The 576,716-nt window shown below is 38.4% G+C and overlaps 5 protein-coding genes and 2 long non-coding RNA genes across 23 annotated transcripts; 4 read left to right on the forward strand and 3 right to left on the reverse strand.

The window, feature by feature from the left end:
* Positions 1-42,215: 42,215 nt before the first annotated feature.
* FTO (FTO alpha-ketoglutarate dependent dioxygenase) lies at positions 42,216-278,539 on the reverse strand. Of its 4 annotated transcripts, XM_086758072.1 has the most exons (10): positions 278,473-278,539; positions 235,593-235,670; positions 229,705-230,365; positions 221,002-221,145; positions 212,237-212,316; positions 210,753-210,896; positions 203,606-203,725; positions 172,258-172,382; positions 64,719-64,847; positions 42,216-45,941 (listed from the first exon to the last, which is right to left on the reverse strand). In XM_086758072.1, exons 1-10 carry the CDS (start codon positions 278,509-278,511, stop codon positions 45,791-45,793), a joined length of 1,671 nt encoding a protein of 556 aa, XP_086614198.1. In that variant the 5' UTR covers positions 278,512-278,539; the 3' UTR covers positions 42,216-45,790. The 4 variants fall into 4 exon arrangements, with proteins under 4 accessions (XP_086614198.1, XP_086614199.1, XP_086614200.1 ...); XM_086758073.1 differs by lacking the exon at positions 64,719-64,847; XM_086758074.1 differs by lacking the exons at positions 42,216-45,941; positions 64,719-64,847 and adding an exon at positions 67,961-68,098.
* A 201-nt stretch (positions 278,540-278,740) lies between these two features.
* RPGRIP1L (RPGRIP1 like) lies at positions 278,741-353,497 on the forward strand. 5 transcript variants are annotated; one of them, XM_086757887.1, is made up of 26 exons: positions 278,741-278,791; positions 282,944-283,035; positions 283,831-283,975; positions 286,294-286,592; positions 289,068-289,167; positions 291,057-291,200; positions 296,897-297,002; positions 300,108-300,254; positions 301,411-301,484; positions 305,478-305,617; positions 310,094-310,200; positions 310,432-310,482; positions 311,664-311,840; positions 312,464-312,581; positions 313,657-314,109; positions 315,662-315,813; positions 318,128-318,494; positions 321,603-321,817; positions 322,955-323,038; positions 324,692-324,763; positions 326,349-326,526; positions 327,641-327,738; positions 337,049-337,232; positions 342,964-343,048; positions 350,686-350,819; positions 352,913-353,497. In XM_086757887.1, the coding sequence occupies exons 2-26, from the start codon at positions 282,951-282,953 to the stop codon at positions 353,023-353,025; spliced, it is 3,828 nt and encodes a 1,275-aa protein (XP_086614013.1). In that variant the 5' UTR covers positions 278,741-278,791; positions 282,944-282,950; the 3' UTR covers positions 353,026-353,497. The 5 variants fall into 5 exon arrangements, with proteins under 5 accessions (XP_086614013.1, XP_086614015.1, XP_086614016.1 ...); XM_086757889.1 differs by having other exon boundaries at positions 318,131-318,494; XM_086757888.1 differs by lacking the exon at positions 278,741-278,791 and adding an exon at positions 280,042-280,413.
* A 40,833-nt stretch (positions 353,498-394,330) lies between these two features.
* Positions 394,331-407,456, forward strand: AKTIP (AKT interacting protein). 2 transcript variants are annotated; one of them, XM_086758348.1, is made up of 10 exons: positions 394,331-394,382; positions 398,386-398,499; positions 399,571-399,776; positions 401,691-401,755; positions 401,841-401,941; positions 403,263-403,351; positions 403,425-403,523; positions 403,749-403,856; positions 404,565-404,625; positions 406,536-407,456. In XM_086758348.1, the coding sequence occupies exons 2-10, from the start codon at positions 398,458-398,460 to the stop codon at positions 406,644-406,646; spliced, it is 882 nt and encodes a 293-aa protein (XP_086614474.1). In that variant the 5' UTR covers positions 394,331-394,382; positions 398,386-398,457; the 3' UTR covers positions 406,647-407,456. The 2 variants fall into 2 exon arrangements, with proteins under 2 accessions (XP_086614474.1, XP_086614475.1); XM_086758349.1 differs by having other exon boundaries at positions 406,539-407,456.
* A 2,659-nt stretch (positions 407,457-410,115) lies between these two features.
* LOC147599150 (uncharacterized) lies at positions 410,116-419,408 on the forward strand. Its single transcript, XR_015259968.1, has 3 exons — positions 410,116-410,433; positions 415,692-415,790; positions 419,141-419,408. It is a non-coding gene; the product is annotated as an uncharacterized LOC147599150 (long non-coding RNA).
* RBL2 (RB transcriptional corepressor like 2) lies at positions 413,825-439,378 on the reverse strand. Of its 6 annotated transcripts, none has more exons than XM_086757768.1 (22): positions 439,160-439,378; positions 437,553-437,683; positions 436,036-436,236; positions 433,950-434,014; positions 429,366-429,494; positions 428,320-428,480; positions 428,145-428,209; positions 427,211-427,397; positions 424,780-424,946; positions 424,036-424,145; positions 423,049-423,152; positions 422,558-422,695; positions 421,921-422,085; positions 421,264-421,375; positions 420,301-420,573; positions 419,547-419,821; positions 418,799-418,975; positions 418,520-418,591; positions 418,016-418,133; positions 416,737-416,939; positions 416,159-416,326; positions 413,825-415,400 (listed from the first exon to the last, which is right to left on the reverse strand). In XM_086757768.1, exons 1-22 carry the CDS (start codon positions 439,352-439,354, stop codon positions 415,230-415,232), a joined length of 3,387 nt encoding a protein of 1,128 aa, XP_086613894.1. In that variant the 5' UTR covers positions 439,355-439,378; the 3' UTR covers positions 413,825-415,229. The 6 variants fall into 6 exon arrangements, with proteins under 6 accessions (XP_086613894.1, XP_086613895.1, XP_086613898.1 ...); XM_086757769.1 differs by having other exon boundaries at positions 416,159-416,323; positions 439,160-439,377; XM_086757772.1 differs by lacking the exon at positions 439,160-439,378 and adding an exon at positions 437,969-438,049.
* A 369-nt stretch (positions 439,379-439,747) lies between these two features.
* LOC147599151 (uncharacterized) lies at positions 439,748-451,452 on the forward strand. The gene is made up of 3 exons (XR_015260053.1): positions 439,748-439,945; positions 441,123-441,296; positions 451,254-451,452. It is a non-coding gene; the product is annotated as an uncharacterized LOC147599151 (long non-coding RNA).
* Positions 445,692-540,772, reverse strand: CHD9 (chromodomain helicase DNA binding protein 9). Of its 4 annotated transcripts, XM_086758337.1 has the most exons (42): positions 540,550-540,772; positions 533,060-533,137; positions 531,233-531,318; positions 521,984-523,568; positions 502,329-502,412; positions 500,718-501,055; positions 489,935-490,046; positions 486,093-486,242; positions 484,784-484,852; positions 484,640-484,695; positions 483,130-483,247; positions 482,509-482,595; positions 481,166-481,303; positions 478,839-478,960; positions 477,342-477,585; positions 476,030-476,206; positions 475,011-475,154; positions 474,260-474,515; positions 473,224-473,434; positions 470,876-471,071; positions 470,001-470,168; positions 469,259-469,438; positions 467,744-467,854; positions 467,336-467,532; positions 466,320-466,519; positions 465,672-465,831; positions 464,650-464,739; positions 463,467-463,570; positions 463,217-463,334; positions 462,487-462,544; positions 462,117-462,159; positions 461,725-461,944; positions 461,391-461,593; positions 460,218-461,126; positions 457,929-458,092; positions 455,574-455,846; positions 454,582-454,750; positions 453,403-453,542; positions 452,687-452,908; positions 451,737-451,865; positions 451,225-451,329; positions 445,692-449,149 (listed from the first exon to the last, which is right to left on the reverse strand). In XM_086758337.1, the coding sequence occupies exons 4-42, from the start codon at positions 523,400-523,402 to the stop codon at positions 448,286-448,288; spliced, it is 8,748 nt and encodes a 2,915-aa protein (XP_086614463.1). In that variant the 5' UTR covers positions 523,403-523,568; positions 531,233-531,318; positions 533,060-533,137; positions 540,550-540,772; the 3' UTR covers positions 445,692-448,285. The 4 variants fall into 4 exon arrangements, with proteins under 4 accessions (XP_086614463.1, XP_086614461.1, XP_086614460.1 ...); XM_086758335.1 differs by lacking the exons at positions 521,984-523,568; positions 531,233-531,318; positions 533,060-533,137; positions 540,550-540,772 and having other exon boundaries at positions 457,929-458,089; positions 502,329-502,382; XM_086758334.1 differs by lacking the exons at positions 521,984-523,568; positions 531,233-531,318; positions 533,060-533,137; positions 540,550-540,772 and having other exon boundaries at positions 502,329-502,382.
* Positions 540,773-576,716: the final 35,944 nt, after the last annotated feature.

Here is a 576,716-nt window from a genome sequence, read left to right on the forward strand (position 1 = left end):
ATCGGTGGCTTTGAAAGCCCATATGCTGCTGATAAATTGGGCAATTTTGTGTGGATGGAAGTTTGATTTAAAAATTACATTTTAAATGTGGTTTTTGTGGGGCTGAAGTATTAATAATAATTGCTGTGCAAAAGATTTTCCTAGATGGAGTCTGTAGCAAATCACAAGGGCTTGTGCTGGAGATATTTGTTACGGCAAGTGCCCCAGCTCCACTCCCAAAGGGCTGGAGGGTCCGTTCCAGCTGGCTGTCGGGTCGCCTCTGCGCCAGCCGGCCGCAGCGTTTCAAAGGGTGGGTGGTTCGGATTGAACCAGCATGGTCAGAGATCATGGTCGCCAATAATTTGTGTCAAGTATCAAGGAGGAAGAGCAGGGGAAAAAAAGGAAATATGACATACAAAAACTGTAACTTATTCAGAAAAAAATAATGGTATTTTTCTCAGTCCCATAGTGTCATGTAAATATTTGTAAGAGGTGACTACTATATTTTCAGTTTAGTTCTCAATAGCAATGTTTGTGAGAATATTTTTTTTGTGAAATAACTAGAAGTCTAAAAGTTTTACACATTCAAATTTAGGTTAATCTGAAAATCTACAAACCCAATTTTTCTGACTATATCCAGATAATCCTTATAGAAAAGTTGTTTCTTAAAATTATTCCAGATTTATCAGTTTATAGATTTGTTTCTCTTCTTCTGACGGTACAAATCAGAAGAAACTCACTGAAATCAGTGGTGTCACAGTGGTATAAGAACAGTACGGGTGAGTGGAAAATTCTTCACGAGTGGAGTAAGGAACTAAGCCTGGTCTTCCCTCAACCACAGCAGAGTTACGCGGCTCCAGCCCAGTTACAGCATTTAAGAAGGACAATGAGACTCACTGTATAACGAAGGAGTCTCATGGGAGCTTGTATGTCTTACTGAAATACTATTTCCCCAGTGACAGTTAGTGGGGATGCTGCAAGAGGGCTCTGCCTTACCCAGCAACTCTGCCCTTTGCAACACCGACCCCAAGCTGCTTCACTGCGTCTTACAAAGAAGTTGCTTCATTAAGGAAAAGCAGTTCCACATCACTAATGTACTATGCTTGGTGTCTGTACACAAGAACTGGGAACGGAAAGCTTTTCAACCATCTCAAGTGCTATCACAACTTTGTGAATCTTGTTTTTGGAGCGACTCACAGCTTTCCAAGATGTCTAGCCTCCAAGAAGGCTGTGACCCTGTGCTATCTCCTTCTCTCTGCATTACAAATCCCAGTGTTCTACAGGACCAGGTCCTGAGCCTGGCAGGGAGGTTGGAGGCACTGTCCTCCCTGCCCTAGGTTTGCCAGCTGCCCTGCTGCAGCGTGCCCTCCCTTTCCTGTCCCTGCAGATGCAGCCCCTTTGTCATCAGATCCTGGTGCACAACTGTCCCTGCCCCAAACGCACCTCATCCATCATGCAATGCTATGCACTTGCAAAAAAAAAAAAAAAGTTCCTCACCACACAGCACCCAGCTTGCCTTCAGAAGAGTGAGGCAGCAGAGGTCTCCACCAAATTCCTTCCCAAAGCTGTTCTTTGCCGTCACACTCGTGTGGAACGTGACCGCTCCTCGGTGGCTGAGCCACGCTGACCTCTGCCTGCGTTCTGACCCTCAGCACTATCTGTGTCTCTGTTTTTGTGGCTCATGGGACTAACTTGCTTTATCGCCATGTGTCTGTACAGCGCCAAGCACAACCATGTTTTTGAGTCCAATGAAGCATTTTAGTGCATAACTACAGCTCCTCAACACTAGAATACCGTAAATAAGACATGACAACTTGCCTTAATCCCTTTTGCCAGAGAGCCCCTAAATACTCTTCCTTTATTTTAGGAGAAGAAAAGTGATCTTCACGTGAGGATATTCTTTTCCTGCTTACGAGCATCCCAATTTAGAATATTTCTCAAAACATGAAGTATGACAGCAAAGATTCTCACACAAATGCAAATACATTTTGACTTAACACAGTCATCCTTTTTTGCTGGCAATAAATTGTTTGAAATATTTGTCAGGGCTGGCAGCAATACCTCCTGCACGCAGCAAGAGGAACTACCCCCAGATGGACTCGCTGGCTGTCCCCAGCGAGTGGGTCTCTGACTTCTCTCTCCAACGGGAATCTGTAGCGCAAGACCCCTAACATGGCGCCCGCTGTCTTTCGCTTGTTCATACACTACTGAGACTACTGCACCAAGGTTTGTGCACTTTTGGGCGGGAGCGATGGGTGGGATGAACTTCAGAACATTTTATCTGAATACATCAAGGTTGCTGTTTGTGTTTCAGACCTGAAAAATGGGCTTGTGTGCCCAGTAGTTATCCCTTTCTCCATAATTACGTCTAATACAACGTCTATAACGCCTATAGACGATAGACGCCTATAGCCTATGAGCGATACTGAATCTTCTGAAAAATCTTGCCTCACTTTTATTCTACGACTATCACAACTACACCACCACTACTAATATGAGGACTTTACGATCATTAATGGATTAATCTCCACAGCACTGTTGTAGAGATAGAAGACGAAAGCGCAGAGATAAACCAAATCGCTATTTAAGCCAGAGACACAGCAAAAAAGGGAAAAAACCACCCCGGAATTTCCAGTTCCTCTATGTTCTTGTGTCTGCATTGCGGCTCCTGTTTTTTTGTTTTGATATACCTTCTACGCTTTTCTGTAGCTTTTTTTAATATATCAGAACTGAAAATTTTCAGTGTTATGAAAACCTTTTTAATTTCAATTGCACAGAAAATCCTATTGCAATCCAAAAGAAACTGTTGGGGTCAGCATTTTCCATATAACAATTTTGGCCAGTGCTGCTTTTGACAACGCAGCTGCCAAATACGATTTTGCTGAAGACTTTATTGTAAAAAATATTGGCTTCTTCAGTAAAGTCAGCCCAGCCTTATAAGTGTAATTACTTATCCGCAATAAATTACTTGTTATTTTACTGGCATAAAGATACTAAATGACTTGCGAGATTAGAATCGGATAGGAATCTAGGGCATGGTCACTGAATTACACCCAAACCCCCAACTTGCCACAGGTGTGAGCTGTTGTGTGGTTGCTTTCATTTGTAACTGGGAAGGGAGCATGGATTTTCAGAATAACTGGTTTTTACTGGTTAATGGGTTAAACTAACCAACACATATATGCTTGAATACCAGCAAGAAATGTGTCCAAACATATACACTTGTGGGAACACAACAACGTTAATGCTGTGTGTTTTTTTTTTTTGTTCCCAGTCAAGCATATGAAAAAAATGGAATTTATTTATCTTAAAGCTATTGAAAAAAACTTCCTCTGCTGGATCTGCTCTAAATTTCCAATTCTTTCACTTTTCTGTATCAGCTATCCTGTGCAGATGCTTCATTCTTCAATGAGAAAGCCAGAAAATTAAAATCAATAACTTCATTATGTTTACAGTGTTTTCCTTTTCACCTGAGTTTTCCTAGTCTTAACGTCTTACTATAACTTCAAAATCCCTGGTTGGTTTTACTGAAATATTCCATCTTTATTCCTTTCATTTAAAGGTTAGGAATATAGTAATGTATATCTTAATTTTTTATAATGTATATTCTGAAAGGACTAAGCTATAAATCTCAGTCTGCTTTCACAAAATGTCCAACTGAGTGTAGTATAAACAAATATTTTTATAGTATCTTCTACTGTATTGTAAAAATAATAATAATAATTTTAAAATGGAACAATTACCAGGGATCTTTACAATTCCTATTCTCATTTCCTGACAATGAGAATTCTTCCTGCACAGTTGGTCTCGGTTTTTTGCATATACAAAAAATAAATAATTGACATTTTGTACTATATGAACTTCATGTATTATTAATTTGATGGAAATGAACACATGATGGAGCACCTTCTTTATCTTTGCGATTGTTTTCACAGATATGTCAGTAACAGTGATATTGAATTGTATGATGTGTCCTAGGGACTGTAACATTTCAACAAAATATCTCCAGAAATATATATGCGCCCACAATGTCATCTAGCAAACTCACCTTTCATTACAGCCATCTACAGTAAATCTGAGGTTGCATTTGCAAGGCAAATCTAAAAAGCTATGAAACAAACTCTGAAGGTAAAAAAAATTATTAATATCGCAATAGAGCCGTAGAGATTACTTTCCCTATAATTCTAATGAGACAATAAAAATAAAAATCCAGAGCTTCAGACTTGACGGCAACACAGAACTTCCTTCACAATAATATTTGGGGTCTTCATTAAATGATACAGCATGTGCCATTTCTAGCTCATCTAAAATTCTGGCACCTCCTGACAATGCATTCTCCCAGTGATATGCACATGTGTAATCACCCACTTACACTAATGGGATTATGGGTGTTTTGTATCTAGGAGAGAATACTTTTTTTTTTCCCACCCCCCTCCTAAGAGTGGATGCTCACTATGCACTTGGCAACTGAGATGTATTACGGTTTTCCCTAAACAGGAATTAAGTCTCTACTGTACAGCATGTCATACCTGCCTGAAAGCAAAAATGCTGCCTACGAAGCAACAGACTCCCTAATTAAAGTTGCCCAGCATAGTATCAGCCCATTAGTATAAACTACAGACCAAAGAGACTAATGGAGGTGATATTAAGATACCACAAAACATAACCTAAGGTCAAACACAGATTACTTGGCTTTGGGTAATTTTTTTTTTTAATTTATACATTTTCAACCAATTTGCAGAAGCTTTCCGAAGCCAAATATAGATAGGAAAATGCATGTCAGTTTTTAAGCCCTTGCCAAAGCAAAAAATGATAACAGATAAACAGCAATAAAATAATTGTCAATCAGATGCTTACGCATGAACATTTTGCAATAATGAGATATAATAAATATTCATCAACACGTAATTCATAAAGGTGCACAGAAGCATATTTTATGCTGGTGTGTGACATTATGCTGGACAGTTACAGCTGATCGTGGAATAGCAGCAGTCTTATAAAGCTTTCTTGCACGTTTACAATTTCTTTATCCCTTACCCATAACCTAGAAAATCTGAACCCTTATAAATTGTGGGGAAAGTGGAAGTAAATATTGCGCAGTTTTCAACCCAGCCCTTTTCGCAAGGCGTTCTTTAAAGAGGACGAAAGCTCCACGGAACAAGCAACCTTGGAACGCCCGTTTTCAAACTTCACGTTTCATCCATAATCACATCTTTCATGGTGTAACTTCAAATATTCCTGGATTAACTGTTTTAGGTCAAATAACTTTAAAATATCTCACAGAAAAATAATTCATTCTGTAATACAGCTGAATAATAATAATTCATTAATACTACTGAATGATCACCTGCTAAAATAAGTCTTTATTTTTTTTTAAGAAATATTATTCTGATCCTGACAATTAACCAAATAAAACAGTAAATTATCCAAGTTCGTTAAAAATGCTTGTATGGCACTTCAACAAACAGGAATGTGTTTCAAAACACAGGAAAATCCTCCGAGAAGAGCTGATAAAGAAAACAGCTGGCAGAGAATCTGGTTGTGTTTCACGATACTATAAGCAGCACTTAAACTGTTTCTGCTGCATACATACAGTTCTTTGAGATATTTACCACTGGGTTCAGGAAAATAAGCATTAGGCAGAGTCACATGCACTACTCAAATTAAGACAAAAGGCCAAATCCTGCCCGCGCAGCCCGCAGCCCTTCCCGGCATCCCACCCTGGAGCCGAGCTTTCCCAACAGACACCTCTCCGCGCTCACTCCTAGCCCTGTTTTCTAAGATCCCACAAACCTAGCTCAACATAAAGGTCAAAGCCTTCCTCTTCCCTCCGTCCTTGCCTGGGAGGACAGAGGTTGCAGAGAGTGCAGCCAAGCCTGATGGCGTGCGAGGGGCACCTACGGCTTCAGGCCTCTCCCTCTTCCTTCCCCCCGGAGTCCTGTAGTGCCTTGCAATATGAACCTTGTGACGGGGCCTACACTGCCAGCGAGGTGGAGGAAGGAAAAGGTGACTTAGGGAGCCGGGATACCCCGTGCCTGCTTCGAGGGCGAGGCAAGGCCATCAGGTCACGGCGCGTGTCCACCCCTCGATCAGTTCCCCTCACTTCTAGGAATAAATAACCCGAGTGCTTCGGTTTGTCATTTAGAGTTGATTGCAGGAATTCATTAAAAAGCACACGTTGTGCCAAGTATTCCATCTCCGGTGTACCAAATTAATATGTATATTAATATTTCAGCTGTTTTCTCTGTAAACAACTACCAGAAACGCTTCTATGTCTGGCACTTTCACCAGCTTCTATTTTTCCAAAGTTAGAGTGTGTCATTGCATATGTTCATAATACAGGCTGACGGTCTAGATTTATTCTGAATTTCTTCTATGAGAATCGTGCCAGAGACCAAACGTAAAAGGAACACATCAGTAAGGACCCAGTCAAAACCCGACTGCCTGCACCTGGAGAGCAGAGCTCTGACACAGCGCCAGCTTTGTAGGAGCACCTGGAATTTAGACATGACATGAATTTAGTCTGTCTATTAGCCAGTGATCTGCAAGAATTTGATAGTTACAAAACTGTCACCCGTAGGTTGTTTGGCTACAAAAATAACAATAGCTGCAAGAAACGTGTGAAATCTTTTGTCCGAGCGCCTGCTTTCGCGAGGGTGGGAGCTGCTCTCATTAAAAGTCAGCAGAGAGGATCCTACTGCTTTCAGTGCTACAAGCTCCAATCCTGCAAGCATCATTGTGCAGCTGAAAGCAGGTCTGTACCGGAACAATTACACAGCACAGATCCCAGATACTCGAGCTCTCTTCAGCTGTGCAAGACTCCTGTTATCACATTTGGCAGCGGTGCTCAAAATAAGGCTTTCAGAAGTTTAAAATGGAGATGACAGAATATCTGGTAATGGGACCCTTTGGGTGAATGAACGCCTCTGCTCCTTGAGCAGCGTGATTAGATGGGCCTGGTGGGAAGGCACGGAAAGAATAACCTATCTGTACTGCAAGCGGGAACAGATTTTTGGAAAAGATTGGTTAGAGCTTTTGTTATGGATGGTGATCCTCCTAATCTTATCTAATTATGCAACAAGACGGGCAGGAGCTGCTAAAATAACTACGCATCAGGCAATAACTGTAATGCTTATGGTGTTCTCTAAGGAGAAATTAGAAAATTCTGGTATGACTAAAACCCCCAGAGGTAGCAAGTAAGTAGGAAGAGAAGGTTCCTGGACCCATCCTTGCTATCATTTCTACCCAGGACTCTTCTGGCGGTACCGCAGGGTTGCAAACCCCAGCCGCTGCCTGATGCTCCGGTGAGCATCTGTGGGACACTTCTCTCCAAGAACAGCCGTACAACGGCCAAGGTGACACTGGCACACCTGAGCCTCAGCCATCTCCCAAGCCCTCCTCAGTCCCACGGGGTTTCAGTGGGCTGGGTTTTTCAGCTGGGCCAGAGCCATATTCCGTTGGGTTTGATCATCTCTATGTTTCACCAAGGTAGCCTCGGGCCACGGTCCAGTAATTGCCAGGGTTTTCCAAACGCCAGGATGAAAACAAGCTCCCGTCAAAACCGAGTGGCTCTGCCAAGTTCAAAAGGTGAAATAAATGAATCTTTACACATTATAAGAACAAAATCAACATTCTTCTGTGGCATAAAGTGCCTGAAAAACTAGCAAGTAAAAGCAGGTGTGATGTGCTCCCTGTCAGCTAACGACACTGATAAGCTTGCCATGCCTGGTTCTGCTTCATTTCAAACAGACTGCTGGAAAAAAGGGGGAAAAGCCAGAGCAGAAATAATTGCTGGAGCTTCGAGTTAGCTGAGAGAGCCTGCAGGCTAAGATCAACGCGACTGATTTCATCCTCTTCCTTTTATTTCTATAACCTTAAACGTTCTGCTATTATAAAAGTCATCATGTCAGCTTTCCCCCAAGCCTTAGCAGCGGCCTATTTTAAAATTGTATCAACCGGTAAAGCTCTTGGCTGGAGTATTTTCATCTTGATTTATGGTTTTTGAGCTTTAAAGATGAAGAAAGCTCCGCTGACCTGATCCGAGCGTGTATGCGCATTGTCCCACGCATATGTTTATAATCAGACCCTACAGAAACAACGCGCGCTTAGGGGAGCCTTATAATTACAGGGAAAGAGGCAAATTGCAAGTGAACACTGTTTATCCCGTATTTGTCTCCAACAAAAAAACCCCATGTATTTTGATTCTACATGTTTTCTCTCTCTGCTTAATATCAGGGATTTAGGACTTCCTGAGGCCATTGATAAGGTGAGGGGTTTTTAGAATTAAGAAACTTGTAAATCAGTGTAACGAATGTGGACAGATAATGCTGTGGCCTTGTCCTTGCTTCTAGATCAATGTAACTGATAAAAGAACTCTAAGATGGTGAGCAAGGGGGCAAAGGGACTTTTTTTTTTTTTTTTTTTTTTTTAAAGCAGGGACTGATCAAAAGAAAGCCCATAACTTGGACTATTTCAGCAAAGCAGCAGCCGTTCGGTGCTCGCGCATATCGCTTCCTTTTAAACGCTTGCCACACGGACCCCAGAGAATGAGTTATTAAAATGTTCAAGAGGATCATATTAGGGCTTCAGAATAAATACTAACGTCCCACAATAATCTTCACACATTCGTCCACAGGGAACGGCGGAATAATGACCCTTTGAATTTGTAATACAAAGGAGAGGCTTTTCTTCTTCCCTTCTCCTTGCCAGCAGTGTGGTGGCATTGCAGACGAAAGAGCCTGCCGCTAGTGGAGAGGTTAAACTGCGAGAGGAGGGAGCGGGAGAACAGAAACTTGATCTAAAAAGATGGCGACTCCGGCAGGCACAGGGCAGTAAGGCTTCCTCACCTAACGGGGAAACGCGTTCTACAGCTAAGACACACACTCCTAATGTCCTGGGGTCACGGAGGGAGGCCGAGTGGCCCGTGGTTTCCGTCTGCAGCGAGATGCCCAGGAATCACCCGTAGTGTTGTTCTCATCAGCCCATCCACACCGTCACGCCTGGAAAACACTTTGCCCTACACAAAAAAGGTTTGAGTATAAGAAGCATTTGGGAGGCCCTCCATCCAGATGATTTCATTTTTTGGTATGAGAACCAACCCAAAAAATCGCTCAGATAAGCTATCCACCAAAAGCGCTACTTCTTGTGACGTGGGCAGAAGAGAAGCTGAATCCAAATCTGAGAAAATTCTCCTTGGATTAAGCAGAATTTCAATGGTCCCCTAAAAATGATCTGCATCTGCTCTTCAGACAGACAGCAGGTCAGGAAAAAGCTGTTGTTCTGTTGAGGCGAGCCGGTAGCCGCATTTCTGAAACAATTTTTTTCCCCTATCTTTTCTCTCCTCTTTTGAGAAATGGCTCGACAGAGCTCACCTTACCGAGGGAGATGCTTGAGAGATTGCAAGCGAAGAAAATCTGATCTACCCCTTTTCCCAGGACAGAACTGTGCCCTACAATGTACTTCGTATCCGTTATCAAATGAATTAAAACATGCAAATGGGAGAAAGGTCTGCTAAGTTATCCTGTTGCTCTGAAAGAACCGAAAGCCACAATTTATGGCAAGCAGGAGTCTTTAAAAAAAAACCCAGCAACTGCTTTAGCTGAGCTGGGGAAGAGAGGTTGTGCGTGCAGTCAAAGCCGTAAACGCAAGCCTTGCTCTGAAGAAAGGTAATTGTGCTGCGAACGCTGACAGGCTTGACAGAAAGTGTCTTCATTGAGAAATTGCAGTTTGAAGTTCCTCCCGTTCCTTCAGAAATAAATGGACTAAAGCAACAGGGCTGGCTCTGACAGGAAGCGGGGATTCGGGACTTCAAATACAAACATTATGAAAAACAAGCAACATCTGCAAACAGTAAGTACTTATTTATATTTTATGGAGTGTGTGCTTGGGATTTTGACAGGTTTTTAAACAGAACCTGTATTAGGCCCATACAAAGGCGAGAATGTCCCTTTTTAAAAATACATTACGCTGCTGAAAAGGAGTCTAAATCTGCAGTCCAAGCCTCAGGTGAGCCCTGACCCCTCCTAACCTGGTCTAACAAAACACACATGTGGTGTTTGCAAGAGAACAGTTTACTGCTACTTTCTCAAGGTCAGGACAAGACAGACACTGGAGGGTTAGTATTCAGCAAGCTTTTCCCTCAGCTGCCAGAGCGGCTTTGAACTTTTCCCTTTTGAACAAATAGGAAACGAAACTGTGAGGAAACAAGTGCTTGGAATCATAGAGAGGAACACATACCAAAAAGAGAGGGGAAAAAAATAAAACAAACAAAAAACCAAACCCCAAACTATAAACAGACCTTTTTCAAGCAAATGAAAAAAAAATCCCAAACCCAAAACCAGCCTGACATATAATTTAAGGGTTTAAAGTTATTCTGTGTGTAGTTTTGAAATTTTAACACGCACTCCTTTTCACATGCTACCCCTTTATTTTTTTATATAACAAATAATAACCAGTTGGCAGGTATGGTGCACTGTGGACTATAAAATATTTAGTAAGGCAATAACGACTCCCTGGGCAGCATAAGAAAACCGCGATTATATTCAGAGAGAAAGCCATGAACAAACAGAGGGGGAAAAAAAATACAAAGATAGATAAAGGAAGGCCTTTCATCAGGTCTTCCTGTCCAATAACACACTCAGGCTTGATCCATATGTTTTGAGAAAAATCAAAGTGTCACGACTACCAAAAATGTCAATAGCTCCAGTAAGGAATATTGTCTAACATTTTCTATTACACTGTTGAAGAATTTGCCTCCCAGCGCAATTTGGAAGAAAAGTCTTTTATTTCTAAAACACTAAAAAAAAAAAAATGAACAAGGCACGCTTCTGTGCAATGTGTAATACAATAATGCTGTGGGCTTCCAAACTATCCTGGAAACTGATACTTTGATGAAAGTGAGTCCTTCTCCACACCTCTCATATTTTCTGTCCTCAGCGCGCAGACAGGGCTGCGAGGCACATCCTGGTCAGTTGGATCTCACAGCGTCATACACCAGTCGGTTGGAAACTGGAGAAGGCAAACTTTCATCAGCCTTAATATTTTTATAATCCTGTGTAATGACCTCCAGGATTCGCTAAACCTCCTCCCAAAAAAAGGTGGAGGGGGGGCCTGTCCAGGAAGGGGGCATTAATTGTACCTTGCCCAAAGACGTGCATCTGCCTGCGCACCGTTTGCATCCCTGTGCATAGCTTGCTTTTAAAAACATCCCATTTCTTCCTGTCATCTGTAAACAAGCAATTTATTGCTGTCTTGGCAAAATGTAAACAAAACTTAGCACCTTGCCCTGGGGAGAGCTGCAGCGAACATATGGTTTGTCTGTACCTTGGTGCACAATTTCTTTTGTATTTGTCTTTTCCAGCACCCTTCAAGTTCTAGAGGGAAAAACACATCAGTGCTGCTGTGTCTTTACCCTGTGAAATCTAAACTAGAATTGAGCGTGTTGCAGGCAATCAATATTACTGTGCAAATTAGCCTTTATGACTGAACTACTGTTTGCTCACAGGAAAAAAAAACCCAACCAAAAATAGCTGGTGTGAGTACAGCACACCTAACAAGTTGCTGCTGTGAGCACACAGCAACTAAACTCATGTCCTGGGGTTCTTCTCCTGAGGGTTTAGCACCTGCCCAAGGGAGCAGTGCCATCAGAGCTGGACAGCTACTTGACACTATGAAGGACCCAGAATTAATTTTTTAGATGGTTTTTTTTTGGACTGGAGCCTGCTCCGGTTCTCTCAGCTAGAGGAGCCTGCTCACATACAAGACAACGGGTGGGCAGGAGTGCTGGTGCCACCACGGTGAGGGCTCAGCAGATGCATTCAGTGCTCGGCACATCCCCAAAGACACAGGTGCAGCAGGTCCCTGCTTCCGCCCCGTTGGACTGCCTGAGCCCTGGCAGACAGACCAGGAGGTCCAGCAAGATCATAGTATCTTTAAGGTTGAAAAATACCTCTAAGACCAAGTCCAAGATGGTTGGGCGTGGAGAGCTTGCCCTGCAAGAACAGGCTTAGGGAGCTGCGCTTGTCCAGCCTGGAGGAGAGGAGGCTTTGGGGGACCCGACAGCAGCCCCCAGAACCTGTGACAGGATTCGCGAGGAGGTGGAGGTAGGCTCTTCACAGCGGTACATGCCGTTAGGATCAGCTGCAGTGGGCAAAAGCTGACATGAGGGAGGTGTGGACTGGAGATGAGGAAAATCCTCCCTGAGGCCAGCCAAGCCGGGGCACAGGCTGCCCAGAGAGGCTGGGCAGTCTCCAACCTCCAACCTCTCCTGGAGGTTTTCAAGACCCAACAAGAAAAAGCCCTGAACAACCTCTTCAAAGCCCACGGCTGACTCTGCCTTCAGCAGGAGGTTGGACAAGATACCTCCAGAGACCCCTTCCAACCCAAATTAGGAACTCTTGCCGAGTTAGTCCCAGGAAAGACTGCAACCTCAGTATGTCATTTTTTGAATAAGACACATGATAAAGCATTTCAGAATCTGCCCTTTGGCACACCATTTGTTGTAAACTTTTGTAACTTAGCACCTTTCCAGTACAGTATTTACACACTTTTACATGAACACACCTACTCACATATTGCTGTATGCAGAAACCCAGCAGGGCTGCCCTGCCAATATTTGGTTTTATCGCTCAGCGCAAAGCAGTTTGGTTTCCACCTGTATGTTGTGAAAGGGGAGAGCTAACACTCTAATGGACATTAGTAGTCAATAAACTAAGCGCTGATACTCATCATGTTAATAACAAGGTGTTCAAAAGTGAAAATAAATATTGCCTGCCTCAACAAATCATGCCGTAAGTGGAAACAAAATGTTATAATAATTTTTTTTAGAGGATAAACAATAGAAAATAACTATTACTGAGATATGTGCAATGACCAAGTTATTTAACAAATGTAACTCCTTTTTCTTGTTTGCAAATTATCTGCAAATAGAGAGCGAGCTGGTGTATCTGTTTGCTACTCAGAATTAGTCAGCAAACGAGTCATGTCAGCAAACTGCTGCCAGTACTTTACTGGCAGGTTTCTTACCGCAGCTATGACTTTGAATATAAGTTCTTTGTGCAATCAACGCTTTGTGCTCAGCACTTCCTCCCCGAAGCCACGTGGCGTTTTCCCCCTCTCCCTGCCATGTCGGGTTAGCCGATTCCCATGCCAGCAACAAACGCACAAGACCACTGGCTACTTTTGGCACCAGCAATTGATAATCACACAAGTTCTTTCTGCAAATGTTTTCGTGCACAGAAAAGAGCTCACGATGTTCCCAAGAAGTGAACAAAAGTGGAGCAAACACTGTCAAAGTCACTTGTGGCTTTCTTTTGAAATAACACTCACAAATAATTTTGTCAAGTGTGCACACATTGCTAAAAATAACCCCTCTTACCTTCCTGCTGTAATAGTGGGCTATATTCTCAATAATGGATTTTTAAAGGATCATAGAATCCGTGAAAGCTTCCTTCCTTTATGCGTAGGATTTAGGGGTTTTTTTTATCCATCACACAACCCAGATATTGCTTACGAGACTAGCATACATCAGGAAAAACAGCCAGAAAGGAAGAGATTGGATTGACAGTCCTAGCTTCACATTCCTCCATCCCCCTTCCAAACAGACATCAGGGTGTGATCCCGTTCCTCCTAAGGCCAGCGGCATTTCTGAGGGCACGCCAAGGCATGACTGCTTTGTCAACCGCATTTTTATCTGGGGTTACCCACCGCACTCACTGACTTTCCTGCAGGTCCGCTAGCTGTGTTCTCAAAGTGTATTGCTCCAGCCAGAGCGCACAGAGTGACACGATAAGCATTTCAGGCATTTTTCACTTCTTAAGTTGTTTTTTGAAAAGAAGTCCAGCAAGAGATATGGGTATGGGTAAGATCTCAAGCATAATATTACCAGAGAGATGACACCATCTTACTCCTTCAGAGGAAAAATGGCCCCCAGGTGACTGGAACTTCCCTCTAGTCAGTGTCAGTAAACAGCAACAGAAATCAAAAGTCACAAGGGTACAATTGTCATTAGTATGTAAATTTTAAAAGCTCAGTCAAAAATATCAATACTTTCCACTTAATTTATTACTATATAAAGATGGATGATAGTAAAGTGAAACATTGATTTTCAATGCCCTTTAAAAAATGGTGATGAAAAAATACTCAAGGACAACTACTTCAAAATACACAGACTCAAAATTAATTATTGTATTTTTTTACAACTGGCTTGTTCAGTTCAATCCTATTTGATTGCTTTTTTTTTAATGAAGAAAAGGAATAGACCATTTATGTAAAGAGCCATTTCAAAATTGATTAGATGTAAAGACAGGTTAGCATTTTTACAGTATTGACAGAAAACCATTAACCAAGCAGCCTATAGACACGGTCACTGAAAGTTAATCGAAGTGAATAGTAATTTGGTCGGGCTTTGCGTGACAGTCATACAAGCTCACCGCTTCTATTCACAGATTTTGGTCGTAACTGATCTCCGAGATGCATTGAACTCTCTCTTTTGAATGCGGTGCATAATTACTTTTTGATTATAATCATTGAATTTAAGCATTTTTGATAGTGTGTAGCTATTGTCACGTGCTTGTTTCTAAAATTAACTACAGTATATCTACCTCTGCACAGAGACTTGGAGTTAAAAGCGCTGCAAGCAGTCTTGGGTAATAACTTTTCTTTGATTATTTACCTTTCCGATTACTTGAGTCTACATTGTAAGATAAGGCTCTAGCTAAGAAATTATTTTAAAGGAAACAATATATGTGGGCATTTCAGGTCGACGGTTTTGCAACAGATTCTGTACCACCTGACAAATATCACATGCTTGCTGCAACCGTGTTCTTCGTAGGGGTAAGCTGCAACCGACCACTTTTTCAAGTGGTTCTGGCATATGAAACAACCAGTAAACGTGAAAAACACAGGGCAAACTAGATAGAAGACTTGATTAAGGGGATAGGCAATTTAATAATGTAGATAGCAAATGAGCGCATTTCCTTCCACATGTATAATTAACACTGCAGATTATTAAAATCAGGGCAATTTTAAAAAAACAGTTTTTTTTTTTCTACTCTCCACACAATTAAATCAATGTTAGGTTTGTTTCACTTTCATATTTTTAGTGTATTATTTGAAGAGAAAGTGCAGTGCAGGTACTCTTTCATTTTTGTTTTATTAGAAATATAGGCAGCACCTTCCATCCAAGTGTAGCATAGCTCGGTCCCATGGTGCAGGCAGAAAATACTTGGAGCTTTAAGCTTCTTTCCAGATTTGAAATATTTAATCAACTAGCAGCCTTGTTGTCATTTACCTGGAAAAGGTTAATTCTAGACAATTAAGCTTTTGATAAATGTTTTATTTGCTAGTATCTGTAATGTCATGAACTTAATACAGAAAAGATGAAACCAGAGTTGAATTTCCCCTGCATTTTTACACCCTGGCTTGCACACCCATTTGCAAGGTTTCATCAGTGACACCTCTGAGCTGGAGAACAATGTCCTCATAAAACTAATTTGTTTCATCATCTTATTCCAGCATAAGAACCACAAAACCCCAAAGGATGGAGCATTTTGAGATAGCTTCCAAGTGACAATGAGGGAAAGTCCTGCTTTCCACCAAGTCTTGCGGCAGAAAACCCCTGTGCCTGTGCTGGGTTTGGAAGGGAACCGACCACAGCGAGGCCATCCAGAAGGACCAGCGTGAAGAAGTTTGTATTTCGACACAGCTTTCTCTGGAGGTGAATTTTAATACAGCAGGAGGAGGCCAGTGAGCTCCTGTTCCCTACTAACCCCATGTTACTCAAGCGATGAGGATGTGCAAAGCCACCCTACGAAGAGCCCTTGCAGCAGGCTATGAGCAGCAGGACTGACTGAGGAGCTACCGTGCTAATCCTCCAAAGAGAAAGGCAGGAGCCATTTTCCATCACTACTGCAAAGTGCTCCAAAAATATAAAAGGGATTTTTTTTTTTCTGAATGCCAAAACTTGGCCCTTGAGCAGTACAATATTACAGTCTTACCATTCAGCCCTTGGACTGAACAACGTTAATAGCGAATTTATGACAATGTCCTGGGAGAGAGACAAACCAGTAATTAGGACAATCTTTAAACAAACCATTATCCAGCAGCTTGGGGAGACAGAGATGTCTCTGCACACCAAAGCAACAGCAGAATCATTTCACTGGGTTAGCTCCATCACGCAAACATTATGAAGAGCAACTGCTAAAAAGGCATGCAAACTCAGAAACACAAACTACAGGCTGTCTTAACCTGCAACTCTTGCACAAAATACACTCAAAGCCTTCCCCGAGTAAATATCCTCCTTGCCTGCCTCTTTATTAGCAAATGCTATGAACCCTGACCCAACTCAGAAAAAATTAGTATTATTTTCTCCCTAAACACTTAAAAAAACACATTCAAGGGGCCTGGTGGAGTCAGGAAGCCTGGCGGGAGGTAATTTGACATCTGAATTACTTCAAGGCTAATATGGAAAGCTATTCCAAGGCTTATTTGGAGCCACGTCAGTCAAGAGACCACTTCTACCACAGAGATGGTGCTGGAAACATGGACAGCTTTCAGAAAGCTGTGGAGACAGAGGAAGGGAACTACAGTGAATGTCACATCTCAATCTAAGATGTCTACAGTTAAGAAAATTATCTTGGTAATAGGCCTATTTCCACACCTGTAAAAGCATTTACGATTTATTAAAAATGATAAGCGTAAACAATGAACATGGTGTAAAAGCTTCCCTCTGCTAATTTGGTTGCACTGATTAAGATTTTATGTGATGCTTCTAAATCGGAATGTCAGCCCCACTCTTCATGGTGAGGCTTTGTGGCTCGGGATCTGCAGTGTTTTGGTTAAACAAGTGGCCTTGCCGGACTATGCTGCGTCGAGGAGCAGGCAACAGTAAACATCCCTTCTTTCATTTTAGATAAGGTGGGGATCATGTAATTATTCTTTATTGTCCATGCAATGTGGCTTAAAATAAAATGGCCAGCCTTCTACTTTGCCTTCTCTTAAGGTATTTTCCTGCACACACACAAAATTAATCAAACTACGCACCACTGAAATTTGAAAAAGCATCACAGTTGTAATTATGCAATTCTGGAGCCATTTTGCTAAGAAATGCTCAGGTTGTTTCTGAAATGTAGAAAAGGAAATAAGAAAAGGAAATATAAATTAATTAATGTTCATTTCTGTGATGTGCTAGTAGTAGCATGTGGCTAACAGCTACGTAACAGGGAGAAAGGAGGTGCATGGACCCTGGGACTGGCTGCTTCAGGTTTCTTTTTGCAAGTAATAGAGAACAATCATTCAGCCTTTCAATTCACAGCTGGACTGTTTTTATATGGATCCTGTCGCAGGCACTGCCACCACCCACCATGGTGGGTTACTCCATGACCTGCTGCTGGGGAGGAAGTACGGTCAGTTGTCACTGCTCAGGGATCACCTCTGGCATGAGGCTGTGTGAAGCAGTTTGTTGTCAGGGCTCGTTGCCATACACTAGAGACAATTAAAACTATTTTTGCCTTGTGCAGAGACATGTATGACACTGGGCCGTGCAAGCGAAGCAGTACCTCTGACCGAACAAGGCAGGCTACAAGTTTCTGAACGCAGATCGAGTACCTGAAAGCACCCATACACACATACATCTTATCTTTAAATGCCTGAGCATCATGTATCTATTGAAAATTATATTTCTCATCTCTCAATATAGCTGCATTTGTGGCATTCTTCACCTAATATTAATGAAAATATTACACATAATTTAGCCTAAGGCCTATAATTTAGCCTAGGGCCCACAGGGAAGGAGAGTTGCCTGCATTGGGTCTCCAGGTCTTAAACTCAACTCTGTGGCTGCAATTCTTAACTTCACAAAGTGAATTTCATGGAAAGTTATTGCTTCAGGATTTACACATGCACACTTGCTACTTACTGATTTGTCCCTTAAAAAGAAAAAAAAAATCATTCTTCTGCCATTGGCATTTTCTTAACGCGAGCAGTTGTTCTTACCTTCACCAGAATTTTCTATTTTATGGCTCCCAGGCTCAGGTTCCAACACCCAGAAACTTTAAGTAATACCAGCAGTATCACCTTGTCCCAGTACAAAGAGCGCACGCCAAGGATAAGAGCCAGTGACATGCTGGCCTGCAGTGCATCAATGCACTTTGGGCCTAGCTGTCCCCCTGCACCTCTGGCGAGGAACTCACCCAGACAAAACCGAGCCGCGGCAATTCTGCCCGCCTCCTCCCGCGGAGAGAGAGACCTGTATTAACAAGAAATCTGCACTGTCAGTTGGAGAAACAGATGGGCTCCCTGCTGCAGTCCCATTTATCAGAAGGGTGAAAGAGCTCCCGCAGGTTGTGCCCTCTGCTCGGAAGCTGCTTTTCTTTCCCATCACTCGCCATCGGTTACATCGCGGCGTGGCGAGGAGAACAGGCCCTTCCCCGGAGGCCAGCTTCACGCTCACCTCCCATCAGCAGCTTTAGCTCAGCCCCACTGCTACGCTTCACAAAGATTTTATCCACAGCAAATCTCTCGCTAAAGGCTTGCTAATGCAGGGCTGATTGGAGAGATAGCTAATGCCTTGTTGCCATTTCTACTTTAATTGCATTTTAAGTTTCTTTTAATTGGACCTGTAAAAGTATCGCATACTGTAAGTGGAATAAAGTTACACTGTGTGTCTTAATAGTTCTCTTGCAACTTATGTTCTGTAGAGGATTTTGCTGTGGCATTCTGGCCTTTCCGTTCATTACTCTGAAGGAAAAGACTAGTCAGTGATTTGGATATTACTGCTTAAAGGGTGTCTCTGGAATTATAAATCTTTTCCTTCCATTAGAATTTTTCAAAATTCCACATCTGAAATGCAGTGGATGACACCAACCTAAGCCTCACTAATAGTTTCTGACCTTTAGCCGCAGGCATATATTTTCCTGAGTTTTCAGGAATGAACCCCAACATTATGCTTCACAGCAAGCTGTTTCATCTCTCTGCACGCTCCTGCGTTTAAACTTTCTGCTCTGTCTCGTTGGTATTCACAAAGCCCACATATATTAAGGCCACAGTTCCATTGACTTTGCTTTTAATATTAAACAGGCAGTACATGATACCCTCAGTATTGACTCTACTAAGTCCATTAATGACCCTTTTGTGGCTTCACTTTAATTTACACTTTGAGGGAAAACCGCTGTATTATGAGTCAGGGGTGAGAGAGAATATTGCTTATATTAAAGATCTGTATAAAAAGAATATCCTCCCTGACCTACTAAGGCAAAGTTGAACAGTCAAAATAATTCCTACTGTAGGGCACATGAGAAATATTATTATGGAATGCCCAGACTTTCATCTGACAAGGAAGATTTAAGGATTTCATTCTTTATGTACATAAGAGGAAAAAGTCTTTAGTTTTTTGTTGCAGCCAAGCTGCAATAGAGCCAGAGTTGTCCAAAGTCAGAATACATACGTCCATCTCTCCCCGTAATTACTACAGACCTGAAGTACCACCTTTTCAAATATCCCATTGCGCTACCCTACTACTGCACAGAGCGCATTAAAAACATCAACCGTTGAGAGCCATCTTTAGGACTTAAACCTTACAGGTCGCATTGAAGACAGAGTCCCAAGTCTTGCCGATTTAAGCAAAGCCCTTAATAATTCAGTGTAGCTCTGTATGGGTGCATCAGACCCTGTGGTAGAGCTAAGCACGCTGTAACGAGATTGGAGCAGATCTGTATTACAGCAAGGGACGCCATGGGCTAATGGCTTTGGCTACAGCGTAAAGTGTGAGATTTAAACTGATTAAAGTGAAATGCAAGGCTGAGATCTGCTTGAATGCGGTCATCTGAGGCATATCCCTCCAGATTGCCCCAGGGAAGAAACAATGCAGAACGGACGTTCTGGAGCCTGTCAAGGAGACCGTGAGCTCTCCAGTGTGCTCTGCAAGGGCAGCTGCTGGGGACCAACAGGAAAGTCCCGCCTGCCAGGGCCTGGGGCTCACAACGGCTCTACTACCACCAGCTACAGGCAAGTGCCTAATGAAGAAGCTTGAAGACTCCTACTCCACACCAAAATGTGCTTGAGACACCGAGCAGCTGCAATGGAAAAGGTAAAAGACTCACAGGTCAATGATGCATCAAGAAATGCTAAAAGTATTTACAGGCAGGGTACAGATTCAGAATATGGTTCAAACCAATAAACTTCTAAGTGCGCAGGCACAGAAGATGCCCTGCAAAAAGCTGGTGAGCTGTACAGCTACCACATAAGCATTTCTAATGCAGATTTTGCAGTAATAAAGGCTTGTTACTTGGGAAATTGCAGTAAACTATAAGAAAATTGCAAAAGCTAAGGAACACTTAGAACATTATTTTAAAAATCTTCCTCAAATAGCAGTTGGGAAGAAACTAAATACTAACTATCGCTGGTTGAGTGAAACTGAATTGCTACAAATGTGCAATTATCGCCCTTTTCCCGTGAGTCTGAACAATTTTCTGTACCATCTCTGCCAGCTGAACTTCAGTTATTGACTGCATCTTTGAATTAGAAAAAGACAAGGAAACTCATCTGAAAATGAATCTACTGGAAGGACAATATTTTGCTCTAAAGATCGAAGGCAGAGAAATGCACACACATGTGTGTGTATAAACTATCTGGTGCACTGTTTCTTTTCATGGCCAACACTCAGTAATGCAATTATATTCAGATAAAAACGTGAAGCATACCTTAGCATTTTACAGCAGAGAGCCTGTGCTGCACATTCTCAAGCAGCAATCCTCTCCCCCACCCAGCCATGCACCCTCAATCTCAAACCAATTGTTAATTTCCATTAATTGAGTCCTACCTCAGTCAGGAAACCAAAGTAAGGCTTTTTTTTTTTTTTTAAGGTGTGAGCGAAGTCTGGAGTCTCTCAGGCAAACAAGAACCAAGAAGTCTGTTAGAGCGATCCTGACCCGTCTCCAGCCAGCAGCTTCCATGAGCCAAAATAGAGCCTGGCAAGATGCAGCTGGGCAAATGTTCACACAATATGCTGGTTTTTTTTCACATTTGTGAATGCCTTGTAAAAATCTTCAGTTAAAAAACAGATGTTGGGAGAAACGTCCCTGAAGCCTGGAAGGACCAAGGGGACTTGTCATTAAGGGGGCAATGCAAGTTGTTTCGGTCTTCTCTGTAATTGCACTACTGACTTGGACCAGTTTAGAGGAGAAACAGACTGGGAACAACCTGAATAGCAAACAACTTGCCTTCCTAAGCCTGAGCTCAGCGGTCAGTGCTTCTTACAGTGAATAGTGCCAATGAATTGCAGCAGACCGGTGCTTTGCCCGATAAATACTTTAACAGAGGGTCGCATCCTTCTAACGCTTCACAAAGGAAACTGTTAACCAAGTCCCTCCCTGTTTATCTGGATTCTGTGGTCATGTTCCCGTGTGGGAACTCGAAGACTGAGAAAGAGAAAAGCTGCTGAACAGAGCTCATGCCTAAACCAAGCACAGGGCTTTGTGGCTCCCAGGGAAACGTCATTCCTGTTCTCACTCCAACTAGTTCTGCACGTCTCTTCTGTGAGCAATTTTGCAGCAATGTCCCTTCCAAAGGGCTCTGCCAGTCTCCCTTCCATGCAGGACACAGACATCACATCTCCCCATGGAGAGGTGAAGAAGCAGAGCCTGGGATCCTGTTACCTTCACTGCGCTCTCAAGTGGGTGACCCCGTTCCCCCTGCTACTGGAGGGGAGCCACACCACCCGGTGCCAGTGGGAGTCACAGCCACTGCAGGTATCCTTAGTTGATCAGGACGCATCCACCTTGGTGTGTTAGTACAGATGAGGAGCACGCTTTTGAGGTGAACCTCCTGACCACCACCACTCCCCATGCTTTGGTTTACACCGTGGAGTAAAAAGCCACTGTGTCAACTGGGATGCTCTCAGGTGAAACCAAGTCTAATGTTCTCCAGCCACAGGCAAGCACTCAGCGTGTGGGAGCAGACCAAAGCTAACCTGCAATAAGCTTCCATGAAAGACCCACAGCATGGACTTCGGGTCCTTGGCACCACAGGTTTTGCTTTACAGAGCTGCTCTGACTGGGCTGCATGACTCGCTCATGTAGGCTTGGCCTTGTGGGCCCAGAGATGTCAGGAGACCAAATCTACTCAGCGGGAGAGGTGCAGGGGACTGGGGTGACACACTGCTATCATGGGCAGATAACACCAAGTGATGCTTGAACCTCAATGGTCCAGCTTCCCCCTCTTCTCACTGTGTAAGCAGAAATCACAAAAAAAACCCTAGTAACTGGAGTATTTTCTTGAGAGGTATCACAGTTTAGAAGCAAGGGACCAAGTTCTGCAGCTCTTTCATAATAAATACACAATTGCAGTAGGAATTTTTGCTGAATGAGAGACTGCAGACTTCAGCCCATTAATTTTACAAATGTCTTGTCTTCAAATACTACAGTAATTAGCTTAACTCCTTCACACTTTAAGATGCTTTAAAGTGTGCTGCAGGAATGTCTTAGATTTTAGGGCAAAGCTAATTTAAACTTCACTAGCAGTATGTTCTCTTGGGATACTGCAGGCAATATTGATTTTTATCTGCAAACTCTCTTCTCTTAGCTGTTGCCAAGGTTTTAGATTTTATCATAATGTATTCACAAATATTTATGGAAACTATAACTCAAATATGCATTGGTTAAAATTAAACATATTTTACACAAGGTAACATCAGAGCCAGTTTATATAAATAAGAGTTCTTAGCTGGTTCAGCAGGCTTATTTGTCATGTTTAGGAAAAACACCTTTAAATCCTGACAAAGCTGTCTCATAAAAGAAAGCTAAATCTGTGGTTATGGCTTGCTTGCCAACACACCTTTTTCGCATGCGGTAGCTACTGCAGAAATCACTGTAACACCCAGAGCACGGCGCTTCCCCAGCCTGGGCTGTGAAGTTAGGACTGAGGTGCACGGGTCATTCCGTAGGAAAGCCAGCAGTCCAGAGCAGAGCAGCACGGAGCAGGGCTGAAATCTCAGACGCAGGGAAGCCCGTATCTCTGGACCCTGTATGCTTCCAGGGAATGGAAATTTTCCCATGATTGATCCTACTATGGGAATACTTTGGACACCAAAATAATGCAGGTAAAATAATACGCATTGAAACTTTTCAGAGAAAATAAGGAAATGCAATATGAGAACTCATCAACTTCTGGATGTTACAGATATGGAACTTGTTCAGTGTAATAAAAGAATCATGGGAAAAGAAGGGGCAGAGAAAACAAAGCAAAGAAGGTACTCAACATTTCCATGGCATATAAACCTAAATTCAACATTTTAAGTGTGAATATTTACTGCAACCTCAAAAATGCCTACAGCATATGCATGTCATTCATGATTTTCTACAGTTCTAATTCAGCATGCTGCTCAAGTTGTTGGGAGAAAATTTGTGAGGAGAAAGGGCAACACTGAACAATAGTAAAATTAACCTTGCAGTAACCAAGGCTGGAATCCAACTTGGCTTCTGATAAACACAGATAAACAGATTTATGTGCTCTTTGCACCAGAGTTTGTTTGACCCAAATCACACCAGTTAAGGGTTTACCCCTGCAAGGACAGTCGCAATGCAGGAAATCTTTACTCTCACACTGTTTCTGTTTTAGCTTGGCCTAATTAATTGTAACTGGCAAACCTTCTCATTAACCATGAGACCTCTGGAGGTCATCTGGTCCAACTCTCCTTCTCGAGCAGGGCCACCTCAAGCTGGTGGCCCAGGACCATGTCCAGATGCATGTACTAGACCTTTAAAAGTTATTCAGCCAACAGGAGGATGAACTCATCTGAGCCTGTTAGAAACAGGCAGACCAGACACACAGAATACATGGGTTATAAAAAGAGCACACCTGGTATACACTCATAATGAACCTTTCCTCATCCACACGTGACAGTGACTCCAGTTTGTCTACCTTACACTGAAGTCACCTGTATGCATGGACCCAATACAGGCCCTCAGTAATCAACAGAGCACAATGAGGTGCAGGAACAAAGCTTCAGATTTGTAGCTGTAGATGTCCACGGGTGCTGAAAAGAGTTTTTACTGTTTTTCACAACTGCTTTGGACAGGTTATTGCTCAGTAGAGGTCTTGTACTATCACAAATACTAGGTAGGTGTGTCTATCACAATTAAAGACCTCAACTCCATTTAAAAACCACTTGTTTTCTGGTTATTTTCTTGACTGGATTTTTTAAAGTTCCTCTGACTCTAACAGAAATGCACAATTGTATGAGATAAGTCATTAGCTTAGATTGTATGGGGAAAAAAAAAACAAACCCAAAAAACCCCACTGTATGACTAAAGAGACAGTCCTGCCTGTATCTATTATGCAGGTCAAATGGAAATCAGGGAAGGAAAAAACCTTATCAGTATTTGAAACACTTATTCCTTTCATATGTTATTTTGAGTTACAAACCGTGTTGCACGACCCTCTATATTCTAGGCCTTCTTGGATTTTTTTTTCCTCTATTTCCACTCGGGATGTGATATGACTGCTGTTGGAATTATGCTGCAGCCCACCAGGATTGAGAGCTAGGTACTTCTTATAATGGGAGGTCAAACTAAATGAAAGCTGGAGCCCCACCAGTTCTCACAGCTGAATTCCAACACTGGATATGACATGGCCAAGGGGAAAATATTGGATTTATTTTTATGAGTTAGTCATAACCCTAATGCCCTTAAGAGGTACTGTGAGAAGTGAATCCATTCATAAGGCCAACAAGGTCACTTTTAACTTGTAAAAATAAATCCAATATTTTTCACTATGTCTTATTAGGTTTGTACAATGCAGCAACCACCGTGGTTTGCTTTAAAAACGTCACTTCCCACAACTGCTTATATTGCTTTTTAGCATGATTCTCCTTCTCCCCTGTTCCTCAGATTCTGAGGTCTGTGCTGTCTCTTCCAAGGGTCTTTGTGCTTCCAGACGCACTGACAAAACACATCCCGTTACTGAAAGTACTCTTGAGTTTTATGTTCGCCCCTTGCTCTAACAGAACTCTGTTGTCACAACTCTTTCTTTTCTGTCTTACACATTTAATGCATCCTTGGCATTTCTCGATTGTTTCCACACAGCGTTACTCTTCGCTGGCCTGTCCTAGCGTCTACTGCTAATTGAACTGCAATCAACAGGAATTCTAAATCGCATATTGTTTAGCCTAGTCTGATAAACATTCTAATAATTAGCCTAAATCTGAAAACTTCTTGAGCTTTTTCTTCCCTCATCAAGGCTTCAGTAGCTTTCCACTTAGAGAAGAACAAAGAATTGGGAAGTGACCTGGAATACTTGTCCCAGGCCATGAAATCTGCCATTTCAGGCCATGGGAAGTCCTGCAGCCTTCAGGACTGTTTGAATTTGAACAGTATTTTCCCCCCACAGACAGCAAGAGACCATGACACATTTCCTTCTTTGCCCTTGCGGCCCACACAATCATTTATAAATAAGGAGGGAGAGGCAGAGGGTGCAGAAAGGCAGGGCCTGTCGGGCAAGCTGGAACAGGCCTGCCGCAGCCTTACAACCAGAGCAGGGAGGTTTTGAGCAACTGCCAACACTCGCGGGAGTGGGAAGGCTTTGAGATGGCATAGTCACACCTTCTCGTTTGCAAGAGAAGGCAGGGCAGCACTTGGCGCCCAGCAAAGTTTGAACAGCTGAGCCTCCGAACGCTCGGAAAGGATTACAGGGGTAAGACAGGAAGCGTTTCAGAGGTGGTGAAAGGCAGAAGGAAACACTCCTCCCTTCAAAACACAGGTGGAAGAATACTATTTCAGGGATGACACTAACGCTTGCCACCAAGAAACCAAAGGAAAGCTGTGGATCATAGAACATGGATGGAGCAGAACAGTTTGCTCTCAATAGCATTCAAATTTGTTGGCCAGCTCCTGGGCAGAGGCTTTAGGGGCATTCACAAAAATCTAATTAGCAAAGAACATGAATTATTAGCTCACCTCAGATCTGGCTGTAATATGTTACATTAAATTTGCAAAACCAACAAAATATAGTAAATCAATTAAAAAAGGAGATTTTTGTGTCAATCACATTCTACTGCTTCCTTTTAAAACACTTCAGAAGAAATGTTGGTGTATGCCAAGAAGCCGCTCCAGAAAATATTTACTTTTTCCCTACAGGAGCGTCCAAAAGTTTCTGAAAGCAAAGAAACTTTTATTTTCTCTCCCCTTTAAGACTAAGCCAAACAGAAACCAAGCCGTGAACAGTTACAGGAATTAAAAAACTTGTCTCTCTTCTTGTTTTACCCATGTATCCATCTGTGTGTTCCCATTCACTTAAATGTGATGATCCTGCATTTTTACTTGCGAAGACAGAGCAGAATTTGGCTTTGACTGATCCATAAATCAGATCTCTATACAATTATAATTTGTTCGCTCTTTAACTAAATTCTGAACTATATTCCTTTCCAGTAATGATTTTTCACTCACTTTGTACTAATGTAAATGACTGCATAGGGTGCAAAGGAAAAGCAGATCTTCAGCTGTGCATCTCCGTGAGAAAAGGCTCTGCAAGAGCAAAGCAGCTTTAACTGTTCACACACATTCCTCCTAAAAATGGCAGGGCCACATCTTTATAATTTCAAAGCTCCAGCTCCCTGTTGGAGCAGAGGCTCCAGATCATATAGTGCAATTTGAAATCCTGGCACTTGGCTTTCAATAATTCCCTGTTAGATTACTGTCTGTGGAAGAGTATATAACACAACTGCTACAAACGCTGGGAGCAAAATCTTCAATAACAACTTAGCGCATATGATAACTTTCCCAATTTCCTGCATCTACACCACCTATCTCTTTACTCTGGTCTGTAGCAGCTTGTTTCTTTATTGAACATCTGCCTTGGGATCCCCTGTCATAAAAAGTAATAAACACATCAATCCAAAAGAAAGAGTATTGCACAGCCCAAAACTACTTAACCAATCAAATTGGCAGCTGGTAGCAAGAAACTAAAGGGATAAAACTCAGAGGTGCTTTTTATACGGACTATTTCTAATGATATTACACACCTGCTGCCATTTTGCACACCTAGCTGCCTGAGTGCTTCTAATAAGTTAATTACAGTTTCTAGCACCAATTATAGATTTCAACCTTTGTGGCAATAGCAAGCAATGGGATTAATTTGTAAATCTGCTATCTCACTGATATTTGACAGCTATTGCTTTGATTCTCCTTCCTACAAAATACAGATGGATTGTCTTGGGAAAAAAAGCATTCTTTAACTAAATAATAATAAAAAAGCACAATAAAAATGCCTTGTAGCTTATTATCTACAGACCCCACAACTTGTAGCTGTGACTGTAATTATAGTTGTTCTAGTTTCCCCTGCAGGTTTTGCTAAACAAACAAATGAAAAAGATACCCAAAAGGAAAAGCAAAAGCAATTTATGCTCTGCAGTTATCATAATATAAATATCCACAGATTACTTGCATAGAGTGTAGATCAGATCTAATCTTTCACTAGAGTTTCTTGTAAATTAGAAATTACATTTACTCCAGGTGTATGTTGTTTGCCCAGTTCATATCCAGCTGTAAATTAGAGCAGTTTTGCCTTTCGGGAGAAAAAACTCACTTTTGAAATCTGTCTTATTGACTGTGTATAAATTACCAGCAGCTGATCCGTGAAGTAGATTTGAAGGGAGAAGCACCTATAGGCAACTTACTTTATTGATTGTAGATTGATATTCAGTCGATTTTTAAGAAGAGCAAAACAAAATAAAGCTGCAATGTAATTGCCAGCTCTTCGTAGGAATAACAGAAACATTATCTCACACAATACTGTGATTTGACAAGCTATTTGTTCTTCATCCTAGGATTCCAGTTAGTATGTCTGGGCCACCTTGCTTTTCACTGATCCCCCTCTGCAAGTTCAGGAAGGTGAAGAGGGGAGGGAACTCATGATCAGCTGGCAACGAACCTACCCAACATCCGCACAGCCTTGGAGACGGCTTCCCTTACTTCTGGATAACGCAAAGGTCTGCATTAATGTGCAGCCTGCCACACGTGTCCCTTAGCAAGAAAAAGATCCCCACTTCAGGTTAAAAATTCTGAACAATTGTTTTGAATATGGTGTTTGCTTTTAAACATTTAAAAAACACCGGCAGCTCCCTGAGCCATAAGACCCATGAATTCTCACTTGCTATGGAGCTCTGTCTCATAATTTCACATCTGCGTAGGTTAGCTGATTTCTTGTAGGACTGAGTTCTCAAAACAGCCTTTTCCTTACCGGTATCTATAACATCTCTTTTCTAGTTTCATGAAACCCACAGAAAGTTACCCCCTCTTCAATTAAATTTGGTTTAAATAGGTCCTTGGGTGACTAGGGTACAGAACTAACAGACACACTTGTATGAGCATAAGGCACAGCTGAAAACACCATAAACCAGGTTAAATGATTTATTCTTCTGAAATAACCTCTCCTCAAAACGTTAGAAAACTGAGGTGCAAAGGATCAGCCCTGATCCAGCAAAGCACTTACACATTTTCTCAACTGAGAAATTGATGGAACTTAAATCTAAACATATGCCCAAATACTTTAATGGTTTGGGGCTGAAAAGCTCTATACCTAGCCCGATTCTACTTACGAGTGCCACACTGATTCTTACAGGCAAACATGAGTTAAGAATGTGTGTCCATTGTGGATAATTCTTGGAAGCTTGAAACATGTTAGCTTTTATATAGCCAAAGCACTTTAAATAACATCACCCTTGATGCAGAGAGAGTTATGCTTTTCCCAGGGTTGCCAGAAAGAAGTTGTTTTGTGAGCAGCAGAACTAATGAAAGCTAATTTCCCATGGATTGGAATTCTTTGTCACCAAAATCCTGCCCCTATCCTCTCAACACAATAACCCCCTCTCCCCACGTTGTTTAGTATTTCCTCTACCCAGACCTTCCTGTGATTGACTGACCAGCTGGCTGCAAAAAGGGACAGTGATGGTCATGTTCTGCTGGTTCCTCCTTGGAAGAGACACTGCCGTACATCTCCTTCCTTTTGCCACATTCTGTACGTCACTGATGTACAGAATTTCTGAACTTTCATCCAAGACTTGAATTTTTATTTCATATTTGATTAAAGTTTGCCATAAACTCAAAAGTCTTTAGGACAACTCAGAGAGGAACACATTATGAAAAAGCATTCTTAGAGGCTTCTCCTCATTTAGGAGACAGAGTAAAAAGCATCAGAGCAAGCAACAGAACTTGTCTTCCCAAGCCAAGCGTGGACCACAGGGTACCAAAGCCTTGTTCTTACAGATGGAAGAGTCATGCTGAAAAACTTGCATGCCTGAATTTGATTCCTCTGTTAATCACAGAAACTAAGTGTTAACTTATTTATTCTACCAAAAGCACTATTTTCCGCAAAACACCATAGTAAACTCAGAACAGTGGAGGAACACTCCCACCTACCTTTCTGCCTTCAAGCACGTCCACAAGTCTCTTCCAGTCTCTTCGAGTTCCTTCCCATCATGTTTTCTAGCTCGCTCCATCGCTTCAGGCTCGAGGCTCTTTCCTGGGCTGCTGGGAAAGTAAATGGAGCTTGTGCATATCTGCTTCCATTTCCTGCCATCTCAGACTTACTATAGCTGTGGATAACCATGCCCATTGTGTTTCTGGCCCAGAGGGGGGTGGCATCTTGTACATCAATTCCCCTGCCAAAGGAAGTAACCCCTGTGTATTCGAGGCCATTATTTTGAATCCTATGTAAGCCCACACTTATATGATAACCACCTTCTTGGAAACACAAGGCAAATTAGGGACACAAGGAGCCCACTAAAGCAAGAAACTACTATTTCCACTAAAAATACCCCAAATCCGTTTACTACAGATAGCATTAAATGATATCTATGAATTATCTATAGAAAAAACTCCTAAAGCATGCTCACCAGCACATTACGTTTGTCGAGCGCATTATATAATGATCTACTCCTTCCTAGCTGGCATATCTGTTTTCCTGTAACAGAAATATTCAAATGACAGTATTTAAGCGGAGAAACTGCTATCACAGCAAAGGATTTGTCGTAGTTCACCCCTGATCGGGACCAGACTATGCAGTCTCTCTCTCACTCCCTCCACCCTCCAAGGGAAATAGGGAGAGATAATATAAGAAAAACGGCTTGAGGTTTGAGATAAGGACAGGGAGAAATCCTTAAAGTTACCATTACGGGCAAAACAGACTCGACTTGGGGAAAACTATTCATTTATTGCTAAAAACAAAGCAGGATGATGAGACAGAGAACAAGATAACCTCCCCCCACCCCTCCCTCTTCCCAAGCTTAACATTATCTCTACTACCTTCCCCACTCCGAGTGGCACAGGGGGGAAGAGGGAATGTGGGTTACGGTCAGCTAATCACGCGTTGTTTTACGCCGCTGCTTCATCATCGGGGGAAGAACTCCTCATGTTCCTCCCCTGCTCCATTGTGGGGTCCCTCCCATGGGCCACAGTCCTTCATGAAACTGCTCCGGCGTGGGTCATCTCTTCCACGGGGTGCAGTCTCTCCAGAACGGCTGTCCCAGCGGGGCCTCCACGGGCCACAGCCTCCTTCAGGCACCCGCCTGCCCTGGCATGGGGTCCTCCATGGGCTGCAGGGGGATCTCTGCTCCTCCGTGGGCCTCCATGGGCTGCAGGGGCACAGCCGGCCTCACCATGGTCATCACCACAGGCTGCAGGGGAATCTCTGCCCAGAGCAGCATTACTCCTCCCCCTCCTTTTGCACTGACCTCAGCGGCTGCAGCCGTTCCTCTCACCAGAAATTTTTCACAACAGGCTGGCAGACGCCTCTCAGGATCTGTTCACATCATCCATCTCATCTCCTCTCCACTTCTTGCAGCCAGGCCAGGCCCAGTCGGGCCCAGTCGGCCGCCTGGCAGGAGGCCAGAGGGTGAGGCCTGCAAGGCCCAGAAGGCTCGCGCCTCCCTCTCTCTGCCTGCGCTTAGCTCCTTCACATCTTCTCTTTTTTTTTTTTTTTCTGTTTTCCCCTTCTTATATATGTTATAAGGCATTATCAGGGAACATTCTGCTACCAATTGGCTCGGCAGCCAACCCCTGGCGAGTAGCCGGTCCGCCCTAGGCCCAGCTGAGTCCACCAGACAAAGGGGAAATAACTTCCAGCAGCTTCTTACAGAAGCTGCCACTATAGCCCCCCCAATCACTAAACAAAACCAGAACAGGATTATACACTGGTGCCCAGTTTGTGAAAGGGGCTTATGTCTTCTTTCACTGCTGATCAAGTCACTCCTATCCCAGATTTTCAATTTCCACCTTTAAAAAAAAGTCCTTCCTGCTCCTTGACCGACACTAGCACTTTTCATACAGCTCCACAACATTTGAAAGATATATTAAGCATTTTACACCTAATTCCTAATGAAAATCTGCTGGTAGATAACTGATCATTACACATTGCTGCTTCTATTACGGGGACAGTTAATTTTGGTGTATGAGGTTCCCTCATTAGTGTTTGAGGGGTTTTCTCTCTGTTAACCTTCTCTCTGAAAACTGGTGGTGAGACCGCTTGCTTGAGGCGGGTGGAACTGCAACGCAGTGCTTCATTTCAGAGTGCGTTATTCGGTGATGGGCAGGCAAAATTACTTAACTGGGTGTTTATCTGCCCTCCTAATGGATGTAAGGTCTAAAAACCTTTCCCTATATGACTTTGCTATGCTTAAGTACATGAGTTCCCTGAGCTATTGAGTTTGTCTGCTTTTTAGCACTGGGCATGGCACAAAGATTTATGTTGGTCTGTATGACCATACCAATCATCCATCACTATTAATTACAATAAAATCTTTCTCCTTGTTTCTAAAAGCCCTTTGAATTAGATTCCATTATGAAGTGAACACACCACAGATGGTCAAGTGCTGGTGAGCACAGAGAAGGCAAACATTCTTCAAAAACACCTTTGTGGTCTATCTAGGCTTCTACATATAGGAGAAAGTCAAGGGACTTGGACGACTAAAGATGACTTTCCTCAGCCAAATTTAGCTACCCAAAAGTTAGACAAGCAACCTTAGCTCTCCCTAGAGTCAATAGGAAGAGATAGGCTTCATCCTGCCATGAAATAAATACCAAAAACAGGTGGAAGGATTAACCCTCTGGAACCGCTTCTTGCTTTTCATTCATAGTGGAAACCATCTTAGAATATGGGCCTAATTGTCAACAGATCTTCACTTAGATAACATTAATGTACAGTTTTCACAGTGGTTCTAAAATTGTGGCAACCTTGTATGTAAAAAAGAAACATTAAAATATCTGAAGGGAATTAATATATATCTGAACACAATTATGCTATTTTAAAAACAAATGTATCATATTCTTCTGCTGAAGATGGGGAAATTATACTCAGAGTGAACAAGACAAACAGATTTGTCTCTGACAAAGGAAATGGCACAGGCTACCCCTCTTCATCTGCAGAATTTACTTCCAACGAGGGGTCCAATTGCACATATGCTGCACCTTTTAACCACTGATCCCATTCTATCACCCGTCAGCTTGTATGACATTTATTTTTGTTCGAGCTGCTAGGTGAAAGCTACCTGCACGCGCAGTACTGCCACCACTAACTGCTCTTAATGGGGCAGGCTGCAACAGTGGAGACTGCAGGTTTGTAACTAATACACGGTTTTAATTGGGATCTCCGTAATTGCCACCTAGTGTTGGAGTTTGCAGAGTTCACTTCTACTCCATTTGGCTGTAAACAGAAAGTCGAGGTATTTGCTTCTTCTAAAATAACATTCTTGCAGAATCCCTGATTTCCAGGATGTGAGACTTCAAGTAAAATACCAAATATTGTAAGGCTTCCAACTGATAATAGGACACCAATATGTTTTGGTCACAGTGTTACTGCAAATCAAACCCCCATATTTTGATACTTTCCTTGTTCTTGGATTTAGAAAATCTACACAGAATGGCCTTAGTCCAGATGTCCCATGTCACAGACCTCCTGGAGCCTGAGCCCTGCCTGGGCCACAAAGGGCAACTGAGATGCACATCACAGGTTAAATGCATTCTTTCATCTCTAGAGTAGACCTGTATCTTCTCCCCTCGCCTTCAAAGAAGTTTCACATGTCCACAGATAAACCAAGACATTTTTCCAGATGTCCTCAGTTTTACACTCATGTTCTGAAGAAGACCACTTACCACTCCCCAAAAAACACGGCTCTTGCTGTGTGGAAAACCCCTCCTTTGACTCCGGCAGTGGCATACCCACAGCATGTCTCCAGTTTCATTTTGCTAGTTTGGTCTGGTTTATATTGTAAGAACACAATCCCCTATGACCGACTATTTATTTATTTTTAAATAAAACAGATCAGGTGTATTAATGTTCCATCACCTGCTCTTACTGCCCCATCCTGGGAAGCCCCCCCTGCGGTACACGGTGGATATTTCAGGGGAACCTTATTCATCCCAATATCCCTCTGAATGGCTCTTGCTACCTGTCTGATTGCGAAGGAGTTAAAATCCTAATTTTTCCATCACACGGCACTGTAAAGATAAAACCCTTTTATTGCAGCTTGGATCAAACCCTCAGCTCGCACCAGCGTTGCTCGGCAGAGCATTTCGTTTTCTTTTTACACCATATTTTAGCAAATGTTGTGTTTTAGAAGATAAAATGATAAACGGCCTGACTTAAATGACCGGAGGGCATCTACTTTCCTGCTACTCTATTTAAAAGGTTTCTGTGAACATTTTACACACCTTATTGTGTGGCTGCGGCTGTCTAATAGCAAAGGAAACAATAGCCTCTGATGTCCACAAAGGCAGGGCATACCACACAGGTGCCATGTTTTACAACACCACTATATCTTGTCATTCAGAAGTGCTCCCTGAACAAATTGCCTGTCATATTTAAAGATAAAATCTGACAGTGCCAGAGCTGACAAGTAGTCCTCAGCCCTGACACACAACGCGGAGCTGAATTTTGCTGGATTCACTGTAGACGGATTTGTCTTTAGAGATTCACAGCAAAGCCAACCGCTGGCAGAGCAGCAAAAATTATTTCAAAACATTGGTAAGTGTCAGACTTTATTAAATGATTGCTGTAAAAAAAAAAAGTAAAAAAAGCTTCTGTGTTAGCTTTAGAAAGGAACTGTACAGAAATGTTTTTACATATTTTACTTCTCCCTAAAATAATGATGTGCAGTGTTTCTAAATAATAGAAAATACTGCAGCACATTTCAGGAAATCTGTTTTCATTACTCCTTAACACTGGGAAATATTTACACTCCAGGAGCCTGTATTCTTTTATCTTTCACCCCGTGAGGCTCTGAAAGGTGTGTACAGTAAATAAGAATTAAGAAGGAATGACGGGGCCGTTGCAGTAATTACCGTACACTGCTGGGGTGGTTACTGGGGAACGTCGGAGGGTTGCCTTGGGTAAGTAAACACGATTACCTCAGTGCTGTTCACCCCCAGCAATACCAACGGGAATAGAGGATTTACGTTAGAGCACTATTAACCACAGCGGCAGCGGCAGACGGGCAGAGGGGGTCAGGTACTCCAGAGGTTTGCTAAAATCCCAGCCTGTAGCTCCTTTTTGTTTTATTTTAGGGTTTTGAGCAGGTAAAGAGCCACACATACATTCATCTGCTTACACAGCTTTTTGTAACCATTTTATGCCCATTTTTATTGGTGGCAGCAGGATGGTGAGAGTGAGAGAGCTGCAGCCACGTTTCTGAAGGGGCTGTGATGCCACTGTGCAACTTAGTCTTCTGACAAACTGGTGCTAATGTAGGAACCTGGGCCAGGAGTACCAGTGCAAGTGTCCTGGGTATCCAAAATGGATGACTGGTGTCAGTAAAGCTAGGAGCAATGACTGGAGAGCCTACTGTCACATCTTGCATGGAAAATCGGCATGTGCAGAAGGCTGTGGAATTACAAAACTGAGAATTAAGTAGTCAGAGACAGGCAAGGTCTCACCTACCACCCACATCTCCAATTTATATTTCAGCCATGGACTGGCCATGGAAGTAACACCTATGAGAGTGATAAAGTTCAGGTGGAGCTCGAGCCCACCATCTCCACCATAGCCACCTGCGCCCAGCCCGACTGGGACTTCTGTCCTGGGACATGCTGAGCCCTAGGAAAGGACTGCTCAGGTGTGAACTCTCGTTGCAGGCCTAACTTGGATTTTGGCAGCCCCTTCTGAGCATCTCTTTTACTGTACATCTCAGCTGCCTCCCTGAACTTCAGCCCCAGGGGTGCCTCTTGTGCGTTTCACCTGTTGGAGAAAAATATCTGTTGTCATCACCAGCTGCCCTTAGCACAAGAAGAAAACAACCCAGGCTTTACCAAGGTGACCCACACAGGGACACTTGTCACTATCTCCAACAGAGAAAAGCCACTTGTGTGAGCTTCATTCTCTGTCTCACACAACTCTTCCATGGCATGGACCTACCTACTAGTCACTTCACTAAAAAAGCTTCCTAAGTAACTCCATCATCCTGTTTCCTACAAAGCACCACTTTGCCTTAGGAACAGCGTTAGCAAAAGCTGTAATTGTCATTCTCCCAAGCTGCATCAAATCTTATTTAAAGACGGATCTCCCCTCAATTTCTCTTAGAGGCACTTTATCCGAGAGAGAACCAATCCATTATTGGAAGGAGCTGTTCTGACCCCATTAGCTGGGCAGATGTGTGTTTGAACTGCAGACCTCTGAGCATCCTCAATCCGAGATGAGCTCGCTCAGGCCACCGCGTCGCGAAGGGAGCCATGCTCAGAGAGCCCTTTGCATGCCGCTCTGTACCACAGCGGCAAGTGCCAGATGCACGCTGAGAGAGCAGCGTGCCTAAAAGGTGACTGAAATCAGTGAAGATAAGGCTATGCAGACAAATAAAAAAGTCCTGAGAGTGTTATTTTGGACATATACTTTGCTTAAAAATCAGCATTGGAAAGAAATTCCCCATGATTTGGAATTCTCACATTGGCCTGTACTGAAAACTAGTGTGTAATATGGATTTTTTAAAGAAGACTGCTCTGTTCCCAGCCTGCTTCATGCCTGTTTGATTCTGGCCCTCTAAGAATACTGGAACCTGCATAATACGAGTGTTTGTAACCTTTGAAAGTGGAAATGTCATAACTTAGTCTTAGTCAGTTAATTGTGGCCCTGACTCTAATGAAAGGGCTGTTGCCCAACAAGCTTTGCACTACATTGATTTTTCTTCTATCACCTGGGAGTTCTGGTAAGAGAACAATACATCTAATAGTAGCAGCAAAGCAAAGAAAGTAAGGAACAGCCAGCTCTTCAAAATAAGTAGGTCAAGCCACAATCAATTTCCAGATTTGAAATTATGTTTTAAAATTTATGTTCAATACCAGACCTTGTTCTATGTCTATCAAGTCAAAGCTTTTACGGTTTAAAGTTCCTGAACAGCTGCTTTATCAGGTAGCCCAGAGTTAGGCCCCAGAGGTTAAGCAATAAAAGAGAAACAAAAATAACTTAACAGTTTCTGCAGCTAGTTGAACCCAGCAACAGCTCCTTAAACAGCTTTTACATTCCTACGGTTTGAACTGCCATACAGCCGCAAGATACACTGAAAAGCTATGAATTTGCTAAGTAGGATTTAACTTCCTCTTGTTATTAGAGGTCATTAAATTTATTAGATGTTAGTAAATTCCTTTTTAACAGAAAATATGAAGGCTTATAAAAGAGTGCTCTTTATTTTCACCCTAAAAATTAAGATGCAACTAGGAATAGGATAACAACAGGAGCCTAATTTATGAAGTGCTGTTAGTTCCAAGATCTTCGTGACAGTCATGCAACAAGTTTCACACATACCTGTTGAAAAGACATATAATTGTGCAAAGAGGATATTTATAAATTAGATGAAGACTTGAATGTGTGCTGTCTTTAGTAGAAAATGTGATGATTCAGTTACACACTCTAAAATCGTACTCTTCACTCACTGAAAAAAACAAGTATCCAGAGTAATATAAACTCCCTCAACTTCTTTTTACCTGTTTACAAACTCAGGGCAGTTCTTCCATTTTGAGAGGATGGTTCTTTAATTTGAACGATCTTGGAATAAAAAACTGAACACTTTAGAAGATGTGTAGTGAAAAGCTCTTCTAGTTATGACTGTATTACCACAAAATAAAGACACTGGCAGATAAATTGCACACCTGCAACTTCAGCAATATAACTTGAGACCTTTTGAGAAAGGAAGTCTTATTGCCAAAGGGAAAGAAGAATATCTTTCAGCTATAGCAGCGTGTATAACCTTTGTGAAACTCTTATTTGTGGGGTGATAACTGTATGTAACAGGGTGCCAGAGTCTTTACGATGAAAAGACAACTACAAGTCCCTCTCCTCAAAGAGAATTTAGGTTCTTACAACAGATTTTCTATGGAAAGGATGGAATTAGGGGACAATTCAAAATTCAACAAGCAAGGCATCCTGATTAGTCTCTGCTTAATTTTAGACAAGCTGCTCTTGAGTGTGGAGACTGAAAGCGCAGAAGATGCCTGCTCTTGAGTGAAGAGGAGTGAAGTCTCCTTGTGCATGTATCCCTCCAGAAAAGGCCCCCTTATAGTTGCATTTTTTTTTTGAAAGGTCACTACTGCCATGTGTTTTACCCATTTTTATGAAAAAATGAGGAATAGGAAGATCTAGGGAATCTTTGACTCTGAGAAAACATGAAAAAAAAGGAACCGCTTAAGAGACTCTAGATCCCAGGGATGCTCATCTTGGTCTTTCTAGACACATGTAATAGATGTTACAAAAAACTGTAAGACATTTCAGAATAATACTGGTTTTGCAAATGGGTCTCCATCCAGTTGTCTGTATACTGACTTCTGGTTAAATCAATTAAACTTTTTCTAAAGCCAAGGAAAGGATGTTCTGGGCTAAGAAATCACATCTTACCTCTTGGATGCCTTGCTGACTCTAAGCTGGAGCATCTGTGAATAATGCTGTCAAACTCTTTTTGTCTTGGAGACTCCATTCCATCCTGGCAGGGAATAACTGTTATTCACACTTCCATCACCTCTTGGCTGGAATCTAGTAATGCAGAGTAACTCGGGCACACCGCCTTTGGCATTAGGGAACTCCAAGTAACACAGAACACTGCAGTGCATCTCAGCCGCATGGGCATGTGCACATCAAATGGTTCTGCTGTAGTCTCCAATGCCACTCTTCAGAGCATCAAATGAAATTTGCAGTAATGGTCCTTGCCTTGCTCTGCGACCAGAATCTGGGGTTGCCTGGACTTTAGGCTATCCAAGCCCTGAGAAGGAGACAACTGATGACAACTGTTCCTTTGACACAGTAGAGCCCTTCACAAAATCTGCTGTGAGGGGGAGATAAAAATGTGAAATCAAGTTCTCTACAAACAACAGACATCGCAAACCTCACCACCTTTTACTCTATGTGCAAGACACATTTCTTTGATATTGCCTTGTTTAACATCACTACATATGTTTTGAATTGCAAACTGTACTGCAAGAAACTTAGAACAAACCTTTTATACACGCGAACAGGTTGATGCATTGCTGGTAGGCACTGAGTCCCTACTCACATAACATAAGGGTTTGTGTCAAATACGGGAAGTGTGGGGTTGCACAGCCAGAAGAATACCTTCTAAGCCTAGTAGTAGAGCCACGAATTTCTGCTGAAGAAAACACTATTACAGGGAGTAGAAATCAGTCATGTCCATTTACGATCTTACCAAAGTAAAAGAAATTAATCTGCCTTCTTTACTAGAAGACTTGCAATATAGTCAGAATTCATTTCCATTAATTTCAAGAGTAACAACGAATTCCCCATTCTCTCTTTTATCTATTTACCATTATTAAATTGTCAGCATAAGCAGATGAGGATAACTATGCCACCTAACTTGGACCTGCGATACAGTTCAGGTGGAGAGAGATGCCCCACTGAAGCGTAAATCCAGAGCACCTTTGAGTTTGCTCCTTTGAAGAAACTTACCTCAGCATATAGGAAGAACACAGAAATTAATTTTCTTATGTAGGCACCTGAAGTTAGATGATGTGAAAAATACACTTCTTCTTCCATGCACTGCAACAACAAGGTATTGAAGACAAGACCTAATTCGTCTGGAGAACAACTGATAGACAAACAGATTCTTTAAGTAGTTTATTTTATAAATGTCAGTAAATTAGCAAATACATAACACAAATTTCAATATCACCATGTATCTCGCAGTGTTCTATAAAAAGTCCCTAATAAAAACTACATGTAGCCATACCAAATAAGCAAGGAACAAAAATATCCTAGTAAATTGGTTTGAAAATAAATGTACTTGAGAGAATGCTACCTGATACACAGCTTTTAAGTTTTCTCACTTTAAAGTCATGTCAGCCTAACAAGGAACACAACGTGTTAATACCATTACTGCTAATACTGAGACAAAAGGGAAAGAAAGGGCCTCGGTGGATAGAAGAGAAAGAACAGCAATGAAAGAACTGTGGAATGCTTTGATAATGTTTGGGTAATAAATTATTAGGATGTTCAGCAAAATAACTAGGAAAGTAGTGCTGTCAGGAAAGTACTACCAGACTACCAAATAGGTACCAGACAAAAGTGCTAGCAGGTGCACAACCAGCATTCCAGTTTCTTCCAGTAATGCATCTTCACCTTGATAAACAGCACCCATGCCCACAGGGTATTTTCTTAAGAGCTTCTTAGCACGGCAGTTCTATCACCTTGTGGACATACTTAAAACAGAGCTAAAAGAGTGTGGATTGTGTTGTATTGTACTATATTGTATTATATACTGCATATCTGCATATTCTCCATGCAGTAATTTAATGGTTCCAATAAAACATACCTTTCCCGTTGAGAGCTTGGGACTTGGAATGTAACTGAAAGTTTAATCAAATATTAGGAGGCCTGAAAGATCTCTATTACATGAGATGTATTAGTGTATGTCACGCTTATGCAATTAGATAATATTTTAAATATGATATGAGGAGGACAGATTCGATTTCCACTTTCAGATACATCTTTGGAGAAAAGAAGTTCCGTGGAAGCATCTTTCATCTGTAAACTGAGCTGATTAATGGGAAGTAGTCGAGACACACCAGCGATGGAGGGTTATGAACGCTCAGTGCCAGCATCAGCAGTCATAACACAGCTGCACTTTTGACCTCTGCCTCAGTTTCTCTGTGTAAAGCATCCTGAGATCTCAAGATAAAAAGCTACTTAAAAATATTATTACACTTCGATGTTAAATTTTTCCGTGAAGCTTTTGAGCAAAGGATGTTGTAAAATTTATTCGCATTCCATATATGTTATATTTGATGGATACAATGAAACAGGAAAAAAAAGAGGAAAAGCTTCTGAGAATATATAGAGGATTTCACTGCGCTCACTTTTTCCTTTTTTATGTAGACATTAATCTTCCACGAGCTTCTCAGGACATGCTGGAGAGCAAAAAGCCCTAGTCAGACATGCTTAGTTTCAAAGTTTTGTTACTGCTCAGAGAGAGAAATAAATGTATACTATAGTAACAACAATGATCACAGCCCTTTAAATGACTGGATAGTTTGTCTTTGAATGCAGCTTGACCTCAAAGAAGCTTTAATGGCTTTTGACAGGTTGTTCCACTGATCAAGGGACATGTATGAAAATAACTGCCTACCAAGCCCTGATTTGATTTTAAGAAAAGAAAACTGGAGGTTAATGGTAAACAGAAGTTGATTGTTCACATTTTTGCTGAAATAACTCTATCTGACCTGTTCTTAGAAGCAGTGAAATAAAGGATAATGGGAATCCTATACACCTGACTTTTTACTTTAGCCTCTAATCAAGGGGACTAATCAGACCAAGATGTGTTGGCATGGAAGCAAGTATTTGCTGATACGGAGGGGGAGGAGAACAACTTTTGTGATCAAATTCTGATTCATCATGGACAAACACTGTAAAACCAGTGGAGTATGACAGGATGTAAACCACAGGATAGTACATATGGCCTTTTCTATCACGTAAATTACGAATGCGATCTCCAAAGCAACAAGAAGATAAACCATAGTCTTCATGTCATATATGCAGTGCCCACACCCAAACATCAGCATTTGAATGCGGCAATTTTATCGCTTATTTGTTGGCTTTTATTTGACATGTTATTCAGCCAATTCTGCAGCCTGAATAAGTTTTTGCAATTGTATACATTATCTTTTGTTCAATGAATGCCCCCAGGCTAAGGTGAAGAGGACAGGTGAATGTAAATTAAGATGCAAGCCCAGCCACATTGAAGGTGATGAGTCTCAGTTTGGGCTGCAAAGAGAGCAGAACAGTGGTTCTACCTCTGCCCTTACAGGTGCGGTGAGGTGACAGCCAGAATTGGGCAGGTTGGGAGCCCTCAGAAACACTGAATGTCAGTGTTTTTGCCTGAGTCCTTCATCACCCACCTCTAAAGCTAGATTAGTGTAGGGCTGAGCTTTTCGCACCACTGTGGGGAGTGCAGGGGTTGTCTTTTTTTAGGGTGAGGAAACTCACTGCGAACAGCGTTCTGCTTGTTTGTCTGACCCTTCCCGCAGCAGCTCACTATTCCAGTGGGATAGCTCAGAAGATGAGTTGCAGGAACCTGAATCTCAAATGGGAAACAGATGTTGAGTGGAGGTACTCAGCCCACGGAGGAGTAGTAAGACAGAGGTTGAAGCTGGGGATCAGGGTTTCTCACGCTGGTCACTACAATGGAACAACCACTCCTCCCAACTCTGTCACCTTGGTGCAAGAAGACCGTGGTCAGCTCCTAGGAGAAAGCCGAGAACCAGCTGTCGGGGGCACGAGGGGGATTAAGATGCCAACATTAGTTTTGCCCCAGGTGGTAACAATTAAGGGAGAAATCCTGACCCGCACTGTACAAGTCACTGCTCGATGGCTCCCATATGAGCTCAGCTAATAAAGCTGCGGCCTTGAGAAAGCCCATCCCTTGCATCCCACGTGCATCTCATCTCATCTCTCTTCCCCTCCTCTCATCCCGGCTTAGACATCAGCTCCTGGGCCAGTTTAATCTGTTATGTTAGCCAAAATTCCACTGCATGACCCAGGGCTAATGGAACAGCGCTACAGGAACTGAGGAAGGAGCAGCGCCCGCTCTTAACACACTCCAATATTTTATCCATCTCTCTTGATGGATTTTAGTATTCATTTCTTTTTTTTTTCCTGTTATGGCACTGGAATCCCTGAGCCTGTCCCACAGCATTAAGAAGTCTAGTATGATTTTGAAGTGCATCTTGCATCATCACCAGTGAAACAAAAAATGTATCCAGATGAAAATAAGACAACAGATTTGGATATTTATTATGTTGCATGTTACCCATCCTGGACAGTTTCCAGTCGGTGATTACTCAAGACATTCTTATTTACACTTTAGATAATCAGAATCTGCTGTAAAGCTCAGAGCATAAGCACAATGCCTTTAAAATCTACTGTACTGAGATTAATATTTTTTATTTACATAACCTTTTAACAAGAAGAAAGGACCTAGAGGATAAAATACTTTAATATACAGAGATATGAATAAAGCATTATAAAAACATTTCTAATTACATTGCATAACACAGCAGTTTTCTATCAAATACTTTAAAACGGCCTTTACCTTTCATCCCCCACATTACAGAAACAATAGAAGTTTTTCATTTTCTGCCAACATTTTCTTTCTATCAGTATAAAACCAACTCTGTATCAGATTTTTTAAAGAAAGCCCTTGCCTCGAGCATTTAATTTGTATTGGTTCCATGTTTAGTCAGTAGCTTTTGTAAAATTGATGAATATTGTCTAAAGGCAAGTGCAGACAGGCAAACAGATCTGTATCTTCTGTAATCCATTTAGCCTGACGCACACGTGCAAGTGAACTATTTTACCTTAATTCTTTCATGGCCGATGAAAAGTAAATGTAAGCAAAGTCGTGAACTTCACCATTTAAAAAGAATCACTGAATCTCATGTCAGAAGCTAATTTATGCTCTCACCTCTTCCCTGAAAAAAACCTGACCTTGGTCCTCCTGCCAGCATCCAGAGCATCCAGACTTGGCAAACGGTTGCTGTAGACAGAACATCCATTAGAGGCTGTGTCTTTCAGCTCATCCAAAATGGAATTGGGTTATCTAATGCTGGGATATAAATGGATTGCTAAAGTATCATTGCAACATGAGCCAGATTACAACTATTTGAATAAAATAAAGAAAACTTTAAAGTTTTTGTATGCTTCTAGTAAGTAATCCAAACACAGCAATAATTTACACTTGATCTGTCACTTTTTAAATAGATATTTACCTGTAAGCATCTTCTCCTCTTGGGGTACCCTTTGGCATTACTGCATGCTTCAAACAGCTCCATCAAACTCACCCGTGTCTTTGCTATCAACTCCTGTGGGCTTTGGAGAGATGAAGTCTTCTTACACCTCTCTATTTCAACTGAACTCAATCAAGTTACACTGATTTAGACGATGTGAGACTGGAATGCAGCACAGAGCATTAATCCTCTTTAACCACTTGATTATTGGTATTTTGCCAGTGAATCTTAGGTCTTATCCACTCCAAAAGTGTTCATTTGTCTATGTCATTGCCATCCACGGCTCTCTGACTGCACTGAGGCTTGTACTAGTTCAGCTAATTCACTAGCTTCTATCGTCAGCACAGGCAAGACCCAGAAAAATGTATTTTTAAAAATTCTATTATTGCTGCCAGCGGTTTCCTAAAACAGGGAGAAACCCAGTGTTTTCTTTTCACTACTGCTGGAAATAATTATTTGCCAATCATTTTTTAATAGCTGTGCCTCCACTTCAGCTACAAACTACAACATTGATGTGCCTTCTCTACCTTTTGTGGCTGCCAGATTCATTTCAATGCTGCCATCTCCATGGTTTCTAGCAGCGCTTAATTAAACACAAAATAATCATAAAGTAACAGCATAAACAAACAAACAATCCCCTCAAATGCTGTGTTAACAGTGTTACATCATTAGCTTGTTTGAATTCATCGTGCTCATTTCCAAAGTAATCTCTGTTTCTGTGAGGACTGCCTTTTCAGAAGCAGAACTCTCACATCTTCCGCTAGCTTTTCTCTAAGCGATCTCCAAAGTCAACAGTACTTAGCGTGGCATTAATCCAAAGAGATGCTGCTTGCCCACTGGTAAAGCCAGCCTTAGCTAGCGCAGGAATGAAAAAGCTGTGCCCATAACATAGTATTTAAAGACGTTAAGAAATCCGTGGCACGAGACAACACATAAATGTGTGGATCAAGGCTGTAATAATAATCAAACTGACTTTAAATAATTATTTATTCTTCAGGGAGTCTTTACATTCTAAAGGGTGGCTAAACGGTTTTCGAAGAAGTCCAGGATGACAATGAAAATGCTTGACAGAGGTCTTTATACTTTTGCTGGCACAGCTACGCTGAAGGTGTTACGAGGCACAATCTCCACTCGATATAATTGTCCTGGCAAAAGCTGGTAGGTGTGGACTCAGTTTTATACCACTAAAACTGAATTTATGCTGGCACAGCTGCTTTAGCTGCAGGGAGGTCTGGCATACGTTACACAGTCAAAAGCACAATTTTCGGCAGTGCAAGCTTTATCTGCACATGGAGTGCTCTGCCAGCATACGCTGGTATGCTTTGGGTAAGCCTGGCCTCAACGGTGAATTTAAACAGAGATTAATGCAGGAGGCGTATTCCTTTCTTGGTGTCAACGTCAAGCTTTGACTCCTACTGGTTTCTTTTGTAGTGGTCATACAGGCTGAGTGCTGTTTCACCATCGTATGATTTTCTTCTGCTTTTTATGGCAAAGGAAAAGGCGTGCACCAGCTCAAGTTAAAACAGCAACCTAACCAAACGAAAAAGCGCTCTCATTCAGGAGTGCCCTGTATCATCCAACACACAATTGTTCTCTTTATAGCATGTTCTTACGAAACAGATCTCAAAGCTTCTTTTCTCATACTCTTCTGGGTTTGTTCTCATAGATCTCACTAGATCAACATGGATGCTGCAATGCCCAGTATCACACAACCTAAATGTAATCTGTCAGGGGACCTGACACCCCAAATGAAAACTCTTACTCAGGTCCATCAGCTCTTTAGACAATGGCCTCGGAAACCTGGCCTCAGAATAGGATTCACAACATGTAGAAATAAAGCAACAGTTAGGAGCCGAATTCTGAGTTCCAGGGAGCCCCGGAGCTACAGATCCACACCAGAAACTTCTCCCAGCACTACTCAATTGCCATGATGAAAACCAGCAAGGAAGTCTTGGGATCCATGTCAGGATGCTCCACCAGAGTTCCTCATTGGAAAGAAACGCTCTAATGAGGAGCCATCGCATAAAGGACTTTCTCCACTGTCTCTTGCACCTCTATGTTAGTGGATGAAGCAGTCACAGCTCTATTCTGAAGACACCCAGCAGGCTCACCCCAAGCTGGCCTCTCACTGGGGTGCCCAGATCATGGATTCTGCTTTGTCACAGGTGTGAGCTACACCTTGCGTTCCTCAAACCTGCTAAGCCAGAGGTAGTTCTAGGCACTTGTGGAAGCTGCAATTCAGATGCCAGGGGAACCTGTGGAAACACAGCTATCCATGGGCTGTAGGGTTACTGGGAATTGGAGTGGAGGAAGAAAGAACTCAGGGCCAGTGTTCTGGACTGCAGGTCTTAAAAGCCACCTACTTCTGTAGATTTGGGGTCTGGTCTTTATTATGAGACCATAACTAAGGTACTGTGGTACTGTGAAGAGCAGCAAAATCTGCATTGACACATAAAATAACACACGATCAAGGAGTCATAAATCTGAGAAGATTTATGTTAAATTAAAAGGCTTTGCTCCAAATGATGAGCATCAATAATTCCAGGCTGGAAGGTCACTTGTTATTTTACCCGCTGAACAAGATACTGTAGATTAGCAATTACTTCTTCAAGATCATATGGCATGGGCATATTACATTCATCATCTGTCCAGAAGGGATGGCATTCTGGTTTCTGGTCTTCCGGCAAGCTCTCTGCTGCTTCTGACTGGCATCTGAAAAGAAAGGTAGGCAGATGAACTACTTCAGTAAAACCGTATCAAGAAACTGAATACTCAGCGAGGATACATTTGTGCGTTAATTTAAAGAGAAAGATGATAATAAAAAAGAAATACCACATCTTTTGACCAAATGGATTGTTCATTTACAGTGAAGTTGACTTCTGTCGCAGGCTTTGTATTTTCTATAGGGATTTCTCAAAAAGCCAATCACGGAGAAAACTCAGTTAGTGTACCTTTAGACGGTGAATTATTTTTTCATTATCTCAGCTGTTATTTAAAGTATGTGATTAAACCATTATCAGATTTAAATGTTTGCCGGTTTCCAATGTATTACTAGATTATTGAGAAAGATTAAACTGAATTTACTGCATTAAGGTCAGGGGGGATAGATTAAATAATATTAAAGAAGCCGGACTCGCTTTGTAGATTCTGGAGATTTACAAGTGTATCAACCTGCTTAGCTCTGAAAAAGGCAATATAAAAAGAGAAAATTCTATAAAGATAAATGGAAATGGAGGTTAATAACAACTTCCAATGATGAATAGGTGGGCAAAACTTCAATAAAATTAAATTAAGGGGTTAGTGTATGTTAGTCTCCAGAGAAAATGTTTAAATTACAGTGTTTTTTATTAAATGGATTATTCATCAATACTAGTGAAGTCTAATTATAATATTCAACTGAACTGCAGCCTGCAGAGGGAAGTTTTATAAGTGGCAACCGCCACATCTCTTAAGATTAGGCTGTAATATAACATGCTGCATCAAAAAAAATTGTCACAGCTCCAGGAGGATTTCTCCCCCTCTTTTCTCCCCTCCCCTCAAACAATTTGCATGGTGCTGATTAATTAGTTAATATTTGCAATGGGGAAAGACAAAGAAAAATGCTAGGCATTACTAGAACTTTGGTACGTACTGCAGGTGTATGTCGTTCTTCAAGGAGATAACACGCAAATTGCAGAAATATATTTTTACCTCCTGTAAGACAGTTTTTAAAATTCATGTTCTATAAAGCACATGTATGTGCCTTTCATCTCTGTAAAACAAACTCTAAAAATATTGACACATGCAACTTCTCTACACCGCCAGCCTTCTAGAAGAGGCTGTTTCCCCATGAAAGATGTCCTCTTCTCTTGGGAATTATTAATGGCAGCCTAACCCCTGGGAGAAAACATACTTCAGCTTTACACCCATGTTGGTGCGTGGTTAATTGCCGCACCAGCATCCTGGGCACTCAATCCATCGTACATTACGCTGCAAGGACAGTATTAACACGTAACATTCCAATATATCTTCAGCTCTCCACATCAGCCCCTGATAATAGCATCTGTTAACACGCACTAAGTACTATTATGTAGCACATCACTTCATAAATAATAAGATTAGCCGACCTCAGGGCCCTGGGAAGAGTAATGTGTTTAAATGTTCTCATTATTTATTTAAAACAAGAATTAAAGGAACAGAAGCTACTTGTGACAATCCTCTTAGCATAAATATTAAACTGTTTGCATTGATAAGCTGCACTGTACGGAATAACAGAGGATTTGTTTTGCCGGCTGCTTTAGAACAGTTGTTAGAGCAAACGCAGTTCAGTGTATGAGTTCTGAGAGGTACTTAACTGATTGTACCATCATGTTCTGAAGACATTTTCCAAATTATAAAAAGGAACAGGAGAAAATGGATATGCAGGGGAAGCTGAAACTAATTACAGCATAACTCTATAAGGCTATTAAAATCTTGCTTTATTTTCTGTCTTGGCACAAAATAATACGCTCAATTTGCTGGCTAGTATAAGATATTCCAGTTTAAGCATTTCATTCCAAAAGTGGATAAATTAACCGTGTAGAGATTATTGCAGATGACAAATGAAGAAGCTCAGCCGGGAGATACTGCAGGTATGTCACGTGGCCTGCAAAACCCAGCTTCGAATAATAAACATTCCCTCTCACACATCTGCTATTAACACCACAGGTTTCACGGAGAGGAAAAACGTACCGGCTTTTAGCTTTTTCATCATTTCACAGCCCTGTTTTTTAACTTTAATGTCCCTTTTTCCCCCTCACACAAATGGATTGACCAGCTTTTCCCTCACCTGTGGGGTCTGGGCCTTCACGTCACTGTAAGCATGTCACCAGTCACGGTGACGCTGTGACTGGGCAGCCCAGGAGCAACTCTTCCAGTTGCTCCTTTCCCTTCTCTGTTTTCCTTACCAGCAGAGCCACCTCTGAAAGGTCACCCCGCAACCAAGCATGTGCCTTAACTTCTAGGTAACCACGCGCTTGGGAAGTTTTAGCTGTATCGCATTCCCCGCGAGGGATTAGGGGAATGGAAGTGTGTCAGGTCCTTGGACCTCCTCTGCAAGCCTGATGACAGAAAGGCATCGGTGCACTGCAAAAGTATGAAAAAAGGGGAAAGCACTGCCGTAAAATTCCAAGTTCTGCAATCCCACAGCTCCTTTGTCTTTTTGCCCAGGATTTCTATTGTTTTCCTTTATATCACTCACAAGAATAGCAGTGAATGTTACACTTTTATATTTTTGACCAAAATTACAATCCCTGTGCTGGATCTGCTGACATCAAAGTCACCTCAAGTTGCTCATAGACATGGGGCTGGGTTCTAAGCAGTCATTGCTGGGCCTGGTGATGCATTGAGCAATTCACCTGAACGGCATCCACAAGTCACCCAAATACGTACTTTCTGAGACAGAATTAGGGTGCAAGAACAGTCTTTTCCAGATGAGTATATTACTATTGATTTTAATAAATTTCAGTGGAAAAATTGTTCCTACAATGGTCTTTAATTTGTAGCAGAGCAACAAGCCTGAAGATCCTGCAAAAGGACAGCAACATCTTAAACGGAAGCAGAACAATCACTTAAATAATTGCACAGAATAATTTCAAATTCCTTTGTATCTGGTGAAAGATAGCTAACATAAGTTAGCAATGATCACTCAGGATAAGCAGAAATTCTATCCTTTCCCAGATACCAAAGAATTTATGAGGCTCCGTGTGGGAAACACTGCCAACATCGAAGTATGGTGGTAGTGGGAAAGTACTAAGATTTATAATATTATAAGTTAATTAAAATATTATATATATATAAATTAAAAACTGTTATTTGAGTTAATAAAGTCAAATCTCCAAAAGAGAGTAGATTTGTGTATATTGCAGGAACAAAATGTGTTAGGAGTGGAAATAACACAGGCTCTGCGATACAGATGCCCAGTCAAGAGGCATCTTTCATACTGCATTTGTGTCAGAAGAGAAAAACTGCCATAAAATATTTCAGAGCAATTCAGCTCCAACACCTTGCTAATATGTGTTCATCACCATATTACAGAAGGGATGATTCGCCTGAAGATGTGCAGAAAAAAAAACCTCCATGCTCCCTACTTTCTTATTAAAACCACCAAGACCCGTGCCAGTTACAATTAAAAAGCCATTTCTAAGGAACAGTTAGTTACTGGTGCGGTGGACATTCTCACTACCTCTCCCCTGTAAACTTCAGAGATTTTGGATCCCCCTTCTGTCTATTTTTGCCAAATGGACCTTGCTCATTAATATTTACCAACAGCTGAATAGCAATAGAAGCTCAACTAAGTGATGACCAACATCTGCATGCCTGTATGGCAACTGACGCTGCTTTCCCTGGGAAGGGGCTCACTTCACCACGGGCGGGTCGGCATTCACCAAAACAGACAGTTGCCTGGTTGTGGTCCCCTGGGCCGCGGTGACAGTTTGATCATCGGGATGTCAGCTACATCAGAGGACACTGATCACAAAGCTAAAATTAACCATGCTAGCTAAAGTGTGTGTTAATTATGAGTATGCAAGCAGTCAATAAAAGGTTAATGCAAAAGTCAAAGGATAAATTTCTTTCAGTATTGCATCACTCTACTGACTAAATGACTAACATTATGCTTTGTTTTTAATCAATATATTTTACAGTAATGCGTGAGCCATTGATTTGAAAACCAGACTTCTTTGTAAGAGTTAAGTTTTGCAACTATTCACTAATAAGTATCAATACACTCAAACCATTCTTTTTTTCTCAGAGCAGATACTTTTTTGTTCTGTTGTCAGGAACAGGAATGCATATAAACCAGGAGGCAGCCCTGGGTTCTGCTGATGAATGTGATTAATGCAAATAAGAGTTATTACCTAGGAATCTAAATAAGGTACTGTTAATTAGAGTCCCTGGATTCTATTGCACTGTTTGTCTACTGCAGAGAAGTGCAGTCAAATCAGATCAATAGGTGTCACTTTGCGACTCAGGCTCCACGGAGTGAGGAGATGATATGACCAGCCCAGTTCCCGAGAGGGTACTAAATTTAGCTGCCTACGCCTGGCAGTTTGAAGACCAATGGAGATCACGTGGAAATTTGTAAGGTAAGTCGAGGAACATGGGTCTGGCCATCTGGTCAGAACGGGAAAATGGGATATTTGCTCTGCATATACAAAATACACACTCACCCATGCATGCTTACTCCAGCATTCCTCACATTATTATGTTTTGTATGGGAGTTATTTCCTGCCTCCATTCACGCTAGAATAAAGGTGTCACTGAGCTGTTATTCAGTTCGCACAGAGCTCCAGCCAGGATCAGGTATATCAGAGGGAAACCATTCCTATGCTCTCCTGGGAGCATTTTTTTTCCTGGAGACCTAATCTAAGACATGAGATTTACATAGGGAGCTGGAGCCAAACTTGTTTATAGTTAAAAATATTTTGAAATCTTCATTTCTGGTTTGGCTTATTTTAGAGGAAATAACATATACAAAAATCAGTATTTCAGCTGGAACTTCACCAAAACGGAAGGGTGTTTGGAAAACGGGGGTTAGTTAATGCCTCATCATGGCACAGGGTTAGCATGGGATGTTTTCTGATCTCTTTGTTTCAAATCTGTAAAACATAATCAAGCCAATAATTTACAAATCTTTCTCTTGGTATTATGATTAACTTTCATAATTTGTACCCTAAAAACTGTTTACTGGAAAAACAAAGTATGGAGAAAATGGAAACTTATTGAAATACAACACTATGAAAGATGTTTTCTTCATATGGCTGTAAATGCTTTGTCTTTATCACCAACAGAATTCTGGGTTTTTTTTCACACCAAAATGTAATTTTGAAAGTTAGTGAGCTGAATACAAACCGTGAACCAAAGATTTTCTTAGCTTATTTAATTAACCAATCAGAAAATTGTCAGCCTTGGCAGAGAGTATTTCTTTCAGTTGTTCCATGCTTGTCCCTGCTGTGACTCCGCACAACTAAAACCTTCCCAGGTTTACTCTGCCTTTTAAGAACAAATCAAATTACATCAATATTTGACTTTGCAGACTGGATTTCAGAAGTACTGGTCCCAAACAGGCAGTGAAATGAAGTGGCCAGATGGAAAGAGCACAGTGCTTCATTCTTTTGAACATCTAATCCCCAGGGTACTCCCAAGGAGTCTGCCCCATTTACATTAAGTCACCGCTGATGTTCTTTCCTGCGCTGTAACCAGAGCGTGCCCAGCCGTAAGTAACGGCTGGGACCGGGACTGCATTTATAGAAGGGACAAAATGAGTTTGTTTCCAGATAAGAAACTTGAAAAGAGAATGCCAGATTTCGGAAGGGTTGGAGGCAATACTAGTTAAATTTTAATCCAAGAAAAAAACCATAGAATCATAGAAACATAGAATGGTTAGGGTTGGAAGGGACCCTCAAGGGTCATCTAGTCCAACCCCCCTGCAAGGAGCAGGGACACGTATCAGCCGCACAAATATGCAAGTACAAATACACACGATGGCACGTTAGAAGACGCTTCCTGTCTGCTTCTTTCAAAACTTGACAATGGCTTGTGTCACTGATGCATTTGGCCGTTCCTGCAAAACCAAAGTTTACAGTCGCTGACCCAAGAGCCTTACGCCTCCGAAGTCAGCCATTCCACTGGAAATGAGGACGCTGCAAAAATATCCTGAGGCACCACTGGTGACATAGTAGGACAGGCTGAAAACAGCCAGCGCTATCCTTGTGTGTCCTTCTACAAAGTGAATCTCCAGCAGAACCCATTGTTCGGTACTGCCCTGCAGAGTGCATTTTGCTGTTCCACGGAGAGGTAGGGGAGAGATCAGTGAACCTGACACTGAAGAGATTTAAGTGATGGTTCCATGAACTTGAAAATGCCAGAGTTCCTATTATTACTCAAATTGTAAATCAGGTAAATATCAGAAAAACTCAAAATTGTCAGTACCATCCAAATGTTGAAATAACAGCAACCAAAGCACTGGTGGAGTCCAAGTGCAAAGAGTTTTCAAGTGGTGCACCGATGTTCCACGTGTATTTGCAGAAACACAGGAAAAACTCACAAAAGTATTTTTAAAGAATGTTTTGCTTTCCCTTAACTGTAGAGAAATTAAAATAAATTTTCAATGGTTTTTTAGCTACAATATTAATTAAAATATGTAAAAATATATTTCAGTCTTTCTAATCTATTTAGCTGACAATGTGGGAAAGGATAAGATCTGCTGCACGCAGTATCTTCAGCTACAGAGTGGGGATTGTAAAACAACGCTCCAAAACCTCAGAAACCTTCCAGCTCCAGGTGGGAAGAATGGAAGAAGAGACACAAGAAGCTCCTTTCTCCAATATATTAATCCGCACTGTGGGTGAATTAATAAACAGAAATCTACCCAAAAGATCCTTCTGATGAGATTATCAACGACCTTCCTCACCACGTCCACCGCCTCCACCCTGCCAAAGGGGAACACCAAGTTGATGGCACTGCAGCAACCGTAATACCACCAAGAAGAGTGCTGCCGTCAGATGTGCAATGTAAACCCGACTTCCCCGGACAGAACCTTTCCTCTCCTTTGTGGCCTGTGTCCAACAGACCTAGAAGCCCTCCATGAGAAAATCAGCGCGCCTCCCATTCCCACAAGAGAGCGGCTGTGTGGGGCTGCCTCCATTCCGTGTCTGTTTGCTTTTTTAATTAAGAAACATCACTACTCTCTATAAAGTGTAGGAGGTAGGCAAATCCCCTAGAGAAATGTTGAATAAATAACACGGCATTTGCTGAAAGATGAAGTTTAATCCAATTTAACCTATAGGTCTACAAATGGTTCCCTTTCAGCCCTGTTTCTCAGATGCTTTTGTTTCCCGTTTTCAGAATAGTACGTATACGAGCAATGTATCCTGACTGTATGAGAAGCACGTTTATACATATTTATAGACACACTCCTTCATACCCATACTTGCAAAAAATCCCAGCAGTCCGAAAGAGACAGCATTTAGGCAGAAATTTTCAGCACCACAGACGTGGATTTAGTTACATACTTTTCACGATCAGCAATGGGATGCGAGTTATTCCCTCTATGCTGAGAATATTTGCCTTTGACTTCAAACAATGTAGAAATATATCAACCTCAATATAATTTATACTCTCTCAAAAGGAGCCTAAAATGCTGTAAGCCTTTGCCGAGGCATATGATCTTCCAGTCCCCTCTGTTGCTCTGTATGATCAGCTGTTTTATTTCACTTCCGATCCTTCCTTGCCTATGACTTTTTTCAGACAAAGAAACAAAATGTCTGCTATACGCTGAGTATAAACACAGCTGACTTGTTTTCCCCGAAGTATTGATTTTATGCACTTTTAAAATAACTATTTTCATTCCGTTTGCATAATCAGCTGGGGCATTGTTTCTCTACATTTGCAGGAACACAGATGGAATTGCTGATTTGGAGCCTTTGGAGAGATTTTACAGTATTCTCCAGAATCTAAGCTTCTATTAAAATAAGGTTTCAAGCACTTCTGGTTGTGAAGATAGCCTGGACAATGGAAACTGATGCATGGTTATCTTGTTGAGTCCACAACCAGACAGACAGACACAATAGCACCAAGGGAGCTGTGAACTTCCCCCACTTATTTTACCGGGTGTTTACTTGGGGCCAGATGCTCCCCTCTGTTATGCAGAACAGCGTTAAATGGCTGAGAAAAAGAGAGGAAAAGGAAATGGAAATAAAAACCAACAAAGAGGAGAAAAGGAAATCTCCACAGCCTGCGTCCCAGGGGGCTATGGATGCCCTCTTCCCTGCCAGTATTAGACTGCGGAAGATTTGGGGCCGAGCCATGCATATGGCACATTTTTCAAAAGATACTGTATTTTCCAAAAGAATCCCACCCAAAAAGTTAATGCTTCCAGCATCATTTACTGTCCCACTTTACTTTTTGTACTCCTTTGATGTGGATGTCATATAGCTAAGGAAAAACGTAAACGCAGGGTGGTTTCAGATGACGCTGCAGGAGGATGGCCCCCTCATTTCAAGTACGCAATCCCATTTTCCAAAGACCTTCAGGGTTTGTAGGCTCCTACTTTCTGCAGGAAAGCGAAAACATTTTCCTTGTGAGTGTGCATTTTTCCATAGGACAACGTTTCACATTAATGAAAATCAACTGCTGTATTGCAAACCCCTGTTTGTTATATGTGGAAAGTAAAATCAAAAGAAACATGACCGAATGCAACTAACAGTAATCATATTACCTGATCCTTAAATCAGCCTGGACAGAAATGGGCCGTATGTTTTTGGCATCAAAGCTATGCAATCCTTCCAGCCTGAAGTGCTTCCCGCGTCGCTCCTGCAAGCTGCTAATACAGCCCATCCTCAAAATCCCACACCTTCCAGACTCTCCCTAAAACACAGCTCTCCCTAGCTCTGGTCCACTTCCATCAATGCACATGTTTCATCAGCCAAAAGGCAATGATGACAGGCTGATAGAGATATGGCCTTGGAACTCCTACGTGTCTTAGGCAATAACAACAACAAAAAAGGTTTATTGTGCCGCAAAACTACATCGTCTTCCCTGTGCTGTGCACCTCGGCTGTAGCTTGCAACCAGAACATTTATAACATATTTTGGAATTAATACTATAAGAGCAACGCAATCCTATGGACTAAAACACAGTTTCCTTTAGGTCAACATGAGGTCAAACAGAAGCAAGAGGGAACAAACAATAGGGAAATGAGAAAACACACACAAGAAAGGCAGAGAGGCTCAAAAAGAGGAAAAAGAAGTTTAGGCATAAAGAAAGAAAGCCTCATGGAACTAATCACGTTTCAATCACTGCGGAATTTCTCCACGGCTGCTGCTTTATTCAGTGATGTTTTATGGATAAACCACAATAAAACTATACCACCAAAAAAATTCCAGTGCTGGCAGAGAAATGGACTTCATGTCCCAGGAAATGCTGCAGTACATCCAGGCAAAAATGAAAATCATAGGGCAGCAATATGCTCAACATGCTGCTTCTCTGCTTCTGTAAGTGGAGTAAATCTTTCTGATTATCAAACAAGACCTCAGAATTTTTTTTTGTATTTATCCTTTGCATTTCAAATAACTGAAAACATTATATACAGATGTTAAATATCCTTTTCTACTTTAACTTGTAAATAATTACCATCACTCAAATACAATGCGAATAAATGCATTTCTTATTTTCAACTGCATTAAGGGAAGAAATTCAGTGTGAAAGTTCAGCGTTACTATACCACAAATTTTTGCAATGAATGTAATTCTGCAATATTTTTAATGTCAACTAAAATTTCTGGACAGACTCGACGATTTGAAGTGATTAGAAAGGAATACGCTTTCCTTTATGGAGTACAATTGCATTCGATAAATTTAAACTACATGCATCTGATCCTGCCCTACTTTCATAAACGTTATTTCCACGAGTGCTTAAAAAAAGGGCAAGATTCCAATCCACAACATTCTGTCAGAGAACTTGAGTTCTCTCAGCACCATGAAGACTTATTCACCCAACTCAGTACCAAAACGCTACTAGGAGGTAAAATCTAAAATGTCTACTGCAACAAATGCATATAACTTCATATTCTTTTCCGTGGTGCAAAGAATCTTTCTGACTGCAATATCAATTACTTTAAACCACAGACTTAAGACTTTAGACCTTTCGGTGGTGCCAACTCACTTGTTTTATACGCTATGATACATAGTCCTGACTTTGAGCTATCTCTCACTACTGATGCTTTTGATGCTTTGTTCTCTTTTTACTTTAGGATGGAAAATAACAAATAATGCTGAGTTCTCTTCTTACTCTTGAATTCTTCTGATGTCTATCTTCAGAACTCTTCTAACATCCAATTTATGTCATTCTTTTTCTTTCTTATGCTGTGAATTTGAAACGAAAGAAGGTAACATAATATCATAAGATCTACGGACGATTGAAATGGCCTTGAGAGTAAACTTCAGAGTTATTCGTAAAACTATCTTGCCTCAATAGAAAGTAAAAAATTGCTTTTCAGTAGATAATGCAACTACTCTTGAAATTCTTCTTGGATGAAGTCATTGCCATAGGGAACACTAACGATAATAAAGTATATGGTGCCAATGCCTTAAGAGCAGTTCAGATGGGTTATGTTGTTAGTATTTGCAAGGCACAATCCAAATTCATTCTCAAACATCTATGTGCTTTCTCTTGACTAATTATTTATTATGAAATAGCTACAAAACCTGAAGTTTGTTAATTTCAGGTTTACAAACCTGAGAGAAGCTGTTATCTGCTGATTGACCTGCAATGCTACTCTCACGTTATTCTGTCACATAATTCCTCTTAAAATATCACATCAGAATTCCAAAGACCTCTCACATTAGTTAATTAAGGATCTGATTCAATCTTCTATCAGGTTGGAGCAAAATGCATAGTCACATCTTTAGATCTCATTTAGCTCAGTGGAACTTTCAAATATATTTCAAGTTCAGCCCAGGCTTAAAAGCTTCACTGCGTAGGGTCCCTGGAGATGGTCTCTACGTCACTGCTCAATGCACAGCCGTAGACATAGACAGGATTAACGGCAACTCTTCTTAAGAGCTTGAGGTAGCCATCCTATCCCTGCCCCAGTCCCTATCCTCACATTTAGTCTCTAGTCCCTGCTGCACTGGCTCACCCTCTCCAATTAATTTTGCAATGGGCATGACTCTCCCACCTGTTGCCTGAAGTAACGCAAGACTACAACAATGTACTAGCAGAACTTTTCAGGGATTTCTGACAAGTAACCTACGTAGGAGTCACACTGTCCGGTTTGAATTCTGTGGATAATGGTGTAATTTTTTGAGCCTGAGGAAACAGAAACCTTCTCTTGTCGGGTGCCATCCCTCTAAACTTTGTGCAGATTCATGGGAAATCAAAATATACATAACGAAAAGTGTCCATTTCATTACTCTCACAAGAGACCTACTGTTTTGTCTTCCTTTGTTCTGTGTCTGCTAAAGAAGAGCTATTCAAACTTTGTGAAAAGTGGCTGGTCTTGGCCTTCCATATGTTTTGTCTAGGAATGTTCTATTTCAGACTACATTTTTCCTAGTGTATTGCTTGCCAGCTGAGCTACCTTAGTCATTCCTTTCAACGACCTGCTGACGAAATTTCTCTTCCTGTGTTACAAGCAACACTACTTCCCTGAGCATGCAACAGACCTAATATCCCTCCTATTTAGTTGGCTTTTTCAAATAATATTGTGATTATATTAATCTAAAATGCAAAGTACGTTCAACCTTTTCCTTTGCTGAAAGGTTATTATTCCAACCTGTCTTAATGCCAAGGAATTAAGGTAAACTTTAAGGATTTTTGCAACAGCTACATAATCCTCCTCTTTTCGGTGTAAACAGGAGGTGTTCTTTCCTCTTTTTTCCTTTCTTAAGCACTCCCCAGGAGTTATTAATTTGTAGTTTGTATTTCTTAGATATGTGCAGTTCTACAGGGGAATTTCACACGCTCTCCTGTTTACTGAAGTGCCAGTAAGAGCATTTAGGGGAAGTTAATGATGCTCCTCAGCAAGATGAAAGGCCCATTTTCTTAGGCCTTCTCCTACCGAGTTTGTCGTTTCCACTTTCTCTGTAGCTTTTCTCGCATTTCACCGCTGTTGAGCACGTAGAACACTGTTGCCTGCCCACACAGTGACAGGCCTGGGTTAGCTACTTTCTGTTAACATATACCAGTTTGATCTCCCTTTTCCAAGCCTTAATGACTTTACCAGGCTCAGTTTACTTAATGTTGGCCTGTCTGCCTAGCCAGAGCGAAATACTGGTGAAATCACACTGTAACCGCAGGTTCTTTTCAAGTCCTTGAGGACTGCTCCCTGCATTTCTTCTTCCCCCCTTTTTTTTCCTCCTGACAATATATTAGAAAAATACTGTTCATCTACAGTTGTCTCATAACTTGAACCAGGCACCAATCTTCTAGAGATAGTTGTGACCTTTCTAATCAGAAAGTTTAGAATATTTTCAGGAGAGCACCTTTGCATTATGAAAACTTTGGGCCTAAAGTCTTGTTTGCCAGTCTGCCTTTTGTGGTTTTTTTTACTCAGAAACAATGAAGGGTATTATTCTCTGCATCTCTTGATTTCAGGAATCAAATAATCTCCCAGTGTAAAAAACCCAGTGGCAGAAGGCAGTTAGGGCTGTGCCAGGAAGCTTTTAGCAGTGTTCAGACATTTTTTTTCCCAACTTGCTCCAGAACACACACAAAAAAGAACGGTACTCATCCTTGCACACCACCAGCCCTCTTAGAGACATTAAAGTGTGGCACCATGCTGTGTTATTAACTTACAACAGACTGAAGAACTCTGTGGCCCAATAATGTTGATTTGAATTCTGAAAATTACAGACTGTTAGAGTGTTACTATCATGGCAACGGAGTGATTCAGGTTTCTACAGGCCCTGTAGCACATCATTAGGCAACAGAAAAGCTGCACAGGATTCATTTGACAGCTAATACAAATATATAAACCATGTCAATCATTATGTTTTTTTTCTGGAAAACAAATCTTGTCGGACAAACCCTTCAAGATGATAAGTTCAGTTACTAGAATAAACTGTGGACGAATAGGATGAATTGATTTACTCTAGCTAGTGAATGATTTTTTTTCCCAAGTAGCACTGGATGTCAACAGAACATACACCACAAGTAAGTAATGGCTACCAGGTACCATAACGATAAACATCAACGGGGAGTCGCTACTGAATGGTGGCCCTCATCAGGGATTCCTCCAGAGACCTATACGGTGGCCGGTCTTAGTCACATTTTCATCAGTATTCTGAAAGTAAATGACAATTTTTGCAGACAGAACAGAGACTGAAACGGTTAAAACCCATGAGGACAGGACTCAGCCCTGCCAGGTCACTTAATGATCAGGACCAAATGTGCTACAGAATTATAAGCAATGATAGGGAGAAAGATGACTGGAAAATGGATGAGTTTGTGCTCAAAAACACTGTATCTGGAAACAATGCAGATATGATCCCAGACAACTCAAAATGAATTTCCAGTACAGTAGCTAATCCTTCTGTATTTCACTATGTAGACACATATGAGAGTAACATGGAATAACCTTGTTCCTGGCTTTTTAGAAGTACAGTATAGAAAAAAGAGACTGTGAAGACAGGTGAAAAATACACGATAATGATCTACTCAATTTGCTTCACTTAACAGATTTAAAACTGATAGATTGAAAGAAAATACCTTGTATGAAAGAACTCTCTTGTCTAGCAGAAGAAGCTGGAATTTGAAAAAGAACACAGAGAAATTCAAATATGCCTGTTTTTTTTTACAATGAAGTCAATCACACACTGGGACAAACTATTAAAGGAACAGAATATTCTTCATTTCTGACATCTTCAAATCAAGAAAAGATTCCTGCCTGGAAACCACGCAGTTACACAGCTAGCAAAGGGATAAAAAGATAAAATTTAGTAACTTGTGATAGAAATCAAAACAGCTGACATAAAAATCCTAAATACAACGATGCTCCAACTTTTACACAACTATGCTCTAATGAGCGTACTTTGAGTAAGACTTTAAAAATTCCTTGTAATGCATCTTGCTGTAAAATTATACATTCTAATTGGAATGGATGCTCCAGGAGAATGAAAGAAGACGGAAGGCTTCTATTGTCAAAGTCCCAAAAGTATCAGCTCAGCCTTTGAACCCAATACCACTGTGGAGGGAGAAACTCTGATGCAGGGAATAAAAACCTTCAGAAGCATCCATATTCTCCATTCCCCTGCACTTGTTACAGACAGGTATAAGTCTAATTTTTTAATACACATAGGTTTAAGCGAAAAGAGAATTGGCCAAAAGGTATGTACACACACATATATTTAATTAATATTACAATTTGTCGTGTCATTTACGAAAAATATTCAGGATATGAAAACGGAATCACCAAAGTATACAGGGTCATGCTGAATGAAAGGACATCATCTGCTTGTTGAAAACGTCATCACAGAAGAATCAGGAAAAAGCAGCTGTATTGCAAGTCACCCTTCCAGCTCTCACAAGCAAACTATTAATGGAGAAAGTCAGTCAGCGTGTTACAGGACCAAGGTCACCTGGGAACCCACAAGGCCGCACTGGCAACCCACGAGGCCAACTTGATTAGTGCCAGTGACGCCGCCCTTGCCAAGGGACTGATGGGAAGTCATGTTTTTCAGCAGACTGCTAACTTGGTGTGCACGTTTTTTGAATGCACAGTTATACAAGCTAAAGTGTCCGAGATCCATCTGCAATCTCAATTACTGTGTAGTGTTCACTACTGTCTATTGGAATTACCATAAGCATTACAATTATGCTGCTAATCACAAATTCTCTAAACACAAAGACAGTCTAAACTCAAAGTTTATGTCAAGACTCATGTCTTGTGTAACTTTGGCACAGTAACTTTTAATTGTCTCGTTCCTTCTGACTGCTATAAACCAAAATCTTTATTATTTTTGAGTAACCAGCTACATTAGAAAGCTGGAGAACATTTCACTGCATCAACTACAGGATATATTAAACTTCTAGACTGAGGGAACCTCATAACATAATGTGATAGGGAAAAGGGGAAACAAATATCTCTAGGTTGTAATGATTTCTTCCACACATAAATATCTGGCTTCAAATTCCCTTTGTTACACCCCACACACTGGTGGAAGAACAGGACTAGGTTCTTTCTGTACCTGCCATAAGCCCTTTGGAGATAGTATGTCTGTTTGCCATGAATCTGGAAAGTCCTGTGATTTTCCGCCTGTGTTGGTCATAGTAAAAATACAGTATTTTAACCATAGTCTCCTCAGCAGAATTCTACAAATCTGGGCACACTCAATGAAGAAATTAGTGTGTTTTAATGTGCTTCCTTCCCATCAGGCTACTACTACTACCTCCATCTTACCATTCAATTATCTCTCTTAATTTGGCAGCCGTGGGCCATGTGCTTTCAGATCAGAATCCAATCCTACGAAGCATGCCGTAGGCAGAGAAAAAAGCACAATGAAAGGCTAGTAGAAATACAGATTACAGGTGTGCTTAGCATACCTGCAAAAGTTCCAGAAATGTAGTTCTGTGGTTAAAAAAATGTAAACCCCTTCCTTTAAAGTTCAGAAAGTGCTCTGTCACTTAATGCCCCTTCATCCACTTCTTCATAGATGACAACAGGTATGAGGAAGGAAACAAGTGTTTTTGATCAGTAATCCTCATCTGATCATCGCTATACAGGAACCAGGCACAAACAACAGAATCCCCCTTGCTTTTCCACAAAAAGAAAAGTTACGACAAATGCATCTTTAAGACATCTTCTTCATTAATTTTGAGCAATATCTCACTACTTAGGAGCTGCTAGAACCTTCCGTTCTCCAGGGATTTAATACCAGGAGGTGACAAAAATGGGAGCTGACGGCTCTCAGCAGCTCATCACATTAGACCGTGGGGATTGCTCACAAAAAGAATGACAGCCATACCTGAAAAATGTTAAGCAAGGGCCTAACAGCTCAGTTACTGGCTGGCACGCGCCCAGAATTGGACAACAAAGTGATGAAGACAAAGTAAGCATCGCATTTTATGCTTGCTTAAAAAGCATTGCATTTAAAAAAATAAAGCCTATGCGTTTTACGCTTACTTAAAAAGCATTGTATTTTAAAGCTATACTTATTTTAAATCATTTATGCTGCTTCCACTTATCCTCATTCTAGTCTGAGAATGAGCACAGTGATACCAAATTGTCTACTGGAGCTGCTCACAGGCACAGTTTGAGTTCATAGCATAACACAAAGAAGGTTTGCAATAATTACCTAGAATCATGGAATGGTTAGAGTTGGAAGGGACCTTCAAAGTCCATCCAGTCCAACCCCCCTGCAAGGAGCAGGGACATCCCCAACCAGATCAGGTTGCTCAGAGCCTCATCCAGCCTGGCCTTGAATGTTTCCAGGATGGAGCATCCACCACCTCTCTGGGCAACCTGGGCCAGTGCTTCACCACCCTCAGCATAAAAAATTTCTTCCTTATAGCTAGTCTGAATCTACCTACTCATCTTAAATTCAAATATACCAGTCTAAAGTATTTCTGAGAATGTCTCACATTATAGTATTTTAAGTATATGAAGTTCTGTTTAATATTTGCCCTTTCACCTTATGTTTGCATTCAAAAAGCCTTATTTCCTCATAAAAAAAAACCCAGTGAGAAGTGTGCTCATTCTACAGCTAGTATATTATTGTATTTCAGACTTAAACTTCTTCGATGGAAAAAGATGCATAGTCCAAGTCTCATACCAGTCCTACACTGCCTTAATCAGTTTGATGTATTTTCAACCTTGATATCAGTTTTACATTACCATCATTGATTTGCGTTCATTGGTTATTGCTATTCACACCTAAATAAGGCAGCAAGCCCACAGCATCTCTGTTCATGACTCAGATACACTGTCCGCAGATCCAGTAAGGCTTTAATTCCGTCTGTGCTTTATGCAGGTACCTGACACACACACTTTACAGAGTTATGCAAGTGACAAGAACTGATGTCATTTCATCTGGGTTGGTTTTTTTCCCTCGAAAGGCAAGGACATTCGGACTGTTTAATGCAGTCACATCAGAGTACAGCACGATCTCTCCTTGTAAGAAATTTCAATTAGTTATTCTTTGCTTTCAGGTACTGTAGGCACTAAAGCAATTTAACTTTAATTCCATCTGACTTCAATTGTGTTCAAATTATAGTAAAAAGGAAGACGACAACAAGCAGTAAATATGAAAAGAGACAGAAAATCATTGAGAATCATGCCTTTATGAATATTTGATGAAGAAAGGTTAGATCTACTGCTGGTAAATTACAAGAAATTATGTCCATCATGTGACTCTGTCAGCAAAGGTTAATACAAATAGGTTTGGATTTAGTTGAGATGACAACGAGGATTAAAAAAGATTTGTCCTGTCCTCGCTGCAATTAGTTCTTCTCCTATTATTATTGTAACGGAGTTTATCGTTAGGATTATGGTAACAGAACTACTGCTCAATGGAATCATTTTGTTTTTCATAATACTGTGGCACTTTCACAATAAATTTTTCATCTCTACTAATCTAGCTCTTTATTGTGCATTTGCTGATGTAGAGATACAATCATTAACTCACTTTTTTCTGTAACAGGTCATATTTTGACTGATGGGAATTTTGGGCGCTGTCTTGTGGGCTGCAACCAAGCTTACAGGCTGCCCTACCACCCTTCTCCATTACGGCAGTAGGGAGGAGCTGTTGATTAGGCGGGATGTCACACAAGACCCTGTAGACAAAACTAGCGACGACCTCTGATCTCATCGGGAGCAACAGCTCTTTCACGCTTGTGGTGATGGAAAATGGGAAATCTGGAAGCTGTCACTGTACATGTGTGCACACCAATGAAAAGGAAGAGGTCTTGAAAATCCAGGTCTTCCTCTCACATCCTAACTGTTCCAAAGCACAAGCTAAAGCAGACTGAAAACTTGATAATATTTTCTGCACTAGTAATTTGTTGATAAAACAATTACCAATGTGTCGATGCAAAAGAAATTAGAAGCTTACGTGAAGTTAGGTTTTCTTCCAAGACGCATTTAAAATTTTAACTTCTAAGTACAAATGTTACCTTTGCTCCTGCTCTGACAAATTGCTTTAAATAAAAAATTCTTTGCCCACCTTTGAGTTTGAGTGTACACTTTTACGTATACATGTTGTAGGTGCAGCAGAAATTTAATTCACATATTTTTTTAAGTCCGATGAAAAGAAAACTTTTAGTGTAACCTCTTCTGATAAAAACGTAAATTAAAACTCTAGAAGTACCCAGTGTTTTAGTAGGGGTACACAGAATTACTAGAAAGTATTAGAAGTGACTGGCAAGTAACTAACTGGAATTGGCACGCACAGCACAACTGACGGTGAGCGGTCGTACTTTGGTGGCGTCCAGTGAGAGTTACGCCTGCAGTTACATATACTTCTTCCACACTTAATGCCATGTGAAAGAAGGATATTTAACACTTCAGGAAGCTTGCCAGATTATCAGAACATCTAATCAATACCATTGACAATAATTCTGTCTAAAAGCATTGGGGCAACCCTAGGTAAGACATGGAAACAGACATTCGGGGCCTTCGCCAATGTATTACCTTTGACCCAGTGTTTCCACTCCGTGCCCAAGAGGCGACGTGGCTTCCTTTCCTGAGCTCTTCCACCTAACTGCTTTCCAGCTGCCGGCTTTAATAAAATGCACCCTTCACGGTAGCTTTGACCCAGCTCAAACCAAAACAAATAAAAAAACCAAAACCCCCACCAGTGCCACAGGCTCTGAGGCACGAGCAGCAGTGATTCAGGTCACCCCTGCTGCAGCCATCTTCTCAGTTGCATAGATTGGACTTGTGTAAATCTCAGCAACGTGCTCGACGTTACTGGACTCTGTGGGATACAAATGGCTTCTTCATGTACCAGGCTTGCTCACAGAGACTTGAGTTACCTGTGGAGCAGCTTTCCCCCTCTCTGACATACACCTGGTGGTCCTGAAAGACATCGCGACAAATTTCCACTCGCCAGATTTAATGCTCTAAAAAGCACCCGGATTTTATTGCTCAAGTTGAAGTTAACTCTGAAAGACAGAAGACAGGGATGTGTATGTCTCGAAATACCTCAGGTAGCATTAGGGAAATGAAGTGCAAGGGAAAAAAACATTAAACTCATAGTGTATGCAACATATCAGGTTTGACTGTTGTTCCCACGCACTGGTAATGGCCATCCATCTTAAAAAAAAAAAAAAAGAAAAAAGAAAAAAGAAAGAACCGATCAGTCTGCTCTGAAAAGAAAAATCTCAAAGCACAAATGTAAACACGTGGCTGCTATGAAAACATCAGAAAGGAGTACAACAAGGAGAGTCACAGCTACTAGCTAAAATATGCACATAACCCCTAGAAAAAGAATTACATGTCACAGGGCAGGAAAAATTATTTTTGGCATGTTACCACTGACTCGATTGTGTGTTCAGCCCTGAGACCAGGCAGCCTGCAAGAATAATCCTTCTATGGACCACTGCAAGGCAACCCATGGAGCGTGCGTTATTTTAAGGACACGATCCACATTCCACGGCTGCATCAGCCACTGAATTTTGTAATTTTTAAATAAAAATGTGAATATTGCTTTATGATTGCCTCAACTGTCACTTTTTCAAAGACTAGCAAATGAGTCCTCAGAGACACAGTCCTTTAACTTAAGAATATCTTTTTACAGTGATATCAAAGTAAAAAAAAAAAAATACCTGAGGCCTTCAGCTTTAAAGACAACATAATGAGATCACAGATTCTGCCTGCAAAGAAATTAACTTATGGCCGATTAATGAAAGTAACCTAAAACAGCAGGCATACTGCCAAGAACAGGACGCTGTAACAGGTGGGTAGGAAATAACAGGCAGCCTTCAAGGGGCTTGAGCACAGCAGCCTGGCAGAGAAATTTGAGCAAATTTGATCTCAGATTCTTGGAATGACCAAATAAGTCATACCTGCTACAAAGTCCTCTATAAATTGCCCCCTTCCATGTACCCTATAATAATGTAGATAATTAATTTAATTAATTGTTGGTGAAGAAACAGTTACTATATACGACCTATAATAAAAATTTTGCTTGTTGTTACAGGAATTACCAGAAATTAAAAAAAATCTACGAGGCCCTGTGAACCCTAAAGGTCCTCAGCTGCACTCATAACTTGCCCCATTTTATGCCAGCAGTATCTTTTGTCTATTGCTGTAATTCATATTAAGTATCTCAGGACTCATTCAATTGCTATTACTCTCTTCTCTTTCATTGGCACAAGATCAAGCCCCAAAAGAATGAGCTTCCAAATGACACTTAGCTGGCCTCTTTGAACTTTTTGCTGCTTCTTCTGACCTTGAATACGCTTGGTTTCATGTTCATACGCTTGCTTCTTTACCAACCTCCCACAGTTCCTTATTACATTTTAGTACACCAATGTGGACTCCGGTCCACCAAAAAACGTGCTTCAATATTTTACTCCACAGGATTGCTCAATTTCCTTTATCGTAAGTGCTGAGGCCTCAAACAGATGTAAAATGAGTTTTTTTTGTTTTCCTTTTAATTAGCTTCGCACATCTTCAGCTTGTTTTACCTTGGTAATTGAAACTAAAAATTCTCAACAGATAAATGAGAGGCACACAACACACGTTGTTCTTTGGATTGTGCCTTATTTTCTTCTCCTTAAGTTTTATTAGCAATTAATGCTTCGAGGTACATAAACTCTGTAGCATGATTATCATTGTGAACTGCTTGTAAGCTCGCCTGGGTGCTTATGTTGCCTTACATGATAAAACTAGTTTCGTTTTTACTGATCTGGATGATGTTTTCTTGCCTGCCTACATCTCTTTAAAATAACATCATCATAAGCTGTCCAAAAGCTGGTGGAGCTCGTTTGTGTATGCTTTTTCTAAGCCCCACACTGATATGAAATAACAAAAAGACTTCACTCACAGTGGACGTGTTTGTTTTTAATAGGCTTCCCAATATTTTCTTATTATTTCTACCAAATAGTAAGCAAGCTTACAGATTAGTATCAAAGATCGATAGAATCCTACGGGCTGTAATAAGGACTGGGATGCAGTGGTACTCTACACACCCTTCTTTTTTTTAATTACAACCCAATTTTCATATGTTTAAATTTATTTTAGATCTCCAATTTATACTTTTATACCTCCACTTTGTCCTTCATTGTTGTAGTTATTATCTTTCACCTGTTTTCGTCTCTGATTATCTACCACCCACTCTTCTGAATCTTCTCTCAATAATTTTTCAGACCCTCAAACCTGGTTTTAATTGCAAGCCAGTGTTCCTGCCTGTACTTTATATCCATGGAAGTGTTTATTTTGTATCTGTTTCATTGAGCACTTTCACCAAGAAAAAAGGCCTGGAAACACTACGTACTTTGAGCTTGCGCTGATCAGACATCCTCGCTAAACTGAGGGAATGATGGGACAAATGTTACACGCAAACATCACTGTCTCATACCCAGCAATTACGAGGTTTGTAATCACCAGTGAACAAAATTGATATTTAGGAATAAAAGGAAAACATCCGAGCACTGAATTAATCAAAACACACATTCTGACAAAGAATTTACTGAAGAACTTAAATTGATACATGATAATCTTCCAAAGTAGGGTGTTCAAATTAACCTGTACGATGGTGATGCTAAAAGAGAAAAGAAACAATGCAGAACCAACAGAAACAAGCCAGTTAAAAAAAAATATTTTCATCAAATATACAGTATGGTTGTGAAGAATCTTATATATTCACATGAAGAAATAGCAAAAGGTATTATGTATGTGCAGAAGGGGGTTAATGTCAATCAGATTAACCATACACTTATCATTTCAAGACACAACAGGAGTATCAATTACAGTAAAAATCTAGCGGATTAACTGCAGTTCAGATTGCTATCTTCCAGCAAGATGCCAACATGGAGATTTTCCACAACAAACAGCTGAACAGACAAGCTGCCTAGACCATTTCTACCTGTATGTTAAGACACATGCTGTCTTTTAAAAGCTGATATTTCTTTTCCCCTTCAAAAACAGTGAAAGCACAACTACAGAAATATTTTTTTTGGACTGAAAATTCAAGATTAACATAAAATCAAGACATTTTACTGAGACATACTTAAGTATCTTACGGACCCTGCACCTCAGTAAACTGTTAACTCAATCCCACAACATTTTGTGTACTCTGGTTCTGACCCAACAAAGTCACTCAGCATGCACTCATCTTCAGACACGGGTCTCAGCAGAATTACTGACTCTCTTACACAGAGATCCATACAGGCCTGGAATGTTTAGCAATCTGTGGAATGAAACACGTACGCAATATTGACCTGAATAAATACATAGAACAATTCATGGCTTCTATAGCAGGCGGTCAGAAGCTCTCGTTGCTCTCTGAGATCAGTAAAATTATCCATCGCAACAGAAACTGCTAAAAATTGTGTTACTAGAAATGAATTTTCCTGAAATAAAAGGAAATAATTTCAATATGACCAAGTAAGGAGTAATTTCAATTGTCTGAAGGAATGGACAATGTGTTATTCTACACATCAGCTGGCTTTATCAGTGGCTGTCAGAAGAACTCAACAGTTTGATATTATCAGGGGGTTTTATTCATCTCTCAAAATTGCTCATGTGTGGCTTTGCATTTGATAGTTCAAGAAGAAACCAGGCAACCATACCTTGGTTTTCATGCACTTCCTCTAAACCTAATGCTGGACACATGAATCTGATACAGCCTGTAATACTATGACATGCTGACACTGAGCTTTTTCTCATCTTACATCAGCCTCAGCGCTTAAATTCCTGTGTAAATGTATACCGTGCACTTCTTTAAGAGCATATACTACACACCACATCCTATGAAAACCAGGGAAGTTAACACGAATACAGTGATCAAGATGAGCAATGTTACACCATATGTCTTTTGCGTAATTAATGTCTATTTTAAGTTAAAAAAAAAATTCTCTCATATTAAACAAACTTGTTTAGAACTGAACCTAACAAAACTCCTATTCCAGGTCTGTAGAGCACTGAATCTCGACTGATGTAAAATACACACTGGCAGGCTCTTAACAGTGATTCTTGTAAGTGAGCTCATGCTGCAAACTACAGGAATGCAATGCAGAATTGCTATTATTTTCATCTTCCAAATACGAAAACTCTAAAGTGCTAGTTAAAACTTGGTGTGAGTATGGCTATAGATCACTTTTACGCTCTTGTAAGACTAATGATTTAATTGCATTTCGCTTACATAGAACCTAGTTAAGACACTGAACAACCAAATGTTTTATGCATTGTGTGACCAAATGCAGGATTTGTCTGATACAGGCACCTACAAACAAACACTGCAGGAACAAAGATCATCCCAGGTTGAATTGACACCTAGAAATTTTTTTTTTTAAAAAAAAGCTTCGATGACTGGGGGCTCAGAGCATAGTGGTTAATGGTTTGCACTCCACCTGGATGTCAGAGAGTAAGCAAAGTACTACAGAGGTTTATAGTAGGACCTCTCTTTTATTGGCTTCATCAATGATCTGGAACAGCTAAAAGACTGCATGCTCATCAGGTTAGCAAATGACATGAAACTGGCGGGGGGGGGGGCATGACTACTAGTTAATACCCTTCTATACAGATTGGTGAAACGGGTCAACAGGAACCTTATGAAACTGAACACAGAAAAATGCGAAGTCCTGCATGTGGCAAGAAATAACGATCTAGGACTGGCTGGGGTAGAGTTCTGCTGAAAAGGACCTGAAGGTCTTGGTAGACAGCAAGCTGCACATGAGCCAATCATCTCTTTTGACAGCAAGGATGATGTAGAGTATTCAGGGCAGCACGGCCAGTAAATCAAGGGAAGTAACCTTCCCCCTCCAGTCAACAATTTCATTTCACTTCTAGATACTGCGTCCTGTTTGAGATCTTCCAATACAAGACAGACATTGATCAACTGAAGCAAGTTCAGCAGAGGGCTGCTAGATGGTTTGATGCTGGAGCACCTGCCCTGTGAGAAAAGGCTGAGGGCATGGGGCTTTTTCAGCCTGGAGAAGCAGCAGCTTTAAGGGGGACTTGACAGCAGCTTCCTAGTACCTATGGTGAAGTTAAGAAGAAAACGTCAGAGCCAAGCTCTTCAGAGTGCTGTATGGAAGGAGGACAAGAGAGAACAGGTATAAACTGAAAGAAGATAAATTCAGACCAGATGTAACAAAAACTTTCTTCCCATGAGGACAGCCAAGTGGTGGAACAGGTTGCCCACAGAAATTGCACAGTCTCCATCCTTGAAAGTTTTCAAGCTCTGACTGGTTACAGCCCTGAGCAATCTGATCTGACCTCGCTGATTACAATGCTTTGAGCAGGAGGTTGGCCTCGAGAACTGAAGTCCCTTCCAACCTCACTTATTCTATAAACCTGTGAACTAAAGTTTTTGACCTCGTTTCACTAAAGATATTTTAAATGCAGATTGTCTGTTTCTTTTCAGAGATGTAATCTCACATCTGCTTCCATAATAATAGACAACTGAAACCTTCTTATGTCGCAGCTAAAAATGTTGACTTACTTCCAACTTCCCAAAGCAGGATGGGCAAGAAAGAAAGATGAAAAACCAAACCTTTATTGACATAAACCAAGACAGAGTGGCTTAAGGTTTCCCAAGTATTAACATTATAATTAGGAAACAAGAGTTTTTGTTCCAACTCTGGGTTTCTCACAACATCCTGCCTTAACAGGATCCCTTGGAATTTGTGACTACTTAAAGCACAAATTGTTCTTCCAACGAGATGTTGACTTTTGTGGTCTATTAAGCAAGCAAGACAAAATTGTACAGTGACGCAAGTGCTTCATGCTAAGCTGTACATAAATCAGCTCCTTTTCCCTAGGGATTTTGTAGAAGTATAGACAACATTAAAAGTAAACTTTAGTGTTTTGGCAATAAGTGGCCAGGAAACAAAAGCGATTCATATGAGTTTGCTCATTGTTTCATTTCAAGGTGAAAAGACATCTACCTACAGAGAAACGCAGTAATTGCAAGGGGAAAAATACAGATAATCCAGGGGTTTTTTGGGGGTAAATGAAAATCAACAAGCATTTCCGCACCTTTGGGTCCTTCTTTCAGAGTAAGTATCTCCCATTTACAGAAGCATGCCGGGATAGCCCCCAGTCAAAGACTCAGAAAAATCTACACTATCTCTGTAGGATAACAGGGGCAGAACCAACGCATCTGTACCAGCAATCACAGCAGGGATTGTTTTAGCCTGCTATAGCCTCCCAGAAACCCTAACGGGCATGTATCTGGGCTCAGACCGAGGGCAAAAAGAAGTTGAAAAGAAATCTTCACAAGACAACGTTTTATGGAGCAGAAATTCCACAGAAGTTTTTGTTTATTTACTTTTAGATAATGCTACTGTGCACTTTTTCTCCTCATTGGCATGGAATGACCTACCAAACTCTCTGCTGGAAGACCAAGTTCACAAATAGCATAAGCAAATAACAAAAACCTACTTACATCAGTGAAAATTCTGACTATCTTCTTTGCACAAAAGTTTTCTATGTCATTTTTTGGCTAACATGCTAGACACAAAGATAGTCAGAGTTTGCATTTGAACTGTACAGGTTACATAGGAAGTCAAGGAATGGGAGGATATGAAGTATTTATCTTAGAATAGTTCTATTCTGCAGTACTCCCCATGAAAATTAACTTTGAAATTGCTAACAGACTGATAGCAACCAAGGGCTCAGCCTTCCCAACTACTCAGGTTCTCAGACACATTTTTGCCTAATTACATATACTACTAGTAGTCCCCATCTATTGAGAAAGCTGTCTTGTATATATTTCCACTAAATATATTTAATAAGAAAGTTTTGTGAAGCTTTAGTTTACTTTTTCCAAACATAATTCCTTCAGTTCGCAATGCCTCATATTAATGTACACTGTGTTATTCTGCTGCTCTTATTCAGACCAGAGTCCCATTCACTTTGACATAGTATTCAGTATTACATAGGAAGCACCTTCAGAATTAATCTATCTCAGAACGTAAACAGCAAATTTTTTTGAGAAATTATATTAATATTCCAGCAAAATTAACCCTATACATTTCCTCCTAAAAATATTTGATTACCACTGCTTTTTAATGTATTTAAAGTATTCTTTTCCTTCTATTCAGATTCCCAAGTACTCCACACGTGTGCCAGTTTCAGCAATTACCAGTGTTATTGTCTTCTAAAACAACCTATTTTATTTGATGTTACATAATGATACATGAGTTCAGATATCTATTAAGTGAATGCAGTAAGTTCACTGTCCATAAAAGACCAAGATGTCATGCTTTGTGAGATACTTTTGTATACTCCAGTCAGCAAAGCTGTAAAGTGGTAAAGACATCATGCACCAAAATTTCAACTTTAAAAATAAGTCCTTTCCACTCCAGTTTGATAATTAATGAAATTTTATTTGGAGGTTTTAATTATTCAGTTGATCTCTGCCTGTATCTCAGTAATCAAAACAGTAGCATTGAGTTTTTAACAACGGCAATGAAATACTAGTAATGTGTGTTGAAGTTAACTCTTGTCGGACTCAAAAGGGAAAGAAAGAGACTTTCTTTTAAAGGTCTTTGACAATTAAAAGTTTTCCTACAGAACAAAAATAACTGCTTATAATGTAACTTCCATGTTCCAGCTTCTATTTCTCCCAGCTCAAAGCACTTTATAACATTGGTCCAAATAGTTCATGCTTTATGCTTGGAAGCACTTTCATTAACTATTTATGCAGGTACAGAAAGCAAGATTTGGTCCATGATAAATAATAAATCTTCAGTGGATTTAGCTGGGATCTTTTCAATGAAACATGTTTTCCCCAGAAAATCCTAAATTCTTGAAACCATAAAAAGTTTGTGGAAAAGGTCAGTTTCAATTTATTAAACATTTCAAAGATATTTTGGAAAGGCATTTCCAAATTGTAAAAAATATATCATTCTAACATCTTCAAAATGAGTAACTTCCATTAGGAAATTTCAGCTAAATATATCTAAGAGACCTCTCAAAACTCATATATGTTTTGGGAACATAAAATACTTTCACTAACCTCTGCTAAAGTGTCTTTTGAATTGAAAGTTACACCAAATTTTTAAGAATTTGACTTTCTGTCCTTATAGAAAATATCCGAAATGTTGACATTTGCCCCGAGACTCACATCTGCCATTTATATCAATATTCATTACTACTGTCCCATATTCCTGTAGAGATATACGTGAATCACTTAAGATTACAAAGTCACTGGACTATGGAACAGCGAGAAACAAAACCAGTCTGTTTTCCTGAAACATGCGGAAACTGTATTGCTCTTTACCACTGTGAATATAAACTCATAAAGCCTAATTCACAGTCCCAAGGTGTGGTTCTGTTCCTCTGAGCATCCCTGAGCTAGCCAGGATACAGGTAGCAGTTGAGGCAGCAGCCAGCAGTACACAGTATATGTCTTTGATCTTCCACAGTCAACTGGGACCTCAGCAAGGTGACCAACACAATACAGCTATGCTTCACCAGAACCCAACCCAGTTAATTTCAAGCCATCTGGGGTACGACCATCTAAAGTGAATTCACTGCACCGCACTGTCATTTACAAATGGCGGGTCCAATCAGTCCATCGGTAGATGAAATGAGAAGGGACACACAGAGCTTTTCTCCCATCATTTCAATTACTGGTAAAGAACTGGACAAAACCCATCCTGGCTGAGTATTTGCTCTGTTCTCTAATCACAGTAAGTGCTCAGAACCTAAGACAAGGAGCAGACTGAAGCTAAGCAAAAAATCCAAGCCAAACACGGAACAGAAAGAATATCGCACAGATGCCAAGACTGCATAATTCAGAAAGCCCTATCAAACTGAGGAACAAGTCTCATCCTGTCCCACCTCCCCAGTCTGCTTCTAAAACCTACAGCACGTTTGCCAACCCAGTCCCTCAGTCATCCATGGGCCTGTCAGGCAAATGCTTGTGTTCCTACTGTGATGCCCACCAAACACAAAATTCAGTTCAACTTCTCACAGAGGACACATATTACATATCTGTACCATAAATATTACAATTTCTTACAATAGCAAACAGGAGAACCTACTGTTTGCACAGAAATGCATTCTGAAAAAAAAAAAAAACACCCATAAGAAAAAAACCTTGTATGATAGGTTCTCAGAGATGGCTTAAAGAACAAGAACTTAACTTTTCCTTTGTGATTTAATTTTAGCATTTATGCACTTACAAATGACTGGAGACATTCAAAATTGCCATGCTAAGGTATCATAAAGGCTGAGTCAGGACTACTGCTGCCATCAAAGACCCTGAAAAGTAATCACAACACAGTCATCTGTCCTTGGGATGTTGTTCTGGTACTAGATCATTTAACAGGGTGCAGGGAACCCAACAAAATCAGTGTCTCTGCCAAGGTAAAGCTGAGGGTTTGGCTTCAATTAACACAGCATGCCAGCAGATATATAAACTTAACTAAACACAAAAGTCTCAATTGAGCTAGAATTTTAAACCAGCCCAAGTGGAGAAGTTTTCATTTTACATAAAAAGGGGATGAAAAAAGTAGCAATTTTGACATGGGGGGAGTTTCTGAGCCCTCCCTTCACAATGGCAACAAAGAACCCGCTGGCATTCACTGGGAGACCACCCACAGTACGTACAGTATATAGGAAATGTCAAGAAAGAGCTGCATGTGAAAATAAAGAATATATGCCCTATTTCCTATGAAACACTTCAATATGGCATGCATAATGTTTTAAAATTTTCCACAGAAATATTGGCAGTTACTCTGGTCCAATCTGGATTGTCACTCAAATGTCAGGAGAGAAGGAGAAAATGCCGAGCCAGGTTTTTTCCTTTGCTTTAAACGTACCCATAATTTTACTGCCAGTCACCACCTCCTTCTTGCTACTAACAGTAGCCCCTAAAAATCTGAGAGGCAGCACGAGCATTTCTAAAAGCAGCACTCAGCCCACCCCGGGGTGGGCAAGCAGAGGGGCAGGTAACACTGGTGTGACCCTGTAGCAGCCGGTCCCCGCAGGTCTGAGCTGTCAGATTCCCGCTGCCAACACAGAAACTCAATTCTGAAATTGCAAAATGGAGTACTACACACCACATTGCCATTGCAGCGGTGTAAGGGAGGGACTTTTCTCTACAAAAAAGATGACAAAGAGCTGACAAACACGGGCACGTGTGGCTGCACAAAGGTAGCCAGACAGTCCAATTCTTGAGCAGTCAGAATGCTCTTACTGAATTATTTTCCCCAGAAAAGTCTTCAGAGAGGCAGTGGTGGGATGCTTTTATCAGATATACACATATATTAATACTAGGTCACGCAGCAAACTCCACAAGGTGAAGCTGCAAAGTATAAATATGACATCATATATTTAAAAATCCTGGTTTAGATTATTTTCCATTACAGAAAAAAAAACAAAATACAAAAGCGTGGAAATGAAATACGCAAGTCATCTGTGTTAATTTGCTGCTCTGACTCAAACCTCTCCATTTTAACACAGAAATGCAAAGCACAACTTTCTAACATTCCCTGGTAAGCAGCTGCTTTATGAATAACTGGAAGAAAACCTTTATGCTTGGTCACACCACCAGCAGGAGACAACTGGCTTTTCTCATGTAATACAGGGAATTGCAGCCAGTACTTCATTAAAACACAAGACACTTTGGCAGATATGGATGCTGAGCATTGCTTACTGCTCACATCTGCGGGTAAATGACAGCAGGCTGAAACTGTTGCCTTCCACTAAAGAGCAAGTACATGATCCAGTGCAGTTAATCAATAAGATAATGGAATGAATCAATAGCAAAGATTTTCAGGAGGTCTTAATTAAACAAACACTTGCAGATACAAATGATGTCTTCAATCTATTGATGGTACCAGGGTGAGGGGTTAAACACGAACGAAACCATCAACTTTATTTTACCAGCATGTATTTCCCTAAAGTACCATACAGCTTCTCGGCCTCTGCGTTGGCCCATCCCCGCACCCCTATTCATTTTCACCACCACGTTACACAGGCAAATTAGCCCATAACAAAGAAAAATAAAAAGAATTAATGAACAATTCAAGATGTGATGACAAAGTAGATAAAAGTCACTATTATCCATTGCTGTTTCTTCTCTGCAAAAGGTGTGACTACCTAGTCAGGAGGCCTTATAAAAGTCAGTTTCCAGCTGCAAGGTGCACAATTAGCATAATTAAAGAACATCTAAATTGATGGACCCATTAATGCAGGAGATCTCCAGTGGGCCTTCTGCACAAACACGGGAAGTCGATATTTTTTATTCCCCGAACGGTTCTGTGCCAGGCACTGTTTTAAAGAGACATCAATCTATGATGTCAGCATTTATCTAATGAACCTTCAAAAATCAATGTCAAGATGGCCTGCTACATGTATGCACCCAATTTGTCTGTTCTCCAAGGGCTACCAGATAAAACAAAAACATTATAAGAGCACTGAAAACTGACTGTGACCGCTCTACCTGACCTTGAAGATGTTAACAGAGGGGAGTGAAACTTGACCTGGCTGTAGGCAGAAACAATAGATTTCCAAAGACAATAGGTATTCTAGTACCTGCTGTGTCATATATATGTACAGACAACACTTATCTCAAAGAGAAAAAGAAAATGGGGTGGCTTAATTTAAGGCCCTCTAAAAGTGCCTTTGTCAGGCTTACAGTGCAATGACAATCAGGTTGTTGTTTTTTAAACTACCATAATCACGATTCTTAAGGATAACAAGATTACCATAGCTATTAATATAATTCTCGTCCCGGTTGCCAGCAGTACTTTCCTTGGCAGAATTCTTGTCTACACCCGATAGCCAGCGTCTTCCATCCCTTTCCCAGCTATTAGCAAGGACAGCCATTTAGCTTTGCTGAAGCTGTAGATTCTTCTAGCTATTTCCTTGTTAGCGCTTTGATTCAACTCATCCTCACTCTCCTGTCCACAAAATTCCCTGAAACCGGCGTTTTGACACCGTATCAGACAGAAAGCGGAGGGCTAAGTTAGCTGCTTGCTCTCTCCTGTTTGAATAATAAACTGGTCTCTCTAGTCGCTACGAGGTAGGGCTGCCTCCGGCTTGTAACTGGAGGTGACAGGTACTCGCTCGCAGATGGGCTGTCTTGTAATCTTTTTCTTTATTCACAGCGACTCTGTCTCTTCCTTCTGTTCCGAGTATTTACTCTTGTTGGTAGCATGTAAACAGTTAGGCATGCCTTAGACAGTTCAAAGATGTGTTATGTGGGTGAATTAGTCGTCGCAGGATGCCTGTCTGCCTTCATTCATATGCTCCTTTCAAACGTTCCCATCGCCCGATTTCTGCCCAATTAACTGATGCCGGAGCCCAGTCCCGAGCTCCTTGCACAGAGGAAGCATCCCCTCAGTTCAGGAAAAGCCCTCAGGAAGCTGAGAATCCATCTGAAGATGCCATGATTTCTCCATTGTGAAATGCTGCATTCCAAACATTTAGCAGACTTGCAAAATGTTTATAATCTTTTATCAAAATACAAAGCGTGTAATTCAACTCCTTCGATAAACGCTGTGTTTCTCAGTGCTACACACAAGTTGGAACAAATTAAGATTTTTTTTTTTCCATATAAAAACTACACAGAAAAATTTCCTTAAATATGCGTATTCCACACCAACTAGGGCAGCACTGACAAATGGGACAGCTTCTGCAGAATACTGATGTCTCACGACACGTACACTAATATTTCATAACAGCTTTTTCTTCTTTGCCTGTCTGTTGCAGAAATACTGCTGATTTGTCTTTACTCCCAGCTAACACTGTGGGACCAAGTTTTCTATTTGATGCGATCGCATGAGGACTGAATTTGATTGCTGATATTTTGGCAAATGTAGCTGGGTTTTGTATTTTAATACTAACAATGCTCAACTCAGCTCCTTTTGGGAAAACTAATTCCCAGGGGAATTAAGTTGCCCTCCACATAGACACACTCTTGCACGTTTATGAAATATTCCAACTTTTAAAATTTTCTTAATGCAAGTGAAATTTGCAAAACTGCCCAAATGCTTTTGGTGCAAATTCCCATTAATCTTCCTAGGGATTCCATATCTAACTGTATCTGACTTACCACCCTTCTTTTTTTAATCAAAATGCAACTCAGTTTTCAAAAATAAGCATGCAAATTAATTTTAAAAATGACTATTCCGTTCTGAAGATATTTTCCACAGATATAATTCTATAACCAGCAGGGTAACACAGTATTTACAAACCAGTATTTACCGGTCAAACGAGTAATAATTTGGCAGTTGGCACTCAATTTAGTGGCACATGAGAACCCATTTTCCTACACCTTACTGCGCCTACATTATTCTGATTTTTCAGAAGGTTACGTCAGGCTTCCTAATGTTATGCAAACTGAGGATAAAGATGATCATCTGTTGTATAAAAAGAAAATTTAAAAAATTATGACTGATAAAAGTCGATAGATGTTAATGTATCTTATACTGGTTGATTTTACTGGGTCATATCATAGGCTTCTACTTCTTGCTTGGGTATTTCCTAGTGCAGGTATTTTATTTACTTTTACATTCAGAGTTTTCATTCTCTGGGGGATGCCACTAAAGGCAAGTGCCTGCATGGCACTCTGACCAGTTAACTTATTCATAAAAACTTCTGCGGAGAGACTGAATGGGACTCAAGCGTAAACAAAGTGAAATGACTCATTCTTTAAAGAAACACTAGCAGAAGGTATTCTGCACCGTTCACCCATCTCTAGCAACTGTTCACGATCTAATTTGCCCCTCAGTCCTCATTTTACAAACAGAAGGACACACAGGCAACAAAATACCAGGCCCTTAAATGTGTTTGTGAACCTAAGCCTGAGCAGCTACCTGTTTCGTACCAAACCAGGTCACCAGCGACAGCAGAGCATCCCTCGCATTATGCTAGAATATTCATTAACAGCTCAGAATGCACGCAAAAATCACCAGCTACCCTTCAGGAAGCATGAAGGTACTCAAGAACTGACTGGTCTCAATCTTTCTTGAGATTTTTTGCAAAGCAAATCTAGACTTAAAATATTACACTCTTGCAATTTTAATCTGTGTGATTCATATTCTTGTTGAAATGGTTGAACTGAAACTCCAGCCGGACACAGCACGTGTGCTATGGTCTTCGGAAGCACGTTATAAACGCAATCTAAAATCAATAGCAAGAAACAATTACAGCATCTGAATACCATTTGGGTGAAATAACCTGATGGTGGTGAAGCAACCAGCAGATGTACGTCAATACTTGCAACAGAGTATTCTACAGCGTTTGCACAAAGAGGGGCTGAGTAAATATCAATAAAGCAACTCCTACGACAAACAATAAAGATGATAAAATCAATATTATAAAATAAAAAGTTAGCACATGGATGAACTCTGTGATCTAGACAGTGCTGCGTCAGGAGTGCTCCTAAGGTGCTCAGCAAAGGAACAGACAGCAGCTGAATTTGTTCAGTGCTCCGATTAATCAAGGAACCGAAGTACACCACAAATGGCACGCAAACGTGGTACCATAGAAATTCATGCAAAAAACTGTATTTATGTCCTACAGCAGGAGGAATCGCTTGTCTGCTGCACCTGCTAGTCCTGTGCCCTGTCAAGAATCCATCCGACAGCCCTCAGCATGCCACGCGCTGCCAGCGCTGTCTGCTTAATGGGAAGACCCCGACAGACTTCACATTTGTCCGTGAAAAAGGATCAATTAAGAAGAAATAATCTGTTCTTGCCAAAACTGTGTGTGAAAACATCAAATCTCAGTAAATTCTTTAAAACAGCAGCAAGTAGACGAGTAAAACTGTGAGTGACAGCCCATCTGCAAGATGCTCTCTGTAGCTCTGACCTGCATTTTAAACAGGGCTGTTTAGCCTTTTGAGCACCTGAAGTTGGTTCTGTTGTTTGCATTTCATAGAAACTACTTTTGAAAGTAAACAAGAACCTTTAGTGAATTATTTAGCATACAAATAAACCAGCAAAGAAGCCTAAGTAGGCCAATATGAACTAACTGGATTGAAATATTCATCTGTAAATAACTTTTCAATCTGCTGCTTTCACGTACAAATACTACATGGAACATTAGACACAACTAGCTTCTAGGGATATTTAGGCTCACTGGAGAGCAATTTTTATGTCTACTGGCATCTGTGGGTAGTGATATGGACTGACTGTTAATATAACCAACATAAAATTTATGTGAACGCTCACTGCAATAGCAACACACTGTCAGACAGCTGGTGGTTGATGCGTAGCACATGCGGGTTTTATATGCGCTGTGTAAACTAACCTTTGCAATAAAGATTTAGCAGGTTTATTAGTTTAGGAAATCGCTATAATTAAGGATAATTCATAATGGCCGCTTATCCACTCTATAGCGATAGCTGCTTTAATTTAGATTCTGTTTCTTTGAGCCATAAATAAGTGTACTGATATCTTTCGCACAGATGTGGCGTTCAACCTGTTCAAGTTGGTTGAGTTTTGCTTGTGTTTCAATCAAAAGAATTAGTAGATAAGCCCATAAAATGCACTTTGCTTGAAATAAATTAGCAAGAAAGGTGGTTTGGAAGTTCTGAAGCTTCTTTTTGGGAGGAGGGAGTAGAACACAGACATTTTCTACAAAAAAGGAACACACTATATGGTCATAGGCCTGACCTGAGACAGAACACCAGATTTGCATAATTAATCATAGGAAAAAGAGATATGCCTGTGACCTACGTGTATTATTTACAAGCTATTCCGTTTGTAATTGAGGTTTGACCTCTGTGAGCCCCTCCAGTAACACTGTGACTTTCCTCCTTTTGTGCACAATCCAAGGCTTCTCTGCAGCAGAATACGTACCGTGTGTCTCGTTACTTCAACTCCTGTCACCAGTTCCTGCGAAACAATTCCTTGTGCCCACACCGCTTATTCAGCGGAAAGCCCTCTTCCTGGATGTTCATCCAGCCCACGTTCATCCAGCCACACTGCGCGTGTTTCCCACCAGGGCACCCCGGGCCCAGGTTCTGAAGCAGGCCCAGGCACTCCTTGCTAGGCCGCAGCTGCGTCACAGCGGGCAGCCCTGGGGTTTTTGTTGGTACCGCCAACGAGGGTCACAGGTTTTTAAAGCAAACACTCAACCTCCTGTGACTGGTAGTAGGAAGAGCCCGTTTCCTTCCAGCAATTAATTTACTAAACGGTAATACTCAGCCCCAGGGATCCTTGTACTTCCTCTGCATGTATCTGCACTTTCGTGCAATGAAAAAATATTTTAGCTTTCCATTATCCTGATGTGGAAACAGGTGACTTATCGCAGTGTCACACCTAGATATAACACAATTACAAGTACTGCCTCTCCACAGGCTCTTAGTAGAAACTTTCATCGGAGAACTACTTTACTAATCACGAACCACAAAGGCCTACAATAATCAAAGTATCAAATCAGCTGTTTTTACAAAAAAGTGTGCCACATTTGCCACTTGTGACCCCACTAGTACTTTCTGCAGATGATGACTATGGATCTACTCAACTAAGAGATTACGATTTGAGGTGCCTATTAGAAAATATTTAATGAGATGGTTAATGCAGCAGCTCGAACCATCAAATGATCACAAGTTTAGAAGCAAATATAATCCAGATTTTCCTGATTCCAAATTATGTTTCTTCCCTTTCTTTGGGAGAACCCTACCAGAAGGCTCAGTAAAAAATTTGGATACTGAGCTTCACAGCAGATGACTAAGTATAGCAGCTCAAGGTATTATTTCCGTACTTATAGAAACAAAAATCTGGAGTGTTATGGAAAATTGTCTAGCCTTGTAAGACTCCTGCCACCAAATTACTAATACAATGCCTTTTTGGTGTGAGGGGGGGGAAATCTACATATTTTTTTTCCATTTAGATTTTGTAGTAACCTCAAAAGTGACAGTAAAATGACATAAATTCACTCAGTGGCCTGGAAGTCAGTGGAACACATTAACGTCCACTGGTTGGAATCAAGTCAGTTAAAGATTAAGTTCTTTTCCTGGACTGTACTCTCTTCTCATCAGCCCAACTTACACTTTGCCTGAAGTACGTGTAGCAGCCAAAGCACTGCATCTCTGAGTTTAGCATGGGTCTTTTCTAAAAGGGAGAAGATTTTTTTTTTTTAATGAAATACAACAAAACTAGAAGTAATTTGTTTGCAATCACTAAGAAAATGCATTACAATCACAGTTAACAAAGGGCGAGGTAGTTATCACCATACAGACGCTATTTCAGGTTATCTAAACCTATTGTTTTCAATCTCGATTATTTTCATGGGAAAGATATGGACACATAAACTGAAAAGATTAGAAACACAGATATCCCATTGTCAGTTTTCTAAAGCATTATATAATTCTAATATGTTGAATCAATAATTTTTATCATGAGTGTATGAGAGTATGAAAGTATAAAAAAAAAATCTTTCAATTCCCTTTGCAAATCCATGAGGCAGTAAAGCACAACTACTACTTTAGCACCATTCAAAGCAGAAGAATTGCAGTCATTATGTACCTTCTGGGTAAAGACACTACAAAAAGAGATGGAAAATGGGAAATAAACTTAAAAAAAAAAAGCCAACAAAAAAAAGCGCCTCTAAGTGCTGACAGGAAAGAACTCTATTTTCCTTTCCCAACTCAGAGTCAAGATTAGAATGGAAATGGGAGAGACGAGTTCTAGAGCTAGAAGTTTTGCTGTCAATGCAAGACACCTTTTGGCAGTATCCTCTTGCTCTCCGGGTTCTAACTAATATGTTTCCAATGAGATAAAAGCTCCTCCATTAGCATTCAGTTCAACCAACAAGAGCAATTGGGCATAGAAGAGAATTGCTTTGCCAACGGCATACTGCACATAAGCTGAGTGAAAACGCAAATCTCAGTGCCAGAGGAAATTTTGAAATTTCCATTGCTTTTTTTATATATTGCAGGTTTTTTTTTTTAATCAAATGATGTCCAAATAATTCCAAATTGCAGTGTTCACTCTGATTTGTAGAGCTGAGCTGAAACGCTTGCTTTTTAGTCAGTAAAATATTGAACTGTATTCTTCATGGCGACACATAGCTTGATGGGAGCTGTGGCAGGTGAGCCTGACGTTCACATCCACACTGTTGTCAACATCCCTTATGGGAGATTACATCTCCTATAATTTATTCAGCAGTCATTTAACTCCTACAGGCCATTACACAGCTTTATCACACAAAGTCCAAAATACATCAAATATATACTATTTTCGCCAAGAAGCTGAACAAACAGAACAAAATAGGAGTTTAATCTACACTTCTAGAAGACAATTTCAAATCACACAAAATGAAATGTTTTTGAATAATAAGAAACTTGAACTTTTATACTTCAGATCAACCTCAGAGAAAATAAACCAGATTTTGTTTTAATAAAATGGAGATATTTTCCATGGAAAGCCTTAGCTTTCTAAAAATTGGACTTTTTGGCGAAAAAGGATGTGACCTTAATTTTTATTATCTCAAATATTTGTATCCACAAAAATATGGTAAAATGGGAAAAGAGTTAAGACACTGCTTTGCTAATTCTCATCACTTATCAAAATGTCACAGTATTTGCTGCATCTTTATCAAATAACAAATTCTTGGACTTGAATAACACATAAATCTTAACCTCTGCTTCAAAAAAGCTTTACTGTTCAAGATTGCAACAGAAACACAAAACCCACCTGCTCAAAACTACAAGCTGAAAACACATTAGAAATGGTCTTTTGGAATAAAAAATGTCTGTTAGTGATGATTGGGTGGGGAGCATCATCTTTAACACTTGTGAGACAAACTGATGTTTATTTAACTTAAGTTTATAAATATCTATTTACATTTTTCTCCTGAGACTTTTTTAACTGTAAAACTGTTCTCCATAAAGTACTCCATAAAGTGATGTAACAATCAGAAGGAATCAGAAAAAAACCACTTATAGTATGCTAAAATGGCTACAATTGATTCTCAACAAAGGCAAAACTTGTTATAACCTTGGACAAGAAGTAGTAAGTAGATCAAGAAAATGAACCCACTCAAATAAGCTGGTAGATCGCAACCGAAGACCTGTGAGCAATGGAAGGCTTGTCTGGAACAGAACTCTACAGCAAAAGAAAAAAATAGAAGAACAAAACCAGCAGAAAAGGATAAAGTAGCACAGGAATGTAAGGGGAAAGATTGTCGGGGCTACAGATATTTTGACTTAAGCCTAAAAAGCATTCTATGACTGGGAACTTGAGACAGGGAGTGGCACGGTAGAAAATAGTTTCAAAATCTCTTTCTTAGGGTTTGCTTTGTGATTCAAATAAGAGCAATAGAGAAGCAAGGTAGATGTTTACTATATAGTTTGAAAGTGCTGGTAATGATGACCAGCATCACTGGACATTATGTGACTTGTCATTACTGGGACCAGCTCCTGAGGTAACCCAAGGCCATATTCTTCAGGACCTCCAGAGGAGAACATCCTCAAGAAAAGAAAATGTTCATGGCACAGCAGCTCAGGGAGAGGGTGACTGGAGGAAGGCCAGCACAGATCACGTTGGGAGGAGGTCAAATGCACCACCACGTCCCACCTTGCACAACTCATCCAGAAAACCTGTACCCAACACTACGCCAACGAGCCAAAGAATGAAAAAGAAACTAGTAGAGTATGAAAATAATACTTAAATAGGGCTTCTGTGTGATGTGTATAAGTGCTCAGGAAGGAAGGTGGGATTAGCACTTGGGGCTGAGCGTCAGACCGATCGCACCCCGCTGCTTTCCAGCTAGGTCAAGGTGTTTGACGGGAATCAGCACCGTTTCAGCACACTGCAGAAGTTATTCAGAAGCTGGCGGGTGAAAGGGAATTGAGGACACAACAATTAATTTCCAGTTTGGAAGGAAAAAGAAAAAAACATGGAAAAAATAATCCTGAGTGTGAGGGATGTAAGGAAACGTACGGGTGGTGGTGCTTTTTGCTTTCTTTTCCAGGGATCAAAATGACTTCAGAGATTGCCTCCAAAGGATGGTTTCTTAAAAGTGAAAGCCAGTGGCCAAACCAAGAAAAAAAAGGGGGGAAATAGAGATTCTAAACTAAAGAAAATAAAAACTCAATGACATCATCTGCCTTTGGTTGCAACTAATTTATTTCCTGAGAAATAACCTTCAAATTATAAAATATGAATCATGAAAAGAAGGTCATGAAGACTGACTGAATTCAGAAGTGGTCCTCAAAGTTAGATTTCATCCTTTTGTCTTAAACAAACAAAAAAGCACTAAAACAATTGTTAAGTTTCTAAAGAGTATTTTAAAACCTGCAAGTCACTGGTTTGTTTTTTTTTTTAGAAAAAGAAATGCATTTGCAGTAGGAATTAACACATTTTTAAACACAACAAACAGCAAATGGCTTGGTACTGATTTTTAGCACTTAGGGCTGACTGCAACAGCTAAAGTACAATATTTTAAACAGCAGAATGTATTTGTTAACTCACAACTTACTTTATTTGATTTGCAGATAGGGACCTCTATTGGTATAAGATAATTACTAAAAAAATGACACCTAGAAACAGACCCATTGGCTCCCACGAAAATCACATTGGCCAAATTCTTATTTTCATCACATCAATGTTAACCTATACTGATTTCAATTAGAATAGCAGGAATCAGCCCAATCAAATGTAATTAATATAGGAATTTGGCCCAGTTGTGAAAGGCATCAACTCTTCTTCTTAAAAAAAAAAAAAAAAGGTACAAAGAAGAACTAATACACTTTGAAGTTAACCTTCTCATACTTACGCCTGGGGGCTCTTTTGTGTGCGCCTTATGTGTGTTTTTCCTACAAGCGTCGTGTAGGCGCGCAGTACAGCAGCTTTGGACTGACACATCTCCGTGCCGGGCAGGATTTTCAATCCTTCATGACTATCTATTTGTCACTGCAGGTGAGTGGTAGCACTCAGGCTGATCCCCAGCCACTTTCACAGTTACTTATCTGTCTTTATGGATTCTTCCTGTGTGTCAAGTTGGTGCATAACAGCATTACTGTCAGGGTGACAAAATTGTCCCCAGAGTGTCACAAATGATTCCCCAGCCTTATGGCTGCAAGCAGGTAGTAACACATCGACACTGCCTTTCCAAGCTCATCTTTCTCCTCTCCTGCCACCCGCCCTTTATTCCGTACACACACTCCCCTACACGTATGTAATCCTCAGTTCAGAATTAAGACAGTTCTAATTTTGGTCCTTTAAAATTACCACAAAAAAAAAAAGAGCAGAAGTTGTTTTCAGAGTGGATCTTCTTTTTTCTCGGAAAAAGTCTGTTCCTGTGCCTTATTTTTAAATAATAGAATTTTGTGAGGAAGGAAACACTGCAGAATTCCTGTTTTCTAAATACAGAAGCCATGATTACAAATGCAAACAGTGGCTAAGATAGCTGTACACACTGAATTTTGCTGAAATCTATATGTCATCCAAGTTCTTAGTTTCTGGATGTGTTTCTATCATGCAGAGTCTGATTTTTTTTTCTTCCTATAATTTTCTTGGTTTCTTAATTAATTGTATTCTGCATGCAGCAACACCTTTTTTTTAAAACAAACAAACAAACAAACAAACATTTTCTCCAGTTCAATGTTGGGTGTGAATCTGTGATAAATTAAAAATCTTACTCGACAAGGGCTGGTTTAAATATTCCCCCCTACACCCCCAATGTAAAATCATTCCAAGGAGAAAAGAATCCATCGGGTTAAAACAATTTATATGTTATTTGGGGAAGGTTGAGAATCTTGATGAATACAATGCTTCAGCAGCAAGGCTTGCTCAATAATCTAAAAACTATTTCATGGTCACATAGTACAATCTAGGATTTCGATGATTCTTACATGAACCATGTTTTCTGTCAGTAAGTTTTGCTTTGTTTACATCCACTGTGCTTCAATTCTTTGAAATGCCATCAAGGTGACGGTTTCCAGACAATGCCAGCTGACAGGACTCCATGAGGGAGAGTCCCCTGCACTCCCGTGCTTCCATCACCTTGCTGAAACAGCTCACCTCTCTGTGCCTCAGTTTCCCTAACTGTGAACTGAACCATATTATACCTATTTTTTATAAATATGTCAAACAAACTGCAGAGTAGTAAAACCAGTTAACATTAAATGTATACTGAGATAAAATAAAAGCCTTTTGTTTGGAAGATGAACCTTTAAAGAACGACATGGGGATGTGTGTGAAATGGACGGTCAAACTCTGCTACCTCGAGAAACGCGGCTGGACTAAGGGTGCCTGATCCTCGTTAGCACCGCCATGACGGAGGACAGAAGCGTTCCGGCAAACACGTGTCTGGGTGTCCGCACGCATCCTCCCCGCCCTTCAGACCACTTGTCCTTCACCTGATGAGCATTCCTCGTCTGAGTTTCCAGATAGGTTCAATACGATTTCTGATGCTGGAAAAACAAACCTAAAAGCAATTTAGAAATACCTGCCCATGAAGTCAAAAGGCAAAATATCTAAAGCTTCTCCTGGAATCTCTGACCTCAGAGGCTGACATGGCTTGATGGGAAATTTAATGTAATAGTCTGAGAAAGCCAAAAGGCCTATTGTCAGCAATGAAGTCTGAAAGTTAGCAGAATTAATATAACTGTACAATGGAAGTGCCCTCGAGGGACAAAGCTGCAGAACCAGGGCAGAGGGAAAAATGACTTTTGAAGTCATTTCACTATGACATTCTGTCATCACTGCTAAACGGAAATAAAAAAATCATCTGAATCACCACACGCTTCAGTGTGTGTCCCTTCCTTATCTAATAGAAAGTAATAACACTGACGTCCCGTGACCCACCTAAGCGGGGAAGGGGCTCTGCGGGGACTTCGGGAGCTCCATTTTGAATTGCCAGATGCAATAAGAATAAATGCAAGAGGGAGTCTGTTTAGCAGAGAATGATGTCTGGTCTGTAGCCCATCAAAGCCCAATAAATCTCAATGCTTCAACAAGAGATGAAAATGGTTATCTCATCATTTCAGTGCCAGGGTGAAATTTTCTCTGAGCCAGAGTATTTTTACAGATGATTTATGGCCGAGAAGGGTACTTGTTTAACAAAATGGCAGATAATGATAAATAGAAAGTAAATAGAAACAGCGGCGAGGGAGTGGCTCTTAGTTGCAGCAGTAGAATAAGCAATATACTTACATAAAGTATATGTCACATATAAGTGCCATTATTCTAAATCCTATGAGTTATATGTTACTTGCAACATCGCATAAAAGACCTGGTAATATGATTTACAGGAAAGGGAATTTAGCATGTATGCAAGGCAAATAAATATCAAAATTCTTCTTTCTGATACACCTGTGTTAATCCCGCTTCACTGAAATTACTCTGGTTTTACAACTGTATAATGAACAACGAGTGTCTCCGTGTTCACTGAGTTTAATATGTTATTATGTTAAAACGAGAGGGATCAGGAGACAGGCTAATTTTGCTGTTCTTACAAATCTATTTTTAAACAATACTCAGGTTGACTGTGTGCTAAAACACAAATACTTTTACAGAAAAGGGACCAACTGATACATACGCTGTCTGGATACGTTTTTTATAAAGCCATCTGAAAATAAAACTTTGGATGACATGATAAAACAAATATTCACGGAGTTAATGATGAGAAGAAAAAGTCAAAAGCAAACAAAGCTGCCTTTTTGAGCCTTCTCAATTAGAGAGCCTGTAAACAATGTCAAACTGGAGACAGAGATTTGAGGTCAGGGTGCTTGGTTTGGGTTTCTTTTTCTTTTTATGCATTTTTCCTGTGGCTGTACACAAAGGAAAAAAAAATCTAATTACAGTTTTAAATGCCCAAAATGCCATGTCCACCAAAAGCCCGATGCTCATTAGTACTAGTAATTAACTTTACAACTGTCAACACAAACACCACACAGGCTGACAGATAGATAGTAGCTCTGAGGGTGCTAATAAATCCGGAAATAACAACTTGACACGCAGATGCACAAAAGGATGCAGGTGATAAAGAAATGTTGACATCAAATCTAATTATCTTCGAAGCGGCCAACTACCGCACAATCCACAGTAATGCACTGTTATTGCTGGTGATGAGCCCCACCGGAACGGCTCTTCACCGCAGAATACAACGCGGCTTTTACAGCCCCTTGTCATATCTAGTGAGGACAATATCAAAAAGGAAATTATGAGTGTCATGACCCCTCCAAGTCAAAAATCCAGTGATGAATATAGGCTCAGCAAGGCATAGCAGATTACCCCCTCACGAGTTTTAAAGCCAGGATGATATATGACATTTTTATCAGGCACTTTCTCAGGAATGTCACCAAGAGGGAAAATAAAGGCCCTGAAAAGAGACGACTAGGTGAATTATGCAACTGTAATTGCCGATCATAACCTGATATGAGCTGAAATTGCTCTGTTTTCATATTGAGATAGCATAAAATTGTCGGGAAATGCAATGGCTCCTTAATGTGGCCTAGATGAGTCTAATATTCTGATCATTTTTCACTCAGCTGCTAGGTAAATAGTGCTTCTTTAACACAACTACCGTGGCCCAGGGCAATCTGGGGGCCCAATTTTACACTTGAATTGAGAAAATATGTGTAAACTACAATTTTTCATATTTTCTGCATACATAAGAAGATGAAACATCTTTATCATGTGTATTGTCTGGCTGAGCTTATACAAAATATTAGTTTATCTCCCCTATTTTGGTTTATTCCATAAGCAAAACACATAGATCTAAAGGACAGGCAATATTCTATATACAAAACAGGTCCATCTTTTATGCAGCCTCAGATGAAGAATTCTACCATTTTGTTTTTTAAAAGCTGGCAATTAGAAAGTGCAGATTTTGCAAAATAAATTGAAATACTCTAAAATGCCCACCTTTTTCTGCAAATCAGTGTGAAAAAAGTAGAAAACAAAAGGCCATAGAAATACATCTGCACAACCTGTGATATTAGTTTAAACAATAACCTCTAGGAGAAAAAAAAAAAAAGTGAAGAGTGCGACTTTATTACCATGGTATAAGAGAAATTTATTTTATCAGAAATCTGCTGTATTAAATAGTTCATAAAACATATTTGCTTAAAAACCACCTCGAGTTAAAATTAAAAAAAATAAAAAAATAAAAAAATCACTCAAACCCCAATGAGACAAAAAGCATGCTACAGCCCGTTCTCAGATAATAATCAGCAATAATACCTGGGGCAGAAAGGTCATAAACCATACTTCCCAGACAGGAATAATTCATTGTACTACTATGTGTTTAAGAATTAGTTTGATAGAGTCACTATCTAGACTGTGAGATACTGTCTATCAATCTGACCTTCTAAAAATGAACCAGCAGACTCCCACTTCGATCAAAACCTCTTTGCTTTTATGATATGCACCGTCTTATTTAGGATGAATTTTAGGATCAGGCTTATGATGACTACAGCATCATTTGCAAAATACACCAATGTAAAGAGAAGCAATACAAACTCTTAAACAATTATATCATTCTTTCTAAATTTCTAAATATACTTTTCCCCAAAAGGAACCAGACATTTCAGTCTGGTTCCCTCTTTTTGCTCTTTTGCTTAAGAATCAGTTCAGAAACAAACAAGTACAAAGGAGATCAAAAGGTTTACATTTCTTTGTTTGCATTTACGTTATCTGTTCTTAGCTCCTCTATATCTACCTTATCTAGATGCTCCAACACTAATTGCAAAGCAGCACTCACCAGCAGTAATAAGTAGCGCTTGGAAAACCCCGCGTGTTGCCGGCTACTGCCGATAAGAGCCCCGAAACAAAAGTTGGATATATCAACTTCCTTCCGACTCCCTTTTACATTTTATGCCTTCGAACGGCTGAGACTTTGTGCTCTGTAAAAAGTACTCTGCAAAGTGTGATACCTTGCTCTACAGACAGGCTTCAAGCACAGCAGATGTCCAAAGGCTTCGGGGTGCAGGACACACGGTACTGAAAATAACACTGTGGTACTTCAGTTGTCACACAAGTCCTCGAAAAACATTTTACTGGATAAAGCAGAACAGGATTGAAATACAGTTCCTAGCAATGAATACTGTGTGATTCTAAACGCAGCCTTGTTCAGATCTCAAAAGAATTTAAAACTGTAGACCCATCCATAATTATTACATTACCACTAACCCTGTTATGAACAGTCTTTATGTAATCAACACACCGGCAGGGAATTTCAGAGGTACTTGGCGTTAATTTTCAATCCCTATTCTCCATGAATTTGGTACTCAGTTGTAGTGATAAACAAGCACACATGGTAATGGTTATGCATTTTCTGTAACAATCATGCACCACAGCAGAAAATACCTCACAATATAATGCAGTTAGCAAGAAAATACATTTACTGCTATACTTCCATGCTGTTGTAGTACTTAAAAAAGTGACCAGTTCCCATTTTTCTCCTTTTTCACAGGATCTGTTTACAGAAGACTTTTCCCACAGTCACTGGCACTCAGCAGAGAAATAACTTGCAAGCTTTATCATTTTCTTACAAAGTCAGCCACGCTGAAACTGTATTTATTTCATCTTCCTGTCTCTGTATCCCCCTTCCGGAGAGTCAGCGAAGAGGCCGCGGCTACTGTTGCTAAGCGACCGTACCACAGCACTGCATCACCAATTACAGATTTTCCCCATCACTTTCAGCCTCACAAATTTGTGAGCTGGTATAATAATAGGAAGTAGTATAGATAAAAAAGTATCACCCATAGACTGGTAAGTTAGCAGATGGATCATAAGAACTAAAAAAGGGACTACTATACCAATAACACTGAACAATTGTTGCTAGATTTATTTTCAACAAGGTTTTTTTTAATCAGTTCAGCCTCCACAAAGAACTTTACATATTCACAATGTGTGAACGCAAAAGTATTTTTGAATTCTGGTAATTTTTTGGTGGGTCTTTCTGTGCAAGAGAACACCACAATATCCGTGCCGCTGAAAGCTAACAGGAGATCTATTAGTAATCAAATTTCAGCCCAGATTTTATGGTTAGTCTAACCGAGTTAATTTCTCTAATGTTCGCAATTCATGGAAGAGGTCTCTTGTGGCAGCGCAAACCTGGGATCCACAGCAGCTGTCAGAAGAGACTCTGAGGAATTCCTTATTAGCCAGAACGCAACCAGGCAGAAAACTCATTACACAGTGCTAAATATACTTAATCACATCTATTAGAGAAAAATGAACTTGATAATTACAACAAATAACTAAAGAGCAAAAAGTGTTCATGGAAAAACCCACACCAGGATGCGTAAGAGAAGGGGCTGCGTACTGAGTCTGTGTGGAAGCAAGCCGTGCCTCGCTGTAAACTCTTCCCGTTCTAACAGACCAGGACTACACCACAAGGTACAAATGATCTAGGTTCTCCTTGAAAGTGAAGCTTTTACACTGAACAGCTTACATAAATTTAATGTAAGTAAATTAATTACTTAAATTTTGAAGATCAATCTGGAAAGCTCTTCTGAGATTTGAGACAACCATATCTTTCTGGGGAAAGGAAGTCTCCTACAGACACTGGACGCAATGGATAAAGGTAATTTCACAATAGCTGGCATTTTACTGCAATACATAACACAGGGGCTCATATTTTCCTGTTATGCAGCTTTTATTTTCCATCGAATGGGACTGGGCTGTGGAGTGACATGTGGTCCAGAATTTGGCCCATCAAGCTAATCCATATTTTAAAACACAGTTGTTGAAACTAAAGGTATCAGATATTGACCTCATCACGTAATTACAGGCTGAAACCAAACATAAGCATCACATACTCTTCGTGGAATCACGTACCATACACAGGCACTCTGACCAGACCTGAACACCATCTGCCAAAACCTCCCTTGCACTGCTGTCCCACAAATACCTTAAGTCTGCATTATTTTCAGTTGCATGTTGCCTAGTCAGCACATTCTGATCTGGCAGCAGTCGATATCCTGATATACTGACACCTGCAGAACACAACGGAGCAGTGAGTCGGGCTCCTTACCTTTAGAACAGGCCTAACACCCAGACTTTTGTCACTTCCTACCAAACTCCTCTCACATCTGATGAGAAGCAGTTCATCTTCAAGCAGCTCTGTGAACTTGGTTTGCAGACTTTTTGAATGCGAACTTTATTTTAAATTCCTACCAAACTCTACATATTTTAAATTCAACAACATCTAAATAAAGAAAGTAGGCATATTGAAATCATCAAATAAAATCTGAGAAGGGATATTGTGAGGTTTTAATATAATTTTGACTTTGTTGGACGAGGGCAGCTAAGTAATGCATGAAGCAAGCCATCTGGGTTTTCTTATTTATTTAGCCACAAAACATTTTCACCTTTATTTCTATGAAATATCATTAAACTATTGAATAGCATCCAGCTAAATAAGATAAATTCTTCACAGTTACATACACAACGGCCACAGAAAGCCCTTACCTAAAGGCTGACAAAGACATACAAGAAGTCAATGCTTTTGCACATCCAAGTCAGGGACCTAGGTAGGTCCCAAGTGAAAGGTCTACACTGCCATCTTCCTCTCCTCACCTCATTCCTTTCCTCCAGCCGTCACAAAGAGAGGCAAGAAAATGCAGAACTCCATTTCCTAGGTCCATAACTTAGAATGGCAGAAATTAGGAAACAGTATTTGATTCATGGCGTGGCCTAACAACAGTGAAAGATCCAACCCTGGCATGATGATAAATTAAGAGCAGATGGACATGACTTTGAACTGATAGAAGAGTACTCTCTTTACGACTTCCTCGCACTTGCTTTCGTTTGTTTTAGTTGATTCATACCTTCTCCGGGTCACTTCTGCTGTCTCTGTATCATGTCAGAATCAGTATTTTAAAATAAAAAAAAAAGGTAGAAGCCGTATCTCAGAAGTCAAGCACCACATAGATACCATTTTCAAAAATGTTCCTTCCAATGAGTTATACTCATGGACCAACGTTATTGAAAGGAAAAAAAAAATGTAAAAGGTATTCTAAAATAGCCTAAGAATTGAATGCTTTTTCTTTTCCAAGGAAAACCTATCATTCCATACACACGTGCATACAATACTTCGCTTGGCTGGATTTTAGGGCAACAGAGAGTATTTTTGGGGGAGGCAGTAATTCTGAGGATTTTTTTGTTCTTTTACATTCTACTGTTTACAGAACAGACAATGCTCTTACACAAAGAAGCTATTGAGTCTTGAAAAAATTATTGACTTTATGAAGTCCATTTCTTCTCCTAGAAATCTAAAGAGTGAACCTTACTACAGAGAAGACGATATAGCATTTCTCTTGTGCGAACAAATGTATCACAGAACATATATAATTGCTTATTCAGTTCTGTACATCTATTAAATAATTTGTTTTTATTTGTACAAACTGAAATTCTAATTTTCGGCTGTCGGTCAGAACTTAATACATATTATCAGGCCATGCTGAGATCAGAATTAATACATACAATGGGAATTAAATTACAGGCACAGAATTGTATGTGAATTTTTAAGTAATTTTTACAGTGTTCTATTGTATTTCAACAAATTTACCTCCCACTTAGTTATACCAGTTCTTCTTCACATAAATGTACAGCAGAGTTGAGATGCAGAAAACCGGTTTTTGTCTTTCAGCATCATCTCTCTCCACCCTTTCTCTAAGCCTTCAGAACTGGGCATCGCTCAGACTGGATTACTGAATTGGGTGTACCTTTCACCTGAGCGTTCACAGCAGTTTTTATATTCTTACGACTACGATACACTTTATCCTAGAAAGTTAAGCTGGCCACACAAATGTGACATTAAGTGATGCGAACAGAAGGAGAGCTGTGGTAGAAATGATAAGATAGAAAAACGAAACAAGCAAGTTTTAAAGGGCGTAAAAGGCCGTGATCTTTCTTTATATGTAGAGAAAATGCCTACAATTGCATCAGAATTTTGTTCAAAGAGTAGAAGTTACTGACTGCTCCTTTTAGAATATCAGCCTTCATTTCCACGGGTAAGGGTCTGGACAAGAAAGGTGGGTTCTGGAATAGTTCTGAGTTTTACAGAATGAACACTGAGCGTAAAAAACCCATATATGTGTAATTGCGCAGTGTTACCAGTGACACAAAGGAGGTACAGTATCCTTACGTAACAATCACATTCAGGAAGGTTAAACATGAGAATGTTGTCAGAACGTCAGAATTCTGCCATTAGGATTTTGGGGATAAAATGCACATTGAAATCTCTTCTGTCCTGTCATTCAGTAAAAAATCTTCTCTTCTTTTGAAGCAGAAAAATTGTCTATTTTTATATAAAAGTTCATTAGAATTTACTAAGAATTAAATTAACCGTTATGGAAAGGCTGATGTAGAATTAGAGTACTAAGAATATATTAACTGCAAGTATTTTCTTTTTAATCTAGATCATTCTTGCAGGGATATAAATCCCTGCTCTTATTTAATTCTCCACTGGGGAGTGGGACTTAGAGATTTTTAATTTATTTTTTTTTAGGAAAGGTGTGGTTTTTTCCATAAAAGTATAATATTCTAAATAGGAAAAAACCACAAAACTCTGTGGAGACATTTGCAGAGCAAGCTTATGTTTCAGAATGAAGAACGGTTTGGAAGTCATCAGAGTGACACACAGCAGCAAACACAAGAACAGAGGAATCATTCCTTCTGCAGTCCTCACTGATGGCCTAAGGATTCCACAGACACAAACTTTTCATCAGGAAAAAAAATGTTCTATCTGACAGCAGCAAAAGCTGACTAAAAGGGTAAACCAGAGCTTTGTTGTTACAAAGTACAGAAAACCTCATAGCTCTAGATGGTCCAGCTTGTGTAGGCCCTAACCAGAGCCTAGAATGGTCATGAAACTTCTCTTATTTTTTTTTCCTGTTTTCCAACACAGTGGTGCATCAAATACCCTTGAAAAATATGGAGGAGTTAGGAACAGCAGGGAGAAGCAGAGCGCGCAGGAGCAGTGCGGTGTGCCAGCAGCTGAGCACCACAGGCCTGGCAGTAGGACGGAACACATGGCTGGCACTTACCGAACAACAGAGACAACCACTGTATACCAAGAGCGGGGTATATCTCTGCGGGGTTCCACCACGAGAAACGACAAGAAGAACTGTATCTATGACTTTCTCTAACGTTCATAACTCAAAAACTCCGACCTTGATCGCTTTAGCAGATGGTTTTGCTCTGCTGTAGTTGCAATTAAACAGAGTGTGCCAAAGTGAAGAGCAAATTACCCATGCTATCTATCCCGGTTGAAAAAATCTGCAGTCTTCCAGTATCTAGTGGGACAACATCCAAGATTCTCCAGCCCCAGCCCATGCTGGATTGCCATTATATTTTATGTCAGTCGGTACTTCAGAGAGTCCAAGACCCTTGGCATATGTTCTTAGTTAACAAAATGGAAAATTAAACTTTGTAGCAACCCCCTGCCACTCCCAAAATAAAAGAAAAATTCTATCTACATCAATGAGCAGGAAGTCTGATCTTCCTGTGCCAGCCAAAAAGGCTGCAATATAAGGACATTTGGCTGAAGAAAGGCATTTAAAACCAGCAAACTAGCCTAGATTCACACTCCTGCATTTCAGGTACTGAGGAGTATTTATAAGGAATATAACTTGTAAAATCACCTGTGATACTGACAAGCATAAGTTTATGATTTTGACAGAGCTTTTACAATTTTTAAAAATGAATCACTCGTGAACGTCATCCTCGTGGAAGAACTGCTCCTGAGTTTCTCCAATACACTAAAAATACCACGATCATAAAACGAGTACATACGCAAACAAATGAAATAGTATTGCAATTAGTCAGGAAGAGGAACCTAAGCAGAGTGGCATTTTCACTGATTAATGACTGTGTATAAGAGCCCATGGAGTCTGAAGGACAGACCAACTTCTAAGTATGAGATCTCATCTTCGGTTCCCAGCTATCAGGACATACTTGACTCTGAGCTGCACCAAAAAGGAAACACAAGCAGCGTCTGCTCACTGGTTCCCCAGCATTGCTGAACTGGAAATACCCAAGTACAGCAGTTTTTTCAAATTAAATGCATGAAAAATGTGATGAGCAAACGTACAAAAGTAGTATTTGAGAGCAGATCTGAATATGTAGAAGATATGTAGATAAACTACCTCACTGGCAAACTCACGTTAAGTTGTTTACAGTCCAGATGGTACGGGCTAAATGGAAAGGGGGCATTTATGTCAGAGCTTGTACAATAGGAGCAAGAACGCTGATATGGTTTCTTTTTTTATATATAGCTGGGTAAAGAGATCAGAGAACACTGGAATGTTAGCCAAAACAAGTTATCCAGCTGCACTGTGTTTCATCACATATCAATTTTTACTGAAAGAAAACCATACAAATTTAATCAGTTCTTCATATGGTAATATTTAACATTTTTTTCCCCAAGTTGTTTGATATTATTGTTTTAAAAGTTCCTTTCTCCCCCTCCCTCGAACGTGATGTGTGATAGTGGTGAACGCAGGAAAAATAGCTATCCCTGGCAAGGCTGCAAGTCTCATTTACAGTAGACTCGGTAATAAATGCACTGGCGTCTGTGTCAATTGAGTGTCTCAATGAAGAACAGGTCACTACAGGGAACAGTACAAGCAGCGTCTACATTTGAACTCCCACATCCTTATCCCATGCATGTTTGTAGCATCAGTAGAAATTAAATTACCCTAATAAACCTTTCTGCCTCCTCCCTTCCCCAAGAAACAGGACTTTTTTTCCTGACATCTTAAGCCGCATGGGTTTTCCCTCTTTTTCGTAAGGCTATCATATGGTATTTGTATAGCACTTTTAATTATTTGAAAATATATAATAGAGTGGAGACATGGATCCCACTTATATAAATGCCTATTAAAAGGCCATGTATTCTCTCAGTAACCATAAAACATAAAACACCTCTTAAAAGAACGTAATTCCTTTGTTTCTAAGCCAAACACATATAATAAGACAGCTTGCTCCTTTTAAGTAAATAAAAATGATTTGTATTAAATAAAATGAAATATTGTATGCACTGTATAATTTAACAATAAGACACATCAAAGTATGCGTTACTGCGAGCTAACCCATGCCTCAGAGGTGTCGCAAGCCAAATACTTTACACGATCCAAGAAACATGTTGGTACAGCACAGCAAAAACCGCAGCGCGTCATAAACTGTTGGTCAGATGAGATGTAAAACCAAGTTCCTAACCATTTGTGGTCACCAAAATCCCCCGGCCCTTAGAATGTTGATTTTGCCCAAGCGGGAATGTTCTTAATGCCACCTCGCTTTATTCCTCGTTTCCTTCGACGGTGCGGAGCACGGAGCCAGCCCGCTGTCTCCTTGATGCGCTCTGCCCCAGGTGCAGCTGCCCTGCAAACGGTTTCGCGAGCATCTCGCGCGTCCACGTGCTCATCTGGAGCTCTGCGTGCTCTCCCGGTTACAGCCCGTTAAAATGGGTGAAACTAATGGGATTTCTTGGAGGTACTTGATAGTGAAATTTGATCCATAGTTTGTAACAGAGTTTCAAATCCCTCAACTAGAATGCAAGTATAAATAACATGATTATGTTGTATACAACCCCAAATAAAATGATTTCTAAAAATGTATTCACCGAGAATACACTAAACCCCTTGACAGAACACAAAGTATGTTAAGAAACACCACAAAGATAAGCAGCACAGAAAAGCTTATACATTGTTTGCATCAGTTTTATATGGATTTAAACCACCATGTTGCATCCACATTCCCCCTTTATGAACTGCTCTGAGGTTTTGACTGCTCCGGTTTTAAAACGTTTCAGTGGAAACACCGCGTGCTCAATCAGAAGGCTTACAAAGCTGATGAGTCAGTGCTTTTTTTTTTTTTTTTTTTTTTTTTGCTAAAAAGGAGGAGGGTTCTCTTCAAGAGTGCTAACAAGCACAGCGCAGGCTCAGTTCTAGCTGTGCCATCCGTCGAGTAGCAGGAGAAAAAATAAAATTCACCATCTCTAGTGACAGTAGTGAAATTATTTTAGGAAATAGGCCACGCAGCAAGGAAATGTACTGTAAACCCCTTGATTTACATTATTTGTGAGGAGTGAGTGAATGGCGGCATAAAGTGCGACGTGAACCAGCAAGGCAGTGAGTTAGAGAGAGCTGACAAACACTAATGCTACTTCATGACGAGAAATCCCTCCAAAACACATCAGAACCACAGACCTTCCACTGCATCCTAAACCAGCGGTACGACATAGTCAAAGACAGTTAAGTTATGTCTTTATTGTTTTTTCCATGACTAAATCCTTGTTATACCACGCTCCTAACCCCGAAGAGATCAACTGCACTGACAACAACAGGAATTTATTTTATGAATCTTGAAAACCTCTTTTTAAGTAAAAACCAACCTTAACTAATAAATAATGAAGCATAGTGGAGTTTTCCAAATAACTGTAAGCCCAAAACATTTTACTTTCTTGACCTAAATACACTTGCTAGGCGGGCAGGAAAACCACTGACACCAGGATACCATCGGCTTTATTCTGTTTTTACAGACACAGCAGAAAATACATTAACGTCTTCCAAACATTTATATGAATACATACATGTTAAATAATATTGAGGTGACATTTTTTTCATACTGTAATGTCAATGAAAAATCTGTGTGTGCTTATGTATTTTTTTCCTGTTAACTTTAATTAATAATGTCTGAACTGTTGCTGCTATCTGGCAAATGAACCTGCACCTGCAGTTTCCTGTGGCTGTAGAGGCCACCACCAAAAGTCACGTGGTGGTCCGGTAATATTTAATAAACACCTTTTATTAACCTGTCTTCCATCCGACTATTATTGCAGTCAGTAAATGCTACAACAACATTCTTATGTTGCCTAAAAATTGTTATTAATTTACATTTGATCAACTCCACATGTCCTATGAGCCTGTCTGCAGCACGGAGCTGAAGCTCTTTAAGCAGATTCACACCCATTCAACACCCAAAGGATACACCCATCGACCAAACAGCAGCCAAACCCTCCTTACCGGAGCTGCTCTGGGAGCGCTGGTGAACCACTCACGTTGACTGGCACCCTTCAGTTTTTAATAAAGGATTTGCCAAAGTGACAGGTACTTGCGGAAACAAACTGCCGACACATTTGCTAAGTTACGTGAGTAGGCAAAGCTACAGATGTTGAACAATAGCGTCTTCCACCAAGATGTATGCCATAATACAAAAAAAATAACCTGGCATCTGGCTTCTTCATTTAAGTACCTTTCTTAGGGTTTGGATCTTAATTTTTTACAGTTGACAGCAATGTTATTTGAGCCAGTCAGTGGCATCTGGTTGCTGGGAGGGTGGATGGAAAAAAGGAAAAAAGGAAGGGAAAAAAAAAAAAAAGAGGGGGAAAAAAAAAGCTCTGTGCACTTTAATTAATTGTGGAGAGATTACATGGTCTTCCAAGCATGTAGTTTGTCATCAGAGCACATTACAGATTTATATTAGATGTTTCTCCACAGTGTCAAGAATAATTAAAAAGGGATAGAAAATGATGCCAGCTAGCAATGCTTTACATCAGTGGTGAAAGTTTTATATTTATTACAGCCAAACAGTTTTAAAAGAAGATGTCAATTTTGTAGTTATACTGTGCAAGGAATAAATATTAGGTGGGTAAAGCAGCCAATACATTTCAGCTGCTTGAATAATGAGAGGTTCATGTTTAATCTATCAGACCTACCAGAACTGGTGTGACATGTCAGAGTTATTAATGAAGTAGCATCCCCTTCTCTCATAAAAACATCCTCCCAATACAATAACTAACATATGTTTTTCTTTTCTTCCTAAAAGGATCTCTGCCCAACCCTTCCTTCTGATTCATGTAAGAATGGACATGCCAACTGTACACAATTTTTTTTCCCAATTAATTTGCAATACCTTTGGTCTTGGGCTGTGCTGATCGTGCAGTGTTCCTGTCTACCCGAGCTCTCAGCTCACTAAAGGGCCACGTTTCTCTCCTCACAGACTTCTTTGTACACATGGATGAGAGAAGCAGATGGACCTATAAGCAGGTTGCAGCCGAAGGAACAACTTCTACCCAAATACTACAGGTCTCCTTTCTGTCCTGGTATAGACTCATTCAAAGATTGTGTCTCCCAAATCCCTCCAATACATTTGTATTTATTTCAAGCAGTTTTATTAAAGTAGTTTCTGCTGTTTCAAACATTCTGTAGCAAGAAACCAGTGCAAAAAGTAGTTTTCTTTTTCTATGACATAGAGCTCTGAGCTCAAACGGAGATTTTCTTTCATGTGTCAATGTTAAAATGAGTTATTAAAAGCAAGTGTAAATTGTCCCCTCTTCCTATTGTGTCATGTTTTCAGAATCACAATGAGAAAATATTTTCAGACAAATTACTGTGTTTAAATGGTGATCAAATCTCTTGGCCCTCACTGTAGTTTTTACTGAGCCCAAACCAGGAAATTGGCACTCATGAATAAAACGGCGAGTTTTCACATTCAGTTTGTGTCTGTCAGTGAGTGCTATTTTGTAAAAGTAGAAATGTAAGAACTTACACCCCACACCTATGTACCACTCAAATACATTTGGAGCTCACAAAGCAAAGCGCTGGCCGCAGGAAACTAGAGCGTCTCTGCACGCGAAGCAGGCAGTGAGCCCTACCAGACAGAGCTTGGCGCCGGGACTCAGACGAGGGCAACGCTTCCCCTCGGCACTGCCAGGAGCTCACCGGGTGGCCTTGAGTAAGTCGCTGCCTCTCTTCTTTACAGTTTGCGACTACAGAAGGGACCATTCATTTCATTTAATTTCAGACACTTAGGCATCTGCTCATCACTGTACACAATATTACCCCAATTAAAGATGGATTTCTACAATTTATTATAATATGCATAGATTTAAAAAAAAATTAAGACCAGTCTTTCCATCTTTAATTGTTCTGACTTCATTTGAGATGAGCAGCCACGCAACACAACATCACTGGGTTAAGATATCACAGAACTTTTCTGCTTATTGAAGCTGCTCTGGCATGCTTCATAATTGTTTCCTAGCTAGCAACGGACACCACACCACACCACCTCCTTTGGTTTGGTTTTTTTTTCTGCTGAATGATTACTTCATTTACCACAGAAAACACGGCAATGACAGTTCCATAATGTTTCATATCTATAAGAAGTCTATTTGGAAATGGTAGCCAGTGTGCCATGTGTTTGCTAAGTGATGGTTCTCTAAATATCGCAAAGCTTCGCAATGGAAATTTATATCTATTGCTGTCTTCTAAGCACATTTTAAAATGCAGTTTGTCCTGTAAATTTCTAAAACTTGGGGGAAATTACCTGTCTAAATGCCCTTTCTCTCTTTCTCATCTGCCCAAAGTAGCAACTGCTGCAACCGTACACAGAAGAAACACCCAAGAGAGGCAGCACTGGTGAGCGAGCGAGATCTCCTTCTTTGAAGCCAGACTACTGGCGTTTTTTTCTTCTTCCCTGGCATTCCCTTCTCCCTAAGGGTTAAGGAAGCATTCTGGGCAAAGCCGCATAATGGCTGTGGGGAATTCTCAAGAGACTTGCACTGATTATTTTCAGGTTGATAACCTATTTGATTTGATTGGAGGAGAGGAGAAGGAAAGCAACTGTTGGTCTTCTTATCAAATAGGATCAGATTTATTTTAAGATTATTTGAAGCACTGAGAGCAAGATACAGTAAATAAAATATGAACACAAAAAAAAGGAGGAGGAAATTGTTCACAGCTACATACTGCATTATACACCACATTTTACTTAGCTGATATCTTGCAAGTGCCAGTCAAAACAAAAAAAGTTTCAACTCCTCTCAGATTTCTGTGTGGGAGCAGATGTGCCACTGACAATTCAAAGCCTCTCCAGTCTTCAGAGAACTAACAAACATATTCCAATGAATTTGAGAGGTGCTAAAGAGGCAAAGAGAAGACATCTGCCCTTGTGCCCAAACTCAAATGTCCTTTTATTTTGAAATTAAAAATTAGTCCTCTAAACTCAGTTCAGTTTCTTCATCATAAAAGATCACTTGATGAAAAGCCACTGCTAAGAAGAAAAGGTCAGCTGTTGACAATAACTGACAAAGCTTTTGATTCTGAATCAATGTACAGCCAGTATCAAGGCACCAAGCACCATCCCAAGTGGTACCTCCTGGAGAGTAAAACCTCAGCCTATCTCCTGAACCAGAACTTCTAGCTCAGTAACAGCCATACATCTAAAATTACAGCGTAACACTCCAACCTGTGGTGTGAGGTGACCCAGGGACTCAAATATCATGAATGTGGCTGTGAAAATAATCTCCCTGCTATGTCACTCTGTCCTCTGAGCTACTTTTCCCCTCCCTCTCTCCACAGCTCGGTGACAGGCAGACAGCAAGAGCTGTTAGTGGAGATGCGGCTGGTACAGTAGCTAACACACACTTTGATGATCTGCTTTGATCACCTCGCATCATATTCATTAGAGAAACTTCTACCCTTTCCATTCTGTAGAGGGTGGGTATCTCCTTTAAAAATCTCCTTCTCTGATTACCACAGTACTGGGGAATCCATAGCTTGCAATTGCAGCCTTCAAATCTGACACACCCATAGATGACAATGTCCAAATTTAATGCTTCAGTTGCATCAATATACAACTGTTTTATGGTCAAATCAATCCACTGATTAAAAATATTTTATCATCGACTTGAAATTTTGTCCATGCAGAACACAGGTTATTAATATTTGCTCTGATTTATCCTACCCAAATCAACACTCAGCTGCTACCTATTTTAACTATAGAATATTTATTAACTAGTATTTAAAAAAAAAAAAGTATTATCTAAGTTTTGGACATTTCCCAAAGCATATTAATTTCTTATGAGATCCATCCAGCCTTACTAAAAACATACACACAAAAGCCATTAGTTTGCATGAAATCAATGAAATGGATAGAGTATGGATAGTTCTCACATTATTTACCAGAGCAATGGTTGCCTTTCGCCACCTCGCTCTTGCTTTTCTAAGGAGTAGGATATAGAAAAAAAAAAAAAGAATCCCAACTTTTTCTAGTCTGGTTCTTTACATTCTATATAATAACATTAAGTAATTATTCTGCTTCCACCCCACCCTGTTAACACATCCAGAGGCTGCAAAGGCAACTAAAACACATTAAACCACAAAGACTAATCATGATTTAAAACTTCTCCTTGGAGGGGATTTTGAGGAAGGGAAGTTGGGTGTGGAAGCTGAGAAACATTTGCAAGCCAAACACTTTATTTTAAAAGATCGTACTAGAAAGCCAACACGATTTTCCAGACTTAAAGTCCGTAGATAGTTTGTGATTCATGCTACACAGTGACTGTGAATATTAGCAAGATGGTCAATGGGGTATGAAACAAATTAACTCTGCTTTCTCTTACACTTGTACATTCACTTAAAAACAGATGAATTCATTTACAAAAATATTTACTGCTTACTTTAGACTGAAAAAGGGCTACACGTAATCAACGTTGTTGACATTTTTATTAAAATGAAACAAATGAGTCAAAGGATTTTAATTACAAAAGTTAAACTCATTCATGCAACTGCCAAAAATGTGATGCTTCTTAACCAAATGCTTCACATCAGAAATTAAAAAGCTCTTTCACTGAGATGTTTCCCAGAAGCTAAAAATGTGCATGGGCTGGCTACTGTTGCTGTGTGTACCAAGCTTCTCAAAGCTCAGATAAATCCACAGGAATCTGAGAAGAGCATTTTTCAGGTCTCTTCCAACAAACGATTATTATGACAAATACTGAAAGTTAAATGTGTTTTTAAGAACGATAACATACTGTATATCAGAGGTGTTCACCAGGATCGTATGTTCTTGATACAGGATATAAGCACACTTTTTTTTCTAGAAAAGAGTTAACATGGCTTGTATTACCATTGAGTGATATGCCAAGGATGATTTTTTTTGCTTTACCACAACACATTCCAGCACTTATTGTGACTCAGAACGATGAAATATTTCACACACAGCAACCGCGACTGCAAATATTCATATATTAAACAAACCAAAAAACCCCCGGTCCCTGGTGTTGGTACCATTCCCAGTTCAGCAGGGCCTGTCAGACTACACCAGCCACGAAGGTGCCACAGAATGCCTGCATGAAAAGACAAAACCACTTTGGTCTGACTCAGGCTCCTGAGGCACAGCCAGGACTGACGATGTAATACAGGTACACAGGAGAAAAAGAAAAATAAAGTCTACCTAGCACCTGTCCAGGGCCCTTAGCACCCAGGAGTGAAGTAAGGAAACGGCCTAGGTTAATATGGAAAACTGCTTCCACTTTCTTTCCCTCTAAAAGCCTTGGAAGTATTTCTTATGCATATCATCATGAACCACATCTACAGAGAAACACAAGTAGACAGATAAACTTAATGTATTTAACATGTTCAATGTTGGTTTTTTTTTTATTTACTCAAAACCCATTAAAAGTCACCATCATAATTTCTATTCACTGCCAATGCAAGCAAGATCGGGTCTTATTATTACAGTCATATTTTTCATCAAAATAACAGCATCCATTCTACTCCTAGTCAAACTCCAGTTTCCTCACTAAGTAAAATCCTATTGATTTACAACAGAAAATATTCTTGAGTTCAGGACTGTGCAGCTGAAGTTAAACTGGAATGGCTTTAAAAGTCTCTTTAGCGTCTAAAATGATAAGAAGTATACAAGTGATTCTGTAAAATTACAGATTTAAAAAAAAATTGCTTTTCTTTTTCAATCTGCCAAATAAAATGGTATAAATTCCTGATCTTTTTCTTCTGTACCTCCTATCAAAATCAATGGAAAGACTGTGGCAGTTGACCTGGATGCTTACGTATCTATATTTTTAAAAAGAATTTTTCTTCTTTAAAAGGCCGCTGTGTTCTGTACCACAGGTGCCAATGCTCTAGCAGCACACTAGATGATCCAACATATGTTAAGAGTTTTCTAAAGTACTTTGGGATCCTTGGGGATCAAAGGTGCTACGTAAATATAAGATGTATACTTTTAAACAACAGAATTGTGTCTCCGATATAACACACGTACATCTAAATGTCTGCAGACTGCACGAGAAGCTGCATCTTTGTTCTTGTGAATACCTTAGCACTTTGTCTCCTTGTGGGAGACACATTAAAGAAGTAATCTTAGTAAAAAACCAACCAACCAACCAAACAAAAACCACACCACACCATACTTTTGGATTTCAGGCTGAAAACCTGACAGATCTTTTGCTATAATGCCCACATTGAACTCCCAGTAAACCCTGTTCCAGACATTTATGCAAAAATGCATAGATAAAAAAGTAAATGTTAATTATGCACTATAACGTTTAAAGAGGTTTTATGCTGGATTCTAAAAACATGCACAAGCACTTCAGAAATAAACGGTTTTCTATTTTGTTCCTAGATTTCAAATAGTCTAAATATTTTAGCATTTGAGGTGCCTTTACGCTCGCAGCCTTTGCAGTGCACCTTTTGACCTTTCAGCACTCAAAAGTGGGGCTGAGATAACTAAAATCTGGGAAAGGCAGTAAAACATGGAGCACGTAATAAATTAAAGACTTGGAAAACCGTGGTAATAAGCCCTTTGGGGTAAGTCTCCTTTAAAGCAGTAGCACTGTTTAACGCTACTGGAACAATTCCTGTTTTATTTAAGACTTGTGTGATGGAGCTTCACCTACTGGTTACAGGTATGAAATGTGGTTCTGTTAAGATGACATGATTCCGTTTCAATGAGTTTCTGGCTTATTTCATTACATCTTTAGATCTTTGTCTAAATAAAAAGACAACAGTTGGGGAAACGCTTAGTCCCAACGTTTAGACAAGTTATGCCTTGCATCAAATGCTTCCATTCTCAAAAGCATTAGGTTTGGGGAAGAAAACTAGGTAAACTGGTTGACTAAAAATGAAAATTAACTTTAGGGAAGTTTTCTGGGATATCTTGTTTGTGCAAAGCCGTATATGAACAGGAACCACAACTACTGTCTAGATCTTACCTCTGCTCCTTTGTAAAAGAAGGAGACTGCCTGCAGAAAGAACGAGCAACCAGCAGCTGGACCCAGATGATGGAACTATCACATGGGTGAGATGTCCCGAACACGGCTAAACCACGACAGTTATTTTCTCCACGGGCTGCAGGGGGATCTCTGCTCCTCCGTGGGCCTCCACGGGCTGCAGGGGAATTCTGGCCAGGAGCAGCATTACTCCTCTCCCTCCTGAACTGACCTTGGCGTCTGCAGCCGTTCCTCTCACCAGAAATTCCTCACAATGGGCTCAGGCAGGCAGACACCTCTCAGGTTCTCTTCACATCTCATCTCCTCTCCACTTCTTGCAGCCAGGCCAGGCCGAGTCGGGCCCAGTCGGCTGCCTGGCGAGAGGCCAGAGGGTGAGGCCTGCCAGGCCCATGAGGCTCGCGCCTCCCCCTCTCTGCCCCTGCTCAGCTTCTTCACATCTTCTCTTCTCTCCCTTTTTAAATTCTTTTTTTCCCCTTCTTAAATACGTTATTGCAAAGGCGTTATCACGGAACATTCTGCTACCAATTGGCTCGGCCCTGGCCAGCAGCGGGCCCGCCCTAGGCCCAGCCAAGTCCACTGAACAAAGGGGAGCGACTTCCAGCAGCTTCTTACAGAAGCTGCCACCGTAGCCCCTCCTCATTAAATAAAACCAGGACAGTCATGAGAAAGATGCAGAAGTGATAAGGAATGCCGCACACTATAAAGCACATCTGCATGAAGCCCTCAAGGAATCTCAGTCGTGATAAAGGTAAACTGGTCTTTCATGAAACTCTGGTAACACAGAAATGGTGGCTGTGTACATGCACAAACTCTGGGGAATTCTGTTCTAAGCTAAGGAAGCTGGGACTAACTGAGGCACAGGAAACCCGAGCTATTCTTTAGGTCTCTGACATCTATATGAGAGGAGGAAAGACTTGTCCAACTAGGGAAAACATCTAACCACCAAGCTCTGAGACTGAAGTAATAAGCGTACACACTTAATGAAGGAGTTCTAGTTACTGCCTACAAATCTGCAACAAGAAAAATGGATAAACAACCAGCAATTCTGCAACACATGAAAATCAGAAATTAATAACTGTTAAATAATTGTTAAAAAGCAGTCCCAGGTGGCTGCCTAGTCTATCCTCCTGCAACAGGGCAGTACTGATGTAATCATCAGCGTTCATGTTCTCAAAACAACTGATGTGAAAACATGCTAAAGGTGTCAGTTGACAAATGATAGCAAACATACATCAAAATGAAGCAAGCGAATTGGCAGGAAAAATGAGTGAGTGAATTGCCTGAGGTATCACACAGGTGTTATATATGTGACCATGTGAACAGAAATGCATACAAGTACTCACACGGAGCATCTTTTTACCAAGAACATTTTTTATCTCCTCACCATTATAAAACTGTCAACTCAAGTACATTTACTAGCACTCTAAAGAAAAAAACAAAATGACTCATTGCTATTTATTAGTTTGATATGTTAACTAGCAAAAGGGAAAAAATCCAGATGAATTAAGTATGTGGAGGCTGCCTGCTCTTAATCTCTCCAGCAAATCTTTGTTCTGTGTTAATCTCATGTTATTGTAGTAAGCACGCAGGACCATCATTCTTCTCATATATGAGCAAGGCACTCCTGCGTGTCGTGCTAGATTTCATCAGGAAGAAAATGAAGTCTAAGGTGGCTCTCAAGGCACCAGAGTTTTGAGAGAGTGGAGAACCTCAGAATGGGATTTTTAGCTTGAAGAATTTGATGGAGGAAGCAAGGAAATCTAATCAACCACTTTACATGCACGGTGCTTCACTGATCATCAAAAAGCTTTCCTCATCTAGATTTGTACAGAAAAATCTTGCCCAGTTTGCCAGGTAGAGGGAACTTGCAAAGTAATCAAGAGCAGTTCAGCGCACAAATGAAGCCATAGAGTAGTCTGATATTGGAAAGGATGCCCTTTTGTTATTCCTTTTAAATGTTATGGAGAGATGGGATTTGAGCACAGCAGTAAACGCAGGGCATGAGACTGCTGACAGGATATTAGAAGGAATCCTGTGGTGGCAAAGCCAATGTGATTCTCATCCCTCCATAGAAACAGGCCTATGGTGTTTTAAGGGCAGTGAGTACAAATAATATTCACTTTGGCTTTTTAGCAGTGACTGGCAAAAATACAAAAATTCTTTTTAAAACAGAAGGCATAAAAAGGTGGTGTGTGGTTTTTTGTTTTTTTTTTTTTTTTTTGTTTTTAATTTGCCAGGCTACATTAAAAACTCAAAAAGGTAAAATTAGAAGTACATTTTTCTTTGCACTTGAGTATCACTTGTATCACTTTTTTTTTTCACTAGTCAGTATTGCATTACAGGATGGCATGCAAAAGTTCTCTCCAACACGCAGCAGACACTGAAGGCATTTCATTTGTGATGAACCCAACCAGGAAAGTACCTCACCGATCATGGCTGAGAGGAGTTATTGTCCTTGCTGTCGGCAGTAGAGTTAATACAGACTGGATGAGCACCAGGCTCTGCCTTAGTTCTCCTGCTGATACTCTTGAGCATCCTTACTCCATAGCAGTTTTCAATAAGTAATTGCACTAGGGCTTCAGAAAGCGTCTGGGCAGGCATACTGGAAGCTAGTGAGCTTCTGAGCTCGCAGGTAACTGCAGAAATGCAACTAAAGTGTGGCCACAGAGACCTAGCATTGTGATTGCTTATTTAACCTCAAGTGAATACAAATACAAATACCGTGGTGTTCTGAGCTCATCACTGTGTGACAGTCTATGTCCTATCCCATCTTGTTGTTATCAAAATATTAGCACTGCACATTGCCACTACACTGTACTAAACTAAACGGGAACAGTAAAGGCATTTGGGCACTAATTTCTGCTATATAAAATGTTGCGCATGCAGAGCTCTGTTTTCTGGGCTTAGAGGTGAATATCTATATGAGAACCGGTACTTTTTGGCTGCTTCTTTTATCTAACGTATTTCAAATTTTCAAATTATTAAGAGAGACACTGTACAGAGGCAGGAGTGTTTACATCCCGCTGGCAGGGGACCAGTTTTACCTCTGTGTTAAGGGCTTCAACAGAACTTAAATGGTCCGTAATTCTCACGCTAGCCTGCTACAGAAAAACAAGCATCACTTATAAGCACTGTCTGTACAGAGGACAGTCCACAGCAGACTTCTCATCACATTAATGTGTAAATGCTACCTGATCTCAAAAATCACAAGTACCATAAGATTAGCATGACAGAAAGAACATATGTTGAGTTGATGATGAAACTAGAGGTCCACACATACAACGTGTTCATATTACTGACACACACCCTAAAATCAAGTTAAATGGGAATAAAGGTCTATATTTAGCCATTGTGATGGTTTAGCCCGAATCACCACCTTCAATGCTTGAAGGTTTTTCTTCTTCTACTACATGGAGACAAGACTCCACCCATGTTAAAAAAAAAAACAAAAAACAAAAAACAAACATCAATTCTCTCCTTCATTTTCCCACACTAATGCATTATTGACTACAACGTACCAAACTTGCACTTGCAGCCTAACCCACTATTACAGCACTTTGTATCACTACTTTAAACATTGCTTAACAAGAAAAATATGTCAATATACAATGAAAGCTTTCATTTATGCTTTCGAGTCGAGCAAACTGCTGCGAGCTATGTTGTAAATTACCCCCAAGAATGTTTAACTGGGCAAAACAGAGAACAAATTTTAGCGACATCAGACGTGACTGGATTCATAATTAGCAACACTTAAGACTACATTAAGTTTATCTCCTTTCTATTCCAGTGACCCTTTCAGTTCTGAGCAATGTTTGCATATGCTCCCATAAATCACGTCGCAGATTTGTCAACAACCTCCCAGTACTTTTGTTATTTGTGAAAATTATAAAGTGAACTCCTGCCTCAAAAATTTTTTTATAAAGCCTTACAGGGTAGGTGGGAGCTGCCTGATCTCAGCTTCAGTCCAATCTCTTTTGAAACTGGAAAAGAAGTATAACCAGTATCTCTGCAGAAGTCCATTGCGGTAATAACTGATGCTACTGACTGGCGGGGCTGTGCCAAACTGATCAAAACCAGGTACTAACGCCAAGTTAGCGCTCTGCCTAAAGCAACTGTCAGGTCATGATAGATTAGACAAATCTGATTGCTCTATCAAAACATTCATCTCAAATCTTGATTAGCAAACCTATTGAATTATGATTAATTCACAAGAGTGCCGCTGACAGATAAGGCACTTGATCTGACAATGTGTACTAGTTGCTTTGCCTGAAGCAAAGAAGCTCTGAAGTTGCTGGTAAAATAAACAGTATCAACTACAACACAGTGAGAAGGATAATGAGGCTACACGCACCTTTTAATTTAACAAAGGCTGATCTACAGGAACCTAGCTTCAGCCACAAAAACATAGGGAAATCAAGGAGAAAGACCAGGAAATCACAGAATTAAATGTCAGGAAAGGCGGTAAAACTCCCAGACTGAAAGTACAGAGCTGAAAGTTGCACAGGACGGGCCATAGGGACTGTCAAGGTATCTAGTATTGATCAGGAAGTCCAAATATCCCTGGCTTTCAGGAAAAAGCCAATTAAAAAAATAGGCCATATTGTCTCCAGTTATTGCATCACCTTGGTTTTACTGTCTTGTGTAGCAGTAACACATTACTGAACGCAACGCTTGGGTCAGATGTGCTGTCATCTGCTTTGCAATTCCAGAGAATGGAACAAGTGGTTAGAAACTGAAGAATGTCTTGGACACATTACACTAGGAGAAGGGACTTACTTCAGCGTTACTAAAACAATATTAAAAGAATAACTTGCATTACTTACAATTTGTCATAAAATTCAATAATAAATAGAACTAATGACCGTGGGTCTGCAGCTTTTAAAACTCTCACCAACAATGCCGTTTTTATAATTACTGAAGATGCAGTGTTAGGGAATTACCAAACTTCTTTCAATGTCACATCTGCAGACTCGCTATGAATTTGTCCCAGACTCAGTATAGCATAACAGACCTTCCTTCACAGGGCAAAGTGAAAACCTACCAGTTTCAACTCAATTTTGCTATCCTGATACCTGCACGTGCACATAGGCAGATCATCAGAAAGCTCCCCATTATGTGAATTTGCAGCAGTGGGTGAAAAATAGGCGGTGTAATATTCGCCTCTGACTTAATGAAGAATCCACCTTCTCCAAGTCACTTGTTAGCTTATCCTGACCTAATAATTTTACAAAACCCCTAATGCACTATAATTATGTTTCTCCCCAGCCAGTATTAACCTTTCTGTGACTCTTTTCTCTTTCTTCTCTCTCACACATATTTATTTATTTTACCTAGCCTCTGTTAATCAATGTGAACTGCAGATGGGGTCAAGGAAAGCTACTTCCTCCTTTGATAGCCTCCAATGCTTTCACTCCTGGGGATAAAAATGCTTTAAATGGAGTTATATTCTAGGAAAATCAATATATGATTACTGCAAAGATTTGTATCGATTGCCCTGTTGCATTGCAAAAAGGCTAAAGAAAAATTGCATGGCACATTCCCTTCATTTTCTACTTCAGAGAACTTGCTGCAAATATTTTGAGCAAGTAAGAAGTGTTGGAACTTTATTAAATAACCTAAACTTTTCTTCATTTAATCCTGCTACTTGTGTGTTTACTTCGAAAAAAATCCCAGTAGACATCTCTTTTATAATGCCTGAAATCAGAGAGCTACTCACAATCCTGAAAAACAAATGCACCGCAGTAACTATCTAGCTCTCAAGAACTTCATCAGTTTTACATATTTCACCAAAACAAACAAACAAACAAAAAAAAACCAAACCAAAATTCCTATTTTCACTGCTTTACCAGAATTGTTCATGCTTCTCTTCCTAGCACAGATACCACACCAAGTATTCAGGCTGGATCTGGTTTTCACAGACTGCAGCGGTGGAGGAACTGGGTTTCCTGGCCCGGTTTAATTTCTCTTGATGTAACCAGAGCTGGACTTGTTCTCCCCGCCAAATGTCCTAAGCACTGGAAAGACAGCTTCAACAATTATTTCACCAAAGTAAAATAAATTCTCCAACAGAAACAGATTCTTGCTCTCCTCTCCCATGCCCTGAAGAGTTAGGTTCACGTTTGAAGAGGATCTTATTACAATTCTTTACAGGAAACTCAGGGTTTTTTCAATGTATCCTTATTTTGCAAAAATGGCTGAGATGCTTTTGGCAAATTGTTTTCAGACAATGGTTTCTGTAAACTTGTTTTTCGTGTCGCCTATTTTCTATTTATATTACATGGCATGCTATCCAAATACCAGACCATTGATTTTGCTGTTTGAAGGAATAATTTAAAAATGTTAAATAAAGTAACACATCATGATATTTCAAAGTCACTCTGGATAAGTTATTGCATTTCTCTGATCATCAGTTTCCTGAAGGATAATATTATTTACCTCCTTGTAAATTATTCAGAGATCTACTTCATAAAAGTACTATGGAAGGACTAACGTAACGATGTTTGCATTAGTGAACACGAAGTACTAATAGGAAAATATACCTTAGAAGGTCCTGCATTTGTACCAACACGTACAAGTATGTCCCCACAAATTCTTTGAATGCTGCAAAGAAACAATATGAGCTCAGAATTTACAACTATCTAAACTTATTGCTTTTATTTCCAAACTACATTTTTAAATGAGTTCATCTAGTTCCAGTACCCTAAATTTAAAATTTAAAAGGAGCTGTTAGCCAAACCCCTCCTGATTACAAAATGTATGTCACCCAGATCGGATTCTTTTCACACGCTGGAGTGGTTCCAGTGTTGCCTCACAGCTTTTACTGTGGCTCTGGTAACAAGTAAGGAAAGAACGCAAAGAATGAAGTGATTTTTCAAAACGTGATGAGGAATGTGAGGTTCCTTAGATTCTTACTTCTTTTTGTACCCATCAGTGGTTTTACAGTTTCACTATCATTTCTTTTGTACAAAAATCTTTTTAAAGCCTTTCTTTTTCTAGTCCTCTTTCCTAGAAGTAGATCATCCCGCATGTGTGCTTTATGACCTTTGTCCTTTTTCTGTAACTCTTCAATTTAACCTTTCTCATGTCTTTTGCTCTCTGTTGCTCTCCTTATCCCTAAAATATTTCAGTTTTGAAGAAGTCCTAAGGACATCAGTCCTAACTCCCTCCGTTACTTACATTTTTCTGTTTCAAATACTGTAAATTATTTCAATTACATAGATATGTATTTCATGGCATCCTCCACTACAGTAACTGGTAGAATTTTTCAGGCTTTTCTCATATTGCTCACTTTCATTGTTAACAAATTCCTGACACTAAGTTTCTTTTGTTAATTCTTTGCAAGGTTTTCTCAGTAGCAGGCGCTAAACATACTACAAATTAATGCTAAAATACTCATTAACTGATAAAGTGACACAATTTACGTACAGAAGGGTAATACTAAGCCACATCCACTTAATGAGACTAATATTCAGATATTTTTCTTGCACAGATATACTAGTGTAGGAAAAAAATTAATTCTGTTCCAGGTGGAGAGTTACTATTTGGATTTCTGGCCATTTAACTGTTCTGGTGGGACACAATAAAGACTTGGGATAAGGTTCATTGCCAGATTATGGGCAAACGGAGGATCTCAAGTAGTCTATTTGTGTAATTGCACTTTTGACATTTCTCAAAGAGTGCCTGGAGAAAAAAAGATAGGCACACCTTTTTATGGAATGTATGTATAAGCAGAGTAAATATATACATGGTACTTGAACTCCTGTGAAAACCTGTCTCCCTTAATGAGATCATTAAATGGAAGGTGTTAACTGCTGAGCTTTTACAAAATTTGAATCTTTGTCTTTTCCCACCCTTTCTCCTGCAGGACAATCTCACTCCATACCAGGCTGTGACACTGCCGCCCCGCCACTGTATCGCTAGCGTTATTTGGCGGAGAGCGACAGCAGGCCACTGCCCAGCCGCGTCTCCACACTGCCCCAATGGAAGGGTTGCCTGTTCCACGGCCGCTTCAGCACACCCACCTGATAGCCCAGCACAGATACGGCACTGCGTACATCGGGGCGCTTGGCAAACAGAGCAGAACCCGCATTCAGAGCATTCTCGCATTCACACTTTGAGCACCATTTACACCTGCCCTTTCCTTATTCCCTGCGTATCTGCGCATGGCCACTCTTGGAGACAGAACAGGCAGCGTCTGGCGGATCCTCAGTCTGAACCAAGACCTCTACTCGCTGCAACCAACTGCTCGCTACTCTGCTGCGGCTGGGTCAAATGGGTTACAGAGTAGTTGTACGTTTTAGGATTAAATGGTTTGGGTTTTTTGGATAGGTGTTCTGTTACAGAGTAATGCACAGAACATGCACTAACAGTCACAAAGCTAAGGAGAAAACAGTAAAAGAACTCAATTCCTATCAGGACACATACAGCAAACGTACAGGAAGCACCACATGCCCTTCTCTGTAAAATGAATTACACTAGTTAGTATATTCATGTATGCAGAGAGGCTTGCTCCTGATAAAAACAAGTAAAATATAAGATAACTTTATGTATTTTTAACAATTCTGCTTTTATCTATGGAAAAGAAAACAAAATAAATACAATTTGAATTAAATACTGTACATCTAGAATGACTGGCTGTTGAAACATCCCTTAGATTTACAGATGGCTTTTGCTAAAACAAATGGAAAACTGTATGTAGCATTTCTAAACTGAGTGTCTTCAATAACATTTCCTGCCAGCTTACATCAGATATAGTACACTGTTTTACAGAAGAAAATTCATTACCTGCAAAAAGTTTTTTATCTTCTTTTAGACGTTTTTTTTTTATCTTCCAAATCACATTCTAAAAATTGCAGCCAAGCATTTACCACCAAATTTAAAAGCCTGCTACTAAATAGTGCTAGTTTACCTCCACATGATAATGCTAATGATCAAATACTTTAGGACTGTACTTTTTAACAGGATAAATCTTTACTGGAGCCTGGACCAAAACCCTGGCTGAGGCACGTGGATATGTTGTATAAGAGAGACGACATTTAGCACAACTCTGGGTCTCCTTCAGCAGAGACAAGTAAAGATCCATGCTGTACATCTAAGCAAGTTTGTTGGTTCTGAAATGCACATTCTTACCTACCTAGTGAAAATAATGTCATAAAGAACAATAGCCTCAGTCCAGCCTCTCAGCTACTCCCAAAATTCCTGTCAGAATTATCATTAGCCAGTGTTAAATTGCTTTGTTCCACTGAATTCAATAGCAGTCGTTCCTACCAGGTGAGAATCTGTCCAAGACTTGTATAGAAACAACTGACTCTGCCCTCTCGTAAGGACAAGGTATTTATGAAAAAACATGATGGTATTAAAATGAAGAATGATGCTTCCTTTCTGTGTCGGATGAATCATCTCAATGAGGCCTGGATATGTAAGGTGATACAGGAAATAAAACTTCTGCTGCAATCCCCTTCCCCTCCAGTCTTCTCCCCATTCCAAAAAAGGTAGCAATTAGTAAATTAGGCGAATCTAAGTAAGTTTTAATTTGGAGATTTTCATACTTTGACAAATAACTATCCAAAAAGGTAGCACTTTCACCCTGCACTTTCAAGCTGTACTGACGGTCACCCACAAACACGCAGTCAACCCCGCAGCAGAACAGATCACAACTCTGCAGGTCAGGGAATTCTCCATCATCTGACGAGCACCAAGGACTGACCACAACACTGAGAACATGGCTGTACCTGTTAAAGTACCTGTGAAGTGATGCAGCCCACAGAACAGAGGTCAGCGGTACCCAGAATCTCTCCCAGACATTACAGCAGTGAAAGTACCATTGTCCTCTCCGTTAGAAGGGATGTCAGGCTTCACAAAACGAAGTTTCATTTTAATTAAGCCAGATTAAAGATATCACTCAAAATCTAGAGTAATCATAACCAGGCAACCTAGCAAAATACCCTGAGCACTAGCAAACCATTCCAGAATAAAGCCCTAGATTTAAAAATTCCAGTAATACATACGTATAAATATAAACACACACATTCTCATTTCAGTGCAGTCTCATGAAAGGATTAAGTTAGAATTGAATATAGACTGAAATACGTGGGAATCTAGACCTCATTTACCCTACACGTATGTAACTGCTATTCCTGGTAATTTGTGAGTAAAAATCTGGTTTCCTTACATTCAGAAACACAATTTATTCAATGTACAAAACTGTAGTTTATTAAATAAACACAAACTGAGATATAATGGCATGCATTTGTTTTCATTACAAGTAGTAACGCAGAATTCCTCCAAGGCTTACTGCATTAGCATTTCTCTCCATGGTCCAAATGCCTTTGAACTTTCTGAAAAGCTACATCTGTTAGCTCCCTTGTACACAGCCGAAACTTACCAAGTGAATTAACTTTTAATATAAATCGCTTTGTTCACTATTAAGATTGATGTTGGACACACTGTACTGTAAGTTGCAAACTGCAATTACAATTCCCTGCAATTATCTCTGGTTGTTAATAGCACGAGATAGCATGTCACTTTCTACCAAGTGTATAATTTATCACTGGGTTTTTTTTTTTCCCTTCATGAACTCTTGTGGTATTCCAAATGTATAATCTTGTTGTATTTATTTCCCAGCGGTCCAACAAAATGCTCAGCAAGTGCTGACTAGAACAAACTAAAAGGCAGTGCTATTGACAAGCCGTCACTTGAGCGGTAATGAACACTCTGCCTCTACTTTCACCTCGCCCAACTAACAGCTTTAATTTATGATAAAGCAAACGAGAGACAACCTCCAGTTTTATTATACCCTCAGTGCTGTTTCAAATAAAGTAATTAGAAGGTCAAGAGGCAGGTCTAGAAAGCCAAATACAAATGCAAGCCCTCTGCGCTGACATTTTTAAAAAATCCTGACTGTTCAAAGAGCGTTTTATCCATCCCTCTTCTGCAGAGCAGCGCAAGGCGGTTTTGACCAGCGTAACCAATGCGAAACAGCGCGGGTCAATTCTTTGCTGAGTAATTCAGCCCATATGTTAACAGAGACACCTAGCAGACAACGTCCCTTCCCCAGGCCTCTAATTTAAAAGAAAGGTACAGGTGAGTTTTAAAAGCCTGTTTTCCAACAGAAACCGTCGCATAAAAGGGGCTTTTTTATTTTAGGAAGCACAAGAAATTTCATGGGATACCATAAAAAAAAAACCTGAAGAGTGGAATATTTGAAATGAGTAAGTAAGAAAAAAAAAATCTCTTTTAGAAAGGTGACCTTAAATCCTCTAAAAACTCATTTATAACTTAACAATTAAACTATTCCTAGAAGTGCTGAAGAACTAATTTTTCTTGAATGTTCAGACAAACTGGAATAACAGCAGATAACTGTATTTGGTCTTTGCAGTATTGTTACATAAATATTTACAACCAGAGAGATATAATTACGCTAATGCAGCATGTCTCCATTTTCATTATATGATATCATCTCAAATTTAAATTTCAGCCAAAAATATCTCACAACACCTTAGAAGCTACTGAAAATTGTTCCTCAGCTAGATACAATGAAACCTATACAATCAGGCATTCTTACTTGTCTTAAGCTACATCAAAGGATATTGCAATGCATCGCTACAGTTCTGTTACATGCTGACTGGAAAATTACTTCCCATTAAGAAACTGGTTTTTGTTGAGCCTTTGATGAGTTGTCTTAGACTAGCTTCACAACTTAAGATAAATTGCTGAACTCCAGCCAGGTCTGAATAAAAGGCAGCAGCTGTTTAATGCAGATCAACAGTTTAGGAAAGATAAATCAGAGCCCAAATGAACTAGTCCAGGGAACCGGGTCAGAATACGGCTATCTACATGGCTACCTGCTCTTCACCGGAGCGCTTGCAGAATCCATGCTGGGAATTTTCAGAATGCCTCAAAACCAGAATTTTGTCTCATCCAAAACACTGTTGTTCCATCGATGTCCTAGGATTCACGCGAATCCCTCTGCACCGATCACACCACGTGAAGAACAGGAAGAAGAAAGCCACCTCCAGACTTATGTCACACACCGAGCCAGGACCAAGTTCTGCTGCAATGCATTCTCATAAAACTATCAAATCAGCCGGTTTAGATTTCCTTAGCTAAAGACCACGATGGAACTCAAACACCAGGTTTATCTGACTACATCCAGAACTACAGTTCTCAGCTACCAGTGCTCTTTCTGGGTAGCACAGATGTTTGACAAGTTTAACATACACAACAAAAATTGCACCTGAATGGAAAAGAAGGCAACGGTCTCACAAAGGCACACATAAGGAAACACTGAGACTGCGCAAACACTTGTGCATCCGGGAGTTTGTCGCCTTCAGCACATACTGTATTTTGGTAAGCGTGTCTTACCCACTTAATGGTCTTTAATTAAGATTCTGTTGTATCACTTTTCTCAATGTAATTTTTGCTCTATCACGGCACTTAGCAAGTGCAATTAAACTTAATGACATAAGCGGTGTGATTATATAATGAGAACCTGCAGCTATGCTGCGAAGGTCCTGGTGGAACTAAGGAAACCCCAGAAGATACGGAGACACACAGGAGATCATCGACATAACTCAGCAACCTCCACCTCAGATTTTACAGACAATACCAAAGGAATTGTTCCAGAACTCTTCTTAAAAGACCTGTTCAAAGGACAATCCTTCACACAAACCATTATAAGCAGCTTTCACCTTCCCTATTCCATAATGTTTGCAGTGCTAACAGGGATGGAAATGTCTGAATGGCTACAACGAAAGCAGAGATGGAGTTATACGAACATTCTGGTGCACAAGGACCTCCTTCTCTTTCCAGATATTAACTACCCCTCCTTCATAACTGATGTTATTTGCTCTGAATTCAGTTATTCGGTCTAAATGTCCAAATGCAGATAACCTGTTTTCTCTCAGCATGATCCAGCTATATACAAACAAGAACATCACATCGATACATCTACAGCAGTAACAAGAAGCACTTTGAACCGTGAAGTTTTATTCTGGCTTATATGAAAAATCTGAAGCTATTTGAATTCAGACTTAAGCCTTTCACCAAATCCCTCATGAATCCACTGTTTTTCTCTGATAATGGTCTTCAGGGTCTATCTCCTCACACTAGTGTTTACGCTATGAACTTAAATTTCTTTTTCTCTATGCCGTGTACCCCACCTAACACTCTCCCCACATACAGTGAACCTCCTTTTTTTCCTACTTCACAGGTCAACAGCACCTGCAAAGATAACGTTGTCATCTTTTTCCACAAGAAACTCCAACTTTCAAGCTTCCACTTTCCAGGTACCCTCAGACTGAGCAAATTCTTTACCGAGATGCAGCTGACACGGATGGCTGCCCCTTCGCAGTCCCCTCGTCTGCTTCCATCCTATGTTGACTGTCTCTCTTATTCAAATGGGTCTTAGACCAAACGGCCAATACCAGAGGTCCGCAAACCTCAGATGGAAATTTAAAAAACAAAAACACAGTATATGCATCATAAAATTCAGAATGCAGTGAAGAAACATCAGATGCCTCTACTGCTCAGTGCATTTTTAGATTGGCAGAGTTGATGTTTGTTTGTAGCAGGCAAAAAGTAACTGGAATTGGGAGTAAGTGTTCTTGTGTCCAAGAAATTGAACCTTTGAATTAAATATATTAGGAACTCTTCTTTGTAGCATTACCTGCTGAAATACCACCCAAACCAGATAATATTCAGTGTTAAGCATTTCTTCAGCAAACCTTTGATGGGTTCTCAAATTTATGACCTTTTGACAAATAGAGCTCATGAAAATCATTATGAAGTGGGTTTTTCTTTTTTTTTTTTTTTTAAAATCATTCATTCCTTGATTCAGACGCAGACATTGCGAAGCATAACAGTAGTTATCTTCAAACTACTGTTCAAAGATTGTTAAGCAGCAGAGGAAGTATTGAGGATGTGAGGAAATCTGTGAATCAGTGAAAGATGTTGGTATGCAAGAGTGAAGATATACCAGCTGGTCTCCCACTTCAGCTGGTTTCCAGAGGGCCAGGAAGAAATTAGTCTCAGACATCGGTTGAAAGAACACCTGGACATTAACCTGGGGCACCAATTCCCTTAAGAACAAGGTAATCTTTGTTTCCTCACCAATACATCTAGAAACTAAATAATGATTATTAAAAAAAAAAAAAAAACAACCCTTGCTCCCCAGTGTCCTTAAATCACTTAAATTCAATAAAGAAAAAAAAGAAGTATTTATGAAAAGGCTGGGGGAAAACACAACAACAGGGTTTGCTCTAAGTTTGGGATACAAGGGAAATAAACTGCAGTAACATCTCGCGCCTTCCTGACAAAGGCATGCAAACCTAGGGCTGCGTGGACAAACTGATTCGAAAGCCTGCATCTGATTTATTTCTAGTAAAGACAATAATTATTAGTTGATGCTTTCCTCAAGCATTTGGCTCGTGGGATGAAAATGGGGCACAAGGTAATGGGGTTCACCGTTTGGATAGAGAGAACTTCTATAATGAAGACGATACTGGTCTCAAAATAAAAACGATGCCATGTTTTGGCTACTGACTCGTACTTTCTCTTATTCAGAGATCTTGCCTTAGGATACAGAAGGAGGATACAGTTTGTGTTTGCATATTTAGATCATCCTCCAAAAACGGCTATTGCACAATTTCCAAAGACATTTACAAAATCGCACATACGGCTAAGTAGGAACTGTTAGTGGTGTGTGAATCATATTATATTTGGCAGCACTGATATTTAGACTGCCAAATGCTACCCAATTCCAAATACAGGACTAAACCTCTGTTTTAATGCTCCAGCAGACTCTGCCCTTTAGAAATCTTCAAAAGGAAATCCTAAAGAATTAAGTGAAATAATTACTTTTTCCTCTATAAACAAGGGCTTTTTGAAATAAGCTCAATATATTTTTCAGAAGAACAATACTCTTCTTGCAAGACATTTGATTGCTCGGCAATCCAAAATGAATCAAATGTTATTTTATTTAATTTATTAAAATTTTATATTTGTCTTTTGGTTTCTGTTCTCCTGGGGGGGAGAATGATTTCTACTGCCACACCAATATACATAAAGAAAAATCTATCTGCTACTCAAATAAGCTGAAAAAAAATAATTGTTATGATCAAGTTCAACGCTTAAATTATTTTTACTAAACTGACAGTATATTTTAGAAGAAAATCCACATTCCTCTACAAATTTGATGCAAATCTGCTTGCCATTTTATTTTTAGTATTCTTGGTGGGGATGTGTGTCACTTTCTCGGCACTTTTCTTGGCATCCTGCTGTAGCATTTGACGATGGACATTCTGTCTACTCAGCTGGTATCAGCAAATGATTGCAGTAAAAATTTACATCACTGATGACAGGTCCGCTGTTCCTAGAGAAGCAGGACACCCAGATCACGTGCATGTGGCAGGACTGGGGAGGGGAAGGGAGGCGGAAGCAGATGGAAATCCCTGCAAGCTGAAGAAGCTGGAAAAGCTCACTCAGAAAGATGTATTATCAGCTAGAAACCAGCTAAATTATCTTTTGCAAAGTTTCCAAAGGCAGCCAGTGTATTCTGGACATGCACTTTTATGCCAATTTTCTTTAAAGTTTTGCAGTAGTTTTAACCATCATCCTTCAGGTGACACAGAACAACAGAAATACTCTTTCCTCTCACAACAGGTTTTCTTACTCTAGCAATGCAATACGAATTCTACTCCAGCCAGATAGTGGAGTCTTCCATTTTTGGGTCAGCCTTCATTTGCATGTTACACACACGCTAAAGATGTATATTTTATCTCTCAATCACTTCGTATCGGTACATGAAAGACACTTCCCAGAAATTCTTTGCTACAGCTTCTGATTCATGATGTATCTTACAGAAAACATATTTTAGGTTATCTGTCCTTTGATTTCCCACAGAAACTAATAAATAATCAACAAAAATATGATTAAAGACATTGCTTGAACTCTCAGCCAAAATGAATACTAGCTGGTTGAAACTCTTTCTGATCCAAATCTGTTTATCTTAGAAACAGAATTCTAACTTAGGTTTTAAAAAGCCTGATGAAAGGTTGAGCTAAGTTTTGACATGATATTTTCATATTCAAAATAGCTCTTAAAAAAAGAGGGAAAAGGTTATGAAACTTGAAGCTACAGAAGGATGAAACAGAGATTAACAAATTAGAAAATATCTGTAATTGCAATTCTCTGAAAAAAAAAAATCCTTTGAAATCTTATTCAAGCAGTACTTGGTTTGTTCTTGTAAACACTGCATTAAGACTTTGTTTAGGTAACTATAAGATCATGGCAAAAACCAGATGGCAGATTAAAAATATTCTAACTTATGTCTGACTTCCAGAATCAAAAGGTGAGAAAAAACTAAAATTAAAAATACAAACTGCGTTTTTCCTGTAACCCAATTCTCTGTAAGTCCATCTGTTTACCTAAAGCTCTATTCCAAACTTCCCAAACATATTCAACAAATTAGGAAGTGGGCTTACGCGATGTTTATTTTGAGAATATAGATGGGACTTCTTCCTTGTCTAAACTTGCCTTTTCAAGCATAGAAAAACCACAAAAGATCTAGTTAAAGAGTATAATTTATCAAAACACATATGACCTCTAGTCCTTTTAAAGAAGTATTTATTTTCATATAGCCAAACCTGACATACTTTTATAGATCAGTTATTGCCATCTGCAAATGCCCATGATCTGTGAACCTTACATTTTGTCATGGAAGAGTAGTTCTAGCTCAGAGGAACAACATCAACCTACTAAACAGAAGTGGAACCATCAAAAGGAAGAAATTCTTTATAAGAAGCTGAGAAGTACTAATTACAACTTTCAGTTGTTTTCTTACAAAAATACTGCTAATTAGAATCATAGAATGGTTTGGGTTGAAAGGCACCTTAAAGATCATCCAGTTCCACCCCTTTGCCCTGGGCAGGGACACCTTCCACCAGACCAGGTCACTCAAAGCCCCGTCCAACCTGGCCTTGGACACTGCCAGGGATGGGGCATCCACAGCCTCTCAGAGCAGCCTCTTCCTGTGCCTCACCACCCTCACAGTGAAGAATTTCTTCCTTATGTCTAATCTAAACCTACCCTCTTCCAGTTTAAAGCTGCTACTCCTTGTCCTGTCACTACCTGCCCTTGTCAAAAGTCTCTCCCCATTTTTCTTGTAGGCCCCCTTTAGGCACTGGGAGGCCGGTCTAAGGTCTCCCTGGAGCCTCCTCTTCTCCAGGCTGAACAGTCCCAGCTCTCTCAGCCTGGCCTCACAGCAGAGGTGCTCCAGCCCTCTGATCATCTTCGTGGCCTCCTCTGGACCCACTCCAACAGGTCCATGTCCTTCATTGACTAGTAACTATCAAAAAAAAAAATGTTTTACAACTCAGTACAATAACTGCAACACCTGATAGACACAAATTTTTGTCAATTCTATACAATTTATACTTACACATTTAGCCAAATTGATACATTTTGGTACTCTGGAAATAATTACTAGTTATTTAAATATTTAGTAAAAATGACAAGTGTGATTTACATCTACATTTGGAGAAGAATTTAAAATGTACAAGATTATAATTTTTTGAATAGTTGTTTTTTTAATTAATATAAAACCAAAGTTCTCACAGTAAATTTTACAACTGGGGTAAAGACGTCTCCCTAAATTTAAGGGAAGATTAGAAGCAAATTTGACTTCTTAAAAGCATCTGCTGTCATTATACAGCCACGAGCCCAAGCAGACCAACAAAACACCTCCTTCCTCAAAGCCGCAGAGATGCAGCATGGACTAACGGGTCCGTAGGCCTAGAAAAGCCATAAGCAATCACTTAGTGCTCCAGAAAGATGACTTTCTCTGTTCACCGTAACGAGCGTTAGCAGTTTAGAAATCTTGGTGATAAGCAGCAGATGCCCAGAAAAAGCTTAATTTGATTTAGATGAGAGATAAATACCTCTAATACCTGACCTAACATAGGGACTAGGCCTGTTTTAACACCAGCCCACGAAGACTGACGTGCGGTCGGTCTTCGGTGGCAGCAAAGCAGGAAGGCCTCGCCATTAGAGAACGTCTCCTGCAGTACGAGTGTTTCTAGAAAACTTCAGATGGTAATAGCCAAGTGATAAAATTTGCACATAATCAGTTGGAAACAGTCTTTGTTCAACCCTTGTTCATTCTGATAGAAAATTAAAATACTAAAAGTTCAGAAACAGGGATAATGCAGTGCTCCCAAGAACTGCATTTTACCAAGATTATTGCATTCTTAGTACCCTGTGCATTGGACTTGAAGCAACTATAGTCTCAAAAAACAGTTTTCAAAACCAATGTAGGCAGTGTCCAACTAAACCACAAAGATTAAATCAATCCTTGTGCAGAAAAGTGCTGAGAACAGCAGCCAAATGTGTCACACTTCTTATGCTCTAGAATATACACAGCTGATTTATTTATTTATTTATTTTACAAAAAGGACATAAGCATTTTTATTTATATATAATTGAAATGATCTCTTTTTCCCCTTCTGTGCAAACATGGTACCTTTTTTTCCTCAGAGTCTATAGATGATACACAAAATGATTTTGCAGACTTTCAAAGAAATTCTGCAAGGGAAATACGCCCAGTTAGGTAAGCTGGGTAAATACACCTCGGCAGTAAACAGTTTATATCTTTGAAACATTTTCATTCATTGTGTAATTTACAGGAAAAATCAACAGCATTGAAACACTGTCACAACACTGTCTGCTTGGGCAAAAAAACCCCAACCATCTAGTCTTAGTGAAAGATGATCTGGCATTTGTACTTCAATGAAGAACACAAGCAAAGTTAATAGCTCCTGCTGACAGGACTCTCATAAAGGGGTATCTTAACCCAACCTCAACGCATCAACGCATTCACTAAAAATCTGTTGATTACTGGTGGTGTTCCCAGTATCCTTTAAACGTAATGGGCTAGTACAGTGCAAATGTGATTTTAAATATACCTTATGCATGGAGGCTGGAGACATCTCTTCTCCTGCCCGCACAACTGCTCTTTGTAGTTAGCTAACTCATGCTTTCTCACAAAGAGACTCACCCAAACTCACCCAAGGAATTCCTGAAAAAACTACAAAATTCCAGCCAGAGGCCCCAAACCAGAGCATGAACCACATAAAGACTTGGCCTTCTTCAATGCATCAAACAGCTTCCAGTCCACAATTTAAAATAAATTTTAAAAGAAGCAATTAAAAATTACAGAAAGCCCAAGTGTCTGTCTATGCGATCTCAGCAACCGCTCTCTGGATTGATTCATCCCCAAACTCTGCAAACTAGATTTTAAAGAACTATTTATCTCTCCACAGAAACCCTTTTGTGCATATTACATATCACTTGTGGTATATAAGAGCAAAACAGCAACAACAGTAGGTGTCTCGGTACAATCAGCGCAGAGCTGATCCCTTACGAACCATTTTAATGTAAGGATTTTAATAATCCAGCTTTACCCCTAATACCTTATACTTGCAAATATTTAAAACAGCATGCATCCCCCCAACAGCTGTATATGGAGCTAGGACTTGTAATACAGGAGGCTGAAGATAAAGCTGCTGCAGATGTGCAAATTAGCAGAGTGTTAATTGAACATCCACTGTTCATAAAAAGGGAGCTGAAGGCATGAGTTACTGTGCATGAGTGTCAACAATGAGCCCTATAAATCATGGTCAAACTAAGCTTTGCTTACCTATTGTCTGTTTATAAGGTTTAAAAAATGTCTTTTCAGTACAGAAACGTCTACTAACATAACAACAGGATTTAAAATATAATAACTGAAACCAATGAGTATACAAATATATTTACTGATTCCAAATAGCAACACTGTTTCTTCCTACACTGCTCCATTTTCTTTTCTTACCTTAAAAAATAATTCTGGGATACTATAATAAATACTTGCACATCAGAAACAGAATATATACAAAGACTATAAATGCCAACAGAAATACCGAGAATGCAGGGTAGTGATACCAGTTTTTCTTGACAATTTGTCAATGAAACCGAGCGTCTAGAATTCCAGTCCTAAACCAGTACACTACCAACACATATTCCTACAGAATTAATCCCTAGCCTGCATCTAATTTTCCAAAAGATTATTAGTTCACTTCCTCAGAAATGTGATGTATACGCTCTCTACAATCTACATTAGCAAGGATGGGGGAAAAAAAAAAGAAAAAAAAAAATTTCTGTGATGACCAGTAACCATACACTCCCTTCAAACTCAGCCACTCCCGTCTCCAACGTAGGAACTATTTGCCTCAGAATTCTTTTTAGCCTGCATGAGCACAGTTCACTGTTTGACTTATTCTGCAAGCTGCTTTTAATTGCTTTTAAGAAACAGTGATAATTAAATTATCATGCAGATCTCCCAACCGTGCTGACAGTTTCAGTAAGAGAAACGTTACAGTAAAGTACGCTTTTACAGCACAGAGGAAACCAGGAGCAAATCCTTGGGAATCGGCCATGTTGGTACCAGCAGTGAAAATGAGCAAAAATACTAATACAAGGAAAAAGTGCTACAGCTAAGTGACAATAATTATTCATTTTAATGGTTATTTCCAGAACCATACTGAGAGAAGAGAAATACGTAACATACAACTTCTGTAAATCACTAACATGGGAAATTCACACTGCTGTAGTATGATGCCAAAATGAGTATTTTTCTTTAAATTTTCTATCGCAGTGTGAATCTGGCAGGGATCGTTCTGTGTATAGCATCTAGACTAACGCCATTGTATTTAGATTTGCTAGAGTTTCTCACTGCCAAACACCCCAGGTCATGCAGGTCTATAGGAGAACCCCTTTGATCCTACAGAACTATTCCAGAGAGCAGGAAGACACTTCTGGAAGCTTACAGAACACCTTTCAGCCATTCTGATTTTCATTTTTCTCCTCTAGAGGTGGATTTGCGGTATATGGACTTGCACAGGTGGATTTTTTTCCTCGGCCTACTTTACCGTGGCACCTTTCAGAGCTGCACTAGATGAGTTCGGAGCACAAATCCTATCATTTATAAAGTGAATCTACACGCTAGATTCCCCCCCTACACCTCTGAAATTTCTTGACATAGTCTTTAACATCTTTGCCACCTTTCTGAAGTAGGCTAGGCTAAGGAAATCCACGTCCTAGCTTCTCATTCCCTAGACTACAAATCTCCAGATAAATCCACATAACATTTTCTGAAACACCTAGGTAGCGACTCTGACACGCTGCTGACTTTAAACGAAGGCTGAATTCTTATGCCTATAGCAACAATACAAGTTTTCAAAAGGAAGATTTATTTCAGATCTTATCTTGAAGAATGACCAGAACGCTGACGGACTCACGGGCCTACGCCAGCAGCAGCGAGCACGGAGCGCAGAGCCGAGTCCCCGGGGACTGAAAACCAGGCGGGTGGAATTCAAGGTGACTAACTGCCCGCTTTGTAGTGCCAGCCAGCACATTCCAAAAATAGAGTACTGCACTGGCTGGGGACGGGTTTAGTTACAGCAGAGAGAGGATATCACTAGCAGAGTACATGCCAGCTACTATTTGTCTCTACCAAATAATACTTTGGGCCAGGCACTCAAAAACAGTTAAGACCCTTCCTTGGTTTTGGGCCAGAAGGTTTAACCCCAGAATTCACTGCTACTGCAAAATTCGTGGTGTAAACTAGAAGGCTGTCAAAACAAAATTTGCAAATGTTCTTAAAAATCAAATAAGTTGATTCATTTGCAGCTATACTTTACTGTGACTGGAGAAGCACTAGGCTACTGATTTTTATTGTGCATTTCAACACAGCTGGGGAGGCAGTATTTCTTGTGGAAGAAACTTCATCTAAAACTTGCTCTTTCTCAACGGCAGCTAAAACAAAAAGTAAAATGGGGCCAGTTGCAATATACATACTGCCCTTCAGAAGCATACAGAGCCTCTTCTACACTAAAATACCCCTACATATAAAATACACATATACACACACACACGCATATGAGTACATGAACACTATATACAGTTTAAACCAAGCTTAGCTAATGTGATTTTGATTGCTTTTCCAACGGTCGATATAGGACATGAATTTTAGTTTCGTTTTCTCAGAATTTAGGCTTCCAAACTTACCCAGCCTAGAGGGCTGTAAGCTCTGCCATTTCCAAGGCACATGTTCTGTTTACCTTGACCCTGCATGTGCTAAATGCCTAAATGTCACCTAGCATGGAACATTGCTGAGCCCCTTCTCTTCATACGCTAACGGCTTTTCAAGCTACACACAGCTCTGCTGTGGAAAAACAGGTCTGAAGGACACAATAAACTACCTTTATTCAAACATTTTCTCACACTGACTAGCACATACTAATCAAATTCTTATTTGAGATATAAATATACCAGCACAAAGTCTAGAAAACATGCTTCTAAATTTGTGTAACCAGTTGCTGGCTCAAGATGCTGCGAGTTCTGCAAGGTGAGCAAGGTCATTTTAGCCTTTCCTTTCACTTCTCTGTCCTCCTCTCATTCATAACGACACCAAATTTCCACGCTTTGCTTGCAAGGAGCATGTCAAGTACAATTAAATTCCAAACAGGAGAGAGTTGCCATTGAAGGCTTTCTAGATGTTCCAAACTTAAGAACTACATGCTCTCCAAGTTTAACAGTGCAGATTCCATTTCCAGCCACATTGAACACTGATCTTCAAGACTTCAAGTTACTAGAAGCTTACTTCAATAATCACAAAGAAACTATTATTATATTATTAGAGAAATGTCTGTCAACTGTGTTTATAATTTTTGAGAAACTACGCGTTAATGAGATGCTGTGCTTTGTGTTCTGACAATGCCCAGTAGATTATTTTGGTGTCCTACAAATCCTGCCATTATAAAGCACAAAGCACAGCTTTTACATTTGCTCACTGTTATAAAACATTCAACAAGATTTTCTTTCAAAAATAACACTTTTTTTTTTGGATAGGAGTAACAGCAAAAAAAAAAAAAAAAAGACACCTTACCTGACATCATAGTACTACCTAAATAAAACAGATACTGAGGTGCACATTAACATGATAAACATTTGAAACAGAGAATTTGGTTATTTCAGGGGTCTAAAAAGGTTTTTTGAAGAGTGAGACATAAAAAAAAAGAAATAAAAATGTAAAATAACCCACTCTTCTGCAATAAATCACTGAGCTCCTTTTCCCAAATCCATTAATAAAAACAGCGATTGTATTTCATGTTACAGTTATCTACAAAAGACCATTCTTAATTGCTCTTAAAGCATCATGTTTTATTTTAGCCAGGTTCACATTTTATTAGAGAAGACTAATGGGGCATAGACTCCCAGCAGAACTTATTTTAAACCTTGGACCAGTCAGCTATAAAAAGGGTATAAAAATAGTTATAGAGGCAAAATAAAAATTAAAAACTATAGCTAAGCTTTCAGATTTACAGGTGTAATAAAATGTGTCATAAGCTTTTGCTTTCATTCCAAAGCTTTGTCGTAAGAACACGCAGAATTTTCTCCATTTCAGAAATGTACGTTCAAATGTTAAATCTTTCTGTTTTCATTTTTAGTTTATAGTCTTGCTTGGGTGCATGTAATTTCTTAAAATTTATTGCTATTTCATTAAATATCCTTGCTGATCAGAATGCAAGAGTGATAAGAAGGAGACTCATTACAGGATAATAATAATAACGGCATTTCTTGTTAATGAGGTAATAACAAGAGGCCTTCAGGCTTTCTGCTTCAAAGTTCATTTAACAAAACTACTTTTGTTATTAACTTATTAACCAGAACCCTCAAGTTGTCATTGCCCTAATAATAATTTGAAGACCTACTGGAGTCATTTATCGGATCAGTTAAGGAATCAAACAACAAGTTAGAGCTAAGAACTTATAAAACCTCATGGTATTAGGCAGAGACGACCTCGTCTGTGTGTAATACTGAGTAAGCGCTGATCCAAGACAATAGGTGTTGCTATGCTGTTTGCAGCAAGACCTCCCAGAAAACACTGAAATCCTAATCCTTTAACGTATGTAAATATTTTCTAGATCATCAAAGGAATTAGCACTTGTGTCCTTAAAAATTCCAGCTCATTTATGCCATCTTGCCTACTTGCTTTTGCTTACTAGTGGCAGCTGGACACCATTTCATTTTATTTCCAAACTTGATTGTACTGATGTAGCTGAGCTGCAACTCAATTAAGACTTGCTTGATGTTGAGGGTATGATTTCAAAAAAGTCTTCCTAAAAGACAAAAAAATCAAGCTAAACTATATTGTCACCGTGAGAACTATGACAGTGAACCATGAGAACTACCCCAGACTTGTGGGAGCTGGGTTCCTTTACGTACTTCTGAATTTTTAATCTACCTTTGTAGTTTTTGAGGTCTATCATTAATTCCAAAGGTGGTTTATTTTCATGGCAAAGCTATGTATTCAAATGGCTGGCATGATTTACCCGCCAAAGAGCTGCAGAAAGAACACTACCACGGCAACAACAAATAAGGGAGATGAGGAGGGTAAAAAAAGTTTTTCTACAAGATGAAGTGTACACGAACATTTTGGAACTATCTAGTAGCAAAGAGGCAAAAGGACTTGACTGAAAGTCAACTGCTGGCAAGGTGCACAGTCACCCAATGGGTTTTGCTCAAGTTTGACTAGAAATCGTGGTTATAGCCATGGAAGCACCGTCCCTGGTTCACAGAACGGGCCGGTGCTTCAGAACTGTGCTACAACACTGGTTTTGTCTCCTATTTCGGCAGGTTGCATTCTGCTAAGATAACAAATTTTTAGGCTGGAGGAGCTATGAAAAATCTGTGTCACATAAACAGAGTTTCTCTAACTGTTCTGCTCCATTTCTGGTTGTACTAGAATGAACCAAGGCAAATTATTTACGTGGAAATATTCTTATTTCCTAGTCCTCCACAGAGAAAATTGCTTCATTATGCACATACGCAAAATGACGTGTGCAGGAATGCATATGCAACAGATATCTCTATTACCCCCAGATATCAGCAGCTAACAGGTTTATTTCTAGCGCCCCGCCATACTCTCCTGCCACAAACACATTCAAACAGAAGAATCTTGAACTGGCTCAGGTTTGTTCCCAGCAGGCATACTTGTAAAGATAAAAAGAATGAGATTTTTTTTGTTTTTTCCCCCCTGCTTACTCCTTATTTTGGTCGTTACTGACGAAGAGAAAGGCTAAGGAAGGGACGGAATGTTCAGCCCAGCGCCACAGTCAATCTTGCAGAAAAAGAAAACAAGAGCAGTCAAGCAAAGTAACTACGTTCCTATTTCTGGGTCTGAATTTCCATGCCAGGTTGTCTTTTAACGTCTGGTTCTCAAAGTTTTCCTACTCTTAATCCTTCTTGCTAAAAATTTGTTTTGTTTTTTCATCCTACAGCTTCTGGCAGCAAGCGGTATGCAAATGCTCAGTAGCCCATCTGAACCCTGTTTCAGAACAAAACAATTTCAGTTTCTAAGTGTCTGAATTACGTTAACTAAATCTGAGGATTTACCTATTGAAGCTTGAGCAGCTCCCTTTCAACTCTGAATGAAGGAAGAATTATGAGACTGGAGTTATTCAATGAGAGCTATCTGTCCTGGCACTTAATCAAAGGGATTAGGATTTGGAAAGAAAAGCCTACAGGTGATCCTCCAGGAAGCATACCAAGCAGTTATCAAAAACATACAAGTTCAAAGCAGCTCAATTTTCATATGTTAAAAGTATTTGGATGAAGCCTCAGGCTTGTTTCTAGGTAAAGGATTGTGTTAAAGCTGTTTGTACTCGCATACTTAGTAGACAAGGGAATGAAATAGCATGTGGTGAAGCAGCACCAGGTCCATCTAACCCTGATGTAACACAATAAATCAATCTCGTTCTGTTCATGAAACACGATCTGATACTGAGTCCGGGTTTCAGTGCTCTTTCCTCACTCCGGCTGCCATAACAGACGCTCATTTACCTCCTCGGCAAAGAAAGCTGCCATCACATAAAGCAAAAGATGTCGCACACTACATCAAGTGCTCTAATAATTGGTGTTAATCTTGCAGCTATGTTCTCTCCCTCCACACAATATTTTTAATTTAAAATACACTCAGTCTCTTCAGTTTGTAAGGCTATTTTTAAACTATTAAAATACTAACAGTCAGAGACTTCTCTTAGTCAATTAGAGGTGTCAATAATCAAAGTTAATGTTGAATCATAGCTCAACTACAGTGATTTTATCTGCCAGAAGCATTCCATCCCCCTGGCACAGAGGGGCAGGCCAGGGACAACAAACAGCATGATCCTGTGCACCGCCATGAGACGAGAGAACGCCTGAGCAGCAGGGCCAGCCAGCGGCGGATCCACAACAAAGCACCCACGAGGTACAGGCCTCACCACGGCGTCTCTGAGACGGCTTCCATCGCCAACAACAGGCAGGGACATCTTACACGCGACAAATGGAGAGACCATTGTCCAGAAGGAGACAGAAACAGAAAGAATCCACTGTACATAGTAAGTTCCTACCTAAAGTCACCGTCAATCATGCAACCGGCTGCCATTTCAGTTAACAATGCATCATTCTCTGCAAAGTTTACCTGCGTGCTCTGGGGATACCAAGAAGTGCAGAAAGGCAAGTTACACCCCACAGCAGCAGCCGAAGCATACTTGGCACCAGCGGCCTGCAAACCGAGATGGTCCTGAAAATACTGACTGCGCGGCTTCGGGCCACGCTGAAATTTTTAATACTCAAGAGGTTTTAAATATGCATGTATACATTTCTTTCTATATACATGTGTGTATAGACATCTCAGTATATTTATACATCTATATATAGCTCTAGAAATCATTATCTCAACTTGAGGGCAAGTACTCCACAGCCCAGTCCACAGGAAAGGAGAATGGGACTGATCTCCCAAAAGGGAAAAAAAAAAAAAAATATTTCCGTGCAGAATGGAAGAGGATGGGGAACTCCAGCTTTCAGTCTTTTCCTGATAGCATTTAGAAAAAAACCTCTGTGTTTCTTCTTTCCAAGCTATTAATATTACTATGTACATATCATATGTATAACCCTGCATAACAGCCAACCAGTCAACTGCATTCTGTGTGTGGGAAGTAAATGCTTCCGCATTCATCAGTTCCTCCGGCAAAGCAACGTAGAAAATTTGGAGTGCTTTTTACGGCCAAGTTAACTGGACCAGCTCAGTCAAGAAAAAAGCAAGACAGAAATTCTATGAAATGACAGAACTTGGAGCTACACAGTGTATGTGAAAAAAGTACTTTAAAATGAGATGTTTAAAATACTCTATACAAAAATACTAAGATTTGTCAATATTTACAAAACTACTCAGTAATAATTTTTCACCAAGACTTCGATCGTGGACTTCCCATGGATAAGTCCCAGTCTTAGTTAATTTAAACAAATGAGGGAAAACAAATAATTTATGGATTTGGAGAAAATTGTTTTGAGTGGGTCATTACAGATCAGTCAGGATAATCAAGTTACACATCCCTGAAAGACAAAACTTGTAACAAACCTAAGTTGTAGCAGAGCTACCAGGCACGACTGAGAAACAATATCATAATACTGACTCTCTGTGGCTTCCTATCATCCTTGCAATAAATTACCCATTTAAATATTCTTCAGAGACAATCTTGAAATCCTTATTTGGGCCAAATTGACACTTAAGAGCAGTAAGACTTAGCCCTAAAATATTTAATAACAAGGAACTGGAATAAATTTAAATTTATATTCTCATTCTGGACTATACAATGTCTCCATACAGCCCCATATGCTTATGTTCACAGCTGTAGAATCAGGGCCTTAAATGTTCCTAGGAAAAAAGACACAGACATGCAAGAGTTTTCTTACATGTCCTTCGCAATTATTCTCTAAAAAGGCAGAGTTATTGATCAGAATATATATTGAAACAATAAAAGTCTACTAAAGTACACCCTTGCTCCAAGTAAAATATACATGGTTTATTTTGAATTTTTGCTTACATTAGTAAAACTAAACGAGTACTAAATCTTATCTTATTAACATAGGTTTCAAGACATTACATTACCAAAAGGTTGTGCGCTACACTACAGAATAAACATTAATGCTTAATGTTTTTAGCCTGCTGATAGACAAGTTAGCTATTCCAAAGAAATCCCAAGGTCTTAAAAGATACCAGGCATCTTTAGGGAACTGCCAGGTACCCTAATTCATTCAGGGCTTTACTTACACCTCTCTCAACGGACACGATGCTGACATTGTGCTAGACACCACACAAACAAAGTGTAGTCATCAGCCATTAAGAGCTTCCTGTCAAAAAAAAGGCCAGGACAAATAAGGCAGGAGTTACGATAAAGCAGCGTTATGATTACAGGAGCACGGAGACATCGAGTACCTTCCCCAGCTGCCTATACAAAGACTAAGGGAAAGCTGGAATTGGATCCGTACCTCTTATCTCTTTTTCCAGAGCACAGAAAAACCCCTATCAAAGTCAACGACAGCGTAGGGCGTGCAGCGCTTTGTACGATCAGTCCAGCGAGAAGTTCAGCTTTCCTTAGAATAAGGAAAAGCTGAAAGCCAAATATCGCTGTCACTCACAACAGCATAAACCCACAAAGATCCTTCATTTCAGTGGAGATCCTTAGAGTAGGGTTTGGCTCCAGAAAGACTGAGTTACTGATGAGCTTGGTAAGGAATTTTAACTAATTTTAACAGAGTTCCTTTGGATTTACACTAGCGTAACCGTCTGCTTATCCTCGGACAACTGAAATAAAAGGCTGTATCAGTTAGCTCCCCGTACCGTCTCTCATAAAAATAGAAAGGGCTGTTACCATCACAACATAAACACTGGAATACATCTTGTGTACACTATTTAAGAAAAAAAATGTATTGCATGATTGCTACAATTTTATTCTGATGTCTTCTTGCCAAAAAGAAAATATGGCTTTAATATAAGTTTACATCTGCGTGGTATTACATGCATGTAAAACAGATGTAACCTAATTACATTTTCATTTAAATTGCTAAATAGCTACTTAAGTAAAAAGCTAAAATAACATACAAACAACAGTTACTATAATAACAAGTGTACTTAGGATTAAATGAAAGGGATCAAAGCTACAGCATACAAAATCTGAGCTGCTCTTTGAAAAAGATACAGTGACAGAACAGCGCTGTATTGATTTACTCAGTAATTTCATGTCTCTACAACTCAGCCAGAAGACACTTCTCAGTTTAGCGGAGACACATGGAGGAGAACTCAGAGAGTTTATACAAAGACCTTGGGTCTCATAAACATTAGACATCGTCTACTAGAGATTATGTAGCAAAATCCCAAATTGGAAATTAGAATACCAATGCAATACAATCCACTTGATTATAGTTCTAGGCAAACGTGTCTGAACTGGCTGGACTCAGAAAACATGTCCTAACAGTGCAATCAGAGAGTGCTTTTTTTTTTTTATTTTTAGTCGAGCACTGCAGTCTTCAGAAGAGATACTGTATTTATTTCTCTTTCTCTCTATGCAAACATATGTTCATTAGAGCTAAATTTGGGGGACTAATCAAAATATAGTGAGTGCAGTGGAAAGAATCTACTCTCCTGTGTCTTTAAAGAAGGGAAAGTAAATCTAATTTTCATTCACACATATTTACTGGAAAGGGCTAACATTTCAAAGCCTGGACACAAATACAGAAGGATGGCTTGCACTGGTAAGGCATATTTAAGTGTATGTGAGATAGCCAGGAAAAGGAGGTACAGATGCAGGATTCTGTATACCTTCTGTCACTCTCAGGGACTTAAGACAGTAGGAACATTTTGTACGAATAGATTTCATTACATGCAAATAGCTGTGACTTCTGTTAGAGTACCACTTCAAAGAAAAAGCAATCATACCTTTTATCTGCAGTAAATCTTATCTTTTAATTATTGGTTCACACTTTGTATTCTACAGAGCTCGCCTTCTGCGCGGTTGTCTTTCCAGGCCAATTGCACAGACTTTTGGAGGTGGATGTAAGATGGTGAAACTGTCTGCTGTCCTGAAGCAGCTATAAGGCAGTTTTGGTGCGTACATCTACACTTTGCTAGAGTTCTTTGTCTCCTCTTATATTTCTGTTGACTTGTTCGGTTGCGTATGACTGATGAAGGTTCAAAAAGCTGATAAGCAGAACTTTGCAGGAACACGCAAAAGCATGTGCATTTTTCCTAACAAATTATTTTTATATTAAGTAAACAGTTAAGGATATAACACCAATGTAATCATTCAAGTTAAACTCATGTCTTCAGTACCTCTAAGCCACTTATTACTGGTTGACTTGAATTAAACTTTATCCTCTTTAGAAACACATCGGGGAAAGAACGATGTGTGCTTGCTGCTTTGTTAAAAAAAATAAAAAGACAACGACACTCATACACACGCCTCTTCTGCACAATGAAGTGATAGAGGTAGCAGCTCTTCAGCAGCAAGGAACCTACTGAAATGTTCAAATTCACATTACTTTCACTTTTCCTGAGATCTTAATTTTATTTGGTTGCCTCTTAGATAATTAGTTATTTATTGTTTTCTTTTCCCCTAATCTGCCAGACCCTAACAAATCCCCTTACAACATTTTAGTAGGAAATTCAAGCACCACTTTTTGCAACCCACAGTTTGTTTTTCACCTAAAGTTATGATTTGCTTAAAAAGAGTATCTACAAACATCCAAATTTCATCTAGGAATTGCTTTTTCCGATGAGATTGTTTTGTTGACACCACAACCAGCAGCAGCCTGACCAGATTCCAGTTTGACTTCAGTGGCCACTCCCTGATAAACCACACCTCAAAAATCTATATTCCTTCATTTCTATTTTATTAATAGTCTACTTGGTTCTTGCTTTTATGCATCCAGACATCACCACCAGAGGTTTAATATTTACAGACAATTCCTTAATGCATAGTACACACTTTGATTCTGTACAAAATCAGGACCTTGAGATCTAAAGTTGAAACCAAACCATGTTCTACTGTGAAGGCACAAACCAATTTGGGGGAATACGCAAAGCCAGGAAGCAGATGTGAGGACTCCCTGTTGCCATTGTACATCGGAAGGAAATAGGACTACTGGAAAGTACTATTGGTAGTAGTCTATCTTAAAAACGTAGATCAAACAACATCTCTTGTATAAGGTGCAAGAAGGTTTTGAAGCAAAGTTTGGGCTCCTGCATCCTTTATGCTACCCAGAACAAACAGGAATCCTCGCTAGTGACTGCGGGCTGCTGAGATTGCGCAGATTCCTGGCTTCCAAACACATAACATTGCACACCTCTCTTTGTGCACTAGGGCTAAGTACATAGAGGCTGAAGTACATTTTTACACGTTTTGTACTAGATGTGGATGAGCTGTGAACAAGATACATTTGTCTTGCAGAAGAATGGCTTTTTCTTTGCTCATTTCAGAGAAATTACCTCTGTTAAAAGAAACATGAACATGAACCTTGCCAGGCAGATGTTATTCTGGTGGTCTCTTCTGTGCGGTCTGGATAAAAGAAATAATCTTTCTGAAAGCACAATTTTTGCAAAATACTGAGCCCTATATTACTATTTATAGAAATCATATGATAAAAAAGAATTCTGTGTGTTTCTTCCACTGGGAAAAAAGCAACCGTGGTTACTTTACCATGAAAGGTTCGGAGTGCGCAGTTAATGCACATTAGAACAACAACACTCCTAAAGCCAGAACCAGCCCTGGCCCTATTTTGAAGTGTCAATACAACTTTAGTGCTTGCATTTTACAATTCTTACTTCATAGATATTTTATGTGTAGATCTCAGTCCCTCAGGAGTAAATATTCTTATTTTCACGTCAGCAGAAGCCCAAGACTAACATGATGCTCTAATATGAAAGACCTTCATTCTTGGAAATCAGATTGTCTTCTCCTGTCTCAAACTTGGATTCAAAGGCAGAAAATCGTGTGTGCAACTGGTGATGGACAGACGTAGAATCATAAACACGGAAACGCACATTCTTCACTAAAAATGCTGAAGAAAAACTTTTCTGTCTTCTTATCTCTGTGGGGGAAATATCCTTTGTTTCGAATTGTTGTTTTTACGCTTTGAGACAATTTACATCACTTTCCAACTTAGCTCTATTTCCTCTATGATTATATAGCTCTGTAACTTTTTTTTTGGGGGGGGGGTGGGGAGAGAAAGGGGCATATAGAAGATAATAGTTATTAGAAAGTCAAGAAAACAACCCAGTGAATAATTTTTTTTTTCCAATTACCAAGTCATGACAGTTTCAAGTGAGTTTTCACCCTCACAAACAATAATTATTACACTTCCGAACGCTGCCAGAACCACAGCCACCAGTTCAGCACAGAAACCTGTTAACCATGAATGGGTAGGCGCCAGCGCAGCGGAGCTGCCATTTTTTCCTGTAATACCTTCTGCACAATTAAAATCAATACTGTCTGACAGGATAAATCACCACCAGGAAAAACACCCCACCTCCTGACACAGGCTGCCTTTCATAATGCAAGAACAAGCCAAGCTACCCTCAAGATACGCATACGCTTTGATCCTTAACGGTCAGCATACTCCAGCAGCGTGTCCTTTCGATGGTATTTTGTGTTAACTGCTCGCTTCCCCCTCCATGTTCAAGCCCTACCGTTATGTCACATTCCTCTCAACTTCCATTCTGACCACTGCAGCTTAGAACACTTTTTGTCCATAGAAATCACTTCCACTAAATGTTGTAATACTTCCTCTGAAAATTTTTAGAGCCTTTCCCATGTCCATCCTCCTTTCCGTCTTTATTGCCCTTAATCTTGCTGTGCCCACAGTCCTTGAAATCTGTTTGTGTCTGAGCATTTAAGATTCATTTGACATTCCCTTCCACATGTCTTCTAGCAGGTCCCTCTCCTCCAATGAGCCATTCTTGGTCCTCTCATCTCTTCAAATAACCAGTTCCTTTATATGGAATTTATTCAGTTTTCTTTTCCAACATAATAAACCCTTTGCTGTCTATTGATTTGACCCCACTGCCAAACTCGCATCACGTCTCTGAAATCTCTCTGTGAATTTTTTATCAACTTAAAAAACTTGAAATGACTGATCCATCTCCTACAATCCCTTGAGCCTCTGTTTTTGCATGTTGGGTTAAGGAATTCAGAAAATTACTTCACAACACACAATGAACATATAGTAACATAAAGTGTGTTACATTTAATCTTTGCTACTAATTTATTTGGGAGTCTACATACACAATTATGAGCTAATCAGGTTGTTTCTAAGGAAATGAAGACATTTGTCTCCCTTTGTGAAATTTAATATTGCAAGGCTTAATCCTCCTCTTGCTCATAGGAGTCAGAGATGTTCATCACCTCCGTCTGTTTTGTCCTTGCTCTTGCAAGTCAGTATTAACTCATTAGTTTGATAAAGTAAACCATGTAACTTCTTATTGAACCATTAGAAACTTATCCTATATATTCATATTCTACGTAGATATAAATTGGCTACATCCAAGATAACATGCTTCCAGAGAAATGCCAGATCCACATCAAGGAATACATAAGGATACAGTATTTCCGAATTTTCCTTTGGAGGATGACACAAGATACCAAACTAACTTCACCTATTTTCATTCAGGCTTCTGAATGTACTCCCAGGAATTGTTTCTTTGTCTGATTTGCATGTTATATCAAACAAGCAGATATTTGTTTTTCCCATGTGTGCATAACGGAGAAGATGATCAATTCTCAAACTTGTAAAACTATGACAAGAATTCAGTCATACACTTAAATTTCACTTGGTTCTTTATATAAAAATCTGTTGAAACAAACCTCTGCTTGGAAGGCTAAAAAAAATGTTATTTTATTGAGTAGCACACGGAAAAAAGCCTAGCAGTTTCAAAGATACAATATGGAGAGAGTAGCAGGGATAAAATGAAAAGAATGAAAGTATAGCGGGATCCTTCTGGGACCCTTAAAGTTTTATGAGAATAGCCTTAGCAAAAGATCTCTGAATGTGTAAATGTAAATTAATTGAAGAAATTGAATCTTCACCTGCATAAATTTGTTACATTTAACAATTAAAATCTATTTAAATGTTAATGATCTAAAATTTAAAATGTGCCCCCTATTAAGAGCAATGAAACCCTCCACAATTTAATCAATATTAATGAAAGAATGTTAAGGTAACAAAACCTGGTGCATTAGCAGCTATTGAGGAACAGGATTTTTTTTTTTTTTTTATGAAGTTTTCTACAATCAGACAGATTATAGCATCAGATAGATGCACATTGTAAAAATGAAAATCTGCAAAGGATGATTTTAAGAAAGAAGAGACTAACAATTCTGTGTATGCTCTGGAAGGTCACTCACCATTAGGGACTGCGACTTTACATACACCAACCAACAACTTGCTATCAGAAGCTGAACAGGGAACTCTTAGGAAGCAGAAGGTGGCATTTGAAATAGTCCACTGATCACCACCTAGAACACGCCTCTCATACGCACAATGTCAAACAAACCCACTGCACTCCAAATGGCTAGCCAGCAATCGTCTGCGGAAATGAAGCCGTTACCAGGCGTGTTACGCTGTGTCCCGTACTTATGTCCTGTATTTGAATTCATCCTCTCCTTATGCAGTTGTTAGCAGTATCTCAAAATACACATCCTACCTGTCAGACACTTCTTTCTGTTAAATCATAGTTTTTCTGTTATTTGTCGTCATCCACAAAGAAACTGCTATATATATTTTTTCACATAAATACTGATCTACTGAGACTCATTATGCAACTACGGATTACTGACGGCCTGGCACTGAAATGAACTGATAGGCACTGCATGCAAGCAAGCTTTCTGAACTAAATATTAATAGCAAGATCTATAGTCCTCTTCAGTGGATATTTATAAGGAAGAGTCTCACTAGCACAGCTCCTGAATTTAACTTCTGCAAAAGAATAAAAAAATTTCTACATTTCTCTTCACAAAAATTACACAGGCTCTTCTAAACAAACTAGAAGTAAAAATAATATTCAAACTGGGAAGAGAAATGAACTCACTGATTTGACTATGGTGATGTTTGTGTATGACTGGATGCCAAAGCATGAAGAACCAAGCAGTTTTGGTTCCCCTCCTCAAAGCAGATACCCTATGATTAAGAAAGAAGAGCCATATGAAAAGGACGATGTATGAAGACTGACTCAGTAGACTTAAGACTGTTCAGCCTAGAAAAGTGATCACAGAAGGGAGATGCAATGGAACTCAATAAAATAATGAATGAACAACAACAAAAACCCAACCAACCAGACTTACTCAGGGAATTACTTTTCACTATTTGCTAACAAAAGAAATAACTGAACCCAAGCAGACAGGATTTTTGGTTTGGTGGGATTTTTGCTTTCGGTGTTTTAGTTTGGGGGTTTTTTTGGGGGTGGTGTGGTCATAATATTTAGTACATAGTGCCACTGCTCAGAACAGAATATTGAGGCTATTAAAAGTCTACTTCAATGAAAAATGATTGCATAAACTCACTGAAAAGCAGTATCTATGCAGGACCACTAAAAGCAAAGATATAATCACCTTTGCATCAGAAATTCTGTTAGCCACAATTTACTGGAGCTACATCAATATCCAGAGAGAATCCCTACATACTTCCCTTATGCTCATCTTTTTTCTTCTTTCGTTATCTGCTATTGTCCAGCATTACATGGCACCGAGCTAGAAAGACGTTTGCTCCAACCAGGTGTGGGGCTGCTTACCATGGAGGAAGAAGAGCAGCACAACAGATTATTATAGCAACATCTCGGCACTCTTTTCCCACTCTCCTTATTGATAACGCATTCTTTCTACATTATTATATTAAAACCATGAATGAAGTCAGCGTTAAAACAACAAACAAGGACGCCACTTACAAATTATTAATCTTGACTTGCATAAAAATACGCTATTCAAGTATGGCCACTTGGTATTCAGAACACACGCGCTATGATATTCACTGAACGGGGGGACTGCTGGGAGCAACTACGGACACTAATGAGCTATGGCTGAAGTGTGAAGATGCCGAATTGTTCCTGGGCAAATGTGTGCTGGGGAAGGAAGTTCACACAATGAAGTAGGTTGCCTTCCTGAAGGGGGAAGGTGGAGCCTCTAACTTGCCATTTTTATGGAGGAAACAGTCCCCAAATAGGTGTCTGGCTCAAATACATATCTCATTCTCAACTCGCTACCTTCCCTCCTCTCTACCACAAGACAGACTTATCTGTAACAATAATTTATCTACAACTCTACCGTAGTCAGCCTTTCTGAAGCCTTCCTTAAATCATACAAGTACATCCTTAGATTAACAAACCATTCAATTTACTTGCCAATACTTAGCAAAACTCTGGAATGAAAAAAAAAATAGGGACACACAAACTAGAAAATAGGAGCTTAAAGAACGTAAAATTGTTCATAAGTTTGTAACTGTTTATAGGAAAAAATTTTTATTCGGAATAAAGGACAAGTGCTGTCCTTTTAATTATCAACATTTATCTCAGGGACAAGAACATCAGGTATATAATACAGAAGATTCTTTTAATATAGAGGACAGATGGCAACTTCACTCCTGGGACTTCCTTAGACTGCCCAACAACCCAACACAAAACAAAACCAACACCAAAACCCCCATAATTTTAACAGGCTTTGAGAATTCCCAAAGGAACACTAGTCTGGATACAGGAAAGCTGAATGGCCTTGTTTGCAAAGCAAATGATAAAATATTTCAAGAATTTACAGAAACTCCTTAGGATGACAGTGTACAAAATTAACGTATTAAAGAATATGTTTCCTTATCATCTAATTGTACAAATTTAGAACTCATTCACACACTTTCAAGTTTCACTTGGTTTTTTATATATAAATCTGTTCAAACCAACCTTTTTGTTAGCAGCATTTATGATGATGATATACGTAAATGCAGTAGGGCAGGTAGGAATGCTTAGGAGAAACGTTATTTGCTTGTTTTGCAACAGAAGAACATTTCAACGAACTAACAAAACCAAAGCAGACTTCACTGTCCTTTAAAAAAGCACTTCTACTTGTCTAAAATCACACACGCGTCCATAGATGCAGGCGGCATTTCACAGGCATGTTCCGTACGTCACTCGCGAGGTGTTAATATCCCGCGCTGGGAACCAACGCCTTCTCCTGGCGCGTTAATACCATTAACGTCCCGCCGGGTAAACCAGAACCAGACTGGGGCTCTCAACCGCCTCTGACAACAGTCAGCCTTCCTACCCTGGGTTTTCAGCACCGTAAAACCATTTCCCTTTGTAAATACTACATTTCTCACGAAAAGGAAAAAAAAAAAAAAAAGAGCATGAATAAAAGCAGAGTTTAATATTGGTTTAAGAAAAATGGAAGAGATCCTTCTTGCGATAGCATTGGTTGAATATTCTGCAATTGCAGCGTAATGTGATTATCACTGAGGGTTTACACTTCTGTAAAAAAAATTGGAATCTAGTTGACTAAACCATGCTCATCTCCATTTCTGGTGCTGTGGGCCACAAATGATAATTTCGACCTCTCCCAGTTTTCTTTACATTGGCTTAAAAAGCACAAAACAATAAGCTTGATCATTTAATTCCTTTAAATGTAAAGAACAAAATAATGCAAATATTCCTTCAATTTTGACCAAAGTTTCAAGCCAGCAGTATTTTATATTGCACGAAGGGCCCTTTAAATAATTAAACCATTCAGCTCCATCTGTAAGTTAAAAAATATATAGAACAAGCACAGCCATCAGTACCGGATTTGCCCCTCTCTGAATTAATCCAATTATTCAAATGTCAGTTATAACTGTCAGAGAGCAGCTCCTTGGGCCGGACCAAACTGTTAAAAATTAAAACTGTTTTACCTCGTTTAGTCTCTCTGCCTTTTTAATGTAAAATCCACGGTCTTGACAAAAAGTTGTGGGATTTGACACCCAATGCAACACAACCCTATTTCTGTCATCCATGCATAATTCACTTTGGAAATTTGCGCTTGCTTTAAAATATTACTAAAATATACATGTAACATATGCTAATTGGGGCGCGCGGGCTGGCGAGCTCCAGTCGCGGGGTTAGATGTAAACTTTGCCAAGTGCGTGCGCCGTACATAAAGGGATTATAAATGAAAGAAAAGATCACTGTCCCTCGCTCTCCGCTTCCAGCCTTGGCCAAACTGACAGCCCCAAATCCCAGCAACATCTAACATGCCCTTCCTGTGGAGAAGACAGCCTGTTCTCAGAGTCTTAATTACATCCCAGCTGACCGCCCAGCGTTGCCAAAACCAGGCAACAAACGATGCACCTTCACTTGCAATATGGTCTGCTAAACAGACTCCGGTCACACCGAAAGAAACTTCCGCAACGAGGAGAAATAAAGGGACAAGCGAGAGAGCGAGGGAGAGGGCGAGCAGCAATCAAGAGGAGGAAAAAACCTCTTCCCAGGCTCCCGAGGGAGCGGCGAGCAGCGGCACGGAACAAACAAGGCTATCCCTGCCTCCAAACAAACCCGCGGGCCGAGGTGCCGCGTGCCAAGGACCGCTGTTCTCCAAGATGGGCCACCGCAACCAAGACGCGCTAGATTAATGATCGCTGAGGAAGGCTCACCAACCCCTCGCTGCTCGGGCCATTATAATTACAGAAGAACAGCACGCCGCATTCTGCAATCGCAAATGGTATCATATGTTTTCCTGGCTGGCTTGCAGGAGGAGCTTTATTTACACAGGCCAACGATGAGAGCTGCAGATTTAAAGCGAGAGAATTTTAAACTTAAACAGAATTACGTCCGCTTGCGGACCCCAACGGAACAAAGTTACGCTGAGCTCTGGTTTAGCTCGCGGAGCTGCGACGGTCAGGGGCTCTGTGAGGGAATAACTCGCCTGTCCTACCCGAGCCCGACGGTGACAGAGAAAATACATACAGCACAGACGCAGTTGTATTCTCCCAATGAAATGTATTCAGCTTCACAGAAGTGCTAATAAAACACGTACTTTTACTAAGACTACATGTCTTTTTTTAGAATCTGTGAAATGAAACTTCACCCTTAATAAATGTGCTAAGGAAATGTAGAGAATATTTTCTACTAATTCAAAGAATATTAATATCCAAATTATGTCAATTAGCCTGCTTCCAAAAGACAGACTTCATTGTTTTTCACAAAAGTTTACTATATGCAAATATATCATCAGATTCTAGAAAGATGACATACGCGCTAACATTCAGTACATTTTAATTAACGCATCTTCAGAACAGCTTACAATAGTTAAAAAAATATTTTGGGTTACTCCAAGTCCCGAGGTATCTATTCCATTGATAAAGCTGGGTAGTTCAACCTAATAGCTACACTTCATTTTTAAATTTGCATCCTTCTCAAATACACACTTGGTGAACTAGCAGAATATGATATACATATAAAAAGGTCCGTACCCTGTCAGTTTAATACTCCTTCAATCCTATCTCCATGTTTAAATATGTACACGATGGACCATTTACTTCCACAAAAGGCAAGAATTTTTGCCACTGACTTCACTGGGAATAAAAATAAGCCTACAAAAACCGGTTGTGTAACATTTAAACAAAGAAGGATATGCCAGAAACAAGAAATCTTAATGCTTTATGAATAAGGGTACAGGTATGTCCCGAGAATAGTTCCAGATTAGCCAGCCTTACTGACGTAAGTCTACAGGACAGAACCTTGCAGTCAGACATCTTTTCCTTTCCAGCACTTTATATAAAAGATTAAATATACAAAACAATTGCTACAGTCAGAGTACATGGCATTTAAACCAAGGACTACCGTACTACCTCTTAATAGAAGCCTAGTGAGGGAAAATTCTTTAAGACACAGGACAATTTTCATCAATACCTCAAAGGCAGAAAAATTTAGCTGAATTCAGAAGACTGCGCTCGATAGAAGGTAACAACGCTGCTTTAGCACAGAAAAAAAAGGTCTGTTATTCTTACGTTTTAATATTCAGTCCTGAAACCTACTAAACAGGATGCAACTTGCCTAGTAAGACCCAGGTTAGCATCTGATGCTTTCCAGGACCATAAAATCACAGAAGGGTTGTCAAAGTTTACGTGCAAATATTACAAGTATTTACCAATTCTTATCGCTATGTATTGCGTTCTCTTTCCACGCTCAAAAACCATGGCAGCAACACGACAAAGCCAAAACTGGAAAAGGGCCACTCTGAGCCAGATGACACCAAGCTACTGATGCAGTCTGGGAAGAAGGAATGTTATTGTCTGTGTTATATTTGTATTTATTTCTGTTCTGCTAGAATAGGGATGATACAAGACTCATCTCCAGATGGCCTCTGCGCCATATCAGCAATCACAGCGTAGAACTGCTGTCTGAAGATGGTTCTGAACGACTGAACGCGAGTATTTAGAAGCAAAGAGGACTCACTGGAAATTTACTGATTTTATGAGAGACTTAAATTCAGATGGTTTCATTTATTGTATTCTAAGGTTATTCTGTTCCAAGGTTTCCTGGGTGAAGACGTATGACTACATTAAGGATACACATTAAGTTAGCTTTGGATTTTATTCTGAAATGTTACTGTTGGCATGAATTCACAGGTGAAAGAACCCCCCCCAACCAGAAGCATTTGTATTCTTACCCCAGTTCTACCTATATATTAACTGTACTTTTGCTTTCCTTCAGAATTTTCTGATTTGCTCTCCCTCTCACAAAATATGGAAGCATTTTTCCTTTGTGATTTTTTTCACTTCCCCATCATCTTTTACTTAGGTCTTGCTGCTTCTCACCACAGATGTTTGTTTTTAAATTACTTTATTATTTGAACCAGAAAATATATTAACAAATTCTTTTCCTAATATTTTTGTGAATTGTCTTTTCAAACCTATGGACCTGGCTGTGGCAGCCTCTCTCTAAGAAGATGGAGTAAAAGAAACCCAAGAGTTTATGTAACTTTGCACATAGAGGCTCAGTTACAGGTCTGAAAAAATAAATAAATAAATAAATAAATCAGCATTTCAGTGCAATAAATATCTACAAAAAATTTTCAGTCCAGAGTTCCACACCTTTCTCCTGAAATACACATAAAGCATGGTAGACATAGGCAGACACTCAAGGGAATACACACCGTAACTTTTTCACTAATCCCCTGACGCTTGCATTAAGTGCTGCCTTCTTTTGCAGATCTCGTGGCGCATAGTTTAAGAAATAACAGAGGGTGGAGTTTTTTTGCTTGTTTTGGGCCAGTTTGACCTACTGGTATTTATACCCTTATTAGTACACTATACGGAAAAGTCAGATGCGTCCAAAACACACCTCTCAGACCTGGAAATGAGGAGCACAATCCAGTCATGAAGATGGTGATGAGGCCTAGAAGCACACAACAGAGGGCGGCGCGGAGCCTTGCGCTACCGTCACATTTAGAGCACACAGCTTCTTGAAGCCAGGACAGCAGCTCTGCATGTAACCTTACCACGTGAGGTAAATACCCTTACAGATTTCTCTCTTTCAAGTTGTTCTGAAACAAGAGAGACAAGCGAGATGACCGCTGTTTAACACGTACCTCTGCAGACAGAAAGTACTGGACACTTAACGGCTTTTGTCCTGTCTATCGGGAAAAAAATTACAGTAAGCACTACAGACTGAACGATTGTGGAAGCCAAGCACTCAAACAGAAAACAGAACTCTGAAATGGTGAGGCTGATTAACAATTGAATTAAATTCCAGAAAAGAGGTAGATTCTCCCTTTCCCACTGCCCTCAGACCAACGGACACCATTCTGACAGAGACGCTTAAACCCAAAGACAACCCATGGGACTCAATCTAGAGACAGCCAAGCGAAATGTAACGCCTTATGATATACAGGGGGTCAGCTACACGATCTAATGGTCCCTGCTGGCCTTAAACTCTGTGGATCTATGAATCACAGAAAAGGAACACACAACAAATACAGGAGGTGGAAACCAAACTACAAATTTAAAATAAATGTTTGCTCCTTCAAACAGAACCGAATTCTACTCTGCAATGTGAGCCCTCTTAATTTCACCAATGGCATGCAATTCTTTTGATGTGCTACTTGAAAACGTATTAAATTTTCATTCAAAGTATTCGTTTAAATTAAGAACGGATAAAATCACAAAGGCAAAATTTATCTTCATTACCAAAGAGTACAGACTTAAAAATGGCACTCCTTTCAGATGAAGGAAAGAGATCCTCTTACTATAGCCTTCTATTAGCGCAATCCCCGAGTCCAGCTCCGAACGCCCACTGAAATGCGCTTTTGAAGAGTGCACGAGATGAATGTCATATTCACTCAGCATCCATAAATCAACCTGAATAATTTAATACCTGTTGAAATTTTCCTCCAATTTATTATATGAAATAATAACATGAGAAGTAATTACAATAACGAAAAAGTTCAGGTGCAACAGGATTAGTTCAACATCTAGGATCAAGTGTCAGTGGAGATTAACAAATTTCATTCATTTTATCTCCAGTCCTGGAGACACGCTGCTCCTAGCTTTAATAGTCAGGAATGTCTGTTAGTTAAATGACTTTGTAAAGGCAGTCAAGTGAGGGCAGACAGCGACAGTTTAATTAGGGAGCTTGCTATAACTCTATCTGGGAGCTGTAGGCACCGGACTAGAACAAGTGTAAAACGGCACTCAATACCGACTAGCAACCCCCGCCCCCCACCCAACAAAAACCCTCCAACACAAAAAAAACCCAAGAAGATACCTTTCATGGCAGGTTCTCTCATTTATTCTGGCGTCAGGTTGGCTACAGGTGAGCAGGAGCAACGTAACCGCCGCAGCAGAAGAAAGGTGAGGTTAAGAGAGCAATCATTTATCTTGTATTGATTTCTGGACGCTATGTCCTAGATACCTTCCAAGATAGAATGACAGCTTTCTGGTTTGTGTGGGTAAGAGAAGAAAATGGCTCGCACCAGCACCCATTGTTTTCCTATCATATTTCCCTTTAGAAACATGCCACACTTAGATTTTTATTCAGACAAGGAAATCCAAACAAGTTTATCACCGAAAAGGAGGGTTAGGGGATGGTTAATCAGCCATTTGTCTTTGCTGCCGGGTAGCTGGGAGTCAAAGGGTCAAAACCGAGCACAATCAGGCCATTTGGTTTTATCTCAGGTAACCCTACATCTCTGGTAATTGAACCCATTTCACTTGGTCAGAGTTCCCGTCACTCATATTCAATGTCTGTCATTACCGAGAAACGCTCCGTGACATATTACACTGACAGAACCACCGCTGCACAACCAGAACAATCCCCAGGCCCCAGAAGCAGAAGACAATGGAAGCTTCTTTCAGACCACTGATGTTTAACATTTTGTGTGCTGACATGGTGACTGTAACCACAATATAATGAAAGTCTAGCAAATGGAAGATCAAAAAAAAAAAAAAAAAAAGTCCATCGTTTATCTGCTTCAGGGACTAGCAGGCAACATCAGAAATAAAACAAACTGGCAGCTCCAAGGTTATTTGCACATAATATTAAAATCCTTAGGAAAAGTTATATACTGTACTGTGGGTGTAAATACACACACTTAATACTGCACCTAAATATGACACTGATTTTATGTCCAATAGGCTTTACAAATGTTACATCTCTTAACTACAGGCATTGAACTCCTTTTCTTTCTTCTAGTTTCTTTACTTACAGGCTGCAAACAGTAGCAGGGAGCACCACTCGCATACCCTCTGATGTGCTGAAGACAAGCTTTTCAACATCTCTGTACTTAGAAATTGTAAATACAAAAATGCCAAAGTTATCCTCCTGCTTTCCAGCTTTGTATCTTTCCAAGTGATCCCCTAATTTAGTTTTTCCGTAGAGGTGTTACTACGCTGTGCTGGGTCACCTCTGCTGTGTTTGAGAGGCACGCCACTTACAACCACCACACCTGACTTCATCCGATGCACTCAGACCAGCTTCCCTGCACCACAGAAACCTTTGCCAGAATCTGCCTCAGGCTGGGGGATGAAAACTCTACAAATGTATTAATTGCACATTAACATTCTATTAGCACGTTCATTAGAAGAAATAGTGCGTGGAAAGCTGAGACACTTGGACCAGGAGATGGGGCAGAGCATGGAAACAACAAAAGACAAGGAAAATTTCACTGTGACCTTGGTGGGTTTTACTCAATTTTACCTTCTTTTCCTAAGAATGCGGAGGCAAGGTATCTTACCAGTCACATAATGGCATCTCTTCAAGTAACCGATGTGAAAATTGATATCGCACCACATTTAAAGCTTCATTTCTAAGAATCAGTTTTAAACCAAAAGAGTTATAGATTCCCAAGAGCCTTTCCTAGGTACCCAGGCCAAATATTAAGGTGTATTAGCTACAGTTACTATTTGTAGCAGTCTCTTGTACCGCTTTAGTGATGCCCAGATCAACTAGCGGAGAGAAAGAATTTCTTCCCATCCTGAGTGCCCTGAATGACAAATAAGCAGAATCAAGCTGTTCTCCCAGATTTGGCGGAAGTCTAGAATTTTAGCTGAGATCATTATATTAAACACTCACAGCTTCAAGGCTGAGGAAAATACCAAAGGAACATCAATAGTGTGAACAGTTAGCTTCCATCCGAGGATTATAATGAATTTCACACAGAATAATGGAAAAATACCCTTAACCTAGATATTTCACATTTTATGAAATCAATTTTGATTAATTTATAGGATTAGAACAAATTTTCTCACAGCTCTCATGCAATATGCTAGTGATTCATTTTAAATAAGCAGTTGCTAGGAATTCCAAGATCAATAAGGAACTTCAGCACTATTCACTATCAGCAAAAGAAATTCCAACAGCAGACAAAGTCACCTTAAACTATGAAACTGCTCCATGAAGATCCGAGAATATACTGCCTGAAGTTCATAAAAGTTCTAATATTCAAGTATATTATTTCTAAAGCAACCATTATTTTCACTTTGCGAATAACCTCTATCTCATTGTGAAGTACATTCACACACACACAAAAAACTTAAATAGATTTAGAAACTACAGTTTGCAGCAGTAAAAGCAGTTAAGGTGTCCAAAAAGAAATACATGACAAAGAACAGCACAATAATTCAGCCATTCATAAATCTGGCACAACGACCGTTACCACGTCATAAAGTAAGATAACACATCACCAATTTTTATACCGTATTTATACGCTAAAAGCCTTCTATGAACCAAATGCTTCAATTCAAAGCTCCAAAACTCTGTCCATATCTACCAACTCGCTTCTTTTGCCCGTTGCCCTACGCAGAATATTTCTATGCGTAAAGCAGCGAGCAGGTTTTGGAGCTCTGTGGCCAAAGAATCAAAATGAATGATATTCGGGTCTACAGCCTAGCAGGGAAAAATGTGTTGCAACAATTTTTCTAATGCTGAAATACCATTTCACCAAATGTTCCTGTCAAGGCATGGTTTAATTACCTTGGCACCCACGCCACTTATAATCACCTGTCATTAGCAACAATGCCTGCATCTGTTTACACGTCTGTCAGAAACGCCAGCCCAGATGAAGCCTAAGAATAAGACAACTTTTGCTAGCACTTGACCCCAGATGTGGAAAGGTCATCTGAAGGTTATCTATCCCCAGAGCAAAATGTGTACAGGAACTAAAAGGTTTTTTATTAATTCTGTTTATGATCCACTCGATTACTTCTATATAGAATTAGCGTGCTCTAAGCCAGTAAGACAATACAAGACAATATCTATATTCTTTCAAAACCCTGACTTTAAAAATTTTTTTTTCTTTTTTTTTGCATTTGAGGAGGTTTTTCTGAAACCATTTCCAATGGTTTCCGATAGTTATCCTCCAGAAGGCGGTTATTTGCTCCAGTCCATTGAACTGTTTATTTATTGATTAGCTGCTTTCCTCAGTGGTAATCTTAAACAGAGAAAAAAAGAACTAAATTCTAACTTAAAATACAATTTTATAGGCAATATTACCTTTAAATATGGGAGTGGAGGAAGCATGCTGATGGACATTTTAAAAAGCTGAGTCATTAGGCGGTGACATTATGAAAACTTGCGGTTTTGACAGACTGCAAATTCAAGTGTCATCTTCATCCCGACTCTCAGAAATGTGCATTTTAGGTCAGCGGCTTTAAAACCTGGTATTAATGGCCTTCTCCAAAAATTATGTGGTGTTAAGCTATTTCACGGGATATCTGGCTTGCCATTTTCTCCACACAAGGCATCATTCTACTGAGGCAGATACTTCTGTTCCCTGTGTCATTATATGGATAAAGGACTGCTGTGGATTTCTGAAGTACTGCAAGTCAGTAGTGTTTTGGTCTTTGAACCCCATTCAGCGATTGGGAGGTGGAATTCATAGCAAACATTTTCTCTATGAGAGGCAGAAGACAGAAAACTGAGCAATAATCTACCACCCAGAGAAATAAGTACCGCAGGCTTTGACAGAGAGAAAACTAAGCAATGTGTATTTTTGTGGCACGCATTTAACGTAGATGTTTCTGACTGTTGCTGCATCTATTTTGATTCAAAACTAATCACGCACAAGAAGGGTCCCACGCTGGTGTATATACACTGGTGGGGGACACTTTCTCTACACGCAGTTTGTCACGGCGTTTCCCTGTAGACTGCACACATCTGTTTCAAAGGTGTTCAGCCACAGCTGATGAGAATGTTCAAAACCCTTTCACAACTTTCAGTGGTAAAGAACTCAGCACTACAACGTTTTTACCACACGGCTTTCTAACATGGATGTTCCAAACTGGAGGCTCCTCTCTTTTTTGTTGTTATATAACTCACATAGCAATTTCATCGAGGAAGAGCAGTATGAGGTAGAATAAATAGTTCAAGCTATACTACAAAGACCTTTCTGGAGGTACAGAGGAATCAAACCATTGCTCCGCGTCTCAAGTTATTCATACTGCAGGAGGACAGGGCAAGACAAGACAAATTCTGGATGATATTCTGGCAAACTCTGCTTACTAGGAGGACTCATTATGTATCAATTCAGTGTACGTACCAGGAAATCAGGTATGCATGCACATGCACGTTGAGCGATAGGGAAATAAGATACTAACATGAGGGGAAGAGCCTATTTTGATAGTTTTTATAATTCCATGACTAAGACTCCTGGAGCAAAATGAATATACTTTCCATGTTTCTGTGCTACACAACTGGAACATGCTATAAGCTACTCCAGCTCTTTGGCAAATATCTCTAGAACAAGAACACAAGTAAATTACGAAAGCGATTTTATGGCCCGGTCCTGCAAACACTATCTGCTACAGCACTTGCTCTTCAAACCACAGCAAGTTAGCTGTGCATTCAGCGGTGTTTTGAAGGATCAAAATTCTTACTACGTGTCAGCACTCTATGGGCAATGCCCAGCACAGAACAGATACGCACCCGTCCCTTCCTTTCCACAAGCGGACGTAAGGCATCACTGGTGTTGCTGCATTCCAGCTCCTGCTCGAGGGACTGGGGCTAGCTTTTTGTCTACACTACTTCTTGAAAGGGAAGGGACCTTCTAGCAAGCCCTTCAGCTGGTAAATTAAGAGAGTTTACCACACAAGTATTTTCACATCTTTATAACGTGGAAAATAAAAGCTTGCAGATGTTACAGAAGCACGCAGCTACGGTGAGTACTACACTTTAAATGCGCTTTCTATCCTTGTAAGACATGTGAAACAAAGCCAAGAGCTCCTTGGCTTTATATTCTAGTGAAATCCAAACTGGTCTGAACGTTTATAAACGGTTACTGTTTGTCTTGGCTCCTACCTATATCAGATTCAGACTGAAGAATCTTAGTGAAGAAATTATAAGGGATAAAATGGATATTTCTAAATTACAAGACTGCAATTCCAGTGGCTCAGTGTATCAGTTTTCTGTTTCATCCAAGTCTGCTGTGGAGAAAATTGTGGGATCTGACAACAAAGGATCGAAAACATTTACTTCAGTGAGCCAAAAGCCTCTTGCCTTGATTATATTGAAGATTAACCACCCTACCCCCAAAAAACCAGATGAAGATCAGTTACATTTTGTTAATGACTTAAAGGGCAGAGGTTACCAGCAGAATTTTAAAGCACACTCAATTAAAAACGTACATACAATTGCAGTTAAATTAACCTAATGCTGGATTTTAACCCTAGAGTCACGTGTGTGTTTTTCAAGTAACTTTTTGTTTGTACCACTGAAAATTAAGGGGAAGCAAGGACTGCCACTGTGTCTGCTGTTTGATGGGGAGACACCACTTTGGACTGACAGTCTATCACCATTTAAAACCAGAACCCTTCAACGACTTTGGTTTTCATCTGACGTTAATGACTCCTTGGCCAGATAGCCAGCCCACGTTAGCGACACGCGAGCCATCAGCACAGCTCGCATCCAGTGTAGAAGGAGAATGCAGCATCTGTGGAGCAAAGCAGACCAGGGTTGCCAGCTTTTGTTTCACTTTGAGTCAGTCAGCTGAATGGGATTAACAAGTAGAAAGGCATCATCTACCGCGCATAAGATGCACATCAGCATGAAAACTCCTTCCTCAGGGTTTGTACCGAAGCTGTAACTGGTATCTGAATCAGCAACATCAGAACCATAGCTTCAGTTGAAACATAACGCTCACAGTAACAGCAGTGATACTGCCATCGCTACAGTCTGCTGGATGGCGAGTGTAACTAAATTTGCGCGTTTGACAACCAGAAGCAGTCAGAAGTGTCTCAGAGACCAGGCCGATCAGTGCTGAGGACGCATGCTGCATGGCAATCCACGCAAGTCAAGGCACCCACCCATCAAGGCAACTACGATCGCTCCCCTTACTCATCAATAGCCGATTTCCTAGGAATCTCAGAAAACATGAATATTGACAGAGCATTTGGCATTACATAAGCTGAGAATCAACAGTGGGTGATGCACACAGGGCAAGACAGACAAGGACCATTCTCCTGCCTAAACTGGACTGTAAATTCTGTAGAACATGGACCACACACAAGTCTTCAAATGCTCCCACAGCACATGATCAAGAGCTTAAAATACTTCACTATTAATTGATTATAGATTAGTATTTCTATTATACCTTCTCATAACACATGATGCATGTGACTAGAAGAGAGATGCATTAATACAATGTAATCCTCAAAACCCCAAAATGGAGAAGGAGTAGGACCAAGGATGCACACACAGCAGGCCAAGGGGGAAGCAGGGAATGGAAAATTTCCCCACTTAGGGTCTGTGTTGAAAGCATTGAAATCTATGTGAAAAATATGAAAAAGTTCTTTTTTTTTTTTTGTCAACATGTCAGCCAATCAAAATATTTTCTACAGCTTTTCCATATAATAGAGTAGTTAAAAATTACAACTTTTGTTTCTAAAATACAATACAAATAGATACAGAGATACAGTCTATTTTCTAAACTAAGGTATACTATTAATCTATTATTACACACTGTGATGTAATAATGACATAACATTATTTTTATTTTCCAGGTAAGATGGAATTCCCCCCTCTCAATATTTAGGGATCTATTAACATTCAGAATAAACAAATATAAGCAACTACATCAGCGCACAATGCAGCTCCATATCGAAAACTAAATGCATTTAAGAATTTAAGAGTCTGAACAAGATTACAAGAGCCAGTGCAGAGGAGAGGCCACATCTCTCGACATTTTAAAATACCATTAGCACATATAATTATTCCATTAAAAAAAAAAAAGCTGAGACAGTTAAACACAGGTCCTTAGAGCTCTTGCTCTGAGGAAAATATGAAATATGAACAGACTTGAGAGAAACTGGCTAATAACAAAGTCGCTCTCCCTACCACTGTTCACCTCCTCTAAACGTCACAAGTTTGAGCTCCTGTTAGGAACTCTGTCCGTACGTCTATGAAATTGTTCCTCTCGGGTTCGACAGAGGCTCGCTGACTGCTCATCAAAGCCCATCAAAGTTACATCACAGCTAGCATGCCTCATTCTGAACATGGGTTAGTTCCACGTACGTAACGCAGCATTTCCTCCGTTCGCTCCATTATTCACCAGCAACCTAAGACGGGACGCTATACAGGAATCACCCAATATTCCAAGCCACAATTGAAGGTGATGCACAGCTACCTAAGGGTCACGGGCACTCCCTCCCAAGAGATGTACTCAGCCACACGGAAGAAGAAAAAAAAAAAAAAAAATCCCTAACCTGTACTACTTGTAAAAGCTCATGCTCTTCACTGTCCTGTAATTGAAATAATTATTACAAGTAACTGTCCCCCAAAAGTAAACTCATGGATACAGAATTCAATCGCAAACTGTCTGGTTTTAGTTTTCCACCTTCCAGCCTCGGTGGCGACAGTGGTTGTACACCCTAAAATGACGTTTTACATCATTTTATCAACAGACACGGCATTCAAATAATGAATGTCAGCAGTTTCAGCTAAGATATTTCTGTATTAGAGAAGACTGATGACCAGCGACAGATAAGTGAGCATATCTGCAACAGACGCATCGCCACCGTGTACCGGAGGACGTAACGCTTGCCACGTGCACCATTAGCTTGGCCACGACAAATGAGAGCTGGTCGGTGATGTATAGTGCAGGAGAGAAACCCCAGCTGGTTGCTTCTGGAGAGAAGGACGTCGGTGCTCCACACCTGAGGCTGCAAATATTTATTAAGCCCTTACCAGTGAGGTTGCTGTGTTCAGAACAGCTACTGCTGGAAACCATTATCTATGGATAATTAACTATGTCAGGACACCGAGGTCCTAACACAGGGTCCTCATCATTCCCCACTACGCGAAAGGCGGCACAACGTTATTATAATATATTAGTAATATTTAACAACAGGATCATACTATTTGTGCTTTAATAAAGAAGGATGAATACCATAACAGGGTTTAAATTAATATTAGTTTCTGATGGTGCAGTTTAAAGCCAGGCTTAACAAATTCTCAGGTTTTGTTACCACCAAGCAATGTGCTACACCAACAAACAAGGACATCTAATTAGAAAATGGTTTTATTTATAAATAAAGCATTTGTGTCCTCACGGGTTTAATTATTATTAATGCTTTTTTTCCCCTATCATTTCCCAGTAGAAATCTAAACTTACTAGGAAGAAAAAAAGAAATGGAAAAAAATGTCATATTTTTCACTTGACCAAAATAATTCACTTGAACTTTGGAAGCCCCTGTATTTTTTTCAAGCATTTTTAGAAACTGTTAGTAAAAAAAAAAAATTTTTCACCACGCAATAAAAAGGCTTTTTGACACATGAAGACAAAAGCTTCAGGCCGTTTATTAAGACTACTTCCTACTGTGCTGGGCTTTGTTTTATCTCATAATTAAAATCACACCTGAGCTGGGCCATCTGTGAGAGTGTATTAAGTTTCTTACAAAACATGAAAATCCTTTCATTTTTTTTCCATACAAACGCCAATAAATCTTGTAGGGTGTTCTTTTTTTGTGTGTGTGACACAGAAAAATAATACGCTTAAATAAAGGTCAGGCTTCGAGCAAAAAAATGAGCAGGCAAACAAAATTATTTCTCTGTATTCATCATCAATCGCACCTTATAATAATCAATACATTTTAAAAAGTTGTACGTTTGAACATAAATATGAAACCCTTTTCCTTTTGATAAATATTTGACAGGATGTTGTTTTCTTACAATTTATTTTCTGGATAAATATTAAAACTAGTAGAAGTGGAAAGACTGGTATTTTCCGTATCAGTTCGCAGTTAGGAGTGCGTAGAAAAGGTCAGTCAGCATTTTTTCAGCAACTCCGTTAGCATGCTAACGCATATGCTTAGCAGTTCCAGCGAGAAAAAAGAAAAGTTACATATTGCATAAACGTAGATACTTTATAAAAAGTTCAAGGGGGAGATTTTTTTTATTTGGTTGGTTTGTTTTAAACCAGTCTGAAGAGAGACCAAGAGGATTTCCTTTTACAAAAGGACATCTTGGAGAGACAGAAATCCCTAAATATAGTCCAAATCCATCACATGAAGAATATGTCTTCAAAGTCCTTCTGTGTACACAGTTAAATATGAGAATTCAAACACAGAAGTGATTCTGTTTATTTGTTGCAAGCTATATTGCTTCAAAGAGACTATATATATTCTTGAAATTATCTTGGTTAATGCTTCTGTTGAGCCAGGAGCCAAAAACATATCAAGCTTTTGCTTCTTAGTCATGGAACTTGAATTACACTATTCAATTTGCACAGCATTTTGGTAGTCTAGCAGTTCTACTCAGAAAGTTTTAAACTTTTCACCCGAGGCAAATTACAAAATGGTTATCTTAGATGTGAACAGCAAATAGATCTGAAAGCCCTAAAATGGCAGTGAAGAACAGTGATTTTCCATCTCAGAGAACAATAGAACAAGGTACGGGAATATTGTGAAATAAAAGAAATTATTTCACATCAAAATGTGCTATATTAGAGTAGAATAAAAGAGAAGCAGTATTGACAACTTGTTTTCGTGGGCAAACTGAATGAGCAAACGTTCAGCTGTGTGCAGGGCTCCATGGATTTCACAATATTCCATGTGCACAGAGGTCTTCCCACGTTACTGGAACTTATCATTAACTAGCAACAAGCAGAAAACTCAAAAAACTATTTTTCCTATTACAACAATATTAAAAACTTATTTCTTTTCTTTAGACATTTTGAAGCACCAAGCTTCACCAGTGTTCTGCAGAAGCTATCACCAATTTAAATCTCTGATATTCACATGTATTTGAGCTACAACATGATTTTTCTTCTTAGAAATTCATTTGGCTGGTAGTGCATTTTATTGGCAAACGTATTTCATTTGAGTTTGTGTTCTTTCAAATTACTTGTTTTACAACAAAACAAGTCTAAACTCTGTGTCTTATAAATAAGAATCTAAAGCCATAAACCCCCTCTTTTTTGACAAATGTTTTTTGGAATCCAATGACTGCCTAATACTGAGGTTATATTGAAAATTCATTTTCTTCTTGGGTTGACAATACAAAATAACATATTGAGCAAGAAACAGCTACATTTTAAAAAAATGTGTCTGCCCCTGACAACCGCGTGGTCTGGATCCAGCTCCTACGCTGTCCTCTCTCCTGTTATTTTACAGCTACTTTAATCCATCTTCCCAAAAAACAAGCTTGCAATACCACATAGTTCAATCTCTTTCCAAATGCCGTTTTTCCTATTGAAGTTGGCCAAGAGTCAAGAAACAAAGGCACTTTCGTCTGAAAAAGGTTTTCTTACTCAATCGCACAGAAATGATTTCTTATATTTACATGAGAATTACTTTGGCAATGATCATTTATGTGCCAAATCACAAATCATAAAGACTTTTCCAATCAAATGCATCTTTCTGCAGTGATGTAATGACAGAAGTCTGAGACTCCACCATAAAAAAAATGGGAAGGCTATTTACCCAGCGCTGTGCCCTGATCCTCTCCTCAGTTACACCATCTTAAATCGAGAGTAACTCTTGAACTCGGCAATATTGCAATGGTGGAAAATCAATCTGAGAAGAGATGGTGGTGACAATGTTAATCAAGATACTTTCACATGTTTTTAAGCAAAATAAATGTTACATTTTTTGATATTCAGCAATCACTTTATCCCTTTAGAAATCAGTATTGACATTAAAATTCTCAGACTTCTTCCCTGTCCTCAACCTTCCTACCTACACACATTCATAAAAATTTATTGAGAACCACACAACAGCAACTGCAGATATTGCAGATACTTCTCAGTTATGATGCAGAATTGTAACTGGGAAGTACCCAACAATGGAGGGAGCACTTTGGCAATACTGATGGAAAATCTTTGTATAGTTATTGACATCCTGTAGTGTAGGAGATGATGATGTAGATGACCAGGTGAAGCAACCCCGTATTCAGTGGTATGTGCTAGCAACAGTTACACGTTTTCCCTTATCTCTTCTGTGAGAGGCAAGGAAAGGATGGAGTTCCAGGAAGGAACTCCACTTCTAAGAAGCAATGCCTCCGGGTCTACTCTTGAGGCGATCCTGTTTCCACATCTCACCTGCCCAAGGCTGTGCCCAATACACAGCTTCCCTCCAAATAAACTAAACAAACAGAAATGCAGGATTTTGGTCAGTTGAAACTCCGGAGTTTCTTCTCTGAATAAGCTGAAATGTGTATTGTTGACTCTGGGAAAAGAACGGACCTCTAACAGATATCACGAGGCACATCTACTGTAAATTCCAGGGGAAAAGCAACAATGAACATACATTAGAAGTGCACTAACACGCACTCTCTCATCAGCCTTTTTCCCCCACTTTGCAAACATAGAAAAGGTTCAATTAACAAAGTCAGCCACATTTTGGAAAACTTTTCTTCACTATATAAGGATATAATGAACGATCAGAAATAATGGAAATTGAATGAAGACTGTCAAAACAAATGAACAACATACATTTAAACACATGATCCCTGCTGCTTTTCATTATTGTGTTTGTTCATTTTCTCCCCAACATTTACTTATTCTGCACATTCACATCTGCACAGCAGTTGCCGACGGACATGCGCGAAGTATCGGCTTTTCCAGGGCTCCTTCTTGTCCACCCGCCCGGCTGCAAATGAGGTTAGGAAACAACACTGTAAACGCGGAGTCCTTCCAAAAGGTAAAATAACGGAAGAAAAAAAGTGTCACAGGAAATTTGATTTGCACTTAGGTTTCGTTCTTAAAGGAACACCCAAAGCTTGACAGCATTTAAAGTTATTGAAATATAAAATATTAAAGGAAGAGACAGCAGCATAGGTATTATATTTGTATAGCAGTCTTGTATTTTTATTATAAAGAGCCGGATAAGGCACTATAGCAATAATACAAGTGTACTAGAAAAATAGAAATAGCACTGAAATGCCAAGCTCATTGTTCTGAGTAGTCAGTTGCTTTATTTTTTTTTCTTTTTTTTTCTCCCTCTTATTAAAAAGTGTTTGCAATTCCTTCAGCAAAGAGACACACTCACACAGATGTCAAATAATTCCAATACAAACCCACGCTGATTTGTTTAATGTGAAACTCCAACACAAATGACTTAGCAGTGAAATCGCACCTCCTCGTATTGTGTGCGCGAAATAAAAGCGAACAGATGTGCCCTTCCAAACCCAGCTATTGCTCCAATTAAACCAACAGTCATTTTGCAAACCAGCGAGCTATTCCGCATGTGTCTATGGTGCTAATCACCTTCTCCTTCCTCCACCGCCCCAGCCCAGCAGCGAGTTATTTATAGAGTTATCTATCCTGCACTTTGCAGCTGATGCCTAACATCATGACAACAGTGAGAAGGTCTCCGTACCTGCCTACCTCAAACAAGTTTCTGTAAAGTAATGAATAGAGACAGCTTGGGGACCATCCACCTGCACCGCCTGCCTTTTCCTGCCCGCAGAGTGAAACCACCGGGGACCGGCAGAAGGTACTGGGCTGACAGGGCCAGGACAGCCTTCCTCCGCAGTGACAGCCCAGGCCTCGCCTCCTCCACCTCGCCCACCGTAATTCCTTCACAACGCAGCGGCAAGGCAGCTGACAGGAGCAGCTGCACCTCCTAAGCGAGATGGATGGAATTTTCATAACTAGTTCCCCAAGTTACATTTTACCTTCAAGATAATTTATGAGCTGCCGCGGAGCCTTGAAGAGACAATATGCTTGCCATAAAATTAACTGTAACAGTCTTGTAGGTTATAATTAACACTGGGAGGGTAGCACCAACTGGATGAAACACATGGCATAATTGATGGTGAAACTGGAAATTACGGAAGCTAACAATATCATTACTGCGCACATCACTTTAGCGAAACCTACGCTTTCCAGGGGTTAATTACGATCCCCTCCTAACGTACACATTCTGACGGGGAGTGGATGAGTGTCGCAGCTCGGAGGAGGCAGGTTTGCTGGCAAGGCCACCTCGCACCTGGACTGATGTATATATTGGGTTTTTTTGCCTGGAAGAGATATACATGTCAAAGCAGCAGCACCGGCACCTGAACATCTGGCAGCAGGCACACTGTAGCTTGGAGATAGATGATTGCTCAAGCCTCACGGAGTATTTAATTTTCTCTGTAGCCAGCACACTTAATGGCAAAGAAGAAAAAATCCTCTGTGAGAATTCACTTAATGGCACACATTATTAATTTAAATGACTTGAGCAAAGAAAAACATTTTAACTTTATATTGCCATAACTTAGCAGCAAATGAAGATTTTTTTTTTCCATCAGTGTGTTATCAACTTGGTTTATTATATTAGTCTTTAGAAACATGCAGAGCAATCCTTTTAGCATCTTGCCTGTCAAGGGAATACTGAGCTGAAGATGCAATGCTAGTGAGCTCGTTAATAAGAAATAATATTATAAAGTGCTGCCATCTTTGGGAAGGAGAACACGCAATTCATCTACCTGCATCTAAGACTCTACTCTCTAGCCAAGGCTTAAGGAATCATAATTGTAATGTATTTATTTGAATCTCTCTCAAATTATCTAATGAAACTTTTTTTGTGTGTCCCTGGACAAGATATGTGAAAATGTACAGATAAATGATGCAACAGTGTCACCTACAGGCAAGCAAAACACTTAAAAACCTTCTCCAACATTGCACCCTCTTCCCTCTCAAATTCCTTTCCTCTCTTCCAAGTTGCCCCTGAATCCCTAACATGCACATCTGGATTTTAGAATTATCCATATCTCCAAAAATAAAAAGAAGGGAAAATACCTAAAATGCTTTCAGAATGGCCCAATACAAAACAATTAAACCTTACGTCCCTTACAATAAACACGCTGTACAGCTAGCAAGCCATCCACGCCAGAGTGGACACATTGATGACCTTACATCTCCTGAGCACTTGTTCAAATCCACCCTTACTACGTGGTAAAAAATAATTCTGATGAGAATATTTTCCAGAACTCAACAAGATCAAATGTTGACATTACTAAATATGAGTAAATAAAAATGAGAAATTGCCGACTTGCTCAAAAACAACTAGCAAAAATTTTAAGATTACTGCCTAAACTTGTACAAAAAATGCCCTCCGGCATAACCTGGAGATAAATCTAACTCCAGTACATCCACAGGTACAACCGACGGATCTGTTCGGCTCACCCTTGTAGACAGAGTGGAACACTCTCTTATTAGTAGCTCTTAAAATTCTCATAACTCTCCTTTTCCAACAGAATACTCACTTCTTCTATTATTACTGTTTTTACTTTAATACTCCATAGCTTTTCCTTAGTTTCTCCCACAAACTCAGCATTTTGAGAGCCTGTTTCTCAGTTAATCTTTTTGATACATCTCAAGATACGCTTCTGTTTCAATTTTTTTCTCTTAATTTCCAATTACACCACTCTACCACACTTCTCGCCCATGAGTCCCACCTGCTCTTCCACCAACCCAGGCTAGACAGTCTCTAGAACACAGCAATATGGAAACAGAAATGAGCATTGTGAATTACCAGTTAGGATGTTGCATACCTCCAGAACTGTTCCCAGTTGGCTAAGCTACTCAAGGAATCCATAGCAGGATTTTCTTCCGCTACTACTGCATATGCTTTAAGCATTGTTCCCATTTAGGGCTGCTATCATTTACCAAAATAAGACAAGCAAGACAGAAACAGCGTATGCTGTGTAACAAGTTACCAAGTTCTCTGTTTTCACAGAATATCTTAAGCACAAGAAATGCCACCTTCCTTTTTCAGTCATTTTACACATCATCATTGTTAATAATTTAATAATTCCATAGTGATGACACATTAAGAATTGAAAATTCAGACAAAATAAATAGCACAAATAATATAGCCAAAATAAACTGTTAAGATGCCCAAAAGATCTCATTAGTAGTGAAAACAAGTGAGAAAATTCTATTCTCCAGTTCATCTTAGTTTCTCTGATTAGTTGAGGCATCTCCAACCCATTCTTTGGCCTCCTAGCGAATTGCGCGTCCCTCTGGCCCAACGCTGCTGACGTTGTCCAGTAATGTACCACAGCTCTCACCAGCAGACGACTATCTGCCTACGTTACCATAACTTTTGGTGCAAGCAAACTGCAGAGCAATGCAACAGACTGACCTGCTTTTTGCCCTCAGTCAGCCATGACACTCATTGGCTTATCGCTACCTCACCACCACAGCCTAGGCTGCTCAGAGCACTGACAGCATCTTGCTCAGTTTCTACATCCATTTAATTTTTGGCTAGCGAGGGTACCAATTAGTGTCAGCTCTAACAATTGCTTCAGGTGATGTACGCACCTGCCTGCTAGGACGGGAGAACCGACGCATTTTACATAGGCCATCAAACACAGATACCCAAAGGGAATAGTCTTTGGCACTACCTACCTGAACCATATTCAAACCGCTGACCTGAAAATGAAAGGCTTTGTATTTCACTAGCAATCCCTGGAGCCATGAAGTTCTATATATGTGGAAAAACTTTGAAAACATAAGGCTGGCAGCATTTAAGACTTAAGTCATGAACTTACGTAAGCATCTGCTCACTCATGCCTCATGCTACGGCACGACCAGCACACCAGTTGGCTACGTAAATCCTCCAGGTTACCCTCTGGTTTTTATGTATTTATTAATACATACAGTTTATTTAACACAGATTCTCCAAATTAAATTTATTTACTTCAGCTTTATGACAGATAAAGCTGTGACAATAACGGTACTAACAACAACAAAGTCCCGTTTAGATAGGGCTTCTAGTATTTTACAGAAGAGAGAACTCTAGTTTTAGTTCATACCGGGTTTGCGCGCAGTTTTACAGACATGTTACACACCATGCCATTTTGCTGAATGCAAAGGAAAGTATGGATTCCCATTGCAGAAGACAGAAACCCCAGTGGATAAAGCAAAATAAACCTATGATAACTTTCCATTCTCTGGACCAGTCACGCTTTATCCCTAGTTTATAACAGCAGGTCCTTAGCTAACATGGGCAGCTGCAGAGCGCTGGATACTCCCGGCTTTTCTCCTTTCCCCTGCCTCCAGCAGACACCGGTCTCTCTTGCAGGAACGAAGACAGCTGATGCTAACGCTACTTCGTGGTTCAACTGCCTGATGATGTGGCTAGCACTTTGTCTCCACAGATTATAAATTTGTCACCTCTGTGATCTATTCCATCTCCAGTATCCTGCAGCCTGGAAAGGCAATAATCTCCATCGGCAGCATTCAGATGTTCCAGTGGTAGCAAAGCATTGCCAAACCACTGGAAAAACACCACCATCTTTCTTCTATTGCAATCTTGAAAGCTTACATAAATAAGGAAATGTCACCCATGCTGACTTTAAAAGGCTGTCCAGGTGAAATGAAGTCAAACCTCTAACAAATTCAGCTAAACATTAAATAAAATAAAAAAACTCATCAAATGCACTCTGATAGAGTGGGAAAATTCTTTATCACTTTTTGTTTTGGCAACTTTAATTACATCATAAATAAGGACTAAATTCATGTCATTTGTCAGTTTTGCAAGTGTCACTGGATCATCTTTCAAAAAAATCTAACACAGCAAGAAGAAAAGCATGAAATCCACAAAGGGAAATGTCAAAGACTTTTGATTGAGTAGATTCGGGTACGGCATGTTGCATCTCCAAGGTTTTCAGAAGTGGAGCACTAAAACTAAACTAAGAAGATAAAGCAAACCCTCGGAGCAAACAATCCCCACAAAACGCCTAATGGAAGAGTCTGACACACACGGGGCTGAAGTTCTGCCACTTTCACCAGCCCGCCCTACGACACCATGCCGTGTAAGTCCCTACACCAGCTAACAGTTTTGACACTGTATTTCCTGCGCACGTCGTGACAGCGGCCGTGCTCTCTCCATTCACTGGAAAGCTGCAAGGTTGATTTTCAGCTGCCTCAGAGCATCCTCCTGGTTAGCATCCAGTGTCCAGCACAACCATCCAACTCACACTGTACATTTACCTTCTGAAAAACTGGTTTAGGTTATGAACTGGGTGCTGAACAGTTTAATTTTCTCCTTTTAAAGGGCATACATGAGCACACCCTCAAAATACAAATATCAAAGAATCTAAATATAATTTTTTTTCCCCTTTGATTTCCAAAATGATGAATCAAATCTTTTGTCTATGCTTGTTGCTAACTGGGTATCTATCCCAGTTGACACACACATTGTCCAGAGAGGACAACTGCCACAAAACCCCCCTGGAGATCAGGCAGCTGTGTGTACCGAGATCCTTACTCATTTCAGAAACACAGATGCTGAATTCCACAATATGAAAAAAAACCAAAACCAAAAAAAAAAAACCCAAAACCAAACCAAACAAACAAACAAAAAAAATCTATCATTCTAACGTTACACAACATAACCACAAAAGTTTTAAACAATCCAAATACTTTCCCCACTCTCTGTCAGACTTTGATAGCTCTGCCACTTGTCTGTTAAGGTTTTGGAAGCAGTGTAGCTCCCATTGCAGTTGTTTCTGAAGACTCCACAATATTTAAGATATCTATCACCTTGGCAGGCCAATGAGAGTGTAAAAAATCTCAGTATTTGTCTTTCAACCGGTGTGACCACATTTCATTTAAAAACTAGCATTTAGTGAGTTCCTGAAAAACACACAAAGTCTGTGACAGAAGGAAAAACACTGCTTCCATTTTCCCAAAGCCCATGCTAACTTCTGAACTCACAGATTTTTCTTCTGTCACAGAAGGAAATATGTTCCTCCTTTCCGTCAACACCACTTTCTCTTACTAGGGATAAAAAGAGTAAAATCTGCCTCAATTACCTTCTTAGATATGATCTAAATTTCCAAAGTATAAAGAGACAAGGCATAAGAAAAAAAATTAACTTTTTCTCCAAAACAGGGAAAAAAAAAGTCTTCCAGTTTGTAGCTCATTTAATACACGTGCTATTTAAGGATTCCACTCTCATATCCTTCATTGTTCTTCTTATTATAGAACCCAACAGCGTTATCACATTACATACTTATAATTTAAATTCCTATATAAATATCCACATACCAATCCAGATTTCACTGCTGAGAGGTAAGACTTATCTCAGTAGTATGACAATTTTCACTGTAGCTAGGAAAAAAAAAAAAACAACTTTCATGTTGTTACACCAAAATTGTGAGATCTAAGAAGGGGTTTGATGCTAAGGAATTACAGCTCAAGTTGCACTTGAAATGGGAAACTTATACGATTTGCCATGAGTAAGAGGTGCTTTTTTGAAGTGTTGTGCAAAGATGGAAAAAGATAACAATTCTAAAAATACAGTGATCTGGTCCACAAAATACTACGAGTTGTGGAATGACCTCATAAAATAGATTTTTTTCATTGTGTTACTTCAATGAGCCAAGGTTTTAAGCATTGATTCTTAGAAGATATAATCAATTTACACTTTTCTGCTGTTTATCTCTTGATTTTTGTGTTTCCTTTGGTCCAAATTATTTACTGAATGTTTATTCTGTTTTCACTATGTCAATTTGTCATTACATGATGACTTAGAAAGAACTTAAGATTTCAGAATTTGGCTAACTAGCATAGCTATGAAAATACAACCATCATAAACAATTTTATTTTTCCTATCAAATTTCACACTTCACTATGTCTTTCTCCAAAACTTTACATTTTCCATTACCCCTAAGAGAAATGGTGGAATTTCACTCAGTGAAACACCAAAATGGTCATCGGAGTCTGTGTCATAATAAAGCCATTTTGGACAAACAAAATTTTTGCATGAAAGAGACTTATTTTAGTAATGGTTTAACTAATCATGTTTTTTTTCCTAGCAATTAATAATGTCAATGTAGTTAAACGTTATCCTTTAAATTAATCTGTTGTTGATTTCTTGATGACGTATTAGCTTGGTAGTAAATGTATCTATATGAAAAACACAGCAAAAATCTACTAGCAATTAAGCGCAGTACGTCATCCAAGCACTAAAGACAAGATTTTTATAACATGATACAACTTCTATTAGGAGAAATAAGAGATACAGGTTTTTATTGAACTATACCATCCAGTTCTCTTGGGCATTTACTGATCAGGAAAAGTGCAACACTCTCTCTTGAAATTCAAGCGCTTTTTTTTTTTTTTTTGGCTAAATGGTTCCTTTATGATATAACAACTTTTCTGGTTCCAGTTAAAAAGTAAAATAAAAAATGTCAATAGCATCATCAACGGGCTAAAAATATTAGGGCCTTTTTTGAGAATTAATCAGGTGCAGATATTGAACTGTACTTTTTCATCCTTTGTCTCACTTTTCAAATGATAATTTCTTCCACAGCCACCATTAAATCTTGATCTATTCCAGCTCTCTGTATGGGTCATTGATTCTAGATGTACCATGGTTATTTTTAAATGTTTCCCTTTCGTAGAGAAAAAGAGGGCTGTCTAGAGCCAGATGGGTAACTTCACACTTCATTTATCAAACCCAATGCACTAGACTCCACCCTCTCTTTCCCACTATTGCTGTTAAATTTCCATATAATTTGGTAACAATTTTCATTATCATACAGTGACCCTAAAAAGTCTACACAGGTTCACATGGTTAGTCCAAAATTCCCAGCTGTTCCCTTTACCCTGTTTGTTACAGTAGAATCTAAGGTTCCCCTGACTTTAGAAGCTGAGCAGTGACCTTCTGCAAGCAGAGGTGAAGAAGGGGTCAGTTCAAAGGGCCAGAGCAGCTCTTTAACAGCTATAACAACCTGTCCGTCAGGCACTATCATGCAGTATAAACAAATCTGGGGCTTTAGAAACTCTGGACCATCTCTGTTAACACGCAGAAGACATTCACAGAGTCCTACCTGAAGTATTTTGGATCACTACCACTCAGCTTTAGAACAGCTTGAATCCCTAGAAGACCTGCTCAGATACTTAAGACGCTGATGACATCTCCGAGTCAAAGGTATACGAAACAGCGAGCCGTAACTCTAAGTGCACTGTCACGTGTTTTGGACTACGGAGCTGAAACAGAAACTTAAAAAGAGTCATTTCAGTTGGTTAATATGCAGAAACACTGGTACAACTCAAAGCAAATAACGCAAGGACATGCTTTAATCAAGCAGATACACACACATATCAAAGCAGTTCAGATACCTTTCTCTTCGAAAAGCTAAATTTCTAAAAGTTGAATCAGTTGGTATTAACAGTTCCCAGAAGGTTTTTTTTTTTTATTTAAGGTGCCAATGACACAAATAAAATCCACAGAAGAACAGACTGCCTACATAACTCCACGAAGATCAAGTGTAAAGTTTCTGCCAGCTGCCCTCTCTTCATTGACCTAAATTTCTTGAAGTTGTACTGTTCATAATGTGCTCTCTAATGCACAATGTAAGGTAATTAGAGTCATCTGTATTTAACTTCCAGAGGAAAAAAATTCTATTATCTAATCTAGCTGATCCCCTGATAGCCTGTTGAAAGTAAAATACTGTAACCTATTGCCTGCCCTTTGACAAGTGCTAATTATTTCCTGTCCAAGCACATTTTTCTCATGTAATTCCAAAGTACACAATAGACTGATCTCTAAAACATGGGCAGCCCTGCTAGTACCACAGCGGACATTTTATAACTTTCACCACCGTATACTCGACGGCTACCGCAGCCAGCGCTTCATTCCAGACATCTACAGAAGCTTTGATGAAGTGAAGGGAGGTGTACGGTAACAGCCCTCTTACACAGATCATATGGATGAGATGCCCAGATAGGTCACCGGGATGGGAAACATCAAATGGAAAGAAGGATTATGGATATTTAATACTCAAAGGACACTTTCTTTCAGAACTTTCAAGGCACAATGCTCTTGAAATTTTCTTTCAGGTGTTGAGTATGAAGGAGGCCTGCTCTTTGTCTGCTCATGCCTCTCCCCACCCCCACCCAAAGACTTTCGCATTTCTGTGTCAGAGACTAGACTATGTCCACAATGGCACCCGCTCCCGCCTCCAACGACGCTGTGAGCAGCGAGCAGATGGAAGAAACTCTGCAACTTGCACTACTTTTAAACGAGTCCCAGTTGCCATGACTCTGTATATTAGGAAATGATTGTTAAACTAAATGAACATGAAGAAGATATTCCACTTGTTGGAATTGTCTGACCTTTTCTTATCTCTAGGAAGCTTTCTATTCTGGTTCACAACAGATGCACATGTCCACGGAAAAGCCTCAAGTGATTTCCTCTGTTTTCAACATAGGCAAACCGTTTGCATTATTTAGTAAACATGGTGACGGAAGGTAACCCTTCTCCCCGTCAAATCCCTTAAATTCCTCAAAAAGGAAGAAACAAGAACCACAGGATAATACAAATGATATTGCAGACCCACCTTACTACGCTGTTTTCCAGCTTGAGATCTTAACTGATTCGCGCGCAAATAAACATTCCACAGTCATAAGAGCACAAACTTACAAAGCACAGCCTCTAATTTGTATAATAATTGCTACTACATACTAACATTCCATTTTTACCCAAAGCTGCTAAAATGTTTCAGATCCACCCACTGTAATTATTGGGAACAGCAAAGCCACTCAAGTGCCAGATCCAATATCTACAATTAACTTTATAAAGTTAACCTCATATAACTTTCAGGAACTTTCCAAAATTATACACTAACAAAACACAGGAGAACTCCCTTAACTGGAACATTTAGTCAAGGGAAAAAAATCATGCCAATTAAGTGCTAATTCTGATTAGCAAAATCTCATTTAAACATGCTTTGCACTAAAAACTGTATTTAATTGTAAGCACAGGATGTCTGGTTTTATAGGAAAGCTGTATATTTGGTAGGATAAGTTCATAGGCTGTTAGATATTTTATGTAAATATCATATGTAAGAAAACAAGAAGATATTATTTAATGAGACTAAATCTGTAGCTTTTAGAAATGTGAAAAAAGGTGACAAGTCCTTTAGCAGCTAAAGAGAAGGACACAAGGAGGCACATGGTGGAAATTCTCTTTTTTGGATTCACATTATTTCCGACCAAACTAGATGTATGACGTATCTGTAGTTTCTGAGATGCATTCATCTAACTACATTCCAGTAACACAAACTTCTTCAAAGACAACCATAAACAACTTTTAAAAACTGTGAACAAGATCACCTGATCTATTACCATGGCAATGAATTAAATTTAATAATTCAAGTGTAATAAAACAGTCACATGATACGAACTCTATCAATACGTACATTTATGTCAGCCAACACAACCCAGTTCATACTGGTAGGGTGCCGCAAGAAAAAGTGAGGATCATGAAGAAAGCAGAAAAGACAGGTATCTATAAGGAAAACCTTCGGGCACTTCAGGTGATACAAATCCTCAAATAAGTACGCTGCCTATCAAGCTATTATCGACACACTGCGCTACATGGGCACAGTAAGGGAGCATTCCACCCACAGAGTAACCAAAACCAGAAGCAGAAACATGCATTATTCCATTCAAGGGAAAATACTATTTCAACAGTAAAAATTCTGATTTTTTTTTTCTAAACATCAAGTTGCACCACTATCCAAGTGGATTTACAGGAGTGTATTTGACATACTTTTTTCTAATTTTATTATCTTACTATTTTTCAAAAATTTCTCACCTTGCTGTCCATTCTTTACGCAGCTTTTGTCGCTCAGTAAGAACTAGCAAGAAGCAGCTGATGGTTTCATTTCTTTGTTCTTTAATTCGTTCCTGTTTTCCAAGTTCAGAGAGGACCAGGCTTGTCTTAAATGGAAAAAAAACACATAAAAATTATAATCTAGAAAGAGGAAACAATGTGTAAAATTAATAAAAAGCCCATAAGCAAATAAGGACAGTAAATCAATAGCTTTTTTTATTACAGTTCCACTGCTGACAAATCAATACAGTAAATGATGGTTAGAAATGGCCACCATATATTTGGTATTTAATCAATATACATGGCACATCAGGAAACCTTAAAATCTCATTGCCTTAAGTAACACAACAAGACATTGTGCATTCTAGCTCTCATTTTCTTGAGATACAATTTTAGCTAAATATTTTCTTTTCTTTTCTTGTATCAAACATCATCAGAAATGTTTCCCTCAGTATAGCATTTGTTTGGGGAATTTCCCTTCCCCTTCGATCCTTGGTGAAGCTAAAGAAGAAAAAACCTGTTTGTATTGTATCTTCTGAAAGGAATTTCTGATAGTGTCACCGTGTTCTCTTTACTATGGAATATTTCAAGCAAATAAGTAGTAAAACTCTACCTTTTTCATTTACAGAATACATTTGAAATTGCTAAAAAATATACACACACACACACACACTGGATTTAAGTCATCTGTGGAGTAGGACGACACTCAGTCTCTGCAGACCAAAAGTTACTGGCCTTCCCAACTGTTGTGTTGACCGTTGCCGTTGATGTAACAAAACTGTAGATGTTCTTACGGTCCTTCATCCAGTCAGCAAGCTAACTCCAACTCCCTCACACCATCTTTGCCCTCAACTCCTAACTTGCCCACCATTTTATCCTCTTCCTTCTCCCTATGACTGCTGACATGGGAAAGAAACGGCAGGTGCTGATGCTCACGCTACTAACACATGTGTCAGCCAGTGCCTATCTGCTGACTTGAGGTGCAGCAGTCCAACCACAACAGAGGTCTAGAATTGATGCTGCGGTCTTTTCCTTCACTGAAGATACGGCCTTTGCCTTTCTCGCCTTAAGGAGCCACTTTGCTATTCACTTAATTATTCCAACCTTCAGCCCCACGGTTTGCAAACATATCAAAATATCTAAACGCTTTTGGGAAGGACGGCTGAATGGGCAGAATGCTTGCACAAGCCTAGTTTTTTCACAGAAAAGGAGGCAAAATATAAAATTTCTAACCTGAGCAGTTGTGGAAGCGAGTTTGAAAACACAACTTAAACATCACCAAGAGCTGCAATTCCTACTCGCAGCACAGTCTCTCTTACAGGAACGTGACAAAAAGGTACAGCACGTTGCCTCCTTCTCAACATCACACACAGCATTCTGCCCTGCCCAAATGCACACTCACTAAAATGCCTCTGGGGATGCTCTGAGATAAATGGTGGTGGTTATCTTCAGTTTGTGAAAACAGGAGGATCTAGCCTTGGTCTGACAGGGTTTTTTTTTTTTTCTCCCAAGAAAGAATAATATACAGATTACACACTTATTAAGCAGCTGTAAGATTGCTACTGCCACGGTGGTTCTAAGAGACAGAAAATAATTTTATTATCCCAATATCAGATGACAAAGAGCAAAAAGCACTTTCCTCCCCACCTCCCAGCTCTATCAGTTGGCATACCACAAGGCATTATCCTGTCATATGGGACTTACACATCAAAAAGAACATTTTCTTGTAAAAAACCAAAACTTTCAAAACTCTGTCTATACAGATCACATTCTTGACCCTGCTTTGACATTACAAAGCAAACAAAAAGCCAGAGAGTATTTTCAGATAAGGATTCCCTGACATGGGTTTCCCTTGCACTGACCTACAACATCTTTTCCACAAGCTCTAATATCCGCCAGCTCCAACAACCCTGATCTTACGGCCTCGCTCCCAGCCGCCGCACGGTTTAAGGCAGGGTTTGATAGAGGACGTCGGCATGTCAGAACGTACTCACGTGAGGAGATGTATATTCTTTAACTGATGTAAATGAACACACTCTGCCATTCAGAATAAATATGCCTATTAAGGCTTTAACTTTTATATTTACAACATGCAAGTCTTGACGCAGCGCTGTAACTAAAAGTTCACCTCTGTACGATAGGTTGATCACACTGCAGCCATACAGCCAGGTCACAGTACACCAAGATTTCCCTATCACAGTCCTTGGATGGCTTATTAATCACAATGGGACAGGGAAATCCACTGGTGATGGTGTAGAAGCCTCTTTCTTTACAAGACCACGGAAAAGCCCCAGGTTTAAAGACGCTATGCTTCACAAAGCTGAAAGTATGTTTTTTTGCAGGCAACAAACATCAAGATTCCCCAAATAAGTGACTCCCAAAGCGCACAGCATGGAGAATTGATAGTTCCTAAAGAATCTTCAGTTAAAATCTGATGAAAAGATGATGTGATTAGAGTATTATCAGTCAGGGCAGATGGTGGACCACTTCCCCAAGTATTCAGTCACATAATGCTTTTGTATGAATGCCAACGGCCTGGCCAAATTGCGACTCTGGTACCGAGTTCCACTACCTAAAGCCCCCTCCATCTACAGGAACATCACAATTCTGGAAACTGAGTATAAAACTTAACTTCTACTGAGAGAACAATTATACAGCTCCAGCCTTCCGTTAACACCTTTCATTTCTGTGGCGATGCACACAGTCCAAGTCAAACTCATAGTTTGACACTGCCGTTGTGAATGCTTCTCTACCAAGCCCTGAGAGCACAGTGGGAGATACCCGGAGGGTGAAATACCGCTATTAAGCGACATACAACAACAATACGTAGCAATTTAACTGATTTACTTGTTTTCTAAGAGTGCTGAGGGCAGTAAGGTTACCCAGAACGTGAGTGCAGGGTTTGATATGTACCTTTTATAGCAAGTCAGAAATGCCTCTATTCTTTTCATCTCAATAAAAATCCCAAATTGGAACAAACACAGCAGCATGCTCGGTAAAATATTATAAAACACCTTCTTTTGGAAGTTTTCTTTTCCATGTAACTTGTTTTGGGATTTAACAAGGAGATTCAATATATATCTTGACTGATAAAGGTCAAGGGTTCAAGAAACTCGGTCAAAGATGTTATCAGCTGGGAAAGCCATTTCCTCACAACACCACTGATAAAAATCCATCAGAAACCCCGCAGATACCACTCCTGCTCTAAAGGGCAAGAACGACCTTCTTTTGAACATCACTATAGCGGCACATCCCATCAAAGAAACCCTGACCTTGTGTCTCAATTCGTTTAATGTTATTTAATGACAGATAATTGTCTGCAGAGGCCCCCTTTGCCCAACGCTGAGTGAAGCCTTCACGTTTCTCAACTGGACTCAACACGGACTTGGTGTTTTTCAGCGCGCTTGGGACCACAGGACAGTAAGATAAATAAACAACGTAACCTGCCCTAGAGCCTGTCTTATCTCATCCTTGTGTTCACAGAGATTCTTGAGGGTGGCAATGTTTACAAATCGTTGAAACTTTCTTTCTTCTGCTTCCTGAGCTGGCAAAAACATATCCTGGACAACCTAAGTCACGAGATTACGCAAATTGCTTATCACTTGAAGGAAGCAACTTCTTGTCTCATTGGCCAGCATGCCTCTTGAACAAGCAGCACTGTTAATATTTTCAGCAAATCTTCCCCAATTCTCTTTACAGATCTACTGATGTATTTACAGCATTTCCATGTCAATCCCAAATGGCACAGTCTTCAAACAAACACACAACCCACCTCTCAAAAAAGTCCAAAGCTATAAATGCACATATTGGCAACTCTATACATATATAAAAATGCATATATAAAAATATATAAAGTTGCCAATCCAGCCTTCTATGGTAAAGACAGCATTTAGGAAATTTTACCCTTTACCTTCCTCCTGGTTCAGCAGCAGAACTAATTTTAGTGCTCTGCTGACCTATCAGGCAACAGCCACCAGAGTATCTTCTCTTATTATGTAAGAAAAAAAGAGTACCAAGATAAGATATTAAGGGACCAATATCATATTCCTTCCCACGGACAAAATATATCAGTGACACCGGACTGAATAGAAACTGTTACAACCAAGTCTTACTATTGAGCCAGAATACATGTTCAAAATTAGACACCTTTTACGAGTCTTAACAAACCCAACCTAGGTACTGTAACAGGATTACAATAATATATTTTTTTTCTTAGATACACAGCAGAAGAAACTGTGTTTCAACATCAATAGGCCACTAGCTTGCTTAACTGTAATGACATGCTTACAAAAATAAAAAAAAAAAAGCAAACTCTAAACACTCCAAACCCCACACTGGTACATTTTTAGTCTGTTAAAGCTAGATTTTCCTTCCTTCGATACAGACCTCTCCAGGAGCCAGACTTAAGGTTAGAAGCACTGTGTAGCTGGAGACATGAAGCCCGGTGTTCTGTCAAAAAAATTACCCTCAGCCTGCGCTGAAGTGGCACTTGGGACAGTTTGTCTCTTGGTCCCTCTTTATTGGGTCAACAAATCAGATTTTTCACTCTGAGCTAAGATTTAATTTACTCATCACCAGTTCAAACAGGATAAGCTTCTGAAGCTTTACTAACCACTTCTACTTTAACATAGCAGTCATCTCTCAATAATCAGTAGCTAACACAGAACGGAAAAACAAAGCGTAAATCTGTAAGCAGGGCTAAAATATTAAATGTCGTTCTGTATCTTCCTTGTTATTTTTGTGACTTCGTTTTGCTTTTAGTGCAAAAAATATCCTGATGAAATTCCGTAAAACAAGGACACCGTGCCTTTTAGAGGGGGGAATAAAAAAAAAAAAAACCAAACCCACCAAAAAAACCCCCCAAAATACCTGAATCTGAAATCTATTAAGCCACGTTAATTTAACATGTCATAACTTCTCTGCGATAAAAAAGCCAGTAATTGCATACAAACCACTGCTCATTTCTTCTTTACTTTTAAAATTTTTACCTAAAATATGAGCAAACGTACCCATTTTCACTGACACGATGGAAGCAGCCAGTATGGTTTAAGTTATCACCCAGTAATTTGGGCACATTAAACCCAATTCTCTGCCTTTTGTTTATTAATCCACTCTGCCAGCTATCACAGTTTCACTCAGCAACCCTCATGTTTCGGATGATATTGAAAAATGGCTCATGTTTGTCAAAGAAAGTAAAAAAAAAAAAAAGGTAAAGAGGAAGAAAGTGTTGTTTATAGAAGCCAGCTGCTCGGCTTCGGCGCCAGCAGCTCCTCATCCTGCTATTTTACGCTCGCAACCCCCGCTGCCCCCGCTGGCACAGGTACAACTCAATGTTGACTTCAATGCTTCAGAGAGCACTCAACCGGTTCCGTACGTGATTAATTGCCAAAGACATGGCTGACCATATGGAACAGAGAAAGCATCAAGTAATTCATACTTCTGTATATGATCATTTGGCCCCTGTTGTTTTAATGTACAGGAAAGAGCCAGCACAGCGCAGACCTGGTGTCTTGCCCTTGACAGCCCATTAAGAAATCTCAGAGCACCTAGTTGAAGTTATGCTGCTGGCTTTTCAATAGCAGCCTAATAAAACAGAAGCAAAGCTTTCCAACTAGTCTTAAATCTTTCACATACAGTACATTAACCACTGCTGCTAAAACAACTGGTTTCTTATGATAGGAAATGGGATTTGATTTCTAGCCTCTGCATACTTACTGAAAGCCTTTTTCTGACCTTTGGAGGGTTTACAAAATCAGTGTTCGTTTTTCCTGCCATTTTCCCAGTTTCTTGCCACGGTGATCCTAATAGATTTGTTTCAGGTTCGGTACATTCTCCTCTTACTAGCTGTTATATGCAAACAGTACAGCACAGGCAGGCTCGTGGGAGCCGAAAGAAATTATTCTTAACTGTTTTCTTCCTGAGAGTCAGAGAAGTCATTGCAACATCTGAAACATAACTTACTTTTAAAGAGCCTATAAAACAAAACAAAAAATTCCTGGAAAGAAGCAATATACTAGCGTGCGCTTTCTTTTATCAGATTGCAGACAAATCATCAAATTTCATTTGAGAAGGAGGACAATTCATTTTAAAGCTGTAGTGTTCTCAAGGATGTCTGACAGAGCTCAATGAAAAGAAAAAGGTGCAGACTTGGAGTATATGTCAGTATCATTAACTGCTTTCTATTAGTTTTATCTACCGTTAACATCTTTTCAGTCATAGGCAGTCAAAGAAAAACGTTTAAATAATGTTTTCCTGTCAAAGCTCTTTATATGACAGTGCTAAAAGTTATTCCCCATCCTCACAGACCTTCTGGCAGTTTTGACATATCTTGGCAAGGATGTATTTGCTGGCACCTTCCATTAGAAAATATTTACATGGAGTTTCCTTGTCTGGGGATTTTCTAGTTGTCTAAACGATCCTTGCGGTCTGACGGGCATTGTGTGGGAAATCCTAATCACTGGACGCTCACGAGCGGTAATTTCCCAGGCTACCGAATTCAGCTAACGCTGTTAGTACTGCAGCAGAACACGTGAATAACCCCCAAGTCAACATAAAACTCCATAACCATTCTGGTTATTGATAAAGCACTTCCAACATTAAACCAGTTTGTCTGAGCCAAATATTACGTATTTAAATAAAATATAAAGGCATAGATAATTTTACAAAAGACATGTAATTTTTGTATTTTTTGTAGCGTAAAAGGAAGGGAAGTTCAAATCGCTGGTGTAAAACCACGGCATCAAAGATTATATATCCTCCCGTACCATTATATCCAATGGTGCACATCTAAACAAAGCGAGTACATAACCCAATTACAGAGCAGAATGCTTAAAGTTAAGCATATGCCTAAGCTCTACACACAAGTCTGCATGCGTTAAAACGTCGGGAGCCCTGCCTCTCTCGGAGGTATTCACTGCTGACAACAAAGGATGAATACCTGACTTGATAGATGAGCAGTTCGACCTAGAAAAACCTGCGGAGAGTAGATCACTTGGACATTTCCAGAGAAACTTCAGGTCTTGTCTACACTGAAAGTCATACCATTCAACTATACCTGTGGAGATAAAGCAGTACATTTCCTAGTTTAAAGGCCATAAATAATTAAACCAGGCAGAGCTTATTTGGAAGTAACCATTACCTTTATACCTCTACAAGTGTATTTATACTAGGGTCTTGAACTATATATTTAGGAAAAAGGAATCCAAACAGGAGTCATGACCAAGTAATTTTTGGTTACTCCGGCATGCCGAAACTGAATGAAATTCCAGTGGAGAAAAAAATGAAAAATAATTATGGGATAATTCAATGCAGTTATGATAGGCCTCTGAAAGACTTTCTAGACTTAGTTACAAAGAAAAAAAAGTACAAAGATCAACACTTTCAAAATATTTTTGCTGCACTCGTGGGTCTGGCAGTGTTCTCGAGGTGAAGCATAACCCATTTCACTGAGAAAGAGCAACCGAACCACTGAAGATATTTGGAATAAGAGTGGTGTAGCATCTTGAGATGTGTGGGTGAGGGAAAGGTTACCAGTTAGCCACATTCCCCCAGAGCACGGCCCCTCCACCTCTCAATCATCAATAGCACAAAGACTGAAGCAGGCCGACCACGCACAGTGGATTATATGAAGTGTAAAACATCGTGGAGGGAAAAAAAGCTTTTGAAAGAAGTCAGGAAAAAGAAATCACGCTTGCAAGAAGATCCAGCTGACAGGCTAGTCCCTAACAAGTGAATATGTTTGAAAACATTGTGAATGCAAGAAAAGAACACGCCTTTTGTTTCCAAACCTACAGTGTCTTTACCCCAACTGCTGCCTGCATGGCTGAACATATGTTTTCTGAGCAAGAACTGAAGCAGAAAGTGTTCTTTGTTATAATTCACTCCTTTGTATACACCTCTCTTTCCCCATTTTGGTCACATGCAAACAGCAGATACACTGAGCACTTAAGGTCTGAGGGACCGCACAGCAGTGTATGCCTCAGTGGTTATTTACTATTGCTGAAATCGGTTGAGCTGAGATGCGAAACGAGACTCACTTCACTCGCGCGCTCTGGGCAGCTGACATTTTGCAATCCTGAATCGCGCCGAGTACAAGTGGCACGTGGTCACTCAGCCAGCAGACAGAGTTTTCTTCATCACAATCTTCATCAACAGCTATGTGCAGTTCTAAGCACTGAAGAATCATACAACAAATTATCTTACATGTTCAAAAGAACTCACAAGAGTACCCCATAATTTTCTTAGTATATAAAAATCAACATAATCAGCTGTTATGAACAATTTAGAGGAGGCAGGAGTAGAGGAAGAAATGATGGGCTTCAAAGCCAGAAGCAGGCAATGCCATGTCACAAACACTGAAATGAACTCTCGTTTGAATTAAATCTCACATAATTCTACTGATTCTAATGAAATAATTCTACACATAAGCAAGGCTTTGCTTTGACTCGTCTAATTTACACTGAAGCCCTAATACACTAGGCTACATATAAGCTTCACTTAAAGCATTTACAGATGCAAACTTGTACCAGAATCTCCAAAGGAGAGACCATCCAGTCCTCGTAGTATGCAAAATACAAACTGGAATCACTAAAATAACTAACGCGAAAAATTATTTTTAAGTATCTCCAAACTATGAAGAAAGATAGAAAACAGCGAGTGCTAGATTATGAACTCGTTACTGCATTTTTATTTGGACTACATTTTAGTGTTTAATTACATGTCATATTACTGACTTCCTTGTACAGCACACCTTAGTACCTATTTGGTACGGAAACGCTTAGAATACCAACATTACTTTCCCATCACAAAAGCCACTACCTGCTGCCATCAAGCCCCTTACTGCCTTAGCCACAACACTTTCTAGCACAATGTCTCGTAAAAATACAGTGGCGCAAAAATTTGGGATGCGTTCCCAATGTAATTAATTTTACTGAAACAATTTAAAACGCAGAAAGTCAAGTTACAGCATGGGTTAAACACTGCAGAAGGAAGAAGCTGCAAGCCACAACCAAACGGAATGGCAAGCCACGTGTCCAGAAGTGCCTGTGGGCACACTTTGTCTAAGAGGCACGCCGCAGCGGAACAGCAATTTAGTATATATGCAAGATAACCACGTACGGCTGAATCCTATCTTCACACGACACAAGGGCTTCAATGCCTTTATCACCCTCGCAGCGCTACACGCACCGGGTCCGTGGATATCCCTGTGAGAAGGGACTCTCACCACGTTGTTTAGGAAATGAAGTTTTGTCACATTTGGCTCCAGGAACAGCTTCATTACCCCCAGTCACACCGCGGCACATCGCTATGAAGACTTAAAATTCACAATCATGTAAGTGCAGTAGTAATACTAGCTGTCATGGCAAAAGGGTCAGAAAAAGAATGTAGAGCACGCTCCTGGGAAGAGCGTAGGAAACAGAACCCAACCAGCACCTGCTACACTATGTTTTTAATGTATGGGGACTATGACGGTGTCAGGCAGCCAGGAGGACACCACCACCCATTACCAGAGGTCGATCACAACAGCGTTTGGAAACACACTTTTTTGCAAGCTATAATCCTTGTTCCTCAACTGAAAGCTAGGCAATCTGATTTCAGTGCCTTATCCTCCAGTTTTGTTATGGTACATAACTATATTTTTACATAAAAGGTAAATGGTGATGACCTTCCACTGAGGGTGTGCAGTGTAAGATGTACAAATGCAATACAGCAGCAAATTAAAAAAAAAAAAAAAAAAAAGAGGGACTGGCAAAGGCAAACAGGGAGGGAAGTTCACTGATTTAACTCTCATCAGTTGCCCAAAATATGTCTAGTCACTATTCTGGATGCAATACTTACAGTAAATACAGTTTCCTCCTGGGAGGGCAGGCACCTACTTGTTTTTAATTCTTTTGCATTCAGAGCACGTTTAAGAACAAAGTTTTGCACGTCATCCTGACTTATCAGAGTATCAAGCTACATAATCCTGTATTATCTATATGCCACCCCTACACAGACACTAATTTCCCATTGAGAGTGGCAAAGGGGATTATACCTTACTAGTATATACAGGTAACACAAATCTTACAAGGAAAAAAGATAATTGCAAAATGAATTCAGTAGGCACACCTACAATGCTCAATGAGGCAATGCTTCATGACAATCAACATGTCTGACCCCCAGCCCTTCAAAGGGTGGCTCACTCGCCACACAGCTCCTCATCCTCTCGAGCAGCCTCATCCACTCGGCTGCCCGTCTCCGTCGTGCCGGGAACTCGGGAACGTTTCCTGCTAGGTATTGTTCTTCTGAACGCAGTACATCTGTAAAACCTACACTTAATTAACTGGTTAGCGCAAACGATAGCCAGTTATTGATCATTCTATTTTGACGGAGTTGTGTTCCAGTAAAAGGCTCCACTATACGCTATGCTTCCTGGACTTGAGACTTGGATTCTGCCCATGTTCTCCTCTCATCAGAGAGACCTAATATTACGGCTATATGGCTAGGACAAATATCAACACGTTAACAGTCCATGCTATCAAAGTACCACTTTTCTTCCATTAATATTCCTAATATCCCACATGGATTGTTTCCACTTAATTTTCATTTTGGGGAAGGACTTTTGCTCTCTTTCACACTCTTAGGAAGGAAGCAATAAAGCTCTCGGTAATTAGTTTATCTCCTCAGGAGAAAGAAAATAAAAGGTAAATTTTTCATCCTTAAAAGGAAGATTAACAACTAATTCACCCAACAATTAACAGTACACACAAGGAAAGATCAAGGAAGTAGCTCAGGGGCAAAATAAATCAGTTAAAATGTTAAGATTTACTTCCTGTCACCTACTAGTGCATTAAAAAACATCTTCTGGAAACATTTTTATTTAGAGTCTAATCAAGTTCTAAATGTTGTCAATTTGTCATATTCATTTTCCATGAACATTCAAGTATTTATAGATGAATATTTGAGAAAGAATTCAAAGCTTGAATGGCTGAATTTGAAAACTTCACTATATCAAAAATCATTCTGTGGACAATTTTCATTAATGACACAGCACTCAGTCAGGGAAAATAAACTTTCAGCATATGATTCATGTGCCGAACAAAGAAAACAAACAGCGTGATCAACAGGTCTCCGAATACACACACGTCGATTGCTCTCCGAAACCAAAGCCACATGCTGAAGGTTCTGGCAATCCAACGAATACAACATTTGCACAATGTGCTCGCAAACTATGACAGCGCAATTTGGAAAACAGAAAACCCTCTTGCCCTGTGACACCCTGTAACAAAACATTCTGTTACGCAGCACAGCGACATTCACAGCTCCTGCCGTACCGTTCACCAGCGTTTCCTTCCACAGGCACCTGAAATAAGATCAGGGTTCTCAAGTTCAGCTGCAAAATCCAACTTAAGAGAGAGGTCAAAGGTGGGGGACTAATCACCTCTGCACTCCGCGAGAAGGACCAGTTAATCTACCAGTAAAGTCCGAGCAACCTCAGGGACGCATTAACATAACCTGGCCAAGCGTCCTTACCAGACGCGCAGCGAGTACACGCCACAATGGAGATGTTCCCCACTAACCTAAAAAAGCTTTCAGATCTTCTGGGATGCTGCAGAAATGAAACACAGCAGGTTGTTGAGGAGGGTTTGGCCCTTGTTCTCCCATACAAAACCTTCTGCCCTTAAAGATACATCATGATGAGCTACGCTAGAGCCCTAAATCTCCAGTTTATGTTACTGTCCACGTCACATTCTGCTTCAACACGACACTACAGGGCAAATCACACCTCACAGCATTCAGAGTTCACACGAAAGAGATGGAGTCTCTGTGAACAACTGCCCAAACTATTAATGTGGTATATACAGATATTTCTCTTCTTAAAGAAGAAAACATCTCATTTGATAAAAAACTGGTTTCTGTCTTCAGTACTTGGATTCTGGACTTTGTGTTCTTTTGTTTTGTTTAGTTTTAAAATTTTTATGGAAGATGTTGTTATGCAATCTTTTTATATACACACCAAATCAATTTTCAAGGATAACTTAACATTAATTTAGGAAAAAAAAGGTAAATCATTTTCATTAGGATGTGGACTGCCTTTTAACAATATGTGATTATTTTTTCATATTCAACTCTGTTGTCAAGAAGACTGCATGCTGGAACACTTGTATTTGTTGTGCTAATTTACAGCCTTAAACGTGATACATTTATTATTTCTGTTTCACAAAAATGTTTCTTAAGTACTTATTAAGAGACAACTTCTTTAATATCAAACTACCATTATGTTCCTCAGTGTTAAATAATCTTCTTTCAAGACTGGCAGGTATCATCCTGTTTAAAATTCTATGACTAGTCAAACCAGTTATTCTCATACTGGAGAGGTCACTAGATACAGCGTGTTGCTCTGTACAGAATATCTATGAAAAAGAATGCTGAAAGTTCGGATGAATTGTGAGCAAATTAAACCCCAAGACAAAATTTCTCTGTCCAAAGCCTAAGAGTATGGCCGTTACTATGAGGAAAAATAATATTTTGATAATCCTTTGTGAAAACATCTTGTCACAACACTTTGGTTTTAAAATACAGCAACCAAATACTACGGACTTAAGTTCACACTGAGGACTTTTCACCTCAGGAAAGTCCCTATGTTTGTCTCAACTGCAAGCTGGCAAATAAAAACCATTTTTCTGTCTTGATTAACACAATTTGAAAACCAAAGTACTATTCCTACTAAGCTAGAACTTGCCGTATCCAGAACAGTGTTCTGCTTTGATACGCAGGTATTATTGCTTCATCTTCCACAGATAATAGTTTTCCCTTGCTTCGCTCATTCAGCACTTACACATCCCGTACATCCGCAGAAACTGTTGCCTACAACCCTCTTGGATCAAATTCATCACACTGGATGGATCACAGCCTCATGTATATTCTCTTTTCATCTGCTGGTATAAATCTCGGTGTCTCCAAACGAGACACGAATCAAATTGTATTCCTGGTCCAAAAATTATAACCAAATACTAAAGACCCCCAAACCACCTGGAACAGAGATATCCCCCCAAAAGGGATCCATTTTTGACACAGCGCAGCACTTACTTAAGACCATGACTTCAACTTTTGGGATCCACAAAAACAGCTACAGATGCCAGCCACAGATTCCAATCAGTACTGGGTTTGAAATCACCTAAAATCCTGGGACTCGGGGACAATTCTAGGCAATCAAAACCAAACTAACTTGTAAGATTTCAACATATTTTTCCTCCATACATCAATGACTACAGGTAGAAAAGTGTTAGGACTTACTTAAAACTCCTGAAACTGTTTTAAAAGGCTATGCTTTGTGCATTTTAAAACTGATTAAAAGCACTGAGTATACTAATTGAATCTGACATTTTCACAAAGTGTGAATTTTAAACCTCTACATCAACACAGAGGCAGCAACTGGTAAATTGTTATGTAAAGGGTTGTGGATGGAAAAGAGCTGTTCCAGCTTTGTTTACTCCTTTTAGGATATTAGGAAAAGAAAGAGGAAAATCTTGATTTTCTATTATCTGAGGTGAATCCATTAGCTCAGTGAAAAAAAAAAAAGAAAGAAAAAAGTATCACAGGTCAAAAGAACAAACTGGCACACAAAAATCCATTGCTGAACAGGCTGTCGGTTGGATGCACAAGAGTAATGCTAAACAACTGTGGTATGGAGACAAAATATGCTTTCTTTAAGACACTTCTACAATGAGTTATTTAAGCCTTGCGAACAGCCTTGCCTGCACCCACCCCTCGCACGTTAATGAAAACAAAGGGGGCCCATTTTCATTGTGACCGCGCAGTGGGGTTAAGCATGTGACCTTAAAGTATGGTGCGCTTGTGCTTGGTGGAAAGGTTCTTGACAATATAAACAAGAATTACTGCTGTTAGAGAAAGGGAAGACAATTAAAAACAATCTAGGATGCATGTTGTACAGCTGTTCAAGTTTCAGCTACATCTGACCTCTGAAGATGCTACGTGGTTTACTTCAGCAATGTAAGCCATTTTCGGTTTATTAAAATAATCCTTCAACAAGAAGTGAATTTGTACAACAAACATGAGGTTTTATGTGAGTAACAGAAGGAAAATGGTGTATTGCTGGCAAAACATGCCATTGCTGCAGTTAAAACGATGTTGCGGCCTGCACATCTCTTCCCAATACTTAACTACCAGCTAAGCAAAAAGGAAATCTCTGGGAAGAACAGTAAGAAAATCTGTTGAGAAAAAAAAAAACAAAAAACAACAAAACAAAACACCACACCAAAAACCTGTTCTTGAAACAAAAGAGACTTCAACAGGTCAAATCCCAATTATGAGATCTGTTTGACAGACCTTTGTGCCCAGGGAAAAAAAACGGGGTGATTTCAGCAGAACTTGACAGTGCAGCGTCCCACGACAGATCAAATTGCAGGACCAAGAGCCACAACATTTTTTTAAGCTTAATTTGGGATACCATTGATTCCAAATGCAATAAAGACAGGCTGCAATTATGGTTACTATTTCCTTTATACATGGCTACAAATTTTCTAATAACTAAGAAAATACTTAAACTTTAAAGACAAAATGATAGAATGAGCTTTTTGCAATGAGCCACTACAACTAATTGCCCTAATACTGTCCTTAAAAAACAGGGTTATAGAAGAAAAACTCTGGAGAAAATAACAAAGATCTTGGCTAAGTTTCTCAAAACCACAATTTTCCTGCCTGTTTGATCTTTGTACAGTCAGCACAAGCCACTGAAACGCCTCCTCAAATGAAAGGCATTCATGGGAAGCCATCAGAAAGCACTGCTCTTCCTCTGGGACCCAGGACAATAAAAGAAAAGTTTGTGTCTGCCACGTGGGCCTACGATTCAGCTTAAATGAACAAACCATTGCAATATTCTTCGGCTTTGTGAAAGCGATACTTCCTACTTTTTTGGAAGAGAGGAAGTCATATATAAACAGAACAAAGGGAAGAGGCAACACAAGTAGAGCCTCTCATAATAAATATTACAGTGAAAGTTTTGCTCATCAAACCAAGATTAAAAACATATTTAATCTCCCAAGTTTCATGCCTTTGATGTACGTTAAAGAGGAAAGCTTATATATTTTGTAAGATTTACAACTTTTCCAGTGGGAATAGCTTCGTATTTCAGTTTTTTTCCCCTGTTTCTGAAATTGAGAATGTATTGGGTTGATTCTATCCCATAACGCTGTGTCATACCGAGCACTTCTTTAGAGAACAGAAGTTAGGATGGTCCTTGGGACACTTTTTCCTCACAAAACAGGCCAGTGTTCCACTGAGCACAGCACTGCAAAATCATTATAGTGGTGTAATGGTAATCTCTGTGACTATGAAATACTTCTTAAAATGCCAGCTTTCCTGGACCACGTGAAAGTTCAAATATTTGCACTGAACTCCATAGCACCACTAAATTGCATTTCTTCGTGGTGCTAAAATCAGGAGAAGGTTATATAGCTCTATGTAGTTCACCACTACATGCCCACAACAGCCCGATGTATCACACGAAGCATTAGTTTTCAGAATTACAACACACAAGGCATGAAACTTGTGCACCAGGGGCTTCCTTTACAACATCTTCTGTTAAATTCTGCACAATTCTCTTGCCTTCCTGTCCATACAATCCTCTGGTGCTGCCTCTCCTGCTCTCTCTTGATAGAGCACCCAGTGCTCTGACAAAAGGACCCACACTTGCTGCAAGACAGTCAAACAGCTGCTCATTCCCACAACCTCAGGCGAGGGCAAAACCAAATACACTAATGGTTCCCCCTCAGACGGTGTGAGGCAAAATAGCTGAAAGTTTCAATGTCAGTAACAATGAAAGAGAGCAGGTAAGCATGCTGTCTCTGGTTTTGTATGTTGTACATACAACACTCTTGCTTTGGTCTCAATGACCAACGATTAACTTTGGGGGACATCATCAGAAGAGGAAATTTTCAAGTACAGTTTCACAAACACTGAAGTCAGAAAAGCAAAGCTGAAAGATGCTAGAATTGACATTTTAAACAACTATTACAGTGAAAATAACTGTATTGAATACTGGTAAACTTAGTTTAACAATTTTTAAGGAAGATCTATTAATTCCAGAGAAATATGAAACTAATACGAAACAGTTGTAAGTGAAGAAAACTCTGGCCAGTAGACAGGTGCGCCGTTTAGGAGGTGGGAAGGAAGAAGCACCTGAGGAGGTGACAAATCTTTTCACAGCCCCTACAGAACAGATGAAGGCTCTCCTCCTACGTATCATTGTGAAGGCACATGGACCGCATAGCTGTCTTTCCAGAAGCTAAATCCTTTCAATGTGTGGTATTAAAGTACTCTCAATCAGTCCATCCAAAGACATATAAAAGAGATGCAGAAAGTTGTCCAGAGTTGGTAACTTGCAGAGAAAGAAAAAAAAAGAAAAGGCAAAGATTTCAGGGACAGCAATAACACAGTCATAGCAGATTGTCTTTCCTAAGGGAAAGTAAGTGACATGCTGTAAGAAAAAAAAAGATTATAGCGCCAGAAAATTAATACAGATTTCAACCTAAGAACAGTCAAAAAAAGATTATTCTAGAACTATTAGAAAAGCAACAATAACATTTTAATCAGAAGTGCCAAAGCTGGAATGACAACAAAGAAACCTCAAGGAGACTGAAAGGGAAGGCAGGTGTCTCGTCAACAAATACCATGCCAGAAGAAGGTTCATGCACAACTTCATAAGTCATTTGCCCAAAACAAATAGCAAGCAAATGAAAGTGTGAGGAATAATAGGATTCTTGTCTCCTACTCTTCATTTCCCTTCATGTTGCCATATGGTATCCATATCTGCGAGGATAAGCAGTACTTTGTACCCTGGTGTTTCAGTTTTCATGACACTTTACAAGTCTCATTGCTCATTTCACCGCTTTCCACTAGCTACTCCTTAATGACACCCAGCCATTGCTTCCTTTGCTTTCCCATAAAAACAACATACTCAGGAAATAATGAATGTATATCTGTCTCTTTCAAGTAACTGCAGCTCCATTTTAACCATTTACTTTGCAATAAACTTTTTAAAGAGAGCATTTTTTTTCCTACAAAAAAAAATGTCTATGTATCTTAAGGGTCACAATATACAGATTTTTTTCAAATATACAAATAATATCCCATAGCCTCATTTCTGAGCTACAACCTACATTAATTGCCCCATCTTGGCAAAAAGGAGAGAAAAATTACAACAGATGCAGAAACTGAGTTCTCCATAGCTCATTTTGAGCCCAAACAGAAATATCCAGTGACTGGTATAGTTCATGAAAGAGACTATCAGATTACTTCTAAAAGGGAATCGCTACAAAGCATACATTGCTAGATGGAGTTACTTAAGAAGTTGCCATGGAAACAAGAAAGAATTGGCCCAGAGAGAAGTTGTGTAAGCTTATGAAGAACAGCATGCTCAAGTGCTCCAAGCCTGAACTAAAGAAGCACCTGAGAAGGGAGATGCATTCCGTCTCCTCTGATGAGCGCAAATGGTGGACCCAAACCAGCTGTTAAGCCTGAGCAGATGTGGTGAAGATGCAGGCAGACCCTGAGGAGACGCTAGAAGGGAAAAAGAACCCTCCAGAACTACAGAAGCCAGGAAGATACCTCAGGAAAAAAAAAATACAAAATTGTGATGAACATGACTCAAAGATTTACCTTTTGGCAGGGTAATCTCTCTGCTTATTCTTTCTCAGTGCCAAACTGCTACCTCGTCTAGATGAGAAAATTCTGCATTTTTCTGCATTAAAGTAGCCTCTGAAGCAGGTATGAAAATCTATGTTTAAATAAGAGAACCTCTGTAGAAGACTCAACATTTCAAGATCTTTTAAAGCAGGATAAGGCAATGCTTAATATTGCTGAAGCCTCTGAAAACAGAACACTGGCCTAGGAAACTGGAAATCCTTTTCCTCTCCCCAATCCCCAGATTTTCATAGAATTTTAAAGTCTATTGCATTCACACACCATCGCAGCTCTCTGGGAACTATCCTAAAGGGTCAATTTTCCCCATGTTTAGGGAAGGGTCGGCAATATGTTCTACAATATGGCCTGGGAATGATGTTATAAATTTTTCACCTTTAGAAGATAAACTTGAATATGAAGAACATAGAAAGAAACACAAATTGGACTTTTTTTTTTTTGTTTTTTAGAATACAATAAAATTAATACAGCAAAAGGAAAAGATTCATCACTGTTCACAAGAACTCATAAGCCCAGGGAATTTTTTCATCTGTCCTCTTCTTTACTTAGATAGACAGAAAATAGATTTTGCTGGCTATGTTTAATTTCCACAGCTGTCACTGTGATCTAAAACATTTCTATTGGAGCAATCATATTTATTCTCAGGAAACCAAGAACTGGAGTACCAGTTCAAACACTGTATAGGCTGCCTACGATCTTCTGACTCCGGTGGAGTCTTAGATTTAGAAGCTCTACTGTGCAAATAAGCAGCAAAATGTTTTTTGATTAAAATATATTTGAAAAATGCAATCATATAAGATAAAAGGAGATACAACAGTAGAATGAAAACAGGATACAGATACTTGATATTTCTGATATACATCGCTAAGCTTATTTCAAGCAGCATACTTTGAATGTCTAGTAACAAACGTAATTGTATAAATTCCACTTATGGAAAGAGTCAGCAAAAAACAGCAACACAGGTAACACATTCGTAGCCCTAGCAAGGGAGTCATGTTACTTACTGAAGTCCATTACGCAAACTTTTCAAATGGTTGTTTTGAAAAAAAGATTACAGCACTTCTGTACATACTTATGGTTCAAACCAAGAAAGTAGTTGTTTGTGACAGAGGTAAAAAGGAGTCAAGCAGATTTCAGCAGACTCTGAAAGAGGACTAGCAAAATTACAGTATGTATTTAGACACAACGTTGTCTTCAATATTAAAACTGCTAAGTACATTGTTCTAACTGTACTGGCCAAATCAGCAAACAACTTGCTCCATCTCTCCTGAAGCAAAGACAATCTTAGATATCTATACAATTTAAGTCACACCTTCTGTTGTATATTCTTCCAGTCCTTTCTTGCTACCCCCTAATTCCTTTCTCTTTCCACTTTTTTTTTTCCTCCCTCTTGTAGTAGTAAAAATGGATTTACACCAAACCAGTAGCAAGTTTTACTAAAAAATACATTCTGGTTTTAATCAGGCAGCTCATCACTTAGAATTTCACACATACACTGTGAATAGATGGAACTATCTCAAACGTCCTACCTGCAGACTTCCAGGCTGCATGTTCTGCTACATTAAGGCCATAACACAACAACTCTTTTAAGAAAGCTAATTCAGAAATCTGTCAGCAGACAAAAAAACCCCTATTTTTGATGTATAAAGTGAAATAATACATTCACACAGAAGTCACATTTTTAACTGGTGCACCATTTGTTTTTAGTAGTTTACAGATCTAACTTTCAAGGAGCAAGAGCTTATTAACTGCTGCAGCCAACAGGTTAAAGTTTAATAGATGAAAATTCAGACCTTTGTATTAATACCTTGCAGTTCTTTTGATCCACGAAAGCAAGTATCTGTCTAGTATCTCTTCCCCGTTCTATCACTTACTGTGGTTTTTCTAACTTCAAGGAGTAACAGGAAGGAAAGAAAAAATAATTCTGAAAGATGAGGCATCAACTTTCACATTACCTTCATTATGCTGACCAGAAATAAAGTTTTAAAAATACAGACACTTTCTAACTTATTACTATTCTCTTTCCTGCTACGCTATTTCTTGCACTTTCAAGATTCTTTACAATTCCATTACCTTTACTCCCATTTCTCTATATTTTTCAACCTTTCTCTCACTTTATTGTACAATCTTCCTCCTTACAGTTGTTTCCCTTCCCTGTTTCCTGCAACTTATTTGCTCCCAATTTGCTTCCTCTCTCTGCTCCATTCACAAAACCACCTTGGCCTTTAATTCTGCCTCTTACTGAACTTTCCTTCAAGTTCTTACGCTTTCCGTACCTTCTGTGGCACCAGACAACTCACAATCTCTCTGCAGAAGCAGAAAAAAACATTTCTAAGCATAAATGAAACTATTAAAAATATAAGTGAAATGCTACAGGAACACAAAAAGAAGGAATGAAGCCAGTGTAGTGTTTAGTATTTGTACAAGAGAAATAAAGCTAACCAGAGGCCGGCAATTGAGTGGCAGACAGCAGTTAAACAATATTAAACAGAAAAGCCACGTAGCAAGCTGCAGTGTGGTACGCAGAGTTCCCCCCAGAAAACGCACAGGAAAAGGGGACCCCTAAAATTTCAGCATGTCTGCTTTTTATCCCACCACATCGGGCTAATTGTCGTCGGTGTCTGAGCTGGATGCCTCACGTGCTGGAGCAGAACAGATACTCCTTCCTCACCTATCTGTCACAGCAAACACGAAAGATCATGGCAAAAGTAAACCAGCACTAATCTTAGCACCTCGCAGCGCTCTGAGCAAAACGCCAGAGAAAAGCAGAGAGAACACTAGCACACACAGACAGTAAAACCAAACCATCAAATGAGTGCCTCCGCGCTTCCACTCACTTAACAGTCATCTCAGCTGCTGCAGAGCAACATTACAACACCCACAGACTTGGTACGTAGATTAAGTGTAGAGTATTATAACAGGTTTCAGTTTTCTGACAGATCAAGTACTTCACCCAGCAGCGCGGGCACTGAGCCCACAGTTGGCTACTGAGTTAAGGCAGAGGTTTCATACACCAGCGAACTCATGTTCCAGCTCTGCAAAATACACACTGTTCACACTGGATCAGCCGAGTCTGATGCCGAGTTTTCTTAAAACACCAAGTCGAGACCAGTTATGCCTCTACTGGAAAACACAGAGGCAGGCTATCACATCCCTTTACAATGCTCTAAACCAGCATCCTTTGAGCTGAGGACATACCACCAAATATGAAGCTTGAAATACCGATCCCACCAGGTGAGCTGCTCTCCTTGTCATTTTTGGCTTCCCAACATTAATGTTTTCTTCCTTGCTCTTTCACCACCTTCTCTGTTTTTACGCAGTACGCAAGTCCTAAACATTGCAGAGGTCTACTGTGTATCAGCGCAATTCTCGCGTAACTGGCTTTTAGCAGTTCCGGGTCCTACCTGAGAGGTTTTAGAGAGGACACTTTCCAGTGAGGGAACTCTTGCAGGTCCTCCATCATCACCATACTGTTCCAGATTTGGAGCAGGTGGAATGCCCACAGCATCATGAAAAAACCTCCAGGTGGAATATTTACCTCAGCACTTGCAGTCAAAGGGAAAGAAGCCAGTGTCACAGCATGCCTCAGAAAACCCTGGAACCGCTGTAGACCACTGAGAAGTCTTTGCAGTTGGACACAGCAACTCAGAAAACCTGGACATGTAACTGAATTATCATGGAGAGGTATGAACGGTTACGCAATCCCAGGGCTGCGTGAAAAACAGAACAGCAAAGAGTCTTCACGGCTTCCCTCTCACCAGCTCCGGCCCTGTAAGGAACACAGCTCAGCAAAACAGAAAAAAGGCCGTGGTATTCAGAGAAAGGGTTGAAATACTAGGGTAAGGGTAACTGCTGTGCAGCCACAACCTTTGAAAGAATTGAAAGCTTTTAAAATAACTCTCAATTCTGAAAACACATCGACTGGGAGACAGTTGGCAGCTGGACAAGAATCTCTACAGCACCTCCAAACCACCTGACATGACAGTCATATATATTTGTACATTAGAAAGTGTCTGTGTGTGTATGTATACACATACCAAATTTTATACATACATTCACACACATATAATATTTTCTTCAATAAATCTCTACAAAATGGCTTAGAATGGGACCACAGGTAGGTATCTACTCTTAAGGAGGCGAAGTAGGGAATGCCTTCTTCCCTGTGCTTTGGACTATGCTTCTTTTTTAAACGGAGGATTTCCGGAGGACCCATTCATTGCAGAGAGAATTTATGTTCTAATGACTACAGCTTCAACAGACCTGGGCCACTAAGGAAAAAGGATGCTCCTCTCCCCCGCCACCCCAAATTACCTCAAAGTAATTCTCAGATAAAACAGAGAACACAAAACCTTTAGTAAAAAAAAAAAAAAAAAAAAAAAAAAAAATCAAAGGAAGAAACACTGCAAAAAAACCGCAAATAAAAGAATGTACCTTTGACCTCTGGTAACTCAAATAGAGTGTTAATCACCAAAGGATTAACACCCTCTGCATTATAAATAACGTAACCAGTCATCAGGAAATTATAACACCCCATATAATCAAGAACACTGAAGTCTACCGTAGAGTTATGCCCAAGCAGTGCGAGGTACCAAGATGAAAAACTAACGCCTTGTATCAGTTCAGTAGGATTCTGCAACTCCAGGCACGACGGAGAACAGCTCAGGACTTAAACAGATACAGCTCCTTCCCTCTCTGTGTGCACACACGTGTAACATACACATGCGCGCCCACATGTTTATGTATACAAACACACAAACAAATCAGTCACACATTTTAAACATTACATACATTTTTTTAAATTGTTAAAAATCTGTGCTTATATAATCTCCCTGATTTTTTCTTTCTGGGTAATTTTATATGTTTGTTGCATTACAATAAAATACTTTTGAACATACAAGTAACTTTCTGCATTTGATGTAATTGGTTTTGGCTTAAACAAGGACTATTTCTCCCTTATTTGGTTCTGTAGCACAACCCAGCAGCACATTAAGTGTACTATTACTACTGCACAACAGCATCAATGACGAAATTTTTATCAAAATACAAACTTTTTAAAAAGGATTAAAACAAACAAACAAAAAAAAAAAGCAAAGAAATCGTTACCCATAATATTCTGTGTTGAATGAGACACGCAGCTACTCTATCTTCTGCCATCTTCTCCATAACCACTGCCCCCACTGGAAAGCTCCCCACCCTGGTTCCTCCCAGCCGACACCAGTCCTTCTCGCCTGATAGCCTTTGCCATCCTCTCCTACTCTTTCTCAGTCTCCAAAGCTCTTCCCGCCAAGCTTTTTATTCCCACTCTACCCAAAAGTCCATTCCACCAACCTCTCCAGTCTCAACTTTTCCAGCCACTGCAGTACTTCAGATCTCCTGTCCCAGGAGTCCTCACTCACATTGCCCGCGGTCCCGTTACTTGTCAACAGCAGCCTGCTGTCCTGCTTGCTTCCCCCCATCTTACCCTTTATAAAAGCCTCTACAGGTAAGTGAAGAAGCAAACACGAATATTCTAGATTAACCAAGTGAGACGGGAAGTAGAACTGGCTCAACACTTGCTGTTTCCAGCTGTTCCTTGCTAACCAGTCCTCTCCTCTGACCTCCCAAGCAGGAGGGCTCCACAAGGACCCAACGCATCCCCAAGAGGAAAATCAGACATTTTCTTTAGCGTGGAGTACCTCTTGAAGTATATAAAGAGCAACTCATCCCAAAGAAGAACAGCTCACTTCAAATTACTTTAATTGGTAGTCGTACTTTCTGTGGACCCAGAAACCACAGCAGTTTACCTTCTGCCAAGGAATAATAAAAGAAGGTGGTGTCACAAAATCTGGTGACACATCTGCAAGCAGGCAGGGCAAGGTTGGGATGAACATGGGCAGCTCTTCTCACATATAAAAATGTTAAAATTAGATGAGGGCGGGAGGAGAAAGAAAATTAGGCTCAGTTTGAGAAGCCTTTACAATCTAAACCGCATTAGAATTTCTTCTTTAAATCTTCAGTAAGAAGCCACACTTTGTTAATTCACCTCTTCACACCGCAGAATAATTAGCAAATCTCACCTTTTTCAAGCCCACTATTAAAATTAATAGGATTTCTCCAAACTTGTGTCATTCCACAACTATGAAATACAGTTTCTAAACGAAACACACTTTAAGGCTGTACCATGAGAAAAAGCACAGCTTAATTAAATTAACTAAGCTGATTAAGCCCCACTCCTTCACCTCTTACAGGAAGTATTTAGCCCTGGAGCCATCCTAGAGGCGCCTCACACAGTGTATGACCTGTTTTCCAGAGATACCGTGTATATTTAGGCACTGCGGAAGGGGAGAAAGCAGCCACCCCGCACGTCAGCACGGCAAGAAAAGAGCAGAAGCAGCAACAGCTGATAAAGGAGCTGTTTGCGTCGTGTTCCTGTCTGGAAGGCAGGTACGACACTGCAAGGGAACAGATGAAGTTAAGAGAGCATCACCCCAGTGCCTCAGATCTGGCTGTTAGAAAATAATTGCAGTAGGAACACTCTATCCAAAATCCTTGGTCACCAATACCATTCCTGGGATCTTTGTACGTTTACAAACAACTTGGACAAACGGATTTAAAACAGATTTAAAACTGAATAGATTACAGCAGCCTAACAATTAAGATTAACCTTTCTCCTTTATGGTACCTAAATGAGTTTATATAATTTAAAAATTATTTAAAATTTTCAATCCTTTCCAAATGTCTAAAAGCAACTTCTAAAATAAAGACGTAGCTAAATAGCATTATTCTTATCTTGGGTTTTGCTGGCACAAGGGTGCTGCTCAGTGTCTCGTAAAGATTTCTGGCAGAGTGAGAAAACCTGGGCAGTATCAGAGCCTTTCCTGGGACCTGTCTGAAGTGTTGACAAGCAGCTCAGCTGAATATTAATACACTCTCCATCATCAAAAGCTGTTGCATACCCAAAGGATGAGAAATATTTTAATCAGCTTTCAGCTTGTCTAGTCGAAGTCAGTTTACTCCTCTGGGATTATACATCTATGTGCTCAATTTTTGTCTTTGCGCTCTGTCTCTATATATATTGCTTTGGAAACTAGCAGCTAAGAGTCTAAATCTGCTGGTTTGCTGGAAAAAGCCAGCTAATGCTGTGATTCAATTACAGTATTTTACACTTAACAAGAAAACGTAGAAGATGAAAAGCAAAGGAAAAAGTTAAGAAAACAGTCCTGCATCCTGGTTTTTAACAGTAGGATTTTGTAAAGAAACCAGTGCGACTTTTTTGGGTTTTTTTTCAATATTTTTAGAAGTTTTATAAGTTTTCAAGACTGATTCATTTGTTGTCTTAGCCATCTTTTCCCTCACCAGTAGATTCCTAAGTTTTGATACTGTACATTTACAATTCCTTTAGCATAACGACCACCAGTGGAATTGCCCCACGAATGAATACAAGTTTAATAAATATGTTTATCACACATGTCCTACATGAAAGCCAAAGAAAGATCAGTAGATCTTAGATATGGCCCAAATGCTGTGATTTCCAATCACAGTAGGGGGGATGCAGGAATTTGTTGGGTTCCTTCCACTGCAGCGTGTTCTCTCGCTAAGACATAGGCAGTATGTAACACTTTTTCTGTAACAGTAAAAATCACAGCTCCATTTCATTGATGAGGAATTTAAAATCAGAAATAGTCTGCAATCTAAAACCAAAGACCTCAAGATTTTGATCTCCATACTGGTTTTGAAAATCCCACTTAAACTACTTGCAAAAGCTAAACAGAAGTTCAGTGAAAGAATTGGCACCTAATCCATCAGACCGTGATGCTTTCCATGGCAAATACTGAAGCCAAGTTTTATTTTTTTTATATAGGAGAGCTGTAATTTTAATCAAAGATGAAGTGACTGTTAAAAAATACAAAAAATACAATTGCAAGAACACTATTCACCTATGATCTTGTTAGGAATTAGAGGGGCTGATGATCACATAGGAAAGAAAAGGTATCAACGCAGCAATGGCATCTTTTTGGAAGATGCCATCTCCTTTGCTTACAAAAGCCATTTGGAAAATAAAACAGCTGTATGCATTTTATAGTGTTTATGTCACCACTAAAATACAATAGCAGTAAAACCATGTTTAGCTATACTAAAAAAAAAAAAAATGACAGCAATGTAGATGGTGACATTGTAGTCATACTGCCATTTGCTTGCATTCCTGTCCGAAATCACAGCTCCCTCTAGTTTACAGCAATCACAGTAAAAATTATTCCTCCCAAATCCCTGTATCTCAGTTTTCACACCAACCCAAATCGTTGTCATCTATGTAGCATGTCCAAACATACAGCCACCAACGTACAATCCATAAGCTCTGTATCAGATCACTTCTACAATTACATAAATGAGAACTAGAAACCACTTTAACTACAATTAATAATTAATTAAGTTTCAGACAACATATAGATACACACATTTCAAAACTACAGAAGAATTTTTCCTAGCTCTCAACCGGCTCATGCAAGGGTTAAAACCAGAAAGTGCTATCCACTGGTTGGCTCTGATGTTCCCGCAGATATTGTCACTGGATGTATCCTCAGTAGAATTCTATTCAACACCTCTGTCTTTAAGTACAAAGCTGCAGGCTGTAGCAGCTTTAGGAAACATAAGTATCCTTTTTTCTGCGGCACAGTATCTGTGTGTGAAATTCTCTAAAGGGGTTTAAGTATTTACCCTGAACACTATCAGACAGTTTCTAAAATTTTCCTTATCCTGTTGCAAAAACACTTCAAAGAGAATCATAAACACAGCCCTTTGTGCTTTCAGCACACACTTTGTTTTGGAAGCTTAAGTCTGAATTCCCTCAGAATTGTAAATATTTTTTTTTTTGAGATGTGCAATACAACTTTACTTTTTTCCTATTTTTTTTTTTTTTAAAAGAAGGCTGGTAGTGATCCTACTGCACACAGTGCTGAATCCTTTCTCCCATTTCCAACAGCTGAAAATATTGGGGTCAACAAAATTAGTGACCAAAAAAAAAAGCAGAAAAACAAGTCTTCAGGATGAGGTTTTGTTGTTGTTTTTGCTTAAGATAAAAGGTGCATTTCCAGAAACATCTGACTCCTAGCGTACATAAAATATAACCTGCCAAAAATATATTTATTTAAAGAGTCTGGTCTAAACAGATAAGAAGAAGAAAAAAAGACAAAAAATATGGCTAAAATGTGGGTCTTTGAGTTGCCATGTTGTGCCTGTGTTTCAGAGCTCATGAGGGAAATGCGATGGCCCGTCCCCGCACCGCCCTCCCATCAAGGAGCCACTGCCGTAGCTGAGCACAACAGAAAAGGTAAAACAGAAATTACAATATCATCTCCAAATTTCTTTAATTTTGGCTGACAAGGTCAAACCAATTCAAACACCAGTTAAGTAGCTCTGCATTTTCTGAAAAAAGCTAAACAAGCAACCAGCCTATTTGTGATCCCATTATCTATTTTTTTTTAAAATAGAACTGGTGAGCTGTTTAAAATGCCGAAGTCTACAAAGGCTAGGAGAATTCCTTTTAAAGGCATACTTTGTCTTACAGCTTTTCATGGTTATTCTGGAACTGAAGTACTCAAATTTAAAAGATATATTTAAACCCTTGTTTTAATTGGGGGGGGCGGGGGAATCATCTATTACAGCCCTGGGCTGAGATTTCGTCGCTCCAGTTTCAGCCTAGACTCAGTTCTAACTGTCAGGCTGTAGGCTCCTGACAACAGCGGCTTACAGCAGAAACTACGACATCCTTCGTACGCAGCAAGGGCAGCAACTCATGAAACACACCTCAAAAGGGAACGAAAAATAATTTTACAAGAACATAGCCTGGCTCTCTGATTTCAATTCAGTTGTATAAACTGACGAAAGCACGCGATTGAGAATAACAGTAATAACAGCATGACTAGGAAATACAGGTTTTAAGAAGTCTGTCAAACCAAGACAAAACTTGTGCAGAAAGACACCAGTTTGCGCGAGACGCCACTGTGCTCCTTGCAGCCACCCAGAGGGCACACACTTCTGCTTTTAGAAATCAAAAGGTGTGCTGAATTTCATCATCATGAGCTCTATTTTAGGATGCCAAAAAGTGAATCAAATGGTATAGCAATTACTTCTGTTCCAGTTACACCATTAAAAATTAGTTCTTCAAGATCTATGTTCCACTCCTTTAAGCAGAGCCTTTATAGCAGGGAAAGGGTTACGATGTTAAACTGAACTCCAAATCAGTAATACTTCTCTCTACAATTTTTTTTCATCTTGCCAAATTCCTGCATAAATAGGTGAGATTAAATGGAGCCTAGCCTACCTAACGTAATTATATATGTTGTGATGTTATACTGCACTGAGACGGACACATTTTAATAAACCCAGCCTTGGCTCCTACCCGCTCCAGTCAATAAAGGTTATTAAGGCCAACTGCCATAAAAATACACGGCTACGCTGCTAAATGGACTGTCAAAGCAGGAAATGCAATTCACACCATATAGCACTACCAGCATCTTCATTTATTTTATTTTATTTTTAAAGGAACACTAGATATGTTTAAAAAGCCTTCAGTGATTCCATATATTAATATAGTCATGTATGTTTACTTTTCATCCCACAAACAAAACAAATTTCATTGATTTACATTTTACTTACTCAAGGATGAATCAGTCTAAAGCAAAATAAACAAAAAAAAGGCTGGAGGACTTCTGCAGTTCTTATTGATTTGGCATGGCGTTAGAAGATTTTCATAGCTAAAATAAATGTCAGATTGCAAGGTTTGCATTATACCAGATCCTGAGAGACAAATTGTCTCTCCACTGAATCTCTGAACAGCTATGGCAAGACTTCCTCACATCACATGAGATTTCAGCTTTTCAGACTTCTCTTTACCCAGAAAGCAAAGCTTGTACAGTCTTTTTTCAAATGGTAACTCTGCCTTTGAATTCAGCAAGCATTTATCCTGATGTTGCAGACGATAACGTGTTAATCTTGGATGACTTTTAAAAAACCCCCTCAAACATTTGAATAGCCTTCGTATTTTCAAGGGAGGAGGAAAAAGAGAAGAAGATTGGTTAAACTGCTTTGGATTTAATGGTTCATAAATTCATGAGGTAATATTGTGGGAAATGTGATGTTTTATCAGAATGTCATTCAAATGAAAGGTTTAACATTTACATCACAAGAGCCAGCTCTAAGTAAAACTATCCTCAGGGAAAGAAGTGCCAGGAATAAACATTACGAAAAACATTGTATGTTTGCTATAACGTATAAAAATATTAAATAAAGTCCAAAGGTTTGGAGACACTAGGTTGAACTTCCTGCAGTATCACACTGCGCTGCAACACTGGAGCAATTACAATTAGCAGGATGAGAAATCATTTTGGAAAAGTTTCTTTTCTTCTTATAAGACTGCGTTACTAAACTAGGGAAAAAAAAAAAAAAGAAAAAAGAAAAGGTACACTGGGAATCCAAGTCTGACTTCTGTATCACTCTAGACACATATATTAAAAAAAAAAACCAACAAGTCAAGAGTTGTTCAGCTCACATAGAAATAAAAGAAAACCACATTGCTTAAGTATTTTCTTTTAAGAAATAATTCCTTTTCAGCAATAATACTCTACCAAGACAAGATCAACAACTCTAAGACATTTTTAATTTAAGAATTTTGCCACTTTTTTTTTTTAAGAATCATTAAGTTCAGATTATAAATCTGGAGAAAAAACATTGACTGTAGACTACTGGGTATATCCAGAAATACCTTTTTGATTTAACTTAATGCTGTGGAAGTTAAGCATGCACCAAAACACTGCACTTTTTATGTTAAATTGCTGTTGAATTTGTTAACCCACAATTGATTTCCTGTGTTATGGAATCTTAGAGATTACAGCTAACTTGAAGCAACAGGGATAATTTTGATGCTAATGCTCCATTTCGATGTATTTTTATTAAGCCAGCGCCTGGTGCTGCATTACAACTGCGGCTCAACATTGCCCCCTACTGTCACCCTGTGAAACACTGAAGGACAAAGTGTAGGTTAAAACCCCCAAAACCCACTTACCTCCAAGTCCCAAATACAGAAAGCATCGAATTAACTTAGAGACTCAACAAAACAGACATTCCCAATTAACATTCTCTTCTGTCTCCTTCAATAGCTGAAATTAATTGTGATTAATATGTTATAAGTCATAAAACATTAAAGCCATTTTTAAAATTTAAATTAGAAGCAGCTTCTGTCTTGGCCCAACCTTCAGTTTGCTGATAAATATCATCCTGAGGCCTGTTGAAAGGAGATACACTGACGCCACCGTGTTTCTAATTAAAGACACATGGTAGTGTCACACCAATTGCAGAAAACCTAACCCTTGAGAATTCCCCAGTTTGCTGTTTTTCCATGTTCTCAACACACAATGGATATAAAATAACAATCAAACATTCTTGTCTCTACCTCATGTAAGCCTGCGTTACAAGACAGTAAGTTGTCATTTGAAAGAAAAACAAACCAAAAGATTTTTTTTAAATTATAAAGGTCATTCAAGAATGTGAGTGCCTAAGAAAACAAAAATGAGGGGAAAAAACCCACATAAACAAGTTATAAATGATTTCTCTCCTTTTGTAGGAAAGTTTGGTGTTCACCGATTCCTTGCAGCATACTGATTTCACAAATCAAAGATCCACTTTTCCACACTTATTTTCCAAGTCTGAAACCAGCCATTGCTGGAAAAGCTTACAATACGTTTGAGCAGGTTAGCGAGTCACAACATTTCCCTCAAAACCCAAGAGCGTATTCTTGTTGCAGCATACCTCTGGAGATTCAAACCCACCTCTGCTACACACCAGACTGAGCATCCTCAGCTACATCACAAACTTCTCCAAGTCACCTACGGCCAAAGCGAGGCTCGTGCTGCGACCAGCAGAAATGATGGAGAAGCAGCTTCTAACACAGACATCAGGACATAAGCGGGACACGATTGCCACTGCAGTTCCTTCTGTGCACAAATCCAGAAGCAGGCATGCTGCCACTGTACTGAACACTTACACTAGCAACATCTCCCAGCTGAGTTTCTACTTGGACAGCAACACCAAGCAGGCTAACAGTGCTTGTCACCGAGTCCGTTTTCAAGGAAAGCAGGGATGCACTTTCAAGTACACATGAACCAACACAAGAACCAATATCAATCCAATAATCTAATCTCCTCTTGTCGGTTCTAGCTACGCTGTTAAATGTGCTGGTGGACTACAGACAGATGGTTGTACCTTCAGACCACCAGAGTTTACTCTCAACTCTCCTCAGGTGTTGGAGACTATTGTTGTCACTGGCAGAGTTGTCCATTTTGGTGTTGTACAAAAAAGTTGACAATGCACAGTTCATGTGATGTTATATGACTCATCGTATGTCAAACTTTAAAAACAAGCAAAGTCAGGAAATAATTAAAATCTTAGTTTGTTGGATCTTATTTTGCTCACATTTCTTCTGGCTACTGGGGCAGAAAAGTAAGAGGAGGCAGTGGAAGCCTGACATTGATTCTACTTTTCATATGTTCTGAATAAAGTTTAAATCCTGTGACTACAGTATAATTAAAAACATAATTGCGAGTGCTCTCAGAATTAAGCTCAAGAGGCTTTAGACTATAAAACTAGTGCTTACCATAATCTCCATTTTTCTCCAAAATTCTTCCAATTTAGCCATAGGCTTAAGCCACCAATCAGTGCACTTCAAATACCGCTTGCCTTGAAACCAGAACTGCCTAAGCCACTCAAATTCAACCTGCAAGAGAAAAACATATGGCAGCATAAACATCTATGTTCATTATCTGGAGAAGGAATGGAGTAACGCACGAATCCGGCTATACCTGAACAATTCCACAGAAAAGGAGAAGGTTACCCAAGCATTCATTTCCAAACGCACCCTTACATCCAGTTGTTTTGTTTCTTTTCCACAAGAAGCTGTGACCTGAGCTGCTCCCTACTAACCTAGAGAGGTGCAAACTCAACTCTTTTATTTACATGTGGCACACGTACCAAGAACATTAAAAGTTCAGGTTCACTCATGATTCAGTCAAATACATACCAACTCTGGCTTATTTTGATCAACATTGTGGGTCTGAAAATATTTCAGTCACATAAAAGATTGAAAAAACTTGAAGTACTAAAATCACTAGAATGCAGTCGAATCAATTGCCATGGAATGAGAGCGCAGCATTACAAAGAAACACCATTTCTCATACTTCAGCAAATAATCTGGTTACCAGACAGGCTACCAATACCTTTCGGATGGACCGGATCTCAGGACCAGACAAGAAAGCCCTGCTCAGGTAGAGCTCACTGTAGGGGAGCGGGGATCCTCCCTTTGCCAGATCTGCCCTCACACCAAAACCCTCTCACACCGAACAGCGCGCACACACCATGAGTTAAAAAAAAAAAAAAAAAAAAAAAAAAAAAAAAAAAAAAAAAGCACATTTCAGCTTATTGGGGCATCTGAAGTAGCAGGTTTTTCTAGGACAAAGTTTGTGTGGAAACTATGTTTTACAAAGAAAATAAATCCCCCACTGAAGCAATAAAAATTCCATCAGGAGCAAGCTCATACTTATATTTCGAATATGAAACACAAAAAATTCATATATGGATGGCCCATCAGTTTTAAGATGAGACATAAAAGATAATACAAAAACACAACTTATCAAATATTCTTTAAGCACAATAATTCCCTTTATCTTAATTTCCACTGATGGTTTTTTCCTTTAACAGTAATCCATAGTTCTGGTCTTTAGAACTCTGTATTTATCGCTGTTGTGGTAGTTGCATTTCCCACTGAGTTCAAAGCTACTTTAATCGTTATTTGTACCACAAAGAAGTTTTTGTTTATTTCTGCTCAGCTCCAATGATGCCAACAAAGACAACCTGCCAAGGTGAAAGAATAAAGAGAACTGCCCAAAGCCGTCACCTAACGCTTTCTTTCCTGCAAGGGTGAACAGAACAGCTACAGAAATGTGAGAGTGTTTCGGTTAACATTAACTAAATGTTTGGTCAATGTATGCTAAAGATTACAATAAAAGATGCTTAAATTTGAAGTGTTAAAAAGAATACAAAAGCAATTTCGTTGGTAAAATACAACAATGTGATTGGTTGGCAGACAGATCCTACAATATTTTCAAAAAAACCTGACTGCTGGCCTAGCGACTTTTTTTTTAGCACATAAGTTTGATGACATCATTCCTAAAACAAACCGAAGGACAGCCTCCTTCCTCTATGGTATCCATGAGGTATGAAGGGTCAAGTCATGTTTTTTTTAAAATTAAAAAAATCAGTATACACAGCTTTGGGAAGGCTCAGCATATTGACAGTTCAACTAGAGTTTTAAGCACCTGATACTTTTTTCTGCCCCCACACCTTTTTGGTTTTGCTCTACCACAGAAGGGCTATCACACACGATGTCTGGTAAATGTGTTTCAGGAAATGAATCACATGAGACTATTAATCAATGAAAAATTAAAAAAAAATAAAATCAGTGTTACAACATGGCTGATCATGACAAGACTATTTAATTCAGTCTAATTTTTGACTAGTCATATTGATTTGTTACAGTAATCTACGTAATTTCAGTGTAATTCAAGTCTGGCGTCTTGGCCAAATTTGAAATGTATCTTGATCCTGTACTGAATATACCACATGACACACAAAAGCTGCTTTTTAGGTGCAAGAGGCAAAGTTTAGCAACAAGCTAGTTAATTTTCTGAAGGATTAGCCAGTCTCATCAGAGGTCAGTGTACCAAACTGCAACACGTGGCTGTTTAACGATGTGCACTGCCATTTACCAGGGCTCTCAAACTCAGTCCACATTCATCTCACAATGTCTCAGTTTAGGCACCAGTGATATGATCTCTCTATCGCTCCATCCTTGCTTTAGACATATGCAAGCATAAAGACGTAGTTTTGCTAAAAAACGCCAGAGATTACAGTTATGCTAAGTTTGTTTGGTATTTTTGATTGACACATGAACACTTTTTACACTACATGCATTACTAAGCACACGTTTTAACAAGAACATGTGCCATCTGCTTTCCCAGTTCTCCTCAAAGCTCTATGTCCTCTTGTTTCCACTGAGCTCTCCTCCGTAACCTCTTCTCCTACAGCAGGAAGGCACATCTATTGGCTTGCCTCCTTCCACGAACAGGAGGAGCTGTACCAGGGAACAAAACCCACAACAGTAAATTCTGGAGAGAGACAAAAAGCTCAATTCCCACCTTAGTGGAACTGAAGTTACAGAACATTCATCTTCCGTGACAAAACTTGGAGGTTAACAGCTCTGGCCAAGGATTCTGTCAGAGTTTGAACTTGGAGACTCCCATACATCACAGGTAACTTTTGGTAGCCTTAGAAAGCATTTCACACACAGGACAAAGCCTAAACATACTAACATATTAAAAATACACACACTGAGTGTTTCAGGAATAATTTTCATCTCCTAATTAATTTTCACTTATGACTTACATCTCTGCAAGTAAGCTCAGAATCAGGCCTCACACGTCTAACCTCAACATATTTTCAAGTTGTCCTTTAAACAATGATTAAAAGCCAATTTTAAGTTTCAGTCAATACCGGGTAGTAAAAGGCCAAGAGTAGCATTTGACATTTTGTGAGGCAGTGCTCCTCAGTCAATTATTTAAAAGTATTGGTTATTAAATGCCACACATGCAGGTGATCTATATTTTCCCTCTGCTGTACTAGCCAGTCACCAACCACGGTGTCAGCTTGCTGTGATGTGCTAAAACATATTAACCTTCTGTTGGCTACGTCCACTGCTACCCTTTCTTGGCAGCAACCTCGCTGTCTAACACTGTACCTTCAACTTCACTAGCCCAGGCTTTTCTACACCCCTGGGCGCCCACCGTGCTTAAATTTATCTACTGCTGCCATAAAAATAGATTTGCTGTAGGCAAAAGTGACTGTACCTCACAAGCAGCAGAGCAACCAATTCAGTCTCAAGTTTTAATCATGGTAACCAGGACTTGATAATCGCAACTGAGCAGAAAAACTCCGATTAGGACAAAATCCTACCTTTTCGAACTTGAACACTTACTTTGAAACCTGCTACATTTTCAACACAATCCTCAGATGCTAAAAAACTTCCTCTAGTGTTTTACTTTATAGAGAATTATCCGATTATTAGTTTGTTGTCGGCAAATAAAGAAGTCTTGAAATTACCTCACACAACAGGAATTATTACCAGATTTTGCATTACTTAGAGCAAGGAAAACAAATTTTCTTGGAAATGGGAAGAATAGGCTGGTGATGATATTTTCTGTAGATTTATCTTTATATACATCAACTGTCCAGCAGTGTTTTGTTCCTTCAAAAAGCATTTCCTTGCCAGTAGGTTTCCTCAGGTCCCCTGCAGCTCTGCTTGGGACATACCCCGCATCTGTAGACATTCTGGGTTTCAGTGGAGCCAAGAGGTTTACATTCAGCGAACTCTGCAAGATCAATTATTTCAGGACAAAGTATTACTGGCCAAACAGCAACCTGGTTGCTCAAAGGGGTAACTTCACTCCATGTCTAACACTACATGTGCGTTGTTAGGCTATTGTACTTCCCAGCCATCCAGGTAATTACTCCTCTTCACTCCGTTTACCAGATACCCTGCCACCAAAGGGTTTGTTCAGACTTCAAGCCCATAAGCCACTCAGACAAACAGCACGTGAACACCCTTAATTAAGGTTATCTTTACTTACAACTACAAAGTCCATAGTGGGAGTGAAGTGGCTCGCACATCTAACGAACAGCACAGACCTCACAATTACTCAGAAATTCCTTTGAAGGCTCTTTTAGTGAGGGAGACCATGACAACAAAGCTAAGTCTAAAGAAATATTAAACTTCAAGCTGGCTGCCTGCTGGAGATGCTGAAAACCTCCTGAGGTTAGCATCTTTCTTCTTCCATAGGAATACCTCTGCCAAGGTTCTGACAAACGAGCTCTAGGAAATCTAACGTCAGTAAAGACATCCCCCAGGTACTCACCCATATCTCTTCTTGAGGTTTCTCTGCTCACCACAGAAATTGAAAAAACCTAGGTCCCCACCTATGCTTCAGATCTGCAGTTCAAACCCACTTTATCAGCACAGCAAGTCAATTTTCCTCCCCAGGAATACAAAAGTGAAGGCAGAGAATCACACCTCATTCTTTCACACTTGCTCTTAGGCTTTTTCCCTCTAGCAGACACAGATAATTCACCCAGGTCCCATTTGGCAGAGCAGTTAATTTCAGCACAGACTGAGTCACATGTAGCCTGATGGTACTGCGGAAGTTCTGTTCCAGTTAATGATCTCTGGTGACTATTTCAGAGATGCCAGCAAGAGGGGTAAAAAAACCAAACCTGTAGCATTTCAGGAAGATAAAGAATCTAGAACAACGGCTGCATCTAGTTATCTGAGTTAAAACCCAAGAAAAACTTGAGTTCTTTGATAATATTTGAAAGTAAAATACAACTGTACCACCTCCTCTGGAGATGGGAATGCTACCTAATTTCAAGCTCATGATCTCCAGTCCAGAAAAAAAAATCACAAAGAGGTTCAGAACTAGCAGAGAAAGCTGTATGTCAGACAGAAATACACAGGCAAAACTGGGTGGCAGTTCTTCACCAATTCTGTCTGGCTTTTTGTGCAATTTTGTCTTTTGTATTTAAAAATACTAACAAGCTGGGGAGGGGGGGGAAGAGACAAAATCCTGACCATACTGATCAAATGGAAAACTCGTTTTCATCAGTAGTTACATAGTTTGATTCTTTAAAGAGGCAAAACACTTTCTTGTTCTTCACCTGCCTGTGAAAATTTGAACATAGAACCTAATAGTGCCTGAAAATATAAAGATTTATCATACAGTGATAAGTAAAAGAAAGTAGGAAGCTTTCATATTCAAAAAAAAGTTGCGCTAGCCTCACAGATCCATGTGTTTTCACTTCAGCACTGTTTGAACAAGAAATGCGTGTTTACCACACTGATAAGCCACCAGTAATTTTGTCTACTTGTGCAGCAAATAAATTAAATTTAAATGGCATTTTGATATATAGAACTTATCCTTCAAGTGAAGAGGTTACCCTGGGATTAAAAATAAAATAAAAAAAAAATAAAAGAGGTGAGTATTCTCTTTTCAAATGACATACAGATCCAATGTGTCTACTCAGTCTAAGTGTGCAGTGTGCAGGAGTTAAGCAGTGATTTCTGTTACCGTGTACCCCATCTGTGTAACAGGAAACATCCCCATGTGTCACACGGCAAAATTATTCAGGTGACTGCAAACACCAGGGGCTAGTCTCTCACCTGATGTAAACGGCCCACGTCTTTGATGTTAAAGGACCCGTGCAAATTTACACCAGGTGCGCACGTGGCCCTAGCTGCACAAACCACATATGTGTACAGTTTCATGGACTGAGCCTGATTAATGTTTTGTAAAACCCTGCACGCATCAGACTTCTTTAAATTGCTCTAGGAGCTGTTTTGCTACAAGTCAAGGGTGCAAATCTTTTGCATCGCTATACTCAATTTTACCAACTGTAAACACAATACAGATAAAAATGTGTTCTACGAAGTTTTAATAACAATGCACAGTATTATATTCCTTAGCAGACAGAAGTTTAAACAGGTTACACAACTCTAATGTGAGTGAGAATTACCTATGTACTATACAGCTCCTAATAGTGATCACACTTACCTCAGCAGAAATACAGTACAGCTCCTTCAAAATGTCTGAATATAGGAGTGCTGTAAGAAAACACTAATATTTAAGCAGAAAGTGGTTCAGAAGTTGGTATTAACTGGTTGCAATAGCTGTTTTTAAAGAAAGATGATCACCAGTGCTTTACAGCTAGGAACAGCTGAAAGCTTTGTTTCAGGGAGAATGACAGCTTTCCAGAGCTAAACAATCTGTCACGTAAAACTCCTAATACATAGCCTTGACTACATTTTCTGTAACTTTTAAAAAAGAGAGAAACAAAAGGAAGTATTACGTTTACCACCTTCAGAAACACTCCCCTTTTAAGAAGACCCAGTCCACTGTGTCACATTCCTGACTCTATCCACTAACAGAGAATAAGCCAAATGACTTTTTTTTTTGTGATACTGCCTACTTTTATACCACAGGAAAAACTTCCTGTTTCCACAGGTTCCCAAAACACTGTCTGGTACTTTCAGTTCATTTGTCAAATCAATGTGTTTGTTAAGACTCCAGATCTATACTTCAAACAAGAAAGCACTGCCAGCTTCAGCGGAACCCTGTGAAAGTGCATTATTACACCGGCACATTTTGTAGCACAGAACAACCTGTTTAAATATGTTCCTCACAATTATTTCCACTGTACTTCCTTCAGCTTCTACTTTAAAGCACATACCCACAATTGTGTCACACCTGACATTCTGTAAAAAACCTGGTTCAACACCTGACAAACAGAAAAAATTTACTTGCTCTTTCCCTCTAGTTTTTTTTTTCTCTCTCCCTTTTTGCTAGAGAAGTGCTACAGCAGTTTGGTTTGTCCACCACACTATCAGATTCGGTGCAATATTACTGAAACTACGCTTTCACTCTACCAGCAGAGGGATCTTAAGGAGGAAAAATGAAAACTTCATGGGAATGAAAGTATCAATCCAAGTTAATCCCAATTATTGTAAGAAAGTCACCAAAAACCCCATTTCAAACTTATAGAGAGCAATGCCTTCTGTGAACACACTTAATTGCCATTAACTCCAGGAGCAGACTGCACCTCTCAGAACCTGGCTGAAGTATTTTCAGTGCAGATCATCTCACCTCATTATGAATTTCTTCTACTTGCTTTATAACTGCAGTTTCCAGTGATTTCAAAGACAAAGCCATTGAATCAGGATCAGTCTGTAAATTCTGGAGTGCCAGTTCACATTGTGCAAAGATGTATTCCAAGGTTCCTCTTGAACACTATAAAGATACAATACAAATGATATATATCCACTTCAGAACATGGGTATTTCTCAAATACACTGAACTGTTTGCTTCTGAAATAACCAAAGTGAAGAAGCAGAAGGGATATATTTCTGTAACTTTATCTCATGATCTTTTAAACAAAAGCATAATGCGCCCTGGATAGTCTATATAGTTATTAATATAAGTTATGCAAAAGTCTAATTCATCAAACATCTAGCCAACCAGTACAGCATAGACTGAAAAGAGAAAGAAAATAATTCCTTCTAAATTTATTTTACAAATATGGCATACAAAAACATGGCCATATTTCCCATCTGGTCATTTACAGATGCTTGCTGGCCAGTTTTTTTTACAGTATTTCACAATCAGTTGTATTTGCCTGGTTGCATGGGCTCCCAGTAACACTCAAATGGAGTTCCGTATCCAGTCTGAGAAAGTTGCTTGCTGACAAGGTATAGATAATATCAACAAAACAAATTTGCAGTTCTGCTCCTTTTATTTTGTTTTCATTAGATTTCCTTCAAAATTAGAAGGAAATATATAAAAGTCCTTTTGAAACAAAAGAAAGAAGACATCTACGTTTTTAAATTATTTTCAGCTATCCGCACCTTCAGCTAAATTTCCAGGAACAATATTGAATAGGGACCTCCTGGTCTCATATTCTTTGTAAACAAGATTTCCATACTATAAAACTTGAATTCACAACACTTTAAAATAAAACAACAAAGCATAATCACTTAATGGAGAAACTTTTAAGACTGTGAAAATAAGTGTGCATTTTCCTGCAAAAGTAACAGAGACAGGAGCAGTAGGTCAGAGCACTCTCAAAATGAGAGGGGAAAAATATAGAACTATTTGTTTTAAAAAGTATTGTGTAGCTTAACTTTATGTCAAAGCCCAGTTCAAAAAAGCAGAGAGTGTATTTGTCTGGGAAACAAATGCACTTTTTAAAGTATTACAACTTATATGTTTGTATATGTCCGTGTTTGCTGCTATTGCTTTACTTCTATTCCTGCAGAAATTAGGAATAATAATAAAAAAAAAAAAAAAAATACAGTTGTTGGTACAATCCTTCAATAATCCATGAGGTGTAGCGTAGCACATTCTTAATTCGTATCTTACATGCCTAATTGCGAGTTTAGGCTAACAACCAATGTAGAAATAACCCTACCTCAATCCAAAAATAAAGAAATAGCTGTCGTTCAAGAGAACAGCCTGAGTCACAAGCATAACTGTGAGCCACAGCTCTGGATAAAGCAACATGATGCTACACATATGGTACCAGAAGATTCGTTTTGCAAAAGGCCAAGCAGCAAACCGCTGTTGATACTTACATCTGCCACCCTGTGAGTCGAGCTGAATCGAGGTGGAAAACCAGCCAGAACACAGTGCTGATGTGTCATGTTGAGGTCATCTAGGGACAGATTAGAAATCCTTAAGTACAGGGAAAAATTATACTTACTAAAACATATTCTGTCTGAATATGGATTAGAGACACTACATTAAGCATTTAAAGGAAAAAATAGGGAATGCAGTCAGATAGCAGTAGAGTTGTAATGTTTAGCAGCGCAAGATCACTATTCATTGTCCTAGTGTTGCAAACATCTCTACTCTTACTACTTTTCTCCCAGTTTACACAATTTAGAAGTGGCATTTTCCCACCTCTTATGAGGAAAGTTCAACTAAAGTAAATTCCTTCAAAGCTGAGGATCACTATAAACAACACACTACTCAGAAATTACAATTTCTTTACTCAAAAATCACTAAACAATACTGATATTTCTTGAAAAAAAGAAACAAAGAAAGAAAAAAGACAAAGACATATTATTTAATCTTTTTATCTGAAACTTATCTGCAGTTCTCCCTTCAGCTCAGAGCCAGAAAACTGGGAACCCAGAAACCTGTCTCCAAAGCATTTTATTTGTGACTAACCTGGAGTCTGTATTTTCAATAATATCTATTTTTTCAAGGAATTTAGCTTCAGTCATCTTAATACAGCATGATGAGAAATTATCAAGCTTCATCCTTCCATGATATAAATATAATATCTCTTTAAGAGGTCAATATTTGCGTATCTGAAACCCGATATCCCAAATTCCTACTAATTTTTGAAAATGCTCTTCTGACCATAATGACAGACTACCAGACTGAAAAGACCAGGGTGTGAGGTTTAATGGTATTCTCTTTATTATTGAAAAAAAGATGCTCTAAAACTTTTACTAGTTTAAACTTCAAAATTGAGAACAGCCTAATGAACAAGAATTCAGGAAAATCACTGAATTTATCCAGTTGTAAAAACTTTGGCTTCTTTTTATGAATTTTATAAGCAACTATTAACAAAGTTCATACCCAAGACAGCACATAGTATCACAAACTCAAAAAAAAAAAAAAGAAAAAAAAAATCAGAAAAACAATTTATATAAGGAATAGTGTTATGAAACAGGATTGTACTCCCATGAGAAAATTTAGATGGGAGGCTTGTTTTCTATTTGCATGAGGTTTGCAGATAGGAGCTGAGAAGCTTGAAAAAACACTGAAAAAAACCCCAAAAAGAACATAGGAAAAAGTGATTTCCTACAAAAAACATGAGAGTTAAAATGCATAGAGCCAAGTCTTGCAAGGACCACAGAACAATATTATCTCTGGACACTACAATATTTAAATATCACAATCACTGTCGAGAAGAACTGTGACAGAAAATAAACCTAAACACTTCCACTGCCCCATCCAGTGCCCATTCACTGTGGCGTGTTTTATGTAGGGAACACAGCATTAAAAACATTATATTTAGATTTGCATCTTCATTCAAACCCCTGGCAAATCTTTCCTTGTAGAGCTCCCCCTTGAAATTTCTTCCAACTGTCTCTAATCCTTTACGACTCTTAGAAAGAAGCCTGTAATTTTAATTTAAGAGTTTATAATTCATCTAAAACTGCAATTGTACAAAAATAGTTGAAGCTTCATGGATTGCATGGCTCAAAGGATATTTGAAAAGTACATTCTAGGTCTTAAAAGATTACAGTAAAGATGTGCTTTTCTTTTCCTTCTAAAAATACATTAATTGAAAAGAAAAAGCACTTTTTGCTAAATTGGCCATTGTACATCTGGCAGTAAAAGCTTTTGTTCAGGTACAGGACACTACATCCAGATTCCTACACTGGGTTTACAGCCCAACCAAAACTGCTACCTTCCTCCGACACCCATGTCAAAACTACCATGGTGCTCTCATGGTTTTTAGTACAGTTCCAAGAACCATCACACAATCCCTTCTCCTTAAAACAGTTTTGCCTTCTGTATGGATGCTTATCAGACACATAAGCCCATTAACTAACTGCCAGGTAAGAAAGAAGTTTTGAGAATTGAACAACAATTTTCTGCTTACATGACTGTTCCTCTTGCCGAGCTTTCCCACATCTATGAAAAATGCTGTCACTTGCACACACTATTTTTCTGAAGTGGGATCGGGCTTTTCACTTGTTTAAAACTTATAAACACTACAAATTATCTGCATTTAAAACAGGAATTCTAGAAAATAATCAAGAAAAACTAACAAAGTCCAATACATGCTAGAGTGCTATCCTGACCAAAGAAGACTTCTCAGTCAAAGCCTGATCACACACATTAAAGCCGTTCATATCGACCTGAATGAATGGGATACCATTGTGCCACCAGTCATCACGCACATACGGATGATTACTTGCACTTTAGGCAGTATAATGCCCAAACCTGTTTCCTCAAACCACTGACAATATTGTAAAGGGCTTGTTTGCATTCAAAGGAACACAACTTGGTTGGTTACAGACACTTGGAATTTAAATGCTGGAAAAAATAACTTCATTTTTCCGTCTGAGGTGGAACACTAAGAAACAAGGAGACTATTTCCTGCATACATGGATATGGCAAAATCCGTATTTCTTTTACATGGACTGTATTCTTCTTTTATTTCTACTGCTTTCTGCTTGCCACTTCCCAATGAATCACCTTCAACCTTACGGCCAGATCCCATTAAAGGGCCACTATAGCTGAGCTAAGATTTATTAAAAGAAATTTATCACACGTATTATTGTTTACAGGTGGCCAAAGCCAACTTGGAAACCAAAGTTATCAACTTGAAGTCTGTTTAAATAATTTGGAGGTCAGAATTCGACTTTACAGACAAAGCACTAAGAAGTCACAAGAACGTTTAGCAGATTATCTGATTAGTTGTAAATGCACACAACTATTTGACACATAATCTCCAGCTACAGAAACTTCATCTAGTATAAAATACAGTTGCAAAATTGAGTTTTTATTTAATACAGATTCCTATTCCTCACATCTGCAGGAAAAAAAAAAAAAAGAAAAAAAAACCAAAAACCTCACCAAACAACACAAAACCATAAACCTAGGGGTAAGGAGAGGTTAGGGGACTTGCCAAAGTTTGCATGGAAATTCTCTGGGAGAAGCAGGCTTACAGCTCCTAAAACTACTGCTGATGTTCTAACACCTGCCCACCCTTCTACCATGCCGATCAGATGCAGACTGCTATTCCCCATGCGGACCCCCTTATCAGACCAGCTTCGCAGTGATTTTCTGGCTATTTACAGACAGCAGATACTTCTTGGAATCTGGATGCCGCATATTAAATTGTGGCAGTAAGCTCACATCATAGATCTTTCTGTCCCTGTGCAGGCTTCTGCTATCCTGTTCTTTTCCCAAACACATCTCTCCTGGTACAGAATCTCAGCAGTTCTCTCCACTGCTTGAAACCACCGCCAGTTCCTCTCCGATCCTGTTCTTCTCAGTCCCTGTCCCTGCCCTGCCCACACCTCACCATATGCTTTCAGCGACCACCGTTCAGATAGGTGAATTACCTGGGCACCACCAGCAGAAACACTGAAAGCCCTGGGCTCGTACAGCGTTGGTCAAAAGAACAGGCTAACAGGTACGTGTATGTATATACACTTAACTAACACACGTACAATTAAGTAATTCTACTACGTAAGTAATTATCAGAGCACCAGTGAGGCGAGGAGCCAAAGCACTCAGAAAGAAACAACGACTGCATACTCCAGCCACTGCAGCCCATTGTGACGTAACGAGTACAAGGCAGAACGAAAGGAAATCAGTTCTTAGCCAGTCTTTATTGAAAGGAGCAGGGACTAAAGGCCCAAAACTTATCACTCCTAGGTCAAGTACTTCCCAAGAAAACACAAACCACAACGGAAAATGTTCTCAGAATCAGCCACAGGGGTTTATATCATCTTTTCTATCTTCTTTCAAGTGTTCTTCCTGAACTTTTCACAACTTTAGTTTTCTCTTTGTCATCTATTTCATGAAGCAAGTAACATGTACAGTGGGGTTTAAAGCACTTGTAAAAGCTCTGATATTCTGAACACTACAAACAAAAGTGAAGTGGACGCATGCTATTAGTTTTCTTAACTACCATAAACAAATAATTTTATTTTTAACCATATTACAGTGCAATTTTCAAAAGCACTGAAAGGCTTTTCCACCATTTCCAATCCTACTTGTATTCAAACGCAGACAACGCTTCAACAGGAGGAAACCTAACCAAAGTAGTTTTACTGTAAATATGTCAATAAAAAGCACCAGAAAGGTGTGTCTCCCAAAAATTCTGGACTATTACTTCCACAACAAAAAGCTAGAGAGATGATCTGTCCTCAACTAAGAAATAGTTTTAGTTTTTAAACAAGAACAGTGTGCACAAACAAAACACAGAATGAACTAAAATGCTGAATTAAAAAAAAAAAAAATGTTCAGATGCCTGGAATGTGCCAAACTTCATGATCAAAGTTTGGTCATGACAAATACCTTTCCGGGGTTCAAAGTCTTAATAATCAAGGAATATAGCGTTTGGATTAAATGCGGACTCCAGAGAAAAAAAAAAAAAAAAAAGAAAAGGAGGTAAAAAACACCAACACATTCAAGATGCTAGAGAGCAAAGAGGGTTCAAGTTAGCTTGTGGAAATAGAAGCAGATTAAATATCTAGAAATAGCTTAATGAGCCACTATATACATGTGGAAGTGTTTCCATTAAATATTTATCTTTAACCACAAGCCAACCTCTGCAATGTGTGCACTCCACTTCTGGTTGGTTATGAAAATAATGTTTTGATGCTTCTTGAACTATAATTTGCTGGGCGTGGGGAGGCGTATAAGATTCCAAGTTCATCTTCATGCTGTTTTAAAACCCTAACCTTCAAGCAAGAGCTTGATCTATGGGAAACAGCTGCAGCAAAGTAAATCTCCCTTTGAAAAAGTCCAGAATGTGTTTTTGTTAAGTATGTTTTGAAGTCACGGTAGAAAAATTAGTGAAAATTGTAAATCTGCTTGCAAATCTGGTTGTGTCTAACTCAAAGATTAGGGGAAAGATTCCAATTTAATAGCAGAGACCATGACAGCCCCAGTTAAGCGTGCGCTTGGTCAGAGCAGATGGGGCCCTTTGCTCACCTCCACGCGCTTTGGATTTATTGCATGCACCCAACACGTTTCATATTAGACACCCCTCGCCTGTGTACTTGAGACAGCAGGATTCAGTATGCACTTCCTCTGCAGACCAATATTTTATTCTAAATTGAGCTAAAGTGTTTCCGTTTCATGAGTGATATAAAGTTCAGATTTGAGTTTTCAGGCAGCACACTTGCAGTCATTCTGTACATCTTTTTTCTTCACATTAGGAAAAGCAAGCCTTAAAAAAAAAAAAAATCTGTCTTGCTGAAAGTAATTTTGGATTTTGTTTGGTTTTGTTTAAACAAAATACATTTATATTATTCTAATAGCTTACTTGAAGGATTAATTTGATCACCTCATGTTTAGTATTAATAAACATTTAAATTATGGCTTATGATCTCATCTGAAGAGGACTGCTCAGAATAACAAAAAACATTTTATAGAACCAGTGAAGCTGGAAATCCTGATCTTTTTGTTACTTTGATATGCCCATTGACCAGGATTTACAAGTTACTGTACTTGCACACTAGCACTAGCAATATTAAGTTACCACAATTTCGTATCTAAGATGTGTGTGTACAATGTCAGGAAATAGTTGGGGTATTACAGGTACAGGAATTGGTAGGACCTGACTTTTTAATTATAAGCAACACACTGAATTTGATGTTTCAGTATTCCACAGCATCCATATAAAGCAGTCAGCACTACACCATTCCAACAACTGGAAGCACAGACCTCCAGAGTTGCTAAGTTTTCTGCTAGAGTTGGATGAGTCAATGGCTGTCAGAAATAGTACACAACCCTATCAATCAGTTGCCCTACGTCGACAGCTGCTACTGCCTGCAGTACTCTTAACATTATATTTTCTAGATGCCTTGCATATTGCTGCCCCTGCTTTAAAAATAATGGGAGCAAGAAGACTTTGCTTACTGAAATGAGGTTCTGGAACATATGATGGATAAAGGCACAAGAAAAATGTATCTAAACCTGGCTTCTTTATTGTCAAGTTACTTTATATACAAAGTTTTCATATTTTAACTTTCAGATGGCATCCTCAAATGCCTCTTCTTAAAAGTCAGTTTAAAACAATCCGAACAGTAAAAGACACTAAAACTGTATATGTCCACTTATATTGTCTTCCACTTCAAGCAAAAATGATAAAGGCAGTTCTGCTGCACGTAGAAAGCTAATAAAAGGGTCGGTTTGAGAATACGCTCTCAGACTGTATAAAATAATATTTTTTAAAAAAAAATATCTCCGGAAAAAAAATTAAAAGGCTATGGAAATGCAGAAGAGATTATCAAACACCTGGCCTACAGAGCTCAAACCTGTAGCTTTTCACTAAGCATTAATATGAAAGTGACTTACACATAGCCTTCTGTCATAGTTTAGCTCCGCTCAGGACCAAGCTGCCCAGTCTCTCACTCACTGCTCCGCACCCTCCAGTGGGACAGAGAGAATTGGTAAACAAAAGGCAGCAAAACTCATGTGCTGAGATTATACAAAAAATAAACTTTAAAGAAATAACAGAAGAAAACAAAACAGAGATTGAAAACAAATATATAGTACAATAGCTCACAGCAAATCCCAGTGCCCAGTTTCCTCTCGAGTAGCAGGAACCCGTGCTCAGCACCCTTCCCACTGATATACTGAGCATGGTGTGGAACAGCTTGGGCCAATTTGGGTAAACTTACCCCACCTGTTGGCTAATTGGTAACCTGTCCCAGCTGGGTGCCCCAGCCACAGGTGCCACCAGCTCCAGTTCCCCTCCCAGCTCAGGTGAGTGTTAACTCCATCCTAGCCAGAACCAGGACATCTTCAAAAGAATGTTTAATATATCCCTTGTTTCTATCTAAACATTATTATGATGTTATGTCTTAAATAACCTAAGATTCTGACCTGCCCTTCATATAGCATCCCTGATAATACTTTAGTTATTGTTTATAAATTCCATCAGGAAATAAAAAAAGTCCTTATGATCTGTAACTCAGTCACCTACAATCTACAGTATTTTGCAATAAAAATACTGAAACTAGACCTCTTCTTTTATTACTTGTCTTCTGAATCTGTTGCACAGCAAAGCTGTGTATGCACAAACTTTCCAGTCAGGAAGGATTAGGTAAGAAGTTTACTTGATGCCCAAACTGCTGCTGCACAGAAAATAGATTAATAATTCCCTTTCTAGGAATGTTTACCTGCCACTTAGACTTCACATTCATATAAGAAATGTCTCCATTTCCCTTCAGGCTGCTACTGTATATCCTCACAAATACAGAGAAGGGAGACACATCTACACCACTGTGCCAAAGGATTTCACATCTTAACACCTGATCTGTACATGTCTGAATACACTTACGAGCAGACAGCCCAGTTCTTTTATACAAGATACTTCAGCCATGACAGTGCACAGGATCTGATGAGGTAACTGAGAACAAAGAGTGGTATAGGTTTTTTAGGATTGCCCACAAACGTATTGCTTGTAGTAAGCAAACTGTTACAATATTAGTTGGACAATAAAAGTGAAAGGTAAAAGTGAAAAGACTGTTCAACCCAATAAGCCGGCAGTGCGATAGGTCATTCCAGGGACATTCCATGGTGTCCACCTTCCCAACCACAAACACAGAAAGAGGGAACACTGCGAGTGCTCTCACTCTTCAAAGATGTCTGTTAAGCCAAGTCACTGAACAGGCAAACACAATGTCAGAGGCATTGTTTGTGTTTTGAGTTGTGCGATTTACAACTAAATTTGTTTAAACAAAAATTATAAATTATAAGCCAAAAGAGAAAGCAACAGATTTTCTGTGAACAAGTCTTTGCCACAGTTCTTGCCTTGCTTGTTTCAATGGAAACACTTAGTGTCTGAGCTCAGCTGCTCAAGTAAATTAATTCAATTTAATTGTCTTTTTGTAATCCTCTACACTTGAGACATTGAGACTCCCATACTCTTGGGAGTATGACAGCTCTGTTCCTTATGATCTTAGTACAATCCCACTCACAGAAAATAGTATGTTTGAATATACACATGGAGAACTGTAGCAGGAGGAGAGAAGCGTCACATCTAATATTAGTGACCAATAAAACATCCACAGATTGGCGTAATGGTTGACACTTCAAGAAGCATGGTACCAGAAAACTTTAACACTACCACAGTTACATCTTCCATAATACCTGGCCAGTCTATATACCAAACTCAAGAACGGATTTTTTTTTTGTGGAACGTAACAGATGCAGATGCTCACAGTTACTCAGTAAAACAGCATTAAGAATAGAAAAAGGAATAAGCACCTATCAATACAAGGATGGGACAGGTCCAGCTTAACTTCTCACAAGATCTGGGAAAATTCTGCTTATGGCCTGAAGCCGGAATGGGACTAGCAATTCTGGCTGCACAAGAGACAGAAAAGGCTCAATAAGAGTATTTTGCTTTTTTAGCTGTGACATGAAAGAAACATTAGGGAAAAAGTTCCCCAAAATATACTGGATAGTGGGCAGAGTAGGAGAAATTTATTATACACTCTAGCCAGATCTCATATCTTTCTAAACAAGCAGTCCTAACTGAAAAGAAGGTATGATAATTTATATTAAAATAAATGTTATTTTCTCTGTTTTCAACAGAAAGTTCACCTTCTTAGCCCTTGAAAATTACCAAGCATTAAGTAGAAGTCTCCTTGGTGAAGCGGTATTGCTAATCCAGGTGTCTCTATGTCCCACGCTACTTTCAGGCCTACATGCCAAACAGCGGGGTCTCTTCCCTTCAGTGTCTCTTCATTACCTTCTTCCACGGCCGAACCTTAAAGAGAGAGAGGGAAAAACACCACAAAGAAAATAGACAAGGTGAGAACCATAAAATACAAAATTTAGTCTAAGAATATAGACTTAATGATATTCCACATTGGTACAATCTAAATAGGCTTAAACTTTCTATAATCTCCGTTTGGTGGTACAATCGTCATCTCCAAATTCAGAAGGATGTAATAGGTTCAAAAAAATAAATGGTGCCATATGAGATCAATAACTTTGAAAACTTCATGTGAACTACAAAGGAAAAGGCAAATCAAGGCAAAGTTTGTAACGGACTCAAGTTTTTCTGAAGTTCTCAAGTATATGTAATGGGAGTTGTAGTTAATCTTCACTCTTTTTTTTTTTTTTTTTTACATTACCAAGACTATAAGCATACAAGAAAAAAGAAAAAAGTGCAGCAACACTGATGTAAAAACAGATAACTTCTGAAAGGATTCCAAGTCATAAACTGCCAATGCATTTTATGAACAGTTTCATTTGTTTATATACTTACAATTTCACCAAATCATAAACTGAGGCAAAGTAAGGCAACATAACGGGCACAAAATACAATCTGGACCAATAAAACTGAGCAAATCTGGGAATCACATATGTTGTTCTTTTCTCAAAGTTCTTCATCAAACGTGCTAGATAAGACGTGCAAGAGCCAATGAAGCTTCAGTGCATTTGTCCCAACATTTTTCTTATCATTAAGCAACATGAATGTGTTGAGTCTGGGGGAAAAAATAATCCACTGCACAGAAATAGTATTTAGAGCTTAATCCCTCAGCACTATTTTCATAAGCTTACTTCGCTGCAGTATAAATTGAAAGATACAGTCAGCATTTATAACAAGGTATTTGGGAGCTATGGTGTAACCGTTTTATGGCTGAAGTACCAGAGCGTTTGGACAGAGGGAGGATGAAGTTTTAACAAGCAGTTGGCACAGAACAGCAGCGAACGGTTAGAGATCACCAGCTGTACAGTACGCCTCATTATTGCTTGTAAGTTGGTAACTGCGTCCATTTCAAACGTGCTTTCATGTAATACCTTTTAAAACTTTTGTCTTCATTTAATTCTAGAATAAAAATACTAAAATAAAGTTCTATAACGCTTATTACAATATGCGCATATAAAAAGTGACCTTGAACTCACACTTTCAAAATACTCAAGTCATTCATCTCACATGGTTACTGTAATGTTTGTTTAGTTGGGAAGTAGCCTTTAATAATTAATAAATGGTCTTGATTTTCTATGCCTAAGTTCAGGAAGCAGAGAGCCAACACCTTTTAAAAAGCCAATCTGAAGTTCTTAGTTACAACCCCTACTGTAAATTCAGTCCCCGCATCCCCTCCCTTCACCGCTGCCGTTCCCTCCAGGTGAAGCTCTGGCTCAGGAGCAGCTCAAGGCCTTTCTATCAGGGAGCACACAAATGAGAAAACAAGAGCTAGCAAATACTCAGAAAAATCAATACTGAAGTCTTCAAGGGGCTTTCGTATTTTCTGCCCTGTTGAGATAAATCGTAACTTAATTTAAGAAAAATGTTTTCTGAAAACTGCAAATAGGATGGCTTTCAAGGCATTTTTCATGCCATACATCATGGATATTATACAAAGAGGTAACCTTTCTGGGTTAACTCCCTCTGTTATGCTGCTTTCCCATCCACTTTGGCAGCAGCACTGTTCACAATATGGCACCAATAAAATATAGAACTACAATCAGAGACAGCAATTTCAATCAAAGTTTCCTGGGGTCTCCTCATAAATCCAGCACCTTTGGAATGTGCTCGTTAAAATGACTTATTTTTTGCAGTTTGATAAATTTTTTATTGCTTAAGTACAGAGTTCAAATGTAGCTCACAGTCTCCTTTTCTCTAGATTCTCAATTACTGCACCTTATAATTATCAGCAGCAATTGAAACTGATTGCCCCTTCCACGTTATTTTGGTAACAAATGGGAGCAAGCTGCTGCTTGCTTTTAAATGCAAGCTATTTTGAAAGAGAGAGCGGGGAGAAAAAAAAAAAAAAGACATCTTAACATTTGTGGTATATGTCTAGGTAGCAGTGACTAACTTTTACATAAGAAGAAGTTGTTATTAAATTCTGTACGTCAGACCTCAAGCACGACTGAACACTGCATTTTCATTGATGAAGTTACAGTTCCCATTTACGTGGAAACATTTGGATGGGCGTAAACCATAGGTATCTGAGCGTACATGGATCTTACGCATACACGGCACCTAAAGAACACGTATTTATTTTGGAGTAGAGTATACAGAAATGGTCAAATGTAGCAGTATTTAATGGAAATACAATAAAACTCTCTGCAAGTTTGAGTTCTGTTCATTAAAGATTTATAGAATTTGGCCTGCAAGAAACCTTTACGCTTGCACCCCAAAGGAAATGGTGCAAACAGGTAACAAGCTTACCGCGACATAACAACACCTCACCAAAGCTCTCATTAAGGTAGGACTATGAAAGCGAGAAGGTAGCTGCAGAAAATTGGCCACCACATTACACTTCTAACCAGACAGCTCAAATTTCAGCGATGTTCCAGATCTGAGACCTGATCTTGTCAGGTTTCGGTCATGGTTAGGCTCACAACAACACGAAACCTCTTTTCCTGGATCCAGCTTGCTCATTGCTCCACAGCAATATAGAAGTAGAAGTAGCCTTGAAAGGTTTCTTTGCTATTTGGCACCAAAATCTTCAAGAAAAGTTTGAGAGTTTTTTGACAGTCTGAAACCTAAATTTCTCTGTTCCAGTCAAACTGTAACGCCAAACTATATCCTAAACGTAATCTTAAATCAAACATGTTTTCTTAGACAAGAGAATCACTGCCAACAAACTGCTAAAAACAAACAGGACTGTAAACATCTACTTTGTCATCAAATCCAAGTGACCACTGTTACATAAACACAGAAAAAAAGGATTTTTTATCTTTCACAGACTGATTTTTCCAGAGTTTAAAATAATTTGGGCATGTCTTCAGCAATTAATGAAATATATACATTGTTAATGTCTTCCATGGCAAATTATATATATTAAAAGCAAAAAGTCAAAAAAGTAGAGCATGCTTTGCTTTTCAGCAGCTGGTGGGAAAGAACGAGTATCTACCCAGAGTTATTTCTTCTGCCTTATTACTGGAAAGCCACAGCATAACAGGTTAATTGAACTGCACTAACATGTCAACTTGTGCTTGCAAGTGACATTCACAAACGCAAAAATCAGAAGATTTGCCAACATTGTTCTTATCAACTCACACTTGGAATACCATGCCCAAATGTATTGAGAACAAAAGCACTAAAATAAGAATGAAGAATATTCTGTTATCCCTTCATTCCCGAAGGAGAGACTTCATTTGATCAAAGCAGTAGGAGCATGGTTAAAACAAACAAACAGAAACTCAGACCAAACAAAAACCCACAATAGTTTTGGTTCAAATTATGATTTCTGTTTATAAAACAGGGATTCAAATCTATTATTATAAGAGTAATGGGATCATTAAAAATTTCTGATTCTCTCAGAAAATAATTCCATTTGGTCAGAACCTACAAGTTACAGACGTGACCACTCACATATTTATTTCCTAAGAAGTAATATATATTTTTCTACATACCATGTCTATGCTTTCAACAAGTAATATTTTTACTACATTACCGACATCAGAAATCATTTAATATAATTGTTCTCATCCTGTACAAATATCTACTCCATGACTTTAATCCATTAAACAGTACATAAATAGGATTATTGGTCAACTACAAATTTAGACTGACTTCAATTCTGAACAGGTTTTCTAGTTTCAGGATTTTTTTTTTTTTTAACCCAGTGAGGAAACCTAGATCTGTAGTGAATCTTAATTATTTTTATCTGCAATTACTGTAGAAATTAAATAGCAGTCATTAGCTTTAATACTAGGATATTGCTTTTAACATCACAGCGTGAAAAAATATAAAGAATATTTTCAAAAGAAACAAGTAGAAAAGCTCCTTCAAGATCAGTCTTTACTACAATTCACTGTAAGTTCATTAACCCTTCCAACAGGACCTTGGCAGTGAACAGAGCCAGTTGTCTGGTACTTCAAGAGATTTACACAGCAAGTAGGTTTTACGGGGAGAAGACAAACAAGAATCTAGAGAATCCACTTATCTAACCCCAAAGAGAGTTTGTGGGAAATGCAGGTAAGAGAAAGATGGACACTTCCAGTGATGACATGATTTTCCAGCTCCTTTAAGTTGGTAACTGAAACAAGTTTCTAGTTCAAAGAAATCTTTAGAACCAACTAGTGCTCTGCTAGTCAATAAAACTTCCTACAAAACTTACAAAGGCCTGAGGGAAAACTGCTCATTAGGAAATTTTCATGGATAAAATCCAATTTTTGAAAACGCCCTTATTCCACCAGTATTTGGATTGCAATTCACTTTTATAAATAGAGCAGGAAATAAAAACGGGTTATTAGCTTACTATATCAAAATCCTGAACAAATTTTTACCTTAATACTCTCGTGTGATGGGATATTTGTAAGCTAATGTGTTATTAAAAATCCTAAATTGGTCAAAATTCAAAATTCCAGTTCCATGGTAAATTCTGAAAAGTACATTAATTCCCAATAGCGTTAGTGGCAGTATGATTGAGCACACATTCCGTAATGTTTCCAGTTCTGCATGTGCACCATGACTACCACTCACACTTTCATGCAGTATACACATTAAAGAAATTTCCCAAATTTTTGTGAGGGCCTATTCTTATCATGTGATAACCTACTTTTAACCTAGTACAATGTAATGCATTTTATTTTAATGTAAATAGAAGAAAATAGTATTCAGATGAGCATTAAGCACGTCCATCTTATTTTGTTGTTAGAAATGGACCTCATTTGAAGCTGCTTTGAAACAGTTTGACGCTGGAAACAAGAAAATAAGTGATACTAATTAGAATATCAGCTTGTTCCAGTGTCTTTATGGTGGCTCTCAAATTCCTTCTCTGGCATATTAAAAACTGCTTCTACTCCAATTAATACTGATCAAAGTTTCAAACATTAAATTTTCATTATGGCATCAAACACTGAACAAGCGGACAAGAAAATAAAGTTGTTTCAATTACAGAAGTATCTGGTTTAATACTATTTAATCGCGTAAGTACCAAACAAGTAACGATACCAAAATGCAAATTAAATTAAGAAGAAAACCATATAACCCTAGTTGTGCATCTCCCAACAGGCTGACAAGCAGCTGCCATAACTCCTAAGATTCCCCTTGTTCAAAATCTGAGAACCTGCGCATTCTGCATTTGTGGCAGGAGAGAGTGGTGCAAGCTGTGGAAGGCCCAGCTTCCCCGTGCTGAGGGGCTGCCACAGATCCTCAGTCTTTGGAGCACCACAGAGACCAGGGAGAATCTGAGGGATAGAGAGCTGACCAAAAAAAAAAATATGCAAGAAAAGAGAATCAAGCTAATTCTAACAAAAATCATTGTGCTCAATTTACGCTTGAATTTCTGACAGAGTCAGTGTTTTCTCCCAGGAAATTACTAATCCATCTAATCGATGTCTTCTAGGGAAAAATTGTTCCATCAAAAAATTTCTGACTGCCTCTACTCTTCTTCTTATCTATTCTATAATGATTCTGTGACAGACTTTATACACTACAGTGAGAACTCAACACTAACTCAATAATAAATTAATTAATGGAGCAAGTACTCACAAAAGATACTGGTGTTAAAAGCAAATATATTTATGGAAAACAGGAAGAGGAGTCAAGATACAAGTCTACAAAGATTTAACAACAATCTTCAAAAAGATGTGGAGCTTCTTCATGCTTCACAGCTGTGGAGAGCTTGGTAGGAGATATTGTAAATACTGATCGTCTTTGTGAACTGCAGAAACCACCAGTATACTGAAGTGATATGGAACGGGAAAGAATAATATTAGAATCATAGAATGGTTAGAGTTGGAAGGGACCTTCCAAGGTCATCTAGTCCAACCCCCCTGCCAGGAGTAGATCAGGTTGCTCAGAGCCTCATCCAGCCTGGCCTTGAACGTTTCCAGGGATGGGGCTTCCACCACCTCTCTGGGCAACCTGGGCCAGTGTTCTACAACTCGCATTGTAAAAAATTTTTTCCTAATATCCAATCTAAATCTACCCCCCTCTATTTTAAAACCATTACCCCTCGCCCTGTCACAACAGGCCCTGCTGAACAGCCTCTCCCCATCTTTCTTGTAGGCCCCCTTGAGGTACTGGAAGACCGCTATCAGGTCTCCCTGGAGCCTCCTCTTCTCCAGGCTGAACAGCCCCAATTCTCTCAGCCTGGCCTCATAGGAAAGGTGCTCCAGCCCTCTGATCATCTGTGTGGCCTCCTCTGGACCCTTTCCAACTGGTCCATGTCCCTCTTATGTTGGGGACTCCAGAACTGGACACGGTACTCCAGGTGGGTTCTCACCAGGGCAGAGTAGAGGGGCAGAATCACCTCCCTCAACCTGCTGGCCACGCTTCTTTTGATGCAGCCCAGGATGCGGTTGGCCTTCTGGGCTGCAAGGGCGCATTGCCGGCTCATTGTTGAGCTTCTCGTCCACCAGCACTCCCTAGTCCTTCTCCTCAGGGCTGCTCTCAATCCATTCCCCGCCCAGCCTGGATTTGTGCCTGGGATTGCCATGACCCATGTGCAGGACCTTGCACTTGGCCTGGTTGAACTCCATGAGGTTGGCACGGGCCCACCTCTCCAGCCTGTCAAGGTCCCTCTGGATGGCATCCCTCCCTTCCAGCATGTCGATGGCACCACACAACTTGGTGTCATTGGCGAACTTGCTGAGGGTGCACTCTATCCCACTGTCCATGTTGCCGACAAAGATGTTGAACAGGGCCGGGCCCAACACGGACCCTTGAGGGACGCCACTCATGACCGGTCTCCACATGGACATTGAGCCGTTGACCACCACTCTCTGAGTGCGGCCATCCAGCCAACTCCTTATCCACTGAGTGGTCCATCCATCAAACCCATGTCTCTCTAGTTTAGAGAGAAGGATGTCGTGCGGGACAGTGTCAAAAGCTTTGCACAAGTCCAGGTAGATGATGTCAGTTGCTCGTCCCTTGTCCACCAATGCTTTCACCCCGTCACAGAAGGCCACCAAACTGGTCAGGCACGATCTGCCCTTGGTGAAGCCATGTTGGCTGTCACCAACCACCTCCTTGCTCTCCATGTGCCTTAGCATGGTTTCCAGGAGAATCTGCTCCATGACCTTGCCAGGCACAGAGGTGAGGCTGACCGGCCTGTAGTTGCCCAGGTCCTCCTTGTTCCCCTTTATGAGCATTGATCAGTTTATAACCACCAGCATTTGAAAGCTATAAACAGGAAAAAAGAAGAGCAAAAAGACATTCTATTTATTTCTCTAAAATCAAGTAGACTAATTACTTCTCCTGGATGCGTTGGGTAGAGAACTTCAGCACTGTCACTTTAATTACAATGCCATATTCATCAACTATAAACAGGTTCCACCATTTTCTCCAATTTATGAACAAGTAGGCCAGCTATAAATACAGCTTCACTTTAAGAACATACAATGACAACCACAACCTGAACGCAGGCAGATGGGAAGGAAATATTTTCATATGAAAGTAAATTACAGGATATTTCCCGTGATGCTCAGGAGCTGTGGTAGGCACCTTAACCTCCCTCTGAAGTTCATGAAACCAACATGAGCCATGCTCAAGAGCTGCCAAGTGGAATTCAATCTTGTCCAGATTTAGAGGCGACTTCATAAATTATTTTCTTCCACACCAAAAAGCCTATTTCACACTATTTCCAGCTACACTGAGGTTGTAATATCGTCACCTCCTGTCAAGAGATCTCCCCCTGCCAACATACAAATTCCGAATTGATCAACAACTTTTGGAATCATCACAAAATACAAAAATTTGAAGTAGTAATTTAATTTTTTTTTTTGTAAATGTAAATAACAGAATGATCAATCTATTCAGTGGAAAGTTCTTAGCTTTTTAAAGTTTTCATATCTATTTTTAAATTCTTCAGGAAAATAATATAAACCTCTAAGTGTTTTTACAAAAAAATCTCATATGTGGCAAAAATATTAATTACATATAGATATCAAAATAATTTTCGGTCTAAATATAATCAAATATTTCTTTCTAGTCAAGTCAATCAAATCTTGCATAGAATTTGCAGTGGTTTTAAAACAGCATAATTTTTACCTAACCTGCTGAACTTGAAGAAACAAAATCAAGTCATCGAGTTATGAAAAATCACAGCAGCTTTCTTTTTTGTTAATTTATAGGCCCCTGAACTTAGAGGAACTAATATTTTCCCCTCCACAACCAAGTTTTATGTTGAAGTAAAAAGTTTTAAAGCATATTACCATAAATCCTCATACACACTATTATTGCAGAAATAAAGATAGGGCCTAAATATAAAAGGCACCACAATGTATTCAGAAGCACGTGACAAATCTAGACTAGCATGCAGGTGTTCTTACGGATGTACACACAAGGAAACACAAAAGAGCTTCAGGGATCTAAGATATTTATATCTCTAGTCAACTCGTACCTCCCATCACTCACCTTCGCAGCTGTAACTGTACACAGCAACCGTTGACCTTTCCACCAGATTCTCGTCATGGTGCCAGCTCACTGCCATGTTCCCCATTCCAAAATACGGTTCTTGTTTCAAGTACAGCATTTGTAGTGGATCCATATAATTTAATAAAGTCAAGTTATAAGATGTTCTGTTCTTTAGACTTAAGTAGTCATCCTCTTGTACACTACAACTGCTTTGATCTTTTGAAACAGACCCTTTCTCTGTAGAAGAAGGAGAGAAATCTTGCTCCCTATCTATTACGGCAGGATCTTTAATTTCATTGGTCTCAAACAAGTTTTGTCCTTGCAATGCCTTGACTGCTTCTATGTGCAAGTAGTCATTAAGTCTGATTAACGCTTTACAAGCATTCTGTACTTCAGGACTGCAATATTTTATATCGTAACCTTCAGTAGGCCAAGGAACTGTAAATAATCTTGTATTCAAGTACTTGTAAGTGCATCCTGGGTTTCCAATTAATATGCGAGACACTGGGGTAACAAAATCTTTTCCTTTGATCCTTACAAGATCTTGAAAGAAACAATTGTGTTTTCGCAAGGTCAGAAAGCCTTCTTGTACCACCTGATGGAGCTCTTCAGGTACTGTATCAGATTTTCTGAAAATCAGCTTGGAATATTTGGTCTTCCACTAATGCATGAAAAAAAAAGAACAACACAACAATAACCAAACAAAAAACCAGCAAAAGAATTATTCTTTTTACAAGACCCAGAGTACTTCATACACTCAAGAACAGACAAGGCTAAGTTATCAAGCATAAGTCTAGAACACGGGGAAGAAATAGATGCCAGTATTTGTTACTTTATTTTCATATTCCAATATATTGCACAAACTGTGGATATGGACCAGTGGCCTGTAACCAGAGAGTACCACCAGGGCAAATCTCTAAAGAAATAAATAAAACTGAGGATTCTGGTAGAAATCAATAGAACCTATAAGCTCCCTGATGAATCTGTAGATAATGTTACCTTTAAGTATATAAACAATAGAATATCAAGCAGTAACAAAGTGACCCTTCTTTTTGGGATGGTTGCAAAGACCGTTTTGTCTCATTCTGATGTACAGAATTCTAGAAGGCTACATGATAAACTGAAATAGTTTTATACAACAACAATAACCAATGTAAATTTTCCAAAAAGGCCAACATTCTGCTCCACTGTCCCTCTGTCTTCAAAAGTGTCTTTGGCATGCTAGTCCTTTCTGTATTCACGCTCCTCAATGCATGCCCCTTAGCTCTCCCATTTTATACAAGAGTTCCCCTTTTAGATAAAAGAAAATTTCCAAACGTATTTTTCTCCCCATCTCCCCACCTGTAACATCCTTTTTCCTCATATCCTCTTCTGACCACACCAACCCTGGTATCAGCTGGAGTTCAGAATCCAGGAGTGCGTGGAGGCAACCACTCCCACCAAGGTACAACGCTGCTAATCAGCAATGTCTTGCTTTGTATGCAAGAAATAAAATTAAGATAAACTGTAATCTGAAGGCATTAGGCAATGGGACAAGAGCTCAGGGATGCACAAAATTGATCTATCAAAACTTTTACTAATATAACAGCTTATGTTCAAAGTGCTTTTAAAAAACAAATAAAAGCCACCAGCACAAAAGCATCGCCCTGACCTACGATCCATCCCTGGGCTCCTGGTACAACTCAAAACCACTTACTAGTACTATCTACTTCCAAGTCAGATTTGAACTGGCCTTTCAGGAAATTAATTTTAAAATGCAGAAAAGGTGCCTTTAAAAAAGAGAAACCAGGCAGTAAGTCAGTATGCACATTTCCTACTGCATGAAAACAGTTAGGCTTTTGCATCGTAACACGTTGTTATCCTACAGCACTGAAGAGGTGGCTTTCCAGGATCGTTTGTTTCTACTAAAAAGGGGAACATAAAAGGAAGTCTATTTTTAAAATAATGATTACACATAATAAATCTTAGGTTATCTATAAACCTTGCAACTCTTCTGAATTTTTACAGTGAAACTAACTCCCTTTCTTTACACATTCTTATGGCTCCCAACAATGACCTTCCTAGAGAGAAAAAAAAAATCCATAACAATATCTACAGATAATAATTTCTAACAATAGTATTTACATGCTTAACTTTAAATATCAAAGCTTGAAAATAGTCTCACATATCTGTTTGATAGTCCCTCTGCAACCCCCGGCACAGAGCGCTGGCTCCCAGCTTTCATTAAAAAACCTCAGTACAAACTTGATAAACGCAATTCGCCTGAGCTCGCCAAAAGCCTGAAACGATTCCTTTAGAGGTCCTGGACTGCCTCCTTTGTTCCAGTCAGTGCTTCATACCTGTAGCCTTTGAATAGGAGTGAAAAAGTCCTTATAAAGAGTAACTACTGAAATCAGTAACTGCAAATTTTAAGGATTTTCAGCTATAGGTTACAGTCAGATGTGTGGGTGAATCATAAGTATTCTTTCACAATCATACTTAATAATAACAGACCATTATATGTTGAGACATGTAAAGATTATTACTACACGATTTGCTTCATTCCTGGAAACATTCCAGGCCAGGTTGGACGGGACTCTGAGCAACCTGATCCGGTTGGATATGTCCCTGCTCCTTGCAGCGGGGTTGGACTGGGTGGCCTTTAAAGGCCCCTTCCCACCCAAACCGTTCTATGATTCCATGATTATGCAAATGATATGTACAAAAGAAAGAGCACTAACAGTTCTATAGCAGAATCCCACTATTTCCTTAAATACTTCTGTACATTGGACATACTCAGGTCAGACTAACCAATTACCACAGTACATATGCTATTATGGCATATTTATTAAGTTATTATTACTACATATTTCTAAATCCTTTAATATATTGAATTTCTGACGTGAATCACACACATGAAGTTCTGAACAACTATTATGAACAGGAGGAGGGAAATAACAATACAATGTAAAGCAAATAAATGCCTGAAAGCATGCACTAGAAAGGAAGCACACAGATTTTACAAAGGTGACAACATCGTATTCCCCTCCTGAACCGCAGAGGTAATGCCTTCCACATTTTATGGCCAGCCAAGTCAGAGGCATGTTTCCTCTGGGCTGTGTTTTAAGATTACATGCTAAAGAACTATTTTATCATTAAGTTTTACACAGTATACTTAGGATTCTACCTTAAAAAAACCCAAACAAACCCACACTGATATCTCAGAAGAAATCAGGAAGCGGAAACACATTTCTGCCACATCACATGAAAACAGTTTGGTCGTCTTCAAATCTCCAGCCAGCCAGTGAGCTATGTCCTACATCAGGAAAGCATTAAGAGATCAGAACACAGGGTGAACTGTTCACACCGGACACCTTCTTGTTTTGGGGGATGAGGAACGGGGAGTAATCATGAACTCTGTGTTGTAACTCTGAAAGCAAGTATTAAAGGTCAATTCACTGTTCACTCTGAAAGAAGTAGGTACGTTACTGGCAATCACAGGATTAAAAAACCCCCAAAAATGCTCAATTCTTCATATGAATGTTACACACATGATTTTAAATATACACAAGCCTTCACTTCTAATTGTGGTACTCAGCGCTGAGAACCACCCGACAGGATGACCCAAATGACAGAATAAAGTTAGAAATCAGCAATAAGGATCCTTGATAAGCAAAATGCCACTTAAATCACTAAATGATTGCACTTCAGATATTTGTGAAGTGTCTTGTTAACAGAATTTTTCTTCTTCATAATTGGCTTTAAACATTGCATTGTTTCAGCCTGTGGTGTGGGGCCCACTTCTAAAACCCATCCTCAGGGAAGACGCATTGAAAGAGGATGTCAGTGAAGTTTTGCTTTTGATGGAATTTCTTGGTTTTGTTCGGACTGTACATTTCCGTACCTGACAGGACACTGTAGTTTTTCACTCACATCCTACCTAACCTTTCCAACACGCTCAAAGAATACTGCTTTCTAAGGGGTGGATCCTTAAACGAGTAAGGCAGGTCTCTCCAGGAAAGACCATAAAACGAAATGGTATGTGATATTTTATTTTGCCAATTTGTGTCTTCAAGCTCTCACTCTTCTTTTCCTCTCCATCTGTAGTACATTTAAGCATCACGGAACTTGTAACATCTACATCTGTGATAAAAGTAATATTTCACAACCTCCACAAGAATTTAAAAGGTGCTTGTGACGCTTATGGTTATCATATAGCCTTAAAAATACCTAGCATGCACACAAAAAGTACACAAAATGTATAATTCTATATGATGCAAAAATAACGTATCTAAACTCTATTAAGGCTTGAAGAGGTCTGATTTTACTATTTATCTTGTTCCCACTGTCTTCTATATTTATGGGTTACTGATACTGAGATGCCACTTAGGCAACCTTGGCTCCATCTTCTCTTTTCATGTAAAGCTGTGGATTTACAAAGACAAAAAAAAAGAAAAAGATGCTGGGCGTAGCAGCTCTTGGCAGAAATACATACAAAAGAAAGCAACACATATAAAAGAACAGAACAAACAGAAGGGGATATAACAGGACTAGGAAGGAGAAAACAATAAACTACCCGAGTCTCAAAAGGGAGAAAAGTTTCTTCTTGAACCTTAGTTTAAGACTGAAAATCACATGTTTGGGGTTTCTTTGTTAAAAAAAAAAAATAATAATAAAAAAAAAATTCACTCTGTTAAGCTCTTTTACACTTTTTCTTGTCCTTACCCACAGAAGTGCTTCTATGGTTAACAGCAAGTTACGTATTTTCTTATTATTATCCCCACAGCTGTTAAAGAGCCCATCAAGAGCTTACTTCCACTATCTTCAGCACTCTAAGAACAGAGAAAATCATGCTTCCCCTAAGCATTCTACAACCCAAATACACGAGAAAGGTGAGGGCAGTATACAGATTGCTCAGTATCACAGTTGTAATCCTGGGGCAAAACTGGAGCTTGACTTCATCCTTCTCATTCGCAGTCCAGTACCTGACCCATAAATGCATCTTTCCTTTTCTATAGCATGATGTGTGTTAAACTTTTTGTGGCCTTGGAATCCTGCAAAAGAGAAATTCATCTCTGCAAGGAAAGAGTCAGACCTGTTTCTATGCTGCCATATACATCTTTGAGCCATATGTCAATACAAGAAAGGTGACATGCCTGTAAGCACGCTTGCTGTAGTTGTTCAAACTACGAAATTCTCTCTTACACTTTCCATCTTACCGTGTTCCGACTTGATCTGATCGAACCTACAATTCTTGCCATGTGTTTTGTAGCTGACCTAGAAAGATCCAAGTTCAATGCAGAATACACTATTAATGTAATGATACTCTTCCACACACTCATTTGGTTTACTGCTCCTGTGGCGACTGGGCTTGCTTTTACTTTTCTTTGGTTTCATTTGAGACACGCATTCCAGTTTCTACAGTCAGTTTTGTAAGTAAAGTCTTAAGGGTTACTTACTGATTGAAAGTAGAATTAAGCCAAAAAAATTCAAATTTCTATGTTAATATTTTCCTTGTTCTGCCAAACCGGAGCTATAAAGAACAGTTCTCTTCACAACCCAGAAAAAAAAGCAAAAACCAAAAAATCTTAAAAGAATGGTGATGCATTTTATTTCAGCAAAGCTTAACAAACTGTGATTCACTGTTACATGTGTTACCTGGTACTCAGGTACTGATACTCAGGGCAAAATCCTAAAAATAAAGGAAGGTCACAAAGTTTTCATTCTTGAATATCTCAATTCTACAGGCTTTATTTTGCACCACCTGAAAGTACATTATTTGTATCAGCCATCAGGATACCTTTTTCATATCAGATTTCACAGTGCCTCTTTGAAGAAAGATCTATTTGTTGTTCAGTGCAAGCAGTCATTTTAGTTTAAAACAAGTACAGTTAAAAGAAATACATTACCAATTGATGGAAATCAGCATCAGCTGGTGTCACATACGGAAGTCTATTCTGTCCAAGTTCTTCAAGAAGCTTCTTTTTCTGTTTTGGAGGGGTAAAATTGAAACAGAAAATTAGACTAAAACCCAAGATAAAAACAGTCAAGTACAAAACTAGTTGTATTACCCTGATACGAATCTCGTATTTCTTGTTCATTTTATTTTCTACTTCAATTTGAGGATCCAATGGCTACCAAGCTCATAGTCCATTAAATGGCTCAATATTATACTTTATTAAAACCTCAATATTGGGGATACTCTAAATTGTTTCCTGAAATGGGTGTATGAAGGAAAAAGAAAACGTTATCTTCTCCACACCAAAGCCCCCACAGTCTGACAATATTTAAAACGCCGTCCTCAAGACCTGCCATCCCAGCAGACAGCCACAAACTTGCTTTGACGTTGGGAGTGCGCTAAGAACCAGCTGGCTGTGAAGAGCAGGTTCTCTGTCCCTCTTTGTGCTCTTCACTCCCTTTTCACTTTGGTTTTAGACCGAGAGTATCTCCATCAGTGTTTAGTCAACACAACCACTAAGAAATCGCTAAGTTAAAAGCCTGATTGTCCCCAAACTGCATTTTCCAGGTTTTTATTAATAAAAATAGAAATTTTGTATGTCTTTTAAAATTAATTGCGCAGCTAAAGATTTAGAAAGTGCAAGATACATCTGAAACACGCCATCAGATTTTTGGAATCCAACAATCCCAATCCATGAGAGATTCATCCACATTCACCTACCCGCAGCCTAACTCAACATAAGTACACATTAACAACAGTGCAAAAATTGTTACAGTGGAAGTACTGGCCTAGAATACTAATACAGTTTCCTTTATTTCTTCTTTCTTTTAGCTTGCAAGGATGGTTTCATTACAAACTTGATCATCAACAAATATTTATTACTAAGAATACAGATCAAATATCATAAAACTACATCTCCCATAACGCTTGAATATTTCAGATAACAGGATTCAAATTTTCATTTTTATTGCAATATTTCAAACTCTGTAAACACTACTGTAAGAAATCATTGAAGTTGCAGCTCGCTTGTAAAAGCAAGACCAAGTGTAAATAGAATACAGTTTTTAAAAGAATGTAAGGATCCTATGTAAATGTAAATCCTACTTAAAAAAAGAAGAAAGAAATACTACATGTAGTAACTAACTCCTGGCTTACAGAAAACACACAAACGAGGAAAGCTGAACCATGAAGAGTGTTACTGTGTATTTAATTACGTGACAGTGAATTTCATTTACTCAAATTTAAGCACCAAGGAAAATGACAGAGGCTTAAAATCCTGAGGAAGTGTAGAAGATTATAAGGTTTATAGCTAACAGATCAAACTAAAATAGGAGCAGGTAGCTCTCACTTACTCATCTTCACACTCCAACCTGCTGATCACGGGCTCTTAACCAGACTAAGAGCAGCACAGACATTTATGAGCTAGCAGTGCAGTTTCTCTAGGTCCCTAGTTCTCTTCGGGGACAGGCTGTTGGTACGCTGACACGAGGTCACTGGTGAAACAAGCATTATTTAACTTCAGATTAAGTTGGCAAAAAATGACATGCTAATTTGGTGCATATTCTAAAACAGTAACACTTGTCTATTACAAAAAGCTTTCTAGAATTTTATTACATGAAATCACAGAAAACATTAGATTGGCTGTTACCTGTAAGAAAAACTATATTAAACTGCAGAAAAAAAAATAAAATATTTCAACATGGACTCACATCTGTGGGAGAAAAAAAAAAAAAAAAAAAAGGTGGGAAGAAGAGAGATTCTGACAATTTCTCTGTCAAGTACCAGCCTCTTGGCAAAAAGCACACAACATTAAAATGCACTCCTGTGTATAGGTAGTACTAGAGCACATTTGATTGTCAGATCTGGCTAAGTGCGGCTCTTCAGCTTGATGTAAAGACTAATACACACAGCTGGGTGGTATAGCACGCTGCTCATCTCTTATGCAAGAAGCTGTCACACAGATGTCAAAAACATCAAGCTACTCACAAATACCTCCACAAAGTAAAAGAAGAGAAAAACTGAAGATCTGGCTATACCAGCTGGCTGATGTCTAAGTTTAAGCACTATTACATAAGCATAGCTTACAGGCTCTTCCAGCACATACACCTCTAAAAAAATAATTAAAAAAAAATTGTCTTTACTTGAAGGTGTCAGGTATCTTAAAAAGCATTTTTCTAAATCTGTTTTTTACATTTAAAAATTATTAACAGTGTAACAGTCTATTCAAGTACCAGTACTAGGTTTCTTACACTTTAAAAACCAATGCGATTTTTATATATACATTAGCGATGCCAACGCATGAAAGACAATCTTACACGCACCATCCCTATAATGTCACCACGCAGTGTGCACAGCTCAGGAAACCTGGTTAAGTGTTGTACTTGGGCCTTCAGAAACAGAAAATCTCTGCAAATACCTTGTTCTGTAGGCTGCCTGTGAGTGTTAATGGATCTGCTGTATCTGACTCCGATAACCGGAATGAGTACCAGAAGCACTAACGCCCAATTTTAGAGTGCACGATGAGCATCCTGCAGACATTAATAATGCGCATCAAAGTCACAGGCCAAAATGCAGTTACCTTACACACATGGCTTGTTATTTTCAAATTAAGTGGTGTAAGGGAAAGATGGGACTTCAAGACATTTTCTGTCCAAAAAGCATGGCAGTGTAAAAATTTCTGCAGCTGACTTATTTCTCTGCAGGGTGTCAATACCGTTCTCAAAAGGTTTTACTTCTCTCTGAACTGCAAGACAAAAAGTTCAATAGCTAGGCTAGAAAGGCTTGGGAAGGCCTTCCTGTTTCAAACATAGAATTCCCCTTAGTTTCATCATCAAACGAGTCGGAAGACAATAGTCAATTTCCAATTTACAGATTATTGCCTTGCCTGAAACAGTGTATTATAAAAACTAAGTCTATTGAAATCACATTGCAATATTATTGACATTAGTTCTGACTAAGTTTAAGGCTGCAACGTCACAACAATTTCTAACACGTAAAAACACTGAAAAAATTAAGAAGCATAAAATGCCCTGAAGAATTTATTGAAGAACTCGCATTTGTTCACACAAGGAGACTTAAGACAATGCAAGTAATATTCACCTCTCAAAAGATAACTTTGTTTGCTGCGCTGCGTTTCTCCTGAATTTGGGGAAAATGTCAGCTTCACTACACCAAGCAATCACTCTGGACCTGGAACAGCATCCTATATAGGTGTAAAAAGTCAGACACACAAGTCCAAGAGATGGAGAGATACAACAGTGCCTAAGAAACACTTAAGGATGTTATTTTTTAGTTATACAACCAGAACTCACTCTGATGAGCAGTTCAAATACATACTTTATTCCAAGTAGTATACTGCCAAAAAACATGGCTGTTACGCACTACTCTGGAAAAGCTCATCTCATGATTCTCTAAAAAATTTTTTTTCCAGAAAATATGGTATTTTGAAACTTCTAACAGGCATGTTCCTGACCTCTGAGGGGATGGCAAGCAACCTTTTTTTCAGTTGTTGAGTACTTACTTTCACCTTATAATCACCATTATGCAGAATGAAGCAAAAGATGAATCATGCTATGGAAAAAGATACATTTAAGAACACAATTCAAACAAAACCTGAGTCTCTCACTGTTGCATTTAACTTCCTATTTTAACAATTCTCAGGTATTCATTCTTTACAAATATGTCATATACACATCACACCAGGGAACAATCATTTTTAATGCTCTGCAGGTGGATGAGGACTGGCTGGACTCTGATCTACCTTTCAGGCGAGCTACTGCAAGCTGGTGCTTCCCTGATGCACAGCAAACACGACAACCAGCAAAACAATTCTACATACTCACTCTTCCCTGCAAAATAATTGCATTTTCTTGATTCACTACCTGATTCATGTTACAATGACCTAAAGCCATACCTAATGTTGCCTTAATTTATTTTTTTTTTTAATAAAGCAAAGACTGAAAACGCTCCCCTCTACCCCCAGCAAACTTACAGCAAAGAGTGGTCAAAGCAAGCAGAACATTTTATCTATGCTGAATTTTACCTCTCATTTCTAGACCTGACAAATAATCTGTTTGGGACTAATGGAGGGAACAACACACTGCTAGAGGTGAGAGTGCAAAATGAAGGCCTAGCAGCTTTCAAACTTCGTCTCCACTCAGGCTACGAAAGCCCTTCTGCCTTAACTCCTTTCATTACAAGTTCTTGAAACATTGGCCAATATTTTGTCCTAAAATGTTTTACTAACTGCCCACTGCAGTTTTTATGCTTTTGAGAATACTGCCTTGTGACCAGAACTAGTAAAACACACACACTTAAGTTCTTTTGTTTTCAATGTAATGCCATGCGCTTGTAGAAATTTCTGGGGCAGCTCCTAAAAAAAAAAAAAAAAAAAAAAGGCTTCTCTTCAAAGTGTCAGAAATCATCATCTCCATCTCTAATACTGTTTTTTTCCCAATAGTCTTTTGTTTTCCAAAAGGTTATCAGGTTTAGCAAGGCACTCTGAGGTTGTGTCTCGTCATGAAAGAAAGATCTGAATCACAAGTTCATATGCAACCCTTTGGTTTCACAAAAATCCCTCCTGTCTATTAGCTTATGCCCACATAAGAGCATACATTAGGGCCTGTGATTCTCTTTCATCCTTTTTTTTTCTTTTTAATCAACTATAATAAAATGTGGATTTCTTTCAAGTCATGCATGAAGAAAAGGGCTAGTGCTCTCAAGTGGGAGCTCAATGGCTTTATAAAGGAGGAAGATTAAATACTTTATACAGTAAAAATTTTGTGACACAATGCTAAGACCCCATCTAGAAAAAAAGGTACCACTTTACAGGAACTTCCACAACCTTACCTCCTAACACTCTTTCCTATGCTTTTAAAAAAACAATTTAAAAAAAAAAACAAAAAAACCAAACCAAATTTGGGATAGTTTCTTAAGGCAGGAAATGTGATTTTGAAGTTTACATTTGTTTAAACTACAAGGTTTTCCAAGTGTTAGCTAGTAAAACTTCATAGCAACCAAGATCATTCAAGTGGCTCACTAAAACCAGTTATGTCAGAAATGAACCTGGTGTAACAAAAAAATACATTCTAAATGCACTATTACAGCTTTTATTTCTCCATTATCATGTACAGAAGACTTAAGAAATGTTTTTCTTCAAATTATTTCTGTAAACTCCAGTCATTAAAAGATCTTATGGGACTGACCAATTTTCCAGCACCATTTACTCACATGAAAAAGTTCTATTTCCAGGTTACCCTTCATTACACTCAAGTCTTACCAAAAGCCTTGGCTGTGCTACGTTCTTTCTATAATCCTGCCTGTCAGAAACACTGGCAGACATATGACCATACTGTACCACACTTTGCATACTACAGCTCCCCTCCTCCATAATACTCTATGCAAAACCCATTTTCATATTAAAGGACAAAAACTTGCATTATTATTACTATTATTTTATATAAACTCTTACTAAATTTATCTATGACTCTCTGACAATATTTAATAGTTGATAAATCCATTTCCTACCCACACTGCAATAAAATATGCTGGTTATTTAATACAACCATTGTGCATCTTGCTCTCCCACTGAACAAACCAGTCCAGTTACAGAAGTAGTAGGATGCAGTTCAAGTGATCTGGTCATGAAAAACAACTTCACAGTGAACAATGTGCTGTAATGAAAGACCTCAGGTCTAACACTGGTATTTGTAACTAGGCAGCTGTCTAAAAGACTGTAAGATATTCTTTCCTGCAAAGCTGCTGTTTGGCTTTGCTTACTAATTTCAACCTCTCTTACCTTTCTCATAAATTATCAGGCCCGGGTTTTGGTTCACACACAGGCAGAGCAGTCATACGTGCTCACAACGCACTTGACTGACTGAACTGAACTAAGACTTAATTTATGCACGGAAGCAGCTTAGCAATGTGTGAAAAATGTCTCTGCTACCAGTATCCCCTCTCTCCCCACCTCAACATGTTAAGGGCCCCTTAATTGTTGATTTAACCTACAGAACATTGTTCCTTTGGCCAGTGGCTGTTAATGGAACAGAACCGGTAATTTTCTTACCCAGCTGAGTGTAGATTTGACACACATGGATTAGCACTTCAAGTAACCATAATCAAAATTTCAAGTTATAAATTGTTCAAACACAGCCACTTTTTGCTGACAAAATGCCCCTAAGCCTCCTGAGTGTACCTGTCAAGAAACTTCTACCATCACTGCAAGCATCTTGACGTAATCATCCATTTCTTGTTCCCTCCATTGTTTGTGCATTCTCCTCCAATAGGTACCAGTTGGTAAATGGATCAGCTGTATTAGGTGAGAAGTAAAAACATCCAAACTTTGTTTGAAAATAATGATAAAGTTTCAATCAGATCTCCAGTTTTCCAGTTTTCTTCTTATACATACGGACACAAGAGCATACATGGACCTAAAAATGTTTAAAACAGTGGATACTTTTAGATCAACATGTTTGTGAATCACAAGGAATGAAGACACCAAGCCATTTCTGCAAGCCATTCTTCACATAGTCTCACTGAAAAATAGCCAACAGTTGCTCAGAAACCAGATTTCTTCATCAAGCAGTTCCTAACCAGCCCACCTCCGAGGAATAAGCAGGCAGACACCTTAGGGACGACTGTCACCAATAATTGACTCTGCATGGTGTAGCAAAAATACCCCTGTACACCCAGTCCCAAGAAACCAAGTGGGTTTGACCAGTTGTGAAACACTAAGCACCAATCCTTTAATAGAGAATGTATTTGATAAAGATTAAAACCAGATAAAATAAAAATGCAGATTAAAACAAGGGTTAATGTTGAAACAAGGATACATTTTGCATTGCTGTCTGTAGACTCCTCACGTTCTAACGACTTCTAATGACTCAGAAGGTACGGATGTTGCCTGACTTCTACTGAAGTCTATTACCAGCACGCAGGGCACTAGAGCTGTGTGGCCTTAGGAGCTTATGAACGGGACATAGGCTGACATGGTGCTGTTTCTCCTTGAACGGCTCAAGGAAACAGAAAGAACTGCTAAGAATCACCACGGCATTTCGTGAAGCACTGCATATCTGCCATGTGGAATTGTACAGCCTTCACTGGGTATAATATCTAATAACATAGCATAGTAAGAGCTAACACGCCAAGCAAAAACCAGGAAGTGAACCAAGGACCTCCAGAATGAACACCAAGGGCTGACACAGCTTGAGATGCACGTTCAGAGCCTTTCTGACAGGCTTATAACTTCTGTAGATGTAGACAAAGAACTTCCAAACACACACATGAGCAGGTCACAGTAACAGTTTTCCAGAAACACCAGCGAGATCAAAGATTCAATTCATTTTCTTGCAGCTTTTTACTATTTCCAGAAAATACTGAGCCTTGTAGGATTTCTGGTCTATATATATCATCACCCAGAACAAACAGCAGTCAAAAGTAAAGTGAAAAAAAATGGATACTTGAAAAAAAACACAGATATCTCCCTAATACTTAAGTTTAGTATCAAGCATGGTTTCCAAAGTCCTCTTGACAACACTGCTGAAGATGGTGCTAAGGTGCTAAGTGCAAATGCTTGTGCCATGCAATCAGCTACGCAGAAGATCAATAAGGAGCTAGAGCATTAAATTTCACATACTGTAACTGTCATGCCCATTATAGAGTATTTGAACATCTTCATAGGCCATTATAAAACTGTAGACTCTTGATATTTTTTACAGAATTAAATTATTTTCCAGAGATTTCATTAGCACAATAAGCAGTATAAAAGCACGTACAAACTTGGTGAAATCTGAAGACCTGTATAGCCTTCCAAGACATCATATTTGATTACTTAACCATATTCTTCACTCTGGAATGAAAAGACAGCAAGATGGTTGAAAGCCTTGAAGATAAAAGGAAATGTATTCCAGGAACACTTTTCTTTTGTGTCACATTTCACCAGACACAGAACCCATGTATTTTAAAAGGGGTATTTACAAGGTAATTCTTGAGAGTATAAGCCACCATTAATAAAATCACTGCGGACCAAATACACAGAGGGAAGGGATATGCTAGGTGCCCTGGGGTTCAGCTGCAGAAGCAGCACCCTGTTTCCTGCCTCTGCTCTTCAGTCTTTGTGATCTGTCCCTTACAAGGATGATAAACACAGATTTTTCCTTCAAACATTTCCCACACTAGAGGAGCTTTGTGCAATTCTCCCTCCTCTCGCCAAAACAATTTAAAGGCAACCATCACTGATTTGTTATCACAGTTACAACAAATTTGGTGTCACACGAATTGTCAACGTATTTGCAAAACAGCACACCCAATGAGATGTTATTTTTGAAGCTACAGAGGAGTACAATGTTAATGTAGTTGCATCATTTTTCACAAATGATTTTCAATAAAAATTACAGATCGCATTATGTAGGTGAATTTAACGCATGCATCAATATTTGTACAAGAGTACTCAGTTGCAAAAAGTGCAATTTGTAACATTTATAAGAGCAACCCATGTAATAAATGCACAGACATCGCTTTGTATTTATAACATAAGAGAATAATTTCCTAATTTTGCATAAACTATGTCATTGATGAAATAACACTTAGAAATCCTATGAACTGCAGTTGTTGCCTCAACTTAATAATAAGACAACTATTAATGAAAATCCATTGGACTTTGGCATATAAGTTCAAGAAGGATATTGCTATATGGGGTTTGCTGAAAGGAGAGGGTTCTTGTAACAATTATTTAAAGAAAAAAAATTCATAGCAAACAATGCAAACGTAGTGAACAATTCAAACTTTCTTAATTTTGTTTAGTTGGAAGGCTTTGTTTTGTTTACAGCCTCCAGAATAAAGCACATGGAGAACCGAAAGCTAACATTTAAGTTGGCAGACAACGATTAGCAAAACTCAGGGTCTGAAAGAAGGCTGGGCAAGTTCAGACCAGGAACACAAAGCACAATTTAAAAGAAAAGATAATTAACCATTGGAGTATATTACCACTGCATAAGATGAATTCTTCCTCATGGGAATTTTTTCAAATCTCAAGTTTGGATGTTTTTCTAAATGATATATTTCATTTCAGTGGTTCCCAAACTGTTTAGACCAGCAGACTGCAATGAATCATCCACATTTCCTGAAGAAATTCTGCACATACAGCCTAACCAAATAAACTGGAGGAACCAGAGCCACACTGACGGAGAGTTTGATGCATCTTATTCCTCAGTTTGGTTTTGATTAATCTCTTTGCCAGTCACCAGTGGTCACTGAATCAGGAGACCCTGGTCTACTTTTGTAAGAATTTATTTTAGTAAAGTCCTAAAGCTGGTATTAGAAATGTTCTTCTGCCTCACAACAACTCATACAAACTTAGACAAGAGTGTATTGGGAACTGTATTTCATAATACTTAGAACACTTACAGTACTATCATAAGGTTAAAGAACTACAGCTACAAGAAGGACTATTCATTTTATTTTCACTCACATTTTATTCTTAAACCAACTTTGCATAATTTAAAGAATAAGCTTAGTTTACACTGAGGCAAAACACAAGAGAACATTGATCTGCTATGAGAGAAGTAGATCTGTTAAGCTCTTTGCTTTGTGCCAAACAAAGGCAAGTTTCATGATGCAAATTAGTATTTTGCTTAAGAAGATATTTGTTAAGCAAGCTTAAGAACTGCCACTTTTTCAAATAATGCTGTTTTAATGAAGCAATCCCCACTCTTGCAAAGGCTAATACTTAATTTCCAGTTTTCACTTTTATTACTTTCATATGTAGACCTTATTTCTTGTAAACTTTTTCCCTCACTTGCAATTATGAGGTGCAATTTTGCAGAGCAGCACTACTCAACTAAAATGGACATATACAAATATCATTTAACTCTTCTGTGTACATTTGTTCAGGGAAACTTTTGTCTTTTCTCCCCAGACACTTACATTCCTAACTGTTCCAGGAGTCTAGATAGTCCTGCTGCTATCACTGTCTGTACTTTGTGAAGATGAAGTAGTGCAGTACTGACAAGTGTTTTCTAATATCACCTCTTCCCTTCTCCATACGACTCTCAAATACAGGATGGATTTCTGAAGGTGAAAGAAGAGAGGCTGGTGGAGAGGGGACCATTCCAGATTTCACCACAACTCTCCTTTGTCTTATTTGCTCCCTTCTGCTGAAAAAAAAAGTTCTAGACTTCTACTACTGCATATTCCTACTGTGAAACTGTACAAACAAACAATCCCTACAGAGAATACCAACTCATTCTAGAACAGTTTGGATTTGTTCTCTAAACAAAGGAAGAAGGAAGGCAGTCCTACTGATCTGTAACAGATAAAAAAGCTCTACCAGGCTGATAGGAAAATACAAACATGTTTAATCAACTGTGCGGTAACATTCAAAATTGAATCCATGAAATGACTCAATAAAGAAAAAGCAAATAGTCTCTGGCTGTATTTTTAGGTAAATATTTGTATGTGTTACACAAGAACATCATCAAAAAGCTCACAAGTAAATTAGCACAAGTGAAGGAACAGGGATGGTGCGGAGGTTTATAAAAAGAGACATGCACACACACACAAAAATCCCAATGCGGAAGTACAACTTGACAAAGAGAAGAATTGTCCTGAACTATCCCAAAATTAACAGCATGCAGGCAAAATCTGACCAAATGAAAATACTGTGGACACCTTAAAATTCTAAACTCTCTTACTTCCTTAGAGGATATGTCAAAGACAAGAATAAATAAATTTCATTTCCTTCTGAATGTCTACAAGGACTGGAGCTAACTATTTTACTATCTGATACAGTGGTTTTATATGTTGGGGTACTCTCAACCTGAAATTCAAAGATCTAGGCCGCCCTTTCTGACACACAGTACACATGTCTGTGTTAAAACCATCTGACTGACAGCAGCTCAGATGCATTAATAAGGGAGGCTGAGGGCAAGGAACTGACATTCAGAGAAGGCTGCCAGAGCCACCTTTGTTCTTATTTGCTGGCTTAACATGCTGTATTACTGCCCCTTCTATAACGGAATTGCTTCAGTGGTAACTAGAACTCAAGAAGGGCTAGGTGAAAAAAGAACGAACAATGTAGGGTATAAAATGAAGGATTTTAAAATTAAATAATATCAGGTAGCCGCAAGAGCTTACGACCAACATTTAACACTACGTATGCTGTAATTCCCATCCAAACTAGGAGTGACAAAGGTTTGATGGTCTCCATGCAGAGCTGAGGTTCCATATGAAAAATGCCTCAAATCACTGTTATTTGAATTAGTTATACAGGAATTTCATTAGATTTTTACTTAGCAGTTTAACTAAAAAAGACTACCGTTACCTAATAATTTTGGGAACCCTTAACTCTCTATCTGTCCTTTGTACTGCAGTTGGCAAGAAACATGACAGGGATCCCTACCAGAGTGTTTATTCAAGAACCTTTTCTTTTTATTTCCATCAGAACTATTTTCAACATACTCACTCATTTCCAGCTAATAAAGTGCAAAAATAAAAGCAAGAGCTGATTAGCTTGGCCCTCCCACCTGTATTTTCATACCAAGCAGAGTAAGTGTTTGAACATCATGACAGCAGAAACACCACCTTTAACGTGGTGGTATGAGAATTGTTCCCCTAGAACAAAGTCCAGCAATCTGTACCAAACTTCATGAAGCGTTACAACCAGGTTCTAAAGCATGCCGTTGTTATAAGGCAGCATATTCTAATTTCTGTAGCTCCTCGTTCAGTTTCTTCTGTTCTTTAAGCTGACAGGTTAAGTGTTCTGTGCTTACAAGTTTTCAATAGCCTATCACAAAAAGACTTAAATTTGTTTGCGTTACACATCAGAGGGATTAAAAAGAAGTTAATATCTATCTATTAAAACTATTGCACAGAAAATAGCTGTGTTGTACAGGGCTTAGGCTGTGACCCGCTTAACTTTATTCATAGAATGCACAATCCATCACGTACAAAAACACAGAGGAAAATGTGAGGTGTTAGTAAGTATCGCTGTTAGTGAGAAATTCTGATAATTATTACACCAAATAAGCACAGCCAACAGGCCAGAGCTGTGAGAGGGCATGTTTCAGGGCGTTCAATGGCTGCCTTGGATGGAGATGAATATATTACACTATGCCCTTTACCAATAAAACAATTTCCCTGACACTTGCAAACCCAGGCAGCGCCAGGAGCGCAGATGAAGAGCTCAAGTCCTGGCATCCAGCGATGTTCCAGTGCCACCTACTGACGCGCACTGTCACTCGATTGTCTCAAAATTTACAGTACATGAAAACTTCAAAAGCTAATTCAGCCCAAGTGTGGAGCCCGCCCAGCCCTGAAGAGCTGCCTCGCTCGTCACCAAGGAAAGACAAAGAGAGGTCACGATGAGACAAAGTCCTCCCCTTTCTTCATACCTAACATACGCTCCTTAAATAGCTGATAAAGCCTTACATATATTTTTATTGCAGCCTGCTCTTACAGTCAAAAAATGGGAGAAAAGCCTTGCAAGAAAGGAAAAAATCCAAACTATTTTAAAGCCTATACTATGCACAAGCAGGTTTAGATAGCCTGGACATTCTATGAAATACATTTTAGGAAAATATTCCATCAACTTAATAATTGTCAAAATAATTTTTTCCCCCTGTTTGAATGGACTTTATTATTATTATTTCTATCTGGAGTGCTTTCACAGCTTAAGGAAGTGCTTTAAAGACTACAAACTTTTCACATTCATTCCTTGTTTGCACTTGGACACTTTGTAGACTTCTGCCAAGGAATTTATTATCCCTATGATAGTAATGACAGCCACTTGACATCCCCATTACCCTGCTGTGCTTCTGCTGATTGGTACTGCAGCTGAGTGTTTAGGGTGATGCAAACTAAGTAAACTTTGCAGGGCAACCCAGCCCAAGAAAAGCTGTGAGGAGGCTGAAGTATATTTTACGCTAAATATAAATTAATGTGTGTACTGAATACCAACACAATAATCTAGCAATGCATTAAAAAAAATAATAAATTTACATGCTTAGACGAAGTTAAAAGCAGAGATTGCAAAGAAACATACTAATATTATCCCTGACATTAGTCTCTGCATTTTTATGTCACAAGACTTTTACAGGAAAACGCAAGTAAAAGTCTTTGTGTCCAGTAGCAGATGGACACCATTTATTTATAGACACTTCTGATACAGATGAATAAAATAAAAATTCTGCATCTGAATCCCATAGCTCTCATTCTAAACTGGATAGCAACATATTAATACCTTATAGTACTAATTTCAGTAGAAACCCACCCTCAGCAAAGCTGCTTCCTATTACTGGCATTAAATTGCCACTTCAAGCAGCTCGTGACTCTAAATTTCATGTTCTTAGCTTCATTAAGCTAAGTGAACCTAATAAGGTTTAGGTAACATTTTTGAACTGCATACTACAGAATAAGGAAACAAAATCTGAAAAAAAAAAAAAAAATCTAAAATCCCCACAAGGCAGACTTACTGCTACAGAAGGCCAATAAATGCTTCTTCTGATTGAAGTAAAACCTCTACCACAAAATTTAAAGAAAGATGCTTAGAAATTGCTTTTAAAATAACTTCTCCAAATTCTGAAGCAGGAAGGAGAAGTGTGAGGGGGAAGAAGGAAGAGGAGGAATAATGGCTTTTAAAACATGGCTCATGAAAAAGTTACACAGGCTGCAACAGAATGACACTTGCAGAAAGAGTTTGTCTAATGTAATTTTCCTACTTCAAAGTCAGTGAAATGAAAATAGAAGACTTTAGCAAGGTTTTACATATGCTCAGATCCTGACTATTACAGGGTCTGGACCTCGAAGATCATATGACGAACATAAGATCTTCATTTATGTATCTGCATCAAAAACACCCTGAAATGATATGCAATGAAAGAAGATTCTCAAGTTAAAATTCTCTCCTTGACGGTTTGATTAAGACAACACAATCTTGTGGATTAAACCTTCTATTGTAATAGGCAAACAGTTATGATGTAGACTGCCTAGATACTGCAGGACTAAAAAGCCCTTCTAACTCCTTATGATTCATATAGAAATCTACTCATGGCTTCTCAAATTGCACTTCCAGCTTCAAAGAAAGTACCTGTACTTCCTGGAGTACCTTCCCTGCTATGGCGTCTTGGAAAGCTTAAATGAGGAGACTGGAGGAACAATACACCGATATAAAGCAATGAACAATGGTATAACAGTCAAGGAACTGTAGGGTCTACAAGAGAAAGAATGCAATATTAACAGCAAAAAACAACAGTAACTCCCTGTTTACCATAGCTATTAAAAAAAAAAGTCCAAAGTTTGATGATCACTGAATTATATTATTATTGTCCAAGCTTTTAAGAATTGGTCATATTTTATTGCTTTTACCAGAATACTTCATTTTATCTACCAGCAGTTGTGTTAATAGAAAGAAAGAGGATTTGAATTAGAGTATCTCCTGATCAGCACATTAGAAGTTTCTATCCAAAAAGACCCCAAACTACTAGTTGCCTTGAAAAATACATGTAGATCTACTCCAAAATACGTATCTTCTCGTAAAGATCTCGAGATGCGCAGCCCTCTGAAAGCCAGAGGTATGCTACTTTACTGGATTCCAGATGCAATCTTCAAGTTAAATGCTGCATATATTCTAATTCTTGAGATCCAAGGAGCAAACAATGACTGCGGGGCAAGTTTTAGGGAGTGGAATGAGCCCACTTGGGCTTCTCGAGTTCAGTCTCCATTCAAACCATCTCTACTCACACCCACTACCATCAAGTTCTCAACATTCTAGCTCTGCAGGCCACATCCATTCTACAGCCACAAAGGAATGCTTCTCAGAACAGCTACCACCTGCTAAACTTTTTACCTCAAAGTAAAACTTATCCAAGTCGCATTAAATTTCTGTCACATTCCTTTTGTACAACATATCATTCACATATTTGCAGGAATATAATATTCCCCCCCCTTGTAGTATAGCAACCCTTTCCTTCACAGGATTAAGATTCTTTCCTGAAAAGCTGGAAAAATATATTTGCCCTTATACCTCAAGAAATGCTTGACTGCCCAATGCTCAACTGGTCAGATACCTTAGATATTCCACGTTAATAATCATTCCTAGTCTCAAGGATGCTGATTACTTACCTACGAACATTGAATGGCTACCCATACTGAAGCCAACTCTAAGAAATTAATTTCTAAGCATTTTTCCAACAAAAGCAGTAAGGAATGGAAGAATTCCAAGCAAAAACATAAAACAAAGTTTCCAATATCCACTTCCAAGGAATTATTATTGCCACAAAACATTAAAAAAAAAAACCAAAAAAAACCCAACCTCAGTGATGACTTAAAGCAACAATCTCTGAAATTGTGGTCCACATTCTATTTTGCTATTATAAGAAAATCAATTTAGGAAAAAGTGTCTTGCTAGTACTCTGGTTTACTTCATTGTCAATATTAATTTATTTTAATTACATGACATGATAGATCATTAAATGCAAACAGGTTGATCATAGTAATACAAGCCTCAGTATGTTTTAAAAATTCAGTTTACTGTCACCTTTGTTTTAGTTCTTTCCTGTAACTGAAAGCTATTTGGAATGCATTAAAAATGATAAGAATCTCTTAACAAAATCAATCTACTCTTCAGTATAAAAATTCAGTTGTTATCCTATGCTTCTGATACAGTAATTTCCTTTTAAAATTATGTGGAAAGTCAAGCGTGCCCTATTTTAAGAAGCGCAGCACAAGCAATACCAACTGTTCTACAATCATTTGCAGGTTCCCCCAGAAAAACAAAACAAGGGCACATAAACAAGTATAATGCACTTCTAGGAGTCTGGACATCAATGAAATGGATTTACTCCCATGAAAATGCTTAGCAGTGGAGAGGGCAGGAGGCAGAAGGATATTATTTCTTGCTTGCAAGAATTATTTTGCATATAGCACAGTACAATTTTCTTTTGGACACAATTGTCAAGGCAGCTTTTATGTTAGAAAACCCAATGTAAAACTAAGGTAAACTAAGGCAGAGTGATTCTGAGCTCCTAGTAACATACAGGTCAAAATGTACTCCTGGTTAATATTAAACATTTGTTTATTATCCAATTATTAATTCTTACTCCTGAACGTCGTAATCATTTTTACACTATAGTAGCTATGGAGTGATATCAACACCAGGAGATTATATTGATGAAGTCTTGTAAATTGTCTTCTATGACAGCAAAGATTCCCAGACTTTAAAATGTCGTATAAAATAGACTGAAATACAGTAGTTGTGAGTCCCAAACAACTACTTTTATAATTTGCATCTTACCGAGAAATGCTGCTAGTCATTAACAGACAGTTGTCCTATAGAAAGGTACACCATATTACACCTTACAGCAGAGACAGTCTCTCTGCTGCTGTCAAGATGCTTTTGCTGTATGTAAATATTTAATGTTCTTACCATCATTCACTCAGTGCTCACATTGTCTGATCAAGCGTCTATTACTGTCTGCTACATACACTTCATGATAACACTTACGCACGTCTACTGCTCAGTCACATGCAGGCCCTACTTCTCAAAGATTCTTCAAAGTTCAATAATTTATTAAACGCTGTGCACAATGGTCGGTATCATTTTGCAAAAATGTCTGACTGCAGAGTATGCAAAATGGATTTTACTTGTGCAACTGTATGCACCGCGTGCATGGAATAGGCGACAGAAGTTTATACAATACCAAGACTGTACTTTTACTCAGAGTTCTGTAAGCAACTTGAATTATAGAAATAAATTTTATGGCACTAGAACTCCCCAGCAAGAAACAGAGATTTTAACAGAAGTATACTGAGTGCATTTTAGTTAACATAGTTCTCTGAAAACAAATTTAAAACCATCAGCGGTTGGTTTTACCCTTAATTGCAGTTACATGCATCACAACCTTTTTGTATTTACCTAAACTCATTACTGTATGTAATAGATGTATCACGTGTAATACAAGAGTTTATCATCAATTTTATCATTTGATGCAACTTCCAATAAAATACCTTAGAAATCTGATTTCTAAAACACAGAAGACCTGTTAAGACAGACAAGACAAATTGCCAGAGTCGTCAAAAGGCTTGCTGAGGATTAAACAGGTCTCTTCAAATCAATCTCTCCGTTTGTAACCTAGATATCTGGATATGAAATATACAGAATGAACCATAACATTTCATAATCTATAGCCTTAATTTCACCTGCATACAAAATGTCAAACGAGGACAATACAGGAGTGACTGGGTTTTCAAGGTGCTTAAGGCTGGTCTGTTAGATCAATCGTTTAAGACTCAAGCAGAAGCACCTAAGCAGGGAGAGCTTATGGAAGTCTCATTCAAAAGAAGAAAAGAGAAGCCTTTAACAAGAAGATACCTGAAATATAATACCGTCATAATTTTTAAGGAGAATGTTTTTGCTGAAATAAAAGAAAAAATAATTAGCTATATGAGAAGCAGGATGGTCTCTCTAATGGTCTGAAGGTTTTGTTTCAAATCTCAGTTTTAGTTTAGACAAAAGGGAATTGTTTTGTTTTGTTTTGTTTTTTCTTCCATGAAACAGTAACCATCACAAACAGACCATCCTAGAAAGTGCAAGACAGCACAATTATTCCTTCTATCCCAGTGGAGCATCACCCTTTATGAACATATGACAAGATCCAGCTATTCATCAATGAGGATAGGAGGAAATGAAAGATCTGCCTTTCAGTTAACATCCTTAATGTAAATTAGGGTTAAATGTGAATAAAATTAATATTTAATCACTTGAAAAACTTCCATTCCTTTCTTCTCTTTAAACACTAAAACTTAATTATAAAATAATGTAAAACAAGTGTAAATTTGAAAGAATCATTTTGAAGATTTGCATTAATAGTTCAAGACCTATTGACACTGAAGAAAAGAAGGGGAATCCCAACATTATGTTGCTTTAAAGTAACATGTGATTCTATTCCTTGCCAAGAGACAGCAGGAGCCCGAAGACAGGAGGAGTGCTGCAGTGGGGAAGAAGAGCACCAGCAGCATGGAAGAGCATTGCAGGAGGACTGCGCAGCAAGGCTGATCTGGGTTAGAAAGGCAGTTAAGTACCACTGCTGGAATGGGGGAGAAGAAACCCAGTGTTCAAAGGACTACAACAGGATCTCAATGCATTGCATCACATATCACCATGGAATAAAAAGTTCATGTCATATAGGGGCACAATCCAATATTTAATTACAGCGCAGCACGATACATAGAAAATAGTGCAAAATCAGCGAGGAAAAAGAAGCATCTGACATCAGCACAATACCTCTCCAAAGTCTTGCAGCTCTTACATAACCTATACTGCTGCCCTCTAAAACTTTTCTTAGGAAGTCCCACACAAAGTGAATCCTATATGCCTTATGGCTCTGCACATCGTAATTACTGTTAGGCAGTCTGCATTTACCACCAGTTAGTACGCTGTCACATGGGAAAGCTAACAATTGTTCTCTGTTCTAACACAGAACCTTTTATATGGTAAAAACCAACAAATAAAAGCTTCGATTTTGATAATTTGTACCTCCATGAAAGGGAATTTGGCTGTAAATAAGTGAAGGGGCTCACTCCATCATTCTTCTCTATGCAAACTTTGAACTAAATCCAAGTTAGAAGCTGTTTCCACAAACAGTAACGAAATCTGAAATCTCTGCAGTGTTTCCCATCCCTTTCTGGAACATAACTGAAGCAATTTGTCACTTGCAAAAAACATATACAAATGAAAGACAAGAGGGAGTTTTCACGGGAAGCAGCAGTCACAAAGTGTATGCATTTGAATGCTGAAAAACTAAATCCAAGAACTTCTTTCAAAGCAGCTTTCGACTGCTCTGAGTTGACATCTTTACTTTCCTCTCTTACACTCGAAAACTTCCCCCTGCACCCGCTAAACTTCTTTTAACTAGAATACTCTTGAAGTTATAACCTACTTCAAAAAATTCTGGCATCTATGAGGAGGCAGCATGTTCTGTGAAACAGAAGTTATGTAAGTAACATACTGAATTCTAATGTTACCATCATTCAACAAATAAATGCAGCAGCATCATCTATCACTAAACCATACCATTCTCACAAGTTTGGTTTTACCAAAGTGAACACACCACTTAGAGACACCATTGCTCAATCTCACAAACTCTACTTGAAAATAATGCAACTTTTTCTCCCAAAGGGAAAAACTCAACACCAGTTGAGTATTGTGGTTAACCTTTCCACATACAGACACGGTCAGTTATGCTGTACAGCATATTTCTCCCTGGAACAAGCACAGGTGGTCATCTAATTTCTGCCTTGCTCAAGTCAAAGATAAGATATAGCTAGATAGATATACATCTATATAAAGTTGTTTTTGGCAAATGACATCAAAATAAGAAAAAGGAAATTGATTATCTGCAAAATATTTCTTTCAATACAAAGAACTGAACACTCCACCAAAACTATAAAGGTTTATTAGACTTGACCATCACAATGCCGGTATTTTGTTAAATCTCTTTTTCTAGTTATTTAACTTCTGCTAATTAAACTTTACTAATGCCTAGTAAAAGCAAGCAGTCCTATTTCCGGCCAAATTATAGGTTGTCTTGCCCCTTTGTGCAATCGCTTTGTTTACATGGACTTTGTTGACTGTACTCTACGACAGCACATTTTAAAACCTGAATCCCAATCAGGGCTATCCTCATTAAAAATATGACCTTTCACCTTCTATGAAGCTCTGCTAACATAAATTACATTTTGTTGTAGCCCAAAGGTGCTAGAGATGAGAGTAGGATAAAGAAGGTACAATACAAAAGCCAGTTAGGTCAGCCTTTCATTACAGCCCTTTTGAAAGCCATTAATCTCGCCTGCAGTCAGTAGGATGAAAATAATTACTTTTAACCTATGTTGTACTCAAAAGTAGCAGTAAGGACAGGTCATGCAAGGCACAAATAATTTTTGGTCCTCATAAAACCACTTCAAATGGTATTAGGTGAACATCACGGCATGTTACTTGAAACCTCACTGGCAGAAGTAATCTCAACAACATCAATTGTATATTATGCTACGTCTTACCAGCTGCATTTGGGCATAACATACCACGAAGAATGGATAAGAATCATGGTACATTCAGAGCAACTGTAAAACAGTTCTTCAGCTTTTAAAATGCGGATAGAAAATGCTGTTCATCAAGTTCAGCTTAATTTATCTTTCAAATCAGGGTTCACATTTAAAACAATGTAAGAAGAAAAGAACCTCACTTATCTTCAGTCTACTTCATGCGTCTTTGTTGCCTTCTGACTTACAAGAATTAACACTGACCTTTATCACATTAAAATAATAAAAGATGCTCAGGTTGGTTGGGAGGATGAGGATCCTGGGAATCACACATGACTTAAACAGCAGCTCAGTAAAAAAAATTAAGCTTGGTAACTCAGTGATAGTTGTAAGCACTGTCTGGAGAATAGAAAGCTACTTCCTAAAGCTTTTTTTTTTTGTGAGGGGTCTCATTGCTACTACTATTATAAAGTATTAACTAGTAGGATATCTGTTAGAACAGACCTGGAGTCAGAAGAACCTTTTATTTGATTTCCAGTGCTGATTTCCTAATTTTGCTTTGAATATGACCAAATCAATCAGTTTTCCTAAGGCTTATTTGTCCAGTCCTCTATCTTCCTTCAAGATTGATTCAAGACTTCAAAAACATCAAGAAACTCTCACATTAATAATTTCAATCAAATATTCATGTTGTCCCTAAAGTAGCATATAAATAAAACCAATCTGTTGTAAAATAACAATGTCTGCAGATGTAAGCAGAGGCGACAACATCTGGTTAAATTCAGATCCAACTGAAGGGAGTACAATGCCAGCGACTTCAGCACAGCTACATCACCTCACATCAGATCTACCTTTAATGATCAAGAAAACCAAGATGATGAAAGAAAGTAGGTTCAGTGTCTAGCTATACAACTATCAAACAGCTCAAGAATCTCCCCAAGGACAAAGGTAGACATGCCATAAAAAAAAAAAAAAAAAAAAAGAAGCAGCAGGTACATGCAAAAGAAATAGTAACTAATGCTCAAGAAAACAAAAGTAGTTCTGAAAGACATTAATGTAACTACAGGCATTTTAGACATCTAGCCTCGCTCAAGCAGTGTGAAAGGACCCAGAGAAAGGTCCAAGGAAATATCTCCCTTCCCCCTTCCAAATAAAAGCAGGCATTCCTGCATTTCAAAGAACCAGGCACAAACCCAAGTACAAGCCAGTCCTTATGAAATACAATGACAGATTTTAGTAGTAGGCAACAATGATTTTGTCTACCTGCATCTTTCTTTTGGTACTTCATGGCCAATTACGGTAAAAGTTGCTCAACAGGATGCATACATAAGAAAATTCCTGTCACAGAGCAGATGCAAATTTAATTACTTTAAGTTAAACCTTCCATCTTGTCTAGAGGTCCTTCAAAAATGCAACTGTAAACAAGCACTACATTGCAATCAGGTGTCAAGGGCTTTTTTGATCTCTAACAAAATATGTCACAAATCACTGGCAGAAAGTGGGTCGAGAGGGAGAACAAAGGAAAAAACTGTCAATGGACTAGGTAGCTCATGTGAGCATGCCTATTAGTGCACTGGATCTTTCTGCTCCTGTCTAATGCTGTCCATATAAAACCTTCTCAGTTTGACAGTGTTCTGTTATTCTGCATTTGATGTAATTTTTCTGTAGTAAGCAAAATAAAAAGAAAAAAAAGGTGAAAAGAACTGATAAAGTAACCAGAGAAAACATTGAAGATACCAAAATCATTCTGCTAGAATATCAGTTTTGTGTTATTCTTCATTCATTTTATGTTACATAGCTTCTAAAAAGCTCTACATTTTTGAGAAAACAATCACATAAAAGTTGGTAGTAAATTAACTTTACCCTGCCATAGGATTATGGATGGCTCCAAACAAATAACAGGTTAAGATGGTCTCTTAAGAAAACCGCAATATTGTAAAACTGGCTGGAAGCAAAGCACGTGCATGTGGTGCACACATTTTACCTTTCGCTGAAACATCAGGTACGTTTTGAGAGTAGAGGCAAAATACAAGACAGCTCTCTGCAGCCTCCCAGCGCTCCTAAAATTCTAGTAGAGCATTGCTTACTATGAATCCCTGCACTACAACACAGCTTAGAATGGACAGAGTTCAAACGACAACGTATCAGTCACGTTAAGACATTTGTGAATACACAGCTACGAAGACATACCTCTGACGGCAGGAAGACTGGGTAGGTATTTTATTTAGTACAATAATCTACTAGACATGTGTAAGTGTACAGTACCCTGCACATACTCATTTAAACCATATGACGGCAGAGTTAAAAATATAATTTAAAAAAAATCATTAAAAATTCAAGAGTGACTATGCCAAACATCTCTCAGAGTTCTATTGTTTAACTCCACAGATCTCAGAAGATCAATTGTGCAACTTCAGCAACCAAGACTCACTGGTGTGCATACCACAGCTTGCCTGTGATAAAGCACGTGTGTGTGTGTCAGGGGGAACTAACCCAAAACACATTGTGCCACGGTAGTCATGACAGCTGGATGCAAGGTCATAGCTGTAGGTATGTCTTTTACAAGATCACCCAGGATCACTACACAAAATCAGACAAGCTTTAGGGGACACAAGCCCTTCTTCAGCCTTGTCTAACTTTTATAACCTCACAAGTTAGTCTAATACATACTACCTCTACCTATCAAACTTGTCTTAACACAGCAAGGAAAATACCAGAACTGTTATTCTTACACTATGCACTTACATACTGCTGTCAGAAACTTGAACTTCATTTTCTCTGACTCAAACAGCTTAACATCTACATAACATTAATTGGAGATTCTCTGTTTAAATGCCTATCTATTCAGAAAAAAAAAGAAAAAGAAAAAACCCTCAGTTGTGGTTATTAATTTAATTATACATTTCTCTATGTACTGAATTAATATTCCAATGCATTTTCTTTATGCCAAAGCATATCCTTACTACCTGTAACACAATGCCATTTTCAAAACAGTTTAAAAGATTCAAATTAAAGAAGCCCTACTTAATCAGACAAAACAGGCTAAGGAGTTTCTCCTTCACACAATCAGAATTACCCAAAACTAGAAAAGAAAATTTTACAAAGACAATTTTTCTCTTAATCTTACAAAATCAAGTCTTCCTACGTTGACCTAAGCAAAAAGAGCAAATTATTCTTTAATAAGAAGAGCTAGAAAGCTGACTGCCTAAAAGTAATTTCCACTTAGCCAAAATTTGATAATGCCCACCTTCTGATGCAAGAGATTCACCAGAAACTGAAGTCACTCGTGCTTCAATAACACACAAGTATTTTTCACCCTTAGAAAACAAAACAAAAGATGGATCAAAGGCTGGAGGCAAATGGAGAAATCCCACACATAAACAGGAAAAGTCCCAAAGCTGCTTATTTGCCATCTTCCCCTAGTGATAACGGCAACTAGACAAACTAAGCATAAGGCAGAATTTTACAACCTGATATAATTCCCTATGGAAATCTTCAGTTGCTGCTTTAGAGGGGCAGTCCAGTCTCTCTCATCTTAAAGTACATAATCCTAACACCATGAATTAGCACTGGGGAAAAAAGCAAACAATTAGAGTTAACACAACCACTGTGAAAAAGAATCAGCACCACTGTGCATGCTCCTCAAATCCATGTATACATGAAGCAAAAAGTGAGACAAAAATAAGAAACTGTCAAAATTCCTAAATTGAGAAGGGACAGTAGATTGGACAAGGCCTTACTTTGCTTCCTATGCAGGCTGCTATTTTTCCTATTTAAGCAGATCTGTACGTCATATTTACCAAACAGGGGTATTTAGTTTAGCTATGTTTACTATAAGACATGCATCTCATATCAACTTAAACAGCTAATACTCTCACTGCTTTCTTTTTAAAAGGAAATTTTCCTCTTGGTTCAAAAAAAAAAAAAAACCAAACCAAACCATCACAACAGTTTTGAGTCTAAATTATTTTATTCATATACTAGATAACAGAGCAGTTGCAATCACTTTGCTTAGAACTGACTTATTTTTTTCAAATCGATGAGATGACTTTAACACTGCATTTACAAAAAGAAAAAAAAAAGCAATAGATCTATTTATCTCATTCCAATAAAATTTAAACAGTGCAACACATTATTCATCTATCCATATTATAAACTGTTGTGTACATTAAGTGGATAATATTATTAACGCTAATGTTTCTGTAGGCTATTCATAAAATAAATGGTGGACAAAGTAATTCCATCTATTACACATCCAGCTCAATAACAGCTGTAAATGAGAAAATTGCAACAGACATACTGAGTAATAATCAGAACTAAAACGACAACTGTAACAATATATCTATTGTGTAAATGTTCTTATTATAGAAACATGACTAATCCGTAATTTTTCATCACTGATAACCATTGGTAACCAGTCAGAATTCAGATTATACTTTATCCAGTTACTGTCTAAAACAGAACTGCAAAATCTGCTTGATTTATTAATTTTATGAGACAGATACAATAAATATTTTCTTTACTATGATACAGAAGTATGTGCAGCACGACATCAAATCACTATACCTGCCTAAAATCTACAGTTAGCAAAATGTACTATACCTTTCCACATATGTAGCTACAAATGTGACACACGCAGTTTTGCCAGCATAATGTCACAAAGCTATACTGACTTGTCAGCAGAAGTTCTCTAAGGCTTCTTGTTAACATTTACAGGCACCACATGATCTCAGTTTAGAGCTGGCAAGAGTGACTGCTCGTATCAGAAAAGAGATTGCAGTAATATCCTAGTTTGAGAGCTTTGGTGGTCTTAGTTATTACTTCCAATATCTTAACATTTTTACTACTGTATACGTAATAATGCCTAGAAATTATCTGTAAAAGCACAAAAAACTGCATGGCACACTACAAACACAACTGAGTAACACTGTAAGGTTAGTCAAGAAAAGTCTGGCTCATTTCTAAGAATGATCGCAATAAAAGCCCTAACATTTGGGATATGAGGCACTAAGTCATCCGATAAATTTCTGCAGTCAAAACACCAGGCATGGCTTTCTGTAAACAGCGCCAATTTATTAACAGGAAAAGAGTCAATGTGGCAAACACCAGGGATTATTATAGAAAGACTCCTCACGAAAATGCCATCTACATTGCATTTTCTGTCCCGTATACCAAGAATCACACAAACTTGCCAGCTAGAGATGAGAGAGGTTGAGGTGTGGTCCAGCTTCACCATACCGACCAGATGGGGAAGATGCTGCAATTGGCATCGAGCCCAAGGAGAAAGAGATCTGTGGGGAGTTCGGAAGAGGCAAACATATTTGACAGCAAGACAAGAGCTCTCTCCCAGACATCATCCATGGGGATCCTTCATTCCCCTTTGCTTATATTGTCACTGTATATGCACAGGATGACTGAATATATTATGCATGGGAATTAATCATGCCACTGGCACTGTCAAGAAGTCACTGAGCTTTTATTATGCATGCAAAGTTCTGCCATTTTGCATACTCAGATGAAATTTAGAATTCTCAAACAAAGAATTCCAAAACTAACTTAGAAAGGAGAGAAGGTTAGGCCTAGGGTCACAAGAGTAGAGAAGATTCCACACAAAGGAGATTTTCTGAAAATACGTGAAGATGTCCTAACTATTCCCTCCTTTGACAGAGTAGCTCACACCCTTTCAGCCAGGTACCTCTCTAAAGGACTCAGTGGGCAAGGCCCAGCAGGTACTTATGCATGAGCAGGCTGCGTGTTCTCCCCAACTATTTGTTTGGAAATGTTTTTTTTTAACTGTAGCTATGTTAACACTCCACGCTTAAAAAAACCTTCAAGTTTTCTCCCCTCAGTGTCAATTAATTAGTCTTGCTCACTACTTTTTACAAAACAAGAATTAGCAGTCGCATAAGTGAAAAAATTACTTGTCTTTAAAAAAAAATTTGATGCACTTAACATTGCAAATCAGCCTCACTTGAATTCATCTGAATATAGAAAATAGCATAACCACAATCTTCTTTTTCTAAACTTCAGCTCCAATATCATTTAAGGTGAGGGAAACGAGGAGGAGAGAGCAAAAGTGTTCTCCTATTCATGCTGCTGGGTCTGGAAAAGACTTCCTACGCTGTTTGGCATGGCAGTCACAACCTACTCCTCAGTCATGTTCCTACAAGGGTTGGATAGTGTTAGCCCTTCACATGTCCTTATACTAATAGCTCCTTTTCAGAAAATGACAGTAAATCTTTTAAACAGCAAAACACACATGTAAATTCATTTATATATAGTTTACATAACAGTCACTGATTACATTCCAGTCAAATAAATGCTGGGATATTACACTGGAATCCACTCGGTGTCTGGCTTTTTAATTAATGGTTTATTGATTCTCCACCACTCAATTTTGTGTCACTTTTCTGCTTATTTAATCTTCCTCCCAAAATAAATATCACATTGCCTTAATATTTTACCATCTTCCAGCAAGTCTCTATTTGCTGAGTTCTTAATTTGTTCTTTCATCATTCATTGCCCGACTCAACTAGTGACTTCATTCTCTGATTTATTTTTCTTAAGAACGGGATTAACTCCAGTTCTTGACTTAAATTTCTTGGAATAAAAGTATTTAAAAGAAAAATTAACCCCCCCCTAGATTATGAAACAAACAAAAAAGATGATGAATAAGTGAGTTCGGTAATGCAAATTTCTAAACACTCTTTAAATTATAAGCTTGTATAAGCACTTAAGAAATTGAAAGATGAAAGTTCTGTAAAGCAATAAGCATTTACTTTATATGTAGCTACTACTGACTATCTAATGATACCTAGGATATCATTAGAAACATTCTACAAGACTTGATAAATCCAAATTCTTGGGACTTAACTGTTCTTTCACTTTTTAATCCATGTATCAGTCTACAACCATACCAAAAGATATAAGGATTAAACGGATATTTTCACAGATATTGTTATACTTTAAATACTTTTAAATAAACTTGATTTAATTCATCATCTCGTTACGCTCAAAATTCTTTTAACCAGAAGTCAACTTTATAGCACTTGATACCATGGCATAGAACCAACTTTAAGGAAACTGTGGACTTTTGAGGCAAAACTGTTCCAGCATAAGTACCATTTCGACAAGATGAAAAGAACTGTCTGCTTATAGTCCTTTTTCAGGACGGTCTGACAGCTATCTCCTCTTTTCCATGCTTAAAAAAAAAAAATAATCTCTAAACAACTAGGGCAAATGAAAGCTAAATTATTTAGGTTTCAGAAGAAGAATATAAAGCCAGAATTTTCAAGATCTAACGAGATACACCTCATTTAACTCATTTAAAAGAGTTAACTTGGACTTTCTAGTTTCATCTTATTCTACTGTAATTCAACCCAACAGCAACAGATTTCTACCTTCTGAGTTTCATTTGCAAAAGGCAGAAATGCCCAAAGTTTATGCTTTTTACACCCCATGCCTTTTAAACAAAACTTTTTCACCTTCTCTTATCAATATAATAGTTTCAATTCACTCTTAAAAAAAAAAATGCACATTTTGGCCTTAGATTTTAGTGTACAAAAAACCTGCAAAACCAATATACCAGTTTGCAGTAGGAAGTCAGTTTCCTATGCCTTGGAGCCTCATCCCTGTAACCACAGAACTTACTTTTTTTTTTTCTTTTTTTTAAAACAGTAGTCAGCAAGCGCCAAATTAGCTGATTGAATGGGACAGATTTTAAATTCATAGTTTATTTTTCCAATTTCAAAAGTTACACTATATAAATGTAGCTTTACACATTCTCATTACTTCAACAAACTACTGAGTCATTCTCAGGTTTTTTTAACTGATAACAAATAAATGATAGAAGTGGCTGATTCTGGTACAGGCCCTATAAAGCTCCCAGTAAAGCACTGGTAAAAGATACTGCACTTAGTTTTAAGAGGATGGTGTAAACAAATCTGACTTACAGGCCTGTTTCATCATATGTCAAAAAGAAATCTTTGAGCTTTCAAACCAAAGACAAAATTATTATGCAAGGAACTCACACAACAAGTATCTTCTGCATTTCATCGCCATCTTGCAAAGTGTGAACGAATGCTGAAACACACCCTATACTTAAATATTAATAAAAACCAGAACAGAAATCTTTCCTTCATTCTTAAGATCGGTTTCCAATTAGCACGCAAAGAGCACCTTCATTTAATTGACAGAATGCCATAGAAATATCACTAATAGCTTAAAGTACATTTAATAGTTTGAGATCTTCCAGCTCTACAGTTTAAATCATCTCTCAAAGTTATTTATATATTTCATCACTCACAGTAACAGTAAATGACTAACCATAGTGACTGCTAAGTTAATTGTTACAAAACTATAAATGCTTTGGAATGCTACACAGAAAGGGTCTTGAATAGGATGCCAATTATTTCCAGAATTTAAGAAATACTGTTACTTGTATTACCTAAGTGCACGTTTAAACTAAGTTGCACAGTACACAGGTACATCAGAATTTCAAGACAAGACTCAAGAGATGTCAGCTTTTTGTGTATAAGAAGGCCACAGACACATAGAAAGCAGGGTTAAATGCAGAACTTGAACCTTGAGTGTCTGAAGACGTCAGAAGGAACCTCTCGATACGTATCATGTGTCCTGTGATACCAAGGGCTCGCACAATAAAGAATTTCTGCATTTCTTCACAACCTTGTTTAGTAGCACAAACCAGTTCCTTCTTTCTACCCCTGAGTATATTTTATCAGTAGCTAGAAATGTCCAATACTTCTATGGTAAACAGAAATCTCCTGGCCTTTTTTATTTTTCTACACGCCAATACTAAAGAAGGTGACAATATCATCTGCCCCAGGCAACTCTATCACCATCCACAGTAGACAGGTCATTTTCCTTTTTATCAAAGAGGAGAGTAGGTCATCACATTTTAGTACATGTTGACACCACTGGTAGTAAAAAGAGATAAGAATTCAGTGCCCTTAAGGTGCCTTAACCTCTATTTTCCCTAATACTGATATTTCACAGCTATTGCATTAAAGCCAGGAGAGAGACAGATTTGTACCCTGAAAGAATGCACTACAAAGGTCTCAACCTTTGTGACAGGCTGGTATTTGTACTGCAGAGAGCGTAAGTGACAACAAAGCACCTCCCTTAAGGTATCTGCCTCTCTCTTATTTTGGATAATAGGATTTATTTTTCTCCTATACCACCACAGATGTTTAATCTCTCAAGTACATGTACGCAGTTTTGGAACACTTCTGGAAGTTGAAATAAAAAGCACATGTACACCTCCTGCCACCGTGAAAACAAATTCAGAAGTTTCTTTGCCTGATTAAAACATTTTGCTTTCAGTCAGGATGTTCTTAATTCAGAACACAGAACAAATGAGTGATACTTAACTGCTGTTGTCTTTTCAATGCGTTTTTTCACTTTACAGCATTTGATTCTAAAGTCAAAAGAAAGTTGGAAAACACTTTTGTGGCAATGTTGTATCTCGTAAGACAATGGGAAAATACACCACCTCCTAATTGTTAATATGTAACCATGTGCACATGAGAACTTACTTCTTATTGCATTTTATGTTAAAAAAAAAGGTTTCTCCACATCTTTTTAAAATAGTGATCAGTTAACAAGATCTGTAGAGCAAAAGCAGGAACATCAACACAAACAGCTTAGTTATTACACAGACTGGACAGCATTCACAAAAAGACTTTTTTTCTGTTTTTGAAAAAATATAAACGTGTGAACACACTTGCAATAAACTGCATAACGATGGTCAGCTTCTTTTGCACATAAGTGTAAAATGTTACTTCAAAATGGGCAAAAGAGTAGCCTCTGGTCAGAGAAAGAACAGTATTTTATGAGTATTCTATACTTCAAGTGAAATAATATATTTGTATTTTAAGATTCTAAACTTATTTTCCCCAGGAACACAACTGCAAACAGTATTATTAACTCCTGCTAGACATTAAACTTGGATTTGTACAGTACGAGAAAGAGTAACTTCTTTCTGAAATGGAAAATAACATTCCTTCATTTTTAAAATAGTCTGATCAATTTTTCTATTTGTTTTGGTAACTTTTTTTAAAACTGTGGAGGCCAAGACAGCAATTCTGAGTTCACAGACCACATCAACAAACAAAATTGCTCATTATTTAAGTGTCCATTATCGATTTGTATACTTAAATGCACTTAAATGATTGCATATATATGCTTTCAAAATTCAGTCCCCCTTCACCAAAACATACTGCCTAGGCATAAAAGGAGAGGGAAACAAACCAAAACTTCATAACAGCAACTTCGTGACCAGAATGAAGTGTTTAGAAGATCATGATTTTAAATATCTAACAACAGACCACTTAATTTGCCAAAGAATTTTGCACATTAATGGCATGCACACATACACATGCAAACACACATGTGAATGCAGGCATTTGATACATCATTTCGGACTAGGCACATATTAATGCTTTAGCAAAGACCAAAACCAAAGACTTCAACTGTTATTAAACAGCGACAGTTGTTTAATAACAGTTTAACTGGGATATTTTGAGAGAAAAAAAAACAGGTATGTTTGAAATTCAATAAAATAAATTGCAGTTACACATGGCTTTTGCCCAAGTGAACAGAGAATATTACACTAAAGCAGGACATGACTCTTCCAAGCATGACGCAGTTCAAAGTATTTGTTACCCTATGATAGTTTGCATAAGTGATTTACCTACATACCAAGCTTACGTTCCTAATTAACCCAGGGGTCCAATTCCCATTCGTTACATTAAGTATGATGTTCAGCCCCAAGTGTCTTCAGCATTCATCATCAGAAGATACAAATATATCTGCCTGTTAAGTATTTTCAATGTTAAGCATTCATTACTTAGTGAATTCCAGCAGTACTGACTCATCATATTGAGTTTTGATGCTCTTTTATGCACTGTATTCTGCACTTGAGAGAAAAATGACCATTTTACATTGCCTTAGGTTTCTAACTTTTTATGATAAATTCTCTCTTCTCAAGTCTTTCAAGAGAAAAAAAAAGTACCACAAATAAACAACATTTCAGTCATTTTAAGTTCACACAACTGCTTTACAAATCACACAGCCTGACCTCCTTCTATAATACTACATTACAGCAAGATCCAAAATAACATTCCAGTTTGACAGCTAACCTCAGGCACCACTGGTCTAGTATCTCACTGCTTATATTGCTGGCTGAAAAGCTGATAGGATACGCAAGACAAGCTGAGAGTTTAACTGGCAGAGCTGTTCAAATCTAAATTGTGCTATTTGAAACTTAGACCACAGGAGACAACAGTTCACTTTTTACCATGGCAGCAGATTCAACCTCTTGGCCCTGTGAAAGTCATATGAATACATTTAGCACACACACAAAATATCTCCCTATATTATGATCAAAGACGTATTCAACACACATTTTTATGCACCTTTGATCATTCTGTTGACAGTCTTGGAAGTTAAGTAATATGGACTGCTGCACATAGGTTTCAAACCTTGATGGAGCCCAATGGCAGGCTACTTTTGACAGTCAAATAATGACAAGCACGTTGCAGGCCGATGCCCGTCATTCATGAACATCTTGGCCTGCTCCAACCGTTGCGCAGCGACTAAGTGGACGGTCAAAGGTTAAGTTCGAAGAAGACAGCAATGAAGGGCAACTGTCATGCACCACTGAATACTGCGAGGCAGCGAGGAGTGGTTGTCTTCTGAAGAACATGCAAAGTGTTCTCATTCTGTCCAGGCAGACATATATTTGAAGGTCCTAAATGAGACCACTGCCAATTCATGAAGAGCCAAACTGACAGCACGCCATTCAAACTGTCTCGCTCAAATTTGACTTCTTTTTTTTTTATTTCAAATCACAAATGCATGCAAAGTGTAATGCTAAACAGAACTCCAGGCAGTTGTTTAAGCAGGGCAGATTTGGCAGGGTAGGAAGGCTACAGGAAAGACATCTCAACTTTTCCCCTTTTCTGTCTTTTAATATTTAAGGGAAGTTCAATTATTTCATAAGAAATTCTTCCATTTTCTTATAATAGCACGCATTTACTTCCAAAATTACATCTGTGGTACCTCTTTTTCTAAATACCGGGGTTTCTTCCACTATAAAAAGCAGAGCCTAACAGCTTATAATCAGGGCTAATACAATCACCTGGAATTTTAAATCTGCATGTGTATATTAATATTGCAACAAGCGCATACATTAAAGCATGCAAATAAATACTTTGCATCAGTCTCTAAATATCCTAAGCATTTTTGTTATAAATGGTACAATAACAGTGTTTTCTATTTGTTTAAAAGCACTGTTTTGTGTGGAGTCATGCCTTGAACACCATGATTAACAATGAAATTGCATTATTTTGCATAAAACATATACATCTTACTTTTAACCCATTGCCAGTAAAGATGTATAATTTTACTCACAGTTAAATTATGTGATCATATTCACGTTTGCCTCTATTAACATATAAAAGACTTCAGGAAAAATAGAAATACTTTTTTTTTATTAGATAAACAGTGATGCCGCTCATCTTTCATCTGAATGAATGCTTGACACTAAATTTAATCAGGCTGACAAAGGATCATGTGGGTTAGCTTTTTATGCCCTTTTCATGAACAGTCCATCTCTCCTGCACTTACAGGGCCAAATACTGCCCTTTAACAAAACAGATCAACATACAAAGTGCTTGTTTCCTTTTGCTGGGTCACTGGTATCATCCCACTTGTGACATTACTGCTTTGTACCAATTTCTGTCATGATACCAACACATTAAAGATCCTTTCCACAAAATGCGCTTTGCAAACTGAAGAGAAAATGAATTCTCATTATTTATGAGGAATATGTTTGGATTGTGAATCACAAAACCACTTGTCTGTCACATACATAGAGACCCACACAGAGCACAAACTCTTTAAGGCAGGACCTATATTCACATTTTCTGTTGCACAAGTCATGCTATCAACACTTTTTACATCATAGATAATGACCAATCTACTGTCCTGATCACAATGAATGACTCGGTCATAAAATCATAATTCCGCTTATTTTGGACTGAAGGACAAATTTCACAACTTTTCTACATAGGCAAGAGGGTCCTATCTATAGCAGAAATTACAAATTTGGGGAGGCTCATCAACATATTTTACACTCTATGAGGGTGGGAGAAAGAAAAAAGCACGCTTTAATTGTTAGAGGACTTGCTTAGTTACACATCCATTTTCCCCAGTTGCTTCCTTTCTTTCTCTCTTATAATGAGGTTCAAATCAATTCAGAAGCACTTCTGTATTTGTCTGGGATTTCCAAATCTTAAATTCTGGGTGTTCTGACTTCACTCTTCATTGTTGAAGCGCGTAATGCTCCTGCACACATACTGCACTTCCTGACGAGCTGCACAGCGCGCGCACACACGAGCCATTTCTCGTAGTCAAACCCTGTCCAAATGAACTGGACTCACTGCACACACACTACTCTGCACTTCAATTTCCATTTGTAGATGAGCGGAAAAATACCTCCCTACTACAGAGGTGTTTTGTGAGGGTAAACTTATGAAATAGTATGAGAGAAGAAAATACACTGAGGAGCCACAGGTACGTACACTGTATAATACAAATACTTCAATAATAAGATATTTTTGAAACAGTTCAGGGAAGACTGACGAATACCTACAGTTTATTATAAAAGTTTAGGCTAGAAGGCCACTAAAAACTCTGTTATACACTGTTATCAAGCACCACCACCAAGGTCACTTGCAACAGTCAAGTGATTATGAGAAGTTTCTTAAATCATCAGTTCCTAGGGTCAGGAAATTTCATACATGTTTCAACTCGTATTTGCCACAATACTGGAGAAAAGCTCATGGAATGTAACTGGAGAACATGAATGGAACTGCCTTTTGATCTTACCTCCTATCAGGTCAGTTCCATTATACTCAGCAAATATGAAATCTGAAATAACAAATATAGTAAAAATTATCTTTTGGCTCCTACCTGGATACAAGACCGAAGTGGATTTTTTTTATTTCATAATGGCTGCAGTACATAAAAAATTTTTTCTTCTACATTTCAGAAAAAAACTCCAGGCTTACAAAAACAGTTTTAAACTGATCAGAACTTTGGTATCCTTTCCAGTGGTTTTATATTGCATACTAAAATATGTCACTTTACGTGGTCTCAGAACACATAACTGAAATACTCTACTGTAGATCAATCTCATTGCAACACTTCTCCACAATTTTTCTGTGTAAGCACATTGCAGAAGTGTTATATTTGACAAATGCTCATTTTCTTTAAAAAAGTTTATCAGAAATGTCTGTCTAAACTCTGAATAAGCTTTCCAACGCATGAAGATGGTCACTCTTGTTTATATGCACTGTTTATGATGAAGGCCCCAAACAACTTTCTCCTCCATAGTTTCTTCAGATTAAATGTTTTGTTCTGTTTTCTTTCTGTGATTAGGTACCGTACATATGTATGCACCACAGCACGCTGTTCAATATTGTACCATCTGCAGTCGTTGGCCATCGCATGACTCAGATGCCAGACAATGAAGTATTTCCTTTGAGCACAAGAACACCACTACCTGCTGTAATGGTATCCTTCATGTTAGAAGTAAATGCAGAAGAGAATACAGCCAAATACAAATTGTTTCCAGATCTATAAGTTGTCTTTTTTAATTAATTTGCATAAACCTAACCTTTTATATGCAATCTTCCATCAGTCCTTTCCAAATACAGATGTACATTTCAAGAGGCCTGCTGCTTTGAGACAAGTCAGATCTTTAAAAGTTTCTTGCCCAACTCGAGCACTCATTCAGTATCAGACTGGGATTCTAAAGTCCTTGAAATGCTTATGAAAAGCCTATCTATTTCTATTCAGAGTTAAAAAGAAAAAAAAAAAAAGACAAGACAAATCTATTCAATGTGTATCTGAACATGAATTTTACCAGTTAAACTATGAGAAGTACACATAAGATGTATGGTTCTACAGAGCAGTAATAGCAATATTTTCCAGTCCCTAAGTTGTTTAAACTTACTGTTCACTTTTTGGAGATGAAAACCTTCTCTGATCTTGACCTCTATTTTTTCCCCAAAAGCACGTACAGTGTAATATTCACGATCCCTCACTGGCAAGATCTAGTCCGTGAATTTTTTGCACTCAAAACAGAGGACGGAAGACCTCAGAAGTGGGAGGTTTTGCTTTAAGTAAAATCTTTTTGCCATTATGGACTGGAGGCTCTCTGGTGAAATAGAGGCAGAAGTTTCATTAATTTTAGTATATGTAGAGAAAAAGGCAAAACAGACCCTGAATTTAACATTATGGGATGTTTGATTTCAATACAATTTTAAACCTTAGAAGCAAATACTTTAATCAGGTACCTTTTCAAGTATGCACTGCATGAAGTACCAGTTGCCTGGGGGTTATGAAATAATACTAAAAACTTTATAATCATTCATTGATTTAGTTTTGAGCATAGTATATCATTTGAATCCAATGGGAACATAAAGAGCTATTTGTGAGGTCAACCACAGTACAGACAGAGGCTGACATGATATCGATGGCAAGGTGGAAAGAAATTGCCAAATACAGCAGATCAATACCTCGTTTCACTGTTACAGCCTTCTGGAGACATAAAATATATATCTTTACAGCTACGAAAATAATAATAATGAAAGTGGGAGATAAATGCTTCCCTCAAGGTAAACTATTTGATTAGCTGAGGGCAAAGGTGACAACAGCAGTTACACTAAAGTAACTTTACAGTCTTAAATAAAAATGGTGGGATGAGCAGCAGATAAAAGGGCAAAATGAAACTGAACAAGTTCTAGGAGATAAAGATGTAATTCTTCTAGAAAGTGGTGTAGCATGTGTACAAAGGCAAAAAACGATACGCTAAACAAGGCAGAGCAGAGCTTCCACCCACAGTAAGGCTCCAGTAACTAAAAAAAAAAGTGTTTTGAAATTACAGCTCTATAATTTTCTATCCATAAGGCTTCAAAGATACATTTAATCTCTCCAATACTTTAAACGCCAACAAATATTCATACCCATGTTTTGCACTTCACTAGTGAACCTCACAGAATACACTATAGTGTTTTCCCAGTCTCAACTGAAGGGAAGAGGATCATCTGATATTTTGGATGCTCTTGGTCGTAAAAGGTTAATTAAAAAGAAATGGATTAATTACTAAAAACATGCAAGCCCAATCCTCCTTCAACTGAAGACTACGTAAGTTTGATCACCAGTTGTGCTGGGAATAGAAAAAGGCTTTAGACTTATTTGGCCTGTCTAGTTTTCACCAACCTGCGTCAGGTGAAACAGAATCTTACCTGCTGTAAAAGGGAAAAGTATAATAATTTTTCATTAAATGTCTTCTAAATCTATAAATAGAAGTGAAAATAGGCCCAGTACTGCACCTCCAGCAGCGACATTTTACTATAGCTTCATTTAAAAAATGCCAATTTCCATCTGAAACTTGTAAGATTATAAGCAAAGATCAGAGTCAGAAGACAAGAGGGTCTGGGTGACCTACACCTGAGACCACCTAGCTTTCTGAAATTCAATCACCTGCTAACAACTTCCAAAAAGATGTCTTTTCAGAAAGAGAGGTTCATTCAAAACCCAAAATTCAATCCACATGTTTTCTTTTCTACAGAAAACATGAGGGATTTCCACAATGTGCTTTCCCTCATTTTTGGGGGTAAATTTAATCTTCCTGAATGCCACAAGTTATAGAAATATTTGAAAAAGAATGTAAACAACAATCATTATGTTTTTAAGATGCTGCACGTTTAACACTGGATTTGTAAATTATTGTTTTGTCTTAGCATTGCTGTTTAAAAACACTCATATAACATTTAATAACAGTCTAGTTGCAAATTTACTAAGACAACAAAAAACTTAAGTTCATCTTACACTTGGCAGCATAGCCTTCAGCTGAATAAGTGAACTCCTCCAAATCATCACACCACCACACAAGATGCTTCGCTGTAGGCATTTCTAGTTTGCTGTTTTGAAAATGATAGTAAAGAGGCTGTTCAATAAGGGAACTGGAATTAAGCTAGCAACATATGCTCTGTTCATACTCTTTATTAGAAGAGGGGGGAAAAAAAACTTACGAGGCAGATAAAGAATCAAAATCTTTGTAAAGGTACTGGTACTGCAATACCTTTTAGGAAATGCGACATCTCTCTGAATTAAGCAATTTGATTCAGTTAAATTATGACAAAAAAAAAAAAAAAGAAAGCAGAGAGGTAATTAGGTAAATAAATACACTGTTCATTTTGCCAGAGCAAAAATCTAGTTGACACTACAATAACAACAACAACAACAAAAAAGTTCCTAAAATGCATGGAATGGAACACTCCCAGGTTTTTTAAAATAAGCATCCAGTTCCACATCTTGTCCCACTTCTAGGGCACTTCTTGCCCCTCATAAGCTAGATACCGATAGGTGTCATGTGGCAAGAGCCCATATTAGTAAGTCTAGTGAAAGGTCAGGGTTAATAGAACCATTTAATGCAGCCATGTCCTACGAGGTATTGTGCACCTGTAACAGCTATTATACTTGTGGCACGCAACCGACCAAACTTTCAGTTGGCTAGAGGCTATACAAGTAACAGACATGAGCTTACAATCTTAACATACAAGACTATTAAAAAAAAATGAGGTGAGGGAGGAAATAAAAAGAGAAAGGAGAATCCTCCCCAAGAGGGCATATTTGGGTAAGGAATATGCCCAACTCCCACACCACTGTCTCGTGTAATGGATCACTGGGATCAAAGCAAACTGAAGACCTTTAGACCCCTGGCATTTGGCTTCTCTTGCATTACTCTCATACACAACAGCGTGACAGGCTACAATCAACAAAACATAAATTAGTGTTTTCAGTATCCATGCTCCTCACATCCTTGGCTTCAAGATCTTAGAAGATTCTAATACGTGAAGCATAGACCCATTATTTACAGCAAAAACAAGAGACTGAATGTAAAGCAACATGTTTAATAAATCTGTAGAGCCTACAGTACCAATGCAATTCAGAACAGCAAGACAGACATGCACTTCTTAATTAAGTGGGTGATGTTCTAGTTAAAACAAAAAGACAACCCTGGGCCATAGCTAAGATTAAGCACATGCTCTTGCAAAGGAAGCTCCTACTATTATCAATATAAAGGCTTTAAATCACAAAAAATAAACCATCTAATAGTCTGTATTCAATAGTAAGTAGAAAGCCAGGACACAGACTGATTTGGATTAACACATTTTCAGTTATAACAAGTAATTTTACAGAGGATTAGTATCTTGATGGTCTGATCAATACCAGGCACCGCTGCTATTACAGATGAAGAGAAAATTACCCCTTCAGTAATAAAGTGTGTATGTCTTGGTTCTCCTTCATTTGCTGAGTCCATTACTGTAATGGTTCCAGCATTAACAGCTGAGGCAATTTAAGCAGCAGGAATGTGATGAATTTAAAAGCAAGGAACATTTGCCACTCATTCTTTCTTGTATTTTATTCTGCATATGCAAGGCTTCTACCTGACCATTTCCAATATACAAATCATGTGTTATGTGACTATCAACACTATTTCTTAATTATTGTCTCATTAATAATGGGAAGGGCCAATAACGTGATTACCACAAAAATTGCTACTGGCATACTGGCTGCTGATTCTGCTAAAACTTGCACACCATTTACCTAAGCAGAAATATGACATGACAAGAAGCTTATTTAAGTGCATCTAAGTTGTTTCATTAACTTTAATTTTCCTAAATACAACTTCTAAAAGAATCTATTTAATCTGTCAACTGGAAAATTTTGTAGGTTTTTATATCTTAAAAGGCAGAACTATAACATGAAATAAGAAAGTAACGTAATACCTGAACCAATTATGATAAGCCAATGTTAAAGTTTGTATCATTGCATGCTGTGGCTGACTTTTTACAGCATTAATCCTCAAATCCTTCCCCTGCACTTAAGTGCTCTGAGAATACTTGCCTATTTTTCCCTGAGTATGAATATGTTGATGCAGTCTATTTTATCTCATAAAAATATATTATTTTCCAGACAACAAAAATGAAGACGATGCAGGAAGTAAGTCTTGCATTGTAATCTCAGGGAAAACACTGCATATTCCCTTTTTCTCCTTGTAACTAAAATACATGCAAAGCTTTGTGTTATTTAAAGCTTTGTATTTCCTTGCCACTTTGTCTAAGATGTCTCAGAAACGTGAAATTGCACATGAATTTCTTTGTAAAAGCCCTTGTGAATATTCAGATATGTGCATATTGATGCATTTATTATTTGTATCGCAATAACTTTATTGGATTGGGGTCCCAGCTGTGCTGGGAGCTGTACAAACATAACAGTAATGTCTGTGGAATACATTCTCTGTAGTCAGTTCTGGTTTCACAGTAATGTGAATTAGCATAAACAGCTACATAAGGTAATTGTGAACTGGGCTTAGCGGTTTATTCCAAAGACTCATCAGTGTAATCCTTTTAAAGTAAAAGAAAATAATACTGCGGACTAGCTGAGCATCTTATCTTCCACATGGTGATGACATAGGGTCTTACCATGCAAAGAGTGGCAAGAGGAAGCAGGGAAAGGCAGTTACTAGAACCTGGCATCCGGCACACTGAAACTTACCTAAGAAGACCCTTTGACTAAGCAAGCCTTGAGAACAATCTTATGCTAACGATTAACTTTCTACCTAACCTGTGAATATTAATCAAGATAGTAAACATTCTAAAAGCAAAACATCTTTCTTCCCAAGTTTAAAAGGAGAAAGTAGGCTAAGTAGACCAGCAAATAAGAGGTTTATGTTTGGTTTTACTTTATGTGGTATCTTTTCTTTACCCACCAAAAAATGTTTCTGACCAACAGTGTAAAGAAAAAAAAAATAACTATACACTGTACTACTTCAAATTGAATGGTAAGTTAAAACAAACACACACAAAAGAAACACACCCCCAATAGACTGTTTCATTAAAATGTCCTTCCAGCTAATGAATAACATCTATTCTAAAGTAATATTTGCTATGATGGCATGCAACATCTCCAGAGAGACCTTTAGGAACTTAAGAACAATCATGTTTTGCTCTCCACTTAAGACTCAGAAATATTGCAAGACCCTAGCATCCCCGACACGGTGTTTAAGACAGCTGAGTCATTAACTACTGTTTCCCAACTTTTTTCAGACCCTTTTCCCAGGAATGACTTTGTGTCTTCCTCCTCTTGGGCTTGGAACATCAAATACTAGCATAAACAATTTCACTTCTGCTACACACTCCATCTTACTCAATCCAACGCAATGATCTGCAAAGTGAAAATTGCTGTATGACAGCACTGCACTCTGAAGAAATTCTGCCACATGTACTTGGAACAGAAATGTTCTGCTCTAACACCATAAATCAAAACTTGCTATACACATGAAAATTTGAGAGAGAGAGAACAGCATATCACATGTAAGAAACATACTGCACAATGAAAAAGCAAAAGCCAATAACCGGGCTTCTGATAGACGGCAGTTAACTGGACACAATTATAGCAAAACAAGAACTTTTATTCAGGATTTAATTCTTCACATCAGAGACACTGCCAGGAGATACATAACCCAAACCAGCTTCTCTATCCAACCACTTACCTCTCATTAGTAGGCCTCATAAATCTCACTCTCCAGAAGAGGTCGGGTTAACCTCACCAATACTTGGTTTGCTATGAAATATTTTCATCAGGACCTAAATAGCAGAACTGCTATAATAGATATACACTTCCTTTGCCTTCAGCATGTCTTAGGTGAGCAACACAAGCAAACAACACTTAAAGCTAGGGACTGAAGCAGGAACTAGCATAGGGCCAGGAGCCTAAAGACTACATTTCTAATTAAGTTTACAAAATAATACCAGTATGAAGACACTCCTGTGAAAACAAAGCATACATTTCTTCTTCTATAACCTCTCTTGTTCCCACTGCTGCCTTCTCCTTTGGCATCCTTTCTTCTAACATGTTCTACAGACTCCTTTTGTTTCACTTTCAGTACACTCAAAGCTTCTCTCAAGCTGTACCCAACTTACAAATCCCCCTAAGGCATCCTATGAGTAGTCACACCTTTAAATTCTCTGTAAGGATCTTCTCTTCATTTTCATCCTTCCCTGTTTGCACACCTACAACATCTAGGTGTGTCAAAGACGCTACTCTTTTACTCTAGCTTCCTTGAGTTTTTCTTACACATTGCTCCTTTTAAGTGCCTTGTCCTCCTACAACCTTTGTCAGCATAGTTTCCAGTTCCATTCTTACTCCCTCACACGTCCTTGAATTATTATCTTATCAATGGCAATTATTCTCCTAACGCAAATGATTTCCAAATATACTTGAGATATATTGCAAAGACAAAAACCCTTGGACAGGCAGCATACATGTAGAGGCTAAAAATGACATGAGTTGGGGATTTTTTTTTTAAACATAATTACATTGGATTGGTTGGGACAGCTTACATCTGCATGTGTTTTCACACATACAGAAAGAGTAGAACACAAAGCAAACACAAGCCTTCAGCGATGAGGGCAGAAAGACCAACTACAGAATGACCAGGTTGGTCTTAAAGAGTTGTTATGAATCTTACTACCATGAACAGGCTTTAGAGCTATTTTTCTTTTAAAATATTTAGTTGCAAACTTAGGTCAGACCTTTTCCCTGCCCCTATAGTGAAATAACTTTTAATGCTAAGTAATACATTTATAGCAATATCAAACCCACTATGTTCTGTATGCAAAGACAGGTGAACTAGATTATAAGCTTAGAAAAAGCTTTTGAAGATGCTAATGGCATTAGCCTTCCTTTCATTAACATCACTAAAATCAGCATTATGCTTTCAAACCAGAAACTTACTGCTTCTCTGTACCATTGTTTTGTAAACAAAATCAGAAGAGGTAGGACAACCATCAAGAGCCGCAGTCAGACACGGTACAACGTGGTAGAAACAGGCCCTTCAAAGGTACCTGAAACAGCAAACCACTCAGCAATGCTGTTTGCTTACACAAACTGTATAATTATTTCCTCAAAGAAAGCATGTAACAGCATCGCACCTAAACATATTATCAAGAAAACACATTATAAAAATAGGGTGCTTATAGAATTAAAAAATGTTTATTTTGGTGAGGCTTGGTGCAGAGCAAGAGAACTTTTAACTCTGACCATAAAGGTGAAGTTACGTATCTCACAGAGAATGTTTCAACAAACCCAACACATACTGCTTCCTACGACTTTCTCATGTAACACTGCAGAGCTCCCTTCTACATGAAAATATCCAAGCTCAGATGGTTTAAAAGCTTTATTATAAGCTTCTGGTAAAGGTGCACCAGGTTCCCCTCTTTCGATGGGGAGGGGAATCCAAGACTTCCAAGTAAACCCGAGCTCAGCCAGCCCGGCCGCAGGCAGCCCCCAGCCCGCCAGCACTCACAGGGGGTCCCCGCACACACGGGCGGGGGGGGGTCCCCGCACACACGGGGCTCTCTTCCCGCCCAGCCGCTGCAGAGGCGCCGGAAGGAGGCGGCCGCTGCCCGCGCAGCAGCGGCCCTTCCAGGCGGCAGCCCCCCGGTGCCTGGGCTGCTTCCCTTTCACAGGAAACATCACGGCGGCCTCGGAGCCCCCTCACACGGGGCTCCCGCAAAGAGCCAGGCGGGCTCGCTCTGCCCCTTGCAGCCCCAGAAGCCGCGCAGCAGCCGGGGGGAAAAGAGCTCGCCATGAGCACGCTCCTCAGGGCTGAAGGGCGGCAAGAAGCAAAGAGGAGGTACCTTCAGTTCTTTCTCCCGCTCCCCTGCTCTCCTCTTCATGGTGCCGCCTCAGCCGCCCACCCCCCGCCGCCGCTCGGGGCAGCTCCCGCCGCGCCGCTTCCACCGCCACTACAACTCCCGGCACGCGCCGCGCCGCGGAGGCGGGAAGCAGGTGGCGGAACCCCGCTGTAGTCCCGCGGGCAGCACGCAGGCGGCGGCTCGGCGCCGCCCCGAACTACAGCTCCCAGAGGCAGCGGGGGCCCGCCGTCCCCGGAAGTGGAGGGGTTTGGGTAGCCACGGGAGCGGTTGGTAGCAGAAAGCTGGGAGAAGACGTAGGGCTGTGAGTACGGGGGCAGCTTTTCCTCCTCTGGGGCACGGCGCGGGAGAGGACAGCGGTGCTGGAGGTGTTCAGGGGGATGTGGTGCTGTGTCCGCCATGTCTGGGGCTGGCGTGGGGCGAGCCTGGCCTGGGGCTGCGCGCCTGGAGCGGTTGTTTCAGACCGGTGAGGCTCCCTCCCGCTTGCAGCGGGAAAAGGCTGCAATTTTAAAAATTATTTTTAAAATATCCCTATAGCACTCCTCAGCTGTGGCCTCTGCGGCGCGTGTAAAACGCTGCTGGGCTCAGGCGGGAGTTTGCTCCGGTGCCCCAGCGCGGGAAGAAGCGGGGCGCTGGGCGTTCCGCCCGGAGGGAAACGCCGCCCTTCCTCCCTGCCCTCGCGTGAGTTACTGTGGGAACTGGCGGGGCCGAGGGAAAACTTGGAAAGCGCTTGTAAAATATCTTGAAGGCAAGACACGATTGTTTGGATTTTTCTGTCCTGCAGTAGGACTCACAGGTCTGAGAGACGCTTCCTCCCTCAGACTACAGCAGGAGGTGGTGATCTCCCCTCCTAGTATCTTCCATAACTTACCCTTTTTTTTCTTTCTCACCTCCCAAAACAAACTCACAACACTGCAACAGATGATGTTTGAAAGATGATATGTGTATATACTCCTACCAAGAAATAAATAAGATTATTTTAGATGACAAGCCCAATAGAGTGCAAACATTTATCTTTAAGGAGTCAACAGAGGAAGAATGTAGGCTGGATGGTCTGTCTCTCCTCCTTTTTTTTTTAATTCTTCCTTCTACCAGAGAAGTGAGGTAGGATTTTGTAAGAAAAGCATCATCTTAGCCATGGCCAAGACTCATGAAATTCTAAATCCATGTTGAAACAGTTAAGTAATATGTCATGATTTTAAAGATTTCACTAGAAGCCCCACTGGTTGAGAACTTTTGGAAATTGATGTAATCCCTCCTCAGTTTTGCTACATTTGAATCATGTTGCGAGAACACTATGCCTCTTTGAGTTTCGTAAGAATTTGGAACTAATGCATGAGCTTTGATACTTAACTTTAAGTGTCCATGCTCATTACTGGTCTTGCATAACACTGCAAACTTGTATGCAGCTTTTACAGGTGGCACCTATTTGGTAAGTAGTGAGAAAGTTACAGTTTCTTTAACTTCAGTAACTGTATCTAAAATTCTTGCTTATACCAAACTTGATTCTTATAGGTTAATACTAGAGATGTGGAAAATTTTCCTCTTTTTGTATGTCAAGTTCTTTTTTCTTATTTTTTAGGAACAAGAAGTGCTGAAACGACTGTAGTGTAACCTTTCTGGGAATAAAAACTGTTTTAAGGTGCTGAGGTTCAGCATGGCATATGGACCTGTCCAGATGCAGATACAAATTTGTATCTCTTTTGCTTTATTATGCTTTATTTTAGGAAATAATGGACTCTGAAGTACAATCACTTTTGTAGCAGGGTTGCTGTACAATTTTGTCAGATTTAATCACTTTGGAAATGTTTTCCAAAGAAATAATATGGAACTCTGTGGAGAAATCTCTCATGCTTTAGAAATAATGCTGTAACTGTTGACTGCAAGGAAAGTAATTTTATTTAAGTCTTTGTGATTGACACTGAGGTAATAGTCAAAAAGTAATTGTAACGTATGCAACACATGACTTGGATGTGTAGCGTCTTTTCTTGGAGAAGAGGCATAAATGATGGTTGTTAGTGATTATTGAAGATATAGGTGGCTCTTATGTTAGTAATGAGGGAAATAAATTGCCAGGCCAAATTCTAAATCTGTAGTTATATTTTGCCTCCCTAAAACCAGAAGGCAGGTTTTACTATTTGTATCTAAAACCATTCTTTTTCATAAGAACACTTTATTTGTTTTTCTCTTTTCCTGTGGCCCAGGACAGAAAAGAATGCTGAATACTTAATTCCTGTCACTTTGTAATGAAAATGAAACAACTAATTCTTCCTTTTACTTTTGAAAATTTCACCTTTCTAAGTTTTCGGGACTTTAGATTTACAGCAACTTTATTTTGTTGCTTGTCTTCAAGTCATGTCATGTTGCCAGTAAAAACTGGCTTTCACGTACAGCCTTCCTGTGTTTGTTTGCTTACAATTTAAAAATGTCTGTGTTTTTGCTGCACCCAGTAATGGATTACTACTGACAAGGGGTTTTTTGTTTATTTGAGGGCAAGCATGTGTTCTTTTTTTCTTTGTTTTTTAAATGAAGGGATTTCTTTCACACTGAAAATAACAGGTAGATATCCATCTACCAAGAGGCCAATAGTGAAAAACAGTAATGTTTGCCTGAGCCTATTACTGTGCTAGAGTTTTTGAGGCTTGATTTTGATAGATGACAAATACTGTAGTCGTGCTGATAAAATGTTTATTTAGCTCTTGACCCCTCTGAAATTTGCCAAAAAACACTGTCTTTTTTCATTTGTGAAGACTAAGACAACCGTATTCTAGAAAGACATATAATGATAGCATCTTCTCCTTGCTACCATCATGAGCCAGATTTGGATTGATCATCTAGAGGTAAAGGTTTCTGTTTCACCTTAATCTTGGTCGCTGCAGTGATATGATACAGTGACCGCAATAATGAACCTAAACCTGAGTGAAGTCGATGACTGCAGATAGCTCTGATTTAGCAAATTAAAAAAAAAAAATGAGGGATTTATGTGAATAACACACAAAAAAAAAATCTGAGGAGCTGTATTCCAGTGGATATTTATCTCATTAGAATTGTGCCATGGGTTACAATGGCTGCCTGCCATGGACCTCAACATCACAAAGTGCTGTTCTCCATTTCCATGATTGACAGAAGTGAAACTGCAACCTTATTGCTAATCTACAAGTGTAGATCAATTCAGGCATTTCAGAAGTCATGACAAGGAAACATTTGTTCCACATGAAAGAAAAATGTGTTCAGGTTGTTATAAACAGTGAAAGCTGGAAAGAATACTTTAACCTAAGTTTTAATGATGAAAAACCAGAAGATTGAAAGCAAGACTGACTTGTTGGAAGCTAAACTTTCATTAATCCTTTTCATTCCTTTTGGGCAAAGCCATAAGGACACTTGTTTATAACAGAAGACTTTACTGGTAGAAGAAAGGCCTATCTTTACCAGCAGATTTGGTTGTGATAGAATTAATAGATACTTCCTGGTATGTCTGTGGGTTATACTGTGTCACTTTTGTCCTCTGATGCAAGTCTTTAGTAACAGCACTGTTAATTTCCCAGTGCTTTCGTAGATGTTTTTGGATTCACTAAGGATCTATATCACCTGAAGACTGTAACAAGAGCGTAAAAAAAAGACTCCAAAGCACTTAATGTCTCTCTGTCTCAGCCTTACTTGACTCTATGGCTAGCATCGAATTATCTGCACTGGAAGAGAAGAAAGAAACAGTAGTTGTTAACAAGTATCTTCATATATTACACTGAAACAAATGTAGCACTTTCTCACATTAATACTTTCCTAATGTCACTTTGTCATGTAGCTAAGCTTTCTGTTGCCTGGAGAAAGAAATGTGTTCGGATTTATGAGAATCATTCATAGGAGAGTCTCTATCTTTAGAAAGTAATTTCTCTATGACAATGATTGAAAGAAGACTAAGAGAATGGTAGGCAACACTGAAATGACTTCATAACCCCCAGCACCTCTGTTTCAAAGAGTCCCACTCAAAATGCGGAAGATGGCATTACTCATCTACCAGTTGGTGCCTTAAGCTTTGACCTGTCTTAAAATGAACAAATAAACAATTAAAAAAACAAACAAAAAATTCCTCACAGGTCCCTTTCCCACATGCACTTAGACATATGGCCCTAGCCCAAAGATTGCTGAAGACAACAGAACTGGAACTTTAAAAAGCTAATTCTACATACGTTAAATAAAATTGGACCTATTGCATTACAAAGAAGACATTTTCTGCATGAATTAAAGTTGGCATAATGTTAAACTTGAAAGTTTAGATTGTCCTCTGAGCAATACGATTGAGATAGCATTTGCAGTAATGTATGAGTGTGTCATTTCAGTGCATCTGTCATTACTTTTTCCTTCATTTTATGTGATGTATTGTAGCTCATTCTAGTCTCACAGTTTAAGTTACAGATGGAGAAGAATTTAATTTGATTTTTTTTTTTTTAATCTGTAGATAAGCCATGTCTGTTCCAGCTGATGAAACTGTGGGGGACCTGCCTGTGAGAGATGTAGGTCTAACTCTAGTTGGAAATGGAGGATTACCAGGTTTGTACCGGCTGCTATTTATTCCAGTTACAGACTTTGATCAGTGGTTTCTTTAGTTTCTTTCTAAAAATGTTTCTGACATTCCCACTCACAAAATTAAGTTCAAATACCCTTCAAAATCTGGGTTAAATTCTGAAAGATACTGTGATCCGTTCTGTGTTCATGTTGCTTGGTATAGAAGGGGAGTTGCTGTGAAATGCTAAAAACTGGAAATCTTGAGCTATAATGTTTATCATGACAGAAGAAAAGAGGACTCTTTTGCTGAATTGAGGACCAGGCCAGATCCATTTAACAAAGTGGGAACCAAAAGTGTTATGCAATTCTGATACGTTACTCAGCTACTATTAGAATGGAACTACTGAGCTTAGTCTTGTGTCTGAGTAAATTTATAGAATTACGAGTTCTAATCATTAATCTTTTCAGGCTTCAAGAGATTATATTAACTTTGAAACAGGTTGGAAAGCATCTCTGTGGTAATGATAATCTTTTTTTTTCTTAAAGTAGTATATTTGGCAGTACCTTGTTATTTGCTAAATTATTTCCTTTGTGTTGTCTAGTAGGTAATCAGTTTGCTATATCTTTTGAATTACTTTTTTATCTGTAAGAAGGAGGAGAAAGGAAGTGATTAATATGCCACTAAACATGAAAAAAAAAATCAACAGACTTATACAAGTGTAAAATATCAAATTACATGCAAACGTTATTATTTTTTTTTCAATATTTCAAAATGAGTTAGACTTTGTATTGCATGTTGAATGTATTGAAGGTAATTTAAATTGGTCTTGATTTGGGTAGAATCATCAACTACACAGAGTGCAAAAGGTCGACAAGCTGTATCACGAATCAGTCGAGAGGAGCTGGAAGACAGATTTCTTCGTTTACATGATGAGAACATCTTACTCAAACAGTATGCAAATAAGCAAGAGGATAAAATTAAAAGGTATGGAGTTCAATGTTTTTATTTTAGCTCATAATAATATTTTTGCCCTTTAAAGCATTATCAATAAATTAACAATCATGCTGATTTCTCTCAGGGCACTTTTTGGAATTCATTTTTGCATTGATTTCTGGTTGCCTGTGCGGTATGTGGGATATTTTTTGCGATGAACCATATTAGATCTTCATGTAGAGAGGTGCACCTCCATCCACCCCTTTGGAGCTGGTACCTTGGGTTCATAGCTATGCTGTCTGAGCACAAATATGACAGGTATTCTGCGAACTGAAGAAGAGACTATAGGAGCCTAATTAGTCATTGGGAATTTCATCCTAGAATCAAAATGGCTTGTACAGGGAGATTCTGCCCCTTTTTTCGTCCTTCTCTTTCCTCCAAGGAGGTGACTAGCATCTAGTTAACCCTAAAATATATTTATAGTTATCATCAGCCCTCCTTTATTCAGGGTAATAGACAACTTCATTGAAGAAGTCCCAAGTAGCAGGGGGAGCACAGTACCCCGTCTCCCCAGCCATACACAAGCAACTCTAGGCTTATTATTAAACTCAGTGCTGTGCAAGCAAAGCAGTCCAGACTCAGCAGAACTGTTCATGGTCTCACTGTATTCCAGGAGAGGTAATTAATTCAGAAGCAGTGTGACTTTCTGTTCACATTGTGCTGTGCCTGAGCTAATAAAATCTTGCTGTATCTAAGCCAGCTTCTGGTCAGAGGCTAACCAATTCATGAAAGGACATCTGAAGATACTGCCTGTGTAGATGAGACTATTTAATACTTTTCTGAGGTCCAAAGCATTCTTTCCTTTTGATTCAGTATTTACTGAGTCAAGATCAAATTGACCAGCATGACATAACTTAAATCTTTTCTGTCGGGCTACTATAAAATAGGAAATGGTAGAACAAATGAGTTGTTGGCTTATTCCAAATGGCATTTCCTGTGTTTCTGTTAAATGACTTATCAAATGCACTGATCATCCACTTAGGTAAAACTACACAGGATGTCCAAATTGAAATACCTGAATTAATATTTTAAGACACAGAAAATATAAAATACAGTGTTTGTCTAGATTGCCAGAGTGAAATCTTAACTCCTCAAGCTAAATTTGTTTCCCAGCATCCCTCATGCCAAAACCCTTGTAACTAAAAGTTTGGAAGGAATTTGCAGTAGGAGTACATTGAAAAAAAACTCAAACAAACAAAAACCTGCTTACAGGCAAGTAACATTCTGTGACATCCTAAAGTTATTACGGATTTTTTTTTTGTTTCGCTTTTGTTCTTTTAAGTAGAAACTTCTGTCCACAAGTATACAAAAATAAAACAAGCCCCTTTAAACAAATGAAGTGTTTCTTTATTTTCAGTTTTCTTTCTGGTCCTGCAAAAATAGATTCTCTGTAAACTAGATACAGGTCTTGAAGACGTGCGACCAATTTTGTAAAGTCTTGAACTTGTCTCTCTCATCAAAGCCACCTTTTCTTTTTTTATATGCCAAGTTTTTTCCATTCACTGCTGGGTATGTTTTCTGTTCTTGTATATTACATCACCCCCACGTGCCCTCTCTGCCTTTTGTTCTAGCTTACCAATGTTTATCAAAACTAAAGGAAATCAAAGGTACAACTCTTGAGATGCCGAAAGCAAAATTTGTATCCTTTTAAAGATAGATGAAAACCATACCCTCTGTATCTAATTATATTCTTCAGCTAACCGTTCCTTCTCTGAAGCACATTGGTAATATTTACAAAGAATAAAATTGAGTATGGTAATGAGAACTGTTAAGTCTCTTTTTCTGGAGTACCTTCTTAAATATCTCCACCTCTATATTTTAGCCACTACAAAGCTGAAATATATTTAAATCCTAAAATACTAGAAAAGATATATCATTGGAATGTTGCGTATTATTAGCATTTCTCAATAGCTGAATGCTTTGTCGAATTGTAGCTTTTATAGTTTGCCCCACCGCATCCCAAATCTGTAACTTTACTTAACAGCATACAGAGGTTCCTATATAAGGTCATGCGTTAAAAATTACATTTAAGCAGCATATGGAGTAAATATGTGTCCTCCCTTTACTAACCTTAAATGATAAGCCTTAGGAAACTGTTATTTGTCAGTGCTATAAAGCAGATTGCTGCACAGTGGTTTCAATTATCTTCAAAGAGTTCTTCACAGGCAGTAATAGTTATATCAAAACCTGAAATTTATTATTCAGGTTCTATGCTGAAGTCTTCAGAGTGATTATGTTCCTTTCAACAGAATGCTTTTTGTGCTGACTTTTCACATTCTTTTTCATCTTTTTTTTATTATTTTCCCCAGAATGGCCACCAAGTTAATACGGATTGTTAATGATAAAAAAAGGTCTGAACAGGTTGGTGGCGGCCCCAAGCGGCGGGGTCAGGCTGTGGAGCTGGAAGAAATGATTGAGCATTTGCAAGACAGAGTTCGTGAACTTGAGAAACAAAACGAGAGCCTCCGCAGCAAACTCATTTCAACTAAACAGCAGCTCCAGATTCAAGGCCATAGGCCTTGTCCGTACAGCTATGTTCAACCTCGTATTAACACTGGTCTCAAAAAAGTGAGTGAGGCTGCTGGCGTGCCGGAGCAGGCAAAGAAAGGTATCATCCACTTCTATTAAAAATAGTGGTTTATATAGGTACCACTAATTATTGCTTCACTGTAGCAAGTACATACTCTTTTCTGTTTATCAATGGGCAGTAGTACCTGTAGGCAGAAGAATCATTCTTCACATTTTTTCTTTATTTATAGCCGTTATAATAACTCATTTGCCTTTGAAGTCCTTATTTTGAGAATCCACAGTGGCAGGGATAAAACAAAAAGACAGATTTGAAAATAAAGTAGTTATCAAGCAAGTTTTCTAATAGTTAAAATCATGGGACTTTCCTAATATAAGTTCTCTGCATGTTAAAGGCTTGTAAAAGAACTGTATGAAAAAGTTTAGCGTTATCACAAAGTTTTACATCTGTAGTTTGTTTGCACATGTTTTTCCTTTTTTAATTTCAAGGTTTGTTCTGGTCTCCTAATACATGTGTGCACAACACTGCAGACTTGAAAAATCTATTACGTGTGTGGACTTTCAAAAGCAAATACCACAATGCAGCCATCTTTAATGATGCTTTTTACTGTCAAGACTTACTGCTGAAGGCAGTCTCACTCTCAATCCTTTATTTACAGTACCTACATTTGGAAATCACACTTTAAAACCCTTCTATTTTCATATGAACATTTGTAGAAGTAGTTGTACTCAGTTAACTTGTACACTGTACAGATAATATGTTTTTAAAAAAAGTAAAACAACCAAAACCCAGCCATGTTGGCCCTCATTCAAAACTGAGTCAGCAGGATTGTCTCCTTAACTTCCACAGGCTGTGGATCAGGCTGATGGCCAGTTATATTGTCTTTTTTCTCCATCCCACCCTCCCACCATTCTTTATTTTGCTTACGTTGATTACTCAGGTATATGAAAACAGAAGCAGTTCTCATGTTTTCAGACAGGCAATAAAAAGCAATTGGCTCTACCACTTTGCTGCTTTAATTTGAACATAATGCAAGTTTTGTCATTTTAAATGCACGTACATTTTCACACGTTATATCATGAATTAGGGAGTTTTATTTCCCAAAATCAGTGTTTTGCTTGTTTGTTTTAACAATGCAAAAATAGGGTAGAAATATAATAAATATATTTAGGCTTAGTGCTAGCAGAGAGGAACGGGCAACCTGTTTCAAGGACTAAAGATGGAATGTTGATATGGCATGCTGTGAGGGCATGTGATATGGCATAAGAACAGATCCAGATCAAAGAGGTCCTGTGCAGAGATAGGACTGGGGCCGTGTTGATTGAGGCAGTGGTTGAAGAGAACAGGAGGAAGAAAAATAAAGGAAAAGTTGTCCGCAGAACACCCAGTTCAGATGATAACATTCAGAAATTTCACAGAAGTTCTGGTGTGCCTATCTCCATTCTAAGACCTTGTCCAAACTAGAAGGGATTCTGATAATTTGAGTGCTGTGAATATGCAGTTTCTTGCATGCAGGTGAAGACTATTGTTAAAAATCCAGTAACCAGTGCTCAGAACTTGGACACAGTGGTGTTGTTTTCCAGAAGGCCAGAGAATATTTTCTATAGTATTCATTAGCATAGGGTGTTTCGTGTTTTTTCTCTTGCGTGTTTTCTCATCCTGTCCTTTTGGTTAGGGATGATAAACCTAGCAGTCTGGTGTTGGGTATATGCCTCCTAACTTTAAAGACTGCTGGACTCTTAGATAGCACAATTCCTAATACCTTAAAATTACACTTAAAGACTAAAATTCAAAATACAGAAATTAATCAAGTTAACTCAGCACAAATGCAAAGTAGGTAGGTTTTTTTTTTCAGTCATTTTGTGAACCTGCTGGTAGTGTTGAACCTAAATTACTCTATATTGGGGACTGAAAGATGGCAGCCTTAATACAGTATTTAAAATTTATGCATAGTTTGGTCCCACCTCAAAACTTCAGTAATTTCTTCTTGCTGAAGAAAGAGAAGGAAATTTGGAGAAATCATTGCTTTTGCTCCTGAACTAACAACTCTTCCCTAAGTAATTTCTCACTTTTCTTCTTCACCAGAGGCTTAGTATGCTTCTAAGAACATAAGGAAATTGTTTGCACTACTGCTAAAAATGGTCCTGTAGTTGCTTGTCTAGGTCAATGGTACTTAAGATTTTGTAAAGAAAGTGCAATCGGAGAAAAAGTCATTACAAGACCATGTTCCTGTTTAATAATATTAATATTGTTCTTCTTTGAACACACCATCTCTGTTTTCTGTCTTTAAAAGTAAAATCTGCAAGGAAAAAAATTTCAAGACTCGTTTTTAACACTTCTCTTTAACAGTGCATGCTGTGTTGCCCATAGTTCAAATTTTGTAGCAGCTGTGTTGTAGATACTCTGATTATCTCTTTCCATGTGAATTTGGTGTAATTTTTTTTTTTTTACATCTGTATTGGAGTTATAAGTTTTTGTACTGTATAGAGATTTGTTGTTTTATTAAATACTTTTCTGTTCACCATGACAAAATTTTATCTTTTCTTTTTTTTTCAGGAATGAGATTTCAGGATGTAGAAATTAGATCACCTAACCTTATGCTCCCAAGATGTGGACAGAGTCAACTTGAGGATCCAAGGGGTGAAATAAGGAATTTGTATGATTTTGATATTTCTTAATTTTTGTCATTGTAATTGTTAAAACTTGTGACTTTCTTGAAGGAAAAAAAGTACATTTTTCAGAAGTTTTCACTTCAGGAAATCAGTTGAAATTATTGGATCTGACAACAGTAACACTGGTAACAATGCAGAAGTATTTCATGATAAGTAAAACATAGGATCAGGAATTTAGAATGGAAATTGTAGGCACATATGAATTTGGCAGGAAGCTAGAATTGAACTTCAATGATTAACCTCTCTTTTTGCTAGGATGCAGTGCTGCCTAGCCTACTACTGGACAAAACTGATAAAAGCAGAAAGAATCTTAGCTGCCAAATTATTACCAACATAACTCCTAAAATGTGTGGGATAACCCATGCAAGTGATTACTGTATTGGATGTGTTATGCTGAAGCATTTAAGCTTCATTTCTAAGAGGTGGTCAGCTTTTATGGATGAGCTGCAAAAAGTGGAGTATGGGATAGCAAGGTAAAATTATTTCGATTCACTTCTGCATTTTACAAGTTGGTTGTAGTCCGGTAGCACATTTTAACTGGAATTGAAGCTCAAGGAACTCTTGATAACATCCTTAATGTAGATACTGCATGAGAACAGAGTGGTCTTAGAGAGGGTGGAAAAAAGGTAGGTAACAGCTAATTTAAAGATACTGAGGTCTGATTAGAACGTTATTTTTTATTCCAAAGTATATTGGAACCTATTATGCTTTTTAGACATCTGATTTTCTTAAAGCTACTTTCAATATGTGTGTTTCTTTCAATAATAATTTACCTAAATCAGATTTGTTTACAATATCTGTAAATGCTAAATTTTCAATAAATCAACAAGATAAGTATACAAATATATGAATTAATGTGCAGTTATGTATTTTGTGGTTGAAGTTTTGTAAAAACAAAGATTCAGTGGGATCATAGGAAATAATTTTACAGAAATAGTCTTATAAATGATTTTAATAAATAAGTTTAAATTATTTAACAGTGTTTAAATTGCACTCTTGCTAGCATCCTGACTGAATTTAACTGTTGCTGAACAGTTAGCATTATTTTTAAAAAGTAATTAGCATCATAATAGAATGATGTTACTGGAAAATAAATCTTCAGTAATATTACAGTGATGGGCCTAGAAAGGGTATTTCTCCTCTACCTGTCACTTTTGAAGACTAGGGAAAGAAGAGCTATACATTAAGACTGCCATGATTCTTGGTGTTCACAATAGCTTTTCTCCTAAGACTGATAAAAAACATTGTCTTATAATGCAGAAAACATTCAGATAGCAATTTTTTGAGAGATTTCAGTTCTCACAAAGGTGGAAAAAGTAACCACAGTTGCTCAGAATGGTGCACTTGGGTGCAAAAGCAAACACATGGCCAAAAAACTCAAGCTACTTTCAAGTCTATGATAGGTGTATCAAGTAATGAAGAACTGTAGCTTATGCATCAAAAGCTTTAGAGTTGAAAAATTGTAGATAAATTGTTGCTTATTCTTATTAAAAAAAAACTTATTGGAAAAGATATCTGAGACTTTATTGTGAAGAAAATCAAAATCACAAAGTTGTGGCCTACTAAAAATATTTGGACTCTGATCTCTATAGGTTTTTGCCTTTCTTTTTTTAATTGCATTTACTGGATAAATTCCACTGTTAAAGACACTTCATCTGATTTTTTTGCATAAAGTTACCTAACTCAGAGTAAAAGCTTAAAAATTGCTGTCACTGCTCCATCCATTGAAGATCTCATATTCTTTTGATAGCTAGGAATACAAATTCTGCTGAACACTTTAAAAATGTTTGCTCTTTTGAGTATTCATTTAATTTTTTTTTTTTTTTATTAGATACTTACTTGAATTTGGAATGTAAGATGCTTGTACTTGCAGGGAGACGGTGATTGAGTCCCAAAGAGAACGCATTGAGGAACTAGAACACGCCAGGGAGATACTTATGAGTCAGCTAAGAAGAAAAGGAAAGGAAGTTGAAGAATCTGTCCTACGGATGAAAGAGCAAGAAACAGCAAGCCAAAGGTATTGTGAAAAATGGGAATCTCCATGGTGGAAGCATTAGAAGAGCTATGTCATCATGTTTATATATAGCTGTGAAAACTACTTGTTCTGCTAAGAAATATGTACTTTATTAATTTTCTCTCCTTGTAGTGAAACTAAGTCATAAAATGTTTTATCAACTAGCTATGGATAATTCTAAGCAAGGAGATTGTTATGATAATAGGTTATTAGGTTTTTTCACAAATAAACAAAGAAGTTCATAATTACCATTTTAGAGTATTCATTTCCAGCTGATTCAGATTCAATTGAAGTTCAACTCATTAAATTTTAATAATCTATTTTTTTTTCAATATAGTTCTTAGAAAATTGTAGATATAGGTTTGTAGTGAATAATTTAATGTTCATTAATAGTCACTTATAATTTGGAGTCTACAAATAGTTGAAAAATAATGGCCTCATAAGGGTAAATTAGCAAATTTTTGAAGGAGTATGATATAGCTGTGCAGTGATACAAAGCCAGACAGACATGCTTGCAGAATGTGTTTCACAGTAAAGCCTCTATTAGTTTCTCTCTTTTCTTTCTCTTTTTTCTTTCACTTTTGAAAAAATACAAGCAAAATTATATAACTTTGCATGTATTTTCCCTTTTTTGACTGTTTCAGTTTCAGCCTGTTTCTTTTAATCCTGTTAAGGATCTAATATGGCACGATCCTGATTCCTTACTCATTTGATTTCGAGTTCTACTTGGATGAGAAGTACGCGGTCAGTTCTTTTAACTGCTTTTCAAGAGAGGGACCCCGTTATTACGTGTGAGCATTCTTTCGTGCATCAGTGACGCTACGTAAATAATACATCATAGTATTTGCTATTAAATTATTCACCAAGTCATAAGTCTTCCCTATTCAGAATTTCCTTTATATAGTTTAAATAGGTTAAGGAAGTTATCATAAATAATTTCTCAGTCTATGCCGATGGTGAATTAGAAAATATTTAGAAGATTTTTTTCATTATTTGAAAATAATCTGATACAAATCTCAAAAAACTTCTGTACTTCTGTACTACTATAATTACAGACACCTATACATATTATCTTTAGGAGATTTTTATTAGCTTGCTTTCTTGGAAGTCTTGCAACTACTGTCTAGAACAGTCAGTATTAGTTGTTTGATTACATAAATAGATGTAGAGCTTCTATGTAATTCTTATTTTTAATCTTCGCGTCAGCAGAGAAGAAACTGTCAATACTGGAATACTGGAGGAAAAATTGGAAATTTAAGTGACTGATAAGGTCATCTTATTTCATCTTTGTTGCTTATGTCTTTTTGAATTTTGGTACAATTGACAGCTTTTTCTTGTGTTTTGTAAAATACGTTTGGCTGTCATCTAGTTATGTTACTACCCAAAGACAGTTAATTTGTTCAAATCATTTAGGAACTCTATGATGCCAAAAGGACATAATAAATATACTTCCACCAGTCTTCATGTTGTATTACCATTTGATCTCAGCCTGGTGCTAACAAAACTAGGATACTTTCAACCTTTAGGAGAACATTCCTTGTTCTGCTACATGATCAAGAAATTCTTGGGATTGACATAACTGTAGTTTCCAAGTAGTGAAGAGGCCACAGTTAATAACCATTTACCCATCAGCAGTAAGGGAGGGAGATACTAGTTGTCCTGAGTCCTACACCCACAAGAAATCCAGTAATATTTTAAAGTACCTTTGCAGCTTCACTGCAGTTTCTGTATAACAGCTCAAGAGCTACATAATGGAGCTGAGTTAATATGCAGTGTACTCCTTGAGATTATCATTGTAACATGGCTGCAGTTGGAGGTTGTTTGGGGACTGTTTCAGGGATCTGTAATTGTGACTTAATTCTGACTTAAAGGAGAAACTTGGCCTGTGGATTGTTAGACTCACTACATTTTCTTATGTGCAAAACTTAACTGCATTTAGTTTGACTAATTTTTTAAAATTTTACATGTTTTTAATTTAAAGATGGACAAAACCATAATAACCTCATGGTGCGATGGCTATGATGCGCAGTGTGCAAGTTAAAACATTACATCTAAACAATCACATTTTGCAAGCAGCTGTCTTCAAATACCTTAATTGCTCGTGGTACTTTCCAAAAACATTTTTAAAGACATTGCAAAATGCATTTGTGAAACAGGTATTTGGTATTTACACATTTGTGGGAATTTTTGTGTTTTGGTTGGTTGGTTTTTTAATGAAAAAGCTTCTTTGCCAGTCAATTTTTAATTCCTTTGGTATTTTTTTGTTGCAACATGACTTTGCAATTAGACATTAAATGTTTGGATTTTTGGAGAGGAGTATCATATATGACACACTCATGACTACTGTGTTTGCATTATAGCATTGCAGACCTAGATTAAAATGTGGAACATGTCACAGTGTTAGTCACAATCCGTTATCTAAAGGGTTTTGAGAGACTACAGCATGTATAAATTATGTCTGCTGTATTAAAAAAAAAAACCTTATATTTGTATTTCGGTATCTGATTTTTCATATTTAACTAGTTTCCCTAAAGATCATGACTTTTTTTCATTTTTAGATAGATCTTTAGCCAGAAAAACAAATATGGAATTTTATATTGGTATTTAAAAAGTCATAATAACCTAGATGCTAAAGCTATTGATGCAATGTTAATGTTTTGCTTATTGCACATACGGTATCAATTACAACATAAAGGTGCTACTAGAAGGTAAACATTGTTAAGGCTTTTGTCCCCTTTACATTTTACTTCCTGTAAGGAATAAGAGGTAAAGGAAAGAACATAATGTATATCGACATATAATCCTCTTAGATCCTAGGCATTGTAAAATTAGGAGAGTATTGCACATTGATGTTCTATTCTTTACTTCTCTGCTTGGGAGGCTATGAAGATATCTTGGCCATTGATGCATTTGTGATTGAGAACTATTAGGATAGACACCTTTTGTTTTGTCGTAGTTCAGCCCTGATCAGGACCACGACATGTTTATTTTGCCAGATAGAGGGTAAGTGATCCTGAGAAGTATGGTGGTGATATTTTTCTACTTGCTTGTTTTTCTTGTTCTGAATGTGGATAGGAAAACTCTGTGAGTCACTGGTCCAGTTGAAACAATAGTCAGGACTCTCGAAGGGTAGTCTCAGTATTGTATCCGTGTACTGCTCATATGGAAGACAAGATGCAAGGGATGTGGTTTAATTAGACCTCATTTTTATTAGCTTAGCCATCTGGGATTTACTGGCATAAATTTGTACAGTGCAGGTCAAGATCCTTTCTTTAATCATTTCCTTCTGGAGCAGGCCGCTATCAGTCCCCCATTCCCACACAGCTGGTCCCCAGCCTGTTATTGGGTCCCCACTCTGTATGCTTTTAATCCAAATGATAAGAGGTCTGGAAAAGAGATTGTCTCTTTGGTGTACTTCAGACATTAACCCCAAACATAATTCTTAGTTTTTTAAAGAGTCACTTTCTCCTAAATTCATTTCCAGTTTCAGACTTTTTAATCTAGCTTTAAGATGAGGTTTAGAGTGGAAGTATAGAGTTCATGTTCCTTACATCTGCGCTTGTGGCAGAAGGTGTGATGGAGCTAAATCAGTAAATCAGTATGCCCGTTAATTCAGGTTACTGCCTCAAAAGGGATATTAGTTCCTTTTCTTTTTCTAACTTCTGCTCCAGATCTACCTCCATGTCTTCAGGTTCTGTGGCAGAACTTTTGGATTTTTGACAATAGAGAAAATACTGAATGAGCTATCTTAGTACAGCTTTATTCTTATACATTATTTTGTTATTCTTTGAGCAAATATTATCTATATAAGTGAAAGGTAGCATTGACTTTAATATCAAATCTGTATATAAACCCTATTTTAAAGTTATATCAGAATACCTGGGCAGATGTTGTGCAAGCAGAATGCATCAACTACCTGGGAGGGAGAAAGCTGTGTAGATAATAAATTTCTTTCTAGTCTACTGTTTTTTGACTTCATTTATAGAAAAAAGAATCTTCCCAACAGAATCTTCCTCAATTAACTTTACCTTGCCCACGAAAGCTGAAATTATTTTGTTCTTCAACAGCAAGCTCCTTGTCATGTAACTAGATGCATTGGAAATTTCTTAGACATACTTTATTTAAATAAGAAATAAAATATTGTAGAAGTACTGTAGAGAAATAATTTTGTTGCTCTGGCCCATAATGAGAGCTGAGATTGTGATCGATGTAATGCACTCAGAAGAAATTAATGGCACAAGCTTTCTGTACCTAGAAGCTTCATGAGATAAATACTCTTATAATTGTAAGAATGGAAATGATCCCAATAAAAAGTAATTTTTCACTTCTGAATTTGAATAATTTACTTCATTATATCAGTACCCCAAATCTGTTTAAATCAAATCCTGTTTCATTTACTGCTGAAAAAATAGTTAATGTTGATTGTCAGGAGCCATGGGGTTTACATCTGTACATCATAAATTTCACTATCATCTGCTCCTTTTTCTACTTGAAAAGAAAAAAAGAAGGGAAAAAAAGTCTCCTGCTTAAAAAAGAAGGGGAAAAAAAAAGAAAAAGAAAAAGCCTTTGAAGGCATCAGGGCCTTTTGTTTGATGTGTGGAACAAGATTAATAAAAACGTGCCACTACATTAGCTTTTAAATAGCTAGCATGAGACAGTGCTGCTGTCTATACTCACCACGACTTTAATTTGTGTAGATAACATGTTTTAGACACATGATAGTTTTAGCATTGTGTTAGGGCTGTTTCTTGTGGAAGATCTCAGTTTTGTGAGTGTGTTTATCTTCTGTGTAAGGACAATTAACTGGGCAATGCCAAAACACAGTAGGCTTTGATATTTTACAGAATAAAAGGTAAGTATTTCGTGTACTCAGCTGTTTTACAGATGTGTAAGCTTTGTAGTCCATTTTCTTGCTCCAGCATGGCATTGTGACAATTCCTTCAATATGTCTAAAATAGATAAATATTGGAAGATAAATTACCTTTTCAAATGCTAAAGATTTATTCGGATTTTATAATATTTTGTATTAATACAAATCAGAATTGGTTTCCCTTCCCATACTTGAAGAAGCTGTGAAAATAATGGGGTTTCATTTCACTGCTTGAAGTAAGGGAAAACATCAGAAATAAATATTTATTTTAATATTGAATTATTTTAAACATCCTTTCTATTACACAGTACATTCTCAAATTAATCTTAGAATTGTAGCAACATAGAGCATCTACATGGATATTAAGTGATTTTTGTGCAGTTAAGACACTTGCAGCTTGTTTGAATGGCAGTCTTAAGGTGCTATAGGATAAATTGCTCATCACCTTTTCTTAACAGTATTTGACAGGTTTAGACTCTAAGAGGAAACTCTGTTAAACGTTAGTCTAGTGGCATCAAGTACTTTGGCGGGTAGGTATAGGATTGTTTTCTCTTCCTGTCATATATAGTTTGATACAATAAACAAAGATGTATATGTACTGATTGAAGCTGCTATGTCATCATGTGGTAGAATGGTTGGTTACCTAAATTCTGTAATGTAGATTATAGAAGAAGAAATTAATTCGGGTATTACACATTAAATCTTCTCCTAAATGTGTTGTAGAAAGCTGATTTGCAATGGTTTTCAACTTTTTAAGATAAAAAGAATAATATTATTCATTTTATACCTTTAAGCTGATGATGCATTTCTTTTTAATACGATTTTGAAGGTTAAACATTCGGGACAATGTGGAAATGATCAAGGTCCGTAAAGAGCTGGTTGAGAAAAGCAATGCTCTTTCAGCAATGGAAGGAAAATTTCTCCAGCTTCAAGAGGTAATTGCAATTTGGTCAGTAACATTCCTTTACTCTTGTCACAATAAGCTTGTGTAAATGGAAAATAAATGTACACAGATCTTGAGTCTGAGTCAATGCTGAGTACATGAAAATGAACCACATAATAAACTGCACTCAAGCTACTCCAAATGTGTACAGTTTTTTAGTCTTAAAATTATATTTTTTTCAGAAGATTCTAGCAGGTCTTGAAGATTTTATCTGCAAAGCCATTGCAGGCAGATTGTGGAAAACGAACTGAGTTGTCTGGCTATGTAAAGAGATTCCTGATCACTTAAAAAGAGGGCTTTGACTTAAATGTACTGATTTATTAAAGATCACTTTATCAGTCTTTGATAAAGTTGGTGAGGTTTGGCTGTGTAGAGTTCTGACATTAGGACTTAACTTCTGTTCGTAAGTGCATGGAAATAATTTTGGAGGACTACTGTAAGTAATAGATTTTCTTTATAAAAAGAGCAGTTTTATGAAAATACCACCAGAACGTGCAGCGGCGTGGTAGACTCCATATAGGTTTTTGTCACAGAGCATTTTTCTGCATCTTCCCATATGTATTTGGAGAACCACGTGTATACACACAGTGGTAGTATGATAACAGCTTACAAACAGGAGAGTTCCTGCGAGTAGGAATCCTACATGCAATAGAGCTTTATAAAGTATCCTAGTCTTATGAGGTGAAAGCACCACATAACCTTGTAAGCTCTTACTGCTGCCTGCTTCTTGTTATTTTAGCTTGCTAAATAACACTTGTACCATTAGATTTTTGTTCCATTCCTTTTTTTCGTATTTTTCTGCTTCTGTATTTTATTTTGCTTCCTCTCCCACCTCAGTGGAATACCCATATCTTCTCTGTCAAAGCAGCTCTCCTGTTAGGAGCTCAAATCTGATTTTTCACAGGGTGAACTATGTAGAAGGTAAATTCCAAGGGAGAGAGGTTTCACATAGATTTTTGTGTTTTTAAGTAGAAAGCAATAAATAATCTGTACCATTTAAAATCATATGCGACTTTTTGGTAATTTGCAGCAAACATCAAGTACTTGTGCCACTTTCTCAGCAACAGCTGAATAGAAACACATCCCTAGGATTCAAAGTGGTATTTGAAGACATTGTTTCTAATATTCATGGTAAAAGCGGCATTTTTGAAAAGGAAGAGTATGTTTTCAGTCTCTCCCCCTTTTTTTTTTTTTTTTTTTTTTACAGGATGATAGATACAATGATTTTCCCATTTCCCATCACTTGAATGTTTGAAATGTGTCTACTAAATGTGAAGAACTGTAAAATCCAAAATTTCTGGTTTAGAAGTCACATAATGTACTTATCAACAGAGCCAGTTTTTACTATTTTTGATGTTTATTGTGATGATTTTTATGACTATTGAGTTCATTATCATTTACTTTCAGCTTCTACCAGTTGAAACCCATACAATTCTTCCATGTTCATCTTTGAACTTGAGTCAGCCCAAAATGTGAAACAACACAATAAGAGCCTGTAATCCTGCTCTATCTGTGATATTGAAATTGAGCTTGCTGCCAAACTTTTACAGGACAGTTTTGTTGATAAATAGTTTTAATATAGCCAGTTGAATGAAGGAATTGTGCAATCTGCTTAGAAGAACAAAGGACCCTGAAACTGTTTAGATTATATATTTGATCCCTTTGGTATATTTATTTGCTTTAATTACAGACTGAACATATACTAACCTGTGCAGCTACAACTGAAAATGCTGTAGAGAGTTAATTCTCTTGAACAGTCAGTACAACAACTTCATAACTGAGAGCAGTTTATATTCAATTCTGCAGTATTTCTAGGAGGTATATATGCATTTTCTTTAAAAGAGTTATTTCTAATTGACAACAATATGAACACATTTCCAAAAAAAAATAAAATTCCAGACTAGAGATATTAAACTAAAATTATCAGCCCAAGAAGAGCTGCAATAAGGCCTCCCTGGAGCCTTCTCTTCTCCAGGCTGAACAACCCCAAGACTCTCAGACTTTCTTCACAAGAGAGGTGTTCCAGCCCTCTGATCATTTTTGTGGCACTCTTAGGGACTCGCTCCAGTGGGTCCATGTCTCTCGTGTACTGAAGGCTCCAGAGCTGGATGTAGTATTCCTCATGGAGTCTCACCAGCACAGAATCACCTCCCTCAACGTACTGGCCATGCTGCTTTTGATGCAGCCCAGGATTCAGTTGGCCTTCTGGGCTGTGAGCACATGTTGTGTTGGCTCACGTCTAACTTTTCGTGCACCAGTACCCCCAGGTCCTTCTCCTCAGAGCTGCTCTCAATCCCTTCATCCTCCAGCCTGTATTGATACCAGAGGTTGCCCTGACCCAGGTGCAGGACCTTGCACTTGGCCTGGTTGAACTTCATGAGTTTCACATAAGCCCATCTCTCCAGCCTGTCAAGGATGGCATCCCGCTCTCCATCTTGCTGACAAAGATGTTAAACAACACTGGTCCCAGTACTGACCCCTGAGGAACACCACTTGTCACTCACTGATCTCCACATGTTCTGGAAATAGAGCTTTTCTCAGCATCCTGCATTTTAATATTATAATTGGTTAAATGTGCCTTAATATAATCCACTAAATTAAATTAAATTGTAAAAGAAATCATAAGTCCCTTGTTAATTTACTGCTAGCAGGGAAATAGAACTGAGTGCATTGAGATTATGAAACAATTATATATCTACAATTAAGGGTTAACAGAGCTGTGGCAAGTTCTGTGATTAACATAACTGTGGTCAACATTCATTTTTGCTTGCTACTGTACTGGTTTTGGTCAGTATGTCTAACCGCTGTAACCACGGTGAAATCTTTTAATTGCTTAACAGATGTATTTCTTGGTCGTTTTCATCATGACTGAACTGAGGGCTTAATGTTCATGAGAGCGAAAAGAATGCCACCTTCTTCTGGCCACGCATAATGAAACGTTGCTTTCAGTTACTTAGTTCAAGAGTGTCTCCTGTTGACCACATTGAGAATATCTGTTAAATACTACCATGAGAGACCACTGTTTGAATATGCAGAGTGTTATAACATGGTACTAAGTGTGAATTATTTTGGTTTTTTCCTTCCTTCCTTTTCATAGAACCAAAGGAACTTGAAGACTGTCCATGATGCTTTAATAGCAAAAGGTGATGAACTGAATCTACAGCTTAAAGAGGAGCGATTAAAGTGCCTCCATCTTGAAAAAGAATTGCAATCAGTGACTATTTCAAACCGAAGGACAGAGGAGGTGAGACTGTGTTCAAGAGAGCTAGAATCTGCTTTAGGTAATACACATAGATAAGGGAAAAGTTAACGATGGGATACCTTTTAATTGCAGAGATGTGAATAGACCTGTCATACTACTGGGTCAGTCTTGTGTTTATATAATTTTATCCCATTAAAAAGAGGAACCTGTGGCTGCTGCTTGCATTTCATAGAATCACAAACCATACCTGGTCTCTATGCTACATAATCACCGCACCAGTGTTTGGACAATATCTAAGGTGAAAGCATAGGATTTCCTGTCAGTTCTGATACTAAAGAAGTGGTTTTTTAACCAGGAAAAAAATCATAAGACTTGATATATTCATCACATATTGCTAGTTTTTTTAGTATTATTTCAACATGATTTAGTCACAGTACAGTGTAGTATTACATCTTACTCAGTAGTTCAAATCAGTCACTTGCATTTCTTTGTCTAGTGGCTCACAGAGAGAGGTGTCATCACTAACAGTCACCCACATATAGGCTAAATATCGAGTGTTTTATTTCTCATTCCCCTCAACGTATGAGGGGTAAGAGTCTCCAAACTTATTTTTCTTACATTTTGTAGCCTCTTAATTTTACCACCTGGTTTACCTGTTTTGAATGTATTTTACATTAACCAAGTTTACCAAGTTACCTCATAGATATTTTCTCCAAACCTTTAAACTGTTGTAATGCATGTAGGGTGTATCTTCTGAGTTAGAGCATCTCCAGGTTAAACCATATCCTGCTTTAGTGACTCTTTTGGAAGCAAGGACTTGTTTTTTCTGTAAGGTCAATAAAAAAATATTTACTGTGCAGGAGCCATTAACTAGCTAATACTAATACCAAAACAGAAATAAAAAATTTTAATGCTATAGTTTTTGGGGTTTTTTTTGCATAAGATCGAATGCAATTAGATACTGTTGTTCAACTGTGACATGTTGGTCTCAGTTCCATGTAAGCAACACAAGAAAGTCCAAATGTAAACCCATGTGGTGAAAAAAAGTGTTATTTTGAAGCTTCTAAGAGGCTATTGTATAAATACATCAAATAAAAGCCTGACAGTGCCTACAAATTATTAACTAATTGTCTTTATGTGTTCCTTGTAATTTCTTTTTGTGCAGTGCATTGCTTGAAACCTCCTTCCTCATTTTTAGTTACAGGAAAGAATAAATGATCTGGAAAAAGAGAAGGAACTCGTGAAGGAAAACTATGATAAGCTGTATAACAGGTGAGTTAATGGTTTCTGTATATAAAAACCTTGATTGCTGTCTTGTTTAATAGATCTTCATGTACTGTGTGCTTGAGTGTGCACATGCATATTGTGTGTTTGTGCACACATGTAAATATATTCATGCTGCAGTTCCTCATATCAGTAAGTGCGTAGGGAAACTTTCATGTTTTGTCTGTATTTCATCCATTCTGTTGAAATGGAGCAGCTCACATACTACTTTGAATACTCTCAAAATAGTAGATTAATTTTAAAAAATAATGTAATTTAAAATAAGTAGAAATAACTTTATTTTGAACATCAATGCGAAAAGTTCTTATTTGAAGTTCTAATTATTTTTTTCAGAGTTATTGCTGAAAGAAGAATGCACCTAGGTAGACATAGATTCCTTTGGGTTTATTTTATTTTATTTGGGGAAAAGGCATGTTTGAACTTTTTGCATAAGTTCTTCCAGCACTTCTCAGTGCACTTACATAAAGTCTGGTATTTAAAAGCTTCTCTGATGTTTATTTTTAAGGGTTGGTTTGTTTGTTTTGGTAATAGCTACCACTTCAGTTGTACTGATTCTGCTTGAAGTTTTTGCGTAGGCTCATCTAAGTTTTTACAAAGGTTCCTATACATAATAAGTTGTATAAATTGTGTCAGCAGTGCTTACAATGAAAATGAAAATACATTACCAGATATGATTCAGAAGTTCTCTGGTTCAGAAAAGAAGGAACTATAGTCAATTGCTACAAGCATGTTAAGGGAAAAAAAATGACCTGCAAATGAACTTTTCCTTTGTTGTGAAACCAGCTGGTCTTTTACACTGAAAAGGGTTAGAAAATAAGACAGATTTCCTAGAGTGAATAATTGCTTCAAAGTAGGTAAAATGCTTGAAGTCTTTTCTCATATCAAAATGATTTCTCCCCTTAAAATTTGCTTGGTTTGTCAGTGTGATGTCTGTCAAAAAAATACTACTGACTGAAGACATATAACATATCAATTTAAGTGATATCAAACGTTGTTTACGGTGTTCTTACAATATTTGTTATACTTGTTGTACTTTATACATTGACATCTAAAATTATAGTAGTTTAAAAAACTCTGATTACAAATAGCTTAAACTTTTTTTTTTTTTTACGTATCAGATGTAACAGTTGTGTAATCACAAGATTGAGAGTTTTATATAGGGGCCGTTCGTCAATTGTCTCTTGCTTAAGTTAATGGTTGTAGATTCCTCCAAAGTGATCATGTTGTAAGTGCTTCTGATGATGATTTCTTTTCCTTTTCTATCGTTATGCAGAGAAATAACTTTTACTGACAAATCAACTTAAAATCTTGGCTTGACGTTTTCTGTTCTGTTTAAGTCATAGTAGGATAGCTTAAAAAGATGTTTAACTAGATACATTTTAAATATGGTTCTCTCATAACTCACTAATCTACAATATGACTTTTCTTTTACCTAAATGATGTCTTTTTGTATACTCCCATTTAAACTTTGATTCGTGTTTCATCATTCCGTGTTATTTTTTCTGTTGACCATTTGAACAATGCAACTTTACTACAGCTTGCCTGTTGCTAACAGTGGATAGGCCAGTGTCCACAGGTGCTAGATAATTAATAAATATTTATTTCTTTTTTTAATTGGAGGAGAAGAGGCATAAACTCATTCTTTGCTAATGTTATTTTTTTGGAAATTCATTTGAAGTTGGAAATTTTGCCAAAGCCAGGACTGCACAACTGGATCTGAAGAGTTTACAGAGAACAAGTATGAATTTGTCAGTTGACTCATTATTTAGTCAGCATCCAAGAAAACAAATCATTTGAATGAAAGGTTTGGAGGAATTGTTTTTGTATGACCTTGTAATGCCAATCTAGCAATGCTTGAACTCCCTCCAAAGGAAAAAGTGCCAGATGCGGTTGACCGTTTATAGTTACCCAAATGGCTCCAACTCTAGGGAAATACAGTAAATGTGAAAGAACTTCCACATGAATTCAAGTAAAAGTAATCTTATAATTCAAAGGAAGAAAGCATCAGAAGTGGACTCAATTCAAACTGACATAAACATTAGCATTATATAGGCTTGGATAAAACCTGTCTTCTAAATTGTTCTCAATTTAAACATTTAAATTCTGAATTACTGAATATTCTGATTCGTAGTAACTGTTAATGATTTTTTTCTGACAGCATAGTCTTTTAAAAAACTGAAATAGTGTGTAGCTATATCTTTATGTGATGTAACTGTACCTAAAGATAACAAATGCACATGTAACTAGATATCATAGTCATTAAAACTTGAAAACATTTTCAGAAGTGTGGAAACTAAGGGTATTTGATATCTTTTCTTGCTAAGATTTGGTTTTTTCCTTATGGGAACAATCAAACTTCAAAGAGTGGTAAGTCTTGGCAATTACAGAACACACTGTGCCTCTTCTGTACCTGTGTGGTACTATGGAAATGATTGTGGGTTCACTGCATTATATTTGCTGCATATTATCTTCAAAATTATAGCAGAGTGAAGCATATATTACTGTAGGGCTTAGAAGCATTGCTTAAATTCATGCATGCTATAAAAGACACTATCACACTATAAGATGGTATGTGCCTAGAGAACTGTATAAATAGGTGAGATGGGTATACTGTGAGATAAAGACAAAATACAGAGAGATAGAACTGTTTTTGTGAAGGTCACAAATCAAGAATATACACTCTTGCCATATACTTTAGAGTCTACAGTCCATGTTGTAATATTTTTTTCTTTAATCTTAAGGTCATTCTTCAAATAATCTAGAGATAAATGCACTTTTATATACTCTGAACCACTTTATGTAGTCATAGCCGTCAAAACAGGCAGTTCTCTTTCAGCTGGCACGTACAGTCTGCAAAGCTATGTGGGCTGTCCCTTCTGCGATATTTCATCCTTCTCCTCTGTTTTTCTCGTTGAGCCTTTTGTTACATAGATCTCTAGGAGAGATAGACTGATAAATAGATACGAGAAGATTTTTTTTTTTTTAATACACTTATATGTGTAAAAGATAAGCTTCACCAAAGTGAAGAGTTGAGGAACTAACTCTTTTGTTTTAAAAAACCCTACAATTTCTGATTTTTCAAACAATACTAAGGTGAATAAACTGGTTTATGATTGGTTAAGATGAAGGACTTTTTTTCCAGTCCATAAGAATGCAAATATTGAATAATAGTAATATGAAGACGATCGTCATCACTGTCTATGAAAGCACATTGAATTGCCTTGTCTTTTTTCCTACTGGGAATTATACTGTAAATTATATAATGTCCTTAATTTTGTTTCAATCAGAGTTACACATTTTGTTGTGGTGTCAGCAGTTCTGATTCTGTGTCCATGCAATCCTTATTGCACATAGATTGGCAGTTTACAAGTAAATAATGTGTTACAGGCAAAATGGTTAGTCTAATTTCTTTGCCCACCTCTGTTTTTTATTTCTTAAAGTAGGAGAAAGATTACTTTATATGTGCTTCTTAATCAGTATCAGAATTGTTGTTTTACAATATGAGAAAACTGTTGTCGCTTTGTGGTCAACGTTTCTTTGAAAGGGCAACTGACTTTAGGCTCTGCATGTTTCACAGATTTAAAAGAAATCAGGTGGGTGATCCCAGCTCTCTGCATTAAGAGGTTTTGTATGCGGCAAGAATGGTTTTGTCAGTTGCTGAGGCTTGGAGTTGTGGATTACTCTGGGATATGTATCTGAATTCCTTTTCTAGTCCCACAAATGTTGCATGCTGCCAACTTTTCTGACTTTGGAGCTCTAAATTAAGGCCAGTTCTTTTGCTCACCCCACAAACTCTTTCATGTTTTCTAACCGCAGCCTGAGAAAGGCGCCTTGGTTTCAACAGCAGCAGACCAGCATATGTTTACTTAATTCCTAAGACATGATGACAGTGGTCTCTGTGCCACTAAAAGCTTTTTTCTTTATTATTTTCTGTTGAAGCTTATTTCTAAAAGTTTTTACATGCCACATGTTTTATTGCAGTGTCTTCAGTATGACCCATGAACAGCAATGGAAATTAAAGGAACAGCAACTGAAACTGCAAATTGCTAAACTAGAGACAGCTATCGAATCTGATTTAGCAGACAAAAATGAAATCCTTGACAAGATCAAAGTAGAAAGAGGTATTTATGAAATTTATTTATGAAATAACTATCATTTTCTCATGATGTGAGATTATCCTGTGTTGGAGTTCAGGTATAGTGCTCAGGAAAGTGTAGTTTCTGTGATTTCAGAGCTGCCTTTTAAGTGTACATTTGAAGAATATGCTGAAGTTATGACTAGCTACTAAGTACTAAAATTGACCCAGTACAGGTTATCTGCTGAATGAGGATTGTGTAACTCTAGCTGCATCATTCTTCATCTGTTGGGTTAATATTTACTCTTTGTTTCTCCTCTACATTTAAAATTCTTACAGAAAAGAGGATGATATGATAGTCCCTCTCAAGTTATAAACCACTATTCTAGTTTTATTTACTGTACAAAGTTACATGAAGCCTCTATAGGCCCTTGAAGATGATTAATTGTCTTTCAACTTTGTGAATTCAGAATTTTATTTGTATTTGCAATATAGACTTATTTTTATTTACAGCTATGTATATTTACAATAATACAGTTTCATTCCAATCTACTGAACAGATTATTTCCTATCTGTTTTTCCATGCTGTAGGATATCTTCTCAGTGAGTCTTTAAGACTTTGGAATCTTTTATTTTCTTGTCTCGTTACTGTGATATACTGTGGCAACGTAAAGTTTACAAAGCAAGAGCACAGGCAGGAAATTAACTAAATATTTTTAGAGTTGATTCTTCAAATATGTATTTTTAAAAGGTGTATTTCTGTGAACAGTCTAATGGAAGGAAGTGGGCCAACTTGTTGTGAATAATTCTGCCTATGATTATGGCTTAAGTTCAGCACGTGCTTACCATTAAGATTCTGAGTAGCCTTACAGACTTCGAATACCAGATTAAATATTTAAACGTTTTAGTTGACCACAGCAAGTGTTTGCAAAATTGGCCTTAAGTGATGCTAAAATAAATAAAATGCCTTAAGCTGCAATAAGATGAAGTTATGACCTATTGACAGTTAGAGTTGTTAATTATAGCTGGATTATGCAATGCAAAATCTAAAGTGATATTAAGAGCATGAAAATGTTATACTATTACTTGGTTAAGTTGAATGTAGAAAATCAGGCAACACCTTCCATCTTGTCTCCTTCCTCTGGGCATCATGTTTAAGTGGCAAGTCTTTACCACTCCTTCCCCAGACTGACATTTGTTTGTTATTGTACTCGTTTGGCTTGTTGTACTCTTAGACTGGATCAGCAGGTTACTACACGTTCCATTTCTGTTGAATTGGAATTGCTGCCACTTGAGTAGATGTTGTAATACCCTTCAAGGCCTATGTATCTAGGATTTGGTTACAGCTTCTTGTCTTTGACAAAACATGGGCAGTATAAGTTTCTTCAGTCACGTATTTCAGAGTACCTACCTTTGCACTTAGCTTTTTTTAAGGTCAGCAGAAGAACTGAAGCACTGTTTGTCTTAACCTACTGCCTGGAACTAGTGTAGAAATAGTGCCTTGTCTACCCTTTGTAGTTTGGCATGTGAATGTTTTTTCAAAACTTCTTTTCCAGGACTAAGAAAGATGTTAAAATAAATATAGTCTTGAGAATTTCAATGCTACAGGAGATTAACATCATTTTGTCTTTTTCCATGTCCTCCTTCAGTATTTCTCTCTTAGAGTGATCGTGTGATTTGGATCTGAATTTTTTAGTAGTATGTTTCTGTCCATAACTTAACAACGAGTTTTGTAATACTTAAAAGAAATATATTTAGACAGAACACAGAATAGCTTATTTCACACTGTAACAAAGCTTGCCCTTTTTTCTAGAATTTGGTATTTCCAGATGCTTTATCACCCTTCTTCCTGCCCCATTTCCCTTCATCATTTGGATTTGTGTTTCTTGTCTCTTCAATATCTCCCAAATTCTCAGCCCTGAATTCCAATAGCTGTTTGGTTCACGTTCATTGAACTTCCTGACAGTGTTCTTTCACCCAACTCTCAAATGTGTTAGATAAGCTAATACAAAATTTAAGTTGAAACAATTACTGTAGCAAGAACTGGTGCCACTTATCTCAAATTAATACACTTTGTCTTTACTTGGTAATATTTATAACTAAATAATTTGTGTTTTTTCATTAATATAATCTCATGCCTTGCTGCATTTGTTGTTCTTAGTTATAGTACTGTTTTACACAGAGTACACTGTTTACTAACTGCAGGTTTTTTACATTTGTCTTAATGGACAAATATTTACTGTGTCAGTAAAAGCTGGCGTGAAATATATGAGTAAAAATTCTATTTCACTCCCTAAATATTGTTTTTCTGTCCATAAAACTACTAGAAAAAATCAGCATAAATACAGTTCCTGTTGTATTCCATGGGCTAACAAAGAAGGCAATCCTGTTGGCCTAAACTGGACCTAGACAAATAGAGGGTTTGTCAAGGAAGAGGAGGAGGATAGATGCTCTTGTACGTAGAAACATAGAATGGTTTGGGTTGGAAGGGACCTTTAGAGGCCATCCAGCCCAGCCCCCCTGCCAGGAGCAGGGACATCTCCAACCAAATCAGGTCGCTCAGAGCCCCGGCCAACCTGGCCTTGAGTGTTTCCAGAGATGGGGCATCCACCACCTCTCTGGGCAACCTGGCCCACCATCCTCTTTCCCTGCATGTCTTGCGTTTTTATCTTTGGTTGGGGTCATAGAAACACAGCCTGTTGAGAATCTGGAGAGGCAACATGTACAGTGCTAAGGCAGACTGAGCTGTGCTATTGACAGATTGTCCCATTTTGGTGTAATAAGCTGTTAAATTACCTCAATTTGAACAAAAGCTAGTTTCTGTTCTATACACCATTGACAGTTTTGAAGTTAACTTTTTAAGCAGCAAGTGTGAATGAATATTAAAAATGTGTACAAAAACTGCACTGGGGTTCACATTAGAAAAAGACTGGACTGAGCTTGCTGCTCTTGTCAGAAAATTCATGACAGTGACACAGAAGTACTTGGGAGGGATATCTTGTCTCCTTATCCCTGGAAAAAGTGCCAGATCAGATCTCAGGGAAAAGAAACATCAGCACGAAGAGCCCTTTTTCTCTGTGGTCTCTCCACAGAGACCTCCCAGCAGATACAGGTCTTTTGAGTATATTATTTGGGAGAGTCCAGAAAACTCAACTGCTGATAAGCATTTCACCATAGCTCATCTTCTGACCGACCCTTACAACCATCTTTTAAGAAGGCCTGCATTCTGTGCCTATTCACCGAGCTTACTATAACTGTTTTCGTATTTGCTTTCTAATTTTTAGCTCTTAGTGCTTTTAATTATTTTTTTCTCAATTACACAAATGCATTCCATTTTCGTAATAACTGCAGAGAATTAAAGCCTTACTGGTGATTATGTGTTTGAATTGAAAGTGACTCCTGTGGAGTCCCAACAGATGTATGAGTCAGGCTGCTGTGTACAGGAGCACTGGCATTACAGAGGATTCATTTTTAGTGAAGATGTCATTTGATACATAAACTCTGCAAAATTCAAACTAACCTGATGTCAATTTTTGAAACATTTAAAAGCCCTTGAGACTAGCATCTCAGCCACGTGTTTCCTGCTGAGTTCAAGCCTCTAAATTGAAAAGCTATTCTGTAAAAACAGCTAAGTTGTGCATCGTGCCCTGTGGGACAACAGAAAAGATTCCAGCATTAAAAAGATACTGTGGACTGTTTTGTTGAAAGCAGTAGAATATATTCTCAACTAAGTATGTAATATTTTACCAATCAGCTCCCATGAGCGCAGATGAGAATTACAAAGGCTAATACTCGCACGCCGTGTTGACAGTTAATCTTTATATCATTCTGACCTAAAATATGAATTCATAGTACTGAAGTATGTGGTATGAGAATATAGCTTTGGGACTTCGGAAAAAAAACACAGGAAAAAGTGGAGGGAGAAAAAATATTGTCATCAAGAGAACAAAAAGTTTGTCATGGGGAGGAGAGTCAGAGAGTACTCTTATTCCTTAGAAACCTGAATGACTTTGAGAAAAGCTTGCTTTTAAAACTTTTCCATGTGAAAGAAGGTGTGTTGTTAGAACTAAATTGTTTTGCCTTGTCCTCTAAGGTTGGTTTGTTGTTTTGTTTTTTTTTTTTCACGTCTTCTTGAAAAATCATTGTGGATGTAGCTGTGCATTACTGAGTGTTTGTTTAAAATCTGTGTAACCTTCTACGGATAAGTTGAATGATGTTTAGTCATTCAGAATGATAAAGAGTTTTATATCCTCTCTATTCCCCTCTTCGTTCCCTTGCCCCAAAGCAGAAGGCTGTACTTAGTTGAGCATATCTTTCTATTTAGAAATACACAAAGTGTAGACCTTTGATGCTGTAGGTTCCCTAAAGCCCTCATTTTCTGTTTGTTATTAATAACAAATATTTCCCTATACAAAAGTTTCTACATTTTAAAATGAAATTTTCATGCATACGTTAATGCGAAAAAGTAAGTTTATAATTATATTGAATTAAGTAGAATATTTTGTTCTTTTTCTGTGTTAAGACCAAAATGAAAAGCTGATGCAAGAGAACAGAGATCTACAGTTATGCTACCTAGAACATAAGCAACAACTAGATGAACTGAAAAATCACATGAAGTTTTTGACCAAGGTGAACTCTATTTCTTTTTAGAAAATGAGCAAAAAAAACCATTCTATGTTTTATGCATAGTGCAAATTCTTCATGCAAGTAAAAGAATACAGAAATATTACAGTTTTTGTTTATTCATGATATCAAGCAAAATGTAATGTCTAGCGACAATGCATCGTGTTACTCTGAATGTACTTTTTGGATGCTCGTTCACATCTGATAACACTTTTTCATGACGTATTTCTGTTTCAGGAAAGTGATATTGATGTGGCAGAACTCAATGAAGCCCTCCTGCTTATAAAGGTAACTGACAAAGAATGAGTATATGGGGGTTTGAACTAAATGATCTTTAAGGTTCCTTCCAACCCAAACCATTCTATGATTCTATATAGTCTGCATTTATTGTCTTTTTTTCTGTGGCTTTTTTTTGTTTTGTTTTGGTTTTTTTAACCCTTGGTTGACCACTAACACAATGCTTGGGATTTTCAAGGGCTGAATTATTTGTGCATCTTTTAGTAGTGCTTCGAGCTCATATGGGTGCCTTTGTCATTTTTCAGTTACAGTGAAGCAGAAGGAAAGATGAAAAAAATTGCCAGGATGATATCTAGAGTTATGTAGATAATTCATTACAACATCGAAAGTGAATTAAACCAGAATCACAAGCATTTAAAAAAAAAAAAATTACTTTTTCTCAGTTAAATTATTTATCACACCATCTTGTTCTTCCTGTAATGTTTATGGGAGTGTACTGTAAGTGTGGAAGTTCTAAAATGCAATACAGCGATACTTAGCAACTTCTCTTTGTTTATTAAAACAGAAAAACAAAAATACCTAGAAAATGTTGAAATTTTTTCTCTTGCAGATAAGTTGTAATTTTATTATTTGCAGCAAAATTGAAAATTAAGTGTGAGTTGGGGGAAGAAATCAGTGAAAAAAGTGAAGTTTGCATTAAGTTTCCACTGTTCCACTTAGGTTTTATTTTCTCGAGGAAGTGTTTGCTGTAAATAGGATCTTTTTCTGCTACTAAAATGCAAATGATAATTCTATAATGATAATGAAAAAAAGAAAGCAGAAAAAAAAGAACCAAACCAAGCTGTAGATGAAAATTCAAGCCCCAGGATTAATAACAGAAGCCATGTAGACTTGAGAATAATAATGCAGGTCCTTAAGCAGGATTATTAATTATATAAAAGGTGAATGTATTAATGGTTTTATATTTTCATTGGATAGACACAAGTGATTGCTTCTGAATATCTCATACATTGGAATTGGTTCCTGATAACCACGAGATTACATTACTGACTACAATCCGGACACTTACTAGTCTACTTCATTCCTGGTTTTTGTGTTAGCACATGCTCAAAATTTACAGTTATGCTTACTGTTTTTCCAAAATTATATCCCAATGTTACATCTAAACAGGCACAAATTCATCCAAATAGTCTTCAAAAGTTTGTTCTAGTAATTTTTGAAATTTGCTCCAGGTTCGAAAGCAGCAGAAGAATGGGGACCTTATGTTTTTGGAAAAAAAAGATGATATCCGTAAAGATTTAGAACACTCCATGCAGGAGCTACAATTAACACATGCAGAAACAGTGCAAGAACTTGAGAAGACAAGGAATATGTTAATTTTGCAGCACAAAATTAACAAGGATTACCAGGTACTAAACTCTACTCACAGTGGAAAATAACTTGATGGTAACATTTTAACATTTGTAGCACTGGAACGTGTCATAATTAAGACTTGCAAATTCAACAACAAAGCCAGTCTCTTTGTAGGTAACCTAAGATTTGCTGTTGTTGAAAGTATTGTTTAAAAAGCATGAGATCCAAATGACTTCAAACTCACCCTGATCAGAGCCCTCAAACCGTGCCTTCTTGGGATTATCTCTGAGCTCTTATCAGGTCCTCACAGGAAAAGCAGTAAGTGTACTTGGCAAATAAGCTTCCTTTTCCACAACACTCTGCTTTTACTCTCTTGTGCTGGATTATTGCAGATCATATTTTGACTTTTAATTCAATTAATCTAAATTTAAAATAATGAAATCATTAACAAAACTATTAGGAACAGTGTCCTGAAAAAATATCTAGTCTGTTTTTCATAATAATGTTTTTAGATTTTGCTGAAATTTGAACTGATTGCTGTATTGCTGAATTAAGAATTCCTGCTATTTTTGTGTACTTAAAATGTTGTTCTCTTAAATCTAACTGTATTTTAATTTGTAGCCAAAAACATGTGCAGCATCAGGGTGGACAAACCTTTTTACATGCAAATTTTTTTCAGACTGAAGTGGAAGCAGTGACAAAAAAGATGGAAAGTCTACAGAAAGACTATGAGTTAAAAATGGAACAGTATGTCCATCTTCTTGATATTAGAGCTGCACGCATCAGAAAACTGGAAGGTATCTTTAAAGTATATTCTTCTTTAATTTTTTAAATATTTTATTTCTTGCAAATTATTGTTGTAAATTTGTTCTTCAGTTGAAACACTTTTCCATTCCTAAACTAGTAGAAAGGTCAGTTCTTTCATTGAAAATTATCTGTGTGCTCTTTCATTGACTTAAATGATAAAGTTATTAATCAAACAAAATTCAACAAAGCAGTTTATGCTGCAGCTACTGCTGAATGAGAATAAAACTACCAAACTTAGAGTTTTGCTTTGTTTTTTTTTTTTTTTTTAATAAATCATGCATATATGGTCAACCTTTTATTTTGCTGCCCTATCATTACATAATCATTTCATGCTTTGCTAAAAATCCCAACATACTTAGGGAATATTTCAATGTGATGAATTTAAAATACCGTTTTAATGGCTTCGGTGTGTAAAGGGTGCATAGGAAGCCTGAAATAAGATACCTTACAAACCCCAGGGTCATAACAGTTCTCATGTTTTGTCTTGAAGTTGCATCCCCTGTACTAAAGGACTGCATGAGGATTTATGTCCTAATTCTGTGAGCATGTGTTTAGTTTAGTTCACCTTTAACCACCTGGCCAGGCAACACATAAAGGTCTTTGCTGATAGTTCTGTCCGCTCATGATACTACAGAGCTTAGAAGTGAGACGTATTCTTTCTTTCCCTGGCAAATTTAGTTCAACTCTACAAAAATATGTATCTTAAGGCTCTGCTATATTTGCATAGGGATACGTATTTTGATCATTGCATGCGACTTCTGAATTCTTGCTTGTTAACTCCCTTGTAATCTGGTATTGGTTGTTAGGGGCCTGTGTCTGTTTTCATGTATGTTGAAGCACCTGCGTTGTAGAGGTATTCTTGATTGCTCTCTGCTCTCTCTAAATAAGCAGTAGTACGTGTACATGTAGGATTTTTCAATGTGTGATTTCTTTTTTGGTAACACCTTTAAGAAGGAACATTGTCAATATAATTGAATTATGCTTTTTTCCTCTCTATTCACTCATTAATGATATTTGATTTTTAAACAATATGGTCCTGTTGTAGCTCTGGTTTATTTGTTGCAGCCCAACTGAGAGATATTGTCTATGGTACGAAACCACATAAATCCAGACTAGAAATATTACCACGTGATCCAGTGGATGAATTTGATGAAACTTTACATTTAGAAAGAGGAGAGAACCTTTTTGAAATTCATATCAGCAAAGTGATCTTCTCTTCTGGAGCTATGCATGCTTTTCGTGACCATGAACCTGCAACTTTTTGTACTTACGCCTTCTATGACTTTGAACTTCAGACAACCCCAGTGGTTTGTGGGCATGCCCCATTGTATGACTTCACTTCGCAGTATCTTGTGCAGGCTGATGACTGCTTCTTGCACTATATACAACAAAACAGTATGACACTTGAGGTTCATCACGCGTATGGCACAGCTTATGAAACAGTTGCTGCATGTCAACTGAAGTTCCAGGAAATCTTGGAAACCAGTGGGAAGATCTACAGCACAGCAAATTTATATGGTAATTAAGATACCAAAAAGTATTCTGTTTGATGCCGTATTGTAAGTGACAATTAAGTAGTGCATATTTGGCCAACAGTGAATTTGTGTATTACTATTTCAAAATAAGAACAAAGGTTTACACAACATTGTATTTCCTGTTGGGTGTGCAGCCGTGTGGGACGCGACAGTTGTGGGAAACCTCTGACAGGTGCAATTTTGCTCATAATGACTGAGGACAGAGATGGTTTTAACACAGGGATCCTGAAGTACGTAACGTCAGAAGTATGTGACATGCTGGAAATGTCATTAGAGAATCTTGTCTGAAAATAGCAAGTGATTCTTTGTCTTGTATAAAGGTTACTTGCAAAGTGTTACTAGTACACATGTAAAGAATTTTATTAGGAGATAGTATCTCCTTACTCAACAGAATTACAACAAAACAACATGGAGGAAAGTAGTTAGTAGTGCAGTGTACTTGATTACATTGTAATACTAGTCATATGTTAGAATTTCTTTGTGAATACTGTGGATGTTTTAAAATAGGACTGATACTATTTTTCATTTTGCTTTGTTATTTTATATATTTTTAATTGTGTTTTAGTTGTTTAATGCAAATTTCTTTCATCCTCTGAGACTGTTATTGATACAAGGGGCCCCTACTTCAGCTGTGAAACAGACAGTAATTTCGGTGAAGTCTTGTAATTAAATGAAATTAAATTATTCTACTTTTGCATATGCGATTTCTGGCAGAATATATATTAAAAACAAAAACATTTATGCATTATAAGACTGTCAAACATCAGTGCTTTATACTTAGCCCAAGTCCCAGAAATATATCCCTTCATTCCTTATCAATAAATAAAGGAAGAAAAGGTTGCAGTTGTTGTAATTTAAACTGATAGGTCAGAGGTCTTCCTATTATAGTTGTAAGGCATCAAAAAGGTGCAAATGATGGTGGTTACAGTTTAGAATATTTCATATAGTAGCATAATCTATAGGGGAGTTGGTTCAGGTTTTGTGCATTTTTTCCCTTTTAATTCATTCTTTTAAAATAATTTTAAGATATCCCAGACAAGCCTTTTTTTAAGAAGTACTTAATATTCTGTGCTGCTTACTTTTTCTTTTAGAAATATTTTGTCAGATCACTATATTCAGAGACCTCTAACTGCCAGCTTTTATAAAAAATCTGGTTTAATAAGCCATTATAAAGTGCTATTTTTGCCAGTAATTTCAGCTGCATACCACTTCATGGGACATTTCCAAGTGTTGACATACAAAACTGTCCTAAGCTTTATTTGCCTTAAAAAGATTAAAATAATGAACTAGACTCTCTAGGTTAGACAGTAAATATTGCAGATTACAATATGAAAAAATGGTCATGTTTCTGTTTTGGATCATACAAGTAGAGCTAGAGGAGTTGTTTCTGTTTCTAACGTGAACTGCACATCTCACGTCACAATGACAGTCACAAGATAACTAATCTTTAATTTGTGGGGTTTCCTATCTTTTGACTTAACTACTTTAATGTTGAAAAGAAAATTAATGCAATCTTGTATGTATTTATTCTTTAGGAATCAAAGGAAACGTTCAAAATTATGGTACTGTAGAATACTGGATCAGGTTACGAGTTCCTATGGATCAAGCTATCCATCTCTACAAAGAGCGGTCAAAGGCTCTGGGGTATATGACATCCAATTTTAGGCCATGTGAACAGCCATCCCAGGTATGTTTGGGTTTGCACTTCATAGTTTTGCTAGAGTAAACTGGTCAAAATTACTTTTTTAGTTCAAATAGTTTACTTCAGCTGTTGGTATGTTCAAGGTTACAAAGTTAAAGGTTCTTGAGCTGGAAAATATCTTTAGCAGTTGAATGACATGTTTTTCACATAAAGAGATGTAGTTTCAATAGAATTATAGCTTTCCTGAAGAGACAAAGTCTTAAAGTTCAGTTATTTATTTTTGCTTAAATTGACACTAGAATATTTTAAAATATTGTATTTAATTTTCTTAACCTGTAAGTGCCAGATTATGTTAACGTTTTCTTCTAGTACAATATTCAGGAAAGTTAAACTGATAGGTGAAGCAGTTGTTCAGAAGAGTCTCAAAGTTCTTAATGTTTGAGTATTATGAGACTGAGATTATGTCACAGGTTTTTTGGGGTTTTTTTTTTTTTTTTTAGCTGGATGATGAAGAGAATTTTGGTAATATAATGCACTATATAATCCTGTTTAAATAAGGGTCACAGGAGAAAAAGGGACTTTCAGGCTTCTCTAACAATTGTTTAAGAAGTAAAACCAATCAATTTGAAATATATAAATTAAAACACTTTAGAGTTTCTAACAGGCAATTTATTTTAATGTGTCCCTGTTTAAATTACTCTAAGTCTGGAGTAACTTTAATGTTTGATATTATTCCATAATGTAAATGTGTATTATACGAGAATCTCAATGGATTCCATGATGTAATCTGAGAAGTGTGTTTAGTGTATGAATTCTATTAAAGGTCAGTGTAGGCGTTTTCAGAATAACTGAGTGTTTGAGAACATTGTAACATTTGCTTTAAATCTGATTTTTGAAAGAATCAAAGGTATGTTCAACTAACTCACAGAATCTGGCCATTGTTAAATGCCAAAATCTGTTATTTAGTTTTCTCTATTTTTGATGATGTTACTTCTAGCTCTGTTACCATTCCAAACATGGTTGAAAGGTAACGCATGTGGAACAGAGCGTTTTGCTGTAATTATTGAAAAATTGCAAATGCAAACATGGCAACTGAAATGCAACGATTACACGGGAGAAAATAAAATAGGAAAAATGGCAGAAATTAAGAACAGCTTCTACAGAGCTGTTTGAAACACCACAGTTTTCAGAAATGTTTTGTGGCAGAAACTAGAAATCATATAGCCGTGGCAGATGGTTACACTATGGTAAGGGTTCTGTCAATCTGCAGCTGCAGAAGTAGCTTCAGTTATGCGTTCCAAAATTTAAGCTTTCACTAGTTAAACATACATATAAAATTTTCTGTCCTGTATAGTGGCAGAAATCATGGAAACATGAACTGTACATAAACATTTTTTTTCTAGTTCTGTATGTAGCCAGAAACACTAGCCTCAAGGTTGCATATTAAGGAGTTAAATTGACATGTTTGGTTTTCTCATGAAGTATTTCAGCACGGATTATTGAATCACAATATTTAATATTTTATCCCACAAAATGAAATTGATAAATGTTTCCCCGTATACTAGAACAGAGAACTCTGGCTTCCACAAGCAAGATAATTATGTCCAACTAATGAAAATAGCTGTGACGTATTACAGTAAAAAAGGAGAGCTTTTTGAGATCAATATGGATGAGTGTTACTTATTTAAGATAGTCATGTTATTTGTTTTCTTCTTATTCTTTAATTTTTGTTAAAATTAATTTCCCAGTTTGACAACTATGAATTTCACAGTATGTAGAAGCCATGTTGATAGGTAATTCAGAAAATTTGTTATATCATTGAGTTTTTAAATTTACTTCAAACACTTATTATGACTCTTCACATGCTGATTTCTAATTTTTGTAAATTGTTTATGTAGGTAAAGGTCTTGGAGGAAGGAAAAAACAGGCATCTGCAATGCAATGTTAATTACTGGAAAGTATATATATAAAAGGGATTACAGTTATAAACATTTCTTGACACAGAATAGCTGTCAAGATCAGAACCCTTCACTTTAAAGTGACACTAGGTGTGAATGTCTCTTATAACTGTGATCTTCACTGCTTTGTAGATAAACTAGTGACAAGTAGATCATAAAACTTTAGAAGAATAAAGCAAACAATCACAGACCTGAAAGAATTAACCTCTTATTTTCTTATTCCAACAACCCAAGAGAAATGTCGTTGAATTTATAGAACAAGTAATATTTTGACATATAAAATTAAACAGTAGTTGGACTGTCATTGAAATAATCAGTTATTTGTTCTGTCTATATAGTTCTTAGAGTTTGCCAACATAAATATTCTAATGTTTTTAATTTAACTTCTCTTTCATTCAAAGCAGCAGATACTCAGAACTGCCCAAGTCAGCACTTCAACAGATGGCCATTTAAATGAACTCCACATTACAATAAAATGTTGTAACAATCTACAATCTCGAAAAAAACATCTTCAGCCAAATCCTTATGTTGTCTACAAGTTCTTTGATTTTGCAGACCATGATACTCCCATCATTCCTAGCAGCAGCAATCCACAAATAGATGACCATATGTGTTTCCAAGTGCCAATGAATGCAGATTTAGACCGATATCTAAAATCAGAATCTTTAACCTTTTATGTATTTGATGATGATGAAACGGAAGAAGGTGCTTATGTAGGGAAAGCCAATGTGCCTCTTATTTCTTTAGCACATGACAGATCTATCTCAGGTAAGAATTGGACCTCTTCAAATGTAACAAAATCTTCACTTCCTATTTCATATCTATTTAAATCTCTTTAAGAACCAAACTAAAGAAAGGCTCTTCAGAAAAATCTGGACAGGCTAGATTGATGGGCCGAGGCCAATTGTGTGAGATTCAACAAGGCTGAGTCCTGCACTTGGGTCACAACAACCCCATGCAACGCTACAGGCTTGGGGAAAAGTGAAAGCTGCCCGGCGGAAAAGGACCTGGAGATGTTGGTTGACAGCCAGCTGAATTTGAGCCAGCAGTGTGCACAAGTGGCCAAGAAGGCTAATATCATCCTGAAATAGTGTGGCTAGCAGGACTCGGGAAGTGATTGTCACCCTGTACTTGACATTGGTGAGGCCACACCTTGAATACTGTGTTCAGTTTTGGGCCCCTCACTGCAATAAAGACATTGAGGTGCTGGAGCACGTCCAAAGAAGAACAACAAATCTGGTAAAGGGTCTGGAGAACAAGTTGTACGAGAAGTGGCTGAGGGAACTGAAATTGTTTAGTCTGGAAAAGAGAAGGCTGAGGGAAGACCTTATAGCTCTCTACAACTACCTGAAAGGAGGTTGTAGCGAGGTGCGTGTCAGTCTCTTTTCCCAAATAACAAGTGATAGGACAAAAGGAAATGGGCTTAAGTTGCACCAGGGAAGGTTTCGATTGGATATTAGGAAAATTTTCTTCACTGCAAGAGTTACCAAGCACTGGAACAGGCTGCCTAGGGAAGTGGTTGCATCAGCATCCCGGGAGGTATTTAAAAGACGTGTAGCTGTGGTGTTTGGGGACGTGGTTTAGTGGTGGACATGGCATTGTTAGGTGTATGGTTGGACTCAATTATTTTAAAAGTCTTTTCCACCTTGAATGATTCTATGATTCTGAAAACCTGTATCATTCATCTCCTGTTCTTGTCTGACAGAATTTTAAACTCCAATGAAATCCTGGAAAGAAATTTTGCATCCCAGTGTTACTTAAGTCATGGCTAGTGAAAAGTCTATGTCAGAGCTTTGAAAGTGATGAATGATTTTGTTTAATATAAGCATGAAACTTCTAACATTAGAGGAAGAAAAAGGCCAAGGGAGAGAAAAAGTTTTGAATCTCTCTTGTTTTTACTAAGGCAGACCTAACAGAATGTTCCAGCATTGTTGCATTTTAACTCAGATTTTAAAGTGGTGTTTGCTTTTGTGATTATCCATCAGCTGCAATGAATCTTGACAGGATGCCTGTACGTTACAAGGTTGATTGCGTAGAATTTTTTTCTTCTCATGACATTTTCTGAGATTTAAGAGAAAGAAGTAAATATTTTCTTTAAAATCCACAAGTGAAAAAGAAAAATAATTAAATCAAAGGAACCTGGTGTCCAAACATTTATTTAACATGGTCATACCAAGGATGAAAAGCCTTTTAAACCCTTTTTTGTTCACTATATTGGCCAATGTATGGAATCGTTATTATCTGATAAACAATTATAATTTGAATGGTCACTGTAGCACTGACTAAATTTAATTCCTAATCAATTATTGATGTTTTCTTGTTTGTTATCATTTTAGTAATCTGTTTGCATCAGTCTCTTACTACTGTTTTTTGCCTTGAGAAGCCTACCAAATTTACCAGTTACATTTCTCACACTACTGTGTTATGAGTATCTTTCATTATTAGGTAGAAAGGCCTTATTATTCTCAACATCAGATGGGAAGAGGTGGCTGAAAGCCACCTGCCTTTGTCCTGCTTTTGTAACTGGTAAGATATATGTGAAACAAAAATAGTAGGTCTCTTGAAATAACTATTAAAAAAAAAAAAACCAAACCATAAACTGTTTCTCTCTGGTTCAAAAGTAACCTGGAAATATTTTACTGGTTCTTTTTTTTATTTTCTAATGATTAAAAAAATGTTTCCTGGCATATACATACTTTCTCCTACCTCATTTTCTTCAGTTGTTGCTGCTACTTCTTTTTTTCAGGACTGTTACCCTAATTTATAACATGGTTTCTTTCTCTGCGTGGCTTCATTTTTTTCTCATTAGTTTCCTTTTTCTAGTCTGGCTAATGTACACTTAAAATAAAGTACAAAATATACATGAGAAATCAGCCTCGTTGGGGGGGAAAAAAGATCAAGAGTTATGCTTGCAATCTTGCCCTGAAGCTCTTTGTAGCCCTCCACTGGACCTGCTGCAGAATGTCAATGTTTTACTTGTGCTGGAGAGGCCAAAAGTGGACACAGTATTCCAGATGCCATCTCATAGGTGTCAAATAGAGAAAGTATGAAACTTCCCTGGACCTGCTTCACGGCGTTCTTGCTAATACAGACCAGAGTGCAGTTGGCATTCTTTGCTGCAAAGACACAGCTTGGCTAGTGTACGTTATTTTGGTCAAACAGGACCAGCTCTTTTTCTGCAAGGCTGCTTTTGGCCAGTCAACCCCCAACCTGTACTGCTACTTGGGGCTATTCCTGGGCCAGTGCAGAACTTTGCATTTGCTTTTGTTGACCCTCATGAGGTTTCTGCCAGCCCATTTTTCCACTGTGTGAATAGACTCCTTGCCTTCAGTGCATCAGCTGCTCCCCACAAGTTGATATCAGTTACAAACTTACTATGGTGTTTATAATGTAAAGGATGCTTAATGATTATTTCATTGTCAACTCTAAGACATTCATGAAAAATTTAAAATATGATTCTATAATCCCATTTAAATGGATAATAGGAGAAAAATTGCAAGATTTAGCAACTTGCAGATTTTTAAAACTTGTATTTTCTTTAGCGAAAGTTAGTGAAACAAGGAAATGTTTTAGTTAGATCTTTTGAAAGGTGTCAGTAAGAACTAGTTATCTGGTATTGGATTATCTGAGAAACCTACAGGACATTTTGAATGAACACAGTAATGCAATCCCTTCTAAATCCTGTATTTTTTAATGTCTACAGTGTTTTATTGGATATACTTGGATATACAAACCACAATATTTTGACACTATTTAGCTTCTAAAATGAAGACTATTAAGTTACTTAATTCCTGAATCCCGTTCAGTTTTGCATTGCATTTTCTTGTATATGTATAGAATATGAAAATTTAGACAAGATTTGCATTTTGCTTTCAGGTACTTTTGAACTAACAGATTCTGAAAGACGTGCTACTGGTACTATCACAGTTGAATTAAAATGGAAGCTTGTCTACCAACCACCAAGTGGATCACCAATGGCTGCAAACTTAGTGAATTATATTCCAAATGAGAAATCAGTGGCAACTAAATTACCAGGAGAGAAAAAAAAGCAAATTCCAGCGCTGTCTCCTTCTTTTACTTCATCAGTGAGTGTAAGTAATATAACAAAGTCACAGAAGTTAAGAGATATAATGTGTAGTACGAATACTTCGTATCACCACCATCTTTGACTTCCTTTGGAAAGTGAAATTTTGTGCGTAAAACTTTAAAAATTATTTTATAATGGTAGATAACTGGTTAGCAAAAAGATGGGAGAAAAGGGAGGAGAAATAAGAAACACTAAATGTCTTCCCTATAAATTTGGTGCTTATTCATTCTCTTTTCAATGTACATGTCCTACATAAAGTGTACTCATGTGCTTGTGCAACTTCAGGGCTATGGTTGAAATTTATGACAGTCGTGAAATCAGCACCGTTTCTGTGGTCTCTTAGAAACTCAAACAGAACTCGATCAGTTGGGGTTGCTTTGAGTCAAAGAATTCTCAGCAGCAAGGTCCAAGCCATATGTACAGATAGGTAGGTGTGTCTGCACCACACTGCTGTTCTGGTGCCTGGAGCATGATGCGAAGATACCCAATAGCTTCTTAAAAATCAAACATAAATTTTAAAGTAGTGTAAGGAAATTTTTTGTGTATAAAAATCAGTGGAAATGGAGCATAATTTCTACCTTCATCAAGAGAGTAAAGTGTGAAGAGTAATAAACCACTTTCTCTTAATTATTTTTTTTGTCTTTTGTATTATAACATAATGACAGAAATATTCCAGGATCATTTTGTTAATTTTGCAACTATTACCAGTCTCCCTTCTGTTTCTGTGTTAAAATTCTCCAAAGGGAATGGCATGAGGAAAGGTGTCAAAGATGTGGTAAGCCTACAGAACAAGAGAAGAAATCAAGCACTCTGTAAATGATAATAATAAATAATTTTGCCACATACATGATACCACTGACTTCAGTCCTACAATTATTTCTCACCTGGAACTCACATTACATTCCATAGATGTTCTGTAGAGTTTTATACCCATTTCTGCCTGAATTTTGAAAGGTCTTTCCTTAGAATGGGGGGAGTGTTTATTGAGACATCATCTATATCATCTTGGCTGTTTAGAATTGAATTTAGTGCAGTTAGATTTGGCTTTGAGAAAAATTAAGGCCCCTCAAAAATTTACTGTCAAATAAGATGGCTAGAATATGGCAATGAATGGTCTTCAGCTATATTTGGTTTATTACAGAAACCAACACCCAAACCAAGGCAGCGCACAGCTCAAGCAGACAAGAAAGTATCTTTTCTGGATCTGAGTGCAATACAGATGGCAGTAAGTTTTAAGTATTCGTGCATGTTGAAGCAAGAAAGGCCTCTTTCATCTCAGTATGGACAATTTATAGAACTAATAATCTGTCAAACTCAATTACTTTAGCGGTGCAAGACTGAGGTGTCCCAGGCAATGAATGACAGCATAGTACTTCATATGGGGGGTGGGGGGAGGATACAATACAGAGATATTTGTGTGAGTCCCTCGGAATTGCTTGCTATCCTCCACGGTTTACAAGCTTCAGCTTCCATAGACTTAGACTTAGTCTCTGCACTGTGTTTCTTAGCTCTCTGAGTTATTAATTAAAGTGTCTTTGTAGAGTGTACCACTTGCACAGATGTATAAATGGCCCTACAGAAACCAACTTGATCCAAGCAGATCCTGAGTGTTGTGCTAATGAGATACACAATTTTACACAGTTCAGGGTCACCTCTTAAACGAGGTCTGTGAGCTGAGATTACGCACACAATTACACTTCTGAACTTGGGATCATCGTGTGTACATCCTTCCAGGCTCTAGGAGAGTCTACGTGGAACTAACTCAAACATACCTGTTGTATGGTGTGAATTTTCATTTCATCTTAAATAATCTGCCTTCAGAGAATTAAGAATAGGCTACATTTATTCTTTTAATTAAATCCAGTAAGTTAAGGTAGTTTCTTTAACAGCTAATTATAAAAGGTTATAAGCATTATTGTAAGTTAATAATATTATGTCACCTTAATTAATTTAAAAACGATCTGTGATCATTTTTCTCCGTTTGTAAATGCCTTGATTGGTTTTATTTTTTGAAATGCTAACATCAGTTTTCAATTCACAGATCTTTCTGCTATTGTTTAGTTTGAAATGACTAGAACTTTGTTTTGAGCCATATAGTATAGACTGGAAATAAGAATTAAGTCAATCTCTTGTCTTTTTTTTTTTTTTTTTTTTTAAAAAAAAGGTTAGATGTTGGTGAAAAATAAAATCTTTTGAGAGCTTAGGTAAAGAAAACTGAAATGTTGGCCAAATAGTTACATATGCAACACATCTTCAGCTGCCCAAACAGTAACTTCTCAGAGTTCAACTTTTTCAGAATCTAGGATTTTCTAAGGGAGACAGCTACGCGCTGTCCTTCAGAGGCTTTGTTACTGGGTGGGCAGCACCTCTAGCTGTTTTAAAAATCCAAGCCTCACTGTCTGGTTAGAGTCAACAGTACTGTTAGAACTAAATAATTAAATAGCTGGGGCTTCTCTGATGTCTAAATCTTGTGGTGAAATGGCAAGAGAGTACCCATGCAAGAGAATTAGAAGCTCAGCAGTTTAAAATTGAACAGGAACAGTCTGTTTCATTTTCCTGTTCATTTGCTGAATAGCACAGAATCTAGTTCTTGGATATTAATGTGACACATGCCAAAGCAAATAGTTGTTTTGGGAAAAGAAGACTCACTAAAAGGTGGGATGAACCGTTTAACTCACCCAAACCATTTGTAAGAATTGTCCAGCCTCATGGGTGGAAGCTATAGCAGGGGACAGTAGCAGCAATGCTAATTCAGGGAAGCAAAAGAGGATAAAATTTCCTGTCCAAATGCTTCTCCACCAGTGAATTTATACCTACTTTTATGTATTATTTATCTACTATATATTAAAGACTTCTCCTTATTTTACCCACAACTTAGGGCTCTGTTGTTGAAACTAATATGGAACTTAGAAAGAAGACGAAGGCTTCAACTGTTAAAAGTGTTTCAGAGGTATGAGATTATTCAGGTTTTGCAGTTTTATATAATATATTCCATTTGAATTCCACGTCTATGTTATTTCTTCAGTCATGCATCAGAAGTCAAACTACAGTGAAGTAAGATCTCAAAAACTTCACTGAAATATGAAAAAAGTTATTCCTTGTGATGACAGTCTTTTTGTTTTCATCATTAGAAAGAGAGGAATATCTCTGCTTATTTTTTTCTGTTTGGATGAAGTTTATTTTGTCTTCCCTCTAAAGATTACAATTATATAGCCGGGGAATTGAAGAAGAAATGGAGTTACTTTGGAATATTGCTAAATTTGTAGCATTCCAAGGAGAAGAAAAATATTAAATATTGTAATTTGTAATGGTCCTATTGGTTGTGAAAGTAAGTTGTGGCAGATTGGCAAACTGTAGTTTCTAGTGGTGTAACACAACATTTAATCACGGGCTTTTATCTTCCTTTCCCTTTTCTACTTTGAAGCTCATCTGGGGCTTTGATTGAGAAGTTCAGTCTCCCTTCAACCACATCAAGTGGTGTGGGTCAAGTAGAATAATCAAAAAGTATTATCTCTGAAAATTTTGTCCACAAAATGCAATGTCCCTGAAGGAATTAAAAGGAATGGCCAAACATTGTCTAAAACAGTGGTTATGACACATCATCTGTGCCAAGGAGGAGCATAAGAGACATGAAGTCAATTTTCTACTACTTGAAAACTTCAAGGATAACCTTTATTTATAGAATAAGGCTTCTCAGTGTTTCATGATGTTGCTTTGCTTTGTGTGGCTCCAAATGTGTTAGAACAGAAATAACTCTTCAGGTGCAGTTTTGGGAAACTCCGATGTTCTGTGGACAGCCAAAAGCTGTCTCATGGATTCTGAGGATGGGAAGTGAGGCATCAGTGTCTCTGTGGAAAATTCAGTCCTAAAGGAGAAATGTTGGATAATAAATAATGCATAGGTCTCCAGCAAATTTCCATGGAAGGTGCTGTAATGTTATATCCATTAATGAGATATTACTCTATGTAATTGTACTCAAAGAGAAAAAATGGAATAAGATTACTTCAGAGTAAGTTATGCACTAAAGATATTTTACCTTAGATAACATGTTTGGGTTTTGTAGCAAAGCCAATTCCTTTTTATATTATTTTAGGTCGCTTTTGAAATAGAAAATACTGTATAATTTAAGTTTATAAAATTGCTACCTGAGTGAGGTGGTGGTGTTTGGTTTTTTTGTTTGTTTGTTTTTTGTTTGTTTGTTCATTTGTTTTTAAACTGAGTCTTGTAGAACTGAAAGAGCTGAAATATAAATGAATCTGGAAATCTAACAGGCTGTGTATATGTTGACAGGTACCAAATGATTATAATAGTTATGTTTTCACAATATACATCATTAGAGAATTGTCTCTCTATTGTATCAATTATTTGTTACTGCAGTTGACAACTTCTCATTGTTTCCTGCATTGCATAAGCAATATAATTGCTTAAAGACTATGTATAATGAATGTGAGCCGTAACTCTTCAGGTTTTGAACTTTAGTAACTTAGTGTTCAAGGAGTGTTATAAAGACTGTAAGTTTGTCTGTTTTTATATAGCATGTGGTACATGAGGTTAAACAAGAAAGGCTAGCGGATGATAAGGTGAAGAAGATGGCTGAAGAAATTCAACAGGAAGAAGAGCACCCCTCACATCTGTCAGAGGGGCAGCTGGCTGACGAAAGCTCAGTTACCTCTGGAGATGAGGCAGAAATAACTGAAGAACTGGAACCAGAAGGTAGAATTAGTTTTATGAATAAGTAACTGCATTTTCTTCGTAAATCTATGTCTCTCCATATTCTCAGGCATTTCTTACCTGCGGTGGGAGCTGCCTCATTATGAGAAGCTTCATGACAGAAATGATATTCTGGTGTACTTTATAACTGAAGCTGTATGGTGGATATGGTAGTGTTATTTTCTTCCCAAATGGAAACTGCATTGTAACTGAATGCAAAAATCTGGTATCTGACCTAGATTCATAAAATATTAAAGGAAACCTGGATTCTATTTTAAATGTCTTTATATTCTCAGAACTATGCTGTTCTAAAGACAATTTTAATGAATGTGCTCCTTTTGTCTGCAGATAACAGCCAATGCTGATATCGAAATCCTTTCAGACAGTGAGAGGGGTAGTATGTCTTATCACTTCTGTGACATAAAGTTGTTAGAGGCAGATTTATTTAAAGATTATAAAAGCCAGGTCATCCTGTTCCACTTCCGAGCTTTAACTGTTTATTACTGAAATAAACCAAGTCCACGATACCACGTTTAAAGTAAAAGCAAAAGCAGGATGCTAAAATTTTATGTTCATTTGTTTGCAGCTTCTGCGTAAGAATTCATTAGACAAACTGGAAAACCAGGATGTTGAATCCCTGTTGTGTTTACAAGTAATTTGCTCCATAGAAAAAGACCTGAATGCTTTTGAAAATAATCCACCCGCATACAGAACTACTGGTTTATTTTTTAAAAAGAAAAAATACATTCTTCTTTACATGTGCATGGTGTTAAACATAGTCAGAGGAAATCCACTAATTCAGGCCATATTCTTAAATAAAGCTAACTGTTGTTCATACTTCAGTTCATCACAAGACTTATATCCTTCCACTCATCGACTTTCATCTGGGAAACATTACTGGTTTTTTAGCAAATCAGAAAAAAATACAGTTCAGACTACTTTAAAGGTCATTGATTTGCCAGTGTTAATCTTCTGCAAGGAAGATAAGATTTACCTGCACTTATGATTTATTTATTAGAAAAGCAAATATATTGCTATCAGGTTTCTCAGCAAGTCTCAGATGGACTACAAATACAGGTGTGTTTAACTACATTGATTTTTTTTTTTTTTTTTTCAGATCAAGCTGATAGACAAGGAAGTGATGCCATTGAATCGATAATAACTGATAGTGATGACTGTATTGTTTCAAGTCCAATATCCAAGGATATTAAACAGGTGAGTCAGAGTATTTATGACAATTATTTGGTAAGTCTAAGAAAAATATTTTAAGCCTAATGTCCTGTACAAATAGTTTTTCTGTATCTAACATCAATTTCTAAGGTATTTTCAATTAATGTATGTTTTCCTGTTTCCAGTTCAAACAGACACCTTTTAACGGAAAAAAAAGAACGTTAACCTGACCGTATTGTGCATATGATTTATAGATGTTTTTTAAGTGGGAGGATTTATTGTCATTTTCCATTATTGTCATACACACTTAGACATAGACATTTCTAATTAGTTTCAATCTCAATTCAAATTTTAGTCCTGCACAAAATCTCCCTAACAAAAGAACTATTGTAACGTGAATGTCTAAAGAATTTAGTCCTCTTGTTCAGTCCTACCTGTTGCCTTTATGTGGGAAAATGTGCTTTTCTTCTTCTTCCAGTGCTTTGTGATGAAGGGGAGGATGATTTCACTTGTCAAGGCCTGTAGTAAATCTACAATGCTTAGCTGCCCACTGTATTTCATCTCAGTATGTTGACTTGATTGAACGTTGTTGAAAGGACAATTGCATAAGCTTGCAGTTGTTAATAACGTGCAAGCCTTGCATTTATTTTTCTAGTTCATCCACACAGATTTCTCTTTGTTCCTGACTTCTCAACAGTTTTAGATGAGTTTTCAGTGAAGTTTGTACATGTACATTATCCGATCGCTTCAGCATACTTTTTTTTTCTATTATTATTTGTGGGCATGTACGGTAATGATATTGTCTTGACTTGTTCTTAAAGCCAGCAATGGTTGTTTTTTTATAAAGTCATACATACAAAACAACACAGCATAATACAAATTTGGAATTTTTACTTTGAACATTATTTTGACAGTATAGTTCTCTGAAAAATAAGAATATTTCATACTTTTAGATCGAACATCGACTGAACTATCATAAAAAATATAAAACTAGCACTTAAAATTGATTATAGTACTTCTAACAGTTAATACTTCTCTGGTCTATCTCAGCCTTCTTTTAAAGGACCAGGGGTGTACTGTTGTATCCTATCAGTCTTAACTTTTTTTAATGTTCTGGAGTGTGATAACCTAGAGGTACTTTGCTTCTTTTTTACAAAGTAATTAGCGACAAGAAGCAATGCTATGTTTGAGAAATATTACTCCTTTTTTTCTAAGTTGTAGAAGAGATTTAGAAATGCTATCACATATATATACTCCAGAAAGATACAGAATGTACTTTTGAAGACAGAATTGCATTGTTTGTATTTAAGATGTTAAAAAAAATGTTTCACCTGTAATTTTGAGAACTAAAATGACTGCTCCTCATCACCACTAAGTCAAACTGTAATATAATTGATCAATACCTTTTAATCATCCTGTATTTTATTTTGTGAAAATTATTTAAGAACACTTCTGAGAGGATTTTGAGCACAGATTTGTTTCAGGTTCACTAATTTCTACCTCTCCATTGATCTGTTCCTCTGGTAACAAAGCGCATGTTCAAGAAGGTAGATAAGACAACAAAAGCTATAAACTATTAAGGCACCATGTTTGATACAAATTTGATTTCAAAACAGATGTTGGTATATTTGAAATTTTGGGTTAATTATAGAATGCAGCATGTGAAAATTGTGATTGAATTTGTATTTTTTTTTTTTAAGATTAAAAATCACTGCCTTTTATCTTTTGAGATAAATATCGTGCTGGTAATCAAACACTGTAAATAAGGCTTGTGATTTTTAGAGATCGTTGTGCTAATTATCCTATAAATCTGAGTTGTATGCCAAACTGTTTAAGCCATTTAAGATCATACTGTTTCTTTTTTGCATGTGGCAAATTAGACAGTTCATGGTTATTTCTTAGATATGTTGATCATAAAGGGTATCTAACAGATTTTCCAGTACTTAGCTGTACCACTTGCTTCTTTCTCTTTTCTCCTTGTCTATGATGTATAATTAATCATAGATTACTTCATTTTGTTTCATTTCATTTACAAAATTTATAAGCTTCGCTTTGTCGGTATGAAATGCTTGTCCCCTTCTTTCCTTTCCAAAGTGGCGTAATTAGTGTTAGCATCTTTTTTAACAGGCTACATAAAGTTTAGTGGCTGGATTAAATCAAGTCATTAACATAATGTGCTATACAATTTGCCCTATCTCTTTTCGTTTCCAGTACATCAAAGTGCCACAGAGTGCCAGTGTAATTGGGCCTTGCTAGCTTGTCAGGTTCAGTCAGGCTGACGGCTTCTGCTTTTACTAAAAAGCTTCCAGGCATGATAATTAATAGAGAAAAGAAGTCTGAGAAATGTAAAAGTTTGGACAGTTCTTTATGAATATTTCATACATTTGAATAATCAGAAGTTAACATTATCAATTTGATGTATAATACATTGATTAAAAGCCTTGTTTCAGATCCTCAAAATAGACATCAAAACTGAGAATTTGCATTTTCTTTGGCATGGTCTTTATATTAAAAAAAAAAAAAAAAATCTTTTCTCTTCCGTCCCCTCCTCCCTTTCACCCTCCACTTACAGGACATAATATAGAATTAAATTATCGGAATAAAATTTACTGCTGTCAGCTTACAAGTGGTCTTAAAATGTGCCCATAAGGCAATTTCTGGCAAAAACAATTTATTCAGTGGTTGTCTGGTTGTTTCTATAGGTGTGTTTACATCTCTTTTTTTTGTTGCAGATACTGTGAGTGTATTATCTTTTACTAATAGCAGTTTATTGAAAACTATTACCAGTTTCTGTAAATTAAGGTCTTGGGGTTTAATTAATTTTAACATGTAAATCTCTCTCAAACACCACTGAAAAGCAACATCAATTGCTTGTGGTTCTGCTGGTCAATTAAACATGTTTGTGCGAAGGTGGGAAGATGTAAAGCATCAAGCTTATGTATAGCAAAGCAATAAATACTTTTCCTTTTGTTATGCCTTTTTGTACAATTACTTGAGTAGTGCATTTCCTCCTATTAGGTATCTGTATTAATTGAAAAAAAAAATTTTTTTGGACATTGTATTGCAGTTTTAAATTTTGGCTGTCTTGATTTCTCTTCACATATATTTTCTGCAGGACTCAAGTACCTTTGGTGTCCTTCAGGGAGATTTTTGAGTGCTCAGTGCTTTTCTTAATCTGGCTTGTTCTGTGAATATCTAGTCTGAATTTAGAGAACTTTAATTTTAGGTTTCTAGTATTACCCTGTGTTGCTGAGTTGGCGTGATTCTACTGTGCCAGAAATACTGATCCTTTATATTCCTAGTCTTGTCTAGACCTAACCTTAGTTGCTTTGTGCTTTCCTTCTGTAAGAAACTGGGGAAGTAAAAGTGCTGCACCAGCATATTTAATAAAACAAGAATAAAATTCATGAAACAGAACTATCTTATAAAATAAAAGTAACTTATTAAAGCTTTATAGTCAGTGATTTCAAAGACTACTGATGGGCCTAAGATTAGATTTGCCGTTCTCCATCACAAGGTGATTCTTTGCTGTTATGGTCGCTGTTAGACAGGAACTAAAGTAAAAGAGAGAAAGTTTGAAGAATCCAAGAAAAACCTAAGTTGTCTTTTGCCACTGATAAAGTTTGAGATTACAGTAGTTTGAATACAGGGTGCACTGAAATGATGGATTTACAACTTCCAGCACTTACCGTGTCAAATACACTTTGAGGTAATAATGAGAAGCATGTAGTACAAGTCATTCTTCTTGTCGGAAGAACTGAAAGAAGAGTGAGAAATAATAAAAAAAAAAAAAACCCAAAATGTTTAAAATTATTCAAAACAACAGAATCTTAAGTCATTAAGTAACCCATTACTTTTTAGGTAACAAATGAAACTAATTAGTCAGAATATTAAATGAAATAGAAAGTCAGATTTAAGGCTGAGTGCATAAGCCTACAGGAGAAGCATGAGCCATTTTTAACCTGGCTGGTAACATTTTTTGTGGTTATGAGTATCAATGCTCCTCAGTTGCTTTCTTGAGAGACTGTATTTATCAGAGCTCATTGACATGAAAGTAAGTTACGGTGACTTTACAAGTAGAAAGGAATATTTTTCTAACTGGAGGTCTAAAAAGCAAAGAATGAGATTTGAAACTCAATCTGAATTTTGATTAGCTGTGATATATATCACCAAGCATAATTTTTTTCACACTGTGGGTAGTAATATGTGCAGTTTTACGTATTTTTTTTCACGACGGATGCACTCTTAACAAATGAAAATGCTATACTGATACTTTCTTCCCCTATTAAGGTTTTTTTTCTAAGAGGATTAACTTTCAAATACACATTTTAAAAATTTAATTTATTATTGAAATCAAACCAGAAGTCTAAGATCTGTGTATAGAAAAACACATGCATACAGATACACAAAAGCAGAAATCCTATTCTATTTGTCTTTGTTTAGTTTTTTACATGATACTGCTACTTATTTCATCTTTTTCTGTAACTTAAGTGTTGATGTGTATTAACATACTGAAAATGTACAGAATAAGACTTCTTTTTATCAAGAATGTTCTTTCATGCTTGTTTACAAAGGATCATGCTTCTTCTTGAAATGAAAGGTAATTGTAAGTTTACAGAGTATTTGAATTACTTAATTGTGTGACTAGCTGGTACTGATGTAGCCAGCTGGCTTTGAGATTTCATAAAGCTGATCTTTGTTTTTTATTTTATCTGGCGGTATAATCAATGTTGAGTGTTTAAAGAAAAAAATGATGTCTCTTTTTTGAAACAGTCTGCAATAGAGAGGGTGTAGCTTAGTTCAGGACTCTAACAATATTGCTTATGTAGCCTTCCCCACTTCTTGCTGAGAAAATAAAGCTCAGTGTTAATATCTCACCAGTCAAACAGGTCCAGCTATATCTGCTTTTTTCTATTTATTCATCCCGAGAAACAATTTATCTTTACAAGCTGGTAGTTGAGGCAGTTGCCACAGGCAAGATGAAAAACCAAATCTTTAAATAAATTCAACTTCAGGAGAAATGTTGAACAATTTTATGTTTGTTCTTCAGAAAAGGTGGGTGAGGCAAGCCATTTGAAGGGAAGAAAGTGTATTATTCAGGTGATTAAAAGTTGTATTATGAACAATGTGCAAATGTGACTTTAAGTTCAGGTGTATAGTTGTCCTGGTCATGGTGGGAAAGTTTCACAACCCTCAAGAACTTAGGATTTTTCTGAAAAAAAACCAATGCGTGGATGTGTATGGATTTGCACAGAAGACGTAATATCTAATAATTGAATTGTCTCAAGCTCTAGCATTTCTTTGAAGAAATTAAAGATTAATTCATGCTCTGAAAATGATGAATTTGCACTCTGCACTAGATAAAATGGCAGCAACCAGAGATCAGCTTATTGTCGCAAAATGATTGGTTTGTTTGTTTGTTTAGTGTGTTCTTCTAGACAGAGCTGCAGGACTGCATTGAACCTCATTATGGTTAACCTTCTGCCAGTGCGTTCTGTTCCTAGCCCTTGGCAGAAACAGTGATGCTGGGGAAGATGATATGTGCCTTTCCCTCCTTCACAGTAAATCTGACTCCAAAAGAGCTATTGAACAAGAAGAGATCTCTGCCCCGGCTCTTAGGGAGAGACTAAAGTGCATGCACTTTTCTAAGTCCCATCCATTTGGAGAAGGAGCAGGGAGCGTTTCTGTATCCCTCGTTCTGTTCTCACATCTACACCATTCTGGGGAAAATCTGAAAAGAGAAGATGATGTTCCTATCATGAAAAGTCACTGCACACAGATAAGCACTAGAATAATTCTTGTAGTGTGTATATGTAAGATGTTGACCTGTTAATCAGAAGTACTTAACGAATCATGTTTGTGTCTCTAAACAGTTAGGTTGCATTGACATTCTTGTGATAGCATTCCTTTGCAGCTCTGGTCTGGCATTGTTCATAGGTTAATCCCAGGAATTTGGCACTTGATAGAGGAAGAGGATGATTTCTTACCCAATCAATATATTTGCCAATCAAGTAATATTGGTAGTGATTGAAGTATTGATAGCAAATGGATGATTACTTGTGATTATTGGACAACAGCTTACAGTTTCTGATATGCTCTCTGCTTGAAATTGAAGGGAACAAGTGAATAAGTAGACTGTGGAAATAAATACATAAAATATTAAGGAGTAAAGCATCAATATTTTTGAGCATTGGTAAAGATAGGATTCAAGTTGATCTTATGGTTAAGAAGTTTCCTTCATTTTGAGTTTTTCAAGGGGAATACATGAGTTAAAACTGCGTGTAAAAAGTGGGAACACTGTTTACATTGTTCCTATAAGCAAGGCATTTTCAATGCTGCTGTTTTGTGCAGAAAGCTTAAACTGTTGGTTTTGGTTTTTTTTATAAAATACTTAATTCTGTGGGTTAATACTGTTCACCATCTGAGTTAGCTGGAATTTTATAATTCATATCAAATTCCTACGATTTTATTGTGACCAAAAAGGAAATTGAAATAAGGAATATACAGCTTCTTGAAGATAGGCAGTCAAGGCTTTTTGTGGCATTTTAAAAAGTTTTTTTAATGTCAAGAATTCAGATAGATGAGAAAAGTTATGTTGAGACTTCAAATTCTGATGCAGTGTCCAATGCATTTAGTGCTTAACTTAATCCTAAAGCTTGTTGAGGGAGTTGAGTGATTCTTCCAAGTCTTTGGGTAGTGTTAATTACAAAGAGTTGGTATTAAATGGTAAAGAAAGAACATTGACATAGACAAAGTGTCTCGCCCATGTTTTGTTTTCCTCACTTGAAATGAAAGCACTGCACCAGTTTCTCAGAGGCGGACTTTGAAAGCATTTAGCATTTTCTTTTAATACATGTATCCAGTCTCTGCGTTAGAGGAAATTTCGTATAATATTTTGTTTTAAATACTACATTTGGAGACTAATTTTATTCCCATCGAAGTAGAATGATTTGTAGGAAGTAATTGGTCATGACAAACTAACCATTTTTCACTTTAATCGTACCTAAGAAATGAGACGAAGGCTTAAAAAAAAACCAAAACACAACTAAGGAAAATATTTAAATAACATACTTCACTCTGCATCGTAGAAATATAAATGGTTGTTTAAAAATTAATCCCTATCATATATTGGATGGTACATATATTTTCAGTACAGCTACATAATACGAGCATTTTTTTTATTGGTAGTGAAATATGCCATGCTAGCTATGCTGTTCTTAAGCAGTTCTATATTTTTTAGTTGTAAATATCTTTTTTTTTTAATCAGCTTGTGTTCTCCTGTGTGTATGCTGTATTCATGTTTAATATTAATAAAACCAGGCCTTAAAATATTCTTGACTGTTAAGCTCTAAAATAATTTATTATTTTTTCTTCATTTATTTACTTCCTTAGGAGTTAGAAAGCAGAATACTTGGATTTACACTGCTGTCTTTGAAAAAAATGTAATATTCTTTGCATACAGTATGCAATTACAAGTGTTAAATATGTCAAACAAAATTTAAGATCTGTAAAATGAATATAATACAGGATATTCTATTTGGACTTGATTCATAAACTACTGTTATGTACAAACTACTTTGACATAGCTGCTAAATACTTTGGGGCGAACAAAACCACTCGGCATATCACTTTAAATACAGATGCTAATACATCTGTTCAGTGCAAGAAGAAAAGAGTTGTTTCTGAAGTAAAATTAGACAATAGAGCCAATTTCATTTTTTATGCATGTGAATGTAGAGTGCTTGAGGTTATTAGTTGAAACTGAGTAACCTTTCCAGGCTTTCATCTCTTTCTTTTCAAATTTGAATATGAAAAGCATATTCAAGTCAAAGACCATCACTTTAATGACATTTGGCAGTCATTTGATTTATTAGATTTTAGAAAAAAAAATTCCTTTAAATATTTCATCATTCTATGCTAATCCCAGTAATATTGCCAGCTGAAGCCGTGTATCTGTATTAGTGGAGACAGAATGGTGTGGAATTTTCTCTGTCATCCTGGTAAAATTTCCATGAATCTACTGAATAATAAAACAACCTTATTGAAATATTCAGATTTGGGTTTTTAGTTAAAGTGTCTTAGGATACATAATAAAAGGAAATGTCTTTTGAAAGGAGGGGGTAAAATTACCTCATCAAATATTGAAAGAGCTTGACAGCAATGGAAATTGTTCTATATGATGGATGTTTTTACAATAGGATACACCTGCTTTTCCGTTTGATGAATTGTATAATTTGCTTGGGAAAATATAAGCTATCTCCATAATAAATTAGAGTATTGACTTGCAGGTCTAACACTGAATCTCGAAAGCTAATCTTTTGAATATAATTTATTAGTTCAAGTCATTGAAGTTTACAATCAAAAATTGTCAAAATATTTCTACATGGGGAAAATATTTTTAATAAAGTTATGAACTTGAAAAGAGAATAAATAAGTAAAAAAAAATTTTTTGACATTTCTGAACTCCAGCGTGTTCTCTTTGCTCTTTGAAGAATCTCATCTTTGAATGCTCACCTATGTACTCCAGTTTTGAAACCACAGTGGCTTCTCTCTCTTTGAATTAGTTACCCAGGGAAATATTTGTGACTCTCTCTGTCAAGTATGACATTCCCACTTAAATACATAAAGCTTATTAAAATTTATCTGTACGCAAATAATATAGACTTTGCCAAACAGTATGAAACAATTTCATATAACCGACAGGAAAATGTCATTTTAATTAAAAAAAAAAGGCTCTGGTGCAGAACAATTAGGATATTACTTTCATTATCGGATTGTTAATTTAAACTTCTAAACCTATACTTGATTTAATTTGAAAAGTTCGTTATATAAAGTTGAATTCCATATAAATACAGTGTTACTTTACATGCCTAACTACTTTGTGACTTGATGGATTTTTATTGAACTATTTGTGGTATCACCTGCAGTAGGCACTGAGTAACAATTCTCTTTCATTTGGAAAACTTTGGTACCTAATATTACTGAGCCTAGTTCAGGCAGTTACAGGATCAAGATACAAAGCACTTTGCTGGGTAGCTAAAAATAATGACAACTGAAATTTGTGGTTCAGCTATCATTTGTACATGAAGGTAACCTTAACCACATTTTCTCCAGCAGAGTAGGATTATTGCAAAAATATTTTCAACATCAAATGTAAATCACTTTCTGTTGCAACAATATTCTTAACTGCAAACCCTGGGGCTTCAGAATCTCATTGTGTCTATGTCAAAATCAATCAATCAATGAGTGTTAATCATACAAAGTAGCCAATGATTTACATGTATGTTTATTTTCTGTTAACACTTCAGGAAACACAAAATAATTTGTATTATGTTTGTGCTTTGTTTTTAAATAGGCAACTGAAAAAATGCGGATTGAAATTATATCACTCAGTCTTACTGAGTCACAAATACCATCTCATGAAACAATACATCAGCTGTTTGTAGAATGCAGATTACACAATTTCCTTGCAGAGGAGACCCCGCTGTCCCTTCCAAGACCAACAAGTGGTCAGAGGATTCACTATAACTATAGCAACGGTAGGTGTGATGTATTCCTGAGCAGGCTTGTTTCTTCTCTCAAGTTCTGTCTTACGAAAATACCTGCCAATAAAGCCCACTTCCTCTATATATTATAGTTGCATTTATCTGTGTTCCAATTGTATTTGTCTATTTCCCAAATATTTTGGGAAATTTTAAAGGTAGTTTTTAAGAAATGAGGTAAGGATGCAGTTATCAAATATAAAATGATTTATTGATGTAGGCTTGTGTATGAAATGGTAACATTACAATATATTCAAGTATGCTGCTAGCACATAAATTTTAAAATTAGGCTACACTTAACTAAAATGTATGTATTCTTTTTAAAAGAACGGGATTAACTAATTTCTCTATCAGTACATGATGATACAGCAAAAGAAAAACATTCCTTGTAGCCAAGAACTACTAAAATCAGTTTAAAAGAAAAAATATGTAATTGGATTTGATCATCACTTGGGAATACTCAGTGTTCCTTTAATAAGAACAGAAATAGGAAATAAGAAATAGGAAATTATTCAGCCATGTATAATATTAATACATTGCTATTTACTGCATAATACTTAATCCAGCATGTTCCATATGTTAGTCTCTAAATTAACATTTGAAAAGACTTTATGTTAGAACACAATGTAATTTATACTAATAGCATACACAGAACTTTTGTAATAATTGGTAATTCTCTTATTAATTCTTTTCCAAACTATTTCATAGAATCTCAATTATTCATTAACTTTTTTCCTATTAAATCCATTTCATTAAGTGCTTCATGTTGCCTTGGACTTCAGCTATTGCATTTTTAGCTGAGAGTATGCTGGAGCAGATGAATCAGTTAGCTAATAGTGACACACCATTAATACAGACATAAAAATTAAACATTCTTTGAAAAATAATTTTTTAAAAGTGGCTTTGCAAAAGTGGTGTCACGGTCAGATCTTTAAAATCACTACAATCTGGAAACCTCATTTTAGAAGGAAACATGCCAAAGAATTTACTCATTTATATCCTCTTAGTACTCATAAACTATTGGATTACCCCGTAGCTGAAGACTGAAACCCCTTGTAGATGCCACATCAACCATCAGTATAGTGAGCCTGCCCATTTGAGAGAGAATGTAGAGGACAGGGTGCAACGTGTTGGCTTCTGTGACTCTGAGAAAGACGGTAATCTTCATAAGGCTTTAGGAAAAAAAAAAAAAAAAAACCACAAAAACTAATAGTACTGCAACCTCTTTCACTCACTGAGGCTTACTTCTATTCAAACAAATGGGATCTCTGGCATCATGTACTAAATGAGATATCAGATAAGTAAGAACTCTTTTTATGAGCTGAACAATATTCGTCTTACTAGCTGCTGTAAACACTTTTCTAAATGTTCTAGATAGGCAGGTGTAATTGAAATAAGTTGTTTTTTTTAAAAATCTCATTGAAATAACACCATAAGCTAATAAAAGGTATTTGACACTCGTAATTTCTCTTGCTTCTTGAATTCTCATTGCTTTTAATATAAGAAGCGTTCAGAAAGTATAAAAATTCTTACACAATATTCTCATTTCTGTGTATATTGGGTATGGTCTAAGCATAATATTAGTCTTTAAGGATTGACTCTGCAGAGTTAAACTTGCAAAACACAGCAAAGTTATGATAAATAAAGAATGAAATTTCAGAACTCTTATGACAATTAAGAAACTTAAATATCTTCCAAGCTGTGATATATGAAAATAGTATAATGCTTTTTAGAGACTGTAGTTCATAAAGCTTTCCAATCTGGTACTGCTGTATTATATTACTTCTGCTAGTCAAAAGCTGGCTTCAGGACTTTGATTTTTCTATTTGCTGCTTAAGTATCAAATATAGAACATGTTAAATATCCTAACGAATCAATATCAAAAGGTGGTTTTGCTCTTAATTGTTTCAGGACTGTATTCTGCAGCATGACACTAATGTGGCTGTTATTTGCAGCATTTTGCTTAGGTAATTGGTCATCTAATTTCTACTCAGGATTAGCTTTGCATATAGGGGGGAAAAACATAAGTCTGCTATTTGATAATATCAGTGGAAACCCAGTAATAGTAATGAAATCTGCATGTGTGTTTACTACAGCTTTACTGCATTTCTTATTCATGTCTAATTAGATTTGAGTATCTTGAATATTTGAGGTTAATTGAATATTTTCATTAATAAAAATGAGATTTGCATGGGTAGAAAGAAATTTATTTGGAGTTTAGAAGGAAACTAATAGACTTCTAGATTTCTGCATGGAGAAAATCAGGCTAAGTCCATGAGTAATCTAAAAAATCGTTAATTCTGATAATTAATTTTCTACTATTTATAACTGGAACAGCTTGACTGTTTTAAAAACATCCTAACTGAAACAGAAGGTTTAAAAAATGGCTTAAAAAACATTTGAAGTTTTTCCATACCTTTTGCACATTGTTTGCTGTCATTGCTTGCTGTGTAAGATACTAGATTATTAACAGAATCTTGTTGAAAAACAATATAGTGGGACTCCATTGATTTACACATACAAGATCCTATGAATTTTCCTTTTCACAAGCAGTTAGAGCATGTAACTTGACATTAATTGTTTATTTTGATCATTTTCTTGGAATGAGAGGTTTATCCGCTCCAGGATTATACCACATAACTCAATTTCCCATGACATTACGTGTTATATCCAGTGATGGCCATACTGAGGAGAGGAACTGTAGTGTTTGTTAGTGGTGGAAAGAGTTATTAGAATATCCAAGAATGCTTCTAAACGCTATAATGCCATAAATTCAAAGAAAAGTGGAACTTGCCAAATGGTGCTCACACCATGACTCTGTCCTGTAATTTGGTAAAAAGGAAGGATTCTAGTATTTTGGAGGAGTTTGTTTTGGTATGGTTTTGTTTTGATGTTAGTGTGTTACAGATCATAGCAAGCAATGAATTAATATTTTAAGTTCTTAATGCAGTTTAAAATTGTGTGCCGGAAATTACTTCTTTCCAGTCATGTCACAATATCTGCTTTAAAGTGAATGCAATGGCAGCTTCACTGTCAGAAGAAGACAGGGAAACACATTGCTCCAAGCAAACAAGGCCCAGTGTCCCTCACTTATAAATGGATCTACTGATATTTGACTCTTAATTTCAGTAAAATAAACATTTTTCTTGTCACGGCCACAATTGCTTAAATTACAAAGCTAAGGTTAGTTCATAAATGTTGTTAACAAACTGCATTCATATTTTATTAAATATGAAGAGCTGACTATGAAAATGCTGAGATGGCAAGGAAGTTGCTCGAAAGTAGGATTGAGAGAAGGTCTGAAATGTGTCCTTATCGCTATTTACAATGGTTGTAGAGAACAGGCAGCAGAAGTAGAAGGAAGATTAATGGAATTTTGCAAAGATTTTACATTACATTTAATCGGAAAGCTTACTGTCTTGAGTGAACAGGTAGCTATTTGAACACCTGGAAGTACAAGTGTAAGTAGACCAAAGGAAGGGGAGGTGGGGGAAAGATTATGGGGTTTATTTCTTATTTAAAACAAACTTCTGAAGATCCATATTCTAAAAGGTGAGTTCCTCAGTATAACACATGAACATGTTAATGCCTTGCATCAGAAAACTTTGTTACTCTTCTTTGTGTTTATTCCATTTTTCCATTAAAGCTCAACACAGTGAGGCATTTTTTTCTTTGTCATTGTGATGAAACTTTGCTTTATGACATAGTCATTTGGATTTGTTACAAAGTGAACTATGAAAAAAATATGTATAACAGAACCAGCTGTGTTAATGTTAGGAATTGTAGTGACTGTTAACAAGGTTCTAGGGTCATTGCAGTCTTCAAGGTTTAGTGCTTCTTTAGGACAAGTTTTAAAATTTTAAGTTCGGATGCAAACTGTCACAAGTTAATTTTGAATTATTTTTGCAATTAATTGGACAGAAATACGAGATGTTCCGTGCCTTGAAGCAATGTTATAATTCTAAGTTCAGGCAGTACTAAGGGATGATATGAAAGCATGTTACTCATCAGGATCTAAAAATATATTTTCACTATGGTTAATCATTTTCGCCAGGCTTGAATGGAGTTCTTGTGCTGAATGTTTTACTTGCTAGTCTGATTTTTTCCATTGAGTGAAATGAATTCGAACTCTTTAGGTTTGTAAATAATTTCCATTTAAAATTGGTCTAGATACAGAATTAGTAAACTTAGGAAATTTCATTTGGGATGCTTATGGGAAAGGGAAGAGCCTGTTGATGTGGAAGCTCCTTTGAAGTTCTTTGGCTGTCCATCTGTCTGCCTGCTGCCTCCCAGTCACTTCCTGTGGTGGCCCCGGGAGCACTTGGCCATGAGTAGCAGCACATGTGGAAAGTCATCCCCATACCCAAAAGCATCGCAGATGGCAGGAACAGCTTCTTCTGACCTGTCTGAGAAAGTAAGAGTGTTGTGGATGGAAACTAAGGATTCCAAGATAGAGCACCAGTGCCTTGCTTTCTGTTAGTAGAGAAGAAGGTGTTAAATTGCAGATTCCTTTGATTGAGTGATTCAGGTACCAATTGTACTGGCTGTTTCCTGGAAGTAACAGATTTCTAATGGCAATTCTGCTGGCCAGGTAGTTGCTGAGGAGTAGCTTTGGAGAAAACTGGAGAACCAGTCGCTCTGGAAGTTGTACTTCCTAGCAGGACTTTGTTACAGAGATACGTCCCTCAATAAATCCCTCTGCAAGGAATTAATTTGAGCCTCCTTATCTCTCTTTTGTACTCTTGTGTACAGTGGCAGAGTAACTAGAAGAGAGTGAATATTAAAGATGTTGGAATTTAAAGACAGAAAAATTTCTACCTCCTCCTCCTGCCTCAAAAAACAAATCAAAAATAAGCGCTATGTTTGATTCTCAGAGGGTTATATTCATTCTAGTTCTGTCCTAGCAAATTTTTTTTCCAGCTGCATTTCTTACTTGAAAAAAACCCAAAGTAATTCCTTTAACACAGTCTCAGTTTTCACATCCTGAATTTTTATGATCTTTCACAGTAGTTTACTGTAAAATACTTGTAGGCTGATACCATTTGCAAGAAAGCAGCTACTTTCTTAATATAAGATCTCCAAAAACTTCTTAAAGAATTTCCTAAAACCCTGTTTCTCATTTTTATTGTTTTATTCCAAACCAAGGCTATTTTTCACTGTAGGTCATATTAATGATACAAAAATTAAAAGCTGGTCCTTGTGTTTGTATTTTAAATTAAAACAATAAAAGGCTTTCAGAGCACTCTCACACACTCCCCAGGCTGTGGATTTTCTCCAGTCCACTGGTCTAGATGTTTCTTTTATTGAAATATTGTGGCAGGAAAGGAGGATTAAATTACCGAGGCTGTCAAAAAGGACAAGCACTCTGCCATATATTATCATTATCACTAGTTTCCTCAGTGGAAGAAAATGCAGTAAATCACTTCAAATACAAAGCAATAAAGACCACTGGCTTTTAAAATCGTGAGTGCTATTGCCATTAACAGAAGATGACAGCTATGTGGCATGCTTAGACGCTGCTTGTATCTTTTTTGACAGTGTGCACATAGACCTGCCAGTGACACGCCGTTACATCACATGACCTTTCAAATTTCATTCTAACATTGTTACTTTCCTTAGGAAAAACAAAGGAAAGAAATACTTCTTTTTCTTTGTTTTTCATGCTCTTTCTTCTAAAAGATGAAAACCAATTGATAACTAATTATATTAATTCTGATTTGCTTTGCAGTGGTACATGTGGATAAGGCAAATAATCGTGCAAGGAGAGAGTATCTCAAGTCTATGCTTCTAAAGCCAGATCTGCATACTGACAGGTACATATTAGTGCTGAAAAACTCTATAAAAAGTCTTTGTAAGTAGTGCTTATGGTTTGCCTTGTTGTTTGACTTCGTTGAGGAGGTATCCCTGAGACATAAATACATAACTAACTAGAGAAAATTCTGTTTCAGCTAGGAGTGATACCTATGTTCTGATGTGGTGATTGATCTGCCTTCCTTCCCTGAGTAGGTTTGTGTGGCATGGAATATTGCAACCTCTCTTAATGTTGTTTTAGTGCAGTGTTTTGGTTTTGGTTTTTTTTTTTAACAGACTCATTCTGAAAGAGAGAGATTCTATCATCAGCACCCTATCAATAAGGAGTTTGAAAAGCACGTATCTACCTGATGGTAGAGTAATACATCTGTTGCTTTTTGAGTTCAGAGTACTAAAAGGAGTGGAAGAGCTTCAGAAAGTGTTCCTTGGCCATAGAAAGTCCAAAAACTATGTAGGCATTTTGATGTAGCAGGCAGCTATTATCTGTACACATATGAGAAAGAGTATGAATTGCTGTTGTTCAAGCTTATAATAAGAAGTTTGTTCTTATTCAGATTTTTTGATTGAGATAGCATGCACATTATTCTAAGAGAATAAATTACATACTTCGATTTTGTTTCCTCTTGAAGGTCAATCTTCATTAAAATTGAACAATTACTAGTTTAAAGATGAATTTAATTTGCAGAACAGTAGAATACCTGCTGATTGTATTTGAAGTGGAGGAGTTACTTCTAAATCTTTTAAGTACATATTTATTCACAAATCACAGATTCACTCTGCAGTAAGAGAGTGATTCCATTTCCCTTCTAAAGCTGAGTTTCATGTCTTGGCCAGAAGACAGGTTTTACTGGAGTGGAGCAGGGAACACTATGAAACGATTAGTTGTTGGGATGGAAATACCATACCAAAACATTCTTAGCTTTGGAGATTTAAAAACAACAACAAAAAAAAGCCTTCATTTCATAAGCAAGCAGAAGACTTATTTTACTGTATCAATTAGGTAAGTGGGTAACATGTTCTGCTAAAAATTTAGCAATTCAGAACAAAATTTTTTTTTCCCCCCGAGGGATAATTCAGCGAAGGGAAATAGCTAGGCTGCAGACTTCAATTTCACCTATTCATGCTTAGATATCTATACTAAATAACAATCCTAGGGTAAAGCAGCAAGCTTTTCCTACAACAGAAGCATTCTTCTTTTACGTGTGCCATCATAGTACTGTCCTCTGTGTTACTAGGTAGGTTGTTTTCTGCATTTATCGGTGTGTTTAGTTTCGTCCGTGGTGAAATTTCAGTTCTGTGTTGACTAAATAGCAAGGCAGGAAGTTCATCAGTAGTCCAGTTCCCCACTTTAGCCTAGTAAGTGGACTACCAAGAAACAAAATTTATTGAAAGGTTCTGCCTACACACCGAAAGTTTTTGACTCTGTGCATTTTAAACCTGGCTTGGTTATATCTTCAACATGTTTTCTATCACAAGCCTTATAAACTAATATCAGAGATTTTTCAGCTGAAACAGGAATTAAACTAAACTAATGCTTTAAAGTTCAGGAGACAAAATTATCAAGAATATGACTATATTGAAAATTGCCTGCACATGGTTTAGCCTGACATTTATTGGTGTTCGTACCATGCCAGATTATAGGAACATAGATAGTCTTTCATGTATAGTAAGTGGTGTGTTAAGTTTTCAGGTGAACTTTCTCTCTGTCACAGTTAATGTTGTTAGAAATGATACTCTGTCATCATGGAATCATGGAATGGTTTGGGTTGGAATGACCTTAAAGATCATCCAGTTCCAACCCTCCTGCAAGAAGCAGGGATGCCTTCCACTAGACCAGGTCATTCAAAGCCCCATCCAGCCTGGCCTTTGAACTCTTCCAGGGATGGGGCGTCCACAGCTGCTCAGGGCAGCCTGTTCCAGTGCCTCACCTCCCTCACAATAAAGAATTTTTTCCTTATGTCTAATCTAAACTTACCCTCTTCCAGTTTAAAGCCATTATCTCTTGACCTGTTACTATGTGCCCCTGTCAAAAGTCCTTCTCCAGTTTTCTTGTAGGCCCCCTTGAGGTACTGGAAGGTTGCTATAAGGTCTCCCCGAAGCCTCCTCTTCTCCAGGCTGAACAGCCCCAACTCTCTCAGCCTGTCCTCACAGGAGAAGTGCTCCAGCCCTTTTATCATCTTTGTGGCCCTCCTCTGGACCTTCTCCAACTGGTCCATGTCCTTCTTATGTTGGGGGTTCCAGAGCTGGACACAGTACTCCAGGTAGGGTCTCATCAGAGTGGAGTAGAGGGGGAGAATCACCTCCCTCAACCTGCTGGCCACACTCCTCTTGATGCAGCCCAGAATGCAGTTGGCTTTCTGGGCTGCAAGCGCGCATTGCTGGCTCATGTTGAGCTTCTCGTCCACCAGCACCCCCAAGTCCCTCTCCTCAGGGCTGCTCTCAATCCATTCCCCGCCCAGCCTGTATTTGTGCCTGGGATTGCCATGACCCAGGTGCAGGACCTTGCACTTGGCCTGGTTGAACTTCATGAGGTTGGCACGGGCCCACCTCTCCAGCCTGTCAAGGTCCCTCTGAATGGCATCCCTCCCTCCAGCATGTTGATGGCACTGCACAGCTTGGTGTCATTGGCAAACCTGCTGAGGGTGCACTCTATCCCACTGTCCAGGTTGCCGACAAAGATGTTAAACAACACCGGTCCAAATGTGATTGGGTCCATATTAGAACATAAATAAATAGATACATCACATGCTATTTCTGTCTTCTAAAAGGAGAGTCGTTTTCCCTTGAAAAGGATAAATATTCTCAGATGTTAAAAGAGATATTAATATAATACATAAAATTACTGCTAAGCCAAAGTTGCAACTGTAGCCTAGTCCTATAGTTGAAACAGGAGCCAACTTGGCCGTGAAAATAATGAATTTCACAGCTTTATACTCTTTTGGTTTATAACTACAAATAAATAAAGGTAGATTGACATGGCATTTATATGGGAAATTATGTTTATTTGCTGGGAGTGGGGTTTCCTTTTCATTAAAAGATAAGATTTCAAAACAAAGTTGGTTTTTCTTTTCTTTCAATTTCATTTCTTGATGTGGAATCATTGTAACTGTTTATTAGAAATGTTGATTTTTGGTTCCACATTTGAATAAACGGCTTTAGTGGCAGAAAATGCAAGAATATTGAATATTCAAGAAAATTAAGAAAATATGCTGCTAAGTAGAATGATATCAAATCTAATATATATGAGCATGAAGGTAGCAGGAGACTGGGAAGACTGTTTGAAATCCTCTTTACGTTAGTAATCATTGCATACCACAAAGATGGTTCTTCTCTTTTGACAAGCAGCTTTGTCTTCATCTACGACTTCACACAGACAATGTCTCTGTCATTAATATGGAAATTTTGTCAGCACACTTGCTTTTTCTTATACCTGGATTGTTTGACATGGGTAGCCTTTTTGTTTTGTTTCTTTCTGTATAGTAGGGATTCAAATTACATTATTTATTTATGTTAGGAAGCTATACTTACTAATATTTGTAAAACTTTGGGGAGAAAATAAAGGATGAAAAAATATTTTATTACCTGAACCCAGTAGTTGTTTACTTACATGTTCAAGTCTTTAAAGTGGTTAATGACACGAGGCATTTCTGGCAGTCCATTTAACTTACTGTAACTGTGTTAGAGTTATTTTTGATTCTTCATCCTGTTTGTATTCCACTGTTGCCTTTCAGCATTTTAAGAGTGTAGAAATTTGGATCATATAGAGAACCTTACCTGATTCCTCATGCCAGGTGGTACTTGCAGTGCTTGCAGACCTGGAGATAGAGTATATGCTCTCTGACAAGTGTCAAGAGACATACATGCAGAATGGAGGAATCCATTCTTCTAACAGTCACCCTGCTGTGATTACAAGAGTGAACAGGTTTATGCAAGAGGTTTCCAGGCTGATCCTGACAGGTGCATCATTTCTTGCTAGGAAATGATTGTTACTCCAAGAAACTGGCTGTAGGAAGTCATTGTTCTCCGAAGAAACAAAATCTCTGCATCCATGTTATAGCAGTACAGGACATGTGTACTGTGTTAGCTTCACATTAATAGACTATATTAACACACAAGGTTTTCTCCTTGCTGCTTAAAAATTATTGATGTCTGGAATAAAGAATTAGAATCAAATTTGCCTACATCACAGCTTTGTCCAGGCACTCTCCCTCCTGGTGTGATAACACCTTTAAGTGTTATCATAACAACAATAAATATTTGTTCCAGAGTCTTCTGCTTCATTGTAAAGCACATTTAAGCTTAAAGAAATTTTTTTTTTTTTTTTTTTTTTTTTTTTTTTTTTTTTACTTTTTTGGCCTTTTATTAGCAGACACATTTCATTTAGTTCTCTAGTCTTTCTTGCAGTGGCTAGCAAATGTCTTCCTGCATAGTGCTTTTAACAGGATGTCAAGATTTCTTCAAATTCTGTCCATGGGCATAGGATTCCTGCAAGGAAGTGAGTACTGATACCTGGTGTTACAGACAAGAAATGTGGAAATGAGCTAGAGAGGAAGTCTAGGACCTTAGAGAGAACTACGGGAGAAGAATGCTCTACATTGCTTTAGTTATGTAAGAAATCCTAGTATGAGTTTGATATTCCACGTTCCATCAAAGTTTCTTACATGAGTGAGGCAGTGTTAAGGTGGGATGGGATACCAGCTGCACATTTGTGCGTTCTGTGCTGAAGCTGCGCGAGGAGTCTGTTCATGTGTGGTATCTTCAAAGGCAGCGTAAACTGTGTCTGTTTAGCCAGTTCAACCTGAAAACAAAACTCTTGCAATTTTTGGTAAATGAAGAAAACAAGTTAAAGCATGCTGAATGTAATACTTAAATATTTTCTGAACGTAAAGCATTTGTAATATTTTTAAAGATACAAAAGTCAAAGTGATTGTGGTACCATTCTTGCAGTCTACTAATTGGAGTATTCCCATGGAATCCAGAGTTCAAATCTCCTTCCTGATTAGCAGCAAAGATTTCATCCAACATTATGATTTTTAGGCATATTAGAGCTGTAAGATATTAGAGGTGCAGTTCTTCTGATCTGTTTTGTTGAACCTTGCTCTATTCACGTAAAATGTTTGCATGATCTGAACCAGAAAGTGGGCCAGTATGAACGACTCTCCACTCTGGCTGTAAGGTACTGTGCCAGATGTTACTAGGCCTGCTTTTAGTCTGTGCTTTAGTGAAAATTTTAGTAGTAGTTGGTCCCCTTCAGTGATAAAAATAGATCTAACACCAATCTCCTCTGTTTTTGATCACTGTCTTAGCAGCTAAGCTGATTTCTCCAATTGATTTGATTTAACATTGACACTGAATCATAACAAAACTGATCTGTTCCCAATACCCGACAGCTTTGTCAGTTATTCTTACAATTTTTAATTTGTTTTTATTTCATTTAATATTTGTCTTATACATCTAAGTATTTCTCTTTTTTTTTTATTGAGTTTTGGCAGTTTTGCTGCTGCTTAGCTCTGTGCCAAAATCTTAAGTTAGATCCATTATACTCAACCAAGCCACCTGCTGTTGGAAATAGCTGTGATATTTTTCCTTTTTTGCCTCCAGAATTTTTTTTTTAAGGACACATATTTTCAATCACTGTCTGATTTTAATGACAAACAAATATTTATGTTTCTATTTTCTATTAGTTAGTAAAAGCCAAGCACAAAAATAAACCATTATAAAAGCATATTGCAGTTGTTATGTTTAAAGTCTGTTAGGAAGATTTGATTATATTTTGTCTAAGATATTGTTTCCTGTAGACTTGGATTTTAGGCAACTTGATTGTTGCTGATTTGGAATTGTGCTTATTGTAGCATTTTTAGGCTGTAAAGCTGACAAGCATTCGCAGTTTAAACAACATTGCCGAGACACACCAAACAAGCAGTTAGCTCCGAATTCCTGTCGTTTTGTCAGTCTCTGTGGTTTTGGCCCCAACACAAGCCGCTAACTGAAGTCAGCTCCAGCACAAAACTGGAATTATGTGTTTAAAAGAAAAGCCATACTTGGATGCAATGAGTGTAATTTCAGTTCACAGGATAAATGCAAATATTTTGTGTAGTTGTTGGGCTTAGATGTTTGGGGATGGACAAACAGGCTGTGTTTAAACAGCAGGGTAAGTACTCAAAGGCCTTTCCATGCAGACTGTAGTCGTGGGTAGTTTTTTATGTGTAAAACAAGAATAGAATAATGAAGATAAAATATGAGATGTATTGGTCAGGGGGAACAAGTGCAGGACAAGTTGCTGTGTGAGATCCAACTTTAAATAATGAGTACATGAGACAACTTTAGAAATGTACTGTTTAGAGAGAACTGCCTTTAGGTTCCTGGGTTTTTTTGTGGAATGTGTTCTTGGCTAAAAAATGCTCTCCGAGTATCTTTGTGAGGTCTGAAAATTCTCGGCTGAATATTTTACATTTGGTGTTTGGAAATACTTGCCTCATTGAATATGGCCAGTGTTTCTGATATCAGGAAAACGTTTGATATGGTTTGTCTTTCTCAGTTATTCATCTCATGTCTCCCACAGCACTCAATGTAAAGCCAAGAAAATGTGTGGCTTAAAATTTACTAGATTGGTGCAGAGGAGAGAATCCCTAGCGCAAAGCAGTTGTTGTTTATGGTCTGATAATCACAGTACATAGACTTTTAGGATGGTTTTGAGAATTCAGTATACTAGATGATCCTGTTGAGTGAACGTCTCCTGTAGTGGAGTGCATTAGGGGTAGGTACTCCAGGAGCACATCTTCAGTTTAGTTTAGTCCAGTCCAACAGGAATACAACTAACATGTTCCAAGACTACTATGCAAATAAAGCACCATAACTGGGGACAACTGAAAAGTTTTACTTCATAAGCATGCTCCACATCAAAGCTGAAATAATCATACAGGTTGATCTTATGTGGCCTGACTGAATTGTTAGTTTGAATTTTTTTAATAAGTTTGTCGCATTAAAAGGTTTTAACCAACAAAACATAATTACATTTAATCTAAGCCTTCCATTATTGCTTATGAATTGTTTTTCTTCCTTCATATGAAATAATTGGCGTGGTACAGTCAACACAGTAACAAATTTTTAAAAAGAAAAAAACCCCACCCACACCCCCCCAACTATCTTTTTAGATATTTTATATAAACGAGTTTTGCTATAAAAGCCTTAAAGTACACAATCTTGATTTTTAACTACGGGGAGTAAATACAAAGAAATTAAGTGATGTGAACAGTCGAGTCAGCAACTGAGCTAAACAAACTTACAAGTTGCAATTGTGAAAAACTACTGTGTTTGTCACGGCCATATGAACAAGAATTGTGCCACAGGGTGGTGGGGAGTGGGAAGAAAAATGAAAAAATTCTCTAAGCCTGCCAATCAGTGGTTACAACCTCTCTGTCCTTCTAGTACTGCTAAATAAAGGTAAAGAAGTACGGAAGATTTAAAAGAAAAGGTCTCAGACTATTCTTATCATGGAAAATATTGAATACAATTGATAAAGCATTTTGGTTTATGCTTAACTGGTGAAATAGACCATGGTTTTGCCTTTTTTTCTGGTTGTTGAGTTAATTTTCAACTCTTTTTTTTTTTTTTTTTTTTTTTTTTTTTTAATAATTAGACTACAATTTACAGTGGTCAGTGATCCCACAGATGACAAGCAGGATGTTGAATGTGAAGATATCGGTTTTGCTTATGTCAGTTTGAGAGAGATATTCCAGAAGCAAAGAGATGTTATTGAGCAAGATATTGATGGTAAGTTTTAGAGATTACTTTCTTGCAACCTTTTGTAACCTAAAAATTATTTGCTGAATTTCTGCTTTTCTGTGCAAGTAATTGACATTGTTTCAATAAAAAATTCTTCTATATTAACTAATGGCTTCCACATTTGTTTGCAAAAGGCTGCAAAAACTGTGTACTATTGTGATTCCTGAAAACCTGTTTGGAAAAAAACAAAACCAAACAGCATTCCCAGCTCATAGTAATTAGTTTATAAAACCTAGTGACTTTCAGGACACTTACTATATTTCTCTATTTTGTGCAACATACTTCATGCTAGTAAGACACAAAATGTATATTTTGTTATTAAAATTTCTGTCAGTAATTCTGTATTGCTGATGTCAGAGTACCTCAAGCTTGTGTCCCCCATATGAAACCTGTATCTGGGACAATGTGAAATACTGGTGGCTGTGGTTAGGTATCAGTTTAGAGTAAGCATCCTTCTGTAACAGACTGTGACCGAACTTTCACTGTGACTCCTTAAAGCAAGGTGAGGTGAGTAGGAGGTGTGGAATTGTCCATTTCCTGAGTCTTACAACAGCATTTTTGTAACACTGATAGGAAGACTCGTGAAAGGTACTGGTCCTTTCATACACAGTGAAGGAAAATATTCTCCTTGCTAAGACTTTCCAGTTCCCCAGTGTCACAGGGACAGGGTTATCAATGGTGCATTTTTCTCCTTACCTGTTCCTCTCTATCCTCTTTCCCTGTGGTGGGTAAAGCTCAGTGAAGAAACTGAGAGTATATCTGTTATTAAACAGTTACTCTCCTGTAAGCGAACCAGCTTGTTTACTAAACACAGTGCACCCACGTTTGCCAGGTACTCTTCCCAATAGCAAGATTTCTAGTAGAATGCCAGGCTCATGTGACTTTACTACTTCTACTGCAGTGTCTAATTACCCTGCCTTGAGTGATGGGGAGCTGGGTAGTGAGGGAAAGGAATAGACTTTCTCATCCATTTCCATTTTCTCAGTTTTATCTTCTGATATTGATTACAGTTATCCTACCATTCTTATAAGTAAAAAGAATAATGTCCCTTGAAGTCTGCTCTTTAAGTTGGCAGTTCACTGAGTGATTTGTCCAAGCATACAGAAAATGGTTCGGCTCTCTAAGAATAGCATCCAGTCTATCCTATAATAGCTCTATCAACAAAGTAGATGATGGAAAGTTTATCCCACATTTTTCCTTCTCCAAACCTCTTCTGAGCTGTCCCAGCAACCTAGAAGTTGTAGCATGCAGTGTCATTGCATGTCCCAGAGTACTTAGCCCAGTTTATACAGTAAATACATAACTTTGCCATTTGTCTGCTGTATAATTTGCTTTGAAAAAAATGTGGTGTCAAGATTACTTGTTTTTATTCAAATTCCTTCTGGAGTCATGTTAGGCAGCCGCATTGCTTTTTATGCAGGACTTGGAAAGAGCCTCATTTTTGACTGTTAGCAACATGTTTTCAATCACAGCAGCAGAGACTGGAGCCCTCTGGGCTTACTTAGATATTGTAAAAGAGCGCAATTTTAAATCATGTTAGCTAATTTCTGTAAAATAGAAATTTTAAATACTACTTTCAAACCCACATGCACAAAGATGAACGTAGTTAAATAGTTTAGTCTAGGGGAAATACCATCTTTGTCTGCACTCCGCTATTTTACAACACATAGAAGCCTGGAATTAAAATAATTTTACATCGCACCAGTATTTTTTTTACTTAAAACTATTTATAAGTATGCATATATGTCTTTAATAGTGTTTGGAACATCTGTATTTATGTATTGTGAAACCAATTAATTTACATAGACAATTATCCTACAGATAGTTTTCTTTATTTCAGAGTTCATTCCAACAGTAGTACTTTTATTGATGTACATTCTAGTTCTTGGAGTCCTCAATTTCCAGTAGGCTGAGTGCCTGAACTGGAAGACTTCTTTTTTTAATTATTATTTATTTATTTATTCTCTTTTAAGCATATGCTAGGTGCCTTTTAATCTGTCCAAATGCTAAGGGAAATTATCAGAACAAAAGCAAAACCTTAATGAAATTGCTAATGCTGTTTTCTGATGTTCCCTTTCTAGTGTTCGATTCAGAAGATGATAGTGCAGTAATTGGAAAGCTCAAAGTAACAGTGGAAGCCCTCCAAGTGCTGCGTTCAGTCTATGAGGAATGCAAAGATGACTACGAGGCATGAAAGGGAAGTTTGCCTACAGAAGTTCCCTTCTCCCAGTGTAAATACATGCTTGATAGTGCTTCAAAGATGAGATCTTTGTAATTCTTACAGTATATTTAATGTATAATTTATATGAAAAGGACGCTTGATTTGTAGTTGTAAAGTTTTGTATACTTTTCAGTCTGTTTGTTTTTATATTTCCCCCTAAGGCTAAGAATCTCTCCACAATGGACAACGTCTTGTAAATAATTAATACCTACATGATTGAATGATGTGCTGTATTTGCATTTTCAAGATTTTTTCCTACATAAAACAGTAATAAAAATGCAAGTCAAATTTTTAATTTTTAATAAAAAAACCATAAGCCTTAGAAAACTGATTAAAAATACTTTCATGTTATCCCTAATCACCCCGCTAAATGGAATGCCTGTGATTAGCCTCATTAAGAATTTTATACTGTGAAGATTTTATTAAAAGCAATATATGAAAATTACTTGGATTAATGTGTTAATCTGCCTCTTTAAAATGCTAATATCCATTTTATGCACATTAAATCCCAGTATGTGTTTTCTTTGATGCATGCAGTTCCTATCAATTAAATATAAAAAATGAGGCTAGTTGCAGGACTTATTAAATTACTGCAACCTTTTTTAAAATAACTTTTACCCTTCTGCTAACATTCTAATCAGCTGTTTATGATTATCATGATTTGAAGTAGGGGGAGGGCAGGCACAATCATTTTTCTGTACAGTAAAAGATTTACTTTCAGCCAACATCTGTCAAAGCACAAAAAGAAGCCGTACAGTATCAGATTTTGCTTCACCTAGTTTGAGCTGTAGGGACAGGCAACTGTGTTTTCATTTGTTTTTTGTCACTTTTAGGACTTACATCAAACATATACAATGAATTGTTGTATCTGAATAACCAGTGTATAGCTTGGAAAGTTAATTTTCCAGCTTTTAACCAATCTCAGTGAAGGATTTAATTGATATTTTTAATGGAGCTGTGAATCAATGCTGCAAAAGGATTGTCTCTTGAGAACGAGGATATAATACATTTCATTTTTTAATTTACTTTTTTATTTGTCATTTTCTTCAAAGGTTTTTATAGGCTGTGGATTTTCACTGTTTGCAAACAGGCTATGTTTCTTCATAAGCATATGTAAAGTATTCAGAGAGATAAGTAATTTATTAAAATCTACCTAATTTGCCGTGATATATTAAATCTCTGCTTCAGTGATCACAGACCATTTCATTTAGAGAATTAGACATTCCCTCTTTGTGTGATTAAAGCTCTGGAAAATGAGTTCTTTGCTCCTATTTGTGAACATTCAAAGCCTGCTAATGGCAAGAAGATGGAATAGATTATGAGACAATTCATTACAGTTCAACAGAAAAAAAAAAAACAGCTATAATGCAGAAGTGCAAGTATGAATGTCTGCATATAGTTTGAACCGTCTGTGCTCTAATGGCTTCAATAATGGATCTTCGTCTTCTGTAGGCTTTGAAATGACATCCATACAATATTAATTTGTTGATGTACATTATGAGGCCAATGGAATGAATATATTCTGACCACAGAAATCTCTGAATTCCAACAGGAACCGGTGGTTGACTCCATTTTAGGACCTACCATCTTCAGTAGTATTTCTCATCCACTCCTCACAGCGTTTCATTCCTTTGGAACTTTTAGGAGACCACAGACAGCTGCATTCCTCAACCCCTCCATTCTTCAGTTAATGGCCATATGTTTGTTGTCGTTTGGGCTGGTGCTTAGTTCATCATTTTGGCCACTATTTCTGGCTTTTCTTGGCTCTGAGCATCTATATTGTCAATAAGTCTGTTATTATACATTACAATAATTTGAAACAGCTAGATTCAACACTGAGATTAACTTGAGTGGTTTTTCAGAAATTTACTTGCGGTATTCTGTCAGGAGGTTCTTATTATTCTTCTAATACTTTGCAAACCAAACTAAATATCCTGCACATAAACAAAGAAGCAAATTGTCTTGAGTTTTCACGTGTGACTGTTTACTGACTTGCAGGAGAACTATGTAGCTGGTGCTTGTTTTCTTCTGGAATAAACCATGTGGTAAAATTAGAAAATCAGTGATGTTCATCTCACTTAAACGTTTACAGTAACACCCTTAGCAGTTAATCTGCGCCATCTGAAGCTGAAAACCAAGCGTTCATATATTCGTTAAACACAGACCTCTTGGTAAGTTACTGCAGAATACTCCAGTTGACGTTTGGTTACGGTGTGTTAACTGTTCTCGGTGACTCCAACATTAACATGTATAATTTGCCTCAGGTTCCTAAATATCTTTCTTTGTAAGGCTCACTGTTACTCAATTTTGGATTTAAAAAAACCTAATTTTGATTTCTATTCATTTTTATTACCAAGACAGATATAATATTCAGTGAGGATTTTTCCAACAGATGAATTGTATTATCTTATGCAACATAAACATAGGAACATAGGAGAAAGTGTTGTTCCTGCATTAAGTAGTCTGTGTTTCTAATATGCTCTTAAATGCTAAGTCTAAATGCTGCTCTATGCAGGGAAAGTGGAAAATGTAATCTAGTACTGTTTTGCCCAGATTTTAGCTATGAGAAGCTTGAAGAAAACGTACATCTATGTACCCTATAGATGAAGGCAAAATATCCTTTTTTTGTGTGTGCAGTATGGTAGTAAGCACAATCCTTTCTGCATTTTAAAAGCTTTATTAATGCTGGGTACTACCATACTTCAAAATGTTACTTACTTAAAATTAGTTCTTGTGGAATAGATAAGTTTTTTTCTGTGGTATATCTTGGATGCAACAGTGGTCCTCCATAAGATGAACTGGGCAAGATCAGATGATCAGTTTTGTTAACTTACATCTTTTCCCATTAATTGTTACAGCTTATAGCTTTGCTGTGATATCTTCTTATGTGATATAATAGCTGCTATTCTCCAGGTATCCTAGGTATGTTTATCAAGATGAAAACTTAAGTTTAGCTCAAAATACCTTTTCTTTTAAAACCTGTTATAACCTTATCCTAGGGATGGAAGTTGTAAGAGCAAATACATCATGAACCAAGGTAGCATCTGTGTGAACTCCATCCATTTTGCTGTACAGTAAGTCACAGCTTATCTCATTATGTGCTTATAAGAGTAGATAGAACATGACAAAAAATTATCGTAAGTTGCCTCACAGAACTTCTACAACTGAAGATCAATATTTAAGTCAATAGTAATATTGTTTTTAAGTGGTTTTTATTATTTCAAGGCACAGTAAGACATTATCATAACTAGAGAAGTCACCAAAGATACCAAGACTAAATGTTAGCTATTAAATTTCATTTTCTTGTTTTGTATTAGGACTGAGAAGTAAATTCAAATACAGCCTTAAAACTGTGCAACAAACTTGATCGCATGTTTCACAGCCAGAGGAAAATTTTATGTTGCAATTAGATAGACAGGTCTTTTTGCAGGTGATGATAATGATTTATCCATCAGTTTCCTGAGATATTCCACAAGAGAATAAATATTTTTTGTACGACTTTCTTTACTGTTTGAGATAGGTCATAGTAATTGGACTAGATCCCAGTCCCACAACTGAAGCTGAATTGAATGCATTATGTTTCCTGTGTTTATTTTAGAAAGGAATTTACAGTTATCTACTCAAAGTTTTTAGTAGCAGAGCTTTTCACAGAAGTTTGTAAGAGTAGTGAGGGCTGCATTTCAGTCCACGACATCAGACAAGTAGGCCAGGGGCCTGTAACACAGCCCCTGTGCAGCTATAAATGGATCGTACAAGAGCCTGCGTGTTGTGGAAAGCACTGATGACTGTAGCTTTGTTAAATGGCTCTGCAGTATCTTCTGGTTTTGAGTTGGCCTGTTTAGGGAGAGCACAGAAGTTGATTGTTATGGAGTCTATAGGATGTGAAACATACTGTTTCTCCATTTTCATCATTCGCTGGGCGACAGTCTCCCTACAGCAGGTGAGTGGAAGGAACACTTTTCTACTAAAGGCGACTTTTGTTTTTAAAATCAACGTAAAGAAAGGCTTTGGGAAAAAATGACAAGAATTCCTTCTATGCTATAAATCAAAATAGTTTGTATTTTACCTGCACTTCAGTGAGTGGGAAGTCCACATCCTGTTAGGCCCATAACCTTCATTCTTGCACTTGGTTGATTGTAAATTGTGATGAACTTCTGGTAAATTGCAATGATAACCTAAAAAAAATAGAGCGCAGAAAGATGTAGAGCAAAGAGATTAAGCTCTTGGGGTATAGGTTTAGTTTACAGTTAAGAAGGCAATAGATTTTGATAATTCCATATTGTAATTGTGGATATAGTCTGTTAGAATTTCTTTCCTCTTGCACTCTCAACAGACTTCAGACGTCTTCTTTGTAAACCAGAGAGCACTGCCTCAAAAATCAGAGGATCACAGAAAGGCTGAGGCTGGAGAGGTCCTCTGGAGGTTACCTTGTCCAGCCCCACCATTTCCCCAAAAGCTTCCTTTCCTCCCAACAGAAAGAATCCTCAAAAAGATGCCAAATCAAAGCATTTGGGATATTGGTAAAATAAGAGCTTTTATTGAAATGACAGATGAAATTAATTAGCCCTTTTCTGGAAGCTTCCCTTCCATCTTTATGTTTACCATGTGAGATGAGGCTTTACAATTAATGAGAGAAGAAACAAGACTACTTGTGACTGTTCCGTTGTATTTAAGCCAATTCTACACATCCGTGCCTGTCATCTGGGAGAAAGCAGAAAGGACTAGCAGTCTTCCATAACCTTTCCAGCTTCCGCTCAGGCTGTTTGAGGAAAAGCCCTGTAACTGCAGTCCTCCGGGAGCAGAGGCAGGCTGGGCCCCGTGCTGTCCCACCGCTGCCCTCACGGCCGGGGTCGGGGGACGGCGGGAAGCAGACTGGCTGCTGCGGTAGCAGATGGTGGAGAAGAAAATGAAGGTAGGACTTGTGAGATTTAAGAGTTAAGTCTACCTAGAGTAAGTTAAGTGGCTGCAAAGGATGTGGTAATTTCTGAATGCCTGTGGAATGTGGGCCCCATCTTGGGACTGGTCAGTGAGAAAATGGAGGGAAAATGTGGGCCTGGAATAGAGGAAGTCACACGGGAGATACCCTGGGAGACAAGGAAGGGAAAAATAGGATGAGGAAATGAAAAAGAAAGTGGAAAGAGAAGTAAACATTGTAAAGATGTCTGTTTCCTGTACAAAGAGAGCTTTAATACTGAGCTGCTCCTCCGCGTGTGTAACCAGGGCTGGTTTCAGATGCAGGGGAGTGGGAAGGCCGCAGGTGTTGACACTAGAGGGGATCCTGGAGGGACAGCAGGCCGGGGATGGTGTGAGTCTGGTTTTGTCTTTGTTCATTTGCCTGTTTTAGTATTGAGTCAGTTTTCTTGAAGCTTTTACATTAGCAAAAAGGAGAGTTCCATAAACCGCTGTGGCTTTTTTGCCTTTGGGGCACATTTACCACAGTTGTAACAGAAACAGAAACAAGTCTGTCACGTGTAGATTATTCCGTACCAAGGGAAGAGAAAGAACATAACTGAACTTCACAGCTGAGGATGACCTTCATCAGCCTGAGGAGCCACATCTCCTACTGTCCATCTGAAATCAAACCCTGGGTACAAGCAAGGAGGCAAATGAACTGGAAGTTCAGTCCTGGCATGCCAACTCATGAAAGGGCACTCAGAGAGAACGTCATCAGGGGAAGAAAAAGGGAGGGAAATCAACTGGTTTTACCTGGAGTTCAGTCCTGTCAAAACACAGTAATAAAACAGCAAGATGCTTCTTAGCCATAGGTTAAAAGACAAAAAAAAAAAACCAATCAAACAACACAAAAAAAACCCCCACACAGTAATTTGTAGAACAGCACAAGTTATGGGATCATGAGGTAATCTCAGGTAGTCTCTTGTGATAAAATGTCTGCTCTGCCTCTTTTTACTATGCTTTTTTATTATTAATTTTCTTTGTAAAGTACTGTTGATACCAGTTACACGTGTTCTTTGAGCATTAACATGAAAATGTAAGTTAATTTCAGGAACTGCTGGAGGTGGATGTTTGTCACATTTTGTAATCCTTGTTTATGTTACGCTCTATTAAGTAAAATACAGTTTAGGTACACTAACTGAAATGGAAATTTTGTATTTTAAGGTGGGGTTATGTTTAGAGATCTCATGGTTAGCTACATCACTGAGAAAAACAAATACATAGTGTGTTTTCTTTGGATTTGAAGACAGACAAGACATTTATAATAACTTATTCTGACCCCCTAACAGAGGCTGTTGCATTTAGTTACCTACCTGAATTACTGAAGGATCCCAGGACACTTTAGAAGAAAGGTCTGCAGTCAGCTTCTCACTTTTGTTACTGCAGTTTGACATCCAGTGTATTTTACTCTCAGGTTTGAAGCTTAAATGGAGCATGAAGTTTTGTATCATTTGGTTCCTAGTATTTGATATCCTTCACTTGAAATCATGGTTCCGCCTAAATTTGCTACAAACTCACCCTAGGCCTAACCGCTTCGTTCTGTGAACCCTATAACAAGACCAGCCCTCCTTTTGTGGGTTTATTACAAGCATTATTGTTCTCCTTGACTACGTTTGGTGTGAAAATACTTTCAGTGCTACCCTACTTCTTTATTTTCACCAATCTGATAATTTAAAAAATTAAATATAAATTTTAAGGATAAATCAGTTAGTTGCATACTGAATTCCATAAACTATATAATCTTTTAATCCACAAATCATAGTTATATAATATGGTTAAGTACACTTGGAAAAAATACTACTTTATGTCTGACTGTTTTAATCCTTTGATGTTTTTAGCATTTGCTATCAGGGGGAATTTCATGGCAAAACTTTCATTTTTTTTTTAAGTGATACAAAATTTGACACACAATATAGAACATAGATTTATTCTTAAATATGGTTTTATTGTTAAACCTAGTCTAGTTATGCATGTTAATATAATTAACTAATATTTTGCTATTTATATAACTTTTATGTTAGTCCCTGTTCAGGTTTTTAGGATGTTATGTAAGTAACTCAAAATGTAAGTGTGGAAAAATAATCTTTTTGAGACTGGTTCCTCACAAATCCTATGACAGCAAACTAGAAGAATATAACTGTCCTCCTCTCTCATTTCTCGACAGCTTTGCTATTGTAGTTTGTTATTTTATCTTACAGCTTTTTTTCTAGTGTATAAATCAGACATTTCCTCAGCACACTTCCTGGAGAACAAAATGGGAGTTTAAAAATGAAACCTTCCATTTTACAAAATTCATATAGACCACACAATAAACTTGGGTAACTACGGAGAGTACCCACTTAATGTCATGGTACCACATCTCAGAACGCATGAAGCACGACTTGTGGGTGAAAGTTGCCCCCTAGTGTCTGATGTGACATTTGCATACAGAACAGGAATTCACAAAATTAGAGATTAATTTGTCTACTATTTGCTTAAAGAAAATATTTTCATTCTGAATTTTAGAATTTCATATGGACGTGCGGTACATATAAGATCGGATGCTACATGAAGAAAATGAGCCCAAAGTACACCAGTGAAAGTCAACAGGTAGCACTGAACAGGTTAAATACTAAAATTAAGTGATCTGTTTAGTTTTATTTAGGCCTGTACATGAGTGGCATTTAATTAATATATATTTATAAAATGGGAGGGATTAAATTGAAATGACCTTGTTGTTTTTCCTACTTGTTTATTGCAAGGGGAATTTCTTGTGTTTCTACACAGTGTGACTCTGCCATTCAATGCATATGGTGTGAGATAAAAGGTGAAAAGCCAGTTTAGGAAGGGAAAACAGAGATTACAGACACGAGTAAATAAATGTGTAGCTAACAAAAATGTTGTTGAGATATTGTTCAGTGTTTCAGTCCATATATATATATGACTTTGAGTTTAGAAAAAATGTAATTTTGAGGAAATCTGTGTCCATGGTGGGTGTTAGAAACCTTTAAAGGGATTTGGTTTACAATATTAATTTTCAGGGTCTAGTTAGTTGCTACAGACTACCCCTTTCTGACCTCTTAATTCAATTATACAATAATCAGAGTATTGTTCTGTGATATACCAACCGCACGTGGTTAATTTGAGTAATGTTTTTGTTTGTTCAAATCATTGTTCACATTAAGAAAGAAAAAATATACAAGCTTTTAAACCACACTTTTTTAGAATACTGTAAATTAACTTTTTATTTTTCCCTTAAATAGTAGTTGTTAGTTCAGCTTAACTACCCATGGATGCTTACTGAGAATTTGTCAGCCAGACGAGTTAGCAGTTCAAAATCATTACATGCATAAATAATTTAGACTGAGGAGAAATTAATCACAAATGCAAACCTCTGGGAAGCTTGTAAAGTATTGTCCTACTCACAATGTGAGTATATGTTCTTATTTATACTGCACAAATGGTGCTTGGAAACAGCTACAGTGGTAACAAAACAATTGCCAATGTTTATGCTTTCAAATTATGTCTGTCAGAACAATTTGTATGTAAGGATCTTAAATGATTCAGTCATAATCATAAGATTATAGCAGATGACAGTGTTAATATTAAGATTTATTACATTGTTGTTATTATGATTTAGATACCATTTCTGTTGGATATTTTAATGAAATAACAGGGTTTTTTCAAATCTAGTCTTGGATTTGCATTTTCCAACACAAAATCCTTAGAGTGTTTTACAAACTGTGTAGCACATAGAAATTATGTTGAAAAGAGGAAAAGTAGGGGAAAAAAATGCCTGGAGGCAACAGGTGGGAGTTGATGATGTGTCAGTGGCAAAGTGGCAACACAGCTGTGCAAGACTGAGATTGCAAGGATAATGGTGTCTTTCTGAAGGTAACACACATTCTTTTCCTCTCAGTCCTACTACTTGTTGCTCCTGTCTGTGCTACTTAATTTCTGTAGAAGACTTGTTTCTCAAATTTTTGAGGATTCATTTGCACTGTGGGGAGATATCAGGAGTGGCAGCTTCTCCTTGGATGTTGCTCGAAATGTTAAGCTGTGCATCTCTACAGGGGACAACAGAACAAGTTTAAGGCACAGAAATCCATGGAGGTTTGCTTAATATTTAGAAACCAATTGTGGCTCAAAAATTCCCTGGGCTGAAAGCAGGTAGAGGGTGAGAGAATGTTAGGAGGATGTGTTACATAGTCTTTGCCTGTTGTTATTATATAGGAACTCTTAGACATTGCAGCAATCAGGATAGTCAGCTAGATGGACTTTTGGTCTGACTCCACAATACAAATTTAAAATCATTTATATTGGAACATGAAATGAAACCTTACATGTTGGCTTCTTGGTTGTTAGGCTTTCTACTTCGTTGCTGAAAAGAGCTCTTCAGCAGTGTACTGCACTCAGCTTAGTCCTGCTGGGTACAACAGTACAGCAGATGCTTTTAAACTGGAAAAAGAACAAAAAGCAAGCAGGAAGTGACATTATGAAAGCTGGAGCACAATATAGGTCATGTGTTCTGATTGCTCGGGCTCTTTTTTGTTGAATTGCTTGCCTGCCAGAGGTTGTGAACTGCAGAGTTTTAAGTTTGGGGTCACACTGCAACTGAACTATTCTGTAACCCAGTAATCAAATTATCACTCTGTGGTTTGCTGACTTGCCACTATCTCTGTTCTTCCAGCCACTATTATCATTTCAAGAATTTAGGGTTAAGTACATATGCTTTGAAGCTATTGGTATATGTGAAAATACATACTTGAACAAGCAACCACTGTGTTGCACAAGTTTGAACTTCCTCTTATCTGAACTGTGATGTGGTCCCAAAATGTTCACTCTAACAAGGTTTCACTGGAACACAAACATACACTGTAAATTTGTCTGCAGTAAATTAAAAACAAAAAGAACATAACCATCATATTTGTAAGCATTCACGAAGTGGGTAAGCCCAAGTAACAGATCTGATTCAGTATTTCTGAAAGGATGTAGAATGATCAAACTAAAAAAACGGGCATCTGGCAATATTACAGATGTCTTTCTCAGCTAAAGGGAAAAAAAAACAAACAACAAAACAAAACCCAAACTTACAGAAAGGTTAAGCAGATATGTGACGAGAAGATTTTTCCAAAGTTCCAGGCTTTTACTTTTTGACATTTACTGTTGTAACTCAGATTTTATCACGTGTATGAACGCTGAGTCACTCCTTAATTCCACTTTTACATTGTCACCTTTACACCAAATGTTATTGAGTTCATTGCTCTGCTTGTGGCACAAGCATCATTACCAGCATGTTTCATCTTGTCTGTATTTACCCTGTTCCTGTGATCAAAGTGGCCGGAAGTGAAACCCTACCATTAGTTGTGTATATAGCTGTGGATATTTGAGATTATATGTTGTATAAATGTAAAAGCATGTACTGATATTTAGTATAAATGCAAATGTGAAATAGAATATTGACTTTTTATATTTTCCTCTATATTTTCACCCTACAGATTATCAGTCTTAACATATTCCCTAGCTGGTATAGCACACAACCTGACTAAATTCTTCTCTTGATTATGGATCTGCATAAAAGCAGCCACAAAGAGAGATATTGCACTGGGCAATCTGAAGTATCCCAGGGCAAAGGCTGGGTTTTGTTTTGTTTCCAAATGTATAGCAAGGCAAAAATCCATCTGTCAAACTATAATAGCGAGGTCCTGTTTAAAGAAACAAATTCCTACTTGTGTCAATACATTTACTGTAGTTTCCCATTAAACCTTGTTGCAATTTATTTCCTTCTTCACTAGATGCAACATATTTGACTGAAAAGTAGTTGCAATAATGTGAAGTTTTCTGGAAAGTCATGAATACCTTATGTGAGTGGAAATGTGTTCAGTTGCCTGTTGCTCCACAGCCATTAATCTGATGAATAAAGAGTTTGCACATGGGTTCACTCAGAGAGTTAACATCTGATTTTACATGGAAATATTTGAAATAAAAAGTACAGCATAGCCTGAAGCCTGTTAAAAAGATTTTTAGAGATTCATTTAATGCAGTTTCTTGCCTTGGTTCCTATTGTCTACTTAGAAAAGAATGTTGTTTTGAAATGTAAAATGAAATAAGGGGAAACAATTCAAACAATGTTTCTACTGGACAAAGGAAAAAAAATCCCTTGCCTCAAACACATACAAAACCTGTCGGTTTTCGTTACTCATCTGTTGTTCTACTATTTCATTATCATCTACATTAAATCAGATGATTCCCCACCTCTACACTGGTGCTTTGGAGATAACATAAAGGGGCAGGAACTACCTTCAGTTATGAACAGGAAATAGCATCAGCATTCGTACTGGGATAGTATTTATGTCAATAATTCATTTTTAGAATAAAGAATGAAAGGAATTAGTAGTTATTGTTTCTCTCTGTGGAGACAGGTGCATGATGGTGGAGCTACTACTCAGCTGAACATCCTAAGTTACAGGGCAATACTGCATCTCTGCTTGAACTTAACATGGATTCGCGTTTCCTAGTGAATTCTGGAATCTTCACATACCAGTTGTGTCCTCGTGCTTATGTTGTTACTTTTTAATTTCTTGATTCTGGGATGTTGTTACTTAAGAGTTGGAGAGAATGTGAAATAGGTGGGACGTCTGTATTAATTAGCTGAATATGTTAAATAACCTGGAAGTATTCAGCCTCTGACAATTACCTTATCGGTTCAGTGCACTGGATGTGGGTGATTGGAATAATACTTGATTGGAATTTCCCTTCCTTCTTCCTGTAAGGTTTTTTAATGACATTGTAAGCCTTGAAGCTAACTCTCATGCAATCAGAAACTGTGTTGCTTTGACAAAGAATATTTCATGTTGCATGCATGTTGTGTACTTGGCTTTAAAAGCAAGGCTAGATGTGCCACTTGAAAATACTTTTGTCTTCTTCTAATTGCTATTTAAGATGCTCATTGCCTCTGTTTTTTAAAATCTACTTTTAGAATATTATCTGACCTGAATTGGTAAATTGTCTTAAAGAAGCTTGTTTTGATAGAAAAGACTGCATGAAATCAGCTGTTCTGTGTCTAATGTCTTTGGTCTAAAATCTGACGCTCATTTCTGAGTGACTTCAATTCCTGCATACAGTTGTACATACAAAGTTTTGGGTTGTTTTTGTTGTTGTTTTTTAGAGTTAAATCTGCTGACTTCTACAGATTTTCTAATTACAAGTAGCTGTGAACTCTACTCAAACGGTGGTTGGGTGTCCTTGGATGATAAACACATAATGTTCATATTCTGATCCGTGCTCTGTTGCGTATGCAGGGTTGCCCATAGAGACCAGCTAGCCGACGTACCTGCAAGGTAAGCCAGGACTGTTTAGATAGTTCATGACCACACAGAGAGCCAAAGGCAAGAAAATGAAAGCTTATTCCTTTACTTTTAGCTGTTCCTATAGGTAGCAAACATTTACTACGCACAAAAGCCTCAGATCCGTCAGACACCACTTACAGTGTTTGGCTGTGAATTGTCTTCTGAGAGGCTTCCACAGGAAGGCTTCCTTTTCTTGCCAAATCTTCATGTATTGAAACAAAGCTTGTTTCAGAGCCGGCTTTGCCTTCTTTTAGCTTGGTTATTAACTTTGTAAGATTATAAAAAGATACAGATATAGGCTGTGCAAAAAAAAGGGGCTTTGTTGGCCTGTTGAAGGGTGAAGAATAAGCCACAGACTGAATAAGAGTGAAGAGTAAACTAATGCTGTGAAATGAAATGTTGGTGGGGGAACAGTCTTTCCATCTGCCCTGCAGTCAGATGTCACAGTGCAATATTTTATAAGACGATGTCTCTGCAAACGAGTTATTCCATTGAATTGAGATGAAATTACCTGGTGTCCTAGAGCTGTAACAACAGGTACATATACTCAGGGTGTGGTTTTTAAATGGGATACTGACACCTATCAGCTGCTTGGGAAAACTTCTATCTCTGCTCCCTTGGTTGCAAAGAAAATATGCTGTTTGCAGATCATATGCCGTTGTTCTATTAGGAAACTCCATTGACTTAAAGTTGGCTTTCCAGAAGAAGTCAAATGCTCTTGAATGGATAAAACCACTGTATTTAAAGAGCATTCTGAGTAAGTAAATTCTTTAACATTGTGATATATATTGTCCAGAACAATAGAGGCATATATGCCCTGGAGTTAATACGTGGATGTGTGTGGCAGATGCAAGGCCTGCATAAGGATGTTCAAATCCACATCAAAGCTTGTATCAACTCAGCATGATACAGCAATTGAGCGTGGCTGTTTGTAGAGCTCTGGCCAGCATTAGCGAAATGAAAAAAAGCCGGGTTTACATTCCACAGTGGTGGTGTAAGTCAGACTCTGCAAACCTTCCTTCATGTGGGTGCACATCACTCTTCAGGCACCTCCTTGGTTTAGCCTAACTGTGACTCACATGGATAATGTGTTAATCTGACAGCTAATCCCTCTAAAAAATGGATTAAGTAGTACGTACACATGACAAAATATCTAGCAAGAGGCATGATTCTGCTTTTCAAATACTCTATTTTCTTTCAGTGGCTGCCGCTCATCAAAAATGGGTTATGCTTGCTTCTGCTTCTTGAAGAAAGATGGCTCCTTATTGCCATTTAACCACAGCAAACTTTTTGAGTTTTTTCTCCCTGATAGTTCTTCTTGACATTTTCATATCATCAAAGTTAACTACCTTGCCCGTTAAGCTATTGAGAATGCAAAAACATCTGCAAACCATGCCCTGCAGTTAAATACTTCCCAAATCAGGATTAGCAGTCACTGTTTTGTTGATTTTTTTTTTTTTTTTTTTTCCCACAAGGGGAAAAATTTTTGAGTCCTAAAACAGAGGATGGATTTCTGATTAATGGAAATGACACCTTCTAATTATTAGCTTTGTCTGTAATAAAATGTGAAAACAATGAAATCTTACTTTTAGAATACACTAGATTCTGCAGTATATGTTTCTAATAGGCTCCGAAATAACTTGACGAGAGTCTCACAAAACACATTGTAAACTAAGAAGGGCGTAAAGGTCGTTCCACCTGCTGTGGCGATGCTAAAACTGGCCTTGTTGGCCTAACTGAGCTTCACAAAAAAAAGTAGTTTAGGACAGAAAGTTGAAAACAATACTGAGGTAGAGTATGCACCTTTTATTCTTAGAAGCAGCAGTATGGACAACTGCAAATTTTCACCCCCAAAAATGAATGGAATTAAAAATATTTAATTGGTAACATTTAATTGGTAATTCATCTTCATGACTAACGTTCAAAACTGCCATCTTTTGAAATTATGAAAAAGAAGATAAAGTTCTCAAGGTGTTATAATATAGATAAATGATAAAACTCAAAACCTATTATACAAAATACTGGAGATAGACATTGCAATATTTTTATTTGAATTTATTGCAATGGTTTCAGTTGCAGTAGATTCTGGAGTGAAAATAAATCCCAATTTAAATTTTCCATTACCTTTTCCCAGTAAATGCTGTAGTGTTTTGGTTTGTATTTTGGCTATCAGAAGCTTTCTTGCACAAGGCTGCACACATCCATGTGTTTGGAAATTTGCTTATATATTCACTGCCAAGCCGGGTTTTGCTTCTTCAATAGTGATCAGATATTAGTTTGACTGTGTGTGGAAATGTGCAGTAAATCAGTGATTAATTCTTCCATATGTCTTGCATAAAATCCGAAAATGGTTATCTAATGCAAGCCAGAACAGCAGAAAACAAATTCTACTGTCATATATTAAAAAAGGCCTTAGCAGAGTTATGAAATAAATAACACAACACGTTGATCTTAATAAAATGAATTGCTATAACTGGTTTAGTTAAAGAATTCTTTTATTTGGCCAACAAATTTCTTGCAATCTGAGATTATCTTTTTACACCTAATTACGTACCATATTTGCTTCAGGGTTTAGAGGCTGCAGATAGATGATTCAGTCTGTGGGTCACCAGGTACCCAAAAGTACCGCCGTTAAATCCAATTGCCTTACTTCTCAGGTGTTGTCCACGTCATGAAGTAGAAGCTCAAACAAGTGCTTTCAAACACCGCAGCTCTAAGGGGAGTTATCTGGACTATGTCGTGCTGATTTAAATTTATGGATTCTCTCAGGACAGAACTGACCTATTTTCTTCATTTTTCTCTCTGCTCATTTCTTTATTTGTCTTTATAAAAAGAGAAAGGTAAATAGATCTCTTGATGTTACACAGTATCTACATCTATTAGTATTTTATAAGTGATTACATTTTAAAACAAATAGCTTACACAGAAATTTATTGGGCATCTTTGGATAGGTTAGCTTTTAAAACCAACTTAATTTTATTTTAATTAGATAAAATCTGAAAAAAATATTTAAACAGAACACACAGGCATCTATGATATTTCATACAATATAACTTGGAGCACATTTCAGCATCTGGATAGACTAGATTTAATGTAATTCATCTGTACAGACTGCTTTTCCTTGAGTTAAAAAAATGATAAGTAAAAATTACCAGATATCTCTGTCTTATGAGTGAATAAAGAAATTAAAGTAGCTGAAGAGGGTCATTATCAGTCATTTAGGGAAATTTTCTGAGTGGTGAGAAGATAACTGTTAGCTCATTGATTTAAAAAATTCATCTCCCTATACACAGTTTTGTATTTTATAAATGACTACAAAATAATTTATTCCAAAATTAAGCCAATTAACAAAATCAAGCTACAAATCAGTGCAGTATTTTCTTAACCTTAATTACCTTTATAATCCAACTCCAACTGAAAGACACAATTTATAATAAATAGGATATATCACAGTTCTCTTCTGATAATCCATTACCATGCAATAAAGCTAGATATTCCCAAGTGCTTTTATTATTAACATAACATGTTAATTGAATCAGCAAATAATTTTCAATCTGAAAATCATCTTCGTGCCAATTACTGATATTAAATATACAATTTATATGAAATGCATAGGGTCTGTGATTGACCCGGCTAAACACTAGTTTGAACTCTAGTTTATCTTCAGCTTCTGTGCCTGTATCCAGTGTAGATGGATTCATTTTGGAAGTACTGGCCAGTTCAAATGGAGATACCTGTCCTGCCATTAAGTAATAGAACATGAAGTGATAATTGTGCAACTTCACTGTACGATCAGAAGTTCACTTTCATGAACACGTATTAAAAATAATAATTCTTGATTCTCAATAATACTTCTCGAGAAGTAGTGCATGTCCCTGTTCATTTCACATAAATTATGGGACAGAAAGCATTTGTGATTGACTGCTGTCTTCTAAATCACCGGTGCTTCATATGTATTTGAGTGTTGGTCAAGAAACTGTCATGTGGATATATGAGGCAATACACGGGCTTGTAATTATCTTAAACCGCTGACTTCCAGAGGGAATGAAATGACCCTGTCCCATCCACAGTGCAGTACAGGGTCCCTATTTCTACTTTCTACCGGTAAGCCGTGCTGTTCCTTCCGTTTTAGCTCTCTGGCTCTGCAGTATGACCTTTGGCCATTGGTATGCAGCTTTTAGAGCCAGAGAGATTTGCCAACCATTATATAAAGTTTGGATTTTTCATTACCTTTGTAAAATAACTATTATTATTATTATAATTATTATTATTATTATTATTATTATTATTATTTTATTCTAAAAGTGTTTCTTGTTGTTCCAGCCCTCCATGTTCAGACCCTGATTCCAAATACCAATCCAAAACCAATAGTCCCTGCATATATATTTTGACTTCCAGAACATTAGTGATACCAGTTGTTTCTTAGAGTCTAAAACAGAGAAAATATCTTGAAACGTATGAAAGAATGTATTGTTTTGATATTTCTGCTTATTTCTTTTGTGAAACTTTGTGTTTGTTTTGCCACAAGGAATCAAGAAATACTTTGGTTTTTGAACACATGAGTTACAGAAGGAAAAGTTTAATTACACTCCTGAACCCTGTATTGTTAGCCACAGTGATAACTGTAGACAGACTTTGCTCCTATAAATAGCTCCTCTTTTATCTAACATCTTTCAGTCAGATGGTGCTAAGATCCCTCCTTCCTCACTGAGATTCTTACAAGCCATATTTCAGCAGTATGCTTTATATGTAATACAGGAAAATCCAGAAAATGTGCCGTTGCCTTGCCTTTTAGTACAGTAGCACAAAATTGTGAAAGGAATAATGGGTGCAGAGGGGGTGAATAAGAGCAGTCAGGTTTGGATTTCATTTCCTAAATGAATTCAGCTGGACTGACAGCCCTAAAGGTGCCCTTAAGCACATAAATTGTTAGAGAAGGTTAGATTAGGTGATAATTGCAGGACAGAATAAAAGTTGAACTATTTTTCTTTCTTTCTGGATTTTTGAGAAGAACTGAATCAGTTCTCATACTTGTGACATCAGGAAAGGAGTGAGCTTCTCACGTTGTTTGTCCTGAAAATTAAAACCTCAATAATGTAAAAATGCTGAAAAGCCTCTAAATATATGCTACAGAAATTCCAAACTTGTAGTGCCAAGAGAATATTTACTTATGTTAGGGCTCCATCTACAGTCATGAGGAAGAAAACCTTACCATTGATGGCAGCTGCCTCTGCTTCTGGAGCTCCAGGTTCACCATGTTTAACATAATCAACTCTCTCCTTTGATTTGGGTCGACGTATTTCAAGCTGACCTGCAGCCACAGGTCAAGTGTCCGACCTCTAATTATTTCCAGTAAAGCAGCGAATAAGTTTATATTGACTATGTCTTTATATGCCACTATTCTGGTAGGGTTGGCTTAAATTTCAAGTAGGTTTATTAGTGAAAGGCTCGCAGGCACAGAGAATCTTATCATGTAATCTTACTCACACATTTATCAAGTTCTATTTTTTAAATTGTTAAGATTTTTGCCCCCTCACTATTTCTGTCTCAGAGGCTCTTCACAAACACTGTTCCTCAGATGATGAGCACCATTCCAATACTTTCAATCTAAATCTGTTAATGGGCTTCTTGTATCATCTTGATTCTAAGCCACTATTGACCTTGAGTTAAAATAAATTGGATGTTATCCTCACCCTCGATTTAAGATAACATTTAAAAGCAGTTATAGATCTTAACGTAACTAAATAACTGAAATAATGCTCTTTTATTTGGTACTTTTTGCTATCCACATATTAATTGGAATTTGACTTAAGTCTTCCATTTCTTTAGGACAGCCAACCAGAAGAGAAAACTGCTTGTCAGGAAAGTGGAAGCTGAGCAATACGTAAGTGTAAGTATGTTGAGTTCTCTACTACTGTCTGTGCGCTAATCTACTGAATAATTCATCTTATATAAGTAAAAACATGCAATCGCAAAAAACGCAAATCTTGTCCTTCACTTATAAAAGAAGTAGAAGTAGGTAGTAAATTAGGGGAAACTGTTAAATATCCAAAACAGCAATGGAAAGGAGAGCTAAACATGGGACAACAGAAAGCATTGACATGGTTTACTGAATGTCTCACACTTCAGCAAAGAGACACCTGAAGTGACAGGACAGAGGTACAAACACCAGTCTCGCAGGTTTTGGATGTGAACAGTTAATCTGTACTCATGAGAGCTGAGCTACCGGCTGCATAATGGTAGCTAAGAAATGCATGGAATAGTGGGCATTTTCTTGGCCATGACCAAGCCTCCTTACAAGTTCTAAGAATCTAAAAAGAGTGTTGTTAAAGAATGTGACAACTGTCTAGTAACCGAAGTTGGACATTGTATTTTCTAATTAGAAAAGGAAGACTGAGTAATTGAATAATGGATAAAAATAATAATTTGGGGGAGAGGCGTTAATAGTTAACTACTTTTAAATAAAATAGCGCACAAAAAAAAAAATCCAATTCTCACTTTTCTTCTAAAATAAAGCTCACATAAAGCGAATGCTTTCTCTGCGTCTATTTGCAGCAGCTCTCCATGCAGCTGCAAAAGTCTCAGCAACAGCTGTCTGCTGCGGGTAAGGGGAAGCTGCTTACTTCCAGTACTCCAGGAGCAGTGAGGGACACGGCATTCCTGTTCCCGAAGGGTAGTGTGCAGTAGGAGAATGCACTTGTGGTTGCTGTGGAGCAGGTGATGGTGCCCGCTGGTAACCTCTATGTCAAAACTATTATTTGCTAATGTTCTCGTGGATCTGAAACTGGAATGGAGGTGTGTCTGCTTCCTGAATGTTTGTGACAAGTAAGAAATATAAAGAAACAAGTGTTGCAAAATGAGACCAAGCAGCTCTAGCAGATGGTGCTATAGGAAAATATTGCAAAGGAAAGAGAGTTGGTTGTGGGCATAAAATATATCTCTCTAGTTTCATTGCAGTGCTCCCCACTTAAATGAGGAACAGCAAAATTATTAAAGAATTTATTCAATTAAGAATCAGGAATAGTGCTCCAAATCAACAAGAATGAGCTAATACAAGTTTGAAAATAGGGGAGAAACAGTGCAGTTATCTCACCATTTGCTAATAGGACTAAGGGAAGTTTCTTTACAATTATTAGAGAGGCATAAAAAGCACTTGCAGCTCAAGTAAAGAAAAAGCTTGCAGTACTAGATATTGCATGAACTGTAGGAAGTTCGATAAAATAATTATAAAGGGTTTGTGTGTTGCGTTTTGGTTTCTTTTCTCTGTTTTAAATCACAAGTACATAATACCCTTAACACTGTAGCAGGTTTTTGCTGTTCTTCTAGAGTGGATTGCGAAAAAAGGTACCAGCAAATAGCAGAAAAAGTGGAAGACAAGAGCCTGCTTACAGAGGAGGACAAGGTCTGTGGTCATTTAAAGCGATGCCTTTCTATCTTGTATTGTTGTAAGTGTCACTGTGTTTTACAGATTTACAGAACATTGTTGCACTCTTTTTTTTCAGCCTACCTAAATTGTATTTTGATGCATGCAAAATTGTGATGAGCAGGAACCAGTACATTTATAAACACAGTAACCTTACAGTATTAATTTAAAATGGAATACAAAGAAATGTGAATATTTTTTAAAACAAGTAAATTATTCCAAGTATACAATCAGCAAAGACAAATTTTCACCATGAAAAGAAAGGTGAGGCTATCCAAAACTTGCCAATTCTTTGGATGTTCACATGTGTTCAGAGTTTTTAGGCCTCCTATTACAAAAAGTTCATTTGTAGGTTGGCCAGAACAGCAAAACCACTACATAAGTTGGGTAAAGAAAGGAAACCATTCCAGTGAATCAGCAGTGTGTGATTTAGCATTTTGAGAGTCAAAGAGGCTCTTGTGATTGCTCCTGTTTTAGTCTCTTTCAAAAACCCTTTCATATTGTGCACAGCTGCTAACACTTACAGTTTGGGGATAGTGTTGACATGGGAACACAAAGGGGTTGAGATATTGCTAGCTTATTACCAGGGTGGGAGGTCAGGGGGAGGACATGTGGGGGTAGGAGTTTGTCAAAGACGAATTATTGCAAAAGTAACTCATGACTATGGTTAAAGACTATTTTCTTGGTTGGAAATTTATGATCAGGATAGACCATGCATCTCATTCAATGATTCTGTAGGTTCAGGTATTCTGAGGGAAACTCGCCAAGCCATTCGAGATCTACCACACTGTGCTGCAGACTTGAACGCAATCATGGCAATGCTGCTTTTGCATTCATATCACATTTGGGTTGCTACTTGCAAGCATGTCCATAAATGGGAATGAGTGAACTAGGTAGAAAAAAAAAAAAAAGTTGCTGAAACTGAAAGTAGAATCTTGAAATTGGTGCTATTTATGAACAAGCAGTTGACAAACTGCTTACTTGAGAAGGTATCTTGGAGCTGTCACAATAAAAGCTTATTGTTCACAAGGTGAAATATGAAGATTCTTCAGGAGATGAAAAACAGATGATGGCAAGGATGGGGCATTGGTGTGCACAGACAAATGTGGTTGGTGTGTGAGATCACAGGACACAAGGAAAGATGAACAGAATCTGGCCCCTCATTTTAATTATGCTGGTCGGGCCTCTCCAGTGATGGGTACCTGTAACATCTGACTGTACTTAATTTTTTGAGAAAACAGAGACAACATCATGATTTTCAAACTGCTGGATTGCAGAAACCTTGGCATTTTGCACATTATGCTTGGACCTGAGTGAGGTTCTCACAGTCTAGGAACTCTGGACATTTTCACAAAATGGCCTCTTAAGAAACCAAGGAGAAGCTGGTTGCACCTGGGCTGAGGTTAAAGACTTAAATTTTTTTAGGAAAAGAAACACAAGTTGTCTGCAAAGTGACTTATATCAGATTAACCACATTTTGGGTGGAATAATTTCTTGCCAGAGAGAAGAAATCAAGCGATCTTAGACTACAAGGCTAAGCAGAACCTTTTTAAATACTCTCAAGGGATTTCATACAGTGCTTGGTAGTGAGCAGAAAAAAAAAATACTATTCTCATGGATGAAGTCCCTAAAAAGGAAAAAAAACCAAAAACTAATTTAGATGATGTAGAAAACCTATAGATAAAAATCATGTTTATTTCTGCAAAAATTAAAATACTCTAGGAGGAAAGGACACTTAGGTGTACTTCTTATAATGTCTTCAAGCATGATTTTACAGTCCTAGGAGAAAGAAAAGCAGGACTCCTTTGAGGGACCCAATAAAATACAGATACATACGTAGGAAGTAATGAATGGCATACATTGGGTTTCAAGACTTTATTCAGAGTTGTTAACAAGGAGTAGATGATGTGATAACAAGGATTTTGGTAAAATTGCCTCAATATAATCATTGTATGGTGTGCTGACTAACAAAGACTTTGAAGCACGAAGCAAAGAAACAATTTCCATCTGTTAAAAAATGTTGTGCATTCTTTATAAATACACAGGATTAAAGGAAAAAAAACCACCTGATCTCAGCATCTGTTTCTTTTCAAATGGAAACAAATGAAGGTTAGTAAGCTTTTGGCTGTTGGAGTGGCTTTGGTGGGGGTGTTTTGCTTGTTTGTTTTCTCAAAACTCAGGTGAAAAAATGGAGTAGTACGTCCAATAGTAACAACTAACTTGGTGCAGCATTCATAGAGAAAGACTTTGGATTCCTATCCAAAACGTGTTTTTCTATGAAAGTCAGAAAGGATGAAAAGAACTCTCAAAACTCTGAAGCTAAAGACATTTTGTACAAAGTGAACATGTCAGGATGCTTCAACTGGCAAGCAGCGAGTTGCCTGTAACCTTCAGGCTGTTCTCAGACTGCGTGACAGTCACTGCACAGAGCTGCAGTTTCACCTGATCACCATCATACAGGTGAGATTGGCCCAATTCCTTCCTCCTGCTACTTTATTTCTGTGAAAATTCTACATGCCTTAAACTCTTGTTAATCTGCTTGTGGTTAACTCTGAATTTAATGCTAAACTATGCCACCAAATTAATTAATTTCATTCTTCATTGAAAATTGAGAGCTTGAAGTTGAAAAAGTAGGAAAGCTTCTGTTCCTTGAGGTATCTTGCTGGTGTTGATCACCATCAAAATCCAGACTTCAACCAGCATGATTCAAATCAATCTGCCTTGTCACCATCAGCGTGCAAAGCATCCATCTGAAGAGACTGCGTAAGGCCTCACCACGAAGGTGTTTGACTGGACCTTCTCTCCAATCTGCAAAGCATCCGGCAAACTGCTGCTGTACAAATGGATTCACAGAGGTCTCATGAGCAAGGTCAGTCCTTGACCTTTGGTCTCTGCTTTCATGACCCGTTGCGTTAAAGTGCTAACGTGTCAAGCTGTTTGCAGCTTTCTAGATGTTTACTAGGTAAGTTGTATTTGCCCTTATTGGCTTTTGTCCTCTGCAAGGTTATAAAACACTCAGAAACTGATAGAGATGGGGGGAACATACAGAGCTTTAAAACATTACAGGGGAGAGGAGGGGCAGAAAGCATTATCATGGACAGACTTCAGTCAGAATTAAAGCATTTGCCTGTTTGGGCTTGATATTTTTACTTTTGATTTATACAGATGCCATAGTGGTAGCATAATTATAGCATGTGTATATGTTTATCACTCTTTTCCAATCAAATGTATTACAGACAGAATTTTAATTGTAATTTCTCTTTTCTCGTTAAATAGTTATACAGCAAATAAAGAGGTCAAAACACAAGTTTATTATGACTGAAACCATGAGACATTTGTATCTGTGGCAGGCAGAGATTCCATGTAAAATGTGAACATTTTCAACCTCGCTTATCAGCAAACAGAAGAAAGTTCTGCTTTTAATAATACCTGTGCTGGTTTGGTTTGTGGTTGGTTTTTGGTTAGCTGGAATGTATCAGCCAGCATAACTTGCCTAAGTGATAGCCGTATGTCAGAGAGTAGAAAGGAGCTAATATTTGAATCATGTAAACATAAAAACATGTTTGTTTATGTTGCTATGAAGTGATGAGGCTGACAGAAAGCAGCTCACACTTGTGAAAGACAAGAAACTTTATAATGGCAAGCTGTGTAAAGTTAATTAATTTCACAAATGAGGTTAGAGAATCCCCACTGCTTAAGAGTTTTCAAAACTATTCCAAATATGATGCATGTTCTCAAGCATAATCTGGGACAGACAAAAGGCTGAACTATAAATGACATTTCACAGTAGGACCCATAATAATCAGGGATATTAACAATTTTGAGCAATTGTACTAGTGAAAATTACTTCTTAAAACTTTCTGTTGAGATTCAAATGATATGACTTGGTTGCTTCTTACACTGGGAGGATCAACAGGAATTGTAATATTTCTTTAACTTGCTAAAAGCTCATTTGTGTTTTCTGAAAAAATGTCAGCATGAAGAGAATTGTTTTAGGGCACGGACATGTGAATAGATGCTGCTCTACACTAAGAAGCCGTGCGTATGGTCTTAGTTCTTGGTAAATGGAAGTAATTTGTTACTTACTGAAAGACATTTCAGCTACCCCACACCTCTAGGTCTGTTAGTCAGCTTCCTTTGCAGCTCACGCTATTGCCTAGCAGCAGTGCCGTCTTTCTGCTTCCAGCTCCATGTGCCAGACGTAAAAGGTCATTTGCCCCCAGCTAACAAGGGAGAGCTGTCCGGCACGGGGCCGCGGACCGTGAGAGGTTGTGGGTGTGGGTCTGCAGCTGAGGAGTGCATTATTTAACAAGGCACCTTTACGAACTTGTGCATCACAGTTGCTGATTGATGCCACGCAGTGTATTGTGCTTGGCATGTAATACCAGCATTTGTGTAGGGAGCCAGGGCCAGGCCAAGTTCACCTGAGATCTGCAGGAGCCACTCTCTCCGTGGATTTTCTAGCTTAGGGGGACTACGGTGCCCTGTTGGGACCTTCCGCAGACGTGGTAAGTACGTACTCTTTTGTAAGCTCATACCTAAGTTTACGGAGTAGTGATTTTCTTGTGCAACGGATCTCACTTTCCTTGCTGTAGGCCATCTAAGTAGATTACTAGATGAGTTAAATAGTTAAATACATACAGTTAAATTGTACAACTATTTCGCTTTGTAGTAAAATTTTGCAATTGTATTTCTGGTGTAAGGTTTTTCAATTTTTGTATAGTTTAAAAATATTACATTGCACACTATCAAGCACTTACACTGCCATTGAGTAGAATTATAGCTTTATAAGTATTTAACTTTTTCTATGCTTTTACAGTTGCATGTTTAATGAGGTACGACGTTATCTATCCGCCAACATTGCATCTTCATTTTGATAATCGTAGTACAATTAATAAGATCCTGTGATAAACCCAATGAAGTTGTCCTGAAGTTGTACTAAGCTGTAACTGCCATTTCACTTGGGAAAGCTTAGCTATAAAATACAATGTTATTTGCCTGAAGCTGTACAGCAAATATTTAAGAAAGCCAGATCAGGTTTGAACTTGTTCTTTCTACCTTTTTTTTAAAAATATAAGATACATTTCTTTTTCCAAATAAGGTAAGATATATAGGGAGAAATTATCATGGTTGTATACCCCATAAAATAAATAGATTATGCAGTAGTGTGCATTAGCATATACGTTTGCACTTGCAAGTTAAGATCAGTCATCAAAAATTTCATCTTAAATGAAAATTTTAATAAGTATGTGCATTTGAACAACTATACAGCTTTATTATCTGAACTGTGGCTTTCTCTAACAATGCATAAATATGCATCTACTTGAAAGACTTCTAATATTGCTGTATTAAAATTCTTATTATCAATAAAAAAAATCAGTGGAGTAACAAATGATTTTTCCATATGCAAAAATCTTTAGAACTGTGTGGTCTAAAAATGAGACATTTCCAAATAAAATTGAGCTATGTGGAAGAAATTGAGGGAAAAGTCCTTAAGGTGACTTTTAAATGAAAATGAAATGTCTTTTAGTAAGTTTCAGAGGTACAATATTACACACTAGTAGAATTGTATCTCATTAATTTCAAACATAGATTTTATGGGAGGCTATTTGATTATAATTTGATTATCTGACCCTGTAATTAAAGTTTATTGCCAATTTCAAAGCTTATGTGTAAAATGAACTGGTTTTCTTCAAAGCAATATACAATCCATTGGACTCATTGACTTCTAGTTTTGCATTTAAATCGAAAAGTCTGTTATAACATGACAAACAGGTTCAGTTTTTGATCATTAATCCTGCTAAGCAATATTCATAAATTCAATTTTGAATCAGTTGGAATACTTTTCTTTTATTAGTTTCTATGTTATTAAATGAGATTGTTTCTGACTAATATATTTCTGGACTCAAACTGTAGCTCCGAGCTGTTATTCAAATCAAATAACATGCCCCTTACTTGTGCCTAGCACTAATAAATGCCAACTTGTGATACATTTGCTGGAGACTGTCACGAATATTAAAGGAGGCAATAATGCCACTAATGTCTCACAAGTAGGCTTACTTTTCGAAAGGGCTGAAATCAGTCATCCTACCGAGGGGGGCAAAGGGGGAAGAACCTTTAAGACTTAAAGCCTAAAGCATTATTTTACTCAGCTAAACATTATTATCGAGGAGGTAAATGACCAAGAAATTACCGCTGGAGAGAATGAAAAATAGAACGTGCAACTTGTGGTGCCACCCTGAGCATCAGAAATGCATCCCCTGACTAGGCATATGCTGGGTGTAGTAAAATTGCATGTTTGTTGCTTTGGAGGGATGTTTTTGTCCCTCTGAGTGCTGGAATTAAAGGAAGGAAAAAAATTCCCTCTTACTGCTCTTCTCAACCAGCTACTTCTGTTCTTTTGAGAGATTGCCAGTAACAGTTAGGGGGTTTGGTACAGAACACATTTAGCATGTTGACATGGAATTATCTGATACGTAAATAGGATTTACTTGTCTAAGAAGTCAACCTGCAGTCTGGACAACTTGGGAAGCAGTGCATCGGGTCGGGCAGGGGCTGCGACTGGGACTGGGAGAGGCAGCATGGACCCTGCCTGTGTCCCAGTTGGATACAGGGCAATGCTGAGATTTAGACACAATCGTTTTACCTGTTTTGCTTTCTCCTATGTCAGAATATTCCCCCTATTTTGGTTGGAGGTAGAATATTGGCAATGAAGGTCCATTCTATGACTCCATGCGCTTTTTCATGCCACTTTGAGACACACATTCATCCCTCTGTTTCTCTAGCTTCTCCCCAAATGTTTAAAACTCAATTTAAAAAAAGAAGTAATTGTGTTTTATATTTCGTGCAGTATGAGTTCTTTGCTTTCCTACTTTGTCAAAAGTTCTGTCTAATAACATTGTATTTTCTTTTCTAAAATATATATATAAAAAAAAAAGCCCTCTTATCTCTATTACAGTTCATTAATGTCAGTATCTCAGAATGTACCAAAATAACTGCTAGGTTCTAGCAGAGCCATTAATGTATTTGGGTTTGGTTCACTTTTTTTTTTAATGATGATTCCTACATCTAAGGTGCTTTTAATTGGGAAGGATGAAAGGGTTCAGACAAAATCCAGCGTTCTGTTTCATGATTGCCTTTATTTTTTACAAACTGCTCTATCTTGTGCAGGATGTATTTCAATTTGATTGGGTTTACACATTGTCTGTGACCTCCGCATTAGCTGTTTCAGAAAGGTGCTCTCTGACGGACATCGCTGCGAGTTTTGCAGCCTAGCTGGAACGCCTGCACGGCTGACACGTTTTGTTATGGCCTCCAGCCATACCACCTTACCTCGGGCAGCGATCTCGTCAGAGATCACACGCTAACAGGTCACACGAGATGGGTTATGAACCGGATCCCTGTGAGGAGGCATCGCTTCACCCTCTGAGCCAGCAGGGAACCCCTGACCTAGCACTTTGCTTTTAGATGTTACGTTTTTCATATAAAACAGAAACTAATTATGGCTTCTCATCATTAGAGGTATTATTGCACTGTCTGGAGCTGAGGTGAAGCTACAGTTAACAGAATAGATGAACAATACTTGCCTAAAGTGTCCTGTACCTTAACTGATTTTTTAAAAAAATTCTAAACTGTTGCCTACTTTAACAAATGCTATGATCCTCCCCAAAGAGGGATTCGTATGGGTGCCTCCTCTGTCTGTAATATCTCATGATTTCTGAAGTGCAGTGGAAGCATTTGGTTTGAACGCATATATGTTATTTTTCAAATGGCGAATTTGTATTTGACACCTGTTAGTATACAAATAACAGTTTACAGTTTCATTGTAAATTTCAGACTTTCTCCTAGAGAAAAATTAACTTTTTCAGAATGAGATGGTTTGGACTTCAGTTGACTTTTTTAGCCGTTTGTTTAGCTGCTTTGTGGTAAAAAATGCTGCATATCAGTAATTAGGTTTTGAAGATGATAAATATCTGGTACCAGAGTATTTACTTTTATATTTAATGACTAGGATGCATCAACTTGGATAAACTTTGAAGAATATTAGGCACTCTAAAATTGTCTAGGTTGTACTATTTCTTAAACCTGTTTACCAAAAAGAAAAAAAAAAATCTAAAAATTTTACTCAAAGTATTAAAAAACAAAAACAAACAAAAACCAACAAAAAACCCCACTAACAGCAATTTTAAACCACAGGAAATTCTTATGCTGACAATTTTTTCCTGTGGTGTAGATAGTGTTGTCATACTTTTGCAACTTTTTACTCCAAAACAGTGAAAAACCTGCATCTGTATGAAATTTCATTCTAATGTTCATATAAACAACAACTGACTAAGTAATTTCCAACAACTGGACTAGGTTAGTGTAGTATCTTATTTTACCGAATACTCTAGTTCCTTTTTGTGGCATGGTCATCTCATGCTTTTAAATGATAAATTATAATATTTGTGTAAGTAAATTTTTTATTATAACAAGTGGATCATACAACAAATTGTAAGAAATTGTTTTTATACGAAATATTTTATTCTATTGTTGTATTTCTTTCTTAGTTCATACCCCTTGGACTGCTCATTAGAGTTTGGAGGTTTCACGTCATGGAAAATGTATCTGTGATATCTTTCATGCAAGTAAGTTATAGAGGGATTAAGTACTTTTTATCGAGCCTCAGTTACTCTGAGCATGTCAGCTCTCGAATGCCTCTGCTGAAGTTTACTTGCATAGTTAAAGGTAAGCACAAAATTTGTAGGAATCAGGTCAGAGTACGCAGAACGTTGCAAAGCTGGTCTCTTTGAAATATGTCCAAACAGATATTCAAATCAGGATTACAACATAAATCAGAAATGCTTCCACATTTTACAGTGTACTTCATGTGACAAGAACATTTCCTTGCAGATATTATTTTTTTTCAACCACTGAAAATTTTCAGCTTGATGGTACTTGATGGCAAAAGAATGTTAACTGAAGTGTGGCATAATGCTGGTGCTTGTTCACATTCAAATTGAAAATAATTTTTTAAAATGAAGGAGTGGAGAAAAGAGAACTAGTCACCACATGGTTTATTCACTAAAATAATTTCAACTTGTAAGCCCAAATTTATTCATTCAGTTAGTACCATTACAGCACAGGTGATTTTATCTCTGCTGCTTTTCTTCCATGGGCGTTGCTGTCAAAGCTTCCCAGTCACCCTGGTTAATTCATTCCATGTGCCAAAAGTAATTATCCCAAGTTCTGCGCTGACTGCAGCGATGTGAAACTTTGGAGTCTGAGCAGCTATGGTGTCAAAAGGGAGTCGTTAATGTAAGAGTGGCTGATACGGAGGCCTGAAGGCCCGTGCCAATTAATCTCATTCCCACATGAAAGGTATCGATTTAATTGTTCTGATGGCAGGCCTGCCGGAGATGTAATTGTCCGCTGAAAGTACAAATGTGTAGATGGACACCCCAGCAAAAGGCAGCAATCCTTCAGAGTAACATCTTACATTATTCCGATCATTCTGCTTGTTTTCCTCCTCCTCTTGCCCCCAGCCCGTGCCTGTTATTGATATAAAGGTTGAAGCTCAGGCAGCTTAACTGTTATGTGGAATGACCTTTACTTTTAATATTAATATATTATTGTAAAGTAGATGAGACTCATAAACGCAATTTTAGAATTCATATGAAATGCCATGTGCTGAACCTATTGCAACTTTTCCTCTGGTCCTGTGGCGGGTTGCAAACTATGCGAATTAATATGCATCATATCCTTTCCCCTTTATTTACTTAGAGAGGTTTGCCGAGCAACTTTATCAAGAGTAACATTATCAAGAGCTTTCCTGCAAGCTTCTTTATCATATTCACATCCGTGTCTGCTCGACACTTGTCACTGTCAATCAAATCGCAATAATACGCAGATGATTTGCTCATTTGGTTTAATAAAATCTCTCTGCTTATTTGCACTGCAGTCATTATGCCACATAATTGCTCTGCCGCTGAGGTGAAAGGCAGCCAGTTGCCTGGGGGATAAGAAGAGACTATTGCTATATGAAGGATTTGTTTCTTTGCCTCTGTCTCTCCCTAGTCACTCATATCCCTAAAATTAATATTGTATTTGAATCCAGTCCTGCTATTCTTATGCAGGCTAACATTGTTATTACTTATTATTTGGATGTGAAGTCATTTATTTTTAGTTTTGATGTCCAAGCTGTCAAGCTAAATTTCATTGTGTACTGCCACATACAATTTTTAACTGCCATTTAAGCTCGACTCAAAATCCAAATTATGAAGAGAACACGTTCAAAGGAATGGGCTGACAGGAAGTATAGCTACAATTTTTATTTCCCAGGAAATCAAAGTATAGATCTTGTTATTGTTCTGTGGTGGAGATATGTGCAGTTTTCGTACTTCATAATCTTTTTTGTATTGGCTGGACACTGTGACTCAGAAACAGAAAAAAAAGGGGGTTATTTATGCATATGAGCAGCCCTTAGGGTGCAAAAAAAAAGGCATTCACTTCCAGAAACGACATAGCACTGAACTAGCTCAACTTACTGTTGTAAATTTGTGAAAGCTTTGTACTCCATTTTCCAGTAGATTCTACAATGAGGGATTGTGGAAGTGAAAATGAGGAATCTATCCGTGTAACACAAACTTCAGTTTATATAGCAGTAACTGCCATGTGCTAATAATCATCATCCTGTATTTTGGGGGCGATTCCATCTCAGTGGCCCACTCATTAGGAGCATAAATTACTTGTATTTTTAAATGTATTCCAAACAGTGAGTACCTAATGGTTTATTTTAAATAAAATGAAAAACCAGACTAAAATTGCCTATGAGAGAATATGCCAATGTTTAGCTTCCCTCTCTTTATTCGAAGCCCTGCATTGAGCTTAACTGGGACTCTGTTGGTAGGTCAGATGAAGTACTAATACCTTAAGGCAGTTGGACTTGAGGACATCTTTCCTATTTGTATAAACTCATCTCATAGTACTGAGATACAGAAAGACAGTGTGATTAGTCGTAACGTTAACATGGGGATAGTTTCTTTGGCTGCCTGCAGTCAGAAAGTCCACACTTAAAGAGAAGAGCCCATTAACTCACAGAAGTCCAGAAAAGGACTAGTAAGTCACCTCCGGCCTTTGTGGTAGGCCATTAAGTTTCATCCAGTCAATGTGATATTGAACCCAGCAGCTAGATAAAACAGATTTATACGGTGAGATTTTCAAACTCACTTTGAAGAAATAATATATAAGAGATATAAAGTAACTCCTTTCAGTAGCTAGATTAAGTGGTTAATCACTCTCACTATTAAAATATTTACTGAATGTCTTGTTTGAAATTGGTTCTTGTTATGGCTCTCCACACTAGATTAAAAAGATATTTATCTCCCAGCATTTTCTCTCTGTTTTCTTTCATCTTGTAATTGAGTTCTTTCTCAGTAGTTTTTAGCAAAATTAACGTATCCCTTAACGTGGCATTTCACCAGCTTTTTATGTGTATGTGGCTCTTTGTCTGTTTTTATTTATTTAGTCAGCAATGACATCTGGTATCTGAGCAGCGTTTGGTATAACATTAATATTTATTTTGGGGGCAGGGAGGCATGGCAGTTGTAATGGGCAGTTAATATTCAGCTTTTTTAGTTCTATATTGCTTTGGAAATATAAGAAAGGACTGCATCGCTTTTTTCTTCGCTGTATCATTTAGGATTTAGTTTGCACTGTTTGAATGAGCATACCTATGAAGCAGTTGTGATCAGCTTTTGACTACACATCTTGATCATTATTTACCACTGTGGAATGGATCAAGCATTTTTATTATCCAAGTATGCTTGCAACTTTTATTTTCTAGGGAAAAATGTGTTAGGTCTGTTACCAACCCCGCACTGGATGTCTCGTACTAAGACAGGCTATGATATAAAACACTAAATCTGCCAGTCTGTGCCATGGGGTTCCACTGAACTGTGCGCTGCAGTGTAGCAGAGAGACACCCAGGCATGAAATGGGGGCTGGAGGTACCAGAAGCACGCTCTGACTACATGCCACAACGTTGCTTGTCTGGGCCGCTTCTACTTCATGGATGGTCTTGGGTACTCCTCTTCTACATTGCACACAGCAGTGTAGATTTATTCTAATAACTCTCATCATCCTTCATGAATAATAAAATGTTCGTCAAAGGAAATTGGTAAAAGCATAACTACCTTCAGGTAGTTAAACACCCACGATGGAGCTCTGGTGAGTAGGAAAGGGAGACGAGAGGTTTTTCTCTAAAGTTCGAGACTACTAAAGATCTTTTCAGCAGTCTGCATGGCTGGTACAGTTTACGTGGCATTTTTTTTTCTGTAGAATACAGTTACTCATCCTGTCCTCTTCCATAATTTACATTTGCTTTCACATTGTGTTCTGACCCAAACAGCTGTTCCCTGCAGACCAGCTGTTGCTGCTACTACACAGACCGATCACGAAACTGAAGGTCTTCTGATCGTGATCACGCAGTGGGCCAGGTTGCTCAGAAAGGTTGTGCTGTTTCTCCACCTCTGGAGTTGTTCAAAACCCAGCTGGACGTCAGCCTACGCCCTCTGCTCCAGCTGGCCCTGCTCTGAGCAGGGGGTTGGGCCAGGCGATCTCCAGAAGACCCTGCCCACCTCGTCCTGTCTGGAATTCAAGGGTGCAGAAGTGCCATATGAGTTGTAAAAGTCCTTTATATAAAGGATATAAAGATATAATATTATTTATTGTCATAGTTTGGCAAGGAATAATTTTATAGTGAGATCACAATATTAATCTGCATTACCAGTGGTCAAGAACTTTACTTTGCCTGATTGCTTGTTTTGGGGGTGTTTGTTTGTTTGTTTCTGGTTTTGTTTTTGTTGTTGTTGTTGTTTTGTGTTGTTGTGGTTTTTTTGGGGGTTTTTGTTTTTTAGGGGGGGTAGTTTTTAAAAAATGCAGACCTACTTAGCTAATTCTAGGCCTGACCAATTCCGTGCCATTTTAGTCAACAGGAGCAGATTAAAAATACTTCATGCTAATTAAATGGTAGGTAGGTTTGAAACTAGATTTCTAAAGAGGCCAGCCACAGAAAACTTCAACACTAAGCCCTAAAGATTGTTTTGAAATAAAATCTTTACTTCAGACTAATCACAAAAACACTCAGAGAGGAAGGACGGAGAGTTTCATTTTCCTGTCCTTACGGTGGCTGCTGATCCTTTCTAATCTCTAATATTGAAAAGATCTTAATTCTAAATACGCTTTTGTCACGGTGGCTGATTTGGCTGTATGAAATGTAATGAGTGTTCGGACGAAATGTTAACTATTGTATTCGGAATGGTTTTCTCGGATGGAAGTACAGCTGCAGTGTTACTACTGTGATGTTGGCTCACTTTCTCCTCTTTGTATACAATCTGTTGCATGTTCCTTTTTAAGAGCATGCTTACGCAATTTACAACAGGAAGTAGCAACAGTCTTAAAAAGAAATAGTTGCCTATTTTTTTTTTAGAGATACCTTAGTTTCAGACAAAGTGTTGGCAGAAGTTGATAGGACATTGAATTGTATATTACAGAAAATGGAAGTAATATGAATTTTTCTAAAAATACAGTGCTTAGCTTGGTGTGCAGCTGCCATAATTACTTAAATAAGGTATTGCTATGCTTGGGTTAGCACTCTACGCCTTTGTGTACACAGTCTTGTGCATACACGTACACACAGACTGAGACCTCATTGCGGCCTTTCGGTACTTACATGGGGCCTGTAAGAAAGACGGGCACAAACTTTTTAGCGGGGCCTGTAGCAATAGAACAAGGGGTAATGGTTTTAAACTAAGAGGCTAGATTCAGACTGGACATAAGGAAGAATTTTTTTTTACAATAAGTGTGATGAAGCACTGGCCCAGGTTGCCCAGAGAGGTGGTGGATGCCCCATCCCTGGAAACATTTAAGGCCAGGCTGGATGAGGCTCTGAGCAACCTGATCTGGCTGGAGATGTCCCTGCTCCTGGCAGGGAGGTTGGACTGGATGGGCTTTAAAGATCCCTGCCAACCCTAACCATTCCATGAAAGAAGACAGGCAATTTCCCTCAGCTCAAATACCCAAAATACCTGCCTGTGTTCAAAACTTTGGTGGGCAGGATTTTCAGAGGTACTGAAAATAAAAATTAATTTATAATTACACGGTCTGTACTGAAATAATGAAAATTAATTCAATTGCGACAGTAGCTCTTTGCTTGGCTATTGAATAAGTTACTTGACATTTTTCAACAATATGCTCTGCTATAAATTGGAACCAATACATAAAATAACACAGAAAATACCGCATCAGGGAACATCCTATCCAGGATTTTCGTAACAGAGAGAAATCTAATATTATACCCTGCTATTAATTAACCTTAGATTTACTATCTGAAAGAAGGTGTTTAAAATTCTGCAAAATGAGACATGATTGTCTTCGTATAGTCTCTTTCTCATAATCTTCATTTTCCAAAGGTATTAAGGGACCTTATATTTACAAAGTGGAAATTATTAAGGATAATTAAGATGGAAGTTTTATTTGATAGAGGAATTCTCATGATGTTTGGAAATACTCAGTTTAAATCTAATCTCAGTTCACACTCTTGCTTTTTAGAACAAAATGCGAGGTAATAAAGGGAAACTACAAGCAGCCAAGCCACGTTTCGAAACCACAGAGACACTACTTGTGTCCCTTAAAAAAGAAGAAAAATTAAACTTCCCAGTGTCTTGGGATTTTGGTAACTGCCAGATGGATAGAAGGTGAGCCTGACTGAAATGACAATCACAGTACCTTGAGCAAACAGAAAGGACTGAATAGGAGGTACAAACTTACACTAACCTACAAAGACAAGGTTGCAGGTGGCATAGACAAGCTACCAAAATTCAGCTAAAAAATAAAACACTCGAGACAGATGTGGAGAGATGTTCCAGATTTTTTTTTTTTGCCAACACAAGTCCTTATTCATAGATTAAGTATCTTAACTGAAATCTTGTTGAAGTTAACAGGAATTCTGTCAATACTTTTAATTGGTCTGTGATGTCCCTAAAACATTACTCTGTGACTAGTCAAATTGGTTGTGAATAGTCAGAATTGGGAGGCAGACTGAAGTTTTTATATCTTGGTCTTGATGCAGTAGAAGCTAACAATAACCTTATTTGACTTTAAATCGCTTCTGACTCAGCAGATATTTGGTATTCCATCTACCAATGTCCATTTTTCTGAGGCTCTTCAGCTGTAACTGAAGATAGCCAGATCCTGTATCCAATTGCATTTCCAAGATCATCATTTGAGCCAGTGTTCCCCTTGCTTCTCTCTGGCTCGTTGCAAGGGATCCATCTGCAGTGGAACCAAAATGTTACTTTATTTTCCCACACCACCCATCAGCTCAGCTTGTGTTGGCTAAAAATTTGAGAACAAATCTGAGATATAACCAGGTCCTACATGCCCATTTCCAGGGAAAGAACAACTGTACCATGTTTCCTTCTACCCCAAAAGCCAGGATGCACAGGCTGTGGGAAGATGATAGGCTGTTAGTCTTTTATTTCTCTTTTTTTTTGTTTGTTTTCTTTATATACTGTCTATAATTTTCTGTTTAGTTTAAGCCAGAAACATATATACAGAATATAGAACCTCCAAAAAGTGGGGAGCGAGAGAGGTGGTTTTGAGTTTTCATTCAGTCCTTTATATATGCAAACATAGGTTCTCTGACCACAGTTATAAATTCTGTGTAGGTAGCAGTGGCAGTAGTTTCTACTTGGAGGGATGGAGGGAAGAGAAACAGTCTTTCTCACAAACTTTCCATTTACTGGAGTACCGAGGTCGCCAACCTCACATGTTAGACTGCCTGCCAGGGCAGCTGGGAATCAAGACTGGCTCACCACAGGGCAGGATGGGCCCTGAGGAAGAGAAGGTGGTATGGCTTGGATTGGAAGCATGGGATGTAAGTGGCAAGCCATTTATTGAAGCGCATTTCTTTGCGCATGGGGGTTTACTAGATGACATGTTCATATCCTGCTTTTTCTTCCTGCCTTTGAAGCAAGGAGCCCAGTGCTGTTTCATAGCATTGAGATGTGTTTGGGTTTTTTAGCTGGAGAGACAGAGGGTATGAACTTTTAAGGTCTCATATTTGAGCTGTGAGGTTGAACGGGTCTGATGTGATGTTCTTTCTCACACAGAGAGGACATTCTGCATTATTTCTCTAAGTATCAGGTCTTGCTAGTTCTTACTGATGTGCTCTGGTCTAAAGAGCCCCAAATCATCTCTAATTGGAACTGCATGAGTTGAGCTAGGCAGGCACAGTCTTTGGTAGCTTTTCATAGCTGTTTCCCACTGAATGTGATAGCCTCCTTAGCATATTCACCCTCTCTCTCCAGTCTTTACTCTTCATATTCAGTTCTTTGATCAGTCATACACTTAAGTTTTTTAAATATGCAGCTTTTTAAAATTACCAACCACTTACATACCTGCTTAATATGTCACTTTACCAGGAAAGTAATAAGAAGATGAAAGGAGGAAAGTGAAATCTGGCTCAAGGTGTGAGCGGAGGAAAAAAATAGTCCTACTTTATTATGTCGTCTCATCTCTGAAATTATGTAGGTATTTTTCAGTCAACAGATTAATTTTCAGATGGAAAATCACAGTTGTGAATTGGTTTTGGTCTGCCTTTCACTCATCATATCATACCATTACAGCAAAAACTGGAGTTCCTAATGATATTGTGGAAACTGCTGATCAAAGGTTGTTTACCCGGGCTGCGTTCACTGATTTGCCAAAGTTGTCTCGTACAGATGCACTTTAATGAGTATTCTCTGCAAAACTGATTTTTCAAAAAGATTCTTTAATCTGATTACTCTGTTGTCTTAGTTATTCTTGAGAGTGTGAGATTACATACACATTATTGGAAAGTATGTTTTACATGATTACAATTCAAAATGTTCCACGAAAGGAAGGTATTGCAAAAATAATAATAAAATCTTATTCATCACGAAGTAGTAATTACAGCTGTAAGTCTAATTAACAGCTTATGAAAAATCATCAAAGAATGGCTGTAAAAAATCTAAAATGAGGAATTTCAATGCATCAGTAGACATATGTAGGTAAGAATGATATAGAGGCTCTTATCCTGAAAATGTCTATATATAAATAAGTTGGACAGATTTGTAGTTTTTAGATTAATTTTACATGTTAGCACTTACAAGGCAGAGGATTCATAGGATTTTGATACCCATGGAACATACTTTCAAAACGTGACAAACAAATTGAGTGCCTCACAACCACTTATTTTTTCTGGGTCATTTTACCCTACAAGCAAGCACTCCTGTAAGTAGAAAAACGGTGCAATTGAGATCTAAGGCTTCTTTCATGGGATCCATTCTGACATTACAAACCTGTAGTCAGACTCAACTATCCAACTTTTTCTAAAAATGTATTTATGAAATAGTCCTTCCTCTCCTCAAAATAGAGAATCACTTCCAAAATCATACTGTGCAGAATCAAAGTTCAGCTAGGGCTGTAATTCTCACCATTCAAATAAGAGCTACTAGGTAAGCAAATAAAAAAGGAATGAAAAAGTAGTTTAAGTCAGTTTTAGAAGTGGACTCACAATAATTAAGGCTTCTAGCTTATAAATTAAGAAATCTGAAATACATTCAGATTTAAATGTTTAATGGAGTTTTTCCACAATGTGAGACATATTTAATGGTCCCTTCCAACCCAAACTCTTCTATGATTCTGTGATATTGAAGAAAGTGTAGTTTGAAGGCTATGACGTGGTCTTTAATTAGTCATTGATAGCTTCTGCTATTCGGGAATGATTAATACAGCCAACGCCTCCTGTTGCTAAATACATCAACAGCCATGCAAATATAAAAGTGTCTGAGTATTATCAACATACGTATTCTTTTTTCATATGAAATGAGTTTAGGAAGATAGGAGGCTTCCTATGGGGAATAAATAAATTTAATATTCCTAACCCTCTGTTATAATAGTGAGTTTGGAGTTGAAGATTTCGCCTTTTGCTGCTGACTGAGCAGAGACCAACAGTCGATCCTGTGATTCTACCCTAAGAACTGAATTAAAAATTTTGATGATGCAGTTAGCCCTGTTCCATCTTCTCTCTGCTGCAGGGAAAATAAATATGCAGTCAAAAGCACTTTTATGTTGGTGCATCTATAGCTACATCCGTTCTAGCAATTTCATTGTAATAAAGACATTAGGAAAAATAAGAACAGTACTGTAAGAAAAAGTTTCTAGCTTATGCTTCGTTTTAAAAAACTAGAGAAATATCACACTGGTAAGTGTAAGCTAGAAGGAGGGGTTGTATTTGACTTGCTGTTTGTTTCCAATCTTGTTGCTAAAAGAAAAATGAACTTCTAAGTAATCTTTATAAATTTTGATTTATCAACATATTTTAGGGATCTGATTATTTCTGTCTCTTGCTTTACTTAAAGGATATGTCCTGTTATCAGCAAATCCACATTCACCATTCAGTAATTATGCGAATAGAGACCAGCGTAGAGAAATTTAAAATAATTCCTGCATCACAGAGTACACCATTTTCACAGAGGTAAAAAAAAAAAAAAAAAAAAAATCTAAATTGACTACTTGACTGCTTTTATTTTTACCTAGATTGTTCTATAAATTGTTGATAGTATGTTCTTCTAGTATATAAATCATAATGGAATTGCACTTAAAAATACAAAAAATGTTTGGGGTTCATGTTTTTAACCATATTTGTAATTCTGCTTTTTAGCTTTGAAAAAGAGAAAACATCGTCTTTCACCTTTGTGTTTTTAGGGAGAAAAAGTAATGTTAATATCAATAGTTATCAAGTAAAGTAATGTTTTATGTCGTTATGTAGGTTATTTTTGAAAATTATTTTGTTAGACTCCCTATAGAACTACTGGGCACCTCAGTGGGAGATAAGCATCCACACCTGTTTGCAGCTGGGAGCACTAGGCCTGATAATTTCTTTTTTTTTGTCACACAGCACATACCGCGTTTCAGTCAATAGAAGTGTTTTTGCCATTTCTCTGCTGGTGGATTACGGTACGCGAATGGAGCAGCTGCAGACCACCACCTAGTGGTGCCGGGCAGCCCCTCAGACTAATTCTGGGTGAAACAGATACAAATTATCTAAAGGCAGGGGGAAAAAAAGCATCTAGAGGTTATTTAGACTTGTATTAATCTTACAATGCTTTCTACAGGTACCAAGCCATGGGGAAAGAAACCTTTCAAAAGGTAAGCAATATACAAAAAGATTCTACGTCAGGTTATTCTCTTGTATTGGTCACAATACAAAGATTTTGCTAAGTAGAATTCAGTCATGACTAAGAAGGGAATCTAGTCTACTATGTCATTTTTGGAGGCTGCTGTATTTTAGATCAGCTTGCAGGTCAACTTTCTGCATTCCTCTCCAAAGTCATTATATTTAAGTTTAGCTCTTCTGGTGTTACTGATTTACCAGTGTGTAAACGATGTATTCATGTAACTTTCCTGATGTGTAAAGCTCACCTGAGGACAGCTATCTGGATGGGCTTTGGGTTTCAGACGCAAAGGGAATATATTTTATTGCCCTGCAGTTGTACAATCAGTACTGCTAAGTGAGGTTTACGCGTACGCCCAAAGGTTTACTGTCACATTGTACTGAAAGCTGTGTTTTCAGATTTCCTCACTTGGTCATACACAGGACAAAATGATGCAACAGATCCAGGGACCTAAACCAGGGTGCTTTGATATTTTAGGAAAACACTTAGCATCATTTGAGCGCAGAGACACTATTTTAAGTGATGACCTTGCATCCAGATTGCAAATAGATACTGTTCTGGGTTCACACAAATGGTGGTGTTGAAGATCTGTACATTAATTACAGGTTGTTCTGGTAAAGAATAATAGAAAAAGTCTTTTCCTTATCAGTGGTTCAGGAAAAAAAAAAAAGCATTTAAGAAAATGTATTACACAAGTCACTTTCTTTCTTGTCAAGGTGTTATTTCTGTAGTTAGCAAAATAGGAGACTTTGGACGGTAGTGGGGTTTGGAGGATTAACAGCGTTGTGCAAAGTTGGTATCAAAGATAAATATTATTCATGCTATAACTGCAATATAGTTTTGCAACATCCTGAACACATACACTCCGTTAACACTAAAATGTTGTTCAAGTCACAGAATTTTGCAGTGTAAGATCTGTGACATCTGCACAACATGTAAGTGAGGATTTAATGGTCATCTTCCATTCCTTAGCGAGAGCAGGACTGAGTAGACTTTGAGTAATTTAGGACATGAAACTAAACAGAAGTTGCACAGCACTTCACAGAGGCAGGCCAAGAGCTTGCATTTGAAACAGCTAAAGAGTAGGAAATTGCAAAAGGGGTTTAGAAAGTGAGACGGTGGTTTGGCCAGAACAATAACGCTGTTAACTGACTGAGGATTTTACAGTGGCATTTTGAGGGCAGGAGGAGATTACAATAATTGAGACAAAGTTACAACCTTAGCATGGTATTCTTGCTCATAGCTTAGGAACAAAAGAAACCCACCCTGCCTGTATTCATTTGTAATTTTTATACGTGAGATAGCATGGATTTTTGTTGTCATCTTCCAAACCTTGACAAACGAGTCTTGGTATAGTAATTCATAATTGGTTCTACTGGGCTCAGAAAAAGCCTAATTACGAGCAGAAACTAACTGCTGAGTTCTTATTTTGCTCCTTCTCTTCAGCAGCTTTTGAGAGCTAATTTTTGTACGTATACATACAATATGTACAGTTAACCATCCATTCACACTCTGTGTGTCTATGTCTAGCTGCGCGGCGATAGGATCGGAAGCTGGTATGCGTTATTAACTTTTTAAAAAAAAGGAAGAAATGCAGCTAAACTGTGTTTTGTAAAATGAGGATTTTTTGAAGCCTGCAAAAAGAAAGCGGCAGAAATCCGTGACTGACGGAGTCACCACCCGCAGACGCTGGAGTTCTCGGCGTCCCTCTCCGCCGTGAGAAACGGCCCTCGCGGGTTACGGCAGCAGCACCTTTTTCTGCTTTTTGCCTTTTTTCCGCTCTCTGTCAGGTGACGTGAGGACAGTCCGGCTGTGTAACCCCTCCGCCTCCGCCTCCGCCGCGGCCCCCCTGACCCCGGCGGCGGTTTCCGCTCGGACACAGCGACGGGGAGGGACCCGAGCCCCGCCCCGGCTCGGGGCGCGGGAGCGGCTCTGCGGCCAATGAGAGAGAGAGAGACAGCTCCCTAAGCTCCGGCACCCCTGTTGAGAGGAGCAGGTGCGCCGCCACTGCCCATTGGTCTGTCCGCCCCGAGACGGACAGGCTCTCGGGCCAGTCCCCATCCCCGAGGCAGAACCCTTAGCGGCCGCCCGCCCCCCGCCGTGACAGGAGAGGCGTTGGCCTCATTGCGTGACGGAGAGGGCGGTAGCTGTGATTGGCTGGCTTCGTCCCCACCGCCCCGCCCCGCGGGGCCTTCCCGGAAGCACCGGGCGGCGATTGGCCGAGGGGAAGGGCCGGGCCCGGATGTGCGATGCCGAGGGGCGGGCTTTAAATGGGGCAGCGGCGGGGGTGAAGGGGGAGCAGCGGCGGGGGTGAAGGGGGAGCAGCGGCGGCGGCTGGCGGGGCCTGGGCCGCGCGCGCAGCGGAGCGGCGGGAGCCTTGGGCGGGTGAGCGAATGCCTGGGTGCGGCGGCGGGACAGCCCTGGGCCCGGCCCGGCTCGGCTCCACCTTCCCGGGCGCAGCGCCAGCGGCGGTCGCGGCGAGACGGGTCCCCGCCGGCGACGGGAGGGCGGCGGGCGGGCTGCCTGCGCCCCGCAGGGCCGTCACCGCTCGCCGAGGCGGGGACTGAGCCAGCGCCGCCCGTTCGCCCCGTGAGGAGCCGCCGCCGCGCAGCGTCTGCCGGCGCGGACAGCCCCGTCCCGGACGGGGAACCCGTCCCGTCCCGGCGCCGCCCGCGGCCGCTTTCCGCCAGGGCTCGGCGGGGTTGGGGCCGGGCCTCCCTCCCTCCGCGCCCTGCCGAGCGGCGTCGCTCTGCGGGGCCGGGCACGGCCGTGGCCTCGCCGTGCAGTACGGCCGGGGGCTGGGCGGGGAGGCCGCGGCTCCCGGGGCTCGGCAGAGCGGTTGTTTTTTTCCTGTGTGAGCCACCGCTCCGGCAGCTGGCAGCCCCCCTGGAGACCCCGCCGTCCTCTGAGGCTCGGCAGCCCGTCCCCTCCTGGGTTTTAGACTGCTAGGTGTTGTCCGAGAGCCGGTTCGGGTGGCGGAGGCTGTGGCTTCCTTGAGAAGTGTGCTAGGGGACTGAAGTCACAGCGGCAGGTGCTGGTGTGGGAGGTGTAACCCGTCTGCGGAGGAAGAGTCGGCGAACAGGCTGGGCTGGTCAGTGTTCCTGTTCGCTGCCAGCAGCCCTTCGGCAGCTCCCTGTCCGCTGGGTTAAGGCGTGGGCTGGTGAAGTCCTTGGGTGCTAAGATCAGGAGCCGGTGTGCTGAGGAGAAATGAGTTCTGGTGTAAACTGACAGTTGCAGTTGCAGGACAAACGTGCAGTAGTGTTGTGATCAACATGCGTTCTTCTTCTCTAGCGCTCTGCCTAATCAGCTCTCTTTATTCTGAGGTGTAGCAGTGGTTCCCTTCCCTTTTAGATATGGAATAAAATATATAAAAACATATATATACACACATTTACATTATATAACATATTTATCCATACATGATGGGGTTTTTTTGCTTGAGGAATCCTTTATGTTTCCAGAAAATATTTAGAAAAGTGCTCTGTTCCAGGCAGATGAAGTTTTTGTTGAATCTATAAAAAGCCCATGGGAGGAGGACCACTTAGGAGGGTTGCTGTTGCTTTCTGTTCCTGTAGTAGAAGGTATTACTGAGTGACACGCTGTTAAGCCTCTTCTTAACTGAGGCACTGTGATTGACGACAATGTGAACAAAGAGGGGGGATAATTTTGAGTGTTTTTACCTGCTTTTCATAAAATAAAGGAGAGGGTATTTGGTTCTTTTGGGAAGCTGATGGTTTCAGTAGCTGCAGCACCGTAAGCTGCTGTAACAGTAGGTACCTCGTGGTAGACACTGTAGCCCCGCGCAGGACTGAATGACTAAACTACCCAGAAATTCCACTTGGTGATACTGGCACTTGACTCTCCTTGTCTGCCGCACAGCGAGAAGTAGGATAAGCAGTCTAACTTAAATGTACTGTTACTTGATTTTTCTTTTTTAAACTAATCTTGTGATTGATGTGGGGTAGTAAATTGTGAGGTGAAGGCACTAGAGACAATAAGCAGTTGCAGGTAAGTTTCCTGTGCTGAAGTCATTCTCCAGTCCCATGTAGCATAGCCAGGAGTGAGTGAGATTTGAAATAAACGAACTCTAAAACACCTTGAAAGGCTTTTTAAATGGCCCTTCTCTGGGAAGCTGGTACTCTGAGGTTATTAGTTCTCTATCATAAATAATATTTTAACAGGTGAATGAGGCTGGAGACAGTTTAACAGAAAGTTTAGGACAACACTGTGTATCACATATTACTGGTAAGCAGCTGGATGAAAGATCTCTGTGTAGGAGAATCTCTGTAGTTTAACTAGAGGTAAAGTAATGTTTTATTTGGAGATAGAAACTGTTCTTAATAGCCTGTAAGTAGGCATCTCTGTGATGAAAAGCTTTTCAACAAGGCTGGAAGCATACTGAGATGCATAGCTACTTTCTGAAAGGTGGAGTCAGTGACTGAACTCCATCAAGCACCAGTTATCAAGCTTCTAGATCAGTTCCCTGTTACACTGATAATAGGTTGGGCTGGTTTTTACATACATACCTCATTCTTTGTCCTGTTCAGTTCCTGTAACTTGTATCTCTGGTTCTGGAATAATGCAATTTGTATTACCTAGTCTTAAACCACCAGCCCAAACAAACAAAGAAAAAAAAAAAAATCCCACCCCAATCCCGTAATCACTCCAGATTCCAGCTAATTGTCTTCCAACCTGTACCTCCACTCCCAGCACTTTTCTCAAAGGCGCTCGGGTGCGCTCTTTGTGCGTCAGTTCCTTTTCCCTCTGGTTGTGCTGAAGTTTAATGAGTTTTGTACCTTCCTAGCCTAGCCTCTTGCTGTTTTACTTAGTCTGGCTGAGTTTCAAGGAAGAGAAAAGGCCGCTGGCATAGCCCTCTGGCATGGCCCTGCTTTCCAGACAGGAGATGAGGAAAAGCAAAAACAACTCACTGCTGTGACAGGGCATGCCCCAGCGCAGTAGCTCTGCTTTGACTTTCTGTTTTCAGTGGCTCAGAATGATGTGAGACTCTGGCTGCTGAAGGGGAAAAGTATCTGGATGAATCATATGTACTGGAATGTTTGAGATGGTTTTGGAGTGGGGAAATTAATTAATTTTCATCACTTTCCTGAATGATACTTGCGTTTTCTGAGTGCTTGGGTGCTGTGTAGTCTAGAAGGATGCCTATGACTTGATATCAGTTTTTCTTATAAGAATTTAGCATCGATAGACTTTCTTTGGGTAAACTGTCTGGCTTTTTTTTTTTTTTTAAGATTGGCATTTATTTTACTTTTAGGAAGACTTCTTAATCATAATGTTACTATTTTCTCCATAAACTAATCTAAGTAATGGGTGAAGTGGTGGTGCCTTGCTTACTGTGGATAAACTTTGTTTACCACAATAGAAATCTGTGCCATTCTCTGTTTCTCTTGACATTCGATGAATTGCCTTGGTCAATGTGGTACAACTTCCTATTAGAGAAACTGAGTCAAGGGAATTACCTGAAAACTGTAGGTAATGTAGCCAGAAATGGGGGTTGGGGAGGTGAAGGGAAACTATAACTGAAGGGATAAAAGAGTGGAAGTGTCTGGCTGTGCCAGACAAGAGGTGCCGTAGGTAAGAGTTCTTGCACAAACAATAGCAAGACTTAAGAAAAAAAAAAAGAGAGGGAGAGGAAAATAAACAAGGACGTATACAGTACATGACACACTGAAACTCCAAATGCTGCTGAAGTCCTTGTTAATGAACTGCTGGTCTAAAGAGCACTAAGCCTTGGTGCTCATCATGAAACCGTTAAATAAGCGACAGAAAAACTTCTGTGTTCTATGGCTTTGTCTGTTCCTGGTGGTGTTCCAAGGCAGATGAAAACAGAATGACACATGCATGACGCAAACTCAATGGGAGGATCATCTCTTTCACTGGGAATGGCAGAGGGTTTTTTCAAACTGGAGCGCTTCAGAAACGTGCAAAGTCAGCAGTGTATGTCAGGGGCAACACTTAACGATGCTACGAGAGTAAGCCGTTGTAGTGTGGGACTGGAAGGGTGAAGTGATAACTTTTTAATATTTGCCGGTGTACAGGACCTTTCTTGACTGTGATGAGCTATCTATTGATGGTCTTTTTTTCCAGTTGGCATGACAAAACATGGAATGCAGAATCTAGAGTGTCTTTCTCGCAGAAAGAAGGCAGGGATGCATGTGCAAAAGTTATTGCATAGATATCTACATTGTTGTCCTGGGGGCTAATATATAATAGACCTTTGGCAGTTTAAACTATTGTCAGTTTTAGCTGCAAGAAGTTTTCTTCTGAAGTTACAGAAATAAAAGCTAGCTGCAGAAGTAGATCTGAATTCTACTTATATATTGAGTCCTGTTTATCTGTTAGAATGCGTGTTCATTCTGTGTATTTCTAGGGTGCACACCAGAGAGGCCTGAGGACACTGAAGACACGGAGAAGTTGCAGTCCTTTACTTGGAACACACGTTATGAACCCTTTCTGGAGCATGTCCACAAGTTCTGTGCGCAAGGTAGCTATTTAATGATTGGGTGCTGTAAGGTGTTAACATGCGTTGCGGGGCAGTAGCAGTCCTGGAAAAGACCATCAGATGATCTACAAATACAGTTGGAGGGTGTGCTTTATTTCGAAGGCTGTGATCATCTTCAGTAAAAGCGTAAGCTGGCTTTGAGCTGCATTAACTGGGATGTGCCTGTGGATGGAGTCTACTCCAGAATTTCTTGACTTTTTTTTTATCTGAAGCATCTTTAAGTAGGAAGGATGAAACAAACTTGTTCAGATGGTTGAAACACTGTTTCTTAGGGCATTTGTTTGCTGTCTTACATAGAGCTTAGCCAGGTATTGCATATGCAGTGAGCGCTGACAAAACTGAGCCTCCACAATGCTGTGGCTGCTTTAGATTGTGTGTGTGTAAAAGCATGATAGTTCTGGGGTTAATCGCTTCTCTGGTGTTTTTTAGTAAAAGACAACATAGCCATAAGAAGGTTTGCTATAGTGAAACTGTAAACTGGGCTTGATGTCTCTGCCAAGCTGTGATTCTCCCACAGTGGGAATGGGCTATGTGGTTAGTTTCAGGTGGAATGTTGGTGTCTTCAGTACAAGCAGGAAGTAAAATACATGAAGCTTTCTGTTTCTTATTTAATCTCAGCTTTACTGCACTATTTTTAAAAACTCCTTGAAGTCTAGAATGCAAGGGTGCTTGCCAGTGAAAATGATTTATCTTGATGCACTGTGTGCTAGAAATAGATTGACTTCTAAGCTGATGTTATATACTATCTGGTTCCAGTTTCTAAATAAATGTAAGCCTCCTTAAGCATTTGTCCTAATCTGCAGATTTCCTATCCAGCATTGATGACTTTGCACTTGCAGACTAGGTTTGATTGAACGAACATCTATTTAAAAACAAAAGCCGAAGAGACACCACCTTCACTCCCAAGCAATAGAACAACAAAACCCAAGATATGTTTCCTTGGCCAAACTTGTGATTAGCAATGTTGGGTTAAAAATGTGTTAGAATATGTTCGTATGTTAAGTGCTTATAAAATACAGCCTGTAATTTTGTGGCTCTCTCTTAATCTAACAGAGACCTGAAGCTGAGGAGAAAACTTTGAGTGGAGAGCTGCGAACCAGTCCTCTGCGAGCCTCTGCAAAGAAACAGTTGCCTTCTATTCCAAAGAATGCTGTGCCAATAACCAAGCCTGCTTCACCTGCCACGTCGTCCCAGTCGACAAATGGAACACATGCCTCTTATGGGCCTTTTTATTTGGAGTATTCGCTCCTTGCAGAATTGTAAGTTTTCTCTTTTTTGGTCTTTTTTAGGTTACTGGGCTTATCCTTCAGTGGGGAAAAAAACATGCAGAGTTCTAGGTCTTGCATGGTGTCTGTGCCTTAGTCCTTGAAGAATGCAGTAAACCTGAAGTTCCACAGAATTCTTTTTCTGGAGCAGCAGTCTCAGTTTCTTGAGGTAGCAGAGGAGAGGAAAGTGAGATGAGATTTTTAAGGGGTGCGTTTAGATATGATTCTCTGAATTATTGTATTTCTCAGTCTTCAAGTAAACACATTTAGGGTTTAGGCATCCTGACTAGTTATCCTAATAGTTTTTTGATCAGAAATACCAAATTTTTGAAACAAGTATTAAAATAGAAGCAAGCAGATGTGTAGTGGGAAGGTGGTTGTGAATGTGTGGTAATGTCTAATGGAGTCAGGATGTGGGAACTTCCTTCAGTTGTTACACGGAACACTTGAACGCCACCTGATATGGCTTATTAAGTGGATATTAGGAAGACTGTATTCTTTCCTGTCTTGCAGTGGTATTTAACCTGAAACTGATGAGGGAGGAGTTAGTGTGATTTAAATAGCTCTCTTTGAATCAGTTGTGTTTCATCCAATATAGTGGTTTGTAGACTGCTGTGGGAGCATACAAATCTCTATTTCTCTGCAAAACTTTGTAGTTATATAAAGTTACATAAACCGTTCTGTGCTACAAGGCTGAAGGCACTTCCTCTGTAACAGACATACTGGATTCTCAAGTATGTAGTGCCTTTTGGAATGAAATCCCTGGAGTCCTTATGCAACACTAAGTCTTAGTTCTTGCATTTAACCATTAAACTGAAACTGAGAACTCTCAAAACGTTAATCTTTTTTTTTTCTTCAGGGAACTGACCTTGACTTCTTAATTCCAGAAAGACTTTTTTTCCACAGCATGCAAAAATATATTGGTATCATAATGTAAACTCCTAGTTTAACAAATTCATTATTAGGGAAAAAATAATGAATATTATGGAAATCATAAGCAGACAGCTGTATTAATATTTTGCCTTAAGATTCTTGTGCAAGCGTGTGGAGTTCAATTAAATGGGCCTATATGCTGAGCAACGGAAGAACCTGTGAAGTGAACAATTTGTTTATAGCGTTGAATAGAATCTGCATACCATACAACTACAGCTGGTTAAACTTACTAGCAACTTCTTGCATTAATTGATTTTAAACAAACAAACAAAAAAAATAGTAAAAGTAGCACATTTTGCCCTGGTAGTAACCTGTTGGTTATCAAATGGGATTTTGTAAAAGGCAAAGGGAGAGGGAGACACTCTTTTCATAATGTGCCGGCCATTGATGACCAAAGATCGTGACTGGATTATCATCACAAGAAGTGAAATAGCGAATAAGTGCAAGTTTGAGACTGTGACTTGGTCCATCCTGTTACAGAGATCCCTGGAATCACTCGATACAGATATCTAATATACCCCGCTTTTCGACTGTCCTTTTTACTCTGTTACTTTTGTCAGTTGCCAGTGTAGTTTCTGCAGCGTGGTCTCATCTAAAACTGGAAAACTACTTGTTTAAAATTGAAGTTAACACTTTGGTCACATTCCAGAATTAAATACAACTGACTGCAAATCTACATTCAAAATTACTTAATTGCGTTTTGGTGGGGGTTTTTTCCTTCTTTAGTTTTGTCAGGAGAAATAATGTTTCCTGTCAGTAACTGTCAGGGGTAGGAAGGGCAAGAGTGAGAGAATATGGTTTCGCTAGTTTTCTGCCACCTCCTTCTGTGAGCAGTCTGCCCTTGGGAACTGATTGCAAGTTTGTGAAGAAGTCTGCTGTTAAGGTGTTGGTAGTATGTTCTGGGTTTACTGCTGTCAGCTTGCTGTAGGTTTAGTGTAGATGTGGAGCTGCTCTAAATACCGATTCTAATTGCAGTACCTTGGTTGTAAAGCAGAAATTGCCAGGTGTCTACGTGCAGCCATCTTACCGATCAGCATTAAGTGAGTTCAAACTTAACTTTTAAAAATTTTTATATATCTCTGTATTTTAAAATGACTTCACTCAAGCAAATTTTCTCACTTGCAGTGTGGTTTGGTGTAATATTCATAAGACACGGGCTTTACCAGGACGGTGTGTTTAAATTTACTGTCTATATTCCCGATAATTACCCAGATGGAGACTGCCCGGTGAGTGGTTGTGTGTCTTGGTTTCTCTTGTTTACTGGTGGTTTAAGTATGACTTCTTGTTAAAGCTAACATACCCATTAGCTTCTGATTTCCTTGAACTGGTTTTATTCATTTGGCTCGGCTCATTTGCAGTGTTTTGTATGTATTTCCTGACATCTGTGGGGGAACTATGTTACTCTGGTTACTGAGGCTGGTGTAGAGTGAACTTCCTGAGGTTAGATGCATTAGAGCATTCGGTAACCAGCCACTTCTTTACCTCCACTCTTGATCTGCTACTTCCTTGGCAAGGAAGTTAATGTTGAAACACTTAAAGGAGTATCCAAATTCTGAGTAGCAATGTAATGGAACATAAAATCCAGGCACCTGTGCTGTGCTTGCTGTAGTACTGCAGGATTTCTTGCCTGACTGTCTTCTGAACTACATTGAAACAAAGAACTGAAAGAACTTGAGGAGAAAGTTAGTGAAGCAAAGGGAGAGGGAGATACGTAGTATGGTATGAACCTTCCATCTCTGCTTTCTCTTTAGGGAAAAGTATCAAAGTTATTCCATCACTTAAAAAGGTAAAAATAGAAATCTTGTGGCAATCTGGCTCTCCAGAGCAGAGCAGCTGGCCCTCTTGGCCACATTTGTTTAAGAGGAAGATTGGAGGACAGGTGTACGTAACTGCTGTAGCAGAGAACAAGTTATGTCAGGAAGCTCTCTGCTTGCTATCAAGTTTTGTGTAAAGCTATCATCTTTAAAAGGATATAACGAGAGGAAACAGTTTCTTTCAAAGATTAGACTTTGGAATCTCTCATACAGCCATCATTCTTTTACTAGCATAGGGCTTTAAAACCATCCTGGTGAAACTAGCTTTTATTTTGGAAGAATGCATGAATACCAGAGGAAACCAGCTGTGCAGAACTGAAGACGCCATGGTGTCACTGCACAGTTTACTTTAAAATGTGTAGGATAAAAAAAAAAAAGTATTGATTGTAACTCAAGTGTGTAAAAACCTTTCAGTCACAAATAGCTAAACCAGGAAAACTCCTTTAATCTGACCTTATCTGATACTATTACCTGTGTTGGCACTGGTGCTTGTGCAGTTAGCTGGATTAGTTTCCTGATTTGGTGATAAGCGTGTGAGAGAGGACAAGACCCTGCATGTAACATGGATATGCTGGATTACAGTTTCACAGTTGGTATAAATCACTTCAGTTTGCTTTCTTTAAATACAGTAACATTTAATTAGTATTTGGAAGCAACAGCTGACTGACCTTCACCCCATGGTTTTAACATTAGGATTGAAGTTGTCGTAATGGATTTCTCTTTTCTAATGCAGCGCTTGGTTTTTGATCTGCCTGTCTTCCATCCGCTAGTAGATCCGTTATCTGGTGAACTGGATGTGAAAAGAGCATTTGCAAAATGGAGGTGAGCGGTATCATATTGATGTATCATTTGAAAGAAGTTTGTTCCTTTCTTCATTGTGTTTTGTTCTCTTTAGGCGAAATCATAATCACATATGGCAAGTATTAATGTACGCTCGCAGAGTCTTCTACAAGATTGATACAGCTAGTCCTCTGAACCCCGAGGCTGCCGTGCTGTAAGTATCTTTCATGTGTGCAGACGTGGTCTCTTAAGAGAGATTTGTGTAGACTTGCAGAAACAACAGGTTTGTGAAATCAGTTGCTTATCAGTTCATGTTCTCTACCTCCAGAGTTGGTTGCGCTAGGAACTAAAGTTGAGGCTTTGCCAAGTCTGTCTGTGCTTCTAGAACAAACCTGTGCCTCCTTACAATTACTTAACGTTACTTACTTCCCTCTTGCAGGTACGAAAAAGATATTCAGCTGTTCAAAAGTAAAATAGTGGACAGTGTCAAACTATGCAGCAGTCATTTATTTGATCAGCCCAAAATAGAGGATCCCTATGCAATCGTGTAAGTACCGTGGGCAAATTCACCATGTTCTCGAAACTTCAGGACAAGTTTTGGTATAGTTGTTAATTTGAAGCCTTTCTCTGCCAAATTGACCTGTTTTGTCTCACATTTATAGCAATACTTTGAATATTCCTACTCTCACTTCCTTCTGTTCAGTGTTGAGTGAATCTTACATATAATCAGATGCTTGTGTTTACTGACTTATCACTAAGCAACCAAGACTTTAAAAAAAGATAAATCAACAAAACAGCAAACAAACAAACAAACCCCCAGACAAACCAGCGAACAAAAGCCCACAAACACCCTGCCTCCCTCAGGCAGAGTTACCCGTGAAGTAAATATTGCTTTTGGGCTGTCCTGAACTCAATTTGCATGGCTGTAACTTTGATCATACTTTTAAAATACTTTTCAAGCTTGACTGCGTGGGAGGTGGAACAGTCAGCTCTGTAGTGCATGAATAGTATTTCATGTAACACCTGCTGAATTGCCAGCTCTCATTGCAAACAAAAATGAAAACCTAAATATTTCATTTTTAAAAGGTCCCTAGCAATGTGAATTTAGCTCTGAACTGTATGTTTTGATATTGAAAACTCAGACTTTTTAGTTTGCTTGAAACTCAACAAACTAAACCAAGGAAAATTGCTATTGTCTGTCTATGTTGTAGTTTCCAAAAAGGCAAAGTAAGAGATAACTATACTTCCTCCATAGTTTTTCTCCATGGAATCCAGCTATACATGATGAAGCTAGAGAGAAGATGTTGACTCAGAAGGTACGTTCTCACTGTAGCCTGATGAGGGAAGAAGTGTTCTCTGTCTCTTCATACTAGACAGACCTTATTCCACCCGTCTCTTGGTTCAGCAGGCGTGCTCAAACTGATTTGGTCTCCTAACTAACTGGTTATGTCACTGTTCTAGCTTCAGAGTGTTTAAGCAATTAATCATTTAGCCAGCTAGAAAGCTTTGTTAGTACAGTTGTTGGCAGACTTGGCAGATTTGTTTGTTTGTTTTAGGGATAGAAGGCAGGGAAGAAGGGGAAATAAGAGATTTGCTAACTGCCTGTTAGCTTGTCCTGGACTTGTCATGGCCATTACCACTTCTGCATAACCTGACAGTCCCCACAGTCTTTGTTCCCCTCTGTTGAGAGACATTTCATTACTGATTCAAAACTTCAGGACTTTCTTCTCATTCCAAACTTTCCAGGCAGCACATCTTGGGAGATGCATGTTAATTGCTTTTTAAGTGGAAACTAACTTTTTCAGTAACTATTGCATGTATGGCACTTCAGTTACTGGAGTAGTTTGATAGCAGGAATGGCTAAACTTCTGTGACTTAGGAGATTTTTTCCAAAATGTCAGTGTAACTGAGAACTTTCCTTTCCTTCCCTGTAAAAGGAAGCTCCCTATCCCTGTATCCTGTCTTTCCCTTCTGCAGCCCTGGGTCTTTGTTTTATTACCTGTGTAATTCCTGTGCCTGGGGAAACAACTAGGCTGTTCTAGAACTGCAGCCCAGGAAAAACTGTGGTGTTGCGGTTCCCTGCTGAGCACATGGCTTTTGCTAGATGATGTCCTCTGTGCAGCGTGTGATAGGCAGGTGCTGTTCTGCCAGGCTCAGACTGAACTGATCCCTCTTGTTTGCTGTTGTCTGATGTGTTACGGCAATTCTGTCATGCAGTGTCAGCTTCTACACAAAACATGAGGGGAGACAGAAGTAGCGCAGGTTCCATTTTCTTACTGACTTATTTTATTTAGTCAGGCAAAAAACTTCCCATAGCATGACCAAGTCTACTCACATCATTATCCCTTTCTAGAACTGGGTGCGTCGCTCCAGGTTTGGTGTAGTTGGCATGCAGATGATCTGATGAGCCTGTGGCAGTGTGGAGGCAGGGCTAGCTCCTTATGTACAAAAAACCCTGCAAGCTGTTCTGTTTCTTTGAATCTGCTAGAGCAGGTGTCTGATTTACTGATCTTCTTAAGCTACTTTAAGTCTGCAGATGCTTGAAGTTGCATCTTTCTCCCTCAACCTGAAGTTGTGGCGTTTTTTGATTATTGCAGCTCAGAAGACTTTTAAAAAAAAGTCTGAAGTGTTCGTTGCATTGTGTTGGGTAGAGTTACTGTTCGTGCACTTAACTGTGATAAGTGCTCAGGGAAGGGCTATCCTTGGAAAGCATTATGAACTCTATGGGTATAGCAAAGGGATCAGTTGCTACTTTGCCATGTTAATTTGCGTCCAGAAGCCTTTGGTGGGGTGGAGCACTCCTCCACAGTGTGCTGCAGTGGTAACACCAGGTTAATGACAGAAATAGTTTGGTTTGGATTGACATTTCTTTCTGCAGAACAAAGGAATTTGGCAGATAGCGGAGCAGTGGTGGTGGGCCATTGCCTTCCAGCAAAAGGCACCATTCAAGGAGTATCTTCCAGTCTTTATGGTGTGGTGGGGTACATGAACCTAAGTCACTAAAACTCTCCTGTAGTATCAGAGTGGTTCTACAGATACCACACGCAGTCACAGAAATTAAAACAATAGCTGTTTCTCTGTTTCTCAATTTACTGTTTCTCTTTGAGGATACGAAACAATGCTAGCCTCTTCTATGCTTGTGTTTCCCAAAGGTAGACGGGATGGGGAGGGGTTTAAGAGGGTTTGGAGTATCTGATAATTCTGACTTGAACTTTCTTCTGCCTAGAAGAAGCCAGAAGATCAGCACTGCAAAAGCATGCACGTTTCTGGCCTGTCATGGGTAAAGCCTGGCTCAGTTCAGCCGTTCAGCAAAGAAGAGAAGACAATGCCTACTTAGCTCTTCTGGACTGTGGTGCACAAAACACTTTCTGGGGGTGGAGGGAATGCAATGGAGGGAGAAACAGCAAAGCAGGAGCTTCCTTCTCAACTACGGATTAGTAAAAACTGAATGGTAGCAGTGACTCCAGTAAACCTGGTCAATGGATTACTGGCTCTTAAAGTTTTACATACGCATTAGGTTTTAAAGGCTTGCCTGGAGTTTGGAAGCCTCTCTTGGAACACTGCAGTACTTCTACCTGAAGACTGTCTAGGGTGGGTAGTTCCTCAGGGCTCTGACATGCCTGGAGGTTTTGGGTTGGTTTTTAAGCTTTTATTTTTTCCCTCCAGGAATAGCAGTTTTTTAAAACAAGTTAAATTACTGGCAGAAATATTAGCATTGGAAATATGATGCCAGAGGTAAGCTGTGTTCATGTAAACTAATATAGCAGAGTTAAACAATATATTTAATGATTTTAAATACTTTGGTTTCTATTGTAAATATATTAGGATTTGAAATTGTAAATAGACGGTTCATTGACTCCATTTAGCACTTTCCAGAGTAAAACTGGGGATGATGTATGACGTTACTGATTTGTAAATGGATATTGTCACTAAAGCGCACATTAGTCTGACAGGGTGAAAGCAGAATGTCAGGCTTGTTAGACTGGTATTGTGTAAACACTAAAGTCAAAGCTTTTAGTGGTGGTCTCTGGAGCTAATAAAATCTTAGAGGGTTTTACGTTCCCTAGGTGTCTAGGGGATTACTTAGGATAGCTTGACTAATGTGTGTTAATAGTGACATCTTAAAATAAAAAGAAACCGTGATCTAGCTCTTGTCCCTCTGTCTGTCTATGTTGTAGACACCTAGCAAAGGCTGGAACCCGAGTGGAAGCACCTGTGTGTGCTTATGTACTTGTCTGCACTGGTATTCGGGATGTTAATGGGATAACAGGGTGTTAGAGACTCGTTAAATGCAGTTCCGTTCCACATACAGGAAAACCTTCCTAAAGCATCTGTGAGCTCAGGACAGAATCTCTTACTTTTCACAAGAGTCTTCCTAATGTCACAGCCTAGTAATGCCTTGTTCCTACAGGATTTTCTTATCAAAACCTGTAACGTTAACCCTTTCCAGCTGGGCTGCTTTTCCTTTGGCTCCTCACACCTGTACTGATGTCATTAATGCAACCCTGCTGTCTAGTAACAAGTAGTAGTGACTTCATACATACACTGCTGTGGAGTTTGGGGAGGGTGGGGAGTCTGTTTTGGTTTTTGTGGGGTTTTTTTTGTCTTTTGATCTGACAAGCTAAATCCACTTGTCGTATAACAGCCTTTCTGCCTTTCCTTTGGGAACAATTGCTTGGCTCTTCAGGAAACAGCCAGGCTTCACAATTAATATGCTGTTGTGTACCAAATTTACATATTAACGTATTTTTAAGGATTACTTGAGTGCTTTCTACACAGCACTGAACATTGTATACATTAAGTACCTACTCTGTTTTAGGTAATGTTGACATTTTAATGCATGATGTTGCTTTAAACCTTCTAAAGCTTCTCCCTTTGAGATGCAGGGGTTTCCTGGGGCTGCCTGAAGTGTCTGTAGTGCTGCTGGAGTTCCTCCTTAGACAGAAGAATGCAGAGAGCAAGGATCCTCTTTAAGGTAGAGAAGGAAGTGCGTCCAAAGGTGTGTTTCTTGGGGCTACTCCTTCCTCTTTAACTCCCCTCATCTCATAAAGTGTGTGTTACAGGGCCCAGTTTCTGACTGAATGCCAAAATGTTCTTTCTAAACCCTGTTATGTCCATTTATCCTCAGTGTAGTAAGAGAAATACAATTTAGAGTGGCTCCTTCCTAAACAAATTTGAGGTTGAAGTATAAGGTATCAAGCGGGTGCTTCTGAACAAGGTATTTGCAACTGAACCGTTGCCTTCAGCTTTCTGAGAGCTCTTGCTGGCTCTGTGTATGGGAGGTGTGGGCCTGTGCCAACTGAGGGCTCTGGTCGTGTGAATTAGTACAGCAGATTGAAACGTGTTCAATGTCTTTAAATGCACTGGTTTGGGTTTGTGGGGTTTTTTTAATTGTAAGCTGTATTGAAAGTGGTGATTGAGTGCAGATCTTCCAAAAAGAAGTTTTTGCCAAGGTGAGTCAATCACTGGGTGAGAGGTCTGTGACTTGGTGTGATTTTTGTAGGGCAATTAACTCAGTAAGTTACCTTTCTACTGTCTTCAACCCAAATCTGTCTCCTGCAGCTCAGAGCTTGATCCAGCTTTGTTATAAGGCTGAGATGTGCTAACGCAGTGGTATTTAAAAATGGGTAGGGAACTCTAGAGCAAATCTGTGGTCTTTAGTGGATCTCTGAAGGTTGCCGCTGATATGCTTTCAGACAATTGCAGAGTCATTACCAGAATAATTCTGTTTCCACTTACATCACTATTGCCGCATCATCCCCAGAGAAGCTCATCGCAAACAGCCTGTACTTTGATACCGGTAACTAGCGTAAAGCCAACAGACATGGTGTGGGATGTTCTGCTGTTTAAATCTTGAAACTCAGGCTGCTGTTAGGAGGAGCACTGTGTCTGTTTCTACAGCAACACTAGAAACCAGCACCAGCAAGGTAACCTCAAACTGAATGTTTGTTTCTGGCTAGTAGCGGTGGCTTGTTGGAGCAAAATGTTCAACTCCAAACTTCAAAATAAACCTTTGCCATTAATGGATTTGAGATTTTTGTGGTGGCTTCTCTCTTCTCCCATTCCTACCCCTTGGGAAGGAAGGAGTTACGAGAAGGCTTAGGAATTGCAAGAACTTTGCTCTTAAGTATATTTTTTTTTTTTTTTTTTTAAATTCCTCTTACGTAAATAAACTGTTAAGTCCTGTCCTTGGAGCAAAAGCTTTGAGGAGAATGTAAAATTGTGAATTGGCACTTTGGTTTGTGTACCCTTTCCTATCGTGGGACATTTTACATCTTTCTTAAAAGATAGTTTCCTAACATAGTTTTTGCATTCCTTATCTTGCATGCTAAAGTTAGTTATTTTGTGAGTAGGATTTAGGTGGCAGATAGCTGTAACTTTTGTAGGTTGGTTTTTTTTTTTTTTTTTTTTCTCCTGTGTGTCAGTATAGCCAAGAAGCAAAAAGCTGTGGATCTTGGAAGAAGGCAAGTGATTCCTTCTGCTGTTCCTGTTGTCAGTTCAGTGGTGACATGTGCAGAAAGACTTTCTGTCCTTCCCTCTCTTCCTTACCAGCTGTGGGAAAGCAAAAGGAAACAGAAACCTTTCGGAGCAGTTGCTTGGTGCAGCTAAGCTGCACAGCTGGTTCTGAAAAGCTAGTGATGAGCAGGGCTAGAGAGTGTGAGTGCCTGTGTGTGTGTGCTTGCAGGTGCTTTCCCTCCTGTGTGAGCAAAGGAGCGAATAACTGGGCGCATAGCTCTTCTCTGCTCCAGTTCTGATTCAGTCATGAACTACTGCCAGGGTAAAATAGGGGTTTGAAACTTAATTTTTAAGTCTTTCAAAGCAAAGAATGAAGTTCTCTCCCTGTACTGCCACCCACAGATGCTGTCTGGCCCACCTCAGTGAGAAGGAAATCCTGTGGGCTGGGAGGCCGAGAGTGCCTGCTCTCAGGTGCTGTGTGTTGCCTGAGGTGGCGCGTTACGTGTCTGCTGGTGGTGCCTGGGCCAAGGAGGCTGTGTGCAGCTGCGTGGACCCCGTGCAGCTCTGCAGAGAGCTCCTGGCTTCATCTCCCAGCACGGATGTGGTTGCTTCTCCCTGGGGTCTTTGCTGAAGAGACTGAAGGCCAAGCCCAGCCCTCGTGGAAAGGGGTGAGTGATCTTCTCCTTGGAGAGGGAGGGAGGGTGGGAGGCAGTAGTGTGGGAAATGGTGCTTTGCTCAGCCTCTGTCCTCTTGTACCAGAAACAGCAGGTCCAGTGCAGCACGGGGCTGGAACTGTGGCTGTGTTGTGGGACGTCGGTTGTTTTCTGCCTCGGGTACTTCTGAAATGCTTGGCAGAAGCAAAGGCCTTGAGTGCTTGTGCACATGGACCAGGTTGATGAAGGGAACTGTCTGAGGGCCTTTTGTTCTCACGCGTGTGCTTAGGTTGTTGGGCACGTTTTGCTTTTATTTCTGCTTGCGGTTGCGCAGGCTGGAAGGCAGTGCACGTGGAGAAGGGCCTTTCTGCAGGGCTGGGGCAGGAGCGCAGCTGTGCTCTCGCTCTGGTTTAGATCCCTCCCTACTGCTGTGCCGTGCAGGTCGTGTTGTTAGCAGTGTTTGTGTGTGCAGGAAGGGGCTCACATCTGGCTGGCACCTTCCCCATGGAGAGGGGTGGAGAGGGGTGGATGTGTGGCACAACAGCGAGGGGAGGGCTGCAGCAGCCACAGTGGTGTCTCGTGCTCGAATCAAACTCGGAGTGGGGGGTGGCTGACAGCTGCCTGACAACCAGCGTAATACCTGGAAAATGTTTCTTTTGTTTCTCTTACCTTTTTTTTGCTTCTTGAGCAGCTGATTGCTATTTAAAAGAAAAAAGTCCATCATATCATCTCTGGCTTTTGTTATCTGTCTTATAGAGAACAGATTTCTGATAGTCCTAAATGAGCATTTGTTTGATTGCACTCTGTCCTCCATGCCATGTGCCACTGGTCGTTAGCCTTTTTCACAAACGCATGGTTTTAGTCAGGCTTGCCTTTGTTAGTGAGCAGCTTGCTTTCCATAGCTCTGTTCTGCTGGGGAAGTCTCTGGGATGGGGTTCAGCAGGGTGTGTGAGGGATTGCAGTGTCACTGTGCGAAGTTAGAAGCTGCGCACAGCTGTGAGAATGCAGCCTCGGAGAGGGAAGCCGGGAGGGGTGTTATGGAGCAGGATGGTGCTGCTGTCCGGGAACTGCTGTTAGCCAGCACGGCAAGTACTTGGCAGCCTTGCTGTGTGCGCTGGCCACGTGTGCACCAACACCTGGTCAGTACTCTGCCACTGAATCTGCTGAGGGGATAAACAGCGGCGGCTCAGAGCAGAGGGAGAGAGAGAGGACCCAGATCACACTCTACGAACAACAGGGGACGCCCTGAAGGTGCTGCGCCTGCCTCCCTTCTCTGCTCTGACCCCGCTGATCATCATCCTCCTGCTCGGTGGTGTCTCCAGCTTAGTCGGGGTGGTAAGGCTCTCACAGAGGGAAAACAATGTGCTGGGAGCGGTAACTGCTTATGCAAGGCTATAACAGAGCAGTAAATACCGTTGTGCTCTTACATATCATATGTTGGGTGAACTTTGTGCATAGGAATCCTACGAACTGGTTACACAGGGTGGAAGGGGGCTTTAACATCATTTTAGACCTGTTTAAAAAAAAAAAAAACAAACTTGTGAAACAGCTAGCTTTGTGTAACCCCGAGCAAAGGAAAAAGAGGTGGCTCTGTGTCACGTATCCCTGTCAGCTCTCTCTCCTGTGTGCCATTAATGCTCCCGCCTCAGCCTGCGTATGCCGGACATCCGGCAGGTTACAGGGAACTGCAGGGGCCTTGGCATTGGCAAATGCCTGCTCCGAGTTTGCCAGAGAAAACAGAAATGGAGGCACTGAGCTGAAAGCTGAGTGGTGATCGTTGTAGGTTTTGTTTTGTTGGGTGTGTTTTTTTGTTTTTTTTTTTTGTTTTTTTTTTGTAGTGTTGTTTTTTTTGGTTTTTGGGTTTTTTTTGGTGGTGTGGGTTTTTTTTGGTTTTTTTTTTGTTTTTTTGTTTTTTTGTTTTTTTTTTTAAAGGAAAGGATGTGGGAGAAGTTTTTTGAGGACCAGTGTACTGGCCTGGAGTGTAGCTACCAAAATGCTGTGAATATTAATTTTATTTCTGCTGTTATTTCTCTTAAACTTCTCTTGGGAAGGCTGAAATTGAAATGTTAGTGCTTCAGATTGAGCATGAGAGAAGTTTTGTTAAAGGACTCCTGTGTGAAGCAGAAGATGGGTCTGGCATTGTGACAGCTGGTGTGCAGGTGGGCAGGGAGACACAACCAGAGTGCCACACTGGAAAGTGACAGCTCCTCTCTATTTATTGTTATGATTATTCAGAAGCCCTTGTAATCAATCACTGTCTTGCAAATTTCTTAAGCCATCACTTAGGAGAAGGACTGGCATAGAAGTTTAATCCCTTCTGATCGTGGGCTGCTCTTTGATCTCGGCGGCAGCACGGTGGGCACAGGACAATTCCTGCTGCTGTACGTTGTAGAGAAGCAGCTGTGTCCCCACGCTGACTGAGAGTTAAATGTGGAGCAAATCCCAGTCGTTGTTACCTAACATCAGTTCAGAGATGGGGCTGCTGCTCTCTTAATATCAGATTGGTGCTGGGGTTTAGACACCACCACGGTTTAAGATCTGCTGTAATAACGACAAGGATGTGATAGAAGGTGCAGTAAAAGTGATGGTTATGGGAGTAAGTTGTGTTTAGCTTGGAGCTCTGTGGGTCTGGTGAGTAGGCTGAGTTGCTCTAAGTTAAATCCATGCTAACAGAAGTAAGTTGGCTGAAAATAAAATTATTTTATTTATGTGAAGAATGCTGAATTTTGTTTAGCTTAGAAGGAATAGTCTGAATCATGTTTTGGTTTTTTTTTTGTTTGTGGTTTTTTTTTTTTTTTGGACTGAGAAAGGGGAGAGAACACTGACTACATCTTCTGTAATGGGATTTGTGTAGTAAAAGCAGCTGTTCCAGGAGCAAGGTAGGTGAATGCGTGCAGAAACAACACTACTGACATCAAATCTCTTCTCCTGAGTGTAGCTGTCATCTTTCCTAGGTCAGGTGTAACACTTAGTGAAAAATGAACTGAAAAACGAATTTAGGTTTACACTTATGATGCTTTTTTTTCATACAAGAACATAGAATTGTGAGTTTATAAATTCTTTATTGAAAAATACACTTGCAATATTTTCATACAAAGTAACATAAATTGTACAGAGTAACAAGAATTGTCTGACAATTTCATAAATATTTTTTACAGAAACATCTACACAATTTCTTGACTTCAGCCTTTTTTTTATTATGCAGGTAAGAATGAAAGATGCTTTTACTTTACTTCAGTTGAATTTACAGTGGATTTAAGTCCTAAATTGTCCTGTTATTAGAGGAGCAGGAATGACTGAAAACATGGAGCCTTAACTTTCGCTTCCTTAGAAAAACGTCTAGAGTCAGTGTGCTACATCTTACACCAACGCCAGCCCTGTCCCCAGCTACCTCACTGAACAGGAGTACGCTGGCGTACTGTACCGGGTGCTGTGTGTAATGCTTTCCCAGTACGTCCGGCTTTCTGGAACTCTTTTAAAAGAGAACAAGTAGTAACTCTAATATATGCACCACTTTCTTATCCTGTTAGTAGGGGAGAGATTTCTCCCAGGCAGCCTGATTTAGTCCATTAGAAAAAAAAAAAAAAACCAACAAAAACAAAACCACAAAACACCCCTCCCCCCAAGCCCTGTCCTTTAAAAAACAAACAAAAGCTACAAACAGATGTTTTAAGAGATGGACACCACCGTCCATCTGCTGAGAAAGCGAGGTGGCCGGTTCCTGACGCTCAGGAAAAGCCATCTGCAGAAACATTACAAGCATATAAAATTCCTTGAAAAAGCAAACGTCCCTAGCTTCCTGCACTTGTTACTGCATATACATCAACTTCAAATGAAATCTTAATGCCATTTGCTGACGAGGGCAGCTATGGGATGTCAATCAAAGAACAAATACAGAAGTCAAATTGCTTCAATACAGAAAGAGAGCTGAAGTCAGCCTCTGAAAAAAATATTCACATTTAGAAAGTGCCATTGCAAATATACAGCAAAACTAATCTGCCTTAAAAATGATGCTTCACAGCCCTATCAAAAGTGCCACCTTTTGAACGTGCGTTCACGTCACAACATTGCACAGCTAAAAACAATGCATAAACCAAGTTACCTACCTCTATACAACAAGGTGCCCAGACACTACGGCAAAACAACATGATGGTTTCCAGGGGCACGTGAAACATCCCGAACGGGGAAGGATCTGTTCAGATAGCTTCCTTCAGGGCTCTGAAAGATTATTTCCAACTTCCTTTTCCAAGCAGAATTCGACTTTGCTAGAATATTACGTGAAAGTCATTATTTTTGTGGAGGTCGCTATTTAAGAACCAAGCCACTGCTGACATACAGTCATCCTGGTGCAGTGCTCCATGTCTGATACGTGTAACTTACTTTCTAGTCCAGAGATGAAAATGGCAAAGCACGGATAAAGACAGCGAGCACGGGCTGGTTAGAGCAAAGGGATTTAAATACCTGCTGCAAGGTAGAAATGTGTGTGGGGATGTGTTCTGCAAGCACCAAAGAGCTCTTCAGCTGCTTTCCAAAGCCAGAGCCTGGAGAGGGGTCGCTTGCCTTAGGATGAGCTTCACAGTGGGGTGAGGTGGGGTCGCAGGGTTTGAAGTGTGTCCTCGCTGCCCGGCGCACAGGGAGCCTCTCCTCCTGCAGAGCAGAGGCTTGGCACAGTCTGGCAGCGCTGGCCACGTCCAGGGCAGTGAGGTGGGGACAGCGGGGCTGGAGCCGCTTGCAAAGGCCTGGCGAGTCCGTGCGGTGCGCTGAGCAGCCTGGCGCAGCGGAGTGGGAATACCTGTGCTGGCACGCTGGACTCAGTGAGAGCCTCTGTCATTGGCTACATCCTGCAGTCGTCTTAACAGAGCGGTGTGATTCTCCTGACAGATTCGCTTGGCTGGTGCTTCGGTACCATCTTCCAAGAGAATGCCTCTCTTCTTTGTCGGCGTTTCCCCAGTTCTAACCATGCTGTTAATTTCTTTTAGCCTCTGGAGAGAGGAGGGGGGAAAAAAAAAATAGAATTATCTCCCAATGTTGTGGTTGCCAGAATACAAAGTGAACTTCTGTTTGTTAATTGCATTACAGTGGGATCACATTTGCTTTATTGCTGGAGATCTGTGCCGTACAAAATGCTTTCTGTGATGGACTAACCCTTCTAATCGCTGCATGGTCTCTCAGTTACCGTGTGCTAGAGTCTTGTGCTAGAGCAAACTTGTTTCAGCGCAGGTAGAGCTGAAGGGCCTGCCAGCCATAGTTACGACTGTTTTCTTACACCACAGATGCAACCACTCCTCTCTAGAATGGAGGTGCTTCTCAGGGAAGACTTCTACTGTGTTCCTGGTGACCAGAGATGACAGGATTCAGCCTGTATGCGCCTGGTAAGTCTCCTCATGTTAAGAGCCACTTGCTCAGGGTTTTCCCCCGCAGGAAGATAGCAGCGTGTGATTGTACTCGGTGTTCTGCTCTTTGAACAGTCTCTGTCCCGAGTAACCCAGCTGTTCCCTGAAAGCAAAGGGTACCACAGCTGTGCCTCCTGAGCCGTTCCTGTGTACCGGTACAGGGAGGAGCTTTTAAAAGTACACAGGTGGCTTGGACACCTCATTGCTTTACAGCTTCTGAGATACCTGAACTGACAGCTTGAAGAGTGCCAGGTGAGACAGTGCAAACAGGAAGGTGTGTGGTGCTACCAAAAAGAAAAGGTGGAATTATGGATTCATAGAAGCAAACTAAACCCCTTTAGTCTTACCTTAGACGGGCTGCTGCTGAAATAATAGAATATTTTCTCTCGAGGAGAGAGAGTAGACTCGTTTTTGTGTGGCGAGATGTACACCGGGTGGTTCTGGGACAGCTGTATTCTGCGAGGGGAGCCAATCCTTACAAAGGGGTAGGGCGAGAGCGGAGGAGAATCGAGCTGCTCAAGAGAAAACGGAAAAATCCCTCAATGGCTGCTATCTGACCTCAGGTGTTACTACAGTAAGCCTTTTGTAAGTCTGTCACCTTAAACGGAACTTAATTTTTTCCCTCTAACAGCACACCATGTATATTTAGTATTGGTCACATCATAGTATTTTTCTAACCCTATTTGAGGCTAGCAGATGACATTGCTTAGTGCTGTGTATCTCTCAGGAAGAGAGGAGGAAACAGCAACTAGACATCAAAAATAATTAAAATTTCAGCATCAGAGTGTGTCCTTGAAGTAAAATTATATCATTAAAAAAAAAAAATTCCCTTGAATTTGCTTACAGTGAGGTTCGCTAAGAGTACTTTGCATGTATGGTAAAAAAAAAATCTATTTACTCATGAAAAGCACAGAATTTAACTTACTGTATTTGAAGTATACTTCAGAGCAAATTCTTTAATCTGCTCGATGTAGACGTTGTTGTAGAATTGTATCAGGTCCCCTCGCTCTTCCTCCTCGGTGTCACTGTTGGCGCCGGTCAGTCGGGTTGGCGTCGGGGGTGCGCTGTTGGGGTGCGGCACGGGCAGGGTGCTGCTGGATCGCATCACGGGGCTGGAGTCTCTGCTGGCTGTGGGGGTGAGAGCAACCACGCCTTTATTCGGCCCCCGCTGTTTAATGCACTGCAATCGCTTTCACCCCAGACAGCCGGCCGCACGCAAAACCTGCGTTCCAGATGTTTAATGGCAGTATAGCAACCACGGACCTGGTGTTAAGGTCTGCGATGCTGATCTTGTTCCCTTACATCTTTCCTCACAGAAAGCAGGATGTTGTCAAAGACCAACAAACCGCTGGGCACAGCGGTGCCGTATAAGCTGAGTTTCATCACTCTATAGGCAGAGCTGAAACTCCTTTTTCAGGCATTTGTGCTCTGCTCTTAACAGGGGCTCTTTCCTGGTGCCAGCTGGCACCATTTCAAATAAGGAACAGCAGTCTTTTTCAGCTAGCAGTAGAAATATTTGGCTCAGTACTACTGCCTGCTGCTTTAATGTGGGAAGCTGCAAAATAGATATTTTTTTTCCTTCTCTCCCTGCCACCTCTCTGTGACAGAAAACATTAGTACCTGCAGTTTACAGTGTCATCTATTAAATATCTTGGAAACTGGTGGTAGGAGTACACAGCATCACTTATTTGCTCTCCTTTATAAAAGTTAATTCAAGGAAAACGTGTCAGCTTAGGTGTCAAGGAGAGAACCTTCAGAGATGTCAGCTATGCTGAAACAGATGCTGTGGGGGAGTGGTTTGTTCTTATCACTGAAGAGAACCAGCTACTGCTGCTCAGCTGAACCAGAAACTGCTGTAGCTCCGTGACTGTGATCGGTAACAGAGTAACGGTGAACACAAGCCTGCACTGGTTTCCTCTCATTCTGCAAAGACATGTTCTTTGGTGTATGGACTGAACTCAAGAGGTCAGGGCAGCCATCGTGGGGAACTCCTCAGGGAAGCTCGCGTGGTGACAGGTCTGAGACTGGCAAACGGGGTGTGACACTGAGCTTGAGTCAGAGCAACTCCTCAATGTTATCCGTGTATTCTTAACTGTGTCCAGGCTTGCCAAACATGGAACTGTTTGGGGTGGGGCACCACAACCCTCACCTCATGCACACTGGTCTGGAAATGAAATTAAAAGCAAACACCTGGAAGCACTCACTTTTTTCTTTGTTTCTCTCTTTACTTTTCTCTGTAGGTGAGTTCTGCTGGCTACTGCTGTCACTGCTGCCAGACTGACAGCGGTGTCTCCGGCCTTTTATCAGGACACTCCGATACACCTGCGGGGAAGAGGCGCAAAACAAAGGGCAGGCCATCAGCTGTGCAGTTACATAGTCTGCATGATCTGTCTGCTTCTTAGGAATGTCACTGTGGTATCATATTGCTTGCTACAGGGGAAATACAGCCTCCTAGGGGGAGTGTTATCCAAAAGGCACCGCCTCCTTAGGTTTTAAGTGAAGATATTTCCTGGTTTAGGTATATTTTAGCATAAAAAGCTTTCAGTAGTGCAGGATTTCGGATATGACTGCTGTCTTTTGAGGAGAACGGCTCATAGACTGCATTCATTTAGTACTAAATGTTACTTTAAAGAGCGCTCCATTCCCAAACCAGAACCAAGGCATTTAATAAACGGGGTACGGCATTGTGTAATAGTGACTGTACTTACGTGACTCTTGGCTTGCGGCTGTGTCCGGTAGCAGCGCATAATGTTCTGAAATGATCTGTCCTCCTTAGTCACCTGAGAGCAGATGAACAGAAAAGGCTAATAGTTTTTCTGTGGGGTTTGTTTGTTTTTTTGTTTGGCGGTTGTCTTGTGTGTTGGTTTTGGGTTTTTTTGTTTGGTTGGGTTTTTTTTTTGTTTTTTTTTTTTTTTTAAGGAATTGTAATCTTTGGAATATTAAGTCTTAGAGAAGTTTGGTTTTTTTTTTTTTTCTTCACATCTTACCTTTGCCATTACATAGATGGCACACATCAGCAGCTGATCCAGATGTCTGTCCATCATGATTTCAGGGCAGTGCACCAGGGAATACTCAAAACATGTCCAGATCTTTTTCCGCAGCTCATCAGATATATCGAGTTTGACACAGAGGTCTCGCAGACGAATGCTAGCTAAGTGATACACCTGTTGAAAGGGAGACTGTGCTCAGGGCCACGGCAGTGCTCACTGTTTCTCTTACCCAGCTGAAGGGTAGTTCAGACTTGCACACCCTGCAGAACTCTTGTGCAAATAACAAGCCAAAAAAAAAAAAAAAGAATAACAACTAAATTTAACTTTTTTTGCTTACAGGACATAGATGTTCCCAGTACTGGTATTGATGCTAAGAAAACATGAATTATCCTGAGCGCAGGAAGGGCACTGCATAGCCTACAGAAAACCACCGCACTGAATAAACCAGAAAGTCTCAAGGGTGAATTTCTTTCTCCTAAAGGGCTTTAAAGAAAATGGACACCTTTAAGTACCTGCTGGCCAAGTGCATAATCTACTTCACACCTTGTGGTGGCAGCCTACTCCTTTACTAGTGAGAAGTTGCCTGCATAAGAAAACTACTCTTCAGGTATGTCCCTGAATAGAGAAAGGCTAGAGGTTAACTTTGAAATGGAACGTTCTCCTGTTACTAATATGTACGTATTTTAAAAATCTCTGAACACTTACCAAAATACAAACTCAAAGCACAAATTAGACTGAGAAGTACCTTTCTGAAGAAGAGTGCAAGCGAGCCCATCTTCCGAGGCCTGACGGCCGTGGCAGTGGGAAAGGGCTGGGTCTGTCGTTGCTCTCCAGGAGAGATCTGCTGAACGGTTACCTGGCCTGGCAACTGCAGCGTGGCCCCGCTCATCTGAGTGTTCAGCGCACCACTGAGAGTCTGGGCACTGAGGGGCTGGATGGGACCAGAGACAGCCTGAGGCTGGGTGCCTACGTTTACTTGGACTGGGAAGAAAGTTATTCCTCCATTTTCATTGGCAATACCTGCAATTTAAGAAAAAAAAAAGAATCTGAAATAAGAGCAATTGGTTGTGGTTTTGTTGTTGTTTGTTTTTTCTTTTTCAAGAATTCACTAAGTATTTTAATTAGTTGTTTTTAACTACATATTTAGTATATTATGTATGAAATTGTTTCCTCAAAATACTTTGTACTTTGCATCAGAAGGAGACAAGAAGATAACAAAATTGAACAAAGTTTTTTAAATCTAATGCCACTTTCATCCTGTGCTTGTTCAGGAAGGCAGGCTTAGTGAAATAATTATTAGAGAACAGATGTTGGCAGTTAGAACATCCTTGTGCTGTACATGTTCTGTCTTTAAATTCTGCTCATCTATTCAGACAGTCCTTCCCCATTCTGAGTCTTTTTTCCTCCACTAGCATACTGTTCCCCCCTCTCCCCCTTCCTGCGTACTAATACTCTGCTGGGAACAAGCCTGAAAAGCTCCACAGTAGCACTTCTCTCACCTTGTACTGGTATTGTCACAGTTTGCCCATTATTGGCTGTGACGGTGGCAGTTGCCACTGTAACCAGTGTCTGGCCTGGCACTGGGGTTACGGACATGGCATCGGGGTTCATGTTCTGCACAGGCACCGTATTTACCACGGGCTGTTGGGAAACTCGTACTGGAGTTCCGCTGTCGGAGGCACTGTCGTTATCAACAAACAGTCTTCTCCTTGTAGGATTGGCTGTGGGAGAACTGTATCTCTCATACAGGGTAGTTGGAGAGGATGAAAGGCCTGCGGATTGAAAAACCCACACATATATATTATAATAAATATACATAATATATAATAAATATATATACAAAAACCTCTTGTTGCATAATCCCTTAAAATAGTTGAAAGAAATGTAATTTTACCAAAACATGTCATGCAAGGCTCTTCAGGAAACATTTGAAAAAATGCCTCATGTCTACAGTTGTAGCTTACAGATGGCTTTTAGAGATGACAATCTCAAATTATGCTGTGTTTAATACACTGACTTAGAAAATTATTATGGTTTTTTTCCAGAGAAAAAGGTTAAGACTTCACATAACTAAATATACAGAGGAGCTTCTGTTGTGTGTAACAATTAAGCAAACTGTCCAGTTACTACGGATTAGAACATAATGAGTATGTATCAATCACAGTGTGCGTGTATAAATACTATTTAACATACAGCTGTGTATGCATACGTACATGCTGATCATATACAACTCCTCCTGAAAACACCCTATCAAAGCAGCATTTTGTTCACAGAGAAATAATGAACGTGTCAGTCTGCAGCAGCTGACTATGTGCGTCACAACAGAAATACCATTGTCAAGTGTGTTTGCAATGAACCGTACATCGACATTAAAGCAGCTTCCTTGCTGTACACAACGTTGATTTAAAAATTAAAGCCATGATCTAAGAAGTGTAAGTGCGTTACCCTCAAAGAAGTCTCACCTTTTCCTAGTCCTCCAGTTTCAGCACGAACCTCGTTTATTCGTCTTGGTGTCAATGGTGAACCTACAACACTGCTCCCAGCAGATCTCTCAAAATACTGAGGTGGCATTACCTAAAAGTTATACTTTTATTAGAGTGGCTGTAGCACAGATTGACTGCACAACAACTTTCTAAAAGCTTCTCCACTGCAAATTTTGAAAAGCAAAAACATATGGAAAAAACAAGAACCCTGAAACTTACCATAAGCCTAACTAAAACACTGCAGTGATTGTACTACTCCAGAAGATAATTACTGTAATAATCTTTCTGTGACAACAATTAAAAGTCTGTACTTTTTACCATATTTCCTTTTGTCTGGTGATCTTTTCAAGTGTAAGTGACTGGTCAAAACCTTCCCTGCTTGTCTGTTTTGTTCATTGTTTGCTACGCTATGCAAATACTGGGTGTGAATCATCTCAGCTGCACGTCTCCGCTGGGGTTGTGTCTCCCTAGAGACGTCCATGAGCACACTAGGTTTACCGTTTTCTCTGCACCGACTAGCTTGTAGAGTAGAACTGAAATTTGACATGTAAAGCCTCTCCTTCGGGGTGTAACGTCCACTCTCTACCGTCCTGCCTGATGAGGAAAACTATGTAAAACAGATCAAGAAGCACTCACCTCTTCACAACTAGGAACTTTGTTTTCATTGTCTCTGATTCTGTCCCACAAGATGGATTCCTGCTTCCATGCCATACTTTCCAAGATCTGTTCTTCAATGTGATTAAGGTGTTTTACTACTTCCCGACAAAGGCCATCCTCTGCTCTGATGAAAACTTCAATTACCTGTAAGGTGGATAATTATGATCAACATAATGTAGTTGTTTTGGATATGTCTCCTTACAGAAAGATCTAATTCCTGATTTTCAAGGAAGAAGAGACTGTTAGAAATATTAAGGCTGCACTTCTATGACTCAATCATAAGCTGTCTTGCAGTTTTTTCAGAAGACAGATATTTGTATCTTTCTAAACACACAAACATGCCCAGCACTGTTGCAGAACAGCTGCAAAATGATAAAATGATAATCCCTTAGTTACTAGATGGATACTTGGGTACTGCTCCTGTGTTAAACTGCTAGCACTGTTTTGATTTTTAAATGCCCGAGACACACCCCAGACACTGTTTCAATACAAAAAGGGACAAAGCAGAGAATGAAGGGTTAATGTGCAAGTTAACATCTTGGTAAGGTGATTACGTAATATAAGTCAACAGAGTACTCATGACGTGATAAGCATTTTTAGCTATCACAGACTTTACCTTATAAAAATGATAAACAGGAATGTCAAATATTTCAGTAATGAAGGGGAAGTTTCCAGGTGGCTTGTATGTAAAGGTAATTATCTCCAGGCAACATGCCAGCAGAGATCTATGAAACACATCTTGCTCCAGTATAGCCTGCAAGAGAGTTGCAGATTTTAATACTCAATTCACAGTGTAACTATAGAACAGTAAAATGCTTTCTATTCTGCCTCAACAGCAAGATTATCAAGCTTACAAAAAGAGATCTTACTTGTAAGAGACAGAATCCAAAAGGAGCTGTCTTTACTCATTAAAAGTTTCACACACGTTTGTGTTTCCAAACACAAATGATTTCCTGTAGTTTTTCTTCCACTCAGGTGTACTTACAGGCTATTTTTCAGAGATACACCCTCATTTTAATCAGCTGTCTATTCTGTTCTACAACTGTTTGACGTCTATTGTCGGCCTAACTTTAAAAAACGAGGTATGATTTGATGAGTTTTCCTTACAGATAAGTCAGCATCTCCCAGTCTCCTCCTCTCTTGCTCAATGACTGACTCCAAGACCTTGTAGTACAGCACCTCAGCACGCCGAAAATGCTTACTGGCAACATCTGCAGGAATTTAAATAGAAACAATAGTGTGAAATGCAATAAAAGTAGTACATTTTTTATCTTAAGCTATAGAGATACAACGGTTTATTATGCTTCTGTGGATTTTTGTGCTGCTGTGGGTACAATACTTTCAGGACTTAATCAGCTGATTTAAAGTTAGCTTAGGAATCCCTCACCTGTGCTGCACTGACTTGTGAATGCAGACCAGAAAAACTTATTACTGAACTCCGATTTTGATGAAAACACCATATGTAATAACAATCCTAAACAAACATTGCTAGAATATACGTGTTTAAATTTCAGAAAATACACTGAAAAATGTATCTATATGGATCCAGCTCGCACACTGCAACAACTGTGTTGACAAGAACAAACACAAAGGAAAGAAGGCCCTCTTAAGAAACAAGAAGGTCAAGAGCATCTTTCTCATTTTCAGTCCATCTTCACACACTTCACAAATCTTGACAAGTTTGCAAATAATAGTTTGTGTTTATACTGGCAGGATTTTGATAATACTCATCCTTGTATGCAAGCCAAAATTGCTGTGGGCCTTTCAAAGACTACAGTTAGGCAGATTTTGCATTACTGTAACAGAAATCCATGCCGTTGCTGTTCTTGTAATTGAGAGAAAAGTGGCACCCTTAAGAGGGCTTTTCAGTTGATTCTGTAGATCTGAAAGTACCATCAAATTCCAGTGATTTAAGCTAAGGCTGATTATAAAATTGTATGCAGGGTTGAAATTTGCCATGCCTTCAAAATACCAGGAAGGAACAAAATAGAAGAGATTCTATTATGGTAAAGCATAACCTTTAAGTTACTTACAAGAGATAAGAATTAGAATGCCTGTAAACGCATTTATCTGTATAAGTAAAATGTTTCCCACCTTTGGAAAAATTACTGAATTCTCCTTCAGACTGCACGCTCTGGCAGTATACTTCATACATTTCTTTTACTCTGTTTGCAATAGACTGAGAAGGATCTCTGGAACATGCCCTGAAAATTAAAAACAAATGTTTTCAACATACTATTCCTACTAAGAAAAAATAAAATTCTACAGTTATTTTTATCATATGATTACAGCATGAACTATAAACACACCCATATGTGCCTAACTCTATACGTACTGTAAAATGTCCACAGTATATTATTGTATATATTGTTCTGAATGTGCGCATCTTCTCATGGTCAGGGATAAACAGCATTTTCCATCTGATATAAAAATTGTTTTAAAAATACATTGCACCTCAGGCAACAGTTTACCTAAAGGAGAATAAATTTTATTTTGCATCTTCTGCAGTACGGAGTGATTTGCAAGGTAGCGAGATTTGCTAAGTAGGAAGAAGAAAAGTCTTGAAAATTTTGTATTAGCACTTCACTGTTAGAGAAGCTCAGAAGCGTTGGGTTGTAAACACTGTGCGTTCTTGCAGCCATCAATCCCTTAAGGACAAAGGTGTCTAAATAAAGAGAACAAAGTCTTTTGAAATTTAAATGTCTCTCTGGGGCCTGTTTTACTCCAGCACCTTTCAAGATTGATTCACATTTCAAATTACACTGTTTGGCATTAACATTTCTTATTAAAACTATTTTTAAAAATGGAATTATTTGGTTCGCTAAACATCAAACTTACCTGAGTATTTGCTCCAGATTTTCACTGGGGGCATTTTTCAGTCCTGCCAGCATGGTATGAAGGCGGCTCAAACTGTATGTTGCTATGGAAACAGGTGTCACATATGGGTTGCTCTCTTTAATATACTTGCGGCCCGTAAGTGGGGTTGTAATCCTAAGTGATTTGGACTAAGAAGACAAAAAATAATCATGTAACTGTGCATTATTATAAAACTTAGATACAGGTCATAACCTAGAAGTGTCAATCTGTAGAATCCTTACCCTGTGTTATGATATATGTCTGGAAAGAGCGACTAGGGATCAAACAGCCCAAACTAGTTCATGTCTAGCTAATAGCCAGCAATGACAGGTTTATCTGTGCCACTGGGATGGCTGGATCAAACAGTACAGTATAAACGGATACACAGAGAGGATGCGACCTTACGCTGAAATGCAGATATGGGGAGTGAAGTCTGAAACAATTAGGCCAATCTAAAAAAAAAAAAAAAACCAAAACCTCGGCAGTCCTCTCCTATCCCTTGAGTACCAAAGGCGGCTGTAGCTCATAGGAAAAGTGCACTGAGGCAGAGTTCCCTCGCAGCAGGTTTAACTCTTACATGAAAAGTCCTCCTGAATGTAACAGTTAGCATTTTAATTCATTTCATAGAATCATAGAATGGTTTGGGTTGGAAGGGACCTTCAAAGGTCATCTAGTCCAACCCCCCTGCCAGGAGCAGGGACATCTCCAACCAGATCAGGTTGCTCTGAGCCCCGTCCAGCCTGGCCTTGAACGTTTCCAGGGATGGGGCATCAACCACCCCTCTGGGCAACCAGTTCCAGTGTTCTATAACTCGCATTGTAAAAATTTTTTCCTAATATCCAATCTAAATCTACCTCCCTCTATTTTAAAACCATTACCCCTCGTCCTGTCACACCAGGCCCTGCTGAACAGCCTCTCCCCACCTTTCCTGCAGCCCCCTTTGGGCACTGGGAGGCCGCTCTCAGCTCTCCCCGGAGCCTCCTCTTCTCCAGGCTGAACAGCCCCAGCTCTCCCAGCCTGGCCTCACAGCAGAGCTGCTCCAGCCCTCTGATCATCCTCATGGCCTCCTCTGGACCCTCTCCAACTGGTCCATGTTGCATCAGATCAAGTCATAACATCAAAATAATTTACCATCAAGGATGTTCCTTCAATTAGGGTACAGCAAAACCAATGCATCATGTAATTATCTAACCAGACAATTACTTAACCAATAAATGTTTTCCTTATTTTAATGAACACCTTACATTTTGCAGTCTTTTCACCATGAAGTCTAGCCCCCAGTTCTCCTCCCCATTTCCCCACACACTCCCAAGTGCTTTATTTCTGTCTCCATACCCTACCCAGAAAGGGCGGATCCTCCAGCCCTGCCTTGGACTCCCCGGAGCACGTGACACCACCAGCATCGCAGCTGCAGGCTGCTGTCCTACAGGTCACGCTGTTACATCGCTACAGAAACCCACACGAGTTACACACCCAGGCCTATACCAGCAAAACTCAGCAGTTGGTTATTTCTTTAAAAGATCAGAAGCGAAGCATTAACTACTTGCACTGATTATGCAAACAAGGTTATTCTGATCTTTTCTCTCCAGAATGTTGAAAGCCATTAAACACATACCTATTTCAGTGATCTAGACTGTTCTACCCTTTTGCTCTCTGTAATCTAATTGTGCTAACACAGCTTATATTCTGCTTTATTTGCCTCCTTTAAGACATCTTTTCCACCTTCAAGAACATTTTGATATTGTATAATCACAGGTATATACGTCTGCATTCAAAGCCAGCGTCTGTTTTAAAAAGCTACTCTAGTCACACAAAGGCCTTGATAATTTTCTAGGTCTTCACTCCATTGTTCTGAAACACGCAGTGTTCTTTATCCTCTCATCGTATAGACGACATTCTATACTATTTTATTAGTCATATATAAAGACATATCTATGTATCATGCAAGCAAGGTGAAAACCATTCCCTAGTGATTTAACTAAAACATGTAATATTAACACATCTGTTAAAATGAAACAAAAAAAACCAAAAACCCTGCATAGAGCAGCTTTGCATATGTTTAACAAAAAACTGCATATGGGACAAAGAGGAGAGGGAAGGGGAAGCTGGACAGAAAGGTCCAGAGGGTCCCAACAGTTGCAGGACAGTTCAGCACCTGCCAGATGATTTACCTACTCTGTACTGGATTTAATCAAAGGAAACCCAAATACATGGAAAAATTCTGTTCAAAACCTCCAAAAACAAACAATATATCTAATCAATTACAAAATCTAACTCAGTTATGCTGTGTACATTCCCAGAGCACCTTAAACAATAGAGATGGTCATATATTAGTAGCTGCTTCTCTTTATCAGACAGACTAATTCAACTCATTCTCCATATAAGACGACAACACAGACCATGTCATACTCACTCTGTCAAAGTGCTGCTGCAAATTATGCTTCACTTGTACTCGCTCAGCTGTTTCCATTCCTGAAGTTGTATTTAAGCACCTCGTCAGGGTTCCAATTTCTTCATCTGCATCCTCCCCTAGAAATATTCGCTCATCGAGATTTCCTACTGACAAAACGTACTCCTCGTAGGCCTTGGTGATGGCTTTGCTACAACAGAAAGGAAAAGACAGATATAAAACACCCTTTATTTAGACAGTGCTTTGTCCACCTCACTGAAAGAACACAGTTCTGGCCTCTTGCAAATCTACTTCAGAACTTCTTTTAACCCTGACTTAAGCATTGGAGCTCCTTTAAAATCTACAGTATCTTAAAACATGACGGCAGCAAGGACATTATTTTTCCATTATCTCTGATGGCTTGCTATTTAGTACAGCTGCAGGAGGAACAATAGATTACTAAGAACTCACATTTGGCTGGAAACTCCTCAAAACTTATGCAGCATCGCATCATCATAAGCTACGCTTACCATTTTCCTACTATTTAAAACAAAGTAAGTCCTTACTCATACGCATCTCTAGGTTTATAAAAATACCACCAAACCTGATTTTTCTCTCCCACTTCCCACTCATTCAGTGTGCTCCCACATCTTTTTCATACTAACATTTTAAGCTATATACAAAAAAAAAAAAAAAAAATTAGAGGAAACAGAAACATAAAAATAAAAGTAGAGATTAAGTAACACCATCCTGAAGAATCATTCCTCTTTCAAATATGCCTAAGACTGTGCTATTTCAAAGAAAAGGAACTGAAATGCAATGTAATATATAAACATTAATAAATACACAAGTCAACTAGCTGGCGTTTCTGTTAAGATACAGATAATAGCTCAAGTGCAATTGTGTTACGATGCAGAGGGATACTAATGCAGATCAAACTATGAACTCAGGAACTCACAAGCTATCTCCAAAGTTCCCAGGATCTAGAAATCCAGTCAGATTTTCATCTTTTCCTTTTAAAAGCTGTAAGACAGTTAAAAACAAAGTTAAGAACAAAGGCATTTCAGTTCTCCAAATGGTTTTGAAGATAACAAGTAAACAAATTTTTCTACTTTACAAATTTATTGACCAACCTTTTTGTCAAAAAGTTTCCGAATATATGGCTTCCAAAAATGTTCCTTTATGCCTTTTGCTTCTAAAACTAATCCGTAATGTAGTGAACAGAGTTTTTCAATGATGCAGGGAGGATCAGATGATACTTTATAATCCTTACTATGAAAGTCTTCAGGTAGACCTACAATTAAGGATACTATATTATTTCATTTTGCAAATCCATATCCTGTCTTCTTATGAAACTTAAAATCTATGCTGTGTAGTCTAGTTACTGGGAAATTAAAATGGTAAAGTAATTATACAATGTCCGTTACATTTGATAATGTTATCAAAACTCAATTTTGAGTCAGAGATCTTAAAACATTAGATATTTAGAAATAAAAATCTAAAAATGAGTTCTAACAGAAAACAAATCAAACATTTCTGAACAATAAAATTTATTCAAATAAATTTGAGATAATGGTCCTGGTGCACATCTGAACCACCACAAAGTAAATGCGAATACTGTACAGCACTGAAAATGAAGTCTGGAAAGAATTACACCAGAAATTCACTGGAAACTTCCCACTATTCAATTGCATTTGTGGTTACCAAGTCAAACTACATTTCCATTCTCCTCAGAAAGAGAACGGCAACAACCCAGAAATGAGAGAAAAACAATCACGTTGCCACTCTCAGACTTGAGCACTGGATCTTTCCAAACTGCTGCGTCCCAGGAGCTCTCCAGTCTGACTGTACCCAATAATGTCTGTGTCATTATGTTGTCTTTCTCTGACATTAAAAAGTCAGTAACTGAAATTTTTACTTTGGAACTTCCTTCAATGGTATTTCCATAGTAAATTAAATTCTTGACTTGCTATATTACAGGCAAAATTCAATAGTCTGTTATTACACACTACATAAATAGAAATCTAACTATGTAGCTAGATATAGAAAATATTAATTCCCACATATTTCAAACCAATATTATTCAATTTATTCTCTGCCACATAGATTCACACTAATTTCAATAGCTTTAGAAGTTCTTGCATGCTTTGGATCAAGATAGATAGTTTTTTCAACATACCTTTAAAGTTAGGATTCAGAAGTTCTTTACGGTTAGGACACTGGAGAGCATTTCCATACACCAGATCCAAAGCACATAACAAGAGATGGTAGGAATTGACCAAGTCATCACTGATCATAGGAAAATTACCTACAATATTAGAAAGACATAAGAGATTAATTAAAATTAGCATCGACTTTAAATTATTTTAACGAAGAAACTGTTGACATTTGTATTACAATTAATAATGGAGCCTTGGAAACAGACTTTAGTGGCTATAAATATCTGGATGGCAACAGGTAGTAAAATAGACACACACTTAATAAAATATAGCAAATATAATAGTAAAACACGGTTTCAGGAACAGCAGCAATTGCGTAGGAACTCAAACACATTGTGCTGTTTTGAAAACAAACCTCACCAAAATGTTGATAAACTTGATATTGCAGAGTCCCTCATTCACAGTAATGTGATTAATCCGTGCATAAATAACTTCACACAGCATGAACTGTGTAACGCAAACTGCCTCAAGGGAGAAAAATTTGTTACCATAACTCTGGCAACAAAAGCCCTGCTGACTGGCAGCGTTACGTCCTTCAGCAGATTCTTACTCCATCTGCCTGAAGCAGAATCTTGTTCTAAAGGCGTAAAAGGGGGAAGAACAAGTTCTGACCAAGACTTTCCTTTTCCCCAATTTTGCATTGCTGTAGTGTTGCAAAGAACTTCTTCAACTCCCCCCATTCTCCAGAATGAATCTATATGCAACTCAAAGTCACGAGATTATTTCTCTAACAATTTTTTCTTTATGAAAATTTTGTTGGGGGCATGCTCATTACAAACAGTAATAAATGTAACTTAATTTCTCTTGTGCTTTACAAACAAGTTAAAATGTGTGTATCTGATCTGGTTTACAATGTAGCTTCATTTAATATACCTGTATTTTATATATATATATATATATGTATTTCTCTGCTTCCCATAGAAATGAATCCTTGTAACCTCTTCACTCTTTTATCACATTTCACAATGACTGTATTTAGATTCATTACTCTTTACCAAACTCATTTAGATTTATGATGTTCCTTTAGAGAAACGGCCATAGCTAAAAACAGTCTTGTAAAATAAACTATACCATTAACTAATACCATAAGTCACAATTCTATGAATTTATATATTTTATAGGCGAGCTCCAAACCACTTAGCTGAGCTAAGAACAGGTTTAACTCCTCAAAGAAATCTATCATATAGTAATAAACTCACTTAGAGCACATCAAAACTTTTCTAAATTATGCTGTTACTTTTCTACCAGTAACATACCACTTTGTTCAAATTTATATTCAATTTTCTGATTCCATGCTTGTTAAAATAAAATCAACTTCAATGTAGGTAACAGTAGCTATTGTAAATAATGAAGCCTACATGAAATTTGTATTAACTGTACACATTTATCCGGTATTTACAAATCATTAAAGGTTCACAGCAAAACAATGAAAGTCCTAAATACAATAGCAAAATGAATCAAGGAAAATCTTAAAGATGTAACTCTCATAACATAAGTTCACTTTCATAAACATCAAGTCTAGCATGGCAATCGTTACTGTCAGCAGAGTGAAAAAATAAATTGAATTTTACAATATCAGTCTCATAGAAATGAGTTGTCAATGACATTTCAAACAATAGCTTACTACTCCCTTTCACAACCCACTATCAAATAATAAAAACAGTTATCTCAGTACAGCAGAGGTTTTTTTTTTTCATTTCCATTTTAAAGAAAGGAAAAAAATGTCAAGATAGAGAGCTCAAAGATAAAATCTTACAAATAGTACGCAAGAACTGCAGTACGGATAAACAAAGTTGCTATCTTACTTTGCAGCGTGTACCAAAGGTATGAACAAGATCTGTACTTTCTGCGTTTGTGAAACTGAACGCAATGATCCTCGGGCTCACAGAAATATCACAGAGACAAGCCTCAACTTGCCACCGATGTGTGGTTGCCATGATAAGGATTACTGCCACCCCTCCAAACAGCGAACAAAACTCCACATCAATATTTAATGCCTTACATGGGCAATATTTAGTTTACTTTTTTGTGCTGCTACACTTTAATAAATCTACTGCTAGTCACTTAATAATATTACAGTTTACAATGACTGTAAATTTTCCTTTTTCTTCTAAAACCCAATTGGCTATGTTATCAGCATGGTATTCTCTACAAAATAAATTTGCATGTCTGAAACTGCTCGCCAATTAACATGTAGTTAATTGATGATGTAGTTACTCAAGCATATTAACCAGTAATTTTGCAATAGGAAGACTCGTAATGTCCCTTTGCACCTTGTCAACGGTCCAATTTACCTGTAGAAGTGAGGATTTTAAAGAAGGAAAAAGAAAAATCTGATTTTTCAGACTGACCTACTTACTCTCTTCAGCTGCCTAACTGTGCTAAAGAAGAAAAGTCCTGACTGACTGGAAATAAAGTACAGTACTAACTCTCTTCTGGACTTAGTGGAATATGAATAGGTATTTCATACTACTTGAGAGAGCCATTCTGGGCTGAAAAACAAAGGAAAAAAAAAAAGATGAAAATCATACTCTGTTTCAGGGCTGCAAGCAACATACTTGTTGAGGAAAGATTTCTCTTCCTCAGTAAAGTGGAATTTGCAGCCTGTTGCAAAAAGGCACCTTCTACATAAGACGCGGTGTTCAGTACTGCAACACCACCCCCTTCTGGATCTTTGTACAGAGATGCGATGTGAGGACCAAGCAATATTGCCAGTACCTCCTCCTACAGGGGGCTGCTGGCAACCCTCTGCAATGTGGTACAGTGTAGAAAGAAAGGCTAATCCGTAGTGAAAAAAATTAGTGCCGGATAATTCAATATTGTGACAGCCTACTCTGTCCTATCCTCAAAAGCAGTCAATTAAGGCAATCACAGCACACTCTAGGAATCTTAACACTGCTTTACTCTTAAACTGAAAAAAAACAAAAACAAAAACAAAACCCAAACAAAAACCCACTTAAAATACCCACCACACACCACAAAATAAAAACAAAATTCCTTTTATATCTTTCCTTGTAGAAATTAAACTATTAGTTTTCTTCTGCTAGGAGTTCTCTTATGAAAAAATATACAAAGCCTCTGGAAATTATTAATGGAGCTGAATCTACAAAGATATTCCTTCAGTGAGGAACATAAATCTGGTCTTTATTTTCCTCAAAACACTATCTTACTTATACAGAATTCCCAGTGAACCCTCATCCAAGCAGTACCTGACTAAAGCCCTAGGTATGCATAAACTCTAAGACTCAGGTTTGATGAAGAAAGACTTTAGACTCTAATGTGTGCAATACAACTGAACAACTTAAGACAAAAATAAGGATTTAATCCTGTTCCTTTCTGTGGCTTTTTTCCCCATCAGTCATTATCAAGAAAAACTGCTGAAATCCTCTACTATACTTATTAGCTTTAAGACTGCTCTTACGATAAAGTTATATATACATCACAATATTTTGTCTGTTCATTGCATTATTTCTACAGAATCATATTAACAGAGGATCCCTTTGCGTGTTCCAAAGGGAACAGTTGTTTATATTCCCAGAGTCAGTTAGAATCATAGAATCATAGAGAATTATAGAATGGTTAGAGTTGGAAGGGACCTTCCAAGGTCATCCAGTCCAACCCCCCTGCCAGGAGCAGGGACATCTCCAGCCAGATCAGGTTGCTCAGAGCCCCGGCCAACCTGGCCTTGAACGTTTCCAGGGATGGGGCATCCACCACCTCTCTGGGCAACCTGTGCCAGTGTTCTACAACCCTCATTGTAAAAAATTTTTTCCTAATTTCCAATCTAAATCTACCGCCCTCTATTTTAAAACCATTATTCCTTGTCCTATCGCAACAGGCCCTACTGAACAGCCTCTCCCCATTTTTCTTGTAGGCCCCCTTGAGGTACTGGAAGTTGTTTATATATATGTATATATACTGCTACGTCCTAAACGCAAGAGAAAAATCACCCTTGCCAGGCAGGCATATGCAGACCTATTTAGTAAGGCCTATGGTTATCTGATATAGTTGCTGTGTGCTCATTTTTTAAAAAGGCAGGAGGGTAAAAAGGCTACCAAAAGAATTAGAATGCTATCTGCGATACTAGCTTGAAAGTATTCACACCTACAGTTTCATGATAAATTTTTACTAGATTGTAGGAAAAAAATCATTCAATATTTTCAGTGTTGCTGGAAACTTAGGAGGAACTTAAATATTCTTTGTTCCTAGCAAACATGCATACACACCTTACGTTATTTACAACAACATTTAAATATTCTAAACTACTTTTCCCCCTTAGAATTACAGCATAGATCTCCACAATACTGGAAACTTTGCAAAAATATTCCACAGTAAAGCTACCAAATTGTTTGGATATACAGCTTACCTTCAAAAGTGTGGCAAAACATACAGCCGGGGAAACTAAGATAGAACACATTCCTTCAGGCTGTTCTGAGAAGGCCCCTTCTCCAAAGGCATTTCTGAATTCAGTGTTCATGGACTGATATAACATAATGACTAACAAAAACAGCTTCACAGCATTTCATCCCTCTCAAATCTCTTACCTTTTGCATGAACAAACAGCACCCAACAAAACTGGAAAACTTCAGCCACCGTGCACGGTTGTCGCCTTTTGGGGAAACATACAGCAAGAAGACACTCACTAAGCTCAATGAATTAAGACTGACAGAACATCATACAAGATTCAGTCATTCTAAAAGAAAATGAAACTTTACTCTTGTGTGGCCAAAATCTTAAACCCTTCCCCACAAAAACCTGACTAAAGGTAATAAAGCAAGCCACATGCTGGTTCAGTGCAGACACAAGTGGAACCTCAGTATCAGTCTGCACGTAAGGATTCAGGTGTCACTACAGTCCAACACAACAGATTTCATTAGAAATAGGACAAGACTTGAGCAGAAAACTACTGTAAATTTAACGTTAAACAAGGCTAGTCTAAATGTTTTCTTGTAGGTAAAATTGTGCTCTTAGTTCCAAAGAATAGGTAAATATCCGAATTTACAATATGTATTAATGTAAAGCATTTTGTACGGGATTTTATACAGTATAGAGAATTTTGAAATATATGAAGTGTTTCCTAGAACCCAGTTCCTCTGCTGGTCTATGTTTAAAATGCTTTCAAATAAGGTAGAATGCATTCATCACATCTCTTCTTAAAACTCAAGTTTTTCAGCTATTAAAAGATTTGTTATTTCTTAATACTGCCACATACACCATACTGGACATTTTTCCTTAATCTCCTTCCTACTTCCATGCTTCTGGCCAGTAAGTTTGGTTTGTGTTCTTGGTATCAGAAAAAATGTTAACAGAGCAGTAAACTCAATGAAATAAAAAACAAAAAAAAAAAAAAAAATGATGCTCAAGTATTTACTGCATGCATTTAAAAAACCGAAACCAACTCAAAAAACCTTCACTAGGCACCCATTTTTATAACTTCACAACATCACTCCTTGTTTCCATATAAACTATCGCTGAAGTGCTCTTTCCTGTGTCACAGCTCATCCTCCATCAGGTTATGTGAAAAATAGTTTTCAATGTCAAAATTAACATACATTTCACAGAAAAATTAGTAAGAATTATCTTCCAACTTCATCTTCAAAATTGCTTCTCACCTTACCATCCAAGTTAACCAACTAGTAAGGTTTACTCTTCTAATCACAGAATTACACATGCAGTATATTTTAACTTCAACATCATATGCAAATATTCCTCTCAATACATAATTCTGTTCCATCTGTAGCCCAGTTCCAATTCCAATCTACTCACCTTTTGCCCTCTCCAACAAAACCATTTAGGCACAACCCTGTCTTTTATTACAGATTCAAATACACTTGGTTACAAATGTCACTAAGTTCTGGTCACAAGAACATCAAGAGGGGGCAAAAAAAAAAGCCAAAAACTCCTAACTAAGAAACAGCCTGTAAATATTAGAAAAAATAAAATAAAATAATTTTTAAAACCCCAAACAAACCACAAAAGTAAACAAACAATGGCACTTCACAGTAGTGAAGAAGAAAGGCCTAACGAATGGGAATAAATCAATCTCTAAGCACCGGGAGAATTCACGAGCCATGTTAATTGCTGGCACAAACAGATGAAATCTTGTTGAGATCAGAATAATCAGAAAAGGCGGCCAGCAGATAATTTTCACAGCACTCCTAATACGAGCAGTAACAAAGAAATAAAGCTTCCACTATAAAATAAAATATCCAGAAGATCTGCTTCTATGAAGGAAACTGTGGGAACTACTAGGCAGTGAAACAAGCTGAGTTGTTCTACGAGCTACCAAGGCTATACAGATCATAAAATGATGCAATATTCCAGCCTTTCTCATCGTAGAAATACTGGTATTTCTCTTGTCTACAGGCTGATTTTAATCTCTCCCCTTTCCCCTGCCCCCCAGATGATAGAAACTTAACAGCTTTGGGATCTCCTGCATTCTGTCAGATCTGACAAACTGGAAACACAATTCAAAAATTACTGCAAGCAAGGGCAGACAGATCAACTCAGATTTTATAAAGAACCACTATGAAAATACAGTCAAAAATACAAGTAAAACAACTGAGCAACTTCATTATATTTTCGCAATAGTATTACTCTAAAATCACTCTGGAAATAACAGAAACATACCTCTGTTTCCTTCCTCTCTGTTGACGAGGTTGGTCTTCTTGAGGATATCTGAAAATGTCCTGAAAAATGGGCTCATACTTCTTGAAAATTACTGCAGAAACTGTAAAGTTTCTCTCTAATCTCTCAGTTCGTTCTCGGAATTGGGAGGGTAGATTTGCCATGTCTTCCCATTTTTTCATCTTGTTAAAAAACTCGATCAAGCTGAAAGTAACAAAGAAGTTAAATCTGGAAGTTGGGTTGGTTTTGGTTTTTTTTTCCTTCTTTTTTCTCCTCACCTCCCCCCCCCCGAAATACACTGTACATTTTATTTATTACAACAAAAGTGCAATTTCTACTTCCCAAACTAGTGATAAAATGGGACTATTACAAACATGACAACGTACTCAGTTCTTCACCCATAAACAAGTATGAGCTCAGACAGCTCAGAAAATATTTTTATGTCCTCGGCTGACGATCATGTTACCTATATATTCACAGTTCTTGGCTTTTCCTCACAAAGACACAATCAGCTCCAGCACTCAGATTACTCTAAAACCAGATTTCCCTCATTTTTCTGAATAATTCATTAAGTTAAATAAAATAAACTCTGAGTTCTACAATGCTAAGATTCTACCAAGTATGAAAAAAAAAATTAAGTTCAGTAAATTTTACTTCATAAATTTGGCTTTCATTTATTTTTCACTCCTTTACCTACACCTACTTTTTCAATATTTTTAGTTGTTGATAGCCCAGATAACAGAAACTATTTACCTACATTCAATTCCCCGAATTTCTGATTTGCAAAAAAAAAAAAAAAAAACCCCAAAACCCCAAAACAAAACAACCAAAAAAAACCAACCAAAAAACAACTTAAAGGAACACTTTTGTATTGTTTAAACCAATAGCAATGCTCCAACAGTAAAGAAGATAGGGAGAAAAAGTGCATAAGAACTTTTTTTTTTTTTTTGCCAATCTACTGAATTGAATTGTTACAAAACAATCAGATTGCTAACAAATTAAGTCAATTGTTTCAGGAAGTTTTTCTTCATTACTTTATGGACATAAACATTTGATACAAATTCATTTATCAGATTTTGACATCACTTTAGTTTCATAAAGCATGAGCATGTGAAAAGTGAAGTCTTCTTACAAAAAAAAAAAAAAAAAAAAAAGAAGACAAAATGTGTGCACACTTTCGTAGGTAATTAAACATGGTTTCCCACGTGCCAAGTTCACACTTTGCACACTCTTCAAAAATAGGCTGTTCTTCAGGGACTGGCTTCTTTCTCCTCTGAGAGAGGGAAGGCAATCTCTGATTTTGAAAACCAGTGTTTTCACAACGCAGTAATGACCAAAAGGGACTGTTCTACTTCTGTGGCAATGAGGTGTAACGCAAAGATCCTGATGATATAAAATACATCTTTAAATGCAGGAAACATGGAGGACATTTAGCCCTGGTTCTCAATTTCTAAATTTCACAAGCTGATAAGCAGCCTTCAGGATTTAAGTATTTAAAAATTAGCAAAAAGAAAAGTTACCTTTGCTCTGAACAGCGCAGAATTCTGGTTAAAGACACATAATTTCCCTCAGCTGTCCCTCTGCTCACAGTTGGAATTGCTTTTCTGCAAGCCACATACAAGGCACATGCTAGCCAATGCAGGTCATTTCCCTGTGGATTAAAACATCAGGCATCTAAAAGACTTCACTGAACAGAGAAACATACTTTGTAGCTATGCACCCAACATCAGGAAAAAACGATAGAACTGCGTCCTAAACTCACAAAGTTCAACCAGCAAAGTTCACTCCTTGTTTCAAAGTTCTGTTGTGCTACTTTGTGTTTGTAACTACAAGAAAACCAGGTGCCAAACAGATATTTAACACTGACCTGTGTCAAAACTAAAACTACGTTGTTACTAGTTAGCTTTATCAACCTTACACCTGACCCTGCGTTTACCAACATATTTTTAGTGTTCCTCTTCTCCTATAACAACATTTTGTACTGCCATGGCGTTACGGACAAAAGTAGGAAAGCTGCAGTTCCTTGCTATCTCCTGCCCTGAATAGACAGCGGGAACAGGAAAACATAGGGTTTTTTTTTTTCTGTATTATACAACAGAACAATTACTCATTTTGGTATCTAGAGACATAAATTAATTCCAATAAATTCCATAAATTAAACCTTTAAAGTCTTATTCTCCCTCTTTGATTAAAAAATAACGTCTAATGGGTAAAAAAAAAAAAAAAAAAAAAGTTAAGGGGGCAGAGAACACTGAATGCGACGCTGTGCATTTCTCGGGCTAAGGCGGTCCGGGAAAGGGAAGCCCCGGAGAGCCCCGGGTGGCTCCGGACAGACGTGCTTTTGCCACCTTTGTTTTTAAAAAGCCACCCGGCAAAAGGCAGCGTCCCCAGAACGGGGCGGGTGCGTCACCGTGTGTCACCGTCTCAAAGCACGGCGCTACAAGACCTGCCCGCCTCGCACCACCCGCCGGGTTTGTGCCGCGTTCACGCAGGGCCCAGCTCGCGGTAACCGCGCTGAAAAGGTCCGGGCGGAAAACCGAGCAGCGCGGATAAGCGTTCAGCGGGCCACTGCGCTACGTTTGCCAGCGAGACGGCTGGGAGGAGAAAGACTTCAGCCGCTTTTATTTTTAACGCATTATTAGACACACATCACTTTTATTCTTAACGCCTTTCACCGCTATGACTCGGGATTATGGTTTGGTTTGTTTTTTTTTTTTTTCGATTTCAGAGCAGCAGAGCTCCCCCCGGTGCGCGGCTGTGGGCAGGGCCGGCGGCAGCCCCACTCCCCCCCGCGGGCCTGAGGGGCCGAGGCCGCGACCGCGGGGCGGGAAGTGTCCCTAAGCGGCGCTCCCCGCGGCTGCGGCGCGACCCCCGGGTGGGCCGAGGCCAGGCTGCCCGGGCGGGGCGGGCGGACGTGCCCCCGCCCGACTGCGAGCTGACGGCCCGGCGGCGCCCGAGCGGCGGGCGGTGTGAGGGAGAGGCCGTCGCACCTCGAGGGCCGTCCCCTTCCCTCCCCCGCGCTTAACCCTCTCCCTCCCGCCGGGCTGCCCGCTCGGGGCCGGTCGCCTCAGCGCGGCCGCTGCCCCCGCTCCCCTTCCCGCCCCCGGTGCGGCCCCGCCGGCCTCACCTCCAGGGTGTAGTTGCGCTTCATGCTCTGGTAGCTGAGCCAGGCCTCGGAGCGGGCGCGCTCGTCCATGTTGAGGCTGCTGCACAGCTCCTCGTAGCGCTGCCGGGTGTCCCCCTCCTCGGCCGGCGGGGAGGGGGGCGCGGCCGCGGCCCCCCCGGCCCCCGACTCGGCCTCGTCCTCCTCCTCGCCCGGCATCCCGCACCCCGGCGCTAGGGGGCAGCGCCGCCCCGCCGCGCACTGCGCTTGCGCTGCCGCCCCTCGGGGTCGCGACGCGCTTTCGAATCCAAACAACCCCGGCGCCGGGGCTCCGCCCCCGCCCTCCGCCGCGCCGCGGCCTCTCATTGGGCGGCGGGACAACGCCCCACCCGTCCGCGCCCTTGCCCTGCGCAGGCGCGCGGCCGGCGGCGGGCGGGAGCGTCGGGCGCGCGCTGCCGTCACCGCGAACGCGTCACGAGTGGGGTGGCGGGGGGGCAGGAGCGGGCCGCGGCCGCGGCCGCCCCGTCGGGTGTTAGGGGGTGGGAAGGGCAGGGGAGGGGGGCGTCCACGCAGAAACAAGGACAGTCAGTTGTTCAAAGGCATGGGAAGACAAGGCCACAAACCCCCAAAGATTCACTTTTTATGTGATTCGGTTTTGTGGGAGTCAGAACGTGCGAGTGGCTGTTCCAGTACGGTGAGTGCAGCTCCCGAAGGACAGACACACTGGACAGACACAGGAGAGCTCCTGCTGCAAAGGCCCTGCCGAGCAGAGAGGCTTCCTAAAACCAGGAGAGGGCAGTCCCAGAGCAGGTACACGTGAACCAAGGCATCGGTAAAGCAGACTGCTTTTAATTAAAATACACTTTATTGACTATACCTGCTTGCTTTTGTACTACTAACATTCCAAAGCTAACAACAATGAAAGCTTCAGGGGAAAAAAAAGAAAAAAATTTTTAAAAAGTACCAAGAAAAGGTGATTTGGCTAAGCTGAAATGATTTCCAGGACCAGAGTACGCATTTTCACGCAGCAGCAAGAGCATCAGCGGGCAGCAGAAAGCCCGGGCTGGCCATGGCAGTGAGGTTCCCCCACGAGTGCAGCCCCCCGGCCTGCGAGGCAACTCGGGGGTCTTGCCTGTTGCACTGTAGCATTAAAAACCAATGGTTAGGCTGTATCGAATGACTTACATCTCTCTTCTTAACACGGAGGAGCTGTGCACTTCGTAGCGAGGCAGCGGCTGCTTTGAGGCGTACAGGGCATTGACGGGATGCTCTCTGCCGCCCAGACAGCTGCATAGAATATTGGAGGGCTTTTCTGTGAAGCTACATTTACAGTATTCCTTAAAGTAGGAAGCAGCAATAACTTACCACAGTATTTTACATCTACTATTTAAAAATCCTTTGGAAAAAAAAATAAGTAACAAACCCCCACAGTACTAAGAGATGCACAAAGCCCAGGTTAAAGGTAAGGTTATGCTGTGATTACACCTGCATATTTCCCTATGTTTTTATGCATCCAGACTTCGTAAATAAATGGTTTAACTTGACTGCTCTTGTGTAGAAGACTAAGAAAAGGCAATTTTTCATTCAATATTCAACTGAAAACTTAAGCAAGAAACCTTTCAGACATAACAGACACACTGAAATCTGTTTCATCCCTGAGGACTTAACTTCACTTGTTCCCCTACTCAACTCTCCTCACTTTTTCCCCCCTTACAAAGAAGCAAGAATTTTATTCAAGACAATAGCAACATTCAACATGACCACTGAAGTAAAAAGATATAATCATTTGGCACATTAATTACTTGAATCACTTCCACTACAGGATTCCATATTATATCTACCAATACCGTTAAGTTACAGCCACTGGTGTTACCACGGATGCAAAATTCTTCACGAGGATACCCCATACATCCTCTCCGTCTGGGTCCTGGACAGCTGCTAGGCTATCCTACAATCAAATGCATTTTTTGCTGTTTGCATGTTTCAGAAACTTAGCTCTTGAGTATGCTATGAAATGGACTTCTGTATGAACTACGAGTGGTACTTACAGCAAAGGGCTTCAGGCATACCTGTTTCTTCGCTTTGTGCCTCCCTCGAGTCACCCTGAGGAATGCAGCCATGGCAAGCTGAGCTCTTCAGGCAAGCGGCACTCCAGAGACAGGTACTGTTTGCAGCTCATAGAATACCGATGAACCTTTGCAAAATAGGGTTGCACAAAACTAAAGCAAATGGCCTCAAATTCTTTCTGTCCCGGTGACTTTGATAATAAACTGTAGTTTCCTTGCAAAATACAAGAAGCAGGTGGCAAATCTTGAGGCCAGACAAATACTGCAGAGTCATAGCGCAGGCCCTGACTGTACTGGCCCCAAGCAGTGAAGATGGACTGTGACAGAAATTTTTGAAATGGTGGTTAATGTTGTCTGCCTGCAGGGAAATACCGTGGCCTCCCAGATTAGATACATACCAGGCAAAGTCTCATCTCCTAGTAAGGAAGAGTCCAAGATGACCAAGTCTTGGCAGTATTTGTGTAAAGAGAGAAACACACCACAGAAACCTCTCTCTCAGTATTCCCCCTGGGACCTTGCCAGCACAGCCAGTCTCCTGGCACTTCTGATGCTATTTTGTCCACGTGCATGACTCAGTCAGGAATCTTCCAACATTTGGTATAAGCCTCCGTTGATGATGACCAAAGATTACATGAAGATTTCACAATTTCACCTGTTTTTTTTCTAAAGGAGAATGTTTCTTCATCTCATGGTTCTGAGAAATATTCCTAACACTAAATAGCAAAAAAACCCCAGCAGTTTATTTTGGTTAGCATTGCTGCTGCATTAAAAAAATGAAGCAGCGTACACCTCTCTTATTTAGGGACTGGAAGTTAGAAACTCTGCCTTACAGAAGGAAAAAGCTGAGCTCCTACCACCTGCTTTGAGAAGCTAACAGAGATCAAACAGCGTGAAGCAGAGGAGCTGACACAGTAGTTCCCAAATCAAAAGCTGTTCTCTTCTGAGAACAGAAAACAGCTTGAGGACATGCTATCAGTTTCCGTGAGCACTGGTGAAAGAGAGATGATGATCTGACATCAGAATCCCAGGAATTTCCCAAATCAGCCTCCCTTATACGCAGAAGGGCCGTAAAAGGGTTAGGCACAAGAGACCTTACCTGGAACACTAACGAGAATTTTGTAGTCTTAGGTCTTGTTCACAGCTGAAGCAGATGAGAGGCAGGGAAAAAAAGTCCTCATTTTGCAGAGTAACTTTACAGCAGGATCTTGTGAATGGCACTTTCCTTCCTTGTGTGAGTGAGCCTGAAAGGAGGCAGTGTTAAAAAAAAGAAATCATAGTCTTAATTTGTCTAATTTGAAGATGTCTCTTGCTCCTTTTAAGTGAAGTTTGATTAATGCTAATTAGTTGGATTTTTTTTTAAAAAGAAATCCGAATGCTAGCTAGCTAGAGTATTTTAAATTGAAGCTAAAATTTAAGTCATATAACTCAAAGTGTTTTGGGGTCATAACTATTCTGAATGGAGATACTTGCCTGTATGTACTTCTCCATTTCAAGACTTCACCACACCCTATTTTGTGAAAAAATTTCCTTAGTTCTTTGTATTTATTTCTCAGGGCACAGTGTTGCTAAAATGCTGGGTTAAAAATTTAAATATAATAATCTATACTGTTTACCATTTCTGGAACTTTTGGCAGTACTGACACCACTAGAGCTACCATGCATTTCAACATCCTCCTCTGTGTATATTGTTAGTATTTTCACAGACCTCTCTCACAAAGCTAGAAAGGTTTTCTCCTAAAAGAATAGTTTTCTTCAGGGAAATGTTAACAGAAACTTACCTTTGTAATCAGAGACGCTTAACCATCAGAAGTCTTTGCTGTATCATTTAATAGAAAAAATTCATTTTGCAAATCATAAGTTAAAAGGATCTTCTTACTGTTTAGTTATGGAAAGCTATTATCTTTATTTCCTTTTCCTCTAAATGTGACAAAGAAATGATACCGCCTGTCTGTATAACATTAGGGCTATTTAGATAAGCCAGGAGAGTTATTTTGTAAACTCTCGTAGCTACGCTAGTATAATCAGCCTCCTCTGCAGACACCAGCGTAGTCTCCGCGTCTCAACAACATACAGATATAAAATTTGAAGTGTTGGTCAACTACAGCAGTGTAAGTGCCACCTTACACTGATACAGCTTGCTTATGTTGAAGATTATTATATAAGGGTAACAGAACGAGATCAGAAACTGTTTATACAACTACATGTTAGCAACTTTCTGTTGTAGTTTAGCCCTACTCAGGACCAAGCTATGCAGTTTTTCACTCACTCTCCACACCCTTCAAAGGAATGGGGGTGAGATAATAGAACAGTAAGGCTCAAGATATGAGGTAAGGACAGAAAGAGATCATTCAAATTACTGTTATGGGCAAAACAGACTCGACTTGGGGAAAAATATTTCAATTAATTACTAATAATAAAACCAAAGCAGGATAATGAAAGAAAGAACAAAAACAAATTCCCCCCATTCCTCCCTTTTCCCAGGCTTAATTTCAATTATCTTTACCTCCTTCACCTCCCTGAGTAGCACAGGGGGGGAACAGGGAATGGGGGTTACGGTCAGTCCGTCACACGTTTTCAATCACTCCTTCCTCCTCGGGGGAAGAACTCCTCACATTCCTTCTCTGCTCCAGCGTGGGGTCCCTCCCACGGGCCACAGTCCTTCGTGAAACTGCTCCGGCGTGCGTCATCTCTTCCACGGGTGCAGTCCCTCCAGAACGGCTGCCCCAGCAGGGCCTCCATGGGTTACAGTCATTACTACAGGGGAATCTTGGCCAGGAGCCACATTACTGCTCCCCCTCCTTCTTCACTGACCTTGGCGTCTGCAGCCATTCCTCTCACAAAAATTCTTCACAACAGGCTGGCAGAGGCCTCTCAGGTTCTTTTCACATCTCATCTCCTCTCCACTTCTTGCAGTGGGGCTGGGCCGAGTCGGGCCCAGTCAGCTGCCCGGTGGGAGGCCAGATGGCGAGGCCTGCAAGGCCCACAAGGCTCGCGCCCCCTCTCTACCCCCGCTTCTTCACTTTTTCCATTTCCCCCTTCTTAAATACCTTATCACAGAGGTGTTACCACTGTCACCAAGTGGCTCAAGCCCTGGCCAGCAGCAGGGCAGCCCTAGATCCGTCCAAGTTATGGCACAAAGGGGAAACTTTCAACAGCTTCTCGCAGAAGCTGCCACTGTGGCTCCCCCTGCTACACAAAACCAGCACACTTTGACATCACAAATCGTGTCATATAATACCACACTGCAGATCCCTTAATATTAACCATGTACACCAGGCACACCTCATCTCATCACAGCTTAAATGCAGGCTTTAGGAAGCAAACATTCATTTTGATGGTGTGTCAGTACTGTCATACAGTCAGTAAATGAAAAATATATTACTAAATAACATGGCAGAAATGATTCTCTCAGAGACAAGATGTAACAAATAGGACAGGAATTTGCCTGGGACACCTTTTAAGTAGTCTAATCTAATCATCATATCCAAATACTGCTTAAAAAATTCAAAGGAGTATAAGAAATTCAACACCAATACTGTGCCTAGATCATCTGTTCCCTGGAAAGTTTAATTGAAAAACAGATGTAGTTGTATTTTAATTTACAGACTAAGAGAGTTGGATTATAAAATTACCAGACATAATGTCTCCCTTATCATCTTTTTTAAAAATCTGTGCTAGCTTTCTAATAGACCCACTAAAAACAAAATTTTAAGATACTGTTAGGGATTCTGCAGGACTTCCAAGGAAAAAAGACACTGAGAACATGAGAACAGAGCTCATACGCACACGTGCATTTTTATCACCTGTGTAGAGATTTGAGAAAGCAGAAGCTCAAAAAGGATGATCATGATCTGAAGACAAAAATCAGACTGGAATAAATAAGGATACCACTGAATCATCCAGGTGCAGTGACAGGTTAAAACAAGAAGGCACCTGACAACCAGGAGACAACTTGCATTCAGGAGAAATGTCCATGCCCTGTATGGAATACACAAAAAACAGCAACAGTGAGTGCTGTGTACATAATTAAAACATTTGTAAACACGTAGAAAGTAATGCAGAGCTTTAAAAAGAAAGAGTCAAAAGCTACTGCACTGCCAACATGCCTACCCTAGAACATCAGATGCACCATTATTTCAAAGTAAGTCAACTTTTGGACCAGAACCTAGACTGTATACTCCTTCCTGACCATAACTACTGAAGGGCTGGAACAACAGCTTATTTTGTTTGTAAGGCAATAGAATTACAGAAAACTGATTCCCAGAAAAATTATATAACGGTAAAGCATGGTGTCTGTCTTTGGTGTGGGGGAGCGTATGTGTGTACATTCTTGGCTTGAATTTTCTTTTTTCTTTTTCTTTTTTTTTTTTAAAGGGCTTTAAGACTAATTTCAGTTTTAGAGCTTAACACTGAAACTTTTGCTGCTGAACGACAAATGTTTAATCCTTACACAGACAGCATTATTTTCACATATTGAGGCCGACATCATGGGTAGTCAAAGAATATGTTTAATAAAAAATAATTAAACTTCCATTTGCTCTATAGAACATCATAGAAAGTAATTCAATAAATTACAAATGACTTCTTAAGACGCTTGTTCAACTACAGAAAGCAAATTCAGACTACACAGAACACAACTGGCAATATTGCAAATGTCCAAAAAAAACCTGGACTAAGACTTGGATCATGAAGCCTGAAACAAGGGATAGAAATACAAGGCAATAACAGCTAAGGTTCTTTTAGTAACTACCAACACACACTTTTATCATCACCTTGGATATCCTTTTAACTTCAGTATTAGTGTAATTCTACTGAGGTTTCCTTACAACCCTTAACTTTATACAACCGTATTTGCATATAGTTTAGCTGATAGTGGGACATTTTTTCCCCTTCTGGTTCAAACAGATTAAAAATAAAGCCAATATATTATGTTCAAGTCTACACCAGCCTTCGTTACTTGAAACTGTAATTGCCTTATTACATAGAAAGAATCACTAGAATGGTAACCAAACTCACTTGACCATAATTAGGAAAATACTTTATTTCATAAATCTGATATAAATTAGGTTTTAGCCACAAGATTTAGGATTTGTTTTGTGGGGTAAGGGTGGGAAGTGATGGTATTGTTGACATACTCCATCAGCAAACTAAGTTAATAACTGTTTGTAAAACTTTGGCTATTTCATAGATGCATCCTAGTTAAATAAAAGTGCTATATTACAAAGGGCAAAATATTAAGTATGAAATACCTTGGTTTTTTTTTTTTCCATGATGAGGAATTGCTACCCCCTTCTCTTGGCAGTTTTTAATTTTCACTATTGCTAAGACACTGCATGAAGGGCCAAAAATCAGAATACTATTTGGGAAAATACATAACCAGCACAATCCAAATGGTAGTTATATAATTGTGTAATTACATGTAATACTGCTTCTTATCCTGGGGCTAGTTATTTTGCACATAGAAACTTATATTTCATTGGTAAAGTTCTTGATAAAAAAACAACACAGTTGTTTTACTGTACAAGCAAGCAACAGAACTATATCAAAATATACAGTTTTAGTTTTTTTATTTTTAAATTTATCCCTTTGTAAAGCTTTTTCAATGACTTCTACTAGTACCTGTATCTATCTTCTCTTAACACTTGCCTATTCTTGGACCGCAAACGACGTAACCAAGGTGAACTGAAGTCTCGGTCACTTCAGAACTTCTGTAAATACGAATCTGGGCCTCGACCGTGTCAGAGTAATAGCAGCTTAAGAAGGAGGAATCATATCACACTTCAAATATTAGACAGATTTTATATAGTAAAGGGTTCTAAGGATTTGGAATTAAACAGACGCCCTATGCCCTGCTACTGTGGTTTCTAGGAATAATTTGTCTTCCTTACTATTCAAAGTGCTTTTTCTTTAGTGGGTAACTCAGCATAATATATGAAGTGATATCCTACTAATGGTTTTGGGCAATATTTAATATTTAGTCAGATTTAAATCTGCAGAGAAGTTTTAACTCAAAGGGAGTTCAAAACTATCTAAACTTTATTTACTATTATTAACTGGAAACTCCAGGAGGTTTTATGACATAAAACACAAATAGAAATCTACACAAACAAAGCAAACAAACAATTTTTACATGAAGTATGCAGTGTTGAAAGGTCTTTTCAGTGGCACTTTATGACAGTTTGCCTCTTCTGAGTCTTGGGGAAACTACTCCTCATTTTGGGACTTCTAATTCTGCAGAGGGAGCCCAAAACTTTGCAAGGTGTAAACTAAATAGATCTACATGGTGCCAAGTAGCATGAGATAAGACAGTTTCTGCTTTAATTTCCCCTTACTGCTGTCAAAGAGAACAGTTGTAGTAAGGGGGAAAAAAAACCCACAACAGTCAAATCTCAGGTAACTCAGATTTTAACATGATATACAGGATGTCTTTAGAAAACAAAACAAAACCTGAAAACAAGTAATAGAAACCAATGTAAACTTCCTAAACTAACTCAGCTGAGGTAACAGGTAGCCAGTTTAATTGGCTGATTGGGAAAAATTTATCTTCTTTTAAACACACTTGTACCTGAATTGGAAACAGCAGTGCATCACAACACTAGAGCATTTTCATGTAATTAAAGCAATGGATGGTGATGTAGATTCTACAGCTTTCATGACATTCATTAGCTGCCCAAATTATTGCTGAGTTTTGATCTGTAAATTATAAGTGTCAAGGAGGCTGTAAAACTATATTCAAATTAAATCAATAATATGCATAAAGTATTCTGTGTTCACTGCAAATATATTAAATATACAGCTCTTACTTGAGCATTATTTTCATAAAATTAACCCCCCAACAAAATTATAATGCCTTTTGTTGTAATTTTACACCATTGTGTATTTGATAGTACATACAAGTTCAGAAACTTATGAACTTCAAGAAATATTACATGCAAAACGTCTCTGAAAGCAGTTTGCACTTCTAAACAAATACTGAAATGTTCGGTCAGTAAATCATTGATGCACTCAACACTGGGTTATTTACAATGAAATAATTAAAGAATAAATTCAAAATCAGTTTATAATTTAAGTGCAGAGTCTAGGGTCAGTCTTCATCACTAGAATCTGAATCCTCAGATGAAGACGATGTACTATCAGATCCAGATGAAGCATCTGCTTTCTCTGAACCCTCATCTGTGCTGTTTTCATTGTGAGAGCTTGGCTCTGTTCCCCCTTTGTCTTCCTGAACTCTAACCCTAGAATTTTCCTCCTTTTCTTCTGTGGGCTTGGCTGAGCCTGTGTCATTGCTTTCACTGTTCTGTACATCAAAAATATTAGACTGAGACAAAGCTGGGATATGAAGATTAAGGCCTGGAGTGAGAAGCATCCCTGGATAAAGTATGTTGGACAAAAGTAATGGGTTGAGAGAGAGAGGATTGGCAGCTGCAGCAGCAGAAGACGTTGAAGGAGAACTTGAAACAGAGTTTTCACCACCAGTATCCGTATTTTGGTCTTCTGTCCTTTCTTTCTTTGCATCTGCCTCCTTTGAATCACTTCCCTTTTTTTCCTCTGAAATAGATTCTGTAGACTTTGTTAGAAGTCCTCCCATGCCCAGCAAGTTTGGTAATCCAGCCATCCCTGACAACAGCATGGGGAACATGGCAGCCATGTTCTTCGCTTCTCCTCCAGCAGTTAAGCCAGCTGGCATTCCCATTAATCCTGCTGTTACTTGCAGCGACTGCAGGTTTTGCAGGTTTTGTTGTAAGGCCTGAAGACTAGGCAGATCCACTCCTGACAGCAATCCGTTGGCGAGCAGAGGGTTAACTGATACACTTGCAGCGGTGGCAGCTGCTGCAGCTGCTGTTGCCTTCGCAATCTCACTTTTGGGGCGCCTTCCTCTCCGGCTTACTTCTTCCCGCACAACAGGTCCAGTGAGAATACGGTCAAACATACCCTCTGGAAGAAAGCCCTGCAAGAGACACATTGGGTATTTTTAGTATTTTGAGAGCTTAAAGATGGAAAAGTAAAAGCAAACAAAAGACCCAAGCATACAGTAACAGTGTCAAAAATTATGTTAGCACAATAGGTTCACCTGCAAACAACGCACTGGAATTTGTGGTGACTTAGCGCTATGATACACATGGTCTTAAGGCCCATTTCCCAGTGAGGTCTACACAAGCATCTTCTCAGACCTCTGCTAACTCATACTTAAAGGTTTGTTTGCAGATCAAGCCAATTACCATATAGGTAATTACAGGACCAATCTCAATTTAAGACATAAACCAGCATTGCTTCGCACTATTACCACATTCTACTCATTTGACAGTTTAATTAAAAACATTTAAGTTAAATATAAAGGTGTGACTGCACACAGACCAACAATCTCTGAGCCGTTTTTACTATTGCTAGTGTCTGTTTAACATCCTCATATTTCACCTCATCCATAAACTCAGGAATAAACAGTAAAGACTCAAGTTGAGTCAAAATGAAATTCAGAGCACTTTTTTCGGGGTTGCACAGTTTACTTCACCTCTGTAAGCCCTCCTACCCTAACAATGAAGAAAGAATTGCAATGGACATTGTTTTAAATGCATTATCTTAATTCCTCTTAAAGAGCACAATCATAAGATTAACTATTACTTACCTCCATGCTACAAAAGCCTTTTTTCCCCCCTTTTATTTAAACTAGGCTAATGTAACTAGAGGAATTCAGAACTCATGCTCTGTTCTTCTGTCCCACGGATCACTACTAAATTCTAAAAGTAATTCTGCTATTACTTAGATCTTTATTCACTGCAGTCTAATCCTGTTCCTAGTTACCTATTTTTCGACCAGAATGGCCCACGAGGTTACTGGAGAGACTGGCATTTAGAACTTCACAGAAAGATTACAAGTAACTTGGTCATTTCTTTGCCAGAGGCTGCAGGTGTAGTGTAAGTATAATAGGTGAAGAAACAGACTTCACAAGAACCTTGACAAAACCATTTTCACTTCTGTTAGACACATGGAATGGAAGAGTAACTGGGTTACCTAGAAACCATTCTTTATTATACAACACAACTTTCTGAAGCTCAAAATATGTCCTTATCTCCAAGGCAAACAGGGAATGAACTTGAACCCATACACCATACTTGCACCAGTGACACTTAAAAGGAAAGAGATACCAGCTATGTAATAAAGAGTTCCTGTAATGGAAATGCGTACCTGCTGTTTTGTTGGAACTGTGGACAGAAGTCTATCAAAAAACCAAAAAAAAAACCCAACAACTTTATTCCTTTAAATTAAATCAAGTACAAACTTCAAACAAAGCAAAACCTCAAACTCACCGAATGCATCTTGCTACTAGTAAGAAGGAGGCTCGGATTACCAAGGAATGTAGTGCTCCTACCACTAACTGCGTTGGCAATCCGTACAGAAGGAATACATGGGCAACAGTGCAGTTGTAGTGCAGACCCTACTCCTAAAAGAATGTTAATAATTAACCTCACTCCCTCCACTGGAATCTCAATACTAGCTTTTAGCTAAAAACAAAACCTCTAAGAAATAGAAAACAGAAATTCTAAGTAGTAAAAAACAGCTATACTAATACTTGATTTACATTTTCACTGAGGATAGTAATATATTAAAGATGCACACTGAAAAGTACATTAATTAAAAAGTAAAATAAACTTGAAAAATTAGATTTATCTTCCTAACTGTAACTTTAAGAGTAAGAAAGTATTCTGAGGGCTCATACCTGTCCTAAAAACCTTCAAGGCTACATTTATGAGATGAATAAGTCACAGTACTATAGCACCTATAAACAAATCTCTAGCTTGAGCTTGCCAGCCACTGTCCCTCCCTTCCTCCTACAGCTGTGAGCTAGCAAATGAATTTAGGAAACTGAGCTGGCAGGAAAAAAGCTAACATGGACTCACATTCTGCATTTAACATAATACCAGAAACGAAAAGCATGCCCTTTGGCCTGCCTTTTTTTCCCTGTTTGCCTTGGTTGTTTTAAAGATGTATTTCATGTCACAATTCTCTTATTCTGCAAATACTCACAGACTGTTTTACAACTTCTCCCCACTCAGGAGCCACTCCATACTCTGGATTTTCTTTCAAGAACCTGCACAAATCCTTCAGAGGCGGGGCAAACGCACCTCCCACCTGAGAAGCAGAAGTCAGGAAATACTCATTAGGTAACAGAAAGGCAACATGCATGCCTGACACTGTTTCACTTTTGCCTTTTATATAAAACAATACACATAAAGTCTCACTTTAAATTATCAATGCGTATGATAAAGCTTTTGCCTGATTCCTGATGGTATATGAGAGACACTTGGTTTGTTCTAAATCTACTAAATTCAAACTCATCTATTAAACTCCTACTTTGCAACTTCAGTATTTTGACATTCCTACTGATGTTTAATATAAAGAGTCCACTTAGACACGCAATGAATGGAAGAGCAACCACATAAACAGAGAAGAGTAGTGGTGCAAGTACTAACAAGAAGGTTGTTAACTACAATCCTGTGAAACTTCCTTTATCCACTAAATCAGTGAATTATGAATACCTTTCTTGCGTTTCTTCTATTTATGAGTTGAACACGTTCTTCACCAGTCAAACTATTAATGTCCAGTTTATTAGGATTTCGACAACGGTGTCTTTTTTGTTTTGGCCTCCCATCATGCAGCTGCATCCTCTGTTAAAAAGGAATTAAAAAGCTCATTATCTTTCTGATATAACTGTTTTAGAAATGGCAAGTTATCTGTACATTCTCTTGTGTCAGGGATTCTTTTGATGGCATATTCAATTTCAGCAGTATTGTAACAATGATAATAATTTACTAATCACAAGCACATAAGCAGCAGCCCAGTAAATAGCACTAAATCCTCTCTCTGATGCCTCTACCTATTGCTTTGTTTTAATAATCTTTCAGTTTTCAACAGTGCTTTAACTGTCAGGAATGTTGCTACTGTTTTGTATTATAACACCTTTATGGAGAAATAAGGTTGTTATTCCAGACCCAATACATATGATTTTCTTACATTCTGTTCAGCATTAACAAATCTCAAATTCAGAGGTAACACAGTGAGAACGTCATACCCACAGAAACATCCCTACCGTAACACTGTCATGTAGGTATGAGCTACATTCCACAGTGAAGTCTTCAATCCCCTTGCACATCACTAAATATGCTGTTACACATTTCCAGCTCCCATCATCAGTACCATGGTAATATGAGTTTTCTTATCTTTGAGAGCTTTTTTAATCCTAGGTGATATTAGACAAAGATCAAATGTCTTTGTTTAGTATTGCTTTTCTTGGCAATTACATTTGTGAGGGAAGAGGAAGGGCTGCAGAGCTCAAATTATGTAAAAAGAAATGGAAGTTTTCCTTTTACTAAACAAAACTGAAGAAAAAAGAAGGAATAGTTCCATATAACATAGAATACAAATCCAAATATGTGTTATGAGAAGTGTTTTACTATTTAGCTAAAGTAGAGCTGAAAGGAACACTCACAGGAATACAAGCTCCTGAATCTTCAACATATCCAGGATGTTCTTTAAGCCACCTTTCTAAATCTTTTCTTTTGGGGGCATCATCACCCGCAAGCCTTGTTCCATCTTTTAGGTTAATAACAGGAACTGGACTCTCCGCATCAAGCACGCCTTGGGACTGCGTGTAAGTGAGTGCTGGGTTTATTCCTGCAGCAACTTGACAGGAGTTAATACCTGGATTAACCTGGAGAAATTAAAACCATTTGACTAAGTTTTCCATAGGAAACAAACCATCACAATTATTTCATGTATGATACAATGAAAGCCGCAGTCCTACAGATCATTACGCACACAGTCAAGGACTCAGTGAGACTACTCATGCCATAATATAGCTCCCTTTAAGTCACTAAACAACCAGATCCTGCAAGAGATGTTACAGGAAAAGACATTAGGAAGTGTTGCTAGGTCAAATATAAAGTTTTAATACTACACTGTTAATTACATTCAAAGTGAGAATGAAACTTACCTTTAAAAAATAATTATCAATATTTAGTAAAACTCTACCAGCTCTTATTTGTGTCGTCATAAACTGTCAATGAACAATTTCAGAAAAAACCCAAACCCAACAGTTTTGAGTAATAAAGTTTTTGTTGCATCCTGACAGCTGGTTATGCTCAGGTTAAGGGATTAACAGTAATTTAGACCTTGTTTTTGGATACAAAAGTCAAGTTTACTTACATGATTAGGCTGCTTATTTCTATTTACAAAGAGGACATCAACCCCCTCCACATTCTTCCTTCTTCCTCTTCTCTTTTTGACTACAGGCTGACTGTCAGCTATGACTCCATTGGCACTGGCTGTTAAGTGACTGGAAGTACCTAATGAATGATGCAATTAAATTAGTGTCAGATGCTTGTGCTCTTTACAACAAGAAACATGTCTGAATTAAAAAGGAAATAAAATGACTTGAAATAGTGCAAGTGCATATATTTTCTGCATCTATTACCTAACAGAAACTGCCTATTGTTGTATGACTGTTTGAAACTGTTAATATCAGGCTCGGAAAAGCTACTGTACTATGGAAGTTTCTTATTACTGCTCCCTACCCCTTCTGAATAAATCTGTACAGAACTGCTGACATCATATACACACACAGAGGCAGACAGCCCTAAATGTTTGTAACTTTAATGTTATGTTACAAAAACCAAGAAAGTACAAAATGGAAGTGAAGAGTAGTAGTTTTTTTAAAAAAGGAAATGCTCTAATCTGCCTATGTATGCAATCTCAATGAACTGCAGTCATTTAATCAGAGGCTGGCCTAAACCAAGCAACCAATTCTGATAATTTCAAATGTTATACTCTAAACCTTAACTGCTTCCTTCATGCTCATTTTTAGTCGTCAGTGTACACCTACTGTTATTTTTTTTATCAAAATAAGCTGTAACTTTATCGCTATAAGCCAAAAATTGCCTCTGGACTATTGTCCTCCACTGTTTCTTTACATGAGACACAGGAAAGAATATGAAGAGTGCAAATTGACACTGAAATAGATCTGTAATTCTTCATCTCTACCTAGAACTAGCCACAACAAACTCTGATTTAAACTGATGACTGTCAGTGTAGATAGATGCTCTTCAGAATTATTAAAATCTTCTTGCGGGGGTGTTTATGATGTATAATGCCATAAATGAACGTTATAGTAACTGACACTCAGAGAGCATTCATGTGGTCCAGCCTAATGCCTCAACTCAGATGCCCAGTTTCCCTAACAGACTGGAGAGAACTCCTCCAGACTGCAGTTTAAAACAAAGGACATGGCAATCATTTCTCTCCACTGTCTATACAGGGACATCAACAGAAGAACCCAGAAGATACAATTTCATATTAACCTTATGACCATACATTTTATGTATGTACCTGATTCAGGAAGTGATTTTGGGAAGTTAACAAGGCTGGTTTCTGAAGCATTCTGGAGTTCACGGAGGCGAGCCAGGTATTGCTGCTGTCCCAATGTACCTTCCTCACTTTCAAACGGCCTTTTCTGAGACAGTCCCTGCTTCTGAAAAGTCAATTTCAAACCACCTTCCTGTTAAATAAATGCCAGGGTTAGAAGAGTCTCTTCTGAAGCAGTAATGATTACTTTATAATCAGGATTCTCACATACAGTTACTCCAGAGTTGAGGAAGAATGAAAACATTGAATTAGGCCTTAAAACAAGTCTTTCTTCTCCACCATGTAAAAACCAAATCTGAACAGAGGTTTCACAGAATTGTTCCTATGAATATAAATTTTAAGTTATGTACTACCTTCACTGAAAAATCCAGACACTTAACAGCTGTCTACCTCCCTAATCCAGTCCTAATGAAATGGCAAATCCAATTACAAAAGGAAGTTTCCATACATTTTTTTATGTGCTACAAACAGGTCTCAAACTACAGATAAGAAAAATGTTTGAAGCTTCCAGTCTGCGTTTAAACTGGGAAATTCACCTATAAACCTCTAAAAGGCCATGAAGTAACAAAGTGCTTGCCAGCTAGGACATGCTGAAATGTTTTAAGAAAAGCCAAACAACAGAAACACCTTTTTTACTAAACAGGTTTCTTAGAAAGAGCATAAAATAAGCTGTCCGAGGAAGCACCACAATGGCAACATTTCAATTCAGAGACAGAAATAACAATGACTCCTTCCGGTGGCTTAAGCAAATTAAAAAAAAAAAAAACAAACCCAAACAAATGACCAAAAACCGCCCCCCGAAAAACTAAACGCTCAATGCCCAGAAGCAGCAGACCCAAATACCCACAAACAAGTGTGTGAAGGAAGTAAGAGTGAGAGCAGGCAGCCACTTGCAGGTAAAGCATGCCGCACACCGCAATCGCAATCAGGTCCTAGGGCAATAAAAATAAACATACGTCATTGATTTTCACTGTAAACTCCTTTTCTCGTACATGCTTCTTCACCTTTGACATCTGTGGTGACTGATCATATTCTTCTTTAACACCTGCCAGAGGGGGTGTAGGTGCACTGGGCTCAGTGTAATCGGCAGCGGCACCTGGGCTATCCAGAAGTTTGGTTGTGTAGAAAGATGCCACCATATTGCTGTCGTAGCTCCTCCTTGCTGAAGGCCATTTACCTTTCAACACTGTTTGACAAATGCTGTCAAGTCGATTAATCATAACTCGATCCTAAAAACCAGAGAAAATATTTTTATAACAGTAATGCTTACCAACACTATACACATATTTATGTTTTATCTCCTAAGTAAAAGAAGAAGAGAAATTACAGCATTTTTCATCCCTAGACTTGGACTTAATTTTCTGAGTTCCTGGATTTGTACCAGTTCCCTGTAAAAGTTTGTGAAAGCCACCTCTGCACTTAACTTCACCACCTGTAAACAAATATCTACTCTCTCTCGTCTATACAAGGCCTAGGGCCTGCAAATGCTTGAAACACACTATCTCATTGATTTTTAAAGAAAAGATATGGTAACTACCACAGCAGGATTTGTAGGTCTGGCTTTGACTCATTGGTAGCAGTGTCTGAACCCAAGAGCAGCACCATAATGTATCTGGCAAACTGCATTTATAAAGCTAAACCTACAAGACTTTTATTCATGTCTCCTTTCAGCTTTTGAAGCCGTATTATTCCTCATTCACATTCTCTAGACACCAAACAGAGATGACTTCACACACCTGCATAATACATAAACCCTGAATCCCAGTAAACTCAGCTAAGTATGTCCAGACTCCAGAAATTAATGAGTTTTCTGATAATTTCAGAGTTATTTGTCAAGCAAAAAATGTGAATGCTAAGATTATCTGTTCTGTAAGCAAACCTTTTTTTTTTTGCGAAGTTCAAGACCCTCTCCTATATTTAAAAGAAGTCTGACTTTGTACATTCTAAATGTCATTTTTCCACAATCTACAAAGCATTTGTGACATAAAAGTTACTCTCTCCTTCTCAAAACTAATGTTCAAAAATTACAAAAAGTAGTATTTAGATCTAAATGTATCTTCCAGGAGCAAATGTAACAACAACTAAAAGCTCCAAGTTCAGATCCTACATCTATCTTCCCCCACTTCATGACCTTTTTTTTGTCTTCCTTTTCAGACTTAAACTGCTTGACCTTGAACCTTTATTCCTTCATTACAAGCTTGTGATATGGCTCTGAATTTTCAAGCTGATTTGCAACTCATGCCTGTTCCACAGAAGTTATTTGAAATGATGTTTTTTTATTAAAATGCCAGTAGTTTTTTTTTTATATAGCATATGCCTAACAATAAACACGGTAAAATTTCTTTAGAAGTGTAGAAAAATGTAAGCATCAAAAAACCTGTCATGAATGTTAACATCACATCCTATGCTTAAAAAAAAAAAAAAAATAAAAAGGTTTGAAACATTAAAACCTGTAACACTGGTTATAAAAGCCAGTTGATTTTTTCAGACCCAGAAAATGTCCAAGTCAGTCTCATTTTCCTTATACGTCAGGAAACAAACCTATCCACAAACACATCACAGTTAAATTTTATTTAGAGAACAGGCATTCTGGCAAGTCACAATTTTTGCTTCATCTTCTTAGTAAGCTAGTAGTTGAAAGTGTAAGGAACTGCTCTGCAGTTTTCCAAGCTATGTCAGCCTTAGAAATTCAGATATGACTAAAGAGCCTAAAAATATTCAGTGTTTATTTCAAACAAGATGAATTTCCAGTCACTTTGTATTATTGTCTTTTCTAAGTATACTTTAGAATGTCACTAATTCACCTACAGAATCTTATAGTTAAATTTTAACGTAAAAGTTGTATCACACTAGTGCTTCAGCCAGCCTATACTTGAACGTAACTTAGAATTTTACAAAGCAGCTGAAGGAGTCCTACTACTACTAACAGTTTTTCGAATATTTAGCTTAACTAATTTCTTGCTCTGTTTTACTTTTTGCATTCTTTTGGACTGCTCTAAACAATTCCTCTCACCGAGTTAAGAACATCCAAATACCTGGCAGATTACCTCATCTTCATCTTAAGTATGTTTCCTTTAAAGTTTTGTTTCCTATGTGAACATTCTCTGTTTTACAGATATAACCATACAACTGATGTATAAAAATGCTTCATGGTAATTTTACTATAATTTACCATGAACAAAATGTTGAGTTTCTTTTCCAAGATCTCCCCACAACTCAGTGGTTGGGATTTAACGTATTTAATTGAATACTAATGTCACAGCCCATCTTCCCCTCCAACCTGGGTTTTCAAAGTGGTATTACAAACTTGCCTTTGGCCAGTAGGATGCAGCCAGCATGTAACCACCTTGGAGGAGATAACCGGAATTTGGTGTCCCGTTGTTCATCTGGAAACTGTCTTGAGTCTCATCTTGTGTTGTGCTCAGAGAGGCCACGCTCTCTTCATCGTATGCTTTTATATGCGGCGTTCCTTCTGCTAAATAAAACCACTAAGATCATTTGATGTGGTAAAGAAGTTAAAGACTCACAGTAAGAGCTTCAGGTGAACAAAACACACAAAATGTTCAGAGAAAGTCCAAACACAAAATTAAACTGAAGAATTGATCTGTTCGGTTTTTCAGGATGACTGCCGATCCTTTTCGAGGCCTGTGCATTCCACACATATTCCTGTTAATATTTCAAGAGCTTAACAGGTCAAATACTTAGCTAGTTGAAAACAGATATGCTTCAGAGTAATCTGATAGGCAGTCCTCGTTTTAACATATTTCCTTTGTAAGTCAACATGCACTAAAATACAGAATTAAACTGAAAGGTGTCTATCACCAGAACATGCCAAATCTATTACTACTTAAAAAAAAAAATGCCCCATTTCATTTACTAGATGGAATGTTAGGTGTTCCATGGCTTGAAAACATGTGCCTGCATCATTTAATTTTTAAAGTTTTAAGTACAGGGGAGTTTTTCCTAGTGTCTTTCCAGTGTGTCTTCTGACTTTCTTTTATGTCTCATTATTATTTTACTTCTTTCCTCCCTCCAGGTAACTATCAGTTTCACTACGACATGGGGACACAGTCTGAAAATTAAAAAAAAAAAGTAGGAAAAAAAAAATGTTGCTGCCTGAAAAGGGAAATACTACATAAACAAAACAAGTAAGAGTATTGAGGGACAGTTCTACAGAACTCGAATTTGTCCTCAGCAATAGCTACTTATCAAGTCATCTGATATAATTCAGGTCTCCCTTAAAAGATGTATCAAATGTCAGAAGTATGCTCATTGCACAACCTGAGAAACAAAACCTAGGCTTAGAATTAAAAGTGTAGACAAACAATTTCCCAGCATTCACCGATCTCTTCAACACCACTTACTCAGAGTAAAACGGCCACAAAAAGAAAGGCTGACTGATCGACAGCGGTTTGCAATCTGAGGATGGCACAATTACTTGCCTTAACAGTCTGAGCCGGCAGAAAGCAACCCTGATACCTGGACTAGTAGCACATACTGTAATATCCACCACCTAGATCTAAGTATTTAGGACATATAACCATTCCTTTTTTCTTACTGTTTTAAGATTTGCATACAACTTTTTCCCCGAAAATGTCCTTCCACCACTAGAGGCAGCAGCATCTTAATCACTCTGTTTAAGTGGCATTTTACTTGCCCAGTAATCATTTTCCCAGTAAATTAACCCAATGGTTTCCACCTGTTATTTCCACAGACAAGAAGATCCATCTGATTAACACAATGCCTTTTTCCCTGAGGTACTAGAAAAAATTAGCTTATTTACTCATGCTGTAATTCCACTGCCTAACTGAATCTTCTTCCTTTCTCTATTACCATTTGTTATCACACAGCAGAGAAATCCTTTCATATTCCGAGTTTCAATGAGGCAAGAACAGACGACACTCCATAGCATCAAAATAAGGAATAAATTAAATAATCATTGGTTGGTTTACTAAAAACTTTAAATCACCTCACTGATGAGAGGTTTTTGCTTCTACTTTGAAGGTTTCAAACGTGTCTCTGTGTTATTTGACCCTATACTCGCCTCAGTCTTTTCTAAGCAAGTACCTATTTAAGTGAAAATTTTCAAGCACACTACTTGACCACCTCCAGTTGACAAGAAAAAGCAGCTTACATCACTCTATAGCTTGGACAGAAGGAAATTTGCAGATTTAATGAAAGCATGAGAAAGCTACAGAGACAGGCGAGCAAGAGCGGAAAAAACAAACAAGGAAACCAGAAGAATCTCTATTATTTAGTAAGAAAAACAAACAGTAATAGGGAATACACGCATGCGCACACACACTGTATTTCCAGAAAGCATAAGCCATTCAACTTTCCTCCCACAAGTGAACCACATGCACAGTAAGAAGCTTGCTTAGGGAATCAGTCAACAAATCCCAACTACCTCATCCAAGGCACTGAGATAAAGCAAAGAAAATGCTGTATCCCTGAAATTCTTACAAATCACTTGAAGAATCAAGCAAATACATTTAAGTTTACTTTTGTGGGATTTAATATCTTTTTTTTGACATTTTTCCGTTAAGAATAAACTTGTTCAGTTTAAGAGTTATACTGCAGAAGTAAGACTACACACATACCACGTTTTTGTGCCTCCTCTTCATCACTATCACTCTCTTCAGACGATGATGATGATGACGACGATGACGAGGATGATGATGATGATGAGGATGAAGATGCTGAAGAACAAGATGAAGATGATGAAGAGCTAGAGCCTGATCGAGAGTGTGAACAAGAGGAGGAAGACGAAGAGGATGAAGATGATGACCTGGAAGAACAGGATGATCTATCTGAGTCAGAGTCTGAGTCAGAGCTAGAGTCAGACCCCCTTTTGCTGACTCTCTGTTTTTTGGAAGCTGGGTTTGGAGTTAGAGGCTCTGTCCTTGCTGCTACCATGCGCCTATCTGCTTCAGCCTTCATGCTAGGTTTGTGGTCCATATTTTGTATTGGTGTGCCATTTTTTGGACTCAAAGGTTCAGATTTCATTATTGTCTGGGTCTCCTCTGTAGACATAGATTCCTCTTCAGAAGACTGAGGGTCCTCTTTCAGATTTTCATTTTTAGCTTTTGTGTCCTCAAAAGCATTCATTCTGGCATCTGACAATCTTGACTGAGGTGTAAGAGGAGAAGCAGATAATGCCATCTGGTACTGATGCAAGAGTGGAGTAGAAGTCCTTGAGAGTGCCACTTTATTTTGATTATAGTTCCTCTGGGCAGACATAAATGAGAGTTCAGGATCACGAAGAATATGATAATCTGTCCTGCTAACTCCGTGTTTAGCAGCTCCAATAAGCAAATCCCTATCATGAGTCCCACACTCCCACCAGACAGGTAAGTCCGGGTTTGGCTGGCATAGTTTTAGTCGTTCAAACAACTGTGTATGTCTAAGAGCCTGTTCTCGCACTTTCCTTAGGAGTTCAATGCGATACAGAGTCCGAGACGCACGCTCCTCTGTAATTGGCTGGATAAATATGTTTGGGTCTACGAGTTCTGTATTAAAACAAACAAAAAAAATAAGATGAGAATCTGGCAAAAAAAAACCCCACTGCAAATAAATGCTAGAAGCAGATAGCTTTAATCAGTTAATACATATATGTCTTTCCATTACAAGCTTTCAAGTTTACACTTAACATGTTTCCTTATTTCTTTCTCCCTCATTTTTATTTAGGGCCATACGAAAGAAAAACCTTTGCAAGATAAGCACTGGCAACATATATTAAAGATAGATCTAAAAGTAAAAATATATACACCCACCTTCTTTTGAGGGGAGACGACAGACTCGCCGGCACATAGACATAAATGCATACAGGTACTTCTCTAAGCTCTCATCCGTTTTTTTATGGAGCCTAGCCATTGCTCTGAATTTGGTCCAATCAAACCGTCCCCTCTCAGGGTCAAACACCACACCAAATGTGGACACAACTCTGTAAAAGTCTGCTTCTTCTCTTCTTGTCCATCTTGGTCAGCAAGAAAAAAATTGGAAATTCCGTCATTTTCTTCATTATTTCACACAGCTAGCAATTATTGTTTCTTCAGTATTTTTTATATAAGGACGTACTAAAAATCTGTACTTGCATGCTGCACATACCTTTGCTGTCTTTCAATCTTAGCAGCCATCTTTGGATTCAGCGCAGCTTCCTCATACGGCGGCTGCATCATACTGGTTTGTACTTGGAATGCCGGCTGTATCTGCTGGGCCTGTCTGTTTTTACTTGTTCGTTGATAAGCTGTTATTAGGCGGCGAAGACGCGTTGTTAAGGCAGACTGAGTGGGCCAATAGATTTTGTCTCCTTCCATCATTTGTCCATCTACATTAAAACAAAGTCACAGGGAAAAGAAAAGAAAAAAAAAAAAGTTAATCACTGCTAGTGCCCATGGTTCTACACTAGGCTATCTAAATACATTTTAGCTAAGAGTCAGGAGAATTAAACAATTCAAAATAAACTGAATTGGCTCAGATTTGAAGTTTTATATATTTACCTCCATCCGCTATTACTAGATCACCTGGGGATGAGACATCATCCTGTAGAAAAAAAAAAAAAAAGTGAAGCAAGATTTAAAATGTAGCCCTCTCCTGAGATTTAAGTTAAACTGGCACCTTGCACATAATCTGTGAATATGACAACGAACAGGAGTAACAAATTTCAGATAAATGGCTAATAAGGCATGCAGCAGAATGATACAACAATTCCCAGCCTTTCCCCCCAGTCACACAACTTCAGAAATCCACGAAGTAAGTACCATCAATTTAGGGAAATATGGAAAAATGTAATAATTTGCTCAATGAAAACGTGCAAGTGTTCCATTCTAAGTGTGTTAAAAGGAGCTATAAAATAGGCGCCTACTATACCTCTATGTCATCTTTAAACATTGCTGGTGCTGGTTTATATTCTGGATCTTCTACGTCCCTGTTAAAATTTCAAAACAAAAGAACCCATCTTAGCAATATTTTAGAAGTCCTTACACTCTTGTCAATTAAGAAAAAACTCATTTAAATTTACTTAGACATACTGTATTTAGTCTTCTATTCAACATGAGGAAAATAGCTCACGGCAGCTCTGGGCTGAATCCTGCTCGCCTCACGCTCTCATTCCAAAATGCTCTTTATGACCACAGCTGCTAACCTCACTGATGAGCCAACGAATAAAAGCAGTTCTCCCTTTCAGCAGTTACCCATGATACTCAGATTCATCTACTGGGGTCCCTGGTCAGCTATGCAACACTAACACACCAAGCTGACTGACCTGAAATCAAGTGAAATAGGTCTGTAGTACTCTGCCTTTGAAGGCTTTTGCACTTCAGCGTCTAAGTAATATTTCTGATAGAGCAACACAAGGTAGAGTCTGTGTTAAGTTGCTACATTTTCTTTTTAACTGTGAAATCCCAAACTTCAATGGTTCTATTACACCGTTCCTACCTGTCTTCCACGCTGTGGGAGTAAAATCAAAGTAGTATGCTTCACAACAATGACATCAAACTAGCATAAAAGAGTTAAGAAAAGAATAAAGTACAACATATAAATTCAGTCTCTGTTACTTTATGGCCCGGAAACATTCATGTCCACTTTTAAGTGCTCATACCCATCAATAAAATCATTTGCTCTCTGTTCAGCAGCAACTGCTTTTTCATCCGGCTTGCCAACCCTTTCCAAGAAGCACAGCGCTGGGTCTGCTCTGATAGTGTTGTATTTTTCATAACCTAAAGGAAAACAAAAGTGGCACAATTTCAACTTTCTGAGTAAGCTATTTAAAAAAAAAAATTAAAAAATTGAGTGGAAGGTGTTCACATTGAGGGGTAGGAAGTACGTACATAGTCATCCATATTACTCACCATGTTTAAAAACTCCAATTAGAAGGGATTTATCTGCCTCTGCATCCCACCACTCAGCAGGAACTTCAGAGTGATCTGGCTCAGGGACCCAAACATCAATTTCACTAAGGAGAATCACCAACAGCATAACAACATCAATAATATTCAGAGAAAGAAATAAACTGTTATTTTCTCTTTCTACATTTGTACTTTGTGGGGGATTTTTAAACTTCTCTCTTCAAGCACACAACATACATATGTAAGTGCACATACATTCCATGTCCAGCAAACTAAATCAAAGATTACTTTGAAGGTTGTGAAGAGTCCTAGGATTGAAATGTTTAATTTTTTAATGCACTCTGTTATTTAACAGCAAGTAACAATTACAAAGTGGATCGTTATGCTACTAAGTTACATAAGCCACATAAACCACTACTGATTTATCGTTAAGAATAATTTTGATAGCCTAAAGAAATCAAGGTATACAGTTTTTCACCTCCACAATAAAAACTTAAAATCAGCAATACAAAACAGCCAGGTAGCTTGGTACTTTGTATTTGACAAAGATCAGTAACAAGGTAGTAACACATAAACAGAACCAGCATACATTATTCTTCCTCTCTCAGTAAACTCTGCCAACTCCTAGCCGTTTGTGCTTGCAAAACTTAGCAAACCAAAGACTATTTGCTTTTGTGTTTAACAGTACAAGATAAGACTGTTTTTCCACAAATGTTTCTAACAGCTTTCTGAATCAAATTAGAACTTTCTATCCACCACAAGCTCCTGTAGCAGTGAGTTCAGGAACTTCTAAACAGCAATACTTCCATTACAAAAACAAAGGAAAAAAAAAAAAAATCTATAAAGCAGCACATAACCAAAGTGTGTATAAAGAGTCAGGGGGAAAAAAAGTAAATTAGAATAATTAGAATGTAAAGTATATAATCCTATCTTTAACTCACTTTTTCAGCCTATTTGACTTAAATAATTTAACTTTATATAGCTAGGCTCCTAAACAGGACTTCCTCATGTCAAGTCAATACAAAGTGTTTAGTAAATAAACAGTGAACAAAACCATTCTTCTGGTAGCCTAAGGATACAAGTATTTGGTTTTAATATTTCTTATTTAGGTCTAGGAAGATCTCTGAATTTTCATTCAATGGTTTACATTTAAACTATACAAGAAAAAAACCTCTCTATAGTTCACCTGGCATCAATTCCATCAAACACCTTCTGGAATTCATTACCAATGACTTCTTGTTTTAAATAATACAGCATTCTTACTCGAAGCAAGACCCTAAACAAAGAAAAAAGGAAATACAAGTATTAGCACTCTAAAAGCTTTCAGTAGTTGTGGGTAGTTCTGTTTTGCTTGTCTTTTATAATATCACAAAGCTTTCAAGTCATTTTCCTAAAACATACTTCCTTCAGTTATAAGAGGAGATAACCTTCAATTCAGGTCACCTAACACCTTTTATTGCAATGACTTCTATAAATCACTTCATTGCAAAAATTCTTTCAAATCCTAGACAAAGACCAGGGCCAGCAGAACACTCCTCACTGGCTTCATAAAATACTGATAAGAACAAAGTGCTATTTCCCTTTTCCTATGTAGAAGATTTCCTTAGAAAGAATCGAGCGGGCTAACAATGAACATCTTTTCCGTCGCTTTTTCATTTCTTCTCACTTAGAATTTGGTGCATGACCCCGATAGCTTCTCCATGCTTTATCTCAACTCCTGACTACAGCTGTATGGAGGTTTCAAGCAGGGTATGACAAGTTTTGCTATAGAAAAATGATTTATCTACAACAAGCTCATTCAAGTAGTAGCTCAGATTCTCAGAAGCCTAGAAAACACACCAGGTAAAGAGCATGTAAGATGGAGGGACAACAACTTCAGTGCTTTCAGTTTCTTTGCTAAGCACTCCCAAACTCTCCAGTCCTTTGCCTGCTACAAGGCTCCCCAAACATCCTAGCAAGATCATTCTCCCATTCCCTGTACAGACACAGAGTTTCTTTAAAAATGGTAACAGAATTATTTAAAATGTGAAATATTTCGTTCGTCTCCTAATACACTGCAATCAATTTGTTCTAATCAAGCTAACACCATTAGAAGGTGTTCTTCATAGTGCCACAAGTATTTTCAAGTCTTCTAAGACAATGAGGAGTTAGCAAAAAAAAGAATCTTTACATAAACACTGAAAGACAAACACTTCAGCTACTGCTTACTTGTTGCAATGGTGCTTTATGTGTTTTTTGTATCCTTCATCTTGCAACAGGTGTTCTGGATTGTATTTTCGAAGCCATTCTGCTTTGTGTATATCAAAAGTGCTAGCCTGGGTCTTCACTTTTTTCCCTTTTCTTCCTCTAGGCACAGGGGCTGATAAGCCTATATAATTGAAAATATAATACAGTAACAGGTATAGATCTGCGTGATACTTACAGTTCCTGCATCCTATACCAGTACTGTGACCTGCAGTGCAAGAAAAAATACTAGCATCACACCCTCTGGATATGAGGTTTTTTTCTCTTATCTCTTAGAGCATCTCTAGAGCACATTTCACCAGCTAAAGACAAAGTAGGAGATGGGGAAAGAACGGAGAGTGTGTTGTCACCTGCTACGGAACAGAACAGCTTCTTATGAACGGAAATGAAAACTAAGCTTACATAGAGTACACCAGTTCATTTCGGTAAGCCATCAAATACAAAGCAGAGCAGGAATGATACTACTTATGCCATCAATTAAACCGTGTACTTGGAATAAACTGAATTTATTTCAAGTAAGACGCATTCAGAGAGAATTTTTAGCTTTTTACCCCAGTACCACAGGCATAGCTATATGAAGCTCTTTAATTGCAGAAACATGTAAATCCTTACCAAGGTGATTCTGTAACTCTCGTGTTTGCCCATCCTCTGTTGGGGTAATAAGGTCCCATATAAAACTTTTTATTTTCTCATCCCCTCTGTAGTGGACAAGACAATAGGCTAATAGAGCTCGGCAAATTATCTCCACATCCTGTTCGTTCAGGTGTCTCTTGAAGCGACCATGTGACAAAATTTCTCTCCATCGACCCCACCTAGTCCGAAGCGAGACACAAATCAGCACTTAGAAGTGAAACACTTGGGCAGCCTGTAGATTTCTGTTACAAAAGGGAATTTCTCTGTAAAGTATTTGGCTTTCCACTTTCATCCTTCTGCTTAAGTGACTGAGTGGAAATATGGAAGTAACATTTGCAACAAAACTTCATCTACTTAAACAAGAGTTTTAAGCAAAACTTGCCTGTTTAAAAAAAAAAAAACAAAAAAACAAAAAAAACAACCAGATGCTTGTTTTAGGCTTCTAAGACACAAAAATGATCGGAACTCATACTGACAAGCATACACAGTCATTTATCTTATAAAGGTGGGCGAGACAAGACCTAAAATTTTACTTCCAAATCAATATGTCTGATTTAAGTATGCTTAAAATAACTGGTTAGATTTTCAGTTCCTATTTGCACCTCATGGAAGTGCAAGGTATTCTGCAATCCTGAACATCAAGTCACCTACCAAATCTTTATTTCAGATATATTTACAAAGTCTCGAACCTGCCTGCAGCACTTAGTGTAATGATTTTGAGACTACTGTAGTGTCCATGTTAAATGTCAATCTCCTTTGAAGAAAGGTTTTAACTTCTCTTCTTTAATGTATCTTCAATTGCGAATGGTCAGAAAGATTTACACAGGGTTCACAAAAGTGTCACATAAATTCATATTCTAAATAAATTCTATATACATGCACCCAGTTATTGCCAATTTAGTGAAAAGCTATTCCATAAATGCAATTTAGCACTAAGAAAAACAGTATTAAAAAAAAATAAATCTTCCTAGAATGAAGAAGGATGTATACAGTACCCATAGACCAGCAAGTTTTTTTCCACTCGAAAGCACTCTGTTCTTCCATATCCATTGGAACGGTCACAAGGCCTGCGGAGTTTTGGTTTGTCATCACCCTCGCTCTCCACTTCAGACAGCTCGGCCAGCTCATCTTTTGTAGCACTAAAAGGCCGTGTTTGTTTCCTGATTCTTGGGGTATCAATAACCAGGCTGTTCTGCAAAATTTCAAACAAATCTTATCAGATAATTTTTCTTCAGTAGATGGCTTCAGTTTGGAAACAACAATTTCTATCTCATGTCATTAATACAAAATTTGTATTCTGGAATATTGATCAAAACACACCAGAAATCCTACACCTTCTATTTCAGAATTCAACAGCAAGCACATACTGGAGAAAACGTGCATTAGAAAACAGAAATACTTACTCTACCACTGATAGCATCTATATCTATTTCTGCTTTTTTGGCCCATTTCTGCCAGAAGTTGGGATCATCTAGTGAGATATCAGTCCTGTTTCCAGATGCAACAAAACTAGCCTGTAATAAACAAAACTAAATCTTATCAACATCATACATCAGAAGTTTGTACAGTTTGAATGCCTCAGTGCTGTGAAGACTGTATAACCTTATTTCATCAAACATGTCCCTGGCAGTAGTTAAGGCTTTAGAAGTTACAGTGCAAAACAACTGAAAGGTTCTCCTTCCCCTTAATCTTTTAAAATCAGATCCACAATATACCATAAATATCTGATGAACTTTCATTCACCATTAGGAGAGAAGAACATTTAACAGCAAGATTCTTCTGCTTCTAACTCTGAACCTAAATTACTTGAACAGAAGAAAACAGAATCTTTTGAAGAGGCTTATCAGCATTTGGGGATTTCATCTCATGCAAAAGTACTCGCTTGAGGGACATTTCAAAGGAGCGTTTAAACTACCAACAATCAAGGCTTAAGAGCATGGAATAAGCTTAATTTCAGAAGGCATTTAAAAAACCCTGATACACTGCTTTTGGGAAAACAGTAAATACATATAAAAATTTCTAAGTCTTCTGATAAAAAGACAGTGATGATGACATCCCCTAATTGGTTTCCCATCTCTTCGTTAGAAGTCTATTTCTTATTTAAGCCACAATCAGCAAGATATAAGAGTCGAAACAAATGTGTGTTTATATAAATAATAAATACACATTTATATTCTTAGAAGTTTTCCTTTTGCTTTTTTATTTTTTTGCTTTTTTTTTTTTTTTTTGAATTGTCACAACTGCATTCCTGAAGTACCCACACTCCAAGCTCACTTACACTGCTTGATATATTTTCTAAACTATTTATGTATTTTTTAATTTACCTGCATTTCTACTGCTCAGATTCATATTTGCATATGCTTTGGAAACAAAGGAGTCCAAATCTACTTTTTGTTCCGTTCATGCAGTTTTCCAGCATAGGCTTTTGGATGCTATAATACTACTTTTTTTCTTTCACTCACCAAAAATTAGAAACCTTCGGTCCAATTTATTTTAGACTATTACTCCCAAAACCTTACATTCTCAGCCCCCGCCATGTACATATATATATTCTCCACCCCCTGCTATTTTAGGAGCTTTCTTATTTTGCTTTTCGAACTCTTAGCAAAAAAGTTAAAGGTTCAAACTACGCTGTATGTGTAGGCATTTTCAGAATAAGCCTGACAATTTGAAATCCTAATAATTATTGTCTTATAAACATTTTCCTCTGGCATTTACTCAATCTGTATGTGCAAATCTGATGTTGCTATGTGCACATTAATATAAACACATAGATATATGAACCCCCAAAACACACCTAACTTACACACATAGTAAGCAAAGGTAAATATAACTTAAAAAAAAAAAGCACAAGCTTTACAACATTTAATTATATTTCCAGCTATATACTGTCAAAGAACAATTTGCTGCTTCTGCACCTTGGCAAACGTGGAGCCCCTTCCTTCCGATTCAATTGTGATAGTTTTAGTACGACGCTGCAAAATTTGGTCAATGTCTTCCTCACAAAATTTAGAGCCTTCATCTTCCTCATCCATAATTGCACCATACGCACCTCTTCGAAGCAAGTCTTCTATTTCTTTTTTAGAGAGTTGTTGGATCTGAGCAAATAAAAAAGGTTTTAGAATTGAGACAAAAATCTCCATAAGTCTTTTCTACTTCTTTCCCTTTCTAATGTTTCTGCAACCTGTGCCTTGTAATTTATAAACTGAAAATCCAGATTATTATAAGCTGAGAGAAAAGTCTAGTTCACAGTTGAAATAATTTGTTATGTGGTTACAGTACACATTTCCACATGTCTTTTTTGATTTGGCTATTCTTAACACTGTGATGAACGTAAGTTTAAAACACCAACCTGTTAATACTAAATGTAAATCTCACCTTATATTAGAGTAACACATTATATTAATATGAGAAGATACAAGGAAACAAAGGGAAACTTTTCTCACTGTTTTAACTTTATCTATCTTGGACCTTAAAAGGCAAGAAACAGTGAAAGCTTTATCAGAGTAACTGACTACATTTATAATTATGTCGATATATTGTTAGCCCACACCAGAAAACAGAGATGCAAACAACAGTAAAACGGTAGCTTCAGTAAGTTAAAGTAGTTCCCATATGATAAAAAAAAGCAAAGTTATTTCTTGAAATAAGTCTACATACACCACCGACGCTATTTTCTCTTCCACTCATGCTCTGTAGGACAGCCTTATCCAGTCCCAGTTTCAGACTTGCTCGGTCAAACATCTCTCTCTCATAGGAGTTACGCGTTATCAGCCTGTACACCTTCACGGCTTTGTTCTGACCAATCCTGTGACAACGAGCTTGAGCCTTTTGAAGGAAGGGAGAACAGCAATAAGAATTTAGACTTATCTCGGAATAAAATATAATTCTTAATAAAGTGTTTCTGCTGCAGCACAACTACAAACCAAGACTGAGCTCAGAAGGAAGTCAATTCACATTTAAGTAAATGGAAGCTATCAGACATTTTCCACATTGCAAACAGTTTTCTAAAAACACTGTAGTAAGTAACACGTAGATGAATGATCTGTGCTGAATGCTACTGAATGGTATTTCTCTTCCAGTAACACTAGATAAAAAGACATGCTAGCCTGTAAGTTATCATCTGATCTCCAAATACAAATGGTAAAGAGTTACAACTTAGGAGCAGATTCAATTTAAGCATCCAATTTCTCAATTTGATTAATTCAGTTTCTTAATACAAATTAATCCTTTTCTATATATTGTTTTTGCTGAACAGCTCTATTTCCATAAACTGTGTGAGTCAGTATATGCAAAATCTAACCCACTGGTTAGTAATCAACTTGAAAGAAAAAGTTAGAATCCAGCCAAACCCAGTTGATCTTTGCTATCCAAGCAGAAAGAATTCATCAAAAAATATTAAAGATATGCCTTTAAAATCCTGAACATTTTAAAAAGAAACATGTTCAAAATAGAAAGAATGTTCAAAGTGACCAAATTTTTTATGAGCCAGGTTTGGCTTCTTAGGCCTCGCTATTATGCTCAAGGGAATTTACCTGCAGATCATTTTGAGGATTCCAGTCAGAATCAAATATTATACACGTATCTGCTGCAGTCAAATTAATGCCCAAACCACCAGCTCTGGTGCACAGAAGGAAGACAAAGCGATCAGAATCTGGTTTGCTGAACCGGTCAATCGCAGCTTGTCTGAGATTCCCTCGTACTCGCCCATCAATTCGTTCATACAAGTATCTGGAAATCGCCACAGATACACACATACAAATCATTACAAAATTATTCACAATTTAAAGGGTAATTAGAACACATCGCCTGCTTGCATATTTATTCTTTATAGTGAATAAAAGTGATATAAGCTGATTTTGATTATCAGTGGGTAACACAACCACGGAATCATGAGAGAACTCTCATATCTGCAGGACTAATACACATCAGCAAGTCGAAACATTGAGCGCTTTAAGACGAGTCCTTCTGAATTTTGTCCACTAAAGCAAGTATCTACTTATACGTACCAGGAAACAGGCATTACCACAGCACCTGGTTGCATTAAAACACACCATAACCTGAAGTCCCATGTGAACGCTTAAAAGTTTGTCGCACGCTTTTATGCTCGGATCCCTGCCTAGGGTCAGAGAAGCAGGACAGCGTGCTTTAGTATTACAGACCAAAGGGTCTGAACGTGGTAACCAAGCAATCAGCAGAAAGCTGGACTTGGTGAGCTGTCATTGGACAAACTGCATATTGATTCTGTGAAGATTAAGAGAAATGGAACAAAAATGACATGACAGCACCTCTTACTCTCTTATCAAGGCATCAATAAATCCAGGCTTCCTAAACTAAAACCAGCAAGTTCAAAAGCCTGAAGTAAAACCGTCATTTTTGTTACCTTTGGTAATTACAGAGACTCGTATGAAACTTCTAAAATAAAGTGAAATGCTTCAAAAGGGGACAAATACTTCTGTACATTGTAAATGGAGTAAAATGCTGAATGTGAACCTACTAGTCAAAAAGCCTCACAACCATTTTTCTTCTAATCAGCTATAAAACGGCACAGCAGATAATCCACAGGACCACAGGCACTCTGGCAGGCAGCCATCCCCTGCAGTCATGAATTCTGTTCAGTGTTAAGTCTAATCATGTGTGCACTCTAGCATTTCTATCAAACGGTAGCACACAGCAAGTTTCAGCTTCTGTAGCTTTCAGAAGATGTCACCTGTAGGTATGATGCACTAGTCTAGATGTTACATCGCTACAGAAAAAGGAGTATTTTCCATACTCTGGTACAAGTAGTACTGTGAAGTTAAAATTAGTCTATTAAAACAAAACACACAAACTGTTGAACTCTCAGTTCTAATACATAGCTTTATCAAACAAAAAACACAGAAGCATAGAAGTTACATAAAATCATCACAAAAAGAGATATTAATATAATCTACTAATTATTTTCAATATACATTCATTGCTTACTGCAGGAAGGATTGACATTTTCTTTTTTTTCTTTTTGACACGTTAACTCTATACTACTATGTAGTTCATTGACAAATATACACTTCAAAGCAGCATGTACATTCCAACAAATGGACTACTAAAACAACCAGAATGATGCCTTTTTACAGTTTTCAGGATGATATAGCGACTACTGATTGTAACCAAGTCTAAGGTTAGATTTTATGTGCTAAGGCTTTATACACAGTATTTAGACAGGTGCTTCAATAAGTTCTCAGTTTCCGTGGAGTCAACAGTATAATCAAAGGATGCTATTTTATGTGACAGCAAAAGCCAATCTAAGGTGCCGCTTTATGGCTGGCAGTTCAGTTCTGCTGCAAAATTCGAAGCAGTAATAACTTAGGAAAGATAGAAAGCACATTTTTATTTTCACATTAATAAAAGCCCAACCTCTAGTTGTTCATCATTTCCTACTTCTATTCTGTTGGGAGTAAGGAGCTGTAGGACCCCTGTCTGGTCCAAGTACAACACAGTGTAAACAAAGAGTCCATTCTATGCTTCCTGGAGTTTGGATGAGCAACACTGAGTTTAAACCTACTGGGTTTCTGACAGGCAATGTATAAACAGTACATACATACAAGAACATTTAATAGAAAAAGCAACAAACTGAAGGCACGTTGTTTACTCAACACTCTCTCTCTCTCTTAGTTGTTCTCTGAAATCTTTCATTTGTTGTTGAATAAATGATAAGCCATTACAGAACACAGCAAGTTACATAGAGATGAGCAGAAAAAAAACAAAAAAAACCCAAACAAAACACAAAAAAACCCAAAACAAACTCTTATCTTTGGTATGCTCTAATCATTAATCCTGTACTAACTTTCAAAGATACGCCCACTGAGAACAATATACTACAGGAAAGAGAAATGTTGTTTCTTACCTCTTATGTATAAGGTAGTCCTCCAAAATATCAAGGCAGCGCACCATTTGAGAGAAGATAAGGACCTTGTGGCCTCCTGCTTTCATTTTTGGAAGAAGTTTATCAATAAGAACCAATTTACCAGCAGACTGGATCATTGCTTGCAGATGGAAGTCAGGAGCAGTTGGGCTATATGTTTCTTTAAACTCTCCCAGGATTTTCTCTTCAGCACCTACCGAAGAACATACTTCTGTATGTATAGGTGTATGTACACAAATATCTCCGTATACATACACAACTAAGTTACCAAAATCAGTGCTTGTTCTCTAAACATCCCCCGTTAGCCACTGCTGGAGACAAAACAAAGTTCTAGATCTGTAGTCTAGCAAGAGCACTTATTTCTATGCTCTTTGAAAACAGGTCTTGAGCTTTTAAGCAAAAAACACCACAGAAAAAACACTTAGAATGAGGTGACCCACCCCCCAAACTGAAAAAACAGAAATACAACTTGTTATCAAGCGTTGCTTAAAAAAATAACTAAAAATCCACAGTATCGGTCTCTCTATGATATTTTAAATGGGATATGAGTCTTAAAATAGTATTTAAGACCTTTCTGAAGTCCCACTATGATTAAAACCATAGGAAATACTTTAAGAGCTTAAAGTATATTTTCTTGCAACATCCAAGTTAGTTATAACTGAGAAAAGCAATGAAGACTGACATAGACCATATCGCTTTCAAGAAACATGAATTTTAAAAGTTAGCTCTAGAAGTTCTTCTTCATACTAACTTTAAAGAGATGTAACATTTCCATGAGATAATTGCTTCCAAATGTTCTGTGAAATCCTACAAGTTCACATTTCAGGCCTCAAATAGGCAACTGCCTCACAACTTTGCCTTACATCTATCAAAAAAATGCTTCTACCTTATCCAGTCCGTGGGAAGTCTGATGAAAATGTCAAAGACTTACAGCAAAAGTTCTCCCATATTTCAGTTATAAATAAAAGTACAGAAGTAGTTTAAAAAATAATAAAATCCCTTTTTATCATGTATCTACCTTTGATGAGATAAGGGTGATTACAACATTTCCTGAGCTCCATCATAGTGTTAACCAGATTGGGTACATTTGCTTGCCCTGCTCCTTTGGATAAGAAAGCAAAATTTTTCTCCAAAATTGCTCGATAATATTTCTTCTGAATATTAGTTAGTTCTACTTCAATTATCGTTTCCTCCTTCGGAGCCAGCTTTTTTTCTACATCTTCCTTTAATCGTCTGAGCATCATGGGTTTCAGGATAGCTTGTAGTTTCTGAACCTAAATGAAACACAACAGTTTGTTGGAACACAAAAAAGCAGTAGTGTTGTTTAATTAAAAATTTTTGAACTCCATGTAACTATTTTTTTCCTAGACCTATAGAAAATATTTTCCAGATAGGATACAGCCTTATTTTCAGCCCCAAATTACTAGAGAATTTTTCATGTACTCCAAAACAAAAAGAAAGAATATATTTTGGCACCTGTCTCCAAAGACTCTACCTACAAAGTCAGAAAGTTTCATTTTTATAATTCTCACTATTTACTTTCCAAATTTATAAAACTGACTACAAAATTTAAAAATAATTGTTTAACAAAAAAAATCACACTTAACTGATTTCTACCGACTGCACAGTTTAGAGAAATTGCGTGACAAAAGAACTCATAGGTGCTACGTGGGGAGCAATAATAGTTACTATTCAAAACAAATTCTTTCCTTGAAGCAAGTCACACTTACATACTGAAGCTCAAAATGAACTTATTCAACATGCCATACCTGTTCCTCTGTTTTAAGGTCTCCAAATTCTTGCATGAATGTAGATTCAGCAGGAAAACGCAATGGTTCAAGAAAATGAAGCAGGCTAAATAATTCCTCTACCGTGTTCTGCAGGGGGGTACCCGTTAGCAGCACTTTATGCTCCTACAAAAGGAAACAAAACTCACATGACCTTATGGACACACATTGGAAAAAAAATTTTGTGTTGAGTCTAAGCATCATAACCTGAAAATACCAGTTCGGTGTGTCACTAAATACACAGGTAATACAGATAAACAGATTTATAAAAGAACAAAGATAAGTGTTTTGTACTAGCTTTTCTTTAAATTCTGTCTTCCTGCACCTGTGATGAAGAAATGACTGCACACTTCAACTTCTGCCTGTAGTATCCACACATGTATAATCCTCTCTCTACAGCACAGAAAACATACTCTCTAAGCATGCATCAGAAAGCAAGTACGACTACTTCTGAGAATATGTAGCAACAAGTACATAAAAGTAATAATCAAGTGGAAAAAAAAACAATGCAAAACTAGTAATGGTGCATCTTGTAGTAAGGCACCATCCACTTTTTGAAGTCTTGCACTATATCAAATAAAACCTTAAGTATGAGATTAGAAAATAATTCTGTTTTAAATTCTACTTGCTTGATCACTAAATAACTTGCTTAAAATACTCTCCCGGTTTTTAAACATTCATTACTGCACAAAATCAATTTTATTATTACAAAACAAATTTAAAACAAAATCTTCATCATTATCAAAACAAACTATAGAGTCATATCATCAGAAATAGATTCTGCTTACAGCTGGAACCTGCCACATTTTGTTTGATCGAAAACACACCTGTATCAGCTATCAAAAATACATACATTTGAGTAAAGTATCAGGAATAGATATCTCCTGAGAAAGACTGCTTTGAGAGTCTTTTTTGGCAGGCAAACCAACTTTTTTTTTTTTTTTACTATCGTACAGTAGTTAACTAGAATCAAACCCCAAAAGTGAAATATAGCTACTCACAAGGTTCATTAATTTTAGTCCTTCCAAGAGTTTGCAATTTTTGTTCTTCAGTCTGTGAGCTTCATCAATAATAACGCACCGCCATTCAATGGCATTTAACTCTGGACACCCACCAAGAATCATTTCAAAAGTTGTAATAATGGCTTGGAATCTGTAGGTACCTCGAACAATACGCCCCTAGAGATTCATCAATACACAAAATTCGTTACATCACCTTGAACCTACTCCATGTAAAGATTTTGTTGCTGAAATTTTATCAAGAGCCAGTCATCAGATTTCACATTATAAATTGTTCAGTCATCCCATACACATTGACTACATCTCTAACTCTGTAATTAATAATAATGAGTAGTTATCCCCAGCCACAAATCCAATACTGTCTAACCAACAGTGAAATTTTAACCACTTTTAAATTATGGATAAAACCTTCGAAATAAAACTGTTTCCAAAGGTGCCTGTACACAATATCACATTTTTAGCCCTGGGAAAATTTGAAAGACTGACAAGAAAAACTCCACAGTTAAGCAATCATAATATGTGACGGTAATACACTCAGCGCTCACACAGTAAGTAATAAAAATATCACCTAAGAACTGAATGAACACTTTTTATCCAGCTTAATCTACTCCATTGGTCTGACAAAGAGAATACATAAGGCCTCCAATAAGGCAGTATACAATAACTCTCTAGAGAAACAAGATGTCATTTTAACAATTAGCACTACCAAAAAATGGGAAGTTTTGAGCCTTATCAACTTTGTAGAAATAGCATGATAATTTTAAAATTGTTTATTTATGTAGAATATATAGAAAAAGGCAAACTTCCCCCTTTTAAAAAAGTCAGATTTCAAGCTTTTTAAAATGTCATTTGATGTGAAGTATTTCACACCGAAAAGCAAACTGTAGACAGACAAAGCTAGTTCACACTAGGAAAAGGATATCAACAGCTGCATAAAGGTAACAGAGCTTCATCAGCTGTATTTTTGTTGTCACTGCTCTCCACATTAGGACCCAACTGCAACCATCTGCGTACATTTTCATCTCCACACGAGTATCAGCATCACCGCTATTCATTTGCAAAATTACTCAGCATACGGAAGTAACATACATCTTTCCGCAACCACTTTTGCTAAATTTATTCAGTAAGCATATGTTAAAGATTCTGATACGTAAAAAGCTTTAAGAAAGACAATATGGGATGTAACATGACTTTCATTAAGATATAAGTACAGATAACGCAAAGTATAAATTTCATTACCACTACCTGAAAGAGCTTTTGCGTAAGTTATTGCATACAAGTGACATTACAGTACCTGGGAGTCCCTGAAGTACATCTCGTATTGCTGAATCATCTGCCTGCTGATCATACTTCCATGATACACTACAACATTAAGGTCAGTCCACGTGCGAAATTCTCGCTCCCAGTTTGTTATAGTGGAAAGCGGAGCTATGATCAGAAAAGGCCCTCTTATACCAGCCAGGAGGATTTCATAGAGGAATGTAATGGATTGAATGGTTTTGCCAAGACCCATTTCATCTGCTAAAATGCAATTTCGTCTGAAAGTAAAACATATTTATTTGTTATTAGCACTAAAGAAAGTACAGACACTGAATGTGTTACTCAGATGGACAATTTATAAAAACAAAGCTCAAATATACCAGTTTAAAACCACAGGCAAAATTGAAGCAGTGTAAAAGACGCTTGCAAATGTTCCCTGGTTATGGTGAAAGAATGAACTCAGCACACAAAACCACAAGCATTCAATCATGTTTAGCACTGGCAAAACCTGAGAATGGAATGTTCCTTGAGGTTCTACTAGAAAAATATTCCAAAAGTATTATTTTGGGACTACATCTACCCTAATTAAAGGAATTAAAATTAATCAGATCTCTTACATGTACTCTCACCTTGACAGAACTGCTAGAAATGAATGAAAATTCCCTAAAAGTCACAGATGGAAAGTATTCCATCTACACTCAGATAAAAGGAGCGCATCAGAGCATCACAGATAGACTTCCCCTATTTCCAAAACTGAGATAGATGCCTACAACCAAATTCTTACATGAAGTACCACTAGGTGCTCACCCTCAGCCATACATTCTAGCCCCTCGCTCTGCCCAGATGTTCACACAGCTATGTAGCACTTGACTGAGAATTAAAACAAAACTTTATTTTGCAGACCATGTATGGTAAAATGGTATGCTCGCTGAAATAATCTCTGTAAAGGACAGGCAATTGATATTTTTGAAATAAAGCAAGCAGGAAGATTCATGAACAGAATTCCAACTTAGATACCGAGAAAAACACATTGTTTTGGGAAAAAAAAAACAAACTTGAAAGTTATTATATTCCCATTAATACATCATAGCATTAATGAACAAAAATTAACTTTAGCTTACAATATAGAAAACTATATATTATTTACTAGCCTTAGTTTTGAAGAGCTTTATCTGAAATACATACTAATTGGAGAAATACTTTTGAAAGGTTTATGTGTTTCCCAATTCACAAATTTTGAAAGCTTGTACTTTGGTGGAAGTTGCTTTTTGTTTTAATTTCCTCATAGCCATTGAAAAGTTATTTTCAGTTAGCTTAGTTTTATTCTTTTAAGATTTGTTTTTTTGTTACTGTTGCTGATAAAACACACTTGTATATCCAAGGAAGAGAAATTTGTTTCTTCTAGTTACACATTTTTAGCTACAAGCAGAAAAATTAAGATACATTTAGCTAAAACAGTATTCATCCCCAGTAACAGCGATTCACTCCATATAGTTTACAAGTTACATTAAAAAACATTCCATGCATATACCTATTGTACCAGTTGAATAGGAGCCAGTTAAGTCCTTCCAGTTGATATTCCCTGAGCTGATTGCCATTTTTGTATTCCCTGGACTGCTCTATCTTCTTCCAGGAGTTGGGAGGTGGTCGGTCCTTTAAGGGAAAGATTAAGACATGTGCAAGTTGATACACGCTTTATTTTTCCAAAACATTCCAACACACTATTTCCTGAGTGTGACAACTTAGATTTAGAATTACTCAACTTAAAAACAGGGAAGATGTCATTCTTCACATTACTTAGTAATTAATAGTTTGCAGAAATCTGAAACCTGTATTTATCTCTCTATATAAATTAATACATTAAAAAAATAATTTAAGATTGTATTACAGTAATATCATGCAACTGATACCTAAAATTAATCATGCAGATAGTTTGTCATTGGTACTTAGAAACACTAGTTCATTTATACATAAAGCTTCAAGAATGTATGAAGTTTCACTTTGGAAGCTTTACGAACAGCTGTCCTACAACCAGAGCCAATCGTGTATTTGGAATTAGCAAAATCCCCAAAGTCTGTGGATGATGATGCTATCCTCCTGAAGCAGCTTGGGCAATCTACACTGAGTTACTGTGATCTTGCCCTTTCCTGTCAGCATTTGCCCTGGGCACTGCTGATCACTGGATCCCACAGTTAGCCAATTCAGGAAGCCAACACCAGGCATACAAAAAAGACAACTTGAGAGTGGTCTAGTTTCCTGAACCGATTTCACCACGGGATCAGATGAAAGATAGTACAAGCAAACATAGGACCATGATACAAAGGACATGACAAAACAGGCTGTAACAGTATCCAGGTATATCATCTTAATGTCCCTAGCAAGCTGAAGGAAAGCTGAGAAGCTATGTATAAAAAAACCAAATACATGCACACATACACACTAGTTCACAAGCCTGGAGATTCAACAGCCTGGCTGTTTGGCTGTTAGCTTAGCAGGCAACCTAGCAGAGAAAATTTGAAGGTTTTGACTGATACTAGGCAGGAATCCAGCAGAAAACACTCTCTTCGGATAGCATATCTGCATCCCAATGTGAACAAACTTACACATTCAAGCAAAATGTTGGTTTTTTTTTTTTTTAAGAGCTTTGCTGATCATTTGTAAACTTTTTTTTCTTTTAAAAAACATTTCTCAGTGTTTCTAAAAGCTTACATTCACTCTAGACTCATGTGGCCTTATCTGGCAGCTCTGATTTTAATTTTAATTTTATATCTCCTTCTTGCCAACGTCAGCATCACCTGACACCAGGTCTCAGAGCAGCAGTAGCTGTCCCTCCCCAGCAGCTGTGGTTTCCTCCCCTCGCCCACAAGCAGCCATCTGTCCACTCCCCCACACTGGGAGCAGCCACGCTCCTGCTCGCAGGGCTGCAGTCAGCAAATACTTTCTTGTACTTGAACAAAAAATACTTGTTGCTGATGCTAAGATGACTGTCAGTTGTACGGCTGCGCTTTAATAATCTGTTTCTCTCAAAGCCAAATACGGTAACAGAGGCATAAAAGCCCTTCTTCCCATGACAAAATGGCAGGATTTTAAAGAAATACTAGAAAAATGAACTAAATATAGCATGAAGAAGTTAATCATGACTACTGTCATTATCTGTAGATGGAAAAAACATTAAAATAAAATTCAAAGCCTACAAATTAAAACTCTCTGCATATTCCATTGAGTAAAATAATTAAGTTAAAACCAGTATTGTACTGCACCACACAGGGCACGTGTCTTACTCTCACAATGACATACAGGACTTTAAATAGAACTATTTTGTTTTCTCCTGCTCAGAGAGACAGAAGATTGATAATTTAGAGATAAAATATATTTCCTTATTACACATATTTTTCTTCCTCTCAGCTAGCCCTTTACGACAAGAAGCAAAATAAAACCAGGAAGTAATTATGGAATCTGTTTGACAGATCTCCGTTTGGCAATTTCCTTCAGGGCTGTAACACAAGACTTAACTGTTCTCTATAAAAGGATGTTTACACTTTATTCCGCTTTCTCCTCATATTAATAGTATTTAGATTCAGTGACAGTCACTTCAGATGTGCTGCTCATCCCCCAGTTAAAAGCTCAGAAACTTAAGCACTTCCTACTTTTTCCCAAAGATTTTTTTTAACCAAGTAACAATTCAGATGAGAGTATTTACCTACATCTGCATGAAAATATTATTATTCTTAGGAAACAAGCCTCACACATCATTTACAAAGAACGTCAGTAAGTTTTATGTTTTAACACACAAGTTTCAAGTGGGGAAAACCAAATCCAATTTGCCAAGACACACAAGTAAATTAAGTTTAATTTTACCAATCTCCTTGAGTCGGGCCTGGAAGCTTGCAGTTGTTCAAATTCTTCTATTTTTGCTTGATCTACATCTTCTTTCAGCTCCCACGTACTGTCTTCATATGGTAACGAGCACCATTTTACTAAATAGTAAATAACAGGCTGCAGAAGAAAATTCTGAATGTTATCAGCTTTTAATTTAGTATACGGATGGTTAACATGCCTTACTATTTGAGCAGCTAACTTAAATTATGAGAGCTGGAAACAAAATCACATTTCTGATGCTTTTAAAGATGATCTGTATAGCTTCTTGCTATCTACCTTCTTACCCTTGGCTTCTCATACTTCACCACTTGTTGTAGACCTGTGGAGGACTTCTCAATCCCACTGACCCACAAATAAGCCTCAGGAAAGATAAATTACTACATTTGTGATGTTTGTGGACATGAGTGAGAAGAACCAATTAACTACAGATGTTAACTACAGAGGTGCTACCCAGAACACTTCCTCCACTCTCCAAACCAGGCTACGTAAGCCTAAGGAAAGGAGAAGACAAAAAAAGAGCTTTAGAAGGTTCCTAGAACTTTAAAACTGCGGTCTTCTCAACGAAATAGAAAGCTTTAGAGGTCTGGTGGGTGACATATATAAAAATACAGGAAAAGTCTCAAAAGATGGAACCAAAGCAGCTTATTTTATTTATTTAGATAAAAAGTCATCTTTACAGAAGTTGGGGGGAAGGCTTATGTGTGTAAGAGTCTGCTGATTCCGCAATCTAGAAGAACAGAGTAAGAACCATAGCTATTCCAACAGCCTTAATAAACAACTTTGCCAGTGTTTCTTCTCATCTCTTGTTTTTGTTCTGTAATAGCTTTCCAGAAGAGGTGCCTTAAGTTAAACAAGTTTTGATAAACACAGATGGAAGGGTCCGCTGGTGGCTATCAAAACACCTCTCAATTACCGGTTGCCTAAAGCCTAGAGACAGAGTTAGAGAGGAAGAGGGAACCACAACTGCCCTGCCTTCTCGTGCTTTTTGCAGCAGTGACCTCTTGTAATCAGAGACAGGACACTACATGGGATCAGCCTTTTGTTGGAACTTAAAGCAATTGTCAAACCGCACATCTATGTCAGTAACTACATAAGCTTTGTCTACTATAACCCGTTACCAGTAATAAAAATGTAAACCATTTGCACCGATTTCTCTTTCAAAATACATGCCTAGCACAGTAAATCACAAGACTGTCATGTCTCATTAAAAATACTATTGAAGCTTAAAATCATTAAAGTGTTACTCTGAAGTCTGCTAAAATTACAACGATCAAACACTACATGGAGGTGTATCTTCCTGACTTTCTTTAAGGTATATTTACCTCACCAGTGTCCTTATCTTCACAAAGAGATACCTCTAATACCCGGTCTACTTCAACATAGTCAGGATTAAAAGGTTCTTCTTCCATCTGCAATATAAGATTAATAAAATCAGTAAAGAGGTAAAAAAAAAAGCTGGTATGTGCTAAGACCTGGTCTCATCATATACAAAAAAAATTTGGCAGTTGGAAATTATCGTGGCTTTTGTACACTTTTTTTTTTTTTTTTGAGGGTCAACTGCCACTGAAGAGGGATCTAACAGCAGGATAGGAAATGCAGTCATTTAGGGATGAAGTGCTATCTCGGGAAAGTCATGCAGCACAAAAACTAGCCATACTAACATAATCTCTCTCTCCTTACCACTTTTAAGTAGTTATCCAAAGAATTCTCATTTTAAACCATTCAACTCAGGTTTGTTCACTGACTCCAGAAGACTTGCTCTTAAAATTATGTCAAAAAAACCCACAAACCCTCGCTGCAACCAAAAATGCAACTCTGATAGCTAAGAATTACTTCTGAACACTCAGCTGTTGAAGCTGAGCAAACTAAATGTAAAAGTAAACTATTAATCATAATTTTACAAGGAAAAAAAAAAGCTTATTTAATTTATGTTTCATACTCACATCTGCAAAAAAGTGAGCTCTTTGTGCTTGCCTTAGTTTGAATCGTTTTATTTTCTGCTGGATTCTTTTATCCTTTAAAAGCTGTTGTTCTGTGGCCCACTCACAATGGAGATAAGAGCTAAAATTACAGATTAACATGAACATACTAGTGAAAGCAAAAGCTTACTGTCTATTTTTAATACACAGTTGTTATATTTACAAAGCAGTATTTAACTCAAAACCCAACATTTTATAATTTAAGACAGAATTCCCTGCAAAGATCAAAGATTTCTTCCTCCAAATAACCATATTACAGCATCTAGTTAAGGCAGTGTTTTTGGCCTAGGACCTATAGAACTCTATAGATTCAGAAATTTCTTTCGTGTGTCCCACAAAGAGAAACAAGTGTATTTAAAGTGAGCTTAAATAAACCAAGTTTAAAATCTGACACCTCTATCAGAAAGCACCCAGAGAGATCAAGTATTCAATGTACTGGATTTAACATTTTCACGTACTTCGTATGAACACCTCTTCCCAGGTGCTGCTGAACTATATAGCTGAGCCCATGTAAAAGATCAGTGCGGAGCATCAGAGCCCATGTGAAAAAGGAACACGCCACCAGATCGAGTCGGGACAGAAGCACAAAGGAGCAGAGTCAAAGGAAGGCAGAAGCGTGAGCACCAGTTCCTACACCATCTAACTGCACCCCAAGTCAGCCTTTCTGAAGTCAGGCTGGTTTAACAGAAGTAAATACAGTTCTTCCTCACACTTCTCTTTTAATACATTTTCATCACTCTTTAAGCTTTTAAAGATACGCTGGAAATAAAGAGCAGCTACTGCTGGGTATTACTGATTGTCGGATCCAAAGACAGACTTCACCCCTTCAGAAAACAAGGGTTAAATGATCTCCAGAAACATGTGAATCCAGAGTCTCAAAAATAGCTTTAATTAGCAAGAATCTAATGACGTTACTCACAGATGTAAAAAAATGTGCTTGCCTTTTCAACATCAAGAACTCGGTACTGACAGAAAGACAGGTATGAAATTTAAAATAGGTCAGTACAGAAAAAGTTTGGTTTCTTATATTTTTTTTATTTCCTGCTTCTGATATAAAAGCATTTCTACTGCTAGAAGCTTTTTTCTTTTTAAAACATTGACTCCTACATCAACCTCTCCTAAATGTATGACACTGTAAATCTAATCTAGGTTCACAAAATAGCTCTGATTTAAACTCATTAACTTAAAATTAGCCTCAAGCGTATAGCCCCTGCTGAATTTAATAACTCTATCTTCTCTAAAAACTCTGTTCTTTTGGCAATAATAGCTGTCAGCTTAGTGGGCAGTGTTGGTTCCATAATACTCACAATTTTGAAATTATTACTAACAATGTAATGCAGATTCTTAATAATTTGAACATTAAATTTGTAAAGAAACATCTCAAAAGGTGACAAAATCTGTCTATAGGTAATCTTCAAACAACACAAAACTTTAGTACATGAATATGGTAATGAAACAACTTTTTAATACTTACTAGTTCTTGTATTTTACGAAAAACTCTTCTGTTTCTACTGTCATCCCAGCAGATATCTAGGAAAGGAAATTCAAGGGAAACATAAGATGATGGATACAAACACCTTTTTCAAATAAGCAGCTTTGTTCCATGACAATCACTTACTTCTTTCTTTATTACCCTGGAGGATAAGATTTTGTCCACAATTGCTGCATCTTCTTCACTTGGATTTTCCTGTAAATGCAGGAAAACAACAATGTAAATTCCAGTAAATGCCCTGTCTTCAAACTGATCAGGCTTAGAACCTTCAAACACAAGTGGCTTGTTAAAAGACCAACAACAAAGGCAAATCCGACCTCTGTCAGTAGCATTCTTTTTAACAAATTGGAAGTACAATTTAAAATCCAGGTTTATATCCAGAGAGAAATACATGCCAAAGTACAGGAAGTCTGGCACTTCCAAAAAGCGTGAGCTGTAATGCTCACCCGGCAAACAACGCAAGCAATATACAGTGCAAGCAATGCTAACTCTGATGCTTTCCAGACAGAGGCTCCCTGTGAATGCCCTGCTGACTTCACCTGATGCAGTGGAAATACCCAAAATATACAGAACTATACAGATATGGAGAAATAACTCTGGCAGAGATGTTAAAAAAATGTAAGAAAATAAGAACAATGCAGCCCGTGTCAAGCTCAATTTAACAGGTTCACCCTGAACACAGATAACACACACGCTATGGAATGAGGCAGACAAGGCTGTGCCTGGGAATTCCAGCAGGGCTTAGGTGTGACACAGATACAGGATTACTTAGCTCTGCCAAGACTGAAGCTGTACTTGCAGAGATAAAAAGCCAATGTTTAAACGTGGCTTACAATAAGAAGTCACCTTCCCTCTTGTCTGATTTGTTCCCAATCGTTCCATCCTTCTCCCTCCCTTACAACTCTGGCGCTCCTTCAGACATCTCAAACACTTCTTTTTCGCAGTTTGCTTCCTGACACTATTTACCCAGAATGCTCAAACAGTAAGTTTGAGCACCAGAGCTGGCACAAGTTAATCAGCAAAGTGTAAACTTGATGAGGGCAAAAAAGGGAGGATAATCCTTTTTAAAAGCCTCAGTAAGCAGGGATCCCTATAGGCTCAATTCATTTTACACTTCTGAAAGTCATGATAATATTAGCATACAGCTTTTCCACACGCCTAAGCAGCATAACACGTTATTTGAGATATACCTGTCCTTAGTCGTATCCTTATACTTACCCTTAACTTCAGTTAAATCAACAAATGTTTATAACAGAAAGGAAAAAATAGCAGCAAGTAATTTATTTCAGTTTTCAAGATCTTCACAAGACGTCACATTAAATAAAATATGGCTTAGGAATAATAATGGATTCCTTCCAAGTTATGAGCTTCATTTACTCAACTCCTTGAGACAACTAGAAAATTCCCACCACAGACCAAGCCAGTTTTTACTTACCACAAATAACTGTAAAGGCTGTTCAGCAGGTAGAGGGGCAGAATTCTTTTTTATTTTCACAGAAACTTTAGCTGCTTCTTCTTCTGATTGTTTTCCTTCTCCTTCTTCAGAGTACTTTTTCCTCTTAACTTGACGATTTGATCTTCTCTTCTGCATGCAGAAGAATAAAAATAGAGGTTTTACCAAGAACTTCCTCGAACACAAATTGCAAGTTATTATCTCTATTAAGCAACAGTGCTATACAAGAAATCATGAAGATCTTCATTACACTATATTGGTCAGATTGCTGATGAAGTTTGATTTGATGGCTAATAAACTTTGTTGCTTTGTTAATGTATTTGTTTTCTCTTCCACCTTCAACAAGATTGTTTAACAGCAGCTCTTGTGAGAATCCACCTGGAGTACTGTGTCTACAATACTCCAGCTCTGGAGTTCCCAACATCAGCAGGACATGGACCTGTTGGAGAGGGTCCAGAGGAGGCCATGCAAATGATCAGAGGGCTGGAGCACCTCTCCTGTGAGGCCAGGCTGAGAGAGCTGGGGCTGTTCAGCCTGGAGAAGAGGAGGCTCCAGGGAGACCTTAGAGCAGCCTTCCAGTACCTAAAGGGGCTACAGGAAAGATGGGGAGAAACTCTTAAGCAGGGCCTGTTGTGACAGGATGAGGGGTAATGGTTTCAAAACAGAGGGAGGCAGATTCAGATTAGATACTAGGAAAAATTTTTTTACACTGAGGCTAGTGAAACACTGGCCCAGGTTGCCCAGGGAGGCCCCATCCCTGGAAACATTCCAGGCCAGGTTGGCCGGGGCTCTGAGCAACCTGATCTGGTTGGAGATGTCCCTGCTCCTGGCAGGGCTTGTTGGACTGGATGGGCTTTAAAGGTCGCTTCCCACTCAAACCATTCTGTGATTCTATGATTTTGCTCACATTTTGTTTTACCTGATCTTCCAACTCTTGTTTCTGCAACAATCTGAGGACAACAAGCTCTAGTTGGAGAAATAATGTTCAGCCTAAGAAAATAATTGCTTCTCATTCACTGCTGAAGTTTCAAATACTTAAGATTACTAGGAGATTGCATACCCTCTCCACCTCTCAGTACCAATATATGAGACACTTGATATTTAACTATAAGATAAATTTGTATATCCGTTGGATAAATAAAGAGAGCAGAATCAAATTAGCCAGCTAACATTTGAAAACACTGCTATCTGCTTTAGAGAACTGATCATCACAACAATAAAAACAGCTAAGTAAAACAGTCTCTGTAAAATTAATTATATTGTGCTACACAGCAAAGCGTATTTTTGTTTAGGAAAAGCCACTGCTGGTTGCAATACACTGTAGTAATCAGCTGGGAGAAGAACAAGTTGTGAACAAAAAACCAAAAAAAAAAAAACCCTAAAAAAACCCATAAAAAACTCAAAAATCCTGTGGTCCTAATGGCTTCTAGAGAGCAGATACTAAGCAACAACAGATTGCAGCACGGGAATGTTCTTCCTGGCTGTTAAATTCAGCCCTTGGTCTGGCTGGTATCTCGTACAAGACTCAGCTATACTTTAACATGTACATCGTAAGTATTTTAGTAAGGTAGAGTGATAACACTGCACATGCAGTAAAAATCAAAGAATGGGCATCACTGCTCTTCTGGAGAAGCTGGGCCAGTGCAGATATGGAACTACTCCCTCAGCTTTGCACAGTAACGCAGCCAGACAAGCTATTCCTCAATAAAAAGTGAGTGTGTGTGGGGTGGGCTGTTAGCACAACAAGAACTTTCAGATTTAAACAGATACATCAATGTGACATAACCCATCACATTACAGTTAAATCAACAATTGTTTACTGACAGAAGCAGAATTTTTTTCCAAAAATGCTAGTTACTAGGAGCAATGTAAAATTACATCGAATTAGGAAAAGAATGATTAAGAACTAAGTTAAAGTTTTACTCATTAACTACTTGTTGAATTTTTCAGAACCTGATGAGGCATTAACTAGTACTTTCAATCCCTCTCACTATGTCTTTTCTTAATGCATGAAGTGATAAACAAAACATCAGTAGATGTATGTTCTCTAACATATTTATACATAATCTGAGTTGTTAGAAAAAAACAAAACAAAACAAAACTGTATACTTCCCTGAGCTGAGAAGCATGGTCATAAACAAATGCTCTAAGGCACAAAATAAAGTAGTACCACAAATTTTTCCAAGAAATAATTCAACATATTTGAGGAAGAGACTTACTGTGAAGCCAAGCATACAAAATGAATTATGGGGGGGAAAAAAAACCCAACTAAAATTGCCCCCCAGAGTTTAGAAATAGACAGCTACTTACAATATGAAAAGAAAATAATAAAAATGTTTGAAAATTAAAGAGAGAATGAATTAATGAAGTAAAGCAACTAATGTCTTTCCTGTTATGCTTCTCCAAAACTCCTCTGACGATACACATAGCAGTGCTGCAACACTGTGCAGTATAAATTTTCCATCCCATGCCACCTCTTAGTATCTCTGCCCTCTCCAGGATCAGGTGATTCCATGATACTCCCTGTCAAACCGCACTAGAAACGAACACGACCCTTGCTGTGCTAAATCTCAAATATCCAAAAATCCAAAAGCAATGAGAAAAGAGACATTACCTTCAGTCTTTTGTATTATATTTGTCATCCAATGAATTAGTATCTGATTACAGAACACTATTGGTAAGTCACAGTACTTGAGAACCACAAAACCTGCTTTCATCTCCTTCAGAATACTAAACAGACTTACTAACCAAGACAAATTCCCTGAGAAATAAATAATTTCATGTTCCCTTCCAGGCAACCTTTATCTAAGACAAGCTATTACTTAAATTAATAAAAAGTCATTCTGGGAAACGGCTTCTGGTCCATTCTTCCCTCAGTATTATAATCTGCAACATACCAGAGGTCCACTGAGTAGCCCCTAATTCTTTTCTGACATAGTTATTAAATAATGCAATTAATTTTCTCTCCGCAACACCTTATTACGAATGCTGATTTCATCCTTGTGGATGAAATTGCCACAGGATAAAAACCTGTGCATTTCCAGTATATAACCTTACTTTTAATGGAGTTTGCCCTAAAGCAAGAAAGTTATAAATCTGTGAGTAACATACACATAAATAGGATACAATCTCCTACAAACAGTTCATCCTTTGTGTGTAAGATTTATAAATAATTAGCTATGTTACCAGTATACTATGGCAATCTAGTGAAGAAATGCAGAAAGTTACAAGGGAGATATTCTTCAAGGGAATGACTCCACCACTTTAATTCTTGATCCAGCACTTTTCAGAAGTATTCCACAAGCTTCTAGAGCCTATCAGCATATTGATCACTGCTCCCTTCAAATACAACACTGCAAGAAACCACTTCTTCCAGTTCCTGCAGAAGCAGAGCTCAGAAAAAGTAGTAAAGTTTGAAATGTGCTTTTACATGTTCTCAAAGAGCGTGTTTCACTGATACATGTTTCTTCTGTTAGGCAATCTCTGCATCTTCCTCACAAAGTCACCCAAAGTAAGGATCAGCTCTAACTACCAGCTCAATAGATGAGTAGTTACAGTCTCACATCTATGAACTTCTGTACTAAAACGCAACACCTACAAGCAGGACATTGATGCCCCTTTACAGAAAGGGGACTCTAACCTGTAGGATTTTCTGGTTTTCAAGTGGGAAAGCAGCGGATAACGTAAGGATTCTATCTGTGACGGATATATAGCAGTGACTCTCACTGTGTCAACAGGAGTATGAGTTTTTTGAGAGAGGTGAAAAAGACCTGTAGAAATAATATTTCATACAAATTTAAAAGAGAAAAATTCTGACTAATTACCTGTGAGTCTTCATCTTTCAGCGGCCGCTGCAGAGTCTGTTTAGCATCAGATAATTCATCTGAAGATTCATTTTTTCTTTTCTGTTTCCTACCCAGCGTGATGATGAGCTTTCTGTTAGGGGAAAGAAACCCAACATCTAAGAGAATGCCATATACTAGCGTATGTAATTTCAAGATTAAAAACACCACCACATCCACTAGCAATTCCCATATTCTTTTTAATACAGAACTCAGGAAGCACCATTGTCTGAAAAATTAAAAATGTGCCTCAAAATAAAAAGCTACAACTTTACAGTAGATGGTATTTTCTACTACTGTCACCAAGTTTCTCTACAGGCAAGCATTTACCTCACTATTGTAAACTTCTCCGTATCACACGTATTTTAAATCTATAAATGAGTAAAAAAAGATGCAAAATCCAACACTCAAACTAATGGTAAACTGTACAAAGTTCACATAAATACCATCTGCAGATGATGATAGTAAGTGATTTATTATAAACATTTTATCATTGCAAAATGTATCTTCTATTTTTAGTAAAAAAAAAAAAGCTGTGGACAACAATCTAAAACTATTCAAAGCTGTCTCTGACAGCCAAAATTTGTATGTTTAATTAAGTCATTTGATAGCAAAAATAAGGAAATAGCATTTATTCTTTTTGCTCTTTAAAACAGTAAAAAGAGAAGCTGTAGTAAAATGCAGTAGTTTTATCTGTGAGAAATCTTAGAACCTCTCAAAAATATTAGAAATCAACACTGTGCTGAACAAATTAGTGAAATTCTAATGAAAAAGTACAAACTCTTTCTTTGTTCAAATTTGCGGGTTAAGTTGTATAAATCACAATACCAATTCATCTGATTTGTTTATAAGTAGAGTGTCAAAACACTTTTTTTTTTTTGTATTTGAAATGTGCCAAATATGCCTCTTTAAATGTGTTTCCAGCGGCATAATCACAGAATGATGACAGACTATTCAATAAAATCACAAATAGAGAGCTGTCCTAAAATATGTATTTTATACAGTATCTAATAATCAAATATTTGTAACAGAAAATGAGGTAACATAAGCCTCTTCTGCCATTTTACAGAACAAATTAAACACTGACTTTATATAAAAATACAAGTTATTTTACACCAAAGTAGCAGCAAATATATCATCCACCTGAAAAACCACTGGTGAGAGGTGGTGGTTGAAACACTTGCCATTTGCTTCTCTTGCAAGTGTCCAAATAAGAGAACTATCATGTATTTACTACATCCAAACTAACAGTCCACACAGAAAATGAAGATCTTAAATTACAAAAAAAAGCTATTTATACTTTAAGCAATACAGCTTACAAAAGATTACCGGCATATTTTAAGAAGCAATGAACATTTTCATTCGTTTTCAATATTTAACCACTAGGTATGTTCAGTAAAAAGGTTAAAAAAAAGAAATAAACACTTTCCACTCATATTTTTTTAATTCTAATACAAAGTGAATGGCACTCGCGAGTGCATGCTGAAATCAAGCTGCAGTAGGTGTAATCACAGATCTGCCTGTTTAAAAGTAAATTCTGTTCCTCAAGTTCTTGCTTTTCATTAGGTGTTCTCAGTTGGATTATGACTTGGAAAACATATTTCATAATTGCAGGAAATAATTTCAACAACAAATACACCGGTTTTCCTACTGTCTTCAAGAGGAGTTTGAGGTATTTTTCCCCCCCTCACTTTTCAATCTCTGATTAGGATTCTTTTTTACTTTATTTCCTCTCAAGACTACTGAATTCTCAGGTGTTTCTCCAGTATGGCTTTTTCCAGTGATGGACTTGGATAAACCAATTTTTCCATTGTTATCTAATTTTATTTCATAGAATTTAAATGTTATATTAGCACTTGTCCACTAATATGTCCAATTAGCTAATATATTCCAAACCAATGCAGACAAGGCACACTGTGATTGATCTCCTGAACTACTTGTTACATGGAATTGTGGACGCTCAAGTTTAACATGGATTTAAAAGGAAACCTGATAAACTTAAGTGAGAATTTATATGAAGTAAATTAATGAAACAATACCTATCGCACAAAGTTCCTAGTCTGCATCTTCGGCGTTTCGGAAAATACTAAGAATCATAGAATGGTTAGAGTTGGAAGGGACCTTCAAAAGTCATCTAGTCCAACTCCCCTGCAAGAAGCAAATTGGGTCGCTCAGAGCCTCGTCCAGCCTGGCCTTGAACGTTTCCAGGGATGGGGCATCCACCACCTCTCTGGGCAACCTGGGCCAGTGTTCTACAACCCTCAGTGTAAAAATTTTTTCCTAACATCCAACCTAAATCTACCCCCCTCTATTTTAAAACCATTACCCCTTGTCCTATCGCCACAGACCTTACTGAACAGCCTTTCCCCATCTTTCTTGTAAGCCCCCTTGCGGTACTGGAAGGCCGCTCTCAGGTCTCCCCGGACCCTTCTCTTCTCCAGGCTGAACAGCCCCGACTCTCTCAGCCTGTATCATGTAATTTCTCCCTGCTCTTGAATTCTTCCCATTGCATCTGGTTCTGGCCATTGCTGGAAACAGGACACCAGGCTAGATGAAACCCAGCTCTCAACTGGGTATGCACTCTTCTAAAGTGTCACCATTTAACCCCAGTTGGCAACTAAAAATATTTTTCCATATGTTATTAAGTGCACAAAGCTGTGCTGATCTGTACCTATTCCTTGTTAATCTTCTCACTGAAATAACTGACCAGTTGGAGAAGGTCCAGAGGAGGCCACGCAGATGATCAGAGGGCTGGAGCACCTCTCCTGTGAGGCCAGGCTGAGAGAGCTGGGGCTGTTCAGCCTGGAGAAGAGGAGGCTCCGGGGAGACCTTAGAGCGGCTTCCCAGTACCCCAAGGGGGCCTACAAGAAAAATGGGGAGAGGCTGTTCAGTAGGGCCTGTTGTGACAGGACGAGGGGTCATGGTTTTAAAATAGAGGGAGGTAGATTTAGATTGGATTTTAGGAAAAATTTTTTACAATATGAGTTGTAGAACACTGGCCCAGGTTGCCCAGAAAGGTGGTGGATGCCCCATCCCTGGAATCGTTCAAGGCCAGGTTGGATGAGGCTCTGAGCAACCTGATCGAGTTGGAGATGTCCCTGCTCCTTGCAGGGGGGTTGGACTGGATGGGCTTCGAAGGTCCCTTCCAACTCTAACCATTCTATGATTCTAACCGGACAGAGCATATTCAATCCAGTGAGCTCACATGATGTAACTTGTAAATTATTATTTTTTGACCAGTAAGTAAGATCCCAAGTCTTCTCTTTGATTTGGACCAAAGGCATTAAAGGCCTGATGTATTTATGGTATGTAGAGATGATTGTGAAGGTGATATGCATTTTGATTTTTAAATAAACAAGACCACTAACAAAGAAAAAGGGTAACTGAATGTTCTTTCATCAAATAAGTGCTGAGATATATTCAAGCTGGAGGGGGTCTCTAGAGGACATCTGGTCCCTACCCAAAGCCAACTCCAGACATCTCTCCAAGACTGACACCTTCCTGGGCAACCTATTCCAAATTTTGATCCTCTTTTGTGAAATGGTAGATTAAAATGCTTCATAAACGCATGCTGCTATGTTAAGCATTTGTACTCATGCAACGGTAGTTCATCCTCATTTCATGCACTGCTAATATTTTAGGGTCAGGTTCCCTTTGGATTTAAGCAGCACAATATTAAGGTAGGCCACGACTATTTTACTCTGGATTGTAGTGGTATCCATCAAAGAGCAGAGGATTTTAAGCACCATCTGTTTTAGAACACAGACTTATTTTGTGATCACACTGCTCTATTTACACACCCTTCCTTGCACGTTTTTCCCTCTCCTTCTCTGCAGCTGTAGTCCCCCCTTGTGTTCACCTCCTGCTCTGCACCTGCAGTCTTACACATAATATTCATTTCTGTCACGTTTTATGTTTTATCTTGGTCTTGTATTGCCTACCCCCAGTACTTCTCTTTGCAAGCATCTCCCTGAAATCTTCCTACGATCTTCTCTACATGTTGCAGATCAGAATGTTTCTTCATCTATATGAATATGGTGCCAATGACAGGAATAAATTCACTTCTTTCTGATCCAGTGCCCAGAACCACGATGCTCCTTGCTATCAAAAGTTGCTGAACAACAGTATGGTGCTGAAGTCACGCATTTCTATTAGTAAAAATGCAATCTGCTCATATTTTTGCCAAAAATTTCTTTTAAAATCTGCTATGTGAAAACAATGATTTTCAGAAGCTTGTAAACCAGATCAGTTCTGTGAAAATTTTCCTTGAGAGAGCAAGTTCTCTTGCCAGTTTACAAATTTCTGCATGAAAGCATAAAGATCCTTGGCTAAAATCCCTTTTCCACCCTGAAACAAACTGTTCTGAACAGAAACTATCTATTCTGATTCTATGAAAAGGAAATAGCACACTGCAGACAGAATAAATAATATCACCAGACTCCATTTCAATTTCATTTTCTCCTGCCTTTTAAAATTTAAACTGTCTTATTACATAATGTCTAGAAATACAATAACAATAAGACAACGTAGATTTCTTCAACATATATTTCCTTCTTCTGTAACTACAAAGTAAAGAGGTTGAGAAAGTTATACCAATGGAAAAGTTTACAAAGCAACCGTCTCATGAGCCATTATTACTTCTGATTCTCAGCACAAGACTCCTAATGTAGTTTAGGTCCACAAAACTAGAAGACAAAGTATCGGCGAGACCACCAGGAACCACTATTTGAGGAGCATTGCAACTTCGTCCTTACAAATTAAGGGCCAGTACGAATCTTTTCCACTCCCCTTCTATTTGACAGCAGAAAATATGACGGAAGTGGTGTCAGCATTTTGAACAGCTTTAAAATTATAAAGAATAGTTTTCAAAGCCTTCCAAATAGTGAACACGAAGTATTAAAGAGGAAAGACAAGAAAAGCAGGAAATATGTATGAGGCATGTCAGAAACAGCAAGTATCGCTAGCTGTCTATGCATGCCTTTAATAAATCATTTCACTTCCATTCTCTCAAAACAGAGAGACACCAACTAACTAATAATCTGTGTCAAAGCCATTTATTCTAACTTGTAGTCAAAGCACTTTGTTATATTGCTAGCAATAAGACTCCCATGTTATCAACAGTATCAGTATTTTTTATCACTAAAAAAAAAAATCTTATCTATTAGTAAAATATAACATAAATATTTCCTTGACAAGATAGCGTATCCTCTTGGAATGAAAGTTATTTTGGTGGTATAAAAACAGTTGCTTTTATGCTTTCAGCATATGTTTATTAAATAATACTAACACACTAATATTAGCCACTGTCTCCTTCTCCAGCTATATCTCAAATTAATAACTTTTGGATTGCACACAGATTTTTAAAACACCCCTATAGTCTTATTGGAACCAACAGCCATTTCAAGCCCATATAATACTGGAATAATAATGCAAGAGAACAAGTGTTTAGCTATTCATTAGATAAGACTACACTATTTTGCATCCATATATTTTGCAGTAGAAACTTAAGATTACGTCACTTACACCCAGCTTATGCATCAAAACCAGAGCCTGGGAGTAGAGAAAGCTTCACCAAGGAGTCATACACCAGTGCGTGCAAAGCCATCCCAGAAGGATGGTCAAATTTGGAATTTGTGTGCCATTTCTAATCACGACAAAAGAAGTTTATGATCTAATAGAACAAAAAGATTCAGTGACATCTCTTCCCTTTGAGCATAGATCTATTTGCCAACATTTGCCTAACGTAACGAAACACAAAAACCAACTCACAGCATCTGCCTTCTAGGAAGTTCACTTCAAGTTCATGTAGTTGAAGTTAAACGATATAGGATCAGCATAACAGGCAAATCACTTCCTCTCCATCCCTCTCCCCATATCTCCTGTGGCTAAGTGAGTTTACAATGGTTTCAAGCCTTCTTAACAGTATCATGTCAACAAGTGATCATATAAGATATTCTGTCAGGGTCCTGGGTCCTAAAAATGCTCCTTCAAGGTTACAAGGGTATTTATTCATTTCAGTAGCAAACAGGACCACATAGGACTTGCTGGATTCATTACTACATAACTTAAGGGTTAAAAAAAAAATTAAAAAAGAATTAAAAAATTGAAAATCAAGCATTATTCTTTCAGCACATGTAACAACACAGTCACTTCTGATAACAGGACAGTTTTGAACTTAAGGACTACCACACTGAACCAAATTTCTCTAAATTTAATTCTCAGGATTTGAGGGATTTACTTATTTAAACTATGCAATGATAAAAAAAAAACCCTAAATGTAGTCTATGGATATTGTCATTTGTATCACCAATGCTGAGCTGCTGCTTTTCATCAGGGCCGTGATATTTAATTTTATGTTTGAGTAGGTGGGAATACATTGAGAGCTCTAAAACCTAAATGCCAGTCTACCTTTTTGAACAACAGAATGTTCACAAATTCATAATTCTTCTATCCTTCATATCAAGTGGTAAGAAGGAGACTTTTTAGCTTAAATATGCATCACCTTAAATGGAAGAAGCAGAATTATAATCAGTTAGAAAAGGCTTATAAATGGAAACAAGTTCTGTGCAAAAAAATAAGGCTTTAAACAGATTCCTAAACATCAATGCACCTTGGTAAACGGACAGGCTGAGATGGCTGGTTCTGTAGTCCTTAGGAAAACTGTAAAGTTAATTTTATAGATTTTACTTCATCAGTAATCAACGCATAAAGCAAACTGGTTACCTAAGATGGCAACACTAAATACATTATACATGCATTCTTCTAATAATTTCTGTCACATGCTTACAATGTTCTTGGTAATAAAATAATATAGTCCTTTATCTTCACCAATGCTTACGGCACAGAAGCTTTACTAATTACTAAATCCAGTTCTAAATCATTTAACTGAAATTAACAGGCATTATTTGACTTCAACAGGTCAGAGGATTAAAAACCTTAATGCCCACCTTCAGGAATAAACTACAGCCTGCCTAAAAAGTAACTGCTAGTAATGTGTAACTAGCAATGATAAATTGGGAAGAATCATGCTATAATGTTTTTCTGTACATGTAGATCTCAGAGGAATCACTAAGGAAAATGTAAACAGTTAACATGAACCCCCAAACGCATACCAATTGTGTTTAATCAGCAAGGGAAAAAAAAAAAAAAAAAAAAAGACTAAAAATTATCCTGTCCCCTAAATCCCCTAAATTAAGACACAGTAGTTAATACTCATCTAGATTATAGATGAGGGCTACTCAATTTCAGTAAAAGCTGTATTGTATGATATGCAAAAGCATACTTTTTTTTTTTTACTGATAGTTACGAGACAATTTTATTAAGGTCTGTTCAGCAACCGGTTCCAGCTCCAGCTCTGCCAGATCAGCCACACAGAGTGTATCATTTTCACAGATGGACAACTGTGGAACTCTGCAAGTCCTCCTCAAGAGCAACACAGGACATGCTACACCGACAGGACCCTTCTAAGAGCCCAAAGTTTACGATCACAATTTAAATAAGAGTTTGCTGTTTGACTGCTGGATTAGAAAAGGTGCAACTGTGCTCATACTGGATAGGCTACATTTGATGCCAGCAGAGATGTGAAAGATCAGATCAAAACCATTCTCCAAACGGTACTCCAAAATACTCCGAACCACTAACCAATGTATTGTTTAGTAGTTTCTGCTCTTTCAGCTCTATGCTAGCCTGCAAATCAAACAAGAGTCACCTGAAACATGACTCTGACTTCAGATCTCAAACACATAACTCCACAGCACCTCCTGCACCAGTGTGGCTCTCAGAATTCAAACCGAATCAGCATATTTAACAGTTACTGCAAGTTAAATGTGTGTGCTATCGAAAACACTCAATGAAAAGAAAGATATTCATCTGGGATGGACATACAGTGGAACTCCTTCTAAAAAGGAAAGACAGATGCACTCAGACAAGTTCTCCACCACTGCTAAAAACTTGTACCTAGCTTTTTCTTTTTTACGGCAGACCTTTAATGGCTGTAAGGTTTCATTCATGACTGTATTATCTGTAGAAGAACTACAATGATAACAGTTTGTAACACTTAGAAATTGTTTATTTAGCTTTTTAATAATAAGCAGACTTTTTACTGTATTTGGGTTTTGTTTCTTGCTTAAATGCAAGCAATGTCATATACACAACTTCGCTATTTTTTAAGTTCTTGTCCTTACTGAGTGAAAAGAAAAAAAAATAGTAATTCTCTGCCAATTCTAAACAGGTCTCAAAAATCCTTACTTCAAAAAGAAAACCAAAAGTTTTCGTAGAACTGAGGTCCTCCCTTCCCCTTCTTGCCCAATGAAGCATTTGTCTTCTAAGGTATTTTTTTTTTAGCATGGTAGAGCTTTCTCCCAAGATTCAGTGTTTGTTTTATTTTAAAACAAAAGAGAAAACCAATGTAGCAAGCCACACATTTAAAACCTCAATCCCATTTTGACTTAATAATAATTTCCAGGATGTGCTCAGATTCATTAAGAAATATTTTCCTAACAATGTAAGATAGGAGGAAACCTTTAGAAGAGCCTTTTAGCCTTCCAAAACCTTTATTATTTATCGGGTTTTATTTTGTTCTTCTCTAAATGAAACAAATTCTATTAAGCACACATTTTTTTAACCATCTATGAAACAAGTATAGCCATTCTATACTAAATATTCTCCTTACATAAGATCAATAGTTACACTTTCATAGACAAAAGAGTCTGCTAACATTATTCTTTAGAAAAATCAAGGCCTTCTTGCAATTACTGCTCCTCAAATGCACTATTCTTTGCTAAACAATTAATATCTTATATATTTATATAAACAATTTAAATAGTACTAACACAACATAACACATGAAGCTATTTGGATAAAACAATGAAGTATGCAGATGCCACAAAGCATTTGATTTACCACTGTCCATCAAAATACACGGATTCTGTAAAATCTGAAATACGCGACTCCAGAAGACTCCCTTCACCGCCCTCTAACAGGATCTGACTGCTAGATCTTTAGGTATGTGTCACACGTTGTTAAAGTAATACCTTGCAGCGTGATTAAGTTAACAGTGTTACCGGGTCATCAGTAGATTAAACTGGTAAACAATGGAGAAGCAAACCTTCACAGCTCATCGCAAAATTATGAAAAATTGACCATACTTAATATAAATGGGAGTCTGTCTACCACCTTCAACCACGGTTAAAAACATAGGTTGAAAAATGCTTATTTCTCAACTGACACTGCCTCAGGAAATCTTGAAAACCTATCCTAACCGATTTGCAGACCTAACCGTTTCATGAGGACAGAAAACTGAATGCAGAAGTATAAATCAAAGGTAACAGTCTATTTAAATTTTCTGAGTAAAAACAGTGAAAATACCATGGGGACTACATAGTATATCATAAGGATAATATTTTGGCAGGTTTTGTTATTTATCCTAAAAAACGACTGAAAGGCACACTAAGTGCAAGGCACACAAAGCCTCAGGAAACTGCCGCTAGCTAAACAACAGTGTGCAAGTTCTATGATTAGACAGATCCACCAGATGTCTGTTACAGAACACAAGCAAATTCAAAAACATGAAAGTGAAATCAACTTTGGAAGTACACATCCTCAAATCTCACTTTAAACAAGATGGAGAAAAAAGACAAGGAAGCACTGTACAGTGTCCTAAAGAATATTCTGAGCAGCATTCATATGCCAAGCCATAAACAGAAGAGAAAGAAATGAAAACCATGAAAGTTCAGGTTAAGAATCACATTGATTTTAGAGCAGTAACCTTTATACTACAGCATAACTTCTCAAGGAACTTGTTTACTTCAAACATTTAAGAAAAGCACTGATCTCTAGGAGGAAAAAAAAAAAAAGGCAGAGAAACGGGCTGATTAAAGAACATTCATTTCTGTTTTCTATACATGAGAATATACGTATGTATATGAGACATTTAAATTTGAAGAGATATGCCAGTTAATATTTCTGTTACCACAAAAAGAGCACAGATTTAAAAAATAGAAATCAGACTGCAGCTCAGATTTCCATTTCAAGTCCTGACTGAACACACTTAACATGGGAAATTACACGCTTTCCTTGAAAAGTATATAGGAGAAGGAGGTTAGCTGCAGAGCGAGAAGACATGCCACCTACTGAATCCCTTGGAGCGTTCTAACACTCCATTCTTTTGAAAGCTCCTTACCCTAAGGTATCCACCCAGCTTCACCCAGCCGAGTCTGCAAAATTTTTAAGAGGGCGGATTAGATTGATAAGACTGAAGACTACAAAGTGCTTAGAATACAGATTTTCTAATATGCACTTTACTTTTGATACATACAATATCTGTAAGAATATTCACTTGCTAACAAGTTCATTAAGCTTCCAATTTCTCCCTATGCAGTTTATCATGCACACCGTACTGAAGATACATGCCAAAATTGATAAAGACAGCATTTATAATATCAGATAAACTTAATTTGGAGTCGGAACTGATAATAACACTAGATGAAAGATACTTGGGTCTTGTCTCATCTTCAAAGTAAGTACAGAATATTTTAGGATATATGAGTTTACAATAATTCCTTCCAGAAGGACAGTTCTACAATGATTTTATCTACAGAGGAAACAGAGCACTCTTGTTCCCAAATGAGAGTCCACACATGGACTTAATCAGAAAGAATTTTGTGTAGGCAGTGGAGGAGAACATTTTATTATCAGTAAGCAGTTTTCATTTTAATCAAGAATTTACAGCCTGAAGCAAAGTAAGACGACATTTTAATCTACTTACCCAATTTTTGTTTTCTCTTTAATTTTGGACGAGGAACCAGTTCTCGGTTTTTTGCTCTCTTTGTCCTTTGGTTTGGTTTTAACTTTCCTACCCTTCTTTTCCTCTTTTCCTTCAGCTGAAGCACTGGGGAAGTTCTCAGGACTCATAACTCGTGGAATGTTTCTCTCTCCTCTCTCTTTTGCTTTTGCAATCGCTTCAGAAATTATGCGATTTGCCTTCTCTTGTTTACTTTCCAAGTCTGCTTTTCTCCTCTGCTTCTTTTCAGACATTGCCCTCACCTGGGTATTCTGCAACTTAGTATATGATCCTGAACCATCAGTCTTCTTGGAGGACGGAGGCTGTTGCAAGAGACAAAAAGTAAATAAAATCAGCTTATTTAAGGATATAAACATTTCTTGAAATGAAAAGTGTGAATGTTTTTCATCTGGAGACATGCTTAAAAAAAAGGATTAAACTGGTAGGGGCTTACGCAGACACCAAAAAGAAGGAATTCTGCTTATACCACAGAATGGCGTGGGTTTCAGAATAACTACATCAATTGTGGGTTTTAAACAGACAGCCCATGTATTGAAAATCAGTAAAAAAAAAAAAAAATCTTCCTAAAATTCTCTCAGTCTTCTTTCCACCTCTGTAGTTAGAGGTACAGATCCTTAACCTTTTAAGTATTCTCATACATTTGACACACACCTCCAACATCTCTAATAAATGTTCTTCCCTTAAAATCTGAAAAAGCAAAGAACTCTCGAAGGTGACAGCTTCAGTATTTTGCCTTTGGTAAGATAGCAGGATTGCAGATACCTTAGAGCAATCGAAAGATCTACAAGGCTAACTCAGTGCTAAACAGAGCAGATGCTCCAACAAAATCAAGATTGAAAAACAGACAAAAGAGAAAAGCAAAACTAAAATTACGCAGCTTTATATCCATAAAGAGATCAGAAAACAGTATTTCTTTTATTCAAATCAGCGTAAGGTCAGTGCCTTAGTTAAAAAATGTAATTTGTTTTCATTTTCAGGATTTTTATCACCGTTTCATCGACGCAAAATTGTTTACACTCCAAATGCAATATTCAGATTATCAGCCTCTCTTTAAACAGGCTCGAAGACATGTTTTTGCTTTCCTCCCCTCCCCCCTTCCCCTTTGAGGAATGGAAAGAATTTCCTATTCAAACAGACAAAAAGAAAAAAAAAAACAACAACCAAAAAACCCAACAACCCAGCAGATAACAGTTATGTTATTCTCACCCGTAAATGCGGCTCTGCCTACAGCACGAAGGAAGGCCAGCAGGCATTTCCCAAGGCATTTTCTGTCCAAACCCAGCGCACCTCACCGGCTCCACTTCCCAGCCGTGCCTCCCGGAGGGCTCCGCAGCCGCGCCGCGGCACGGGCAGGCGGCAGGGCTCGGCAGCACCGGATGGCTCTCTAAAATGCCACCTTAAGGCCTACCGGCTGTAACAAATCGCCAAGGCTCCAAGAAAACAGCAACAAGCTCAAGATGGCGATGCAGCACGGCTCCCGCAGCAGCAGCCAGTAATAAGGAAGGTTATTCAATCCCATTAGCCTTTTAGCCCAAAGAACCCCTCCTCCTCCCACTCATTCAGGCTTTCACTTACCCTTCCTCTTGGCCTCTTCACTGAAGACATTTTTGGCGTCAGACAAAGGCTTGCCCTCTGTTTTTTCCAGCACCCCAGGCAGTGCTCAAGAGAAAAGCATGGAAAGAAGATTGCTAAATGGCCTATTTAGCGAGCCGCAGCCGAGACACGCACGACCCTCCACACGCACACGCCGCGGTTTATCAACATGTTCCTCCCGCCGCGGGCACCGGTACCGGCACCGGCCGAGCCGCCGGCTCATGTGGGGCGAGGGCCGCCCGCCGCCCCCCCCCCGCACCACAGCGGTAAGCAGGAGGCCGGAGCCCAACAAAGCACGGCAAGAAACGAATGCACGAAGCATCAAAATGCATCAGCATGAATATTAGAGATGTCGTTAAAAATACCGGCTCCCTCCGCGGAAGTAGGCCAGCAGATGGTGCTACCCGTCATGATTCCCTCCGACTCCGCGCTCCCGGCCCCGCTCCCGGGACCGGCCTTAACCCTTCCCGCCCCGCCCGGGCTGCGACCGCGGGCACCGGCCGCTCCTGTCTCGGACTAGCCGGTCCTGGCAGCTCTGTCCGTTCTCTCACCCACACGGGCAGGCAGAGGCCGAAACCCGACCCTGTGCCCTCGAACGTATTTCTAACCTTTTAACTATTATTATTATTATTATTTTTACATTGAATTCATGATTATAAGCCAGCAACAGTGATTGTATAAGCATTCGCTTACAGACTTCCCGGCTTCCTACAGAAAATGGAAGAATAAAATCCTTCATGGATTTACCCCCCTGCCCCTGCCCAGACCACCGGACGCTCTGGGCCGAACACCTCAGTTACACGGGACGCGGGGAGGGTAAACTCTTCATCTCCAGGTGGTTTGAAAGTGCCATCTTAAAACATCTGACAAAATTTTAAGTATGTGCTGCCAACGTAGCAAATGAAACCAAGAAGAAGGTATCATCGGGCCTTTTGAAATGTTATTAAGAAAACCACGCAGCTTTTGACAGCACAGCTCCAGCCTGGCAGTACCCTTAACTCTCAAAAGTCCATTAAAGAATAATGAAGGGAGATCAGGATGTGATTTCTCTTTTGCTTAATAGATATTTATACTTTTATTTTGTGATACATATTACGTATTTTTCAACAGAAAAGTTAAAATACTAGAAGGCTTTTGAAATTATTAAGATTAGGCCTTACAGCTAGTCAGAATTTCCCCTCTATTTACAATTAATTTCAAAATGAAGTTCATTGTCCATCAAAAACATCGGTGGCACAGACATATTAAATGGATTATTTTCTTAACAATACCACTTAAACTCAAAGATATTTCTGTTAATATGCAGCTTAATCACAGGGACAATGATTAAATTTTAATTTTACTTTTGAGAACTCTAGCCAACATGCTTCTACATTACAGCTACAGCATCTATAAAAAATTGCAGTGATTTATCTTTTATGGTTATTATTTTATAACTTAGTAAAATTGCTAAATAACATACTATTTTGCATTTGAAATCAGCTAAACAAACAAACAAACAAAAGACTAATGCACTCTTGATGTAATTTCAGCTGCAAGCCAAATGCTACTAAAGCTAGTAAGGTTAGAAGACTTAAAAGAACTAAGCCAATACAGAAATAGTGGTTTTCTGGTAATTCTTTAGCAATAATATTCCTAGATATTTTACTACTTAAAAACAAAGTTTCTTACACAATATTTTCTCAGAGCTCCAAACTGCCTCACAAGTTATTCCTCAACAACTTCTACTGCTTTCTTACTGTGGAATCGTGAGCATGCTGGACAAGGCTACTGTATGTTTTAATGCCTAAGGCTGACCCTCTGCTTCTCACTCTGTACTATCGCTCCTGTTTGTAAGTTATGCCTCCCGCACTGCACACACAGTAAGCTATTTGTTAGAAAACTGAGAATGTGTTTTTTCAGATTTTGCTATGACATTTCTAACCATATGGAAATGACATTCATGAAGATGCAGGAAGGCACCAGCCAGGCATTCAAAGCTAAATAAAGCTGCAATGAAATCTTCATCAAGGAAGTCACCATTGTCACAAACCCCAAAACTGGAAAGCAACGCAAGTGTTCTGAGATTAGAAGAACCAGAAACATGCTTGCACTATATCTGCATGTACTTAGTAACCAAAGCAACAACAGTCATCTATTTCAGCAGAGGTCTTTTATTCTGATAATAATTTCATGCTTCCAAAAATGTGTGGCTAAAAATAGTTAAAGTTATAAATTATCACGCACACCAAAAACAATTTCAAAAACTACACAGCATCGACAACAAAAAGGACAAAGCCTTTTGCCAAGCCAAAAATACCCCTCCCCCTTACTGAGAGGGGACGCAGATCAAACATCCTACAGGAGCATATCCTTTCTCCATTGGCTTACAGGCCTATTCCATCTCTCTGAGAAAGCACTGAGAAAGAAATTCTTAACTGACAAATCTATAGGAGAAGACAGAAAGGAAAACCCCGAGGCAGCCACGTATTTAAAAACTGAAGATTATATTTGGAAAAAATATGTTTCTTACTTTTCAGGGTTGCAAAGAAAATAATCCAAACATAACTGAATGTGAACCAACGCAATGTTGTCTGGAGTCTGCAGAGCTCCAGGGTATCTGCTGCTGCTAATAGCTCTGCCAAGCAGCAGCAGAGTGCGAGGAACAAGCCTCCCGACAGCTCCCTGCTGCTACTCGCTATCCTGTGGGCAGCGGGGAAACTGGCAGGAATCACATCAATCCCCTGCTCCTGCTGCTGCCTGCAAAAGCCATTAACAGCAGCAGGTAGAGGCCATACTGCTGCTCACATGGAAGAGCTAGCCCTTAGATATACTAAGCACAGAACAGATGCAACACCTACTGTGGACCTCCCCACATATGCCCTGATTCACAGCAGCCAGAGGAGCATCTTCCCTTCAGCAGTATTCAAAAGCATTTGACATGCTGTCTTGCAGGAGTGGAAGGTACACTACACGTCTGCATGGTATCTTAATTAAACTAATGTAAAAGCAATGAATTTCCCAGGCAATATCGAGAGACAGAATCATGGCAGCAGTCTTCCCAACAGCTAGCAGTACTTGGCTGAGTAGGCTTTTCAGAGAAAGGCATTTCTCCAACATTCTGTTGTGGGTTGCGTAGGACATGAATTTGAAGACTTCCACGGGTGTAACAGTACTTCCCACACAGCAAGGACAAGTCACTGTCCTCAATGCTTACAGACATGGGTTTTTTTCCCCTGAAAGGCCTAAACTCATTTTCATTTGCTCCACAACAACTGTTTCTTCACATCCTCTGCATATCACTACAAAGGAAGCCCCAAGAAGAGAGTAAGTTTAACACAGAAAAAACTTCTGTCTCCTAGAAAAATCTCCCAAATCCTGCCTTATCTGTTCCATCAGTAAAACACTGCTTCTACTGTAAGAACATCTTTCTTACAGCAGTATGGCCATTCATAATAGAGCAGTATGACTTCCAATTCTGTGTGTGCACAGAATCTTTAAGACTAAGTATCTCTCCTGAGTTGCATCCATTCTTCATATACTGTAAGAACCGGTAATGCCTTTCCCTGGAATTTTAATGAGTCACACATTCCTGATTTAATTATATAAAGCACTTTTTTTTTTTTTTTTTAAATAATGGTTTTCACTTGTGGATCTACTCACCCAAACACTAGCAACCACTAAGAACTAAATTATGATCCTAAGAACAAAAAGCTAAGACGCACATTTGCAATGCCGTGAAGGATTCTGCTCCTTGCACTGTAGTTGTACACACCAGCAGGAAGATGCACATGCTAGGTACTGTATGCCTCAGGAGCAGAACAAGTTCTTGCTAGTCTACCATGTCCTTAGGAAAATCAAAATGACCTTGACATCAACTGCACTGAAAGCAGCTAAAATTAGCCACCTGGAAACCTGATCTCCATGCTTTACCACATCATCTTTGTCCGCATTTATTACTAAACAAGGAATCCCTTTGTGCATGTCAAGTCACCAAAATAGTATCAATACCACAACCGTAACACAAATGAATGAATCCCATAACTAATGATTATCAATAGTTTGGGATTTTTGTCCGAATTAGCTTCTAGTTTTTTCACATTATCATCACATCAAAATTTGAAAACTCCAGTTGCTTTTAAGCTGCTATAGTGAAAAATCTTAAAGCAATTCATTCAGCATTTGAATTATAAAACTGTATTTAGAACAAAACTTTGAAAAAATGCACAAACTCAACTCAGTGACTTCTGTATTCCTTTCTAGTCTGAACTTTTTTCCTCTAAAACAGTCTGCATAACTCACTTTTACAGTTTTTTTTTTTTAACGGTGGTTTTATAATAAAAAGTGTATCTATTAGAAAAAATACATGAGCTCACACTCTCGATAGAATCCATCTGCAGAAGATTCCTTACAATCCAGATGTGTGTCACCCCACATGCATTCAGAAAGGAGCCTCCTTAGCTGAACAGCATCCCAGCAAAACAAGTGGTTTTCTTTCGACGAGACACTGAAGATTTCCATGGTTAACTGAGCTACCTCCACACAACTGATGGGAAGATCATCTAAACACGCAACAGGGTTTATTTTCTCCAGAAAAGTGCCCTTTTTCTGCCTTCAGAGTTCCTTCTGAATTGCTTTTTATGTCCTGTTTCCTCATTCCCCCATACCATGTTGGGATTGCTCTACAAAGCCAAGAGCACTGGCAAATGAAGATCCACGGGGTTCTATCATTTTTTCCATTCTCTTTGGTGCATACGTGGAACCATTAAGAGAGCCAAGGAAGCATTCAAAATTCTTTCAACATGCTGATAATATTCTTCCTTCTTTTTCTTGCTTATTATCATTGCTAATGAATGTCTCTCTGTTTAAGGGATCCAGAATCTCAAGACATACATATGTGAAACCTAACCAAAATTAAAATAGATCTGCTACAGACAGATTTAAAAAAAGGAAGAATATACGGGGCGGGGGGGGGTGTGGTGGTGGTGGATATGTATTTTCCATCTTCCATATTTGTTATCTGTAATGTTGATAAATGAATGGCTTACAACTATAGCAACATGGCCAGGCAACAGTTTTTATCTGTGTAACAGTCATTTCAGAACATAAATTTGGTTACTGTGATTTCTACCTCACAAGGGATTTAAAACTAAACTTAGAATTTATGTGGAAATGAAAATATTAATGTAAAGGTCAGCAACCTTAAACTAGTCATGTTTCTAAGATGAAACAAGCACCTGCTTTGCACGTCACACGCTCTCTACATAAGGTGGTGTTTCTCATCCGAGTGCTACAGAACCCAGTAATAATACTGCTAATCACGTTTCACCACTTCTGTAGCCAAGATACCATAGTTGTGATTAGCAGCAGCTTCTTCACCATTAAGCCTCTGATCTACTCTATCATTGCCCAGGAGAAAATCAAGCCACTGTCCCACGTAACCTGGGCATGCTGCAAAGGCAGCACCGGGTATGAGAGAGTGAGTCTACAACACACGTAAGCTCCCCTTTGGAACACTTTGTTTGAAGACTTTTTTTGGGGCTTAGTGTCAAATATGGTTAGATTGTTTTTCTGAATATTTAGTAGTGATATAAAAACTGTGTGCAACTTCCACTGTAATCTTAAAGGAGGTACTATGTAATGGAGCATAATAAATTGCCAGGAAATGAAAGAAACAGAGAACTTCATCCTGCCTGCTCTGCTAAGCTACAGCACTGGATGCCTGTCAGTTCTCAGTGGCTTGGTGTTCTGTGCCCACCGTGTACAAAGGGAAGTCTCTGGTTCTAGTCTGCAACGCTGAACACAGCTATTTGGAAAGTGGCACACAATACCAATAAAACCTACCACCTCAGTGTAGTTTCTCGGGTGCTGTTTGTCACATGCAGGACTAGTAACACTGAGTACCTGTACTGATCTAAGCCTGATGCAAGGCCTACCTTTTGTTCCAGCCACGGGATGGGGTTCCCACTAGAAGTACCACTATCCTGAACATGAGAAAACTGTGGGCTCCAATATGTGGGGAAAAAACCCATAATGGTCATACGCAAGTCAACTGGCACTGTGGATGTACAACAGATCTGAATTACCAGGCTCAAACCAACTTCAGTCACGCCACACCTCTACAGATTTTCTTTAATACCTATTCTACAGGTCAAACTGTTTTTAGTCACAAAGCTCCACTACTCTGGTTCTTTCTTGTACTCCTGACTGATCTTACCTGATAACTTTCACAATTACTTGACTCCTTAAAAAAAAAAAAAAAGGGCTGATTTAACTCAATACTCTACAAAAGAAAAGTCAGGTTTCAGTTCACTGTTTGAAACAAGCCCTGTGCAAGCATCCGGAAATAAATCTGTAAGGTCCTTCGCCAAACATTTATGGCCAAGAAAATAACACAGCTCTTTCTTTATTAAAAAGACTGGTCACTAAGAGTTCAAAACCCCCAGATAAAGCCCTACAAATAAATTGATCCACTGAAATCCCACACCATCAAGGACATTCTTAGAAGGCACAGGTGAGAGTTCTGGAACACACCTCTGTTTTTACAACAGGTAAACTTTTACTTATCAGGTAAAGTCAGATAGCTTCTATGACTGTGGGGAGCGGAACCTGCCAAGCGGCAGAAGAGAACAGCTCTCCCCAACATTTAATGACCTTTTGTACTCTAGAAAAATATAGCATTAACTGAAACTGCACTAATTTCTAGCTTTTCGTCACTGAGCAGATGTTGGTTCAAGTAATCTCTCACACCAGTAAGTGGTGCTTCAAGAACCTGCTGAGTAACAATACTGGAGAAAATCAGAATAAACTGTTAACTTTGTTCTTTTCTGTAGGAAACCTTGCGTTCCCTCATAAGATTAAATTCAGTTTGGTTTTGCATTATATTTTGAATCCAAAGTAAGGGGGCTCCCTGAATAGATATTAAATGTAAATATAAAGTGCAGTGAGGGATGCTAAAAATAATTTTAACTGTACTTAAAGATCTGAGCTTCTCTTTAGACCAAACTGCTGAAACATGTATTTTTTTGAACACCCCTCTGATTTCAAAAACGAAGAAAACTGTTATTAAACTTGTGTTCTCCCATTAAAAAAAAAAATACAATAATAAGATACTTTATTTCCTAATCTTAAGATTGATAAAGAGAAAACAAAACCACCTCACAAAATGGAAGCAAACAACAGGAAATCTCTAAATGACTTTTGGCTGGAGTTAAGTGTGGATTCTTTTCTCCCTCTCTCCAAGGCAAGTCCTTGTTTCAGACATTTTCCTAGGATTATTTTTTTAAGCCTCGGGGGAAAAAAAAAGAAAGAAAGAAACTATATACAAATATTTATTATAAAACTGCAAGAACAAGCACCGCAAAAAAAAATCATACACACATAAGAAATTAATTATTCTATAACAGAATGATTCAGTATTCCACCTTTCCAGTTTGCAAATACCAGGTATCTTGAAAATAAAACACACAGCAACAAAATGTACCAAGTATAAGCTTACTATGGGCAAGCTTTTCCAGTCCTCCTGCTACTATCTGCTTAATTTTTAAAAAGCAGATGTAGCAGCAATATGAATAAAGAGGGCAGACATATGCCAGTATCAGTATGGTGAACCACGTCATCGCTCTTCAGCTGTCTACAGAGCTCTGAGTGGTATAGTAGCAAAGAGCTCTACAGACACCGGTGGACTTTTTCCTAATGCTCCTCAACCTAAACCATCCCTATGCCAACTAAAACCCGTGCCAGTCTAGCAAAATGCTGCACATTTTGAAATTTAAAATAGCAGTGCAAAGTAGCAGCCTATTTCACCCCCCCATTGGATGCTTCATCACTGAACACCCAAGACATCTTTATGGAGTTATCATATTCAAGATTAACTTACCTAAGGATAAATGTGACATGGAGCTAAGTTTGTTCACTACAACTTCATCAAACCTCACTGGCTATCCCAAGGAAACACATTATTAATAGCTTCACCTGACTGGCCTCTTTCCCACATTGCCTAATCTGAAAAAAAAAAAAAACCAAACCACAGTAAGATACACTAAATGCCCCCAACCCCTAAGTGACAGAACAGTTGTCCTTCATAGAGCAGGGAACACTTCTGTCCCTTAGTATGAAGCCAGTCTCTGATAATCATTCATTCTTTGAAGACTTACAAGAAAGATTTCACTTTAAAACATTCAGCTAGGTTGTTTGTGAGCTCTCAGGTTACAGTTATACATGCACATTAAATGACGAGTGACAGCTGTTCAATTTGTATGCAGCTTGCTGTAAAAAAAAAAACCAAACCAAACCCAACAAACCAACCACAAAGCTATACAACCACACCGCGCAAGTTTGTGCATTTATGCTTCCCAGCTCCTAGCAATTTCTGACGCACTGATCAAATTCAGTCAAATCAGAATAACAGAAATCTCAGAGATGTCCCTACTGCTTACATGAAGCAGGCAGGTAGAGATATTTTATTGAGAAGTGAAACGTGAGCTCTTAGACCTCTGAGAATCCACATAAGACATTACAATTATAATAACTATAAGCTGCAAAATCGAACTCTGACACTACATAATCCATTCACTCTTTCTTTTCTCCATAATTCCATATAGATTCTCATCTGATAAAACAAAATCTGAACAGAAGTTCTGCTAAAACAATGCTGAACAGGCCTTCCTGTTCCATACCTCCTCTTCCCCTTTCCCTGAAGGCACTCAAACACATCAAAACTGAGGACTTACAGGAATGCTATAGGGACCCACATTTCTTTAGAAGATAGTTTGACTAAGTGGCCAAGACATCAGTCTTTTATATCTCCTTTTTTGTTATTCTTACTTTACATTCACACTTGGTAGTATCTAACATCACCTTCTAAGTTACGTTTTTTTCCTTCCTACTAGTGCATCTGAGCCTCTTACATGTGCACCTACTGACAAGACTCCATGGCAAATGACTAAATTGCATCGATTCAGAAACGGCTGAATAAATACTTTCAAAAAGGCAAATGCTGTGGAGTGTCCTTGTCCATTTATGACAATATTTAAACTGCCGTTCCTCTACTGAATTATTAATTTGTCTGCGCATATCCCCATTCTTTAGTGTTAAATTATGACCGAAAAGGAACTTTTCAATGTATAAATTAAAATGTATTAATTTTGAAGTTTTGAGGGACTAGTGTATTCCCAGAAATGCAAGGTTTATCACTCTTTCCTCTTCCAAAAATTTTAATATAGGAAATCTGAAGTTTAAGATAAGATATTCTGAAAAGATTCCACTTACTGCACCTCTGTTCTGATTACTCAAGCCTGTTTCAATTCTCTATGCATAATAAAAACAAAACAAAAGAAGACTGCTGTAATAGTTTATATTTTGAACCATCAATTTCAGAAACTACTGCTTACTTTCTAAATTTATTTTTTTCCTTTGATGTTCTAAAGCTCTTGTCCTAAAAGAAAGATAAATTCACAAGTTTAGTTGTCTGAATTCAGTAAGATAATACACAGGCTCAGGTTTAAATGCATAAACAAGCCTTGCAACATGATGGTCAAAGTAAAGCTGCTGAAAGGTAATCTTTTTTACTGACACAAAAGGAAGTTAGTCGCTAATGGGAAAGAGAAACTGCCTGTCTGGAAAGGAACAAGATCTACAATAACACAGCAGCTCACTTTAAGGCCTTATGAGTCACAAAAGGAAGTGAAGCATTAGCACTTTTCCAAACTGCAAGCGTGATCAAAAAGCAAAACAAGGGGCCAAATGAAACGCAAGCTTGTATTCACTTGGAAATACAGAATGTTGGAATTCTGTAATTAGAGTGCTAAGAATTATAAATTCAAATTTGTAACCAAAAAAGGTGAAAAAATATCTGAAATGAAATATACTCCATCCCCAAAATAAGGCAAAACAAAGAACTGCTGCACATAGAATACATTGAACTTCTAAAGCTTCCCTTTTCACTGCAACTTTTATTGCTGTTTTTTAAAAATATATGGGGTTTTTATACCATCTCAAATAAACTCACGCTAATTCATGGCAACTCCGTTGCTAACTTCATCCATCATTCATGTGTATAAAATTACCTGACATGAAAAGCTGGACAGAGGGAAGGCGGTAAGGAAAAGGTGCACAAACTCCATCTAAATTAAATTTTTTAAAGCTGCATTTTTTCTACATTACTAGGAAGTGTTTCACACTTGGGAAAACCTAAAAACTGGTGGAAGCAAGCATGCAGCTTTTTCACCAGCCACTGTACTCTCAGGTTTGAGTTCACCGGGAAATGCCAGGATACAGGACAATCTTCTCAACACACTGGATACAGACAGAAGATTCTAAATAAAGGTTTTATTTTAGAAGCTGCATCAAGCTTTAAATTGTAAATAGTAGCTGATTTTATTTTATTATTAAGGAAAAAAGAACATTGGAATAACCTATACACGCCACACAAACTACAGGGCACCAAGCTGAATGTGCTGAGATAGCTTTTATCCAACCTCTGCAGTACACACCCAGCAATTTAAATAACATACGCACTACTCGGATTTGCAGTCGTCAGTAAATTTCCATATTACTTTAAAAGTATTCAGGTTTTTAGCTACTGTTTTCTTTTCAAGTAGTTTTAAATCAAGTAATTTTCTTTAGCATTACACAGAAATTATGATTTATACAAGATGACAAAATCCTTAAAAATGCTGATTTTAATGTAAAACAAAGAATTGGCTGCTAAAGTGTGCGTAACAAAGCAAAATTTTAAAACCTCCAAATGAACTGAAAAAAGAGCTGTCTTTTTTCCGTTTTCCCACGTTGCTACCTGTCCACCTTCTCAATGGCCACCACTTTTGTGTGCCATCAAGAGATTAATTTTCTCATGTTTTTCATCACCAACCAAGAGAAAACCCCACCTGAACTACCTCCAAAAAGAACACCACACAAGGAGCTTTTCACTCACCTTAACCCAAACACTCCGGATCAGCTTCAGCATGCCTGTCCCAAGCACACCCAGACACCAGCAAGGCACGCATCTCTTACTTAGCAAAAACAAGCAACAGGACCTTAATGGTAGCTGGCTCTTGTCAAAGTTAATTTCAGTTAAAGTGTTCCTTCTACACCTCTCATGGGAGTGCCTTGTGAGAAAGCATTTTTACCATTAAAACAAAATCCCTTTCATCCTTACGAAGTTTATTACTGTTTCCTTACTCTCTCCCCCTCACAAGTTCCCCGTTTGTTTTTTGTCCCAGAGTTGGAAGTCATTATGGTTGTGAAGGGCTGTTAACGGCAGAACCGTCCACGGTCTATTTTTTGTACTCTTCTGCTACTTGAAGGAGTCACTTCACCTACTGAAGTGATGAAAGCGAAGGGCAAGTAGGCAAGAACTATGCCGAACTAGCAGGAACCTGCCCACCTTTTGTCTCCACACCTCACTTCTGCAATTACCTACAGAAAGGAAAGTTGGGTCAGAGAAACAGCTATGGATTGAACAAAACAGAGACAGATTCTCTTCCACAACATGTTTTAACAGCCTAATTTAATAAATTCTACTCAAATTTTGTAGTACAATGAGTGCAATGGTAAAATAAAATTCACTTAACCTTTACATGAAGCAGCTTAGTCAGAGCATGAAGGCTCCTGGACATTGTCTCGGTCAGTACCAGGAAATGGTTCTATGATAACACTGCCAGCCTCCTTTTAAATTTTTTTTTACTTTTTAAAAAAACATATGCATTTTCACTGCTTGTTCATGACAGAACAATGAAGTACTGTGAAAGATGAAAGACGTGAAAAAAAGATATGACTTGATTCCGTATTAACAGGGAATTTCTGATCATGAACTTTCTTTAAATGAAAAGATCTTGTACACTCACAAAGTCTAGCATGTAATATCTCTATTTACAATAATTTTATTCACTAGAAGCAGTTAAGTTTAAAAGTTTATTCTATCTCTGAATATGGATTTTTGTAGTACTGCTCAATACCGAACGAAGTAACCAATATGTTTTCAGTGTTTGTAATTTCAGTGAGACCAAAAAAATCAGCTCCTAACATACATTAAAATACACTGACAGAAATTGGGAAAAGTAATTTATTTTTAACATTAATAGCTAGGGAGTCACTAACATCATTAAAACTAGTACTGACTGCACAGTATATTTCCATTTAAATCCAAGGGGGACATACTTCTTCCACTTAAATATTTTTTTCTGTCAGCTTCAATGAACTACTTCAACAGGTTTCAATGCCAGGATCTCCACTATAAGAGTATTCTTCATATATGCAAGCCTAATGAAACCACTCTCGTTGAATCTACTTTTCTCAATTAAATATTCCTGAACAAAATCCCACATCTCCACCCCAATACGCAGGAAAACTAGATGCCTACAGAAAAGGATTTTATGAGAAACAAGCAATGGTTTGAAAATAGAGGTCCCAAGTCAAAGGATACTCCTGAGGACTAAAAGAATTCAATTTCAGGCAAAGAAGAAAACCCCAAAGCAAAAAAAAAAACCAAAAAACAAAACAAAACAAAACAACAACAAAAAAAACCACCAAACCCAAACAAAAACCAATCATTTTTTTCCCCCAGAAGTCTCCTAAAAAATTTCTAGAGATAGAAGACAGCATCCAAGAGCTTCACAAGGATAACCATAAAGAACAAAAACAGAACAAAATGAGCATGAGCACCTTGATATGTCCGTCCCTAACACGCAAGGTTGAGTCACCATTTCTGGAAATCCCCTGAAATCAGTCAAAGCCCGCACACACACGCAATTAAACTATATTATATTATGCCAAAACACACACAAGCCTGGCACCATAAAACATGTCTCCTGTGCAGTATCTGGAGTTGATCAGATTTCATAGCACCACATGACTGCAGCTCCAAGAAACTTCTATACGATGACACAGACAGGAGCTACAACACAGACACATCAGAATAAATCTGCCTCATCTTTAAAAAAAAGTTTTTCTTACTAAACTCAAAGATAGGAAGACACATGTCTGATTTTGTCACTCATGTTCCTTAGATTAATTTACGTGCCTTCCCTGTGACAACTCGTGCTCTGTAACAGCTACTTGCTGCTTTTAAGACTTGCAAGAACCAAAGTTCCTGCTACAACAAAATTTACACATCAAGCTGAGCTGTACCTGGGCCTCATAAGCTGCTGCTACAAGGATTTAGGGAAGAAGAAAAACAACCCAAATACTGCATTTTCTAGCACTATTTCTCATTCTTCTGAAGTATAAAAACAGGTACTGTAAGCCATAGCATGCTGCAGGTCACAAAAAGCACAATAGCGACGTTTTTCTAGCAAGTTTGCTTAAAATACCATGAAAGAACTCTCCTATATGTGTGGTACCGGGTAAAAAAGATGATACAGTGAAACAACTGTTTTTAAGGTTACTCTTAAGATTATTTTAAAAACTCATCAGTCAGAACTCTTTCTGAAACAATGTTTCAAACGACAATAAAAGAAACAAAACACTCAGAAAGAAAAATATTTGCTTGCTTTCTTTAACACTAAGGTCAATTTTTTTTTTTCCTTTCCAAACTAGAACTAAATTGTGAAGTCATGAATAACTCTTAACAGAGGCCTTCCTAGCAACGAAACTAGTTCTGGTTTGCAATACAAGATAACATTGGATAACATTATGTGCACATACACATACGCTACTAACATCGAAATTACTTTCAAATACAGACTAACTCCTGAAAAGGCAGTATATAAAAATGGGAACATTTTCTTAAGATAGAAATTAAAATACTAGCCTTCACAGGAAGACATCAAGGGAGCAAAAAAGGCCAAGTAAGGGCAAACACAAGCCAAACGACCCACACAAAAGAAAGCCTGCCACATCTACGAGAGAAAAATCAATCTCTACTACAGATTACACTGGTTTCAAAAATATAAGACTTGTCAACTGCTTCTAGCCTAAAGCTAGATTCCTAGCTTTATCAAACTTCTTCCAATGAACACAAGAATTCTCAGTCTCATCATCCTAGAAATTCACTCACTTGTATTTATTAGCCATGAGTTCCCAAATTCAACCCACTCAACACCTGATTACACTTCAGGCATATATTGAACTACACCTTTACCAGTCTATAGTACGGGTTGGTGTCTTCAGAAAACGATTTGAGAGAAGGTCCGTTTTCTTCATAATTAGGTACCACTTCTTCCTGGCACTAAGCTTGCACAATTGTATCCATACTCTCATATTACCGAATTGCTTTATAGCTCTTCAGTAGTTAAGAAGACATCTGCTTGCAAACAACTATTTAGATTATTCAATCACACTTATTCTGCAATATCATTAAAAAAATAATATCTATTTTACTTATTTTTGTCAACTAGTCTCGCCTTGATATCTGTAGGATTACTCCTGTAAGCTGACCTAGCCAGACGCTTCCTTCCTATGCTTGCCATCTGTTAACTTTTTACAAAAATGCTTCTCTTTTGGCACATTTTAAAGACAATTATTGCAGTAATTTAATGAGTGTGCAATTATCTCAGGAAAAATGATATTCTTAAATTATAACAATCATCACAACAGCAAGCACTTCGTTTTAAAGAGGAAACATACATAAAGAATTGGAGAGCCTCATTATTTGACAAGTGATGAAGGCTGAGAGAGACTTCAGAAAAGCATTAGTGATAGCCAAAAAGATTCAAAAACAGAACGATGAAACAATTAAACTCTACCCAACAGAGATGCTAATCACTAACAAACTCATAAAGCCTTTAAAATAGGAAAGCAGATACTCTAGCGCATTTCCCTGGTTCTTAAAGGTCCAACCATTTTAGTCTTTCCCTTACTATACAGCTGTATTTTGAAAGGAAAAATATGGCAAATAAGAAATGGATAAATTAAATATTATAATAAATATTAATCAATAAATGTGTTAGAAAATAATCTCAAAAACATGTACTTCCTTTCCTCAACATACGCAATTTGTCATTTTAAAAGGAAATAAAATGTTTACAATGCTTATATAAAACTTAGATAAAATATATACAAAAGGAAATTGCTTCATACACATTCAACTATACACAAAGCTATCAGAATATTGCTATCTTCAGTGATGAATACATCACTGGCAACAAGCCACAGATTAGTAATGAAAACATATTATGCACAGCTACAGTGTAAAAGACTTGGTTCATGCCAGGAACTGTACTGCTCGAGCTCCGAGACCTTGCCCTACTCCTCTTATTAACTCCGGGCATTCAACACAGCTTCGCCACTTTCACTGCCTCCTATTTGTGCACGCCTTTCTGAAAACAGTAGAAAGCAACCCAAAAAGCTGGAGAAAACAGTACAAAGAAGGTCAGTGGAGGGATTACTGTCATTACGTGTACATACATGATAAACCTATTAGGTGCTGGGAGACGACAACTGAATTCTGCTGCCTCACTGTGGTAGAGAATTTATTAAGCTCTGAGAAGGAACGTGAAAATTGGTCTTTAAGCAGAGAATTATATCCAGAGCATAAAACTCCTAGAAATGTTTAAAAGGAAAGTTCAAAGACTTACATTTGTTAATATGATGATGTCACCCATAAAATCAACTGTAATTAAAGGAACAAGAACAAATCCACAAATATAGTGGATATGCTTAACGTGAGGTATACCAGCCCTGTTAACCATTCTAGGAAAAAGAACAAGGTTTTACGGTTGGTTTTTGGAGGGGTGTGGTCTTTTACACATGAAGATATGATTTTTCATGTTCCCCCTCAAACACAAATGCTCACTGGAACACGTGCCTGGATTTCAACTTTCAGATGATGCAAACAAATTTTGATACATGTATTTTATTCTACCCAGTCCCCTGAAAACTGTCATCCACTTTCTGCTTTCAAACTAACTGATGAAAAATGCATGATGTAAAATTAAGAGGCAAAATTTATTTACAATTATAATCTAATTAGAGCAGGCAGAGGAAATATAATAGCAGTAGAAGACATTCTAGATTGTTTTTAATTCTGCAGTATTATTACACTGAATGGATTGTATTAATTTTTAAATTAATTTCTATCAAAAGACTACTGCACAAATAAAAAATGCGATGAGCATGCTTTTTTTCAAATAATTAAACAGGTATTTAATGTTCTTTTTAGATTCGAAATACCTTCAGCATAACTGTAGTTAAAAATCTTTGGCTGCCTTATGCTGGGTCCATTCCAATAGCTACAGTTCATTAACTATTTCATAAAATATAAAGTTTTCCTTTGCAAAAAAGTCTCAATCACTATCAAAGTAAAACTGATGAAAATAATTAAATCCACTAGTAATTGTTTCCTCATTGTGTACAAAAGCCAGTATGAAACACTGCCTTATGAAACAACAAACAGTTCACCTTATCAACTACATATTAAAGTTACCAAAACCCCTTCCCACCTAACTCCTAGGTGAGAGACAACCAGTTTCAAGACGACCAATATTCCCTCCCCGTCCCTTGCCCCACCTTTTTCCTCTCTGGTTAAACTACACACGTTTGTGAAAAGTTACAACAGAAGAAACTCATCCTGAACTTCAAATTCTACTAAGTAATCAAAGAATAAAAGTGAGAATTAGAACTGTATCTCTTCTTAGAATAGTAATCAAAGGACAGATCTGAAACACTTCTAACTTCAGTAATTGCTATGCTTTTCTAATTCATATTACGCACACTGCTGATGTAAAGAGACTTCTACATCATTTGCTTTTGTCACTCCCCCATGAACACATTCCTTGTGATAGTTTGACAGCTACTGCTGCACAACCAGTTTCTTAAGGAAACACTGAACTCCTGTCCTATTAGATAAACTCAGGGTCAGAATCCAATTTATACAATTTATTGCATACCTCAAAATAATAAAAACCAACCCAGTCAGTTTTATAACTATCTGTTTTCTGTCCATTTAATTTCAAAGTTCGGGGGGGGGGGGGAATAAAACAAAAAAGTTAAAATACTGAAATACTGTAAATTTGCTTTCTTTTTCACACCACGATAAAAACAAACCTAAACCCCAAAATCTTAAACATTCTCCAGAGGCCTTAGAACTCTCCCTCTATGCCTAGTTACAAACCAAAGTGCTGGAACTGATGTCAGCAAGATCAAAGTATGTCTTTAAAAGTACTGATGTACACAACAATAGTCACAGCACCAGAAAGTTTTATTAGTCCTACTTTTTGCTGCCTAGCTCGTCTCCCACATGCTCCTCACAAACAATGCTAACCCCTGGATTTCTGGCCACCCCCACTTTTCCTGGAATCCACTTCCTCTTCACCCTTCACCCCAAGTACACTCATGGGAGACCAACAGCCTCTATGCTACTGTTCGGTACTCCAGGTTCTGCTGCTCTGCTTCCTGGCAGGGAACTCGGGCACCGCTCCTGCTGCAGTACTGTACGGACAGTCAAAGAGGATCACGTTTCATTCGCAGCTACTATAGCATGTGTCTTTAGGTTACAGACAACTGACAAGAGTAGATACTTGGGCTGTGCCCGCTTCTTCCCTCTCCCCGACCTAAAAAGCAATAAATGTTTATCAAAACCAACAGAACGCATCTACTGCTTCTTTCAGTTAATCAAGCTAATCTCAAGCACACAGCTGTATACAGGTTCTATTAACACTACACCACAACTTCACCAAAAAAGTTTCACTAGTAGGAACCTAAAATCACACGCTCCGTAAACATACGCAGTTGTAATGCAGAAGCTATCTACTGAACCAAGACCAAAGATAAAAATGTGTTAAACCCTTATCTCTACACTGATAACAGAAAATTAAAAGGCGAAACAAAACTGTTACATTGCCTCCTTCACAGGCCTGTGTCCTGCAAACTAAGCAGAAGCAAGAGTCAGTAATTAAGTTCATTTACTTCCCTTTTTTTTTCTCTCCAATAAGACAACATTTTATTCTCTCAGGTAGAGAGAATATTCATAGCAACAATATAGAGAAATAACACAATTATTGTAACCTCCTTTAAGCTATCTGCATGTATATATTTGATGTCAGAGTTACTATTTTGAAATGCAGATTGAAAATTAGGAAACATTTATATTCCCTCTCTTTTCCCAAATACAAACTAAATTCCTACTACAATTTAAAACAAAAATTCCTACTTTCACTGTTCACATGTACATGGACTTCAACAGCCAGTCTCACAATTTTGGAAACTCTAGCTAACCAGCAACGGCAGCTGAAGATATCCATTTATCATATAGAAACTCCAGCTCCTTCTGCCAAACCATCTAACTGAAGAAGTTTCAGCCATTCCCGTCAAATCAAATTTGGGCTGGAAGCTACCAAGCAAAGCCAAACTGTAACAACATTAAGTTATTAACTTATAGATAATGCAGTCACTGATACCACTCTTCAAGTATTAACAAGGAAAGCCACTAAACCAGTCTCCAAAACCACAGCAATAGCTTTAAAGATTGATAAATTGCAAATGCTGAAAAAAATTATTAGTGCTTTTGGTTAAGTCTCTCCTGTATTCAAGATATTATTTCCTCTTGATTTAGGAATTTCTTTGAGCTGAAAAATCTGCAAAAATCTCATATATGCTGAAGTTTCTAGTAGCTGAAATGAAAACATGGTTTTGCTGGTTACAGTGTCGTGAATAAGTAACTTTACTTGCCCTATTTCATTTGTTTTGAGAAGCTTAGCTACTCTCATAAGAGACCAAAGCAATCCAGAAGCACCAGTCTGTATTTCAATTTATTGACACTTACATGCTTCCTATAAAAGAGAAGATGATGATACAGATGAAGATAAAGGTCAGTGTTACAAAAAAAAAAAAAAAAAAAAAAAAACAACACACAAAAAAGAAAAAAGCAGACAATCTCAATTAAAGCTATTTGAAAATTAACGAAGTTAGATAAGTTATAAGAAAGCACTCAAAAACTGGCTGAAGGACTGTCATTCTGAACTCTTCAATGCTCACACAATTTTAATTTCTCTCAGATAATCTGCAAAGCACTGTCTGCGAAGTTCGTTTCTCTTGTGTACCATTAAAAAAGTACAATATAATTTTTATGCTATCTTGTCCTCCATACAGAGGGCTTCAATACTTGCAGTAGATGTGCATGTTACACTAATACAGCTGCGGAGTTTTTGTTTTAGCCAAAAGTAACAAAATCAAACATAAGCATAGCCTTTATGTTTTCTGTTATTACTCATCACATAAAAAACAACAACAATAAAGTTTGTATGTTTAGTCAATGAGCACAAGCACAAAGATAACAGAGTACAACAAAACCAGTGCAATTCTTGCAGGAAATCAGCCACATAAACCTCATTAAAGCTCTTAAAATATGTTGTTATGAGTACTTTGAAAGACAAGAGAAGCCATTATATTTGCACTAAAAACATAAAACATCCGATTTTCTCTGCTGTACTTAAGAAGTATAAGCAGCAGAAGGACCAACACCATTTTCTCTGAAAAAATGTTTCAGGTCATATAAATAAAGTTTTCTACAATGGTAAAAAAACAACAGGAGAACACAAGGACTGCATCAACGGGGCTTTTTTTCCCCCTAAACTAGCAATTACTTAGTCTTCTTCAAGTCAAATAACAACAGCTCAGAGACTTCAGTTATCATGCATTGGCACAAGCACCAGTCACTAATACTCGTATCAGATCAACCAAATCAAACAGCTCAAACGGTCACCCCCCAAATCCCTACATACCTGCCCTTGTACACGACTTCTGTCTTGCAGATGCTGATTAGAAACTGAAGAATGCCAAGGATGGATCTGACTTTGAGACTGTGCCCGTACAAGATCAGATGACTGTGGGGTTATATGGTGTTCTAGGTCATGCTCTAAAACATGGCTTGTGCTATCCTGAACGAAGGCAGAATCGTCGAACTGTGGCAAAAGGTCTTCCTGAAGGAGGTCATCTGGGTCAAGTCCTGTAAATGGTTCATTATGAGTCTCAACTTGATGGAGTAAGTTCTCATCTAAAGATGTAAAACCGTTGCTTTCAATAGGGTCAGTGAAATGGCTTATCTGAGAAGCAGAGCCAGCAGAAGCTGGAAAATTAATATTCACAGGAGAGAGTTTTGAACTACTAAAGTTGCCCTGAGGATGTGCAGAATGCAACATTTGAAAACTATTTGAATTCAGAGGTGTAGTAGGATTCAACATGTGCTCAGTTGTTTCTTGCTTGGTCCCTGTTTGAGATGTAAAGGCATCACTTCCAGTGAAGTCAGAGATAGAGTGCGGCTGCTGGCTTGAAGAAAGGGCTGTTGTAGATTGAAGGAGGCTGGAAGGAGAAATGTGGTTATTAGAGTAAGAATAAGGAGATGAAAATTGTTGGCTATTATTGACAGAACATGGAGTAATAGTTGGGGACTGTCCATCAAAATTGCCTTCTTGATTCCCACAAAAATGTATTGAAGCACTTGCAGTTTGAGAAAACTGTTGAACAGACAGAGGCTGCTGTGAAGTTGATGGATTAGAAACTGAAGGTGGGTGGTTAACACTGACTCTGTGAGAAGTAGATACGTTAACTTCCATGAAGTCTTTTGGCTGACTCAGAGCATCTTGCCCCGTATTGTTTCTGCTTTGCTGCGACCGTAGGGAGGCACACTGATGCTGCGGTTCATTAGCCTGAAATAAGGCAAAGTCATGGTGTGCTACAAAGCTTTTGTTTTGCTGCATAGACTGAGAATGTCCTTGGTGAAAGGGGGACCCATTTTGATTCGAAACAGTTGTGGCGGTTTGATGACCCCACATAGGACTACCATCAGCCACATCTGGAAACATCCCATTAGATTGGTTTTGCGGATGAATTGGTGAACAGTTGAATTGAGAGTGTGGTGATAAGACATTGTCAGCTGAGCTATTAAAAGATTGATTTACTGAGTGAAGTTTCAGGGAATCATACTGGTTCAGCTGATCAAACTCACTCATCTTTTGTTGATTTTGAGCATCTTGCACATGGTTCAATGAGTCTATGTGCAAAGGTTCAAATTCTGCACCCAAATTCAACTCATCAACAAGTGAAACAGGTCCAGGTTGAACAAAGGCATCGTCTGACAAACCTTCTAAGGTCTCACTAAAAAGATTGGCATCATCAAAAAAATCCATCATTGGATCAGTCATCTTGACAGGTCTGTACTGCTTTTTCTCTCAACTCCAAATGGAGTCAGTTTTGGCTCTCTGCAGTGAACAGAAACAAATGACATCCAGCGGTCACCACCTTATCCAAGGCATGCCAACATCCATTACTGCTTCTGATGAAACATTCGCCCTGAAGTGTTAAAGCATCCTATGGGAAAGAAAAGAAAATAGGAAAAAAAAAAAAAAAGGAAAAAAAAAATATTACTTTCATTACTCTCATTGCTCCTTCCCCTCCCCAACACTTTTACAGAGCTTTGATATTTTGTTCATAACGTTACCATTTAGTTAAACCACAAATCAATGAAATTATTTTTGCTTATACTCAATGTCCTGTGAAGCATTTATAATTTTTGTTCCTTATGTAATTAAAGTAATATTTGATGTTTTCAATGTAATTGTTTCCTTCTTTCATTCCGTTGGCTCCATTACCCAAGCACAGTTTTAGATTCTCCTTCGCCATTTTCATTAAAACTACCAAATTGTAACAGATTCATGTTTTTTAATAGTCCAGAAATCATATAATACATAAAATGTATGCAATAATTCTGTATGTTTAAACAAGAAACTTGGGAGGTTAAGGTTAAACTACATTAAAATCAAAGCTACCTTGACTTCAGTAGGAAAAGTTGAGTTATTCCATTTCTTCTATTTAAGTTGCATTAAGTAAGATTCTTAAAAAATTGTATTTTATCTCACTTAGGAAAGACGTAATAAAACTTATTTAAAGGAAAGAGTAAAGGATGAATACAGTGGTACAGTCAAAGATAAACACATGAAAAGAACTACCTCTGGTTCAGTAACGGAGTTTACACACTTATCTAGTTCTGAAACAAAAGTTGTTTCTCTTTTTTATTTATTCTAGTGTCACTGAATGATCCCCAATGAATTAGTGTTTGCAATCAGGGATTTCAGGCAAGGGGAGCTGAGAAGGATGGTTAGTTTAACTTTAGCCTAAAAACTTGCCTGTTTATAGTGTAATCAAACAGAACAGGAAATGAATGATAACGTGTCTCTGTGATTACTTACCCTCCCAGACAACTAGTAAACCTCTACAACAGAGGAGCAATCACTTTAAATAAGCATCATCATGGAATAATGGTTCCTTTATCCTGTCAATATGTCTACTTAATTACCATGAAGAAAAAAGGAATGAAAACAGCTACAGCTTTTAATTCCTAACCCTACTACTAAAGTTCATCTTCATGCTCTCCTCCTCTATTTCAACTGCAATTCTTCATTAATGAAGAATAAAATGAGTATAGGATCCTTCCAGAACACCTCGGATATCTGAAATATTCTCTTATGGAGAAGGTTCACGTTGAACCTATTAAGTACAAAGTAGTCCTTGACAAGCTGATGAAAACCTGCTCTGCTTACACTCCTAGTCCTCTGAAAACATTGTGACCATCGTCAGAATAAAGCCTAACCTAAATTAATAAACCTTGTTGAGGGTTCGGGTATATGAAGCTTCTGGTCAAAACAGGAAAAGGACAGATGGATCCTGTATCACACCGAAAGACACCCACTGGTGACATCTATCAACTATGGATTGGTATGAATGTTAACCACTGTGAGTATAGAGAACAAGCATGCAGGCACAGAAGCTTAGGAAGGTGACAGCTTAGTGTAGCAAGCTAGCCATGGATTCCAGATGATACATGTACAGCTTATTGCTTAAAGTTAGGACTTCCCAAAGTCCCATGTTAAAGGAAGCACTAACATAAATTAGACCCCATTCTCTTCTAACACTGATTAAGTGGAGGGAAAGCTATTTTAAGAGAAGACAACCAAGTCAGATTAAGTACAAGGAAAGAGTACTGGAGACACAAAACAAAACATCTCATTAAAGAAACCCCCATCTGGGCTAAGACAGATGGAAATCATGGTAACTGTGCGTAAAATGTCATGTTCCATGCTATCAAGGACACTACTGTTAAAAACTCAAATGTGAAGCCTGTATGAAAAAAAGTTTACATATTGAGATTGAGTATAAATAGCTCAGCAGACTGCATACAGCTCCCCAGATAGCCCAGAGATAAACCATATTTCACTGTGATTCATAAGGAAGGCGATTCAATTTGTGCTAACTTGAAAAAATAGAAAAAAAGATATTTCTTCCACCTTTAGTAATATTCATACAATAGGATATACAAACATATGTCACTTATGATATATGGGCCAGCTACTCCATAGTAATTAAGTACTATACACGCTCTTTAGTTTAACTACTAGTCTAGAACTAGCGAACAGGACTAAAACAACCCTGTACTGAAAAAACATGCACCAGACAATCACTTCATGTTTTACTGATTACTGTGTACCTTTATAGTCAAAACCAGGAAAAAAGCATGCATAACAGCTGGCATCACTGCAGTTGTGACACTAACTCTGAGTTTGCCTTATAGAAGTTTGCTTTTTTGTTCAAAATGCAAGAAATGCTTTTCATCTTAGTTTTTCCTACTTTCTTGCAGCATAAGGAAAAAAAAAAGGGAGTACATAAGAGACAAATAATACAAACTCTCTTTTAAAAATACAAAGGCTTTATAAATAAATCAATCTCAGTAGGTATAAAAAAATAGCATAACCTGAAGATGTCAGCCTCACTTCAATGATCCAAGCAAGACAGATAGTACAGATGAACTTCCAAACTGAGAAATCTGAAGGCTAGATCCATGAGAAACCTTCAGGCTAATTAGACCACGGTATATTTATTATGAAGAAACCTTGTGTTTTGACCAGAGAAGTACTTTTACCCTAGCTTTTTTCTTCAGTGCCTACAGCGTCCAAGCAATGCTCTTCAGCCCAAAGAGAAGCAGTGTGAAAATTCAAGGATATCTGATTTGGAGAAACAGCCTTTCACACAAAGTCATCTTCCAAATTTATTGAGCAATTGTCCTTTTTGTTTCTCTCGGCTGTACCTGAATATGAAAACATGAGATGCTCAGTGCCCAAATTGTGAAGGCATACAAAGGCAAATTGTGCTGCATTTCTGAACTTAATTGGCATGCAAGTACTATTTTTCTGTTCCTTCCTTAAAAAAACTCTACCTTCTCACATCCAACTTTATGAAACAAAAAAGTTCTGATACAATAACTTTACATGTTTTCTGCAATTCTCTTCTCCATGTCCTCGCTCCCTTTCATATAGAAAATTATGGCAGCTACAATTACATTTTAGCACACTTTCATCCAGATTTCTCCTTTCCCAAACAGATGTGTGGTATCAATCTGAACTTCGGACATGCTTTTACCTTCAGCTGGCAGAAAGGCTTTGATGGAAATAAACATTTTGACGCCTTTCATCTATTTGACTTGACAACTACAAGTTCAACAATGCAACAGCAGCCAAAGTTTTACAGTATTAATTCCAAGATACTTCTCTCATGGAAGATAAGCTCCTATTGAAGCTGCATTTTAATCAGGATGGGGAAACTAGTTTTGAATCTCTACTTAATAAAGCAAACTACAGTAAAAGATGCAGAAAGTGTTAAAAAAAAAATTTAAAGGACGGGAAGAGAGAGAGGGAAAAGAGCTCTTCGTCCCTCCTTAAAGAAGAAATTCTTTATTTTGTCAAAATTAGGTATTTCAACACAAGCAATCACTGTTATGCTAAATAATTCAATTTTACAGCAATCTAAAGCTTGATTTCTCTTGGTAAATACAGTTTGACATCTTTGTCCCCTCTTACATCAAGAATTTGTAATGAAGTTACACTTCTTCTAAAAAATAAATTAATTCAAATACTTTGTACATCTAAATTCTCTACCACCATTGTATACTGATTTAATGTCAATCTTCACCCAGTTTAAAGTGAGCAAGATCACTTTACCATGTCGATGTCTAAGAACTACTTGGACAAATTCTAGACAACAAAATGAGCACCATAACAGAGGTACAACCTGACAAAGCAACTGGAAGACTACGGCGGCTGCACTTTAATTTAAAAAGTTACTGCCCCCTATGAGCTAGAATTCCTTCAACAATATTTTGTTGCTTCAACTATAGGACATTTGATAAATTTATACTTTTCTGCAGTGAGTTTTGTTTAGTTTTTTAAAAATTAAATGGAACTCAGGCATTCAGCAATGTTTCTTATTATTATTTAGCTTCTCCCTTTGTATTTTAAACTCCCAACTCTGTATCAATTGAGATTATTTTATGTAGAAAACAAATCAACAGGACCTATTACTACTACTACTACAGGGTAACAACTAGCTAGTGGCTATATAACAAAATTGTGCATTACACTCACTACTCTGAAAGAAGTTTGGTGGGTTTTTTTTTTTTTCCTTTAAAAAGGACGTTTTCTAAAATTAACTACCAGGAAACATCAACAGTATTCCTCAACTTCAGCTGAAGGTTTGCCATCTTCAGATATGCTGAAGCATCTAGAATTTCAACAATTTTTTTTTCTGATTACCAACTGTATCATTTGACATCTCGCATAAAACATAGCATTTGCTCCAAAAAGTATCAAGTTATTCTGCTAACATACTTGAATCACAACAGAAACATCTCCCAGCTCTTGGTTTTTTTCAGTCTGGTCACTATTTATTAAAAACAACAGCTATACTTTCTTCAGTCTACTAGTTCTTAACATTAAGAGATCTACTTGAAACTAAAAATTTACACTAAAGTATTAGAACAGAGGACCTGGTATTAAAATAAGTCTTATCAGTCTAAGTGAATGAAAAAATAGTACTAGTTTCTGCATAACCCATGCTTTTCATTTAAAAGCAAATAATGTTGTATTCTGTATGGTCCAAAACTGTCTTTTCAATGACAAACAGAACATAATCAATGCACTATAGTTGTTCCTCTGAATCTGCAAAAGCAGCTCTCATTTACTACTTCTGCAACTCTAACTTTTTAAAACTAAGATATTTTTCAAGTTTGACTTATTGTATTCAAAACCACGTAGAAGTGAAACTGGCTACACTCAGCCCAGTTTGATCCCTTTCCTTAGCTGTGTGTGCAAGAAGAACCAATCAATACCAGAGCTAGGTTAGGAGCCAGGTTTCCTTCATTCCTGTTGCCCATCAGAGTTTAATAACAAGCCTTTATTCTTGTCAGGAAGAAAGATCAAGAAGAAATAGAGAGCCTGAAAGTCTCAAAGAGATGATCCCCTGTTATACCACATTAGCGTGTGGTAGATCCAAGCTGTAAAAAGACAAGCCGTAGTTACAGACACAAGTAAGAGCAGAAATGAAGGAAATGGTACAAGATCTAAAGAGCAGGAAAAAAAAGAAAGAAATATTTATTTTACCGAATACATAAAAAAAATAGAATGAACACATAAGAAAACAGAAAGGAACGAAGATACCCAATTTCGCTTTCAAAAACATGAAGTGGGAGTAACAGTAAAACACAAGAAGCTATCTCAGAAAGTAGCTAGGGACAAGTTAGCAGATAGAAGGAATTAAAACTGAAGTCACAAAAGCATGACATAACAGAAATACAGACTACAGGAAACGGCACAGAAGGGGTAAACACAAATAGTCATGACTAGGGGAGAATTTTACATTATATGCAAAATGTTTTGGTTTTTTTTTCCAGGAAAGCAATGCAACCAGGCATAACAGACTTGCTTCCAAACAAGAGTTCTGCCGAAGAGACTGACAAAACCATAACATTTGCTAACTTCCATGCAGCGTTCAACAGCATGACAGGTTTGTGGCTTTGTATGATTGGCCCCGTCTATTAGCAGAGGGAACGCAGCATCAGAAGAGGTAGGTAATACAGCATGTTCAAAACCAGATACTCAAAACACTGATCACTTCTGCACAGTACTTGGAAACAATAGAGACACTCCCTCCCCAATATTAAAAATAAAAGACAATTACACTATCGTTATTTGTCAGATGCAATTATAACTAAATCTTTAGCCAAGTTCAAAAAGCTGCAGTAAATTAAACAATACAGAAGTTACTTCCCACTGATGTGCCAATATAAGTGATACTCTATTATAGATCTAAAGATCAATGTACGTGTTTAATTTAAAATGCACAGAGGACAGGACAATTCCCTCTAAATCCCAGAAATGTAGAAAATTAAAAAAGAACATTTAGACACTTAGTAGAGATGAACTCTTTTATTCCCTAACAGAAAGGAATAAGTCTTTGTACAAGAGCGCCATGGTATCTGTAGCTGAATATGGATTGAAAAAAATGCATTTTCTCTTACTGCCTCTAAAATTAGGAGCAAACTTGTTTGGGTAGCCTGTTCCATTAAATAAAAAAATACACATCCAATCACATATGTAAATATGCATTATTTTATTTTTAAATTGCTTTTCACTGGTATGCATTTATAATTATTTGTGAGTAATGAACCGTCCCGTTACTGAAACCATACCCTCAACATACCTGTTTCATTTAGAATTCTATTCTGTTACAGAGTTCACAGACATCACACTGAATACTCAAAAGATAACTCAGGTACCTTGTATTTTGAAAGATCAGTAAGAGAAAGATTTGAACCTGATGGTCTTAAATTAAATTCTCAGTCTATGGCTAGAGTTCCAGTTCTGAATAAGAGCATAAAACTGGAGGAAACTGGCTTGTGCGCGCTTCCCATGGTAATTCAGAGTAGTCTGTTCTAATACCTACACTTGCTTTGCTTGCACTGATCACCTCATATAACTGTTTCTCCCTCTACTCCCCAGACATGCACAAACTCCCTTCTACCACCTCCCCTCTTTTCTCCAGAAGTGGGCAGCCTCTGGGAAATAAATATTAAAGATTTATTTAAAAAATAATTCAATAACTCTCAATTGTTACGGTCATTCATAAAAGTTCACGTCAATCAACATGACAAATGACATTTCATTTCGAAAGAAAATTCATCTTCCAACACAACTAAAGACAAATTTCTACTACTGTCAAAGATGTTTGCCTTCACCATGGACGGGACAACTTCTTTACTGAGAGCAGCTTTGCTCAAACTGAACAGAGCAAAACCCCACCCAACAGAAAGTGTATCTCATAACTCTGTATAAAACAGTATGATGTCCCACAGCATATGTTCAGGCCACTCACTATACTTCTTCAAGAGATCCATTTCAACATCATTTTTTAACTCAACGTAAATTTATAAAGCCTCAAAATGATATTTCAGCAAGCATTGCTTAATATCTGGAGACAACACATTATAACAAGTTATGTAAAGTATGAAGTAATCTTAGCGTTTTATTTAGAGACCTTAAAAATTAGAAATACTAGTAGCATTTAGAAAAAAATTGTATTTTCTAGTGAGATTTTGGTGGTTGTTTTGTTTCTACCATTTTGAAGTAGAGGTGCATAATGCCACAGAGTTTTTTCAGGTGAAATATGGTTTGTATTATTGAAAATAAGTGTTGTCGGTTTTTTAAATGCACAAAATTCAGATCCTTTCCTTTTGTTGCTTCCCAGAATTGAGTTTCTTTCTTCCTAAAAATCCAAATTCAAAAGATGTATGGCGAGATGCACAAGTAAAGCCTGTAGAACTGTTGTATTGACCAAAAAAGGAATCTCCAATCACAGGCCAATTTTTAAATCATTAACCTATACACTACCATGCTGTTTCTCTGTCTGTAATACTAAGAGTTAAGAGTGACTTAGTTAGAGCATTGATACTTAAAAATACAAATTCCTAAGTTTAATCATTAGCTTGGGTCAAAATTAAGAGCTAGCATGGACACCTAAAGAACCCCATACTATAAAAGTACCCAATTAACCTGTAAGACAAAAGTAAGTTGCTGAAATCTTCAAAATTAAAAATACATCACAAGATATTTAAGAAAAGGGCCCAAGTCAAGGTTAAAATATATCCTTACCCATGAATATAGAACACATCTCTTTAACGAGGAATTAAGCTCAGAGATGTGCCTTAAATTCAGATGGACACTTCATCTTTAGAGACCTGAAAATGAAACACAGTAAACAAGTCACACAATAACCAACTTCACGAGTATGCATTCAAATTCAATACTTTAAACTGAAAAATTTGATAACATAAGAACAAGAATGCCAGAATTAATATACAATCACTAGTAGCCATGATTTTATCAATGTCTGATGAAGAGGCAAGTAAGGTGTCCATTTTGTAGGACCACTGAAAAACAACCCAAGCCTACAAATTTCTAAGGTTGAAGAGTCGAGTCTGTGCCAGAAAGCTAAATGTTTCAGGGCAACTTTAAGATACAATATAAGGACCAAAAAAAAAAAAAAAAAAAAAAAAGGTTAGGTTTTAAACCTGTCAATGCAAAGAGTCCTGCACATATTATGTTTAAACAGCAGTATGCTATTACATACTAACAGATGTACTTGCCAGGAGTTGACACTGCCTTTCTAGGGGAGCATACTTGCATGACAGTTTTATCCTACTCCTTGCCTTGACAATAGGTAGAGGGGCTCAACTTCAAGAAGTTCTCTTTAAATCTGGAAGAGGCTTCAAAACATCACACAGATGTGCATGGGGTGAAAGTAAATGCTTCCAGGATCTGCGTGTAAAAGCCTCAAAGCAAACAAAAACACCCTCAACATTAAAAGAGAGACAAAAAAATAGTATATAAGCTTACTTGCTATACCAGTGTGTTTTTCCCTTAACAAAGCTACCCTTTCAAAAACATGGATTATTCTCTCCAAGGCACAGAGCATCCTCCAATTTCAATAAACACAGATTTCCTTCTCCCTAAATATAATTTCTTGGTAACAAACTCTTAAACACCTTTGCAAGAATATTAATGCAGTTCAACCTTCAATCTTTATTAAAAGATAAGATAGCATATATCACTGCATTAAGCAGCAGATTTTAACACAAACGATTATTTCTTCTCTCCATATTGTCGAGACAATGTTGTAACATGTCAAATATAACAAATTGGTTACAACAGCTATCAAAAGCCTGCAGTGTTCCAGTAAAAAACTGTATTTGGTATTAATTTGGTACATAAATTATTACATTTATCCTCCTTTTATTATTCAGTAACTTCAAGACCTATTCCAGTGTTCCCAAACTAAAATGTCTCTGCTGTATATAATAGGGACACTTCAATAACGTGCAGATTTTTTTTTCTAAAATTCAAAAACAATAAGCTTGTGCCCAAACACATACTGAGGTGGAAGTTGCTAAAATACTTGCATCTTTGTTTGCTATCTATGTGAAATAATATGAATTTTGCACCAGAACAGCCAGAAAACTTCCTTTAGTTGTTCTCTTTTTCTCTACTGGAACTCCCATCATGCAAAAGTCTTCTTCGCACACAGAAAGCAGAATAAAGTTTGAAATTATTTAACACAAAGTTTATGCAGTATTTCAATATATTTTTTAAATTCCTAAAATTCTGTTTATTTAAGAGTTCTTTGTTGACTAAACAAAGTTACAGTATAAAGGTTTCACAAAATATAAATTAACTGAATAGAGACATTCAAAAATTGATTTCTAATTGGGAAAAAAAAAAAGGCAAACTTGCAATCAAGTAATTTCTCCTACCTGTACGAGTTCAACAGTAAAACAAAGAAACCCAATTCACCTGTGACTACCATATAACACAAGCACTATCTTAAGTTCTTGGCTAAACAAAACATAGCTGGTTTGGATTCCTCCTCAACTGGGTTGTTTGTGAATCCTCAAAAGAAAGACAAAAAATTATGTTTCTTACTCTTTAGGACAGTGTCCACTTGCTTGAACAGCTTCTAATATGGAGACAATTGTGGAGTACTTAGAAGTCTGAAAAATCCTATGTTGAAAAGAAGAAAAAAAAAAAACAACAAAACAACTAAATATACATTATCAGATCTACAATACATTCTAAATGTAAAATACAAGAAATACTTCAGACAGCAGAAGAATCGGTGATGATAATACTAAGTGCCAAAGAGAAATATACACAAAAGGAACTTAAAGCTTTCTTAAGAAGCAAAATGGGATCTATCTCCACAGATTTTCAAGGAAGCTATAATGCATATGAACTTTTAATTACATATATATAAAAATATATATGCATATACATCTGTTAAATGAGATATGGTAAAAAAATGTTCTGTGAAGTCTCCTTCTTTGGAAGAGAGTCTTAATGCCTGCTTTTAAATCTTGAATTGGGAAAATTCACTGACATAGGACCAGCCTCATACTTTCTTAAATAGAACCAGAACTAAATTTGTTATAAGCATGCCTAGATGCACATCAAGCTTAGAAAGTTTTTTTTAAATTATCTTCCACAGCCCAACTAATAGAGTTTCTTGATAATACAGAAAGAAAAACACACATGTTCCTAAGTGCGCATGGATTTCCTTATGTTCCTGATGGAATCCTAAAGCATTACTATTACTAATAAAATATTTTGAACAATAGTAGTCTTACTGATTTTGGACCCTAAAAACGCATACTTTTACACATGCTAGTTTAACAAGAAATAAACTATTCATTTAGATTAGAATAACCACTTTGCCCCAGTTTCTATTTTTTAAAACATCACGTAAATCTAATAAGACAACTTAGTTTTGTACAAAACCCTTATGTGCTTTTATGTCTTCAGTCTTTGCAAATACTTTTAGAAAGTTTATCAGCACCACTTTAAGAAGTTCTTCTTTCAACTACCCTCCTCACCTCTCTGCCAAAGGTTATTGCCCTCAAAGCACAGCCTGCAGAACAAAACATGTGCATGTGCATCAGCTGCTTCAGTGTGCAGCCTCCCAACTTAGTTTTAACCCTTCCTCTTGTTAGTTTAAACAAACCATATACATACACAAGTAACTAATTCTGCTCTTTAAACATTATTGCCATTTTGCTTCTCCACAGTGTATAGGTGAAGACCTTCAGAAATTTCAGGACTTCACTGAGTTCCTGCTTATTTTTGTAATACAGATTAAAAAATTTCCCCTTGTTCTTTCTTCAGGTGCTAAAATCAACTTTTTTTTTTAAGAGATCTGCCCACAAATATTAGCATATCTGTACAGACTATGAATGCCTCTTTTTACCCTCTTTAGTTGTCAAATGAGTTAGAGTAACTTATTCAGTGCAACTACTTGTAATTTACAGTTTACTTCTGGTCACTAGAAAGGCAGTTACACAAACTTCCTTCTAAGTTTAAAAAGAAAATCATTTTGGTGCTATTGAGATTTGATTGTAAGCATTATAGGCTTTCTAACGCTTTGACATAAATTTCAGCATTGCACCTTAAATCAGACCTACAAAATATGTTTCTGAATTCTGCTATCTTTCCTGAGGAACAGCATTGCCATTTTAAGATGTAGAGAAACATTTGCATTGAAAGCCAGAAAAAAGCCTTCTCATTTTCACATGTGGCCTAAACCAAGATTTCATTACAAAACATCAGAGACAAAAGACTTCACAGCATAGCCCTCTTTCAATTTACAATCTGATAATACACTAACTTCCAATAACTCTCATGTTCTAGCCTGATAAGCATCTTTGTGAACTCCTTCGAGTTTATAACCTGGAAGTACCAACTAGAACAATGCAAAGGATCATGTCTGTTCTATAGATGCCCACGGATCAGGATCTAGGAGTACAAACTTGACACTGACTGATAGAAGTCTTATCAGTGAAAAAAGGAGCATGATTTCAAGTCTCGGCACCATCAGATGAGGATACCGTGATAGCACTCTACTGAACAGAAGAGGTCCAGACCTCCCACCCCATACTATGTTAGCTGGCGTAAGGAGTTTCACCTGTAATAGAAGTCTATAGCTTTCAGAGAGAGGCTGCATACAATTATTTATTTATTTAAAAAAAAAAAAAACACCCTATTTCTAAACAGATTTGATGTAAAAGTTTCTCAAAAAGTTTCTCCCAAGCATGTTAAGCAAGACACTCTGTGATTTGTTAAACATACTCTTCTTAAATTAGGAAATCAATTTCAACTGATAATAACTTAAGCAAAACAACATTTTTCATTGTTACTTGGTTTCTGGCACACTCAGGACGTGTTCCTGAACCCACCTGCAATAGAGAGAGACTCCAGACGACTCCTACTATAACTCCAGCAACACTCTGCCACAAGAGTCTGACAAAGTGGACTTTTGAAAAAGTTCCCAGTTAAACGGGACAAGACTCATCTGTCTCTCAAGGGTACCTATGAATAAATTCTTAAAAACTTATCTAAAAATCTGACTCTGGAGCTAAATTCTAGTTTAGCTTCTGCAAATCAGCAAAAATTACTTTCAAAAACTACATGCTGAAACCAGCAACATCCTATTACATGGAATCAGGCCCACTGTCTTATCCAACACTGTTTTTAATGTTGTGGAAGCCCTAACTGCAATGGCTTTACTACAGGGTAACTGAAAACAAAAATATATCCTATTCAATTTTCAGATTTCCTCTAACTTATGGAATATGACACTGGTAGAAATTCATACCGTTATGCAGACATAATCATTCTGAAGCTTAAAACTTTCTTCGTTAGCATGCTAAGTAACAAATGTAATAAAATAATTTACTCTTGAAAAATCATTTGCAGAAGAAATTTTGGAGGCATTCTTGAATTTTACAGGAATAAAAGAGTGAACCAACCTTTTAACACCGCTCATGCAACACAAGGAAAAGTGCCCAAGAATGCATTGCAGGCAGAAATAATTTGGTAACCAGAGTTACGACATTTTCTAATGTGACTCAGGTAAAGAACAAATTCAAAATTACTATTTGTCTTCAGAAAAAGCATGGGAACATTTTTCCATCTTCCTGCAAGTTTTAACTGTTGATTTAAGATTAAAAAAAACCCCATGTATCTTAAAGAAGGATGCACGTACACTGGCAGCCTAAAGACATTAATATTTGCTATCTCTTCGGTTATCTGTACGAATGAAGTTGAAGACCTCAACACATTTGCTCACTGACAGATGCCATATCATACCAATATATTTCTGCTAAATTCCGGGTTTTACAGAAATGCTTCCTCCCTTATAACTTGTTTCTTGCAGCTTAGTAAGTGAACATCATGTAAAGGCAGTGCTGAAAGGGGAACTTGGTTCCAAGGTGCTGCCAAAAGTAGCCTTTTACTTGACCACTAAAGCTCATTCTAAGAGGCAGCTGCGTATCCATCTGAATACTACTATATATATATGCTTTTAAAGTATTACTAAGACAATAATGTTTCTGAAGGCAAGCTATAGTTTCACTAACCACGTTGTTAAGAAGTGTCTGATTTAGAGTTGGTCTCCTGCAAGTTTTCAACACTGCAATTATTCAAACCCACGGTCACTGTAAAACACATCATACTTTTTTTCATGTAGTATTTTAGAAAAAAAATACTGCTTGAAACAAATATCTCCTCCCTGCACTATTGTAAATAAGGAAGTTGCATGTTCAGCCTGTTTGATTTTTGGTCAGCTCTCTCTCACATTTATGAATTGACCAGATGGATAAAATACAAGAACTCTGCTAAGCAAAAGCTGCAACCTCTTTCCAGTGGTTGTTGTATCAGCAAAAGAATTACTTCTTAGCACCCCAGTTTCTTCTGCTGAAGGGGAAAGAGAATAATTCACTAACATTCTAAAATATTTCCAATAACACTAGCTATCAATTCTTGAATGTTCGACTAAACCAGATGGTTCCCCCATCACCCATTGATGTGTACGCAGATACTCAGCATTCCTGAAGCACTGTTTCTATACTACAGGAAGAGCACTAGAAAATAGAATGAGAGTATGCTATGTGAGCTTGAGTAAGTGTGAGATTTCAAAGCGTTCAATAAGCTCACAGCTCCATAGTTTGACAGAAGCAAGATCACTAAAAGGACAAATCTAGACAGGTCAGTGGAAGAAGAGAAAGTATCCACAAAACTAGTTCGGTTACAGAAGAAACTGAGTGCTAAGGGTTACAAGATTTCAGTCAAACAGAGAAAAATATTTCATCTGGATGATTTATGACTATAAGTACCAAACATTACTGAGAATTTAGTTCATATATAGCAGTGAAAAGAAATAGAATACTGCAATCCAGTGATGAATAGGATCCTGCCATACGCCTCCCATCAGATCCAACTTACCCTCATCCTAAACGGCATGAAAGGTACCAAAGACAGACAATGATGCAGTGTCTGGACGCTTATTTCTACAAGAGTAATACCAAAGAAAACACTCGCACTCTGAGGAATCCAGACCCATAAAATATATACTTGTCCAGCTTACCAATACTTTTGAAGTGTTTGAAGGATACATACACTCCAATTATAGGGAAAACTTGCATCATAAAATTGTAACATATAGACACACGCAAAAAATCTTGCAACTAGCCCTATAAAGTATGAAAAAAGTGCATCTATTTACTTTATGGGTTGCACAAACAAGTCCATTTTGAAGCAGCATGTCAATCTTTTTGTTTCCGTCTGCCTGCATCACTAACTTGTCTCTCTCACAAAAGGAAACGAATGAACAATGCCTGTTTTAGGGCCTCTGTAGCCTCTTGGTAGTGGTTCATGCTATACATCTTTTAGATAACAACACTAAAAATACTTTTTAAAAGCCACACCGTGCTTTCATCAACATTCTCCATGACTGAATTCTTGGACTAATCTTCAGGAGCATTTAGCACCAGCAGCTCATGTGAAATTAGTAGATGCTGAGATTCCTCAAAATCCTTGGAAAACTGTAAAGACTTAAAATTTCAGTTCTTTTTGCAGTAAAAATGACAGCTTTACTCAGAGAGAAATAAGTTAATACATCTTCATCCTGGGGAGCAGCATAAATTTTTATAAACTGAACTCCTTGGTTAAACACAAACAAGTTAGCACAAAGTAAACCAGCACAGCCGCATTCTAAGTACCTATGTGCCTGCCCTTATCGTCTTAGAAATGCAAAGTAAATTCATGTTGCTTACCCACCAATGGGGGGACAGGGGGGAATAGAAAGCTAATTCACATTTACTTTAAGGTTAGAGAGTTCACAACGGGCAATAACCACAGAGTTGTTGATATCTGAAGTTCACATCCCACCTTACTTCCCACAAACTTCTCTGTGTGCCCTTGATTTATACATAAGGCCTGGCACATGGTCTCTGAATTGGTTAACTTTCAAGAACATGTGTATTAATTTTTGCTCTTTCATTTACAAAAACTGGGCGCTGAAGTCCATAGCATTCTGGAAGCCTTATCTGCCAGATGCAGGAACAATGAAAAAGTCATCATTAGTTGGGGATGTGAGGGGTTGGGGGTGTGTAGAGACTCTGCGAGTACGTAAAACCAAAACATACTAACTGCTCCTCATTCCTTAACAGTTAACAAAGTATAAGACAGGAAAAATTATTAATTTTAAAATATTTACCTTGCAAAAGAAACTAGCAAAAAGTCAATCAATGCACCAATAAATTAAAACTCAGAGCCAGGCTAAAAATCCAGATATTGCTGACAGATAACTGAGTGTTAACATTCTGCCTTGAATGCTACACATATTTATATTCACATACAAATGATTACATGTAAAACAAGGTGAACTAATTATTTAATCTCACACCTGTCGAATGGGAACTTGATGGTGTCAAGTGACACAGGTTTAAGAACCTATGCAGAGAGCTCTTAGGACTGATGGGCCTAGTTTTCCAGAGAGAGGGGGATTACTTTTTACAGCTATTTCTTACAAAGTCTCAAAAAAGACACAAGAGGAGAACCAGAAACCTTATCCCTTTACACAGATTGTTATTTTGTTCCCCATGAGCAAGCATAATAACACTAAAGGGTTCAGATCAATTCTACGTAAGGGAAAGAGACTGAGCTGTATTTTCTCACACCGAAAAAGTTAAAGCAACTTTCAAGAACCAAAGGAAGTTTTTAGTTGCTAAAGAGTCAAGGCACTTACGGTACAAGGACAGTGAGGAGTGCAAACCATTTCTTACAAACTGAAAGTGTATGCATCAACCTTGATGTCACAGTTGTACAGCCAAACGAGAGAATTCTAGACTCTCTTCACCCAGTTTTTATCCCTGTTCCCAAAAATTTGTGTGTGAAGAGGGAACGAAGAGGTTTTACTGTTTTGTTGATTTAAGCCTCGCTAGGAAATAGCATAATTTCTCTAGTTCACTAAAGATGCATGCCACCTATCCATCCAGTGCTACACACATACAGTACCGAGCCAGCCTCAAAGCCCTCTCCTTGTCATGTCTGAAGGAAGCCAGCTTGCAGCCTCTACCTAGAAAATGCCAGTTCATAAACTCCAACCTTACACTTTCACAGCCAAGTTCCTTTTTAAGCCTCCACCCATGCAGCGGGAACCTGCAGCCACGAGCCACCGGTTCTCCTCACCCCAGAAATCTCCCAGCCCAGAAGGACAGCAGGCTGCACGCCCATCTCCGTCTCTCCCAGACACACCTCACCCAATGCAAACCCTCTCTTTCCATATTCCTCTCCCCAGCTCCCACGTTTTCTGCTGTCGTGGATCCAAGCTAGCGGGCTGCCAAACTCAGCTCCTCTTTTTCATACTGCTTCACTCGCCCTGAAAAAAAAATTTTAATTCCTCCCTCTGCCCACCTTGCATAGGGAGAAACCAGGTCTAACGTTCCCACTTTCCCACCTGGGAGGGTGCCACATCCCTTCCCTGTCACGCAGCCCCTTTCCTAAACGACAGAAGGTGGCTGGGGATGTTCTTGCCCTACCTTCCTCCACCCAACCCTGTCCTCCCACTGCCACCGTCTCGCTGAGGGAAGAGAGGGCCATGCATCCTCTTCCTCCCACTTCCCCCAGAAGGAGACTGGCTCTCTTCCCTTCGCCGTGCCATCTTCTTTACCTGAAGGAGGCCAGGGACAGGACCCCCAGCCTCTCCCCCACCCCGCTACCCAGGGAAGGCCCGATGTCTCCCCTTCAAACTTTGGCCCCCACCCGCGGGCCCCGCGCCGCCGCCTCAGCCCCGCTACGGGGCAGGGAGGCCCGGAGGCGGTGGAGACCGCATCCCCGGACGCCCCCGCCGCCTCCATCCTGCCCTGCTCCACCCCCGCCGCCCCCAATTCCTCCTCCCACCTCTGCCGGAGAGGTGCGAGGGAGCGGCGAGCGGCCCTGCGCCCGCCGGGGGTCGGCGAAGGGGCGGAAGCAGGTCGAGAGAAGCCCGGGCGGCGAGCAGGCCGCGCCGCGCCGTCCCCCGGCCGGGAGGAGGGGCGGGAAGGGGCTGACGGGGAGACGAGGCCGGTCGGCGACTCCGGTACCTGGAGCGCGGCCTGCTCCGGAGGTGGCAAGGGAGCAGCCCGTCCCTTCGCACGTACTCACCGCCGGGTTCGCCATTACGCGGCGGCGGCAGCGCCTGGAGCCGCCGCCGCTGCCCGGCAGGAGGCACACGCGCGGGGGGAGGAGATGCCCCACGCCTGACAGCTCCCCGCCGGGGCGGCCTCGGGCAGACGCGGCGGCTCAGAGGCGGCGGCGGCGGCAGGAGCGGCGGCTTCCCCTCCCCCGCCGGGGATTCCCCCCAGGGAGCCGCTGGCCGAGGGCGGCACTTACCGGGTGGCTGGCGCAGGCCGGGAGAGGCGGGCGGCGGCGCGGGGCGAGGGCGGCGCGGCGTGACTGGCTCCCCTCCTCCTCCTCCTCCTCCTCCTCCTTCCCCCCGCCGCCCCAACCGCGCAGGCAGGGCGGGAGGGGCGCCCGCGAGCCGTGGGCGAAGTTTCACTCGCTCGGCGCCGCGACCCCACCGGCCTCGGCGAACCCGCGGGGACGCGCTGGGGGGCGCATTTGCATATTTGTCACCCCCGCGCTGATTGGCCGCCCGGCGCGGGGGGCCGCCGCCGCTGCCGCGCTGACACGGCGCCTCGGGGAGGGGGGGGGGCGGCCGTGCGGGGCCGGAGGAAGAGGAGGGCGGCGTGAGGACGCGAGCAGGGGAAGGGGTGTGCGCGGGAGGGCGGAGTGTGCGCGGGAGGCGGAGAGGGGAAACGGGAGCGTGCGAATTTCCTTCCCGAGGCGCCTTCACCTCGCGCCGCAGCCCCCGCGGGAGGGCGCAGCCCTGAGCAGGGAGGGGAGGCGGAGGGGGAGCCGCCGCGGAGCCGAGAAGATGGTGTGCGGGGCGAGCTGATCCAATATGGCCCCCTTCGCCGGCAGAAGCCAATCCCGGGCGCGTTTACTCTGGAGGCTCGGGCAGAGGCCGGGCCCGCCACGCTGGGCTAGGCCGCGCTGAGGAGAGGCAGCCGCGGCCCCGGCTGGAGCGGCGCCTGCCCGTGGTGCCAGCCGCTGGAGGCGAGGGGGGGAGCGGGGATTTTCCCTGGGAAAGGGAAATCTTGGCGCTCCGGCGCGTTTCCGCCCGGCGCTGACGCAGTCGCTGTCGGCGGTTTCCTCCTGACGAGCGCGGCGGGCGGCCCAGTGCCCTGGGGCAGAACCCGGCGTTCCCGCCGCGGCCTCACCCCGGGGGAGGAGGGCTCACGCCGCGCCCGGGCCTTCGTGCACTTTGTTAAAATACTGGCGCTTCGTTTAACACCCGCACCCGAGATCCAGCTTGTTAGTTAGCTAAGACTCTCTCCCTCTCTCTAGGGGGAGCCTACGTGGCCAGGATTTCGGTTAATTTGACCTATTGATGGCATCACCAGATTTTGCCTTGAAGGCCAAGTACTAGCAAGGAGAGCAAGGAGAGTTCCCGCCTTTCAAAGGTAAACGAAGGTGGACACCAGGCAGGGCGAGCGTAACCTCAGGCACACGGTATCAAGCCATTTTCAAAGGGATCCTTCAGTATGCTAACAGGGCACCTCTATTCCTACAAAGTTGCCTGTAAGCCTTTTCCTTTGCTTTTAAGTAACATTTTTTTTCAGTTGTAAAAATTGAAATGCGTAAAATGCCAAGAATGGTTTTCAAGATCAAAATCTAAAAGTGGCAGTTAACAAAACAGTTTACATGCACATTATCTGAAGTAACTTCCAAAGAGTCTTAAGCAACAAAGTTATAAGAGGACCCATTTCCCTGTAGCAGGAGGGCAGAGCAAAAACCTGGAGGAGCGAGCTTCTAGTGTGGCTGGAAGGAGACTCACTGAAGGGGCTTGCTTGCTCTTCTGGTGTATAAATAGAAAAAGCTCTTTAGGTGAGCAGTTACATAACTCTTGCTGAGTTGACCTAAGGACTAAATTAAGAATTCCAGGAATACAAGGGAATTCCCAATCAGAGTTATCTACAGTGGGATATTCTGTCTGGGAGGACTGTATGCACAGAGGTAGTGAGAAATCTCACCCTGACTTCCCTTTCTAGTTTGCAAGTATGGAAGCAGGGATATGCTTCCAGGTCTCTCCAACCTCTTGTTTTTCTATTTAGGATACCATTTAAGATAAGAGTTTGTCATCATACCCAGTATCAGGCTTCTTGTGTATCTTACATGCTTAATTATATGTTGTAATACATTAATTGATTTCAGAGTTTCTAAATAGCTCAAGCATAAGGTAGGTTCTTACTTAGCATTAGTCCAGAAGACTAAGCAAGCTACTTATATGTTCTAGCTTTATAGCACCTTTATCTTTCTCCCTACCTCTCAATTCCTTCACAGCTAAAACTCTATAGACTTGCTCTCGGACTCTTCAGAAAGACTACTGTTAACAGCTATGCTGAAGTTTCTGTACTAACCTTCTTTTATTCAGCCCTATAGATTTTCCTTCTTTTTAATTGCACTTTCTCTCATTCACAACTTCAAAAAAAATGGACATACTGATGATTTTTTTTTCATCCTAATGGTTTCTAAAAGAAAAAATACATGTCTGCTTCTTTAACCTCCATAGAGAAAAAAGCAAGTACTTTTATAGAGAAAAGGCAGCCTTCACCCGTTTATTACTATTAGCCAGCCAATTGTAGTACTTCCTTAATAAAGCTATCAACAGTAATGTGACATTGTGAAGGGCTCTCAGCTGTAGATAGTGTGAATGGTAATGTCATAAGTTGAGAGCACAGGCTTAGAATGATAAATCACGTGAATGACTGAAAATAGGATCATGCGACTGCTTATTCTGTTGCTCAAAAGGACATTGAAGCTATCATGAACACCTTATGTCTGGATCAATCCTCTTAGAATTTAGGAAAAAAACCCCAGGTTGCTTAAATGTACAGAATTAAATGTTGATTTTTGGCTTGGCCTTCATTTTCTTAAACTTGTCAATATCTCTTCAGTTTTGGAGATTGTTTTTGTGCAGTGTTAAATTTTCTTTCCATCAAAACTTCTGCCACTTTACCTCACCACCCCAAAATCCTACTATTGTTTCAAAGTTGTAATTTTAGTGGGTTTAAACTTCTGCCACTTCATATCATCACCCTGAAATCCTACTATTATTTCAAATAATCGTAATTTTGTACATTTTTATGAGATCTTTGTTTTCTCAGCATCACTATATTGCCTTGATCCAGCATAGCATACAGATGATTCTTCTAAAATACTTGGTTTGGTAAAAGTGGAAGAATACTTTGTCTCTCCCCTCCTTTATTTTCCAGAGATATTTTTTCTTCAGATGTCCCGTGTACAACAGAGTTAGGACACATGCATTTTTTAATGATCTTGACTCCCACAGAGCTATAGCAATTTATTCTGCCTTAGAATTTACCACGTGTGTGCCTTGTAACACGTAGTCTATAGAGGGGGAAGACCTGTGTCCTCAAAACAAGGGCACTCATCCTTTGTCCTCCTGCGAGCAGGGATAAAATTTCCCAAGAAGAAAAAACAGAGGAAATTGGTTGCTGCACTTGCCTGGTTTCCTGAACTTTGATTATCCATGGAAGTTGCTGCAGGGGTATTGAGGTCGGGGCTGGAATGAAGTTCACATGCAACTGCATCAGCTGCTGAGATTCCACTGTTGCCACAGTGACTGCTTTGATCCTTCTCTGTAGCCACTCTGTGTGACTTGGGAAAAGCAAAGAGCAGCTGTCTGCACAGATTGCTGCTATTAGAGCAGCTCTTCTTAGGTCTTTGTAGACGCTCAAAAAGCCTGGTAGCAATCTGTGATGCAGGTGAAGACTTGCAGTGCCATGCAAAATGAGCCCTTGCTGAGGTGTTTTGGCTGCTTGTTGCATTGTCTCTGCAACCTGCAGCATGGATAGGGAACAAAACACTTTCTCTGGATGACTTTTGGAGCCATTAGCAAGCGTGCAGGGTGAGAGTAAGCTCATGTCATTTTCCTTCTGAATGTATTCAAGATCGTAGGTTCCCATACAGTTCAAATTGGGGAGCTCTGCTTGGTTTTATTGTGCTGTTGGCTGGCAGTTTGTAGGTTTTTTTTATCTGGAATATTAACTGCAAATCCTGCAAGGAGGAGCTATGCTGCACACCTGCAGATGTGAAACACTGCAGATGCAAAGTAAGTACGTGGAAGCAGATGGTTTCTCTCATGATCTTGCAGAGGCAGATGTAAAGCAGGGTATGGTTATAAACCTTTTTAGATCAGGACAAAATTTTATTATTTTGACTCTGCGTGTGGGAACAATTGCGTCCAAGGGTATGGATCGGAAAGAGAAGCTGGAATTCTGAATATAAAACTTTCACATTGTGTTAACTACAAATAAAAATCTGATTCTAATTAAGTTTGCATGTAATCTACTTTTTAAGACAGAAATCTCTTCTTAGCTAGAATGTTTTACTCTCAGGGTGATATGTCCTAAAAGTTTACCTGTCAGCTGAAAACTACTGATGTAAATTGAGTAAACCTGCAGTTAGGGTGTCAAAATGGTGGTTTCTAAAACTGGTACCACTGCTGTTTCCTCAAACACTTACACCTGTATTTTGATTGTCTGCTTGCCACAATGATAGCCACAAGTACACTGTTAATTGATAAAACCATAATGATTAGTACTAAAATGAAGTCTGTCATGAAATCATGAAAGAAGAACATTTTAGATCTGAGCTTACTGAAAAAGTATTTGTTTACTAAGTCATGTTTTCATTAAGGAATTTCAAAAGTGTATTTTTTAGGGGATTGCTGGCAGTAATCAGTTTCAGGTTTGCTGCCTTGTCTTTTGAGAGAACACAAGTTCGTATCTTGATAGGCTGAGGCCATTTTGTGAATCTGGGTGCTGAGACTTAGCAGAGTTATGAATTGGTGTTTAAATTGTAGTCTGTAAAGGTCACATTCAAAGAAGAAAGGTGATACAGGACCTCTTCTGGGCACTTGTGCTAGGAAGAAAGTAGCCCTTTAAGGCCAGAGTTGGAGGTTTTGGTGATCAGGTGGAGCACAGGACTGAAGGTCACCTGATTCTCTTTGATCTAAATAAGACAACACTGGAACCTTGTGTTTTTCTGTGGAGTGGTTGAATGGAGAGGAGTATTCAAGAAAGAATGAAGATAGTGATAGCTGTGGGAAAAGCAGGTAAGAGGGTTTATTAAGGTAGCAATATGTTGTTTCTGAAGTACTGAGGAAGCCTGGAAGTAGCTTAAGTGATGTGGTATTAAGGTGAGTATTTTGAGTTGTGCTACTAAGATACTGAAAGTGAATGCAGTAGCTTTTTGAAAATGTATGTTTCTTGTTTTTACCTTCAACTCTCTCTTGTGTGTTTTTTTTTTTTTTTTTTTCATCTGTGGAGACTGAGTGGATGTGCTATTGATTTTTTTTAATGTAGAGCTTAGAGTGAGTGTAGTATTCTTTTTGAAGCTTTATGCTGTTAAATACTTTCTACTGAAATTTACTTACTGTAGGACTAACTGTGTTTATTGACTCTGGGTTGGCTTTAAAGGTAGCTGGAGTTGGAAACTGCTTCTTGACTCTGGGGAAGAACTCTAGAATATTTTTAAGTAAGGACTAAGTAGTTCTTTCTTAGGAGGCGAAAGAAGAGGGATAGTACATGAGGAATTTGAACTAGAGGTGTACGTCTTGTTTTTCAATAAAAAACCTTTTGTGGAGGTGTCTGCTTCTGGTCTGTGAGATGCTAAGCGTTAGAACTGAATTGTGTTCTTTATTGCTTGCTTTTGTTTGGGTTTGGTTTGTTTTTTGTTTGTTTTCAGTAGTGGAACATGCAAAGAGCTGGTTTTAGGTGTTGTGAGACAAGACTACTGGGAGAGTTATTTGAGTAGTTGCAGCCACAGGCTTTTCTTTGTAAGGATGGGTGGAGGATCAGTGGAAACTTCTACTCCATGTTGAGGATTTTGGTACTTTTACTTGTGTGAAAGTAGTAAGTACTTACTATGGGGAAACAAGATACTTGTTAAAGATGCAAAGCCTCTGGTAGAAGTTTGTTAAGGAGTGGGAAGAGAGAGCAGTATCAGTGTGGAGCTTTATCTGATTATGAATACTAGAGAGAGAAACATTTCAGACTAATTAAACAGGAAGTTTAGAGACTCTTATTTTGTACATTCAAACCACCTAAAATGTAAGAGAAAGTTGCTACTTTATCAGCTGCTGTTTTCTGGGGCTGTAGTAGGAAAGGAACCCTGCTGAAAGAGAAACAAAATTACAGTCAAGAACAGTTGCACTAGAAATAGGGTTACTAATAATAATCAATAGGCTGGTGGGACTTGCCCATGTACTCTGCTAAACTACATAAGGTTCTAGCCTCAGGACTGTTTTGCAGTCCAAAGCTACCCTGTAAAATTGGATAGTATTGTGGCCCCTTAAACTTGTCGGAAAACATAGTAACTGGTGCTGGTATGACCTATGTACTGGGTTCTCCTAGGCACTGCTGGAAATACTGTGTTCTGTAATGTGGATGTCCATATTCGTACGCATAGTGTCATCAACTGTTAGTGGCATATGAAGTAAATCCCTGAAATGTAACCTTTTAGTGCAATATGTTGGTGTAAAATGCTGTTCGTTTCCTGACTTCATAAAAAGTGTACTGCCACCAAACAGGCAACAGGTGGTTAATGTTAATTATATTAAGCTTTACTCTTAATTCCCTTTTACTCTTTATCTAATCCTAAGCCAGTGAAATACACTCTAGAAATTGACTTGTTTCCTGTGGTGCAGGATGTAAGTATTGCCTCCTGAGAGCCCTATTATCGCAGATAAGTGTTAGAAGAGTTTGGATTTGATATCTTCGTTTTGTCTGAGGCATTCATTTGTCTGATGTGACTCGATAAAGCAGAGCATGACTGAGGAGTACGAATGGGTGCTCAAAACCGGCCACACCAAACTAAACCCGCTGTTGGGAAGTGTGGAAAGCTTCTGCTGCCCTCTTGTGGTTTTTGCTCTGAAGCTGTTACGACAGTAATTTTCTTTTTAAGCTGAATTTTTAGCTGTCAGTAAGGTTAAAAATATCCTTATTCTGGTAGGAAAGAGATAATGTTACAGCAGATGGCTTATTTTCCTGTGATAAAATTACTGTGGATGACAGAAGAGCAGTGGATGTCACCTATCTCACGTTTTGCAAGGCTTTTCATGCTATCTCCTGCAGGATTCATATGTCTGAGTTAGGACTTTATGCTCTGAATGGCTGGTTAACCAGATGGGTAAAAAACTGGTTGGATGACTGGGCATAGAGAATGTTTACAACTCTACACAAGTGCTGGTAACAGACAGAATACCACAGGGATCTGTACTGACACTAGTTCAGTTTAACATCTTTATCGGTTGCTTAGAGGAGTTTGCAGTCGGTTGCTTGGAGCAGTTTGCAGGTGACCTGAAAATGGAGGAGGACCAGTTAACATGCTCAGTGATAAGACTGCTGTTAAAAGATCTGGCCAGGCTGGAGGACTGGCAGGAACTTGCTTTCTGAAGCATATTTTCTAATACCAGATCCCTAGAATGTCTTCAGAAATCTCTGTGCTGTCTTGAACATATTCAGAAATTTGCTTGTAAATCTAAATTATCTAAGATGCCAAACCAACCAGTCAGCTTTCTGTCTGATGAGAAATGTGGTTTGTCGTTGGCTGCTTTACAAAACTTGTAATGAAGCAGTGATTCAATCTGCTGTCAGTGTTTGCTTCAGTAAGTAAACCTCAAGTTTGCTCTGAGGTAGTAGTCAATCATGAACACAGAAACAGGGATGTGTTCTTTATGATTTTGTATTGTTAACTTGGACTGCAACTCATCTGCTTTTACGTTGTTTTTAAAATAATTTTTTTTTGGTCAATTATGCATTGCATTTTTAGAATAAACCTTCTTCCCTCTATGTAGGAGCAGTTCCAGACCTGTGTGCAATAAGTTTGATATCGTGTAAACTTCATCAGTACCATATAGCTTGTGCAAATGTGTAGTCTTTTGCGTTCCTAAGGTATCATGGAGTAACTGCTATATTACTGAATTCTGTAAACTGTGTAGCTGAACATTTGAAATATATGCACTGCAGGAATCAACTTGGGTCATCTGCTCTAGACCAGAAATCTTGTTGGTCTGTGTAGTACACCTCCAGAGCGGCTATGGGTGACAGCTGTGCCTGCTGTACAATATTCGGTAAGGGTACTCATTGTAAAACTTCTAAACCAAAGCAGCTTTACATCTCTTTGCCCCAAAGTATCTTTTCCTGAGGACTGATCTGGGTAAACTGTGTGGGATTCAGTAGTCATTTAGTTGAAGTGATTTAGGCAATCCCTAGTAAAGCCTGAGTACTAGTAAGAGCCACACAAGCAGGCTACAGCAGTTTTGCTTGTCTGCAGTACTGAAACTGTCCGAGAAGGAGCCGAAGGCAGAGCAGAAATGTGGCTATCTGCCAGTGGTTTTATAAAGTCTCGGGAGAGAGGTTTTGTTTCACTGGGGTTTTGCAGCAATTTGGACCTGTGTGCCTAAATTAAGTTGAAATAATTCTTTGGATCTGGGCCTAAACAAATGAAGTTCTTTTGGACCTTGACTCTGTGGGCTGAAGTCAAATATTTAACATCTGCTTACAAGTGATTAGTTAATGTGGTACAATGAGCTTTTAAAGACTTACAAATGTTCTGGCTTGCATTCCTTGTGTTAAGCTTCATTTCTGTGAAACTTCTTTACCAGTCACAAAGTGCAAAAATACCATGAAATTAAACGCCTTTTAAAATGTTACTTGTGGAAACTGTACTGAAACAGTAATGTACAGGTTGCTCTGCTGGTGATTGTTCGATGGTTGGCTATTAATGCCTACAATAAACCAGATCTATGCGAGGGAAATGAGAGATTTGAGTCTTTTAGCAAAATATTTATTTGGTAGATAATACACTGTCGCTTTTCAGGAAGCTAACTCTAATGCATACTCCCTACGCAACAGAATCAGTTGTATGGTACTGTTTCTGGTCCTTCTGTGTCGCTTGTTTAGTTTTATATTGGTGCCATAAAACTTAAGTCAATATTCATGTATTTGTAACTGATCTTGCACTTTGAAATGCTGTGGAATACAGAAATTGACCTCGGGATGACTGAGAGTTAAACTGCTGACTTTGAGCTAATTTCTAACTGTAGTTCACTAAAAATGAAATCTTAAATACTTGTTCTATCCAACTAGCCCGTGTTGCCTGTGGAGACTTTTATCACCATCTTCTATTTGTTCCCTGTGGACATTTAGGAACTAGGATTACCTTTTGGCTATACTAGGTTTGATTGTTGAACTGTTTTATTGCTTTTACTCTCACTACTACAAAGTGCTTCCCTCCAGTCCTTGTCAGTCTAGTTACTTAATGCCTGAATTGTAGGAAGGCTTCTTGAGTATGTGTGTGGTTTTGTGGGTTTTTTCAGTAGCACATAGTAAAAGATGATTGTGATCCATGATAATAGCTCCATGAAACTGGTTTTGGTTTCACCTATTTGGAAGTTAGAAATAAATAAACAAGTCTATTTCCCTTTTTTACAGAGTTCAGTGGAATTCAAATAATCTTTCTTTCTTTACTATGAGCATCTTTGAGTTTCAGAATGGTTAGATGGAGGAGATTTGTTTATGTGTATATATGTGTATATATATGAAGTGCCACGCTTTTACTTAAAAAGGCAGTTTGTAGTGCAAATGCTACCCAAGTCACACAGTATCAATGCTAAAACTAATTCTGCAAAAATGAGATTTGACTGCTCACAAGAGGGCACTGCGGCTTTATTTTTGCATGTCATTGTGAGACATAAGGCTTGCCATGAGATCTGCCAACAGAAAGACGAATAACGCTGTCACTCTCCAGTATAATTCATTTTAAAACTGAACTCATATTGGTAAAGATTACCCACTCTTTTCTAAAAACAGAAATTATATTATTGGAAGCAATACAGAAATTTTAGTTGAGACCTTTGAAATGGAATGACCTTTTGTCAACTTCAGGGTCAAGGTATTGTAGCTGGTGATAACTGAGTAGGGCAAGCCACACAAAGAAATCTATGTTCTCATTAAAAAAAAAAAAAAGACTGACCATAACAAACTGATTTATTTACTTATCTAAGTCTTAAGTGTCATTAGGCAGCTCAGTAGGCAAGTCATCATAAGAGGAATGTTCACTTAATAAAGATTAATTGTAGCCTCCAGCATATCAAGTTTATTTTGTCCAATAAGTATGGCAAACAGCTGGAGGAACATATTTGTCTTTATACTTGATAGCGTTCTCTTGCCTCAAGGTCTGACTCCTGAAAGAATAATTGGTGGTTGTGGGTGAATTGTTCCTAATTCTGCAAACTGTTTTTTGTGGGTATTTAGTTCTATGCTTTAAGTAAAACAGAATGAAGATATTTGGTCTGATACTGAAGTTGTCAATACATAACTTCCTAAATAGTTTCTGAACTCTTAAGCAGAGTCTGTCTTTTTTTTAGTGTATTGGTTACTTTTAATCCAGGCATTCATTGGATTTCAACTTTTGGTCTTTGTGGAAATAGGAAAAACTGACAACCCACAAGTGGTTGGACTTTTAGGGTCTACTGGCTGAAGAAATTAATGATAACAAACTGGTTTCAGAATTTTCCATAATGGTTCTTCAACGTCTGAAATTACTTCCTGTTGAATGACTTAAACTCATGAACTCTAAGTTATAAAAAAGCATATATTACTGAATATACAAGGCGCATTTGGAACCAAATTATGTGAATAGCTAAAGACGTTATAAAAACCTACTGAATAAAACCTATTTTATATTATAATATTTTATGATATGATTTTGAAAAGTATATATTTTATAGGATTGTGACCCGAGTTGGAAGATGGAGGGGCGGCACTTTGTGAAAGCTAATAGAGACATCAAAAATACGATGAGAAAAAAGATTACTGAAGAAGTGAGTAAGAAATAGTGTAAGGTCCTTCAGTAAAGTAAGGGAAGCTGCTGATAGTAAAATGAATTTAGGGTCTCAAGGACAAGATTTCGCTGAAGAATTGGAGTCTGCTTTTTATGCAGTGCTCTGTAGGTAATGTTAAAAAGGAGGATAACTTTTTTTTTTTTTTAAACAATAAGAACTTTATTGTCCTCGTCTCTCACCAATATTAATTCAAGTTTTGGAAGTTAAGACTGAGCTGTCAGGATGGGCTTGATACAGTGCAGTATTGGAATGGGGGAGAGTAATTTTTCTTAAATAAGAATATCTAGATAAATTGCATCAAAAGCAGGTAACAGTCACTGGGTGCATAGTTGAGTCTTTTTTTTTTCTCTTTTTCAATGTTGTATTACTGCTGTCCATGGTACACGAGTGTAACTTAATAAATTTGATATGGCCCTGTGTGGGAAGGAATAAATCACAGCAGTGTGTTGCAGTACATCTGCAAATCTAAGCAGTGACACTGCTGTGATCTAACCTGAAAATGTTAACCAGCTGGAATATCTTACTCTTTTTATGAAGAGCTACTAAGTCATGATTAGCAGTCAGTTGTGTGAGGACTGGACTCTTAATTCAGGCTAATAAGCCTAGATTGCAAACAGAGGCTCATGCTCTAGATTTGCAAGTTCTGCTTCAGCATCTTGTCCAGGGGTACTGTTAAACTTGGGCTCTGTCACTGTTTAGACCTGTGCTGGACTGTTTCAAGGTGGTTAATGTTCTCTGTGGCTAGAATATGTCTGTGTTGTAAATCCCTTGGCAGGAAAAAAAGATAGTGAGACAGGACAGTTTTTCTTTGGAACTTAATGATAAGATATGCTTAGATACTGTTAAAAAAAAAAAAACAAAACAAAACCAAACAAACCTTCAGAATGCAATAAATCTGCACTGGCTTGTGGTTTGGGTTTCTGCTCTTTTTATCTATGATGTTTCTGACTCCTGAGGTACTGGGCCAGGCTGTCATTGCTATCTTTCATGTCTTGCACGTGGATGCCTGCTGGCATGTGTGAAACTTTTATTTTCTGATACCAGAATTGGGTTCTTGCAAGATTTAGTACTGATATATTGAGCAGAATTTTACTGTTTAATCTTCAGGAGAATGTTTTAATAAGTACAAATTGACCGTGTGTGTATACAGCAACAAATAACACAGGTCTTTGTTTCAGTTGTACAAAGTTGAACAGACTGTCAAATATGAAGAAAGGCTCAGAAATACTTTCTGCGGCTTTTTATTCTTGAAGTTACCTTCTGTTGTGTTCAATTTCACAGTAGTTTAAGTACATATAGCTGTTTTGTAGCTACTTTAAATCTTTGCACCTTCAACTGTTGAGGAATCTCATTTGTATAATAGCACTATATATCCAATTGCCTTCTAAGGATTTGGGATCAATAGGTAGAGCTCTCATGGACAGTTGAAGCTTTAGAGTGTGAAAGGACAAGAGACAGAACATGGTTGTTCTGAAAATAGCTACACTGGACAAAGCAGTGGGATGTTCTGTGAGGAAAAATAGCAGTGGACAGAAGATATGATGGGATAAATGAAATGGCTGTTCAGTCTCTCCTTTTTATTATTTATTAGGGGGATAGAGGGAAAGAACCCTCTATTCAGAAGGGTATTGTTGACTATGTTGACTTCCATTTATTTTCTTAACCTACATGACTCTCAGGAGAGTGCTGAACTAACAGCACTTTTCTAAAAGCCTAACATATATCTAACTTAACTGTATTTTTTTTCTTACCAATCCCATTGTCAGGTTTGAACCTGCTTGTTTATATCCAGCTACACGACTTGACCCCTTAAATTCAAAAGTTACTCCTCTTAGAATAAAGTGGATTGAATACTGCTCAGTTCTAGCTTTCCTATGAAAACAAACTCAAAAAAATGCAAGTTAAGGTATTGGTTTTGGAATTAATTTATGAATATTGATATTAATTTTCCATGTGCCTCATCTTGAAATGATGGAAAGGATACTAATTACATTTTGTGTGCTCCCAGCTCCTTAAATGTGCTGAAGTTTTACTGCAGTTTTGTTTCTGAAGTGTAGTTAAATCATGGCCCCAGTGAGTTCATGGCAAGTCTTCTGATCTCGTAAAAATTAGTCAGAATTTCAACCTGTGTAGAAAACATAGTTAAATCTCATAATACAGATATTGCCGTTGATACAAAGAGTTTGTGGGTGGCACTAGCATTTGGATAACGAATTGCAGTGGCTTAAAATAACAAACTCCAAAAGATCTGACTAAAATATTGAGAGTCTGGATAGCTGGTGAGGTGTAATGTCAGGAGTGACTGATGTAGAACAGCTTAAGTTCGATTCCAAGTTTGTCAGGAAGAACTCTAACTTAAGTACCTGTGGTAATGTAAACATATGGGACCGCAAAGCTTTCAGAATAGTATTTAAAATCTTGGTTCACAGTTTTGCAGTAGGTGTGACATCATGGCTGGTATAAAATTTGGTGGCCTCAAGTTGTGACAGAATAGCGTTGCTACCTTTTTTATCATTCTTAAGTTTTTTTCATCTGGTGGCTGTGAATAGACCAAACTTGTGGAATTGGTCAGTTGTTTGTCCTAATGCTTAGCAAGTTATTACACAAGTTCAGCAGATTGTTAGCCATATAGACCTACCAGATATTGCCACTGTAGCACTTTAACACAGTGGTTTTGTGAACAATAAGACAATAATTCTTGATAAATCAAAGGTAACTGAAGTGAAACTGATTTGGAAGGGAAAACTGGGAAGTCACCTGAGAGAATTGTGTGCCTTTATTGGAACGGAGAACGGGGATCCCTGGGTTGTGAATATGTGCTCTAAGATCCTGCTATGGACTTTTGGGGACTTAAAATACTTAGGTTTATATGTTGGTGCTCCCCACCCCAAACTGGTAAACTTCCTACCTCTTCCATGAGCCATGGAAAAAGGTGCGCTTCACCATTATTATCAGCCCATGCTTTACTTGGAACTCTGCTTTATTTCTCTTTGCTTTTTTTTTTGTTGTTAATTCTATGCCAAACATGATAGAACCTGCATAGAGACGTGTTCTATGAGAGGTAAAACTGCGATTTTTACAGTGGTAACTTGAGGAAAAAAGATCATTTTTTAAGTTTATAATTTTAAGATGTTGGCTTTCAGCTTCATTGTTAGAGGAAGGTATACTATTTAATTAACTATTAAAACAGTCTAAAATGGAAGTGATCTTAACTTATAAGCATGTATCTTATCAATGTCTCTAACAGATACAGCTGTCCACTTCTAAAATGTTTGTTCTTATGTCCCTTTCCATGCACTGATTTTATGCTTGTCTTTGATGCATTGTTGTGGGCATTGAGTATTAAGGCAATACTTGAACAGCCAGTGCTTTACAGTTCAGAGTTGCAGAACAAACTATAATGGACTACTGGTGCTCTGCTCTAATGCACGTTTTGGAATAAGGACATATATGTTCTAGGCTTTAGGATTTTTTTTAAAAATTCTAGTTGCAAAGCAGTGCATCTGGGATCCAGAAGAGGAAGCTGGAAGAATAGAAAGCCACCTTCTCAGATTAGTTTTATACTTTTTTTTGGTGTGTATGTGTGTTCTGGTTCTGGCTAGGATGGAGTTAACACTCATCTGAGCTGGGAGGGGAACTGGAGCTGGTAGCCCCTATGGCTGGGGACACAGCTGGGATAGGTTACCAATTAGCCAACAGCTGGGACAGGTTACCCAAATCAGCCCCAGGGCTGTTCCATCCCATGGGACATCATGCTCAGTATATCAGTGGGGAGGGTGCTGGGGACAGGTTCCTGCTACTCAGGAGGAAACTGGGCACTGGGATTTGCTGTGAGCTATTGTACTATATTTGTTTTCCATCTCTGTTTTGTTTTTGTCTGTTATTTCTCTTAAATTTATTTTTTGTTAATCTCAACCCACGAGTTTTGCTGCATTTTGTTTACCAGTTTCTCCTCTTGGTCCCAGTGGAGGGACCACTGGGGGGGGCAGTGAGTGAGAGACTGGGCAGCTTGGTCATGAGCGGGGCTAAACTATGGCGGTATGGTAATGGACTACTGTAAGTTAATACTTGTGAAATTGTGCAGGAGAGGTGGGGAGGGGGAGCAGGTAATGTAGCTTGACATAATAACAAGAATAGTGTTTTCTGTGTCTTGTTATTTTGGGAGGGTTCCCCCCCCCCCCTCCGTCTGCAGGACCTTGTTAGGTGTTAAGCTTTCTTGTAGGTAGCAGTACTGGCTAAGGGGATATGGTGATTTCTTTTCTTGGGACAAACCATGTAACTTAAGGCCTAATGCTATTTCTGACGTTCAAGAACACAGAAAAATCTTTCTACTAGTAAATCTGGAAGGAAACTATATGTGATCTGGCTGATAGAGAATATTTATCAGTTCATTAATGGAAATTATTTTTGGTTTGCAGTTCAGCCTGGCTAACAAGAATTGCAATGAAATAGGAAACAAGTTAAGATGAACAATAATTTCACATAGGAAACTTGTAGTGTGGGGTTTTTTGTGCAGAGGTAACCTTACCTTCTAGAAAAACAGACAGAAGCTTAGAATCTCAGGGTCCTTAACTCTATCATGTCATATTGCAGGCCTCCTGTTTCTTTTCCTCCTGCAGGTGGCAGAAACTTGGCATGTAACAATTTAGTGAGATAAATTTCTTACTGATGTTCAAAAAACATGCACACAGAAGCTTAGAGAGTGATGTAACTCACTTAAAAGTTCTAAAAGCTCAGTTCTGAAAACTTAGTTCGGTGAAATTGTAAAGTACTACAACATATTTACTGGTTTGACAGACTTTTTCAGCCAGCCAAACACAGCTTGTGTTTCTAGAGAGAACAGATTGTCGTGGTTCCTTCCCCTCAGTGTACAGAAACACAGGCATATTTGATAGCAACAGAGCAGCACATCAGGGTTGGAACACAAAGATAGGCATATATGGATGGATTTTCTGTTGAGCTATTTACTGTTTCACTCTTGAGTTAATAAACAGCAAGTAGGCATTCCTTTGAGAGTATACTGCTAAACTAATCCTAGATGTCTACTAATTAAAAATAATTAGGACCTAGTGCATTTTCATATAGCTATTTTGAGATTAAACAAGACTGGCTTGACATGAATTTCATAGCAAAATCTATTAAGGTTACTCATCTGAAGTAGGCAGACCACTTCTTGAAGAACTATAATTAATATAAATATAGAATGTTACCAGTCATTCAAATTTTTAAAAAATGTCTGGTAAATAAATAGGGGGCTGACAGTATGTACTTCATGTACCACTGAAAGTTTTAATGTTTCCTTTGTATTTTCGCTGAAAATGCAGAACACAGTAGTGAGGAAGTCATATATTATAGTACCCACAAAACGTAAATATCTTGATTGTGTATTTGCAAAGTAATTGCAGTTCATTCTTCTTACTTGGAAGTGCTTGACCAGGTGTATCTTGTTGCTGGCGATCAAAAACTGTTAGTGAATAGGAGGAAAATACTAACAGTGCTGCCTAATTGCGTGACAGAAGGAATTCTCCTGAACATGCTAAAGTACCTCGTCATCAGTGTGCAGTGCTGAGTGAACATTATCCCTGGAACAGTGTACAGCTATATTTCATAGTATAGAAAGATTTTTTTTTTTCCAGGCATCCTGAGAAAAGTGTGCAGAGCCTGCTTGCTGTGGGAAGATGCATCTGTTTCTGATGGAGAGTTTGTTTGCACAGATATTCAAACTGTTTGAAGATTACTGGCTTTCTTTTAAGAAGTTGAGTCTTCCTGCCCAAAACCAGTTGTATGCCTAATATCTTATTGTGTACTGTAGTTGTATGAAATAAAGCTGTAATGTATTCCTGCGTAATCCATTTAACTAGCTTGAAATATTTTAGTACCAGATTTTGCTTTCCGGTAGACATGTATTTTTAGGGATCACAGCTGCAAAAACTTCTAATTCCTTGCTTGTGGTAATGAGCAAGAGCTCTTTCAGTTTAATTGTTCAATTAGATGGTGTAGAGGCTCGTCTTGTATATAGGGTAATTTAGTTTTGAAGAAGTATTTTTTATCTCTTCAGCTAATATAATTGCCAAAGCAACTCAATGTTTGAGTTGACTACAATGCTAAATACTAGACTGAGGACCCTGTACTACATGTGATGAAGTTCTCCAGTTTGTTTGTTTTTTTTATTAAGACTCTGGGGGATGTTCCTGTGCTGCTCAAATAAATGTATAATTAGTAAATGAAGAAATCTTTACAAGTCTTAAAAGTTTGTACTTCTTTTTTCCTTAGAGACTTGTAAAAACTAATATGATTGATTAGAATAAATTTCATTGAGAACAGTTGGGGTGAAGATGAAAGCAGTCCTGATTCTCCAGAGGAAGCGTGACCAGGGTTGTATAGGTCACTGTAGGGTCTTTAAGAAATGGAAGCTAGCTAAAGCTGTTAAGAGTTGCAGAAGAGATGTGCTAGGTGAATGGGGATGCTCATTTGTGTGTGCTATGTGTCTTCTGAGGCTGGTCTCTCTTGCTTCTTGTAACTTTCTCAGTGTATTCTAGGTAAATTGGGACCGAAAAAGTCTGTTTCTTAGTTCTCTTCTGTTTTAATAATAAAAGTGCTGATTGTACAATTATCATTTTATAATTTAAATTATCATTTATTAAAATGTTGAATGCTTTTCAAAGGTTGTGCCCTTCAATCTGTCCTTCAAAAGCCTGTGATATTTCTTCCATTACTGGATTGCATATGTGTAATTCATGTAGCTGACTCTCTTCATAGTGAACTGGCTTAACAGTCACTATTCCAAGACTTGTTAAAATACTAGAGTTTTAATACAGAGGTTTATAAAATAAGAAGTCAAACTGACTAAAGAGCGTGTCTCTGAAGATACAGTTTGAGTAGTTCAAAGCATTCAGTTCCTTGAAGTCGGTGAGCTGCTTCCGAGTTTTGTCTCAGCCAGATTGATCTGCCATGCTTGTGGCCCACATCACTTGTAATTGCATGTTGACTGTCATCTTTAGACTTGGTATGTGACTTCCTACGAAAGCTTTGAGAGGAGGTTTTTCTGCTGGTTTTAGGAGAGATAGATGGAAGCTGCTCAGCTCAAATCCTAGGAGAAGCTCAATGAAACTGAGATGGCTTTGTAAATCAGGGCTGCTAGGCAGCCTTCAAACTTTGGAGATGACTGGCTAGTTATGAGCTTAATCAGGTGAACTCCCTTACTGTCATGGGAAATAAAATGTACAAATATACTCAATTAAGACAGCACAACATGCTCAGTAATATGTTTCAATGTGGAGTTTCCTTTGCTGCTTTCAGGGTACTTCTGTTAAAGTAGTTGGCAAGTAATAGTCTGTCTAGTAAATAGACAAAGGCAGTGAGTTGTCTTTTAGTTCACTTATAGAAAGTGTGTTTTAGTTTATTCAAACATAGTGAGGTAGTATTCTAAACTTAACCATGACAGTCTCATTTTGCTATTTTGCATTTCCAGTTTTGAAAAGGAAGATACGGGATGGAAAAACTATGTGGATTGTTGTTGCTATGGGAACAGTAATTTGCTGCAATTGAATAGAAGCTGCTTATTACTGTTTAAGTTCGTAGCACATCAGTATGTTGACTGCTGGACAGGTACTACAAGTGTGCAGCCAGACTGTAATAGAGGGAGGCCAGGAGCTTTGAGAATGAAATATAAGAATAAACAATAACACCTTAAGCCTTTTTCAAATACTGTTCTATAAAGTGCTTCTGCATTTATTGTCCAGTTCTAATATATGGCCTTTGCTGTCTGACTGGCACTGAATCCTAGGCTACTAATAAAAGCAGGGCATTAGTACTTTAGCTGAATGACTTCTCATTTGGAAGAAAGCTGGTTTGGAATTTCTCAGTGTTTTCAGGGATGTAGTGAAGAGCCTTAAAAAAAGCATTCTCTTTGAACAGAGGAAGTCAGTAAATGTGTTAAACGGAGAGATGTTCTGAAGAAATACTTGATTGTAAAAGCTGACTAACATACTTTTCAAACAAAACTGAACTAACAAAGTGGAATGCAATGAGACCAAAGTAGTGTTAAGTAGCAGGATAGTGTAACTATCTAGGTACCTCTTATCCTTAAACTCAAGACAGTGTCATTTCTGAGAATGCCTTATCTTTTATTAAAAGATATTGTGATTAATCCTGTAAAACTGTAATCAGGTGCAGCTCTTGTGGCTACTATAGACTGTATAATATTGTACAGTCAACATAGTATTCAGCTACCATCTAGTGGGGGGTTTGAGATACTGTTCTGCAAATGCAGACCAATAAATTAGAGTCATTAATACATACACAGGTATTATACTTTGGGGAGCTGCTCGCATTTTTATCTGACCATAGTCCTTACAACAAAGGCGATTCTGACTGTTAAGGCCTACTTGAATTAAAAAGGAGGAAGCATACTAAAGCGGATGAAGGATATGAACTGTGAAATGCAGAAGTGTAGAATTGTATTCCTGAGTTTTCCTTACAAAACCAAGAACTACCCAAGTCCGTTTAGAGTCTGAATGCCTCCCTCTTCCACTCTTACATTGTTAAAACAGGCATGCTGGGTGAAGTCAGTCTGACAGATAAAAATTCCAAAGTTTATTAACTAAAATGGCAGTTGCTGTGACATCTAGGCTGTACATACAATTGAATGCAAGAGTAAAGCAGTACAAATTAAATTTCTAAAACAGATATTTTGCCTAAAACTGAGTGTTCCTCAGATACTTCTTAATTAAGTAGATGCTTCCTTCACGAACCTTAAACATCATGCAACAAACTCAATAGTCTTTGCCTCAAAAGAACTGAAAATGAAGTTTCCCTCTTTATTTCTATGGAATATCTTTGAGGCACCTGTTTACTTATTCTTCCATATTAATATCAGTCTTTATTTCGCACTAAGACAGTTCACCTTAGTGTACCTTTAATAAAGTTTTAAAGTACATGCAGGAAAAATGTGCAGTTTAACATCTAGTGGTGAAGCTTACTGATGCTGCTGTCACTGGATCTGGAAGGTGAGGGCCTGCTTAGTCCCATACAGCCAACCTGAGCTTCTCACATTGAATGAGTAGCTAATCATTAAAGGAGTAGTGTATGTGTATGGCTCTGTTTGCGATTATGTGGACCTTGGTCTGACAAATGACATTTAACCTGAAGCCAAGCTAACTCCCAAAAGCCACTTACATTGGATATTCTGGTATTGCCAGTAATAGCTAACATCATGAAACTGCAGTGAAACTCAGCCTGTTTTAGAGGGTTTGGCTGAAATGCACTGATTTTTGTAGTAGAAAAAAAAGAAACTTTGGTCTTAGACTGTTTAAAAACAGTAAGGGACTAATTGCAAAACGTTCCGGCACAGCTATAGTTCTCTGCTTCCTCCCTGTACTTCCTTTCAGCTGTTTCCTTTTTTTTTTCTGGAGCTGCTGGATACTGCATGCCCTTTTATCAGCTGAGGTTAAGCTCTAGCCTTGTGATGGAAATTATTCTGAAGCTTGCCTCCTAAATTCTTCTGTTTCTGACTTGGTGGTTGGGTCCCCTGCAATTATCAAAGTTCTTCAGAGGTTGTCCTCTTTTGATCCTTGAGTATATTATGGAGATTTACTGCTCAACTTCAATACATTGCTGATTGGGTGCTGTGCAGGAGGGAGGGTCTTCCTAGAGTCAAGTATATATTTGTAGAAGCCCATAGTATAAATGTATGGCTGTAAGATCTAGTGCTCTTGAGCATTTCTCTGCTATATATTTCTGTGAAATACTGGCGTATTTTGTTTAGCTAAATACACCTCTGCAGTTAACCGTTTAAAAAATTGAGAAGGCAGTTTCTTTATGGGGGAATAACCAATTGCGGTATGTCTGCATGTACTACTGGCCTGTACTTGGTTTGTAGTGGATAGATGATAACATGAGCTAACTGCAAGCTCATGTTATACCACTTACTAGAAAACTTTGTCTGCTGAGTTAGAATATGAGTTGGTTTGTTGGCTTAGAATCTGGTAAAGATGTGCTATTTGACATGCCTGAGTTTTGAATGTATGTGTTCAGTTTGGCTTTTCAACTGAAAACATCAAGCTACTTAAGTGTTGAAAGATTTTGGGGGGTTATTTTTTGTTTTGTTTTTTAAGTCTAATATTCAAGCTGATATTTTAAGAGTGTTTGGGCATGGACTTCTGTCACTTCTGAGACACCAGTGTCTTGAGCAAGGCGTCTCCCTACTCCTGGGGCTTTTTCTTGTGCCTGGTAGTAACAAAACAAACACTTGATGAGTAGGCTTGAGAAGATCAAAATTTGTTGCATGGTGCTAAAGCATAAACTCTATGAAATCACCTACTTTGTCATGGGTTTAGTAATAGCTCTGCTACTGTTGCTTCATAACAGTGTTGAAGTGGAAGCCTAATTTGTCAGCAGGGAAGACGCTATAGCATGCCAATAGCCCTTTTGTTATTTTTCTTTTTTTTCTTTTTTCTTTTTTTTTGTTAAACAAGTTGTCATGTTTAACATGAAATGATAATTTCATGACTTAAATGAGGAAACTGGATTATATAAATGAGCAGTTTGTCTCTCAAGGATGGATCAAGGCGTTCTATTGAAACTGGCATTAGAACTTGAAAATTGCAGGCTTGAAGCCATTAAAGCAACAGAAACAAAACTACTGTTTATTTAAAATACCTGATAGTTATCTAGTAGTATAGATGATGATCCTGAAGGTGTTTACAAGATTGTACAGACTTGCTACTTTGACAACATAGATTTTCCCTGTAGCCAAACACTATTTTATAGTACTGAGCTTTAGGATGTTTAAAAGTCAAAATAAAGCAGACTTCCTTGAGCAAGGCAATTGCAAGTTACTCTGTTAGGGAAAAATACTAATGAAGAACAGTTTCCTAGTCTGAAAACTTGCCTTCTGCTGGCTGCAGTAAACCATAGCTCTTTATTAGCCAGTGCTTGTTTGGCTGGATCAGTGGGTTGTCACAGAAAGCAAACATGCTTGCTCTTAAGAATGTAGTGGGGAAGGCTGTTTAGCTTGGAGTTCCTTTCCTTGTTCTTCATTCCTGCAATGCGGGGAGCCTTCTGTAGACATCGGGGCGGGGGGGGGGGGGAAGAAAAAAAAAGAAAAATCCTTTCATTGACTGTTTAAGACTAAAATGGGCTGCAGTACCAGTAAGAGCACAGCAGTTGTGGAATGTGTCCAGAAGCCTGGAGGACAGCCTAAGGAAGAAATAAAAAAATGAAGACCTTGGCACAGAATCAACTGCCAGTGCTATCCAGAATGTAGCTATCAGGGACAGCATGTGTGACAGAACAAGCTGAAATTGGATATTGATGTGCTCCAAATACAGACTGTAACTATGAAGTAAGTGACTTGTTTATTGATGCTTTGTGCTTGAAGGGATTGATCTTTGTGTTACTGACTGTGGAGTTAAAGGCAAGTATTGTATTGGATCTTAGGGAAATCTGCATTTATGGTCACTGATGTGAGATTGCTGTCTAAGCTGATGAATTCTCTGCATGAATAATCAAGGAAAACTGTATATTGCATGACAAGCTTTGCTGTCAACATGGCCTTCTGGAAACTTGTGCTGAATCTGAAGTAATCTCACAGAAATCAATGAAGCCCTAAATCTTAGGCATTAACTTATTTGAAACAAAACCGAAAACATATGTGTCTGTATCTGTTTTAATATGCTGAAGCAGTTTCTATTGCAATGACTCTTAAGTTTAAATAACAATTTTATTTATTGAATAATTTGAAAGTGTTATAAGAAATATCTCACAGAAATCAGTTTTTAAAACTGAAGTACACATTAAGTTGTCTATTCTCAAGTGTAAAAGTTGATCTGTTGACCAGTCTTAATATTCACTATGTAAGTTCAATGTATCTGATCATAATGAACTCTATTGTAGCAGTTTAAAAATCCTGATTATAATCTATCTTGATTCCTCTTGGTGCAGAGACTTGCAACAATTTCTCTACAGTTCTGTGAAGTAAATTACTGTTCCAACAACGCTTGTACTACTTGTGTGGTAGGTTGATGGAAATCTGGTTAAAATTTACCTTTAGACATTTGATTCCTTCCATTATTTACATTTGCACTAAAAGATGAACATATGCCAGGACACACATGCTGCTAGGTGTCTTTGTAGACTAGCCTATACTTCAAACTGTTTCTTCTGTTAAAAAGTCGTTTGACAGTTCTTAAAGGTTGTTCGTTAAGTGCTTGTGACTAATGCTTATGTATATTCCTTTTGAGAAGGTGAGATCTGAAGTGTATGTTCAAAAAAATATTGAATTATGTGTATTTCTTTAATAGAGGTATAAAACTCAAACCTATAAAAAGAGCTAGTAACTCTTGATAACTGAGGTATTTACAGAGCTGAACGATTGTTCTATAACACTGAACTTCTGGGTTTTTTTGATAGCTATATATAACTCAAGAACAAGAAAATATATTTGAGAACTCTGTTTATGTAAATATAGCAGCTTTTAAATTTACTCAGGTAGTCTATTGATAATCTGAGCCTGGTAGATATGCCAGCATGAGGTAAAACTATCTTAATTGCTTTGAACTAATGTAGGGAGCCTGCGAAGGAATTGATTAAAAAAATATAGTGAGCTGGAAAGGGACACCTAGCTCTTTCTGAATTCTGAACAAGTTCTAGTTTAGTCATGGAACTGTACCTGGCTTTAACTCCCCAACAGGCATATGCACAATATGCTTGCTTAAATCTCTGAGGGTGAGCTGCTGCTTAAGGATTCCTCAACTGAGTAGAGGACAAAGCTTACTTATTAAAAGGTTAATTTGGCTAGGGGGGAGGTTATTAAGGACTAGAGGTCTTTTTGCTTATCAACTGTTGGGGTTTTTTTTTTGGGTGTCCCCCTCTCTGGAACTTTATATTAATCTGGAGGCATAAAGTTATTCATTAGGTTAAGTCAACTAACAAGTAAAATCCTGTAGGTTTGTGTTTAGATGGAGTAGTATTTCTGTCTTACTCATGTGTCCAAACCTCAAAAATAAACTTATATTATGTCATACCTGTAAAGAACAAAAAATTAACCTTGAAGTGGAGAAGGAAGAAGATAGCAAGAAACAGACTGTTATGGGAAATTTATGTTGGTTGTCTCACAAACATGGAGTTTGAAGTCCGCTAAGCAGTCTTAGTTCGGTAAATGGCACTTTCTTTAGTACATCTATTGAATGTACCTTAATTTGTGTTGAGGGAGGGATAAGTAGGAAAGAGATCAGATCTGTTACTACTTGCTGTGGTTTTGTTTTGTGGGTTTTTTTGTTGTTGTTTTTTTTTTTTTTTATTATACCCTCAAGAGCCAGTGAAGGAAGCAGAAGATGAAGGTGGCTGGCACTTCCAAATAAGTGTTCAACACTTGTTGGAATTAAGCCACAGTTAGCAGATTTAGAGCCTCTCTTTAGCCAAATACGTGTTGGTTGGTGGTTTTGTATGTCTGCAGTAGCATCTCTGTTTTAAATGCTGGTGATGCTCACTGAGGAGTATGAAATACAGCTGCTATCTCTGTGTAAACTGAGAGTTTAACTGGAGCAACGTAGGCATAATTTTATCGCCAGTGATCAGGTAGGGTAGCCATGTATATACTGCTGTATGCTTAGCAACCTGAAGCTCATGAGACTCGAATCCAGAAATTAATAACACAGATTACTATTGTCACTGAATAGCTGTCTAGCTGTTATATTTGGCAGGGTAGACGGTGTCTTATTTTAGGTTAATATTGGATAATTAGTTTGAGATGTTAAACAAGTGGGGCAGCTTTTCTCATCCAAGTGATGGTGTCACTGCAATGGTTTCAGTTACTTGCAGTCTGGCTGGGAACTGGAAGTGGCCACTGTTAACAGAGCTGCCTGTTGCTACTGAGGGTATACATTCTCTTTCTCTTGTGAACCAGATCCTAAGTTCTTGGTGGTAGTTTGGGGCCTGAGGTATCCATATTTGGTCATATAAAAAAAAAACTGGTGTGTCTCTTTCTCTGGAGACCCAGTGCAGGATTTCATAGTGTATTTACAGCTCCCATCCCTGTGGGAGGAGGAAGTTGCAATTCCAAGAAAAATTGTTCTACTTGCAGTTTTGACTACTAGTTTAGTTCTTGCACTTTACAGCTGGCAGTTTTAACATGAATTTTTAAAATGGCACTTGATCCTCCAGTACTTAGCTTAAGGCATTGGCTGGATAGTTTAGTGCTTCTTGATACAGATGTGAAGTCACAGAACAGTGTATTGATAGTAAGAAAATAATTTATATTGTTCTAGGCAAATTATTTTTTTTCTGATCCTTTGATATTCTCATATCCTTGAAGTTGAATAGGTGATGGTTTGGGATTTTAAGGTAGTGGTACTGAATGCCCTGTTAGACATTGCATGCAAGCCTCTTCTTCCTTCTGTTCTCACAGAGAGAACCCTATGAGCTGCTTTTTGGCTTCCTTTAACACAAAGACTTCTGCCATCTTCAACAGTCTCTTCCTTTCCCCACAAGAAGGGGTTATCTAGTATTCTGTCCTACTGCATTCTTCATGACAAACAAAACCTCTTAAAACATTTTTCTTTTTTCCTCACCTACCATTCAGTCATCCTTAATGGCATGCACTAGGGGCCTGGAAGGGATTATACTGATGGCTGAACTGCTGGAGAGTGCTGATTTTGCAACTCTGCCAAATGTAGAGACTCGTGTTTTTTCCGTGTGCGCCCCCAAACTGTTTCTCAAGATATCACCTCCGTCTTGAATGCTTAAGAGTTTATGTGCCTGTCTGTATGTGTAAAATTATACATAGATTAAAAAAAAATACTTTAAAAATGTGAAAGTAATCTATTCCATAACAAAATTAAGTAAAACTTTTCAGGTAAATTGCCAACAATCTCATGTATGTGCTGTGTGTCTTATTCTCCACTTTAGCAAAAATATGGAGTGACAGAGAGGTAAATGAGTAGCCTGAACCGGAATTTGTGGTGAAATCTGTGTGCTGGGCTTTGTTGGAGTTAACAGTCCTTCCCATCTGCAATGAAAAATGCTAATATTAATTAACCGAAATGCCAAGAAGGTTTGGTTAGATGAAGTGAGATGTTACCTGCATATCCTTCTCCTCCTCTCCCAGCTGTCGAACACCTAATGCATACAAAAATACTTGGTAACACCTGTTACGTTTCCTTGGAAGGTACTAAATCGCTAAATGAGCTACTGTTAAAAAAAAAAAAATCTGCAGGCAAAATCCACTAGAGGGCAATGGTGTAAAAGGAATTAGAAAGCGAAAAGCTTTACTAAGGAATGTGGTTACACAATCTGGGACCAGTAAGGAGGCATGCAAGACACTAACCTTGCATAGCTCTTTTAAATCTACCAGTCAGAAACACTATTTTTAATAATCAAAGCTTTGATCTAAATTTTTGCTGTTATGAATTGAATGCCTAAAATATTTTTAACCTAGTGCTTATGTGCTAAAGTATTTTCTGTTGCTGTTATTGCTGGTGTATAAGCAGTGCCCACTGGCCACCTTTGGGCACCTGTAGCACTGAGTTAGGGGCTGGCTTTAGAGGCAGGCTCTCTGTTGTGTGCTTCAGCTCTGTCAAGCTCGTCATAGTTAAACAAAACCACAACACTCGTGAGGGAAACTTCTAAACTTGGTTTTGTTATTGTGTCAAATATGACTCCAAAAGGATACAAATTACTTATAAATGTAAATTAAGCAGTAGTGAAAGATAAAGTCAGTGGCTTGATGGAGGATCCTGTTGGGAGACCTTTGAGGAAGTCATGCTGCCTCTAAACTGTGGTTACTAAGTTTCATAGGATTTTTTTTTTTTTTCACTGTTTTTCAGTGGCTGAAAAACATACTTTTGCTTTGCTTTACAGAAATGTCATGGTAGCACTCTGGGGAGTGTTTAGAATAATGCTGGAGATGTAAGATTTCTGCATAGTGAATGTCTTGAACTGCTGTGTACTCTTGAAATGTGAGAAGAAAATGTTCTTAAAGTACAGTGAGAAATCATGAGTTTAGGCTTGGTGTCTTTAGATGATGCTTCTTAAACTAGAAACAAATAACTTGAGGTCTACCATCGAAAAGAGTAGATTTCAAATCTGTTCTAATTGTAGTTCGCTGTTTTACAGTGAAGTAAGAAAATTAATTACTTTTCAATGTACAGAGCTATGGTATGGCTGGATAATACTTTCAAGAGGCTGAATTATTAAAATGAAATACTTATATTGGAGGAAAGTTTGGTTTTTTGTTTTTTGGGTTTTTTTATCCATGAGTTCAGGCATGTAGCTCCTAAAGGTAAGGATGAATCCTTGAAAGCAGACTTTCTGATGGAGAGCTATTTTCTGTATTTGTCATGCAGTTCCACAGTAAGTAGAAGTGATGTCAAATTAAGAACAATATTTGTTCCAGTCATCTGCGAAGTATACCAAGGAGTCTACTTAAAGGCTGTCATAGTAAATGCTGTTTTCTTACATCCTTGCTTCTTTGATCCATGTAACTTCTATGGCTTCTGTCAAGCCAAAATTGCTGCTTTCTCATCAATTTATTCTAAATTACCTACCAAAAATGCCTTAGATATATATGACAAATACTTGCTGTTTATCTGGTTGAATTACAAGGCTGTGCTGTGATGGGGAAATTATTCTAAACAGATCCTTCAGGATGAGCCTATATAAGACTGAGTGCTGTGCCTCAGCTGCACATTCACTCTTCACCAAGACTGTGCTTTAAGATCTTAACTCAGGAGTGCTGTTGTGATTTTTGTCTCTGTAGCTATCTACTCCTGGTTCCTGATCTGTCCTGGAGTCAGCTTCCTAGCCCTTTTGTGTTTTATTTGAACATTCCAGAGCTCGTGTTGACTCTCTCTTCTTATCTGTCAGATTGCATCTTACTGCATGTGTGTCAGAATAGTGCTATCTCTTGGCTTGTATGGTTTTCACTTTGGCATGTTCTGGGATGGTTGCTCTCTGCAGTGCTGGCATCAGACCCCATTTGTGTTTTGACAAGAGATTCTTTTTGGGATAACAGTCACTTGCAGATCCAGAGTTTATATCGAGGACTCCTCTGGTGTCTAAAATGTAAGGATGCTGGGTGATTCAAGTGTGGTCTTGACTGCTTTAAAAAATTTTACAAGGCTGCAGTGGTCTTCATGGTCTCTTCCAGTTTCAAGAGGAGTTATTACATGGGGATTAGTCACTGAGAAAGTTGAATATTGATGTCTTCTGTTTTGGCTTCTCATTCAGAGAACACAGCTGCTCTTCTGCCTATTTCAGATCATTCTTTAGAATCCACAACACTTCTACAGATACTAGAATATTAAACATTAATTTTAATTTTTTTAATTAAGTACTAATGTTTTTTGCATGTGTCATGGATGCCAGCTTGGTTAAGCACCTGTGCTCAGTAAGGTGCCAGAGCTCATAGGAGCTAGGGCCAAGCTTCTGTCTTCAGCTTCTCCAAGTGCATAGCAATATTTATACCTATATTTATATGTATCTTACCCCATATCCCATATTGTCATTCTTCTTGTGATCTCTTGGTACTGAAGCAAACAACCTGGACCCAATTTTCCCAAGCCCTACAGGGAGTCTGGTATTTGAACACCTGTTCAGAACACACCATTCTTTTTCATTGTTCCTTAAATATTACATCTTGAAAGACACAGATTTTGAAGTGAAATCTAATTGCTTTGTTAGTTCAAACGTCTACTATAAGACTTCAAGAGATAATGGTACTTTGAATTGCTGGAAGCCTGATTGTGTCACTGTCTTGCAAAAGTCTTTAATATATCAGCCTTGGAACTACTTTTGACTAACAGTAATAGTAAACAGTTTGTACAAATGGAGAAGTCCACAATAAATACGTGCTTTAAAATTATTCTGATTTTTTTTCTTTTCTTTAAAAGGTTCATTCTGTTGACTGGCAATTTTAAACTTTCTGAGAAGTTAGAAATTCTTTGGAGAGTTTTAAAATTTTGAAGCCATATTACAGCTAATAATCAACTGGAGCCAAAATAATATTGGAAAATATTCCTGTACAAACGGAAATTATTATAATTTTAAAAGGTGCAAATGAAACCATACTTCTTCAGAAAGAGATCAATGAAAAGCACTTTACTAGAAAATATAAATCACTTCGTAATTTTAGATGCAGTAAGGAAAAATACTACTTCAGTTTCATTGAAATTGATTGGTACACCTGCAGAGACAAGCAGCTTTATCGCCTCATTATCAGTCAATTAATATTCAGGTCTAAATGTGAATACTGTTGCAGTTAACTGTAAATGAATGATTTTATTGAAGTCTTAATAGATGAGGAAAACCAGACTTCTGTGCTAAATGAGGTCATGAAAAAAAAAGTCATTTTGTTACGGGTTTAAAAATCTTTTCAGTATTTCCAGAGCTTTAAGTGGACACTTTTTTTTCTTTTTTTTTTGAAGCAGACTTCCATTTTGATCATGTTGAAGTTTCCTCGTAAGGGGCGATAGTGCTTGCATTGGTGAGCCTCCACATGTAGGCTTTCTAATATTTCCAAGTATAGGCTGGTTTTTCTTTAAGTTGGAAGAATAGGTTTGCATACAAAAATGAGAGCACTAGCTAAATGTTTGTCAGACTCCAATACTTGAAAGTAATCTTGGACAGTTTTCCTTTCTCCTTCAACATGTGCCTTGTTAGCATTTTTCTGGGATAGTTGGGAGGGACTTCTGAAACGGGAGGAAGAACGAGAATTAAGAACTTCTCTTACAGCAGGAGTGAACTTACTATGAAACTATAAACTAAGAAGGCCATAGCTTGCCTCAGTTACTCCTTGAAAGTCATTAGGGTATAAAAACACAAACAAGTCACCTGATCATAGCTAAGGTTTGTGTTATCTCCCTGTAATGCCATTATCTTAGACTTGAACATGGCTTTAAGTTAGTGCTTTGAATTGGGGTGAAGTGTGATAAGATCCCCTCTTTTTGGAAAAAAAAAAAAGGTAAAGAGCAGATACAAGGCTTTAAAATGGAATTACTTAAACAGAAAAAAGCTTACTTACACTGAAAAAAATCAGTTGAGGTTGAACTTTATATTGGATCCAATTCTTGGATTGGTTTTTCATTTATAAACTAAGTCTAGTTGTTCTAGGATACTAAATACTGTATATATGTAGGACAAAAGAAGTTACATTATAGGAGTATTGGGGTCACTTTAAATTTCAGGAACTTTTGCCATACTTGAAAGTAAACTATAATAAATATGTAGCCAAAGAAGAAAAAACTCTACTCAAGAGGGAAAATGACAGTAACACTCTGCTTAAGTTATAGTGTTCTCTGTTTCATTGAAAGGCTTCAAAAGAAAAAAAAGTTAGAAATTGGTAATAAGCATTTGATTCAAAACAGCTGCTCTGGAAGTTCAGAAAACACATTTGTACACATAGTTGGATACTGTGTAGATGATGACTTTATTATTTGATGAACTTTGCTCAGTAAAAGCTTGTGTAACCAAAAAGGAGCTTATTCAAGTGTAAGTACTAATCTGTCATGCACTGGCAAACTTGTTTGTTAAGTGTCAAGGGGGAGAAAGTAGCGATCTACTTGGTACCACAGTTGATCCCAGAAATAAATTCTTAGACACAAATGACTGGAATTTTTATATATATTTTTTTAAAGGATCTTCCTCATCTGGATAACTTCAATGGCTGAGTACCTTGATTTCAGTTGTGTGTTTGTTGTTGTTGGCTTGTTTAATAGTATCAATGAATAAATAAAATGGCTTCTGAACCAAGCTTGGAATTAACAGTGAAATTTCCAAGATATGAGAATCAAAGGAAAAGCACTGCAGTGAACAGATGGCTCACATGATAATTGTAAGTTAACTTGCAGTGTTTTTTAAACAAAAAGCTGTTCTGAAGCCCCAAATACATCATCTTCATTTAGAAAATGTAGAGCCATTAAAAACTTTTTAATTTTATAAGTAATGTTTTTTTTATGAACAAAAAGGTTCAATTGGAGAACTGCCAGTTATTTCCATGCTTTGTAGAATTTTCTTCCTCGCTTGCTCTGATTTAATGTTGATGATCAGCCTATGCTGTTCCCTTTTGTCCCCCCAAAACCCAAATGATACCTGCCAAGCAGTGTATGCTGGCATTAGTTACACTTCTCATAGTTGAAAATGTTATACTTGAGGAGAAAGCAAATTGCTCATCAATACATGATAATTCACAAACATGCAACTGCAGGTGTAAATCAGGTAGAACTGAAATGTATGGAAGGGGAATAAATAGAAAGCTGGTTCTATGTCTGCTTTGAATCATTAGCGAGCTTTTCCCCTGTGATCCTTAATTATCTTGTTTATCCAGTCTAGTGAGGTGTAAGACACTAACTGCTGCAAAAGGACCAAGCCATGGTTAGTAGCCTACCCCTATGGATAGGGTGGGTGGAGTAAGGCTGTAAACTCATTACATCTTTCTTAGAGACAACCTCTGCAGGCATCTACTTCCCTAGCTTCTTGATTTTTCAGTTGCTATAGCAAATCCAGTTATTGATCCCAAGTTCCTAACACTGTAGCTCTGAATGTTTATCAGAGGGAACTAAAACTTCTGCAAAAGATTTGTCATCCTCTTTTCTTCAAAGTTGAGCTTTTATTATCTTTGTACTGCAGTTGATCTCACTCTTATTACCTTTATTTTTGTGTGAGACTAAAAAAAAAGCATCCTGTGGCTGATTCTGACTTGTGCATAGGATGTTTATGCCCCTTCATTCTGACTTCCCTTTTCCCACCATATGACTTAGTGTTACATAGCGAGATGGAGTGACTATGTTTCAATCTTGTAATGGCTGAACACTGAAAATCACAGTTAAATATTCCAAATTCCTCACAGTTGTGAAAGCAAGCTGAGTAGGATATTTCGTACAAGGTTATCTTTCTTTTACAGAAGAGAGAAAATTTTGAAATATTAATATTAAATGTTAGTATCTGGTCATATTTACTTTTGAACATTTGGGTCCAGAGATCTTTCTATACTATGCTTTCTTTCTGCCGAAAAAAAAAATAAATTCTAAATTTCTTTACTTTGAGTACATTAATATGAGTTTTTATCAGTGTCTGTGGAATCTGACAACAAAAGAGGAGACAGGAAGACAAAATAATAAAAATTATTAGTGTATTAATCAAAAGCTCCCTCCTTAATGAGGGAGCAGTGAATGAGATCTTTGTCCTTACCTGATTCCAGAATTCTTGAGTTTGTTTAGATTTTCACTTAAATGCAGAGGGAATGTCACTGTCGTCATATTACTGAGCATGTATTTGTAATTCATATATAGTGGTGTTCCAATAATTTCACAACTGTTAGCTGCAGAACTAAGTAAATAGTCAAGAGTTTATCTTGACAGCAGGAACTTGGGGACCTAACAGCACATTCCCACCTCATGTGAAGCCAATTAAATGCCTTGATGGAGTAATTTAGCCAAAGTCATCTCTTCCATTTTTGAGTATTTCCAGTGTATTTCAATTGTAAGGGAAGGGACCCTAAAACACCAGCACACTCTGAAGACGAAGCTAATACTGCAGAAACTGCAGCAGTTTCTCCCTCTTTCTCCTCTAGAAGTCTTATAGGTTGCGTAATAATGGAAGTAATTCTTCCTCCCTAGCCATCAGGAATCATTTTCAGATGTTGAGCACCTTTGCTATATGCATGCCCTGAATGTGTCATAGAGCCAGCCAAGCTAACAGGGCACTGCATCGTGGAATGGATCGGTATGAAATCCATCTCATTCAGCATTTACCTGTGCCTTCAGCCCCTTCTGTAGTAAGCTAAAAGCCAATAGTGCTGTTGTTTAATTGGTATTGTCAGAAAACTCTTTTCTCTAGTGAATTGCGTATAGATTAAAGCTGTGAACATGAAACTTTGATAGCCCTTCTTCAAGTATTTAGAAATACTCCCTTCTGTCCTGTTCCACACTGCTCCTTTCAGTTCTTGCTGTTGTCTTGAGTCAGTCTTGCAGACGTTTCTACAAAACTCCTTGTTAGACTGGTTGACAGTTTGCGTTGTGATGCATCAGACCAGGGTCCATCAGCTACACCGTGCTCTGCTGTGTAATGTTAGGTTTGTCAAAATCAAGATGGTGTGTTTAAAAAAAAAAAAAGTTAAAGGTGTAAGATGATGAAAGTTAATCAGAGAAGAGATTTCTATGGTAGAGAATATCTCCTTTCCTGTTTCTAACCAGTTTTCTAAGCAAATCCTAGAGACAGCCAATGTGCCAATGTTCTCCTTTCCAGCATTGTATTAAATAATGTACATTATTTCAGAATCAGGGTGTAAAAACTACTGCAGAATCAAGCTGTAGCAAATATTGCAGCTAGCCACTGACCCATTGCAAGCCAATAAAGATTTTTCTAGGTTTGACAAATCAGCTAACATGTCTATAGATTTTTAACTGATACCAAAAATGTCTTGCAGTTGACATTTCGACAGTTAAATCAGCATGTACAATGTTTGTCACCATTCCTGGGCATGTTTTAAATATGTGTAAAGCTGGTGGCAGGGATGAATTGAAGTTTCAATTTTGTGAATCAGCACCTGAGACAGTCTTGAGCTTATTTTTTTTAAAAAAGCATAAAGGTTCAGTTCTCAAATCCTGCTTTTGTGTATGAAAGGTTTTATGTATAGTATATGGAACATATACTGTACAGATATACAAAAAAAAAGTACATACATATGATCCCTCCTCTACTGATCCTTTTAAAACAGGAAGAAGGGGGAGGAAGAAAAATAATACCAGAAACAGCATTTCATTTTCTTGTTCAAGTTTCCACCAACCCTCTCTTTCCTCAAAGTGCCATGGGCAGGATTTTTTTCAGTTCATCTCTGTTACAAGAAATGGTTGATGTAGGGTGGATACTAGGTATGGAATAGTGATGCCATAGTGCCCGGGTTAGGTGAGTCTTGATTTGCATTTAATTGTGCTAGTACATGTTAACAGATCTCTGAGACCTGTGGATGTTCTTCATAAACTTATATCAGAAGATATAAATTCAATTCCTCCCCCACCTCAGTACTTGAGCATTGTGTATTGTGTTAGTGCTTCAGGTGGGCTGTAACAATTCTTGAATTAAAAAGACTTCAGGAGAGGAAAGATGACTATTCAACATATGTTAGTTAAAAGACAGTTTTGGAGAGAAGCTTGAAAAGATCGTCACTTTAAGTTGTGACAATCAACTTTGATTTACCATAACCTCAGGATCCTAAGTTGTATTTATCTGTTTGCTCAGATATTTTCTTTGTATGCCTAATGTGCTTCTTCCTTCTCTCCCTCCTTTTCTCCCATCTCCTCAGCCTTTGCTATTTGTTTCTGTTCTCAGGTTACACAAAAAAAAGTTCTGATCATCCACATAATTATATTGGGCTCTTGAGCTGCTGTAGATGCAGTAATTGCTACTTGCATTGTGGAAGAACTAAAGCGTTAGGGAGCTACCTTGGAGGTGGAAGGAAGTGTCACGAGTCTAATGTTCTAACTCTGTTTCTGTCGTAGTTCAGCCCCGATCGGACTGTTTCCTACAGAAGCTACCACCTTAGGCCCCCCCTACTAAACAAAACCACAACAGTTTCCCAATACATATTACCATCTATAAATCTATTCTGGTTTTCCCCTTCTGCCTACAAAATACTTTTTCCTTTTTTTTGAAATTGCTTTAACGAGGTAATCTAAAATCTGGTTTGATTTTCTTTTAAGTTTATCCCTGTTCTTCCCCTCTTTCCTAGAGAAGTAAATGGACTATGTTCCTCTGAGTTGACATAAGATGCAAAAAATTGTGTTCTTAATGACAGCTAGACTTCTCGGTTCCTTTACTTTTTCCTTCTTTTCAATGATTTAAGTATTGCAGATGTTGTAGGCCTATCCTATACAGAAGACTTGATTCCTAAGGAAATAAATATCATAAACTTACCTTTTTTTTTTTTTTTTTTGTGGTGGTTGTTCACTAGGGGTCTGCTTTCAAACTTGCAGTTTACTCTCCCGATAGCTTCATGTAGGTGTCTGTCAAGATCAGATCCCAGAATTCAGGTTTTTTTTAACATGAATAGATCAGAAAATAATTAACTGAAAAAAAGAGATGATGCTCTCTTAGATGATGACAACTCCTTAGAGGTTTTTCCCTTTAAAATGCTTTTTGTTTATTGCTTTTACTGTATGGGAACTAAGCAGTGCTCTAGCTCAATGAATGTAAGGAATGAGTATGAAGTATAACACAGTAACTGTTAAAGTTCACATGAAATAAGAAAGTAGGGGAAAAATATGCAGGTTACCTGGTTTATCCTTTATTTATAGTTTAATTGGATGTTTTTGTTCAACAATATTGCTGTTTGTTGTGTTAGTACAGAATGTAAACAAATGCAACTAACCGGTGTTCTGGGGGGTGTGTGTGTACATTTGTATGTGTGTTTGTGCTGAAATGTAAACCAAATACAATATTTATTTCCTGCTTGAAAAGAACAGCTGGTAACTCTTGGCAACTGCCAAAGAATCAACTGACAAAACAGGTAGTAACTTCATGCTCTGATTATATGGCAATATCAGTATCTACAGCAACAGAGCAACTGATCAGCTGTCTATAGTTACATCTGACACGAGGGTATGGCAGGGATCCTAAAGGAGCATTGTTACATTGATTTTACTGTTCTTTGTTAGATTAGCAACATATTTGAATATTAGCAGTGTAATACTGCTCCTTTTTATCCAGTAAAATCTAGGACTCTGTTTTTCAAGAAGTAGGCATATGTTATCAAACTATATAGAAGCCCAGATGATAATATAGGAGTAAGAGTTGTATAAAAAATGGTTACTGGGACAGCTATGCTACTGCTGCAAACTTTTTTCTTAAAGTACAACTGTTATGTCTCTTCCTATCTTTTTCTACTTTTTAAACAGGAATTTAGGGTGAAACAAAAAGATAGATACAGGTAATGTGAAAATGATAACTTAGTCATAAGAAAGGATGATTTGTCAAACGTTTAAAGGAGGGAGGACGCAAGATATTTAAGAGTACAGAATGTTCCCAAGCATTAGCACATAGTATTAGAGAAGCGTGGAGAGAATGTTGTTGGACTTCCTGAGGAGAGTACCCTGATACACAGGAAGAGAAGAGAGGTTTGGCAGTCGCATCAATGTTAAGAGATAGCTAACACTAAAGATAGTGTAGTTGTCTGTATATATGGGGGTGTTGGGGATATTTTGTTTGGAGTTCCCCACCAAACTCAGGATTAGATAACACCTACGTTTTATTTGGCTGATGGTTTATATGAGGATAGCCACTGCA

The sequence above is a fragment of the Chlamydotis macqueenii genome, chromosome 13 (assembly GCF_036417535.1).
Source record: "Chlamydotis macqueenii isolate bChlMac1 chromosome 13, bChlMac1.mat, whole genome shotgun sequence".
In the NCBI taxonomy this organism is placed as follows: domain Eukaryota; kingdom Metazoa; phylum Chordata; class Aves; order Otidiformes; family Otididae; genus Chlamydotis; species Chlamydotis macqueenii.

What these genes read in the sequence shown, in the direction of transcription:
- RPGRIP1L (XM_086757887.1), top strand. Translation starts at nt 282,951, where the DNA reads ATGTCTGTTCCAGCTGATGAAACTGTGGGGGACCTGCCTGTGAGAGAT. An exon ending in CAAGAAACAGCAAGCCAAAG is followed by an intron (nt 291,201 to 296,896) that starts GTATTGTGAAAA and finishes ACGATTTTGAAG; the next exon opens with GTTAAACATTCGGGACAATG. An exon ending in CTGTTAAAAGTGTTTCAGAG is followed by an intron (nt 324,764 to 326,348) that starts GTATGAGATTAT and finishes GTTTTTATATAG; the next exon opens with CATGTGGTACATGAGGTTAA.
- RBL2 (XM_086757768.1), bottom strand. Translation starts at nt 439,354, where the DNA reads ATGCCGGGCGAGGAGGAGGACGAGGCCGAGTCGGGGGCCGGGGGGGCC. An exon ending in GGAAACTTTTTGACAAAAAG is followed by an intron (nt 428,210 to 428,319) that starts GTTGGTCAATAA and finishes ACTGTCTTACAG; the next exon opens with CTTTTAAAAGGAAAAGATGA. An exon ending in TGGGAGATGCTGACTTATCT is followed by an intron (nt 422,696 to 423,048) that starts GTAAGGAAAACT and finishes ACTCTCTTGCAG; the next exon opens with GCTATACTGGAGCAAGATGT.
- AKTIP (XM_086758348.1), top strand. Translation starts at nt 398,458, where the DNA reads ATGAACCCTTTCTGGAGCATGTCCACAAGTTCTGTGCGCAAG. An exon ending in CCACAAGTTCTGTGCGCAAG is followed by an intron (nt 398,500 to 399,570) that starts GTAGCTATTTAA and finishes TTAATCTAACAG; the next exon opens with AGACCTGAAGCTGAGGAGAA. An exon ending in AACCCCGAGGCTGCCGTGCT is followed by an intron (nt 403,524 to 403,748) that starts GTAAGTATCTTT and finishes TCCCTCTTGCAG; the next exon opens with GTACGAAAAAGATATTCAGC.
- CHD9 (XM_086758337.1), bottom strand. Translation starts at nt 523,402, where the DNA reads ATGACTGATCCAATGATGGATTTTTTTGATGATGCCAATCTTTTTAGT. An exon ending in GAAGTCGTGTACAAGGGCAG is followed by an intron (nt 502,413 to 521,983) that starts GTATGTAGGGAT and finishes TTTTCTCTTGAG; the next exon opens with CACTGCCTGGGGTGCTGGAA. An exon ending in ATCCTCAAAATGATCTGCAG is followed by an intron (nt 470,169 to 470,875) that starts GTAAATTCCCTT and finishes TTCCTTCAAAAG; the next exon opens with GCTCAAGCTCGTTGTCACAG.
- FTO (XM_086758072.1), bottom strand. Translation starts at nt 278,511, where the DNA reads ATGAAGAGGAGAGCAGGGGAGCGGGAGAAAGAACTGAAG. An exon ending in GTACAGTTACAGCTGCGAAG is followed by an intron (nt 221,146 to 229,704) that starts GTGAGTGATGGG and finishes TCTCTCTTTAAG; the next exon opens with GTTCGGCCGTGGAAGAAGGT. An exon ending in TAGAAGAAATTCATAATGAG is followed by an intron (nt 203,726 to 210,752) that starts GTGAGATGATCT and finishes TTTCTCTTGCAG; the next exon opens with GTTGAATTTGAGTGGCTTAG.